Here is a 490,422-nt window from a genome sequence, read left to right on the forward strand (position 1 = left end):
TGCATTTCTGAAATTTCTTTTTAGCACTATGAATAAGCCCTGCTTGTTTAAAATGTGTTTAATGGGTACTGTGTAATATAGTCAGTCATTTGCATTGTAATGGACATTGTAACGTGTTTGATGGTGGAAATCTGTCTGGTCTGGTGAAAGTTGGTTTAACTGTCACTGGGGTCCTTAACTGACAGTTGAGGAAAGAGGTTGGAGCTAGAACACTCAATATGCAAAAGAAGGCTAGAACCTATGCATATTCTGATTGGTGATTACAGGTTTAGAATTCTTAGTTAGGCAGTGTGATTGGCTGGTGCTCAACTAGGTGGGGCACAAGAAGTGAATATATAGCTGGGTGCTATTCAGTCAAGATCAGTCTGTGTTAGTTGGAGACGGATGCCAGCAACCACCAGGAAGGTAACCAGAAAAAGAAGACAGCAGAGGAAGAGAACTCAGAAAGAAGATCTGAAAAAAAATGAAGTGTAGCTTGGTGGCCAGAAGACTTGCTGGGGGCAGCTGAATCACTTGGCTTAGAGTAAAAAGACATGGGAAGAACGTGTTTACAATATTAAGGCAGAAGAAATGAGAGGCAGTTTAGAATGCTAAACAGATCTGCACTTCAATAAGTTGGTAGGGATCAAAACAGGCTTTAACAAAAGTCCTCATTTACAGCACTGGTAAGGCTTAACTGGGGTGGAATAAATATGAGGTCAATCTGTAGAAGAGTTTTAATAGGGTAACTAATTGCTCCTAAAAGCTATATTGGTGCTTAAAGTGGCAGTAACAAGTTAAAGTGTTTTTTAAAAAAACTCCTTCCCTATCGGAAGAGAGCAGGTACTAGCTAGGAGAAGCACAAAAAGCTCAAAATCCTATAGACTTAATGTTTCCTCCAAGTAGATGGGGCACATACAGTGGTACCTCGCAAGACGAATGCCTCGCTAGACGAAAAACGCGCAAGACGAAAGGGTTTTTCATTTTTTGAGTTGCTTCACAAGACGAAAACGTCTTGCGGGTTTGCTTCCTTTTTCTTAAAGCCGTTAATACCCAGGGAATCCACGCTCCGCAAGACGAAAAAATCGCAAGACGAAGCAACTTGCGGAACAAATTAATTTCGTCTTGCGAGGCACCACTGTAATATTGTTGGCTGCCAAGCAGGGGCATGCTAATGACCCACAGAATGCTGGCTGGCTCTTGGGAAAATGAAAACAAGAGGGAGGGGGAATGGAATAGTGTAATCTATTTTTTTTTAAAATAATTTTTATTAAATTTTCCATTTTAACAATCCAATCAAATCACATTAAGTATTCCAAATTATACAAGTACATATCATATAGTCAAAATGTTCTGCCAAATTATAAATTTTTGTTGGGGCTTCCCATGCTTCAAGTTCAGTGGGGTTCTAATCATCTTATGTTTCTACTGCCTTGAGTTTCCAATAGTTCCTTCTTTAAATCTTCCTGTTGTTTTCCTTCCTTCTTTTGTGGCTTCTGAGTTGTTTCCACAGGCGAGTTGAAATAAACAATAATGTGCTTTTGTGTGAAATTTGTATGACTCTCCGGAATAGTGTAATTTCTAGAAAAGGGCAAGGCTGGTTGACTGAAACTTAACAGGAACACTTCACACTGCAACATTTTGCTGCGATTCTCAGTTGTGCTCATCTAACGGCCACAACCCACCAGAAAGTAAGCATTCTTAATTACATTAAAATCAGTGTGTTAGATGGTGCCTCTTGTAACCCACACATGGGCCTTTTTGGAGGAAGACGATTTTAGGCAGAAAAGTGATTCTAATCATTTCAAAGCATTCCCCCTTGTTTCTGAGCAACTGTAGTCTTTTCTTTTTTTAACCTATGATAATTTCATGAGACTGAACTGTGATGTATCCAGATTAAGGAATTTTAATTACAAGTCTCTAGATAGGTTTAAAGTGTCTTGATTTTTTTCTGCACTTTAAGTGGAAATAGAATGCCAGCTACATGAACAGCTTTCACTGCTAAGTCCGTTACTATATCGACAAAATATGGTTTCTAAGGCAACGTCAACATCCAAGGGACTTCAGTCAGGGCAAAATCGTTTTTCAAAAGATATAGTCAGTTTCCAACATCTACATCAGGAAATCTCTTAAAAGATGAAGTTGGAATGCTCTGAATTAAAGCTAAGTGTCAGTGCAAGTAACCTGTAACTGTCTTAATTATGTACTGTGCCAACCAGGGTCAGCCCAAGACCCTGACCCTGGTGCCCAGATTGGCTCCCTCCGCCGCCAGGGAAGAAGGGATGAGTGAAGATCTATATCAGGAACAACAACAACAACAACAACAACAATAATAATAATAATAATAATAATAATAAATTTTATTTATATCCCGCCCTCCCCAGCCGAAGCCGGGCTCAGGGCGGCTAACAATAATCAAATAATCAAATCACACATTCAAAAATATTTCATTATAAAAATTAATTAAAATCAAATTAATGGCAACCGATTAAGCAAGATTCTGTGCCGGTTGCCAGAGGAGGGAGTCAGGCTGCGCCCTGACCAAAGGCCTGGTGGAACAACTCTGTCTTGCAGGCCCTGCGGAAAGATGTCAGGTCCCGCAGGGCCCTAGTCTCTTGTGACAGAGCGTTCCACCAGATTGGAGCCGCAGCCGAGAAGCCCTGGCTCTAGTTGAGGCCAGCCTAACCTCTCTGAGGCCTGGGACCTTGAGGATGTTGTTATTTGCAGACCGTAGGTTTCTCTGTGGGGCATACCAGGAGAGGCGGTCCCGTAGGTACGAGGGTCCTAGGCCGTATAGGGCTTTAAAGGTTAAAACCAGCACCTTAAACCTGATCCTGTACTCCACCGGGAGCCAGTGCAGCTGGTATAGTACTGGATGAATGTGATCTCGCAGCGAAGACCCCATAAGGAGTCTCGCCGCGGCATTCTGCACCCGCTGGAGTTTCTGGGTCAGTCTCAAGGGCAGCCCCACGTAGAGCGAGTTACAATAATCCAGTCTGGAGGTGACCGTCGCATGGATCACAGTGGCTAGGTCAGGGGGAAATAAAGAGCTACATCAAGATCTGCTGCCCCTGTGGATCCTGGCACCTGAGGCAGTCGCTTCACCTTGCCTCATGTGTGGTCTGGCCCCGGTGCCAACAGACAAATGATCTTTCCTCAGAAAAGCTGCACAATTTGGAACAGACAAATGTTGATCTGGGAAGAGTTAAACACCACCTCCCCACCTGCCATTTTGCCACTCTGTGCCCTCCTCTGGAAATGGGGCTTCCTCTTTAAAAGTGTCTGACATACTACAGTTGCATGTATTTGCATATATTATATAATGGGCAGTTTAGGCCAAGGCAACGGGAAGAAATAGGGGGCAAACAATATAAATAGCTGAGGAATATAGTCCCCACGCTTGAAAGTTGCTTTTTCATACTTACTTGGCCTTTATATAAAAAAATACATGTCACTAAGGTGTTTTAAGTACATTGACAAATGTAGAATAGACATGGCAAACACATGAATCACACACACTTCAAAGGGACAGAATGAACTACCACTCCCTCTTGAATGTGAGCTTAACAAGCAAACCTAGCTTTGCCCTTGTACAATGTGTGAAATGGATCACAGGATCTCCATGTAGGAAAAATACATATGGACTATAATATGTGTGAAGTATAGAACAAGTGCTTATCATGGTACCAGTACACCGATCACAACATCACATCAACCATTTCTTAAATAATAACAAAATTGTACAAGTAGAGCTGGCTGACTTCCATTTATATAGCCAGTTTTGTATCTTGACTGTTCACACAACATAGTGGTATGTATTAGAGAGGCCTACATAACTATTTTTATGCAAAACTTTCACCCAGCTATTCTGCTATTCATATGTTGTTTAAAATCAACCAAAGAGTGGTCATAGTGTGTGATTTCATAAGCTGTTTTAATACAGATACTGAGTTAGTGAGTCATTCAGACATCCTGTGCTAGCTCATCATTTCTGCTTGAACAATAAATTGCATAGTCAAATTTGTTACCTTTGACAGTTTCTTAGCTACATTAAAACAAACACTGTGTTTTGAAGTCATTCGAGTATGACTGCTGGGAAAACAGAAAGCTACAAGTGCAAATTGCTTTCTTTTTTTAAAAGGAAAATATAGCATCTGGAATGTTTGATTGGGATCAACTGCCACTTGGCTGCTTCTCTCCCATAATTGTTGATTATTAGTCATTCTAGCTGATTGCAACAGAGGGAAAAGTGAGATAGTACAGTCTATGGGACCAACTGTTAATGGCTCTGCCTCTCCTAGAATTGCCTCAATGACCATTGCACCTGCTCATGAAACAGTTATGTAATTGTAACAGAATAAGTGCCCGAATCTGGTTCTTTTCCTGTTCCTTAACCATCTCTTTTCCTTTTTATACCATAACTCTTAGCTTGTTAAGTCTATGGGCAGGAGCTTTGTTCTCTCAACATTCGTACCACTGCCTAAAAGATGATAGATATCATTATTATTATTTCCTACAGTTGACAAACTATGAGCTCTTCCAAACATTATACAGAAGTACAAATGCTATCAGGGACGCGGGTGGCGCTGTGGGTAAAAGCCTCAGCGCCTAGGGCTTGCCGATCAAAAGGTCAGCAGTTCGAATCCCCGCGGCGGGGTGCGCTCCCGCTGCTCGGTCCCAGCGCCTGCCAACCTAGCAGTTCGAAAGCACCCCCGGGTGCAAGTAGATAAATAGGGACCGCTTACTGGCGGGAAGGTAAACGGCGTTTCCGTGTGCGGCTCTGGCTCGCCAGAGCAGCGATGTCACGCTGGCCACGTGACCCGGAAGTGTCTCCGGACAACGCTGGCCCTCGGCCTCTTGAGTGAGATGGGCGCACAACCCCAGAGTCTGTCAAGACTGGCCCATACGGGCAGGGGTACCTTTACCTTTACCTTTTACAAATGCTATATCAGATATAAAGTGGCTTAATAAAATGATATTGTGGAAACAAAAGGGATAAATATGTGATAAAAAGAAATGTATATTTTAAAAAAATAAGTAGTTTGTTGTATGTGTATTAAACAATAAAATATTGTCGCAAGCTTTCATGTCGAAAACCAAGGGCATATAAATTCATGCTTGGCTTGCCATGGCAAAAGATCAGCAAGGAAAGACAGATATCCATGTTAATTGTATGGAGACTCCTACACCCCCCCCCTAAATTCCTAGGCCATTCTCTTTTTGTCTGTTGAATGTATCTATTAAACAGAGAAAACACAGCTGGTTTTGTTTTTTGTTTTTGTTTTTTAGATGAAGGAGCTCACCATGACAGCCCCCATAGTCACAACCCAAGGGAAATCAATACAGCAAGCCCTAATTGATTCTCTGATTTTCTCAATGCTAAGATGCCACAAACAATAGTATAGTAAAACCTGAAAGCCTCATTATCACCTCGTGCACTTAGGTAAAGGTAAAGGTACCCCTGCCCGTACGGGCCAGTTTTGACAGACTCTGGGGTTGTGCGCCCATCTCACTCAAGAGGCCAGGGGCCAGTGCTGTCCGGAGACACTTCTGGGTCACGTGGCCAGCGTGACATCGCTGCTCTGGCGAGCCAGAGCCGCACACGGAAACGCCGTTTACCTTCCCGCTGGTAAGCGGTCCCTATTTATCTACTTGCACCCGGAGGTGCTTTCGAACTGCTAGGTTGGCAGGCGCTGGGACCGAGCAGCGGGAGCGCACCCCGCCGCAGGGATTCGAACCGCTGACCTTTCGATCGGCAAGTCCTAGGCGCTGAGGCTTTAACCCACAGCGCCACCTGCGTCCCACCTCGTGCACTTACCAGATCAAAAAAGATCTGTCAATTATCTTAGATCTCTAGCAGATGATGTCATTGCTCCATCTATGAAAATATGTCCTAGAGCTACATTCCCTACATTCCTCTTCAGTTATTACACCACTGCTTGACCTCCTGTACGCTGGCATGGTACCTAATCTAATTAGAGCATTTCACCTATTGATTGGTTGATTATGGAGAGCCCTGAGATTTCCAGAGTCCTTTACAAAATGTACTTAAGGGGGCTTTAAAGCCTAGACCTGTCCATCCTGCCTTTGTTAAACAGGCAAGATAAAGTGCCATTCCAAGACAGCTATACTATTTTGTAAGTCTTTTGTCAGCCGAACCTATGACTGGTTTGGCTCCATAAACTGAGTGAGTCATCCAAACGTGATTTTGCAGACCATGCTGCTGGCAGCAGTTAAACTGCTAGCACATTTGCAAAGCTAAGCAGTGCCTGGTATGGTTTCACATTGGATAGGAGACCATGTGTTGAGACTAGATGACCCTCAGGGCCCCTTCCAACTCTGCAATTCTATGATTCTAAGTTCTTGGCACTCCCAACTAGGTGCCTGTTTTTTGCACTTCTGAATAGGGTGGCCAGAAGCTACAGAGAGCAGGGTTCCTGCACCCTTAACAGCTGTGTGGAAGAAGGAATTTTAACAGGCTTCACTAAACTATTAAAGGTACAGAACTAAACTATTAAAGGTACAGAAACCACATTCTCTTTTGCTTCAGTTTACCTTATTGCCAGATGCAAAAACAGGGTGCTTCTCATGTACCTTTAATATAGAAGAGGAGATTTTAGCAGGTGGAATTTGTCAAATAGACCAAACTGGTCTCATCCATTGGTTGGAGAAGTTGCGGCTATAGGTAGTTTGCTTCTTCACCTATTCAAGAAATAATATTTTGCTCCAGTTACCCCCTGCTAAAGGGGATCCATGCTGTGGCCCCAGCCAAAGGACTTAGGGGCAGTTTTGTATTGTGTTTGTGGGGTGTTGGTTTTTTAATAGTATTACCTGTTGCTCATAAGCCACCTATAAATCTTCCATGGTTTGCATCCATCTGTTTCAGGAGATATTGGAGGAGTGTGCCTTTGGGAATGAAGTCAAACTGTTGGAAGGTTGCAGCACCTGCTGTGGCTGTTGAGACCAATATGGGAGAGACATGTTTGTTGCACCTGGGGCAGATGAAGGCATCCAGTTGTGCTACTGCAGATGCACCATGTCATTTCTTCTCTCTGCGCTCCTCCCAATGATCATTCCTTCTCTGGTCACTGCTGACATGAGCTGACTGATTGTCTCCAGGCACTGCGGTCATCTGCAAGGGCTGATGTTACCAGCCTTCATGTCACGATTGTAAGTAACCCAGATTTGGTCTGCCAACAGGCCCAGTGCCTGAAGTCAGCTCCTTGTAGAGCACATTGTTGGAGATCCTGCCTTTTCTCCACAGATATTCAGGGTGAAAAGTCCTGTCCACCTCTGTATCTGTCCAGTTTGGGAGGGTGGGTTGGAGCACATAGCTAAGACTACAAATCAATTGTATATAAGGAAATTTTTACCAGATTTTGATAAAGAAAATTGGCTGATGTATAGAGCACTTGATAATTTTTTAAAATGGAACTTCTGTTTCTGTCATTGTCTGGTTCTCCAGAAGTAGGGTAACATTTGAGTTACACATGAGTTATGTATGCATTTACTATTAACCATATTTAATTTGGAACTGTTGTGCTTTCACTCAATGTGATGCATTGATATTGGTGTCAACAATATTAAGTTGTTATATATACATGCATTGTCTAACACAGTCCTTTAATTAGTGTGATTCCCATTTGCCTCAATGCCACCCACATCTGACTCTATAGCCCTTTTTCTAAGACATGTACACTCCTGCTTAATATAGCTTATTAAAAGGTTTCTGTTGTTCACCTCCAGAACAAAATTGAATACAATAATGTGGCTTAGACTTTCAGAGGAGCCATGTACCCGTTTACCTCCCAGTGTGCAAGAAAGGTTGCCAACTTAAACTGCTCATAATGACACCTTAATATGCAAATATTAACAGGTGATAATGTTTATTTTCATGTTGTGAAAATCTCCAGCTGTTGATTTATGTATTTCAGGTTGTAGTTCTGTTAAAGGGCACAAGAGCGGCAAAACGGGGTTGTATCTGATCATTTGGCAAGCCTTTCCAACACACTAAAGCCACCCTCCAGCACCAAATCTGATTGTGGTACAAAGGAAAACGCATGACAAGCTACTGCAGTCTTCTAGGGTTCTACCCACTTACATCAATGTATTTATAGTTCATTTTCCAAGGGAATGCAAACTTATTTAATATAATAGCTTCAGTGAGAAAATGCAAAATAGCTACTCCATACCATGTAACTTCTGCACCAGGTGTATCATTTCAAATAATTGGTAATGTTTTATGTTCCAAGAGCCACATCCTGTCAGTTAATCTTTTTCCTACTGACTCCAAGAAAGTTATACCATCACCATAGTTATATTGCGCTTGGTTATTTTTCAAATAGTATACAATGTGGTGTTCATTAGAACAGACTAGTTGATTGCTGACAGAGTGCATGGAGCCTAGGAGAGGAGGCAGGGGCAGACTGGACCTTGGCCTCTGTTTCCCCAAAAATATCATAGCACAGGTAAGGATGATAGGCATTGGACCTAAGCTGACATGAAGCTAAACTTTGTTGCTAGTTCCCAGTTCCTTATTCAACACAGCTACACGAGCTGTCTGAAGAACAATAAGCATATATACCCTTGAACCAGGGGCAAAAAGCAGCTTTGGGCTATGTCTCCATGACTGGGAGACTGCTTCTTTCAAGGTGCACAGCACCAGCATTCTTTCCACACCAAACAACATTCATTCATTTAACACATGATGCAGCCAAGCGAATAGATAACTGGGAGATCATGTTCACTTTGCTTTTGCATGAGTGACTCTCAAGTGTGATGCCCCCCAAGCCAAATATGGTTCATATGTACAGTGGTACCTCAGTTTGTGAACTTAATCCGTTCCGGAAGTCCGTTCTTAAACCAAAACTGTTCTTAAACCAAGGCGTGCTTTCCCTAATGAGGCCTCCCACTGCCGGTGCCCTTCCACCATTTGGATTCCATTCTTAGACCAAGATAAAGTTCTCAAACTGGGACACTATTTCCGTTTTTGCGGAGTTCATAAACCAAATTGTTATTAAACAGGACTGTTCTTAAACCAAGGTATCACTATATATCAATAAGGAAAATGTTTTGCACCCCAAAATAAAGATTGAGTCACTCCAGATGACATTTGACCAGTGCCAGGAAACTGTTTCCTAGAAGACATCCTAGCACTCCATCCAGCCTAGTGTGGTGTCCCCCCCCATGCTCAAACATAATGTGCCATGATGTGTGTATGTATATGAATGAAAGTGGGGATATACATTCAACACCACTGTCCTCTAACACTTTAGCAGCAACAACTATGTGTTCCTAAACTAGTGCATAGAAATTGTGATTAGGTTTTATGATTCACAATTCATCATGACCCCTCTCAATGACTCAGTACCACTGAATAAAGCATGTCATGAAAGTCTGTCCTTTACAAAGCAAAAAGCAAACTGTAAAATGATTAATTCATAAAATATTTATTAGTGATGATTGACAGGAGCTTCAGAGTTGATGGGTGAACAGAATAATATTTCTGAGATGAGGGAAATAAAGGAAATCCCTGAGCCACTGAAGAAGTGCTTGGCAAAACAAATTTGTGTGTCTCTGATTTCAGCTCCAGTCCTAAATCCCAAGTGCCATCGAACTAAGTAGACCTAACTTTTGAGTAGACTTTTATAGGATTGAATTGTTAGTTACACATATTCAACATCTATATATTATAAAATACATAAAATATATTTTGTTAATACCTTTTATGTATTTTATTCTTCTTGAACATTTGTAGTGATGCTGTGAACACAGTAGAGGGAGCTATAACATCAGGCTTATGAACAGAGGTTTAAAAAAACCACCACCAACAACCACTTTTATAATATACTGAATAGCAAAATATTTAATGCAGATTTGAAAATGTAAGCTGCAGTTAAGATGAGGTGTGTACGTATGGGACAGTCGTTGTGCATGCAAAGATGACAGCTTCAGTGAATACGAGTTTGGCGGAAGGAAACATCAGGAAATCAAAACAAAAAAAAATTCCTTCCAGTAGCACCTTAAAGACCAACTAAGTTAGTTCTTGGTATGAGCTTTCGTGTGCATGCACACTTCTTCAGATACACTGTGTATCTGAAGAAGTGTGCATGCACACGAAAGCTCATACCAAGAACTAACTTAGTTGGTCTTTAAGGTGCTACTGGAAGGAATTTTTTTTTGTTTTGACTATGGCAGACCAACACGGCTACCTATCTGTATCAGGAAATCAGGTAAAGACATCCCTACTCCCTCTCTGGTGTGTACAGCAAAGTGAAAAAGCAAATTGAAACATGGGGGTGGGGTGACAATCACATTGTGTTTTAAGTCCTAATGTAAATAAGGACAATCTCTAACCCCCCACTGATCCTTCTTGCTGTCACTGCCTGGTCATCTCCCTCTCTGAGTGAGGAGAGTAACCTCCACACTCGCCTCACCTCCTTGGTTGCTGTAAGGATTGGCCAAGGAGAGGGCACACCAATGGAGAAAAGCCCCACTGAAGGCCAAATGTCCCCAAAATCTAAAGCCACCCAGGTGATGAAATATCATTACACTTGCTAGTCTGATGCAGTGTTGAACTAGGACAGGAGGGAGAGACCCTTGTTTCAAATCTCTGTTCGGCCATTAAGCTCCCTTGGGTGACCTTGAGCCAGTCACGGTCTCTCTTCTTAACCTACTTCAAAGGTTTGTTGTAAAGTCAAAATTGATGGAGACGAGCCACGTACACTGCCTTGAGCTCCATGGATCAAAGGTGATAAATTGAAGTAATTGGTACCGCATTATATTTGGCAAATACATCTTTGGCTCTTCTGCATTTAGGCAATCTGTTAAATCAAGCGACTAATGATATCAGCAGTCTTAATATTACTACGTTTTTTTGCTGAGCGTGCTCAAGACAGTAATCCTCTTGCTATTTTAAGTAACTTCTCCTCAATTGAAGGTCCTTAATACATTTAGAAATCTATCCTGCGCAACGTTTTTTGGCCAAGAAGGGCACAGGAAGGGTGTGAAAGAAGTTTCTCCAGGTCACTGATCCAATAACACAAGCACATATCAACTGTAAAGAAGGTGAGGAGATACGGTATATTGTTTTATGCTCCTTGGCAATCAGGGTGGCTAAAAAGTGATAAAAGGAGTGAACCACATCACATTAATCACTGTAAGAGTGGAAGGGTTGGTGGTAGCAACTATTTTAGAGCAATGTGAGACGTGATCAGGGAAAGGATGAGGTTGTGTAATGTAGAACTTGTCCCTCCTCCTCTTACGCTTTGTAGGTTTGCCACTTTTCTGACAGCGCTTTAATAACAGCTCAATGACCAACCTAAATTGGGCATGGGTTGTTTTCACCAATAAGCCTGTCCTCTTAACACCTAAATACATACAATGGGAGTAAGCCCCATTGAACACTGTGGGGCTGACTTCTGAGTAGACATGATTTGGCTTGCGCTACAGGGTTGCCCTATTTGTACTATTATCTTTAATTTGGAACATGTTCTTAACTGTCCAGGGGATGGCAAGTTGTTAGAGCGAGGCTGGGGCACCTGTGGCTCTTCATGTGCTGCTGGACTCTCACCATCCCTAGCCCTGAGGCAAGCTGAGGGCAACTGCCACAGGCGGCAGGACCCACACGACCAGCAGGTCCCATTGTAGATCTTTATTCCCCACCCCTTGTCCCTGATGTATATCTTCAATCCCTCCTCATTCCCTAGGGGGGAGTCATTCTGTGCCAAAAAAAAACGTCCCGGGGGCCGGCCCTGCCCCCTAACCCCTGGCCATGCTGGTCTGGGGCTGGTGGAAGTTCGCACGGTATGCAGGGCCACAAGGCAGCCCTGAGGAGGTTGGGGAACCCCCGCCATTTTGTCGTTCGCCTCAGGCGCCCAAAACGTCTCGGGCCGGCCCTTCCCCTAACCACTGGCCGCGCTGGCACATAAGATAGCCACGCTGCCCTGAAAGCGGCTAGCGGACTCGCCTCTGTGGCTTCAGGAGGGGGGGCGGTCTTTTTTTTTGAACGGCGGGCGGGCTCAACAAGGCGAGAGCGGCGGGGTGCCGCTGCGTGGCAGCGCCGCCTGCCTGAGGCGAAGACAGCGCGCGCGCGGGCGGGAGCGTTTCTCGCGTTTCTCTTCCCCTCCGCCGCCCTCCCCTTTTCTCCCCACTGTTCCTCCTCCTCCTCTTTCTCCTCGCCGCCGCCGCCTCCTCTTGCGCTTGGTCACAAGGGTCGAAGGAGGAAACGGCGCGGCTGTGGTAATGGAGGAGCCGGCAGGGGGTTAGCCCGCCGGTGGGGTGGGGAGGCTTCTTCTCCCCCCTCCCCCTGCCGCCTTGTTTACCTCTTCCTTCCTTCCTCCCTCCCCTCGGCTGCTTCCCGCCGCCCCGCTTCATGGCCTTCATGATGATGAAGAAGAAGAAGTTCAAATTCCGCGTGGAGCTGGAGCTGGACGAGCTCTCCTCGGTGCCCTTCGTCAACGGGATCCTCTTCTGCAAGGTGCGGCTGCAGGACGGCGGCAGCTTCAGCGGAGAGTCGTCCAGGTAAAAGGGGGAGCTAACAGCCTCGGCCGCCGCTGCCACAACCCCTCGTTTTGAGAAGCCCTAACCTGGCCGGAGCGGTGGCAAATGGCAGGCGGAGAGATGTCGCCGCTCAGCCCCGTTATAGTGCGGACGCGCCCCGGCACAGAAGCGGGGCTGCTCCGCTTCCCCCGCAGCCGCAACACACCTGTTAAGTCTTCAAAGGCGCAGGAGACACGCTCATTTTGCGCGGGCAGGGAGTAAATGCTATAGACGTGTTTCGGTTTTGATCCTCCTCCTTTCCCAGTCCTTAAGAGACCCGGTGGGGAATGAACTTGTTTCCTCCTCAAAACCTCTTGAGCTCCCATTCCCACTCCCACCCGCCAAATGCCTATTTTCGGTGCCAGGGCTGAGTTATTTTGTAATTGCATGATGCACGTGTAATGCAGTAATGAAGTCAGTGTCTCTGGTCACACCTTTGGGTGACCAAAATAATGCATTTGCCCCAAAATGGATGGGATTCGGCGTGAGGCTTCCAGATCAAAAGGTACTGTTTCCAGGCAGATTTGAGCCCCTCAAACCTATTGTGTTTGTGATATAGATAGATAGATAGATAGATAGTCCCTAGGTTGAGGGCTGAAATTGGTGAGATTTATGGAGTAGTTTCCAATTCTGTTAAAGATTAGATGCAACGCATGCATATACATATACATACAAACATACACACGCATGCATTGCATTGCATCTAGCATCTAATTTCTTTTAACGGAATTGGAAACTACTCCATAAATCTCACCAACTTATTGTTTTCCTTCCTATGCGACCTAGCAGTTCTGTTGCTGATCCAGGCAACACAGAACTGGAAACCTCCCCCACAAATGTTGAGACCTAGTGTTAGGGATTGCTTAATAATATCCAGTCACAAAGTATTCCTTCAGTAGACCTATTACAGAACAGCCCTATAAAGTACAGTGGAATTTCTGGGAGGGAACTAGAAAGGAGCCAGAAGGTCCAACGCCCAAGACTAGGCTCTTACTACCGTCTCGCACAACTATCTCTATTTTATGCCATTTGCAGAGACTAGGAATGATCATTGTGTTGCACGAAGGTGCCAGCAAAGTAGATAGCTCCAGCTGGAGTACGTAATTATACAAAGCAATGCAGTACGCTACAGAAAAAGATAAACTAAAAATCTCAGATTTTAGCCTGACACGTAAGCTTGTCTGATCGTCCCTAGGGAAGTGGAGAAAGGTATTATTTCAGCCCGTGGACCAGTCACACATTATACAAAATGCTACTAGGATGCTGGCTTGAACCACCTTGAGGCTACTTTATGTGCCTTTCTTTTGTGTTGGAAGCAATTCTCTACACAGTTCCAGTGATGTTTATATGCAGTTCCTCCCTCTGTTTCTGCATTTTGCAATGATATGTTGAAAATTGGCAGACCCACATGGGAGGAGGTTCATGCAGACAGGCTACGTGGTAGCCTAGTTTCCATGATGATCACAGAAGCAATTATCAGTCTTTCAATTTTTGTTTTTTAAAAGTAAATTTTATCACTGTGATTGAATATGCAGAGAAATGTCAAATGTACTGGGTGAAGTTGTCCTAGGTGTAATACAAAAGTCATCCACAGATTTACCCCCAAATGAATATTTAATGAAATCCATAACTCCTCTCTCTGGTTGTCACAGTGCTTGAAGCTTCAGAGGAAGGGGAGACTTTTTACAATTCATTAAAATAATAATATCACTACTTCATCTCAGTTGAGAAACCAGTGTTTTGAAACCCTGTGAGGTTCTTCCTTCCAACAGCTGTGCTATGAAGATTTCTTGAATTTATAATAAGGTATCTTCTTTTGCTTTCTAACCTCTTAACGGCAAATCTGTATGCAGTGGTTCTTATAAATTCTAAGTTCAGACCAGCATACAAAGAAATACACAGCTGTTTCTGTGTGCCCAAGGGGGTTCAGGGTTTTTGTTTCTTAAACAGTGTGCTCAAGTGCAAATACACATGCACACGTAGTCATTTATCAGTGCTTATTATGGCTAACAGCTTTTGAAACTGAGTTCTCAAAAATAGTTTGGGTTATGGCATAGGAATTTGCTGTTCAAAAACAAAAGGGCAAAAATCCCACTGAATGTAACCAAGCTCTTGGACTTGTTTAAAATCACTTTTGGTTCATCATGGTCAGTTTTCTTGATCCTGCATAGCATTTCTCCCCACTTTAGTGTGACATTTGTAAATTACAACAAAGAGCCTTCTTAACATTCAGCAATACAAAATTCTGTTTATTTCCTGAATCATTCTAGTTGCCTTTTTCTACTTTGAAGATGTGCTCCATAAGCCTAGGTGAGCCTGCTGTTGTTCCACATGTGGAGATAGTTCCAGTTGTGATCTCACCAGGGCATCATATTACAGTATTGGAAAAAAGAGAGATTTGTAATTGCATCATACTGAGGGTTTCAGTTTTCCCGTGTTTGACTGAGAGTGCCACTGGATCTGATAATGGCAGGATTAACTTGGGGACCACAAAGTGTGAAAGGATGATCTAAAGTGAAGCATGGATTAACACGTGATTGTAGCTTGTGTGTGTTGCCCAGAAATTTATGTGGACCTTCTGTAGCCCTTTCCATCAGAGCTTATCATAATTAGAACCTTGCAATATCAATAATTTTGCATGTGAATTTGCTTCTTTTCTTCTTTCCTCCCCATCCCATTTTCCTTTTATGTTGTTCATACGGTATTTACATTGTAAGCCTCAGGGGAGCAACTGTGTTGTTTTTATTGATCCATAAGACATTCTGTGAGCCTTTCTGAATGAAGAGTGGGGTATAAATGCTTTGGATACATACTGTCACATCCAGTTTTACAGTATTGTATTGATGATGTGATCATATATCATGATAAGCCAGGGTTTCTAGCTTATCACAATTTATTATTTATGCTCCTACTTCACTCCTCTTCTCTTAAAAGCAGGAGAAACTCTTGTTACATCTGAACCCAGGATCTTGTTGGTCCCCAAAAAGCCAGGTTCAACAATCCAGTAACAATGCATGGTTTAAGTTTGGCTAGCAAGCTTTATGAGAGTTTCCTAGTTTGTCCTGTTTGCACCAGGAAAGGAGTGAAGTGGGAACAATCAGGCAGCCAGCATGCTGCTTGTGCACAATAAACCATGATAAGCTCAAAACTCTGCCTTATGACATGGAAACACAGACAATTACTTTGTCTGTGTATGTGTTGTATATATCACAGCAATGTGCTAAATCTGAAGTTTTAATGGAGGTGACAGTTATAAACAGCACAGACATGCAGTTACATGGCTTTTTAGTTTATAATGATTATTTCCAAGAATTGGAATATTCACTAATGAGTGAATATGCTTGAGTTTGGTAAATATGAGCTAGCTATTCTTAGGCTATTACCATTACATGTATATATTTTTTTTAATTCATTGTGGTCTAGTGTGCTGCATTTTGAAAGTGGACTTGAGAAACCCAGTTTCAAAATAAATGTTTAGCAATGGATAGAATTGTAACACACATCACTTTTCTATTTGCAGAATGGTCTCATTTGCCCTCTCTTACTGAGTTTATATGAGGTGGCATACTTTGTGACATACATCTCAAGCATGATATTTAATTTAGTATCAATAAGCAGAATTCTGATAAATCTTACAAGCTTGGGATTTTGTATAGCATAGTAAGGTAAGGTAAAGGTAAAGGGCAGTTAATGTAGTATAAGAACCTGGAAGACATTTAATAAACTTTGAAATTTTAAATAGCGTTAGAGTAGCTGTGATAGAAAAACCTGTGCTAGAAACATTCAGCTGTATAAAAATTATGAATCATTAAACTATGGGTCTTTTCTGTGTCTGAAAAGTATAATTTTATATATTTCTTTTAATAATGTGCACCTGATGTTTCTTTGTGGTGCCCTGTGAGGAAAGGGATGGGTTAAGAGAGAGTGCCCAAGTTTGTTCAATGTGCTGTACGTCTCACTATGGAATTATTCATCTAAAACAAGGGTAGGCAACCTAAGGCCTGTGGGCCGGATGCAGCCCAATCGCCTTCTCAATCCGGCCCATGGACGGTCCGGGAATCAGCATGTTTTTACATGAGTAGAATGTGCCCTTTTATTTAAAATGCATCTCTGGGTTATTTGTGGGGCATAGGAATTCGTTCATTATTTTTTTCAAAATATAGTCTGGCCTACCACATGGTCTGAGGGACGGTGGACCGGCCCATGGCTGAAAAAGGTTGCTGACCCCTGATCTAAAACCAAAGGGTTTTTTTTTGTACCACAGACTGATGTTAGAAGTTTCCATGATATGTTTCACTACCCTTCTTTTTTTGTTTATTGGAATGCTGTTTCTCTATCTACCAGTATAGTTCCTTGCAATATTAAGGCGTGTGTGTGTGTGACTGTTACTAACTTCTGAGAACAATGAGTTTAATGTGGAAGAAGGCAGTTGCCATTGGGCTGCATGCACACTGTGGGTTGTATTCAACATACCACTGAGCACAAGGATTTCTCCTTGCGTAACAGAATGCTTCCTTCTCCCTCATGCACCCTCTAAATCTGTTATGAGTATTCCCCAATGCTCCAGAGCAGATTTGTTGACTGTGGAGGGGGTGATTTTTCTGCCCTTCATAGATTTCAGGCATTTGACATTCAAAGATGTTGGCCTTACGCCATTACCTGGTTGCCTTTCTCCATGCAAATTAACATTGCTAGTGGGGGAAAAGTAATGTTGGAAGCTGTCAGCCCGTAGTATTCTGCAGTGCCATCATACTATTAAATTTTATGATTTAGCCGCAGCGTAGCAGTACATGTTTCCTGGCAAACTAAATCTTAAACAAAATCACAGCACTATGTTGTGTGTTAATTAATTGGAATCAGACTCTTCCCAGCTTATTTCAAATGTGATATGTAGCTATAAATTAAATTGTACATGGCAGGATTGGAAAAATCCATTATTTTGCCATTCTTACAGTGTAATCAGTGGAGGAGTTCCTGCTAAGTTCAATGTTATTTACTCCCCAGTAAATGTATTCTAATTGTGAGTATGGGTTTAAGAGGTAGTCTGCAATGAGTGTTTGCGAGAAGAAATGAGAAGTAAATATTACCTTTTCCCCAGATGTGATGCTAAGGTCCAAGTTGAGAAAATGAATCTGTAACGTTTGTGCTGTATGGCTTTGGCTGCAAAGTGTATGCAGTGTTGCAGCCCTAATCTCAGGGTGCATTAAGGTGAACCTGAAATCCCTGCTATCTCAAAATAGGCCTGTGTGTTTGTGTGCACACATTTAATCCCCCTTAATTTTGGAGGGATGGACATTCATGCAGTTCTTCTCTTTTCTGTGTATAAGAAGTATTTAGAAATAGCTAATCACTCTGTGCCATATTCTTTTTTGGCGGAGCATTCCTTCCCCCCACCCCAACACTATGTACATGAGATGCAGCATACTTGATAAATATATAGTTCCATTTAGAACCACAACACATTTTTTATTGTAAAAGTATGAAGTTTCATGCTATTTCCTGTGTTAGAGGCACATTTTACTGGCAAATGACTTTGATTCGTTTAGTGCAGCAGAGGAAATCCAGCTGTGGGGACTTGGCAGAATTCCCCCTGACCATATGCAACAAAACTGCGGCCTCAGTTCTTTTTGCAGGATACTGGTGAATTAATGAAGCACAATGAGATGCTGAGTGCCAGTATACAAAAATTATGTAGCAGTTTCAGTGCTGGCGGGATATACCGGTAAATGCTTAAAAAGTGTTTGTAAATCCCTAATATCAAATAATGTTTATATGCTGAACTTCCTTTTTAGAATGACCTGTACTGATAAGCTCCAGACATTGACACTGGGTTCTTGCTTATAACAGGCTTGACAATTATTTGCTTTTAATTCTGTAGGTGTGAAAATACATTTGGCATTCCGCTCTGTAATGAAATTGGCTCATTTTCATTCTCCAGTTCGATACATTCAAAGTCCTTCCTTCTATACAGACAGCGATTGTTTTATGTGCGTCCGATATGTGCGCGACCGTGCACTTCATGCCGAACCCAGAAGTGACCCAAAAATGTCACAAAAACGGGGACAGAACAAGGTAGGGCAGCCTTACATGGGCCCCGTCAATGCTGGGGGGAGGGGGTTCCAGAATGTAAGTGCCATGCAAACCGGTCTCTGCTTGTATTTTAACAGTTCTCTGAATGAATTACTTCATAAATAACAAATGACAATTTTTCACACACTACTGATTGAAGCACTTAGAACTCCCTTAGTTTTAAAGACAGCTGCCTTTGCAATCTCCCACGTTGAGCTGAATCAGTTGAACAGCCTATTTATTTACTTTTTAATTACCCAGCCAAGAAGGTTTATACGATGACTATTTCTAATTGTCTTTTCCTCTCGTTGACCACAAGTGTTGTTGGGACACTGCATATTCTAGCTTAATGTTTTATTTGATTTATTTACTTATTTTCTGCTTCTTATGTTTGTAAGAAATACATGGGTCACTGCATATTGTGCATGGTGGGAAATGGTGTGTCAAGTGGACTGGGTTGCCTGTGACAGAATCATGTTTTTGTTTTATAAAGGGTTTAGCATTCCTAGTTGCAGGAATAAAATAAAAAGCCACAGGCCCCATCTGCAGACTTGCAGTCTAAGAATAAAATTAAGACACATTAGGCAGGGAGGGAAAATAAAGAGGAATTTGAAATAAATCAAGGTGAACAGATGTGTTTTAAGGAGGCACTTGAAAGTTAGTGCAGAGGAAAAAAATATATTGGCAGATGGAATGGTATTTCTGAGAGAAGAAGCTGCATGGAGATAAAGAAAATAATATTAGGTTAAACAAGAAGTTTGGTACCAGTGGAGAAGGGTTTAGGGAAGCATATGTAGAAAGAGGGCTCTATCATTTGCAGAATCAAATGTAGATGGCTAAAGAAGAGAGCTAACTTCAGTGAAATACAGGAAATATTGCACTACAGCAATCCCAGACTAACAAGATGAAGTATGAGGCCATTTTACCTGTTTTTCTCTTCTGGTTTTTGTTTTATGATGTACAGTTCCGGTGGAAATCTGATATGAGTAAGAGCAGTATAAGAATATAAAGTAGCAAACCAGATTGCGTTCAGTGGGACTTGCTTGAGCAAATGGTGCACAGCATATGTACAGGGGTTTTTTATATATAAAAAGGAAAAAACTGTTGTTAAACATAGTGGACGTTATTTCCAAGTAAATATTCATAGGAACAGGACTGGAAATAAACTGCATCCAAGTAAACAAGATAACCCCACAGTTTTAAATTAGCACAAATAATGAAGCTGACTTATCCAATTACAGAGTCTCAATCAAATACAAAGTCCAGTAGTAGGAAAGCCACACTGTTTGTAAAACAAAGCAGAAGGTTTCAGCCATTCCAGCAAGGGTACTAAAAGCAGTGCAGAACTGAACATATGCAAACTTAATTATTTCTTCTTCACTGTCCGAATTCCCACTGAAAACAAGCTATAAGCTTTACACTACAAAGGACAGCCTCTGGAATAGGCCTGTTTGCCTTGGGCAGTTTATAATTATACCAGGTGACTAGGCAAATTGTGATTTGCAAATTTAGGAAGTTGGCAACACTGTTTGCTTCTACTGTTTTGTTTAGAATATTTCTAGCAAAATGTTTGAACTTACATGTGCTGTAAATCAGAATCTCAGTGTGCACATTTGTGTGGAATCTGTGCATTAATTATAATTCATTATAAAGTTATCTTCCCCCATTCTCTAAACTTACATTCTGGAGCCTAGCTTAAATTTTTAAAAAGTTTACAGAAAAGGTGAATATATCAAATAACTAAAGTCAAGCCTATGCCAACCCACTGTCCAAACCATCAGCTACATACAGTTGCCTGCTAGGGGGATGATAAGCTACCTGATTTTATAGCCTGCCACATGATTGCAAAAATAGGAATGGCCAATTGCCTGGGAAATCACAGCAATATATCACCAATGGGCAGCCTTTGCAAGAGTCCATAACTTCACTAGCCATTGGCAAGCATGTATTTTACCAGGTGAGGGCTTAGAAACAGGGAAAGTTCCTGCTTTTCTCCTAAGCCTGGAGACTAGTGAAGGCTCCTTGCATGTACACTGAACCTTGGAGATTTGAAAAGCTACAATACGTTTTACTGGTTTGAAAGTGCTTTCAAGGCATTGGGCTCTGAATGCTTCTAAAAGTCAATGTGACATTGGAGACAATGTTCTGTCTCTCCCTCTTGGGAGGAAGGATATAACCACTGTTGTGTTGTCATCTTCTTCTTCTTCTTCTTCTTCTTCTTCTTCTTCTTCTTCTTCTTCTTCTAAAATATTTGAAAGAAGAGGGAAGCCTGCCTTTGTAAAGCTCCTCCAAACTCCAAAATTGTATGAGGAACTTCTGGGAGAAAGGGAAATCCTGGTAGGCATGCCCTAAAGGCCTTTTTTTTTTTTTTAAGCATAGCTATGAAACTGCTACTTCATAATACAGATAGGAATTTCTTCTTTCTTAATGCAGTAGTCGGGCATTTTTTTAAAAAACAACGCTACTCATAGTACATGACCAAATTACTCCCTAAGGCTTATATGAAGTTGACTCACAGTGGAACATTTTCATCAACTTGTTCTGCAGCACAGTTGCCAAGTAGACTGTCATCTCTGTTCACTTTCCATGGTAACCAATCAATGTGTGAAATATTTTTGGGTGGGGTGGGGGAGATTTTTAGAAATATTAAATTGTCTGTGAAATTACTGTAGTACCACATTTGTTTTTATTTAAGAATTTATAGACAGATTTTCAGTTGGGACAAATTCTCAAAGCAGTGAAACAACTCAGTTTGTATTTGGTGAACTTTTTTCTGTCTCAGGAAGACAGAATGTAGACTGGAATTTCATTAGCGGAATGCAATGGGATGTTTAAGTGCCTTGGTTAAATACATAGTCTTGCAGGTATTAAAGCTTGCCTTGAAAGTTTTAGCCTAGTGCAGAGATTTTCAACCTTTTTGAGTCCACAGCTCCCTTGACCAACTACCTTTTTTTTGTGGCACCCCTGTTGGGCTCAGGAGCCCAGTTATGTCATGCCTTGTCTGCAGAGCTGGCAGCCTCTCACCCTTTTTCAAATGCCCTCCTTTGTGGAATGTTCCCACAGTCTCCTCTCCTGTCTCCATGGGAGTCCTCTGGGCATCCGCTCTTGCCATCCCGGTCTCTGAGCTGCTGCCGCCCCCGCCCCCGGCACCAAAGAAAGGTGCCTCCTCACACTGCTCCACAGGGGCCTGGGAAGAGGATACCCCCCCAGTCTTAGTAGCCCAAAGGAGACTAGCCAAAGGTGAATGTGAGGCCAGCACCTTACCTTGGGAGGCAGCAGGCGCTGCTGGGTCTGCATGGGGAAATGCTCTCCTTCAGCACCGGGCATTCAGCTCCCAAACAGGCCTTGCACACAGCAAGCAGAAGAAAGCCTAGTGCAGCACCTGCCTACCTGCCCAGCCTCACAGTTGCCTGTCCATTCCCAACAGCAAGGGCTGGCTGGCTGGGCTCCCTCACCCACTTGCTTACTCTGATGCTACCTTGGCTCCTGGCAGCCAGCACCCCCTGGCCAGCCCCAGAGGTACCATTTGCCTGTGGAGCTTGTAGCCAGGGCTGCTGCAACAAACAGCTGTGCAAGGCTTTGGGAGGCAGGCATGAGAGCGCATCAGAGGAGAAAGGGAGAGAAAGAGGGACAGAGGCCAGTGTTGCCCACGGCACCCCTGACCATTATTCAAGGCACCCCAGGGTGCCATGGCACACTGGTTGAAAACCATTGGCCTAGTGCTTTTGTTTGGATATGTCTTTTAGCTGATTGTGAGGAAAACCTGGTGTTCTGTTTCAGTTTTCAACTGAGCAGCAGATACAATGCTAAAATGATTGTGAGAATTATATGTTAAAGATATAGAGAACATGTAATAGCCAGCATTAGTCATACTTAGAGGCCCTTTGAAATCAACAGAAAAGTTACTTGGGTCCATAATTAAAAGTCCGGTACTCTGCAACATCTTAAGACTAGGTCTGCTTTTTTTGTTTTTCGTTTCCATTATAAGTTTCCCATTTACATGTGTGTAGTATTGAATATAAGCCAACATATTTTTCTTGCAATAGAAATATTTGCTCTAGGATAGAGTAACCCAAGCCAGTTCTTTCAACTTTTGTCAGGAATCTATGGCATACAGTTCTGTCAAAGGTGGGTGGCAGGGTCAGGTAAGTAATAACTCACAAGATGCCAATAAAATTAACTCTTTATTCAAATAAACAAAACAGCTGAAGCATAATGAGCCCAGCAACTCTTCCCAGTAAATCTTGCCCCAGTGAGGCAGTTTCGAGGACTGAAGGTCCCTGCCTTTGCACTCCTTCTTAAAACTCCTCCTCCCCCATTTCCTTCCCAAGCAATCTGAGGCTCATTCACCTTGTCTGTCTACGCTTCACCCTCTTCATACCTCTGTGGGTTCTGGGAGACCAAAGAGGAGGGGAACTGGTCACAGGAAGGCGGGGGCTTCCTGGCTTCATCAACAGGCTTCGTCATCTCTGTCTCTTGCCCGCGCCCCCCCCCCCCACTCCCCAGCCTCCACTTCTTCCTCTGGTTCTGGACTTCTGCAACAGCCTACAGTGGTGCCTCGCAAGACGAAAAGAATCCGTTCCGCGAGTCTCTTCGTCTTGCGGTTTTTTCGTCTTGCGAAGCAAGCCCATTAGCGGCTTAGCGGATTAGCGCTATTAGCGGATTAGCGGATCAGCTGATAAGCGGCTTAGCGGATAAGCGGCTTAGCGCATCAGCTGTTTAGCGGCTTAGCGGCTTAGCGGATCAGCTAATAAGCGGCTCAGTGGCTTAGAAAAAGGGGGGGAGGGGGAAAAAACGCAGGAACTCGCAAGACATTTTCGTCTTGCGAAGCAAGCCCATAGGAAATTCGTTTTGCGAAGCACCTCCAAAACGGGAAACCCTTTCGTCTAGCGGGTTTTCCGTCTTGCGAGGCGTTCGTCTTGCGGGGCACCACTGTATTCCTGCTCACTAAACTGTTACCTCTTCAGCTTCCAACACCTCCACCTCGTAGCCTGCTCCGCCTTCTCCCTCTGACCATCATCATCCCACCACACATCCCCTGGCTCTGACCATTTTCCCCTTGGGGGTTCCCTAGCTGGTGCCTCCCACCATTCCTCTGCATCCAGCCAGTCCATGGCATTGTTCCTTCCTTTCTTCAAACTGCAAAGTAAATTTCAAATAGAGCCTACAGAATAACACCTCTTTCTGGCACACAAGGGAGAAATGTGCTCAGGAAGTTTTGCAGGGTAAAAGAATTCACCAAAGCATTCTGTGCACACACAAAGCTCTGCATTTTTTTCTTAACCTCAATACTAGCTGTCACATTTGTTAACTGAAGACTCTGAAATTGTGGCTTGTTATAACCTAGATTTCAGCAGCCTCATTATATCAGTTTGTTAGTGACTGACTGCCAAGCCCAGAAATCTTTTTATTTTGGGGCATTCTCCCCCACCCCTTTTTCTAAACTGCCGTGACTTTCCTTCAATACTTTATCTGGACATCTTCATTTCTCTGTCTCTGTCTGAACTCCATAGAGGAAGGTCATGTGCTTGGTTGTGGGGATGAATCAATATATCGTTATGGGTGGATGCACTTGTGCATTATTTTGTTGTATGTGGTTACTCACAAACTTCAGTCAGAATTATTTATTCAGCATTTCGAAAAGGGTGTCAGGAATCCAAAAAGATCAAATAACAGTAAATTAAAGTTGCATACATTACCTGTGGGTCTGTCATTATTTCTAGAGCAAACCTAGCAGTGATTTAATAACTTGGGATTTAAATCACTGCCTGATTTAAACATGATGCTGGGCTTATAAGAAAAACCTGGTCATGCAACATTCCATATTGAAACCAGTCCCTCAACTGCTATGTACACAGTGTTAGCTCACAAGTGATGAAGCCATGTATTTCTGAAATACTAACTCTGGGTGTTCAGGCACAGCAATCAAGTCCTGTGGGCACAAATTCTTATATTATTTGTATTGTGTGTAAATAGGGACCCAAAGAGGATTAATTTCTCAGTTTGGAATACAGAGAATAAGCAAAAGATAAGAGACTGTCTACTCCAAAATGACATGGGTGATTAATCTAAGAGTACATGTCATTGAGTCTATGAAGGTCTTTGAGAACAATTTTGAGAGGTTCATCTTAATAATGCTTATTTTTGGTGGCAAATCAAATCTAAATAAGTTCTGTTTTCAAGATTTGATATGTAAGCTGGGAGGAATCAAGACATGAAAGCGAAGAGGGTAATGCAAAATCTTCACATTGTAGTTATTCATACCTTAACATTGTTAAGAGTGAATTTATTTATAAAAATAATTTCCATACCTTTTAGCTCCACACAGGTCCCCAAATATGGTTCATAGTCATAAAATCAAAATACAATACAATACAGCAGAACAAGAACTAAAAGCCATTGTTTGGGGAAAACATATAATAGCAGAGGAGACCAGAAAACAACTCAAAAGTTTGGCAAAGGGCCAACCAGTTCTTATAGTCTAGTTGCTACAGTTGAGTAAGATGTCATGCTGGTTCATTTGTGAGGGAGCCATGAGTATAAATTGGTTTTGTTATCCTGTAATGCTTAACCATGGTTTAGTGCTACGTGCATGAACAGAAAGGAGCCACTATGCACCCTGGGTTCCTGCCCTCCCCTTCCCATGTTTCCCTCCTGTGCACCTGGGAGGACTTCAGCAGAGCTAAGTTGCACATTCTATAAAACCTAACTGTGTATGAAATCATGATTGTGGTTTAAAACAACTTCTGTTAAGTTTCATAACAGTCAGCTTCAACCCATGGGTTATGAAGATGGTTTGCTAAACTAAGCAGAGTTTGTTTTTAAACCATTTTCCCTGGTCCATACATAATGAGAAACTTGGTTTTGTCAAAACTAAAATTAAGTCCTGCCACAGAGCAAAAAGGAGGACACATTTGCAAACTTCTATTTTTACTTATGGATTTCTATGACTACTCTCATTTTACATACCCATGAAAAAGAGGGTGTGTCCTGGAAAAAGAGCACATATGGCAACCATACCTCTGTAGAAAACGTTCAGTTTTTCTTGTCAATGTTCAATATTTTCCTTTTTTATTCACAGGGAAGTGGTGCAGGCAAACTGTGTCCATTGGAAAAAGAGGTTCTTATTTATGTGTAAAATGAGTGCAAGTGCCACTACAGGGGTCTTGGACCCCTGCATCTGCAGAGTGTCTGTTCGGAAGGTAAAAATGACCATTCTCTTCTTCTGATATTTGCCTTTTAGTTTATGCTGTGGCCATGTGCCTCTAAATAAGTGGTAACTTAACGCTGTTTACTTATTGTACATCCAGACTGTAATTATATTATTTTTATTGATCTCACCAAATATAATTAACAGAATTCTCTGTAAATATCATGCTGCCAAAAACACTGAATAATCAAAGATGAGAAGCAACTATTAATTTGTCTTACTTATTTAGTAATATTTTTATATTGCTTATCATTAACAAGTAATTGCAGAGCAGTTTCGAAATGTTTTTTCTAAAAATAATAATAGAAACAAAGGTATATAAAAAGAAACACTATAGATATCAATAACCCAGGGCAATTGGGTCAGTGCTAATGATCAGAGACAGCCTGTGTAAACAGGCACCCAACAGTCGATGGCTCCCAGAGGGGATATGCAACTACAGAGATAGCCTGCTTTTGTATTCGCACTAGATGACATTCCACTGGTCACAGCACCATTAGCAAGGTCTTCTCTGATTATCTTGATCTACTGTGCCTGTAAAGGAGAAGAGCTACACAGCTTAATTACCTTTGATTACTATTGATAGCATTGATAATATTTTAGGGCTCAAAATGTGTTTTTTCTTGACTTAGGGAAACCCATAACATCTTATAAAACTTCCTCAGTATTCAGTAGTATTGCTTGCTGTGTGTTAAATGTTTATGTCACAAGCTGTGTGTTAGCTCTTTGACATTTTTCATCAGAAAATAGTGATTACTAAACCATAACCATTGGTTATTCTTGCAGGAATTAAAAGGTGGGAAGGCCTATGCAAAGGTAAAGACACAATTATATCAATACAATACTTCCTCTCCTTTTACTTACACATACCTAATTTTAATTTAAAGAACTGTGCAAATTTATAGTTCCTGTCCTTAAGGATACTGGATGTTGCAAATACTGTTTAAAAGGAACAGTTGTGTAGCACTAAGAAAACTGTGTCCTGCTTTTCCTTTTGTCATTTTATGAGAAACTTCTTCTTTCTTAAAGTACAAATGCTTTGATGCCTAAACTGTTTGTTTCCCTTGATGGTTCTGTAATTGCTGACTTTTCATCTTTTGTCAATAGCTGGGTTTTGCAGACCTCAACTTGGCAGAGTTTGCTGGATCAGGAAATACCACTCGTCGCTGTTTACTGGAAGGTTATGATACCAAAAACACAAGGCAGGATAATTCAATTCTCAAAGTAATTGTGTGTGTTTTTTCTCTGTTTTTCATTGTTTTTAGAATAGTATTTTTCCTTAATGTTAAATGGGAAAGCAAAGGATCGCATTCAATTACCAAAGCTGTAACTTTTTTTGAAACATTGACACGATAGCTGGTAAGAAATCAAGCAATTAGGTTGTCATAATACAGTACTCCAGTAGAAGTTTGGAAATTGATGTTCAAGTACAATGCAGTTCAAATCCACTGGAGGAAAATAATTAAATGTGTTTTATGTAAATGCAGCCATGCAAATAAGATAATCTAAGCTAATTAGAGAATTAATTTTCAAGGTAGCTTTTTAGTTTGCCCAATATTAGGGAGAATTTGCTAGTTTTGCTATCAGTCATGGCTTGTAATATAGTCATCAAGGAAAAGGTAAAAACACTTTCCACTTCCTTACTGCTGAACCTTGCCAAATAAATTTGTTATGGAAGTGTAATATTTGCTTGTTGCAATTATTTTCCTTCTGAAATGTCTAGTTGTAATATAAATTATAGGATTGCTTTTATGGACTGCATGTTTGCCCATTCTGTCTTTTAAAAAGCTGTCTTCTGTCAGACTAACTATAATTATTAACTTCCATGAATATTTTTAGTTGGCAGATAGCTTTACTGTTAATTGTGCCATTCATCTTCACAGTAACCATGTGAGTTAAGCCACTCACATATAAGATGTATGACACGGATTTTCCCATTTCATGCTTTTTGGTATTTGAATCTGATTTTATTTTTGTTTGTTTTTCCTAACTTACAGGTCTTGATCAGCATGCAGCTAATGTCTGGAGACCCATGCTTCAAAACGTAAGTTTACATATGGCACAGCAGGTGAAATTGTAGGTATGGTTAATAATTAGGGTTTTGGAATGCTTGAATAAATTGTACAAATCATACTCTGAGAAAGAGTTGTTAACCAAGTTGTAAAGGTTATTGGGTATCAGCAGTCCTTGGTGCCTACTTCAATAATCTTTGATATAGCTCATCACTTTGCATGCAGTTGCGCTGTTCACCCATTTGCAGGGCAGGGGAGATAGACTATTTGGGCAATAATAGATAATGCTATATGGTTTTTTTATAAATCAAGAAGTCTTGTATTAATCCATGTATGCAAGGGGCAAAAGGAATGTACAGGTGCAGAGTAAATTACCAATGCAAAAAAATGGATTGGAAATACAATATTTGATCAGTGTACACTGTGTATTGTGTACAGTAAGCGCACAGCTTGCATGCATTTAACATGTGGACATTCAGCTTTACGCACATGGAAAAAAGATAAAAAAAATAAACAGGGGCAGGTGTCCGGGGGAAAAGCCTTTGACAATCGCATCCACCATTGCACCCAATATGTTTTGACTATACGTAATTTTGGCTTTAGACCAATCCCTGGAACATAAACCCTGCATAAATTGTGGGCTTACTGTACACACTTTGTGAGGGAGGGGGGTTTGGTTATACACTTTCTAGTTGCTAGCCTATCTTCATGGAAGAACACATTAGGCTATGGAGAGTTAGATGGAATCAGGATTGGTTTAGCATGTCTATAGAATTTGATCAAAAATGTTGGAACTTGCACAGGTCTTTCACATTCAGGATTCTGAATCACAGCAGTTGTCTCAAAACTCCAGTCCCTGTCCCCATCCCTGGGACAAAAAAAGCAGTTTTAATAGTGTACAAATTCTTGAATACAAATTAGATGAATTCTAATCTCTGGAAAGTGTAAATGGTGTTAAATACTTCTTAAAATAAAGTGAGACTCTTAAAGTGAGCCTCAGCAAAACAAATGCATGCCTAGAAATAAGGATATAAAACAAAGTGCATGGGATTAATGATGCTGTAAATTTTACTGTGTTGGTCTTCAGCTTCAGGAGTGTTAAAGGGCCCTGTGTCTGCGCATGCCTATTCCAGCAGACTATTTACGTGTACTGCACCAAAAGGAAAAATGTGGTTAGGATGGATTTCTAGACTAATGAGGTATTTTGCGATGAGTCATGCAGCTTGGTGAGTGGTCTAATTGTAGCAATGCAGCTGGGAAGCTTTTATTTCCATCAGCCATGCTGCAAAAGTTAAATGTAGGCAGTGGGTGTTGTTGTTTTTTTTAAAAGGGTGTTGTAGTAGTACAGCATAAATTCTTAATCATAAGTGAGGCTCTTTTTAAAAAAATGCTTCTCTTGTGAGTTGGTGTTTCTGGGCAAGATAAATTTAAATGAGAATGTATTGGTGCTAGAGTATTATAAACAGATGTCACTTTTGCCTCAAGCAGAAGAAGTGCTCAGAAGACAATTTTTTGCAGTCTTAAATTCTATTAGTCCCCAGAAAGCTATGAAGAACAATGAAAAGCTCAGAGCTAGTTGGGAGTTCTGTAAAATCAATTTTGTGAGAATGTTATATGAAGATTAATACAAGTTATTGAGTTGTTTTAATAGTAAGATCAGGTGTAAGCTTGTTTCCCACAAGACATGGGGCAACCCTTGGCTTGATGACCACATTTACAAACATGTATTTGCAATGGTCCTGCTTTTTTAGGCAAATACTTTTAAAATACCTTAGATGTCCCACTTGGAGTAAATCCATTGAAATAAACAGGTAACTTAGTACTCTGGCTAGCATTGCTTATTGCCTATAATGTGTGAAGAAGCTCTTTAAGCTAATTTAAACCGATTTTTGTTAGCTGCATTGAGCTTTTGTACACAATACAAAACTTTCAAATAAATGGGTTTTTTTCTACAAAAATAGTGGAATACAGTGGTACCTCAGGTTAAGTACTTAATTTGTTCCGGAGGTCCGTTCTTAACCTGAAACTGTTCTTAACCTGAAGCACCACTTTAGCTAATGGAGCCCCCTCCTGCTGCTGCTGCGCTGCCAGAGCACGATTTCTGTTCTCATCCTGAAGCAAAGTTCTTAACCTGAGGTAGTATTTTTGGGTTAGCGGAGTCTGTAACCTGAAGCGTATGTAACCCGAGGTACCACTGTAACAATAAGTTGAAGAATCATATTAATGTCATTATTGAGCACACACCCGATCCTAAACAGTTGGGCTGTTACTTATAGCATTATTTGACCCTCTGTGCTATGTGATGCTATAGTGGTGAACTAATTTGTAAGCTCTCACTTTAAGAGCTTCTGTGTCACTGCATCATTCCTGTGTTAAGCGTGTGATTCAGTTAACTACTTAATTTTAAACCACTACCTCTCATTTAGAATGCAAATAATGCCATTAAAAATTGAAATCTTAGTTTGGTTCAGCTTGAAAGGCATCTTGTATGGATAGCCAGTTTAGTGAGTACCGTATTTTTTGCACCATAACACTCACTTTTTTATTCTAAAAAGTAAGGGGAAATGTCTGTGCGTGTTATGGAGGGAATGCCTATGGGTGGCATGTCTACGGATTTTCCTCCTCTAAAAACTACGTGCGTGTTATGGTCGGGTGCGTGTTATAGAGCGAAAAATACGGTAACTGTTTGCTGAAGCTTTCTAGATTGCACACTCCTTTATTTAATTTGGGTCAGATTTAATAGCTTGTCTACAATCATCACTGGTACTGAATGTTATCTGTGTTACCTTATGACAGAGATTCCTTTGAGGCCACTAAAAGCTATCCTATTATTTTAAAATAGAATTAACATTTTGATTTTGCACTGGAACACAATGTGCTGAGGTGAGCACTTATTTTCCAATAGCATCTTCATTCCATCATGATTGATGAACTGTATAATAACTGAGTACACAATAGTTCCTTAATAAAGAGTTGCTGGAACTCATATCACTAAAATCTTGAGTTTAATGGTTAACTTTATGTTAGCAAAGGGCTAGTTTCCAAGCCAGTCTCTTTAGTTCTTCTGCAAACATTACTATAAAGTTTCTGCTGGGTGACATTCTTTTACTACTGCTCTGGCAAGCAAATGTGCTCGCCCCCCAAAAGCAGGGATCACCAACCTTTTTGTGCCAGGGGACACATTTCGAATTTTGAGAATGTGTCTTGGGTACCCATCACAAAAGGGATGCTCTGGGGATATGGCATAAGATAAAGCAGATGCCACATCTAAAAGAGCAGATAAAGAAACAGAACCACAATTGGGGAGGGGGACACCTACATCGGTCACTGCTACACTTGCTCATTACACCTCTCCTCTGTTCAGAAAGGACAAGAGAGTGGTTATGCAATCGTGGCACCCAATAAAAATGTCTGGGCATGTTTAAGAGCACATGTCCAGTGTAGGAGAAGCTGAGTCAGTGCAACCAGAAACTAATCAGGAACAACAAACGATTCCTTGTGCACTGTGATTTTTTTTAGAGGACTTTTAATACTGAGACCATTGGCACCATAGAAAGTATGGTGGGCACACTGAAAGGCGTCTTAACTGGAAATCAGCAAATGCTGGAGGACACTGCTAAGCCCCCTGATTCACTGGCAGACATGGTGACGTTAATGGAAACACAGGGTTGTTGGTGGGGCTCATCTTCATTTCCTCAGCGACTTAAATTTGCATCTATATATAAAAATTAGCACATGCCAATTTGTGTTATTGGGTCCGTGCCTGGCAGTGACTCTGAGAAAAGGCCTCTTTAATCTCATCTCTGTGGATGAACAATAGCATAGGCTTTGGCAGAGCTCTTCTTCAACAGTTTAGTAGTATATGGGAATCTATGGAGGGACTTCTTTAGGGCCTATTAGGGGACTTAACAGTTCATTGCCTGCATCTGAATTTGCTGAAATTGTGGTGCATAATAGTGTGTAGAGATGGTGGCATTGGGATCCAAGGCTTTGCCCAGGGACAGCTAGGAGGACCTTGGGGCTGGATTTGCCCCTTGGAACTGAGCAATAGATGAGAACCAGACACATTGCTCCCCACATTGATACCCACAAATTGCCTGATGCTAGCTTACTATTTTTAAAAAATCTTGCTGTTATAGAAGGCGTTTCATATATTCAAGACTGCTGGGCAATTTTGCTCAGTTCTTAAAAATTAAAAGAACTGTTTTCCAAGTACGCCATACATTTTAGACAATCCAGATGGTGGTTCTTTCTGATGTTAATTTACCCAGTCAGAAAAGCATTTTGTAGAATGATTAAAATCGGTTTCTTTGCTTTATGAGGGTGCCTGAGAGCATACATCAAGCACTGCAGCTGCACAACCCTATTTTAATAGCACATATGGTCTTGCAGAGCCCCATTGAAACAAATGAGAGACATATCAGCAGTGTTTTGAACAGTATAGTGGTTTATCAAGAGTCTGATAAACCTATTTTTGCTGCATGCATGCAAGTACCGTATGTAGCTTGGGGGGGGGGTTGTTAGGCTTCTGGCATGCCACAATAGATGAGTAGTGGGCCGCATGTGACTTGGTGGGTTTACCCTTTGTGTACTCCGGGAATACATTTATTTTACTTGATGGGTCACACCTTGTGCAGTCCTGGAATAATGCCATATATTTATTTGAAAGGCTTACTGTTTTCTTTAAATCTGCCTTACACACTGTTCAGGACATTGCTATTTTATTTTGTTGTTGTTGTTTAGTCGTTTAGTCGTGTCCGACTCTTCGTGACCCCATGGACCAGAGCACGCCAGGCACTTCTGTCCTCCACTGCCTCCCGCAGTTTGATCAAACTCATGCTGGTAGCTTCAAGAACACCATCCAACCATCTCATCCTCTGTCGTCCCCTTCTTCTTGTGCCCTCCATCTTTCCCAACATCAGGGTCTTTTCCAAGGAGTCTTCTCTTCTCATGAGATGGCCAAAGTATTGGAGCCTCAGCTTCACGATCTGTCTTTCCAGTGAGCACTCAGGGCTGATTTCCTTAAGAATGGATACGTTTGATCTTCTTGCAGTCCATGGGACTCTCAAGAGTCTCCTCCAGCACCTTAATTCAAAAGCATCCATTCTTCGGCGATCAGCCTTCTTTATGGTCCAGCTCTCACTTCCATACATCACTACTGGGAAAACCATAGCTTTTACTATACGAACCTTTGTTGGCAAGGTGATGTCTCTACTTTTTAAGATGCTGTCTAGGTTTGTCATTGCTTTTCTCCCAAGAAGCAGGCGTCTTTTAATTTTGTGACTGCTGTCACCATCTGCAGTGATCATGGAGCCCAAGAAAGTAAAATCTCTTACTGCCTCCATTTCTTCCCCTTCTATTTGCCAGGAGGTGATGGGACCAGTGGCCTTCGTTTTTTTGATGTTGAGCTTCAGACCATATTTTGCGCTCTCCTCTTTCACCCTCAATAAAAGGTTCTTTAATTCCTCCTCACTTTCTGCCATCAAGGTTGTGTCATCTGCATATCTGAGGTTGTTGATATTTCTTCCAGCAATCTTAATTCCGGCTTCGGATTCATCCAGCCCAGCCTTTCGCATGATGAATTCTGTATATAAGTTAAATAAGCAGGGAGACAAAATACAGCCTTGTCGTACTCCTTTCCCAATTTTGAACCAATCAGTTGTTCCATATCCAGTTCTAACTGTAGCTTCTTGTCCCACATAGAGATTTCTCAGGAGACAGATAAGGTGATCAGGCACTCCCATTTCTTTAAGAACTTGCCATAGTTTGCTGTGGTCGACACAGTCAAAGGCTTTTGCATAGTCAATGAAGCAGAAGTAGATGTCTTTCTGGAACTCTCTAGCTTTCTCCATAATCCAGCGCATGTTTGCAATTTGGTCTCTGGTTCCTCTGCCTCTTCTAAATCCAGCTTGCACTTCTGTGAGTTCTCGGTCCACATACTGCTTGAGCCATCCTTGTAGAATTTTAAGCATAACCTTGCTAGCATGTGAAATGAATGCAATTGTGCAGTAGTTGGAGCATTCTTTGGCACTGCCCTTCTTTGGGATTGGGATGTAGACTGATCTTCTCCAATCCTCTGGCCACTGCTGAGTTTTCCAAACTTGCTGGCATATTGAGTGTAGCACCTTAACAGCATCATCTTTTAAAATTTTAAATAGTTCAGCTGGAATACCATCACTTCCACTGGCCTTGTTATTTGCAGTGCTTTCTAAGGCCCATTTGACTTCACTCTCCAGGATGTCTGGCTCAAGGTCAGCAACCACACTACCTGGGGTGTACAAGACATCCATATCTTTCTGGTATAATTCCTCTGTGTATTCTTGCCACCTCTTCTTGATGTCTTCTGCTTCTGTTAGGTCCTTACCACTTTTGTCCTTTATTATGGTAATCTTTGTACGAAATGTTCCTTTCATATTTCTGATTTTCTTGAACAGATCTCTGGTTCTTCCCATTCTGTTGTTTTCCTCTATTTCTTTGCATTGCTCGTTTAAGAAGGCCTTCTTGTCTCTCCTTGCTATTCTTTGGAAATCTGCATTCAATTTCCTGTATCTTTCACTATCTCTCTCGCATTTTGCTTGCCTTCTCTTCCCCGCTATTTGTAAGGCCTCGTTGGACAGCCACTTTGCTTTCTTGCATTTCTTTTTCATTGGGATGGTTTTAGTTGCTGCCTCTTGTATAATGTTGCGAGCCTCCACCCATAGTTCTTCAGGCACTCTGTCCAGCAAATCTAAATCCTTAAACCTGTTCCTCACTTCCACTGTGTATTCATAAAGGATATGGTTTAGATTGTATCTTACCGGCCCAGTGGTTTTTCCTACCTTCTTCAGTTTAAGCTTGAATTTTGCTATAAGAAGCTGATGATCTGAGCCACAGTCAGCTCCAGATCTTGTTTTTGCTGACTGTATAGAGCTTCTCCATCTTTGGCTGCAGACAATATAATCAATCTGATTTCGATGTTGCCCATCTGGTGATGTCCATGTGTAGAGTCGTCTCTTGTGTTGTTGGAAAAGTGTGTTTGTGATGACCAGCTTGTTCTCTTGAAAGAACTCTATTAGCCTTTGCCCTGCTTCGTTTGGATCTCCAAGGCCAAACTTGCCAGTTGTTCCTTTTATCTCTTGATTCCCTACTTTAGCATTCCAATCCCCTATAATGAGAAGAACATCCTTCTTTGGTGTCACTTCTATAAGGTCTTGTAAGTCTTCATAGAATTGGTCAATTTCAGTTTCTTCAGCACCAGTAGTTGGTGCATAAACTTGGATTACTGTGATGTTAAAAGGTCTGCCTTGGATTCGTATCGAGATCATTGTATCATTTTTGAGATTGCATCCCAGTACAGCTTTCGCCACTCTTTTGTTGACTATGAGGGCCACTCCATTTCTTTTATGGGTTTCTTGCCCACAGTAGTAGATAGTAGTAGTAGTAGTAGTAGATATGATAGTCATCTGAGCTGTTTTATTTGGTTTGCAACAATTCTGTTACCTTGCATGGCTATGTTTGGTGTTACAGAGTGAGGCATAGCATGCACAAAACACTCACTGCTTTAGATTTTTATGATAGTAGAAAACAATAGGAAGTGCTAGGTTGACATATTACATAAGGAGAAGGCAAATATAAACCTTCTATTTATTGAAATTAGTATTGAACTCAATACAAGCCATGAAACAGCTGTAAAAACATCACTTATAAGACGCTGAACTACTAACTGCTATAGCCACTGTTCTGCAAATCCTGCTTTTTTCCAAGATGCTAAATAAAAAGGTTTTTTAGAGAGATGAAATCTACAAATTAAGTTATTTGGGTCTTCCTGGCACTGAAAAAGATAATATTGTATAATTCTGGGAGGAAATGTTATGAATTTGTTGAATTTTGTTCGCAGTATATGTGAAATGCATATTTGTTTCCCCTAGGCAAACACAGATAGGACCAGTTTTAATTTCAGTCTGTTTGTTTCATTTCAGGCCCCCATCCACAGCAATGTCTATAGCAATTGCTGGAGAACCAGAATCCCTAAATGAAGACAGAAAAGGAGCAGAGAATACAAAATCATCACATCTAACTATATCAGGTAGGGAGCAATGCTATAGTAGAAGCCTGGGGAAAATAAAAAAGAATAATTTCATTTAGATAAGTGGGAATGCCACTTAACGCAGGCATCTCTTGGTATTAGAATATAAGTTGAAAACTGCGCTTTGGCATAATTGTTTTCATACGGAGTCTATCTACAAAAAACCTGCTCAAGTATAACTAAGAGGTGTACCTCAGGGATACTATGCACATTTAGGAAAAGCATTGCATCATTTCTGAGAGCTGCTAGAGTGGTACATGATTGAATTTTCCACAGTTTGAAAACCTTGTCTACAGAGAGCTAATTTGTTTGGGTTTGATTCCTCCTCCCTGCAGCACCAGTTGTGCAGATTGTGCTTAATATGGGGCAGTATTCAAACATGCAGTACTCCACTGCACTCTTGACTGTTTGAACACTTACAATCCCAGCTTGATTACCAAGATCACCTGTAGGAACTTTGCTGGTTGTTCCTAGAGTTGGTGAAGTTTATCTGATGTCCACAAGACAGAGCCTTCAGTGTCAGTATCATTGGCCCAATCCTATGAAATACTTTTCAAACAGAGATTTAATAGGTGCCTTCTGTAATAAATTTAAATATTTGCTGAATTTTTTATGCTGCTAGGCTTATGAAGGCAATTAAGAAAAAAAGCTTTCTGCAATAGGTAGCCAGCAAACTGTGGCTTTTAGTTTCTATGTGGTTTTATTGTATAGATAATTGCTGTAAACCACTTTGATTTTTAAAAATGAAATTACAGTATACAAGTGTGTTGTTTTTTTACTAGGGGTTGTGCTGTGCTCCTACTCACTCCACTCACCAACACACACACACCCCTGCACGATTCATGTTGAAGACAACACATGGTAGCAGAAATGAAATATTTTATTGTGGGAAGCTACAATGGAATGTTGCCTCACGCATGAGGCTGCTATGGAAGGGGGGAAAGTTTAAAACAGCCTATTTTTCCCTTGCACTGTCTCTTCCTTCTCATTGTACTCGAACAACTGCAGAAGTTTGAGTAAAGCAGGGATGGAGAAGCACTGGGGTGTTTGTTTTTTAAACTAGTGTAAAACAAGGAGAAATAACAGAGATGGGTACAACACAGAAACTAACATCAGAAAGCTAACACAACAGAACCTTTCCCTACTCACTTCTTGCTGTACTCAAACCTTGTTTTAAGCAGCTGCTCCCCAACCCAGTGTCAGCACTTGCTCACTCTACTCAAATCTATGTCATTGTTTAAAATTGCCACTATTTCATCGCAGTATTTTTCCATCCCTGCTTTATTCAAACCTCTGCTGTTGTTTGAAGCCACCACTCTCTCCCTGTCAGTGCACCTACCTTCTCTCTCGCATGCCATGGCCACTGGTGTTGTGCTGTCTGTCTTCTCTTTTGCTCCCATACACCAACCTGACTTCTTACAAGTCTGAATTTGTGACTTATTTATTTATTGCATTTATGTCCCAGGTAGAATACACTGTTCTCTCCTTCCTTATTTAATCCCCACAATAACTCTTTGAGGCAGGTTAGGCTGAGAGACAGTGTCTGGCCCCAAAGTCACCCAGTGAGTTTTATGGCAGAGTGTGAATTTGAAGCCTGGTCTGTCAGGTCCCATTCCAGCACTCTAACCACTACACCACACTGGCTCTCATTGTGATGTGGTGCAACAAATCCTCCAATTGGGGTTGCACAAGGACCACCTTACAGTTTTTCTGTATATAGAAAGGAAGAAGTAGAATTGTACAATCTCAGGAGCAACAGTATTATATGCTTTTTCTGCATATGTAGATCAGTTCTTCATTATTAGAAATTACTGATCTCAAGTTTGGTGTTGGCTTTTTTAAAAAATAAATACAGGGCCATATAAATGACCCACACATGGCTGAAAATCCATTAGATCAGGGTGTCTTACTCTCTGGCCATTCTGAAATATGGCCGCATCTGATGCAAAGTTCAAATCTTGGCCGTAAGAAGAGGTTCTTCCCTGATCTTAGTTCTGTGGTACTTAGTGCTAAGGTTGGAGAGAACAGATTTCCCATCTGACTTCATATGACTTTAGGGTGACTGCCAAGTTAGAATGCTTTGCCCAAAATGACCTTGATGGGGTTCAAATTCAGAGATCTGGGAAGCCTCATTAAGACCAGGTGTGGAGGCTTCCCACTGCTGCATTAGATAATGTTATGGGTGCAAAATATAGCTTTCCTAGCCATTTGCGTTGTGCTGATAAAAAGGGATGTGGCTAATCTCTCTTCACCCAATCAAGGAACCAGCAGAAATTATCCCTCTGTCGTTATATAGCCCGTCTCCGACATAAAAACTCTCTAATCTTTCTCCATTCCAGCTCTTGACCATTTTAGAAAATTATATCAGGAAAACAAAGTAGTCAAAACTACACAAATAATTGGAAAACCTGGTGCAATAATTCCATCTGCATGTTACTTCCTTGATATAATGTAATGGCTAAAACTACTGAGAATTACCCGCTGAAGAAAGTGTATGCTTTAAGCAAGTCTATCACTACTCAATGTGGACGATTAATCTGAGGAAGTAATTTGGCAGCAGTGTTGCTTGATCTTCATTTTTTGCAGATCTCGCAACCAAGAGCATGTCTGTCCCAGATGAACTTGGAGCATGTGGGCATTCTAGAACCTCCAGCTATGCAAGCCAGCAGTCAAAAGTTTCAGGTAGGAGGTTTCTTGATGTGCACTATTAAGTAGATTTAGCAAAAAAAAAAAACCATGAGATTAATTTCCTGCTTTTTTATAAGCTGTGATGGATTTACAGACAATATAAGTAAAAATAGGAAAACAATTTTAACAGCAACGGCTTTTATATGGAAGCCATTTTAAAAGCACATCCTTGACATGAATTACAAAAATGGTCAAAGGGGTAGGCATTACTTTTAAAAATGCTACTCCTGTGTTTTCAACTGCGTTGTGAAATTAAACGGCTAACACTTTCTACTGAACCTCCATTTATCTCCAAGGGACATAGGAAGCTGTCTTATACTGACAGAGTCAAACCATTCGTTCACCTAACTCATTATTGTCTCTACTGACTGACTTGACAGCTATCCACCAGGGTTTCAGACAAGGTACATTCCCAGATGACAGGCGTTGAACTTGGGAACTCCTGCATGCAAATCAGAAGCTCTAACACTGAGCTACGGCCCTTTCCTTAAAGGGGAATTCAAATACGTCAGGCTGCTGTTTAAAAATACCAGGAGCAATGCCAATTAAAAGGAAATGTCAGTGAGTAATTTGTAACTAGAGTGGCAAAGCCGAAGTGAAGCAAGACAAACTTGCATTTCTTTAATGAAATGCAAGCACTTAAAGCAAATGATTATGCTCGTTGAAGGTTAGCCACCACTGTTGAGTCATCAGGAAGCCCAAAAGATGTCCCCGGGGTATTGTGACTTTTGAGGAGCTATACATGATGCACAGAAAAGTCAGTCAGAGTGAATTGGGGAAGAGATTAGTCAGAGTAGTCAAAGAGACTGTTTTAAAAATGTTACGCTATGAACCGCCCTGACACCTGTGGGTATAGGGTGGTATACAACAACAGTGACAACAAATAATAAATAAATAAATAACCAATTTCTTTGAGCCCCTCCCTGGAAGAAGTATATTAAGCAGAGAGTTAGCCATACAGGACAAGAAAGGAGAAGTTTTCCCTTCATAATCTTAACCAATATATGTTCCATGGGGACCCACAAGGGCTTTTGGCCTATCCTCAGTCCCCCAATAGTCTTTTCCCTGGATATCTGTAGAAAACAAGCTTCGGCTTGTTAACTAGCTATCCTAAGTGGTAATGAACCTACATTGCAATGCCAGTGTCTTGGTGCAAGGAATGACTTCCAGATTCACAGCAGAGCTCTGAGGAAGAATTTCCTTCTGTCCCCTTTGCCTTAGAATAGGTAAAAACTGCAATCTGATTGCCTCTCATTCTATTAAGTCCCTTTCTCCCCCTGTCCTAAACTTAGATTCAATTGTCTCATTTATATATTTAATCCAGTAATCTGGCCCAATCTGAACACTTGTGTACTTAACTGTGATAACCATACAGTCTTCCCCTGCCTCCTTTTTCTCCTTTCTTCGTTGTGCCTATTTCTAAATTAGAATTGCCTTGGGAACACAGACCTGACTCCTTATTCTTTGTAAAATGTCATGTTCATAGATGGTCATGTGCATCTCATTGTTTAATTATTATTTTTAAGTTATTTGATACTGTGTCTGCCTCTTTTATGTACTGTATTGGAAGTAAAATTATTTTCTGATTCTCTCACTAACCAAATGAATTCCAAATATTTGACACGAGTGTCGTATTCAAGGTAGAAGTGGAAACCAAAATCCTGCAGTTCAGTGAAGTATAAGCCTTAGCATCAAAATAGTAGTTCTGAATTATTCTCTTCTAGGTTATAGCACCTGTCACTCCAGATCATCCAGTTTCTCTGATCTCTGTCATAAGAGAAATACTTCTGTGGGAAGCACATCAACTGGTATAGGTAGTATTCTGGAGCCATGTGAAGAAGCTGAAACCAAAAGGACTGAGGATAATTTGGAAGTGCCTGTGAAAGAGACAACCTCAGAAAAATTCATCAGGTACAAGACGGGCAAAATACTTTTTCCAGTTTGCTCAGGTACTTCTGCAGAAATATTTTAGAATTGCACTGTGATCTAAATGTTATATACAATAAATATTTCATAGGCACCCAGTGAAACAGGATTCTGTGGAATCACAGCTAAAAAGGGTTGATGCCACCAGAGTGGATGCAGACGATATTGTTGAAAAAATATTGCAGAGTCAAGACTTCAGTTTGGACTCAAGTGCAGAAGGTTTGTAAAGCACAGGGGGTGGGGTGGGGGAAAACCTGATTAAATCATTGGCTCCAAATTTCCTCATTCCTGAGTGGGCCTGTATTCCAAATGAGTTAGGTCCAAAGTGATCCTACCATGAGCAGAGGACAACTCTGCTCACAGAAGGGAGGGAGGATCTGCAACTTCTGCTGACTCCCTTTTCCACTTGCAGTCTCCCACATCATTCCTAAGGGTTTCTGAATCCTGGGACTGGGGTCTTCATGGGTGCAGAAAGTTGCACCGCAAAGGAAAGGGGCAGGAAAGGTCCATTCCACAAATGGAGTTCTACAAGCTTATTCTTAGATCCAAGTCAAGTGTGATAACATTGCATGTTATGAAATTTGACTTTTTCTTTTTCAGAGGAAGGGCTAAGACTTTTTGTAGGCCCTGGAGGGAGCACTGCTTTTGGAAGTCATCACTTACCCAATAGGTATGTATACTAATTCTACTTACCTTCCCTACCTAGTACACAATAAGTAACAAAGACCACATCTGAGCAATTCTAAAAATTGGAAACATGCTCCAGAAATCATCTGGACATATCCTTTTGGTTTTGTTTGTATGTAATTTGAAATTTGAACTGCTCTTTCATGACACCTGACTACCACAGGCTTGTAATACTCACTGACCACCAGTAGAATTTTGAAATGCGAATTGATAATTATTGTTAATATATTTATAAAACATTTTAAACACTGTGCTGAGATCTGAAAAGCAACACAGTCCATGTCCACAAGCTTACAGTCTAATGCACAAGATATAAAAGGGGAAAAGGGAGGGAACAGGAAAATTAGGAGTGAGGCTAATGATTGAGATGAATTCCTCATTTGATGTGAAAAGCAATGATAACATTCCATGACAACAGAATTATTTGTCCTGCTTGCCATTGTCATAAAGGCTTTCAGCAGAGTTCTTCAGTTACTTGAATGCATGGATTTATTTTAAGGGTACTGAGTGTCGGTGTCTTCAGTGCACCTTTTGCTAGAAAAAGGGCTTGCTGCTGTTTAAACAGTGTTCTAAAGAGGAAATTATATTTTTTCCCAAAACTGGATTGAATTGTTGATGATGGTTTAAGTGGTTGTAATCTGATTTCTGTGTTACATATGGTATCTGTGATTATCAATAGCTTACATGTGCATCAAAGCCTTGGCACAGACCACAGCATAGAGTTATTGGTTGGGAATCATGGAAAAATTGGTTTGGATCCAGAATGTTGGTTGAATTTCAGTCCCTTGAAATCAGTGTTGAAATTTAGTTGTGACCTAATGTGTTCCACAGAGTTCAGTGGAGTTTAAGTGCAACTAACTGAAGAATCCAACTCCCAGTGTTCAAGCATGTGTAATTTAACCATTGATTCTATTTTGTGGGTATTTGTTTCAAATTAGGTAATATACTGGGCATAGAACTAGATGTTACAAGAGATACCCAAGTCTTCTCGGTCAAAAACAAATCAAGCTTTCTCTCATATAATATCTAAAAAAACAAATGATGTGGTAACATTGAGCCTTAACTTTTCTCTTCCCTTTCATTAGCTACCTACCACTCACTTGGCCAAGAACATCACACATTGCAGAGACACGTAGGCTGCTGTGTTTTGAAAGCAGCAATTCGCCTCTTGTAATAAATATCAAGTTTCCTCCTGTTCAAGAGTGTAAAATTCTGTTCCAGTATTTTCTACTGCCTTTAATTTTTCAGGGTTGGATCTGGAGCATATGAGCAAGTGGTGATTAAACGCTAGAGGAACCGGACTACAGTGGCAGAATTCTAGGAACTCCAGAATTTGCTTATTTCCCAATACTATTGAAGATGGGCGCTTCCAAAACGCAAGTTTCCATTGACCCAAGTTGTCGGATTGGGTTGCTCATACTGAAAGTGCCCTCTTTTGTTATCTACCTGTGGTATAAGGGCGAATTTTTCTTCTATGAGTACTTTGCCAGCCATTGAGAATGTGTTGGTAGATTTGTTACATTGTTCTATGTGTCAATCAAAGCACCTTTTTTGAAGATAGGACAAATGGTATCTGATTTGACTTTAATATGGTGAAATCAATTGTCGGTATGTAGAAATGCATTCAATTAGATGTTCTCTAATTGCAACCTGGCTGCTGTTGCTTTTTAATCCCTTAAAAAGTCAAACACATCTATTTCAGTCCTTTTCTGGGAGTGAGAATCTTGCTCAATTACAATTAATACAATTAAGTATTGACTTAATTGTTCCTGTCAAACTAGAATTGCTACAAAATAGGAACAGCTGCTTCTGCTTCAAGGAAGTGAGCCAGTCAGCTGTGCTTTGAAAGAAATAGGATTAAATACTGCTACAAATGTGTGCAACTTTAAGGTTAAGTCACATGTGAGAACTGGTTTATTACTTAAAATGAGTGACTAGCTTTGACAAAATTATCGTATTACATATTCCTCACTGCTGACAAGATTTGAACCCTTAGTACAACTTTATAGTATTCAAAAATAATTCTTGCTGACATTTGGTGTGTACTGAAAAACAAAAGTACTACATCATAGGTGACCTCATTGAATAATAACCAGTAATGAAGTTTAGAGCATACAGTAGTATGTTGTTTAGCTCATACAATATTAAATCAAACCGTTTAACACTTAAGAGTGCCTTGTTCCTGAGGAAAAAGGAGGTCGGAACGATTTCTTATAAAGCTTTAAGAACAACCATTAAACAGCTAACATAACTGCTACATGCTTAAGCTGTCAAGAAAAGCACTTTATATAATTTTCTTCACCCCATCTGAAACCAGAGTCTTGTATTTTAATTAGTATTGCTAACTCAGGCTCAGTGTAAATGAGGCATGGATATGAGCAAATAACTTACCTCTGTACTTGCTCCATTTAAAAGGTATTTGCCCTGCTCTACCTGATACACACATTGGTGTTTGCAACTGCCACGCATGTGGTATAGTGCAGTGCAGTGCAGTGCTGGTCATGCAGAATGTCTGCATAGCTTGTTTTAAGTCATCTCATTTTAGTCCATTTCATTCAGCTGTTGTTAAGACAGAACTCATTGATTTCAGTGGAACTTGTGCAGATAAATAGTTCCTGGTACATATAAATTTGAACAAATGAAACATGTAATGTGCCTATGCAACAGTTTCGACAAAGCATTTTCTGACAACATAAACAGCCCATTTTATTTTTGTAAAGATTTTTTTAGGGATTTGGAGTGAAGGCAATTCAGAAACATATTGACAGTTCATAGTGGACTTCAGATGTCAAAAAAAAGTTAGTCACGAGAATTAATCAGTATCTTCAAAACAACTTTGAGTAAGCTAATGAGAGTTACTTGACCTTTGCGGAACACTGATGTTCTTATGAATTCCCTGGATTTGGTCAGTGTTTGTTATATTTCTCAAGAAACAGTGAAAGTTTTAAGTTCTTAGCTAAATGAAGGAATTCTGTATCTTGGAGATATGTCGCAACTCATTCTTATTATTTAAATCATATGTGTGAATTGTTAAAATGAGAACATTTCTTCTGTATTATGGTACCTGGAAGTAACTTGTCACTGCTTCATAAAACATTTTATTTAGCCTGAATTGTTCTAATTGAGTTCAAGTAAATATTTAATTTTTTAAGCTGCTGTTAAAATAATGCAAAGAGAGTACACAACAAAACTTACTTTGAAACATACAGTGATCTAGGTGAAATTGAGTTTGCTCTTAGTGTGTTTAAGTAAGTCACTAAAATAGTGTGCAAATTTGTTGAAAAATTGCTAGTTCTAGAAAGTGTCGGTCCTAAAAGATGAGTGATTTGGAGAGAACAAATTGGCATAAGGGAGAAAGAGCACAAGGGATAAAAAAAAACTAAGGTCACTAACTACAAAGGAACTATCATGTTCAACGTTCAATAAACTTTATGTATTGCTTGTTTACTCAAATGCAATGTTGGTCACTCCTAGTGTAAATACTTGCATTCCCTAACTTAATACACCTTACACAAAGGCAATTTCTCTTGTACCCATCACACTGGTAATTTTTTTGAATTCCATATGATAGTTCCATTAAACAGCTATTATGCACTTTAGTCAACTTAGCCATGTTAATGAAGTGATTCCATTTGTGTCCCCAAGACATGGGAAATGAACTTCATATTCATATATGGCATTCATTTTGTGTAAACTGTACAGTGATACCCAAAATTAACATTTTTTAGTAAAGTCTGATTTTTTTACCATAAAATACTTGATGTAAAGTGGTCTTACAAACTCAATAAAAGTTTTGTCTTCAACCTGCATTTTATGTGCTGTTTTTCTGAATAGAGAATCAAAACAACAAAATGCAAAGGGTGTTTGCAATAGTACTGTAACTAATTTCACTTTATTAAATTGAAAGGAGCAAATGAATGGCATTCCATCCCCACCAAATTATTAGCTTGAAAAGGTGTGGGGTTATCTTTCCACTTCCTTCTTTCTAATACAAAACAGTATGCCAAAACAATACAGGCTAAATTTTGGGAGGAGCTGTATCTCATTTTTAGGTTACTTCCCTGCAGAAAAAAGACCCAAGACAGGAATAGTTGTTTGGGTCAGGTGGTTTCCTGATAAACTTAAATCTTTTGTATTCCTTGTACTAAGTTTAATACTGACCTATTACAAGTTTAAAAATTCAAGATCTTTTTTTGGTAGAACCAGGACTCTTCCCTTTCCTAGAGAAGAGAATCAGTTAATGATTTAAGCCTCTCTAGCTCCATTGCTTTCTTTGCTCATCTATACAGTGGTGCCCCACAAGACGAATGCCTCGCAAGACGAAAAACCCGCTAGACCAAAAGGGTTTTCCGTTTTGGAGGCGCTTCGCAAAACGAATTTTCCTATGGGCTTGCTTCGCAAGATGAAATGTCTTGCGAGTTTTTCCGACTTTTTTTTCCTCCCCCCCCCCTTTTTCTAAGCCGCTTATCTGCTTATCCGCTAAGCTGATAAGCCGCTAAAAGCCGCTATTAGCGCTAATCCGCTGTCAATGGGCTTGCTTCGCAAGACGAAAAAACTGCTAGATGAAGAGAATCGCGGAACGGATTCTTTTCGTCTTGCGAGGCACCACTGTATTGGAACCTCTGTACAATTTAGTAGTCTGATTCAAAGGCTAGAGGAAATTAAACTGCATTTTGTATTGAGGCCTGACTTGCAGACATTCTGGAAAGTCAGCTTTATCTTCCTGTGCTAGGTTCACATTTTCTACCTGTGTTTATACTCTGTCAGCATGATTAATTCCACTGATACAGATTGCTGTGATTTCTCAAAATGCTTTTTATGCTATTTTGATTTGTTAGGTACTTTTGTTCTAAAACATGACAAGTTGAATGATCTATTTACTCTGTAAAATCTAGAGAAATGACAGCCCCAAAGCATGAAAAACAAAATATTCCAGTATTAAATAACATTTCGACACTGATCATTCTTTGGGACAAAAAAATGTATCTCATTTTGTTTCCATTATAACTATTAAAGCAGTTTACTTTAGGTATTCACTAAGTAAACTGCTGTAGTGGTTGTCACTGTAGTAAGACAATACAAAACTTTGACTGATGACAAAAAATACTAAACATATAACCATGTTTTAGAGCACCGTTCTGAGGCCTTGCCACAGCTTTTTAGTGGTTCCCCCCCTTTGTACTGCCTTTTGTCATCCTCTATGAGTCCCACCTGCAGAAAAGTTCCTGTTTGTTATTTCTGTGAAAAGCTCGCATTTCCTCTGCAGAGCAGCTACATCTCCATCAGCAATTTAGCTGGCATCCCACTCTTACGGGCTTATCGTAAACATGATCAGTAACTACTACTTGTATTGGTAGTAAGGAATACTTGGTGATTATCTGTCCAGGGAAGAGACTGCCTTCAATCCTAATACTGAAGAAGTGATTAAACTAAACTTTGCAAACAGGATTGTCTTGAACTATTTAAGTGATTTAAGTGACTATTTTATGTAGTAAGCCCTAGCAGAAACTGTGCTGGGTTTTCTTCTCTATTCTCATCCCAAAAATGATTCCTCTGAAGCGACACTATAATAGCAGGGAAAATTAGGGGCTACGGTTGTACGCTCTGCAAGGGCTTGGAATCGGGCCAGGCTGGGAAGTGATGCAGTGTTCTGGTTATAGTACAAGGAGAAAGCTGCTGCAGTGCAACTGTAATAGAGAACATTACATTTTAAGAAGGTAGAAATACTGTAATAGAGAGCATTACATTTTAAGAAGGTAGAAGTAGAAAAACAATAATCTATCCTAGCATTTTAAAATGTGACAAGTGAATTAGGGAAAAGGTCGAAGAGCAACAAGGTACCAAACCATCTCTTCTCTTGCCCAATCACGTCTGTTGCCTCTGGTATAAAAACAACAACACTGCAGTAGTCCTCTGACTTTTTACCAAGGTGGTGGTGGTAGGGATATTGGAAAAAGCTGCATCCCTTTTTGTTACATGAGGACAGGATGCCAAGCAAATGCTTTATGGAGAAGCATGCCACCTTGTGGTTGAAATTGTTGAAAGATTAGTGAGATAGAATTGTCTAATATTTGTTTAGCAAAGGATGTTTACTGTTACACAGGAACAATATTTATGTACAACTACATCTGCTCATATGCCAATCTGTTTACCAACTACTGTAATTAAAGAAAAGCATACTTGAATAGGTAATACATGCAGGAAGCAATGCATAACTTCAGTTACTTGAGGCTTTAATAAGGCTATCCTGTGGCTGGTGTTTGCAGTACTGCTAGATGAATGAGTAGTCTCTGCCATCTTGCACGTAACTCATAGGAGTAGAGGCCAGAATTTAAAAAGGAGGCCACATCCTTCTCCTTGATCAAACCATTATAAGGTTGAGACTAAGGAAAAGAATTGCTGCTGCTCCTTTCTATAATCAAAACCTAGCAGTCCCCAAGGTTATGCTGATACTTTGGGGGTTAGAATCAGTTCGTGGATGAGCTGAGCAAATGTATTTTACAACTTTCTTCAGCAAGTAGTATTCTACAATCTTATTTGAAAGCCCTTATTGGACAGCATCTACAAACTCATTTCTATATAGAACAGTGTGAATGGTTCTGGAAAAAAACTATTTTAAAAGCACACACAGAGAGAGCATTACACCTAGCATTAACTTAAGCAGCTAATTTAGTTCTCAACTAAACTTGTACTATAAAGATACTGATAACGGTAGTGTTGCATAATATAGCACACAAACTTCTGTAAAACCACCTTTCAATACAAAAAATGCATCTTAAACATTACTTTTTCTGTTCACAGACAGAAAACTGTTTTCTGACTTCTGTTCTACTATCTACTGTTGTAAGCAGTTGGGTTGAGGAAGGTACATGTTTATTTCTCAATCAAAATAATTAGGTAGGAACATCTTATTCTAGCCCACCTCAACACAAAAAGATGGCACCTGATCCAAATATTTAGTAGCCAGTCCAATCTGTTGAGTTATTAAATCCAGCAACTAGCAGAATTCTACTCACTGGACTCCTCCAGTTTGCAAAGTAGTACCAAGAACAAGTATTTTTGAAAGCATTTGCTAATTCTCCATCTCTTCATTTTCATATTCAGCATCAATCAGCACTCCAGATCCGTCATGGCTGAGTGTGACTTTGCCAGTTATGAGATTGCTTAGAGTTTCAACTGTTCCACAAAGTTTATTCACTTTAGGAAAAGAAAGAATGTTTGCAAGAGGTATGTAGACAGAGTTTCCATTAATAAATGGCTGCAAACTTTTATTGTTGGCTTCTGTTAAAGGCAGATGCTTAAAATACTTCAGACTATGGTGAGATGGTTGGAATTTAGGTTCTGTTTCAGAGTCATAACAGGGTTTTTTATATTCAGTTTTTACGTGGTCCCAGTGTCTCCGTGCAATTATTTGTGCTGTCCAAATAACTTCATTGACCACTGCAGTCTGCAAATACTTTTCATCTTTAAGGCTTGGATATTCAGCTTTGAAAAGCTTTGATATGGAAAACAAAGATGCGGCTTATTTATTGTTAGCACATTCTAACTGTTCAAAGCATTTCACATACTCAGCATTTTATGTTACAGAATATTAAACTAGGCATAGCTCTACTGGACCTTTTCTAACATGTTTACAATACACAAAATAAAGCTGAAAACCGCCTGTCCTTACTTGTTTGACGAATGCAAACATAATTCTCCTGCTGATTTTTAAGATAGACCATAGCCTACAACTGTGTGGCTATCTGACCATAAAACGGTTGTACATGCTCCTCAGTTCAATTTTCAATAACATCTATCTGTGTGCTTTTTTAAAAACAAAAAAACTCAGAAGCAAGCCCTGTAGTATGCGGTGCGAGTAAGCCTCCCTGCAAAATTAGGTAGAATTTGGGCAAACTAGCAAGAGCCCTATCACAATACAGTCCCTTGCATGTCTGCTGAAATGTAAGTTGCACTGAATTTAAAGGAACTTGCTCCTAAGTAAGTATGAATAGGCTTGCAACCTTAAAGTAACAAATCCTTAGTTTGAGTTAGCTTTTCTTCCATAAGTTACCCACTTACTGGAAATAAAACAAAAACAATTTTAAATTAATTTTGAGCAATATGGTTGATACTCCTACACTGCCTTATTCCCATCTTAAAAGTACAATCCAAGTTCAGAGTGGCCCACCGAACAAAGTGTTAGGCTTGGACCTGGGTTTAAATCTAGCTGATACTAGTGGGAATTATAGGTTAAAAAAAGGCAAAAAGGTGGGAATTACAGCATAGGGTCTAAAGGTTTAATTAAGTTATTAAAAACAAGTGTGCTTCTACAGTTCAATATCCAATAATACTTACTGAACACTGAAACTGGGAAGAAAACATTCTAAGTAACATTTTCTTCCCTGGATAAATGATTTCATGTTTGATAATATTTTAGGGCTAATTAACAAATATTCTCATTCTTTTTGTCATTTTAAATGCCCAGTTGCCTCTCCATGCCATGTGTTCATCAATCATAACACATTTGTTTTGAAAGTCAGAATCAAAAGAACTTCTTTCCTAGTATGTATTGTGACACTGACTGCTGATCAGTCACAAGGTTCACTGGATATCAATTCAGCACAAACTCAATACATAAGACTTCTATTTCAGTTATCGTGTTATGTTTTACTATGTAACCACTTTATACTGAATTTATTCCTCCTTGCAGAAGCAAAAGATCCACTTACGGTTTTATAAACATGTTCCTTGCATTTCTCAAAATGTGTAGGTCCATCATTCTGGTATTTTCTCACAAACACACCTATTTGTGTACAAGTTCCAACATCTTTTTCAGGAGGTGGGGCTCCTAATCCAGTAAACTCCACTGTATAGTCATAGCGAGCTGCAACATCTTGGGCCCTAAATTTATGACAAAACAACAAATTGTGCAAGTAACTTTGAAAGACCAATCCTAACAGCTCTATCTTGCGTATCAAACATGTGTTATAGTGAGTACTGCCAAATCTCCCATCACGAGTACAAGCCATTCTTGTGAGAGAGGCAGTTCTTCCTTCCTATTAACAATGCCTGTGTGGATAAGTAGATGCAGAGAAATGGCAGCAGTGACAGGAGATTGTAGCTGTTAGGAACAAAGACACCTCCTCACCAGCTCAACAGACAAGGTCAGTGAGACAAAAACAACTGTTCTGTCCAACCCTGAATTTGAAAACAAAACATTATTGTTGCCAACAAACTTTTGTTCTGTCAATTAGAAATATACCCAGCCTTCACTGACTTCCAGGAGCCTGTTCTGTTCTTTAGACTATGAAATAGACAGCAAAGAGCATAAAGCTTCACCCTCATTATAATAGTAATGTGAGAGTTCTCAAACTGGATCATGAATATTCTTAATAATTCTTAAGCATTATTAAGATATGTGTTTGTGTGAAGGTTTAGTGGAGCTGGTACCCCACTGAAGGATGGGGGGAGAAGAGAAAATTTGGAGCTATGGTAGAGTGGAGCAAATATTATGCAGGAATTTTGAGACAATCCCTATATTAGAGGATATTCCTGCTTTGAGACCAATCCCACTTCACCTAAAAAATCTCCGTATCTTTACCTACTACATTGCCTTGCAATGGTGCTCATGTCTTTAAAAAATAATGGAATCCCCACAACGAAGAAAATACATAGATCAGAAATTGTTGTCATTTCTTGTCTCACCTACATTCTACATATTGTGAGATTATTGGGGTGGAAAAAGCTACGCCTAGACAACCAATGGTTGTCCTTCACTTTAATTACTGTTATTTCCAAAATGATTAACATATAAGGTAGGCTATGGCAGTCACCACAGTATATTCAAAATCATAAAAGCTTCTGAAGGGTATAGCAAGGTTTTATTTTATTCCCCCATAGCCTACACTAAAATATACACCACTGTTTTTGTTTTACTTTTTGGAAGCATATAGAAGATGGAATGAGCTTACCAGTTCTTAAATTGTGCACGATTCCATTCAAATTTATGATCTGGGTGTCTGAATGTTACAGTTGGAAGCAAACAATTAAATTCTGAGTTTGGTGTTGTTATTACGACCATGGCTGGGGACATAAAACCAAATACCACTTCTGGGAATTTGTCCAGCTCTTCTGCCTCCAGGTGTTCTATTCTGAAGATAGAAAGTTACAAGGATCTTCTTACCAAACAGATTAACTGTGTACAGTACATACTTAAATGAAGTAGCCAAGCTGCACAACTACAGTAAGTCTGATATAAGAAAAAATATCTTCTCAAGATAACTTTGTTTTTCTATCTAAAAGTATGACACTATTTTATACTTGATCCAACTAGCCTAGTATTACGGTATATATATTTCAGCTATGCAGTTCTCCATGGTCTCTAACCAAGACCTATCTCAGTCTTTACCTGGTTCTACATCTTATTAAAAACTGACAAATCATCAGGTCAGGATGACAATCCACCCAAGAGTTCTTAATCACCATCTATATTTTGCTGTTGTTTAGCCGTTTAGTCGTGTCCGACTTTTCGTGACCCCATGGACCAGAGCACGCCAGGCACCCATCTATACTTAAGGAATGTAAAGTATGTAAAACCATTTTTAAAGGGATCCAGATGGGATCTAGGATTTTACAGGCCAGTTAGTATAACATTTGTTTTGGGAAAATTGAGGGACAGCATTATTAAAGGCAGAATTACAAAACATACAGAAGAATAAGTCTTTCTGAAGCAGAACCAGGCCTGTTTCATCAATCTAATTTAGAGTATAAACAAACATATAGATAGAGGCAATACAACTGACAGTGTACTTAAGACTTTCAAAGAGGTTTTGATAATGTTTCTGTTAAAGACAGGAAGTAGAGTAGGAATAAAGTTCTTCCAATGGAAGGATGTGGAGTACCAAAGAATCCGTATTGGGGCCTGTGCTTTCTAACTTGTTCATAAATTATCTGTAGCTAGTAGTAAGCAGTGAGGTGATTATATCAATTGTACCAAAAGTTCAAAAAGTGTACGTAAATGGATGCCCATTGGGGCAAAAATAAATAAATCCTCATTTCACATATATGTTAATCTGGCAGTTAAGTCTGAACTGCCAGTGACTGTACAAGAACTAGACCTTTGGGTCACTGTGAATAGCTTGAAGATGTCGACCTGGCATGCAGTACATATGGAAAAGGTGGATTTTATGTTAAGAATAATTACAAAAGGGATTGAAAATAATACCACCAATATCAATCCTACTGCCAATATCATAGTGCTGTTGGACAAAATCTATGGCGCATCCACACTTGGAATACTGTGTACAGTTCTGTTTGCCTCTCCTCAAAAAGGATATTGTAGAGTCAGGAAAAGTTCAAAAAAGGGGCAACCAAAATGACACCAAAGTTGGAAGATTCGTAAGCCCTAGTTCACACTGTCAGGATTAATGGCGTTTCTCAGGTACAGAAATCTTTTCCAGTTTATAAAAGTAAACAGAAGATTTTCTAGTATATTCTTTGTATGTGCAGAAACTGAAGCTGGAACATGCTAGAAAGAATTCTAGCTGCTCAGCACTTTTCATTTCTGCTAAGAAGCAAGGTGGATATTGTTTTGACTACATCTCCCTTCAAGGTAACTGGGAACATGTATCAGCTACCCAGTGAGCAGTTACACTTTACTTTTGATTCTCTATCTGCCTGGATTCTTACTTCCTCACTCTCAGTGTATTCTTGTATAGTGTTAGATTTTATATGCTGAACTGATTTTTATGCCCAAGATGCACCTTGTCAAGGCTTTGACAAAGAACCACATGATTTATGCCTTAGTAAATTATTCCTAGTGACTCTTCTGCGTCCAGTGTTTTTTCTTGGAATGCACACTATGGCAAGAGGTCTGCAACTCTGCTAATTAATCATCAAGCCAGAGGTCCCCCAGAACTTGAGGGGCTCTAATCCCAACACACACAGCATATAGTTATTGTGGAATCCACTTCCACAATATTTTGTAATGGCTCCCAACTTGGATGGCTTTAAAAAAGGATTAGACAAATTCACTCAGGATAAGGCTATCAATGACTGTGATATACCGTATTTTTTGCACCATAAATTTTCCTCCTCTAAAAACTACGTGCGTGTTATGGTCGGGTGCGTGTTATAGAGCGAAAAATACGGTACCTTTACTGCTGGAAGGCAGGATGCCTTTGAACAGCAGCTACTGAGAATCACAAGTGGGGAAGAATTCTGCTGCACTCAGGTCCTGCTTGCAGACTTCCTAGAGTGATCTGGGGAAACTGAAAACAAGATGCTGGAGCAGATGGGCCTTTAGTTTGATCCTGCAGGACTATTATGTTATTATCCTGCAGAGCTCTTAGCCTTTCTCCAGAAATTAAGCCTACTCTAGCATTATGTTACGGATCCTAGGTCTTCCCATCCACACTTCCATTTTGCTATGGGTTCTCCACCTCACCAAACCTAAGTTTAAGAAGTTAAAAGATGGCACACTCCTTTATTTTTGAGAAGTTGCTTGGAACTAGGGAAGAGGAAAGTGTGTTATATATGGTAGAAAATGTATTTAAATCGACATGCTTTTAAAACCAAAACCTGAAAAACATTGCCAAATAAAGTATTTCAGTAGAATACTCACACTTCAATGCATGTTATCATATCAAAGCCCAGCATACAAGGGTCTCTGTGAGCAACTGAACCCTGATAGAGGATAACTGTCAGACGTCTTTCACTTGGCTGGAGATAGTCACCAGGAAGGGGAGATAGTGTATGCCTACAAGCAAACAAGTTGTACGGTATAGAAGACCTCAGGTGACATTTACTTTTACCCATACTACCCCCCACCTCATCTAACTACTGGTGCACCAGGAAGTTCCAATTGACTCTAGCTGAAATGGAAGGCAAGTCAGTACAATATAATACTGGATTTGCTGGAGCTCTACAGTCTGCACAGGAAACGCATTTTAATGCCCTTACTTGACAGCATAAGAAACAACTGTGCACAATTAGAAGTAATTCTCAGTGCAAGTTTGATGTTTCAATTTTATTCTTTTTCATCATTTAATATAGTAAAAATGTCTATGCATTTTACATTAAAAAATTAAACAATAACATTAACAAATTATTTAAAAACTAGATAAAAATGGGAAGACGGCAAAACACAACTGAAGATAAACTCTTGAAGATATTTTTCTTGGGTATAATTCCCACAAACTGAGTATCTTACTTTCAACAAAAATAGTACATTTTTTGTGTGTGACTGTCCCAACAACATTTAAGGCTTTTTAAAAAGGAAAATAACTTAAGAAATTGAAAATGGAGAAGAGCACAGTTTGCTGACGCCGAGCAAAGCTTATCAGGAGCTAACTACTCTTTCAGATGTATTAGAGAACTGCTAATAATAATATTGGAGTGGTCCAACCAGAAACATACATTGTTCCAAATTTAAAATACTATGGCATAGGATATGACACATAACAATATTCATCCTCAGATTAGTTTTCAGTATTTTTTCTCAGTTGACATTGCTTTTCTTTCCACTGCTAGATTGAAGCAATTTAGGTATATTCTGTGTACTCTACCTAGTCTGGTACTAGCAACGAAACCACAATATTAAATATTCATTTGTTAACTATTAATATTAATCAAATGAAATATTTTCAAACCTAAAAGGTGCTAACGACTCTGAAAAATACTAATTATGAAGCCATGTGAAGAAAAGCAAACCATGGTGATCACACAGTTTCCTAACTCCAGGGAAACAGTGTTATTGTCACTGTTTGCACTGTAACACATGCTTTCTTAATTAAGCTGATTGCGGTTGGAACAGATAAAACTAGCTGCACAGTGCTCCACAAGACTCAACCATCACCTGATTATCAGAGCCAGTGAATCCCAGTGCACCGCCAGGCCAAATGAGAAGGCCCAGTGTGGCCCATGAGCTAGATTCCTCACCACTGCTGTAGCCAACCCCCAATCTCGTGTTAGGAACTGAATGGCTGATTTTGAGATATATATATATTCTGAAATTTCCAAGGCACAGCAAACAGCTTTTGCAAAAGAAATTAAAGGATATTTTTTCTCCTTACATATTCTCCTTCATCACATCTTCACTAATATCTAGCCCAACGAGCACTTCAATGCAGCTGCAGAATTTCAGCATCCAGAGTAGCCTGCATTCAGCACATCCCAAATCTGCCACCTGTCAATTAGAATTAAATACATTAATAGTCCATAACTAAAACTGATACAACTTTAAAGTCATTAGTAGCTTAGGAATCGAAACCGCTTCTTAATTCTGAATTTGTTTGCACTTAGGGTGACATACAGAGGGTTGTTGTTGTTGTTTAGTCGTTTAGTCGTGTCCGACTCTTCGTGACCCCATGGACCAGAGAACGCCAGGCACTCCTGTCCTCCACTGCCCCCCGCAGCTTGGTCAGACTCATGCTGGTAACCTCGAAAACACTATCCAACCATCTCGTCCTCTGTCGCCCCCTTCTCCTTGTGCCCTCCATCTTTCCCAGCATCAGGGTCTTCTCCAGGGAGTCTTCTCTTCTCATGAGGTGGCCAAAGTACTAGAGCCTCAGCTTCACAATCTGTCCTTCCAGTGAGCACTCAGGGCTGATTTCCTTCAGAATGGAGAGGTTTGATCTTCTTGCAGTCCATGGGACTCTCAAGAGTCTCCTCCAGCACCATAATTCAAAAGCATCAATTCTTCGGCGATCAGCCTTCTTTATGGTCCAGCTCTCACTTCCATACATCACTACTGGGAAAACCATAGCTTTAACTATACGGACCTTTGTTGGCAAGGTGATGTCTCTACTTCTCAAGATGCTGTCTAGGCCTGTCATTGCCCTTCTCCCAAGAAGCAGGCGTCTTTTAATTTCGTGGCTGCTGTCACCATCTGATACAGAGGGTTAGTCATACTCAAAACAGACAACTTAGTTGGGTATCACCCTTAGTTTGCCAAAGGGCAGGGAAGATGTGAGATCTGACTCCACTGGGGGGGGGATCCAAGGGCCCAGTTAATGCAGGATAAACTCTGTGGTTAGCATTAAGGCAAAGTTCTCTGTTAACTCCAAACTAGGCAACCATGACTTAAAAGTCTGTTAACCAACCTTAAACCATGTTTCCTGATTTGGACTTAACAGTGAAATTTGGCTTAACAGAAGCTCTTTGTACCAAGCATACAACAGAAGGAAAGGAGCTTGTGTGTGCGTGTGAAAAATTCTATCTGGGCAGCAAGGAAGCACTTTTCCTCCCCTCCTGTCCTGGTTGGCACAAGAACAGGTTCTGTGACTACAGTGTTAGCTATACAGCTCCACTCTACAAGCCCTCATGCTCCTAGTCAGGGTTTGGAATTGGTCTCCAAGTGGCTGAGACACTTTAAAATAATGCAGCAAATTTGAGACAAGAGACAAGTAATACAAAGCACCCCCTTATGATCACCCCCACCCCCATTTAAGTTTTCCTTATTTGTACTATTTCCGCATGGAAGTGCCTGTCTAGCTCAATTATGTTTAAGTGTGTCACATCACAGCAAGACTAAGGCCAACAATTCTGAAGCAGTTAGCCATACTATAAAGAACATATTTTGCTAAGAAACATATACAAACCTTTTTAGGTTTATGTTTACTCACTAACTGTTTAACAAACAGGTAGCGTTGTTTGTATAGTGGTGGCATAAATTTAATTGTCCTTGTCAGTTCATCCTTTTGCATTTTTGCATCCATAGCCAAGGCTAAAAACAAAAGATAGGAATGTTTTAGAAATACTATATAACAATTATTTTGCAGCTTGGAAATTCCTGAGCATTCTTGGCTCCTGCTTTCCTTTCAGTCTGAAATCTAACACAAAAACTCTCACCATTCTGACAGGTAGCATTTTGGTATCCCATGTGTTTATTTCCTTCTCATCTTTTCTCCACGAAATTGGTTGGCAAAACTTGATACAAACATCAAGATTAGTTTCTAGCTTTTGATATAAAATATGTTATTAATGCATACATTAAAGCCTTTTGTTTATTGGTTATTGTTAATAATGCAAAAGAGGCTACTACCAGTGCTTCTTTTTCAAGAAAAATAGGTGCTGGAATTCACCATGAAGTTGTTACAATAAGTCACTGGGTGACTCGAGGTAGCTCTGAACAGATGCTGGTTTTGCAACAGGAACGTTCACCACCCACAGAGGTGCTAAAAACTACAGCAAGCTATCTCTCTAGCTGGTTTGGGGGTCACCCTTGGTTCTGGTACAGGTCAAATAAATGGCCCCCCAAGTTCTCTTAAGATTCAGACAGATGGCTAGAGCAGCTCTGAAGAGCCCTTACACAAACACGCATGCATTCATGCAATGGTAGAGGTCTGGCTGAAAACTCTAAATCCCACCACCGCTACACGTCAGACAGATCGAAGAAAAGGAAATACAAATTGGCCCCACCTGTAGCTGGACCAATCACAGCTAGGAGCTAGGTGGAGTCATAGATCTTTTAAAAAGTAGACTTGCACACACAGGTCAGGTTCCCTTGAAATGTTCGTTTTGGGCTTCTCAGAAGTACATAAAGGCAGTAAGTAGGCAGGGGCTGGAGCCAGCCCGCAATGGCACCCCCCTCCCCACAAGAGGTGCCAGAACTGTGCTCCGGAGCAGTCCAGCTGAGAAAAAGCACCGGTTACTACCATCATTTCCCATTGCATAATTGTTTAACACTTGAAAAGGCCAATTGCTCTTTCTTAAGCACATGCACTTGGAAGTAAGCCATACTGTAATCTATATGCATTGCCTCTGAGTAAATATGTTTTAAGATTATGGTATAAATGTTAATTTGTTCTTTATTGATAGCCATAATTTTAAATAAATCCAACATGCAGCACATAATACCACATTTTAGTACTGTTCAGGCATTGCACCTGCTGTGAACAGACGGTTGGCAAGTCTAATTAGTATGAACTACAAAATTATTAAAAAACGTTTTGACGTTACTGGCAACGCTGCTTTTTCAATGATTTTATGAGGTTGTCTCATTAAAATGTTCCAGAAGCTTCTTGACAAAATACTAAATAAGGGGAAATATATTTTTCTTTTTCCTGTGCTGAGGCTGTCTCTGACTGGCAAATGTCTAGCTTTCAAGACAACTGAAATAATTGTGCTAAATGCTGTCTCTAAACACACTGTGAGACAGAAGAAATGTTAAGTGAGCAGGCTCACATTACACACTGTACCCAGCCCCGAAATTGGGCACTATTTCTGTCAGTCTGCTCCATAACACCCCCAAATTCAATAGATAGGATTCTGCTCTGAATGCTTCATTATTTGCAAAGCACTATTCCTTGCTTTTTTAAAAAAAATACTTGTTTCTCTTCTGCTTTTTTAAAATTTACGGTGCAATCAGGAGGCATTCTGCAGCAGCTATTTAGCTATAAGAAAGATCCTTCTGGTACTATACTAAAGGCTAATGAATTTAAGCTCAATTCTATGCACACATATTTGGGAGTATGCCCCACCGAAATCAACAGGACTTGCTTCCGATTAGATAGGATCGTGCTATAATTTTGAAGCCTAGGTTTCTCTGGACTACAGTTCACTCCAACATACATGAAATCAAGATCAGAGGAAGCATACTTCTGAATCCAAGATGGAGAAGGAGCCATAGTTCAGTGGCAGAGCATGTGATTTGTATGCAAGTCCCTGGTTTAATCCCCCAAATCTCTAGACATTCTGTGTGGGGAGGGCCAATGTTTTTATTTGTCACTACATTATGTATGTTTGCTTTTTTATATTGTAAACTGCCCTGTGATGGAGGGTGGAAGAGAAATTTAATAAGATAAATAAATAAATCCATGTAGACAATATTGTATTGAACAAGGTGGATCAATTGTCTGTCTTGGTATAAGGCAGCTTTCTATATTCCTATGGTTGGAACAAGCAGCAGGGGAAAACCGTCACCTTCATGTCCTACATCCAACGAAGCGGGTTCTAGTTCACAAAAACATGCCATTCGCACATTAGAAAAAAGAATGAACCTTGAAGCACCACAATAAAGGTCCCTAGATTTAGGCTACAATCTCCCTATTTGGGAGCAAGTAAACTCAACGCAGGTATCCCTGCGACGGGGTGAGCTCCTGTTGCTCGGTCCCTGCTCCTGCCAACCTAGCAGTTCGAAAGCACGTCAAAGTGCAAGTAGATAAATAGGTATCACTCTGGCAGAAAGGTAAACGGCGTTTCCGTGCGCTGCTCTGGTTCGCCACAAGCGGCTTAGTCATGCTGGCCACATGAGCCGGAAGCTGGCTCCCTCGGCCAATAAAGCGAGATGAGTGCCAGAGTTGTCCATGAGTGGACCTTTACCTTTAAACTCAATGAGACCTATTTTTGAGTCAATATGCCTAGGGTTGTACCATAGATCTACTGCCCAATTTTGCTGCTCTTAAATAAATGTAAGCCTAGCACACCACCTAATTTTTATATTCTATATTTTAATAATAATAATAATAATAAACCTGCCTAGATTCTCTTTGTTCTCATTTTCCACCTACCAAGGAACCTGTGCATTTCACGTATTAGTGAAGAGACTTGGAACTGCTGGATTTTACATTTTCAATTTATAAGTACCAATTATAGTTTCAAATATGGGGCTACTGAATGCACCTTCACAGAAGCTTTAAGCGCATTCTGAAACCTTCACAGCACCTAATAGTCTCCTTTGAATGACTGCTACCTCCACCCACATTCAGAACTAAAACGACCCAGGAATCTTTGGATGGAGGGCAGTATACAAATGTAAGAAATAATAATAACAACAATAACGATCCGCTAGGCTCCCCTGGTCCTGTTTACCTTCCAATCCAGCCTGAAGAAGAGTCCTACCGATCTATAAAACAAAAACAAATAAACCTTGCACAGTATTTTGCAAAGTTTTACTTAACCTAATAAAAGGCTTGCTGCAAACTGAGTGGATTTTTCTTATTATTACAAACCCACACGACCACCTCTTGGCTTTTACAAGGCTATTTGTAACAGACTACCAACACTTGACATTTTAGGCAAAGGGACAAGGGGCGCCTCTGCTTTCGAAAACTCGAAGGCCGCAGCCTGCTTCTCGTCTCCTGATAATTTCTACTTTAAAGAAAAGCAACGTGTGTGTTTTGTGGGAAGAAGCGGTGTTTTCACTCCTCTTCCTTCCCCAAGGGCATTTTCGGAGCAGCGAAACGGAACTGGCTCGTCCAGAGGCCTTTCACCGTTCACCCCAGCTGGCCCGGGCGCATATCGAAACGGTGCGGCCCACTCTGAGGTGAAGCGCTTAAGTCCCGCTCTTCGTACTCTCGGAGCCGTAGCTGAAGCCCCACTACTGCCGCCGCCCTAACGTATGCGCAGCCTCAGCCCAACCGCCCACTTCCGCCAGCGCCCGCCGCTCTGATTGGCCGCCCGAGCCCGGGAAGGCCCTTCCGTCACTTCCGCAGCGGCCGCCATCTTGTTGGCGGTTGGCGGAGCTCGGCTCGGCAGCGTTCTCCCCGAGAGGCTTCCGCTCGCCTCGTCGCCGCTGCGGCCTTTGCTCGGCCGACCGCTGTTTCGGTGTGAGCGGGAGTCGCCCCTCTCCGGCGACGCCATGGCCAACAACTGCCCCGTCGTGGGCGCCGGGAACTGCCACCAACAGCAGCAGCAGCACCAGCAGCAGTCGCCTCAGCAGCAGCCGGGAGGCCAACAGCAGCAGCAGCAGCAGCCGCCGCCGCCTCTCCCGCTCCCGCAGGCCGGCGCCGTTTTGTCGCCTCCGCTGCCGCTGCAGAGCGCGGGGCCCAAGCCGGCGGCCTCGGGGAAGCAGGGCAACGTGCTGCCCCTGTGGGGGAACGAGAAGACCATGAACCTGAACCCCATGATCCTCACCAACATCCTCTCCTCGCCCTACTTCAAGGTGCAGCTTTACGAGCTCAAGACCTACCACGAGGTGGTCGACGAAATCTACTTCAAGGTGAGCCGGGAACCCGGGAAGGAACTAGGTCCTTTCGGAGGAAGCCGGCGAGATTCTTGTTTTCAAATCCTTTGGTTCGCTCATCACCGCGTGGCCGAGCAGATCTCATCTGGCCTGGGCCCAAAAACATAAGGCTCTTCGCAGCTGTCTCTTCCACAATCCATTTCCATACTATTTTTAATAATAATGAATATTTTATTCCAGTCTCGCCATCAAAATGGGAGATGCTGACCTATTTCTTCCCACGATCGTCAGAGAGAAGGCGATGTAGTTGTAATGTGGCTTTTTTCTTTGGGAAATGGCTATGCAATTCTTTGTCTCAGTCCAGACTCCAGATCTCGATCTCTATCTCTCTTCCCACCCCCCACCCCCAATATCTTACCAGTCAGACTTGTATGTTGGTTGAATTTAGAAACTTAATGCTAGCGCTGCGTGTGTGTTAAAACTGGCGATTGCACTGGGCAGTATGTTCACGTCCCTTCCTAGCCAAAGATCTAAAACAGGCGGTTGAGGAATTCAGCAGGAGGTAACCAGCACGCTGCATACTCTGTTACGTTGGCTGTATACCAACATAACACTGTCCTAATCTTAATGCTAATAAGTTAAAATTTGAGGCCTACTAATTGATTTTGGCCGTCTTAAAATGGAATTCTAATATGCTGTATATTTCAGATGCTGTGAGTAAAAGCTGTTTAGTTTGATCTATGTGACCCTGCTTTCAGTCATTCTTATGGCTGCTAACAGTCTTTCATTGATTAAATTGGGGTTCTGTAACCTGGAAGATTATGACTGTCATTTATTTTCTATGAACCAGTTTAAGCTTTGAAACTTTGCTGTTCAGGTGTGAGCCTGAATTGCGGAGCTAAACACAATGATGGGAAGCCTGTGGCCTTTCAGGTGTTTTTGGAGTCGAAAAACATATGGAGAGCCACAACTTCCCCATCTTTCACCCAGAACCTAGCCCACCACTTAGATATCTTAAAATTACCTAAATTCACAGTGGAGTAAGTAATTTGGGACCAACCAGATTGTCACAAAAGGGGGCAGAGGGGTAAACAGTTAAAAAATGGGGCTAATGATTTAGCCATTTATTATTCTCCAACCACACCCCTTTTGTGTATCATAACTGATTAACAGTTCTGAAGAACTCAAAAGTGCCACATGTTTATGACATTTTGGGTAGTCTCAATAAAAGTACTACCCAACTAGATTTTGGTGGGGGGTTTTCTTACAGACAGATATAGCTACAAGCTACTTGCCTTTTAAATTCACTTATTTTTCTGTACTTTCTGGTCCTTTTCAAATAACTTTGGTATGGGACTTGAGGGAATACAGGAGGAAGGACTTGAACTCTCCATAGGTTACATTGTTTCTAATGAATCACTTAGCGTACTTTCTTATAGAATAATTTTATATGCTCAGGACTTTTTTTGGGGGGGGGAGCACAAGCAGAAATCAAGTGGGCTGTTAGATTGGGCTATTGAATTTAAATTAATTGAGCTCATAGATAAGTGTATGTTCCAAGTTATTCTCCACTTCTGTTCTCTTAATCCATATCTTCATAACATCAAATATAGGGAAATCAGATCTATCTGCATTTTCCAGGAGGCATTACGACCTTCGGTTAATTGCATTGACTTTTTCTCTTGCTGATCATTCAGTGGTTATAGTGTGGCATAGTGTGACTCTTTTTACCACTTAATTTAAAAGCAACAAAACCTCATTCTTTTTAACTAGCAAATGATTTATTTCTAGAGCTTGTAGGGTCCATCTACATTTAAATTGCCTCACTTTCAAAAAATGCTACCTTAAGCAAAATATTGACTACTGATTCTTTAATTTCTATACCACTTAATATACAGTGATACCTTGGTTTACAAACTTAATCTGTTCCGGAAGTCCGTCCTTAAACCAAAACCGTTCTTAAACCGAGGTGTGCTTTCCCTAATGAGGCCTCCCGCCACGGGTGCCCTTCCAAAGATGACCAAAATGTAAGATATACTTGCCAGAAATGTCAGTTATATCTGATATGCTGATTACCTCGGTTGGTAAGAGCGTGGTGCTGAAAACACCAAAGTCAAGGATTTGATCCTCATATGGTTGCATATTCCTGCATCACATGGGGTTGGACTAGATGATCCATGGGGATCCTTCCAACTCTGTGATTCTATTATTTTATTTTACAATTTCTATTATTTGATTAAGATTTGCTTTCCTCATTTTTTCCTTCCTTGGTTTTTTTTCATACTGCCTCCTTTACCTTCCTTTGTTTTTTTTCATACTGCCTCCTTTACCCCCAAAGTTAATTTAAAGCAACATTTTCAAATAACATGTTTCATTCATGCTTAAATTAAAACATAGGAAACATGGGGAAAGCTATTAGGTTTCTGTAATTTGTCAGTCAAAATTGTCTTACATATGTAAATCGTGTATATTGGAAATACTTCAAATAAATAAGAACAAGTTGAAATAGTTTTCATATGAAATGTAGAGCAATCACGTTTACTCAAATGTATGCTCTTTATTACACTGAGATTTACAAGCTTCTTAGCATGGATAGAATTGCAGCCTTGGAGATGGTTTCAATGTAATGTGAAACCATGCTGTACTGTGAACAAACAGTGGTGAGTCTTAGAATCATACTCTCTGTCCTCTCCAAGCTTTTAATTATTTTTCAGTTGAATATGTGCACAGAGCAAAATGGCACCTGTAACACTGAAGTAGGAGCCCTTCCCACTGTGAAGATAGCATAGAAAACCTGGACTAGATTGAGAAGAGCACGCACTGTACAATAATTTCATGCCTGGAAATCGGTACAGAGATGAGGTGGTGAAGAGCCACAACATGTTCTCTTCCCTTGTATCTTGGAGCAAATCATGCTATATTATTATTATTATTATTATTATTATTATTATTATTAATATCCCATCAATCTGGCTGGGTTTCTCCAGCCGCTCTGGGTGGCTCCCAACAGAATATTAGAAACATGATAAAATATCAAACATTAAAAACTTCCCTAAACAGGGTTGCCTTCAGATGTACAGTCATACCTCGGGTTGAAGTAGCTTCAGGTTAAGTATTTTCGGGTTGCGCTCCGCAGTGACCTGGAAAAAATGGAGTGCGTTACTTCCAGGTTTCGCCGCATGCGCAGACACTCAAAATGATGTCATGCGCGGAAGCGGCAAGACGCGCATTCGCGTGTTATATTCTACTCAGGATGTGCACGGGGCTCCAGAACAGTCACGTTCGAATCCAGAGGTACCACTGTATTCTAAAAGTCAGATAGTTGTTTATTTCCTGATGGAAGGGCGTTCCCAGGACGGGCGCCACTTCCGAGAAGGCCCTCTACCTGGTTCCTTGTAACCTCACTTCTCGCAGTGAGGGAACTGCCAAAAGGCCCTCAGAGGTGGACCTTAGTGTCTGGGCTGAACGATGGGGACGGAAACGCTCCTTCAGGTATACTGGGCCAAGGCTGTTTAGGGCTTTAAAAGTCAGCACCAACACTTTGAATTGTGCTCGGAAACGTACAGCTTGGGAAGAAGCTGTATTGTAATGCTTATAGGCTTTGATGGTCACGGTCCACACAAGAGTCAGTTCTTCAACAAATGAACTCAAAGTCCCTTTAGGTAGTGGCAGGGGTCCATTAATGGCTGATGATTATTGTGTATATTGGCAGGAGCCCCTAATTTCTGACCTTTCTGAAGAATGGCTTGTTGTCTTTTACAAAGACTCTGAAAATAATCAGATGTTTTTCAAGTTTGGTGTAATAGGAACAAGCTTCAGAATGCCTCTGAAGTTCAAAATGACATCAGTGACAAAATATTCCTCCCCTTGTCATAGGCACACATGTAGTGTGGAGCCAAATTTTAGCTGGTTACTAGGACCAGCCAAAATTTGTGGACCCCTAGCAAACAGAACTACTTTCTCCATTCCTTGGCTTCTTGCCTAAGTCACCACTACTTTGCACAACCATACACTTGCCATTTATTATTCATGTTTAGAATTTATAAACCACTTAATATAGAATACCAAAGTGATGGACATAAGATAAACAAAATTAAATGCATAATAACTGAGCTAGTGTAATTTTCTTGAAATAGAAAATGAAAAGTTGGTAAGGTATTAATAATTGAAAAGCTGAGCACTTTGTAGAGAAAGATAGAGGGCATAAAGTAGAAAAGTGATAACCAGGTGACATCACTGCATGATTTGTCTGAAGAACAGACTATTGTCTCCTGGAACCTCTAGCCTATCAAAATTTACCAATCATCTCATAGGCCATAATAATAAATATTATTTGAAGTGCTATATTTGTATTCCGAAAATGTAAAAGCCAGATTGACAGTCAAATCCTGCATGTTTATTTAAAAGCAAGTCCAAAATATTTGACAGCTTATTCTCAAATAATTGTGTATATGATATGAGACATGACCTTAGTTTTAAATAGATATTTGTAAGTACACCTCTAGCTCATTTTGTATTGGACTTGGGGTTGAGGAATGTTTTGTCCTTACTATTTGCTGAGGGCGGGGGCAATAGGAATGGGTGTGTCAATGACACACTATGCTTAGTACAGTCTGAGTTAAAATGTAAATCTAAAATGATGATGGGTTGATTAATTGCTTTATTGTTTTCAGGTTACACATGTTGAGCCTTGGGAGAAAGGCAGCAGAAAAACAGCAGGCCAGACAGGGATGTGCGGAGGGGTAAGTAGAAGTACGTGCCTTCTGAAGTTTTTTATATGGTAGCTAATCATTTCCAAAATGCAACATTGAACTCAGCAGAAAATTTAGTGTTGTAAGCTCTAATCAAGTTAATTGATAGATTATGCCACTAAAGCCTTAACTGACTGGTCATTGTGGGCATATTTTTTTGAAGTTAGCGTGACTGATTTGGTACTTGTAATAGGGAATGAAAAAGAAAATGTTGGATTCTAAACAATGCAAGACAAGTGCATATTATTGAATTGTTACATCATCAAATGATCACAAATAGTTCAAAAATAATTCCCAAGTAAAGTTTTGAATTTCAAAAAATATTCTATATAAACCATGCTAAATTTGCTTAACTTTCACGCCTCACAATTATTTCATTTTGCTTGAAATTCTTTGGTTATTATTTTTTAAAAATTAAGATTCAGCTCTTAATCAGCTTAGGCCATTGGGAAGTTTCCATGCATTCCTGGTTCGATAGTTGGAAGTGGAGACTAAATCCAGTCATACCTCCTCCAAAAATATTGTAGGCCTAATGTCTAGATGGGGCTCTTCAGCTTCAGGAAATGATAGCACAGTCACCCACTGCTCAGCAACTTCTAAGTGAATCAGATGACCTTCCTTAAGTGTTGAGCTTACAAACTTGCAGAAAAAAACCCATTAATGTTATATGTACTGAAGTGAAAAGTATTTCTCTTCAGTGTCTTACTCTCTAGTGTTACATGAGTTGTATTTCTCTTCCTCCTAATCTCTAAAGGTGCGTGGTGTTGGAACTGGAGGTATAGTGTCTACAGCCTTTTGCCTCCTGTACAAGCTATTTACCCTGAAGCTTACCCGTAAGCAAGTGATGGGGTTGATAACTCATACGGACTCCCCCTTTATTAGGGCCCTTGGATTCATGTATATTAGGTAAGTAGCCATATACTTAACTGTCAGCTAACTTTGCTGCAAAAAATGTTATTAAATTTACACAGTCTCTTTGTACTTCAAGGTACACACAGCCTCCAACTGATTTATGGGACTGGTTTGAATCCTTTCTTGATGATGAGGAGGTATGTCAACAAGGGTAATAATTTACTTTCTTTTCTTTCTGAAATCTTAAGTAAAGTAACTTTGAGATGAACTTCTGTATGTTGGAAAACAGTTTTTAACCATGTGAAAAGTAAAACCTTTCTCATCTTTAATGGTTTGCAAACTTGCAATGAACAGAGACTACAGGACATTCTTACACCCTTAAAATAAGTTGGAATTGAATATATCACCAGCCTAACTGCTTGGGGGGAAATGGAATGCATACTTAGAAAGATAACTACAGTATGGGACAATATCTCTATCTTTTAACCAAGTATGAAACCTGAAAAATCAGGTGGGTGTTTGTTTGTTTGTTTGTTTGTTTGTTTACGTGAAAGTAAATGGACAATGATGAAGCAGAATTGAATGGGGCATCTGCAGAATTGAATGGGGCATGTGAACACAGCTACAGTCTGTAGTTGCTTTCTAAAATTTTCAATTGATAGCACTGCCACTGAACTAGCAAATTGCTTTTAACATCTTAACATTCAAATAGTGATAATAAGGCCATACAGAAACTGCTGAAAGGGGTAATTTCCTCCAGTGCACATGTGCTATTTTTAGTGTGGATTCTCTTTTCCGCAGCATTTTTACCACACATCAATCTGCTTCTCAGATTTCAGCCTTTGTCCCAAGTATATTTTTTGTTATAGGAACTATTGAATTTTGCCTCTAGAAGTAGTCGTTGATGATTCATACTAATACCTTGCAGTGTAGTTTGCTAGTTACTGCCACAGTAAATGTTTAGATCCCATGCAAAAAAAGACCTTTAGGGATCCAGTACACAATTGTAATGTCTCGCTTAGACTACACAGTGCTCTTTTTAAGGTTACATGACTATTTTATGCTTGTAGTTTTTGCTCTAATGGCATATATTTTGACTTCCCTTAATCTAATAATACAGAATGGCATTCTTGGTTCCTGTTCATTAACTGCTTTATGATCACTTTGGCCTCTTTCATGTAACTAATTAAAACTGTAGTAACACAGAAGTATCATTTCTACATATTAACATTTCTCTCAGTTTGCCACTGTTGAAGATGTGAAAGCAGTTCAGTGTTGTGTCTCTGGATGTATCTAGCTAAATGTTGTTAGTGCTTTGACTTTTTCACTGATGCTCTTATTTTTGTATGTACCACTTCGGGTACTACATTTAAGCCAGTGTTTTATTTTCTTCTTTAGATCTCTGTGCAGCAGTTTTGTTTGGAAATACTGTATATCTGAACACTTAAATGTGTGTGAGTGCAAGCAATTTTACATTGAGATTTTCTCTTCCTGTTTTAGATAACAAATCTCACTTTCCTTGTGTGCTTGCACTATAGGTTTGGGCCTGACAATAGCTGACTAACATGTCCTGAGCTGTGAGAGGGCATAGCAAGAAGGCCTTCATGCGGTAATGACCCTTTTCCGAGACAATGGTCATCATGGATTATGCGTTTCCAATTATTTGTTCCTTTATTTATTTTTTTGCATAACTCTAAATTAGAAACCTCACTGCTTCATGGCAGTTGGTTTGCTATTGCTTCCAATTTAGGCAGGGTCCATTTTCTACTACAACTTTTTCTGGTTATTTTTAGACAGGAAATAGTCATCCTCAATTGTTCAGTTGTGACCACAATCCTCAAAAATGAGAATTAATGTCAAGCAAGTTACGATCTATTTTGTGGCATAACAGTAAAAGATGGTAGCATACAAGCCAGCTGTGTAAGCAAATGTTACACTAATCTGTTGAGACATGAGCCCTTTATTATTTGGCTGCAGGATTGGTATGCACCTGCATGCATATGCATTAAGTCCAACTCCCACTCTATAACATAGGGCCAAATGCAAAGGTACAAGAGTTGAAGTTCTTAGGCAACTTATTTACCAGCAGAAGCAGCTAAGCCGTCATATTTGAAACTTGAAAGATGGCAATCAGTATAGTAGCATTTGTTCTAAAGGAAACTCTAGATGGTTTCTTACATTCAGAATTTGTGTTCTGTTTTGTGTTTGTTTTTTGAAGGACCTTGATGTGAAAGCAGGTGGCGGCTGTGTCATGACCATTGGAGAAATGCTGCGTTCTTTTCTAACTAAGCTGGAATGGTTTTCTACGTTATTTCCAAGGATTCCTGTACCAGTACAAAAGAACATTGATCAACAAATTAAAGCCAGGCCTAGAAAAATCAAGAAGGATGGCAAGGAGGGAGTAGAAGAAGCAGACAGGCATGCGGAACGTAGACGTTCAAGGTTATACATTAACTTTACAAAATAAGTTACTTAATTTAGATGTTCTCATCCTATAATTTCACATAATCAAAACTTTTTGTAGTTATGCTTGCAGTGTGGTCTTCTAAATGAGTAATAGCATTTATGTAGTACTTTAGATAGCTTCACATACATTATCTCAATAATCCTTACAATTCCTTTATAGGAATGGTGGTATTCCCATATAGCAGATGAGCTACGCTATGTTTTGTTTAACTTAGTGTATATGGCTAAAGTAAGAGTCTGCTGGCACAAGTACATAGCCTTTTATCTAGGGTGGGTTGATTCTAGGCATGTATGGTTTTCCTTCTTTTCCTTACCAGATAGATATGGTCCACATGTGTTTTAAAATTATGAGGTGCAAATGTATACTTGGAACAAGGCATCATTTAATGTTTATTATCCAGAATATGCACTTTGGCTTGGCTGGAGCTAGCGTTCACCTAGGCCAATAGTATTTGCAAGAATCCTAGCAATCATCAAGTGCTAGGTAGTCTACCTGAAACTATCCAGTGGTCTATCAACAGACCATGGTGTACAGTTTGCCTACTCTACTATACACTAACACCAGCTGTAGAGCACTTTATTAATATTTATGCAGACCTCTAAAAAATATTGGATGATTTGGTACACTTGATAAGTACAGGGAAATAGAACGAGAAGGGTATACAAAGTACAGTGTGAAAGTTTGCTGAAACTCTTGTTCGGAAAATTCAATTTCTTAAGCATTTCTTTTCATGTAGGTCTCCAAGAAGGTCCTTGAGCCCCAGGAGGTCACCTAGAAGATCAAGAAGCAGAAGTCGTCATCGTGAAGGCCGTGGGTCATCCAGCTTTGATAGAGAATTGGAACGGGAGAGGGAAAGACAAAGACTAGAGCGAGAAGCTAAGGAGAGGGAGAGGCGAAGATCTCGAAGTTCTGATCGGGCATTGGAGCGAAGACGAAGTCGAAGCCGAGAGAGGCACAGAAGTCGAAGTCGTGATCGAAAAGGAGACAGGAGAGACAGAGAGAGGGAGAGGGAGAGGGAGAAAGAAAATGAACGTAGTAGAAGGAAGGAGCGTGACTATGAGAAAGAGAGAGGTGTTGAAAGGGAAAGAGAGCGCTCTAGGGAGAGAGATCGTTCTAGAGAAAAATCAAAGGACAGAAAAAGCAAGAGTGAAATTGATGAGAGGAGACATAAAGATGAAAAAGATGAAAGGAAACATAGGGATGATAAAAGAGATTCCAAGAAAGAAAGGAAGCATAGCAGGAGCCGAAGTAGGGACCGGAAGCATAGGAGCAGAAGTGTGAGTAGGAATGCTGGCAAGCACAGTAGAAGCAGGAGTAAAGAGAAGTCAAGTAAACACAAAAGTGAAAGCAAAGAGAAATCAAATAAGCGAAGCAGAAGTGGAAGCAGAGGAAGAACTGATAGTGCTGAAAAGTCCCGAAAACGAGACCTTAGTCCCAGTAAAGAGCGATCACGAAAACGTAGCAAAAGCAAAGAACGTTCCCATAAACACGATCACAGTGATAAGGACCACTCAGACAAACATGATCATCAGAGGAGCCAAAGTACAGAACGAGAGAATCAAGAAAAACAATCTAAAAACAAAGATGAGACTGTATGAATGTTCAGAAGTGGATCACATTGAATCCTATAAATGTTTTGAAATCTTGCTTATTTTTTCTTACAGTTGAAATTGTGCAGTAGTTGATAAGCACTCTTCTTCAACCTCCCTCTAGGCTGCAGATTGTCATTTCCTATTTTGAGTAGGGAAGTGCCTTTGTAATCCCGTTAAATGCGTTGACTATTTCCAGCCCATTTGTTTAGTTAAATTCATGATACAAATCTGTTTGTGCATTTTTTTTTTATTGTTCAAATGTTTCCAAAATGTACAATCTGTACATACGTCCTGAAACTGTTCTAATCCTTTTGGCATGGTTTGCCATGTTGGTTAAATTTGTATACGGCAATAAAACTGCCACTAATTCTACTTTGTTTTATAGATGTGGAATTATGGTTTCTATCTTTGACTTAGCATGGCTGTGCTTTGCATAATAGTATGGCAGAAGCTCTTAAGGATGGATCTTGAACGTGTATTATATCTAAAATATTTATGTGCATTGAACATCCATGAAGGTTGCAGTTCTAGAACTTGTGTCCATTTGTACCTCTTGTCCTGGGAAAGCATTTAAAATACATTTTATTTGTGAAACTAAAGAAAGTGTTGCATTTAGAGTAGGCTTTTCAAGGAGGTAGCAATTTAAGGCAGGGGTTTAGGCTTTCCTAAGGTTTATGTTGTAGTCAGTGCTACCTCATAGGGACACTGTTAAGATTTATAAGCCTATCTACCATCTCTACATAGACTTTCTGGCTAGCTTTTATTGCTCATGTAAATATTATTTCACTATGATCTCCCCAGGGTTTTCATTAAAACTGTTGTGCCACTGCCCTGTGCTTTATGAAACAACCATAGACTAACAAAGGTGAAAGTGGCAGAATCAGGGAGGAGACAGGAAGATGAAAAATAAGGTCAAGCAGCAAACTTCAATTTCAAGCTTCCAAATAATTTTTTATAAATGAAAAGTAAAGCATCTTCATAGTGTTTTTTTTAAAATGCATAATGTGTCTTTTTTTTTTTTTTACAAAGACTGTGGTCATTGCTTGAGATGAAGAATTTCTCTCATGCAACAGAAAAACTAGATAATTTTTTTCAAACACTGATTACTTGTGAGATAATGTCAAAATGCAGTATTGAAAGAGAAATCATATCACAACAGTTCATTTCTGTTTGGTAGACTTGTTCTAGTGACCTGTATAAGAAATATAAAATCTCTGGAATAAAGACTGGATTAATTTATTTGTGGCTATCCCCACTTGTTCATTGCCAGCTGCAAAAAAATCATTTTGGGCTTATTACTCATAAACAGTAAAAACACCAGTTCGTTGTGTAACAAGCAGGTTGCCCATCATATCAATGGAATGATAGAACTATATGGCAGGCCGGCTTCCCAGTTGTGAGTACAGTGGTACCTTGGTTCTCAAACTTAATCCGTTTCGGGACTCCCGAAACCGTTAGAAAACCAAGGCACAGCTTCCAGTTGGCTGCAGGAGCTTCCTGCACTCAATCAGAAACCATGGAAGCCGCATCAGATGTTTGGCTTCCAAAAAACGTTTGCAAACCGGAACACACACTTCTGGGTTTGCAGCGTTCGGGAGCTGATTTGTTTGACAGCTAAGCCGTTTGGGAACCAAGGTACAATTTTTTTTTTAAAATTGCCTTTTTATCTCTGGGCTTCATTTTACCCTTTCAGCTCACTAATAATTACCAAGCTTAATGGTGAAAATAAGTTGCCCCTCCTCCAAAACATAGAAGAGAAAACCTGTATCTTGAACATGTGGTAGTTGGCATTTGTCTTAGAGCTAGCAGTTTGTCTCATGTATTATGAAAAGGCTGTCAGTAATGGCTCCCCATAAGAGAAGGGATATCAGCCTTGTGTTGTGGCAATCACACAGCAGGTAGAAAGCTGGAATATAGAAAGCTCCTGTCTCCAAGACTGATGACTAGCCATCCTGATCTAATAGGTGCTGCAGGAGTCAATACAAATAATGGGAGCCAGTTGTGATGGTAGAATGACAAGAGGTTCTGCTTGGTAGCGAACAAGGAGGTTGCATTAGCTGTAGGGACAGAAGTTACTGCTGCATCAGTCTCAAGAAAGGACATGGTAGCCAGAGTGGTGTATTAGCCAAGGAACTGAAAGCCTCAACAATAGTATTAAATCTCAGTCCAAACACAAAACTGACTGAAATAATACTCTGATACGTCTTACCTGCTTGGTTCATTCTCTCTTTTCCTGTAGCACTTGGTAGTGTTCTGAACTTCGCTTTCCTCTGTAAATCACTGGAATATTATTCAAAATGTTTAAACACAGCAATTTAGACCTGAGTGACTTTATTTTTAAAACTTCGTCTCATTTTTATCAATCCTACATGGCTAAAATGTAGTTTCCCAGCATTTTAGTTTGTAAAATGAGAAGTGCTGGGACTTGATTCCCTTGAGGACCATGCAACCTTCCTGATGATAGGTGGGGGAGGGGGGTCGCAGGGGGGCTATTTTGACTCCTGAAGATCTTCAGGAAAATGCATAGGATGATGGTAATATTAGTAGACTAGAAATACTTGTATTGGAAATACATTTGCAGCTTGAGCCTTGACATAAGGTAGCTTTTAACATCTACCAATATTTAGATTGGTAATTGCCTCTTGTGGAGATTGTGTGAATCAATGTTTACCTCATGGTCAGCGTTGAGAAACTTGTATAAATTTGAGAACAAATTCCTCTAGAAACAAAAGTGTTTGGTGTTTTGTTGCTGCTGCTGCTGCTGATTTCCTTAAATGGCTGAAAATTGCTTTCTTGTTCCACTAGTGAAGGCCTTGCTATAATCTGAGTGACACCGTTGGATACAACCCAAACTTCATTGACTATGATATATTTCTTTGCAAAAGGTATGGAAAATAAAACAGTGCAATTTGGCCTCTGATAAAATTGATTTTTAAAAAATAGAAACCCAAAAGATATTTAAAAGAATTTTCAGCTTAGGTAAAATATATTGATTTATTAGAAGAGGAATTTGATACAATCACTTACCCATTCCTACTGAACTTCCGGAGCATGTCACTAGAAAATGAAATGCAAAATTACATTGTGTGTGTATATATATATATATATATATATACACACACACACACACACACACACACACACACACATATATATATACACACACACACACACACACACACACACACACGCAGAGAGAGAGAGAGAGAGAGAGAAGGAATAATTGAATGGTGCTTTCCAAAGAGGATTTCACAATGTAACTTAGAAAAAAAGCATAACCAATTTGTTTTAATTTAAAGTGATGGTTTTAACTTGAAAATTCGAAAATGCAATGAATTGGAGTTTGACTAAGATTCAGTCAATAAACATGCTTCTAAATGGGTAGAAATTCAACAACAGCTGTTTTCAGAATAAATACCAATATTATATTACCTGTATGGAGAATGTAACCCCACAAATCTGAATAATTCAGATCAGTCTTCACTGGCAAGCACATATCTGGACTGGGGGGAGGGGATCGTTGACAAGCGGCTATAAGTATTTTCTATAAATACTGTTAGCCACTGCAGTATCGGTAGCTCTATTTTGTTTAAAGGTAGCTACACAGAAACCATAATCCATGCAAAAACGAGAGTCTTGCAGGACCCTAAAGTAGAATACATTTATTTTGGCATAAGCTTTTATGGATGAGTTGATTTCATCATATGCAACAGTGGCTAAGATGAATGGAATGGAATCATGCCCGCACACCTTCAGGTAGAGACAGTTGCCATGCCACCATAACCCATCACCAAAACTGGCTGGCAATGGCATGGAGATTTCATGTGATAAGAGCTCTGTGCAGCAGCCACCAAGTGTAGACTGTTTCAAGGAGTTTCCAGAGTTTTTCTACACTTCCACTATCTTAAGGACCAGCTTCTGTCCCCTTTTGCCATTACTGCCAAAGGCCCACAAGTCATTACCTGAATATATCTTCTTAGGACAAAATGCAGGTTTTGATCCCTCGCTATCAGTTACAGGTGACACCACAACTGTATAGACATCGCCACAGGGTATCTCGGTAATATCACAATAAGTCAGGTCTGTGTTTGGTGTACAGGTGAAATTTCCTTTTGAGCCATAAAGATCTGTACTATAGTTGATTGAACCTTTGGATGTCCGCCAATATATTCGTATGCCATTGTTGCCCAGTCTATATAGCTTAACCCCAGAAGGGCAGCAAGCACCTAAAGGAGGAAAATAACCAAGAATACGGAATTCAGTCTGCTCCTTCCTCTTGGGGGATAGACGAGAAAGTGGTCAGATTTCTTTTTTACCAATTGAAATGGAGAAAATTTTCAGAATGTCCTAATAAAGTACTGTAGGTTCTCTCAAAGTGTAAGCTTTTAGGAGTTGTCTAGGACAGTAAGGGACACAGGTGGCGCTGTGGGTTAAACCACAGAGCCTAGGACTTGCCAATCAGAAGGTCAGCGGTTCGAATCCCCGCAACGGGGTGAGCTCCCGTTACTCAGTCCCTGCTCCTGCCAACCTAGCAGTTCGAAAGCAACTCAATGTGCAAGTAGATAAATAGGTATTGCTCTGGCGGGAAGGTAAACAGCGTTTCCGTGTGCTGCTCTGGTTCGCCAGAAGCAGCTTAGTCATGCTGGCCACATGACCCGGAAGCTGTCTGTGGACAAACGCCGGCTCCCTCGGCCAGTAAAGCGAGATGAGCGCCGCAACCCCAAAGTCTGTCACGACTGGACCTAATGGTCAGGGGTCCCTTTACCTTTACCTTTAGGACAGTAATCTAGGAATGGCTAGGCCCAGAAAACCGCAAGCAGCAGTGGATTCCCAGAAGTGAGCTTTTTCAGCCCTCTGGTTCCCTCTGAAAAGTGTCTCAAGAGTGTCATGGGACCCTTCTGAACAGTGCAGGATGGGATGGGGGTGGTTTGCTGTAGAAATAGGAAACTTGCCCAAAGCAAGGAGAGATGCCTCGCCTTGTTTTGCCCAATGTTGTTTCCTCTGTTCTCCACAGCATTCCAGGAGTCTTAACCCTCTGGAAAGAGGGACACACATAGGAAGGGAGGGCAGCCCCCTTCTGCAAGCTTCCGTCTAACTTCAGGATCCAAACCAATGAGCATAGTTTGAGCATTTAACCTGAGGGTGGAAATGTAGAAATACCATGCTGGTACTTAAAAATACATTTTCACATACTTACTAGAAGAAAATCCTTTGTATATGCAATCTGATGTTAAGCCTGTTTCACTGATCGCTTTGATAGACACACTGTAGTTGGTTCCACATGTAATGCATCCCAAGAGGCAATAGTTTTGGAGTGTGTGACACCTGGCACGTCCTTTGTGCGATTCCAGAATTGCTATGTACGTCTTTGCGCCAGTCCCAATAGACCAGCTGATGTTTGTTACAGACTGTGTCACTTGAGTTACTGTCAGATCCACTGGGCAGCAAGGGGCTTGAAAGAAGAAAATACCTAGTAAGTGATTGTGCGTGTATTTACTCCATGCACAGAACTACATTCTTAGGGGATATTTTGGCACTTTAGTTGAAAATTTAAAATTATTCCCAATTGCTGCCTGCATCACAAGCTTTTAACTGGTCACCATATTTTTTTACTTATTCATTGCAGTTTCTAATAGATATGAAGGACATATATCAGGTAAACAGAGAACAAATCGGGGGTTCTGTGGGGTGTCACGGACAAATAATAGGTTCAGGTATGCTGTTGCAGTACAGTCTGTAACAAAAGAAAGGAGCTTAGCACCATAAATAATTTATGCCTTCCAAATTTCTATAGCAACCACTGATAAGGATATAAAGAAAAAGGTTCCAACAGACAGACTAGGTGCCACCATAAATATACTGAAAATAAATATACTGTGCTGATTTTTTATATTTATTTGTTAAATACTACCCCACCCCCACTTTTTATTTCCTGCATCATATTTTTTTCCTTCAGTCACCCTAGATCAGGAAGAACCAAGAACTACAATTCCCATCATCCATGGCCATTGGCCATTCTGGCTGGGACTGATGGACTCCAACAGCATCTGGAGGTTCCCCATCTCTGCCCCATATGGCCACCTACACGCATCAAGTGGAATAGTTTGCCCTGATAGCAAACAGCATCTGGAGGTTCCCCATCTCTGCCCCATATGGCCACCTACACGCATCAAGTGGAATAGTTTGCCCTGATAGCAGACTGAGACTAATTTTTTTTTAATCTCCATGCAAACTATATGAATTCTTTAAAAATACACAGAAATTTTCATTAAATTTGGAAGTTGTTTAATAATCTAATTATTGATCCATGATACATCTTGGGTGGGATTTAGTGACTAGACCCACTGAAATTAATGTAGTACATGAGCAGAATGGAAGGCAGACTACAGGGGTGCCAAATTATGGCCTCACACAGAGTGCCACTGAAATCTGAAAGACTTAAGTTCACCCCTGGTACCCGGGGAGGTATTTGATCAACTGTTTGTACATACTTTGAATATCTTTTGAAATACTGCAAGTACTATGACTCCCAATCTATCTTTGTGATACATAAGGAGAAGTCAGTGTTAGCCAGCAGATGTTGTATTTGGATATGGGCGACCTTGGTTCAAACTTCAGCTCAGATGATGAGCTGCTGTCCCCTGTTATGAAATGGGAGCGATACCTAAAAGGTAAATAACATCTCAGCAATTGTAACTTACCTGTCTCCAAAGGCACACTGTAACTAGGCAAGCTGTGACCTGCTTCTGTGCTTGCTACAGTGCTGACAGAGAACAGTGACCCACATGGAAGATTATGGATGGTGCATGAATTTCCAGAGCTTGCACAATGCCAAATTCCTGCCTCTCCTTTGGCAGTGACTGTGTACATTGCTTCATCATTATTGGCGTGCCAGTGCACACTAATTACAGAAAGAGCATCCTTTGAGACACTTATTATTTCCGGACTACATGGAGCTGAAAGATTTTAGATGGAGCAAATTCAAACTGCATTCTTATTTATGGATTGTATGTTGCACTAAGACAGCTGTGGATTATTAAGAATCTATGATCTTAAAAAAAACCAGTGTTACAAAGGCTGTCTCCTCTCTGTCCAAGGTTTGCTCCCCTCCCAAAACATTTCACTTAAATTTGCATGTGGGTGTATTTTCAGTCTTTAGAAAACCAACCTTAAAATAAATACATTCTCCATAGCACAATCAGTTGAAAGTCCTAAAAGGTCTTAGGGTACCAAATTAGAGGGGTTAGTAGCGGCTTAACTGCCATAATGCCATAGTGTTTTATGTGCAAACTCAGGGGCACAGGGCAACAAGTTGTTGTACAATGCTGATATATAGAGCAAGGATGGGGAACTGGGGTTTTTCTATAAATTGTTGGACTCCTTCATTCCTGACCATTGGCCATGTTAGCAGAGGTAGGTAGAGACTGGAGCCCAGCTTCATATGAAGGGTCAGTTTCCCATTCTTGGTACAAAGACCTGCCCAAAAACCAAAGGCATTAGATCCATGTTCTGTTTGGTTTGACAGACTAAAGTCAGGTTTTTTTTAAACTCCTTTGAGACACAGTTGTTAGCAGCAGCAACAACAGCAATGAACATTTTTATTTGAAGTTGGCAGTAAATCATACTTAGCATTTAAATTACAAGAATGGCTAGGATTGCAGCTCTAAAAGAATCAGTGACCTAAAGTTTTGCAAATCAAAATGCCTACTGGAAATGTTAATCCCAGAGTCAAAACACACAGCTGGAGTGTACTTAAGATGTCAGAACAGCACAAACAAAACCATCCTGCATATTCAGAGCTAGTGTGTTGGGGGAATGCTATCTCAAAATGTCCCTGACATGTTAGCTTTATATATGCAAAATATTTTAAACGGGAGAGCACTTAAACATTTTATCTCCCAGAAGTGCAGTCTGGGAGTGGTGCAATCCAGCAAAACATACATGAGATTGATGAGTATGCAAAACAAAACAGAGATCAGATTTTGAAACAGCAGTCTGAACTCAGAAATTCCACTAGATATTTCCTTCCACTCAAAACAGTATGACAAATATACTCAGTTCAGTTCCAATAGTTCCAATATATGAGTTACAATGCAGTACTGGTTCACCTTTACAGCTTGTACAGTTACTTTTTAACTTGTAAATTGAAACTTGTAAATTGTAAACTGAAATAGTACCTGTTGCCACGTGTTTAGATGTGCATGATGTATTGCTGCCTCTAATTTCACTGAATGAATAAACAGTTATATTGTACTGGGTGTTACACTGGAGTGCAGAAAGGGTGCAAACTGTCGCAGTATCATTGCATAGCAATTCGTTGGTCCAATCCACAGCTTTGGTTTCATACATTTCAGCACCACGGACAGGAGACCAAACAATCTGAACTGTATCACTGGAAATGAACACTGGGTTAACATCACTGGGGCAGCAAGGTGCTAAAGGGAAAAAAGGGGAAATGCGGCAATATTTATTTTACTATTCATTCAGTTTGCTTACCACCTTTCATTGGCAGATCACAGGGCGGTTCACAACATAGAAATACAAAATGACAACACAAAATATATAATAAAATGAAAACACAAGCAAAACAAACCAATAACACCCCTTCCCACTGACACACAGAAGGCCATAGAATGTTAATCAGCCAAACACCTGAAGAGAAACATTTTCACCTGGTGCCTAAAGATATGTAATGAAGGTACCTGTTAAGTTGTGGGTGAACATATCAGACGACACAGCGATTCTTCAAACAGCTCTTGTTTATTCACAGGCCAGAACTGAACTGAACTGAAGGGTTCAGCCAGCCTGCTTATATAGAGCTCCACTAGAACGCAACAGTAACCATTTTCTGTAACTATCCAATCACTGAACGTCACTTTCGATTCCTTATTTGCATATGTGGACCTGAGTGAAAACTATCTACAGTATCCCCCTGCTGGCCCAGGGTGAGAACTTCAGTACATAACACCGCCAGGCAAGCCTCCTTGGGGAGTGCATTCTACAAACGAGTTGCCACCGCAGGAACAGCCCATTCCTGTGTTGCCGCCCTTTGGATCTCTCATGGAGAGGGCTCATGGAGAAGGTCTGCGTCAGTTCATAGAGAGAGAGGCGGTCCTTGAGGTATTGTAGTCCTGAGCCAATTAAGGCTCTATAGGTAAAAACCAGCACTTTGAATTGGGCCTGGAAACTAAGCGGCAGCCAGTGCAGTTGGGCCAGGATCAGTGCAATATATAGGAATATATTAGAGGTTAACCAAATAGTTCTTGATGCAATGATTGTTATGTGAAGTATCTCAAAACAGACTCTGGGGCCCTGGGGTCTTCATCTCTGTACTATGCTGGTAGTTTAACAGATGGACTGCTGATCCACATTTTGCTGCACTTCAGCACCATCACTGCAGGTGGTGGGGATGCAGCTATTAACCCAGCAGGGCTCATATTATACAACACTAATAGGGTACCACCTTGTCCTATTAAGTTACTGATGGTCTGTATTTTCTGGAATGGATTCAAATACATACCGGTACTTTAAGTTTGCAGACTTAAGTGGATGAAAGCATTCTGTCACCCTAGCAGGACAAATCCACTTCCCCCAAAATGGTCTTTTTGCAGTCTGGAAAGTGTGGGATGAGCTAACAACTAATGGGAAGTGTGAACACACCCCATAAAAAATTAGAACGGAGGCTCACTTAAGACTGGACAAAATCTACCCACCATGTACAGTAAGCTTTGTGCAAGCAATACAAGATGAAAGCTGGATAAACAGGTTGTCTGGAGGAGAGATGAGACTAGCTTGGCTTCTTAGTCTGAGCCATTCATCCTTCGGGAACAGATAGTGAAGCTTTTAGAGCAGGGGTAGTCAACCTTTTTATACCTACCTCTCACTAATGCATATTTTTTGAGGGTAAAATTTCCTTACCGCCCACCAGTGCTCGATGGAAGGAGGATTCAGCTTGTGCTGTAGAACCCCCTACCGCCCACCTAGAACCCTGAAACGTCCACTAGTGGGCAGTAGGGACCAGGTTGACAACCCCTGTCTTAGAGTGCTAATTTTTGCTGGGTCACCTACGTGTCACCAGCCCTAACTGTTATGTAAAGATGAAGCTACTTTGTCTCATCTTGGAATCCCTTATATTCCATTTCATCTTAAAAAACATGTTGTCAGGGACTCAGCGGGAGCGCAGGGAGGAGAGGAGATGGAAAGCGAGGGGGAGCAATCCGAGGGCAGCGTAGGAGAATATGACAGCAGCCCGATAGATTCCATGAGCCTCTCCAGCGAATCGGAAGATTCACAGAAGGGGGCGCCGATGGGCAGGGCAAGGGGCGACCCAAGGGGGACACCCCAGAAGCAAGGGGCCAGCGGGGACTCCCAGAGCAGCAGTTGGAAATCAGGAACAGCTTCCCCACCAGAGCGTAGTGGGGGGGAGGAGTCCCAGGTGTCAGAGCCCACATATGCACCACCAGCGAGAGAAGATGAGTCAGGGTTGACCACGCCTCCATCGGAGAGCGAGTTAACGGTTAAGAGGAAAGTTGCAGGCTGGGCGCGCGCGCCAAGTTCAAAGGTACAGGAGAGCGGCACAGAAGGTAGCCCGGATAGGGAACCAGGTCCTAAAGCCCGCCGGAAGGAGGGGCAAGAATCGTCAGGGTCAGCGTCAGAGGAGTCCAGGAAGGATGAGACCCTAGCGGGCAGGAGGGCCCAGAGGAGAAAGGAACTTAGGAAGAGGTGGAGCAAAGCGAGAGTCTTAAACTGGTGTGGTGGGGGAGGAGACTCAGACGGGACTTCGCCGGTCTAAGGTCGGGACGTAGAGCTGCACGCTGCGGCTTTAAAATGGAGACTGAATCTCAATAAAGACTTTTGTACATAACTACAGCCTAGCGTTGGTCCTCTGTGAGCTGGGACCTGGAGGCAGCTCTGACACATGTGAATACACAAACACACAAGCACGGAGCTATTTCACCACTCAAAGCTCGTTTCTAGCTTTATATAATGCCCATGCAGATATACCAAATATACATGCAAAAATAAACTGGCACTTACCTGTGGTATAGTTAAATATGTCACCTAATGGACTCTGCCCTGCCTTGTTATAGGCAAAGACACTAATAAAATAGGTGAAGCCACAGTCTGATTGGAAGTGACACTGGGTATGTGATGTGTTGCAGTGCACCTCCAAGCCATCATCGCTTTTCACAAAGACCACATAATAATCACCCAGGTGAACATCTGACCATGACACTGCCATGTAGCCTGGCTCATCCTCTTCAATTATTATACTTTCTGGAGCACAAGGCACTGAAAAGTCAAATTTTCAACAAAAATAATTATCATATTCTCATAGTTGAATAGTGCAGCTATTAGAAAACGCCAATAAGACAATTAGGAAATCCCCAACTGGTGCATAACCAATGGATTGGATATAATTTGTAGAACATCTGATCTAATAAGTCCACGTGCTGAAGTTTCAGCTCTTGCTGTGCCCCAGAGCACATATAGCTAATTATAGTGACTGCAAAGATCAATCCATGCTGTGCAATTTGCACAGCAGGTGTCATTATCAGTAGAAGTTTTTGAAGGAAAAGATACCTGCACTTTCCAGGGATATTAGTGATCGCACTTAGGAGCAAAGGCAGCAGCACTAACCCAGAAGCAGAGGCATCTATCACAAGCCTGCCTTTATAATTTGGCATGCATTTTTCAATTTAGGACCATTTCATTAAGCAGCAGCAACATTGCTGAGTATTTTGTGTGTTAGGAGGGAATCATCCACACACACATGCCAAAAATCTGCGCTGAGTACTGAGAAACGGATTAGTGTGCTAAGCCTGTCTCAACACCTGAAAGGTGGAGAAGTATGTGGAGTTTGTACCTTTTATTCCACACCCACCTTTTGAACATTGCTGTGCGGTTTGTTTGCACATATTGATCTTGCAATCACCTTCTGGTACGAAAATGATCAGAAAAGGGAAAGGGTGCAGACAGGCTTGAAGACTCAGACATACATAGAGACTGCAAGATTCAGAAATACACTGAAAGCGTGAACATCTGAGCCATTTCAAAACTGACATGCAAATGAACCCAGCAAAAATGGTTCCTGATTTGCTTCCTGTTTGCAGACTTCAAATAATCTCCTTCACTTCTTAGGATAAAGACAAAGTGTCTGTCTAGCCCTGCGTACTATTTCCAACAGTAGCCAACTAGATGCCTCTCAAAGGCCCAACAGCAGGACATAAAGACAATAGCCCTCCCTCTGTTGTTTGTCCCCAGCATCCGATATTCAATTATATTTACAGCAGGGGACTGGGACAAGATGGCAACATCTGGAGGACCAAAGGTTCCCCTTTCCTGAAACACAGTCACTGAAATAATAAATTGCAATAAGTTATAATGGTGAATGTCTACTGAACAATGCTTTCCCCCTCCACATTTGTTTTTTCTGTTCCTTAGACAAGACAAATGGTGAAAAGTTTCTCAAAATCAATTTCCTCTACTAAACTCATCTTTTTATAAACATCTATTGTGCACCATTTACTTGTCTTTTTCCCCAACGCAATTATTTTCCTTAAAAGAAAGCAGAAACTATTATCTCTTTTCCCTGACACCTATCATCCACTGGCAATTGTATTAAGCTTGTGGTATTCTTCAAAGCATACACTCCTCCATACACCATGAACAGTGCATATGAGCTGCTAAAGATCACCTACCAGTCCTGAAAGTCACAGCCTCTGTAGGTGTGCTGGAACCAGCCTCATTGCTTGCTACAACAGACAGGGAATACTCTACCCCACACTCAAGCGATGGAATAGTGCAGGAACTGGACATTGTACTGCAGTTTACTGTGGAGGTGCCGCTGTGGGCTGCAATGAGGTAACTGGAAGCACCTTCTGCTAGTGTGAACGAAACAGCAGCTCTCAACGCTCCACTGTCAAAAACTACTTGAACATCTCCTGGTGCATGAGGCCCTAAAACAAACAAACAAAAAAATAAATCTCTTGAATAAAAATAAGGCTGAATGGTGTTTCAGACACAAATGGTATATATGTATCTGGATTTCTGGTGCTGATTTTATGTGCATAGTTTTATGCTTGACTTTAATAATGCACAGGGAATATATGTAACCCCTCTTTTATTAGGTCAAATCCGATGAAATCCCCATACTAGCAGAATGCTCATACAGTGGAACTTCATCTCGTTTTTCTCCCCCATGCACTGCCTGCAGCCCTCTCAAATCTGCTCCAGAGGGTTGGGGAAACCACCAGATCAGATATCGGAGGGGTGCAGCGGTGTGCAGCAGGAGGAGAGGCATTCCACTCGTGCAATGACTTCATTGGATAAAACCCACTGTCTCCAATGGCCAGGACAAATTTACGCAGTTACATTTGAAACTAAATAGTCATTTAAACTCTTTTCCCTTTCGTTTTAAGTCCATGAGTAGTGCCATAGGTGTAAACCTTTCTTTACTGATTGTCACATTTATCTGACTCCTCCTTGACAGCAAGTGTTGGCTTGGCTTTCCAGTTTCCTCTTACTTGTTCTTTGGTTGTAGGTGAAGTCATCTCCAGGTATCCCATTAGCATCCCAAGCATGTGCCTTGATAGTATAGAGAGTTCCTGGGTCTAGACTGGAAAATATCAGGGAGTTGTTTGTGGTGTTTTCTTTCAACATGCTCCCCAAACCATCAGATCTCATGATAGACACAAAGAATCCAACAGCCATATATACAGCTCTCCAACTCACAACAATGTTGTCATAACTTTGAGAACTTGCTGTCAGGATTGGTGCAGCGAGCACTGTGAATAAGCAAAAAGATACGTTAGGTTTAGTGGGATTTTGTGCCTGTGCAGATGTGGACAATATATGATTCTATGTTTGCATCATTAGAGATGTTTCCCAGTTGATGATTTGTACTCAGGTATGCATAGCCGAGTACAAAATAAATGCATGGTATACACCTATCAATTGTGAAGCAAGCATACAAATAATCACAGTTCAGTAAACATTCCTTGTAAAATGAATGGCAGGGATGGTCCAATACTTTAATTTCTGCTGCCTCCCCATCAGACAAAAATAGATAATGAGGAGGGTCCATACAGTGTTACCTTGAGTTACGTACTTAATTCGTTCCGGAGGTCCGTTCTTAACCTGAAACTGTTCTTAACCTGAAGCACCACTTTAGCTAATGGGGCCTCCTGCTGCCGCCGCGCCGCCGGAGCACGATTTCTGTTCTCATCCTGAAGCAAAGTTCTTAACCTGAAGCACTATTTCTGGGTTAGGGGAGACTGTAACCTGAAGCGAATATAACCTGAAGCGTATGTAACCTGAAGCGTATGTAACCCGAGGTACCACTGTATAGGGAAAATACATTCAAATGATCTCTTCCAGTGTCATATGGCTATTAATTGAACAACACAGACAATAGAAAAGACTTCTAAAAAGCTCAAAGCGGGATGGGGTGGGGTAGGTGCTTAAGTGTTAAATAATATTCACCAAGTTCCACTGTCTGGAAAGGCCTAGGGAAACAGTAGAACAGTTTCATGCTCCTTAGATGCCAAGATTTTGAAGAGGAAAAAGCAAGGTTGTAGCTGTTGTTTACCTGCATCCACTGGTTTTTACAAACAAAGTTTCAAAGCAACTTCAGAAGATAGAATACAGATAAGATCAATTAAAATGCAGAGAATTTAAATCCAATACAAAATTGTTAAAAACCTCATCCAAAAATACAATAATGAAAAGTCCCAGCCTATCTACTAAAATATGAGAAGCACAGTAGAGGGTCACTTAATTTGCAAAGACCTGTATAATAAATATATATATTAGCCTGGTGCATAAAAACTGACAGTGAAGGTACCAAGTGTGCTTCCTTGGAGAGAGCATTCCAAAAACGGGGGGCCACCACTGTAAAGGCTCTTTCTTGCATGGTAATGATCCTGCGTCAAATGCCAATGAGGGACCTAGAAAGATAAAAAGGAGGTATTCTCCCTGTTGATTCCAAGAAATAGAGAGTTAGTCAAGGTTATTAGTGTAGTCTTCTTTCCAAACCTAAATCAAAAGTCAGATTAAAATGAACGAGGAAGGATGTGAAACAATTCGGTTGCGAATGTATCCTTAATACCTAACATATGCGGTGTCTAAATGAGATGAAAAGATACCTGTCTTTGCTTTCTTTGAAGGTGAAGGCTGGCTTCTTCCTCCAGTGTTTATAGATCGGATTGTGATTTTATACAGTGTAGCAGCCTTCAGCCCAGTCACAGTGCCTGGTGAGTTTGTGACTACTGTTTCAATGAATGATTCTCCATCCTGTGCTGTCAGCAGGTAACTTGAAGCCCCCGCGACAGATGCCCATTCCACTGTGATACTGTTACTCAATTTTGAATAAGCTTGTTCAATAGTCGGAATCTCAGGAGCTTAAAAAAAAACACAAAAGAAGAGGAATAACATGTTGACATGCAAGGGCATGACTTTGCATAGCTGAATGTGACTGTTTATTCCCAAAGTATCAGCTCCGGAAGGACATGGTTTTGATGGCTCTCTTTTCATTTCTCATTATTCTGTTGGTAACACATATTAGTTTAACAGTCTCTAGTGCGAGAACAAGACAAGCAATGTGTGCCTTAAAAATTGTATTCCTCTTTGTCCTGGTGAGCATAGGAAAAGCACTTGAGCGGTATAGAATAAAACATTGCTAGGACCTGCGGGCAGGCACACATCATTTAGCCAGAGGTTTTGGCACTCTGCAACTTATGGCACAGAGCCATTGTACAGGTATGACTGCACTGGCCACTGGCACAGCAGCATCTGGTACATCGCTGGATGATTTATTCATTTGGATTGGACAAAGTCATTGGGCAGTTCCAGGGATGAAGATGGGAGTCACATATGTACTGCACTCCAATGGAATATGCTTTAGCCCCTTTGGAGCCCAGAAGGCTGGGAAATGTACAGATCTATAGTTAAAACAGATTACACCCATCAGTAGTTTTCAAACTGGGTTCTGGGAAATTATTGGAAGCCACTCAGGAGGTCCCCAGTGACAACCTCAGTAGGAAAGACAAGCTTACCTGAGGACAGCTTGCTGACCAGGAATGACCTCTGCAATGTGGAGCCACAGTGAAGTGTTGGTTGTGTTCTAGAAGAAGGACACAGTAGAATGCATGCTTTGCATGCAGAACGTCGCAGGCCCAGTCAAAAAAAATCAGGCAGCAGATAGTGGGAAAGATCTCTGCAAGAGCCTCTGGAGAGCTACTGTCAGTCAAAGTATTATGGGATACATGGACAAATAGTCTGATCTGGGCCTGGGTAATTTGCTTGTGTCCCTGTAAGAACAGTGCTTCATGCAGTAACATTGGAAGTGGGACCTTTTACACAATGTAGAACTAAACCTATCCAAGTGTAAGAGTGAAATAAATTACTGAAGTATCCCCACTTTTAATTCAGATAAAAATTATTCAATATAAGCAGTCTAGAAGTACTGCAGTAGAGCTTTAAAAACAAAACAGGAGGAGTAAGAGCCTATAACATGGCTGTAAGTGACTTATACTCTGTTTAACTAAATTAAGAAATAACATTAAATAAAATTAAATTAAAAGGCATCTAAAATGTAAGCTTGTGTTTTGAAACACAGCCAGCAATTTCATAACAAATAAAAATAGGGTTTCAGAGAGTTTGGCAATATTACAGGAGCTGTTCTTCTGCAAGCACAACAAGCTCTTAATGAACAATATTTCCATTGTATTAAGCCAAGACATTCTTTCATTCAGTGCTATTCAGCCAGCTGGTCAGATATGTCCTCCTTTCCCACCATGTGTAAGTATGCAAAGCATTCTTTAAAAAAAATTAATAAAGAAGCATTGCTATCCATTTCTCAGATGTTGGCACAGTGATCAGAACTGTATCAGGCCTGATGCCACCACATGAAAGCAGTGGAGCCATCATGGAATCCAATGGATTCCTGACTGCCTCAGTCGCTCCCTCTCTCCAACCCATTTTGGGACCTTCCACTGTGGCACTTCCACTAGTCCATTCAATGGGCAGAAAAGGGTGCTCTGTACCAGTGGAATGGCGCCAGCCTCACTCTGTAGGCAGAGACTTGCAGGACTAGGCAGAGCAACGCCTCTGCGCAATCCAAACTCCCTCCCCCAGCCTGGTGCAAAAGGGATTTGTAATCGAATGCCCACATCTGGCAAAGTTTCACAGTGCCATTGGTGCAGTCCTGCTCATAGTTAGGCTGCTTATGTCTCACTGACTTTGATAGGATTTTTAGCATGGTCCTATGCATGCATACCTAGAAGTACATCCCATAGAGTTCCATGGTTGTTATACAGTGGTACCTCTGCTTACGTATTTAATTCGTTCCAGAGGTCCATTCTTAACCTGAAACTGTTCTTAACCTGAAGCACCACTTTAGCTAATGGGGCCTCCCGCTGCTGCTGCTGCGCCACCACCGCGCAATTTCTGTTCTCATCCTAAAGCAAAGTTCTTAACCCGAGGTACTATTTCTGGGTTAGCGGAGTCTGTAACCTGAAGCATATGTAACCTGAAACGTATGTAACCCGAGGTACCACTGTATACGATTTCAGCCTTATGCAGCTTGACTATATTCAGAAAAGCAGCATTTTTATTTTTATTTTTCTGTTAAAGATTCAGTAGAATATAATAAGACTGAAAAAGCTTGGTAGCTTTTATTGGGGCTATAGAAGAATATGTAAATCAACTCTGTTTATTAAAACCAGGAGTGGGAAACATTTTTCAGCTGGGAAGACCACTTTATTTTGTGAGCAGCTTTACAAGGCGCACCTGTTAGGAGCAGGCAGGTGCAGAAGCAAAAGTGGGGAGAGTAATGGGCATGACTCACCTTTGTACAGTAGGCTACATTTGAGGCATGCAAAAGCCAGAGGTTCACACGCGCACACACACACAAAAAACCCTCTTTCCTGGCCAGCAAGAAGGCGGTAGAACAGGGATGGCAAAGGATGGCCATCCTGATACATTCTGGCACCTGAGGTGAACCACAAAATTGTGAGGCCCCCATGCCAGGGAAGGAAGGGTAAGTGAAGATCTACGTCAGGAACAAAGGGGAAATATCTTCATCAGGACCAAGTGGGTGAGTAAGTTCTACATTAAAAGGTAAAAGGTAAAGGTAAAGGTCCCCTGGATTTAACCATCCAGTCAAAGGTGACTATGGGGTTGCAGCACTCATCTCGCTTGCAGGCCAAGGGAGCCAGCATTTATCCACAGACAGCTTTCTGGGGCATGTGGCTAGCATGACTAAACCACTTCTGGCATAACGGAACACTGTGACAGAAACCAGAGCACACGGAAATGCTGTTTACCTTCCCGCCACAGCGGTACCTATTTATCCACTTGCACTATTGTGGTTTCGAACTGCTAGGTTGGCAGGAGCTAGTCATGCTCCTGCCAACCTAGGAGTGGTCTAGTCATGGTGTGGCCTCAGGACAGGTTGTGGCCTATGGAGAGGCCAAAAGCCAGATAGAGAGGCCCCTACGCCTGAGGCTCCCCAACTCTGTTTTAAACCATCTCATACTAACCCGTTAACTGCATAGTCTGAGCCTCAGCCAGTATAACTCCATTCTTGTCTATGGCGTCCACTTTCACGGTGTGGATTGTGTTGGGAGCTAGAGATGCAAGAGCACCTACAAGTGTGACGTCACTGAAACGGGCTGACGAGGAGTGTCCCACTGTGTTCAGAGGGGTTGCCATGGCTCTATATGAAAAGGCTCCGGGGAATTTGGGCCACTGGAGATAAACACTTCTTGACGTCACATCGTAAACGGATACAGTGAAACCTGCAAAAGTATACACATGAACAGTCAGTCTCCTTACCCTGCAACGCAATAGTCACTGAGAGTTGTCCGATTAAAATCATACTCAAGAGTAGTCTCACTGAATCAAAGGGCTTTTAAACCACTGATTTCAGTGATCTGCTCTGTGATTTAGTTGGCTATCATTCATAGGCTACAATCTAGAAAGGTGGGGGAAATATCAACACCAGCAGTAAGTTTATTAGTCATTCCCTACACCCATGGAATTTTGGGAGCCTATAATTTTGTAAGGAAGTTAGGTATTTCTAACACAACTACAAGTTTCCTGGATTTTTTTTTTTTTTTTAGGAAAGCTCTGGAAGTTAAACTGGTATAAAACTAAAAGGCATTTGTTGTGTAGTTATTCCTGTTAATTCATGGGTTTGTAATTACTAGCTTCACATGCAAATTTTTATTGTTTTGGAACCTAATGCAACCTACACACTTTAAGTCCAATCCAAATAACTTTATTGTACTAGCCATTGGCCGTGACAAATCTGAATCAAAAATGAGTACAAGCAAAAGGGTTGCCATGCCACAAATAATGATCTCTGTTTAGATCTCTGCATCTCCCTTACAGTTCACTGCTATATTGTCCAGGGTCTTCTTTCTGATCTTTTTGGCTCCCAAAGCAAAAAGGGCGACTTTATGAGTCACTCAAGTGTTTACATCACTAAGAAGCCATAGGATCTTTTCTGCTGGGGAGAGACATCTTTCCTGTATGGACGGTAAGGTGAAAAATCATCTCCTGGGTCCAATGTATAGTGGGCAATATAGTAAATAGTGCAAGATGTCTTCCACCTGCAGTTGCCCACATATACAGAGTCCGCCTTCCTATGGTATCCTGTTATATCATCCGTCTAGGTCAGCAGAGGGTATAGCTTGAAAATGCAGCTCAGTAAAAGCGAATCTAAGTGAGGCTGGCTGGAGATTCGACAAGTAACTGACTCTAAAATGGACTGTTATTAGAAGGGGGAACAAACGAGAGCATTTGGAGGATTTGATTGCTTGCAGATCACGTCGTGATTCTGTCCAGTGGCACCAATCCCTTAATTGGCATTTGTTCATGGATATAATCTATAGCTTATGGAAATAATAAGAGTTCCAGTAACGTTGGGTGTTAGATTTCCACCATTGGCTGTTTTCCAATTCCTCATTGCACAGGGCTGGCAAGCACTCGCAAGGCATGGAGGACAGTCTTTACAAGTCATTAAATATGGTGCAATCAGTTATTGCAGTTAACGTTGGCCATCCAGCTTCCGTGCTTAAGAGTGAGGCTGCTGTTCCCTTGGGTAAGGAAAACAGTCTCTTGGGAAATTGGTTTTGCACCATTTCTAGCCCTTTAATAGCACTCCCACCCTCGCCCCTTGTCTTTAGGATTATGGCCACTGTTTTACTAACCATGATCCTAACCATGCGATTTATACCTATTGACGACTTACACTAGGTAGTTATGCTAATAAATTTATACAAGGAACAATATTTATTAAACTGTAAGAGCATAATCCAAACCCCCACTTTCATGACTGGGCAGGAGAACAAGGTTTAGGATGGTGTGCAGGTATATTTCTGTCAAATACCACTGGTGGGGGGGACTCCACTCCAAACTTTGCCCAGCCATCTTCATCCAGGTAGTTCTACTAGTAGCAGAATATGGGGAGACCCAAAATGGGATGTTTTGGGGGTGGGGGTATTAGTGGCTTCAAATCTGCCAGGTTCAAAAACCTGCTGGATTTTAAAAGTTGTGTAAACCCAAGTGGCCAGATTCTTAAATCCTTCTGCCCCACTGTCTGTCCTAGCCCACAGTGCTTCAGATGCAATAATGGAGCCACACAACTTTGCTTCTTTCTGCATTTGGATTACTATGCCTGACTGCTATCCAATACCTTGGAGCAAGCCCTACTGAACTCAGTGGGACTTCCTTACTGTTGCATTGTGTTGCACAATAAGATGTCTACCAAACATGGGCTTTAATTTTCTCCTGGGGCCCACTAAAAAGAATAATGGCAAGAGAAAAATACCTGTCAGATTTTACCTGTGTTCGCTGAAGGAATCTGAAAAAGATGGTAGAAAATTAGTAACACAGAAAACTCTTTTCAGATTTCCCTGCCCCCCTTAACAGCAGATTTCTAAGCAGTTTACTGGTAAGTAAGTCCTAGTATGTTCAATGGGGTTTACTACCTAGAGTTTAGGATTGCAGCATTACAGTCCATTATTTTCTTGAGCAAAACAAGTACAAAGAATAATCACAATAATATATTATTTTATTCTGGCTTGTTAAATCCACGCCTTCTACAAAGCTATTGATGAGATTTGACACTGGTGTGCAGATCACATTATGAATTCAACTTTCTCTCCTGAATCTGCCTATTGATCCAGAAAGGGAAAGTTTCCAGTTGTGGACAGACAGGCATTCTAATCTCAAACACATTAGCTGGATGTATATCCCATTGTTTTCAATTAAAGTTTCATCCCCATAATCTATCAAATCTGACAGGAGAAAACCTCATGCACAAGAAAACTTCCATCTCATATTGCTGATGTAGCTGCCCATCTAAATGCAGATTCCCATCTCTAGCAAGAAGATGTGTATTTTGATGTGAAAAGGAATGCAATGTGCACTGGAGGCCACTGGTTCTAAGGTGCACTAGCTGAAAACCTGAGAGTCAGGATTCAGTGGAGCAAACTACCTGATCAAATTTACTTCTGACAAGCTGAATGGAAAGCCACAAGAGAAAACCTACTAGGAAGTATGGGAAGGGCCATGGCTCAATGCTTTGCATGCAGAAGCTCCCAGTTTCAACTCCTGGCATTTGAAGGTAGGGCTGTGAACATCCCAGGTGAGAGCCACTTAGCATAGATAATATAGATAATATAGACCAACTGTCTTACTCAGCTTCCTAAATAAATAGCCATCAAATAAATGTACTAAGGTCTCACAACTCTGCTTTCCATCCAGGGTTCTAACAGCAAGAAGAGATTTCAGAGTTACAAATTAATCATTATTACCAGCATCACAGATTAAACAAACTTTTAGCCAATTGCAATATACCTTTCAAACTGTTCGTGGATTGAAACTACCTGAGTTTTGAAATGGCAATAAAGATGCGTTTTCCTGTTGCATGGTCTTACAAGAGGTTTGAACCAAATAATACATAGAAAATAAATAATTAAGTAATTTATTGGCAAGATATTACAATTAACATGTTTTGACTCAAGCTGCACATAGCCAGAGCAAAACCATTCAAAAACAGGAGTATTTTTTTTTTTAATATTGAGAATAAATTTAAATTTATTAATTCAATAGGCAGCAAGTTATTTCTGAAAATAATTTCTGAAAATGCTTAAGAGATAAACTGTTTGGACTTACCATTTTAATGTTGATGAAAATTAATCCAGAAAATATAAAATGTTTACATCTTCTGCCAATCATTCTTCAAGCTGGACTTCTAATTCCCAGTTCACTTACAGATATAATGAGATTACCAGCCAGAAGTTAACAAAAGAATAAGCTTCCCACCCAAAATAATCAGTAAGTCTTGGAGGCAGTGAAAGCATTCCAAGTTTGTAGCTCCTCCTCTAGCTACAGCTAGCCTATAAAAGCTGGATTATTGATTGACTCCAGTTAAGCATTCTTGCCTATTTTGTTTAATCAAATACAATTATTTATGACAGTTAGCTGAATAGTGAGGCAAATGCTACGCTCCACTGCTTCTGTCTGCGACACATAATTTTATTGACTGATAAAAGAATTGATCCAAGTTCTTAACCAGAAGTGGCTTCAGTTCCTTAGCCTGCAATCCTCTACATGTTCCCCTTGCAGTCCAAATGAATTCAATAGGGCGTACTTTTGAATAGATATGCATAGATTTGTACTATAATACTGTTACACCTCCCAATTTCCCACTTGAATGTACAGTATGCTTAACTCTCATTCCCTCTTTCGATGGGAAATATTTATGGTCTCCTAAGTAGCCGATTTCACATATAAAAAGACATGCGCTTACTGGCTGGCACAGCATAACAATGCAGTAAACCAGGGGTCAGCAAACTTTTTCAGCAGGTGGCCAGTCCACTGTCCCTCAGACCCAGAGATGCATTTTAAATAAAAGCACACATTCTACTCATGTAAAAACACGCTGATTCCCGGACCGTCCGCAGACCGGATTTAGAAGGCGATTGGGCAGGATCCAGCCCCCGGGCCTTAGTTTGCCTACCCATGCAGTAAACAGTTTTACTGGAGAAGGAGCAAGGATGTGAACACACAATCAAATGTCAAGCAATATACCTCCCTGTCCCTTTCCTTGTCACAAAATGTCACAGTCTTGTTACTCCCTCCCCCTAAGTGTGTGACATACTTTCTGAATGAACCCTTTTGTTCAATAGCCACGAGAAATCTGGCAAACAGTAGAAGTGCCATTTCAGATTTCAGCAGAGGGCAATTTTAGTATGGGCTAGAAGATTCTTACAATGTCTCCCTTGCTACCCTGGGAGCCTTTATAAAATACCTGCTCTGCTCCAGAGGAAGAACTGAGGGGGGAGAGACTGCAGGCAATGGCTGCAGGCAGGCCCACCTGTCTTGCCCCACCCTCCAGCCCTGGGAGCCTTTCCCAGACCATGACTTTGAAAACAGCAGAAACAGCTGGGAAGAGAGGAGTTCGGGGATAGTTCTTAAAAATAATTTTACAAGTTGTGTGTCCATGTTTCTCCATTTGATCCTTCGACATGGTTTTGTATGTTTTGTGGTATTTTATGCATTGTGATTTGCTGTTATTTTTTACTGATTACAGATTAGTGATTCTTTATTGTAACTGATAAGTGTACACTGCTTAGTTATTATTTGCTGATGTTTAATTTTACTGTTTACTATTGGATTCTAATGGATTATTGAATATTGCTTTATTTGATATAAGGTTTTGTGACTTTTTATATAGGATCTGATTGTTACTATTAATGTTTGATGTTTTATTATTATTATTGTGTGTGTTGGAAGTTGCCCAGAGTGGCTGGGCCCAGTCAGATGGGTGGGGTATAAATATATTATTATTATTATTATTATTATTACACTTTGAAATGACTTTGGGGACTGGAGCACAGATAGAAGAAACACCATGGTGTATCTGCATCAGCACAACTGGATAACCTTCATCGCTCCAGCTGCACCAAACATGTCTCTGCAATATCAGTCTCTACAGCCACAGCAGGTACTGTAACCTTCAAACAATTTGACTTCACCCACAAATGCCTCTCAAGACAGACAGATGTCAACCAACCAACCAATGAACCTGGAAAGCAGAATATAAATGTTTAAAACCAACCAACCAATCAAGTTCTGCTCCTGGATCTACTAAAAATTTACCTGCGAAAAATGAGAATGTTTTAAGAATGCTGTGCTTACTTTTTAATATCTGGAACAGAGACTGTCAACCTTTTTGGGGCCGTAAGCTGGTTAGGAATTCTGAAAGAGCACCATGGGCACTAACTGCTCAGGTTGCTTCTCTTCCAAGTCCCCTGGGCTTTGTCCTGTCCCAGGTTAGAAAAAAAAGATCATGTCAAGGCTTAGGAACAAATTTTATGTACTGAAAATGGGGGGGGGGGGACACAAATAAATGCCCATTGATCTTAGCGTCAAGAGAAGTAAAACATAAAATGCATTTGACAAGGGAAGACAGACCCTCTCCAAGGCTGGATCTATACTGATTTTTTAAAAAAGTTATAGAAAACACTGTAAAAGCTCTGAATGCAAAATCCCATTGGCAACAGATCACTGCTCTACCGCACCCTCTGGTGTCACATTTTTATAACACAGTTATAACATTATAATTGACGAGTGTAGCTGAATCCCCTGGACAGTCCTGGATTTACAGAAGCCATCCTGGTTTCTGATTTGATCCCAGAATGTTCTGCTTTTCCTTAGGGCATCCCTATTTTCATCAATGTCGGAAGGCATGGGAAGCACCTTTGCACTTACATATGTTTACATAAAATTGAAGGGTTGGAGGGTCATGTATCACCTCCTGCCTAGGAATACGGCTCTATAAGGGGTTTTGCATGCTTGGGAAAAGGTGTGATCTTTTCCCGTTTATAATAAACACTATTGATCCAAAGTGCTTGTGTCGACTTTCCCGCCCTAGATTACAAACTGGGAGTGTGGCCTTCCATGGGTCACAGTTGAAACTACACCTTTCTCTCCTTCCTACCCCATAGCATCAAACGAAAACGATTCTTGCAGCACCCGTGACATTTATTACAGCGCAAGATGCTTATTTTTTTTTTTTTTGTTTTTATTATCGAATTTTGCTTTTTAATAGGCTAGAGTCCATCAGGTGCAAGATGTAGCTGATTCCTATATCTATATCTATATCTATATACACATACATATACATATATATATATACACACATATATATTTATTTTAAGGTGCCAGACTAACAGGGGGTGGACAGAACCTTTGGAAACAGGAACAAACACAACTACCTTTTTAGACTATAACGGAGCCAGATCCTTCTCTTGAGAATTCTTTCTACTCCTTTTAGAAAGAAAACCATTTTCCACACAGGGGAAGGAGGGGGGGGCACGGCGCAGAGTCAGGCGCGCGCCTTAAGATCCCTCTGAAGCCAATGGGAGCCGGGCGCGCCTTAAGCTCTGCAGAGGAGGATCGCGGCGCGAGGACGGACCCGCCCCTTCCCCGCGCTCGCCCGCCCGCTTCTGCTGGGAGCACGTACGCCCAGCGCGCATGCTCAGCGGAAAGGCGGCGGCGGCGGCGGACCTGCAAGGCTAGGGGCGTGGCCTTGCTGAAGAGGGCGGGGCGCCGCGCCGAAGGACAGCGGCGCTCGCCTTCTCCCTCAGAGTGCGGCATTTCCCCCCGTCGCGTCGCGGGGGCAGGGGAAGAAGCAAGATGGCGCCGGCTGCGAGCGGAGACCGGGGGCTGAAGAGCCTGGTGTGGCAAAGTGAGTGCCGGGTGCTGTCGCCACATCTCTCTCTCTCACGCCCCGCGCTTCTTTTTCTCCCGCCGGGGTAGGGCATAAAGGCAGAGCCAGTCCGCTCCCCTCTTGCCCGGCAGCGGTTGTGAGGGAGGCCTCCTCCGCCGCCGCCTGCCCTCTCTCTCTCTATCTCTGCCCCGCTGTCACGGGAAAACGGAGGGGAGGCTGGAGGGTGGCGGGCGGCGTTGGTCGGCTTGTGTGTGTGGAGGTCAGCCAGGCAACCCCCGATCCTGACCTGTGCCCGTAACGGCATCCTGACGTGCAAGAAAAATGAGGTGAAGCAGTTCTTTCCCACTCTTTATCTGCACGCCTGGAAATGCTTCACTTGCTACGTTTCTGTATACCGGGCGGCATTTTAACGAGCGGAGAAAGACGCCTTTCCTCTCGCACGCGAGCAGGTGTCGCCCTACGGTGGATTTTCATTTCGTTGGGTTGCATGTAAGGATTTCCAACCCCCTTCCCTACATGGATTTTCATTTTGTTGGGCATGCAAGGATTTCTAGCCCCCTTCCTTACATGGATTTTCATTTCGTTGGGCATGAAAGGATTTCTAGTCCTGTCTGTCTGTCTATATATGTGTTTTAAAGAAATGAACCATGAGGAGTAAGTTAGGTGGCAAAATAGCCCAAGGTTATTGTGGCTTGAATGTATGCTTTTATCCTGCGCCCCAGTTTAAAGTCCAGCCGTCCATAATTCCCCCCCCCCCCACTTGCAGAAGGATGAGGAGAGGGTGGGGCTGGGAAGGTACATTGTTGGGGCCACATTTCTAGTCCTGGTCAGTAACACCTGGGAGGCAGAATGGATTGAGTGTTGGGTTTTGGATCTGTGCATACTGGATATAATTTACTCGCCATAATTTGCCTCCCATCATGGTTGAGAATAAAAATAGGATTCCCTTTTAAGAGATCTTCAGATTTAAGGAAATGTTTAAAATTAAAATGGAATCGGGGCTGTTGAAGGGCTGAGTGATGCGATATGAAGACTATAAAGCATTTTTGTTGTTCGGGGTGCTGTACGAGTGGTGAAAATCCCTTCAAGCACTGTTTTGTAGGATGCAGTTGTCAATCCTAGAATGGGTGAAGAAAAAGAGGTGGTATAATTTGCAACCAGAAAGACAGACCATTGATTTCAATATACTGTATATAGTTTCTTAGCTTTGGACAATATGGGGCTCAAATATATCATTTTTTTGAAACTTGGTTGTTTTTCCTTTCAAGAAAAAGCAAGCACAATGGCAGTTTGTGTTATGACTTACCTTTGCACCTTTCAACTCATAACGGCCTCAAGATTATTGTAACCATTGTTTTCTGTTTACACATTTGTTTCCTAATTTTACTTCCGTTGTGATTTAATATTCCTCTTTCTGTCTCTGCATGTGTTTAAAAATAAATGGAGCAGATGTTTGGGGGCATAAGGGTCTGGATATTTATTGTGATCCACCATCAAAAGCTTTTCAGTGACCAAATACATCATTATTTTGTTACATTAGAATACAGAGTTCTCTGAAACAGAATGATTGTGGTTATTTGAAGGGTGCATTCATCTTTGACTAGGGACCTTGAAAAATGTAGATCTTGTATAATAAGTGATATGAAAATGGCAGTTGTTACTGGTAGTGTAACATAAACTGATTGTGAACATGAAGCCACTGTACTTCACACAGTGTTTTTAAAGAGTTTTATTTAAACAGTGGACAGTGTTCTCGAAGCTACAAACATGAGTCTGACCAAACTGCGGGAGGCAGTGGAAGACAGGAGTGCCTGGCGTGCTCTGGTTCATGGGGTCACGAAGAGTCGGACACAACTAAACGACTAAACAACAACATTTAAATGTTCTATGATTGATTACAGACTGTGTAGCTGAAAAAGTAATAAAAATAATTTAAAAATGCTTCACGCATTGCAAACTTTGAAACAAGTTTAGACTATATGGAAGTCATTACTCTTTGATTTACAAAAAGTTGTGGTGATTAAAAAGAGGCTATAGGTTCCTGTTGGAGATAAAACCTTTGAATCATTGTTAATAATAGCTCTGAGTCAGAGGGTTTCTGGAGTAAGAATCCTTGGAGAAGAGTTTTTGTATAAAAAGGCAGGAGCTTTCAGCACTGTTTAAAGTGGCAGAGAACAGACTCATACCTGCCTACATGGTTACTATTATTCATAAATATAATACAATAAAAATATAATAAAAACTCTTAAAGAAGTGTAATACAGTGGTACCTCGGGTTACAGACACTTCAGGTTACCGACGCTTCAGGTTACAGACTCCGCTAACCCAGAAATAGTACCTCGGGTTAAGAACTTTGCTTCAGGATGAGAACAGAAATTGTGCAGCAGCAGAGGGAGGCCCCTTTAGCTAAAGTGGTGCTTCAGGTTAAGAACAGTTTCAGGTTAAGAACGGACCTCCAGAACGAATTAAGTTCTTAACCCAGGGTATCACTGTATGTATGTTGGGGGGAAGAAGCAGTTTTTTTCTACTCACTCTGAACTTATTTCCTCCTGTTTACTTCTTCCCTGTCCTATATTGCTCCAATATGTATTGGTATGGAAGTTAGTGTTAGACAAGACACACATACTGACTCTTAGAGAGAGATGAAGGTTTGCTTCAACCCCTTCTCCAGCTTTGTGTATGTCACTAGGAAGACTGGGGGATTGGTTGGGTGGGGGTGGGGGTGGTGGACGGTATTCAGGTTTAGTGGAAAGCTCTGGTTTAGTGGTGCTGAGCCTCTGGGGTAGAATGCAATACTGTTGTAGCTGGACAGACTAAGGATGCAATCCTGTACACAATTACTTGGGATTAATTCCCATTGAATTCAGTGGAACATAATTCCTTAGTGGACATGCATATGGTTGTATGGCTAGGAACCTTAAGATAATAGTCCTGACTTGTCTTCACCAACTTCCTATTGATGTTCTTGTTGAATAAAATAGGTAGTTGAATTTTCCCACAATGCATAATTCTCTATAAATGCAGTGGGGAAGAGGAGGTGTTAGCCTTTATTATGGCTTTCTTTGGTATGAAAATTCAGACTCCACATTCAACTAAAAAACTGGGCCTTGAGAATGACTCAAGAAAATTATTGAATAATAGAGCAGGAAGCACATCTGCAGCAGAGAAGAGTGACCATGCTGTTGTGGGCTGTTGGCATTAGAAAGCAGTAACTTATTTTATGAAAAATACCTAACACATTGAGTGAGCTGTCTTTGCTGTACGTACTAGTATAACACATTAAGAAAAGTAAATTACACAACTCTAGCACCAGTTTAAGTACCATTTCTCATGTCTTTTTTTGATTAAAAAATTACACCGTTGGTTTAGTATTGCACTTGCAGCAGTAATAACCATATTAATACTTTAAAAATAAACAAAATTTGCAAATAGAGATACATTAGAGACAGAAGCAGTCTTGCAGGTGGAGAACTTCCTGATGTGCGTGTGGGTTTCAGTTTGCTTTTTTGAAGTTCAGATGTGCAGAGAGGAAAATAGTCATGTGCCACATCCTTTGCAGTTAGGAGATATCTAAGGAGTTGTTTATATTTCTGGTTCTGAAATGTTACTCTACATACTTCATTTTAATGTTCTTTTCAGCTTGTGCCATTAGCAAACACATTGTATAAAAATGTCAGTTTTTTGTTGAAATGAAATTAGTTGTTTGAACTTTCAGGCTTTTTCCTTACAGAGCTAGATTACTTCACATTGTTACAGTGCTGCTATTTTAACTGCTGGATTTCTTTTTCAGAGCTAAAAGCAGCCGTATTTGATGACTGTAGGAAAGAAGAGGAATGGAAGGTAAGTTTAATCTTTTTAAATTGCCTCTATCAAATACTGTATAGTACAGTGGTACCTCGGGTTACATACGCTTCAGGTTACAGACTCCGCTAACCCAGAAATAGTACCTCAGGTTAAGAACTTTGCTTCAGGATGAGAACAGAAATCATGCTCCGGCGGCAGCGGGAGGCCCCATTAGTTAAAGTGGTGCTTCAGGCTAAGAACAGTTTCAGGTTAAGAACAGACCTCCGGAACGAATTAAGTACTTAACCCACTGTAGTTCATCCACCACTTACACAACGTACTTGATTAGGCATCTCCTAGTCTAGTAATGGTGGCCTTTGGAAGGGTTGCATATGTGATAGCTGTATCACAGTTCCGTAAGTTCTTTTAAGGAAACAATGATACTTAAAACAGTTTCACTCAGATTTTAAATTTGTACATGTGTCCTTAAATGAGAGGCTTTTTGATTTCAGAGGAGCTGTGTCCCAAGCACTTCTTGGAACCTAAGACCTTGACTACTTAAAAGTTTGCATTGGGCTTCAGTGTATCCCCACAATCCAGGGTCAAAGGAAAATGTGGATATACTGTTCAATAACACAGTATTTAAATTGAATGGGAACTACCGAAATGCTGCAGAGATATGCATCTACACTATTTTGAAAAATCAGATAATCATATTTCTATTTATTAAGACAAGATATAAGTGAGCCTTGTGCTTGCTCGTGGTGCCTCTTCCCTTTGCACAAACTGGCTTAAAACCTCTAATTAACAATAGTTTCCTGTTTTGTCTGAACCACCTTTGGAACAAGCCAGGTTCAAACAATGCATTTAATGCTCTGAAGCCTGCAAGCCTAGTTCCTGCTGTAGATGTAACAGGAAATTATGGTTAATTGACGAGTTCCTGGATTTTATTTTCTGATTTTGCATAGGGAGCTCTGTGAACAAGCAAAATGCCCATTCATATCTCAGCATAACACTGTTAGTATAACTTCTTCAACTATTTTGACCATTCAAGAAGAACATATCTAATATTTTAGTCTCATTTTGTAAACTAAAATTTTCTTAACCAAAGGAACAAATCACTTGTCTAAGATATGTAACGCTCTTCATATACAGTAAAAAGCCATGTGGATGCCCTCTGGGTGCATGTATGCCCACACTGGCAGTCCTTGGCATAAATATATTAGTTCATTAGGCCTGTATTGCAGTGTCCTTAGTATGTGATCACCACTTCCTTAATGTGCTAGTGGTATATGTCAAGCATCTTCATTTTGTGGCAGAAGAGAGGACAGGGACTGGTAAGCACAGTGGTTCCATTCAGTGCTCAAAACTCCCATTGTTCTAGGCGCATTTTGTGACAGGGAATTTCATTAGCGTGATCAGTTTCTGAGCTCTAGCGCAGTATTGCACCTAAGATTTCAGATTAAAACTGGAGTGTGGAAGAAAAGGAGGACCCTTTTCTGCCTCCCCACTTCCAGCTACTCTCTGAAGACCGGGGAAGAAACCATCTTAAGAATATTAGGGGGGTGAGCAGGGGAAGGACTAGACCATGTGAAAAACAAACATAATATTTTAGCTGCAGTTCATTCATTTGCAGCTTTGTATTCTTGTTATAAAAAAGCATGCCCAGACATTCCATTGTTGTGCCCATAACCTAGGTTTAAGGTGCCATTTAGCTTCTAGCTTTCATATCTCAGTTTCTAACACTGGTTCCATTTCTAGTGCAATTTTTTGATTGTGTCATCTCTTTTTTCCTTCTCTTAACATTATGCGGACTTGATGCAGATAACATATATTTTATTTATATCCCACGGGGCTTATGAGGGATAACAATATGTTACTACAGGGACTGCCTTGGAAAAGATAACTGTTCAAAAACTAGAGTTGTCAAAAAATGCAGTGAGCAGACTTCTAGCTGGGGTTTCTTGCATTGATATCATTACATCTACATTGACTGTGGAATCGTCCTAGCCTGGTTTAACTCTTAAAACTCAGGAACAGTAAGGGATTTTGATATTGAATGGATTGCCTGCTCCCACATAGGCACTCAGATCAGTATCTGACACCCTGCTACATGTTCATCTGTTTTCAGAAGTGAGGTGAGTGGGCACGAGAGGCAGCACCTTTCAGGTTGTGGTGCCACAATTATGAACCTTTTTTCCAGGAGACACCCATGTGGGTTAATTACCATATTTTCCCCCCTACAGGATGCACTTTTTCCCCTCCAAAAATGAAGGGGAAATGTGTGTGCGTCCTATGGGGCGAATGCAGGCTTTTGCTGAAGCCTGGAGAGCGAGAGGGGTCGGTGCACACCGACCCCTCTCGCTCTCCAGGCTTCAGGAAGCTATCCGCAAGCCTTGGGAGCCCGCGGGAGTTCCCGCCGGGCTCCCAAGGCTTGCGGACAGCAGCCTGCAGTCCAAAACCTGGGGAGCGCTGTTCAGCTCGCCCCAGGCTTCGGGCAGCTCTCCGCAACCCTTGGGAGACCCTTGGGCGGGCTTCTCCCGCCCCAGACCCACGCCTGGGGGGGGGGATATTTTTTTTTCTTTATTCCCCCCCCCAAAAAAACTAGGTGCTCCCTATGGGCCAGTGCGCCCTATGGGGCGAAAAATATGGTATTGTTCACCTTTCAGCAAGCAATGAAAATCTAGTTACTTAGGAAGTACTTTGAGGCAAATTAATATTAAAAATCAAGCTGTTGTAAAATACAGTGTGGTGTAGTGGTTAAGAGCGGTAGTCTTGTAATCTGGGGAACCGGGTTTGCGTCTCCGCTCCTCCACATGCAGCTGCTGGGTGACCTTGGGTCTGTCACACTTCTCTGAAGTCTCTCAGCCCCACTCACCACACAGAGTGTTTGTTGTGGGAGAGGAAGGGAAAGGAGAATGTTAGCCGCTTTGAGACTCCTTAAAGGGAGTGAAAGGCGGGATATCAAATCCAAACTCTTCTTCTTCTACATGTTGTTGTTTAGTCGTTTAGTCATGTCCGACTCTTTGTGACCCCATGGACCAGAGCACGCCAAGCACTCCTGTCTTGGTCAAACTCATGCTGGTAGCTTCGAGAACACTATCCAACCATCTCGTCCTCTGTTGTCCCCTTCTCCTTGCGCCCTCCATCTTTCCCAACATCAGAGTTCCAGGGAGTCTTCTCTTCTCATGAGGTGGCCAAAGTATTGGAGCCTCAGCTTCACGATCTGTCCTTCCAGTGAGCACTCAGGGCTGATTTCCTTAAGAATGGATAGGTTTGATCTTCTTGCAGTCCATGCGACTCTCAATAGTTTCCTCCAGCACCATAATTCAAAAGCATCAATTCATCGACGATCAGCCTTCTTTATGGTCCAGCTCTCACTTCCATACATCACTACTGGGAAAACCATAGCTTCAACTATATGGACCTTTGTTGGCAAGGTGATGTCTCTGCTTTTTAAGATGCTGTCTAGGTTTGTCATTGCTTTTCTCCCAAGAAGCAGGCGTCTTTTAATTTTGTGACTGCTGTCACCATCTGCAGTGATCATGGAGCCCAAGAAAGTAAAATCTCTCACTGCCTCCATTTCTTCCCCTTCTATTTGCCAGGAGGTGATGGGACCAGTGGCCACTATCTTCTTCTTTTTTATGTTGAGCTTCAAACCATATTTTGCGCTCTCTCACCCTCATTAAAAGGTTCTTTAATTCCTCCTCACTTTCTGCCATCAATGTAAAATACATAGTTGTGTTCTTTTTTTGTGATTTTTTTTTGATACTGCCATGTTGTTTATAGGATTTATATTATATTTAATGTTTGGAAGCTCCTAGGGGTTCTTGGGACCTGAAATGAGGAGTATTATATACTTTATAAATGAATACTTTAGTAGGTACAACGATTTTGATTTATCATTAAGCTCTCATCTTAAAACTAGGCATCAAAACCAATTTCAATAAAGAAGCTTACAATTGGATATAATTTTTTTAAGCACTACTTCAACATTTTTTATACAGATAATTCTTCTAGATGACTTCACCACAAAGCTTCTGTCATCATGTGGTAAAATGACAGACTTATTAGCAGAAGGGATCACTGGTAAGTACCTTTTAAACAGAGTTCTGGGATTCTGGTATATGGGGAAACTTGTTTTGTCAGCATTTGCAGAGGACAACCAGTGGAAACTTATTAAACGAAAAGGTCATGAATTTCAACGGGGCATCTGTGTAATTAACTTACCCTTTTTCATCTCACTTCTTTCTGTTACTCATTCTGCTGCTGGATTTGTTACTTCCATCTTAACTTTGTCTTCATTGAGTTTCTTATCCTTTTGGTATATGGTTGTAACAGAATAATGAATGGAAGAATTGTCGGGAGGGGTGTTGAATGGAATGTCAGGTGGAGTTTGAATGTGTCTGTTGCAAAATGACAGTTGAAAGGTGTGTGTGTGTGTTAGAGACAGAGAAAGGGAGAATTTGAGATGAGTGAGTTAGCATAGTTAATTAGGAAAATTAGTCATATTAGATAGGATATTAGAACTGTGAGTATTCTGTATTAAATGCCTACTTGCTCTGGATTACCTTCCTTAAATATATTACTGTGTTCAGATATGGGTGAATTTCTAGGGATATATCTCATACTGTGTGCCTGTTTAAGACGTACTTGAGTAAGACTATAAAGGGAGAGTCCAACTTCTCTTCAGATCAGTAGGTAGTGACAGAAGGTAACTAAAGAACATGCCCTGGGTGGGTGGGAGGAATATCAAGAACACCAATTACAAGTTTTTTCTCTTGAATCTTGCTTTTAACTTTGTGTTTCTTTTCTTATTCTCTAATCTTTCTGTGGTGTTGTTTTTTGTCGTGCTCTCACTGAGAATGTGGGCTAAAGGTTCTGTGGTTTGGGGTGGCATAATGTTAATCTACTTGTATTCCAAACTACAACAGTGGGTGGGGGAATGGCTAATTACAGAATGACTTACTGCTGTATCTGAAGAAGTGTGCATGCACACGAAAGCTCATACCAAGAACTAACTTAGTTGGTCTTTAAGGTGCTACTAGAAGGAATTTTTTTTATTTTGTTTTGACTATGGCAGACCAACACGGCTACCTATCTGTAACTGCTATAATATAGTTGTTGGATTGTCATCATGCTAGAGTTTTCATGGCTGCCACTAGGTGGCATGGTGACAAAAACACAGGCAGAGAGGAACAGGCAGGACGGACTGGGGCAGTTCCCCAGCAACTGTCTGCTCTCATGCTGCTGTACACCTTCACACCAAACAATGCTGTTTCATACTTAGCATAATACATCAGAGACTGAGGAAGAAAAAAGCAGGAAGGCTGCTGGGGAGCTGCCCCAGCTTGTCCTGCCTGTTCCTCCGCAGCTTGCATGGCCCATGGTTTGGGCAAGCTGTCTGCCCTGTTGGTAGGCAGCAGGGAAGAGTAAGCAAGGCTGCTCTAATTGGGGATGGGGAAGCTTCTTGACTGGCCCTTCCTGCATGTTGCCTTGTTGGGGGACAAAGCGAGACTTTGAAGGCAGAATGGAGAGACAGCGAAGCGAGCTGAGGCAGTAGCCCCTAGTATATTACGGCTTTCTGAAACATTTGACAGTGGGGGCAGAAGGAAAGTCATGCTTAATGAAGGCGTGGTGGGAAGTGATAACTTCCAAAATGGATTTTGCTGTTAAATTTTATAGTCTATAAACAGCCATATTTAAAGGAACTAAATAAATTTATTTTTCCTTCTTGCAGCTATCCTAAAGCTCAGATACAAAGTAGCTATGGTCTAAAGCTGGAAGTGCCTGAAAAACTACCATGATAAAACTAACATTTAAAAATCTGTTTACATAATAGTGATTGATTAGAATCATTATGTAAATCTATTTAACACCTGTAGGTGATGAGACTACATGCAGTTTGCGGTATTGTGCTTATTTTGTAAACTAAGTTTGCTAACTGATGCCTGAATTTATTAACATATCACTGGTTTCAGGCCTATTTGGGTTTGACTTGTGGTCATTTTGGTCTTTGCCAAAGAATAAATGGAAAACCCTAATTACAACACTCACGTGGCTCGGCAATTTGTTTGCTTCTTTCATCTTAGAAGCATTCCCCTATGAGAGAAAAGGAAGTACTTGCAACCTGCAGTTTTTCTTTTAAAGTTCTTCTTTTAAAATTATTGGGTTGGATCCAGATTCACCCCTCTAAGAATGGAAGGGGCTCCAAGGGAAGGGAGCCTGAATTCAGTAGTGCTCCCTGTTGTAGGTAGGGAGTTGGGTGGGAGTTTCCTAAATTTCCCCTATGGCCCCTGTGGTGATCACACACAGGGCCCCCAGATGTTTGACTGTCTATTGACCCTGTGCTGCCACTGCGATTGCTTTTTCCGCTGCCACCACCCCGTATCTCACGGGGACACACGGAGTCCAGTCAGTTGTTAACATAAACAAATAATCAAGTTTATTTTTAAATGCAGGAACAAGCTTATGGTTTCAGTTAACTTTTCTCTTGTCAGTTTCTTATTCTTAGTTCCTAACAACTCCAAACTGATTATTCCAACTATCTATCTGACTCCACCTAACAATTCCTCTCACTCTCTCACAATACAACTCTACCAACCCACACCTAAACCTCCCTCTTCCTTCTTCAACTCCCAAACCTCAACCCAACTCCCAAACCTCAACTGTCTTTCAAAACCTCCCACTCTTAACTTTTATTCCCCCCTTGCATTCTCACTGGCCAATCACATCACCTCTATTTTAACCCTTTCCTTATGACCCATCCTAGGAGGCAAACGCCACAGCCCCCATTGCCACCTCTCACATTGTTGATCAAGTGCAGGACTTATATAATATGTTTTATCTTGCTCTTTTCATGCTTTGTTAATTGAATATAATTATTACTTTTGATTGTAAGTTTTGAGTTGGCTTGGAATTATTATTAGGAAAAGTGGGATCCAGCATGAAAATGGAGTTTTACCAAATCAGAGATCCATCATGTACTTTTAATTCTTTTTGTAAATGTTTGAATATAAAATACTGAAGGTTTTTTTTAAAAAAAATCTTATTTTGTAGTTGTGGAGAATGTTTATAAAAACCGTGAGCCAGTCCCTAACATGAAAGCCATTTATCTCATCACACCTACAGCAAAGGTTAGTTGTTGTTTTTAAGACTGTTGGTCAGTTTGACTTAATCTTCTTGTGAATAAAATTTTAAAAAATTACCATGTGATAAAATGTTCATAGGTTACTACTTCATTGAAATATGTAGGTAGTTGTAAAGAGTTGCTGAGGAACAGTGGTCATTGCAGATCAGAATTTTATTTGAAAGGGCTATACTTTTATTTGAAAGGGCTATACTATAATTCTCTTTTTGTCAATGGGATTAGATCCAGAAAAGCACAAGCTTACTTGTGCTGCATTACAGCGAATAAAGACCTTGGGGGTCAACAAGCATCTGGGGTGGAAAAGAAGTTTATGAGGTATAGTGCGACAAAATTTTTTGGGAACGATGAGCCTCAGAAGTAAAGGGCATGGGAATGTACGGAGAGCAGCTCCCATGTTAAGAAGAATCATTGTATTTTAAAAGATGTATTTAACAACACAGCAGAACGCAGTGACTTAAGATTCAGACTCACAAACCAACAGCCCAATATTCATAAACTTTGTTAAAGCCCATCGGGCCCACCCATCTTCACTTATTTTGCTTCCTTATTTTTTCCACTTTGAGTCCTAGTAATGGTGATGAATAATTAATAAGTGTTGTTTATATATTGATATTTCTTGACTATTTCATTTACATTCCTAAGAATGTGGGTTGGGGTTTCTTAACTATAAGCTCATCAAGGGGTCAGTGAACTGAAGTTTGGGAAAGCCTGATTTACACTGTGGTTTGTTAACAAGTCAGGCTCATAATCACAGTTCGATTATAGCTTGTTTGGAGAGAAAAAAAACTATAGTCATACATTTCAAATACAGTCTTTTCTGCATCTTCCAAATACATTTATTTGTATGTTGTTTATTATTTGCTGTCCATTTAATACACTTCCTATAAATCTGTATATTAAGAAAATAAATAGAAGTTTTGTTTGTCAATAATTTTCTCTCTTAAAGCAGTTTCTCTCCCCTCCCCCCCCCAAGATTTTGACTTGTTCATCTTTGTTTTAGCACTTTCTTTAAAAGGAAATATACAGAGTTCCTCAATTATGGAAATTGTACTTAGAATGTACTGTTTTAATTCTTCAGTCTGTAGATGGGCTTATAAATGACTTCGTCAGTAAATCATCCAGCAAGTACAAAGCAGCATATGTCTACTTTACTGACTGTAAGTATTCACTAATTTTAGCAAATTCATTGTTTTTTTATTGTAGCCATGGGAGCAGGCAGGATAATGACCTTTGAGCCTTTTGTATATTTCAGGTGTGAGGGGATTGGTTAAGACAAAAAAAACCTACAATATTCTGACAAGAGTATTACGTGTTTCCCCACATTATTCTGTATAGTGTAGTTTCTTCCAAGTGCTGCTTTAAGTATTTTGTCTTTGGGATTTCTTCCTGCCAAATTGCTTCCTGAGTGCAGCCAGAACAGCTTATAATATGAAACAATATAACCACAACAAACAGCAGTCATCCATTAAAACAGCCCTGCATAGACAATCCTAAAACAATATAGGTTTGGTGTATCAACAGTTAAAACAAAGTAAAAACTAGGATACCATTTATAATCATACTCTTCCATCCTCCCATCTGCCAGAAATGGCTGCTCTAGAAAAAAAACTTTTAATAATTTACCTAAATGTGAAAACAGTTGCCTTGGTTAGCAGTTTGGGGAGATAACAACAAAATGAGGACATGCCCACTGAAATGGTCTTCTCCGTTCAGATTGGGATAACAAAAAGGTTCAGAGCAGTGGGTGGTATGCAATGTTCCTGTTAGTGCAAGGGACGTGCAGTAGTAGAACAATATTTTTCTGTGCTTTTTCCTTCAGTCTCCCCCCTTGCTCCTTTACACACACACCCCGGTGAACACTAGAGGGTTAGGTGACCTTCCACAGATAATTTAGTCTGAAGACTGACTTCTGTTTTGGTGCTTAAAAATAGTTTGCCACTATAGGCAAGATATTTTGACCTGGTTCAGCTCCCGTGGTTTGGTGTTATGAGAATTAACCCAGCTCGCCTCTGGGCTCATATGCTTACTACCTCTCCTCACTACTTCTCCAGCACAGCAGCAAAGAGCAGGCTGCTTTGGTTTGGCTAGCCTGGGGATGTCTAACCTGTGACCTTCCAGGTGATGGACTCAAAACTCCCATCTGCCCCAACTTAGCCTGCAGGGTCAGAGGTTATTCACTCCTGCTTTAGTTTAACCGCAGTTTGGCAAATTGCCTGAAACCTTAACTGCAACCTCTGGAAACAAGCTAACTGCATAAACCATGGTTTAAAGTTGGTTCAGTTTCATTAATCATAATTAAGTTTAACTACAGTTTGTCCTGGTTCAGATGACACTGTCAATGGTGGCTAATAAAATATTGAATTAAGAACTCCTGAATTCTGTGGTTGCCCTGCGGGAGGAGGAGGAGTTTCTTGTAACACTAAATTATGGTTTAGTGTTCTTCCTAATCAGACCATTGTGGATGACTCAGAATACCCACATGAGGGGAAAAACTAATACTTTTCAATAGATTCTTGGTGTATTTAAAAATTATTGGTAAGACATACTTACACACTGCCTGTTGCATAAAAGAAGTTTTAAAGATGAAATAATATGACAGCTGAAAAACCTTTCTCTCCTCCTAGTTTGTGATGACAAACTTTTCAATAAAATGAAGTCATCTTGTTCCAAGGCTATAAGACGGTGCAAAGAAATAAATATTAACTTTTTCCCTTATGAATCACAGGTAAGCTTAATTTATTGAACTAAACTTCTCCATGTTTTCCATGGATTTGTCTAATCCTCTTTTAACCTTTTAAGTAACTAATGCTTATTATTATTATGTGGAGTCTTGCTTGTTAAATTATATAGTAGTTAAATAAAAATAACCCTGTCAAAAATGCCTAGAAAGCTGCATATTTTGAATATTGTCAAAAATGATTTTAATATTTTAACACAGTATTTCAACTCCTCTTACATAACGTTGTCGGCCATCATAGCCGCAGACAGAAAATTTAAAGTATGTAGGCATTTTCTCTTAAATCTTTAGAAACCAGATGGGGTTTTCAGTGGTTGGAACATATTCCATAAATTATAAAAATCATTAGATGTTGACAGAAAACTCCACAAATGGGAAAACGTGAAATCAAAGTATAGTTATTTAGATATTAGGTTTTTGGTCACCTGCTGAGATTTTTAAAACCTAAAATCTTTAGGTTTTATACTTCTTTTTCCTTGAAGGTTATTTTGACATTACATTGCCCAGTCATATTGAACTATTGAACTTGGTTCTGACCACTTCAGGTTCCATCATCTGTGTAGGTAGCAAAAAGGTTGTACAGTAATGCCTTTAGGTAAGAGGAGAAAGTAGACCACGGTGGTAGAGGAATGGTGAGTGGGAACAAGGAACACATTTTTTCAAGAGGACCAAGGAGAAGAGATGTGGGGTGGGGGAAGGTTTATTAAGCTGTGTTATACTAGACATTTATTGTGCTTGCAATTTAATAAAATCATAGTTTCAATCTTCTGCTGATATTGCTGTTACATTCTGGTTCCTAAAACAGTCTATTTGGAACCATTTCTTTACTTTAGGTATTTACCCTTGATGTCCCAAATGCTTTCTATCGCTGCTACAGTCCCATAATGGAGAAGACAAATGACACCGTAATGGAGCAAATAGCTGAGCAAATTGTTACATTATGTGCCACTCTAGAAGAAAATCCTGGTGTAAGATACAGAAGGTACAACTGGAAATACTATATTCCAAGTGTTCTGTTGGTTTGATAGAAATGGATTCTACACTTTGAACAGTTTGGAAAGTCAACATTGCCCATTCTGAAATGTTAGGAGGCAATGCAGTTCCCCTGCATGTGGGGAACAAATCTATAAATATATACTGAAGAGTCAAATATTCTGTATTAAAAGGACTTCGTTCTCGTTGGGAAAGGATTGGGTGGAGAGAGGGAGACAAGCAGGGTTGCACACCAGAAGGAACATTGGTGTGTGTGAGACTATTCAGAAGAGCTTTGGTATACATAACCAGGTCTTCGGGAGGTACCTAAAGGTAAAGGTAAAGGGACCCCTGACCATTAGGTCCAGTCGTGACCGACTCTGGGGTTGCGGTGCTCATCTCGCTTTATTGGCCGAGGGAGCTGGCATACAGCTTCCGGGTCATGTGGCCAGCATGACTAAGCCGCTTCTGGTGAACCAGAGCAGCACACGGAAACGCCGTTTACCTTCCCGCCGGAGCGGTACCTATTTATCTACTTGCACTTTGACATGCCTTCGAACTGCTAGGTGAGCAGGAGCAGGGACCAAGCAACGGGAGCTCATCCCGTCACGGGGATTCGAACCGCCGACCTTCTGATTGGCAAGTCCTAGGCTCTGTGGTTTAACCCACAGTGCCATCCGCAGGTACCTAGTTTAGTACAATTCCTTAACACTTTTCCAAACTCCAACTCAGAGAGTGGAGGAGGGGCGAAATATATAAACCTAATGAAGTTTGTGATGGTTGATGTTTCCCATGCTAGTGAGCTCCACCCCATACTGAACTCAGCGCATTCAGAATAAAGAGCCATAGCTTAGTGATAGAGCACATGCTTTGCCTGCAGAAAGAAGATCCCATGTTCCAATCCTGGTACCTGTGTGAACTGCTGTGCAGGAAGGACTCCTTCCTATCTGAAACTGTAGAGAGCTGCTACCACCTGAGTATAGACAGTACTGAGCTGGACAGACCAATGGTCTGACTTGAAAAAAGGCAGGTTTGTTTGTATGAAATACTCTGTAGCAAATGATCACTTCAAATTCTAATAGAGCAAATGAACTCAACTAGCTCACAATCACTTATTTCAGATATCAGTGTCCTCATAAATGTCAGCAAAAATATATTTTCCTCTCTTTTCAGCAAGCCTTTGGATAATGCCAGCAAACTTGCACAATTAGTTGAGAAAAAGCTTGAAAACTACTATGAAATTGATCAACGAAGTCAAGTAAAGGTAGAGTGAATATTTAGTTTTCTCTAGGAGGCTGGGGATAGGAGAGCCTTGGAAATGTAGCTGGGAAGAATGAATGTTGTAAATGCAGGAAAAGAGCTAATAATGCTCTTCCATTTACAAGGGGATGGAATTGAACAAGGTTTTTAAACCACAACACAAAAGGAGAAGCAAGCCACCAACCTATACACAAAACGTATTCCATATAAAGTCCAGCACGTTACTTCCAATAAAATCTCTTGAGGGCAGAGGGGTCTGACATTCCATTTCTTCACTGCTGATTCCTTGAAGGAACCTAAATGGCTTCCCCATGAAATAAAGGAGTATAGGAGTATAGAGTATCAGGAAAATCTTGGAATATGTTGGGAATATGGTTATTGTTTTAATTATATGAGAATAAACTTTAGCCTTTTTCCCCTGTTATTTTGTGTAGCTTCCTCTTTTTTAAAAGATAAAGTAAATATTTTTAGGTTGTACAGCACTCTCTGTTTTGCTTGTCTCTTTTTAAAAAAGTGATGCTTTCTGATTTTTAGGGGAAAACCCACTCCCAGCTGTTAATAATTGATCGTGGCTTTGACCCTGTGTCAACTGTGCTCCATGAACTCACTTTTCAAGCAATGGCTTATGATCTGCTACCAATTGAAAATGACACATACAAGCAAGTATAATTTCATCTCAATTTTTAAATATACTCACAAGTTCATAAACTCCTGCAATGTAAGAATACATTCTGCCCTATATTTGTTATCCCATGTTGGCTGAAATGGAACATTCCCTAGAAGGACTGCCTTTGAAGTTCCTTGCTTAAAGGTGTTACACATTGCAGAGCCAGAGGAGGACTCCTGAGAATTGTGGGACACAGGAATTGCAAAGAAGGATGCTAAAGACAGTTTCACTGTCTTTATTAAGCAAAAAGTAGCCTGGCAGTTCTTGCATTTCGCACGGGAGACAGACACCACCAGGCAAGCAGATGATGGACTGCGCGCACCCAGCCTAAAGTGTATACATTCTTTATATGGTAAAGCAGCATACGTCACATGGGAACACAGGTGGCTGATAACCCAAAGCATGACCGATGTTTCCCCTTTCTGGGCTCAGAGCCCAATATCTCCGACCCGCAGATAATAATACTGTCAAAGCTAGCCAATTCGTGCATTTCAAAGCATGTGAATTCACACACATATGAGCTCATTGCTACAGCCACTACCAATTAAGAATGGGGTCATCTTGACTATCAACATGGCATAAGCAGAGCTTCCAGAACAGTCCACCTTTAGTTCAACATAAAAGGGAAGGGGAAATTGAGTATATTGTAAGTGGTGACAACTTCCTCCATTTAAGTGGTCTGCAGAGAGTCTCATGGAAGTGTGTAGTCTATTGATTTGATTTGGGCACTGAACAGTCTTGTAGGGCTGAAGCTCAGTGGTAGAGCATCTCCTTTGTATAAAGAAGGTCTCTGGTTCAATCCTGGACAATCCTAGAATGCCCTCTATTTGAAACCCTGGAAAACTACTGCTAGTCAGTGTAGACAGTACTGCGGTAGATATGGTAGTAGAAATTGTTAGTTTTTTATCCGGTCAGGAATTATTTTTGCCAATGCTGAAATACTAAATATAGTAAGTAAACCCCACTGAGCACAGATCCATAGCATCATGCTGCAGGCTAAATCACTTCAGTAACACTAGTGCTACTCAAAATTTTAAAGCATTGATCTGTCCCTCTGCCAAAGAATACCATGTGACTCCACAGCTCCATGTATCATACCACACTTTTGTGGCTTTACTTATGTCAGCAGAGAAAGCCTGTATATGTGTGTGTACGCATAGATAGACAGACAGAGGCACACTTCCTTTGTCCTGAGTCCATACCTGAAGTGCCAATCTAATATTCACAACAGACAACATAATTATTTTTTATCAAGTCCTACTTATTGCTATTAAGATGCTAATGTGAAGCCACTTTCTGGATTTGTGTTAATACAAAGAGTGTTATGCCACACTTTCAGACATGTTAGTTAAAGTATACACCCTTTAAGTTCCACAGTAAATAGCTAACAATCAGCTGTAGTTCAAATGCAAACTTCCACAGCAAGATTTCAGCTTTTCACCATCTTCTACATCTACTTTAGGAATAACTAATGCATTCAAGAGAGACTCATATTTGTATAATAGCTACTAACTCTTTTTCAATAATATGGTCTTAACTAACTTTCCATTTTTTCCTTTCTTGTATTTCTACTGCCTTCTGGTTGAATCAGTTTTTATGTGAGTTCCTATACATATAAACGGTGTTTCGTGACATAGCAGTAGTAAACTCTGTGGCATTCCCCCAGTTCTTAGGAATCTGGTTAACAGCTGGAAGAATACAATACTAGGCATGTTAGTACAGATATCTGTACATTAAATAATTCCCATATAAGAATCTGCTTTGTGATTATATGTGAAATCAATAGTTAACCATAATTTTCCGTCTATAAGATGCCCCCATGTATAAGATGCCCCTTATTTTTGGGTGGACTCAGATTTAAGAAAATGGGGGGAGATAGCCCCATGTATAAGACGCCCCCTAATTTCTGACATTATTTTTTAGGGGGGAAACCTAGTCTTATACACGGAAAAATATGGTATTTCCCCAGTTTAAAGTGAGAGATTGTTCTCTGCACGTTGGGGTAAGAGGAACTGTTCTGTGAACTGAAGGAGGAGATTAATGTAATGACCTATATAAACAGACAATATGTTTTGGAATAGGCCATTTTGTGTCTCAGTTGATGATCTTTTATACATTACATTACATTACAAAATACTATTACCCTTTCAGCATATTGTGTGCATGTTTCTTAGGAAATAAGTAGCTCTCACTTTAGAGGGACTTATTCCTAGGAATAATTCCTAGGCTTCCTTAGCTTAGTATTTCAGCTTTTTATATCCTAAAAAGCGCAACTATTGCTTTTGTATGTTGTAAATAGGACTCTTGATGTATTCAAAACAAGAGTTTTGAAATCCTTTTCTTTAACTACAAAACATATGTGCAAAAAACTGTTCTGTGTATTCATCTGTTTATATATTACAACTAATAATTTGCTTTTTTTTCTTTGTTTAGGTATAAGACGGAAGGTGCAAGTGGAAAAGAAAGGGAAGCTATTCTGGAAGAAGATGATGACCTCTGGGTGAAAATCCGACACAGGCATATTGCGGATGTGTTGGAGTGCGTACGATTGAACATATTTTGCTGTTTTACATAACATTACTTGATAGCTACTTAAAACTGCGTTTCTATCGGTGGTATTCAGTACTAGTCCTACTCAGAGTAGGCCCATTAAAGTTAATGGTGCGACTAAGTTTGGTTCATCAATTTAGCGGGTCTACTCTGAGTATGACGTAGCTGAATCTGGCCCGTCAGGTTGTATTCAACTAACCTGGCATGCTAGTGGAAGCAGTCCCGCTTCTGCAACAGGGACTGTGTGTTGCAATTCCTGCATTGCAGGGGGGGTTGGCATAGATGACCCTTCCAGCTCTACAGTTCTATGATTCTATGTAAAGCATTCAAGGAGGTGTGAAGCAGGGTGAGGGGTGTGACCCGGGGGGGGGGGTCTAGTAATAGTCCTGAGGGCCAGCTAAAGAGGCTTAGATTGGCCCTCAGATCTTAGGTTCCCCACCACCACCCCTGCTCTAGGCAAACCATAGACCACAGCCAAGGAATATAAAAGGAGAATACTGCTGTCTCTCATTAAGTCAGTAGAAGGTGGCAGCCTGTATTTTATTCTGGAGTAGTTGAGTGAGTCACCTTATTGTCAGGCACCTGGGGCATGTTCCTCATACACAAAATATTCCACTTATTTCTGAGGACTAAATCTACATTTTTTTGCTGCTCTTGTTGAATTTCTGCTAAATAAACTTGCTTACCACCTCTGTGTAGACATTTGTTGTTGTTTAGTCATTTAGTCGTGTCTGACTCTTCTTGACCCCATGGACCAGAGCACGCCAGGCACTTCTGTCCTTCCACTACCTCTTACAGTTTGGTCAAATGTGTAGACATACCTGAGACCATTTTATCTTTGATTTTGAAGCCTTTAAGCAGTTTATTATTATTATTATTATTATTATTATTATTATTATTATTATTCCCACCTTTTCCCCAAACCGGGACTGAAGGCAGCTTACACTTAGTAAAACAACACAGCTGAAATACAAATACCTAAAAGCTTATAAATTAGAATAGTTAAAGTAATGAAACTGTGATAGAATTAAAAGAATACAAAAGCAAATCTGGTACAAAACAGATAGTAAAAACATCACAGATTATTAAAAGTCCTTTCCTTAATTATTTTTTTTAAAGTGAGTTCCCCAAATCTTGTGATAATAAAACAATCTTCACCTGATGGCGGAAGGAGAACAAAGAGGAAGCCTGTCTAGCTTTTCTAGGAAGGGAATTTCAGACTTGTATATATTCTCAATTTAATTTAAAAATATTAAGAAGCCATTTTCTTCTACTCTTTCAGGGAAATACCAAAACTTATGAAAGAAGTTTCATCAAAGAGAAAGGCAACAGAAGGAAAAGTAAGAAATAAATATTTACTTTAAAGTGGTACTAAATGTTTTTAAATTTGTCTTCCGCTGAGTGCAACTACCTTGATACTAAAGACATGGGTTTGGAAGTGAGAATAACTGAATGCAAATCCACTAGGGTTTGTTTTCAAGTGTTTTTAAATTGCCTTTTGTTGGTACTTCTAACCTACTAAAATGGAGACTAAAATATATATATTTGTAGTGCAGTCTTAAATATATATTGCAGTGCAATCCTAAATAACAATAGTTTTTGAGCGATGAATAAATGTTATCAGTCAATAAATAAAAACACAGAAGAAAGGGCCTATGACTTCAGACAGATACTTTTTACCTTGTAAGTAAACACAGGATTTCAGCCTTAGTAAACTTCTTGAAGCTGGCTATGCATTTCCTGGTCCTCAAACACAAATTAAAAGAAATGTTGATTGTGAAATATTTGAAACTGAAATTCGAATTATTTTCTAGCTATCTTTAAGTAATCTGGCTCAGCTCATGAAGAAGATGCCCCACTTTCGCAAACAGATTACTAAGGTGAGCAAAATATAATACTGTTATGTGTTTGGATGCTGTTCATTTTTTAGATTTTAGCCTAGATTTGGCTTAGTTTGTGGCCAATTATGCTGGTGTATAAGCATGACTTAGGTGCCCTCCAGATGTTGTGGATTACAACTCCCATGATCTCTGATAATTAGTGAAGTTGGCTCACTTTGATGGTAGTTGGAGTCAAATATCATCTGCAGAGCACCACATGAACTGCTCCTGGTACAAGTAATCTAACTGGTACAACTGGAGTTAAGTAAACACATAGGGTGGCGGTGGAGATGATTGCATTAGCTCTGCCCCTGTCACCATTGTAATTTCCCCTCTCATGCTGGAGTGTAAATTTCTGAAGCAGGAAGCATTTGCACTATTCTAAAATTTACGAGGAGCCTCCATGAGTTCAAGAAAAGACTCATTGCTTCAGAAGTTCACCCTTTGACCAGAGTAAAGACCTGGGCAGGAGAAGCAGGGTTAGCAAGGTAATCCCCACTGTCCCACTTGCATAGTTAGTTAACTGGCATACTAACAACCTAAAGAGAGATAAAATTGTTCCATAAACAAAAATTCCCTTTTTGGATCAGAGCAAGGAACATCTAGTCCAGCATTCTGTTGTCATTTGCCAAGTCAGATACCTCAGCAGGTTCAAAAGCAAAACATAAAGGTTGTTAGCTCCGTTTCTGATGTTTGAGGCATCCCGACTGTTTGTAAATGTAAATTTCATTTACATGTCACAACTAATTGCTTTTGAAAGATCTAAGCCTCATGAACTTGTCTTAATTTTTAAAATGTATTATATTAAATTGTGTATCCTATGTGTCAGAAAGACCCCCAAATCTACTTTGTATTGTATTTTCCTGGCTTGCAGGCAATCTTAAGCATGTTTGTTCAACACTTTCTAAATTCAGTGGGATATACTACTTAAATGTGTGTTACGATTGCAGCTTTAGAAAGTATTAGGCTGGTCTTAATTAGCATTCTTAAAAATTATAACTGTAACATATTGTAGAGTGTGAAGCTTATGTTTTGTGGATTGTTTTTAAGAAATAAGACTGGACACATTAAACTTTACTGCCTGTTAATGAATTGTTTGTTTTCTGTTGCTGTGTCATAATGTAATGTAAAAGTAAGCAATTTTTTGCTTCTGTTTTGCAGCAAGTAGTGCATCTTAATATAGCTGAAGATTGCATGAGTAAATTTAAGAATAACATAGAAAAGCTGTGCAAAGTTGAACAGGTATGTGAATCATCCAAGAGTACAATGGTATTTGGACTGAACAAACTACTAGGGACAGTATAATAACAGAAATTCTATTGGCTATTCCCCTAAGGAGAGAACTTTATATCTTGGTGGCTTTTAAAAGCATTTCTGGCCAAAGTAGCCTTTTTTAAATCTGTTTAGTAAAAAATAACTGTTTAGTAAAAAATGTTCTTTGCAGTTCTGGAATACTAGTGCAAAGCTACTGGCAAAAAACCGTGTGTGTGTGTGTGTGTGTGTGTGTGTGTACACACACAGCTATAGTATTGCCATAGCCTTATTTTCCTGACCAGAAAAGCTACCAGGATAGTATCATAGTGGTCTCTCATTGCCCTTTAAGGGTTAGTTTCAGTAGCTACTTTTGTTCAACAATGGGAAGAGCCACAGTAATGTCATGGTACTTTATCAACTTCTAAAAATCCAGAACTAAGACTAATGCCCCAGTGCTATACTGGTGAGGGAGCAGCAGCAACAGAGAGGATGCAACGGGATATAAATTTACGAAGTGGATCAAGTGAACTCGTTTCCTTGAGTAATGTACTGCAGGATCGGTTAACAACTGAACTTGTATTGTTTTGCTCCGTTACTGCTAGTACTGTGTGGTTTCCTCTTACAGCATTCCTCCTAGCAATCTAGTACAGTCGTAATTGCATTTGGGAGTGAAGGGATAGTTACCTGGAAACACAACATATATGATATGCCTCGAGAATTCTACTTCCGCTTAAGGCTAAATGTGGATCTGTGGCAACATACAAAAGTATGCTGAAATAATTGCTATGAACTTGATAGGATATCTCTTGTTTGTAACTTAGGATTTGGCTCTTGGAACAGATGTAGAGGGACAGAAAGTGAAAGATCAGATGCGAGTCCTTCTTCCAGTACTGCTAAATAAAAATCACGATAGCTATGATAAGATAAGAGCCATCCTCCTCTATATCTTCAGCACAAATGGTAAGGTCTAAATCTTCTATCTACTGTCTTAAAGATAGTTCAGTATGTCACACACTAAACTACATGAATGTAATGAAATGTCATGTGTATGCACATGTGTATGTGTGGCCACAATTCACTCATGCCATTAGAGCATGGCTTATTGAGATAAATGACAGTTATGCAAGAGTTATTGTTGAAATTACTCTTTAGGAGAAGATGAAGCCAAGTAAATTGTCATTTGTTTGTATGGATAAAAAGCTGCCCAGCCATGAAGAATAGATTTTTTAATCTTAAAATATATCTGGGATAGCTGTATTGGACTGTAATTATTGGATTGCTGGTGAGATGGAGATTTTTCAGGCCTGCTGTGGTGCAAACTTATTCAGAACAGTGCTACACAGGTATTAGGGTAGCACTTTATAAAGTGTTTCAAACTTATTAATGCTTACCGTATTTTTCGCCCTATAGGACGCACTTTTTCCCCTCCAGAAATGAAGGGGAAATCTGGGTGCGTCCTATGGGGCGAATACAGGCTTTCGCTGAAGCTTGGAGAGCGAGAGGGGTCGTGCGCACCGACTCCTCTTGCTCTCCAGGCTTCAGGAAGACATCCACAGCCTAGGCAGCCCTGCCGGAGGTCCCACAGGGATGTCTAGGCTGCGGATAGCAGCCTGCTTCCCGGAGCATCGGGCGCCCTGAAAGCAGAGTGCCCGGCGCTTCAGGAACACATCCGCAGCGTGGGGAGCCCTGCGGGAGTTCCCCGCAGGGCTCCCCACGCTGCGGATAGCAGCCTGCCGCCTGGTGGGCGGGCCGCCCTGAACCAGAGCGCCCCGTGCGCTGGACAGACATCGGCCAGCCCCACAAGCTCGGGGGACAGCAGGGAGGCGCAGCCCCGCCATCCCGCTGTTCCCCGACCTGGTTCGGTTTCCCCGACCTGCTTTTGGGGGGGAAATAAAGGGGGGAAATTTCCTTTATTTCCCCCCCCAAAAAAAACTAGGTGCGTCCTATGGGACGGAGCGTCCTATGGGACGAAAAATACGGTACTTAAATTCTGTGATTGATTTTTACTCTAAACCATTTTAGTTTTTTAAAGTTTCTTTAATGCTCACGGCACTTGGTTAATGAGCAATATATAAATGGGCAGTATATAAATGTCACAAATAAATACACCAATCTCAGAAAGTTACTAATTCAAAATGTCACATTTATTTTTAAATGTGGAATAAGGAACTACACAAGAGAATTTGGACAAGCTGATCCAGAACGTACAGATAGAAAATGATAGCGACATGATAAAAAATTGGAAGTATCTTGGTGTACCTGTCGTCATTGCAGTAAGAAATGCAGCATTTTTTTCCTATCAACTCTGTGTTACCTCTTGCTTATTTGTATTGTATTGTTAATACGTAATGTCTATTCAGGGAGTTCAGATTGCTTCACACAGATGATTTTCTGATTTGTACAACAACCCTGTAAGTAAGGGGTGGGGTATAAAGCAGGATATTATGGTTTATATAAAACCATGTAATGAATTTGCAGCTGATGGGAGACTTCAGCCAGGGATTTCACTGGCTTGCATCTCACATCATTACACTAAAGCCCAGCCTCATAGGAAGAATGTGAAACTCTTGACTGCAACTTCTTTGTGCTGACCTCTTAAACCAAACGCTGCAATCCTAAACATACTCATACTTTCGAGGAAACCCCTTTGTGCATATTAGGACTTATTTCCAAGTAAACATGAATTTATTGTGCTATAAGAAGTGCAAAATAGGCCATGTGCTTGAGAAAAGATGAGATAAAATTGGAAGCATATTTTTAGATAGCTCTGCTGTCACTCAGACATGTTTTTGACTCATGTTTTGTACAGTTTGAGAAGAGTAGCGAGTACGGTAGCTACTCCGAAGTCATGTAGTATAACTGTTACCCTGTAGCAGGGTAACTTGTGGCAAATATAGACTAAGTTAATGATGTCAAAAGTGATCTTCCACCCCTCCCCTGGGTCTCCCCTGTATGTCAAGGATTTGGGAGGGGCAGGGTTGGTAGTGAAGCATGCATGCAATTTCATGGCCAACCAATTTTTACAAATCCCTTTGTATAAAAATTGTCTTCCATTAAGTTTTAAAACTTGCATTTTATTATGTACTTACTAAGAGATGTACTTCTGTTTTTGCTTGCTGAAGACAATATTTTATTCTCTCTGATTACTTTTCTTTGAAACCCTTGTATAATAGACTGCATAATGTTGTCTTTGAATTATATTAATTTCTTTCAGTGGTTTATAACCTGTTATACATGCATTACTGATACTACTCCTAACAGCATTCTGTAGCAATCAAGCTCAATCTCTTTGGCTATTTAGGCTGCATCACAACAGCGCAGATCATCGAGGAAGGATCGTTCCTCAGAACAAACATTTCAACTTTCTAGATGGACACCTGTTATTAAGGATATTATGGAGGTAAAATTTCTAAATAAAATAGCTTTTAGTCATGCACATAATATTGGATGTTTTTAAGAAATTCTACTTGTGTGCTGTTGTTATCCCTATTTTAGTTGCATTTAATATAGACCTTTTACTCCTGATAAGTATAACACAGTTGCTTCAGTCTCATACAAAAGGTATAATCCAACTTTGTACAAGCAGACTTCCATTTGCACAACAGGAGTTCATCTTTCTCTCCTCTCATCTGCAGTCCTGAAGCACCCCAAAAATCTGCTAAATAGGATCCAGATTTGGAGGCAGCTAGTTGGGAGGAGTATAAAAGAGAGTGGAAATCTATTCCATCTACGGACACACTCCTTCCATTGGAAGTGCTATTGGGCTGAGGATGAGAGCACTCTTTATGCTTGCATACTTTCTCCTGCTCATCTTGACATGCTCAGAAAATAACTTTCAAACTGGGCACAAATGACATTTATAAAGACAGTTTGATAATAAAGAGTCCTAGTGTGCCTTAAACATTTATACTGTTCATCAGAGAATAAGGAGGGATTAAAAAGAGAAATGCAGAAATTTATATGGAATTAAAATTGCTGCAGCAGGCAGAAAAATTATTAAGTATCCACCAAGACTCTCAGCAATTTTCAATTAGTCTGTGGGAAAAGAAATCAATGGTTTAAAATGTGGACTATTTATAGCCAGGCAGTTCCTTCATTCAGAAAGGTAACTTGTTCCTCGGAACCTTAACTTCCATTCTTTTGTCAACATATTTACATCATTTACCCAGGAAGTGTTTGTTGCTATATGCTGGCTTCATGCCTGCTTTCTAGTCATAGAAAATCTGGGGATTTTTAAGACTCAGAATAAATACTTTGTATCACCTTAATTTGTTTAAAGAACCTATTTTCTTCCAGGATGCTATAGAAAATAAACTGGACTCAAAAGACTGGCCTTATTGTTCCCAGTGCCCTGCACCATGGAATGGTTCTGGAGCAGTGAGGTAAGTGATTTAATGGTATTCAAATTAAAAATTGTGTACATGTTCCCCCTTTAATTTCCAAATGTCCTTTTTTTCCACTCTGTTTTACAGTGCTCGCAATAAACCCAAAACTAGTTACTTGGACGACCGGAAAAGTGGATCAAGGCTAATTGTGTTTGTCATTGGAGGCATTACATATTCTGAGATGCGCTGTGCATATGAAGTTTCTCAAGCCTACAAGTCTTGTGAAGTTATTATTGGTAAGCCTGACCAATTATTGCTTAGACAGGATAGTTGTCTAAAAACTGCTTGGCTTTTGAAGTGATAGGAGCACCAGGATTTCTTTTTGCTTCCTTTTTCTGTCCTTTATTTTATTCCCCTTCCGCTTCCTCTACAATTTGACTTTGCCACTTACATTTCTAAATATTACTACCCCTTCTACATAAGACTAAAGTCCTTATTTCTGGATTGGCTCTCTTGAATCTTCCTTTTGGTTCCTCTAAGAATCAAGCAATTTAAAATAGCTGTTGTATTTAGTCTGCATATTATCAGAAAGTATGAATCCTCTCCTACAAGTGTTTTATCCTTGCATTCTCATGTAGTTCATTTCTCTGTAAAGCTGCATCAAATTTTGCAATTATCTTTCTGAAATAACAGCAACTGGTAACTCATGTTAGCTTCTAATAGTCTTAGGAGCCTAACTACATGTTAATTACATGCATGTAATAATCACATGCATGTAATAGCATGCAAATGGTCTTCTTTTTTTTCAAAATAAAGGAAAAACTGGGGAAGGAGCATTTTGAAGTAGGAAATGTGTGTGATTAACATTTCGCAGCAAATGTTTCACTGTTATGGCCACTTGGCTGTAATATGTACTATTGTTGACATACTGAATTGCTGGAGAAACTAATGGCATCTAGGAGGAAATTAACAAGTTGCCTCAAGGTTATTACTTAGTTCAGGGGTTGCTAATCCTGAGCCCTGGAACACAAAGTACCCCCCCCCAATCCAGATCACACCCCCAATACTTCACTGTTTTTTGGCAGTGGCAGCAAAAAGGGAGGAAATACACAGCACGGGGGTGTACAGAGAGGTTTAAACCTCTTTACCAAACCCAGCACCCTAATGAGGATGAAGATTGTCCCTTCCCCAGTTACAAGTTTAATAAGCTAATGATGTTGATGACTAGCCCTTCACAATTACATCTTGTTTTTACCAGGTTCCACTCACATCGTGACACCTAGAAGACTACTGGATGATGTAAAAGCACTTACTGTAACAAAATCAAAGGATACAGTCTTTTTTAAGAATGAATAGAGATTATAACGTTCAAAGATTTTCAGCTGTGCTTAATTTAAGAGATATTAAGAACACATAATATAAATATTATGGATACAATTTAGTGATAGTTAAGAGTGTTTTAAGTTCAAATGATTACAGTGGGAGAAGTGTTACATATCTGACTTCCCTACTGAAATCAGCAGGTCTTAAAAGTCCTTGATTGCAACTGGATTGTACCCTATGTACATATTTTATAAATCAGTGCTGTATTTGGGACTGTTCTTTTTATAATTTGAAATCTGCTTTCCTTGGGTTGGGGGGAAGGGGAAGGTAATGGATAAGAATAAGATGTATGTAACAGCTTATGTTTTTATATTAATGTACTTGGTTATAGATGGCATTTTGCTGCAAAGTGTTTGGTGTAGAGAATGCTCACCATTGCAATATATCATGCTAGGACTTGGGAAACATTTGTATATATGCTAATGATTTTTCAGTAATAATGTGTAAACTTTCTATCCTGAAAAAAGTCTGTTTCTAAAAATACTATTATAAAAGGGCAATGAGCTTAGCTACAAGAGGAAATGTAAATGTATAGCACAACTACAATTTGGTAAGCTACAAGATTCCATGCAACTTGTAAGAGTGTCATAGACAGCTGCTTTCAGTGAGGTACAAAGTGTAAGTTTAAAACTTTTCCTGAAAAATCTCAAGACAGAACTTTGGTTATGTGTGTCGGGGATTGCATGGTTCTCTGTATGGTATTTGGGTGAAGTTAATCATGAAAGTAATAAACCTTTTATCAACAATCAAGAACGCTGAAGAATATGTTGTCTTAATTACTTGTTTTGGTAATTTTTGTCAGGACTCTGAAAAAGAATGCAGTACAGGGCAGATGACTGACTTGCTTCTTTCATCAGCTTGCAAAATGAACTGATCATTGGTCAATCCCACATATATTCCCCATATTTCCCTTCTTACTTCTCTAATTGGGGGAGGGAGTGACATAAATGGGCTGTTGCTGGGCAATAAATTAGAATTTTTTAAGCCATACTGATATAAAAATAATTGTGCCACCTACTAAATTATCTGAGTTTGTGTCTGAGATTAAATGACTGGACTAGTCAAACAGATTATTCTTCTGTACCAACACTAAGTGGGAAATATACTTATCCTAAGTTCCAAACTGAGCTAAACATACGTATACAATGCACAATTTTGTAAAACCTATTTATTATTAACTCACAACTTGATAATTTCTGTTATTTTTTATGCAACAGATTTTAGGTTATTTAAGATGAAGAATAAGGAGAGAAATGGTGCATTTTCATTCTTTACACATTCCAATCGTCTCTCTTTCAAATATAGTTCTGTCAGTTTTCAAAACACATTCAGATTTAGTATTGGCTAGCTGCAAGACTGGAAAGTGTCTGAATTTTGGCCTTGGCTAAATCTTCTGAAACAACTTGCACCATGTGTTCTGTAGTTTTCTTCAAATTGTTTGCAGTCTGTATAACATCATCCAAAGTGGAACTTAATATCTGTTAAGGGGGGAAAAAACCCTGTTGTAATTAACATCACTGATTGGACTAGGGTAGAAAAGTTCACTTGTTTCATTGTAACGAAAATGTTCAAAGATTTCTCCATTTCCTTTTCTGTAGATACAAGGCTCTCCACATACCTTTGAATGTGTCTCCTTGATGTGCCTGTTTCTCAGACCGCATACTGGCCTTCCATAAATATTCCTACTAGTGAGGTACTGTGGTGAAAGGATAATAGTATCATGCATCCTTGAGTAGCGAGTTTGGGGAATATGTAGATTTTGTCTAGAGCGTAACAAGAAATCACAGGCATATCATATTGATACACAAAAATACATTCTATGCTTAACAGCTAGTGTCTGCTTGCTAGTTCTAAATTAATTATATTACTACTAAGCCCACAAGGGCACCACAAAAGGCTGAATTCAAAAATTACATTTTTTGTTGTGATCTTAAAAGTATTGGCATGCATTGCTGCAAATAAAACAAACTTGCCCATGAAAATTACAGTTATAAGCTAGGGTTATAAGAACTTGGTTTTAAAACTGATGATGCATGTTACCTGTCACATAGCCTTTCTATAAACTCTTCTGGTTGTTTCTTTGTATATATCCTTTGAAGGTTGATGCTTTGCTTCTGCGAACTAGCTAAAAAAATTAAAAAAAATATTTTTAAGAAATGCAATTAAACACGTTCACTACATTACCTGGTCCCTGCTCCAGCCTATTATTAAGCATTGATGATTAAATGTTTCAAACACAAGTATAACTGCTCTTTCATTTTTAATTAACACCTTAGAAAAGGAGTCACACAGGGTGTGACAAGCTTCTAAGGCCATTAAGGCCATTTTCTATATGCAAAAAACAGCAGGATGTGAGGGGGCTCCACTGAGTTTCACAGCTTTTGAAAGGGCATGGGTCATTCCCTTTAACTTCTCTTTTGTTTAAAAAACTGTCTGAGATTATGTGTATTTTGTTTTTCCCTTTCAAGAAAAATGTTTTTGGTATTAGCTTATGCTTAATCATTAATTGTACGGTAAATCAAGATTTACCACTCTTACACTCATCACTTTCTTTACTATAACTCTTTCTTTGACTGCCTTTCCAATCTCTTTGAGAGAAGTCTGTTGAAATAAAAAGAAGGCGAAAGAAAGTAAAACAGCAACTTAGCCCAGAGTCAGTCTGTGTTTTTGTACATAGCTTAAGTGTTCTGAAGACTTTTGTGGAAACTACCAAAAATAGGTATTTTCTCTTCCAGAGGAAAACTGCAGATTTTGAGTGATTCAGACTGTGATGTAGTTATGCAAAAATCGTGATTTGTATATTTTTGCATTGTGTGTAATCTGCATTCTCATGCAGATTGATTGTACAGCTGATTTAGGCTTGCTGTTCTTGATTAAACAAGCGGAATGGGCACAGAGGTATGATAATATCACTTTGGTGTCTTCAGCTAAATTCATATAAAGATCAAAATTTTGTGTTAATTATATCCAGAATTTTCCATATACTATACAAAAGAATACCTTACAAAAATTACTCTACCTTCATTTTGTTCTTGTAGACCCATTGTCCATGATCCATGACTTTTAATACTCTTTTCCAGACATACTTCACTGCTTGAACTGTCTAGTAGGTGTGAGAACGAAGTGTCTTTGGTGTCACTACCTAACACCGCACCCCAAGTTAAACAAACATGTTAATACATATGTAATGTATTGGCCTTAGAAATGTAAGGCTTGCTTGACTTCGTTAAAATCTGTGATGACTTCTGCCATGTCAGTTAAGTCTCTTGGAACAATTGAAACACTAACGTATGTATAAAATTATTGTATATTCCTGGAATTCGCACCTTCCCTTTCACCCACAAACAGTCCCAAGGAAGCTTACAAGGCACAATAAAAAATGGTGTCAAACCAACAGTAAAAGCATGGAGATTTAACAGCAGCAACAACAGATTTAAAGCAGCAGCAAAAACAATTTAAAAAGGTAAAGGTACCCCTGCCCATACGGGCCAGTCTTGACAGACTCTAGGGTTGTGCGCCCATCTCACTCAAGAGGCCAGGGGCCAGCGCTGTCCGGAGACACTTCCGGGTCACGTGGCCAGCGTGACATCGCTGCTCTGGCGAGCCAGAGCCGCACACGGAAACGCCGTTTACCTTCCCGCTGGTAAGCGGTCCCTATTTATCTACTTGCACCCGGAGGTGCTTTCGAACTGCTAGGTTGGCAGGCGCTGGGACCGAGCAGCGGGAGCGCACCCCGCCGCAGGGATTCGAACCGCCGACCTTTCGATCGGCAAGTCCTAGGCACTGAGGCTTTAACCCACAGCGCCACCTGCGTCGATCAAAAATGTGCACAAATACCTCAAAGACTATCTCTCCCCATATGAACTGACCCAGCCCCTGCAATCATCTGAGGCCTTTCTTTGTGAGCCTCTTCCATGGGCCTTATCTGTGGTAGCCCGCTGTTTGTGGAATGCTCTCCCCAGGGAGACTTGTCTGGTGCCTTCATTATGTATCTTTAGGTGCCAGGCGAAAGCATTCCGCTTCTATGGGGAGAATCCCATAAGATGGTGCTACTGTAGAAAAGGCTTTTTGGTTGCCACCTGCCTAATTTCAGATGCAGATTCACCTCTGATAAAGTTATTGATGGCTGGATTTAAATGAAAAAAGATGACCCTTTAGATACCATGGCCCTTTGCCATTTAGGGTTCTAACTGAGCTAGGAGGGGAAAGTCAGTCAAGGTCTTCTAACGCTGGAGTAATAGCGGTCCATACCAGTCAGTCATCAGAACCAGCTGAAGCATTAATTGAGCCCTATGTTACTAAGAGGATGCAGGTTAAACCACAGAGCCTAGGACTTGCTGATCAGAAGGTCAGCAGTTCGCATCCCCACGACGGGGTGTGCTCCCGTTGCTCGGTCCCTGCTCCCGCCAACCTAGCAGTTCGAAAGCACCACTGTATCTCCCCAAAAGCTGCTTCTGAGGATCTCCTAGCCCTCCAGATCAGATTTTTTTTGGGGGGGGGGAGTTGTGACAAGGAAGGAGGAGCCCTGCTGTGCAAGCAGAAGCCCACTCTTGCTACATTCAATCACACCCACTGACTTTAACTGACATCAGATATTGTAATGTTTACTAGAGATGCTTAGTCGTTCACACTTAAATTCCAAATAATGTGAGACCTTTTGTTAATATTACCAAAACTTAAGTACCTGATAAATCTAAATCCATCGCTTTTCCTTCTAAGAAGATAGAGTACCTTTCACAGTCTGGCTTTTCTTTTATTGTTTTCCTGTGCTCCATTTTTTTATTTCTATTTTGGAAACAGATAACACAGGAGAGAGGCTTAATTGTATGTTAACTATCAGCACAGAGGTTCTTAACATTGCAGTCTTCTACTCGTCTATTCAAAATTAAATCCTACTGAATTCAATGGGACTTAGTCCCATGTTAATAATAATAATAATAATAGTAATAATAATAATAATAATAATAATAATAATAATAATAATTTTTATTTATATCTCGCCCTCCCCAGCTGAAGCCGGGCTCAGGGCGGCTAACAACAATAAAACAGTACAAAAGTACAACACAAACAACACTCTAAAATCATTCATTATAAAATTAATTCAAATCAAGCCACTGGCAACCATTGGGCCAGAGCTCTGCAAAGATTGCCGAGGAAGGGAGTCAGGCTGTGCCCTGGCCAAAGGCCTGGTGGAACAGCTCTGTCTTGCAGGCCCTGCGGAAAGATGTCAAGTCCTGCAGGGCCCTAGTCTCTTGTGACAGAGTGTTCCACCAGATCAGAGCCACAGCCGAAAAAGATCTGGCTCTAGTTGAGGCCAGCCTAACCTCTCTGTGGAGGTAATTGGATAGATCTAAAGTATCTAATTATGTTTTCTTTAAGAGCGGGCGCACCACTGCCTCCTTCAGTTCCCCTGGGAATGTCCCCGTGCCAAGGAACAAATTGATGATATCCCCCAGGAGGGCCCGCACCTCGTCTGGACACACTCTAATCAGCCAAGATGGGCACGGGTCGAGAGGACAGGTGGTGGGCTTTCCAGCTTGGAGGAGTCTGTCCACATTGGCTGGGGATATCCAGTCGAAGTGGTCCAATACTGGATCAGAGGACGGTCGAGGGGCCTTCAGTTCCTTTATTGTATCCAAATTGGCAGGGAGGTCATGGCGGAACAACAAGACCTTCTCTGCAAAAAAGCTCGCAAATGCCTCACAGCTGTGTGTCAAATTGTTATTTAAATTTGGCTGTCCCTCAAGGGACATTAAAGACCTGATTATACTAAATAATTGCGCCGGGCAAGAGCTGGCGGATGCAACGGAGGCCAAGAAGTAAGACTTCTTAGCAGCCTTCACCGCCATCTCGTAGGTTTTCATAAAAGCCCTATAAGATGTTCTTGAGGCTCCGTCACGGGCACCCCGCCATACTTGCTCTAGCCGTCTGAGGTCCCGCTTCATTTTCCGGAGCTCCTCGGTAAACCAGGGAGCCCGGTTTCTGCGGGGTCACAGAGGGCGCTTAGGTGCGATCTCATCGATGGCTGCCAGGAGCTGGATATTCCAGCCCTCAACAAGCTCAGTCAATGAGTCGCCAGGGGGAGCAAGGTCCCGCAAGGCTTGGCTCGCCACCTAAGCAGGGTGGGGGTGGAAAGTCAATCCTGGCTTGCAGAGTGTAGTGATCAGACCATGGCACCCTCATCGAAGGAGACATGATCACATCTATACCTACGCCAAAGATCAAATCCAGCGTGTGGCCTGCTTGATGTGTGGGGGCCCGAAACAAACTGGGAGAGCCCTAGTGTCGCCATGGAAGACACCAGGTCCAGAGCCTGTGAGGAGGGAGTGGCATCAGCATGGATGTTGAAGTCCCCCAATACCAATAGGTTAGGGAACTCCAAGGCCCAGCCGGCCACCGCCTCCAATAGGCCTGACAGGGTGGCTGCTGGTGCGCTAGGTGGCCGGTACACCAGCCAGACAGCCAAGCTCTCCTCGGAGCCCCACACTAGGCCAACACATTCAATGCCGGGGATCAATGGCGATGGTAGAGCCCTGAAAGGACAATCTTTCCGGATTAATAATGCCACCCCTCCCCCCCGGCCCACAGTCCGCAACTGGTGGAGGATGGAGAAACCCAGGGGCGCCATCTCTCGTAAGGTAACTGTTTCCCCTTCACGCACCCAGGTCTCCGTCACACAAGCCAGGTCGACCCCCTGCGAGGTAAAGAAATCTCGCAGGGTGGCGGTTTTGTTGCCTATAGACCTGGCATTGCACAGCACCAGTGACGGAGGTGAATAATCCTTGCTCACCCTACCCTCGTCCCTCGGGATGAGGCACAGATTGGAAGGGGTACGAGCATATCCATATCTCTATCCCCTTCGCCTATAACATCTGCCCCCACCGCCATACCTCCCTCGCCCCTCCACGGTAGCAATCCCAAGCCTCATATTAGCCTCCATTGATGGCAATTAATGTTATTCTTTTGCAGCCTAAACAATAAAACCTTAAAACAAAAAAAACAAAAAAACAAAAACAACCCAGAAAACAATAAAATACAAATAAAAACTGCAAAAATTACAAATCCATCAAAATCTAACAAATTCCCAAGCCCACCCAAACATCCATCCCACCCCCATATATAAAAAATCTAAAGGGAAAGGAAAATTTTAAAACATGTTAAAAAGAACTCTGCACCCCTCCGGGTCCTCCTGGGCCGTAGCAGCATCAGTGGCAACAACCGTCCTTGTGAGGACCCACTCTGGGCCAGATAGTAAGTGGCAGGAGCAGTCCTTGTGAGGCCTGTCAGGTGGTAAGTGGCAGGAAGGAGTAGGGCCCTCAGACACTCACACAGGGGAGTCCCTCCTGGGCAGCAGAGCAGTCCTTTTGAGGCTTCAGGGCCCGCCCCAGGCCAGGTGGTAAGTGGCAAGAGCAGGGCCCTCAGACACTCACACAGGGATGGATTTAGGATTGCACCCTATGAGACATATCAGGAATGTGTGCCTCAACATGGTGAGAGCACATTTGGTTTGTGTAGAGTTTAGGTTTAGCAGTGTACATACTAACCTGCTGGAAGAACAGGGACAAACCTGTCTACTTGATAACTGTATTTTCAGTCTAGGATGTATAATAATATGATCCTTTGCAGGATTCCTCAACTCATCAAGAAACCTGTGATCTGAAGGATAACTTAAGCTTCCTATGAAAAAATGTATATCAGAAAAAATGGATTAGTGGGTGATATCTATTAGAATTATTTTGCTGGTTTTTAAAAACATATACTTTTGTTGATTTATCTTTCTGTACCTCGTTCTTTCAATATAGTCGCGTTGGATTCTTGATTGCTGGTATTATATGGATTGGCTGGGGGTGGAGATCTCATTTCCCAATAGCTTAAATTACTTATGGGGTAAAAAATAAAATATGAGCACAATGCATGTCAGAGAAAGGATCAGCACAATATAAAGGACATAGCAATGTCACCCTTGCTTCCATAATTCTGCAATCAGCATTTTAAGCATGAGCTTTTGCAAGCCAGCACCGTTGCGTCAAAAGACTCCCTCACAAAAACATGTTATTGAGGCACCAATTCCAGATACTCTTTAAAACACTATTAATCATTCCCAGTTATCAAAGCTATAAAGAAAAGTGAAACTGCACATAAGCAATGCAACAGTAGAAACCTGGATCATGTATAGTTTTAAAACCCATAATTTAATAATTCTCTACCACATCTTCCCTTAATTTTCTCTTCTACTAAACTAAAAAGCTCTAAAACATTTTAGTCTTTCCTAGTAGGGATGGTGCTCCATTTTGTTTTGGGAAATTGCAGCTGGTGTGCATTTTCTCTTTGAAGTTTCTTTTTCTTATGTCCTTTTTTATTATGGCATCTGGTCAGAGTCTGAGAAAACATTTGTTTGGCTTGTTTGAGCTAAAGTGTAGTTCTGTAACACCAAGGCTGGATTTGCTATGTTGTGTGTTTTAGATGTGCTGATCTGTAAATGTTAATATCTGTCTACAAGTTTGCAAAATACTACAAGTAATTTGTGATGCGGTGACTAGCTGTTACTTCAAATTATTGTTTCCACCAGCATGACATTGCAGATCAAGTGCTTCAGGAAGGACCATAGATAAACACTAAGTTCTGCAAACTTTGTCTTGGCTGTTACAAATTAAAATTCAATTGCTCTATGTGGGGAATAACTGCAGTCAACATGATTCATATCATTGGCATTGGTCGCTAGCAACTATTGGGAACTGAGAGGTTTTGATTTGATGGTGGCTGAGATTGTGACAGTAGCACAAATGCTGGCATCTTTCAATAGAGGCTTTAATTTTTACAGCTTTAATTAGACAGGTGGACTATAAAGTCTACCCCTGCGCAAAAATAGGCAATTAGTGATGTGAAAAAATGTATATTTTTATTTGAAAATAGGAGATTGTGTTGAATAAGACTTGTTTTGGTTATGAGCGAGAAGTGACAAAGAGGGAAGGAGAGTGGTTAGAATAAGAAGGGGCGGTGCAAAATCGGTGGTGCCAAAGGAATCAACTGATACTCAGTTGCCCAAGGGCACACAACCTGAAGCTGGCCTTGTTGCTAATCATACAGTGCAAATGTGTTATAGTTGGAATAGTTGAGAGTATATTTTGGAACCTCTGAGATTAAAACTTACCCATCTGTGTTTCCTTGATCACTGTAATCATTTTGATTTCCTATGCCTATAAGTGGTTTGTGGGATTGTAGCCCTCCAGCCTTTTTAATGGGTGAAAAGGAGCAGTGCTGCTGTATTACAAAACACAATACATTAACAAAGGACTCTTATTATTTACATCATCAACACCTGCTGCATTAATGCACATTGTTCCTCGTACATTTATTTGAATGACAGCAATTGAATTGTCTTACGATGTTAGCCTAGTCAACAGTAATTAAAGTCAACAGTAATTAATTAGAACCATCTTAGTTTTATCAAGCTGATAAAACAATAAATTAAGAATCAAATTGACTTACATGAGTAGCTTGCTTATTTGCTGGGAGTCCTGATTTTTCCAGAGGATTCATTATATCTTCACAAGAATGTTTAGTTTGCAGCTCTAGCTGACTAAGGGGAAAGCAAAATTCTGTTTTATTAAATGTGTCTTTAATAATAACTCCTTGTAATTTTGATATTTTAAAAAGCAATTAAAAACAGGTTATAAATTCACTAAACAACTGTTTGCAGGTCTGAGGGAGGCACAGAATGAATTGGTACAAATGGGAAGAATAAAGTTACATTCTGTGGGTGAGATCCAACATAGTGAGTGGGTATCTGTTCGTGCAAGTCTTTTTCTACAGACATCCCCCATGCAAACAAGATTTCAAAATATGCTTCAGAGGGGATGTGAGTTGGAACTGGAGGAACAAGAAGAGAATCCAAAAGTCTGATTGCACAAGCAAACAGACATAATTGGATACTGTCCTGTGTGTTGCCCTATACGTCTTCAAGTCCGTATTTCACATTCATAAGGCTTTTTTCAATATGCAGCCATTTCAATGGATGTTGCTTTATAACGAGCCTTTTAACACTAATCCTAGGCACGTTTACCTGGAAATGTTTAAGTGAACTCATCCGGAATGGTCTACACTCCAAAGAAATGTACAACCGGCTCTATGAACCCAAGAAAGGTTGAATGTATGTTTCTGAAAAAGAGGCCTCAATGCTGCATAGTAAATCACTTAGAAAAAAAGGTGAGTTTCATACAAAACAACTTATGATATGGCATGGAGCTGATTGTTTTACATTGCATATATATTTCAGTCTTTATTATTATTCCAGTCACAGATCAGCCACTAAATTACAATCAAACAACTAGAATTTTACAGTTTACAGGCCAGCAAAAGACTATTTGCATAGGATATGTGTGTGTGTTGTCGCACATTCAGTCACACTAGAATGAATTGTTGAGTACTAGTGTGGCTGATAAGGTGCTTTAATCATCTAGTTTCTAATAATAATAATAATAATAATAATAATAATAATAATTTATTATTTATTGTTTATACCCCGCCCATCTGGCTGGGCCTCCCCAGCCACTCTGGGCGGCTTCCATAAAAACCAAAAATACAGTAAAATATCACACGTTAAAAACTTCCCTGAAGTTGTCTTCTGAATGTCAGGTAGTTGTTTATCGCTTTGACATCTGCTGGAAGGGCGTTCCACAGGGCGGGCGCCACTACCGAGAAGGCCCTCTGCCTGGTTCCCTGTAGCTTTGCTTCTCGCAATGAGGGAACCGCCAGAAGGCCCTCGGCGCTGGACCTCAGTGTCTGGGCAGAACGATGGGGGTGGAGACGCTCCTTCAGGTATACAGGACCGAGGCCGTTTAGGGCTTTAAAGGTCAGCACCAACACTTTGAATTGTGCTCGGAAACATACTGGGAGCCAATGTATTCTACTAATACATGCTGATGCACAGAAGTTTCCCACTTTGGTAGTGATATCGTTAGTGGAGGAACATGTTAAAATTATAGGATCTGCTTGGGAATATAGGTAAAATAGTCAAATAGAATGTTTGCATATATGTAAACACTTGGCCATACCTAAGGTAGTTCTTTGGACCTTAGTCAAAACATTTATATTTGGCCTGCCAGATACCAATGGCCAAAATCATGGGCTCATGCACACACTCTTCACAGACACCTTTACTTCCAGTTTATAGTTTAGTGCTCACTATATTTTGCTGTGAGATCTGAGTTGCCAAGCTATGGATAGCGCTTGTCTTCCAAACCAGAACTGTAAAACCACTTTCCAAACATGGGTTGGCGAGAGCAAGCACTAACCATAGCATACCAATTCATGAGAAAGTGCATGAAGGAATTTGATATGTTTTGTGCCATGATTTGGAGATCTGCTGAACTGAGCAAATAGTTAACACATTATGACCCATTTAATAGTCAACTTCTATGGATAACACTTACTTCTGATGAAAGGGATGATGTTGGCTACCTTTGTTAGATTGCTGATACATTCTCTGTGGAATCATCTCCATAGGCTGACTTCCATTGTCTCCATACTTTTTATTCTTAGCAATATTCACGCCAGAAGCAGTCTTTTGTGGGGACTCACTAATGTTTGAAATCGCTGGACTCTATGAAAGAACCACATGGGGAAATGGATATTATGACCGACTGAAGAACTTGCTACATTCACAGCAATTTCACAATGTTGGAGAGTTGTGTGTGTGTGTGTGTGTGTGTGTGTGTGTGTGTACCATTTTCATCTGCAAAACCCACTTTGCATGCCAACCAAAAGATCTGAATAACTTAAAAAATATTGTAATTTTCACTCCTGTTAATTAAGGAGATTCAAGATGACCTTAACAGGGTGAAGAACTGGGCCCAAACTAACAAAATGAATTTCAATAGATACAAATGTAAGGCTCTACACTTAGATAGGAAGAACCAACTGCACAAATATAAGATGGAGGACACCTAGACTGCCAGTAGTACATGCGAAAAGGACCTAGGTTAACACGAGTCAACTATGTAAGGCTACAGCAAAAAAAGCTAATGCTATTCTAGGCTGCATCAACAGAAGTATACTGTCCTGATCAAGGCAAGTCATAGTCCTGCTCTAGTCTGCTTTGGCCAGACCATGCCTGGAATATTGTGTCCAGTTCTGGGCATCACAATTTAAGAAGGATATTGACAAGTTGGAATGTGTGCAGAAGAGGCCAACCACAATGTTAAACGGTTTGGAAACCAAGCCTTATGAGGGAGTTGGATAAGTTTGGCCTGGAAAACAGACTGCGAGCAGACATAATAGCCATCTTCAAATATCTAAAGGACTGTCACATGGAAGATGAAACAAACTTGATTTCTGGTTCCAGAGGCTAGGATCTGAACCAATAGCTTCAAGTTGCAAGAAAGTAGATTCTGACTAAACATCAGGAAGAGCTTTTTGACAGAGCTGTTAGACAGTGGAACAGATTCTCTCAGGAGGTGGTGGTCTCTCTGTCCTTGGAGGTTTCTAAGCCAAGGTTGGATGGCCACCTGTCATGTATGCTTTAGTTGAGATTCCTACATTGTAGAGGGTTGGATTAGATGAACCTTGGGGTCTCTTCCAACTCTACAATTCTATTATTCTAAGAAGTTCATAGTTTTGAAGTAATTTATTCCCTAATGAAATAGAAGGAATCCACATGTTAAGTCTAAATGTCTACAAAACATCTAAAAACCAGAATTAATTAGCTACCGCCTCTAGACTGAAGAGTCTTGTGCAACTATGATAATGTTATTAACACACAGGCTTATAGCTAAACCAGGAAAATAATATTTCAATACAATTTAGCAACAGTCATACCAAGGAGCACAATATGATATATACATATCTGGAAGAGGTCCAAAGGCCTGCTGTTAGCTTAAAGCTAAACTGCATGATCTGTGGAGGAGACAGAAAGTCAGAAGGTCTAAACCTGAAAACTTTCAAAACCTGAAAATCCAGTGAAATGGGACTGGTGAATTAGAGGGGTGTGGCACTATGACAGTATTGCTACATTTTGAGTGCATGTATTACCACTCTACTGTAACATTAATTCAATCATGCAATCTCAGTGAAGATAATGTGATATAAAACAATATGCTTTGTTCTTTATTGGGACTTAATCGTTTACCTCAGAACGACTTGAATAGGGAGAAGCAGATTCACAGGGTGTGCATGATGGTGATGTTACAAAAGCAGAGGAACGTGGGCTGCAGGCAGTCTTATCGATTTTCTCTTTGATATCTTCAAGCAGCATCCCAAGCTTAAATATTTCCCCCTCTACTTTTCTAAATCCAAAGAATATAAGATACAAAGTTACATTATAATATTGATACACACTTCTTGTTCCTATCATTATAGTATTAGAGATACAATGGGCTAGGTAAGGAAATGAAATGTCAAAAATCACAGTATTTAAAAGGCCTTATCCGACACTGCAGCTCCACTGGCGCAATGGATTTTTGTGCATGTAGCAGAACTTTTTCTTCCTCTCCTGACCCTTCCAGCCTCCTACATGCTCTCACAATCAGCTTAGCAGAATCCCACTGGCACAGCCTGGGGTGCAACCCACAATGTTCAACATGCACTGATTACGGTGAAGTTTGAACTTCAAAATAAGGGTTTCAATCATGAAAAACGTGAGTGTTGCTAGCCACATCTTAAGGTTGGATGCAGATAAAAAAGGGCTCGTTATTAATAATGTCATGTGCAGGGAAGCTGCATGTAGTGACACACATCAGACATAGTTACACATTGAGAGGTGAATGGGAAGGAGCACAACTATCTATCCTTCACTCCTCTGAATAATGTCGTATTTCTATGTACAGGATCCTTCTGCACAGCCTTTCATGCAAATTCCTTGTCCCATCTGGATGGATCACTTGTTTATTTTACTCCCAGCTTGCCTTACCCCTTAATTTTTGGAGGGGAAAAAGTGCGTCCTATAGAGCGAAAAATACGGTATTTCTTGTATCAGCCTGGGAGGCATTTGCAGGAGAGAATTGGTGGGTGACCAAAAGTAAAGTAATTTTTGATGTGCGTCCCAATAATTTTTTAACGTAAGCAAGGTTGTGAATGTAAGATTTTTTAAAATTGTTATATTATTAGTGTATTATTGTTTTTTAAAAAATACTTGACCTGTTAGGATCAAACTCTCCGATGCTCATTGATGGGTACATGGGATGTTGGTGCCGAAATATACAATGTTTCTCCTTTGTGGCTAAGTAATTCCATTCCAGCTTGTCTAGTTGCTCCTTTAAAAGCCTTAAAAGCTTCACAAACAAAATTTGTAACCTTGGTGTTATTTGACAATTTTTCTATAGATTAGTAATTGAAATATTCAGTGCTGTCCTTAAACATGCCATGGACACAGCAATAGCTTCAAACATAACAAGATAAAAAGAACATGAATAGCTAAAGTAGTTTACACCAGTCTTTTAAAATGTTCCTTATATTTAACTGAATGCCTGTTTTGTCAAAATGTTGCATTCAAATAATATGGCTCTACCAAGAACTGTGCAGGTGGAATTCTGGCACGTGTGAACTGCCCTGTACACTTCAGTGGAAGAGAAGGCAGCAACACGAAGAAATATGCATATGGAGCTGCCTACTCTGAAGAAGTGGATGAGGTGCCGCTTTGGGGTATACAATTTATGTAAGTATCATTACTTATTATGTTGAAATAGTTTTGTAAATTTCTTTTAAGCCACCCAGAGATTTCTTTTGCAGTAGGCAAATAAGAAATTTGATTAATCTTAATCTAAGGGTGCTTTACATCTGTGGCCTGCAGGGTATACTTAAACAAATGCCTTCACTCCCCTTCAGGAAAATCTCCCAGTTAATTCTGAAGGTAATTTAGGAATTAAGGTAATTGAAGGAATTTATTCAAATTATAATTGCCTTTATAGCAAGACTTGTGGTCATAAAACTGCTCCATTAAGACTGCAGTCCTAAACAGCAGGGGTGGCTAATCAGGGGTGGCTAATGTTGGAATTCATCTCTCAGCAAGACCAGATGGTCAGGGATGATGGAAGCTGTAAACCAACAATATCTGGAGGGCCATAAGTTAACCGCCTCTCCTGCACAAAGTTGTAGAGAGAGTATGATATTACAACTTCACATGATTCTGAGATGATGAAAATGATTTATTATTAAGCACAGATTAAGGTAACTGAACTTAGTTCCCATTTAAATCTATGAGATGTAAGTCGTGACTCACCTGTCTCACTTTTTTCAATGGAAACTAATTTTAACTGATTTAAACAGCAATTTTTATACTTCATTCTGAATATAAGATGTAGAGAATAGTGCTGCTATTCTAGAGTTTATACATTTTATTTTTACATATAGTTTTTCAAAAACAGAGTTTTAAAATGTAACAATTTTGTTTTCAAACACAAAAAAGGTATTCACCTGTTGGCGTTCTTCCACTGGGAATACATCCTGTGTAAGACAGTTAGAAAATGCTTCCACCTTTAAGAAAAAGGGATGCATTTCATTTAAACTTTCAAATGGAGTATTAAGAAAAACAAGGTGTTTGTTTCAAATATATTTAAAAAAGAACTATTTGTATTACTTTTGATTTTAGCTCTTTTGACTGTTCCTTTAACATCTGAAAAAGCTTTTCTTCTTCTGTAACGTTTTGCAACAGAGGTTGATTCCCAGATGATTGTCTTGCTGCATCAGCTGAGGGTAATGGTGAGATCATTCTTTGCGACTGCAGTTCTACAGAACAATATGACAAAAGCGCTAATGTGATCTGTATGCTATTTCCTTCATATAGTGTACAACAGCAAACAGGCAGAACAGCAGTGGCTTAAGCTGAGGCCCTCCAGATGCGCTCCAGTTCCCATCAGCTTAGTCCAATGGTCAGGGAGTGGTAGTTAAACAACTTCTGGAGGGCTATACAAGTAAAATAATAATTGTATTCTAAGTATTTGAATAGTCCATTTGAACTACCTGAGGAAGGTGACTGGGAGAAATCAACCATGGGCTTCACAGGGACTGTTATAGGTAGAACTGTAGACATCTCTGTAGTTATTCCAGGACTTTCTGATTTAATGCCAGGATTTGGTCTATTTTGATTTGAGCAAGGAGGTATCTGTTAAAATATACAAAAACTCATTGTGAAGTACAAAATCAGCACCCACAATAAAAACATTCACTTGCCTTTCTCTTTATGATACCCCACCCTCACCCCAAGCATCCACAGGCACAAATAATAAATTGGTAAAATTAGGCAAGCGATATCCAAACACCAGTATATTTTAATTTATTTAAAAGATGTATATACCACTCTTCAATGGAACTTTCAGGGTTTACACAAACAAGGTAAAAGACATAGCAAATTGATTAGAAATCTTAGGTCATTGAAGTTGGGTGGTGGAAAGGAGGAGTCGTCACTAGGGTTGTTCATACATAGACATGGACTAGGGTTACTGTTTATACCAGCTATACCCAAGGAAAATTAGTTTGTTCCAGTGCATCTGCTCTAGGAAGAGTGAGCACACTATATTCTATAAAATACTGAAGCAGAGAGATAAATAAACCACAGTATGAAAGTATGCATATTTATTTATCAAGAACTGCATTCTGTTTGACTACAAGAAAACCTCTAAGTGGTTTATAAAATATAAAATAAAGCATTAAAATTCTGTATAAAAAGTGAGTAATATATAAAAAGATTTAAATCAATAGTAGCTAAAAAGAGATAAAACACATGTAATTTCTACATGTCTGGGCAGCCTTGCACATGTTTTAAACAGACACTGAAAAGAATACAGAATGTGCTTGTATTATACAATGCACAGCATACTAAAGCTGCATAAACAAAACATTTGTATTCAGAAAAAAATATTAATATTTTGTAGCAAGAAAAAATATTAAAAAAAACTGACTTCATGTTGTAGGAGACTTACCTTTGTATTAAATCTTAGATGATCAATATGATTCTGAGCTTCAGCTTGTTTTGTCAGTAGCTATTATTTCAACAGATATAAAAAAGAGAAAACAATAAACATATATTGTATATGGAAAGCAAAAATAGCAATTGACTGTGAGCAATACTTTTCCCATAGCCAAGGTCATTCATTAATGTTCTAGCTGCTTAGGAAAAATCTATATTCAAATAGAGCAAGTGCTGTAAAGAAAACAAAAAATTGGCCAGGAAAATCCTCATAGAGAAGCTAGGCTCAGGAGATACTGGATGCTATTACACTGGGAGATGATTGCTGGATATAATGGGAACTCTGGAAAAAGTGGCTAATGGTGATAATGCATCTGAAAGGCGGAAAATATAGATTTTGGGCTAGGAAGCAGTGCTATGAGCAAAGGATAAGGTTAGGGTAGAAAATGCAGTCTGGGAACCAAGCTGGTGCTTGGGCTCATTAATAATAATAATAATAATAATAATAATAATAATAAATCACCTTTTCCCATAATGAGAGTATATAGGCAGATTACAACTAAAATAGAAACTACTAAAAACATATAAAAATCAATAATTTAACAACAGGAGTAGAATTAAAATATATACATATAAAAGATCACATACAGATGGTTACATGAAAGGGGCTTATGCTAATGAAGAGGAAATATCTTATTGCTATAATTTCTTCAGTGCCAATATTAACAAGGCAGTATACATAATCAAAATGATATACAATACTATGCAAGAAATAGATATAATCAAGTTTCATTAAGTTTTTCTTACATAGGAGTAGATAATGTGTATACCACCATCTAAAAAGATAACTGTTTTTCTGGATATATTACCCTTGGAAAGCTCAGGTTGGTAGAGGTTTCCCAATCAGTGCATACTGCAGGATGGTTAGACTGGAGATAATGGCTTGGATCTTAACAACTGCCATTATCATCCTTTCCAATATAAAGGTAAAGGGTAAAGGTACCCCTTACCATTAGGTCCAGTCATGGCCGACTCTGGGGTTGCAGCACTCATCTCGCTTTACTGGCCGAGGGAGCCAGCGTACAGCTTCCAGGCCATGTGGCCAGCATGACTAAGCCACTTCTGGCGAACCAGAGCAGCGCACGGAAACGCTGTTTACCTTCCCACCGAAGCAGTACCTATTTATCTACTTGCACTTTGACGTGCTTTCGAACTGCTAGGTTGGCAGGAGCAGGGACCGAGCAACAGGCGCTCACCCCGTCGCGGGGATTTGAACTGCCAACCTTCTGATCAGCAAGTCCTAGGCTCTGTGGTTTAACCCACAGCGCCACCCGCATCCCTCCTTTCCAATATAGTCCCCTGAAATTCCAAAAAGCTGGTCAGGGAACCTCTGGAACTGTACGGGGCATGGCACATTGAGTGGGGAACCAGCAGAAATCATGGAATGACCCTTTTATGGGTAGAAGTGCTTCCTATTTGCAGGTCTCCTTTCAATCCCAGCCCACATGTAAATTCTTCAGCACAAATGTAAGGTATTAGACTGCACTCTTCATTTTGCACTCCAGCTAATATTTATTCCTTTACCTTTAACTCTCACTATGCTCATAGGGTTTACTCATTAGAATAAGCATGCTTAGGGTTGCCTCCACAGATTAGAGGAGTGTCCCTGGTTTTTGGTTTTACATTTAACAAAAAAATAAAAGGTAGGCATTCAGCTTATGGACTAGTTTGCTGTAATCTCATGGTTAGTGAGGAGAGAGTGAGTCCTAGTTTGGATGAAATGCTAAGAAATCAGTGTGGCAGCAAAACGCCAGCAAAGGAGCTGCTAAGTTCTTTCTAAGAATTCATCCATTTGCATTGTCCCACTAAGTCAAAGTTTAGTGTGTTGCACAAACCAGTGTCTAGAGACACACAGAAATCTGTGGCTGGCTGAGTTGTTACAGGCGTAATAAATACACCCAAGATTGTGCTTGGCTATCAATGGCAATTCCAATTATGTGCAATATCACCTCTTATCTACCTCTAGTTGTTGGTCTAGTTCAGGTGTGCTAATTCCCTTTTCTTCATTCTTGGTTGCAACAGAGTCCAAAGAATTCATTGCTTCTAAAACATCTTTCACAACTTCTGATTTACCAAGCAAATTTGGGGTGTGTGTGGTCTTTTTAGGTATAGGGCATGAGTTGCTATTTTTTCCTTTAGGTATTTTGACCTTTGGAGCAACCTTAGAAAAATCAGGAAGCTGATAATGAACCTGACGTTGACCATTTTTGAGATTATGCGAAGTTGTTGCCAGAAAATATTTGTGGTCTTGGTACACATCTTTAGGGGTTGAGAAATAATGGAAGTCTTCATTAATTGCATGTTCTTTCTCAATTACAAGTTGAAGATTATCGTCTTTACAATCTTTTCCGTCATAAGTGGGATTCACACTTTTATCCATTACAAACTCCTTAACTTCAGTCAAATCCCAATTTTTGTCAACTGATTCAAATTTTACTTCTCTTTCTGAATTACAGCATTCGAGATTTTTTCCTTCTTCCTTTGGTAAAGATATTGTACTTTCTGAAATCTTAATTTTATTTAGGATAGTTTCATCAAAACTTTCAGTAAATGATATCTCTGGGAGCGTCTCAGAATCAATCAATTGGCACAAACTTGATAGTTCCTCTTGGGGGAAATGGCGTAAAAGGACATCTGAAATGTTTGAGTGGGATAGATGTTGATTTCTTCCTAAACTGTTAACATCCCAAGCAAGTAACTCCTTCTCTGTTGCCTTGGGAGATTCCATGTCATTTCCCCTTTGCAATGTTGCTAGATTTATTTTTGTTTCAGGCAGTTGTGCTTTGCAGTCTGATTTTTCTTTTGGATGACAGCTCATGTGAGAAGGTGTCAAGGTGAAAACATGCTGAGATCCATCTTCTACACAAGTGGAATTTTCTAGGCTTTGTGAATCACACTTGTGTTGATATGTATTTTGTAGATCTCCATCATAAGGCAGATCTTCTTGCTCATCATCGGTATTATCTTCAAGGTAAAGCATATCAAATACTATATTATTGGCTTAGTCTTCATACAGTTAGACTGTTCTTATCTACAATACCTGCTCATATTCTGAGCATATTCAATATGACTTTCACTGAACGTCAGCTTTCAAATTCTGAAAGATTTGAGAGAACATGCACATTAGCTGAACTAAATAAAATAGTACAATAAACTTGTAAGTCTTCCTTTTCCCTACTCTAAAACTTTCTGGAGTCCATTTTACATATAGTACTCCTTATAATTAATGCAATTAAAATCTTTGGGGTTGCCTAAGGATCTAACCTAGGATGAAGGAAAATTATATCCACAATCAATAGTGCCAGTTAGCTGCAGCTTAACTAAGGCTACTGCTATTCCTGAGGTGTTGGCAATGTGGAGCAAAAATCAGTTCCCTTATCCACATGATGTAGGGCTGCCCTGTTATAAGCTCCTTTTGGGGTGAAGTCTTGGTAATTATTTAGTCCCAGAAACCTCCCTACATTTCAAAAATATGCATGTTTTGCTGAACTACACCTCCACTATTTGAAATTTATCAGTGGCTCATGAACACTGAGTTATGGATGCATAACCAAACAAATAGTACTGGAATGAAACACTGGAATGAAAAGTTGCTGCCTTCCATACAGCTATGGATTAACAATGTACAAGCCCTGCCCTTATTTGAGACAGCAAGGTTTCAATGTTAACATTAAAAAGGGAAATAAGAGAGAACATCTGGTGATATTTTATCAAGATAATCCTATATACTGTTGTCTGAGGTAAATCCACTGAAATTTAAAAATTGGATTATTATTTTTTTGTCCCAGGCACTTTTTTCAAACAGAAAACTCTGACTAACCTGCATCACCAGATAAAATTTTATTAGCTCAAAATTTTACATTAACTGGACAAAAGAGCACTCTTTCTGTAAATCTGAATGGCTTTTCTTGGGATATCTGTAGATCTACTTCTGTGTATATTCTAAAATGAAAAGTGTATTTGAAGTATAATTTTACTCCTCACCCCCAGAGATCTGGCTTTAGGTTAGTTTACATGAACTAGCCATTTCTTAGTTTCTATATATGCAAACCAACACATTTTGCTTGGCTACCAAAGTAGCTCGGAACATCAAGCATTTGTCAAATGCTGCACAACTTTGCTAGAGTCTAAACTGCTTTGGGGTCTAAGTTACAGCTTGTTATATACCTTCTGGCAAATGCATGTAAACAGGCAAACAGAATTCAAATTACTACACCTTAAATATTTATTTCATGCCTGCCCCCCGCATCTTTCAATACACACATCCTGCTCATTTCCCATTACATCTATAAAACAGAAACAGTACATGTACTTGTACAGAAAATATTAATAGTTAAATTGACAATGCTCCCTTATACTTACACATCACAGGCAAATGTCTGGCTAATTTCCTAGGCAACCAGTATAATAGCAAAATTCTTGGAACATTTTCTGTTGCCTACTACCAAACAGTTAAGACTCAGACACAGCAATGCTTTTTCATAGTGGATATATTTAATTACATAAGCTGTAACCTTATATTGAGCCTAGCAAACTAGAGTAGCACAGTATCTTTATAAAGGCAACAAGACACCTTGCTATTTATTATTCTGGTTTCATCCTGCTATTGTTCAGTGGGATCACAAAGGGAATATAGAGTAACAAGCCATCATTTTCCAGTCCTGGGTGGGAATGTCAGAATGAGCCTAGTCTCACTTAACTAACTTTTGTTTTCATTGGGACCTATGAAGGAGTATTTCAAATGGGTATTGGATTTCTTCTGAAGCCTTTAGTGTCTTAAATCTGTTTATTCCACCTACACAGTGGAGACTTTTAATTATTTATATGGGAAGGTCCATGCAAGTTAATTATTTACTATTATCGTGGCCATCATCTGTTACTGCTTCTTAAGATCAAAAGCAAATATTTGCATCCTGAAATCTTTATAAATTATCTAGACAGGCAATCTCTAGCAATGTTTCACATTAGCATGGCTAAGAGGGAGTTGCAAAGGGAGGAGACCGCTGTGCATTCATTTGAAAATCCTCAAAGTATTTTCCATAATTACTTTGTTTTGTATTCTAGTCCATTATTATCTTCTTATGAGGAGTCCCTTTACACATGGAAGCTCAGCTTTTTAAGCACTGGGAATTAAAATGTCAGTGACATAGTTTAGGAAAGCAGAAGGAGGAAACACAGGCATCCTGATAATATCCCTTCAGCACCTGTGGAGGTGTAAGCAGAGGCTTGTTTTGCAGCATCCTGTGTAAGGTATGCATGACAGAGTCAGACTGCTCTATTCTACTTGCTTATAAAAAAAGAATATTTTTGCTAAAACTTTTAAAGGTAAAGGTACCCCTGCCCGTACGGGCCAGTCTTGCCAGACTCTAGGGTTGTGCGCTCATCTCACTCTATAGGCCGGGAGCCAGCGCTGTCCGTAGACACTTCCGGGTCACGTGGCCAGCATGACAAGCTGCATCTGGCGAGCCAGCGCAGCACACGAAACGCTGTTTACCTTCCCGCTGGTAAGCAGTCCCTATTTATCTACTTGCACCCGGAGGTGCTTTTGAACTGCTAGGTTGGCAGGCGCTGGGTCCGAAAGACGGGAGCGCACCCCGCCGCGGGGATTCGAACCGCCGACCATGCAATCGGCAAGTCCTAGGCGCTGAGGTTTTACCCACAGCACCACGCGCATCCCTATTTTAGTACTGTACATGATTATTTATTGCATTTATATCCAAATAGCTTAAAGTGGTGTAAATGGTTTTTCTTTCTTCCAATTTATCCTTGCAACAACCCTGTTAGACTGAGAGAATGTGACTGGCCCAATTTCACACAGTGGTTTCATGGCTGAGCAGGTATTTGAACTCAAGCTCTAGTCTGTTTATACACTTGTAAGAAGAAGAGAAGAAGAGTTTGGATTTGATATCCCGCTTCATCACTACCCGGAGGAGTCTCAAAGCGGCTAACATTCTCCTTTCCCTTCCTCCCCCGCAACAAACACTCTGTGAGGTGAGTGGGGCTGAGAGACTTCAGAGAAGTGTGACTAGCCCAAGGTCACCCAGCAGCTGCAGGTGGAGGAGCGGAGACGCGAACCCGGTTCCCCAGATTACGAGTCCACCCTCTCAACCACTACACCACACTGGCTCTCTTGTAAAACAAACTATGTTTGTCTCTTGTAAGACAAACTATGGCTGATATAAGTAAATCCAAAGCATAACACACCTTGTACCTCTTCATATATATATTTAGCTGCACTCAAGTTCCAGATGCAGCCCTGCTGCTAGACAATATCAAGCTTCCTTGATGCACCAGGTAAACATGCTTTCTGATGAGCACATCCAATGTGCTGAGTGAGAATGATGGGTGTGTTCCCATCTCCACCCCTTCCTGTATGAATGTATTAAGCTTTATTGCCAAAGGCTTGAGGCAGGTAACTATAATTATTTTATACTGTCCCTCCCTTTCTCTGGCAGTAGAGAATGTATAATGTTCCTTAGCCTACTTCATATGGTAAAGGGCAAATGTATTTTTACTGCATATAGGGAGACTCTTCAAAGGCAGCTTGACCCAATATTAGGCGTTTGGTGATTCATATGGGGCCATCAGTTTCTTGGTGCATAGGCAACAGGAAATTCCTCCCACCAGGAAGGATGAACTAATCATCTATAGATTATTACTTGTCTTTTGCAGCAACGTTAAAGTCAATCCTATTTATTATGGTTTGCGTTTTTGTGGACTACAGTCCACACCTCATCAGATAAATGAAAAACTTTTCATTTCCCTCTTTCTTCACTGTTTACAACCCCCAACATCATGTGCACCATTGCAACAAGAAAAGTGCCGGTACTCAAATACTGATTAGTGTTTGGGGCAGTAAACCAAAAACAAAAGCTGCTCGCTGCCTCAGCGTGTAACTGAGATGAACACTTTATGCATCCGATGATGTGGGCTACAGTCCACGAAAGTTTATGGTAATAAATCTGGTAAAGTCTTTAAGGTGCCACAAGACACCTCCTTGTTTTTTGCTCCGGGCTTTACGATAGCTTTCCCGGTCACCGTGTGTATACGGTGTCTGGTTTTACACAAAAGATAGGAGTTTTTATTCCGGGATGAAATAATCCGGAATAAAGATTTACACCAGTAAAGCATCGAATGCACTTTAGAGGGCGGGGTAATCACGCTACGTGGTCTTCTGAGTCCACACTAAGTAAACACTCTCGTTATGGAAACAAATACTCAACTGCTCCAGCGCAAACCCCCTTTCCTCGAAGACAAAGTACCTTCTGCCCCTGCTCGCTCTCAATACTGTAACTACTTTCCTTCAAATCAAATCCCGACCTAAGCGACTGTCAGCTTTTAAACCAATGAAAAGTGGAGCAGGCCGAGGCGAAGGGGGAAAAAAAAACCCCGCCCCGCCTCACTCGCCTTCTCATTGGCCAATGCGAAAGATGCGGGCGGCGGCAGTTGAAAGATTACACCGTTTAAACGGGAGGAAAGGACATCTCGGTACAGCGCATGCGCTCGCGGGCGGCAGTTTTTCCCTCCCACCCCTTTTCGCGTCTCTCAACCAAGCAGGCAAAAGCATGATGGGGGTTGGTTGGGGCGGGGCGAAGGGAGCTCGATGGTGCAATGCTATTGGCTGGGACGGTTCAGAGCGAAGCGTGTTTGTGTGTGAGAGTGCGCGCGCGTGGGGTGGGGGCGCCCCTCCCTTTCGGGGCGCTGCTGCTTTGAGCCACCGAGCTTATCGGCGGCTCCCCTTTAGTGCCTTACCCTCGAAGGGGCCGGGAGGCGTCGGACGGGGCGAGCGCCGAGCTCGAGGAGGCCTGGCGAGCTGCTCCGGGTGGATGAAGCTTTGCTGAGGGAAGAGTGGAAGTCGCCCGCCCTCCTTCGGGGGCTCCCCCTAGCCCGGTAACGTGGGGGGGGGGGACTTCACAAGAGCGGGAGGGGGGTCCTTTGTGGGGAAGGGCGAGGAATCCACTGACTGAGACCCGCGCGGCGGCGGCGAGGCGAAAACACGACGGAGCAGCTACGGTGCTTGTTTGTGAGGAGAATACAGAGAGTCGGGGTTTTTCTTTTTTTTTAAGGGGAGCCATTTTGAGGAAATCCTTACGGGGTCAGGCATCGATCCGCGTGAAGCCCTTGGCTGAAAGCGGAGCTTCTTATCGATATACAGTATATATATATATTATAATCAGCGCCAGGTGTGAGGGAGCTTTCACACGTACCTCGGTGGAGCTGTCTCTAGGGCTAGGTAAGAGAAGCAAGGCAACCCTCGGAACACCAGATACAGAAAAGCAGCGAAACGAGGTTCCCTCCTGTGTGGGAGAAAACTTGGGGGCTTCTGACATCAGTTTAGGTATTTAGCTGTAGGCCCTCTTTCCCTCCCTTGTACTTTTCAGGTTCTGCCATCCCTCTGTGTTGGATGCCACTTGAGTTGCCTCCTTGAAACTCCCTATTCATCTTTGCTTAAAGTTGCATACAAATATCCCAGTCTCTGTCTGGTATTTTGGGCATAAACTGGACCTACTTCAACACCTGAACAAGAATAATTGGGCAGTGTGCCTTCCTTCAGATTGTTTCATTGCAGGAATGGAGTGTTATAGGTGGTTGTCATTTTCCCTAAATGAAGTTGCTTGTGCCTGTGTGTAAAAAAAGGATTAAATACTCTGCAACTATTTCAACAAGTGTGTTCTTATTTATATTGTGTTGTACTGGATTAGTATTATTTTGAATGCTTTAATTCATTTTATATGGGTAGCATTTCATCCAAGCATACAGAAATAATTGTAGGTGAACCACAGGGAGCTGAACTGACTTGCCATGTGTTCAAGAACCATAAGTAAAAAGCAGGTGTGCCCATTGCCAGTCAATGAGGCAATTATTGGACCTCATCCATATTTGGAATTTACTGGCATCCCCATAATAACCACTTGAGCCCCCTGAAAAGTTGCTTCTGAAGGGGGTAGGAATCTCCTTTGGAAATGCTCTCTTCTCCTTGATGAGGCTCTTCAGGTCCAGGGTTTAAACAACTTTATTTTTACATATGTTTATGTAATCTAAACTAGCTTCAAAGATTGCTTACGGGAATAATTTATTAGGAGATGGACTGTTAGCACATCATAATTCAATATGAAAATATCCTATTGGTTTCTTGTTTTAATTTTTTTTAGGCTGCCTTTCAGGATGAAGTCCTGCCTAGGAGGCTACAAATATTAAATGATAAAATAGTTTCAGTAACATAACCTCATTTAAAAATATAAATTGCAAATATCAGAAATGACAATTCACACCACATTTTGAACCAGAACAAAAATTAGTACTGATCAGTAAATCTAAAAATAAACCAATAAGCATGTTCAAAAAGATCATCTAGTAAACAGTCATACAAAATAAGTAAGAATTTAGCCCTTTTGGAGACCAGAATGGGGCTAACTGTAAATCCCTTGGGAGGAAGTTTCACAGATTAGATTCATTGGGGTTGCCTTGCAAATTTTTTTGGGACGGGGCATATTTGGAATTTTGAGAAAATGCCACTGGTGCCAGTCACAAAATGGATGCTATGAGGCCATGGCATAATACAAAATGGTTGGCATATCAAAAAACCCAGAAAAAGACAGGACCGCTAAGTCGTGCAGAGAAACACCTCCAACAGTGGGGGGAGAGAGAAGCTCTTTGCACTTCTCTGTTCAGAATGGATGGGAGGGTAGTTGTGCAATCCTGGCATCCAATGAAATATGGGCATGTTTCAGGGTGTGTTTAGTGTAGGAGAGGCTCAGCCAGTGTACCTGAGCACGAAGAGCAAACATTTTTTGTACTTATTGTGGATTTTTTAGTGGATATTTACAGATAACTTTTGTGGGCACCATAGGAGAAACTGGCAGGTGTGATGTTGCCTTTGGGCATCATGTAGGTTACCTACTGCGGGGCCATGACAGAGAAAGCTCTAGTGCCTGCCAGTCTAGTGGATCTTAATAGTAGTCCAGTTGATCTTTGGGCACAATCAGGTTCAGGTGGGGGTAATCAATCCGTCAAATAGCCCAACTTAAAGCAGCTGTCAAAATGAACATTTTAAAATGTATTGTTTAACTTCCGTTTGCTTACTACCTACAAAACAGGTTTTCATTGAATATTAAAAAATGGAGTTATGTACTGAGGCAGAGCTTTCTAAACACTGTGTCGCGACAGGTTAGTGTGCCAACTACAGTACGTAGGTGCGTTGTGCGAACACTTCCCGCGCTTCTCTCCAGGCTGGAAAGGGGTTAGTTTAACCTCTGGTTTGCTAGTAAAACTGAATTACCGTACTGTGTCGCTGAATGATGCATGTCTAAAAAGTGTTTCACCAGCATGAAAAGTTTGGAAAACTGTGTTCTAAGGAATACAGTATGTGACTTTAGGAACAAACTTCCCACAGTCTATAGCATAGCTTTGCTGAGGGTCCAGTCCAACTAAATACTGCTGCAAAAAACTAAAAATGTTGAGTGGTAGCTGAAGCAGAGATAGAAAAGTCTTTTTCACTTTTTATGGGAAAAAGATTTTTTTAAAAAAATAAATAAATGTAGCTGTTTGGCAGTGTTAAAAAAACCACAAACGTGTTGCAAGCCAAGTTTGAAATCTCCTAATTGAATTCTAAATGGGAGTCATATTGACAGTATGTATCACATTAGTTTAAAATTTAGTTATTAAACATGTGTTTATTAATATTTTTTAATGATAGAGCTAGTCCTCATTACTCCTACTTACAATTATTCATTTATCATAATGTGCCAAGTGGTCACAATCCAACACACTGTTGACCATTCCTAAGCCTATTAAGTGTAGTTGACTTAGGTTATGCTTAGCTCCATCTTTGTGCATGGTCTTTTTCTTGCTTGTCCTCACAACTCTTGGAGGGCAATTAAGGGGGTTGTTCCATTTTATAGTAATGGAACTGATGCTGAGAAATAGCATTTTGCTGTCAGGCTACATGTGAATCTGGCTGAATAAGAATTAATAAAACACATTAATTCTGTCTCCTGGATATCATTATTAATATTACGGTAGCCCATATGTTCCTGTTAGTTTTTCAATGTTGGCATTTTAAAAATGTTGGCATTATTATTATTCTATCTATCCATGGTAAAGCTGGAGGGAACTTTAAATACGTGATGGCAACACCTCCTGGTGTAATTTCAAGACACTAAATAATAATGCTTCTGTGTGTTACAAGTTTGCTGTAGAGAAGCAGGACTAATTGAGAGATACTGCATGTTCTTTTGGATGCTCTTTGTTTGAAAGTTCCAGCCTTGAATTTCTGGTTGAATTGACTTCATTAAATGATCCCTGTGTTGTACTGTTGATGTTGTCTCCCTAGTTCAAATATGCTCTGGGGACATTAATGAGCAAAGTGCTAATTTAGAATTAATTCCATGCTAGTTTAGGGCCAGATTAGGCATTATGTCAATTGCATGAATGCAATTAATGTGCATATTTTTAATATATAAATAACAGAAGGAGTGGTGGTAAGCAGCATTTGGACCACAGGGGTGGTAGTGAGCAGTTTACAAAAGTTTCAAACATCATCAACTGATAACGACACTTTAAAACACAACAAAATGTTAATGTGTTGTGTAGCTCTCCATGAGACCAGACTAGCAGCTATGTCACCTTTGAGGATTTTCCATACCACTATCCCCACCCAGCATTTTATAGATACTGGGCATATTCAGCCCTTATGCGACTGTTTTAGAGCCTCTCCCATTTAGAGGCTTTTCTTTTAGCAAAACTTGTACATCTGCAAACTTTGAGCTTTACCTGAGTCTTCTGATACCTCCCTCTTGTGCAGGGGTTTTGGCTTCAAGACGATTCATTATTAGACCACTGTTAGTGTATTCAAATTGGTCCCACCACAACAAGATGTTGCCATGCATCCCTGATTGTGTGTGTGTTTCCTGAGCTTGTTCCTGAGGAGTTTGAAGAAGCAAATGTTAGCATCATGTGTGGGTGCTATACTTTTAGTTATAGTGCTTTTTAGCTTAGTGCTTGGGAGGTCTTCTTGAACAATTTGGGATGGGACCTGGGGGCTCTTGGGAGGGGGGTAATCCCAAATCAAGTGGGGGAGGGTCCACCTAATTTTGGAAGATTTCCCAACATATCTCAAAAGGGACCCTAAGGTGTGAAGGGGCAGAGCCCCTTATAGTATCCTGCTTGGGAAGTAATTATACCTGGTCAGTGATCAGCTTCTGTAATTGAAGCTTAAGGAGACAGGGTGCTTGAAAGCACGTGTGGTCTTCTCCGTGGCAGAAGGAGTTATTGTAGAGTTGGAAGTGAACCCTGAGGGTCATCTAGTCCGACCCCTGCAATGCAGGAATCTCAATTATATGATACATGATGACAGATGGTCATCCAACCTCAGCTTAAAGCAGCATTGACTGAACGGGTCCAAGAAGTAATGCATGCTTCTGAGAGGAGGTAGTCCTGGTTGACTTGAAGGTGATGGCTATGTTACTACTCTTTAAGAAAGCCACACTATAGCATGAGAATTGTAACTTGTCAATAAGAGGATACAGTGGTACCTCGGGTTAAGAACTTAATTCGTTCTGGAGGTCTGTTCTTAACCTGAAACTTCTTAACCTGAAGCACCACTTTAGCTAATGGGGCCTCCTGCTGCCACCGCGCAATTTCTGTTCTCATCCTGAAGCAAAGTTCACAACCCGAGGTAATATTTCTGGGTTAGCGGAGCCTGAAGCGTATGTAACCCGAGGTACCACTGTATTTGCCTCTGAACAAGATGTCAGTTTTAACTGTCAAAATTCAAGGCCATGTGCTGTTACTCTGTTGCAAGCCTGTTTAGTAACCAGGTGACATGTCTGAAAGATTGGGGGGCGGGGCGGGTCAGAGAAGATGAGTCTGGATCAGGTAGATTCCGTTTGATTGGTGTGGCAAATGACAGTCTCTGATTGGCTGGAGGTTCTAGTCAGTGAAGAAAGGGCAGTTAACTGTCACTGCGGAGAAATAACATCATTTGAAAAAATCAGTTGATGGAGGTTTGAGGTAAAGGCCAGCAGAGAAAGGTGGCATTGGATAGAGGTGAAGTTGGATAACCGAAGCTTGAATATTAAACTGTTCCTTCTTGGTGTGATAACTATATTTTGCTGGTGACTGTTTTAACTGTGTATTGACAAATGTATTTGTATTCTTTTCTCTGACTGACGGTCGAATAAAAAGGTTGATTGATTGATTGCTGGTGAAGATCAGAAGAAGTGAGCAAGTGCTGGGCAAAAAATGCTTCTTACTAAAAAGTTTCCATAAGTTTTTGAAAGCAGCTAAACTGTCCAAGCAGTCAGCTGAGGCTTTGGTGCCAGAGGCAGATTGTACCCAGTAGCTGAAGTGGGTGGTAAAATATTTTTTCTGGAGTTAAAATCCTATTGGAGGCTACTGTCAGCAATAATGTCTCTTGAGTCCTTAGAAATTTATAAAGTACATGAAAGCCCCCAAAATTTCCTTTATGTACAAAGTATCACTTTAATAATTGTAGTTAATGGTTCATTCTTCCTTCCGTGTTGGTGCAAGTCTCATGCTTAAGCATATTATATCCGCAATGAGGTTTTAAAAGCATTCTAAGAGAATGGGTGGCAGAGGAAAGGGATCACATTGAAGATCTCTGAGTTATTGTTGCAGGGAGTTCCATAGACACTGAAAGATACAAATTAAAGAAGCACAAATATCTAAACTTGTGTTTATAAAAAGTGGCTAATCCTTTCCTATATGGTTTTATTGCTGCTTTTGAATATTGGTGTTCTCAGTGGTGAATGTTATTGCTTATATGGTTATTTTATTGTAAACTAGAGAACTGAATAGTAAGATCATTATGATCTAGTCAATGTTTAAATTCCAGATAAAGTTATAAAAATCTGAAATATTGGAGATGGCTGTTCACAACATAATCTAACATCTGGCCTAGATGCCGATGTGCTGTAACATTCAGCCTACCTTCATAGACAAAAATTTGGAAATGCCACTAATAAAGTACATTTAAGTCTGACTTCATTGGAAATAGCTCCTTACTGAGCGTACAGGAATTTAAAAGTGCTATATTTTGCCTGGGTTGTGTACAAAATGTGAAGCATGTTTATCTTCAGTAGTGATTTTATGAGAGTATTTAATTTTGCTTATAATGGGATTGCATAGTCATCTGTCATCTCTTATTATTAAATGTTCAGTTTCAGTTTTGACATTAGAACAGGTAGTTTGGTTTTGGGAAGCACTCTATAGTATATTGGCTTCAAATCTTTTGAATAATTTTGAAAATCTATTTTGGTTAAGTTAGAGATGAAGATTTGTTATTTGAGGGCTAGAACTCTCAAGTGGGCATGATTGTTCACACATTCTTGGTTGTTTTAACAACTCTGGTATTAAAATGAACCTAGGACAAAGTGTTGCAGTATTTTGGAGTTTGCTCCTGGTTTTCTAGCTATAGTACTATATCGGGTTATGCTAGAGGAAACGTATGGAATACTTGTTGGGAAAGTAAATTGGTATCTTAACTGCTGACTTTTACTTACATTTTGTGGTGGAGTGAACTACCAATATTATATCCACTTGCATAGATGCTTTGAATATAATTTTTTTGTAATATGTTTATAATTCACATTTGTACTTATTTTTAGTTACACCCAATTCCCTACACAACCTTTTTTATTGGCTGAGATTCAGAAAATAATTAAACTTGTTCCATGAGCTTGAGCAGGACTTTAGACTTATTTTTCTTGAACAGCAACCCCCAGTGCTATGCAACAAACTTCTTTTGAAACTGAGTGGCATTTTAAAAACATTTTGTTACTTGGCATGGGAATTAGCCATTGAAAGAGGGTCAAATAAAACATTTCACTGGGCTAGCACAAACTAGTTTCCTGGACCTAGTCTTATGAGAGCTAAAACATTGATTGTACAGTATTGTAACATTTTCTTCTTGTAACTGTTTGAATGTAACTGAATGCAACAACTCCAACTAAATCAGCTTATTGTTTAGTGGTTTTTTAGACTTTGTTGTTGCATGGATCACTTGAAAATTGCTGGGGGTTTCAGTGTATCACCTACTAAACTTATTTTTTCAACAAATCAAAGCACACACAACTCATATTTTAATATTTTTTGTGATTGTCAAAACCAACATTGTGGGTGGTATTTAAGTTTTATTCAGAATAAACCTGTTGAAGTTGATGAATATGACTAAGTTAGGACCATTAATTACAATGGGCCCGCTATGAGTACAAATTAGTTGAATACCACTATTTATTATTATTATTAAAATCCTGAGCCTCTGTCAAAGCCACAAATAACTTTTAACTGGTAAATTCTTAGGAAATATTTTGAAAATAATGCGCCTCAAGCTAAAGCGTTGTTTAGTAATTGACCCCTGATCAAAATTACCTCTATTTCTGTCAAGGGGGAAAATAATAAAATAGAGGACCGACAAGAGTTTCTCAACTGTTTCACAATCTTTCTTCATAAACTATTTGACAACCTTTGCTGTACAGTCATACCTCGGGTTACAGACGCTTCAGGTTGCGTTTTTTCAGGTTGCGGACTGCCAAAACATGGAAGTACTGGAACGGGTTACTTCCAGGTTTCGGCGGCCACGCATGTTCAGAAGTGCTAAATTGCACTTTGCGCATGCACAGAAGCACCAAATCGCAACCCGCAGATGCAGGTTGCGAATGCTGCAGGTTGCGAACGTGCATCCCGCATGGATCACGTTCGCAACCCAAGTATGCACTGTATAGTTCATAAACCAGAAATTAGCATCATGCCCACATGCTTGCTCCTATCTCATACATTGAGTTTGGAAATTGAATTGTGGTTTAAACAACTCACCATTTCCTATTATGTCTGAAATATTTAATCATGGACTCACAGCTGTGATACGAAACTAGAATGTAATGGGAAAATTTAGTCTAAACAGACCACAATATAAGCACCAGAGTCAGTGTGCAAGGGGGGGGGGGAGAGTGTAGCATGACACTTATTCCTGGCTTAATATGCAGCTCTAAATGCTGCCAAAATGATGAGCTCTTCTCTGTCACCAGTCAGCATTATATTTGCTCATTCTATTAGTAGCAGAATTGTTCTTCTGTTGATTTCTGAACCACTTTTTTTTTTTACTGTCCATTTCATGATGCACAAATATGAAAATCACCTGGGAAATGCTAAAGAGTTCTGTGTTTGTTGAGCTCTAGCTGTAAGATCAGCACTAGCAGCAGGAACACCTGGGAGTCTGGAGAGGAACATAACATAACTCCAGCACTTCGTCTCTGCTGCTACCAGCCTCATCTGGAGTTCAAATGAGGAAGCCAACTATGAACCATCTGGCTTAGTTAAAAGATCCTTCTCCCTCAGAACAGTTTTAAGCCTGGTTATTAAGATTTAGAACTAGCAGCATGAATTAGATTTTATTGCCCTGTTAGATTTTATTTCAATTTATTTCACATGCTATGGCTATGTTAAATTTTATCATTCTAATCCTATCTGACTGTGGCATGGTTCATCTAAAGAAAATGATTATCTTGAATAGAAGCAAAACAATCATTTCATCAAGAATCCTAATAAATGAAATAACCATTCATGTGATTAAAATACCTTTTGAGTCAGTTGTAAACTCAGTTGTAGGCTGCTTTTCAGGGTAACATGTAAAGCTGAATCTAAAGCTGCATCCTTGAAAGTAAATCTAATTGAAATTGGTGCCGTTACAGATAGGTAGCCGTGTTGGTCTGCCATAGTCAAAACAAAATAAAAAAAATTCCTTCCAGTAGCACCTTAAAGACCAACTAAGTTAGTTCTTGGTATGAGCTTTCGTGTGCATGCACACGAAAGCTCATACTAAGAACTAACTTAGTTGGTCTTTAAGGTGCTACTGGAAGGAATTTTTTTTATTTTGTTTTGAAATTGGTGGGTTTTTTTCAAAATAAGCACGTCTAGAATGCAACTAGAATTGAAACTATGTCATAAGTAAAGCAAATGATAAAACGGTATCTGTACTGTATTTGGCATCTTGAGCTAGAACTGAAGTATGGACCAAGAAATACTCTTAAATGATGACTTATATTTAGTTTTGAAGAAAAAGGGCATGTGTGCATAGTTGTGTGTGCTGTTCACAATTAATGAGCGGTTTATGTATTTTTGTACTTGGGTATCCAACCTGAAAACAAAATATAAGATGAAAATTGACTTATAAAACAAACACCCCCTATTTGCATTATTTGTTTAAGATTGCTCAGCAGAGTTACACTTCTTTTTTCATTGGCTGTGGATTGTTGTGATGATAATTACATAGTTTGAAACAATAGCATATTTTGTTCCTTTTGCAGAAATACAACAGATTCAGCCACAGATACAGCCCATCATCTTATTTCTGAACATTTAAGTGGTATCTGACAAGGAGCTTCTTTTTTGTTACTAAAGAAGACTACTGCAACAAGAACATACAATTTATTAACTCCAATTTGCTAATACACTAACTGGGACTTTGTCGTAAAGCACTTCCTCATAACCTACTGGCTGCCCTGCACGCAACACACTAGCTATTGTCTTTTCTACTCATCATGCAACTCAGTGGAAGAAAATGTTTTGTTAAGCATGTGTGAAGGTCATTCATTTCATGTTCGTTACAGGTAAGCATGCTTACTAATTTTTTTAATATATACTTTTTAAAGGTTAGCAAAACAAGGCTTGCAAGTAAATTGCACGTTACTTTTTCAAAAGACTTCATAGACCCTTTTTTAGCACAGTGGTGGGGAACTTCTTTGGCTCTGTTGGTCAGATCTTTATCTGGTCCCACTTCCAAGGACCAACTTAGATAGTGGGTGGGATAACCTGTCTGACAGTGTTTTGGTGTCAGAGGATTGACAGGTTGCCCTTGCCAACTTGTCAAAATCCCTTGTGCATTGGTTTCCAAACACCTTACAGCCAGCTGTTTGGTGGGACCCACAACACAAGGGGCTCAGGCAACTATGTGTTCAGAAATTTGGGTAGCCTCTGAGCATGGGACAGCCAAAGTGTTTTGTCCATTGGTTTCCACCCACAACAGCAATGTCTCAGATAGAAAATACTTGGCAATATGTTTATTGAAAAGAGCTTTCTGTGAATCTTGTGTTGCATTCAGACCAAGTTAGTTAGGTTATCACTAACTCAATTGACTTCAGAGGGACTCAAGTACAACTAACTTGGTCAGGATCCAACCCCTTCAGTTTTAATATCTTCTGATTTTCCTTCTTGAATGAAAGATAATACATGAATCTGTTCTAAACAGCAGTAGCCTTCCCTGGAACATATATTTGTTTGTTGGTGCTTCTCACAACTTGTCTGGATATAGCAAATAGGTATTCAGGTGAGAGCAACTCATTTGCTTTTTTTTGCTCCTTATTCTTTCCTTGCTATGTAGTGTCTACTGTGGCAGTTCTCTTAGAGAGAGAAAATCAAGAAAGCTGCTATAGAAGTGGGTTGTGTTCCCTCTGAATAGAAAACAGTGAGGTTTTTTGGTGATGGTCAGTCTCAGTGCTAAAGGGACAAGTGTGGGAAATAACCATGCAGTAATAGCAGCAGAAATGAAGAAAGATTGCTGGCCAAGCAAGTAATTATCCTTCTTTATGAAATGAACAGAATTGTTCTAGAAAGACCATTTGTATGCATCTGATTCTGTACCTCACCACATGAACCACTGGATCAAATGCTTAGAAAAGGATCAGTTATTTTCAAACCCTGTTAAAAGCAAATGAAATCTGCCTTTAATAATGAGCACATAGATTTGCTTTACTTTGTTAGAAAAGTCTGCTAAATGAATGAGGAAATACCACATGAATTGCCTCATAGGGATCTCAGTGTGCTATTTGGTGTTCAACTAAGCAGTCCTTATCCACTACACAATTATGTGCACAAAGCCTTACATATTCTATTTCTATTCCTTTATTGAGTGGGACCAAAGCTGGCAAAATACTCTAGTGCTGTAAAATTAAGTTTCTGGATTTTGTATGACTACATGGCTCCTTTCCTTCTAGATGTATATGACCCATTTGCATTTTACTTATTTATTACTTTTTTATTCTCCATACAGAAAATGAAAAACAGATATAGCTGCTTTAGCAACAAGCAGTATACCAATCAGAAACTCTGAACTCTTGAATAAATGTAGTTTAGCTGCATGTGATGAAAAGCAAGTGTCTAAAGATAAGTCCAAAGATAGAAGTTTCTTTTTACTAAGTTCAGTAAAAATATGTATATGTTTATCAAGACATGACATTAGGCACCTATATTTGGTAAAAACTTTATTAACAGGAGAGGAAAGAAATGATGGGAAAGACACATAAATGGGAATCTTTTAGAAAACTGAAAAGTGTTTTCTCTTTAAAGGTCAGGAGAAGAAGAAAAAAAGAAATGTGAAAGGAATACAGTAGACACTTAGAGAAGCTTTTGGTTTGACAGGGATAATGGAATAAATAGAAAGTGCAAATAGCTTGCACTAATTATTTTCCAACATGTTTAAAATCTGTACGTTTTCGCTCATTGAGCTCATGCACCTCTGCATGTGGGTAGATGCAAACATTATCTTTTGGACATAATAACAGTGCAGGGATAGAAAGTGCAAAGCATTCTCATATTCTTCTATTGCATCTTAAACAGCAAATATGGCCCAGTTTCTTGGTAGCTTAATATAGAGGTGGACAGAAAGTTGACCACTATCTTCTAGTAGATCTCTGGGTGTTTTCCAGTTGATCAGCAGGGATTTCTGACTCCTGATTATTTATCAACAGCAACACTAAAATGACACTCCACCCATTACCCTGTTGAAATTAACAAAGCTGGAGCAGCTGAGGTTATCAAGAATGGGGTTTTCTTTGGAAGAACTATGAGCTCAGCTCTGGTCTCGGAAATACCGTATTTTTCGCTCCATAAGGCGCACCGGACCATAGGGCGCACCTAGTTTTTTAGGGGGGGGGGATCAAGAAAAAAAATTCTTATTCCCTCCCCCCAGCCCCAAAGAGCAAAGAAGCCAAGGCAGAGAGCGGGATCCATCCCGCTGGCTGTCTTGGCTTCCTCTTTAGCCGCGTGCAACCTCTCCAGCCGGGAAAGCTTTGCGCAGCCATCCCCAAGTTAGAGCAGTGCTCCATCTCACTGTTCTGGCTTCGGGGACAGCATTTGAAGCCTCCGCAGGGCAGCGGGGTGCGCAGTGCTCCATCTCCCTGTTCTGGCTTTGGGCTTAGCCGCACAGCCTGCATTCGCTCTATAGGATGCACACACATTTCCCCTTAATTTTTGGAGGGGGAAAAGTGCGTCCTATAGAGCAAAAAATACGGTAAATCCCTGGGGTCAGGATTCCTTAGTTCTAAATACATGCTTTTGCACATGGATCTGGTTGGTTCTTGGATATTATGTAAAAAATGAAGTATATCCTGCATGCCTGAAGTTTGCTCATCCCTGACTTAAGATGCATGCATGGTAGTGGTTGGGAAACAAAGACACTTGCTAGCATTCACATTCTTTCCCACAGTTGCTTAAAATAATTTAGGACTAAATTATTACTCAGAAGTACCAGCAAAAAAGCATTTTATAAGAATTTAGAAGCTTAAAAAAGAAAAGATTGAGAAATTCTAAAAGGAATGGAGGCAAAATAGGCAATGTGTTGTGATTTATGAGACCAAAATTGAAAATTATATTTGAGAAGCATTTTGTTCAGAGAAGAATGATTCTGTTGATTATATGTAGAACCAAAAACATTAAGATTAAGCAGCAATATGTTGGAAATATTTACACAGAATCTAAAAAACTGTCATGCGGTAAGCCAGGACATTATTTATCTTGAAATGTACAAACCAGGAGAGTTATCTTTTTTCCAATCTGCATCCTTAACAATATATCCTTTTATTGAGTACTGGAAGAGATAGTGAAAATATGAAACTGCTTTTCTTGTGACTATTCGATGAATTCCTAAAAATGTATATATTGCTCCCTCCCACTTGATTTTTTTTGCATAATGAGCATTTTTAAAACATTTCATAAGGTTTTAAAAACAGGCATAGTGCAGTTGTAAAGCGTTTGCTCAGCTGCTAATGCTGTTCCTGTAATTAAAAGCAAGTTGTATCTCACCTCAGTTAAGGCCCAGCTTTTAGATCCAATGAGATATCTGTAAATAGCTTTTCTTCCCAAAGCTGCTTTGATCTCCAGTATGGCATACCAAAAAATTGCCTTCGCACAATTGAACAGGAGTTATTTGCTGTTATCCCTTTGTAACACTAAACACTTCATATCTGCATCTCTGCAAGCTCTGCTCTTGAGTCATAAAAATACTTCCAGTATTGTGTCCATCTATCGTTAAGCCACTTTATGCATATAGTATAATTTTCATAAAATTCTTCTTCATTTGACTTTGTGCTTTAAAATCTTTATTAAAAATCAAAATCTACCCATTACTTAAAATGAAAATTCAAGAAAGGATAACCATAAATTTATCATGCTAAGTGATAGGAAAACCTCTACATGTTGTTGAGCACTATAATTTCTAAATGTCAAGTTAATTGAATGTGACATTCAACATGAAGTGCCCGGAGAGAACCTCTTTGGAGGGGATAGGATTAGGTAAGATTACCCAATAGCGTGTCTTAATTCTTTTGTTGTGGTGGTGTTACATACTGTTGTAGGCAATTTTGTTTTTAGTCAAGTTATGCTGGCTAGACAGCGTTGTAACAAAATGAAAGAAGTTGGCTTTTAGTTCTGTTTAAGATATTTTGGCAAGTTTCCAAATCTATGGTATGGCTGGCCAACATGAGACACTAGACTTACAAACGAAATATAAGATTTATTTTGTACGTTTCCTGACTAATAGGTGTACACTATTTTTTTTAACAAAAGCTAAGAATGTCTATCATATCCTTGTGTTTAGGCTGCGGAGTTTCAAAAGCTAAGAGGTACAGTATACTTTTGGTAGTTTCTTACTACATATAGTCTGTGGTGCATTAATTCTGCAGTTGTTTTGACTAGAAATTTTAAAAGGTCCTGTTGCATGATATTGAAGAAATATATGTTATTTGGTATATACAAAATTGGGGTTTATGTTGCCAGTTGACAACCTATATAACGTTTGGATGGTATTTAAAATAATTGCACTATTTATTAATGCAGTCAGGTGCTGTACCGTACTAACTGCTTATGTGACTTCATGCTCCAGTTTTTCTAGTATGGGTAAAATGCTGCATATCACTTTTAAAATGCTTTTTGTGTGTTCTGTGTATTTCTGTAGTCCTAACTGCTGGACTATATGCTTCATAATGTTAACAGTCATCTTGTTGTGAATATATGGGTAGGATTCAACTAATTTGTTCCACGTGATATTTTGGATAGTAAACCGATTCACTGTTTGCTAGAGGATAGTTTTGTTATGTGGATTTACAACTGGTTGGAATGAATATATTCAAAGAGTGCATATCAGTAATTCCTCATTAATCTGGTTTCAAGTGGGGTGCAGCAAGTCCTTGTTTTAGGCCTGGAATTCTTCAGACTTTTATGTGTGACTTAGACGAAAGGGTGTATTAACTAGTTTTCAAATTTGAGGATGGCAGAAAACTGGGAAGGTTAGCTAACTCCTCAGAATACAGTAGTAAACATAAAATGTGCTTGATGGAATGGAAAACTGACTGAAACATACAAAATCAAATTCCACCAAGGTATATGCAAAGTTCTGCTGGGAACCAAATGCATGTGTAAAGAATAGAGGATTTCTGGCTTGGCAGAAAAACGTGAAAAGGATCTCTGGATTGTAGTCAGTCACACATTGAACATCTGGACAAATTGCAATGGGTTCAGTGGACAACTACAGATATGGTCAGGGATGTGGAAGGCAAGTCCTCTAAAGAAAAAACAACTGAGGATGTTTAGCCTGAAGAGAAGATTTGGGCTTAGGGAGACACATGATAGCACTGTTCAAATACCTGAGGGGCAGTTGCATAAAATGAGGTAGGGCTGGATCTAATGGACTAATCTAATGGAGGGTAGATTTCAGTTGAACATTATCAGAGCAGTTCAGCATTGGAACAAATTACCTAGATGGATGGTGAGCTTTAGCTGTAGTTTTTCAAGCAGAACATATATTGGGGATGCCCTTACTCAGGATTTCTTGTCTTGAGCAAGGAAGTTGACTAGATAGTCTGTAAGGTTCCCCCCGCTGCCTCTGTGATTCTAACATGGGCTTCAAGTAAAGCCTGTAGTGCAAGGAACTTGGATTTTTTGTCTTCTTGCCTGTTTTCTAGTCATTATTATATGTAATTACATCTTGCTCCCCACCTTTTTCCTCTGTGATAATATGCTCAGTGTTCTGACTTGGTATTAAGTATTGCCTTTAACCCACTTAACAGGCCGAGCTCTTTAGAAGCCAGAGAAAGAGGGATGGAAGATTTCCATGGTCTGTCTTTCCAGGCTTCTCCCAAATAGTTCAGGCAGGGAATGAGGAAGGAATTCCTGCTGGCTGAATTGTACCCAAGAGAATTGCAGTCCAACTGGCACGAATAACTCGTTCTTTCTCCCTCCTGTAAAGGTTGAATCCAAGAATATGTGTGAAAGTTGGCTGGGTAAGAGCTGAGAACCTAAACATTATTGAACACCAGAATGACACATTAGGGGCCTGAGTGCAAGGATTACGCTTTCTAAATGAAAAGACCCTTGTTGCGTTGTTGTTTTTTTAAAAAAACCCTATAAATACTCCACATGTTAATACAATATCACCTAACTTGTTAACTTGCCTGTTCTGGAAATTCAGGCCAGAATCTTGATTCTGAAGCAATCATGGAACCAGTTCTAATACAGCATCAGTATTGCTTTCTATGCATATCTTCCATGTGTGTTCCCCCCACCCCAAATAAATAAAAACAGGGTAACTGTCAGCACTCTTTCAGAGAAGATGGGAGGCAGTACATCTGATTTTAAGAGCTTGCATAGGTGGCAAAACATGCACTCACGTTTCTTACTGTAAAAGCCCAACACTGCAACCAGGAATCTGGAATTAAATACATAGATGGTATATTTTGGTGGTACAATTAATTTTTAATTTAAATCACATAGCCACTTGAGATTCATCAGCTAAGAGATTCACGATCTTCTTTCCACTTTCCATGTTTCTGTGCTGAAGTCGCAACATAACGGAGCAATTCAAAGCATGCAACACAGCAGTCTAGTAAGGTCCAAACCAGACAGAACAGGTGGTGGCAGCAGCAGGGGGTAGGATATCAGTGATTTAGGTCACCCACAGTTCTTGTTTAGCTGTTCCATGGGGCTGTGTTAAAGAGTGGGACTGGGGTGCTCAGGAAGAGGGGATTTAACCCTTTCAACCCTTTCCATACCCTTTCCCCAATATAAATCATCTCATTTATTCCATTGGGTGGAGAGGGGTGGGGGAGAGAACTTCTTCCACAACTAGGCATACGTAGTGTACAGTCAAGACATACCCAAATAGACATTATATACCAGGGGCCTTACAAATGCATGAACTGCAACTTTTTGTTCTGCACTACAGTTTAGTACTCTAATTATGCTTACCACTGTAATCTAAAACCTGTTGTACTTGATTAAGGTCTTTTTGGTAGCTTAAAACATGAAGCAGTGTCTGCTGCTTATGCAGGACAGGCACAGAGATATTCAACCATCAGTCTAGTCAATTGAACTGAAATGTAGCCTTGAAAATAACCATTACAGTGGTACCTCGGGTTAAGTACGTAATTCGTTCCGGAGGTCCGTTCTGCTGCTGCTGCCGCGCCGCCGGAGCACGATTTCTGTTCTCATCCTGAAGCAATTTCTTAACCCGAGGTACTATTTCTGGATTAGCAGAGTCTGTAACCTGAAGCATATGTAACCTGAAGCGTATGTAACCTGAGGTACCACTGTACTGGGTTGGAAATCAACCCTTTCCTCTGTTGTGTGAAATGGGCTGCACTATAAGGTCCTTAACTGGGAAGCCAGTAAATAAGTCATATTTCTGGCTGCATGTGCTGAAAGAAGCTCCTCCAGGTAACTAGGTGTGGATTGTTTTCTACTGAAAAACAGATATTTAACCTCTTCTTTCAGGCTATTGGTTAGCTGCAAAATGACTAATGATGTGTTGGTGGGCTACCAAACATGTTTATTAAGTGTATGTGGTGCTTAGGATTGCTGCTGCAACCACACCCTCTGCTTTGTATAATAATGTACCATATATGTAATAAGGGCATAAGCTGTTCTAACATAATTGGAACTTAATTTTAATTTTGCTAAATCATATGAGTGCTTAAGTGTGCACTTGAACTAAGCATATTTTATTTATGTTTCAGTAAAAGTGCCTAGCAAGGGATTTTGTGTGGGTTTTAGGTAGGTCTTAATGACAGCTGCAGGGAATAGCCGTATATTGGAACTCATGGCGTCTTGCATTCCATCTCTGCAGAATGGAAGCTTCTTGCCTGGAGCTTGCCTTGGAAGGGGAGCGGTTGTGTAAAGCAGGGGACTGTCGAGCTGGTGTCTCTTTCTTTGAAGCAGCAGTTCAGGTTGGAACAGAAGACTTGAAAACCCTCAGTGCAATTTACAGCCAGCTGGGCAATGCCTATTTCTACTTGCATGAATACACAAAAGCTTTGGAGTATCACCACCATGATTTAACCCTTGCAAGGTAACGTTAAATTTTGATTCCTTCAGGATCCTCTAGATAGCAATTACTTTTTCTGTTTGTGAATAAACTTTGTTCAGTGAAATTGACCAGATATACTTGACCATATATTGAACACATGATAATGGAATGTTGCTCGGTATAATTCTGTCAACAGAAATTTATTAGGCTAATTTCTGCTAATTATGTGATGAAATATGCTAATAGGATTTCATGAGAGCGGTCACAGATGTGTCCAGGGTATTATATGAAAGCAAGGCATGCATTGATCACTAATACACAATTTGACTTGGGTCCTAATTTGTATTAGTTGTGTATAACTAATCTTCCTTCTGCCACCTGCATATCTGAAAATACAACCTTAGAAAGCATTGTGTAAAATATGTACTGGAAATTAGTTTTTTCAAAAAGGGTTTCCTGACACTAATATTGTGGTGGTGGTGTTAATTAATCTTCATTAAATTTTAAAACACACACTGTTTTACTCTCAAAACAATATTATACACTTCAAAGAAACAAACTGACAGAGCATAAGATTGGCAGCCAGTAAAGTACTACATAAAGAAAAAAATAGATATATAAATGCAGTTTATACCATATCCAAAACATATCCATCAGGCACGTAAGTTTGTTATTCATTCTTCTCGTTGTTTTTAAAAATATTCATTATTCTTCTAAGTCCAGGTCCATTAGTTAACATCAAGAGCTGCAGATGATTTGGGATAAAGGAAGGGAGGTCTCATAACAAGACCTGAGCTGGCCTGACTGGGCATGGTAGCTCCCAGCAGGACGGAGGCTATTGCCTCTGCATTCTTTCTTCTTATTTTTGCAAACATTGTATAGACAGGGGTGCCCAGCTGGGCATGTAGATGATCACATATTCTCATTCTTTTTACTTTTACTTTAAGAATGTATTTTTCCACAATAAAATGGTGCTTATTCTCAAGTAAATGTGTTTAGCATGAGGACAGCAGAAGCTTTGGTTTGATTTTTGTGCTAATGTAGTAGAAATGTAGAAGCAGTGGTAAAGCATAGAGTGGTGGCAGGGAGTTGGGGAAAAGAGAAATGTTGTACGCTTCAAAATTGAAGTAATACACATAGCTTTCTAAATCCACCCCCCCCCCGTAAGATCATTAAGTTCAGAGTATAAAATTACCTAGCTGCACCAAGTTGTAATTGAATTCTAAATTATAGTACATTTACTGTGCAATACTATGCACATGTACAAGTCCTATTGTTTGCAGTAGTTCTTAACATACTAGTGAGAGCATTTAGAATTGGAGCCATAGCATTGTAGCAGTTTGACCAATGTTAAAATATCTCCAAGCAGTCTTTGCTAAGCCATTAGCTGGAATTAATGTGATCACGGGTTGTCTAAAATACATAAATAAGGCTTAATACTGAGTAAACATATTTAGGATGGGACTCAAGTGTGTTCAAATTGTAACGAACATGTGGTAACTAATGTAGATAATTAATAGGAAAATATTTCTGTTTAAGGTAGGTTGAAGTCCACATACGTCATAAAAGTGGCAGAAATGAGTTCATATTTCTTTTGATTTTCAGGACCATTGGGGACCAGTTAGGTGAAGCTAAAGCAAGTGGAAACTTGGGAAATACCTTAAAGGTCCTTGGAAATTATGAAGAAGCAATTGTCCGTTGTCAGAGGCACCTCGACATTTCTAGAGAGCTAAGTGACAAGGTAAAAACACTTGCTATATTTAGCACTGTTGGGGGGGGGTGGAGACAGGAAGTGTTCTTTTAAACAAGGTTATAGCTAAAGATTTATTTGGTTCACGTGATTTCAGTTTTGTTCAGGGGCACTGTTTGCCCCTCCTGCTTCATTGGGAGTTTCAGTCCACAAAATTGGGAGGGTACCACATTTACTGTCTCTGTCGTAATAATATATTTGATATGTAGAGAACAAAAGAGCATCTCATTCTAGCTCTCTATAACCTTTATGGATCTCTGGGTACCAATCCAGACTGGCCTTAAACACCATTCACCATTTTGCTTTTCTTAACCTCTTCCCGTGCCATTTGTCTTCGTTAAAAGCAAATAGGTGTAGGAATCTGCCAGTTGCATGAACCATGGGAAATCATTCATACTCGATTGCTTGGTAGCACCTGCATGTTCCTGAGAACTCGTTTTGATAGTCTAAAAAGAAAGTTTTGTGCCTACCGATCCAGGTAGCATGTGTTTGGATAATTAAAAGAGGTCTCTGTGGAGTTCTTGCAGTCTGCAGATGTGGCACCTGATAAAACATTTTTGCAAATATAGTTATCCTTCTTGGGGAATGCTGTGGTGAAATGGCTCATCAGAATTGCAGGAAAGGAATGATTGTTTAGTATAAATGGGATGACATCCATTGTTGAATAGTTGAGAAATGTGCTTTTATATGTCTGGCTGAAAGCATTCATAAGGCAGTAAGTTTGAAATTCATTTCCAGCCTTTTCTTCTTTAGGTTGGAGAAGCAAGAGCACTTTATAACCTTGGAAATGTATATCACTCCAAGGGTAAAAGTGTAGCCTGTGCAGGTACCCATGATCCAGGAGAGTTTCCAGATGATGTTAAAGCTGCATTGCGGAAAGCTGCAGATTATTATGAGTAAGTAACAAAGGGAGCGGGGAGAACTATTCTTGGAAGCGGAGTTGATGTAGCTTAAAATAGTATTTATATCCCTTTAAAAATGTGCTTTATATTAGACATGCTTTCAAAACTGTGTTTCTAATTCCCCTTCTCTATATAATAAGCTCTTTTTGTTTGAAAATTTGTTAAAGTCCAAACACAAAAATAAATTTCAAAAATAGAACATATGAAACATTCAAATGAAACCTTGTCTCTCCAGTTGCAGCAGCTTAATTCTGGCCAATAAAAATGCACTTGCTGATGAATTTCTAAGGAGGGAAATGTCAACAGTTATAGAGTAACTGTCATAAAAGCTGTTTATGTGCCTTTTCAAAATGAAATTAATTCACAGAGAGCACAGTGTAGGACACCCTTTCAGTTTATCATAGCAGTCACAATGGTATGTACTGTTTCGTTCAAGATTTTATTAGTTACCAAACTTAGGCCTGCATTGTACCTGAAACAGTACCAGAAGCCAATGAAGGCTTGTCAAGTCAAAACTATATGGGTTGTTGCTTCTTAATAATCTGCAAGGGCTATCACACATTAAATGCATTTCACTTTGAGGTTGTTTCACTGAATTTGGAAGAAAATATATATACAGTCATACCTCGGGTTAAATATGCTTCAGGTTGAGCGTTTTCAGGTTACACTCCGTGGCGACCCGGAAGTAACGGAATGCGTTACTTCCGGGTTTCACCGCTCGTGCATTTGCAGACGCTCAAAATGACAGAAGCAGCGAAACGTGGCACGCGCAGTCATGTGTTATGTACTACTCAGGATGCGGACAGGGCTCCGGAACGGATCCCGTTCGCATCCAGAGGTACCACTGTACAGCCTTTATGGAAAACTGCTGCATGTCACTCCCATTTGAACTCCATCAATACTTTCCTATCCCAAGTCATGAGATCTGCTGACCACTGGTTTCAACAGTATTTGGCTTTAGTCTGGTGACACACATCCCATTTCAAACCATGAACATATATTTATGAAGGAGGAAAATGAAAAAAAAAAATTGTGTAGGAACTTTTAACAGTAACCAAAGAGAAGCAAGTTTGCTTTCATTTTGTCTGTGCTCTTCCACGTTTTTATTAAAAATGTACATTTCCATGAGCTGATAACGAATCAGGTTGTAATGTGAAAAATAATAATTATAAAACAATAGAGTTAAAGAGACCTTGTTGTTCTCATCAAAAACGTCATCCACTTAATCTTTAGTGTGTGTACCACCCGACTTTTACAAGCCTGATTCATATAAATGTTTTTTGCATGGAAAAGCCACTAATAACTGATGGCTTCCTCTGCTCATCTCCCTATTTTTCCGGAATATCGCAATGCAGAAAGGTGGAAAATGGGATTCTGTTTTGGTGAATTTCTGCTCTTCAACAAACTGACCACATGTTTGTAAGCCTCCAAAATCTCTCTTTAGGCACAGGTGCCAACCATTTTGCACAGGGTTTTGTTTCTAGCTTGAGCGCACATAAGCCTGCTTTGCCCTATTATGCCCTCTTCTAGGTCCACAGGTACCCACATATTGACAATTGCACATCTGTTGAACACGTGCAAAGTGGTCACTGCCTATATACGCAACAGCTCTTCAAGGGGAGAATGACATTAAGTTGGGTTAGGCCCTTCTTCCTATCTCTGGAAGGCAATAAAAGGACATCTTTGGATCAGGGCTCTTGTGAGGGTGAAAGCATTAAACCACCTAATATTGATGGCTTCTAGCAAAAGTTATTAATGTATTGTGGTTATCGTGTCAGTTCCATGAGCAGGAAGAACAGCCACCTTCATGGCTGCTAATTGTTATGCATTTCTAACATAAACCTTTTAATTGTTTTTATTTTGTTTCCCTGTTAAATAGGGAGAACTTGACATTAGTGACAGAGCTGGGTGATAGAGCAGCCCAGGGACGTGCCTATGGAAACCTGGGGAATACTCATTATCTTCTGGGCAACTTCAGGAGTGCTGTTACTGCCCATGAACAGGTACAAGAGAGTGCTCTGTTCACGCATAACACTAACCCATGGTTTGTTTCAACAAACCAGAAGTCATCCTGCAGAGCCGTGACTTGTTTCTCCCAAGCTTGGTTTGTTTTCTGACTGCTCTTGCTTTGCTGTACAGATTGGTGAGCATCTGGGGTGGTATGGCCAAAGACTTTTTGGTTCAGACATAATGCCACACAATAGTCTAAATAAGTCTATAAGCCAAGAACAAACCATGGCTTTATTTCCAGAAAACAAACAATTGTTAGTCAACTGGGCTGGGTTCAGACAATCCACACTTTGGATGAAGAAACCTTGGCTTGGTGTTATGTGCATGACATGCCAGAATATAGTGATAGTTTCCAGCATGATGTATTCTGCACCTGCCATTTAAAAAGCAGGTTTTTATTATTGCTACTATTACTATTATTATCACAAAGAATCTGTAACAATGTATGTTCTGCAGAAATAGCTGAATTTTTTATTAAAAGAAACCCACAGTAAGCATAGCTGTCAACGTTTCCCTTTTTAAAGGGAAATTCCCTTATTCCGAATAGGATTCCTTGCAAGAAAAGGGAAAAGTTGACAGCTATGACATTAAGGTTTATTTGAAATCAGTAACCTGGGATTCTAAAATTTTGTGCTACATATTGAATTCCATCCTTTTACAGTTCACAACTACTTACTGGATATCAGTATGAACCATTACAAACAGCAGACTTGAGAATTTAAAAGTTGTTTTACTTTGAATTTTTCAGGAAAGAGTTACTGTTCCTTCTTTCAGGACACAGTAGTGGGCATATGGGTTCCTAACTATTCCAGAGGAGGTAGTTGTCTATCAGAAATTCACAGTATTTGACAACAGAACCTTTCTTTTTCAGCGCCTTTTAATTGCAAAAGAATTTGGTGATAGAGCTGCTGAAAGAAGAGCCTACAGCAATCTTGGAAATGCTTATATTTTCCTTGGAGAATTTGAAACTGCTGCCGAATACTACAAGTTAGTCAGTATATTGTTTAATACCTAACCAAAGTATTATTTTCATAAGTTTTCCAATCCTTCTAGTTTTCATTATAAATTTATAATCCTTCAGATTTTAGCCTATCTGGTAGGTTAGACTCAGATATAACTTGCCCTGGACCACCCAGAGAATATTATATTTGTGTGAGCCTGGATTTTCTGTTTCTAACTCCAAATCTGAAGCTACTTTCAGATTTAGATGTTTTATTTGAATATTGATTGGTTGTCTTCTCTTTTCTGAGTTTACTTAAGATCTTTTCAAAAGGTTGGTATTGGCAATCCTCCCTTGAAAATTAAGACCCTCAAAATCAGTTTTTATTAGAACATATAAACAATCTGTGCCACTGTGAGAACAGAGCGGTAGACAAGATGGGCCATTGGCTTGATTCAGCAAGCTCTTCTTACGTTTTTTAATGCTCTAAACTATCTTAACTCATCTAAGGATCTAACAAACGACAGCTGTTTTAGAATATCATTTTAGGAAAATACCAATATTTTGGGAATGGTCAATGGTAGAGCATCTGCTTGTGTGTGCAGAAAGTCCAAGGTTTAATGCCTAGCATTTCCTAGTAAGACTGGGAATGTCCTCTGCCTTAGAACCTTGGAAGAGCTGCTACCATTCACTGTAGACAAGCCCTGAGCCACATGGACCAATGGTCTGACTTCCTGTGTTTATGTGTTCTTACCCTATGGCTTTAGACTGCAGCACTGGTTCTGTGGAAAATGTACCCCATTATTTGATTAACCTGTTTTTTCTGCAGTTTATACAAAATCCTTAGATCTAGCTGTTGATGGGAAACCTAAGTGGTCTGAACTGCAAAGTAGGGTGACCCTGTTAGCAGTGGTAATATTTGCTTTGGCAGCTTCTAAAGTTTGAGCCAGTTTTCTGCCCTCTCAGTAGCATGATAAATACATTATATTGTTTTGTTGAAGTTATTACTATTTTTTTTATTTCTTTGTTGCGACTCCTAGTCTAAACAGTAGAGATTGATTGATTGATAAAGACCCATTGTATGTTTGTTTATGCATATATACTATTTGTGTAAGGAAAAAGACTGTTTTGGAAATGGGGAGACAATTAGCTTTGTATAGGATTACATTTGTATATTAAACATTGAGAGCCACTTGAACTATGTGCAGATACATTCTTGTTAGTCATGTAAGCAAAGATTATTTCTAGCTGTTTGTACTTTTAGGAAAACACTGCAGCTCGCCAGGCAGCTTACAGACCGGGCTGTAGAAGCACAAGCTTGCTACAGCCTTGGGAATACATATACTTTACTTCAAGACTACGAAAAGGCCATCGATTATCATCTGAAACACTTGGCAATTGCTGAAGAACTGAATGATAGGTAAGGCTTTTAAAAGTCCACTGTTCATTAACAAGAGAGAGATCTTTTTGAGGGTATAAAATTAAGTTCCTATAGAATAATTGTCCTATTCAAATAGACAAAGGTCCAAAGAACTACACTATGCATGCCTAAGAACCTGCCCCTGCCCCTTGGGATTTTCCCCTCCACCCTTTTGAACTGTAGGTGACCATGCCATATCATAAACTTGTTTGAAAATTCCCTTCAGTTTTGTGCAGTGACTTGTCCTTTGATCTGCAACTTTAGAAACAAAAGCCTGGGTTCAATATCTAGATACAACTCTGGAAACTTCAATAAGCACTAATTATTTTTAAAAGTTGTGAGATTTGCATTGGGATTAGCCAGCTTTCTGTCACTAAGCTTTGTATTATGTAGCTTTAGGGCTTTTAATTGAAATTGTGCATTAATGAGATTTTGTATACTCGAATTGAACATAAACTCCATTCTGTGTTTTGCTGTTTTGTTACTGAGAACCAATTCATTTAAGTATTACTTTAATTGAGCAGCTTGTGGAAGTATGCGTGTTCATACTTCTGATTCTCTACAGTTAACATATGAAGCAAAGAGAAATGGATCCCACCTGCAGAGACCATAAAGTAATGCATTTGTTGACTGACGGTGTTAAGTGTGTTGTTGCCAGTAAATAAAACAAAAATAAAAGCTAGTTAGCTTTGTTCAGTAGCATTACTAAGAGCGTGTAAACATTACTTCCTCAGGAAGGGAGGGAAGCCTATCTCCCAAGGAATCACATAATTGTAGAGTTGGAAGGGACCCTGAGGGTCATCTAGTCCAACCCCCTGCAATGCAAAGAATCTCAACACATGGTCCTCCTCCTATTTGAACCTATACTGGATGCTGCTTAGCTTTGCAAATGTGCCAGCAGTTTCAGTGCTGCACCACTAGGAGGACTAGTTGATTCAACAGCCACTGTCCATTGTTCTCTCCCCATTCCTAGGGGGTTAGCTAAATTTGAGCCACACCTCCTGACTTCACTGACTACTACAGTAGCTGGAAGAAAGCTAGGCATGTAAATTTGTAGCAACCTAGTGAGCTAAAGGGAGCCCCAGCTGACAAAGCATCAAGGTGAGTTAAGCAAGTGTGCAGGTTTAGCAGCAGGGCAAGGAGGACAGGGCACACGACTCTCTGCCCCTTCTTTCCTTTAGCTAAAGTAAACCTGAACACTCAATAAAAGTAACCCCTGCAACTGGAATGTCAGCAGGGGTGTGGGGGCTTTCCAGTGATTTACACTGTCTTGTCACATGTACAGCTTCTCCCTTTTGGGCAGAAGTCATGGGTGTGTCCAAAGTGCAGTGAGCTCCTGGTTCTCTTGGAACAAGCTTGTTCCCTTGAAGCTAAGGTGGCAGACCAGGAAAGCTAAGAGAGGCAGAAAACTGTGGGTGAGACGTGCAGGTATACTATAGTTGTGTCCCACTCCCACACTGAGAGCTGTCCTGCTATCAGGGAGAATGAGGATTTCTGGGAAGGAGAGTGTCAGAAGAAGAGGAAAACATTTCCTTAGAATGGACCCATTCCTTGTTATGCCTGCATGCTCAGGATGCTTTTTTGGGTGGGGAGTGAAGAAAGTGGATGGAGAAAAGTGTTTCTCCCTCTTTGATAACACTAGAATTGAATGTTGGGAGATTAAGGCAGATAAAAGAAAGTCCTTCTTCACACAGCACATAAACTAGTTAAACTATGGAAATTGCTCCCACAGGAGGCAGTGATGACCACCAACTTCAAAAGATTAGACAAGATTCATGGGGGGTAGGGCTATCAATGGCTACTAGCCAAGAAGGTTATACATGGTTAGAGGCAGTAATGGTTCTGAATACCAGTTACTGGGAACTGCAGGAGTGAATGTTATTGTGTTCAGATCCTGATTAAAGGTTTCCCACAGCTGGCTAGCAAGAACAGGATGCTGGACTAGATAGGATTGGCTTGATGCATCAGGCTCTTATGTTCTTACTTGTTCTTGGCCGATAGTGGTTTGTTTAAATGAAACATGATCTCTGGTTCAGACATAAAGCTAAGCCAAGGATCATGATTTGTTTCTCACATGTGCTAGTGGGGAGTACAAAGTGGCACAGACCAGTGCATTAGCATTGAACTATTAACTGGTTTACTGTGGCATATGAACTGACTAGTATAGGAATGGGTCCTTACTGGTTTAAGTCAGTTAGAAAGCTAATGTATGGAGCATTTAATAAGTGTCATTGCTGTTGAACTGTGTTTCAGAATTGGTGAAGGAAGAGCATGCTGGAGTTTGGGGAATGCATACACAGCCCTGGGGAACCACGAACAAGCTATGCACTATGCCGAAAAGCATTTAGACATTTCGAGAGAGGTATGTGGTCATATTACAAGTTGTTTGTGGTATACTCTTTTTATAAAAATAAGTATGCATAAACAGTGGAACCTCGGTTTTCGAATGTAATCCGTTCCGGAAGACGGTTCGAGTTTCAAAATGTTTGAAAACCGAAACTTAGTACTGAAGCCTCAATACAACAAGGAAACTCAAAATGGAAGCCGCCTCAGAAGTTCAAGGACTGGGGTTTACATAATTATTGATAGTGTATACAGGAACTTGTTCAGTGGGGGTATGAAATTACGAAATGCTTTTGATTGCAGGTGGGAGATAAAACTGGAGAATTAACAGCTAAACTTAACCTCTCAGATCTACAAATGGTGCTTGGCCTAAGTTTCAGCACAAACAGTTCAATGATGACAGAAAATCGAATTCTAGATCATAGTGTGAATGGTAAGTATAAACTTCCATGATTATGTATTAAGATTTATCTTAATTAATCTTCAACACTCATAGATATGCTGATATTTTGTGGGATATACTTCCCATTTTACCTGGGGAAATTATAAGACTCTGTATTTGCTTTTTTTAATAATAATTTTTATTGAGTTTACATTTTACCATAATCACATTCCATTACATAATCTCATAACCAAAGAACAATGCTCAAACTGAGCTTCCACTTCCCCCCATCCCACTCTCTGGCTTTCATAAATAATCACTTACATCTCAGCATTTCTATAACCACTTATTTACCTTTTCTCTTTCTGAATAAAATTTACCTCATTAAATGTAAACCAGCTCCCAATATTAGCATAACAAAATATTCCAACTCAAACCTACAAATGTTTTCAAATGTTTACAATGTTCTTTCATATACTGTATAAATTTACTCATCCTTTTCAAACAGTTCATTGTGCTGATTTCGGATCCTCCCCGTCAGCTTTGCCAATTCTGCATATTCCATCATCTTAGTCTGCCATTCTTCCAATGTTGGAAGTTCCCGCTGCTTCCATTGTGTATTTGCAATGCAGTGGGGGGGGGGGGATTGCAATCCTTAATCTTCAATACTGGGTCTGTTCTTGTATTCTGGTTTTAGAAACCATTTTTTTAAAAACCACAAGCCATTTTTCTTTTATAAGCACACCTATACAGTGGAGTCCCTCAGCAGAACTAGGAGATAATTATAGGTGATTTCCCTGGTCTGGTTCCCCCCCCCCCCACTGAAATCCACTGTAGAGCACCCCTCAGCTCCAACATCACACACATATCTCAAAGTACCCTAAATATCTGAAAGACTGCCTCATTCCTTACAGACCCTGCTGAGATTAGCAGAGGGGGTCCTCTTGGTAGTTCCTCCACAATCTGAGGCTTGGGGTGGCGGCAGCCTGTGACAGGGCATTCTCTGTGGTGGCCGCTAAGCTGTGGAACTCCCCACTGAGTTGTATCTGGCAACTTCATTATACAGCTTTCAGAGAGTGCTGAAGCTGCACCTTGGATTTTGACGCTTGAGGTTTATGTTTTTAGGAGCCACTTTATATTTATGGTTCTAAGTCATTCCAAGTTGTTTTTATATTATGCTGTAACCTGCTTTGGGACCTTCAGGTGAAAGTGGGAAATAAATACATAATTTGATAAAATCTTACCTTGCATGTAGGTGAGTTCTAATTCAATTATTAGTCTCAAGTAGTAATGATCTTTGTTGGTCATTAGACTTTAAAAGGTCCAGGTAATTTACCCTCATTGTACTTGTTATGAAGCTTTCCTTCAAAATAAACTATTTTTCTGTCTTAAGGTGCAAGACCCCGAGTAGGACGCCGCCATAGTATGGAAAACATGGAACTTATGAAGCTTACTCCTGAAAAGGTTGGTGACTGGCTGAACATATTTCATGGGTTGGACTACATTAGCTCCCACTGATTTTACAGGAAATGGAATTCAGCTAGGCATTATTAACTTAACATTAGTCTTAATTGTCATTCAAGCTATAGGGAGAGGGGATGTGGAGGTTGGGGCACTCCCATCTACGCGCCTGCACAGTGCTGACCTGCCTGCTGCTTTGTCCCCCTCTCTTTCCTGGTGAGTGGTGGGGGGGGTCAGGTCTCTGGCAGCAGTGCTCCTCACTGACCAGTCCTCTGCAGTGGCAACTACCTTTGGATGTTAGACTAGCCAGAACAAGTTATGCACGAAGTGATTTTGGTCAAAAATGGGAAAATCAAAATCTGTATTTTTAAGTGTTTCTGATTGATTGTGAATCTGGCAATAAATGGCACCACTTGTGTGTGCATCTATAGCCTTCTCCCCCTCCCCTGAGGTTGTCAATACCTTATGCTGTATTTGATGTTTATGATCTGTAGACCAAATCAGCTGAACTGAAGCAGAGATTTAGTTGATTGACTACATATCAGGGCTAGAAAATATTATTCTTCCCTTTGTCTTGAGTACTGTGGGTTATTTATTAAGCCATTGTTTACAGAAGATGACTACATGGAAATACCAGAAATAGCACTGAAAGAGAGAGAAGATATATGAGTTTCAGTACTAAGGGTAATAATGTTTGGTTCTGTAATTGAGGCATGCTACTGGAAATGAAGGTTACACAAGTATATCCTAAGCAAGATGGAATAATGACTGATTTCTGTGCAGTGTGATGTTCTGAGTTTCTTTCCAAGGTTTGGTTCACACATCACAATGAGCTTTAATGTTCTATTGTCAATGTGCAGATCACTCAATCCAGGGATCCCTGTTTTTTGAGCAAAAAACTCAACATGATTTGGAAAGAATACTAAGCCAAGGGTTGTGATTTGTTGCTCCTGCTTACCAGCAGGGAGGAGCAAAAAACATTAAATGCAGCCAGTATATTGTTTTAAAATTATGAGGAGCAGCAGCTTTGCTGAGAAATGGGTAAAATGAATTCCAGGTTCACATTTTTAGGGTTGTTCACTGTGCTATTTCTAGTCATAGTAGACCCATTGAAATTAGTGACCATGGTTAAGTTTGGTCCATTAATTTCAGTAGGCCTACCCCAAGCAAAATTTCGTTGAATACCACCCTTAGTCTCCACACATGGGGAGTCAAAGGGTAGGAGAAAAAGTTAAAAATATAGAAGTTCATCTGTTGTTCCACTATCTCCTCTTTGCTTATGCTTCCTGCCACTCCTTGTGCCTCTACCCGCCCCCCCCCCCCATTTGCCTGGGCTCTCTCCTTTTTGCTGCACTTGATCTGTACACAGAAATGGGATATTTAAAAATTCAGAATACTTGTGTGTATCTGTAGTTCAGGAACAATCTAAGGAGGCAGAGCTAATTTAAGCAGGGAAAAAGTGATGTACAATTAGCATAATGAAGAAGGAATTGGCATCACTGCATGAACTTAATTTTAGGTCTTAAAAAGTTATCCTGGACAATTAGTTTAGCATAGCTAAATAATACCTGGGATCCATACTACTTAACTGAATGTAGTGCAGTGTCACAAAGAAACATTAAAAGTGGCAGTATCATGTCCCTGGGAAAATGTGAACACCCTCTTGCCCAAAATTTGCATGTCTATTATAGTGAAACAGGTTGTAGTGGATACCGCTTGTAATGTTCTAACTTGGAAGGCTGCGTAGAACTTCAAGAGTGTAGGATTTGTTGCCATAGCAGGCTTCTTCCTGTTTTGATATGAGGTATTTGAATTTTTCAAGCTGTGGAGATACTGACCCAAATTAAACCAGCCACTTCAGTGTTAGTAGTGTGAAAATTAAGGCAGGTAATATTTTGTGCCTGAATGAGAGACTTTATTCTGGATAGTTTCTTGATATACATTGTCCCTTGTTCTCTAGGTTCAGGACTGGAACAGTGAAATTCTGGCCAAACAGAAACCACTAGTTCCTAAACCTTCAGCAAAACTACACTTTGTAAATCGATTAAAAGGCAAAAAATACAAAAACATCACATCTTCTAAAGTGCTTCAGGATGCTAGTAATTCTATTGACCACCGACTAAGTTCACAGAAGGTATTTGTGGATAAATATTTAATTGCTTGAATGAAATTTTAAAATTATAGTTTGAACATCTTTTTAGAAGCATGTTGGTTTAACTTGTTTGCTTGAGTTAAAAAAAAAATCTTAGCAACATCATGATTAATGCTCATGATGAAGGTAATTCTAAGCATACTTCTTAGGAAGCACTTCTCATCAAGCTCAGTGGCTATTTTTTAAATAAGCATGGTTAGGATTTGGGTGGAAAAATCCATTTGAAAATTTTGTTGGGTTGGAGTGAGAACTAAACATTTGATTATAAAACCTGTATCAGCTGCTCAAATACTGTGCTGGCTTTGTTAGGATAGAAATCGATGCTAGCGTCTTAGCCTAAGTGTTGTTTTACTTCATAGGCTCTTCTTCCCTCCCTCTTTCCCATGCTATTTATTTGTGCATAGCTTTTTTTGTAACATGGGTAGAGGAAAAATCTCTCCTATTGTCTTCAAAAGTAACCAGTATAACTTTGGCCTGACTGTTTTTTTATCTGACTTCTTAAAAGAACAGCCCTGATGTGCCTGGAGATGAAGGGTTCTTTGACTTGCTAAGTCGATTTCAGAGCAACAGAATGGATGATCAACGGTATTGTTTCCAGGACAGGAACAGACTGGCAGTGACACCTTCTCCTGCACCGTCAAGAACATTGAAAAAATGTAACTAATTTTAAAATGTGTATAATTCCTACCTTCTGACAGAATAGAATAAAAGCAGCATAATTTTTTTCTTCATCTTTCTGCAGCCTTTTCTACGTCCATGGTCTCACCTCACACTGATGAATTTCTAGATCTTCTTGCTAGCTCTCAGAGTAGACGTCTAGATGATCAGCGAGCCAATGCCAGTGATTTACCAGGACTTCGTCTTAATCAGCGCAACAGTCAATCGGTCCTTGGCTGTTTGATGGCCAGTAGCAATAGTGAACCAGATGACGACTTCTTCGACATTTTGATAAAATATCAGGTAAGTCTTGTAAATGGTGCTCTGCATAGTATGTCATGTTTTGTGAAGGCCAGGAGGAAATAAACTTTATGCAGCATGATGGTGACATCTGGTTTCAGTGGGCTCTTCGATTAAAAAGTTAATGAATGCTCTCTGATAAATCTTAGCATTTTTAACAAAGCTCGTGGTGAGTCACCCTCAGATATATTCTTAAAATCCAATGGCCAAAATGCTGTAAGCAGATAAGGAATACTTGAACTCAACTTACAGGATTTATAAGCAATCTAATGTTGGTTGGATGAGAAATAAGCAGAACATGCTCTGACTTGAGAAAACAGCCCTCTGCACATTTCTCAGCTTCTGAACAGACTTTGCCTGACCCTCACAATTGCAGATTTCTTATGAAATTTCATTTTTTTCTCCCTGTTGAAATGACTATACATGTCACTAGAATTTTGTTTTAAAAGCCTGGATCGAAAGGCGTTTTCTCTATCAATATATCGGCCAATACTCTGGAGTCCCTTTGCCACCAGTGTGCCAAAGGAAAAACAAACTGGAGCCGGGCACTGGTGGCAGTTTCACACCACCAGGTGAAACAAACCATTGCACTCTGGCCATTGTACAACTGAGGGCAAAGCTAGCTTGTTCCTCCCTTGGCTGCCTGCCCTGCAGCGGAGAAGTCTAAGGGAGCCCCCACTCTGGCTCACACAAGGCAGAGACGTGGTGGGTGCTCTGCTAGACTTATCTGCTGAGGTGCAGGCAGCTGTGCACCCCAAAAGAGGTAGCCCACACAAGCCAAGGTGGTGGTGAGGCAGGCAATCTCTTTCTCCCAGCCCAACGGGAGCACTGCATCTTTACTCCCAGAGTGACCCACCACCCTGGGAGGAAAGACAGACCCCACCCACCAGGGCGAAGGTGGTCAGATGAGGGGTCTTATTGGGGCAATGCAGTACAAAAAAGTGTCCCGTGAGCTGGAGGGACATGGGGCTTGGTCAGCTGGGGGGGGGGGAGGTAAAGCCTTTGTGCCCCCCAGATGGGCAGCGCATGTTCTCTCCACACCAGGTGTTGGGGAGGGAGGGATTTACTCCTCCCCCAGCACTGGGAACAAGCTGCATTGACCCCAGTCCTGTGAGGTGAAACTGCCTCTGCTCCCCTCCCTTGTGGGCTGGGGTCAATGCAGCTTATTTCAACATCATGGTGAATTGCCAGACTGTAATGTTTGGCTGGTGATACATTGTAATATTGAAAACCTGACATCGGCCAGCCCTTCTTCCCAAGCATCTAACAACTAGCTGTGAATCCTGTGCAAGGGGAAAAAGTTATTTCAGTTGGAATAAAGTTCAGTTGGAATAAAGTGGAATAAAGCAAGTGATATTATTAAATTACCTAAAATGTGCAAAATATTTGCAGAATATCAAACACATTTCTTGACAAGGTGAAGGAGTGGCTAACATTTACAAAAAAATAATCTAGTGAAGGAGGCTTGGAGGGCAGTTCACGTCCCTCAGTATTCTTAAAATGGGTTCAGGAAGCTGACTTTGAAGTATATGCTCAAGCATACCTGAAAAGGTGTTCCTCTCTAATCTGGGCTAAGACCTTTGTATCCATTCATGGTTCACTTGGGTGGAGTTCACTGCTCTGGCTGAGAAGTGTGACAAAATGCAAGATGAGTCCTTTATTCTTCTAGCTGGCATCCATTCTTTTCCTGTATGGCAGATGCTGCATTGAGACAACCTCCCCACACCCATGGAAACATTGGCAGAGACTTACTGGATTAGAGACGTTAATATGCATCACAAACTTGTTCTAAGCAATATTTTCAATTTTAAGCTGACCCCCACCACCCAAAATGACAGGCTAGCTGCTATTGTTTATTGTACGTTATATTTATTATATGTGAAAAACCAATAAAAAGAATGAGAACAAGAACTCACCACATTGTTATCCATCAGTAACAATGGAGAATAGCATACTGATATGTTCAAAAACACATATCCTATCACTTAAGATTTTCCAAATGTTTCTAGCACTTGTTTTCCAAGTGTATTTGCTGTGGAAGTAAAATAGTTTTCCCAGGATTTTGGTCTACAAAATCTTTTAACCAGCTTCAATTTGGCCAACATCTTTCACCATGTTACCAAATAAAAACCCCCTGCCACAATTCTTTTCTTCCTTTGTCACTGGAGGAACAGACATAGTTGTGCTATATTACTGCTTCTCTGAGTGAATATTCAATCAGGACCACACAATGTATATGCTGTTTCTGCTGGGAAAGGACAGGAAACCATGGCTGACAATATTCTGCCAAAATGTGAATGTTACTACTTTTAATAGGTTTAACACGGGGCAAACAGGATGAATTGAACTGTGGAATGATTAAACAGTGGATTTTAGCTGTAACTCCTATCCTACTTTGTTTTGATTTTAGGGCTCTAGACTAGATGATCAGAGATGTGCACCACCACCAATCATCACAAAAGGACCAACTGTACCTGATGAAGATTTTTTTAGCCTTATTTTGAGATCCCAAGGGAAGAGAATGGATGAACAGAGAGTCTTTCTACCCTCTGATTTGAAGAGGGCAAATTCTAATTAATGGACTTCTTCAAAAGCACACAGAAGAGAAACAGATGGATTGTGTAATACTGGAATTCCTCAATAATACAGGAAACAATGCCTATAAGGGAAAAAGTTTATGGTACAGTTACTGCTGCCACAGCTTGAAAAAAGCATATCTAAAAATGTTTGTAAAAAGCTCTATAGAGCACTGTTTCAATTTTCTCTCTGTAAATATTTTTTTGTTTCGTATGGTTTAGTGTTTAACGGTACTTTTCACATGAGCTTATGGAAAAAAATCCAGCTAAAATTATGTAATTAAATAGGAAAACTCTAGACTTAACCTCAAAAGTTTTTCTAACATCTAAGAAGTATAGAATGTTCCAAAACAATTGACAAGTATTATTACATTGGTTTTTTTAAAAAAAAAAAACACAAGAAAAATAAATATTTTCATACTAGCTAAACCTGCTGTTTTGTCTGTAAGTAAATGAACTATCTCCTACCCACCCTGGAGTTTTTTCTGCTATTCTAGTTATTTGTTGCTCCCATTTGTTAAGAGATGCTTGCTTTGCATGGTCCTGTCTCCTTGAGGGACTGGGAAGAGCAACCCACTTGAGGTTATTCTCCTACCTTTGAAGAACATGAGCTTGGGTATGAACCAACATTCCTTTTCCAAGCAATGTTCAAGCCTTTCTCATGCAAAAACATGACACCTGGTAAAAATTAGTTCTTGATCTTGGGGTAGGGGAAAGTCACAGCTAAATAAAAGTTCTCCTGTTGAACCTAAATAACAGCTTTTGCAGATACAAATATAAAAGAAATTTCATTAGTAACATTTTGTAAGAGTTTATTTTGTTGGCAAATATTAACTACAAAAAAACTTAGCACAAATTTTAAAAGCATTTTACCAGTAGAGTCCCTTTTCGAATTACATTATTTTCCTCATTAAATGTTTTTAAAATGTGTTGAAGTTGTTGTATGGAAACAAAGGTGCTTCATAAATATAATTTAGGTCATCGAGAAAAAATATGCCCCAATACCTAATATGCAAAGAAGTTCTATAAGAATGAAAACTGACAAAAGTAGATTCACGAACATTTGTTGGTTACCAGAGGCATTTAAAAAAATCATTTCCCTGGTATAAGGAGGTCTATCAGGAAGCAGTGTTCCTCTGTTTTTGTTCCTGTAAATGAGAAGATTTAAATGAGAAACATACAAGCCACAACCTTTCAGATTATTTTTAATTTCTGTTCCAGTGTGGAGTCAAATATTTAGTAATCTGTAAAGGGCAAAACCATTATCCTGGTACTTTTTGTAATGGTAGAAGGATAAAACTATGACATCTTCAAACACAGACTACAGTGCCATTGTTTTTAAATGTATAGGAGGCCAAGGCTCACTGCTATGCCAGCCTTTACCCCCAGCTAGCCCTTCCCTATTCCCTCCACTCCAGATGCATTTATGTTTGCACACATGCAATTTAAACTCTACATGGGGAAATGAGTTTTGGTGAGAATTGGTAATGGAAACTGAAGCAGAACATTGCTGCTCTCTTCAGCTTAATATCATCTTCCACCATGGCCAAGATGCTGCTATTTAAAGAATGCTGTCAGTCTCATTAAACACACTTGGGCAAATCACTCTTGGCAGCTGTTTTTACCAAAGAATCTAACTAATCCTATGCACCATTACTCAAACTTAGTAGGGCTTGTTCTCAAGTAAATATGAACAGAACTGGGTCATAAGGTTACCATCTAATACATCCAGTGCTACAGAAAGTTGTTGAATATGAGCACTGGGAATGGGGCTATTGGTTTGTTTTTGTTCCTGGTTTTTTTATATACAGTGGTACCTCAGGTTACATACGCTTCAGGTTACAGACTCTGCTAACCCAGAAATAGTGCTTCGGCTTAAGAACTTTGCTTCAGGATGAGAACAGAAATCGTGCTCCACCTGCGCGGCAGCAGCAGGAGGCCCCCATTAGCTAAAGTGGTGCTTCAGATTAAGAACAGTTTCAGGTTAAGTATGGACCTCCAGAACGAATTAAGTACTTAACCCAAGGTACCACTGTATTTTGGGTTTTAATTTTGTATTTTTTGGCTGTGAACTGCCCTGTGATCTGTGGATTAAGTGCAGTATAAAATTGAATTAAAATAATACTCTTGGATCCTCTACCAGCAGCATAAGTTGGATGCTCAAGTTTCACAGCACTAAAAACACAAACCCTGAACATCTTGTCTATGCTAATTTTCACATTTAGTTAGTCTCTACTATGTCTTTTATGACTCTTATTATCTTCAAATCATTTGTTCTACAATTCAAATATAGCATGTGTCTAATGCTAAGGAAGTGGCTTGGGCATTTCAGTCTGCATGCTCCAATTGGTTCAATAAAGAATTTACTCTTCCCTTAAGTTATTAAAAATTCAATATAGTACGACTCAAAGATCATGATACTCAAGTTAGATCCATTCATTTTAATTGGACTACTCTTAAGTAGAATTTAGTTGGATATAATCCTTTGATTTTAAGTCTGAATAAAACAGCATTTGTCTACTAAGCTTGATTCTAGTAGGAATCAGATACCTAAATGATTTAAGACTTCAACTCAGATTTGACACATTCTTACATTCTCTGAATTTGATAAATAAATTTGCCTGCATTACCGAGCTTTTTGAAATGGTTATATAAATAGTTGAAATAAGGCAAGAGTGCATTCTTAAATCTCCAAACCTTGTTTGAGTGTAGGCAAGATTATGCAGCCTAGAATGTAACATTGTTATTCTCAAATTGGCAGATAATAAAGCAAGTCCTCAAACTGCTGCTTTGTTGGCATTTCTGTGCAGGTCTTTCCAGCCTCTGCAGCAGGCAGAGGAGGGAAAGACTTCTGTGTTTGCTCAACAATGCTACCTCACTAGGAATGGCAGAATTGGCTGAGGTGTACATCCCCTTTCTGTGATACACAAAATATACTGTATGTTAAAACTTACAGTAAAGCTCAAATGTTCTACAATCTTCTCTGTGGGTTCTTCTAATTCACATGAGTGGCTCTCTTTCTTACATCCTGTTATATCCGGAACTTCTTGCTGCACACTCCTGTCCTCTTTAAACTTACATTTTGTTTCATCTTCATTGCCTCTTGTAAATTCTTGTATGTGGCTAGGTCTGTCCAGTTCAACCAGGCTTTGATCTGTGCTGTTCTCTATTCTATCAGTAGCTTGATCACCTGGTTTGGTATCTAATCCACCCTGCAAGAAGTAACATATCACTGAATTTGTGGAACAATATTAGGTCATCAAAAATCAACAAAAAATACAAACTGTGCCATTCCATACATATATTCTCAAAAGTAAATTTCACTGAGTTCAATGGGGCTTAGTCTCAGAAAACTGGATATAGGATTGCGGCCTTAATGGGGTATCTCAATCTGTTATTTTAGTAACGGTTTTACTGTGAAAGGTGGTCCTATGTGGGTATACGTATGTATCATAAGTGAGATTTGACCATTATCTCTAAACCCTGCGACAACAGATTTTGTCATACCTCAGTTCCATTCTGTGAGCTCAGTAAGACCCTCTGATGCACAGAAACAGAACTGGACAAAGAAAAACCACTAAAGGGGACACAAATGACTCTGAATGAGAACAACCTATGCTAAGACAACATTACTTTCTCCCATGGGTGTAATGTGGATGGGAGAGCAACATGGCTGTCCACATATGAGGGATGGCTTGTTGCAGTATCTTTCTTGCAAAAGCTACCTCTGAAACAAATGGGTCTAATTTGTGATAAGTACAAGTGTTACGTGTGGAAAACATGGCTGCCTGCCATATTTTATGAATAGGGTGTTTATGGAGAAAGCTGCAGCAGCTGCAGCCCTGGTGTATAAATGTGTAGTGCCTCATAAACTGATGAAATACAGGCTCTGATCCATTGAGAACTGCTGGAATTAGAAAGCTTATTGCCTAAAGTGGTCAGGTGAAAAGAGGGAAATAGTGTGCTTATTTGCTTGAATGTGTTCATTCTATGTATGTATCTTGACAGCCCTGTGAATATTCAAAGAGTACCAAGCCCATTCAGTTGGGTAAGGAGGAGAAGGAGTCCAGAAGCTAAGAGCTGAGAGGGAAAGATAGCTGAGACATTGCGGTTGTTTTTTGAATGTGCCATACACAGTAGAACATATTCTTTTCTACTGTCCATTGTACAACCAGCTACGCAAATGCATGCTATTCCCTTTTTCTGGGTAGTCTAACATCATGGCACAATGAAAATATCAGATTCTATCTGTATGACATTAACCCGGAAGTAACTGCAAGGGTGGCTGAGTTTTTATCTATAGTATCAGAGTGGTGAATGGCACTATTTAGCGGGAAGAAACTCCAATGAAAATCCTCATTATTACATATTTTTACATGGCTGTTTATTTGTATATATTTTAAATTTTTATATATGGGTGTTTCATGATGGGCTATATTTGTAATGCCTAATAAAGGTCTGGTGAAGTAAGATAAAGAATAAAACTAGATAGCAGAGAACAAAAGCTCTTCTGCCCTTTGATCAAAAAGGTAGTGCAGAGAGATAAACAGATAGATAACGGGGGAAAGGCAGTAAAAAAGCTGTGGAGACTAAAAGGCTCCTCCCTTTAATATAAAACAAAACTATGACCACAGAAAAGGATATAAGCAGAAGGAGCATATAAAGACACCAGGTCTGAGAGGGAAAACAGAGAAACTTCAGAAAGAGGCAATCAACTGGGCCTGCTCCAAGCAAAGGCAGAAAACGAAGTGGGGTCTGACAAAATCTGTTATGTCATAGGGCTTCCAGGCTTCAAGCTACAAGAGACATCCAACACCCAAGGGAGAAAAGTTTCTTATAAATAACAGTCTGAAACATCTATTAAGTAAAAATACAATATCAATTTGATATTCAAACATACTAAAAATTAAGTGTTTTTCTTAAGACATTTCATTTAGTACCCTGCCCAACATATTATCTATCAACTTACAGGACGGTCTTCACTGTTCTTTTTTTCTGTTTCTGTTTGTGAATTTACCTCTTCTGAAAACTGAAAAAACAAGGTGAATCGAGGTCATTAAATAATTAAGGCTACAAACCCCCAGCTAGGTCTCTCTGAACTGAATGAGATTGATTTCTGAGTAGACATGTTTAAGTGCACTATACATCTTATTAAACATAACGCGTTTTAATAAAGCCAGCTCCATGCTTTAAAACAACTGAAAACGGTTTTGCTCCAACTGGCTTTCACAGCTGGATAAATGGGTCTTTACCATGAGTGTCTATTTTGTTAGGATTTTAGTCTTGCTTTAAATTTATTTGCTGTTTTTGATACTCTTATGTGAAAATTGTGTTAAAGTGTTTTTCAGAAGGCAGTTATGAAATTAGTGCATCCCTAGTTGGTAGTTGAGGTGCCTGTCAAGAATTGTTTTTAATGCAGATTAAACCTCCTGCGTTAATAAGTACAGAAAATTCAGTTCTTTTTCCTCATTATTTGCATTAAAGATTCCAAACTGAATTGTTAAATTCCCATATACATCTCCTAAGAGTATAGTTCTCAAACAGGAGAGAACATATTGGTTAGCCCTTCCGGCTCTGTCCAGGTCATGCAAATTACCAACTTCCTGGACCCAGGAACTACTCATCCACAGAGCTTCCATTTTGCTAGGATTCAGGCTCAGTTTATTAGCCCTTATCCAGTCCACCACTACATCCAGACACCAGACAGCAGCCTTTTTTTGACCATTCTCAAGTCAGGAATTGCATAGAAACAGAACTGGGCATCATCAATGTACTTATGACAGCTTGGTCCAAAATTCCTAATGACCATTCCCAACAGGTTAATGTAGATGATAAATAGCACTGGAGACAAAGTGTCCTGTGGCACCCATACCTCAAAAGACAAGGAGCCAAGGAGAACTCATCCAGTGATACCCTCTGGAACTGCCTCTGGAAATAAGACCGGAACCGCTCAGAATAGTGCCCCTGATGGGTCCAGCAGGATACCATGGTTAATGGTATCAAAAGCTGAAAAGTTAAGAGCAACAGGGTCATGCTTTCCTTGTCCCTTTCCCAACAGAGGTAATCCATTAGGGTGACCAAGGAAGATTCAGTTCCAAACCTGTGCATGAATGAAGTTAAAAAGGATCTGGATAACCTGATTTCTCCAGACATGCCTGTAGCTGCGTCACCATAACACTCAAGGAAGTATTTGTGATTGGGCAGTTGTTGTTAAATACCACAGAGTCCAGGGTGATTTTTTTCAGGAATGACTATACTATTACCTTCTTCAAGATGTCTGGCATAACCTCCTCAGTCAGAGATGCATTCATCACACCAAGATCCTATCTAGTTACACCCCTCTAGCTAGCTTTAACCAGCCATGAACGAAAATGGTCCAAAGGGCATCTTTTTGGGTGCAGACTCACAAGCACCGTGTCAATGCCATCCGGCTGCAAAAACTGAAAATGATCCCACAAAATGTGGATTGATGGAAACTTCACTTAGGACTGCATCAATCATGGCTTCTAGCTCACTACAGAGATGAATAGGCTTTCTTTGCCACTTTCATTTCCACAGCAGGCACAATTATGTGCTTTAGCACAGGTTTGGTAATCTTTGAAGTGGGACTTCCACCATTTGTGCTCTAGCTAGCATCTAGCTTCTTTCATCGCATGAAGTCGTGAGTCAGAACAGCAAGAGCAGTTTCAGTATGGAAATAGTCCTAGGTTCTACAACACAATGCCAGAGACTGTCTCCACTTGCTTGGTCTGGGAGGCTGCTGGACGACAATATATATATATAGCACATCACCTGATTGCAAAACCTAAATATTACCTTTACTGAAGCATCTCCTCTGTCATAAGGTCCTCTCTTGATGGAGTAAATATTGTACGTATTCTCCATTTTTTCTATAATGTTGACACCATTTTCACCTGCATCAATTGGCTGAAGATGTAGCATTTGTTCTTGTATTGCTGTGGTCCTTGGAGGAAGTACAGGAGGTGGCTGTTTATCCCTTGGGGGAAGTGCAGGAGGTGACTGTTTTCCCCTTGGGGGAAGTGCAGGCGGCTGTTCATCTGTTGGAGGAAGTGCTGGAGGTGGCCGCTTGTCTGAGTAGCTTAACATCCTTAGCGCATTCACTGAGCTTCCAGCCCCAAAGCAGAAACCCTACAAAAGAGACACCCTTGTAAGTACTCTGACAAACTTTGTTTCTACTCCTCCTTTTAACACGGGTTTTTACATTGTTTTGTTTTGAAAATAGGCTCAAGATCTGTGTTCCTATATATTCATTAAAATAAGATATTTTTTTCAAGAGATTTTCTTCATTATCAACTATTCTTAGTCAGACATAGTGGAAATAGTATTTCTGTAACTGCCCTATATAACAGAGAATTAAATTCTTGGACTTACTTATATTCATATAAGAATAGAGCTTTATAAATGAGTATTACTTTTAGTCAGTCCACCTAACAGGAAATGCCAAATTATGTACCACTGCTGTGGCATTCATGTTAAATAATCCAATTTTCTATTTCATAAATCTTTAAATATGGATAATTTGTTTCTTTGTGTTCTAGAATACTTCAGTATGGAGAAAGATTATACTATCCTTGAAAAATAAATTGCTATTTATGCCCGAAAATATTAGCTGTAGATGTCAACAAGTTAAGTCTTCCTTATCTTCTAACACTTCTTTCTTAGGACTAGAAAGAGCATCAATATACAATCACAGCTGCCTCTTCTTGCACAAGGAGGTGGAACAACTGTGCTAGAACTAAGATGTTATTTCTGGAACTACCTTGTCTATCACTCACAGGTAAGTAGCTAATTGTACCCTTACTTCAGTCTTACTGGTGTTAACTTGTTGAGCAAATCCATTGTTAGCTGTATCTCACAATTTCTAATCCATGTGTGCAGTACCTGATCCCCCATGTGTCTGTGCATGTACATACCAAAACTGCTATTGCTATGATCACCAGCACTGGAATATGTAGCAGCAATGGAATCTCTTTCATGAGTGCTTTAATAAATTCACCAATTCCTTGACCTATGTGTTTCAATGGCTCCGTTACAAAATTGGTAAATGTAACAGCCAATGCCTAAAACCAGACAGAAAGTAAAATTAGAATGATAGTGAAGCTGTCAGAATCAAACAAAATACAAATGACTCAGTTAGAAAAAGAGAATACCTTTGTTGGAGGAACAAGCCAAATAGGATTTACTAATACGGTTTCATAATACTTTTGACAAGGATCATCTTGGAACGTCATCGAGCTTCTAAACCATTCTATAGTTAAAAAGCAACAAGTCATACAACTAACAAAAAAAAGCAAGTATATTTTGGCTGTAAGGATGAATAAATAACTAGATGTTTTCAGTGTGTAATAAGAAGTCATATATAGACAGTGAGGAGGACCTAAACACTTAACTATACTTGTCTTATCAAAAGAAATGATACAAGATCTGGAAGGAAATGATTTTCTAATATTTACACCAACAGTCAGGGTATTTTAAAGTATATTTGCTAAATTGGGGGTAAGCCCCGTCTTGAGTGGAAGACATGGCTGAAGAACAATTTGCAGAATGGAACACACCCACCCCCAACCTGCCAGATTGGTATTTGGGCACTGTGGTATAAACCATTGGAGCCTTGGGCTTGCCGATCAGGTCGGTGGTTCGAATTCCCGCAATGGGGTGAGCTCCTGTTGTTTGGTCCCAGCTCCTGCCAACCTAGCAGTTCGAAAGCATGTGTAAGTGCAAGTAAATAGGTATCACCCTGGCGGGAAGGTAAACGGCGTTTCTGTGCGCTGCTCTGGTTTCGCCAGAAACGGCTTAGTCATGCTGGCCACATGACCAGGAAAAATGCTCTGCGGACAAACGTCGGCTCCCTCAGCCAGTAAAGCAAGATGAGCGCCGCAACCCCAGAGTCGTTCGCGTCTGGACTTAACTGTCAGGGGTCCTTTACCTTTACCTTTTTAGGTAAGCAATATAGCAAAATGGCTAAACAAACTATAGCAAAACTATAAACTATAGCTGTCAGAGCTGCCTCTAGGTCCCAGCTCACAGAGGACCAACGCTAGGCTGTAGTTATGTACAAAAGTCTTTATTGAGGTTCAGTTTCCATTTCAAAGCCGTAGCGCGCAGCTCTACGTCTTAAAGCCTAGACCGGTGAAGTACCGTCTGAGTCTCCTCCCCTATGACACCAGTTTAAGATCCTAGCCCTGCTCCACCTTTTACGCTGCTCTCTCCTCCTCTGGGTCCTCCTGCCCGCTGGGGCATTGCCCTTTCTGGACTCTTCCGACGCTGAGTCGCTTAGCTCCTCCCCCTCCCTCCGGCGGGCTTTAGGACCCGGTTCCCAATCCTCACTCTCTGCTGTCCCGCGCTCCTGTACATTTGAACTTGCCTCTCGTGCCAACCCAGTGACCTTCCTCCTGACCGTTACACTACTTCTGTCACTGCTTCCCTCTTCCGGGATACTGGCCGGATCTGACCTCCCCTCCGTTGTCTGACTCCCCGATGGAGGTGTGGTCAGCCCTGCCTTATCTTCTCTCCCTGGTGGGGAATGCACTGGCCCCGATCCTTGTGACTCTTCCCCCCCACTCTGCTCTGGTGGGGAAGCTGGTCCTGATTTCCAACTACTGCTCTGGGAGTCTCTGCTCCCCCCTTGCTCCTGGGGCGTTCCCCTTGGGAACCCCCTACCCCTGGCCACTAGCGCCCCCTTCTGTGAATCTTCCGATTCGCTGGAGAGGCTCGTGGAATCCCTCGGTCCACTGTCCTCTTCTCCTACGCTCCCCTCGGATTCCTCCCCCTCGCTCTCCATCTCCTCTCCTCCCTGTGCCTCTGCTCCTGAACCCCTGACAATAGCAAAACTATAAACTATAGCAAAAACCAATATTCCAAAAGGGCTAAACAAATGGCAAATGGCACTTTCTTTCCTTAGGAGGAGGAAGTATCCATACTGCTGCCAAATAGTCGCATTTACTTGCTTTTAGTCCTGTTTTGTTCTGATTAGGTACATAAGTAAAATGTAACAGATACAGAGAAACTTGTTACTTTCCCTCTGTATTCTCTTCCCCAGGCCCTTTTCTCCTAGCACTACAATGGGAGAGTGTAACAAAGAAAGGTTCTTAGAAGTTTGCTAACCTAGATTATCAGACTCAGTTCTCCTCCGAAATGGCTATTTGGTTTAGCAGCAGCACTAGAAGAGTGCGCTGGGCTGAAAAGGCCAAGGGTGATGCTGAACTTCGCCAGTATTCATGTCTTCATTTCTCTTCATCCCACTAAAATGCCTTTCTCTGTCATTTTTTTAGATGTTCAGCAGACCTGATTCCCAGACCCTAGTCTATCGCCAAAAAAACTAGTTTGGGCTCAACAACAAGCAGACAATATGTCTTCTGTAGATATCTCAAGGAGCACATCCACCTGACTTGTTCAAAGACAATTACATTAAATGAATCTACCACCAGGAAAGAGATTCATTTCAGAAGATTATCAGTGAGCCAACTGTATGAATGACACAGTCCAACTAAGCAAGTTGAAATGCTTGAATATACAGGCAATGTTTCAGGAATAATTATGTTTGAATCATTATATTGGCATAAGGAAGAAGTGACCCAGAGAGTAAAATCAGCAATATCAGAAACGTGTTGTTGGCATCTGTCTCGAGAGACAATGGAGTGTGCCGCCAGGGTGTGAAGCCAAATCTCTGCATTACATTAGCAGCACTGAAGTGACCTTGCCAGAACACAAGCTTGAGCAATGTGTATGGAAGTCCTTGACTGTCTAGACAAAACCCTGCTCTCAGGCTCACTAATGTGGGCCAAAGGAAAACAAAATGTTTGGCAACAGCTTGGAAGCAGGAGTTGCTGGAAGGAGGCATACAAGGAGCCATCCAACCGTCTTAGGTACTCCACTCCAGATTTGTATAGGGTTTAGAGCCAATCTTAAAAATAAGCTTAAATGTTTACTAAATCAAACAAACAAACAAACAAAAATTTATTTAACACCCCCCCCCCATCTGGCTGGGTTTCCTCAGCCACTTTGGGCAGCTCCCAACAGAATAATAATAATAATAATAATAATAATAAAGTGACAAAACATCAAACATTAAAAACTTCCCTAAACAGGACTGCCTTCAGATGTCTTCTAAAAGTCAGATAGTTGTTTATTTCCTTGCCATCTGATGGGCGGGAGTTCCACAGGGCGGGCGCCACTACCGAGAAGGAAATCTGACATGGAAAGTTAGCAAGCAAAACAAAAACAGCTCACCTATTAGACCATCACTCCAGCGGATCTTCTCAGCACATACAGTATCAAATTTTCCCATTTTTGCCACTTCAGCTTGATGCTGAGCAAAGGCTACCTACAACAGAAACAAAAGGATTTTAACAGTTTAACAAAATTGTTAAATCAATTTCATTTTGGAATATTTTTTTAAAAAGTGGATGAAAATCCCACTGCCCTCTGTTTCCACAGAGCCTGTGGGAAATTCCTTATGACTTAATATTTTGATTTTTTTTTTTTATTTTTTTTTTTTTGGTACTGTATTAATGCAATTTGATGTTACTTGTAAACTGTCTTGGTAGGATTTGTATCCTAAAAACAGGATATAAATAAATCCAACTAATATACTTCCAAATGCAGCTGCAACTTTCATATACAATAAAACTGAATAATTCAAAGCTATTAAAAGTCTACTTCTTAAAACATATGATTATTCAAAACAGATTGCACACATATGGCTCTTGAGGTCAAGCACTCTTCTTTCTGTGACTGAGCCATAAAATTACTGAAAAATAGCAGAGGGGAAAGAGTCTATTAGACCTGCTGCAGCACACTGTTAATTTTATAAGATTGGCACACAGGATAATAAAAGTTCAAAACTACTGAACTGCTAGTAAATCATGGAGAAGGAAAGACCAATGTGCCAATCTCACTAGACTGTAACGAGAACGAACCTGACATATTTTAAAATAGTTTTGCACAAGTGTCCCAAAATAGCCTCTGTTTATTACTGGATCAATATCAAAATGTGCTGGATAAGAACATTTTTTGTTTTAAGGGTAGCAAGTGTGGTAGCCTGAGTTTATATTGAGCCCTGTTAAGTTATTGAGCTAAATAGTGAGTGGCACAATATTTTCTGTATTTTCAGGGCACACTGATATCCACTTCCCCATTACTACTTAATAAACACTAATAATTGTTTACCTTATATAGGTACATCCAGTTCCACCCAAAACTGATGAGAAAACTTACGAATAAAACACGTTTTAGCTGTGTAAACCAACCAATGCGTGTCCATAGTTCTGTAGCAACTATTACTGAAATGCACACTAAACACAGAAGTACCTTTTAGAAAACAAGAGATAAAAAGAGAGATAAATTGCAAAAGAATTATAAAAGCCAAGACCATTTAAAATGGGAGGAACCTACATTTTTAGCATTGAAGCATTTTTAGCATTTATCTGATAATAGACAAATTTTCCATTCAGCTTCTGCTTGAGGGAATCATGAGCAGTATGCATTAAAGGGATCATGGGGTGGGGTGGCAGCAGCCTCATTTGGGTTTCTTGAAGTTAAACTGAACAATGTGGAACCATTATCATGTTGGTGAACATTTATTAAACCTCATCTTCTAACAGCTATAACTTCTTTTCATTTACAATAGCTTGATGGCAGCCAAATGTGAACTGAAATTTAAACAGATGCCATTCAAATAATCACTCGGCATGAAGCACACTGGGGATCTCGGGCCAGTCACTACCTCTCTCAGCCTAACCTACCATACAGGGTTGTTGTGGGGATTGAAGAAGGGGTAAACAATGTGTAACACCTTGACCTCCTTGGAGAAAAAGGTGGGGTATAAATGCAACAAACAAATTTACTTTAGACTTTTGCAGTACATACCCCATGAAGCTGCACTCAAGACAATGCTACAAATTTTGAAGTGATTCATATCCCTTTATTTTTGCACACCCAGACATAAATGTGGTGCTGAACTCATGGTAGGAAAGGAGTCATGGCTAGTGGGCTGAAATTTGGATCCCAAATTAAGCAGTCCTGACCTACTACTGCTGCCTGAAAACATTAAAAGACTTTATATACTCAGCCTTTAGTGGGACAAAGAACTGCATATAGGTTTTATCTTTTTCTGTCTGGTGCAAGCGAGGTACCCATGATTATATTGGCTGTAGAAAAACACCTTACTGCAGAAAAATTATCTCACCATAAAGACATTATATGCATCAGCCCCAAATGTGTCCTCAAACTTCCATTTCCAAACTTCAGCATCATGATGCCTAAAGTTAATCAGAATATCACTGAGTGCATCATCCAAAGCAGCTGATTTCCAGCCCTCTTCATTAAGGAACCTGTTGATTTCATTAAATGTCTGTCTTGTAAGGATGATCTCAGCATCATAATGCACATCTCCAGTGCTATCATCAGGCTAAAAAACAAGACAACACAGTTGAATTAGCAAATGACATTTCTTGCAGATAATAACAAAGTAATCTGACTGTTAACCATAGCTAAGCAGAGCCTTACTAAATCACACTGACTGACTGCTGTAGTGATGAAGTTAAAGAGCAAAGAATTCTTATACAGTTTATGTGGACGTTACATTATGGGGATTAAGACCTAAAGCCAAAATTATGTATAGTCAAAACACAATGGGTTCAATGGCTAGTCTTTTTCTCCAGATGCTTCCCCCCCCCCTTTCCATTTAAAAAAAATTATTTTGCCAAGCATGTAAAGCTGAATGCGCACATGTTAAATGCATGTAAGTCACTGTGCAAGGACTAGTCTGTCAAATAATACCATAATTAGGATTTCTCTGCTTAATATTTTCTAAGTACACATTCACCTACACTAGTCTCAAAACCAGGGCAAGCCCAATACATTTTGGCACCTAAGACGAACCACAAAATGGTGTAGCCCCCTGCTCTGCCAAGGACGAACGGGCAAGTGAAGATCTACATCAGCAATAGCAGGTAATGCATTACTTGCAGGCCAGATGTGCTGCCTTTGTGGATCTTGTCGTGTGAGGCAGTCACCTCACCTTACCTCATGGCTGGGCCAGCCCTACTCAAACCTATTACCCAGATTCACAGGTAAAGCTGTTGATGTATATACAGTACCAACAGAAGATGGGAGTTCTGTGAAAATCATATATCAAACCTAATACTGTAGTTATAGAAGTCCTAGATCCAAGGGTTTACTACAAAACAACAACAACAAAAACACACACAAAACAACAACAACAAAAACCAACCCACCAAAAAACCAACCCCAGTGCCAAGGACTGGTTTGGCAAACCTTTGGTAGTCCAAGGGCAGCATTCCTCCTGGGCAACCTTCTGGGAACTGCATGGCAGTGGTGGGTAAGGTTTGAGGCAAAAAGTAGGTACTGTAGAGCAACAGATACGATTCTTACCCTTTTTACAGTTGGCTACATTAAGAGGTTTATACATATCTCTCCACCATCCAAGCAAGCAAGCAGGCACACATGTAAGCAGCATTAACACAGCATAATGAGACAGCTGAGTTAAGACAAAGCACTTGAGGAAAGGATACAGCAGTATTAGTGAGGGGTGTGGCCTGGGAAGGAAGCACTGCCTGGGAAGAATCCTGAGGGCCAGATAGGAACACCTTTGAGGAGGAGGGGGGACATTCAGCCCCAAGGCACCTCTAAGAGACTTTGCCCACGACAAAGTCTATATAAGCCTACAGAACCAAACCCATCTTATCCACGAATATAGGATGTTTTCATGTTTTATGTAAGATTACTTGTTAGCTACATGAAAGCAAAGTAAAAGAGAAAAACATGAATAAATACATGGTTGGGTTCTATGACATACTTACTATCTTAACAGTGAATGTGCTGCTTGCATAGGACACTGCTAAGAATACATGTTAATCTTTAAATGAGTGAATGTATATAGCAATAAGAATGCTGGCTTATTCAGATACTCACAAGACCAAGTCTTCCAGCTTCAATTAAAATCTTATTCAAATATCTCTTAAAAACATGGATGCTATTGTTTTCATATAACTTGGCTTTATCTCTCTTTTCATATTCTTCAAGCTGCAAATATAAAGTGTTTCAATATCACATTTTACCAATCTTAATTCATGTAGTATATACAGTGGTACCTCGGATTACATACGCTTCAGGCTAAATACACTTCAGTTTACAGACTCTGCTAACCCAGAAATAGTACCTCAGGTTAAGAACTTTGCTTCAGGATGAGAACAGAAATCATGCTCTGGCGGCGCAGCGGCAGCAGGAGGCCCCATTAGCTAAAGTGGTGCTTCAGGTTAAGAACAGTTTCAGGTTAAGAACGGACCTCCGGAATGAATTAAGTACTTAACCCAAGGTACCACTGTAATACGTATACTGTGGCCAGACAATGCCTTAGCCAAGCAATAATTCATTGTACAGTGGTACCTTGGTTTACAACCACAATCCGTTCCGGAGGTCCGGTTGTAAACCAAAACAGGTTGTAACCCAAGGCGCGCTTTCACCAATGGGGCCTCCCCCCCACAAATTGTTTGTAATCCAAAAAAAGGGACATGCACTTCCAGGTTTGACGTGGTTTTAATCCAAATGGTTGTAATCCAAAGCGGTTGCAAACCACGGTACCACTGTAGTGTGTATATTGATTAGACTAACACGTAGGCTAATGTTCACATGTAGGCTAAGGTCCATTGATTGCAGAGGCGCTCTGGCCTTTAATAACTGAAATCTACTTGCTGAAAGCATCCCCAAAACACAGTTCAAGATCTGTTTATGTTCAAGAGATTTGACTCCAGACATGTATTGAAACCTATTTTAAAAATGAAACTTGTGACCCATCATGACAAATGCAGTCCATCAGCTAAGAATGGCACCTAACAGGATCATAATGAGCTGCTTGCTTTTGATGTCTGCTGAAATACAGAGTTATCAAACAACTGGCAGCTTATGATATATAGCTGGTGAGCCAGGTTCGGCTTGGTGGGTCAAAAACTATACATGCCTATTATAAACAAAGGTCAATGTCCCAAGAAACAGTCTATGTTTCTATATCTAATCTTTTGCATATACAGGGGCTGTTGTGGTAGATCTTCATAGTAGCTCAACACTCTACACATAGTAGCTAATAATACAATAACAAATACTGCCTTGCAGGCACTAATACTGCAATCCCACATTTACCTGGAGTTAAGTCTCAGTTAACTCCATGGGACTGACTTGTATGCAGTCGTGCAGATGATTGTGCTGTAAACATACAAATCTGCACCTGTTGATGTCAACAATGAAACTCTCACTGGTTTTAATAAAATCAGATTGTGGACCGACCAAATAGTTAATTAAGAGTATTGATTCTTACCACCACCTATCAATATGAATGCTTACCCAATAATATATTTCTGCGAAGGTGATAGACCAACAATATCTGAATTTATGAAAAGAATATGTAAACAATATTTTCATAAATAAAGCAATATATTAAATATGAATCATCATACATGCAAACAAACCTTAAGAATTAAAGAATCTAGTTGCTTTTGGCACATGGAAACATCCACAATATTTTCTTTTACCACTGATTTTTGGGGAACTTTCTTATCTTCAGAATCATCCTGGTTCACATGCAGTAACTGTAATCATAGGCATTTCTTAATATTTCTACTGTAATGTATAGACCGGAAATCTCATATCAATATGGTTGCTTCATTTTGCATATTTATTGGGAAAAGAGTAAAGAGAGAAAAGATAGAACTCAACAAAATTTGTCACTCATTGCTGCTGAATGCATGAACAAGAAATAATATCAACAAAATAATTTAACTAATTATATTGTTTGTAGTATAAACATGCTAACCAAGTATGTATTTTCCCTCTCATTTATTGGGTTCTCAGCTCACTGGTACTTTGTGTAAATCCAACTGGAGCGATGCAAGTTTCATAATATAATAATAATTTATTATTTATACCCTGCCCAAACTTCCCTAAACAGGGCTGCCTTCAGATGTCTTCTAAAAGTCAGATAGTTGTTTATTTCCTTGACATCTGATGGAAGGATGTTCCACAGGGCGGGCGCCACTACCAAGAAGGCCCTCTGCCTGGTTCCCTGTAACTTCGCTTTTCGCAGTGAGGGAACCACCAGAAGGGAGTGGAGACGCTCCTTCAGGTACAGTGGGCCAAGGCCGTTTGGGGCTTTAAAGGTCAGCACCAACACTTTGAATTGCGCTCGGAAACATACTGGGAGCCAATGTAGGTCTTTCAAGACTGGTGTTATGTAGTCTCGGTGGCTGCTCCCAGTCATCAGTCTAGCTGCCACATTCTGGATTAGTTGTAGTTTTTGGGTCACCTTTAAAGGTAGCCCCATGTAGAGCACATTGCAATAGTCCAAGCAGGAGTTAATCAGAGCTCTTGCGAGACAGTCTGCAGGCAGGTAAGGTCTCAGCCTGCGAACCAGATGGAGCTGGTAGACAGCTGCCCTGGATACAGAATTGATCTGCACCTCCATGGACAGCTGTGAGTCCAAAATGACTCCCAGGCTGCGCACCTGGTCCTTCAGGGGCATAGTTACCACATTCAGGACCAGGGAATCCTCCACACCCAGCCTCCCCGTCCCCCCAAAACAGTATTTCTCTGTTGTCAGGATTCAACCTCAATCTGTTAGCCGCCATCCATCCTCCAACCGCCTCCAGGCACTCACACAGGACCTTCACCGCCTTCACAATTTGAAAGAGAGGTAGAGCTGGGTATCATCCACATACTGATGAACACCCAGCCTAAACCCCCTGATGATCTCTCCCAGCGGATTCATGTAGATGTTAAAAAACATGGGGGAGAGGACGGAACCCTGAAGTAACCCACAGGTGAGAGCCCAGGGGTCTGAACACTCATCCCCCAACACCACTTTCTGGCCACAGCCCAGGAGGGAGGAGTGGAACCACTGTATAACAGTGCCCCCAGCTCCCAGTTCCTCTAGACGGTCCAGAAGGATGTCATGGTCAATAGTATCAAAGACCGCTGAGTGATCCAGCAGAATTAGGAAACAACTTTCACCTTTGTCCCTATCCCGCCGGAGATTATCGACCAGCGTGACCAAGTCAGTTTCAATCCCATGATGAGGCCTGAATCCTGACCAGAAGGGATCCAAATGGTCCGCATCCTCCAGGCGTGCTTGGAGTTGTTCAGCAACCACCTGCTCAATCACCTTGCCCAAGAATGGAAGATTTGAGGCTGGGCCATAGTTGGCCATATCAGCTGGGTCTAAGGATGTTTTTTTAAGAAGCAGTTTAATAACTGCCTCTTTCAGTGGGTCTGGGAAGGCTCCCTCACAGAGGGAAGCATTCACCACCCCGCAGAGCCCATCGCCCAGCCCTTCCCGGCTCGCTTTTATTAGCCATGAGTTTCCCATATTCACTGGGAGTCCCATGCCAGCAGAAGCTGCCCAGTATCCCCTTCAAAACCACAATCTGTGCACTCAAGAGAGGATGTGCATAGAGAACTGTCCCAAGCCCTCCTGTCCACATGGTGCTACATGTGCAACTGAGAGCACTCAGGGATTATATTTTTTCAAAAACAAATGGAAAAGAAAATACCAATAAAATGTGGAATAATATTTGGCAGCCTTCAAAATCAACCAACTATTCCTTCCAATCCCTTTTTTGTAATTACTCTGTTTGAATCTAAAGATGCAATCAGAGCTCAGTAAGACACCCCTATCAACTATTCAGTTGATCATTAGGACAGAATGGAATCAATCCAGTAAGAAAAAACAATGTTCAACTCTAGGTTTATTAATTTGTTGCAGTATGTGTTCTGTAAGGGAGGCAATCCAGACATCCATGGTGAACAGGTTCTTTAAAGGGCATCAACTAAACCATTTACTGAACAGCAACTCAAATTCAAAATGTGTACCTTATCAGGCTTTCTCATGGTTCCTGAAGCTGCATCATAGTTTAACATGTCTGTTGGATCAATCCAGTCATCATTTTGAGTTTCACTCCCTCCTATCAGCAGGATTACACACAGTATCAAAGGAGTTAGCATCATCTGTCACAAAACACAATTGATGGTTTTAGCAGAATCAAAGTCCTCTGGGACAAATTGAACTATTTAGTACTGAGCATTCTTCAAGGTAATTTGTCTATGTCATCTGGTTACTCTAGTTAAGGAACAAAGAAATATAACTTAATTTACTTGTTAAACTTGTACCCTATCCATTATGCAAGTAACTCAAGAGTGACATATAAAGTTATCTCTTGCAGTCCCCATTAAATTCTACCTGCTTAGCTTCCAAACACCTTCAAAAACTTGATCTGCAGCATAATTTTACATGAACATCAGATTAGATTAACTAGTATGTGTGGAAGTCTGAGGTTGCACACTCAAATGAGTGTTTTCTCTCTACTTTCGCTTTTGAGGAGAGAGGACGTGTTTTCACGATGCTGTTCGCTGTGATAGATAATGGATAAAAAGGTAAAGGTAAAGGTACCCCTGCCCGTACGGGCCAGTCTTGACAGACTCTGGGGTTGTGCGCCCATCTCACTCAAGAGGCCAGGGGCCAGTGCTGTCCGGAGACACTTCTGGGTTACGTGGCCAGCGTGACATCGCTGCTCTGGCTAGCCAGAGCCGCACACGGAAACGCCGTTTACCTTCCCGCTGGTAAGCGGTCCCTATTTATCTACTTGCACCCGGGGGTGCTTTCGAACTGCTAGGTTGGCAGGCGCTGGGACCGAGCAGTGGGAGCGCACCCCGCCGCGGGGATTCGAACCGCCGACCTTTCAAGCGGCCAGCCCTAGGCGCTGAGGCTTTTACCCACAGCGCCACCCGCGTCCCTATAATAATGGATAGATAATGGATAGTCTGCTGTAAATAAAACTGCTTCTAGCTGCTAATATCCTGAGTGGACTTTCTTTGGGCACACTGAAGAAAGCTCTGAAGAAGCTTTTGCAGCTTTCTCTTGCCGCTGCTGAAACTCTGCTGTTTGCTCAGAGCCTTTGGAATGTGGCCTTTGAAGTCTGGCCTAGCTGCGCAGCCAAAGCGGGCTGGACGCCAGGATTTATCTGAGCAATAAATCTAATCTTAACAATAAAGTCTAGTAAACTTTACCCTAAATCATGGTTGCGAAACTCTGGCATATGTATGGACAAAGGCAAACCTGATAAAAGGAAGCTATATTAAGCTCCAGTTAAACTTAACTCATATTACCCAAGCCTGACCACAGATATGTTTTAAAAAACAAAACCCAGTCTTCCCATTGACTGCTAGGAGTCTCACAGACCTATTAGTGCCATTCAAAGAATGATACCAATATCCAAACCCAGAATACAAAAAATAGGAGACTTAAGGGCTGTCACATGGAAGAGAGCACGCTTGTTTTCTCCTGCTCTTGAGGGTAGGACTCGAGGCAATGGCTTCAAGTTACAAGAAAGGAGATTCCAACTAAACATCTGGAAAAACTTTTTGATAGAGCTGTTCAGCAGTGGAACAGACTCCCACAAGAGGTGGTGGGTTGTCCTTCCTTGGAGGTTTTTAAGCAGAGGTTGGATGGCCATCTGTCATGGATGCTTTAGCTGAGATTCCTGCATTGCAGGGGGTTGGACTAGATGACCCTTGGGTCTCTTCCAACTCTAAGTTTCTATGACACATATATAGGGTAGGACATGTTCAAAACCTAGGCCAGGCAGCAGTTGGGAAACTTAACACCACGTTTACAGGGTTCTGGGTGAAATATAATAACATAACTCCTTTACTAGTGTGCCACTTGCTAGACAACTATCTAAGAAAGTCTGGCTGGCATTAAAAAAAGAATTTTACTGAGACTTTTCTGCACACAAACACATTATTTGTTAACAGCAGCATATTTGGTTCTCAAAAAGATTTGCGAGTTTCGTGTCAAAGAAATGAAAGACAGTATTTCCTTTTTCCTCATTGCATAGCAACCTCATACCACCTCTTTTCTGCACACACTCCTGCCTACCTGCCTAAATATGGGTAGTGTACTATGCTGCTCACAGTCCTCCTCATTTCAACGCTGCAAAAGAACAGAAGAGCCTGCTGGATCAGGTCTGTTCTTGCAGCAGCCAACAATCAGAAGGTCTGTGGGAAGCCTGAAAGCAGAAGCTGAGCATAACAGCAGCATTCTCCCCACTCATGGTTCCCAGGTCACAGCAACTGGGGGTTCAAACAAGTAGAGATAAGCCATTGGTACGGAATTAACTGCAGTCAAACATAACTATGAATAAGTGCATGAAAGCGTTAAGACCAGAGATGTCTGTTCCTAGACACAGTCATGTAACTGACCAAAGATGTGCCTAAGCAAGTTCCAAGCTTAGAGCAGGTGTTTGAAGCTATATTTCTGAATTTTCTACCCAATAGTATTCTGCCTGCGTTCTCTTTGTTGCTGCTTGGATAAATGAATCAATCTCTGACCTTTGTAAGCAACACATTTTAAACTTAATTAATAGCATGCAGTCAGTTCGCTGCAAGATGAGTAGAAAGAATGCTGTTTGCAAGCAGGCTAAATAAGATAAAAGGGTCTAACAACATAAAGCTATAGAGCTGCTTGACTTTTGTTAATTTAAACTCTGCTACTGGGGGCTCTCTCCTGGGTGTTGGTCAGGTTGGACCACGCTAAGGGCACAGTTGGGGGGCGGGGCGGGGCGGATACAAAAAAATGCACCTCTCTACTCTGGCTCGGAGTGGGAGCCATCGCAACAGCCTTGCCCGGGGGGGGGGGCGCTCTCTCCAGTCTGGCCATCAGAGCACAAGGGATTGGGGGGAGGATCCATCTCCTTGCCCAGAGCGCAAGGGAGCCCAGCTATGCCTCTGCCTCTTGGGAGTGAATTTAACCCCGCATTTTGAATCCAGGCACCCAGATTCTTTTGTTATTTACTCCCCTCCCCCTTCAACCCCCCACATACCTTTGGGTCACAGGCAGGGATTTTTCAGCCAGAACTCGCCCGAACTCAACTCCGACACCTCTCAGGTGGGCACCACTGCCATTATAAGAGAACAAGGGAGGCGTCCATAGGGATTTCCGGCTCCTCTTTGTCTAGAAAAATAGCACGGGTCACGGGGATTTGTCTTTTCCTCCCCCCACACCATAGATAGGGTTGGTCACGGCCACCGAAAGCGAAAGCTGCTGCTTTGAAAAGCGGCGACAGACTCACACCCGCCCACAACCCTGCCTGCCTGAGAGGGAAAACGCTTCTCGCCCGCAGTAGACGCCGTGCAACCGTCTTGGGGGGGGAAATGAAAAGGGGAAGGCGGAACGGCAACCCTAGAGAGGGAAAATGCCTCGTCATCCAGGCCCGGGGGGAGCGGGGAGAACGACAGAAGGAGGACCGAGGCCACGACCACTGCCTGCGGGGCGCCCCGCCTGAGGGAAAGAGGCGACGGACGGAGGAAAACTGAGGAAACCACCACGCCCACAACCAACGAACACACAACCCCCCCCCCTCCGCCGCATTAGCAGCGCGCGCGCACCACCTGAGGGATTCGCTTCGCCAACCGCCAACGGTTCCTCGCGCTTTTAAAAACAAGCCAACGAAGGCAATGGACACTCGCAACTTCCGGCGGCCTCGGCTCAACCGCTCTTCCTCGAATCCGCGAGCTCGGCCGTCATCCGCCTCGGCCTGGCGCTCGGCGTTCGGTGGCTTCCTTCGCTCGCGCCTCTCGATCGGCGGTCGACTTGTCTCGCCTGCCGCGGGCGCTCTGATAGCCGCGTGATAGGGCGGCGGCGGCGGCGAGGTTGGGATGCTTAAGTTTATATCCGTTTAGCTCGGCAGGGCTTTCTTGTCTCGACGAGATGCGCGCGGGGTGGTGCTGCAAAAGAGAGGGCAGTTCTTCTAGGCAGAGTGCAGAGGCAAAGGTCTCGCATCTTATTTCGAAGTAGAGTGCTTTTGGTCTTAAACTGATAGGTTTTACTTTTATTGCAGCAATAACAGTGCTTAGCCCATTTGCAAAACTAAGCAGGGTCCGGTGTGGTTTCAAATTGGATGGGGGACCGCCTGTTGAGATACCTACATTGCAAGGGGGTTGGACTAGATGATCCTGAGGGTCCCTTCCAAATCCATGATTCTGCGAAACCCGGGACTCTTATGCAGAAGACGGAATTGCAGCTGGTGTACTACAAAACGGCTGAAAGGTGGTATAGCCCTGTCCTCCTTGGCGGGCAGCCGCTTTAATTTAGAAGTACCCACTGATGGGGGACGCGGTGGCGCTGTGGGTTAAACCACAGATCCTAGGACTTGCCGATCAGAAGGTCGGTGGTTCGAATCGCCGTGAGGGGGTGAGCTCCCGTTGCTCGGTCCCTGCTCCTGCCACCTAGCAGTTTGAAAGCATGTCAAAGTGCAAGTAGATAAATAAGTACCGCTTCAGCGGGAAGGTCAACTGCTCTGGTTCGCCAGAAGCGGCTTAGTCTTGCTGGCCACATGACCCGGAAGCTGTACACCGGCCAATAAAGCAAGATGAGCGCCGCAACCCCAGAGTTGGCCACGACTGGACCTAATGGTCAGGGGTCCCTTTACCTTTACCTTACCCACTGATGGTAAATTTTGTTTAACTTCCCTCTTTTGTCACATCCTCAAGCTTCATTTAAGCTGTGTAGGTTTTGTTTTTGTTTTTTAAAGTGTATTGTCTTTAATATAGTAAAACTTTTAAAGAGGTCCGTTACAGAACACTGTTGCAGAACAGTATGTGCACCTACCGTTCTCCATTGATCTGTGTTGTCTTTTGTTGAGTTTTCAGGGATTTGTTTTACTGGATTATTATATAGGCCACCAAAACTGAGCACCTTTTTAAAGGGAGAACAGGGACACCTACAGGAGATAGACCAGCCAAGATTTTAGGTACCGTAATCCTGTAATGCACTGGTTTTCCAACTGGTGGATTGGGAGAGTTTCAGCCTGATCTAAGTTGGGTCACAACAGCAGCATGCAAACATATGTTAAATGATTAAGAAAAGTTCATGTTCAGCTTCTGAATTATCCTGTTAATGGTCTTTTTGTCAGGGAGGTGCATGCCTTTGCCAGGGTATGCTCCTACTGCCTTGATGCAAATATCTGTTTCATCTTGGAAGGTTAAGTATCCTGAGACTTAAGCTGCATACACACTTACCTGCTGAAAGTGTGAAACCATATATCTGAATAAGATATTATGCATACTTGCTTACAACTTGCTGCTTTCAATCCACATGCATGATAGATCCTGCCATCCACAAAGGTGGGTATGGTTAGGTGATGCACACTAGAAATCCCTCCCTTTGATAGGGTTTCCTATGCTTTTTCTATACACACCTATACAAGATCTCCCACAGGAACCTGAGTACCTGTGTGTGTAGATTATAACTGTTGTTGTAATTTGTACATTAATATTATTGGACAAGTTCAGATTTTCAAAAAAGCAGAAAAAAGCAGGAACTGTCAGTTAAAAGTATTTCTATTTTTCTAGGAAAAAGGGTGCGGGAACTCACCATAAACACCTCCCTCGTTATTTTAGAATGGCCCTTGCCCACTTTGAAATAGGCCTAAGACCTCTGGAATATGTGGGTATTTTCCTCCCTGCCTGAAGGAAAGCCATCCAAGCACACCCATTGAGTTGGCAATCTAGAAAGCCCTGGAAGAGGAGGAGCCACATGTATAAGACTAATTGAAAGACTTAATTAAGATCAGGAGCAATATTTTTAAATTTGTCCCATTCCTTGTTTTAGAACAGCATCCATAGTGCAATGTATAATTAGTGTATTACACCTTTGAGAACAGAAATGCCAAAATAATTTCTCATTTCTCTATCAGGTGTCAAAGTCTTTATTGAGTTTAAAGCACATATACATTTCTATGGTAACCTCAACTTTTTATGATAGTTAAAAAGGTCTTGCTACAGTGCACATAATTTATTAATAAGAACCAAATCTTAACTGTACTTCAAATAAATAACCTAAATATTCAAGAATTTAATTTAAAAGCATAACTGTACAATATGAAAATATAAACAATACATAAAACATAATACTCTAAAGATATTTAGAAATAAATTTGTAATTCTGTATTATATAGACAGTGCAAGAAATTAAAAAAATTCAATAAGCCTCTGAACTGGGAAATCATTTACTTTTACATTATCATGCAGACATAGCATTTCAAGCCATGCTGTTGCCTTTAATATGGTACTCTACATGCACACACAGGAGAAACAACATGTGCAGCCAGAGGTTGCTTTGAAGACTTCATCATAGTCATTTGCACAGTTACAATAGCAAGCTACTTCTCCGCTTCATATATATTAAAATCTTCAGAAATACAATCAGTTCTGATAGAAACTTCAGAGAAATCTCTAGCTGCATACAGTTTTCTCCCATGTGTGCATGAGGGTTTGAGGGATCGTGGCTGTGGTTATTAAAATTACTGTTACCAACCATATCCAACTGCATGCTTTCTTTCCTACGGTACCTTACAAAGAGGTATTTTGTTGCATTCAAAAGTTTTAACATCTCTTCAGCAAACCAATAGGCTTTTTTCCCACCTAAAGCTTAGCAGTGTAGAACATCCAATCAAAACATTCCAAGTTAAAAACCAACATATTATACCTAATGGACTGTGATCAAGAGTCAGCCACTACCTAACCACCTTTCAAGTTCATAATTATAGATACTAAAATCAAAACATGAAATTTTGATGCAAAACAAATTTGACCACTAGTTAAGATGTGATGTAAGCAACGGTGTAGAATACAGCATAACTAGTTGTTGTTTTCAAAAAATCTATTTTGTGTGGACCTAGCGATATTTCATGTGAACTTGAGTTAATTATGAATCAGTTTTTATTCCTGTAGAAAATAAAATAGTCATAGAGGCAAAGACCAGAGAATGCAATAAACACTAAACTGTAAACACATAATTAGTCTTTTGGAGTGCACACTGACATTGCAAGAGCTTGTTCAACAGACTTCGGCAACAAGACTACGATAGGTCACAGCAGCATGAGATCACATGGAAAGCACTGAACAATAATACTATCACACACCAACACCTCCTAGCAATCAGGTAACTGAAGGGAAACATCTCTTCTCCATGAGATGCTTTCCTGATCAAATGCTGCTCTTTTTAATGCCTAATTTAATGTTCCAATAGTCTTAAATGTGTGTGCTTTTTATCTGTAGGCTTAAAAACTACTCTTTAGCCATTATAGGTCCAGAGTTTTACAGTTCTGTCTGCAGAAGATGACAAGAAGGAAAGATCTTGTGTATGCCATCTGCACTGAATCACTTTGTCTTTATGCTCCCCTACCACCATAGTTGGGAGCTGCTTGGTAAGGTCCCCTGTGAAAAAAAAATAGAGTCATTATTGTTTACTCGAACTTTTTACAGAATCACCGTTCACTTCACTTGATTGCATTTACAACAACTTTTACATCACATTCTGATAACTCAGTAACTCATTAAGGTCGGTTCATATGCTGCCAAGGAGCAGTGAAAGAAGCAGCACAGATGATTTGTTCTTCTTTCCCCATTTCTACCTTTACAGCACAAGGCTATACATGTCTACTGAATTGCGGGGAGCTTACTCCCAAGTAATTGGGCATAATTCCAGTGTGTAAAGAACTTGCAGGTTTCAATAGCAACAACCACCTTGCGCTTCAGAAGCCCTCTGAGGCGAACAGATCTTGCTCACAAATCCCACTTCATACTTTCTAGAAGTACTAAAGTTTGAAGCAGCAGCTACCCATGGTATTTCTTTCTCTGCTTTCTGGTAATCCATGAAATTGTCTTAAAAAATGAAAAATGAATACTCCCTGTTATTTCATTGCTGATTTAGCAGTTAAATTACCTTGCAAGTCTGTCACTTTTATTTTCATATCATAAGAACCCGTGAGAAGGTAATGAGCCCCAGGGGAAAAGCGGACAGAACGGACATCACTGGAATGAGGATGGTAACTCTGCACCATTCGCCCTCCACGAATATCATACAGCATACAGCTGGAATCCTCCTGGCCTGTAGCTAGAAGACGACCACTAGGATCTACAGCTACTGATGCCACAGCACTGCCTGCAAGGAGAAATCCCATAAATGAAATCAGTACCATTTCTCTAGATAATGTGTGTGTTGTTTACAATAAATATTTTTTTAAAGAAGTCCTTATAAAATATAGATCAGAATAAAGGTAGATGCATTTCCAGGCATCTGATACAATTCAGCATAGGGACCAGGGAAGATGTAAATAAGCCCAAAGCATGTGCTATTGAGATAATCATTATTCTTCCCCTGCCTGTGCATGCCTGCCTTTTCTTCCGTTTCCCTATGTTTATTATAGGTTGTAAGTCCCTTGGGGCAGGAGCCTTCCATACCTGCTCCTTGGCGACGGGGGGGGGGGGCTACATGTACATAGATGATATGATATTATATTAATCTTTTTAACTGTACTATCACTTAATTGTTTACTTGTACTGTCATTTAAATTTAGATAAATATGGCAGGTATGGTTGTTTATCCTTGCAGATCTGCTATAAATGTACTTTTAACTAACAGCAAACACTGGTTAATGTTTCAAACAAGTTCTTCTGTATGTTAAAAAAACAATCTTCAATACCAGTATGAGACAGGAAATGGATCTAACCTTGGCTCCTTAAAAACTGGCAATCATTGCCTTCATTTTCCTGATAAAAGGTATCAGATATATTTTAGAAGGATTGCTAGCCTTTGCACTTATTTTAAAATCTCATGTCCCTCTCTTCATCCAAAGACAATAGGGTGGGTTGCAACAATACATGAAGCAGTCAATAGTTAAAAAAAATTAAATCAGCAACATAGTAAATTATAATATGTGAAAGTTTTATAGAGGGCATTCCCCTACACCAAAAAAGTCTGATTGGAAACGAAGGTTTACAGCTGGCCCCTAAAGCTGAAAAGTGGCACAGCCACACCTCCAGGAGTTAGTGCTTTCTATATCCAGGGTCCTATTACTGAAATGGGCCTTTGTACCTTGTGAACAGAAGTTAATTTATGTGAATTTGTTTCCAAATATTTATGCACAGAACTCGCTGTTTTCCAAGCAGCAACTCTACTGGCCAACCATGGCAAGGATTTTTTCTTGGCTTCATCATCAGTAACCTTACCAGTTCCATGAAATGTTGTTCCAACAACGCGAACACAACTAGGTACTCTGAGATCCCAGAATCGTACGGTCTTGTCTTGGGAGCCAGACGCTATCATCCACCCACTCCATGTATAAAGTGCTAAAATGTGACCTGCATGTAAGGAATTTTGATTTGTATTATTAATACAAATATTGATATTATTGCATTGATGATTTAAATTATTGATATACAGTGGTACCTCGGGTTACATATGCTTCAGGTTACATATGCTTCAGGTTACAGACTCCGCTAACCCAGAAATAGTACCTCGGGTTAAGAACTTTGCTTCAGGGTGAGAACAGAAATCGTGCTCCGGCGGCATGGCGGCACAGCGGCAGCGGGAGGCCCCATTAGCTAAAGTGGTGCTTCAGGTTAGGAACAGTTTCAGGTTAATAATGGACCTCCAGAACGAATTAAGTACTTAGCCCGAGGTACCACTGTAATAACCAGGAATGCACGTTTGTCAGCAAAATGCACTTTTGTCATACAAGTAAGAGAAATGGCAAGTTCTACATGCAACAGGGGGACGCAGGTGGCGCTGTGGGTTAAAGCCTCAGCGCCTAGGACTTGCCGATCGAAAGGTCGGCGGTTCGAATCCCTGTGGCGGGGTGCGCTCCCGCTGCTCGGTCCCAGCGCCTGCCAACCTAACAGTTCGAAAGCACCTCCGGGTGCAAGTAGATAAATAGGGACCGCTTACCAGCGGGAAGGTAAACGGCGTTTCCGTGTGCGGCTCTGGCTCTGGCCAGAGCAGCGATGTCACGCTGGCCACGTGACCCGGAAGTGTCTCCGGACAGCGCTGGCCCCTGGCCTCTTAAGTGAGATGGGCGCACAACCCCAGAGTCTGTCAAGACTGGCCCGTACGGGCAGGGGTACCTTTACCTTTACCTTTACATGCAACAGGGGTAGTTTTGCCAAAATTTGTGAATTTACACAGTAAAGTGTACAATGTGGTACATTTTAAACTTTATTAAAATGGTTCATTAATCCAGCAACACACACTGTTGTTAGTAAAACTGACTGAGACCAAAGGCTACCAAAGCTTGACCAGAAACGTACCAGTATGACCACTCAAAGCATGGAGGCCTTGCCCTCGCTGGCAGTCTGTTGTGTAAATATTACAGTCCCCAGCTCCAGCACTTATTAAAATGGCACCACCACTTTCCGGACCTTCCATAAAAGCTAGATCCCTAATGGTTCCATCATGCATGCTGAATTCCAAATCTGGCCCTAAAACAGATGGAGAACAGAGTGAACAATTACCACACACACACACACACACACACACACACACACAGAGAGAGTTTTATAACCATTCAGGACACTACTTAATGTTAAAACACAGCAACGTTTGAGTCTCACCAAACTGTTTGCAAAAAACAAAACTCTCAATCCCACACAGAGAAAAATTGTGCCAGTCTGGTATCGGGTTGAAACGTACCGCACTGCAGAATTACTGCCTTCATGTATGTAGATGGCACAGTATATAGCAGTACAATAGTTTACATTTATACTACTACAACTGGTCTGGTTTTTTATTTTTTTAAAAAAAACTTCCAAAGATTTAAAGCTAAGGTTTTTATATTTTTTTTTAAGCTTTCTTACGATACGATCATCTTTATTGTCAGTGTCCCATACAGAACAACGAAATTGAAAATCTACACCAGACATTCAGAAACCAACAAGCCTGCAATCTCAGTCTGGTTAGCCCGCTAAAAACGTGTGATACCCCATAATTAAATACAATATACTCCCATAGAGACTACCTTACACTGTGTTTAAAACCAAAATTGCATTTGAATAGAAACTGTTTCTCAGGCGGCTAGTCCTTATAACCCTGTACCTTCTTCCAGAAGGCAGAAGCTGAAAGAGATCATTTCCGGGGTGCGCACTATCCTGCACTATCTCTGCAGCTTTCTTATGGCACCTGGAAGCATAGATTTGATCCAAGGTGGGAAGAGTGAACCAATTATTCTTTCTGCAGTCTTTACAACCCTGGACAGCATTGTTTTTTCCCTGACCATGCAGCTCCCAAACCACACACAGAGACCATAAGTTAAGAACAACAACCCAAGATGGTGGCACGTGCAGACACTGCGACTGACAGCTCCTTGGAGAGGAGTCGGGGTTTGCTAGGACAAATTATTTATAGCCGATACGAAAGCTTTCTCATCCCCCTGAACAATGCAATAAATTATATGCTCTTAAGTATATAAAAAGTCAATTGTTACAAGCAATTGTAACAACAGTTTGTACTTACCTGTTGCATTGCAGGTGTCTGCATTGAAAGGTAGCACTTTAACATATTTGTCATTGGAACCAGTTGCCAGCAATTGTCCACAGGGACTCCAAGCCACACAATAGATTGATCCTTTGTGATGTTTGTTCCTTTTGAAACGTACCACGGGCTGCTTAGGAGTGTTACTATCACTGTGGGGGGGGGGCAAATGAAAGTAAGATGATTTTGTGCTTTTGCATGTCTGGACAGGGTCTGTAACAAAAGGCTAATAATTCTACTCTTTTGGAAGGATAGAGTAATTAGTAAATATTTTAAAATGACATAATTGCATTTAAAATTATTTATTGTTTCTTTTGTATTAAAAATATGAACTATAGAAAGGGTCCCTCTTCTAAAGTGATGCACTTTTAAGGAAAGTCTGTTTTTCTTGAGCATGCAAAAAAGCCCACCTTCGAAAGGCTAATATTAATTGTTTTAATGAGCTGTAAAGTGCTTCTTTAAAAATGGTGCAGAACACAGCTGCCTAGCTCTTGCTAGAACCTTCTGTAGCAAGGCAGATGCTCTGCCATTGAGCTAAGGTCCTTCTCCAACCTTTAGAAACCCTTTAAATTAATAGAAATACATTTTAAATTAAACACACAATAAACAAATGGCCTGGTGGGAACAAGATAACTTCTGCCCAATACCACTGTCCTTGTCCAATATGGGATCCCAACACACTGTTCTTAAGAGAACCTGAGAGATCTGATTATCAATCTCTAATCACTAATCTAGTTTTGCCTTTAGCAGAATGTAGGGGAAATCCATACTTTTTTAACTTGTAAAATCATTTTCCTCACCAATGCACCTGCCTACCAGAAGTTCAGCTGAGACAACAGAATTTAATTAATTAAATCAGAATTTAATTAAAACACAACAGACTGCTTCTGGCACTACTGCAGCTAAAGCCAAGCCACTTTGTTTTCAGATTACAGGAGTCCCCTTCAGATGTGCACATTCAGCATTAACTGAACAAAGAGGATCCCAGCCTGCATCCCCATTTGCCAAAGCAGGGTGCAGGCTAGGATCCGGTTCCTCATAGGTGGTGGGGGCTTCTGCCCCCCTGCCCACCTATCAGGAAGGGCACGGCAGTTCCAGTTCCCACGCTGGGGCTCCAGTGAAGCCTCTGCTGTCCTGCAACGCCACCGCACCAAGAGGGGTGAGCAGACTTTCAGAACATTTAGGGAGCATGACAAACATTGGAAGGCAGCTACAGGAGACTTGCAAGACTATTGGTATCTTCAGATCTTGACCATTGCATTAATGGAAAAGTTAACAAGCAAAAACAAACCAACAAGGGGGGCATGGGAATGAGTGTGCAAGTGCCACCCCCGACCCTTCATGAGTACAGAAGGTTCTCTACTTCAAACAGTCACCTTCCAACTCACAGAAGGATATTGAGGATGGAGCTAGCACATTCAACCCTTATACTTCCCCACCACAGTACGTTTTCTTACTACTGAATGTGCATGCCTAAAGAGCAGGAATACCACAACTTCCACTTTCCTAAAGCTAATTAGCCACTTCTAATATAACACTTTAAGCATTGTAAAGGCAAAAAATCAATGGAAAACTAAAGACTTCAAGTAATCTTCTAAGAGAGGAAACCAGATTTCATGATTTTCAGATACAGTCACATACCAATTTCCATTTCTACTGTAGTTTTTCATGTGCAAAAATCTTGTATCTTGGAAATTGCAAGACTGCTTTAAAGTTCTTAGTTAAAAAGGTAACAGAAATAATAATCTGCCTGCCATTATTTTTCTTCTCTATCTTAATTTAACCATTATTTATTAAAGATGCAGGAAAACAGCTGATTAACAATCATTACTTACACGCAAAGGTAGAAACTGTAAAAGCAGTGGAATCACGTAAATATTTGGCTATTGGACAGTTTAAATAAAAGCAAGATGCTAATAAGGCAACTGAAAGCTAATACAACCAAGAAGCTTTTAGTGATAGCAGATTTTTTTTTTTTTAAAAAAAAGGTCATGCTGCAGAAGCTGTAAAGTGAGGCTGTTGTATGAAGAGTGAAAGCAGAGGAGTACAAAATATGGAGAAAGTGGTATACTCAAGTAGTTATGGAGCAGGCACATAATACAAAGCTAAAAGAAACAAAGCCAAATGATCTGGCAACTCCAAAGTGTTTGTAAGAGGAAATACTGTAAATTTACTAGTTACTTTGTTGTCATCTTTACAGAGGAAGACTGCGGAGATCTGCCTAAGTCAAATACCAGTTTTCGAGGAACAGCAGAGGAGGAGCTAAACAGCATATAAGCAAACAAGTTATAAAGAGACTAAACACACACACACACAAAATATTCTGTAAGAGTAACATATTTATGGCTTTTTAAATTTCACAAGGTGAAGGCTGGCTTGTGATGGGTCACATTTAAAACAACAGCAGCACTACACTCGGCAACATTTTATAATGCAAACAGCCAACTCACTGAACAAACATCCCATCCTACTACAGCGTTTGCTACCGACATTTGCTCCCATTTGCCATGCTTGCAGCCACACAAGTCCACAGGGGTGAGAAAGCTAAGCATGATATATGGAGGAGTTCAAACTACTTCATATTGTTTTTTGTTTTACTCAGATGTTTGAGCAAAAGTGAAATAGCATGGGTCCAAAAACAATTTCAAGTAATTTCACCAATTTCAGTGAAACGGCTTGCCAAGCTCACTAATATTAGAACTTGCTACTGGTCACCTATGCATAGTAACTAATATTACTATGAGCTACAGTGAACCTCACAAAAATCCTGTAAATAATAAAGTAACTTATATTTGGCATTTATTTTTTGTTTGTTTGTTTATTTGCTAACCATAGTTGGACAGTCAAGAAGTTCACCTTATGGTAGTTATTCAGGTAGGAATTTGCTGAAATTCCTTTTTTAACACTTCTGTTTCTGTTTTTTTTTTTTATAAATATTTTATTAAATTTTCAAAATACATAATAAAAAGAGAAAAATATAACCAAGCATTCAATATAACTTTTCTTATATAACTAACTGGACTTCCTCGCGTCTCCTTACCCTGCGTTATTTATAATCAGAATGTCAGCAAATTATTACCTTATTTCATACCTTATTTTGTACTTTCCAAATATTATACTTCTAAATTTAAACTAATTTTTATCAATTGCTCATACCTTAAAATTAAACAAAATATTGCCTTAAATTTTGACCTTTTCTTACTTATAACTTAATTTTCTATTTTACAAAGCCTATTTGCTGGAGCTGGTATTTTCTAAATCGTGCAAATACTTAACATTCATATAACTTATAATATTTTTGTAGATAATCCTTAAACTTCTTCCAGTCCTCTTCCATTGTTTCTTCTCCCAAGTCTCGGATTCTGTCAGTCATTTCAGCCAGTTCCATATAGTCTATCAATTGCATCTGCCACTCTTCCAGTGTGGGCAAGTCTTGTGTCTTCCAGTACTTTGCAATGAGTATTCTTGCTGCTGTTGTCGCATACATAAAAAAGCTTCTATCCTTCTTTAACACTTTCTGGCCGACAATGCCCAAGAGGAAAGCCTCCGGTTTCTTAACAAAGGTATATTTAAATACCTTTTTTAGTTCATTATAGATCATTTCCCAGAAGGCTTTCACTTTAGGGCATGTCCACCAGAGGTGAAAGAATGTCCCCTCAGCCTCTCTACATTTCCAACATTTATTGTCAGACAGGTGATATATTTTTGCAAGCTTGACTGGGGTCATGTACCACCTATATATCATTTTCATAATATTCTCCTTCAAAGCATTACATGCCGTGAATTTTATTCCGGTGGTCCATAACCTGTTTCTGCTTGTTCTGCTTCCTATTCATCAGAATATTTAAGATTGCCACTGGCAACCTCCATTTTTCTATGTACATAAAAATGTAAGGTTGTCATCGTGCAGCCCCCATTGAAGGATATGTAACCACAATCCTGAATTTGCAAGAGAGGGGGGCAAAGAGATGGCAGATTTAAGCAACAGCAGAGGTTTGAATAAAGCATGGTTGGAGGTACACAGAGGAGCTGTGAGGGAACAGACGTTGATCTGAAGGAGCTGTGAGGGGATGGGGTGTAAGGCATAAAGATTTATTTAGCTGGGTTGGTGAGCAACAAGAGCAGGGACAGCAGCCCCAAGTTCATACATAAAAAAATGGGCAAGGAGGAAAACTTTTCACTACGTATAAGCTTTCACTTCAATATCAACAGCAAAACATATGGTAACTTCTCAGCAACGGCACAACAGTAACTGACTTCCAGTTTAGCATTGGTTCTAAAATGATCTTGAGAACAGTGTGAACCTTTTGTCTGCCTTAAATTTCCTAACCATGCTTATAAAAATGCAATGAGGATAATGGGGCAAAAACTGTGTCACTTGTAATGCCAATGTTTCAGCTTGCTTTCCAAAAATGAAGTTATAGAATAGTGAAATTCTATTAATATAAGAGAGTTTTACATTTTTCAGAGTAGCCCTATTCGTGTGAAATACCTAGACTAATATTTTTGTAGCCCTCAAGGGGTAAAGTTCCACAATAATCAATGACATGTTAAAAAATAAGAAATGGAGAAAATGAGGGTCAGAAAAGCAGAGCAGAAATGGATACAAATGTCAGACATAACTGATGAGAGACAGATTAACAATCAATAATTACTCCTACCTTGATTCCTGGAGTTCTGGATAGGCACATACTCTTAAAGTTTTAGAATTTGAGCCAACAGCATAAAGAGTGCCACTTGGATGAAAAGCCACAGCTCTGACAGCTTGTGTATCTTCTAGGGTATTGACACAAATGAATTGCTTTTTTGATTTGTCATCCTGTTGTGTCAAAAGTTACAATACAAGTGACTATTTCTCCATAGTTCTTTACAACTAGAATGCCATACATGATATTATTCTAATATTAGGAAAAGGTTGCACATCAACTCAACATAAGAAATATGAAAGCAACACCTGGTTTGGGCAATAGTTCAGGGATTCATAAACCGTAATTTGTGAAACTGTGAAAAAGGCTCAGTGTTGAAAGCCAAAACTTAAACTCTCTACTGTTGTCCAAGTATTTCCCACGTCTCCAACACATTATGATATAATGCCACCCCCAACATGGGGAACACAATACATTTAGAATTCTGGATGTAAAAACTAAGGATAAATTTTCACCTTCACTGGGGTGGAGTCTATTTAAATGAGATATTTGGTTGGTGTGCTTCTAAACACACTGCAATGCTTGTGGTGTGCCACAAGGTAACACTATACTACACTATATGCAGGTTTTGATACTGGAACGTTCATTATCCGAAATCTCAGTTATCTAAACACAAAAAGTATACCCAAACCTCACTACACAAACAGCTGATTCAGATATCTGAACAGCCACAGTTTGTCCACTTCCTTACTCACATTTATTTTGCTGGCTGGCAGCAGCCATTTAGGGCAGAAACCATGGAGGGAAGGAGAGGGATTGGACAAAGTGGGGAAAGATTGCACAAATCAACTTTTCCTTTGTTTGGCTTTTGCTGATTTGCAGCAGTTTCAGGTAGAAACCATGGCGAGGGAGGGAGGGACAGACAACGGACAAATCACAATTAGAAATGTTCCCATGGGAAATAATTGAAATCATCAGCTCATTATGTGAATGCTCCCCTGATGAACAATTTCCTGGGAATGCACTGTCCTCAGAAAGTTGGACCTGTGTGTACTATGTGGCAGAATACAAATATGATAAGGAACTCACATTTAGGACATTTGTGGATTTACAAAAATAATGATAATGAATGCTATATTTGCACCAGCCCTGATGCTGCAACAGTGACATGATTATACAAACTATGGCATTTAGGTAACCTGGGCAAGAAGTTCAAGTTGCATCCATCTTAAATGCTTGGGATAAGCATGAGACAGTCATGTTCTAGTTTATAGCCTTAACTTTTTGTGCGAAATGAAAACACACTCATTTAGAATGTCAGGTATACTACAAAACATATTTTTAATATAATTTAGTTTCCTTTTATTAGTTATGTGAATAAAAACAGTAATTTTCCTTGGCCTTCTGGGACACATGAAGTCTTATGGAAAGGGTACCTAGCATGAGTCTTAAATATGGGATTGTCATTTTTTGAGATATTTCACAGTCATATCTGTTCTTCATGTCCAAGTGATTGGCAATAAGACTATGACTATATTTTGGGGTACTCCACCATTGCACTTATTGTTTACCTGTCATTTTTTACATTTTGAAAAAAACAACAATAAAACTTTTTTTAGGATTGAGCCTTTTCATTGTAATGCAAGATGCTATTAAGTCCTACCTCATCACCACTTGCTCTTGTTAAATTCCCTGGAGAATCTTCATTTTGTGCTGGAATGGCACCATGCTCTGGTATTCTGTTTTGATACACAAAATTTAAATTCAAATTTAAATGCAACTTTCCCTGTTATTTATACCCATGTCACCTTCCTCTGCTTCCCTGTCCCCTTGCTTTCTTGGTGCTGCCCTCCATTCTTCTCCTTTCCCTTCTTATTCTAAATCGAGCAACAAATGTAAATATATAATTGTCTGTTGCTGGTTATTCAGCAATAAACTGACATCTTCAAATTCTAGAGTAATTATTGAAGATATTTTTATGTGCTGCCATAATTGAAGGACATTATTGAGGAATGCCCTATGAAGAGAGTTTGTCCACGTGGAGGTAATCTGCCTGAATACTTGCCCACTACTTACTGGTTTGCCCAAGCTATGAGGACTTAAAAGCAGTCGTGTTCATATAATTAAATTGTTTAAGTATTTGACTAACTTGGGGGGAGCAGGTTCCCCTGGACCTCTGAAAAAGTGGCCTGTTTTGCTTTTAAAGTAGCAATTTTAAGGAGAAAAGTTTGTGGGGTTGATGAGTTAAATTCTTCAGGGTAGCAAAGTCTTATCTGACGGATAACTGTGTAATGGATTTAATTCTGTTTTATGTATTTTATCTTTAGTAATAGCTTCAGGTAGACTAAATAATTAATGCTTTTTTGTACTGCTCATCAACAAAGTTCTCTGAGCAGTTCATAAAAGTTATGAACCAACTATATAAGAAAATATCAATGCAACACTCACAAAACCATTAGAAATTCAGTATAAAACAGCTACACACTAAAACAGTATAATTAAAAAGATCCCTACCTGGCACCAAAGACCACAATGCAAACACCAGACAAACCTCTCTGTTGAAGGCACTAATGCACCACAACTGAAAAAGTTCTTCCTCCCCACTTCTCCCCATCTGATAGGCACACCTGGAGATTGCCAGCTCTTCAGTCCTTTAGGTAGCCTAGCCCCAAGCTATTTAGGTCTTTAAAAAGTTAACAGCAGCACCTTGAATAGGGTCCAGAAATACAGTGGAAGCCAGTGCAGATGACAGAGCCCAGTCTACTGAATATGGTGAGTGGCGGTTAGAACTGTTGTGGGCCCCAACAGATGATTATGTAACTATGTGATTTTTAACCCTGCCTGACGGAAAAGTCCAGGGAGGGGAAAGTATACACAGAAAGAGGTTTTTGTGGGGCTTTGTGTGTTTTTCTTATTCAGGGGAACAGAAAGGTTAGGAGCTAATTGCATGAGGGGGAAAAGCCCGTTAAATTAAAGGAGGGGTAAATAAAAACGGATTAAGCCAAAGTGGTCGATATAAGGGCAGAGAGTTGAAAAGAGAGAAAGAGGAGTGGCTGCTGAAGGGAGAGAGCAGGCTGACAGAAAGGTATACTGACCACTAATATACTTTGAGAAGAGGCTCTGCAAACTGCTTCTTCAGGCAGGAGAGAAAAAACAGAGAGAAACACCTGCCTGCCAGAATTCTATGTTCTCCTGCCTCATCGCCAGATGAGATCATACCCAACCAGTGAATGGATTCCAACCAGAACAAATAGACTGAAAACACTCCAGGAAATGAATGTTCATTTGTTACTTGTACGTTTACTTGTAAAAATTTTATCCAAATTTGGCATGGGTGGTATCCATTACTCCTATTTTTCTGGTGCAAGAGATGTGGGCTAGCAGAAATAAACTTTCCTCTCCTCTCTTCAGCAACTCCCTGTGTGCAGCCTCCAGATCAGCTCCAGGGAAGATTTTGGTGGTGCAGATGAGGAGGAGAGGAAACTCCACTGCTGCTGCTCTGGATACAGTCAAAAGTATTCTACCCAATGACTGAGCAAGGCACAATATGTTGCGAGGGTGGCACATCAAATTGATCTGCATATTATTAATCTTAGTGCAGAAGTAGCACTGACATGCACAAGAGTGTTCCAAGTACTTACATTTTATTTCCATGGACAGGTGATTCTTCAAGAGATGGTATCTGATTAGTGGACCCAAGTTTCTGAGGTGTGCTTGTACTGAACTGTACATTAGCATTTGCTGTTCTCTGACTAGAATCTGGAAGGATGGATACGGTTCCTTTGCTGCCACTGCAGTGCTGGTTAAGTGTTTGCACATCATTTCCCAGATTGTCAATTCCCATATTTAACTCCCCCAACTTCTGAACAGACCTGCAGGATACATTAAAAAAACATAAATGAAGAGCTATGAAAGCATAATTACTATTACATTCAATGTAATGTTTTCACCAATATGGTATTTGGTTAATAAGACTTAAGAAAGGCATCAAATTAATACAAAAAGAACGTCATCACATCCTATCAGCAATGCTGGGGTACTTACTGTGAAAGTCATTTTATAACAAAATTATACTGAAAACTATAATCAGATTTGAAAATATTCTTTTTAGCGACTGTCAGCATTTATTTCAAAGTAAATTCCATTGACTCTAGAGTAAGGCTAAGATTGTAGTCTTTGCTACTGAACAAATCATAACCTGAAAACCACAAAGATATCATAGCCAACCTGTTAAGAAACTGCTCTGTAAGATTTTGCTGTGCATCTGAACCATCCTCCTGGTTTACCCCTCCTTCTAATAACATTTGCTGATATAGTTGTCGCTGTTGCTCCTTCTGTTCTAAGTGCTGCTGGTATCGTAATCGCTGTCGGTAATATTCCTGAAATTGGTCTGTTGAATCACGAAGCTAAACAAGATCGGACATAAATAAAATCATCATTCTCATTACAGTTCTTTATCACCACACCAATAAAATTTTACATTACCAGAGGCAGAGAAAAAGCAACGGCTCTTTACTTAAGTGTAACATAGCATTAAACATTTGGTGGTGTATGCTCATTCTGTCTTTTACCTCACCTGGAAAACACGAAGACACGCCTGTAAACTTACTGAAAGTGTTTTTTTAAAAAAAAAAAACCATAACATAAAGGCTTGGAAAATCATGAACAAAATTCTAGAATGCATAATTTGATTTTAAGTGGAAATCTCCCATGACTAGACAACAAAGGAAACACATTTCTACATTTGCTGCTGCCACATACTTTGTGTTCACTTGCCAGCTCAAAAATTTTGATCAAAGCAATCAAGTTTTAAAACTTATTGCTTCGTAAAGGTAGATACTGAATGGAGTGGGAAGAAACATTTTGCAAGCAAAGAACATTGTAACCTCACCAAGCATACCAAGAACACATGTTGTCCTATATACTTTTCCAAATTAATGGCAGGTCTGCTTATATGCCACAGTCACAACTTTTATCTCATTCTGTAACTGCGAGCAGGCATGCTTCAACAAACAACAGGCATGAAGTCCTAATGCATGGGTAGGCAAATTAAGCCCAGGGGCCGGATCCGGCCCGATTGCCTTCTAAATCCGGCCCGTGGACTGTCCGGGAATCAGCGTGTTTTTACATGAGTAGAATGTGTCTTTTTATTTAAAATCTATCTCTGGGTTATTTGTGGGGCCTGCCTGGTGTTTTTACATGAGTAGAATGTGTGCTTTTATTTAAAATGCATCTCTGGGTTATTTGTGGGGCATAGGAATTCGTCATTTCCCCCCTTTCAAAATATAGTCTGGCCCCCGCACAAGGTCTGAGGCCCCCTGCTGAAAAAGTTTGATGACCCCTGTCCTAATGCTAAGTAGTTCCAAAACAGAACTAGCTTTGGAGCATGGAGGCAAATTGCATGCTTTGTCTGGTTCTGTGGCTCCCTGATCCCCATTGGTTGGCTGGCTTTAAAAAGAAGACTGAAGAGGAAGACATCCCTCCTGTGCTGTGCCACATCTCAGCCCTCATAAAAGAGCAGGAATTTTTAAAATAGCAGTACTGAGTTTCTAAGGAAGAGATGTTTTCTGGATTTCAGTGGAGGACTGAGCTTCTGTAGAAGTTTTATCACAATGGACTGGATCAAGAATTGGAGGTTTCTTAATTTTTCCTACACCATGACTGCAGCTCCTGAAAAGCTACTCCTGACTATGGTGGTCCCTCTGGAAAAGTGTGAGGAAGAGCTCAAGGGTCATTTCAGCAGAAGGGATAAAATTGGCTAAAGCAGCAGATGCACCTTTGTGAGCAGAGATTTTCATTGATCCCCTTCTCACTATAACCCCTCCCCAACCCTCATGGGAGACTTTGGAACAGATGCACAGGCCAGAAATGACAAGGAGTGGATTCCAAAGCATTATTCTCCCCTTGATCCTATCCATTGTGTTATAAATTGTAGGAATGGTTTCCCCCATAATGACATTTTCTTCTATATACCCTGGAGAGAGTGCGTAAGCAAAAACATCAAAATATCCACACAAAATAATTTTTTTAAAAAGAAAAAAAGAAAATCTTAAATAAAAACAAATTAAAAATAATAATAATCATAATAAAAACATTCACATAAATCTACTTCTAAATACTGGGACTGCATGCCATGAAATAAAATTGCTGCATAAATATATTTGGGACCCCACAAACCCCTTTTTATGTTTATATGGCAACCAGTAGAGTATCTTACAGAGGGACACACTCACACACTTTTTAGATGAATCAAGAATTAAGTATGCAGAATGCACAGCAAGCATGCTTGCTATAGAAAAATCACTTTGCACAGGAGTTCTCGTTACAGTACACATTGCATATGAGCTGCGGAAAAGAACACTACAGTATGCATTTTGTTATTACCAATCAAAGCAGGAAAATTCAAAGGCCCTTTATTAGGTAGAAGCAAAATTTTTCCATTACCTCATTTTTTTCTTGCTTGGCTGGTCCTTGATTCTGTGTTCCATTTGCTGGCTCTTTTTCTGGAACTGAGTTCTGGCACACAGTCTCACTGCCTGACAAAGGCTGGGGATCCATTGGCGTGTCACATCTTCCATGGATACAGAGACCAGGAAAAAGGGTTTAAAGTTTTCTTTTATGTTAAAACATTCTGAAAGTACATCTTATATATACAGATACTCATGATTTAAATACATGCTAACCATTTCCCAAACTCAGGCCAGAAAAAAATCTTTCCACAACTATGATAGCAACATTTCCCTCCATGCTCACAGTCCTTCGCTGGTCTCACAGGACAGCTGGGTGACAAAGAAAGTGACATATCTAAAATGTTTGGGGGGGTAGGAACTGAGCTTTACTATCCCTTAACACAACAACTGGCAAAATGTGTTCCCCTGAAAATAGCAGAGGGAATTGGAGTTTGCCACGTGGCTCAAGACCCATAGCAAACTAAGGGAAGCAATATCTCTCAAAGAAGATGAACAATCTAGTGCAGGAGCAAATGTTATTGTGAGAGGTCCAGAGGGTACTAAAAGGAAGTCCATACTTCCACTTGTCCTGATGTTTTATCCCTGAAAACCCACTCTACCAATTAATCGGAGCAAAAGTCATTCAATTTACACATGGATTGATGCTTGCTCCGATTCAGAAGTAAAGAATTGGTTTTCGTGGGGGAAAGCAGAAAACTAATCAGACCTATGCTTTCTAGGTGTGGGACAAGCGAAGTGTGGGCAAGCACTAAGTGAAGTGTCCCACTAGGGCTAGAAAAGTGATGTGAAGATCCTTTAAGACAAAAGAAGTATCAGCAACTGAAGATGACCTATCAAGGCACAACATATAGATTACCAATAATGCTGATACACTCTATTTTTAAGTGGACCACAAAAGTCCCAACTAGATTCTAACATGCCTACAGAAAATTTGGCAGAGATCGTTTAAGAGACTCAGCCATCTGTTCAGTAGCGTCAGCATGTGTCAGCGCTGGTTTTAACACTATTAAAAACACAAATAAATATATCATAAAACAGAACAAAACAGCCTCAGGAGGTTTTGGCAGCACATAAATGACAAACAGTTTCATCTTATAAGTGTGCATGCACATAAAAGCTTATGCAGTGGTACCTCAGGTTACAGATGCTTCAGGTTACAGACTCCGCTAACCCAAAAAAATACTACCTCAGGTTAAGAACTTTGCTTCAGGATGAGAACAGAAATCGTGCGGCAGCAGTGCGGCGGGCCCTATTAGCTAAAGTGGTACCTCAGTTAAGAACAGTTTCAGGTTAAGAACAGACCTCCAGAATGAATTAAGTTCTTAACCCGAGATACCACTGTACCCAGAACAAATTTAGTTGGTCTCAAAGGTGCTACTGGACAATTTTTTAATTTTTTTCAACTGCGTCAGACCAACACAGCTACCTACCTAAATCTAGTATATCTTAGTCTATCTACTTTCCTTCTTTCATGACCTAGGCCTCCATGAGTCTGGCTTTAGCCAATTCTCTTCCGTCCTAACCATTCACTCCACATGAAAGAGTTCTTCTTGTGCTTTTCTCTTCTTCTCTGGTATCCTCAGGAATCTATTATCATCTCTTCTACAGTGGTGCCTCGCAAGACGAAATTAATCCGTTCCGCGAGTCTCTTCGTCTAGCGGTTTTTTCGTCTTGCGAAGCAAGCCCATTGACGGCTTAGCGGATTAGCGCTATTAGCGGCTTTTAGCGGCTTACCGGCTTAGCGGATAAGCAGATAAGCGGCTTAGAAAAAGGGGGGGAGGGGAAAAAACCCGCAGGAACTCGCAAGACATTTTCGTCTTGCGAAGCAAGCCCATAGGAAATTAGTTTTGTGAAGCACCTCCAAAACAGAAAACCCTTTCGTCTAACGGGTTTTCCATCTTGCGAGGCATTCGTCTTGCGGGGCACCACTGTATATTGACCTCATCCTATGACCTCATCCCATCTCACGTATGTCAATACTATTTATACACCAATAAAACCAAAATAAACACTCATCAACATTCAGGTGCGTAGCCGTGTTGGTCTGACGTAGTCAAAATATATAAAAAAACAAAAAAAAACAGAGAGAAAGAGAAGCAGCCATATCCATTTTTTGACACATCCTCTGCTGGTTTGAAGCCCAGAGTTGTCTGAAGATGAATGCAGACTTTAGACCAAAAAAGGTTAGCCACCCCTGCATTAGAAGTTAACACAAATGTGTAAGAAAATGGAGACCTTAATTCATTGTATTGCAGAGCAGGTTCAAGAACCAGTTTCTTACTGTAACTAAGGTCTAATCTATACTAGTGGGTTATAATGTTATAAATGCATTATATACATGTGACACCAGGAGGCGCTGTATAGCAGTCAATGAAAAACTGCATTGAGAGCTATACAACTTTTTCTTTTCTTAGCATTTTTTTAGATCAGTGTAGATCCAGCCTTAGTGTGGTAAAGGGCAACTTACCGCTCAGGTGACTCTTCGTAAATACTGTGGCAATCTGTATTCTCTAACATTAGACTTCGAGTAAGATTCTGTACTCCTGGGTAATGGAAGTTAGCGAAGGAATGAGACATGGGAGATGTTTTTGTCCCAAGATCTGTGATGCGTTTTTCATTAATTGTCAATCCACAGGAGAGTCCATCCAAGGCAGGGTTCAAGGAACGCGTCATGTAAGCATCAGCAGACTGAGGCCTCCTCATGGGTGAGGATGGGTAAGGAGAAAGTTTACTGATGAGGGGAGTCAAAAGGTCAGCATAGGCGGCTTTTGTAGGTTTTAGAAGTTTATCAACATGAATATTCAGCATCTTTTGTTCAAAAGCACAAGAAAAAATAGTAGAGGGCAGATTCTGAAGCCATGACAACAAACTAAGGTCCAAGTCATCGCACCCATTACCACATAAAAGGTCAATGCCGAGCAACACTTCACTCTCCGTAATTTCTTCTCCTGTTGCTTTACTCTGACAAAACTCCACACAACATTCATACAATAGCCCCTTCATCACAAGCTGAAACAAACGATTGTTGCTTGCTTTAAAGCCAGCCTCACTTAGTTTTCTATCAGCAGGAATGAACTCAGCTACCATGACGCAAGCCTCTTCAAAACAGTGAACTCGTGCGGTGCTTGGGTTCCACTCTTTGAATTCTGCATGGTTGGTCAGACGAGGCAATGTGAGAAGTAAACACAGTTTGCTATAGTCTTCTTTAGAAGGACAATATTCTTCCAGAGCATGTAGGCACTGTACAGCCTCTTTCATTGTAAATTCCAACTGAAAAAAGAGAGTACCCCTATTTAAGGCTAAAATAATGTTTTTTATCATACACAGCTGCACAAAGATACAGGCAGATAAATTACTTTGCTATTCACCTATTAATAATCAACTGCAGTTTTATGAGTGTCATCTTTCCCCGCATATGAAATTACAACTTCAACTTGTGTGACCAATAAAATGCTGTCCAACCGAACATTTTTCTATGATATCTAGTGCTGGCACAATTTGTTTTCTAGATAGTTTCCTAGGTCTAGTTTCAGACATCTTGGTATAAGTACCGTTTCTTTAAACATTGATTAAGGTTTGATACCTAGGTCACTTTCTCCCCTACTCCAACCTGCATTCAGCACCAGATTTATCCACCATGGCCCCTTAATTTTACAAGGCACAGTTCAGCCCCACGATAATGGGTTGTGAATCACTGTATCAAGTGATCTTCAGTTTTTACTTTCTACACAGATATCCTTGCATTACAGTTCTTAAAACAAAAATGTAAGACTTGTAAACAAACTTTAAGAAAGACTTGATTGCCTTCTAAAAAGCAGAATACATTTGTATTTTATAAGATTAGCTAGAGTGCTGTGATTAGATCACAAGGCTTACATGTTGAGGCTCATCTTCTGCAGACATTGCATTGTTTACACATAAGGCTTCTAGAAACTTCTGCTGCAGTATGATATAGCGAAACCTATGCACAAGAAAACAGAAATACAACTGATGTAACAGTGTAAATTAATGTGAACTTTGGTACAAAATTATAGCAGTTAACTGGGACTGCTGTTCCTGTAATTTTGGAAGATCATGTTGTAACACAGGGTTTGGGAAGGTTTAGGCATGAATGGGTTTCAATTTGGTCCACAAGGCTGCTGCTGCTGTTGTTGTTTTGTTGTTGTTATTAATTTATTGAATTTATATACTGCCCTATTCCCGGAGGTCTCAGGGTAGTTCACAGAACAAAATCAAAATATGAAACCACAAAATAAATAATCAAAATAAAAACAACAGCCCAATAACCCCCCCTCCCCAAAAAACCTCACATTTTAAAAGGGCATAGGATGTTAATCAAATCAACCAAAGACCTGGTTAAAAAGGAACGTTTTTGCCTAGCGCCTAAAGGTGTATAATAAAGGTGCCAGGCAAACTTCCCTGGGGAGAGCATTCCACAGACAGGGAGCCACTGCAGAGAAGGCCCATTGTTGTGCTATCACCCTCCAGACCTCATGAGGAGGAGGCACATGAAGAAGGGCCTCAGAAGATGATCTCAGGGTCCAAATATGTTCATACTGAAAGAGGCAGTCCTTGAGATATTGTGGTTCTGAGCCATTTAAGGATTTATAGGTCAAAAGCAGCACTTTGAATTGGGCCCGGAAACTAATTGGTAGCCAGTGCAGTCGGACCAGGATCAGTGTAATATGCTCAAACCATCTTGCTCCGGTGAGCAACCCGGCTGCTGAATTCTGCACTAGCTGAAGTTTCTGAACCATCTTCAGAGGCAGCCCAACATATAATGCATTGCAGTAATCTAACCTTGAGATTACCAGAGCATAGACAATAGTATTTAGGCTATCCCTGTCCAGATAGGGGTGTAGCTGGGCCACCAGCTGAAGCTGATAGAAGGTACTCTGGGCCAGAGGCCACCTGAGCCTTGAGCGACAACAAAGAATCCAGGAGTACCCCTGGAGCTACGAACCTGCTGCTTCAGAGGAAGTGTAACCCCACCAAGAGCAGGCAATCTCCCACCCATCCGGTCTAGGGAACCACCCACTAACAGTGCCTCAGTCTTATCTGGATTGAGTTTCAGTTTGTTGGCTCTCATCCAGTCCATTACTGAGGCAAGACACTGGTCCAGCACTTCCACTGCCTCACCTGCAGATGTAAAGGAGAAATAGAGCTGAGTGTCATCAGCATACTGCTGACAACGTACTCCGAACCTCTGGATAACCCCACCCAGCGGTTTCATGTAGATGTTAAACAATGTGGGGATAGGATTGAGCCCTGCGGAACCCTACGTTGAAGATTTCACAGGGCTGAAAAGCATTCCCCAAGCAACACCCACGGGAAAGACCATCCAAGCAGGACTGGAACCACTGCAAAGTGGTGCCACCAACTCCTTGTTTGGACAGTCACTCCAGAAGGATACCGTAATCAATGGTATTGAAAGTCGCTGAGAGGTTGAGAAGAATTAACAGGGACATGTTTCCCATGTCTCTCTCTCGACAGAGGTCATCATACAGGGCGACCAAAGCAGTTTCTGTGCCAAAACCAGGCCTAAACCCCGATTGAAATGGAGAAATGGATCCAGAAAATCAGTTTCTTCCAAAAAGCACCTGGATCTGGTTTGCGACCACTCACTCCAGAACCTTGCTCAGGAAAGGGAAATTAGCAACTGACTGGCAGTTAGTTAGAAACCTTCCCTGGATTTGAAAAACTTAAAGGAGTGGTATTACCACTGCCTCCTTCAAACAGGCAGGGAACACCTCCTCTTGTAAAGAGGCACTGATCACATCCCTGGCCCAGCCAGCTGTTCCCTCCCTGCTGGTTTTTATCAGCCAAGAGGGGCAAAGGTCTAGAGTGCAAGTGGTTGCCCTGACTGATCCGAGCACCTTGTTCACATCCTCGAACCTTACCAACTGAAACTCATCCAACACAACAGGACTAGACTGTGCTCTGGACACCCCTTGAGATTCATCTGCTATAACAGCAGAGTCAAGGTCTGGGTGGATGCAAGCGATTTTATCCTCAAAATGCTTTGCAAACAAGTCACAGAGAGCTGCCGTGGGATCTATCACCTCCTTTGGGGCAGCCTATAAAAGGCCCCATAAAACCTGGAAAAGCTCTGCTGGGCAACATAATGAGGATGCAATGGAGGCAGCAAAATATGCCTTCTTTGCTACCTTCACTGTCACTAGGTAGGCTCGATAATGAGCTGTTACCAGTGTTCGGTTGCATTCATTCGTATCTTTCCTCCACTTGTGTTCAAGCTGTCTCCCAGCTTTGTTTCCTCGCCCTAAGATCTGGAGTATACCAGGGGGCCAAACGGGCTCCATGAAGTGGGAGAGGGCACTCAGGGGCGATCATGTCAATAGTCTGAGCCATTTGGGTGTTCCAGAGGTCAGTCAGGGTTTTGACAAGGGCACCAGTCATCTCAGCCGGAAAACCTCCCAGAGCCGTTTGGAATCCCACTGGATACATCAACCTCTGAGGGTGGACCTTCCTAATAGGTTCCCTGCCTCTGTGGAGGGGAAAAGGTGCTGACAGCCTAAACTCAACAGGAAGTGATCTGACCATGACAAGGGACTGATGTCAATATCCCCCACCTTCAAATCACCCTGTTCCTGCCCAGTCGAGAAAACAAAGTGCAGAGTGTGGCCTCCCATGTGCCATGGGCCAGTGACATGTTGGGACAGCCCCATGTTTCCCTCAAGTCAAGTCTTCCTTCATATGTGACAACAGGCATATGGCAGGCAGAGGTGTGGCTGGATTGGTTGTGTAACAGAGATCTTTGTGGGGAGCTTGATGACATAGCCAATCCCTGCAGAAAGCAGAGTTGAATCCACAGCCCATCAGCTGAATTCAAGCCTGCCAGATCAGCTGTGCAACTCAGTTCCCCATGGGGAGGGGAGCTTGGCTGCACAGCTAATGCCTGCAGAAAACAGGGCTGAAGCCTGTACTCAGTGCATCTGAAGCTGAGTATACAGCTAACAAAGCCCCTTGTGCTACTGTTCCCCAGCACCTAACAACCAGCTGGCTGTTGGGAGCCTAGGAAGCACTGAGCAACAGACTATGACAGGTGGGTGGGCCAAGCCAGCTGTCAATCATCATCATGGCATTAGGTAACTGACAAGTGGGTTCTCCTGCTCACCTGTCAAAGTTGGCCCATGCGGATAGGGACAAATAAGGATCTAGCCCACTGCACCAAAAAGGTTCTTTAATCATTGTTCCTTTGTTATCCCAAATCCTAACTATGAGAGCTTATCCAAACACTGCTATTTTGTTTCTACTTGTGTAATGGAATTTTAGTGAGAGCTGTGATGAAAAAGTGTTATTCTTATAGAATTAATTGAGAAAAGCTTGTAAGGAAGAATGCAATGCAGATATAGACACTGCAACAGTTCTGAAACTGTATGAAGGCTGAGTGCATGTTTAATTGTTGTGTTGCATAAATGGGATTGCCATTGTATTGAAAAATTACTATAAATTTACCTTTTCTTATCAAATTTGTCCATGCACTCCAGAGGTTGGATGAACTGAAGAACCTCATCCCACTGACCATCTAGGATCAATTGTCTTTTAAAAGAGAAAGAGAGAGAGAGAGAGATCTATTGAATTCTGCTGGACTTTCAATTTATTTTTTAAGCTAACCAAAACATCCCTTCCCTCAACTACAGCAGCTGACCAATCAGCTTTACAAAGTCAATGCTTTACAAAGTAGTTAAGAAGATTATTTACTAATTTAAATAGAAAAAAGTAAAACCTTTTTACAGGAAGTCAGAAAATTGTCACCCTCCTCTTTCTGTTAGCAGAGGTGTCCGCTGGATCAAAGGACTGAAAGTCACAACTGGATGCAATATAATTTGTATTGCCTTGTGCTGAACAGTATTATCTGGTAAAAGTTGGGTGGCTCAAAAATGTAAACTGACAATAATCTAATAATGTATTTATGCATGTTTCAGATACTTATAGGAATAGCATTACACTGGACATGTCTTGCAGCCAAGTGCTTAAAAGGGGTTATGGATAAATTTTATTCAGTACACATACAGAAATGGATAACAAGTCAGTCAAGATACTGTAAAGCCCAAGATGGATCAAAGCATTTTAAAGGCATGGAGCTGAGTTTAAACAACAGCAAGAAAAATTTGAGCTTTGTTTAAACAGTATCCTTAATACTATGATAATTATTTCTACCTTAAGAAAAGCATATCATCTGAGAACAGTCCATTAATTACTCCACTTTCTTTCTCCAGAGCCAACATACTGATATGAAGTTTTCTTGAATTCAAAAAATCCAGTATTAGCTTGACTATTTCAGCTTCTTTTACATTCACTGTCTCTTCTGCCGTCATTGTGAAAAACTGGAAAGAAGAAGAAAAAGCTACATATAAAATTGGGATTGACCTGCATCTTGTTAGCAAACAGACACCGTCAAATGCATTTTCTTCTTTGTTTACATGAAACATGCTAGAGCTTGGTAGAATGCTTAACCACTAAAGTTCATGCAGCTCACTGTAGCATCACTAATAATTTGGCCCAATTGCACAGCTAGCAGTTCAGCTTCATACGGAGGGCTACAAATATCAAGGGAAGATTATGTTTTACTTAACTATGTTTCAGTTTACAAGCATTTAGTAGCATAAAGAACATTTGAACAACAGCTCCTTTAGAAAAAAACTCAATATGCGTTAAAGCAGAGTGCCTGGCTATTCAGAAAGTGGACATTTTGTTGGTTGCATTGGGGGGGAACCCCATAACAGTAATCTACTTTAGAATTATTAATATTATTAAGCAAAAATAATTGTTAATTTTACCATGAATTATTAGCATGATTGAATAACCTAACAATCTAGCAAACTGCTACCTGCATTTTATCAAAGTGCCACTTGCATGCTATGGAGTATTTCTGCCTACGTTTTTGTTTTCGCAAATTAATCTTTAAGATCCAGGCAAAAACATTACTTAATATAGACTTCATGTGATTTGGCCTTTCCTATCGTATGCTCCAAATCAAATCCAAAGATCAAGTAAGTGTGCACTATCAAAAATACCATCTGTGCATTATGCACAAACAAAATGAAACAAAAAAGAGAAAGAGGGGATTTTCAGTGGCTGCTGCAACATTCACTTTCTTTTGAATATTATTTTTTATAAACTATGTACAAGACTTTTTCTTTTTAAGTTCCTTCAGAAGGTTAAAGAAAGGAGTAAAAATCATTGTATTTATTCATTTTCTTAGATTTGTAGCTGCTTCTCAGTTACTTGTCTCAAGAATGGAATACAGATTGAAATCTTACACTGAGTAATACAAAATGACCATTTTGACCACACATCTCCTTACCACTTGACAGGATATAAACTAGTATGCCAAGTATTATTATGCACACTGTTTTCATTTACCATTTGCTTAATGAACTGTTTGTATCTGCCAACTGTATATGAATCTGTATTTGAAACTTAGTCATTTGTGTTCTAACGGTAAGGTTTCAAATCTCTTATTTAAAATTCTGTTTGAATAAATGTTTCACAAGTTCCTCTGCCCAGCACTTGATACCGTCCTAAACCTCTGTATATAGAAATTTTGAATTGGTTTCTTGCTGTTTTTCCTTCTTCCCATAATAAAGTCACATAAAAATGGGGATTAGCTGTCACTTTCCACTCCACATACACACAAACATGTGCATTTGTCACTTACAACATGATTTCCTACATGGAAATTTTTTCTGTGTAGGAAAAGAGTCTTGTGTGAAGTATTCCCAAGTGTGTTCATAAAAAGTCACTATTATGTATTTCATCTACAGAGATAGTCCATAAGGAGGAATCACTCCATAGAGTTAGTGTTTGTAAAATGATAGTGAGAGGTAATGCTCATGGTATGTCAGACATGAAGATGTCATCCTTGGCATTTGTACTATTCTACTTCATAGTCTTCCTGATTATTCTTTCCATGGTTGTGAGGGTCTCATTTAAACAGCATATCTAGTCCAGCAAACATACTGTTAATAGGTACTGAGCAATACAATACAAGTACTGAATCTCTGTAATCACAAATAATTCTTCATGTTTGTAAGGATTGCACAGTATTACAAGAAGCATGTATATTTTGCTTAAGGCTGAAGACCAATCTAGAGAAAAGCGATCAAAGGGTAAGCTGAAAGGAAGTATTGGAGAAGCTACTTCTCCACTAGCAGATGGATGGGGCCAGAGTATACTTCTCTTTAATTCTGCAGTTGTAGCCATTTCCCCACCCTGACAAACTCCCTGCTGCTGCTCCTTCACTGGCAAATCGAGGGAGTGCGCCTGGTCTTCCCTCCTTCCATTATGAATATAGCTTCTTCAGCAGTCTTTAATCCTCTGGCAAACTGGGGTCACAGTGTGCTTGCCTTCAGCTCTGCAGTGCTAGGACAACTCCCATGATTCATTGTTAGTCACAGATATGTCAGTTTCCAGCACTGCTTTCTCCCACCCAGAACTTCAGAATCCCAATTGTAAGAATTCATAGGCAGAGTTGCAATTGAGACCAATGATGTAGGGATGTGCACATGTCAATCTGGATGTGTTAATTAGTATGTCAGTTGTTTTCTAGTACTGTAGTTATGTTTCATTTCCTCGTTTGTGTTGCATTTTAAGTTTTGCAGCATTTCATGGCCTGTCTAGTATGCACTGTCTTTGTCAGAAACAAATGTGAGCTCAAAAAGCTCCCGCCAGGCACAATATCAATTGTCCAGGGAGTGAGATTTTGCATTAAATAGGACTGGCTCCAATCCACAGTCAGATTTTAAGACACAGAAGGCTAGAATAAGAAGAATCACATATTGACATACACACCCATAAATCTGAGCCTATGCTCTTGGCTGATATATATGGGGGGAGGGGGTTGGGGTGGAAAGAGGGAGAGAGAAAATAAGAAGCAGCTGGGCCACAGAAGGTGTTAGTCACAGAACACAAAACAACTCTTTGCTCAGTGTATGTGGAGGAGAAACCACAAAGACTTTGGGCAAGTGAGATGTCTTTCCCTCTTGAAGGCAGCTGCTCACATTTCATCATAATTGTTTCAGTTCCCATTAAGCATTTGGGACAGACATTTGATCCTTGGAGATGGGAACCTCAGAGGAACTAAACTGATTGACAATCGTAAGTACAAAAACTATATAATATTTTATCACAGCCTCTAAAATCGCTCCCCTCCTCCATCTCAAAAGATCCCAGATTTTTTAGTACTATTTTTAATGAGACTATGACTTATCAAATAATTTAACAACCTCATTTGCAGGAATCATGTTTAGCTATCCACTAAGTTTCTTAGGATTGGGAGACTACAAATACATCTCATGTGAAACAGGATCCCAAGATTTCAATTTTACAGTTTAGAGTAGTACAGATAACATACCTCCTGTGTTAGTAATTTTATTAAATATTTATACAAGTGGTATGATATACAATACGTTGCCAGGGGGGTAGATTTACACTAAGCAACAGCTTTAATGGGAGTGTCAACAGAAACCTTTTTACAAATTAGATGTCTTACACACTTCCCAATATGTAAGTAGAACAGGCACTGATACCTTCCCTAAGTTGTATAGAAGACGAAATTTCAGCAAGTGCAGCTTTTCTCAACCTTGCATTACAAACTCAATCTGCTGGAATTCCCTCTTCTACACAACAATCAAAGATGCATAAACCCTTTCTTCTCTTTCACCCAGTGTAAGATTATTATAGACAGGCTCACTAGAAATTAGCAGAAGGCAATATTCTAAATTCCCTTAAGGAGAGTGCAATCATCAGTTCTATAACAGTAACTAAAAGACAGTGGTGGGAACCTCCAATCCAGCTTAATTAGGCCTGCCAGGACTCAGATGTTGGCTCACCAAGCCATTTGGGGCAAACCACACCCACCTTTTCTGGCCCAACATTGTAGGAAAGGTCAAGCATCAAAAAAAAATTTGCATCAGCAAGTCAGCACAGTGAAAGAAAAGGCATCAAATTCAGAAAGTACTGATTTTTTTATGCAAAGAAAGAATTTGGAACACAGTCTGAATTCAAGTTAAGGATGCAAATAAATGATCTGCATTTGTAGAGAGCCACATCTCCCTAGGAAAGATCCTTCACATCCCTGGTTTTAATTCAAGCCAGGCTGAAAGGAAGAATAAAAAGTGCACTCCCGATTCCTTCTATTGAACTTAAGTCAAAAAAACCCTCGGAAGATGGGGGACCTCAGAATCCACCCCACCCTGATATAGGATGCAAAGAGCACTGCTGCAGCACTAATATTGCTGTGTGTGCTGCTTCTTGTGAGCTTAAAAGCTGAAATAGGTAGCACATGTTGTGGAGATTACACTGCAGTGCTCCTTCCAGCTTTGCCTAAGCACTAGAAGTAAGGCGCATCAGACGTTACATAGCTACTATTGAAGTCTCAGTCTAAGAAGTTATCCTCCTCGCTATATATGGAATAGAGAATTAACATTCCTGTTTACATGTAATGCTAAGACCATGGCTTAGCACAAACAAGCACACATGCCACCTCTTGGGGAGGAGATTATGGTTTGTCTTTATGCGTCATCTGAATTTAGGTTCATGGTTTAGCTCTCTCAGACAAACCATGAGCTGTATATCATAGGACAAGCCAAGCAGAAAAGTGAAGTGTGAATTGGCCCTAAACACACAATCATATTCCCTTGGAAGGAACAATCATTTTTGTTTATCATAGCTTTCAATTCTTGAATTAGAAGCTGGTAATGAGTGTTTTAAGTGGTAAGGAAAAACTAACAGCTCTTATTTAAAAGTCCTGTACTAGTGACCAAGTTTTTTAATTTGATGGAAAATAGAAGTTGGGATGTTTGTCATGTTAATACTGATGGAGATATCAAACATTTATTGACCCAGTATTTGCCTCACAATTGTTTCTATCATGCATAAAAATTGGGATAAAGATAGAAAGAAGTAACAAAGAGTAAATTACAGCACCCTGATCCAGATAAGAAGATCCTGGAGATAAACTCTAGGACAGTGGTGTTGTGTGAGCCCACAGCACCAAGGGCAGGTGGGCACAAGCACTCAGGGATGGGGCATGCTGGGGGCAGAGGGAGAAGGAGCCTACCACAGTACCCCAGCAGTCCCACATGCCTGGCATGCTAAAGGAAAAACAAGCCTGACTTGGGAGTGGAGCAACTGCTGCTGCCACCCACACCCCAGCCCCAAAGGCCAGCCTGGGCATGGCTTCCCTCAATAAAAGAACTATTGGGGGGTGCCTGGTTGTGCTCCCTCAAAAAAATGCACCCAGGGCAATGCCCCCCAAGCTACGCCACTGTGTTAGGAAGCAGGCTTCTGCACACACATTATGTTTTGGATCAGGACATGCACATTCAAATTAATTGTACTTTCCAATGTGCACCCAAACACAGACATCTCTTATAGGTACTATATTCCTTTATTTTCAATGAGATGCATATTTGAATGTGCATCCACAGTCTAGTACAATTATGAGTGAATACCATTTTTACACATGACTAAAGTTGGTTTGGGGCATTGTCTCTGCATTTGGAAAGTTCTGTCTGTCTTGTACTGTAGTTCATTCTACATGCTAGTGTGAAGAACTCTACAGCTTAGTCACAGGGCAACAAGACGAAAAGTTTAGTTCTAGCAAAGAAATAAGTCCAGCAAGAAAATAAGCTTATGTATGTGGAAGCATTTTGTAAGTAACTAGTCAACAGAATTATGATGTTACTAGAGATTTATAGGCTCAGAATAAACAACAGAGAAATTAGAGGCAATCCTGTCCTCCCCCCATTTTTCCAGCCCCCCCCCCCAGGTCTTCACATCTCTAAAATTAATAAAACACACTGGTGCATCAGTATATTCATATCAGGGACTATAAGGCATATGCAAAGGAGTTTTTATCACATTGGGAGATAAACCACCATCCAACAAATCTGAAAGATGCAGCTCAAGCTCCTCAGTATGCCACAAGCAGTCAGCACATATGGCACACAACGTCACCAAAGTGATCCAAGGCTAATACTTCAGAATGACTGAAGGATTTAGAATCCCTTTCTTTTTAATATACATTTTGAATTTGCAGGTTTTCTTCCAATTCTGATTTAATAATTTGTTGAAAAAGCAGAGCTTTCATAGCGTATCACCACTCAGACATTCCAATATTTTTTACAGAAATTTAAGTCATATATCCTTACTCCAGATAACAGCTTATATTGGACAGCTATGACAACCAATTGACACAGATGGAAATAACTAAGGCTTTGCTTCAGTAGAGTCTTTCTCTGTGAGAGTTAAATTGTCATTGCATGCAATCTTGACTAAGCCTTTTCTAAGTAGACTAGCAAGCGTTGCCGTCATTGCATGAGACAATGGTCTAAAATAAATGCAAGCGTACCATAAGGGATACCAAAAAGAAAAATAAATTCAAGGAGCACATTGTTAAAAATATTAAGACAATAAATAAACAAACATGCATGCATGCTGGGAGGGCTCTGCCCCAACGCTTGCTCTGCTGTCCAACCCCACCACCAGCACTTCCCAACATTAGCCCCTAAAGCTTCCCCTTCCCACGCTATGCAACTACTAAATCTCCTTTTCACCTTCTCAACCCTATTTTTGAAATCACTTCTCTCCTCTGTTCTGCAGCTGCACTTTGTCCACAAAACTAGATGACTTTAAAAGGGGATTAGACAAATTTATGAAGGATAAGGCTATCAAGGCTAGTAGGCCACTGCTGGACATCACAAGTGAGGAGAATGCTGGTGTGCTCAGGTCCTGCTTGCAGGCCTTCCATAAGCATCTGAAAAGGTGGAGAGATTTTCCCGCCTGAAAAGCTTCCTACCTTCTCACTATTTGCAATTACCAAATTTACAGTGCAATCTTATGCATGTATACTCAGACCTCAACTACACTATACAGCTCTAAAGTAGTATAGACAGTTTTAAACAACTAACCACTTTGAACAGTTATGCTTTCCTGCAAAGCAGCCTGAGAACCAAAGTTTAAGGGTGCTGAGAGCTGTTAGGTGGCCCCAATTCCCCTCACAGAACTACAGTTGCAAGTGTTTCTTGGGAAGAGGGACTGATTGTTAAACCAGACTGGAATTGTAGCTTGGGGAGCAAAATAGGGGATCTCTCAGCACCCTCTCAGCAACTACACTTCCCATGATGCTTTTGGGGAAGCCACAGCTGTTCAAAGTGATATAGTGATAGAATGGAAAGCCAGTGCCATGTAGTGGTTAGGATGTCTGGCTAGGACCTGTACAACCAAGGTTCAAATCTCCACTTAGCCATAAAGCTCACTGGGTGACCTTGGGCCAGTCACTCTCAGCTCACAGGGTTGTTGTGAAGATCAAATGGGGAGGAGAACTATTTACGCCACCTTGAGCTTGCTGGAGGAAAGATGGGATATAAATGCAATCAATCAATCAATCAATCAATCAATCATTCTGCTTTAAATACATAGTGCAGATGGGGCCTTAGAAGTAAATCCCACTGAGTTTGATGGGACTTACTGCCAGGTAAGTGAGGACAAGATTTAAGGCTTAGTACGCAAGTAACAATTTATTTCTTAAAGGCTGCTTTAAGGTAATAAATTGAACATTGTCTTAAATCACAAATTAATAAATGTATTTTATAGATGTTAAGATTATATTTTAATTATAATTTAGTGCCTTTAGAGCTAAATTACTGGGAGTATATCTAATACTAAGTTTCTTCCCTCCGCTGTAGCTTGTGGCTTGGCTCGCTTCATACTATTTATTCAGCAAGCTAGATGAACTGTGTGATGCAATGTGGCTTTAACACAATCATATTGCAGAACACAAGCTGTCAGGTAATTCTGCCTTGAAGCAACAGTACAATCCTATGTATGTGTCAGAAGAATGTACCACTGTGATACTTCCCATCTCTAGTATGTTTAGTATTGAAGCCTGCCTGAAGCACTTGTTGGTTCCTTTCATTTCTTTGATTGTTAAACTGAAGTGTTAATAAAGAAATTACAATCTTCTTTAGAAAGGGAACAAACTGTACTTAAGGTCACCCTCAATTTGAGACAGTCCTTCAAGCCCATAATTTGTAAAATTAGTTGCTATTGTGTAATGATTTATTTCCCAAAATAGCACAGTAGAATCTAAAGTAATTGTAAACAGAAGTTCAATATACAACAGAAAACTAAAATAGATTAATATGCAAATAATTGAATATTCATTTGGCATAGTATTTATTGTTATTTAAAACACCTCCTGACAATGCACAATTTCTGCAACACACAAAGACAGGCAGGCACCTAGGGGCCAAGGCACTGGTATATTATTCCATATTTAGTCTCTCCTAACAGCCTTTTAATCAAAGGATAAGGATAAGTATTTGTGGCAAATAGGTATTAAGGCAGCATTTAAATTTTAAAAGGTACATAGATTTATTTACATTATCTCCATGTATTACTTATTGTTCAGTAAGAGGCATATTTGAGGGTCAATAACTGATTATGGATAAAAAGTGCCCTTTATTTTGTGATTATAACACATATCCACTGTTTATTACAGGGGTGGAACCTGTGGCCTTGCAAATTATGTTGGAGGACAACTCACATCAGCCCTAACCAGCAGCACCAGGATGATGGGATTTGTAGTGCTGCAACATCTGGAGGGCCACATGTTCCCCACCACTGGTTTACAATAAACATTCCACACAACTATATGTACTTAAAGGGAAAATCCCAGTGCTTTTCAGCTCTTCACTGCACCCATTCTAGTCATTCTTATAATAATATAAATAGGGCGTTCCAATCAAAAGCAAGCACTTTTACCCCCTTTTCATTTTATGGTAAGGAAATGCATATGTTTAACTCTCTGACTGAAATAAAAGGAGAAGGAGAATTGCTTTGTTTTAGCAGGATTGTGCTTTAAAAATATTACCCAAGCCAGGCCACGACAGAGCAAAAGGACTCAGTGACCCACTGTTTTTCAACTCTTTGGTTTACTAAGGGAAAACAATTGCTTCTAATTGCAACAACCAAAGCCTCCATTCAATAAATAAAGAGCAAATGCTTCACATCCTCCTGCTCCATAGCTGCAGTCAATTGGCCTGCCCAAAAGGATGCATGTCAGGTGGTACAAAATTACTATATGTTCTTTATGCTAGGCATGAAAGGAAGCTGGTAGCTCTATCATAATTAGCACACCTTTTCTGGTAGTGCCACGGTGCTTGGATTGAACCTAAGATATAAAAATGCAACAGTGCTACAGACAGGAGGTAGATGCAAAAATCCAGTGTCTCGAAAACTGATCCTGGTGTCAAGATTACTGAAGAGGACAGAAAGGTTTCTTTGGTAGGTACTACAATGAAGGGAACCTCAAGGGAATATTAGCTATGATTCCTAGATAGATTTCAGCCAGGCATCTTTCAAGTAAACCCTATATGGGAGAAGTGGGGTGGGAAGAGCCTACAGCATAACAGCAAGAATAAAACTCTCATCATCATCATCATCATCATCATCATCATCATTAAAATTTCTATGCTGTCCTTCATAGGCCAAAGATTGCATAATTAGCCAAAGGCCTGGGAGAAGAGGAATGTTTTTGCCAGGCACCTACATTGGGATCTCTACTTCTTACTTTCAAGCGGCTCCTAGAAAAATTATTTGGCACCAAAATTTTGTGTATATATTTGTGAAAGAGAAAACACATGAGGAGGCTTCAAGAATAGCCAAGTGCAGAAGTTATCTGTGACTGACCAATGGGGCACTGAAAAGCCACAGCCTTTGCACCTTTACAGAGTGGTAAGCTAATTCTCATGATCTATGTTGCCCCATTTATGCCAAAATGAATAATTTTTGTTGTCAAATAGCTGTGCATTCTCTTGTTTTCACCTGCTATAATTTATTCTCCAACTATTATTTGTCTAAAAGATTATCAAATTAAATAGATGAGCAAAGCAAGAATGGAAGGTGATAAAACATACTAATTACAGCAATTAATCAGGAGATGAAGAGGAGAAAAGGCTATTCAAAAGATTACCATATAGAAATAGGAAGGGGTCACTAGCATAACAGTTATGTCAGCGTATTATATTTATTTAGCCTTTCTCATGTGTGACCTATTGCTATTCAGGTCTCCAAACCAGAATATACCACAGACACATGGTACTCCAGAAAAGTCACAGGTATTCATTATTATGTTCATGGCATCCTTCAAACTAAGGTTGTCAACAAATTGATTTGCTCTTTGTTCAAACAAAGAACAAAGTATTCCATTATTGTCTCGAGCTATTGTATACAGTCGCTGCAACATCTGCAGCTGCCTGCTGCCAATATGTTTTGTCAAGTTTGCATTCCTGTATTCAGAATGCATCCATAATAACTGTCACCCTTCGTTCGTACACTCACAGGATTGTCACTAAACTAAACACATTCTAAAAGAAGCATGCGCATGCATGCATCCACGAACCCACCCTTCCTTCACTGCAGCTCAGTTGTGTGAACAAAGGATTGCAACAGAGAATTGGATACTTGACACTCAAGTTTTTCCTGCTAAAACATGCTGAAAAAGCTACTGTGCTGTGACACAACCCTCAGGAGCAGGGACTTTAGGACACAAAACTGGAATGCTTCCTCGGGAAAAGGCACAATTAAAAACCTCAGAGCAGGTAAGACAGGCTATAAAAACACCCCATCTTTTTCTTTTTTTGCAGTGACACTGCAAACCTGTTTCAGGCATCCTCTCCTGTCAAGCACACCAAGCTCAGCACAGACAGACAAACAATGTCTCTTATGTGCCCAGGACAGATCTGGGTTACTTAGGGATAGCAGCTTTGCAGGTGCTTAACCCGTTCTGGGAGGTTTGCCCTGCTAATAATGCTGCAATAACAAAGGCAGAAGAGGGAGGTGCGGGGACGAGAGGAGGAGATGTTCGCCAGAAGCAAAATGCAACAAAACCATGGGCAACGGACAAAATTCAGCAGCAATGCACACGGATACAGCACTTTCCCCTCGCGAGGCCGGCGGAGGGTGAGGAGAGGCAGCCGTGGCGATGAAGCATGCACTGACTCAACGGGAGACAAATAAGCAGGATGGGTTGGGGGGGAATAAAGAAAATGGTCCTCTCGCTTATTCAGCACCAAAGCAGCCCAAGGGAGGCTGTCGCTTCGCCCCTCCCGCCGCCGCCACCACCACCACCAGCAGCGCCAAGCCCTTGCCCTGCCAACGCCTCCAAGGGGTGCCCCCCGAACGGGCACTCACTCGGGGCCTGCCCTCAGGCCCCGGGCATCCCTTCCCACCCTCCCGCTCCTTCGACCCGGTTCTTTCCCCCCTCAGCGGAGGCGGCGCCACCCACCCAAGCCAGGGCAGCCGTAGGGCCCATCCCTCAGGGAAGAGACAGAGGCTCACCTCAGGGGAGGCTCCCTCCCAAAGCGGCGAGGGGAGACCGGGGCTGGCGGGGGCGCGCAAAATGGCGGCAAGCGGAGCCTCGCCACCGGGGTAGTGGCAGGAGGGGAAGAGGGTCCCGTCGCCAGCAGCCAACGCGGCCCTGCCTGCCTGCCTGCCTGCCGGCGCCCAGCTGCTCCTCGCCTTCCCGGCCCGGCTTGTGTAGTGGCGGCGGCGGCGGCGGCAGTGCCCTGGCTGCGGTTGTCAAGCGGCTTCTCCAATCAGTGCCCGGCAGGCCGGCTCCTCAGGGCCCCGCGGCGCCTGGGCGGGGTGACAGCGCAGCCGCCTGACTGGGAGAGCCAGGGGAAAAGGGGCGGGCGGGCGCAGGGGCGGCGTCACTCCGAGAGGAATGGCTCGCCCAGCCCGTGTTGGAGAGCGGCGCGGGCGGGAGGCGCGGCGGGGATCGGGGGTGGCAGCGGCGGAGGCGGGCCAATAAGGAGCGAGGGAATCCGGGGTGTGGATTTTCTCTTCTCCTCCTCCTCCTCCTCCTCCGGCAAGATTGCTTCGCATCTGTTTGGGGTTTTTTTCCTTAATCGCATTTTACGGAGGGTGTTTTTTTGTCTCCTTCGCATCCTCTTCCCGCCCCAGTAATTCCTAGGGTGGGTGTTTTAAAGGCTGTTCCTCCTTAACGTTAAGAGTGTCAAACTACTATTATTGTTATTGTTATTATTAAAATGGGATACTGCCCTTTATCCATACATCTCAAGGCAGTTCGCAACATAAACAATGCAAGATAAAAACACCAAAAACAATAATAAAAACAATAACAAAATACACACATACAAACTAGCCGTTCCCAATGGCATGATTAGCAACCACGTCTTTCTTCCAGACACGTGTACATTCTAGGCGAACCCGAGGCAGGCCACTCGCACAAGCAGTAATTGATACAAGGCAGGGGGGTCTGTAGGGGTTTGGCCAACTACCCCACAGGGGCCAGCCCCACATTTTGGCACCTGAGGAAAAGCACAAAATGACGCGCGCCCCCACTCCCGCACCATGGAAGAAGGGGTGAGTGAAGATCCCCGCGTGAAGGGTGGTATACAACTGTATTTAACAATATACCACACAAATGATAATATATGTTGGAAATGTAGAGAGAAAGAAGGTAGTTCTTTCATATGTGGTGGTCATGTCCCAAGGTGAAAGACTTCTGGGGGAAAATATATAATGAATTGGAAAAAAAACGTTGAAAAATACATTTATTAAGAAACCAGAGGCCTTTCTACTTGGAATAATAGGAATGAAATTGCCCAAAAAAGATGTTATATTTTTGTATGCCACCACAGCAGCAAGACTGCTGTTAGCAAAAAATTGGAAGTCTCAAGAAATTCCAATGGTGGAAGAATGGCAGATGAAGATGTTGGATTTCCTGGATCTAGCTGACCTGACTGGAAGAATCTGCCACCAGAAAGAAGAGGAATATCAAGAAGATTGGAAGAAATTTAAGGAATATTTGAATAAATATTGTAATATAAAAAATTAGAAATAACTTGAAAGTACTAAACAGGTCTAGCATTAAATTAGGATTAAATTAAATCATTGGGATTTAGAACAGTAAGAAAAGTGAATAAATTAGATAGGAGTAAATATTTTTGTGGAAGAATGATATTGGAAAGCTGTTAAATGCAGATACAAGGAAATTCAGAAGGGAGGGATTTGAGAAAGTCAATTTACAATGTAAATAAAATGTGGGTTTTAAGGGATATGGGATAAGGATTATGTTTTTTATTGTGGTTTAGGGTTTTTTTGTATGTTTTTCTGCTGTTGTTTCTCCTTTTTGTCAGGTTGCTTTTGTTGTAATTGTGAAAATTTAATAAAAAAATTTTTTTTTAAAAAAAGGACAAATGGATTTAACAATAACAACATTACATTGGGAATAAGGTCTGGGGAGGAGACTAGCAGTGCCTAATATGCACCAAGAGGTCGCTGGAGGGGTGACTTGGGGTGGGGAGCTGCCAAGGAAGTAGCAGCAGTGCCAGTGGCATTCCTTGGAGGTCAGATCTGCTGCCCCTGTGGATCCTGTCACCTGAGGCAGTCGCTTTGCCTTGCCTCCTGGGTGGGTCAGCCCTGTCAACACTGCAGTAATGTGTGCATTGAGTCTTAGACCCCAATTACACTACAGGGAGAGGTAGCCATTACTTGACAGGTCACCACTTTGGCCGTTATTAATTCACAAATTGTCATTTCCCAAACCTCTTCATGATTAATGCCCTTATTATACCCAAATTATGCTTGGTGGCATGGAGTATGTTAATTCTTAATCGGTCCCATTTCTGAAGCTAGGGATAACTCAAGGTCCAACTGGTGCCGGGTGGCTTTTTGTTGCATGCTGCACAGAAATCTCCTCCTTCTGTGTGATTTATATACCCCCCCCCCATATTTGCATTAGAAGGGTAAAATTCTGATTGATGTGGTTTTGGTAAGAAATCATATTTGTTCCATTTTGCCTTTCAGTTTCTCTGTTTGTCCTGCTCCCCTTTCTTCTGACTGGGTCAAGCTCAGACGTGGGTTGCTTGCCAGTGCTGGGGCCTGTACCACAGTCTTGACATCACAGTAGCATTTTCCTCTATTTTTGCAGTGAAAGCTGCTGGCTTGTTACCAGTGCATGTAATTACCATCTGAGAGCTTTCTTGATTCCAGTCTGTCCTTGTCTTTTCTCACATTTTCCACTGCTACAGAAAATCCTTTTTGCCATAAATGTAGTGACTGAATAAACAAATACTGGTAAGTAAAAACCATTACTGCATCCAAAGAATTTCCTTCCTATCTGCTCACCAAAATGGATGGTTCTGTTATTAATGAATTGCCTTAAATCTGTACGAGTTATTAAATGTCTACACTGTGTTAACAAAGTACCTTGTTTATCTACTCTTTGCTTGGAGGCACTGGGTGGGAAATACTTAATATTTAGAGCATTAAAAAAAACAACACCCCTATATTTTGTTTTCATAGATAATAAAAGAACAAAGCAACAGTGGAGGGTGCAGTGAAGGAAACTGTTATATATATAATATCCCAGTCTGATGAAGAGCTCTAGAGAAACTAAAAGCTTTTGTGACATTCTGGTTGGTCCTAATAAATGTATTGCTTGATGGATTATGGGCCAACATCACTTTATTTGCTTTGTGTGTTTTCTTTTGTTTCAGCCTCACAGCTTGTCCCATCAAAATAAATGCTCTCCTGGATAACATAGCATTCACTGAACATTGTTCACAAATCCACACAAATAGTTTACAAATAGTTTCGTGGTACTTACTCAACACTTCTGGAGCTGATCCAAATTCTTGTACTACCGGTTTCTAGGCTTGTCAAAACAATAAGCAATATTGATTTAAGGTGACAATTCTACACATCCAAGCACCTTAATAAATGTGTTTACACTCAAGAGGCACTTGCCAGGACTTGCTATCTTAGATGGAAAGCTCTTTGATATAGTAAGACATGGGTGATGAAATACTACTTGATACAAGAGCTGAGTTTGACTAATTACAAAAAGAGTATGGTGAGAGTATGCAGGTATATTAACATATTTCAAAACATCAATACTGAAAAGGATTAGCACTTTTGTCAGGAACTCTCTCTCTGTGACGCTACATCAAATTGTGAGCTTCCCCACCAGCCAATCCTATACCGCTGGGACAGGGAAACTCAAAACAATGTTGCATAACAGAGTAAGTGTTAAAACATGTTTGACAAAGAAGGGGAAGAATTAGCCATGGAAATGATGCTTTGGTGACAGCCTGATCACAAAAACGTGTGGGACAAGCTCTGGACTTGGTAGGATTTACTTGAAATACGCAGTTTAGGATTGGGCTATAAGGATTATGTTTATATTGTAAACAGCCCTGTGATCCTGATGAAAGGCGGTGCAGAGATTTAATTAATTAATAAGAAGCTGTATAAACTGATGTATCGTAATTTGCACACAAGTGCTCATAAAAACAATGGTAGAATTAGAGCTTCATTACAGCAAGAGATAAATGATAATTTTGAGAAAGTACAAGTTTTTAGGAGTTTTATGAAAGGTCCCGTCTCACCTGCACCCCCGGCTTTATCAGTTGGTGGAATCAAAAGCATGAACAAGCTCTGTAGTCTGCTTATCCAGTTAACAGAAGACAGGTTGTTTCTAGCACAAGGCTATATACCTACCACACCTTTAAAGCACATTCTTTCCCTCAAAGAATTCTGGGCACTAGTTTAGTTTGTTAAGAAGAAGAAGACGAGTTTGGATTTGATATCCCGCTTTATCACTACCCGAAGGAGTCTCAAAGTGGCTAACATTCTCCTTTCCCTTCCTCCCCCACAACAAACACTCTGTGAGGTGAGTGGGGCTGAGAGACTTCAGAGAAGTGTGACTAGCCCAAGGTCACCCAGCAGCTGCATGTGAAGGAGCGGGGAAGTGAACCCGGCTCCCCAGATTACGAATCTACCACTCTTAACCACTACACCACACTGGCAATCAAGGGTTTTTGGGAACTGTAACTCTGAAAGGGGTAAACTAGAAAGGATGTGCTTTAAAGGTATAGTGTGTATGCAGCCGAAATGGGAAGAAATTATTGAGCACCTCCGCAGTGCTCCTGTAGTGTGTGTCCTTTGAACAAGCCAATAATAATTTTCCGGTTCAGTGTTGACCTGTGCCGGTGATGAAAGCAGGGTATATCAAACGCATGTAGTTAACGAAACCTTCAAGTCAACAGGTGAAAATGCTGCCTTCTGGGTTGATTTCTGTCATGAGCCCCATGGAGATGTCACACAGGGGATGGGCCAATTATGAGGGGGGTTTTGGGGGGGTTAAGTAAAACAGGGAGTTGAAGCTAAATAACCCATAGGAGGACCAAAGCGGGTTGAGGAAGATGAAACTGGGACCTCAAGGAATGCTTCTGCTGCAGGAGGGGTCTCGAGTGAGTCAGGAGCTGGATCCTGGGGAAGGTTCAAGTGGGTTGTCAGAGATGTGAGCTACCCACGTGATATCGGACATCTCTGGTCAGGCACCTCCTCAGTAAGCAGCCTCTGCCTGGGGACGTGTCAGAGAGTATGCTGGATACTGAGCTGGCACCTCCATCATCCATGACACAGAGAAGCCAGTGCCAGCACAAACAAACAGGACCAGCCCACTCCCAGAAGTGTCCATTTGATTGCTCAGATCAGAGATGCCTTCACAAACTGCAGGCCGGCAAAACCTTTTGCCAACCATAAATGTATACATTTAATGGCTTCAGAGGATAAACTGAAAACACGTACCAAAAGATGAAACCACAACATTGTTTTTGGTGCCATGCTTTTTATTTAAATGGAAGGGAAGGACTACACTGTACTATGACAATATCTTACAGCACAGCTTCTGAAAAAATAGGGTAGCAATGCTCCACAAAAGTGGACAAGTAAGCACACAATACACTGTACATTTCTCAACGGACGGTGCCCATTTAAATTAGAAATAAACAGAATTTGGCTTTAAACAGCCAAAGAATTTTTTCTTTAAAAAAAAAACCACCAACAGTCATCCAAAAATGGTTTCAGTAGCTACCATGACTGTCAGAGCTCGAACACCTGGCCTAGAAATTAGGATGGTTGGCAAATTCTGTCATATAAACAATAAAAACACCCCGCTCCCTCGATGAAAGCACCGGTGTGTAACTGATAATGTCACTGATGAACACCGGACTTCTCCATGAAAGGCTTTTATTTTCTTAAACAAGATCCCAAATGAAGACATACTGTCATTAGAAAATTTGCAAGCTTAAAAAGAAAAAAAGAAAAAATCCTGTCCTTAATTCTCCTAGTATGTAGTAACATTTTAATCCCCAAAGTCTCGTTTTTTTAATTGTATTATTCACATCCTACCTTTCAACATTGCACAGACATCTTTTTTCTGAACGGTAGACAAAATTCATAATACATTCAATAATTTAAAATGACACTATGTTGCCACATTTTAAAAGAAATCCTGTTTAGATAGGTGTGCATGAATCAGTCAGTGGTATGTATCATTAAATTATATTTTTCTTTTAGCAGGAATAGTTTAGTTAAAAATCCTTCCATGTGATCTCCTCCATCGTCTATCCCATATATGTCCTAGCAGCTCACCCCCAACTTGGGCAAGTTTTAACTTAGATGTATGCTTACATGGGTATGCAATATATTTTCCCTATGCCATTAGTTGGAGGATAAGCCTCGTTGGTAGAATGCATAGACCTTCTATCTCCTATTTTTAAAATATATATAATATATACACAGTATGTTTACACTTGAAATAGAAGATGGGTTAGATATCCTAGTTCATATACATGCAAACAGTAGGAATCCGCTAACCACAAATAGATCAGAGCCACATACCTATTAAACAGGTGGGTTTTGTGTTGGGTTTTTTTTACAGTTTTAACAAATATACATAAATATAAGAACATAAGTTAAAGTAAATATTGATTGCATTTCTGAGAAAATGCTGATCAAGATCCCAGACACATTGATGCCTAAGGCCTTTTCATAATTTTAAAAAGGGCTGTTCTCTAAATTATTTAAGGACTTATCATTCCTATACATCATCTATATAAAGAACAGAAGCAGACTGTAGTGAAGTACTACCTCTCTGAGTCAAGCAGTTCAGTGGGAGAAGTGTACAGAATTTTAAGTTTTCCTTTGTAGGATGCATAATAAAAAGTAACAAACACTTTAGACAGCTAGTTCAAAACTGTCTTGAAGTTCCAACACTTGTCACAACACTGAAACGGAACAGGTTTAGCAATAATTCAAGTCTTTTCCTGAGAATGAGGTTCCACCTAGATCCCCTCCCACCCCCCAACTAAGTCCTCTGGTGTACAAATGTCAAAAAAGCAATCACAAAAATAAGGGTAGGTTTCAAGTTTGAGCTTTTCCACCTGCTGAAACAGTGCCTTGCTATATCTGTATAGGAATCCTGACAATAAGAAAGAAAAAGAAAGCAACAAGCAAACCTCCAAACAGAAATAACTTCTCTAAAGGAATCAGATGTGCAGCCCTTTGTTAATACTGAAAAAAGGTGCCCCAGTGATTATTTTGTAAATGTTAACATTGCTGTATGTGTGTGGCTCTCAGCCATTCTTGGTTTCAATACACTCAAGATTGTCATGTATCATCATCAATACCATAATTTATATTAAACAAAATTAAATTGATGTCTTGGAAGAAAAATTACTTTGGTCCATATACTGGATGGCAACCTGGTGACACATCAGAATAGCTTTCATAGAGCAGGCTTACTCAATATAATTTTCTTCAAGTTTCTCAGAAGGACTCATACAAAGTGTCTACTTTTAAGACAATTAATACTGTTTTGCTTAGGATTGTGAAATAGCCATCCAGGCCGTAATCTCAGGAAGCAATGGTAGATGTCTGCATTTGTTTAGTGGTGCTATTTTATTTGGGTCACCTGTCATGCCACAGACACGTATCGTCCCCTTTGCTAAATCTCAGAATGTTAATCAGCAGTTTGGACTGAACTTCCTGTTCAGAAGAAAAATGCAAAACACAATAGTGCATGCAAAGATCTCCCGTCATGCTTCCCTGGATCAGGGCAATGGTGGATTTCTAAATATAATGACAATACCTTTATAAAATAAGTTTCCTTGTGGAACAAGCAATGACAGCCATCACATTTCCTTGCCAGAGGTTAAGACATGCTAGCAACATTTAATCCTGGACATCCTCTCCAAGGAACTTTCCTGGTGCAAAACCCTTTGAAATGAAAGAAAGTCAAAAAAAGAACGGATAACTTCATTTCATTGCAAAAAGGTTTGTGCCCTCTGTTACCGGCAGGCCACTTAAAATTTAACGGTGTGGCAACTCAAGACAGAACATTTCTCCAGTGAAGATATAAAGAGCAGAAGCAAATTCCAAAACAAGCATAACACACCAAAGTATAAGGCAATGAATTTAATATATACTTTAATTTCAGTCACTACAGATTTGCAAACATTCAATAATTCAGTGTTTTAAAAACGAGAGGAAATGAACCCTATAAACTGTGAGCACATACCCATCTCCACTCTTGAGTCAGTCTTTCATGAGCACACGAATGCATAATCACTTAAGTGTCAGTTTTCTGCAAGTCTTCAATACTGTGTTTACATTCCAGTTGTGCATGATGACAGAGCTTTTCTCTTCAGATCCGAGTTCAAAGAAATCTTGTTGGCAAATAAGAACCTATTTTCTAATAGGCAGCAAATACGAAGTGCAAGTTTGCCACAAACATGGCAAAGTACCCTACCCCCCTCCGAGTTACTATGCCTTTGTAGGTAAGAGTTTTTTCGGTGTTACTGGTCTCTTGCTCTGCCACAAATGGCTGTGGATGGTAATAGCGTCGACACTGGCAGAGAGCGTTTTAGCAGGTATGTGGCTGAACTGCTTCCTGTCAGAGTTGTACTTATAGAGCCCCTCAATCATCTTCTTACTGATGGACTTGGGGCCTATTCCAGTCAACTTACTGATTTCTTCTGTCTCAGGGCAGTACGTGTACAAAGATCGGAACTGGCAGCCTGAGTCGCGGAAAAGGATAAGGAAGTTGTTGGCATCTGATTTTTCCATTTCCTGAAAGAGGGAGGGGAGGAAAGAGCATTCAAATTGTGCACAAGTTAACATCCAGTTTATGGGTATTTTCAGTGCTCCTACACTTATGACAGCAACTATTTCATGTTATTGAAAATGTAATAGCATTGTGAGCTTGACTTATTTACACATGTATGAAGGCATCACAAATCCAACAACAGAGATACAACTTTCATATCATGGACCTGAAGTTGCACATTCAGTTGCCATTAACTGTTCAACAGTAAATTATAGACAAATCAAGTGTTATACATGCATGTGTGAACAAGCAATATAGGGTGCCAGGAGTAATTTTAAAAACTACATTCCTGGTGCACCAGAAAGTTATATTCTTATTTCAACTAATGTTATAACTATTTAAAAATCTTTAGCATCAGAACAAGCTCATGAGAAGTGTTAGTAGAGAATTTCACAGTGTATGTATTCCTATTCTGGCAAGAATATTGTATTAAGGAGATAGCTTAGCAGAGGACCCAGAACAGAGGATGAAAAGGAGGTTAGGAGTTTCAGTGCTATGGCTGCACCAGAAATACCATTAATGCACACCATTAATGTTTACGGGGTCTTGGTAAACAGAAAGACTCCCCTTTGAACTTGCAGTGTAAAGAAAACTGTCCCCCCAACACTTCCTACCTACCCACAACCTGAACTTCAGATTTTCAGTTTCTTCTCTCCCCTCCTTCCCCTTTACAGGTTTGCCTTACCTCTAATATTTTATTCTTCTGACCTTCGTTTACTTTTCCAGCCAAGCAGCAATGAGCCAAGGCATTCTGGATTATATGTTTGTTGGATTTTGCACTGGGTTCTTTGTACAGCTTTGGTCCTAGAGAGAGAGAGAGAGATTTTTCAAAACATATATATGAATAAATGAACATGGTTTAGAGCAGGCAGAGGTGAGGAACCTTTCTGGCTCTGGGGGCCAGACCTTTATAGCTGAACTCCATGGGCCAAATTTGACAGGTGGCCAGGGCAAGGAATTTCTAAAGAATTTCCTTCAAACCAAACTCTTAATACTCCAGCTTCTCAATCTTTATTATGGTTGGGGTATTTAACTACCACCTGATACTAAGTGAAGCAAGATTGTAATCTGGTACACTGGCTTGCTGTTATTACTCTGTATTACTTTTTCTCTGTTACTTATCAGCTCCCCCCCCCCACCACCCCAAAGCATCTACATGTTCTTGTTTGTAGCAAATAATTCAGCACCAACTCTTAATATACCAACCTGTATATTCTGTAGCAGAAGCCACAGAAGATGTCGTTGATGCATTTTCCCAATCCTTTTCTCCATTACGACTTCCACAACGACTTGGAGATACGAATCCTTCCACAGATTCAGACCTAAAAGTTGCATTTAAACAGGAAAGAAGATTTGGCCAATCTATTACCAAGCATGATTTCACAATGAAAAAATGGTAGCATTTCACGATGAAAGACCTGAAGATAAAGCACTGTTAAACACAAATATGGAATCAAATGATTTAACAGCACGTAAGTTCTTCCAAATATCCAAGTAGCTTCAGGAATGAGTGGGAAGAATGTCAACTGTCCATCAGGCAAAGCTGGCTAAATTCTGAAAAATTGGCGGGTGTTTCCAGCCCCTTTGCCCTTATAAAGCTATCACAAATAAGAAAATCTGAATATGAAAGCATCCCCTCTACTTCATATTAGTCTACACAACTTAGAGAATTTAATTCACTTGTAGATATTTCAGTGGCTTCTTAAAATTAAGGAAAGCTGAATGATTACATTTTTAGAAGTGCCATCCTGTGTGTCACGAAATTAAAAGATGCCTGCTTCTTGGGAGAAAAGCAATGACAAACCTAGACAACATCTTAAAAAGCAGAGACATCACCTTGCCAACAAAGGTCCGTATAGTTAAAGCTATGGTTTTCCCAGTAGTGATGTATGGAAGTGAGAGCTGGACCATAAAGAAGGCTGATCGCCGAAGAATTGATGCTTTTGAATTATGGTGCTAGAGGAGACTCTTGAGAGTCCCATGGACTGCAAGAAGATCAAACTTATCCGTTCTTAAGGAAATCAGCCCTGAGTGCTCACTGGAAGGACAGATCCTGAAGCTGAGGCTCCAATACTTTGGCCACCTCATGAGAAGAGAAGACTCCCTGGAAAAGACCCTGGTGTTGGGAAAGATTGAGGGCACAAGGAGAAGGGGACGACAGAGGACGAGATGGTTGGACAGTGTTCTCGAAGCTACTGCGGGAGGCAGTGGAAGACAGGAGTGCCTGGCGTGTGCTGGTCCATGGGGTCACGAAGAGTCGGACACGACTAAATGACTAAACAACAACAAATCCTGTGTGTGTGTTTATGTGTCTTGTGTATGCCATTCCGTGTGTGTTACTGCAGGTTTTGGCTCATACCTAGCAATCTAATAAAAAAATGTACATATCAGCAGAAGCAATTAAACAATTCCCTGCAGCCTGGAAATTAAATATGTGTAGATCTGTTTTGTGGCGACCGTGTACGGAAACGGCTATAGGAACATACTCAAAGTTGGTCTAATCTGAAGAGCCATGAACTATTCTTAATTATGCATTAACTACTGTCTCACTGAATTCACACTGATGTGCCAAGTCACATAAATATGATCATTTCTCTCAAATGTAAATTGGAACTGAATATTTACCTTGGCGTTCTCTTGCCCGATTGCACACTGTCGTCTCCGGTGTTCAATGATGCCAACGAAAGGCTAGATGCTGAGGGGAGATGGGGGGAACAGCAACACAGTGAAGGTGTGAGCCTAGGTAAATGCAAGGAACTTTAAAAGAATGCAGATACAGAAAACAGAGTCTGTGAATTAGATGCACCACCAGGAAAGAAAAGTTGCTAAGTTTTCTAAGAAATATTCTCTCTCTTTACTGGCCCTATGAACTCTACATCTGTAAACATTTAATGCGTATTTTATCCTCATAAGTCTTTATATAGTAAAGGTAAATGATAGTATGGTTATAGGTTGTTCTAAACATAAACATCACCATGGAGCTCTGTATCAAAAGTATGGAAACCTACTTTAAAAGTAGAGGCAATGTTGTCGTATTGGTCCAGGTCATGCTGACTCAAAATTTAACTATGTAAGGAGTGATGAACCAATCATTCTTTGCAACTTTTCTAATGTGATAACTAGGCATAATGAAAACCAGCAGTCTGGTAGCATTTAACAACCCCTCTCCCCCCAATCTCTGGGCAAAATGTCAATCCTGGAACTGCAGCATCAAGACTCCTCCTTATATTTATTACCTGGAGGACCTTTGATTGGAGTTTTAGGTGACTCAATATGATCTCTATGAATGGATTTTGGACGTGGCTTCTTTTGTTTGGACATGTGGAGGCGAGGCTTTATGACAATGTCCATATCTTCCATCAGTTTCAGCTGCTTCCGCCTTATATATTCTTGCTTAATAAACTCGCGACGTGCTCTTTCATCTTCCTTCTTCTGACGTTCTTCCTCAGACTTCCTCCTTAGAAATTCAACATCGCCATTAGCAAAGCCATCCTTCTCATAAACTAAAACCAATTTTTCTGATTCTAAGTTACCCGAATGCCAAGTATCCCTGTTACATTCCCAAAATATACCCTGGTTTCCAAATTTTAGTGTACATATTTTAACTGTACGCTCATGCTAAGCTTTGTGGAGCAATTCACACAAGTACTGGCATACTCCTAAAGATGCAGTTGAACCAGATTAGGGTAAATATTAAGTAAAATGCCCCTTAGTACTTCAGTACCACCTAACACTTTAGTATTGTGTACCCATAAATATCAAATTTTGGGTTTCTTGGTAATATTCAAAGAATAATTATTTTGAAAGTTTAATATTCCTTAGTTATGCAAGAAATTTATTTTAGAATGTTCACATTTTCACATTTAACTGAAGATTGGACACACAGCGTTTCATTCATTCTGAACACAGGAGAGCTGCAAATAGCTTCTCTTTGCGAGTGATTGTTGCAGTGGCTGATGTGGGTGCCTTTTTTGCTCACTGAAGGGGTGAGGCACAGCCACACCAATGTGTGGCCCTGCCTCTTTCAGCTCTTTTAGATGTGGCAGCCATTTTGTGTTATGCCACACCTCTGGGCACCCATTTTGTGACTGGCTTTCTAAAATTTCCAAATGTGTCCCACTGGCCTAAAAAGGTTGGTGACACCTATCTTAATCAGTTAGTAGAAAGTTTTAAGTGGTCTTAGCATAGGAAACAGTTTGACAACAAGGATCCCTCATAGGGTATAGCAATTAGGCATCTGATTTCTAAATTTAACTCTCTCAGAATGACTAGCATCTACAGTTGATCTTACTTTGTTTCTTCTTTCTTATATTCCAACTCTGCTTCTAGTTGCTGCTTCCGAAGTAAGGTTTCTCTTTCCCTTCTCAATCGCTTCTCCAGCAATGCTGCCCGCTTCACTGCCATTTCGTTTTCAGCCTTTTGATCATCCTTGAAGCAATATTTAGGAAGGAATGTCAATCATTATCTCAACATTGGTAGAAGACTCTATCCACAGTAGAGCCATTGAACTAAAATGGATTGCGATCCAAGAGACAAATTTAAAGATTGGTCTGAAGCAGGGGTGTGGCACCTGGGGTTTCCAGATGTTGCTGAACTACAACTCCCATCACTCTGATCATCGGTCATGCTGATTGGGATTGATGGGGCCAAAAACACGGGGACCATCACAGGTTCGTCATCCCTGGTCTAAAGTTACTGAGACAACTATACCAAATTATGCAAGGTCTAAGGTAAAGGTAAAGGGACCCCTGACCATTAGGTCCAGTCGTGGCCGACTCGGGGGTTGCGGCGCTCATCTCGCTTTATTGGCCGAGGAAGCCGGTGTACAGCTTTTGGGTCATGTGGCCAACAGGACTAAGCCGCTTCTGGAGAACCAGAGCAGCGCACAGAAATGCCGTTTACCTTCCCGCCAGAAGGTACCTCCCCTATTTATCTACTTGCACTTTGACGTGCTTTCAAACTGCTAGGTTGGTAGGAGCAGGGACCGAGCAACGGGAGCTCACCTCGTCATGGGGATTTGAACCGGCGACCTTCTGATCGGCAGGCCCTAGGCTCTGTGGTTTAACCCACAGCACCACCCACATCCCAAGCATGCAAGGTCTAGTACTTATTAAAATTAGATTGTTCAGTTGTAGTATTATACCCCACTGGAAGCTGTGCTAGATTAACCACTCCTCTATAAAGGGTCACACTCCTCTATGGACAGAGAATGTCTGTATTACACTCAACCACAATCCTGTAACCTATGATATGGTTTATTTACAATACATTTGCAGGGAGAAGTGAATACAACTCCACTTGCAGAGGAGCTTAAATCATTTATTATCTGCCCTAGTGTTTTATTTTGAACAATACACGATGGTGAGAAAGGCAACAGAGGTGAGTCATTCCCCAGCTCCTGCCTGTTGCAACTGTGCTTCAAAACAGCTTCTCAAGCAAGTGCTTAGCAAGCTGTTTGGAGCATGACTGTGGGGGTGGATGATCCATGGAAAGAGTCAACCAAACACAAGCCACCCAGGTCCCACTCACCATAGACTCTTGCCATACCCTCTGTTACACAGGCCCTGACCATCTGCCCACCACCACCAGAGGCAAAAAGATCCTAAATGCATGCTTGTGATGTCCTTGTTCACTTACCTTGAAAAAGAATCCACAGCACACCTTTTGGTCATCTTCCAATTGTTCCTTGTCACTCTCACCCTCTGATTTCTCAACGGACTCTTCTGACTTTTCTGGTGGCTTCAAATCTGTGAGGGAAACTTCTATGAGGTTAACAGTTTTGGATGCAGGTTCTGGAAATCCTGGTGGGTTCAGCACCTCTTCATTTGGGGTAAGGCAGACAGTTTCTGTAATGGGCTGCGAAAGGACTTCAGACACTGTAGATTCCAGAGGCCTGACTGGTTGTTCCTCTGGCTTTTCCTTTTCTGCCTGTTCTGGTTCTTTCTCACCTGCTGTTTCTTTGTCAGCCTGTCCCGTTGTATTTTTGACCTTCAAGCGGTTACGTTCACCATCATCTCCAAAACAAACAAAAGATCTAGTTTGAATTGATACCTGACTTGGAGAAAATCTTCTCAAACGAGGAAGGCTGTCCACAGATCGCGGTGCAGTCAAAGTGCGATTCAAAGGTGTTAATTTCAGTTCATTTGGCCTAGGAGTCCTTTGCATTTTACTGGGGAGAGTGGAATTCTTCCTAGAGGATGACTGTGGGGACTGGTGGGAAGATCGGGGAGATTCCACGGAAAATGGGGCAACAGGGAAGGGTGAGCCCGCAAACCTTAATGAAGGCTTCAGCTCCTGAACCTGCTTCTGAGGAGAAGGCTGAGGTGGTGAAATAACCCAAGCCTGTTGCTCCCTCATCTGCATAAGCATCTCTTGCTGAAGTGAGAGGCGTTGCATTTCTTGCTGCAGGAAATGCAGAGAAGAATTGAGCTTCTCAATAGATTTTGTATATTCCAGAAGGTCACTGTCATTTAAGTTTTCTTCCGAGGGGCTCACCAAATTACATTGCTTTTCTATATCAACCGGTGTGTTTGGGGACTTCAGCCATTTCACGTGAGGATTTTCAGTGCTTGCTTTAATTGCCTCTGTGGCCTTGTTTAGTTGCTCACATGGCTTTTGGGCATCTTTTTCTTTCGGCCTACTGCTGTCAGTGAACACTTTCTCATCCTCTGCTCCAGCCGCCTCTTCTCTAAGTGGTGAAATCCCGTCACCTTTCTTTTTCACAATGTTAAGGAATGCCGTCCTTCCCATTTTTTGTCTCTGCTTCGTGAAAGCAGCCTCAACCTTCTTCTTCTGCGCTTCAATTGCTCGCCTCTTCTCTTCCAGCTTCATTTTCAGTTGCACCATTTCAGAGGCCAGTAACTGTGTGGTATCTCTTGCCTGAGGGAGAGGGGATTCCTCAGGTATTTGAGCCCAAGAAACCATGTGAGGAATGTTCAGCTCAGAACCTTCTGGTGTAGTTTTCTGAGAACTGCTGCCACTACTTCTGCTGTCTGTATGATTCAGCTTCTTAAATTTCTGCTCTGCAAAGCTGGTCATTTTAACACCTGAACTTGAGGACGCGCTACTGCCTGCTTGTGATTTGGCACTTACTGAGCTTGGACAAGGGCTCAATTGTTCCTTATGGTTGATGCCTCTGCTATCAAATTCTTGAAGGAATCGAGATGGTTCTTCCATATCAGAGTCCAGGCTTACAGTATAGTCCCTCAAGGTTGAATCCTCATCCATAGTCTCTGGAATGTCTGAAGGGACATGTATTCCAGTATCAACTTCTGTATTGTCAGTCATGGGACTGAGAGCACTTTTCGTATCTGCAGTAATATCGGGATTACTCTGGTTGGGTTTAATATTTGAATTCAGGATGCTCATCTCCTTGTTGTGAAGGAAAAACCCATTTGTAATTTGCTCTGGCTGAGTAACACTGGGAGATTTCTCACTATCATGGATAATCTGCAAAGCCTGCTCAATGCTTGGTGTCTCAATCCGATTGCCAAATTCATCGGTAACCAACCTGTTTTGCAGCGCTCCATTGGGCAGGCTGTATGGGTTAATCTGGTTCGCATTCCTTTGATTGCTGTCGGCCTCTAGATCACTGCAAAATTCTGTATCCTTTTCTTCTTCAATATCTTCACTTTCCTCTTCGCCATTCACAGGCTTGAAGGACAGGTTCTTTCTAACAAGTCTGGGCATACGGCTGGTATTTTGCGCAATGCCTTCGTTGCTGAGAGATCTAGTCATTCCTCTGTTTGGAGTCTCACGGATGCTGTCCTCTTTATCAAAAGAAATGTCAAATGAAACACCATGTGCTGAAGATCTAGAAAGCGAATTAAAAATGAGACTGCCATTAAAGCAACCCTCCATTTAAAAGGTTGGAAATATGCCAGCATTTTTATATTGAAGAAACAATATATTTTATTTTATAGCATTAATGCCGGCTTCAAACTCTAGCAGTAAAATGCAATACAAGGTGACAGCATTATTAGCATTATCTAGTCCTACATCCATTGAGCATAAAGATATGGTCTGCACCAAATGTTTGCTCATTTCAAGGTTTGGGGCCCTCCATATATATAGTAAATAAACAAATCCCTACCTTGCCTCTTTTTGATCTTCTGTGCAGCCCTTGTTTCTCACATCTGTTGCCCCTTTGCTAGGGCTTCTTTCTGCTTGAACTATGTGATCCCAGCCAGCCAGGGATCAAGCAGTGAATATGATATTATATCGTTACAGCACTACATAGCCAATCAAGATATGACTACCTGGTGTCACTGAGGGCAAACAAAACAGACAGAGTGAGGGCTGTTCTTCTTGGACTGGTTATATAGGTGATCCCAGCCAATGAGATCACCAATTGCCCTCACTCTGAATGGGCAAACACTTTTACCCTCTTTTTGTTACAGTTTGTTGAATGACTGCCAAGCAGAAGGGTGCTTTTTCCTGCAGAAAATTACTTCACATCCATTTGGCTCAGGCCCAACAAAAATCTACTAGTGTTATTTAATCTTCTGTTACATACATGTCTTTCTTGTTCTGAATATCTTGCAAAATGTCCTTGTGACCATTATATCATTTTTGTAAATATAAAAGTGAAAACCCTTCTCAAAAAGGAGTAGGGATGTCCATTCTCTCTTGACAGTTGACAGAAGCAAACAAGCAAGCCAGGAAGAAAGACCCACCACACAATTTGAGCCACAAGAGGAGGCTCCTAAGTGGTGCAGAACTTCCATCTATTTTCCCTTTCTAAAATGCATGTGCTGGGGGAGGACATGTCGTGTTCCTTCTAGGGTAGTTTGTCCATCTTTGGTCCCCACCCTGCACTCAACTCTCGCCAGTGGCTCCTAGAAGCTGTCTGCATGGGACAGCAGCCACACCCTGGGAACAACTTTGACTGGTCGGATAAACCAGGTGAAGGGTAGCCAATGGGTCTCAAACCTTCAGTGAGTTAGGGACTTTCCCTGCATTCAAAGACATGTTCTGGCAGTTTCAGCAGACAAGACCAGCAGTGGGTCCAAGGATCAAGAAGGCAGTTTCTGCACATGCTGTAGAAAGAAGTGAGGGGCAGATGGGGCTCATCTGGGAAGGTAGCAGATCTAGGAGAAGGAAAACTCTGATCCTAAACCTCTGCTGCCTTGTGGGATATTATTTTGGAGATGAAAGGGCTAAGGAGTGAACCCTACACAAATGCAGAGTGGAGGCCCTAAGATAGTTTGATGGAGACTTGTATGCCTCCTTCCAGCAACTCCTGATGCCAAGCGTATTGCTTTCACATGTAGCACGTACATGCACAGGATCTGCTTACTCTGTACCGTCTTCCACAAATGAGAGGTTATGGATCTTAGAAGTGGGGCCTATGTCTACAGATTTGCATCTATAGAGCTTTTCACTTTAATGATTCTGGGCGACATCCAATGACGCTTGCCTGCCTGTGCAATGGAAATCCACTTGCATAGCAGGGCCCCAACACTGGTTCTTGGAGGGCCCCCCAAACCTCTGCAGGGTGAGGAGGAAAGATAAATGCAGAAGGCACACTTGTTCATGCTATATTAGATCTTGCTTTGTATGTGTATATGAGTCCTGTAGCTTTTCAGTGTACTTCCTCATGTGTAATCCATGAACAGTTTTTCAGAGCAAGGCTACTCAATTGAAGGATTAATCCCCTTGCATCACACAACAATAGGAAATGAAACATTATGGCAGTATGGCACCAACTAACCAATGACTTACCTCTTTTCTTTGGGCCATGTCCCTACGTATCCATCCATATAAGACATAGATGTAGATCGTCTAATGCCGCCTATCCAAAATCAAAACAAACAACATATAAGGGTGAATTCTTTTGAAACTTTTAAAAAGAGGATTAAAAAACTTCCAGTTAACAAATCAAATAGGTGGCTTCTGCTCTTGATTCGATTTAAAGCAGACAGACCAAATAAATTAATTTACATCTCATTCAACATTTTGCAGAAAATTATCAAAGAATGCGCATCTATGGCTCTGTACATTACTAAGCCAAAGTACTTAAATTCACCAACATCAGTTACGTTGGGAATGCAACCATTCAATGTACTTCTGTCAACAATAAATAACATGAATTGTGTTTATTCCATTAATACTCCTCCCCTATTTAAAAATATGCTTTACCGTGGAAAAAAAGAGATGGGAATCACAAAAAATTAGTTCTACAGAATATTCCCAGATTAGTCTATATTACTGCTTGCCTATGCCTTGTACTTTAAAAATATACAAAATGATTCAATTGAACTTGAAAAGTGTGATTCGCTCGTTCCTACTTCTCTTGCTCCACTTTTTTGTGTTAATAATGGATAGCAAGGGAAGAGAGTATCAGACTATGATGAGAGATCCAGATTCAAATATCCACTGAGCCATAAAACTCCCTAGGCAACACAGCATCAGTTACTACCTTCATCATAAGCTACCTCTCTGGGCTGCTGCAAGGATGAGGTGGGCCAGAAAATGAAAATGCATATTGCATAAATAAAGCTTTCCAGGATAGATCTAACATAGGAATCTGCCTTATATTGACCCAGATCCAGACCATTAGTCCAACAAGGTCAACTCTGTCTACTACACTGACTAACAGCAGCTCTCCAGGATTTCATACAGGTGACATTCCCAGCAGGGGAATCATGCCTTTCCACCCAGCCTTGCAGCAGCTAGATGTCTGTCTGCCAGCCTGCACACTTCCCTAGCCACTCCTCTGCTGTTCTGGGCGGCCAGATGTGGCACACAGCCTCCTTCGGAAAGGGAACAAGGGATGGGATGAGGCACCAATACATCTCCTTGCCAAAGCTGCAAAGCATGGGGAGCAGTAATATAGCTCCCTGCCAAGGGTGCAAGGGAGCCCAGGTACGTGTCAGGAGCCAAAGTCAGGTGAAGGTGAGCAATTAAAAAAAACACCAGTGTCAGTGAAGTTAACTTTTTATTCAAAGAAACCAAAACAGCCTAGTGATCCCAGCAACTCTTCCCAATAGCTCTAGCTCCAATGAGACAGTTGTGAGGAATGAAGGTCCCTGTTTTCCCACAGCTGCCTAAGTCCCCTCCTCTCCAGGGCTTTCCCCCCAAGAAATCAGAGACTATGTTGGTGCGCAACCAAACTCTCCTCTGCTCTTTTCATTTCTATGTGTGTTCTGGGAGACCAGTGGGGAGGGGAGCTGGTCACAGCAGGAGGGGAAGACTCCCTGGCTTCTTCAGCAGCCTGCCTCCTCCCTGTCTCTTGGCCCCACTCCTCTCCAGCCTCTGGTTCTGGACTGCTGTCTGTCACATCCTCTTCCTGTTCACTAAGCCCTGTTGCCTCTTCAGCTTCTGATACCTTTCTTTTCCCAGTCTGCTCCCTCTGACCACTCATCACCATCCTACCACCAGCCCCCTGGCTCTGAGCCTTCTTCCCTTGAGGGCTTCCTTGGGGGTTCCCCAGCAGGTGCCTCCCACCACTCTTTTGCATCCAGTCAGTCCATGACATCACACACTTGATTCCCAGCCCTACTTGGAGATCCTGGGAATTCAACATGGGATTTTGTACAAGCAAAGCAGCTGGTCTACTACTGTGCTGCAACCCTTCCCCTTGTAATTCTAATAGTCTAATAATTCTCGGTACTCATATGTAGCATTCTGTAGTTTAATACTTAAAGATAAAATTAAATAATGGTTGGAAAAAAGGTTCCCTTCTTCTGGCAGAAGACATACTACCAACAAAGGAAGGGAACCTTTGGATAAAACAAATATGAACAGGGAAAAAGCAGAATATCTCAGCTTTTTGCTATTACCTGGAGCAGGTGTATAAGGCTGCTGGTGAGCATGGCTAGCAGCTGGAATCTGATGAGATGGTGGGAAAGCTGGGCATTCCACACTGCACACAACCAAAAACAGAACACCACGGTTAACTTCTTCTAATTTAAAATCTTGCAGCCCTGAACATTTCAGGAGACAATAGCATGCCTTAAACAAGGCCTGAAAGCATGAATTTAGTGCAATTAAAATATAGTTCTAGATTTGAAAGGTCAAATTTTAACTGAATCTGTTATCATATGAAAAGGTATTCAGAAATACTTGTATTGGCACAATAATTTGTACTTCTGTCTCAATTCAGTCAAAGAGCTAAATATAAATTTCTTACAACACGAGAGTTATCTGTGGCATCTGAGGGGAATTATTATCTTCATTAGAGAATTTCTTAAAACATCACATAACTGCGATACTATGGCATTTTTAGAAATTTTAATTCCATCTATGAACTGCATGTTGCAAATAATATATTCGGTGCTAGTAGTGTTACAGTGTTTATAGCTCACTTGGAGAAGAGAAGCCATGGAGTAAAGTGAAATTCTCCCTCAGTTTCTCACAATGCCACATTACTTTTTCACAGGTGTGAAAGGCTGCTGGAAGGAAAACTGAAACCCGCCCCCCATGGAGGCACAGACGAATCTTATGGACACCACCAACCAAACATTTATAAAGGCTAATTGACTTCCTGCTGAATAGAACACCAGATCCTTAACAAACAAGATATTTGGGCCCTACAAGGCTCTATTAATTCCACTAGCAAGTTTATAAGCTGTCTCAGTGACAAAATGAGGACTTTGTGTCCTGACACTTGGAAGAAAGAGCTTGTTGTGGTGGTGGTTTGAAAATAGCCTCGCTATGGTTGGTATTAAAGCTTGTGGTTAGGTTAACAATAATAAATAAAAAGAGCCAAGCCAAAAAAGAAGCACTGTTGAGCACTGTTGTTGTTTTTTAGTTAAAACTAACCATATAAATACCTACAAAAAGGAGGTTGGGAGTTATACCTGGCTATCAGGTCAGAATCGTGTGAAACTTCTGGATAGTTTCTTCTATTGGCATTGGCAGCAGGAACAGAGGATGCTTCTTTTGCAACATCAGCTGAAACAAAGATTGACATTTTATATATTATAGCTGTAGAAGTAAAAGTCAACAAAAGAACAACAGCCAAGCTGGGATCCATAACATCAGAAGAACAAGCAAGTTAACACCATACACATCCATATAAATAACTAAATTTCTTAGCCACAAAAATTTAAAGCAACCAGTTTGACACAACTCTAGAGTAAATTCATGTAAGAACCAAGACACAGGCAAAGCTTCAATTGGTTTAGAATGCAGCAGCAAGGGTGCTCATGACAATGCAGCTGTGTGAACATATTAGAACATTTGCATGGGTTACCAATATGCTCCTGGGCACAATTTCAAATAATAATAATAATAATAATAATAATAATAATAATAATAATAATTTATTATTTGTACCCCGCCCATCTGGCTGGGTTTCCCCAGCCACTCTGGGCGGCTTCCAACAGAGATGAAAAATACACTAAAATGTCACATATTAAAAACTTCCCTGAACAGGGCTGCCTTCAGATGTTTTCTGAATGTCAGGTAGTTGTCCATCGCCTTGACATCCGATGGGAGGGCATTCCACAGGGCGGGCGCCACCACCGAGAAGGCCCTCTGCCTGGTTCCCTGCAACTTGGCCTCTCGCAGTGAGGGAACCGCCAGAAGGCCCTCGGAGCTGGACCTCAGTGTCCAGGCAGAACGATGGGGGAGGAGACGCTCCTTCAGATATACTGGACCGAGGCCATTTAGGGCTTTAAAGGTCAGCACCAACACTTTGAATTGTGCTCGGAAACGTACTGGGAGCCAATGTAGGTCTTTCAAGACCGGTGTTATATGGTCTTGGCGGCCGCTCCCAGTCACCAGTCTAGCTGCCGCATTCTGGATTAGTTGTAGTTTCCGGGTCACCTTCAAAGGTAGCCCCACGTAGAGCGCATTGCAGTAGTCCAAGCGGGAGATAACCAGAGCATGTACCACTCTGGCGAGACAGTCTGCAGGCAGATAGGGTCTCAGCCTACGTACCAGATGGAGCTGGTAAACAGCTGCCCTGGATACAGATTTGACCTCTGCCTCCATGGACAGCTGTGAGTCCAAAATGACTCCCAGGCTGTGCACCTGGTCCTTCAGGGGCACAGTTACCCCATTCAGGACCAGGGAATCCTCCACACCTGCCCGCCTCCTGTCCCCCAAAAACAGTACTTCTGTCTTGTCAGGATTCAACCTCAATCTGTTAGCCGCCATCCATCCTCCAACCGCTTCCAGACACTCACACAGGACCTTTACCGCCTTCACTGGTTCTGATTTAAAAGAGAGGTAGAGCTGGGTATCATCTGCATACTGATGAACACCCAGCCCAAACCTCCTGATGATCCCTCCCAGCGGCTGCATGTAGATGTTGAAAAGCATGGGGGAGAGGACAGAACCCTGAGGCACCCCACAAGTGAGAGCCCAGGGGTCTGAACACTCATCCCCCACCACCACTTTCTGAACACGGCCCAGGAGGAAGGAGCGGAACCACTGTATGACAGTGCCCCCAGCTCCCAGCCCCTCAAGACGGTCCAGAAGGATGTCATGGTCGATGGTATCAAACGCCGCTGAGAGATCCAGCAGAACTAGGAAACAGCTCTCACCTTTGTCCCTAGCCCGCCGGAGATCATCAACCAGTGCGACCAAGGCAGTTTCAGTCCCATGATGAGGCCTGAATCCCGACTGGAAGGGATCCAAATGGTCCGCTTCTTCCAGGCGTGCCTGGAGTTGTTCAGCAACCACTCGCTCAATCACCTTGCCCAAGAATGGAAGGTTTGAGACTGGGCGATAATTGGCCATCGTGGCCGCATCTAGTAAAGGTAAAGGTAAAGGTACCCCTGCCCGTACGGGCCAGTCTTGACAGACTCTGGGGTTGTGCACCCATCTCACACAAGAGGCCAGGGGCCAGCGCTGTCCGGAGACACTTCCGGGTCACGTGGCCAGCGTGACATCGCTGCTCTGGCCTGAGCCAGAGCCAGAGCCAGAGCCGCACACGGAAACGCCGTTTACCTTCCCGCTGGTAAGCGGTCCCTATTTATCTACTTGCACCCGGAGGTGCTTTCGAACTGCTAGGTTGGCAGGCGCTGGGACCGAGCAGCGGGAGCGCACCCCGCCGCAGGGATTCGAACCGCCGACCTTTCGATCGGCAAGCCCTAGGCGCTGAGGCTTTAACCCACAGCGCCACCTGCGTCCCCTGGAAAAATACATATATAGTAGGCAAAGTTGTAGAGATGGTTTTTTAAGAAGCGATTTAATAACCGCCTCTTTCAGCGGGTCTGGGAAGGCTCCCTCACGGAGGGAAGCATTCACCACCCCACGAAGCCCATCGCCCAGTCCTTCCCGGCTAGCTTTTATAAGCCAGGATGGGCAAGGATCCAGGAGACAGGTGGTTGGCTTCACTCGTCCAAGCAGCCTGTCCACATCCTCGGAGGTAACAGATTGGAATTGATCCCACACAACTTGACCAGACAGGGCTCTAGCACTCTCCCGCCCCGGCCCTGCTCCCACGGTGGAGTCTACTTCTTCCTGAATCTGAGCGATTTTATCTGCAAAAAAATTTGCAAAATCATTGCAGGAGAACATGTGGCCCGTACTGGGCCCCGATGTTACAGGTGGTTCCGCTAAATTGTGAACCACCTGAAAGAGTCTCCTGCTGCTGTTTTCTGCAGATGCAATAGAGGCGGTGAAGAAAGTCTTCTTCGCCGTCGCTATCGCCACTTGGTAGGCTCGACGTTGAGCTCTAACCTGTGTCCGGTCAGATTCAGAATGGGTTATCCGCCACCGGCGCTCTAGCCGTCTCAACGATTGTTTCTTTTTTTTTATATAATAATTTTTATTCATTTTTCAGACAGATAATAAAAACAGTATAAAACAGTATAAAACAATATAGCTTCAAAATCATAATTTCATACCCTTCTTTCTTTTGACTTCCCCATACCTCCCCATCCCTGCATCCTTGTTTAATGGTTCTTTAGCAACCCTTAGGTCCATTGTCTTAATTCCCTTTCATAAAGTTTCCTTTAATATATTTTGATTACTGCTGCAATTCTTTACCTCCTACCCCCTGACATCTTAACATTCCTCAATTTTACAATTATTTTTAAGATATATTTTAAATTTCTTCCAGTCCTCTTCCACTGACTCTTTCCCCTGGTCACGGATTCTGCCCGTCATCTCGGCCAGTCCCATGAAGTCAATCACCTTTGTTTGCCATTCTTCCAGAGTAGGTAGTTCTTGCATCTTCCAATACTTTGCCAGTAGAATTCTTGCTGCTGTAGTGGCGTACATAAAGAAAATCCTATCCTTCTTTGGCACCAATTGGCCAACCATGCCCAAGAGAAAAGCCTCTGGTTTCTTAGGAAAAGTCCACTTAAGGACCTTCTTAATTTCATTATAGATCATTTCCCAGAAAGCTTTAACCTTTGGGCAGGTCCACCAAAGGTGATAAAAGGTGCCTTCAGTCTCATTACATTTCCAGCACTTATTATTAGGCAAATGGTAAATTTTTGCAAGCTTGACTGGGGTCATGTACCACCGATAGATCATTTTCATAATATTTTCTTTTAAAGCATCAACGATTGTTTCATTGCCCTCAGATCCGTGGAAAACCACGGGGCTCTCCGGGCTCCATGCAATCGGAGAGGGCGCTTCGGAGCCAAACAGTCAATAGCCCTGGTTAACTCCACATTCCAGCGGGCCACCAGGGAATCGGCTGAAAGGCCATCAACATGGGATAAAGCATCCCCTACCACTCTCTGGAAACCATTTGGATCCATTAAGTGGCGGGGGCGGACCATCCGAATCGGTCCCACCTCCCTGCAGAGGGGATGGGTCGCAGAGAAGTCCAGTTGCACCAGGAAGTGGTCTGACCATGGCACTTCTTTCGTTTCACTTTTACTTAGTGTCAGATCACCAACATCCGTAGAGGTAAACACCAGGTCCAAGGCATGTCCGCGGCTATGGGTTGGGCCAGACTTATTCAGGGACAGCCCCATGGAGGCTGCTACCTATCACCTGCTACCTAATTTTTTTAAAGTTAGCAATGCCAGGGATTGAAGCTGGGACCTTCTGCATGGAAAGCACCTGTGTGGCATTACCACTGAACTACGGTCCCTCTCCTCAAACCCTGCCCAAGCTCCTGCTGCTATGTGCACTGTGGAAAGGGGGTTTGAGAAGACATTTGCCTGTGTCTGGGCAGATGCAGCTAATGTGACTTCCCATCCTCACCAACTGTAAATATGACCCCCTATTTTAAAACTAGTTGCTGGCCAGGGGGTTATGTACTGAGTTAGCACTATTTTAACCTGACATCCATGGAGCGCACGTAATTTAGCATAATGTGAAGCAACTAAGAAGAAAGGTTACCTTGAGGATGAACTACAACTCGAGGCTGAATGAATGATGGCTTCACTACTTCAAACCACCAGAAGAGCTCTGCCATGAACACCAAATAATTGCTCTGTAAATTAGAGGTGGAAGCTTAATTAGAAGTAAAAAAAAACATAGAGATGTATTCAACATCGTGCCCTTTAAACTGTTCTATCAGCACAAGAACTTCAACTTGCTGGACAATATGATCTCCTTTCTACTCCCCCCCCCACCCGCTGTTCTGGAGATTCTACACACACACACACACACACACACACACAAACACACACACACACCCGAGCTGATGGCGGGGAGGAGGCAGAAAGTTGCATTGTTCTAGTGAGGCTTTATGTGGTTGAATTTGGTCCATAGAGTATAAAGAAAATACACCTTTCTAGAATTGAGGGAAGAGCACATGGTTACAGTATATTAAGTGTCTCCCCCCCCCCAATTGTTGCATCTGTTCTGTACTAAAAAGCGAATCCATGGTCAAAACAACAACAATGTTGTGTGCTTGATGTGACAACTCCCACAAGAGGCTTAACACTACACAGTACTGCTAAAAACCACATGTAGAAAATTCCCCAAGCCAATGTTCAAAACGTAATTACTTGGGCACATCTTTGAAGATAGCAGTAATGTGGCTTCATGAAATTTGCTTGTATTCTTGCATGCCATGAACTTAATGTGCTAGCAGGTTCCTCATCTGAATGTCAAAGCCATAGCCTGACGGACTGACTGGACTACAACAATAAGTGATAGAAGCAGGGAATAGTAAGAAAGGATAATGGTACCAGTTTTGAGGAAGAAATGGAAGGCTGAAATGCAAAGTCTGTCATAAATGGGAGGCCCCAGACAGGACTGAAGGAAGAAACCACTGCAGGGGGTCCCATTCTAGAGGAACTAGATCCAGTGGTATCTGTAAAATTAATATGTTGCTATGGTTTTTGCCTTGCAAGTAAGAACATTAAAATCCAGGATATTTTTCAAAAATGGCAAAGATGGTACAATTTAAATTACTGTTCATGGTTTACGTTCTTTTTCAAAGACTGAGTAAAATACTTTACGATTCTGGTCAGACTACTAAATAGCTTCTGACTATACCAGTTTGTATTCATTAAATACAGATAAATGGCTTTGAGTATCATTTCCCCTCCTGGCCACAAGATGGCAATAAAATGAAAGACTAAAGCGCTATATTTCAGCTGTCAAATGAAGCGATTAGGGTAACTCCTTACTCCTACACCTTTTACAATACAGTGTTATCTTGGTTCTCGAACTTAATTCATTCCGGGAGTCCGTTTGACTCCCGAAACCAAGGCACGGCTTCTGATTGGCTGCAGGAGTTTGGCTTCCAAAAAACATTCACAAACTGGAACACTTCCTTCTGGGTTTGCGGCATTCAGGAACCGATTTGTTCGGCAACTAAGCCTTTCGGGAACCAAGGTACGACTGTACATACGTCCTTCATTACCATGCCATGTAACAGTATAGCCATTCATCAACATTTTACTAAGAGCATATTATATTTTAAAACTGAAAGATGACAGAAGGTATAAAAGAACACATAACTGAGGAAGTAGCTGGAGTCAAGATGAGATGAAGGCCCCAGTGAGGTACTGTGTATCACTGCCAGCTTGGTTGGCACTAATGCAAAAACCCCCAAACCTCCCATGTATAGCTCCTTAGGGTGGAAGAGAGAAGAGAATGTACAGTCATACCTCATGTTACATTTGCTTCAGGTTGCGCGTTTTCAGGTTATGTCCCGCGGTGACCCGGAAGTACCGGAAAGGGTTACTTCCGGCTTTCGCTGCTTGCGCATGGCATGCGCAGATGCGCAAAATGATGTCACGTGCATGCGCAGAAGCAGCGACCTGCGGGTTGCGTTCTTTTCAGGTTGCGAATGGGCCTCCGGAATGGATCCCATTCGCAACCAGAGGTACCACTGTACTATTTATTGGTCCCAGATACCAATGCCTTTTCTAAGACCATTGGTTCATCTAGCTCAGTACAGTGGTACCTCGGGCTAAGTACTTAATTCGTTCTGGAGGTCCGTTCTTAACCTGAAGCACCACTTTAGCTACTGGGGCCTCCCGCTGCTGCCGTGCCGCCGGAGTACAATTTCTGTTCTCATCCTGAAACAAAGTTCTTAACCCAAGGTACTATTTCTGGGTTAGTGGAGTCTGTAACCTAAAGCGGATGTAACCTGAAGCGTATGTAACCCGAGGTACCACTGCATTGTTTTCCAAGTGTCACTCTACACTTACAGTGGTGCCCCACAAGACGAATGCCTCGCAAGACGAAAAACTCGCTAGACGAAAGAGTTTTCCGTTTTTGAGGTGCTTCGCAAGACGAATTTCCCTATGGGCTTGCTTCGCAAGATGAAAACGTCTTGCGAGTTCTTGCGAGTTTTTTCCTTTCCCCCCCCCCTTTTTCTAAGCCGCTAAGCCGCTAATAGCCGCTAATAGCCGTGCTTCGCAAGACGAAAAAACCGCAAGACGAAGAGACTCGCGGAACGAATTAATTTCGTCTTGCGAGGCACCACTGTACTGTCAAAATTTCAGATGGAGGACGTTCCCAGTGCTACTTGGAGCACTGAACCTGTGGCGTTTTGCATGCAAACCAGATGCTCTATCACTGACCTATGACTCTTCAGGAAATTGGATATGGTCATGCAGCAGCAGGGGAGGCCAGACCAAAACCAAACTTACTATGACCCAAGGAAGAAATACAAGGAGCTAAAACTATAGCTAGGACCATCCCTGACGAGGTTGAGGAAGGACTGTTCAACTTCTTCCAACTGTTTCCAGTCGTAATACACGATGACATCATAAAGAGATTTGAGCACACTGCAAAGTAAACTAGCTGGGACTTTGGAACAGGCAATTCTTAGGACAGATTGACTCTTACTTAGGACAGAATGATCCTCTACTGCTCAGAAAGTTGGTGCACTGATGCTCATGCTTAGGAGCAGACTAGACAAAGAGGACAAAAGCCTTATGAAATGGGCTCACATCCCAGTAAATGAAAAGAAATGAGGAAAATAAGCTTGGTGTAATGATGTCAGATTTGGACCTTTATCATCTGTGTATAATAGATCCTCATGACAGTGTAATAATTGGTCAAACCTTGTAAGAAGCAGTGGCTAAATATCAGAGGTATTGTTTTTCCCCCTTATGGTATACCGTGGGTGAATGAGGAAGACCTGTGATCCAGCCTTTCTAAATATTTAAGGAAATTTGATATAGCTGCTTTGCCGGAAACCTGAATGCGCACAAAAATGTGATTAATGGGTGTTTAGTATACATGCTAACAGCGGCAGCACCCATAAAGAGTGGCAGAGCAACAGGAGATTTAGCCCTTTTGATAGCCACAACATTAAGGCTTATAGTAACTCTTTTGTTTCAGTACTCTTCCAACCCTGTGTTCCCTACTATATGATAATTATTCTGGGACCAATTGGAGGCTGATTTACTAAATCTGCAAAATGAATATTCTATTGCAGGTGGTGTGTAGGACTTACTTCTGTGTAGACAAAACTAGGACTGTGCTGTTAACTATCTTAAATCAGTCTGGAGAAAGAGTTTTTGATCAAAGAAGATGGGATGAGTAATCAGAACACAAAAGGATTGTAAAATAGATATGCTTTATAGTTCATTCTGTTAAATAGTTTTAATTTAATTATTCTAAATGGGAATTCTAAGGAAGGTTTTGATAAGGCATTTACATATTTAGGTCCCACAGGAGTGAATGGAGTTCTTAGGACTTTATGAGTGAGAAGAATGTCCAGAAAGTGACCAACAACCACTGTTGGTTCAATTTGCATTAAATGGCAAAACAAAACTTTTGCCCTCTGAACAAAGCCATAAAATTGAATCAGTCCAAACTACAAGACACAAATAAGGAACAGTGTGAACTGGTCATCATACATATTTTAAGCTGCATTTTTTATAAGCCTGCAAGCTGCCCAGAAAACCAAGTTAAAGGAGTGGAATATAAATACAATGAACAGACAAATTCCTTTTTCAATTACTGTGCAGGATGTTTGCTGCAGGATAAGATTTATAAATATGAAAAATAAGGGGGGGGGGTAACTGATTTTTAAAAAATGCTTGACATCCAGAAACATAGCTCAAACACAGACACTACCCACTCCCCCACTATACATTTCAGCAACATCATGGAAGACGGTTTTTGAGCCTCAACATTGTAAAAGCCATTGGCTCTGTTTTATTGATTTCTAAGCTCAGCTTTGAATGAGCCTTTGCCCATGTCTGCAGTTCCTTTGCTTTTCTCTTCTTGTTGCCGCAGTAATTTCATGCAAGCTACAAATGGCATTGGAATGGGGGGGGGGATGCTGCCTTTGATATTAAAATGAACAGGAATATTTTCCATTCAAGAGAGAAAAGAGGTGGGAGATAGCACTTCAACATTTTTTTATTGGATTAAAATAAACACATTATACTGAACCAAGTATTTCATGCAATATACAGGTCAGGCTCCAAAGTGCTGCTCAGGCAAACTTAAAGGGTTTGCACTAACCCCATGGAATGTGCCACAGGGGGACCAAATAAATAAATAAATAAATAAATATGTATTTAACGCTTTAAACAAGTTTTAAATCTTGTTCAGATCCTGCCTATGACATCTACTGAGCCACCTATTATCTCTCTATACACCATACAGTATTTGACAGCATTTCAAAACGTTCAGTAATTTATTTAACACTAGAGGGCAAGGTTGAGATATCCAGTTTTACTTTGCAAGCATATTCCAACCTTCATTATTTTCTATAGGCTAGCCATTGACTTAAATGTCACAAAACATGAGGTCACAGTGCACTAAAGGAACAATCCCTTTATTCAACTACATTAGTGAGAGCTTCCAAAGGAGTTCTCATCATTTGTTAAACGTTTTGTAGTGCAGCACACTCCAGCCTTCTGGATTGCTTATTATATAGGAGTCTTATGTTCCTATTTGGATGGCTGCTTCCAGAAGGAGGTGCTGGAGGACTGTGGCTTTGCCCCATGGTTTTTATGCTATGGTGCGCTTCAAGGCCCTGCCTTGTCCCCTATCTCGCAAATTGAAGGGTTTCATTTCTCATATTCAGATGAGGCCATGGATGTGTTAAAACTAGTGCCTGTAACTGAAGCTCAACAGAAACAAGATAGAGGTACTGCTGGCGAGTGGCTTGCCTGACCTGTGAAGTGTCAGTCAACCATTTCTGAATGGTGTTGCACTCCCCAGAAAGGAACAGGTCTGCAAATTGCGGTTTTCCAGGTTACCCTTTAGTGTTGGAGGCCCAAAAGGTTTACATGGCATAATGTACCTGTTGTAACCTTGACAGGGATAATCCGTCCCACCACACTGTTTTATGTGTTGGTACAAAACAGAGTAGTGAGATGACCAAACAGGACTGGTGGAAAATGGACCATGCTAATTTTGAATCAGTTACACAGACTACCAATCTGTTTCCAAGCACAATCCAAAGTGCTGATTCTTATCTTTAAAGTCTCTAAATAGCTTAGAACCTGGGTTCCTGCCCTTTTCCAACAAACTCATGTGGACAATGGGGCCAGCAAGTGGAGGCTGTTCCATGTATATGTCATTGGGTGAGTCCTATGGTATCACCCAAACAGGACTCAGGATGTGTTCTTTTCTACTTATACACATTGGTTACAGAACAATTTTTCCAGGAAAGCTCACATGGCATAGTCTGAAGGTTTTCCAAAGCCTGGTGAAAATCTTTATCTGCCTAGGCTTTTTACTTTGTCGTTATGTCAAGACTGTTCGTTGCTTGCTAGTTTCTTTTTTAAAATGATGATGATGATGATGATGTAAAACACTCTGAAAGTCTTTGAGCAGTGGAGTAACAATAAATTAGCAGCTAAGAGACTGAATAAATCCCTTGCTTCTGCCATGAATTCTCTATGAGGTTTCATTCACATCACTTTTCTCTCACAACCATACAAGAGAGATAATTTTATGGAAATCTCTTCCATTTGAAGTCAGACCATCCCCATCCCTACGGAACACCTGCTACCTACTGTAGACTTTAAAAAAAAAAAAAAATCCTGCAGGCATTTTAACTGAATTTTGATTTTATATTTCTAACTGACTTTCTTTATTGTATTTTTGTACATCACTTAAGGGATGGTTGTAGTGAAGCAGTATATAAATTGTTTAAATGAATAATTCTTACAGGGCTGTTTTCAGAATTAGCATAATGCATGTAAAGCATTTAAATTTCATAGTACAATACATATAAATTCTAAATATTATTATGGAAATGTTAATTGTTATAATCAAATAGCCTTTGATATTTTTCAGAATGAATGGAAAACAGGTAAATTCACTCCCCTTAGATCTGGCCATGTTCTCATGTACTGAAAGTCACAGGTGTTAAAGAGGCATATGTATATGAAGCTCAGTAGAAAGGTAATTGTGGATTTATAATAGTTATGTTTGAGATAGTGGATATGAATCCAAACTACAGTGGTGCCCTGCAAGACGAAAAACCCGCTAGACGAAAGGGTTTTCCGTTTTTCGAGGCGCTTCGCAAGACAAATTTCCCTATGGGCTTGCTTCGCAAGACGAAAACGTCTTGCGAGTCTTGCAAGTTCCCCCCCCCTTTTTCTAAGCCGCTAAGCCGCTAATAGCCGCTTAGCCGCTAATAGCGCTAATCCGCTAATAGGGATGCTTCGCAAGACAAAAAAACCGCTAGATGAAGAGACTCGCGGAACGGATTATTTTCGTCTTGTGAGGCACCACTGTACTTCAATTCTTTTCTTGTGGACACCTCTATGGCTCCATAAAACACAAGTAAAAGACAGGGTGGAATTCAATGAAGTGCTAAAGAAATCATTCTGCTGTCACAATGATTTCTCCTTGCACAACAGAACGTTCTCCTACTCTTCTGCCCCTTACCCCCCCTAAATCTGTTCTAGGGTTTCTCTCAACACTCTAAAGCAGATTTGGGGACAGCATAGGGTGTATGTAAGAAGGTGGAGAGGGGGGAACACCAGCTGCACAAGCGAAAGAGTTGCTCTTTTCATGCAACTGTCTAGTTGAATTCCACCCACAATATCTAACCCTGGAAGAACACACACAAGCCTAAGAAATGTTTCTGGGTTCCTTTGCTATATGTACACTTTCAGACACAGATGCAGGTCCTGAGGTATCAATGATGTATTTTCATATCTTACAAATGGGAATTAGGGCTTTCACAAAAGGTATGTCTTCCAAAAGCAACACAGAAAGCATACTGTATACTATGTGTAATTTCATCCCTCTGCCAACCAGACAAGCTTGATTAGTCCGCAGTAAATCTATAGATTTTGGAAAGGACAAATAATGTTTCATCGACACAAGCTCTAGTGAGGAAACAGTTGTAGCAGCAGCTACTTTTTAAAACAAATAAATCATCTTTTAAGAAGTATACCAGCGGACTGTCTTGGCTTTCGGTCAGTGAAGCATGCATTATTGTACCTGATGCATCTAAAATCCGGCTGACCGACTTTCAAGAAAAGTAGGTTCAGACTGGAGCTCTTTGAACATTAATGTTTCATAAGAAGTTGATGCATAGCAGATACAGGAATTCAGACTATTATGCAGGGCTCAGTAACATGCATGCTTCTTTGGCCAGCAGAGAATTTAAAAGAAAACTCCTACAACTGTCTAAAGTAGGACATGTGTTACAAAGAAGCAGTTGGAAAATGATCCAGTTTCTTCCTCCTTTTGCTGATTCCCTTTGAAAGCAATTAACTCTCAGTGGCTAAACATGACCTACTTCACAGTGCATAATGGAAAACTGCAGAGATCAGGAGAAAAAAAAAATAGCTTTAATGCATAAAAACACCACATGCATACCTCCTTAAGAATGAATCAAATAACCTGCAATCTACCAGGTATGCAAATCACAGGCATGAGCTGCATTCTCATTTTTCAGTCTGCATTTTCCAGTTCCAGTCTAACAAGGTGGGAAATGAGAGGTTTCTCAGATCACTGGTGGACCACAACTGGTTTGATGGAGCACAAGCTGTCAAAAGCTCCCCTGACGTACAAATGTATCCCAAGGATTCCTAATGCTATTTAACATCCCTAGCATTAAAGGAATCTACCCTCTCTTTAAAACTCCACAAAATGATTAGATGCTCACTGGTTCTTTCTTAGGGCCCAGGCTCTGCTCTCAAAATCTCACCTTGGAAACAAACTGTTTGGAGCGTAGATCATTTCTTTGAGACCAGGCTTGGCATGTAACCAGAACTTTACTATATCTCATTCCAATCCTAGGCAAACCTGGGAGGACAGCATGCGGGCACGGAACCACTGCTAATGTTATCAGGGTGGTTTTGCTGAATTGCACTCATATTCAAGCCTTGGCAAATAAGCATTTCAAGTCCTGGTTCTGCACAAAGCAGATCATCAGAGACGAATCAAGTTGTCCTATTGTTACAAATCTTTCAGTCCACACGCAGATTTTTAGAAAATTACTCATTAAAATGATTGAGGCAGTGAATTGTAAATTTAATAAGTAATTAAGCAGTTATGTTTGCTATTTGAAAAAGTGGAATAAACTACACACAAGCAAATGCAGTTTATAATCCATGGACATAAATTATCCTGGGTGCTGTTGGATGCTCTCTGCACCAAGCCTAACTGCTAAAGGCAGAAATTGTACGCACTGCAATCTGCACATACTGCAGATTTGATGTAAGCCAGTTCCCCGCTAAAAAGAAGTGGTACATTCCTTAGAGGAGCAGTAAAAGAAAACAACACGAGAATAGCAACAGTGGATCGAAGCAGTCTGGGTGAGCAGGGTAAGGAAGAGAGCAAAATCAATATATATCAAGCTATGAAAGCAGGTTGCGTCCTTATATGCATTCTCCTCAGAAATTCAATTAGAACAATCAGAGGTTATTTTTTTCTTTTGCCCATCAAATTATTTTTAGGCCTACACTCCAAAAATGAAGTGCTTAAAAGGTTTTAATGTTCCACTGGCCATGACTGTAGGCCAGAATGATTTTTAAATTGTTATTATTATAGTGCTGCATTAACTTTGAAGCACTACAGTATTTTAATAGGAAATCTTATAGTGAAATCCTACGGATTTCTACACAGAATGCCCCATTGAATTCAATTGGACTTATTCCCAAGCATGAATAGGATTGCAGCCTGAAACTGAGGTAACTAAGACATTCAACTGCATCCAAGAGATATTCCAGGAAATCTGTAAAGCCATCTATGACTGATTTTATTCTGTTTACAGAGCAGCTCAATTTTACACATCCTTAACAGAACTCAAAAGCACCAGCTAAGAGCTTGGGAAGAAAACCTGGCAACTCTTTCTGCTTAATGTTTACATCCAAGTACGTATTTGTTCTGCAAAGGTTGAAAAAACATAATTGAAACTCAGTTCCAAGAACTATCCATAACATTGCTTTGAGGGGGTGGGGAAGCAAATAGTAAGCTCTCAAATTAATGTATCAAAATACATTTAGCAAAATCTAGTCACATTTATTTCATAATGTTAATGCAATAAGCTAGTAAAATCCACTGCAACAGCAAGCCCTTTTACATCAAATCTAATCTACTGTTGCAAGCTACTATGGCAAAACAAGTCAACTGGAACAAACAGAACTAAAAAGGTATTTTCCAGTGATTTCAATGTGGTTTAGTTTAGTTTATGGAGGATTTAGATATACTACAAAATCCTGACTCTACTGAAAAAAGTGGCTAAGTTTCAATCAGATGAGGAAAGCCATTACTTCTCTGTGTAAACAGATCTACAGAGCAATCCTATATATGTCTACTCAGAAGAAAGCCCCTCGAGTTCAATGATATGATTGTGGCCTTACTGAAAGAGGTTACTATCATTAATGGAGTGGATACCCAAATATGTTACTTAACAATAAAAATAAAAACGTGTTACTGAAGGAAATTACAAACAAAAAACGTTAGCTCTTTGGGCAATCAAGTTCTATCCATACTTTCTTCTGAAAAGTCACTCTGAAACAGTTGTCGTGCACAGAAATATCTGCTTTGGATCCTTGAATACCAAAAGAGGGAGAAGACACTGAGAAGAGATGTGGGGAATCATGTGTACACCCTGCTCCTAAGCCTGGCTGCATGCTAACCACAGTTAATCAACTCACAGTGGAATCCAATAGGAGTGTAGATTCCCAATAGATCCATGTCCGATCCACACATCATTCTGGGGGTTGTAGATCAAGTGAGTCAGTCAATTTCCCTCACTCCTGCTCAAGGCTGTATTAGCTAGATTCACCTGAATTAGCTAGATTTTTTTAAACTGATAATCAATCACAGTCCATAAGAAAAGAAGACTTTGGAGTCGTCTTGCCCAAAAACGGCAACTAGACATTCTGTTTTGGCAACTGCAACCTTGGTTTAAGGAGCCATTTGGTGCCTAGCTTTATATATATAATGTCTGCTCATGGCTTCCTGTGGAGAATTACTCAAAGACACCACAGGATTCTTTTTTACCTTCACTGAAGAAGCAGCATAGAGCATATCCTCAAGTGTAAAATGGCAACATCGGTTCAAGTACTCCTGACAAAATTCCTGTATCAGTTGCAGGTTATACAAGCTGTCAGCCAGTGACATGGTTTCTTTAAAACATATATCTATAAAACAAAGAAAAATATGATTTAGGCATTTTATTAAAACTGACCCAACATCCACCACTACCCCCATCTCTTTTGCTCCTGGCAAAATAAGATTACCCATTTGTTCTTAAGTGTGTTCAGAAAAAAATGGAAACTGCAGTTCATTTCAAATAGATTTATGTTTGCTGCTAATGCATTTCTGAATTATACAGGTTTTATTAGACCAGTGATTTTGTGTGTGTGTGTGCGCGCGCGCGCAGAACAGTTGCACAGTACAAATACTTAGCATTTCTTCATATTTCATCTTAGTATCTTCACACTGGTGTTTACCCATCAAATTTGGAAATAGAAACCAATTTCAAACTATGGCTTTCAAATCAAGTTTGGAGCATAGACATTAGCCACAGTCAATCAATTCTGACATCATGGGAAGTACTAAATTTACAAACTGAAACTGCTCAATAGGTGAAGAGGCTCATTCACATTCTCCTGAGCAGAGAGGGAGGACATTTGGGCTTTAGTTATGTATATACTCCAACTCCTATCAGCCCCAGCCAGCATGACCAATTGTGATGATGGGGACTGTAGTCCAAAAACATACGGAGAACTACAGGTTCCCCATCCCTAGGTAAAAGTGATAAATATTGAACTTAAAAGCTGTTTGCTCACACAAACATTTGGAGTAAGCCTTTAGATACAAAGGGCAGGTACTACTAATGACACTTGGATTCTGGTTCAATACTAATGATAAATATTAAAATTAGCATATAATACAGTACTTTTCCAAAGTGTTCAGGGTTCTTTATGTACACTCTCACAGAATTAATTAGATTTGAACCAAGAGCTTTTTGGCTCACCTTTCCTGCCTGTTGGCTATGCAAGCTGAAGGGCCAGTGTGCCTCACATAGCTGATGGCTGGGGAAGCGGCAGCAGCTGCTGCTCTACCCCACATGTCAGCTGTTAGGCAGGAGGCCTCAACAAAGGCTCACTGCGCCTCTAGCTCATTAAGAGATCCTCCCCAGAGCCTGAAGAGAATGTCCTCTTCAGGTTCTGGGAAGGGTCTCCTCATGAGCCAAGAGGACTCTCCAGGCACTCCTCATTTCCAGAATCCACTTCCAGGATCCTGGCACTGCACCTGTGCACAGTTGCACACAGAGTTTGCATAAATGGGAAATTGCCTGTATATTCCATAATGTATAGAAGACCTTGCAATTTGGGCTCCTTGATTCCACACACTGTGTAATCAGTCAACAGGTGAGTTGTTTATGAAAACACCTTTATAACACCATTTTCTTTTCCTTTCTTTTAATGGTTATTTAGGATTAACTGGGATGAGCAACTATAAAATCACTAACTGGGCTGTTACTAATGTGGTTATTATTTCAACCCAAGAGTGTAACACACTGCATGTATTTGATGAATAGATACCCATGCTGGTTTAAATAAATACATAACATTATTTTGGGTGCTTATACGCTTCCAAAAAGTTCACAGGGTAGACTGCAAAACCATAATACAGTTAACAAGCAGAGGTATCATTAAGAAGAAATATTCTTACCCTCCAATCTGACTATATCTGGGCAGTAAAAGTGGATCAGGGCAGCTAAAGCACAGCCATCTGTGCCATCCTTCAGCAGATTTTCCACCAATGGGATACAGGGCAGCTGCTTAAGTAGGGTTTGTTCCTTCCTGTAACGAGCCTGTCATGCAAAAATGAAATAAAATAGTCATGCCCAGAAACATATGTGAAAACAGATTGTACTGCAGATGCTTTAACCAATTAGCAAAAAAAGGGGGTAGTTCCAAACCAGACATAGTTATATTATTTTATATAGATTTAGCATTTATAAGCAAAATATAGATTTATTTTAAAGGAAAAACCAATGCCAATTCCATTCAGAGCACTGCCAGTTGCACACATATGGCATTTCAATCAATATGGAACAGTTCACATAGTACTTAGAAAAGAAATGTCCAGCTTCAGTAGAATAATGCAATGGGAAACATAGGACGACAAAGATAAGGCACAAATACTACTCATCTGAAACCCAAATCTGTACATAGCTGTTTCAATAAAACTGTGTTAACTAACAACTATAGTCTTTACAGAGGTCTTAGAAAAGGGAAGTCATTCACAAAACATAAAAGAGAAATGAGTTTGCATATTGTCAGGGAACTGCCATCGGAGACAGGAGAGGAGGTAAGGCGCAGCAGCGATGCAGGAGAAGGACCCAGTAGGGAGAGAGAGCTCACTTCCTCTGGGGAAGGAAATCAGCGTGACACCAGGAAGAAAGGGGAGCCTAGGAGGACTTTGGAGAGAGGGGTCCAAGATACTTCCACAGAGACTAGCGGGGAGAGCACAGGACCTCCACTGGGCACGCCCACTCTGCGCAGAAAGCTTCCGCGCAGAGAGGCTAGGCGGAGACTTGGTGTCAAAGAACTTTTATGCTGGAAAAAGTTCAGGAAACGCCCACTGACAGATCCTGCCAGTGATTGAGACAGCCACGGAGTAAGGGCTGTCCAGCCGGGGAAAAGTTTGACCAAACTGCTCAGCTTGGAGCAGTTTGTGGCTTACGCACAAGCAACCCCACATCCCATTACACATATGAACAAACCTATTATTACAGTCATGTAAAACCTGGGCTAAAAAACACAAACACCAAACAAAACCCTTTGATTTCCACATTGCAGTTATTTTACGTACACAGAAGCAAACACGTACAAATCATGATGCACAGCATAGAGTATTCCCATATAATCTACCTCTGCTGCCCCTTTGGACAGAAATCTACCAAACTGGTAAAAGAGGCACGAGAGCAATGAACGACTGGACCAGCATGACACCGGTAGAGCCACTCATACAAAATTAAACTGTTGTATCAAAGTGAAGCAGTTGGGCAAACTTACAGGAACCAGTTTCCAAAACCATTTGGAAGGAGACTTCAGATGAAGCAGCAGGAAAAAGAAGGGAAAGCAGAGAGCAAAGGAAAGATGAATATTTTGATCAGAGTTTACAATTCAATTCCTTCAAGACATTCTCTTCAAACATTCTAATTTTTGCACAAAAGGAATGATCCATAATTGCACTGTGTGAACATTCCCAGTGCTTTCATTAATTGTAAAAGTGGTTAATAAAAGGACTCCTGCGAAAATAATGACTTGGTTTTTGTACTTTTCAGCATGTTTTAGCAGAACAATTATCACTTAGTGAAAAAAAGAAATCCACGAAATGGTGCCTTTTATCCATAAGAAAAGTAGCACTGTTACATCTAATCCATTTTTCTACCTAGGTAATTAATTCAGTATTAGAATTCATGACATCGGATTATCAAAGAAGCAGCAACACATGAACCAAAGGATTACATAGCAGTACTCCTAAATGTGCCTATTTATTGTGGTCAGAAACTGCTATGTTAAAATATCCAATGCCACTTGGTAACATGATTAAAGTGTAAGATTTAAAACTTTTTTAAAAAAAGAACATAGTTTTGCCCTGGACTATGTTCGTAGTGACAAAAAACATAATAAAAAGCATTCTGGGCAACAATACAAGTCGTGGAGAAAACACATAAGCAGCAGTAATATGAGGTAGGTGTTAATTGGTGAGAATAGTAAATCTATAATAAGAAGACCATGAACGAGAAAAATGTATGAACAGTATGTGTGGAAGTGTGTGAAATTTTCTGAGTATTTTAATTCCAGAATTTACTGCTCTGAGACTCCCATGTCTTTTGAAAAGCAATTTAGGGAAATGGCACAAAAGATTCTTAACTGAGAAATTCTCCTTATGCGTTCAGGCTATCTTCTTTCTTAAAGTAACCCTTTAGACAAATAATTTTAAACTTCTTTTCGCTCTTAAAAAGAGAAGCATGAGGGTTCTACGGAGGCAGTTTCTGAGAGAAAAACAGGTATCAAGAGAAATCTGGTTGCATGGATGAGTGAAGTATGTGAGCATCTTCGGATCGTGGCCAAAAGAAGCCCATAAATCAGGTGTGGGAACCTTTGGACCACCAGATATGGCTGAAATACAACTCCTATAATCCCAGGTCATTGGACACGTTTGTGCAGGCTGGTGGAAGGTGTTGTTCAGCAATGTGTGGAGGGCTGAAGGTTCCCCACAACTGGCATAAGTGATGTTGAAGTTTATTGGATCAAAAGATTGTGCTGGTGATGAATGCCAGTCCCCCACTCCCCAACTAACAACAAACTGTGTGTGTTTTGCTTTTAAAAGTACATTCCGCTGAAGATTCCATATTGTGTTTCTGCGGAAGATAATTGGAATTGGCTTTGATATTTTTAGCTAGAGGCCTTTTTTGATACATAAACTGAAATGTACAATTTCTGTAAATGTTCATGCAAAAGGTGTCACTGCAAGATTTACACACACACACAAAATATTCACACATGTTTCTGAGCAACAAACATTTGCACTATGCCAGATACAGGTTTTGCAGGGCACTTGGGCAAGACAATCCCATTCCCTGAGAAGGTCCACATCCTCCTCACCATGGCTGCCTATTCCCTTCCCCACTCCCTCTGAGCCCAATCTGTACAACTGCCTAGATGTAGAATAAGGCAAGTAGAGGACGTTGCTGTGTCTCCTCACTTTTCGCTGCAGCTCAGCTGCTTGATGCTCAAGTGGCATCTATGGGCAAGGGTGCCTAGTTCCATCTTTGCTTGGTGCAACAGTTGTGGCCCTTCTGAGATAAGGAGTTGCCTACCATGGACTATTGCAATATATTCTGCATGGGGTGCTTTGAAAGAGTGTGTCTGGGCAACAGTACAGTAGTTGAGCTCAGTAGTTGAGCTCTTAACTGGTGCCAATAGACTGTAAGAGGCTAATCGGAAATGTGCAGTTTTGGTTAATGTTAAGTTTCCAACCCAATTCGAAGTGGTGGCTTTGAGCTTTAAGCTCTGCAAAGTCTTGGCTATAATATTTGAAGAAATACCTCCTCCATGCTGTGCCCTGCCCCATCAGGGCTTTGAGTGCCCTCCTCACCATCTGAAATGTGGCAAGATGCCACCTAAACTGGACATTCTTGGTGATAGCACTCTTTGCTGTAGCTATCCCTACCGAAGGAGATCTACCTATCTGTCTCCCTTTTATCTTTAGGAAGACTTCCTGTCAAATATGACCTACTTATTATATGTTAGAAAATAAATTTTAAGTGTATTTTACTTGACTGGACTGCTAAAATAACTGCACGTGACCTTTCCCCTACGGGTAGGATGATTCCAAATGAACTAAACGGACATTATTATAAACCAAATTTACACAAGATTTAACTTGGCTCCATCTCCCACTTTGTCATTTTTAAGCTCATTTAATACAACACCACTGTGAAATTGATTTTAAGATGACAAAACTATTATTAAAGCTTCCTTGATATTATCCTGGGATTACATTGCTGTAATGAAGTTGCTTGAAACTGATAACCTTGCAGACAAATTAGTGCAGCTTTCTGCATGAATAAGAGTAGCATTAGCAGAAACCATCACTTCAGTAGCTAACGGCAACAACCAAGGTAAAAGGTACCCCTGCCCGTACGGGCCAGTCGTGTCTGACTCTAGGGTTGCGTGCTCATCTTGCTCTAGAGGCCGTGAGCCGGCGTCGTCCGAAGACACTTCCGGGTCACGTGGCCAGCGTGATGAAGCTGCAGCTGGCGAGCCAGCACCAGCGCAGCACACGGAAACGCCGTTACCTTCCCGCTATAAAGCGGTACCTATTTATCTACTGGCACTTAAGAGTGCTTTCGAACTGCTAGGTGGGCAGGAGCTGGGACCGAACGACGGGAGCTCACCCCATCGCGGGGATTCGAACCGCCGACCATACGATCAGCAAGTCCTAGGCACTGAGGTTTTACCAACAGCGCCACTCGCGTCCCCGGCAACAACCAAACCAATAGCTTAATCAGGCTTCCAACTTTAAAAATATGAATGTTCCATTATATGAAAGATAAAGGGGGAGGAAGCACAACTTCCACAAGTCCCCAACCACTGGCTGTGCTGGCTGGAATACCTGCCTCCAACAACTGCAGAAATCAGCTCTGCGGTTCTTTCCAATTTGGGCAGAGAGGGGTGAAAAATTACAAATCCCAAGTGAAGGTTAAAGCCATGACAAGGTCCTCCAATCACAGTATCACAGTGTATGTGGGGGACGGGGAGGTATAAATCTATGAACTGGTGTGACTTAACACACTAGTGTTTCTTAACCTGACCCAGTTCTGAGTCAGTTAATTACAGTCTCCAGTGAAGCAAATAATTTAGCTCCCCCTACACAATGAAAACAAACTGGGGACAGGGGGAGGACAGGGCAGAAAAAGGGAGACCAAAGTCATCAGAAGTGACAGCTGCAATTATATGCCTATGTCAGCAACTTTAGGAAAACTGGTGCAGAAACCTAATGTGATGGCTGCACAGCTGTGAGTGACACAGTGTAGGAGAGAGCAAGGAAGGGCAGCACACATCCTCTTGAGATGGAGGAATCCTTGGATCCCAAGAGAAGACCACATTTAAAGACTGCAAATATGAAGAATCAAAGGACTGACATGGGTGTCCATGGGTGATGCCAGTGTTTGCCACAAAGTGTAACTCATCATGCACAACTCATTAAGCATCCACATATGTGCTAGGCAACCCCTGACTCAATCAAGCACCCACGTGCTATGAATGACTCTCTCATCCAGAAGTACTATGAGAAATGCTGGTGTAACAAGCCACTATCATATCTGCTGTGTAAGCTGTGATGCACCCCAAGTGCAATAAGGGAAAATTTATAAACTCTTTAGATTACTCGGTAATTTAGCGCTGGTGAAAGAGTTTAGCATCATTTAAATACTTGAGTTAAAAAAACACAAACACTTGAAGTTACAATTCTCTGCGGAAAGAGAAGTCACCACACTCTTTTATATTTCGTATAAAAGCCATTTTAATTAATAGGGGCAGCTAAAGAACCCAAACGGGTACAGCTGATGGGCTCTGATTGCATGCAATTCCCTTTAGCTTCCCTATTCCTACAACAACTCATTTCACTTCTTTCACTAGTTTGAAAGAGAATTTGTCCAAGAGTAATAATCTAGGGCAATCGAAAAACAGGAATGGCAAGGAAATCTCTACCTTCAGGACAATCTTTAATAATAAACGTATCACTTCATCTATTTTGTGTAAATATACAAACTCCTCTAGCACCTTAGAAGCTAACAACTTTAATGTGAAATAGTCTTTCTAAGAAAGAGCTTAATTCAGATGGAATTTTAAATGCATCTTTGAATTAAACGTAAACATTTTTAATGCAAATAAATAATGCAAATAGCAGCTGTTGAGTGGTGGAGTTGGAAAACTGATATTGCAACAGGTGGGGAAGGACAGTTTAACACTTTCCTCCTCTGCCATGGTCATGATGGAAGTTGTTCCTTTGAAGCTATTTGTATTGGAAGAAAATGTCCCATTGAATAAGTGGTTGATCAGAGTAATTTAAAAATAAAAGTTCTCTATGGGAGGAAGCCACAGAAAACACTAAGCCCAAACCGAGGATCAGCCCCACCAATATTTCCTGAAGGGCATATATGACTCCTGTTCACAGAGGACAGCCTCTGTTCTCATTAGCACACTATCACAAAGGCCTAATTACATTAGGTTTTAGGGCTGGGCTGAAGGTTGGGCTGTGCAGAGGGTGGCCACTCTCGATACGCTACATTCTGCTCTCACTAGGGCAACATTTTGAGCTGAATCCATAGCACACACAGAGCAAAGGGGTTTTTTTTTTTTTGCCTACCCCTACATTGATTTCAGTAACAGTGTTTTGAGGTTCCTTTGTACCAAATGCAAAATTTCTGCTCAGTTTCTCCCAGAATTTCCCCTGACATCACCAAAACAGAGCCAGGTAAGCAAAACAAGTCTAAATGAAACTCTGATGTTTAAGTCTCTATTCAAAAAGTAATTTTACAGCTGTTGGGAAATATATTTCAAAAATGAAAGTTGGCTGCAGCTGTACTGGGATGCTTGTTATGCTAGTGCATTTCTTAGACATACCTTTTGACCTCCTGGAGTTTCCACACTATGATGTTCTTTTAGTTTTTGCTCCTGCTCCATGATGTCTTTTAGGTGTTCGTTTACCTAAAATGACAAAAAGAAGGCCTTCAATGAATTTTGCACTCTTCCTGAGATGAAAAGGACAAACAATTTAATACTCTTTGTGTGTAAAAAAGACATATTGATATAATTTCATTATGTAATGAATCAAGTATTTTCAAGATAGTACAGTTTGATTTATTTTATTATTATTATTATTATTATTATTATTATTATTATTATTATTATTATTATTTATACCGCCCTTCATCTGAAGATCACAGGGCAGTTTACAATATAAAAACACAAAATACATACCATAATAACAAACAATAACAATAACCCCCCACATAATCATCTTAGGAAAACAAATATCCTATGTTATATGAAGAGTGTATTTGTAGTATGTCTTACCTTATTTATCCAAAACATGACAGCATCTTCTATGTCATAGGGCAGATCTGTAGCTTGGAAGAAGGAAGAATACTGCTGCACACACGCAATCACCTTCTCAACACTGATCATTTCGACCGTATATGCCATCATAAGGGTGTCAATCATTGCCAAATGAGCACTCTGCAAAGAGATGTTATCACAGGTATTTTGAGACTACTTGTCTACAAAAATTAAACCACTGCTTTTTTTCCCTTAAGCAGGTGTGTATCCGAAGGACGTCATTCGCTTAAGACAAAAAAGTATTATTTTTTGCAAGGTGAATGGTCTTAAAATATATTTTAATCAACTGGAAGCACATCTAAAAGCACAAAGATAAAGGACCGTAAGATCTCCCTCAAATAATTTAGCAAAGAGTGCCAATATGAAACTCTTTCCAGCGGCTACCTATGGAAGAGGCTCTTTAGGAACATTGGTACCAATTGGTATTGAGCATTAAAATAGCACTTTGAGCATCCTAAGTTCTCAACAGTCATCTGAACAACTCTTTTAAGTATTACATCCTTTAAATGATGTAGCAGTTAAGAGTGCTGGGTTAGGACTGAGCCAGACCAGACTGGGCCACTCAACCACAAACCTCACTGTGTGACTTTGAGACAGTTCCTATCCACACATGAGCTTCTCCTGCAGAGATGTTTTATCCACAGAACTAGCAGGCGCAACTGCCATTGCATCTATTCCAGTAGCCCTAGGGATTCCTGGGCCCAAACAAATGTGGTGTTGCAAGCAGGTCCCCATGCAGAGGCCTACCTAGGGGTTTTTTACCCTTGCTTCTTGCCTCAACCTCGCTTCAAGTACATGGATTGCGTAAAATGTAGTAATTTCTAATGTGGCTATGGCAGTAAAGTGATTTGGGTGGGTGGGTGATGCAGCTCCTTGCCAAGGGGCACAAGGAACCCTAAGCATGCCTCTGTCCCTGTGCAACTTGCTTCCTGAGACCAATTCACAAAGACATCAGTATGTCTCCGCCATGCCAGTCCAACAGGACTGTGGATTTCTTAGCCCGTTTAGAAGAGGGACATGGAACCTGAGACACTTCAGTTGTTCACAACTTCCATGCTCCCCGACCTCTGGCAATGCTGGAGTTGGGGGGGTCCACAACATCTGGAGGGCCACAGACTCACCCACTCTGATTTAGATATTCAATTTGTACAATCTTGTGTACACACAGCTTCTTTGGAGACCTGTGGATTGACTAAGTAAGAGCAAAAGGATGGGATGCAACCCTCTCTTCAACCTTTCCTCCCACCATGACTTATTGCAGGTTTCCACTTTTTAATATTTAATGCAAAAGGTTTTTTTGTTTTTAAAGAAACAAACACAAAGCTGCAATTGGATCGTTTGTAGTTAGGCTTGACTTGATCTGCCAAATAACCTCCAAAATCTCCTGTAATTACTGCTTACTTTGTGCAAATTCCAGAAGCTTCAGCCATGCTGGAGATTTAGGTCTGCATGGTAAGAAGCTTATTGAGTCTTGAAGTACAATTATTCTCAAGCACCATAGCTAATGCTTCCTCTGTTTGCCGCATGCTATTTAGGAATTAAATCGCTTTGCAGAGAAGAATCTTGTTCAAACATTCATTCACACAATCTTTGTCACAGTACACATAGGGTAAAGGTTTGCCAGGTCTTCTCTGCAGTACACATGGTAAAGGTACACTTACATTAAAAGGTGTTAACAAATTAGCTCTGAAGGCTTTATTTCAAAACAAGACAATACTCATTTCAGTCAAGGCAATCCAAATTCAACTATATAGGACTTATACTATGATCTGCAAGTTACCATTAACTAGATATTTTAACTGAGCATTACCACCACAAAATTATTTTTTGAATGGTTGTTCATATAATTTCAGAGCAGATTATGTCTGATATTTAAATATCTTTTTGTAAAAAATTTTTGCAACTACAGCATTCTTTACAAGCTACTTAAAATTCAGGTATCTGAAATTACATTTTTGTTTCTATTTCTCTTTATATTGTTTTATCTAAAACAACATTCCTACAGATATTAATATGTCAAATAACAGAGGGGGGGGGAACATTCCTCAAGAAGTGTAGAAGAATGCAAGTACAGCCGTACCTTGGAAGTTGAACAGAAGTCCGTTCGACTTCCAAAATGTTCGGAAACCAAAGCGCGGCTTCTGATTGGCAGCAGGAACCTCCTGCAGCCAATCGGAAGCTGTGGAAGCCTCGTCGGACGTTCAGCTTCCAAAAGTAGTTCACAAACCAGAACAGTCACTTCCAGGTTTGCAGTGTCCGGGAGCCAAAACATTCAATAGCTAAGCTGTTAGAAAAACAAGGTACGACTGCACATATTACACACACCGCTTTATTACGGTCCATAGATCCAAAATACACAGCACAACAATAGTATATATCAACAGTTATTAAGGTGTAAGATCGGCCTTGCTAGCCAGCAGAGGAGCTTTAGCTTCTTGTCCTTTTGGCTAAGATCAAGTGCAGTACATATTACAACTTATTACAACCACAACATAAAATAATGGATGTATATGGTCACAGGAGATCCTAGGAAGAAAAGATCTAACCACACAACACTTTAACTGTTGTTGAGACTGGAGATGTAGCCTATATAACTCCAAGTTTTGTCTAACAGGTGGGAACCATGACAGGCGTGGCTAATCTGCAGTACTCCAAATATAGTTCGGTTCCAATTTGCATCAGCCCCAGGTGGCACAGCCCATGATCAGAGATGATGGGAGCTGGAATTCCATTACATCTGAAGAGCCACAGGTTAGCTACCACTGAACTATGGAGTAAAAAACCAAATGGCTTATTGCATAGCAACAAGCTGCAGGGGTAATGCAGTAAGACCTTCCACTGATGGGGATTCTGGTGCTGCTCCTCTTTCTTGCCAGAAAACTGTGTCTCTTCCAGCCTCCACTCTAGTAGTGGGTGGTGTGGTAGGGCACTTGGTGTGATACTCACTTGACCTCTGGGCTGGTTGCATCCCTGCTGTTTACAGGAAGTGGAGGTACAAGGCACAACTGAGGTCCGCACAGTATAAATGTGCCAACAACTGGTCGTATGTTAACTTAGCATGAGGCATGTAACCACGTGGTTAGTTTTTTTGCTAGCATTCTCCTCACCACCTGGCAGCAACAACTTGCTATGCTTTTCCATCTGATCAGAAATCCAGGAGAGTTAAGGTGTGGTTCTTTCGGCCAATTGACTGAATAGCTCGCCAAGTGGCTACTTGCCTCACTAACTGCTTTCTCCCCAGAATAAACCTTGGCACACCCAAGAAAGAAAAAGAAAAGAGAATACACATAATATTTCTAAATGCTTTCGAGGGGGAATTGCACAGCAAAATCGTGTGAGATCATGACAACCAAAATGACTTTAAAAAGGGGGTGTCCTGGCCTGGGACACTTGCAAGGTATGCAATCCCCTACCCTGCCCTTTCCTGTATTTTGCCAGACCAAAGGTGGAAACCCTACTCAGACGGTTATTGTGAGGATAAACTGGGGAGGGGAAGAACCATGCATGTGACCATGAGATCTCTGCAGGAAAAGTGGGGTATAAATGTAATGTACGAATCATAATAAATGTTAGATGCAGAAAAATCTTGCATGCGTAAACATTAAATTATCTATATGTGCAAATGAAAGAGCTATGTGGATAAATGCCTATGCATCTGTTTTCTTGCACAAGATTGCCTCTAGGGAACATTTGTTCTTGAAGGTCAATATAAAGATAAAGCATAAGTAGTCTGGATAATGCTGTAGCTGGCATTATGTGAGTGCCACTTGCGTTTCATGTTCACAAAAGACGAAGAACGTACTTTACAGCATTATGTGGGCCGCCCTCAATTTTTAAAGACTGAACTAGTGAGTGGGGATATTTGTACTACAAAGGGGCTTATTATGGTCAGTTGAGTCCAAGTGGGTGATATCCTAAGTTACCAAATCATTCAAGCTTCATAAACAGAAAGCCTTCCTAATAAAGTAACCAATTTGGCAATTATTTCTATCAGTCAATTAAATATTTCCCCTCCCCATACCGCCACCAGGAACACCAAACAACAATAAGCATGAAGTAACACACACTGAAAAATGTGGTGTTCTATAATCAACAATAAAAAAACCCAAAGAGTCAAATTCCAATCCTGCAAAAGATTAATTGCAGAACTTGCATGTTGACAGATTCACATGAATTCCATTTAGCAAGAAGGGTAATTACACTATTATTTAAGTCCCATTGAATTATTTTGTACACAGTGCCAAGTTTTGAAATCTTATTTTTTTTTATTTATATTGTTTGCAATCTTCTCCATGAAGCATACAATTACTGGAAATAGAAAATGCCTATTTTTAATTTAGAATGAGATTCCCTAGATCAGGCTGGGGAAACTGTAGCCCTCCTGATGTTGGTGCACTGCAAGCACCCCTGACCACTGGTCATGTTGTCTGGGGCTGATGGACACTGGAGTCCAATAACATCCAGAATGCCATTCATTATTCTATAGCTGGACCAATCTAGCAGTGCATTAAGTACAACGATGCATGTTTAACTCAACATTTTTTTCTACACTAGGGGCTGCTGCACCCCTGCTTGCTTCACTTGCCAGCCACACCTACCCTCCACTCCACCCCCAAACCTAGCCAACCCACCCTAAGACCTTGGCAAAAAACCTTTATACTGGGCAGCAGCCAGGCAGGTTGAAGAGTTGGCCAACGTGCAGTGGCAGAAAGCTAGTGGCTTTATCTTCTTTTGCCCACCTTGGTCATTCCCTCCTGTCCCTGAAGTCAGCACAGGGAGCAGGCTGGGCATAGCCTAAGAATTCGGCGGGTATCCCTAGGCATGCTCCCTAACCCTACATGCTACGGACACATTCAGTGCCTGGGATGCAGTGGCATCAATGGCAGCAAGGGATCTGCAGGCTGGCTAGCTAGCTAGCTGCCGCTTCTGACCACCTTTCTTGTTACTGTGCTGCTCCTTCTGCATCCGATTTGGCCATTTGTGATGCAGATCTCTAGGTCACCTGGGGAAGAAGAAGGTGGCCAGGGGGTTCTGGCCTTTCCCCGTGCACCCAGGCCTTCCTTTAACACTCTCCAAAACACTTTTTTTCATTGTCACCTTCTGTTTGCTTCTCACCCAGCTAGCATGGGAGAAAAAGGCCCACTTCTTTGCCCACTCTCCCCTACGTATGCACACTCACTCAGTCACCAGTGTGACAATGGACCATATAGCAAATCTAGTACAGAGAAATTTCCTGCCCCAAGTAATAAGATTACAGCAATATAACAACATCAATGATTAAACAGAACATTTATTAACAATCAAGTCAAGTGTTGGGCCTTAGCTCCAACTTTCTTATATAAACAAGTCACTAATCCTAGCCCTCTTGGTTATATAACCATCGATAGTATCAACTTTTGAGATCAACTGAGTTGGTCAATTTCCGAGTATAATTTAGTCAGATACTACCCAACGTGTTGCTGGTTTCACCTTTTGAATTAAAGAACCACTGTGTCTCTTTCATAAAAATTCATTTTGAAATATTATCCTCTCAGTTCTAGGTAGTTTTACAGCAAATTTGATCCTGCTAGAAGATAACCATAAGGGCCAAATATTTGATTCACCCATCTTTGCAGTTCTCCTCTTTCTCTGATGAAATCAAGCATCCAGGTTTAAGGAGATAACTGTGCCTTCCACTTTTCCTCATTATATTTCAAGCAATTTCCTTCCCAACCCACTTTCAGCATCAGATCCAGGCTGGGGATAAAATTGCTTGAAGCACGAGATCACACAGCAAGGCAAAGCAAGAGACATGGTAGGATCTGGCTGTTCTCAGCACGGGCCCCATTTCATGTTTTAAAAAGAGATTTGTCCCCAGCTATGCATGTGATTGAGTGATCAGACACATATACACATATACTGGTGGCACAGAATGCGGATGTTTAGTTGAGAAAAACGGATCTACCAGAAAGATCACTGCTGGGGAATTTTTTAAACTAGGCGCAACATGGCTCATAGCAGATGTTATAAGTTGTGCGTGTTTTGTTTCTCAATTTGACCTTTTTACACAGTTTTGCTTATATAGTGGTATTTTATGCATTTAGTAATTATTTATTGTAATTGTGAATTTCTGTTTAATTGTCATTTGCTGATGTTTTGAGAGTTAATTTTATTGTGTTCTGTTATATTCTAATAGATTACTGAATATTACTTTTTGGTATAAGTCATTCCATTTTAAAGTTATGTTTTATTATGACTTTTTGTATTGGATCAGATTATTGTAAGGTATGTGTCCTTTTTTGTGTATTTTGCTACTGTACACTTCCTTGTGTATAGTAATATAGAAAGATGATATACAAATTAGAAGTGGAACGGAATGGAATTCTCTTAAAACAATAACAGCCAAGGTTACTCCTGAGAGATCTTGCAAAAATTTTGCAGAGCACAAAAAAGCATAATGGGGTGTGTGTAAAAAGACCTTTAATATTTTATACAATTTTATACACTATCAAGCTTCAGGCACATATGCTGATGTGTCAGAAAACTGGAAAGAAGCATCTTTTTTTCCTTCTCTTGTATCTCAGTAACTTTTATACACTGGCTTAATTTGTAAGTGAGTCTAGTATGAGATGAGTAGATCTGATAAATGTACTCTTGGGAATTATGTCACATTCCAGATGATTGCTTAGCCGGCATATAATTATAAGCAGCAACCTGATTATACTTTGTAAAAAGCATTAGAGTTATGTCACTGCCACTTAAGCATGCTAAGTAACCTGAAGAAATTAAGCAGGTCTCCATAATGGAATCTAGAAGTTGAAGTTGCAGAGTTTTTTTAAATCATTGCAAACTTTTAAAAAGTAATAGGTAAAATTTACAGTTATAAATTAGATCTGTTAATAATGGAATTTCAAATAGTCATCAGCGGGAAAAGTTTGAGAACCACTGCTTTATTATGTTCAAATGTTTCATATACATTCTCTCAGACATCCCAGCTATCAGTCTGCATGGTAGGTCAGCACAACCATCCTCACATTACAGGTTTGGTGGCCAATCCAAGAGAGAATAGCTTGCATTGATATCACTAAGTGGCCTTGAGAAGAGGTGAGACTGAATCAAAGCTTTCTCTGCTCACAATATTAGTCAGGCACCTGGAAGTGGTTATAAGGTGGCCGGGGAAGCATTTGAGGCAATCCAGTATTAAATTAAAGATGAAATGCTTTTCAATGGCCTGGCTCCATCTACATCATGGTTTCCCAAATTTTGGGTCTCTAGCAGTTTTTGGACTACAACTTCCATCATCCCTAGCTAGCAGGACCAGTGGTCAGGGGTGATAGGGAATGGTAGTCCAAAAACAGCTGGAGACCCAAGCTTGGGAAACACTGATCTACATCAATACTTTGATGAGAATGACAGAGTTACTGAAGGAGTTTCACATTACGCAGAAGAAAATTAGCAAGTGTCGCACATGCATGATTGTGGCTTGTCTGAGAATCCTCAAAAAGTGACCCCTCAAAGGATCAGTATCCATGAATTGAAACTGCCACGCACAATCCCCTGTGGGCTTCTGCTCCACTTTAGTACATGTTAATCCACTGCATGCGGGGGGGGGGGGGGAGGGGACTTGCAGATACTGTTGGTCTTGTTGCTATGCCAGTTTAGCACCACCCTAGATGCTTTTAATTGTATTTTTACAAACATGCTGGGAACCACCTGAATGAATATTGTGGGCCACAATTTGGAAAACCTTGCTTTCATGTATGCAAGGATGCAAAGGAGACAGTCTACTTTGTAATGACTTCCTACCAGAAATATTTGCACTCTTGGGACTGTAACTCACAGAATTCTAAAGATATTGCAAAAAAGAGCTGTAATACATACATCTCTAACATATACCAGAGGGATCACTAATGTTATTGTTTCAAAAATTGGCAGGTTCTCTCTTTTCACCTTGTAAGCCTATCACCATGGAAACTAAATGGTTCTTAATAGCATCCCTTATGGCAACTGCTGTTTCTTAAGATGCAGGTGGGGGACTATACTGAACCTTTGTTTTTGTTACTGTATGCACTTTCATCACTTCCACACAGTGCTGTTTTGTGACTAATACTCAGCTTAAAATAATCAAAGCACTTTTATTAAAAGGGGGTAGCTTTTCTTTAAAGAGAGAGAGATTTAGTGTCAATATTAAAAAGCACCACTGTTGTTGTTTTTAAAAAGAGCTCTTGTTTTGAAATCAGACAGTGTGTAATAGAATTCCAGATTCATAGCACATAAAAATGAACACACAATAGAGAAGTACTTCTGCTGGATTGAAGGAAAAGAGAGAAAGAGAAAGAGTGCACGCACGCACAGTGGAGAAGGCAACATACTGAAAGGGAAGGTATTACGGGTTTTTGGTTGACCTCTACAATACATAGTTTTGCTGATCCATAAGCAGGGCACTGCTGGATCAGAACACAGACGGTGGCCAACCAGATGCTCTCAATGTTGTAACTTTAGCTAGTGTGCAGTAACAGACTTAGGACAGGAAATCTTAGGTTTAAACCCAATACAGTGGTACCTTGGTTCCCAAACTCAATCCACTCTGGAAGTCCGTTCCAAAACATTCGCAAACCAAGGCGCGGCTTCTGATTGGCCCCAGAAACAATGCCGACAGCCGGAACAGACGTTCGGCTGCCAAGCCATTGGGAACCAAGGTACCACTGTATCAGCTTTGACATGGAACTCAATGGGTTGCCTTGAGCATGTCGCTGTTTTGCAACCTAAACTATATCACAGGATTGGGCTGAGGATTTAAAGAACAACAACAAACAACAACAACAACAACAAGTGACTTCAAGAGTGCCATGGTGAACTGCACAGAGGGAGGGGAATACAAATCAAAAGTTTATACGAGAAAATGTTTCACATAGCACAAACACACATTTTGACAAGAAATAGTGATTACACCAAAGCTGTTTGTAGGAAGGGCTCAGTTCAACCTCCTACTTCCTCTACCAAAGAGAACTGACTTTGTCAACAATTTGCTAACCAGGGTTATGCACAAGCATCAGCTAAATCAGGCAGGGACAAGTATCTGACTGCGTGGGGCTCATCATCTAGCAAGGGATGTGTGCTGATGCTTACTTATTATGTCTATATATGCCTCACTGGATTGAGACAGCTACATATAAAGCAGCTCTTGGCAGGACTGGATTTCAGATATAAATCAACAAGCTTAATACAGTAAAACTCATCCCACAATGCCATACAAATGTCATGCAGCACTCACACAGTGCTAGCTTTTCAGCTGGGAGTCTAAAATTAGAAAACTGCTGGTATCTCTGAAAATCATTAATAGTGAATTGTATCTCATCTCAGTTGCTCTTATAAGCTTCTATTCAAAAGGAGCTTGTAATAGGACTGTTCATTTGTGTATCTGTAAATCCAGGAAATGCTATTTTTAAATGCAGGAGGTGAGGCACACACTGCAAAATTTAGGCTTCTTTGGAATATATATATTTCACACTGGGTTCTTTTATTCAATTTTGAAATACTCATTTATTGCAAGGTACTTTATTTCTATAATATTCTAAAGTGCATCCAGTAATGGCACATTTTAGAGAGAACACAGGCTTAAGGAAGTTTCTAGGAAGCAAAAGAGCAACCACATAAGGGCACTCATTGTTTATAATTGGCTTTGAAAGAGCGCAGCCCCAGCGCCACACAACAGTGGGAAGTGATGAGATGGATTCTGTCAGACTCTGCTTTGCATAAAGATCCAGGTTAGGAGGTCTCAGCCTGGCATTTCCGAGGCTCCAACTTAAAACCAAACACATTAGTGGCATGAGAGAAGTGGAGATGGACAGGTGGGGGGGGGGAATACTTATCACATAAAGACTTGTGTCCCCTTTAGTCATTACAGTAATACAAACCCTACAGAGTGATAAGCTGCTGACTAACAGATTTACTAGAAAGCTGACCTGCACATTTCCTCATCTAGTGGATAAGGGACTGACTGTGACAAGCTGGCAGAGCAATGACAGCTAGACAGAAAGGGAAGGCCCAGTGACTGGGAAAAAGCTCAAGCACTGCGGGAGGAGACGAGACGGCACTGTTACATCAGTACATTGAAGTATCTCGTGGTTTAAAATGATAATTAGATATAAAGCCACAACGAAGGGCTTATTGGGAATCCGGAAGTTAATGCTGCTTTAGAGAAGCTTTATTCGGGGAACGCTACTAAACATTATGAGGCAAGGGCAAGGCATTTAAGCTACAGCTCAGGGATCTCTCGACTTTCCTGAGCTCCTTCACCTACTCTTCACCTGAGTTGGAGAAGGAAAAGCTTCCTTTGGGCAGTTACAATAACTCTCATTAACATGCTACAGTCCTCTGGAAGAGTTTCTGTTCTATTTACCTTGCCTTGTCTCTCTAGGGTGCTGAACTATTTGAAGTAGAAGTATAACCTCGATTAGAGAGGCATGCTCATTCTCTTCACTACAGAAATTAAATTATTATTATTATTATTATTATTTGTAGTAATTATGTTAAACATTTAAAATGCTCTGTCAAGTCATGGGGGGGAGGGAATTTCACAAAACTTAGGATGCAAATGGACATATCTGCAAGAGCTGTATTTGTTTCTTAACTCATGCCTGTGCTATTCATATATAAAATGTGTGTGCATTTAATTAATTAATGTGGATAAGTGGAGGTGAACATCACCACCCCACCATTTCTCTTCTAGCCCAGCTCTGATGCTGAGAATGAGTTGACCTGGAAGTAAGCATATGGGCACCCAAAACAGCCTTACACAGAGTCAGACCCTTGGTCCATCTAGCCCAGGATTGTTGACCCCCAACTGCGAAAATCCCTCCAGCATTTTCAGCAGAAGTCTTTCCCATCACCAAGAACAAGGTCCTGGATGTGCCAAGGACTAAACTTGCTTGCAACAGAGGTGTTCTTCCACTGCCTGAGCTATAGCCCTTGAGGCAACAGAGCACGGGGACATATTGAAGGGGAAAGCATCACTGGTTGCCCCTTTTGCTATGGAAATTAGACATCTTCCACCTCCTGCTTTTTCTGATTATCACCAAGATGACCCTGACCCACCTACAATACTTCAGCTGTCAGTGCGGGAAACAGATCAGGGCCTCCAATAAGGATCTAACATGCAAGTGCCGCATGCAACACACAGGGACAAACACACCCATATTTCTACAGCCAGTCCTGGTGCGGAGCTCGTTGAAAAATTAGGGTAATGTTGACTACTGGGAGAACAAACTGCTTGACTTTGCTTTCTGTAACTTTTAAAAGTATCCCAAACCCATCTGACGCCTCAGTCCAGATACATTCCCCATCTCCTAACATATTTAATATTGAAGTGATTTTCTTTTGTTTAATTGCAGCTTTAAAGTGGTGACACTGAAGACCGATGTATTTCCTAGTTTGGGGAGATGGGAGTGGAGGGAACAAAACCAAGACAAAATTTCTTGGGTGGGTGCCCTCAGCAAACCACTTTCCGATATATTAATTACAGTAAGCACTGAACTGTAGCTAACAGAGTTTCACTTATATACAGAGTTCAATGAGTACTGTATATTAATTAGGCCCCAGAGAGAAGGGAGACCTTTTCACTATTTTACTCATACTGTATGACTAAAGGATTGACACACAGAGGGTCAGATTTTTAACATTCACAAGCCTAGGTATTTATTTAAGCTTAGGATGTTGGAATGTAGCTGCAGGATATTGGAAATCAGAGATACTGATGCCCTTGCAGTTATTCACTAGAGCAGTCTTTCCTACTGTTCTAGTTTGATTTGTAATCTAGAATAAAGCAACATGACGCAATTCAGTGTGTGTTCAGAAAGCCAAACATCAGACACAGAGCTTGCTAATATACTGGAATATTAAGCAGGTAGCACCAGTAAGAACACAGCATTGCTCATTCCAGTGTATCTGATTAGGAGGTAGGTTCTCATCTCAGTTCAGCTTGCATAGCTTTATTGATCAGAGCCACACAGATGGGGCAGATGTCTGCAAGTAGCTTTGCAGCAAGTGTGCCTTATTTTCTATATATAACTTGCCTTATTCCAATGAAGAAGCCAAGAGAAAAGGGAAACACAGCTTCATAGGTGTTTAAAGTGTGATTGTCTAAATCAGAGCTTTCTATGTTGGTGACACACTTTTTAGGCATGCAGCATTTCAAGACACAGCAATTCAGTTTTACTAGCAAACTGGAGGTTCAAATAACCCCTTTCCAGATCCGGAAGGAGCGTGGGTAGCGTTTGCATGGCACACACTGCAGTCAACACACAATACACGCTTTGGATAATAATAATAATAATAATAATAATAATAATAATAATAATAATACATTTTTTCAGAACAAGCTACGCCTAGGATTGTGCTGACGGATCACTTGAAAAAACAGGTAGCTACGATTCTATATGCATTCAATCCCAAAGAAACTCTGAATTAATCAACCTGTGTAATTATGCAAATTGAATAACTGGCATGCTCTTTTATTTTGCCAGTCTTAAAAGAGAGCAATTGCAGAGCACAGGAAATGCAGCCCAACTACTGGAAATGTTATTCTGCCACCTTTGTGACTTCTGACATTTCAGCAGAGCCTGCCGACTTATTTCCAAGCATATTTTCACAGCCACAAGAGACAGAAATTTGTAAGAGAGTTAAATCCATTACGACATTCTGTGCTTTTTCAGCTCTCAAACAGAACTGTGGTACACACATGGCCCTTTCAAACCCACCTCTGCCCTAGTGAAGGAAAGCTCCATTCCTCCTTCCCTGAGAAAGGACTGCACCTATCATCTCACTCATCTCTCCATACTGATCCCTGACCATACCTTGTCAAGATCCAGCTACAGCCATGTAACATACAATTTGATCAAACACCAACATTAAGGGAGTATAGTCATATGCAGGCACATCTGTTTTATATGGTCCTTCCTTTAAAAAAAACAACCCAACCTCAAAGAAAAGTAGTATATAAATTTATTAAATAGATATAATAAATTAACACCCCCAAAAGTGGATATGGGCAAGTGCATACCGTATTTTTTGTTCCATAACACTCACTTTTTTCCTCCTAGAAAGTAAGGGGAAATGTCTGTGCATGTTATGGAATGAATGCCTACGGATGGCGGGGGGATCTGCTGCAGTCGTGAGCAGAGGATCCATGATTCCCCTTCCTTCCCTCCTTCGTGGCTCACTTTGAAACAGCAATGCGGGAGAAGAGCCGCTGAGTGGGGAGGAGAGAGGGACAGAAAGCCTGCTTGCTTTAAAGGAGCAAAGCAAGAGAGGAGAGGAGCCTTCTCCTCTTATACCCCTCTTCTGCATTATTAGCAGCATCCTTCTCCACACACCCCACGTGTGCTCCTTGTGCCTTGAGTGCTTTTCCTTCCCTCCCCACTTAAAACGGGGTTACAAAGCACGGATCCACATGGATCCTCAGGATTTTAGCACTGGGTCACCCCAAATTCACCATCAGATCACATAGCATGTCCATGGCTACAGCTTGCACCAAAAATATCACGCACCCACTGTTGCCTGGGGCTGCAGTGGTGCAAAAACGTAGTTACAAAGCATGGATCCACATGGATCCTCAGGATTTTTGCATTGGGCTACCCCAAACTCACTGTCAGATCACATGTCTGTGGCAACAGCATGAACCACAAAAATCATACAGCCACTGTTTAGTTTAGAATATTTTTTTTCTTGTTTTCCTCCTCTAAAAACTATGTGCGTGTTATGGTCGGGTGCGTGTTATAGAGTGAAAAATACGGTATATTTACACAAGGCAAGATATATGGCCATATAATGCTGTGCAAAGCATAGCAGCAGATAAATAGAATCAAATCAATTTAATAAGCTCAGCAAATTGTCCTAGAAAAAGGAATACTGGAAGACAGAGTAATACTGCTCTCACACAGGTTTGCCGTTTTATGCCTATATTCTGCTAAAAATGCCACACCAACTTTGTAATCTCTAGACAAAGGATAGTTCTCAGTGCTAATTGCATTATAATAAAGCTTCCCCCTTCTTCCAACCATTCTCACATTAACAACAAAGCTAATTGCCCCTCCGAGAAATGAGAGGCAATCTGTAGGTAGCATCCAGTATAGCGTAATAATTCTTCCTAATGCATACTCTTAACCTGGATTACTCAAAACAGATTTAGCAGATTTTTGCCTCGCCTTAGGCCTCACTAACAAGATAACAGGGAAAAGCATATGACATTTGGGCCTTTTAGCTAGTGCAGGGGGGGAAATCTAAGTAATGCCAAGGCTTTGCATGATTGAGATGCTGTAAAATAATAACAATAAAGTTTGGTAACCCATGCTTTGTACATTTGCTGGTGTACAGGTGCTGAATACCTACGGAGCAGCATGAGTACCACGTCAACCTTTATTGTGGCAGTGCACACAGAAGCTACCAAATTTATTAGTTCCTAAAAGTCAATCCTTCCAGTTGGAATTGCTACATATGGCGGCCTTATTCCTTTAAAAACCACACACACCACTCTTGTAGTAACTGTTTACAAGTCTCAGAAGAAATACGGTCTTCACAGTCCTAAAGCAGCAACAAGATTCTGGTTCTCTCGTTAACTGTAATACCACCATGATTTTAGTGTTACACAAATAAGCCTCTAATTCCCTGCACTCCTTTCTCCCCATAGTCTATCTTGCAATTCCTCTTCTGCAGCAAATTATAGCTTTCTCGGTTCCAATGCAACAGCAAACTATGGTTAGGGTGCAAAAGTGAATGTGCAAGGTGACATAGCGAGAACATGAGCCCCATGCTCATTCTTGCAACGTCAAATCAACAGTTTTATGCTATGTCTGAACTGAGCCACACTTTTTAGGGAACGTGTGAAAATCTGAAGTAGTAAGAATAACGCCAACATTAATATCCAAAAGAGGTATCAAATTTGTTTATAATCTCAGAAATAGCTCAGAAACAGGGATAGGGCCATAGGTCTGTGACACAGCACACATTTTGTGTGCATAAGGTCCCAAGGTCACCCCCATGCATTTCCTGTTGACCTGGAGTAGCAAGAGCCCTTTGTGCCTGAGAACCTGGAAAGTCACGCCTAAACAGAAAAGACAATACAGTAGAACCTCTATTTGCGACCATAATCAGTTCCGGAGGTCCGTCCGAAGGTCGAAACGGGTCGCTGGGAGAGGCGCTGTTGTGCGCAGAGGCAGGCAGCAATTCCCGCTTCTGCGCATGTGCAAACAGCGATTGCCCGCTTCTGCACATGTGCGAACGGCGATTGCCACTTCTGCGCATGCGCGAACGGTGGCCAATCTGCTGGTTACTTCCAGGTTTGCTGCAGTTGCGACTTGGAATGACCGTAAGAAGAGGCAGTGGTAAGTAGAGGTTTGACTGTACTGAATTAGACAGACAGTGTCTAACCTCAGGTTTGAGTCAGCTCCCAGTACAGTGGTACCTTGGTTTGCAAACAGTCTGGTTTGCATACATTTTGGGTTACAAACACGTCAAACCTGGAAGTGCGTGTCCCGGTTTGCAAACTTTTTTTGGATTACAATCCATTTTTGGGGGGATTATGAACAAAATGTTTTTGGAGGCCCCACTGGCGAAAGCGCACCTTGGGTTGCAACCTGTTTTTGTTTATGAACGGACCTCTGGAACGGATTATGGTTGTAAACCAAGGTACCACTGTACTGAGTCTACAGCCATATCGGAGTGTTCTTCCCTGCAGGGTTGCACAGTGGCAGTACTCACCAGGTTTTGCAAATGGCAGCACCCGCCTGCCTGGCACTGAGCGCTGGTGGACAGAGGGGACATAAAGGAGGTCAAGGCTGGGCCACTGGCAGAGGACCCTGCCAGCTTCTTTAGGATGCTGCATGGTGATGCCAGGCCTGGCTCTGACTATTCCTCCTTATTTATTTAATAAATTATATATACTGCTTGGTTGTAATAAGACCTCTAAGCACTTTACAAGAACTAGTAGGATTATCAATAAAAATCAGTTAGCAACAAGTAATTAAAGCATTTAAAAGATACAGTGGTGCCCCGCAAGACGAACGCCTCGCAAGACGGAAAACCCGCTAGACGAAAGGGTTTTCCGTTTTGTAGGCGCTTCGCAAAACGAATTTCCCTATGGGCTTGCTTAGCAAGACGAAAATGTTTTGCGAGTTCCTGCGGGTTTTTTTTCCTCCCCCCCCCTTTTTCTAAGCCGCTAAGCCGCTTATCAGCTGATCCGCTAAGCCGCTAAGCCGCTAAGAGCGCTAATCCGCTAAGCCGTCAATGGGCTTGCTTCGCAAGACGAAAAAACCGCTAGACGAAGAGAATCGCGGAACGGATTCTTTTCGTCTTGCGAGGCACCACTGTAATTAAAATCTCTCTGTCTATGTCTCTCTCTCTCTCTCTGTGTGTGTGTGTGTGGATAGGCTTGCCCAAACAAAAAGGAAGCTTCAAGAATGTGCAAGGCACCTTCCAGAAAACAGACAGCAGGTGTTCCTCTCTTGATGTGGAAGATAGTATCCATAAAGATGCAACACCCATCATGCTGAAAAATGAGCGTTGAGTACCAACGCACTTAGAGAGTACAGCATGCACTCTGTGCAACAGTCAGTGCAACTGCTTCTTTCTAGAGCCATTCCTCTTCTTCCAGGAGAAAATATGTGGCAAACACAATGAACAACACTCATGCATTCCATACATTTCTGTCTCTGAAAAGAAGTGGGGTTCTGAATCACCTCTGGGTGATGGAACTATACGTGTAGGGTCAAGTTTTCACTCGTACGTTTCCTTGCTGTTTAGAAGGACACATATTCTATTCTTTCCCATGAATATGGGCAACTTCTGCAGGTGTGGGGATCTGGATCAGTCACATCTCTAATGTAAGCATTTACATTAATATCTCTTTATAATCAGCGGCATGCAGTTAGCCATTTACTAACCAGTGGAAACTGAAACTACCACCCAGAAACACCATTGTCAACCGTTCAAAAGGTTAGAAAGAAGCCGGCCCAGTAAGCAGCTTTCCATGTGTAACCTCAGTTCGCATATGGCTATGCCACGTGAAAGCACACCCCTATACTTACTTTTTCGTCCAGTGGTCTCATGGGTCTAATTGTATGACTTTGCTGGATATCACCCAGTACCTTCATAAGATTGCTTTAAAGGAGTGTTTCCCAAACCTGGGTCTCCTGTTGGTTTTGGACTACAACTCCCATGATCCCTGACTAGTCCAAAAACAGCTGGGGGCCCAAGTTTGGGAAACCCTGCTCTAAAACATGTTGGCAAAGATAAACAATTTGCTCAAAGGCCACCTAGTGAGCGTCTAACCTCAGCATGCCTCCTCCCAATGAAAATAATAACAATCCTGTATTTCAGGATACACTACCAGTTCACACCAGTTCTATCGAAAATGTGAATGCTTACCTAAAGACAAATTAAGAGTCGAATGCCACAACAGTATTATAGCATGGTATTTTACCAAACTGCACATTCATCAATAATGGTAATTTCTTACTACACTGAATATGTGTAAATGGCTTATTATGAATGAGCAGTGTATTAGTGCACACTGTCTGATCATTTCCTCAATATGATCGTACTAAACTCAGTTTGAGATAAAGGGATCCTACTGCTGAATAGGCTGAAGGAATGAATAATTTAATCTGGTAGAATACGTTTCACAAATTTAAGGTTTTATATACACTGTAATAGATGGGACACCAAAAATATATATACATCTGCTTTAAAAATAGAGCTGATTAAAATGCATTGAAAAAGGTTCAGGGAAAGGATCTGCATTTGTGTTTTGGTCTAGTCCCCAGCACGGGGATGCACTCTTTCTGATTAGAGAATAATACAGGCTGCCTAGTGCTGAATAATAATTAACCATTTTTACAGCCACCACCTCCTGCTACCCATAATTGCAAGCAGACACACAACAAGGTTAAGTGAAAGACACAGAGCTAAAGAATAGCCATATAAGAAGGCTTTTTTATTCATTGACTTATTAATTGATCCCAGTTAATAAAAGCATTAACTGCTAGCCATTTCTGAGATAGGTACTATGAAGTGCTTTATTGTACACCTCAGATAGGCTTAATTTTTTTTTAAAAAAGGCGCTGATCCCCAAAACAAAATGTAAACAAGATTTGTCTGATAATACAATACTCTTTCTTCATCCAGTGAAAAAAGAGCACATGCAGAGAGACTGGTTGAATTGAATCAAGGTTTTGCTGTTAGCATGTAAAGCCCTAATGACCTAGGATCCAAGTACTTTACTATTAATTACATTATTATCGCACCGTTCCTTGAAGGAACTTGAGGCGGCGTACATAGTGCTCCCCCTCCCCATTTTATCCTGACAACAACCCTGTGAGGTAGGCTAGGCTGAGAAGTAGTGACTGGCTCAAGTGACTGGCTCGGCCAGTCCTTGCCTGACAGTCTAACCCAGTGAGCTTCATGGCCAACCAGCAATTTGAACATTGGTCTCCAGGTCCCAGTCAAACACTAACCGCAACACCACATTAGCTCTAAGTGTTTAAGCAGTGCCTCCTTCAGTGGTTCTCAAGCTGTGGGTCCCCAGATGTTGTTGGACTACAGCTCCCATCATCCCTGACCACTGGTCATGCTGGCTAGGCATGATGGGAGTTGTAGTCCAACAACATCTGGGGACCCACAGCTTGAGAAACTCTGTAAGCTGTGCATTAAATCAGCAGGGAATGATGCCTGCTTTTTGTTCCATTTGTAGAAAGTCCTAGGGGAGCAGTAACACAAGACAGGGCATCTCAGTGGCTATGCCCAACTTAATGGAATTTCCTCCCGGGTATTTTCAGGGGACAAGGATAGTGAAAGTGGCTCAATCCCTGGTATCTGCACGAGTTAAATTTGCAGTATTGATAGCAAGCTAGGACAGTGGGGAGTAAGTCCCATGTTTCTGACCTCTCTCTTCCCAGGGCAAAGCTGTTTAAAACCTCAGAAGAGCACTTAACCATTATGACATAAACCTTGCTTGAGACACAGAGAGCAGCTGCCAAGTTTCTGTGCACAGAATAGATTAGCAAAATCCAGATTAGAAAAAAATTTAGTGTACAACTAAAAAAAGCAATGCTTCATCCTGGTTGGTAAATATAGTAGCCCTTAAGCATTTAATGTGGATCTCTTTCTCCACCTCTCACACTGCTTTACTGATGCATAGATTGTTGTTGTTGTTTAGTCGTTTAGTCGTGTCCGACTCTTCGTGACCCCATGGACCAGAGAACGCCAGGCACTCCTGTCTTCCACTGCCTCCCGCAGCTTGGTCAGACTCATGCTGGTAACCTCGAAAACACTATCCAACCATCTCGTCCTCTGTCGCCCCCTTCTCCTTGTGCCTTCCATCTTTCCAAAGCTAAAACAAAACAAAACACTAGAAGTCCCATACCATTTCAGCAACACTTCCGATATTAGGAATGGGGGAAAGGAAATCCTGCTCTTTCAAGAAAAATAATTTTTCCATCCACTTTAAGAATCTAGTATTGCCTGTCTTTACTGGCCACCTAAGTCCACTGTGAGGTTCTGGCTTCCCCAACCTGGTGCCTTCCAGATGTTTTGGACAACACTCATCATTCCTGATAACTGATGCTGTTAAGGCTGATAAGGGTTGTGCTCCAAAACGTCTAGAGGGCACCAAGTTGGGGAAGGCATACCAAGACTGTTGCTCTTTTCCTGAAATTATTTCCTGTTCCTCTAACAATCTTAACAACAACAACAAAAGTATTCTGACAACTTGCATCCAAGCACCAGCATTATACTCGGTGAATGAATACATGCAAACAACATTTAATTTGCTTGATTTACTCTGGCATTTCAGGTTCTGTGCCTAATTTTGTGGAACACACAGGCCTGATAACAGCTTGCAGCCTGCTGCTGTCAACAGGTTCTTGAATTAAAGGATCTGAACAAAGAGGCAAAAATTCCCACGTGCAGTTGTCCAAACATCATGATTAGCACAGAAAAAGCCAAAAGGTCACTAGTACACCCTAGTGTCAAGATGACATATGAAATGGATGTCATTCATGCAAAGTTTTCTCCACCCCCAGACCTCCTTTCCTGTCCGCTTTGAACTCCTGCCTTGTTATTTTACTCTTGTTCTCACTTGAGGGAAAGAGGTTAGTCAAGCTTCAGGCACTTCCCATAACCTAAGTATCCAGCACTCCTTGTTTTGCTTCAGACACACCAAAGAAGGAAGCCTACAACTCACACTGATTTTCCTCCACCCTACAAGAAACCCCATCGGACACAGGAGAATGCCAGTCAAGTTTATCAAAACCAAAGCAGGCGCACCATGGAATCCATAATGTATGCAGCAGAAGAACAGACATTCCAGGATACATTCAACCTCTTGATGTATGATACAAAATAATAATTATTAATAAAACTCAGTAAATAATTATTTTAATTAATTAAAATACCCCAGATCACTGGGCTTAGAATGGAATTAGTAGGCATATGTGTCAAGTACAGGGATAATTCGGTCAACAGCTACTTCAATGAATCCACAGGACAACAACCTGGAAGCAATTCATCAGCTTTCACACAAAGACAGAAGAGAATGGCAGTACAGTAGATGCATCACTTAGTAAGAACGTTTACAAATTCTCCATAAAACCAAAGACAAGTTCCAAAGGTTTATACTAACTTATGGATCACTTAATAAGAACATGTTTTACAGGTGTATACTGTTAGAAGTTGTGCTGTAGGTATGGGAATACAGGGTTTCATAAAGTATTTCAAATGTATCTTAAAGAGGCTGCCTTAATTGTGCAATGAGGGTGGCAGTAGGGAATACTATAGGATTTACAGGGAAAGCGTTTCATTCATATTGCCAAGTATCTTAAAACTAGGAAAGTATAAATAGGTAGTGGGAAACAAGCTTTCTAAGTTGTATGGTTCCTTCTATTCTCAAGTTTCTGCAATTTGCTCCCCTTTCTCACAGACCACCCACATTTTGGAAGAATGCAATTGGATTAAACCCTTGGAAGTGAAATTTGTGAATGGTCTTTTACTGCCTGAATGGCTGACTATGCTTTATGTATTAGTATATGTATGACCCACTGAACACATGCGTGTGCTTTTATGTTTATACTTGCAGTTCTGTACATTCGTAATAAAAATAAAAATAAATTTGTGGTTGTGGTTTTATTCCAGTCTTCCATTTTAAACTGTGAATTGTTTTTTATTAGTCATAAATATTTCCTTTTATTACTTCAAGCCAGTGTTTTTCCGAGACTTCACACCCTTGGGGAACTCTTTCCACAGTGATTCATCTTGCCAAGCAACTCCTGCACGTTGGCGACAAAACTGTTATGTGTTACAAAGAATTCTGGCAATGAACTCTATTCAATCTGGGTTCTGTGCCAGGGTTGCTGGGTGTAGATGTTATCTTACAGTAGGATACTCTCCAGATGTTATGGACTACAAAACCCATCATCCCTGACTATGCAGGCCGACGATGACAGACGTTGTAGTCCATGACACCTGAATGACATCACACTGGCTACCCCTGTCCTATGGAAACAGAGTGCACCCTAGATTCTATGTTTTGCTGCTTTCTGGCCTTCTGAACTGATGCCCTAGTAAATTATGCTACATACTATGTTAAAAAAAATATAATTCACATGCTTTTGATTTTTAATCTAAATCTAAGACTCTATATAACTAGGCAAAGTATACTTTTATTCAAATAAAAGACAATGGGTTGTATTCAAGTAAGTCAAACTCTGAGCAGACCCACAGTTAGTAATGATGAACTTATGTCTACTGATTTCAATGTGTATGTTCCAAGCATAACTTAGGTGGGTAGAATGGAATATAAAAGTCAAATGTTCTTACTATCCAGATCCAATATGGGGCCCTGCAGATGTTGTGAATGACAACGCCCATCAGCACCAGTTGGTACAGCCAATATTCAGGAATGATGGGAGCTGCAAACCGGCACCATCTGGAGGGTACCATGTTGTCTGCCCTGGTACCCAAAAAAATTCTGAATTTCCAGAATTCCAGAATCTGAATATTGTCAACAAGTGAGAGAAACACTGAAGAAATAGGTCTATCATATCTATTTACTGCAAAGTAAGATGTGACTTCAATTTATGGAACGTTTTTAAAAGCTAATTCATTACAAACTTCAAACCCAAACAGAAATGCTGCTAACAGCCAGGTATACCACTAATGCCAAAACTCTAATGCCAGAACTCACCATCTGAATGGGTTTCTTGTGCAAGTCTCTCTCCGTTACTAGCTTCTCTTGGTCAGTGACATAGAGGCCTTTTTGTGCCAAGGCTTGGATAACTGCATCATGGCCCAGGAGCGGTTTGGCAGCATCACTCTTGAGAATAAGACTCCCAGCACGACAGTAGAATTCAGCAGATAGCAGCGATTTAACAACAGGAGGTTTAATATGTTCCTGGTCATACTGATCCGTATAAAATGGTTCTCGAAGATCATCTGGTACATTTTCTACAAAAGAAGAGGGAAAAGCCTTTGAATTACATTATTTGTAATTATTTGAATTATTATAGTCGGAAGTGCAAAATCCCTACATTTTATCATTTTTAGGAAGCGAAACACTCACATTACAAGACTGCCTTTCACTCCCCACCCTGAAGAACTTCCCAAAGCCTAACCTGGGGGTAAGAGGGGTAAATAATGCCAACTTTAATTATGCACATTAGCTCCTGCAGAGCTGCAATGGGTCAAATCAATGTTTTTGTATGCATTGGCTTACACCATCCTCAGGTCAAACTACACAGAATGTCAAAAATCCATGATTGAGATCCCATCCTTAAGGTTTGTTAGCATACAGATGCTTTGAAGATGGAGCAGGTGGTAGTAGGAATGGGGGTGTTTTAAAAAGCCCTTCCAGCTGCACCATTTCCCCAACAGAAATAGCCCCAGAACTGTCCCTAGTTCAGTGGGGAAATTTCAACCAGGCATCTGGAATGGGGGGGAAACTGTTCATATCCTCCTCCGGTGCCACTTCCCCACCCTTGTATTTTACCACTAGCCTGGTAGTCACAACGCACAGAATTCTACTGCATACTCCATCCCTCCTCAGCGCCCAGCAGAGACAGTTTGCTAAAGAAGGGGAGCTGCTTCCTCTGCACACAGCAGCTCTCTGTTCCTCCTCTGCCGCATCCAGCAGGCTAGTGAAAAAAGTGTGGAAGCTACTAATATTAAATGGCTGATTTACAAGGATGCACTTCCCCGATCTTCAAAGCAGCTGAATAAGGTTGTCAATTAGTTGTTGTTTTTAATGTGAGGTATTCCGATTACTGCTTTCCCACATTGTTCAGTCTGCTCCTCAGGGACACCATCCTACTTGATGGAGCAAAGCTAATAAGGAACTGACAAGTACTGAATGAGTTGCACAACATATGGGGGGGCACCCTTTTAAGTTTTTAACCACAACTTAAAGCAATTATTTACTGTTTATATGTTGTGGGGTTTGGTTTTGTGCTTCCTCCCTGGCACACAGCACAGAATCATAGAACTGTAGAGCTGGAAGGGACCACGAGGGTCATCTAGTTCAACCCCCTGCGATGCAGGAATATTTGCCCCATGTGGGGCTCAAACCCACGACCTTGAAATTAAGAGTCTCATGCTCAACCGAGCATTTTTTAAATGTGAAAAACTTCCAACCTGTGCCAGTTTATTAATATCATCTTTATCTATTATTGCACATTTGTGGAAACAAGATGGCATCTATTCCAGGCTGAATCCGCTAACTTTGGGGTCTGCAGCAAATTTCTGGGCAACCCTATTAATTTTGTTCATTTGTAGAAACTAAAATTATACAATAAATAATAAGCTGAATTTTGTCAACAGTATAACTAGGATCAACATCACTGCATTAGAATGAACCGGCTTTTGTCAAACGTGCCTGACATGAAATTAGAATATTCCTTAAACAACAGGTGGGCCCCATCAAACAGAAGAGGATGCCTTCACCCCCAATATGGCTCCCTTTTATCACATATACAGCCCAACAAGACAGCAACAAAAACCCACTGACAGTATGCGAAACAATCTGATTAACTTGACCCAACAATTCTGCCTGCCACACAAACAAATCTCACTGCAGCCAACTAAACACAACCAACCATGCCCTGCCCCCCCAACCTCTCTCACTACCAAGGAAATATAATAAACAAACAGAAAGAGAACCTACCCAAATGATGCTGACATAAAAACCCCAATACACACTAAATATAAGATAACCACTCCCCCCTTTTTCTTCTTCCCCAACCTTATTCTGTATACAACACCAATGTCTCACATCATATGTAACTGATATATGGAAAAGACTTTACAACCTAAGAAAAGAGATAATGCACGTACTTTTGTAAACAAAGAAAATCTTTAATAAAAAAAATTAAACAAACATACATGTGGGCCCATTTAGACAGTATGTCAAGGTCCAATCCTGCCAATAAAGAATGTTTTCTTCCTTCAACCACTATACCTGCGCCAGTACCCAAAATAGTACACACACACAAAAAGGCTGTGGAACATGTCATGAACAAGCTAACAACAACTATGCTTCTTATTGATTGAAATGTTTTTGGAGAGATCTACCCAAACCTGCAGGTGAGGTTGATTTTGAGGTTGACTTGGCACTTGCAGATTCAATTAATAGAAAATCCTGAAATATAGAGAGGGCATATAGGGAAGCTAAACTACTTTGACATGACGTGTCCATGCAGCTGCTGGGAACTCTACAAAATAATGCAACCTTCAGAGCACTTGCACAAACGAAATGCCATAAACTGAATTGACCATTGGAGGGAGGTAGCGGAAGGAAGAGGGTGTCTAAAAGACAAGACTGGTTTGGCGTTGATCAAAGAGGTTTATTAGAGTGTGCTGGGTTGAGATTTTTAATGCAATTCTGTCTGCAAGACTGTTTAAGTCCCCAAAACAAGAGCTTCCATGTCATGTTCACAGCTGCTGTACAGCACTCATTCTATGGGTACAAATAAATCAATAAATCAATAAATTGTTCAGTAGCACCTTATAGACCAACTAAGTTTGTTCTGGATATAAGCTTTCGTGTGCATGCACACATCTTCAGATACTGTATTTTTTCATTGATTTAAACTGCATCAAACCAACACGGCTACCTACCTGAATCTAGAATCTATGGGTACAAATACTGAAGATAAGGAGCGCCACATATATATATATATATATATATATATATATATATATATATGAACTCAGCAGCTAAGTTCTACATCTTTTGTCAGTTAATGGAATTCAAGCCCAGAAACCAAAATGATGTGGAGGACTGAGAAACAGCTGCCTCCTTCACTAGCTCACCTTGAAAATCAAGAGCAGAACCATGGCAATTAACTTACTTGTGGGAAATAGAACTGCCTTCAGAGTCTCATCCTGCCCACTTTGTACTCAGGGTCTAAAAGGAATTCTTATTTATTTATTTAGCCAGCAAAATCGCAAAGTGGTATTACAATGCTCACTTTGAACTTGCCCTACTTGGAGTGAAGTTCTTGTCTCACCCCACTTTAAGTAGGAGGTTACACAACCTCATTCTCCTAATGGTTGAGTCTTTACCAAGTGTTACTTTTCTAGAAAAAGAGGTGCTCACCATGAACTTCTCCCTTGTTCTCTTAGAATGGCAATGGCACCCACCTGAGAGGAGCTGAGCTGAGCTCCAGCTGGTAAAAAAATGCCCTAGTCTTTACATGAACTCCTGGCCACAAGCTTTGAGTAAAATTAGAACAACCATCTTTGTTCCACATTTGTCTCTACCCATATATCATTATTCACTGCACAAATTAAAGATCTCTACCTAAACAGGAAGAGGCTTTAGGTCATCTCTTTATACTATAGGAATGGTCAAGACGCAAATCCAATAACAACAAACATTCATATACTGCTTTAGTGAGTATGAAGTGTCCCACGGAATGACAGTAAGCCCTGCAGCGGACGGCAGCATTATCCCACCATAATTGCCTAAAGCCACCCAGTGAGATTGTACAAGAAGAAATCTGAACCCAGTATTTCCTGATTCAAAGTTTGGTTTTAACCCTATGTATGATATACAGTATGTGACTGACACAGCACCCGGAATCCTCTTCACCATCCACTTACTCATGCCAACCATTTCCTTGAAACATCAGCAACCGGGTCAGAAGCACCCTAGCTATTCCTCGGCAAGCATTGTAGGGAAATGTAATTTGAGGAGGATGGCTGAGATTTCCTTTGCCGGCAGAAGAGGCACTTACGAAGTGCCAATCTGGAACATCATAAAACATGTTCCTACTCTGCTGCCAGATACACTGGCACGAACATTCAGGATAATGCAGGTCAGAATAAACTGAAAAATACACACATCCACCCACTCTGGCACACAGAATAATGAACACAGTACTATTTTTACCTTCCAAACTGCATGGCTTTACATAAAAATAAAATACAATTGCACTGGTGTTGTTTCTGCCTACTCTAATTTTACAGCTATACTACCAGATTAGTTAAAGTCAGTTATCGGTAACTACTTCTCCTAGGTTTCAGTCAAGCCTTCTCCCTGACTTGCCCATGCTTCTATTCCATAGTTTTTGTTTTTATTCTGGAACATTCAATCATGTAAACCCTAAACTGCAGTCCGATGTGGTACAGCCTAATACAGGTTTTCTTCCTCATCTGCCATTTCTGAGAATTAAGCTTCTCTTTCAGGCAGATTCATTGTCTGAATTCAGATTCAGGACTAAACATGCAGTTTACAAGGAACCCCAGTGAGACTTGGGAGTCATATGCTTTCCTGGCAAGACTACAAAGGTGAACTGAAACTTTCTGTTTTTGATTAACTACAGTTTACTGTTTCACCTGAACCAAGAACCATGGTTAACCTTAACTATGTGTTGTTGAAACAAGCCAGCTTCACAGCCCATTGTTGGCTATTTAAGCAAACCAGAGCTAGCTAGCTAGCTAGCTAAACAAACAAACAAACAAACAAACAAATAAATAAATAAATAAATTATTATGTATACCCCGCCCATCTGGCTGGGTTTCCTCAGCCACTCTGGGTAGCTTCTAACAGAATATTAAAATACAATAGTCTATTAAACATTAAAAGCTTCCCTAAACAGGGCTGCCTTCAGATGTCTCCTAAAAGTCTGGTAGTTGTTTTTCTCTTTGACATCTGATGGGAGGGCGTTCCACAGAGCAGGTGCCACTACCGAGAAGGCCCTCTGCCTGGTTCCCTGTAACTTGGCTTCTCGCAGCAAGGGAACCACCAGAAGGCCCTTGGCACCGAGTCCAGAGTTGGGCAAAAAGATTCCTGCATTGCGGGGGGTTGGGCTAAATGACCCTCATGATCCCTTCCAATTCTACAATTCTAAGATTCTATGTTTTTCTTCGGATTTTAACACCAAATCAACTTAAAATGAAAAGGAGAACTTTCACTTGCCACTTTATCACCATACTGAAGGAGATGCGAGTTTTGAAGTTTTTAAAAAGAGATTCAGAATAATATTCATAGCCCCAGTGAAGTTCATTGAGATTTACTGTACAAACATAGCTTTGAAGAAAGAACAGGGATTGCTTATCTTCTACTATCAAATCAGAAAACCGCTACTTCCTTTATAGGGAGAAAAAACAGCTTGGCGAGTTACAGAGCCAACAACAAGCAGGAAGATCAACAAAAATGTCAAAGCCTTTTTTAAACGTATGTCTCATCTTTCCTGCCCTGCCTTGCTACACTAATTAGATTTTCTAAATTATCCTGTGATTCTCTTTACCATACCATTTTGCTCCTTCACAAGAACTGAAAATATACTTTCTGTTACAGTATCTTTTAAATAGAAGCAGGTTTGAAGAGGTTTTAAACATGTGCTCTTGTTTATATGGCTAATTTTTTTAAAAAAAACAGGACTCCTGACTCCCACTGAATTTAATTTTCTCTTCTGCAGAACGCATTCCAAAATAATCCCATTTCTGTAGATTAAGTTGCTTGAATTCACAAAGATTTGACTCAGAATAAGTATTAATGAACTATAATGACTATTCACCCTGCTTCCAAAAAATTTAGATACGAAAATTAATTGGCTTAATACTACAGCAGCTTACTTTCACTAATACTTGCGACCTGGGAATTTATATAGTACAGGCAAGATGAACCTATATCTGTATAAGTATTGGCAGTGAAAAAAGACATATTCTGTTGTTTCTAGTTGCCCAGAGCCACATGGGCATTTTCTCTCCTTGTACGATGTCTTCCTAAAGCAGCCTTCCTGAATGGCTGAAGGGAGGGCCTGGCAGTGGGCCAGAGTGAAAGCCCTTCACTGTTTTGGAATTTTAAGGTTGGTTATATATGGCATCTGGGAGGTGTCTTCTGGTTTCACTGATTAAAAATTTCGGGTACTTGGCTAGATCTGCTTGGCATTTGGTATCTTCCAGGTGCTGTTTGATGGTTTGTTTGTTTTTTGCTTGTTCATACTGTTGTAAATAAAAATATGCCCATTTCCCTTATGGGGTATCCAAGAGCCCATATAGAGTCCTTATATAGGTTCCCTATTGGTAGGAGAAAGTAACAGAGGCCAACCAGAGAATATTGAGAAGCAAAGCAGCTAGTAAGCTTGATCTTTATAGATCTGTTGCAACAGGGTGCTCCCCTCACTTGCAGGAAAGGAGGAGGACCCACAAAAATGCTGTGCAAGGGCTTATAAAGACTTTTGAAATTCCCATCCTCTAGATCAAGACCACGCCCAGAAACATTATGCATACATCACAGAAGGGGTGTAACCTAAGACCACCCCTCAGATACATCCCACCTACATCACAGAAATTTAAATGTTGTTTTTCTCTTGTCCTTGTTTATCTCCTGTCTGGCAGGTTACTTGATTGGATTTCCTTGGTAGCCTGGCCATTCTTTTGTAGTGATAAATAGTTCCTGGCCATGTCGCAGGCTCACACCCTATTCAAACAGAGACATACTCTTAAGACAGGATTTGTGAAAGAAAAGACAATGGGGAGGCTTTTCCAGTTTGACCTTGCAGAGAAAACATTTGCTCAGTTTAGGAATCAAAATGGTTCCAGGTTGGCCTTCCTGTGTTGATCTATGTATGTGCGGTTATGAACATTACCATATATCTAAGACCATAAAATTCCTATCACAATACCCCATGACAAGTAGGATCTGCAGGGTGAAGCCTAGAGTTATTATGTTTATCACTAAACATTTCCGTGTCGTTTGGAAACGGTTCTTAATAGTTAAGGGAGCAAGGCCACCAATGTACCATGGGCAAGGTTTGGGCCTTTTGCAAACCATGATTTTGGTTTTCTGATAATGTAGTTCTAGTCTGCTCTCCTTGCAATACGCTGCCAGTGTTTACATGCTTCTTTTAAGGCCTAAAGGAATTCTGGAGAGGGTTGCTGTGTCATCTGCGTAAAGCAGCACAGGGATATGCTTTCCTGATAGTTTCGGAGGGTTGAAGTTCATATTGTGGTAGAGGGGTACCATATCATTTATATAGAAATTGAATAAAATTGGGGCCAATATGCACCCTAGCTTGATACCTTTCTTGGTTTCAATTGCTTTAGATAGATGGCCCTGAGAGTTACATCGTATTTTTAACGAGGTCTCTTCATGTAGTGTGCGTATTAAGTATAGCAGGCGTCTGTCTAATGTGGAGGTCTCCCATAGCTTAATTCTGGATACAGAGTCCAAGGCTGCTCTGAAGTCAATTAAGGCCACATAGACCGAGACAGTGCTACTAGATGAGTACTTTTCTATTAGGCATTGAAGAACAAAACATTAGTCGATAGTTGAGCGGGCTTCTCTGCAAGTATACTTTCTAGTTCCAGCCAATCTTGGCATTTCTGTTGTAGATGTCTTACATACAGTTTACTTATTGTGTTAAGGAGATTGGTTGGTCTACAGTTTGCGGGATCCTCTTTCTTGCCTTTTTTGTATATTGGGACAATGACTGAAAGTCCCCAGTCTTTGGGAATACATTGATAAGTATCAATACATGTGTAAAGTGAGGCTAGGCTAGGGGCCCAGAAATCCAGGTTGTTTTTAATGACCTGTGCTTTCCCTTGTTTCAGTTGAGCTACCAGGCTCTTGGGTGGCGCTGTGGTCTAAACCACTGAGCCTTGGGCTTGCTGATTGGAAGGTTGGCGGTTCAAATCCCCGCTATGGGGTGAGCTCCCGTTGCTCGGTCCCAGCTCCTGCCAACCTAGCAGTTCGAAAGCACATCAAAGTGCAAGTAGATAAATAGGTACCGCTCCGGCGGGAAGGTAAACGGCGTTTCCATGTGCTGCTCTGGTTTCGCCAGAAGTGGCTTATTCATGCTAGCCACTTGACTTGGAAAAACTGTCTGTGGACAAACGTCAGCTCCCTCGGCCAGTAAAGCGAGATGAGTGCCGCAACCCCAGAGTCATTCATGACTGGACTTAATGGTCAGGGGTCCTTTACCTCTTTACAAGGCTCTCGATCTATGTCCTTATTACAGGGCCCCACTTTGGGAGGTTCGCTATGTTTTGAGTAATTTGGCCTCTCCACCATCCCACCTTGTAGAGTTCCTGAAAATGTGTCTCCCATAACCTTGGCGGGATATAACATTCTGTCATTGGCAATCTGTTAGTTTGGGAGAGTCTTATGCATCATATAGATTAACAAAAGCTCAAACGTAACCAAATCACAAATGTCTACAGATTTAAACTAAAAATAAACTTATTTTGGGGGGTAATCTTAAAAGAAAAGAAAAGATGAGAATGCTACTTTATACAGAATACACTGTCCAAATTACTTAATGACCTTCATTTCTTCCTAGTGCAGGCTTCATACTGTATAGGAATATTAGGCATAAAAACATTTCTACTGTAGCTTTCTTTCAACAATGAATTTTGAATTAAAAAAACACACATTCATGTTATGTCGCTCATTCATAAATTTGGAGCTTTGAATTAGGTTTGTACAGCTGAGTTTGTCCAGTTGAGTTAAGCATAACGACATTTGGGAAACGGTAAGTCTGCTCTGATCTTAGTATAAGTTGATGGAGTGAATACCTAACCACTGCAGCTCAGAAACCATGTGAATCCGAATCCTTACAGCAGATAGCACTCCTAAGGGATAACTAGATGTGATGGTGCAGCTGTGTGTACTCATCTATCACACTCATGTAAAAAGCAGAGGCTGGGGAAAACTGTGAGGAACATTTTGGCACTTTGTAAGGATTCCAAGCACCTTAGCAGTAGACAAGGCCCAGCCTTCTTCCTAATGGTTCAGGAAGATGATCACTCCTACAATCACACTGAACTGGGGGAGCACAACAAAACAACACTCCAGCCTTATTCTTGAGCTTGGAGCTGCAAAGGAAATAAAGGATCACTCCCACATTTTCAGTGCTTCTGAGGCCTTTCGAGTTTATCCCAAACACAGGAAAACTACTGTGAAACACCTCCACCCTTTCCTCAGCTTCAAGCTGAAAAAGAGAGCTGGGGGTTGTTGTGGTGCATTTCCAAGAGCACAGAGTGCTTCGTTGGAGATGATAACCCATTCCTTCTCCAGCTTCTGGGTTGAGGTTCACCACACTCACCAGAGGGAGAGGTGGGAACATTTACCCTGGCAAACCTGCAGATCTCTGGTAAATTGATTTGGTATGGAGAAGTGCTTCCTTTGGTCTGTCCTGTACCTCCTGCCTATCAATTTAATTAGATGACCAACCATATCCTAGTCCTTTAGGAGAGACATGTTTCTCTCTCTTCTCATTCACTCCCTCACCCACAGCTTTCTTCTTTCTAGCGTCTCAACATCTTTTAGACTTTCATTGCACAACAGATGCTTTGAGTCTTGATCACTTAGTTTTCCTTTCCTTTGTTAGCTCTACAGTATCGTATTTTTTTAAACTGAGGGATACTTCAGAAGTAGACTGCAATCTGGCATTAAGAAAATAATTTGAAGCTCCAGTGGACATGCCTCAAACAGCTTCTGGAGATACAGATATAAAGAGGACATCTTGGGTCGTGAAAATGAACAGTGTACACTTAGGAATTCTAGCTAACCTATTTCCACTTGCATAAGTACCATGGATGTGCACCATGGGTTTTAGCTTTAAGCAGAATTAAATAAATAAATAAATAAATAAATAAATAAATAAAGCATGTAGCAGTTGTGAACATGGGGCTCCCACCTCAAGTTTACAATAAGCCAGTAACTAGGAACCCGATACTAAATTTGGTAAATTAATGTTCTGCTTGCTTCTCTGCTATCCCAAAGGGCTATGAAGTCAGACAGGAAAGCTAATGAGCAGTTTTAACTAGCTATTTGTGCACATACTGGCTTGCCATAAGTATAACGTTGGTAAGATTATCAACTGAAGTTAGTAGGAATGACTTTAAGATGGAGGAGAGATAGCATCAGGAAGTAATTTATGTTCCAGTTTCAGAAAGCATTTACCACAAAGAGGCTGAAGTCTTGATTATAGAAACACAGCTCAGTTTTATGTCGCTCTGAAGATTCTGCGGTAGAAGCAGAGGTTACCCCTGGGAGCAGCCTATACTACACAAAGCAGGCAAAGTTGGACAGCTCTGCTGCTTATTTCTTTAGGCACAGGCAACTAAGATGAGACACAGGCAACCCCACCTCTGTTCTGTCCTTACCTCACCGGTAAGTGGCACTCCTGAAGCACTGGTGCCCAGAGCTTATCTTGAACCTCTGGCTCTATATAGAACAAAACATTCCCAAGTGCAAGATACAATACAGATCTCTGGATCTCTGCCCCAAGTTACTGGCAAGAAAAATGAAGGTTTAAGAAAGATCCCTTGCTTCTCAATTTAACCAATAATTAAAATCCTTTGATGCTACTAAATATACACAGAGCAGTACTCAGCAGAACCATAAAGCAGTACAATATGATCCTAAAAATACAATCAATTTCTAAAAGCTACAGCAGACATAATACAACCAACACTATAACAAAACAACAACAAACCTTAACAGCAGCAAGACTAATAATAATAATTGTACTTATTATTCTTATTTATATGCAGCCCATCTGACTGGCATTAAACTTGGCAACCATAAAACTAAGTGTTGCATATTAATAGCCTGTCAAAATATGACACTGAGTTTTGATGGAAGAAACACAAGAGGAAGCCTCATGAAGTTCAATCAAGAGAGTATCCAGGGTTGCACCACCACAAAAAGGTCCAATTTCTTGTGCTCACTCAGTAAAGGTTCCACGATGACACTAACAGCAAAGCCTCTCAATTTACCTTGATTCCATGGCAGATCTACTATATGGGAGCGAGTGGTCCCAAGCGAAACCTTGCCCTAAGCATTGAAGGCAAATAGGTGGGGAAAGAGCTCACATGGTCTTTGCCAGAATGGGCTGCTTCAGTCAGCAGGTGGGGAATGGGGTGGGGAAACACATTTTATTTAAAGAAATAAATCTACAAAGTCCACAGCTCTATTTATACAAGTTCTCCAAGAAGAGGGAAGCTAAAAGTAAAAACAAAATTTAAACAATAAAATTGTAGCTGATGAATAGCTACAAACCATCCAAATCATTCAGCAAATAGATAAAGCATTAATTTCCAGAATATTTATAGATGGAAACAAAAGGAAAAGTGGGGGTCTTAGCTGTCCATGTTTTTTTCTCCTAGATTTTTTAAATAAAAAACAAATTTTTATTGATTTTTAGATAAATGTAAATACAGTAACCATTAAACACTTATCCAGCAGTACAGCTAATGGTGTTTGTTTTATCCATTGACCCTAGACATACACATTCAAACATATGGCCCTCTAGAGGTTGTTGGTCTCCTCCAGCTCCCATCACCACAGCCACTTTTTGCAAAGGGAGCCCTATCACACCACCTTATAGTAGTCTGGTTCAGAAGAGGTATGTGGGAGGTGTCTTTTCCAGAAAGAGGAAGAGCTGCTTTATCATCTACAACTGAGAAGACGCACACCTACAAATCCAGGAGGATGCCCAGGAGGAAGCACTTCCAGCCTGCAAACCTGCTGCTTACTTTAGTGCAACACACACCTTTCCAGTTGAAATTGTTTTGCGTGGGGTTTCAACTTATTTACCTTACTCAGTTGACTACTAACCTCAGGCAGTTGTTCAAGGACGGGACTGCCACTGCTGGTTCATATGGAAATGAAATATATATATTTAGCCTTGAAAAGCCCTCAAGGAATTCCAGAGGGAGGGGGGAAGACAACAGAACCACCCTAAGTACACATAGGGACAAACATTTTTATTTATTTTTTGGCTTGTGCTTAAAGTGCACAAATTCTGTAAGTACATAGCTCTTTTTTTATTATGATATGCCCCAGTGGGGAACATCAACATAGTTAACTTGCAGAAGGATGGGAGGCAAGGTAGCGATAGAACAAAGAAGAATAAAGCTATAGGATAGTCTAATTTAGTTGCTGAATCGATGTAACAGAAACAGGCAAGTTTCTGCAAAGGCAGTGGCACACCAGAGATCCACAAAGTCAGATTGATATCCAGGAATAATCTACAAGACGGATGTAGAAGAAGCAGCTCCCAAATAAACAAGTACAAATCATCATCAAGGATGTACAACCCATCCTGGACAATGGAACTTCCCTCTTACAGGTCTTGGGGTGATAGGTCAGTCCTTGTTTACAGACACCCATCTAACCTAAAACAGCTACCCACCAGCAACAACAGGCCACAGAAAAGAGGCACAAACACAAGCATCAGGCCCTGCAATATATCCAAACACCAGTTTGATCCCCAAATCTATCTCCTCAGCAATGCTATTACAGATCCTAATAATGTTAACGACAATATCAATGATTTATTCATCTGCTCCATTTTCCACTGTTACATGCTACTATCTGCTGGCAAATGAGACAAACAGCCCAGTCCCTACATAAAATACAAATCTCACAACAGAAATGGCAATATTCAGAAAACAGCATCCCAAGAGACACTGCCACAGACCTTAAGGTGGCCTTTCTCAAACAGTGGAACTTCTAAGGAGAGCTGCTGAACTGCAATTTATCAAACAATTTAATTCTATCAACTGTGACTTGAATTTGGTTAAACGTTTTTTATCACACTGCACGCGTTAATTAGGATTTTTGTGCCATCACTTACACATTCTTTGTGAATGGTCATGGGTAAAATAGGTCATGTACCGGTACTTCCTGCATTTAACTTCCCTCTGTTTACAATTGTCTCCATAGCCGTATATAGGCCACTTCTGGGCAACTCACAGAAATAATTCATGATTCTGATGAGTGGAATTCTAAGTGTATGGATTTTGCACCTAGCGCCATTGGTAGGTTCCAGCAAAAACAAAGCAGATTCTCCAAAACTGTCATCTGCCCAACTGTGTTTTAGACCAATAACGATATTCATTTCCAGACTATCGCCCAATTACTTGTAGTGCTGAATGATTTTTAAATAAGATACATTAAAATCCTGATTTGAAGTGACAAGCAGAAAGCCGATCTGCTGAAAGGCAGCCTATTAAAAAAAAAAAAAAAAAAAAAAAAAGGATACAAGACCACCCAAGCGCTTACAAGCGTGATGACTTTTCTAGCCTTTTGGAACAAAATCAGACATGACATCAGGAGGTGCATACGCTGTGGGGCCAATTCTAGCTTTGAGGAAAGGACAACTTAAAGCTCAAGTGGCACAGGAGCAAAGTAATTGCAAGCATCATGTCACCTTGCTACTAGTGCTACATGGTTAGATGATGATGACAAGGTAAGAGATGCATCTCAGTAAAAGACAAAGTTAAGAATTCTACCTCCTGCCTCACTCAAGATGGGCCAATATCACACACATACTTGTGCAGCTATCACAGTGCTGCCAATCTGGGTCCTATGAGTAACATTCATGTCGGCATGGCCTTTGCCTATAGAGTAGTAAATAAAATAAAAAATGGTTCTGAAAACATGATTTACTACACTGCTTTTAGTGTGATAAGGTAGTGAAGTTTACAGTTAGGCTGGAATGAGGTGGTGAGATTTGCCTGTCAACCATGCATTTGTCTCCATGACAGTTGTCCAACAAAATACATTACTCTGCTCATTAACTGTTTGCCTTGAGGTGTTCTTCCATGAACCCTATCCATCCAAACACCAAGATGCTCCACAATAAATTCTACTGTAGTGCATAGCTTTGCCTTCTTTAGGCACTTAATAAAAATTGTATAATTTTACTAGAAGCGATGCATGGAGCAATAAGCTAGGTGCTTGTTGGCACTTCATCTAATCCAAGAGTTGACCCCTAATTGCTTCCACATGTTACATAACAAAAAAGGTTACTTGGGTTGTTATAAATATTCATAGCATTGATATTTTATTTAGCATTTCATAATTAACCTATTATACATGGAGATACTTTTCTTATATATATTTCTAACCATAAATATTACTATTTATTATAATTTTAAAGTAGATTAAAAACAAAAGAGAATACGCTTTTAAAATGTACCACAGAATCTGTGCAATACATCAACATAAAAGGCAAATCAATGTGGAAAAAAAGTTTCTTGATGGTACAAAGTTTGAATTCCACACCTTTGCTGAATGCAGATTGCAAGTTGTGACGTCCCCAAGTTGTAAAGATGTATTGCAGTGTGTCTACCAAACATGGGGGTAGATATTTACATTTTAGTGAAAGGAGTATTTGACTTGGATCCAAGATGTTCTAAGTTAAGGCAAAGCAAGTAATTTGTCAGGCCCTAACAGTGCATGTCCAACTTAAACTGCTTTACACCAGACAAACATTCATTTTGAAGGAGCCAGGTTGAAAATACACCTCTGGAACTCATCTTCAGAACCTTTTCTAGCACACAGTAAATAGAAGGCAAATAGAAGGGGAAGAAATGGAGGCAGTGAGAGATTTTACTTTCTTGGGCTCCATGATCACTGCAGATGGTGACAGCAGCCACGAAATTAAAAGACGCCTGCTTCTTGGGAGAAGGGCAATGACAGGCCTAGACAGCATCTTGAGAAGTAGAGACATCACCTTGCCAACAAAGGTCCGTATAGTTAAAGCTATGGTTTTCCCAGTAGTGATGTATGGAAGTGAGAGCTGGACCATAAAGAAGGCTGATCGCCGAAGAATTGATGCTTTTGAATTATGGTGCTGGAGGAGACTCTTGAGAGTCCCATGGACTGCAAGAAGATCAAACCTCTCCATTCTGAAGGAAATCAGCCCTGAGTGCTCACTGGAAGGACAGATTGTGAAGCTGAGGCTCCAGTACTTTGGCCACCTCATGAGAAGAGAAGACTCCCTGGAGAAGACCCTGATGTTGGGAAAGATGGAGGGCACAAGGAGAAGGGGGCGACAGAGGACGAGATGGTTGGATAGTGTTTTCGAGGTTACCAGCATGAGTCTGACCAAGCTGCGGGGGGCAGTGGAGGACAGGAGTGCCTGGCGTTCTCTGGTCCATGGGGTCACGAAGAGTCGGACACGACTAAACGACTAAACAACAACAATTGCAGTGTGTCTACCAAACATGGGGGTAGATATTTACATTTTAGTGAAAGGAGTATTTGACTTGGATCCAAGATGTTCTAAGTTAAGGCAAAGCAAGTAATTTGTCAGGCCCTAACAGTGCATGTCCAACTTAAACTGCTTTACACCAGACATACATTCATTTTGAAGGAGCCAGGTTGAAAATACACCTCTGGAACTCATCTTCAGAACCTTTTCTAGCACACAGTAATGGAAGTATTTCTTTAAAAACCAACAAGAAAATCTTATGCAAAAAGCCATTGATTGTCAATTAAAACCAATCTAACATTATGTTGGGACAGAGCCAGTAAACCAACTTACTCTGCTGAATTACAGCAATCAACAGGTACTACTGAAATGTATCAGAGCCACAAGATCCCTGAATGAATACTGCATTTTACCTCAGTGGAGTATTCAAAATAATTAACTAACAAAAAAGTAACTAAACTTTATTTGCTTTACAGAAATGACAGTGTTCAAAAAATACTAGATTGTGGGTTGCTAGTGAAGTCTAATTGCAATTTATACAATCAGACACGTAGTTGAACAAATGTAACTTTTTTTACTATAAATAACCTTTCAAAGGGTTAATAAAGTGAGGCTTTTTCAAGTTGTCAGTGCCAATTAACCTAGAATTGTGAAAGAAGAAATGGGCTGCAGCTGTAAGAAGCAATGCTAACTCCTGGGTCAAAATGTTGGACAAGACAGGTAAGCTCCAAAGACTAATTTTTGTAGGCCTGCTACAATTCAACTCATGAAACCACACTTCATATATAAAACTGTCATTACTTTTGTATTTGTAGTCTTGGAGTACAATGTCTACTTTCAAAAACAAATAGCCTATTCACTCTTCAAAGAAAGGGAGAGGAACCTCTGGCTTGTGGGCTACGCTTAGCCTGCCAGGGGGGTTCCCTTTGGCTCATGATGCCATTAATCCCCAAGCCATGCCTACCTGTCACTCAGCTGACATAACTGGGTGATGTCAGCTGATAGGCGGGGGGGGGGGGGAGGAGTTCAATCATGCTGACTGCTGGTGAAGCAGACCCCTGCAGAGAGCAAAACTGAAGTATCCACTAATTAGCTGGTGAGCAGAATTCCATCCTACCAGGTCCTGCTACATTTGTGGAGAACACAATGGCAAAGAAGACCCCTCTCCCCACACTGCAAGTCAACACTGCAAGTCAGGTGGGTCTGACAGCCCATGTATCAGTCACCTGACATCATGATGACATCATCTCCACCTCTGGCTGAAAGGCAAATGGATCTTTTGTGGCATATGCGTTCGCAGGCTGATGCTGGAGCATACAGTTGCAGCCAATGATCAGACTGAGCAACCACGTTCACCCGTCACAATAAGCAGCCCGAGTTGCTGTCTTATTGTGGTTCACTGTGCACAAATAATGTACTTGTGCACGTGGCCCAGCCATTTCCACTTCACTTCTTTCATAAGCGCAAGCAAGAGAAGCAAATCAGAAAACTACAATAAAGACAGGCTTCCTATTACATCCAAACCCGGGATCACAGTTTCTTGCTTCCCAAGAAGCCAGGATTTCTAAGCCAACAACAAACCATGACTTAAGGCTGGCGAACAGTTATGGCTTTTACAAAGCAACAAAGTTTAAAAAGGGTACAAGCCAATACTTAATTTAAATCTGCACCCTTGATATATATAGATTAATGGGCCCAATAAAACTTTTAAGAAGAATACATATAAAACCTGCAGGTCTTACATCCAGTATTTGGACATTAATAGAAAATTGAACTTATTTGCGGCTTCCTGGTTTGCTTCTCCCACATGTAGCAGGGGAGGAGTGAAGAGGGAGCGATTGGGAAGTGCGCAGCAGCATGCTCCTTATGCACAATAAACCATTAAAAGCCAGTAAATCTAAACAAAGGCACAGTGTAAGTTCCTCTTGTCCCACTAGGGGAATCAAATAAGCTGTGCATCTTTACAGGCAGACAACCCATTTTAGGTATCAAAAATAAGCCAGTGAACTTTTCCATCCCTAAGAAAAAGTGGAGGTTAATGGGTCTTCAGGTTACCCAACTGATGGAATAGGTCAAGAACAAACATATGCAGTACTTCTGAAACACAAACCACTTCACCATTCCAATTCAAGGATCAAGGAAAGGATTAATTGAATAAAGTCACTTGAAACAATCAAAACAATGGCAGACATTATACAAACAGCACATTTACACACTGATAATTGTTTCTCTCAGCAGGAAGCAAAAATGTCTATAAAGCAAATTATGGCTTTCTCTGTGAAGAGGAGTAACAAAATCCATTTGAAATAAAGGATGTTCTTACTGTCTTTGCTGTGTACACTGTTCTTCAACATTCTACTTAGGTACAAAGAGGATATTATTTCACTCTTTCATACTGTATGTCTTATTCCCAACTTTCTGTTCCATCTTCAAGTTAATGTGGAAGGCTTACTTGAACCCATTTGATTAAGATTACTTATATGCCACTTTTCTAGCATCAGCTGTGCCCAAAGTGGCTTACAACAAACATTCAAAACATCATAGAGAGCATGTCAATAAATTTAAAAATGGCAAAATAAACAATTTAGCAAGCATAGAATAAATCCAATATTACTAAAAAACAAAAAAATATAGGTTTAAGTATATAAATACAAAGCAGAACAAGAGCTAATTGACAATTAAGTTTCTGGTACTGTACTGGTCTTCCTGCACTCCCAGAAGCCTGGCTTAAATAAGAGTTTCAAAGGGAGGAGTTCTCTTACCAGGCTAAATAGCGTACAGCTATCTTTCATATTCTTACTCTAGAGGAGGCTGGCAGCAGCAAAAGGCAAATGCTGGAGAACATAATGATGGTCAGCTGCTTCCCCAACCTCCTGGAAGTGCCAACTGCTGGTACAGTTCTTAAAGGTAAAGGTAAAGGTAAAGGTACCCCTGCCCGTACGGGCCAGTCTTGACAGACTCTGGGGTTGTGCGCCCATCTCACTTAAGAGGCCAGGGGCCAGCGCTGTCCGGAGACACTTCCGGGTCACGTGGCCAGCGTGACATCGCTGCTCTGGCCAGAGCCAGAGCCAGAGCCAGAGCCAGAGCCGCACACGGAAACGCCGTTTACCTTCCCGCTGGTAAGCGGTCCCTATTTATCTACTTGCACCCGGAGGTGCTTTCGAACTGCTAGGTTGGCAGGCGCTGGGACCGAGCAGCGGGAGCGCACCCCGCCGCAGGGATTCGAACCGCCGACCTTTCGATCGGCAAGCCCTAGGCGCTGAGGCTTTAACCCACAGCGCCACCTGCGTCCCTGTGCCACCTGCGTCCCTGTTCTTACTGCACTTCAAAACACCTAAGCAGCACAGTTCAGAAGGAAAGGGTCATATCACCAGGAAAGATGACTTACAACAGGCTCCCATATCCCAATTTCAACTGCCTGCAATCTAACATACTTCAGTGTCCCATACTTATTCCACAGGCAGTTGCTGTAGTTAGATCAATGCAATAAGCTAGCACCTTAGCAGAGTTAAAGATAAAAGATTGCCTTGCTTGTGTCCCCCCCCCCCCATAACAACAAATTGCATATCCCCATGTTGAAAATAAATTATTCTTTAATTATTCCTGATTCTATATGCATGTCTGCTTGGAAATGCTCACAGTGAATTCAGTAGGACTTACTGCCCAGAATGAGCCTTAGGGCTCATCCACACATCTTCTCTGTACTTGATTACTGTACTCTTGATGACTAGCAACTGAAAATGCAGGAATGCCGTTTCACTTGTTTACCAGACAAGAATGATTTCAACATTACCACAATGTGTTAATTAAGATGTTTTCATGATTCTACCTGCAGAACTGAATCTTAAGAGGAGTGGGGGAAGAAGAATGTTACACCATTTCAGAAACTTCCCATAGTTAGTTGTCTACAAATTTCCAATAAATCAGCATTTTCTTACACAAACCCATGATAATTAGAGAGTAGGGGGGAAAATATGTTTTGCAAAGCACTGAGAAAGATAGTCTGCAGCATCCACAACTAAAACAAAACAAAACACTTATTTGATGGCCTATGATAGGACTTGCTATGGTTTGGTTCATTTCCGTGATGTCTGGATAACCATCTGAGGCACCCCAAAGGCCTTTTGTCATGTCACACTCTGCCAGTTTCCAGATGAAATGTTTTAAAAAACACACAAAACCCCCACATATTTTTGCCCTGGTACAATATGCAACAATGCCCTGGCTTCAAATGCAACAGTTGCAGAATTGCAAGGAAGAGGAGGAGGAACCTTTTCCTGTTATTCTAAAATTATGGGCTTGCTACTTCACCTTTCTTTTGGAAGAATCATCACTGGTTATTAATGCATGCTATTTAAGAATAACCCATTCAAAAGCTAAATGTGTGTGTGTGTGTGTGTGTATACATATATAGCCTAAAATCCTTTGTTCGGAAAGCAATCTATTGCAAATAACAAAGCTAGCCTTCCACAAGGCCTAGATGATAAGCAACAGGAAGTCTCTCACCTTTTAGAGAGTATTCAAAGATTCACTTCAATACAATCAAGCAATGGGAATTCCTCATAGGCTGTGAAAGGTGACAAGTGTCATGAAATGCCCTTCTCTCTGGAGGGAACCTCCAGCTCCCACTGACCCAACTGACTGCAGGCTATCCTCAGATGTCAAAAACTAACAACGCCCATACATTTCTCCCATTTTCTGTGCCAGCTACTAAATGGAAAAAGGTGTATATTTTATGACAAGGGGAGGAGGGAAGGGGAGGAGGGAACTGCCTGCACATATCATCTTGCAAGATCTGCATTTTAAGAATTCACAGAAATACAAGTTGCCATTTATCTTTCATGAAAACAATAGCAGCACCCCCAAAATGAGATTAAATATTGCACAAGCAAAAACACAACACACACCCAGGTTACTTATCATCTATACCACCACCATCCCCTTCCCTGGCACAGTCCCCCAACGGCTGGATGATTCACCCCTGTAAGGAGAACCAAGTCAAGAATGACGGATGAGGAAAAGGGAGGTGATAAGAAGACATGCTAACCTACCTGTCCCGAAGGCTTTGGCCACCAGCCACGCTAGATTACAGGCGATTTTCGCTCTGTTGAAGTCGTAATGATCAAAGGGTTTGATGGCAGGGACAATGAACGTCTTTCTCATTTCCTTGACGTCTGCGGCATCCCCCATTTTCCTTCCCTCCCCCCCACACCCCGGGCCCACAGAGCCTTAATTTTATTTTATTTTCAAAAAATCGATTTACATGATTCACCTTCTAGAAGGCAACCTTCAATATATAGAGAGATATATTATATATAGATGTATATTTTAAAAAATCTAGTTATAGGTCTTCCTTCCTTCTCTTTTTAGGAGACCGTAGCAACGGAGGATGGAGGCGGTGCAGCGAACTCAGCTGTGTTTATGGGGCGAAATCCCCCCCGCCACCGCTTCCCCTCCCGCTGCATAGGAATGTGAAAGAAATGCCCTCTTTTTCTCCTTCTCCCCCACCCTACGCCCCCCCACCCCAGGGCCCTTTGTCCGAATGCCCTTTTCCCGATTCCAAACAAATAAATTGCAACCGCAGCCGATGGCCAGCTCGGAGACTCCTCGGGCGAATGGTGAGGATTATTGCTGCTGCTGCTATTATTAATTATTCTGGTTGCTTCTTCTTTTTGGAAAGAGAGTCTTCCCCACAAGCCTGAGGAGGAGGCTCCTGCTCGGCTCGGCTCTCCCCTCCGAAATGCAGAGGGGGCGGGGAAAAGGGGCCAGACTCTGGAGGGAGGCGGCCGGGATTTTCCTGCAGCGGCTCGGGAGGAAGCGGCGCCCAAGGCAGGGAGATGTCCGGGCGCTCCAGATACGGCTCTCCAAGCGGGAAGACGAGGGAGGCACCCGGCGGCCGAGCCGGCCGCGGCGCTTGTCAGTGCTCCTCCCGGCGCTCTGAGGGCCGCCTCGCTTTCTCCGGCGTCGCCCCTATGTCGCCCCCTTCCCAAGCTTCGCCACAGCTCCCCTTCCTCCTCCTCCTCCTCCTCCTGCCGCGCTCAAGACTGAGGAAAGCAGCCGCGCGCAAAGACGCATGCGCGCTCTCCTGGCTAGCCGCTGCCCCCTCCTCATCGTGCGCGCTTCCCGGGCTTGGGCGGAGCTGCCGGGAGAGGAGACGGGGTGGGGTGGGGGATAGACCAAGGGGGAGGCGCAGAGGGGTGTTGCCTCCCCCCCCCCGCACCGACGCCCGGCTTGGGGAAACGGAGGGTCACGTGGCCGGTACAATGGGGCATTCTTGACGCGCGCGCTCCAGCTCACCATCATCTGGTTCCAAGGCGCCTCAGCGACCAGGGCGGAGGCTGGCCCACCAGCAGGGCGCACGGGGTGGGGTGGCAAATGGGGAGGGCCTCTGGCAGCTGAAGGCCTGGGGCAGGCGGGCGGGCGGGCGGGTGGGCGCGCGGCGGAGCCCAGCCGCTCTCTGCACAGGAACAGGCTGAGAAGCAACAAGGCAGCTCTCGGGCATGCATTGGCACCGGCGATGCCCCATGGTAATTATAGACTTAATAGTCTTCCCCCGTCGCCGTCTTTTGGGTAATCATCATGTCTATTATTAGCTCACCTAGTTCAAGAGACGTTAGCCCTACTATTGGGGGGGTACTCCTCATTTTATTGACGAGGATCCCCCTCCCCCCGGATTTCTACCGCAGAGTCCTGCCTTCAGGGCATCAATGACTGGCAGGCCCATTCTGGAGCGCGGTATTTTTTTTTTTTAGTTGCATTTGACTGCACTGTGGGAAATGTTGGCCAATTCGTGAAAAATAGATATTTTTTAAAAACGCGCATATGTGTCTACATCTTAGTGTCTGGGCCACAGAGCAATTGCAATCGGTTAATTATCCTTTTTTTAAAAAAAAAGAAAAAAGCTTCTCAAATCCTTGCTTTTCTTCCAACACAGGTCATGCAGTTTCCATGTGGGAACTGAAACCTGGGCAGCGATAGGATTCTTGGAAAGCACATGTGTCAGTGAGTGATGAACCTTAAATAAGCATTTGTGCAGAAATAAAACTGCTTGCACATTTGCAAAGCTATGCCAGCCCGGTGTGGTTTCAATACAGCATGTCGAGATCCCTACATTGCAAGGTGTTGGACTAGATTACCCTTGGGGGTCCCTTCCAACTCTATGATTCTATTGTGAACGTAAAATCTTTTTTTAAAAAGTATCTGAGAAAAACATGAGTGGCAGCTATCACTAGTACAATCTCTTAGAGTCAGTGTAAGTTACCCTGATAGATGGGGCAATTAAAACATGTCTTAAATTTGGAACTAGGCATGTTTATCACTAACTGGGCTATCTAGGGAGAGAGCCAGGGAGACTTATTCCACGTACCAGGAAAGAGTACAGTACTATACATATGTTATATAGCCTTGCCCTCTCGGGCCAGAGCAGGAAACGGCTACAAGTACTTAAGTCTAGGCATGCAATAGTGAGGGACAAACTATACATTACATCCACATGTGTATAACCAAGCTCATAACTAGTATTCCAGGGCATACTGCCTCTGACAGTAAAGGTAGAACATAGCTAGTAGCCATTGATAGTCATATCGTCTATGAATTTAAAGCCATTCAAGTTGGCAGCCATCAGTACATCTTGTGAGATCAAATTCTATAGTTTAACTTTGTGCTATGTGAAGAGACACATTCTTTTGTCTCTTCTGAATCTTCCAACATTCAGCTTCATGGCCCTGGGTTCTAGTGTTATCAGGGAGAAAAACCTCTTCCTAGCTATCTTATCCACACAGTGTATAATATTTCACACCTATCACACAGACACCCCTTCCGCCCGCCCCCGCCCCCCATATTAAGAATCCCCCTGATCATTTTGGTTGCCCTTTTCTAAACCTTTTTCAGGTCTTAATGTTGTCCTTTTTTAAGTAAGGCAATCATAATGGAACATGGTAACCCAAGTTGTGGCCATGCCATCGATTTGTATAACAGCATTATAATTCTGGCAATTGTATTTTCAATCCCTTTCCTAATGATCTCCAAGATGGAATTGGTATTTTTCAGAGCTGCTGCATTCTAGGTCAACATTCTGACCTTGAATTCTACAGCGGATAAAATACATCCTCAATTTCCTACATTATCAGTTTGGGATGAAATGTCACACGGCCCCTAAATCTCCTCCCCCACCTTGTTAAGTATGACTCTCAGTCTGTGAACCATCTTATTTTCTAGAGATGTAATTTTCCAACTCTGCTTCATGAAGCTCTGATGTTAATGTGGAAACATCACTATGCTTTTAATAAGAAGAAAATCAGTAATGAAACAAAACCCTTCCCTGGATCACTTGTCAGACTGCTAATCTTCCCCTGCAATACATTACCATAAGGGAGTGTTGGATGTGTTCAGCAGTGCACATTCATGAATGACAGTAGTGAAACCCAAGATGCCTAGTCACTATTTCATGTGAATTGAGTGTATGGACATGCCTCATTAATATCTGCAATGTGTGTAGGGGTTACAGTATCTGGTAGACAACGTTAAGTAGGGATAAATGTTCCCAGAAGGTATATGGTTTGAAATCCTCTGTTCAGTAGAAGGTAACCAATTACTGTCATGTGGAGAGATTGCGATTGGGCCTCTGAGCAAAGAACGTTGCACATCACATGTAAAGGTCCTTTTTCAACACTTCATTTACATTCACTGTGCAAGAGCAACCCATCATCCCACTGCTTGGTTCATTGGTCAGGAGAGTTGGCCATTGTAACCATCATAATGACAGAAAAGGGAGACAAGAACGAAATAGAATCACAGAACATCATGCCTTCAGTGTTAGCCAAAATCAAAAAAAGCAATAGTAGCAGTGCTGAACAGTGTCTGTTTATTTTTTTAATTAATTAGTTAAACTTATTAGTTGCTTGTCACCCTAAGTAACTTACAACAGTGTTAGTGTGTATGTATACATAAACACACACACACACAGAGAGAGAGAGAAATACACCGCAATAAGGGAAAGGGGGGAAATCATACATCAATATATTGTCTAAAAGAACTTTCCAAACTTTTCATATTGGTGACACACTTTTTAGACATGCATCATTTCGTGACACATTCATTCATTTTTACCAGCAAACTGGAAGTTAAACTAACCCAGGCTTCCACAAACTCGGCCCTCCAGATGTTTTTGGCTTATAACTCCCATGATCCCTAGCTAGCAGGACGAGTGGGTCAGGGATGATGGGAACTGTAGTCTCAAAACATCTGGAGGGACGAGTTTGAGGAAGCCTGAACTAACCCTTTCACTGTGGTCTAAACCACTGAGCCTCTTGGAATTGTTGATCGGAAGGTCAGCATGACGGGGTGAGCTCCTGTTGCTCTGTCCCAGCTTCTGCCAAACTAGCAGTTTGAAGCACACCAGTAAAAGTAGATAAATAGGTAGCACTGTGGCAGGAAGGTAAACGGCATTTCTGTGTGCTCTGGCTTCCTTTAGTGTTCTGTTGCACCAGAAGTAGGCCGCATGACCCGGAAAGCTCTCTGTGGGCAAGCGCCGGCTCCCTTGGCCTGAAAGGGAGATGAGTGCCGCAACTCTATAGTCGCCTTTAACTGGACTTACCGGTAACTGTCCAGGGGTCCTTTACCCTTTTTTATCAGCCTTGGGAGAAGCGTGGGGAGCATTTGCCCGACACACCTACATACTGCAGCCGACACACGTGTTGTAACAGTTTGGAAAGCTCTGGTCTAACATAACATTTATGGTGGGGGGGGGGAACCAACTGCCTTATAAATAATAACAAACAACATTAACTATACTTTAATAATAAACAAACAATACTCCCTCCCACTAATTAGCAGATAAAGAACTATTTTTCCCCTTGGAAATTCTCCACCTGGAAGTCTGTTAGTCTGTTATCAGGCCAGCTGTTGCAAATTGGAAGTGGGGTCCACCCTACTCTTCCAGGCATGATCCTGCATCTCCTCTCTCTCCAGGAGGGAGCAGTAGCAAGGCAGAACAGGAAACTAGTAGCAAAAGTTTTACCTGGTTTGCAGTTTGTCTGGCTACTGCTTTCCTCCTGCTGTTGGGGCTGGGGGTGTTGTCCACCCTTAATTTAGAACAGCAAAGGAAGGGGAAATGAAGGAAACTGAATTAAAAAGTCACCTTGGTTTTTGTGTTCCTAAAATAAAAGGCCCCAGAAACTCTGTTCTCTGCTAGTACAATGCAGTATAAAGATTCATAATTCACTTCTCTAGCAAAGCCTGCAAGAAGCAAAGTACAAAAGGTTATAATGCTATATGCACATGGAATAAAGTCTAAATTGAACTTCAGGACTTGCACAGCAATCCTAGGCATGTATATTAGAAACAAATACTCTTGTTCAGAGGATTTGTGTAGAATTCTTCAAATGATATTATTTTATATCTTTGTTACAAATTTTATGAGTTCCCTGCTTTTTGCCAAGGTGGAATTTCAAACTGACTGTAGCACTTTAAAAAAGCTGCACTTAAGTCCCATTGAAATTAATAGGTCTTAAGTTAGTCACAATCACAACTGATTTCAACAGGATTTAAACTGGATTGTGACACGTGGAGAGGACTGCTGTGGATTTCAGAATGCTACAGAAGACAGAATTATTTCCCCATAACTACTTGCCTCAATAGCACATGGGGCTGAATATCTTTTACTTGCAATAAGTGGGACCCTGCAGGCTGGAGTGCTCCTATAAAGAGTTCCAACCATCTAGCTATGCCTTCTTTGAGTATACTTCATTCCAACCCTCCAATTTTCTGTTGGTTCTTCCATACACACACCTCAGTCTTTGTTGAGCTGTCTTTGGTCCCCCCCCCTTTGATTCCCCACCTCTCAAGCCTGCTGATACCCCTTCCTTGTTTGTGTGAGGTGCTATTTTGCCTACATAAGGATTCATGATTAGTGAATGAATTCACTCTTAGTATGTAGCATATTGTAGTATGTGCAGCAAGAACCACTGTGTGATTAGATCTTATGAAAGGGAAACTGCCATGGTCCATTTATTAAGATGTTTTGCTTCAGCAGCCACTACTGTTGCAGAGTAAATAAAACAGAGCTCAGGAAAACTCAGTACTTTGGTAGTGTTCAATGGGGTAAGACAGGCAGGGACAGGAGATGACATTCTTTGATCTGAGAATGGAGGTACAACATTAAGAAGAATGTTCTTATCTGTGAAGTGTTAGGTGGTGTGCCACTGCATCTGGTCATCCTAGCTGAAATTCAAAGCTATCTACAAGTAAAATATGTGCAAAATGCTGCCTTTTTAAAGGAAACATAGCAATTCTTAGAAAAACATGGAAGCAAATACACACTTCCAGAAGCAAACCCTTGCAGAGTAACAGCAGCATGGATTTGTTCACATTATCTGTGATAAGCAAAGGTCAAAGACATTCACCTTTGCATGAAATATTTCATCCCTACAAAACGTAACTGTAAAAAGAGGAAGACAAAAGAGCCAGCTTTATTAATTTTGTAAGATCAGCAGCTGAGGAACAGCATTCTGTGACCATAATTCAACTAAGCAGTGAGAATTATAGTTTAACTTGAGAGTGATACAACTGAAAACATGGCTTTTGCAAGAGTAGGCAGGAAATAATGTTGAAGATGGAACTGTACCACTTCTACCAGTCAGGCTTATCTGCTAATAGTAGGCTTTTACAAGCAGGAAGAAAAGGTGTAAGTGACCAGAACATAAGATTCAGGTAGGTATCTGTGTTGGTCTGAAGCAGTCAAAATAAATAAAAAATTGTCCAGTAGCATTTTAGAGGCCAACTAAGTTTGTTCTGGGTATAAGCTTTCATGTGCATGCACACTTCTTCAGAACAACAAGAATCATGTTACCTCAGTTTTGAGAAAATTAGCAATCAAATTTTGGCCAAACTTACACCAAAGTATTTCCATTATTGTAATTATGAAGGTTGCTTCAGGCATGACTTTCCCCTCCTACACAGAGTTAAGACAAATATTTTGTGTGAAGTGGCCATCATAGTAAGGACAGGTCAAGGGAAACAGGAGAGTCAAGAATTGAGGCTTACTGCAGCAGGCACAGGAGGAGAGGCACAATTATCTGGTTAAAAAATGAAGAAAGACTGGGAGCCCCAGAGGAGGTTGGGGACAGCTTGGGAAGATGGAGTCAAAACACATTTCCTCCTCTCTTTTGGCCATGGTCTGCAATTTTATGCTCCATGTCCGGGGCACCCTTTTTTTGCTCCGTAACTTTCCCCGTGAAAACCCGCTCTTTTAAAGTGCATTCAGAGCAAGTATCAATCTGTGGGAAATCTTAATTGATGTTTGCTCTGATTCAGCTTTAAAGAGTGTGTTTTGGGAGGAAAGCCTGGAGCAAAAAAAACACCACCACACTCAGACAGGGAGTGTTGAAACGCAGACCTCTGCCTGGAAAGAGTGGGGTGAAAGGTAAGTAAATGTGGCCAAGCCCACAGTCTGGTGACTCGGGAGTGGAGGCAGCACCAACTGTGGCAAGTTCTTGACAAATGTAGCAGGACCTGGTGCATCCCAGGTGCAGCCAACAAAATTTGGAATTCACCGAGTTTTCAGACCTGTGATGATAACCTGTGAAAGGGCCAACTCCAGGTTTGAGGGGGCCCTCAATAAAATGCCCTCCTTTGGACCCCCTCCTCTATTGCTGGGCCCTGGTGGCAGCAGCAGAAGATCTACAATCAGTGCTGTTATTTTTGAACTGCCATTCTAATTTCCATGATGTCCCTGACACAGCATCACACCAGGGCATCATGGGAAATTTAGCTCCCAGAACTAGCCATCCACTGTGGAGGCACAGGGCAGGAGTTGTCACAATAATGCTCAAGGATGCTCTGTACTGTACTGATGCTGGGCCTGACCTGAAAAGTTGCAAGTACAGTATTGGGGATATCACTGTGAGGTGGGTATGGGGTAACCTACAATTACTTTGTTTCCCACTGTGTTGGGATGTCAAGGTGTAGTGTAGAAGTGATAGCAACCTCATGAACCTAGACAAAAGGCATTTTTCCTTAGCAAGTTGCCATACAGGCATCTAAGAATTCAACCACAGAGTAAAGGAATAAAGGAATTGATAAAAGCACTGCCGACACTTGGGGCATATTTGGGACAAAGCAAGGTATGATGGGGAGGGACGCGAGTTGCGCTGTGAGTTAAACCACAGAGCCTAGGACCTGCCGATCAGAAGGTCGGCAGTTCGAATCCCCATGACGGGGTGAGCTGCCGTTGCTCGGTCCCTGCTTCTGCCAACCTAGCAGTTCGAAAGCTCACCCAAAAGTGCAAGTAGATAAATAGGTACCGCTCTGGCGGGAAGGTAAACGGCGTTTCTGTGCGCTACTCTGGTTTGCCAGAAGTGGCTTAGTCATGCTGGCCACATGACCCAAAAGCTGTATGCCGGCTCCCTTGGCCAATAAAGCGAGATGAGCACCGCAACCCCAGAGTCGGCCATGACTGGACCTAAGTGTCAGGGGTCCCTTTACCTTTACCTAAGGTATGATGGGGAGTGGGTCTGAATCACCATGCTAGGTTTTAATCCATTTTTGTTTGAGAAGCACCAGTTTATACAAGAGTACACCATGTAGCACAAATGCAAAATTTATAAAAGTGTATTGAATATCAAAGGCCATGATGTGCAGATAGAGGACAAAGTCATCCTCCCTGTGAAGGTTACTAGTTGTTTTTTTTAAGTTTTATAAATTATAAGTTTAAACACTTAATGCTCCATGTACCAAGGATGAGACTGATGTAATTTGAAGTCACTGACCTGGAGCCTTGGCTATGGTTTCTCAAAGCAGCAATAAGTCCCAAGATTTTCTGTCTGAGAACCAGAAACATTTTTAAGCTAGATTAATCATTCTAAGCCTAAACAAACTGAGGGCCCTCTTGCCATACAGGCAGACTGGGGAGTCAGATTGGGTGACCCATTACAAGGTGTGCCTGTCATGATGGAAGCAACATAAAAGTTTGGTCCTGACTCTGCTCATTAATCAGGGACTGAATGGGGCATATGTAAGCAGACTAAAAAGTTCAGCTTGTCATCTTGACTCAGATTTATTTATTTTAAAACTGCTTTTGATTTCAAAAACTATCATGCAGAATTTGGTTATGCAATCTTAAGAAGTATCCAAATGTAAACAAACAAGTTTTCAAAATATACGGCAGATTTTGTTGTTTAGTTTTTAGTCTGTGCAACATCCCTAAGAAAAGGAATTGTTGAAAGGTAGGATTGCATTGTAGGGTTAAACCACAGCACCTAGGACTTGCCGATCAGGTCGGTGGTTCGAATCCCCGCGATGCGGTGAGCTCCCATTGCTCGGTCTCTGCTCCTGCCCACCTAGCAGTTCGAAAGCACGTCAAAGTGCGGGAAGGTAAACGGCATTTCCATGCGCTGCTCTGGTTCACCAGAAGCGGCTTAGTCATGCTGGCCATGTGACCCAGAAGCTGTATGCCGGCTCCCTCGGCCAATAAAGCGAGATGAGCGCCGCAACCCCAGAGTCGGTCACGACTGGACCTAATGGTCAGGGGTCCCTTTACCTTTAGGATTATATTAAGTAATTTTAAAAACATATCTGGTGACCACACCTAGTGCCTTTTTCTCTTCAACATATTTTGGTTATGTTTATTGTTTTATTGTTTTATTTATTATTTATTTATTTATTTTTATGGCTATTACTGGAACACCTGAAAACTTACAGCTTTACATAAATTTGTTCGCTATAGGTGCCATGGTTCATGTGACAGGTGCTGCAAGAGTATGGGCCAGTGGCAATTTTGAAATAGGACTTCTGCACGCCATGTGGATATCTACTCAAAGTCTTTCCCATTCCAGACTACTGGTATATGTCATTGAAATGAAATCTGCCATTAGTCTTGGCTTTCCAGTGAAATTTGTGGCCTGTTTGAACTTGGAATAACTTCCCACTTCCATGATTTGTATTCATTATTACTAACATGCCTTAGAATCCCCGCTTCATCTATATTAAGCATGGAGCTAAAAGAGTGAGGGAAATCCTCTTTTAAGCAGCCTTTGAGCACTCTGCACTGTAACAGCACAGCTAAAAATCGCCAAGGAGTCACTAATCCACTTTAAGTGATCTTGTATTTGTTCCTCAAGGGTATTTAAGATTGCCACTATAACTGCAAATAGGCTGGGTGCCTGAAAAACAACAGTGCCCCGTTCTGACAGATCTGTTCATAACAAGAACTGGGGTGCTGGATATGAACAGTGTGATGTAAATGAGGATAAGTACATATCCAACCCTCAGTGTTTTTATATAGGATGAGCGAGAAACCACAAATTGGGTATCATGTGCCTTTATCTATACTCCTCTTTTTCCAATAAATTAATTCAGAGTGCAGTGGTTTGTTATGCTTTGAAGATTTACCTCCTTGTTGCTACAGCCAGAAAGTCTTTTTTCTAGGAATCCACATCAAAAGGAGAATAATGTAAATCCTTTACTTCAGCCTGCCACACTCATAAATCACTTCTGCTTTTAAAACTGGTTTCTAGCTATGACTACTAAAAATGTATTAGGCCATACATTTATAAAATTAAACATTTTCTGATCAATTCCCAGCAGTTTGTGCAAGGTAAACATAGTTCCAGCCCAATCATACAGCCAGGTTAGGCAGCTGCTTAATGTAGTTACTACTGTAGGGGTTCCTGCCCTGCTGGATGCAATGTATGCGTGGCATTCAACTAAGTTTTACTCACTGAAATTAATGAGCATGACTAAGTTAGGTCCATTAGTTTTAGTAGGTCTGCTATGATTAAAACTTAGTTGAATACCACCCTCTGTGTTTAATGACTTACACTGCTTCCAACTTGGCTGGCTTCCCTGCTTTAACAGAAAGTCAATTCCAGAATCCTTTGTGATATCACAAGGGTCCTAGGGCACACTTTTAAGAGAACATTCTTGCCATGTTCAGTTAACAAAGATCATTCTTACCCTGCCCTACCTAGGGCTGAAAAACGGAGCTGGAGCTAAGTGTATATGATAGAAAGAGGGAAGGGGGATTAAAAAGAAATAATCTAGTGTGCGGGGAGTGGGCTCCATGAACTCTTCTCTCCTGGTGCCGTGGCCCGAAGCATTATTTTTAAAAAATGAACTGAAACAAAAATTGGCAAAGTCAAAATCTGCAATCCTGTAAACTGCCCTGTGAAGGGCAGTAAATATAATAATAATAATAATAATAATAATAATAATAATAATAATAGCAGCACTCACTAAAGAGAAAGTCTTTAAAAATTCTGTTCTAAATTAATATGTATAGCAGGCATAGGCAAACTCGGCCCTCCAGATGTTTTGAGATTACAATTCCCATCATCCCTGACCAGTGGGCCTGTTAGCTGGGGATGATGGGAGTTGTAGTCCCAAAACATCTGGAGGGCCGAGTTTGCCTATGCCTGATGTATAAGAACAGGCTGTTAGTTTTATACAGGAAAGTTATTCCAGTGGCTACATCCAGAGACACGCATGTCTTTCATTTCTGCCCCCAAGTCAATTTGTCAACCACTGGAATAGAAATCCAAATGCCAAGTTTGCCCGAGGCTTTTAAAGGTAGATGGCTTTTGTACATTTCTAGTGAGGAAATGTAAGACAACTTGCAGGTTTCTGAATTCCTTTCATTTTTAAAGTACACTGTCCACTACCAAGATAGAATATTAAACACACAAAACTTGCCCCTATACTGTACTAGCTGTTAAAGGCACACAAGGTGTTCGGGGGGGGGGGGGAGATTGGCAACCTTAACTGGAACATCTATGAAATAAGGCTAACAGTGCAATCCTATATATGTCTGCTTAAATAGATGTACAATTTATTTCAAGGGGGCGTACACCCAGGTAAGAAAATAATAAAACCCATTGAGAACAATGGGATGAAATTCAGAATAAGTGTACAGTGGTACCTCAGAACGGCTCCGTTTTGGCTACCGAACGCCGAAAACCCAGAAGTGAGTGCTCCATTCGAACGTTCTTCGTAACACGAATGTCCAGTTGCAGCTTCCGCTGTGCAAAAACCTAGCTATCAGCCAATTGGAAGCCAAGGTACCATTGTACACAATAGGATGTTGCTGCCATTCTATGTACTTAAAAGGTAAAGGTAAAGGTACCCCTGCCCGTACGGGCCAGTCTTGACAGACTCTGGGGTTGTGCGCCCATCTCACTTAAGAGGCCAGGGGCCAGCGCTGTCCGGAGACACTTCCGGGTCACGTGGCCAGTGTGACATCGCTGCTCTGGCCAGAGCCAGAGCCAGAGCCGCACACGGAAACGCCGTTTACCTTCCCGCTGGTAAGCGGTCCCTATTTATCTACTTGCACCCGGAGGTGCTTTCGAACTGCTAGGTTGGCAGGCGCTGGGACCGAGCAGCGGAAGCGCACCCCGCCGCAGGGATTCGAACCGCCGACCTTTCGATCGGCAAGCCCTAGGCACTGAGGCTTTAACCCACAGTGCCACCTGCCCTCAACATAGTTAAACTTCTACGTAAAATGCATAGACTTTCTTTTAAACTGCTTTGAGGTTTTTTCCACAACCAAGCAGTATAGAAATTTTATGGCATAAATAACTCTTGAGGTTTTCCCCCTCCCCCAATCAAACAGTATATAAACTAACAACAACAACAATATACTTGGGACTACGCCCCATTGAATTAAGTGGGACTTATTTAGAAGTATTCCTGCACAGAATCTGGGCACACTGTAACATCAACTAGCAAAATTTGTGATACACGTATCACTTTCATGTAAATCCCAGTAAAGAAAGCAACATGCAGATGAGGAAGTTGGCTAATGGTGAGATCATGGAGTCTGCATCTTGTCATAGTCTTAAGACAGAAAAGTAGGAGGGAGGGAGGGACCTTCCAATGAAGCTGTGTAAGGAGCTTTGCAGGATTCAGACTGAACCTAACACTGCTATGGAGAAGGAACGTACAATGGTTGTTGCCTCTTCTTTGAAAATATACAATCCAACTGTCAACCTGATTTCTCTCCATTCTTCCATGAAACAAACAAGTATTGTTTCCCCTCTTTCCATTGCTCTGTTTATCACCTAACCTAATGAAGAGTTCCTGAAAACCCAAAGGCTTGCACACTATTTTGTGACCTTTTGTTCAGCCTAATAAAGGTATTGCTGTAGTATGGATTTTTTCTTATGGGCCAACACCGCTACCTTTACTGTTTGTGTATTGGATAGAAACGATTTTGCTCGGAGCCATGTAATATTTTATTGATCTCTATATAACACATTGGGGGTGGGGTTTGAACGGTTTGCTTCATGAGAAAAATAGGCATCACTACTGCAGATGATGACAGATCATGAGGCACAGCAATTGCTGCTCTGCTGGAAATATTAAAAACTATATTAAAAAGCAAGGGGGTGTTTGTCCATAAAAAAGCAGCTCAAAAACCCCACACTTGGACAATATGTTTGTTAGTACCAAACAAAATGTCACAAAATCGTGACAAGAATTTTAATTATCCAATACAGTGGTACCTTGGTTTACAACCGTAATCCGTTCCAGGGGTCCAGTTGTAAATCAAAACAGGTTGTAACCCAAGGCGTGCTTTCGCCAATGGAGCCTCCAAAAAAAAGGGGGAGTTAATAATATTTTTTTTAAAAGGGACACACACTTCCAGGTTTGACATGGTTGTAATCCAAAACGGTTGTAATCCAAAACAGTTGCAAACCAAGGTACCACTGTACTTACCATCAGGCAAGATGTTACACTATGAAATGGGGGCGGGAAATGAGGACAAATATAAAACAATAAAGTGTAAATACTAGGCTGGATGTTGCAGCCGTAAGGTCAGCCTCCAGGCTCACTTCCAAGATAGAGATTGAATAAGTCTCTGCTCAGTGCTGTCCATGGAGTTTTCTTGGCAGGGATACTGGAGTGGCTTGCTGGTTCCTGCTCCAGGTGGATCGTGTTTGGTCAAAACTCTCCACTATGACCTGTCCATCTTGGGTGGCCCTGCACGGCATAGCTCACAGCTTCTCTGGTTATTCAAGCCCCTTCGCCATGGCAAGGCAGTGATTCATGAAGGGGGCTCAGTGCTGAGGTACCAAATTAAGCAGCTAGGATTCTGAAATAAAGAAGCAATCACCACTCCTCTTTTTATATATATAAAAATAAAACCTAGCTGTTACATGTCTCCCATACTTTAAGCAAAAAGCATGAGGTCCTGGTTGGGCAAACAGCAGAAATAAAGCTAGAGGTGAATTTTGGACGGCTTTCCAGGTAAGAGAGTCATAATACTAAAACCTGGGGTCAGCCAGGGTACTAAATGTTGGGCGATTAAAAAAAGACAAAAGGAAATACTTCTTCACACAGCACATAGTTAAACTATACAAATTCATGGAGGATAAGGCTATTAAACCCTACTAGCCATTATAGTTAGATAATATATCCAGGATCAGAGATAGCATACCTGTAAATATGGGTTGCCTGAGTACTATTGTGCTTGTATCTTGCTTGTGGGTTTCCCACAGGCATTTAGTTGTTTTCTTTGGCAAATGGGCTACTGGACTGGATAGGCCTTTGCTCTTATTGAACAGGGCTCTTTTATTATATTTTTAAAACGGGAACCTTAATATATATATATATCAATAGGAGCAAACACATAAATTTATTAAGTTCATTGGTTGAGATGAATGAAACCTCGAATGTGTCCTTTCGTAACATTTTTCCAGCTTGCAATGCAAATAAGAGATGTAGAAATGCCATAATTCACTGCCATTATTTTGAAATAGTATGCAGCACATTGTCAAAAATAGAAATGCATTCCATCAGGAATGAATCACCAATTATTTGAGAACAGAAAGCACTCATTCATTTCATTTCCCTTGGACAAACCTCAAACACATATTGTACTAGAAAATGTGTTGACAGCTACACAATAATCACAACTACCACACACCTTTTTTCTGTAATAGGCAGTGTTCTCAACCTTCCCCATGTAATCCTTAAAGCCGATCGCATGGTTGGCGGTTCGAATCCCCGCGGCGGGGTGCGCTCCCGTCGTTCGGTCCCAGCGCCTGCCAACCTAGCAGTTCGAAAGCACCTCTGGGTGCAAGTAGATAAATAGGGACCGCTTACCAGCGGGAAGGTAAACGGCGTTCCGTGTGCTGCGCTGGCTCGCCAGATGCAGCTTGTCATGCTGGCCACGTGACCCGGAAGTGTCTGCGGACAGCGCTGGCTCCCGGCCTATAGAGTGAGATGAGCGCACAACCTTAGAGTCTGTCAAGACTGGCCCGTACAGGCAGGGGTACCTTTACCTTTACCTTTAAATAACTACCAAAGTGAAAACTGCTGCTAAATTGAATGTTTCAGCCTTAGCCTTACTAAATTTCAACATCAAGTCATTTCCATGTCAAGATACACTGCTGCCTAATTTTGTCTCTCAAAATTAATCTTTTAGGTCTGTCCCTACCATTAGGCAAAGTGAGGCAGCTGCCTCAGAATGCAGATGCTGTCACTGCACCCCCAGCTTTCACCCGAGTCTCCCGACTGTTGCCATCCTTCTGAACTAGTGCTGATGCTTGCTGCTGAGCTACTGTGTTTCACAAGATCAAATAATAAAATGGACAAACCATTTCCAACACACCACTATCCGACTATCAACTCATCTTCTAAAACACTTTATGTTTTATACTGTATACTGGTACAAAACTGAGTAAGATAAGAATGGATTTCTAAAACACGTAAGATCTTGTTTCCAAGTTTTACTCCAGCTGAAACATATAATTTTCATCACTGCAAATAAAGTTAAGATGACTGATTCAAATAATCTGTATTTCCCTCTTAGAGATGGGTAGCTTAACCCATAATACACAACATATTATGAATGTAATCCTCCACCCTTGCAGTGTATTTAGCTGACAAACCATTTGATACTTGCCTTAACCTGCTTTTCTAGGATCAGCTTATTCTGGCTTCAAAAAAAGCCTCGCTTTTGTGAGGGGATAGTTCAGAACGATCTAATGCCCAAACTTGCTGAGATTTGTTAACAGAAAGCTTTGATACTATTAGTAGACTGACTTACTATAGCTACTCTAGAGCCAGGTATAATACAGATAAAGTATGGCAAAGGCAATGCCCAGAAGACGTTAATACATTCAGGCAGTGGGATATGAATAAGAGAAAGGGTGTTTCCTTTGGCTAATTTACAGCTAAAGGAGAGCAACACACGAGACACGTTTTTTTAAATGTAGTTTTTCTATTATTGTTATATGGTACTGAAAAACTACCTGAAATTCTTCCAAAACAAACTGTATAACACTTCTCAAATGCTATATCCCAAAATACATGTATGTCAGGGCACTGAAAAATATTAAGATTTCTAACTTCACAAAGGTCATAACTAATCACTATTGCATTTTCTCTCATTATTGCCATATTGCATTGTTGGAAATAAAGAATTGGAGTCCAAAATTGTATCTACGGTTTCCACTTAATTATAAATAAATCTAATGTTTGGCGTCGTTCCTCTCCGTCTCACAGAGTTCATAAATTTAGCTAGTACAGTATACTTTCACATTTTATTAATCCATTCATCCATCTGCAGTATTTTTGGTCATTCCCAATACTTTGCATACAGCATCTGAGCAGCTGCTGCAATATAAGCTAGGGAGTTTTAAATGTTCCATTTTTATTGTATCTTTTGCATAGGAAAATATAATGATGCATCTATTTTTGAAGATTTCTTGCTGCAAGTAGGAGGGGAAATGCCAGAGCAGGGGGGTGGGGGTGGACAGAGTTGCATACTTGTCCTCACTTTTCCTTATCATGTGAGGAATTTAGAACACCTGAATAGGGCTAAATTGTGACCATTAAATATGAAGCACTTGGATATACAAAAAAGTAAGATGAAAGATATATCTATTCCAATGGCCATTACTCCAGGGGTCAGCAAATTTATTCAGCATGGGGCCGGTCCACTGTCCCTCAGACCTTGTGGGGGGCCAGACTATATTTTGGAGGAAAACATGAACGAATTCCTATGCCCCACAAATAACCCAGAGATGCATTTTAAATAAAAGCACACATTCTACTCATGTAAAAACACACTGATTCCTGGACCGTCCACGGGCCAGATTGAGAAGGCGATTGGGCTGCATCCGGCCCACGGGCCTTAGTTTGCCTGCCCATGCCATTACTCAGTACGTTATAGGAACATACATACCTATTGTACATTAATTTTGAAACAATTAACTTCAACATTTTTTGGCTAGGATCCAAAGAACCTCTTGAGATGGAAAAAAAGAAAGAAAAAAAAGAGAAAACTCACTGGGGAAAGAGGGGCTCTGTCCATTAATAATTTTTGCTATGCAAAAAGCATATTCATTCTATTTGTGATCTGTCCATTTTTCTTGTGAAAAAAATACTCATTTCTCACAGGTCAAAATCCAACACAAGGCACAAAAGCTCTGTATTCCAGGGTCCCAGCCAGACTGTCATCTATGCCAGCTAGACAGGTACATTTTGCAGATAGTATCTACCCTTAGGTTACAATTTATCATCCCAATTAGCAACTTCCTCATGCAGTATTATGCCAGCTGAGTAAGTGCACCTGGAAGGTGTACTATTTGGCTCATTAAATATGAATTGCTGTTGATTTTTTGCTTGACTATTAAATAATTAATTTTAAATTTATACCGTGTTAAAACTAATATCACCCCTCTGAGCTGTTATGTTTAAAAAAGAAGAGGGAAATGATACAGAAGTTATTGGGGAGAAAGGAGAGCAAGCTAGGAGAGTAGATTCTCCCTATGCTATTTAACATCTATATGAAGCCACTGAGAGCTGTCATCAGGATATTTGCAGTGATGTGTCATCAATATGCAGATGATACCCAGCTCTATTTCTCTGTTCCTTATGAATTAGGAGAGGCTGCTGAGGTGTTATGACTAGTGCTTAGTAGGCAGTGATGGGCTAGATGTGAGCCAACAAATTGAAGCTGAATCCTGAAAAAGACGTGTTATGTGTTCTGAGTTCTTGAGTCTGGGGACTGGCGAGATGACCAGTCCTGGACAGAGTTGTATTCCACTGGAAGATGCAGTCCATAGCTTGCAGGTGCTCCTGGATTCAACTATGTCACTGGAGTACTGGGATTAGAGTACTTTCCCCCAGCTCCAGCTAGTTTGCCAGCTATGGCCCCTTTCGTACAGAAATGACTTGGCCTCTACACGCCATGCTCTGGTAACTTACTGACTGTATTACTGCAATGCACTCCATGTGGGGCTGGCCTTGAACAAAAACTCAGGAAACTTCAACCAGTCCAAAATGCAGTGCCAGATTACCGGCTGGGGTTCCATTTAGATCTCATATAACCTCAGCTTTAAAACAGCTGAATGGATTGCCAGTTCGTTTTCAGGCCCAGTTCATGTTAGTGTTTGGAGCCCTAAATGACTTAGGCCCCCAATATCTGAAATACCATCCCCTTCTCTACAGACCCTCTAGGTATTAAGATAAGTAGAGGGGGCCATCTTGGCATTTCCCTGGCCCTTAAAAGCTTGGCAGGCTGGTGGTGGTCTGGGACAAGACATTCTTTGTGGCAGCCCCTAAGTTATCACACTCCCTCCCCATAGTCTTGCATCTGGCAACTTAACTTACAGAGTTTTCACTGAATGCTGAAGATATCCTGGCCTTTGACCTCTGTATACTTACCTTTCTATTTTTTTAAAAAAACTGTTTTAAATGTTGTATTTACATAGTTGTGATCCACCCTGGGATCTCAGCGTGAAGAACAGGTTAACAGATCAAATTAATAATAAATGTACAGTGCAGTCCTATGTACATTTACTCAGAACAAAGTCCTCTTGAGTTCAGTGGGATATATTCCATGCTTTCAGAATGGGACTTGCTTCTCAGTAAACTTGCTTAGGATTCCATTGCATCTCTGAGGCTATGGACTGGAGTAGCCAACCGTTTCCACTATAGATGTTCTGTGTGAAAATGAAAGGACTAGACCCTCTCTCAACAATCTAGCCCTGGCGGATGCAATAAAGTACGTGATAACACTTTAATAAAATCCACCACACAAAGACTGAACCTAATCTAAATATTTATTTATTTATTTTTAATTTTTATTTATTAGATTTATATACCACCCTTCATCAAAATATTTCAGGGCAGTTCACGTGATAAAAACAGTTCTTTTTTTCTAGGAAAAGGTGAACACCTCCCTTCTTCTCTTATAATGGCAATGGCGCCAACCTGAGAAGTGCCGGAACTGAGTTTCAGTGAGTTCCGGCTTAAAAAAGCCCTGGATAAAAGTACCAAGAAATAGTTAAAACAGAAACAACAAAACAATAACTCCCCTCCCACAAACAGATTTAAAAGGCTGTAGAATATTTATCAGCCCAAGGCCTGGTTGAAGAGGAATGAATGTGCTATAAGGAAGGTACTAGACAAACCTCCCTGGGGAGAGCATTCCACAAAAGTAACAGACTCGGTCAAAGAAAAATAAAATAAGCATTAATAAGGCTAAATTAATGTAACATTAAATATATGGCTGCTACTATTTAATATATACAGAGCATCATAGCTAAGTTTAGTATATATACAGTGGTACGTCGGGTTAAGTACTTAATTCGTTCCGGAGGTCTGTTCTTAACCTGAAACTGTTCTTAACCTGAAGCACCACTTTAGCTAATGGGGCTTCCCTGCTGCCGCGCCGCTGGAGCATGATTTCTGTTCTCATCCTGAAGCAAAGTTCTTCACCTGAGGTACTATTTCTGGGTTATTGGAGTTTGTAACCTGAAGCGTATGTAACCTGAAGCATATGTAACCCGAGGTACCACTGTACCTGTATTTTTGCTTTTCCCACACTGAATGAATTTAACATGTCCTGGCATGGAGACATAGAAAGCAGCTCCTATTGGCTTCCTTCCTATCATGCCACTGCTAAAGGAACAAGTAGGCAAGTGAAAAGGAGAAAAAAGTGGCAAACATATGTTACGTAGAGATAAAGGGTGGGAGGTGCAAAACAAGGTCCATTTGTAAGCCCTGCTAAACTAAATAAGCCAAGAGCGATAATACGGGTAAAGAATATATAAAGTGCAGTAGCACCTTTAATTGAATCATTACAGCAATTGTGGGTTTCCAAGGCAACAGCCAGCCTATTTCATCAGATGCAGGCACTGAGTATGGCAATACCTTAATTTATACAACCGGCTTTCTAAAAGTACAAGAACTGCACAAGTGTACAATCTATACAGAAATTTGCTCCAAAAAGATTTGTTTTTGGAGCTAGAAAGCAAGAAACAGTTGAATATCCAGGGTTAGCCAAGGCATTTTGCTGCCTGAGGCAAATGAGAATATGTAACTCTCCATTTAACTACAAGTCAACCAGACGGACAGTTAACTCCTAGTTCAACAATGTGGACAAATTAGTGTCCTCTCCTGCTCTCTGAGTGCATCACGCCACCTTAGAGGTAGGTGCACTCATCCTTACACCTCACACAAACTCTCATATGCTGCATGAAGCAATCACCTTGCTCTGCCTAATGGTAGGGTCAGCTCTGAGAACAACTGATGGAAGTAGACTTGTCAACAAAAAGCATATGCCATTATGCTAGTCTGTAAGCTTGCAAGACTCTTTGTTGCTTTTACTTAAACTTCAAAGGAAACCAAATGCAGATCACTACATCATTTATTACATTGAGTGACTACTGATGACCAGCTCACCCAGTGGTAAATGTGAGGAAGCCGTGCCACTTGATAACTGCCCCCCCCATTACATTATACATTATAGACATGATTTTTTAAAAAACTAATTCTGATTAGTAGACAAATCTGTGGTAGACATAGCTAAAGGAAGCTGCTTGTATTGAATTGTCTGCACTGAGTGACAGCAGCTCTCGGTTGGTTAGAGCATGCTACTGATAATGCCAAGGTTGCAGGTTTCATCCCCGTATGGGAGAGCTGCATATTCCTGGATTACAGGGGCTTAGACTAGATGATCCTCAGGGTCCCTTCCAACTTTACAATTCTATGATTTTATGATATGGGAGTTTTCCCCAGCCCTGGTTGGAATTAGGTTGAAGCTCAGTGGCAGAGCATCTGCCTTTCATTCCAAAGGTCCCAGGTTCAATCCCTGGCATCTCCTGGTGGGGCTGGAAGAAACTCTACAACCCTAGAGAGCCACTGCCAATCATTGTAGACAATGTTGAGTTAGATGCACCAAATGGTCTGACTCGATATAAAACAGCTAACTATGTTCTGCTAACCTGGGAACCTCTTCTTCCACTGATCTATGGCCCTAGAAAATATTAGCACTTGATAAATTGGTCATCTGTTTAGGGTCAGTGTTACTCCAACAACTCTAAATATAGGAGTCCTAAGCAAGAAAAATAATGTGCCTTGGTCTGTGAATGAAAAGGCAGTGACAACCCAGTTAGAAAGTATATGATCAGTGAGCAGAAGGGCAGTCGAGAGCTTGATCTGCAGTAGAAGACTTAATCATAATCATATACTGTATATTAACAGCAAACTCATTCTCCAAGTGCCAAAACCATGTAGCAAAAAACCATGTCATCCGTGAACAAGAGGGAGGTACTGGCAGGCCTAGGTAAACCCATGTATTTTATAAAGGAAATCTCCTAAGGCAGAACTCCCCAAAAGAGTCTAATGAAGACTGAGCATTCTGTACTCAGTAGCCACAAAGAGCAAAACATCTGAGGATCTATGGTTATCTTTTCCATCAGGTTGCATCAGAAGGAAAGCAGAAAGTTTGTGCTTAAGAAGTTTATCCTGAGCAAAGTAGTGTCGTCCATGCCCAACTATCAATTCTAACAGACTCTTCCATCCTTCAACTTTACCTGGAAATAGCCATTTCATCAGGCTGTGGAAGCTAAGGAACAGATTTGAAGTAGGTAGATTCCTACTTTTATTCTACTGCTTCCATTTCAGCTTAAGAAAAAAATGCTCGAATTTGTTTTGTTTTACTCTCCTCTCTCTCAACACTGTTTACTTTTGTGTTGTGTCTTTTAGGTTGCAAGCCCAAAAGCAGAACCGTCTTTTTATTACTGATTTTTGGAAGCCACTCTGAATGTCTTTTGGACTGAAAAAGCAGAGGGGGAAAGCCTGAAATACATACATAAATAAGGAAGCTAAAGCAACAGTCCAGTGACAAGAACACAAGTTATGGCCCTATAGTGTCCAAACAGGTACAACGACCATTATGGAGATACTGTACAGTGATGCTGAATTTCTTAAAACCTTTGCTTCAGATCTGCCTTGGCACAGGCATCAAACATATGTGCTATGCATGCAGTGCAGATCTAGTATGTTACTCAAAATATCTCACTGTGTTCAGCTGGGCTTCCTTTCCAGGGAGTGTCTATATTTTACCTAGTAGGGGCCACAGAACACAGTGTGCCTTACCTGTGAGCAAACTGTGTATGGTTAGGTTGTTAAGTCTAGAAAAGATCAGTCCCACAGACTCCTTTCCATTTCATTCTGACCAAGCAAACAGCTACCTTTTGCAGTCCCTTCTTCCAACTGCCCCTTTCACAACCCCTCTTTTTCTGGGGTTTCCCCCCTTCTAGCTAATCTGAACATGGGCTCAACTTCTGCCAGTATGACTGGGGCTGAGGAGACACAGGAGCCCACACTCATTTCGATTCCTCCTTGTGAACCAAATAACTCCTATTAGAATAAACAAGTTCCGTTTTAAATACTGAAATGCTAAATAAGATGGATAACAATGTGTAACAGAAAAAGAAGCATGAAATTAGGTTAAAGGTGTGTGAAAGAAAGTAATAGAAGTGGAAAAAAATTGCAGTTGAGTAGATTGGAAGTCTAACACAAAGGTGGGGTGAGGGTGATGGATGGTGATGGGAAAAGGAATTATCTGTGGGACTGAGTGTAGGTATGTTTGAACATTTTTAAGGATTGTATGAAATGTATGTTTGTATGCTTGTATATTCGCAATATGTGTGCATTAATGCTGAATTACTTTAATAATAAAAACTTTTCAAAAATTAAAAAAGAAAAAAAATCAGTTCTGTAAGCTGAAGGCTCTTTACCTTCCTCATACCCAGTTCCTTCTTTATTTTTTTATTTTTTTGCTTCCATACCCAGCTACTTTCCTTTTAAAAACCCCAACTCCAGCCCCCTCTCTCTTCCAAAAGCCAATCACCCAAATCACTTATGGGGGGGGGGTGCGGGAGGAATGGGCAGGACCATCCCGAAACTACTACAAAGGAACCTTATCCATCTGCTTCGGTTTCCACCGCCCCGCAGCTCCTGCCATGCACATTCGAACAGGAAGCGGAAGTACGGCGCTTATTGTACGTCTCTTCCGCCCCGGTGCTGAGTGCCTAGAGCGGCCACAAACATTGCAAAACCCACGGTGGACCATCTGCTGCGGCGGGAGACCATCAAGCTACGGTACCTGGAGGCGTCAGGGTCAAGGGAGGTGCGGGGCCTGTCGGACTACAGCCCGGAGGCTTTTGCTTCACCACCACGACCACGTAGGTGATTGTGTTGCATCGGGAACAGTCGCTTTGCTCGCTCTTAGCTTTGAACAGAATCGTCCCAAACTGCACTTTTGGGGTGCTGTGGTTGTTTGTCCTCATTTCCCCCCTCCCCATAGACTTCTATGCGAGCTTGTCTAGCCTGTAGATAATACGTGCTTTTGGGTGAACCGGTTCTAGTAGTTCGGAAAAGCTTGTGCCACAAAAACTAACAAACACCCAGCTCTTCGGGGCTGTGTCGTTCTTTGCTGCTAACAGCACAAGCCCTGCATTCGTCTGTTCAGAAGTAAGGCAAGGCTGCATATACACGCCATGCACTCGAAGCATGTTTAAATCTCATGCCCTGGAAACCGTAGTTTGTCAATGTGTCAAGTATAGTTTCCAGGATTCTTGTGTGGGTGAGTGATTTAAAGGTACCTCACACAGCCTAAGCCTTTCTAAGAAGCAGTATGTTGTCTGGGTTTGAGGCTGCTATGGCGATTTCGGCAGGGAACAACTTGTCAGCCTTGTGCAGTGAATAGCTCCCTCAGGAACTATTATTTTGGTAAATTGTTTTAAGAATTAAAAACCCAAATTATGAATACATATTGGAGTGCATTTTAGCAGTCCCTGAATTATTCTGAAATCCTACTTTATCAGATGTGAACAGTAATACATATTCTATGCTTTCATTACAGGCTGTTGAAGAATGTTTGTTCCAAGGTCTATTAAAGTCAAGAGGAATGCTGGTGATGAGGGGACTTGTGTAACCAAGAAAAATAAACCCTCTCCAAGTGAATCCTCACTTGAAAACGTCAGAGACTTCCGAGATGCTAAGTCAGATACAAAAGACATGCCAAGCTCAGAGAGTGACTTGTTTGAACCAATGGAAAGAGACACTGAGGTGCACATCTCTCTGGATTCAGCTGTAGCTCTTACTGAAGCAACATTTGAAAATGCAAACAATGAGGACTCTTCTCTTGCTGAGGATCCCATAAAATCTTTCAGCAAAATGCAACGTTGGCCACAGCCTGGGGAACCTGTCTGTGTGGTTTGTGGTCGTTATGGGGAATACATCTGTGACAAGACTGACAAAGATGTTTGTGGCTTGGAGTGCAAAGCCAAACACCTTTTACGTATCAAAGAGGAAAAGGAAAACTCAAAATCTGCTAGCAGTTGTGAAAAAGCAGAGACTCGGTCCACGTTACTTGATGGTACTTACATCTATGAAGAGAATCCATTTGTGCTAAGCCTTCAAGAGGAGCAGATTGAAAACTTAAAACAGCAACTAGGCATTGCTGTTCAAGGTCAAGGAGTTGCAAGACCTATTGTAGAATTTGAACACTGTGGCTTCCCTGAAATTTTAAACACCAATTTGAAAAAATCAGGCTATGAAGTCCCAACTCCTGTCCAAATGCAGATGATCCCAGTTGGATTACTGGGCAGGGATATCATGGCCACGGCTGACACTGGCTCAGGAAAAACTGCTGCTTTCCTGCTTCCTGTTGTAATTAAAGCCTTGGGAGAGGTAAAGTTTAAACCTGCATTTTCAAAAATGAATGTACTGCCAAGAATGTTGTTTTTGTTTCAGACGCTACAAATCATTGACAAAATGGACTGTTTTGAGAAGTGGCAAAAAGAAATTTCTAGATTTGTCTGGCAGGGCAAAAAGCCCAGAATAAAATACAAAATTCTCACTGACGCAAAGGAAAGAGGGGGGTTTGCCCTGCCGGACTTTAAGTTATATTATGAAGCAGCAGCTTTTTGCTGGTTGAAGAATTGGCTACTTCTTGAAAACACGGACATTTTAGATTTGGAAGGATATGATAACGTTTTTGGGTGGCATGCATACTTGTGGTACGGTAAGGCTAAAGTGTACAAGACATTTAAAAACCATATTGTCAGGAAAGCATTGTTTAATGTCTGGATGAAATACAAAGATTTATTGGAAAATAAAACCCCTAGGTGGCTCTCACCTATGGAAGCAAAGGCCTTAAAAAAGCTTAATATGGAATCTAACTGGCCAAAATATTGGGAAATTCTGGAGCAGGAGGGAGATAAAGTGAAATTGCAAAGCTATGAGAAACTTAAGGATAAGGTGCGAGACTGGTTACATTATTTTCAAATAAGAGAGGCCTATCATTTGGACAGGAAAATTGGTTTCCAGGTGGAAAAATCAAAGTTGGAAACAGAATTGTTAGAACCCAATGCTAAGATATTGTCGAGAATGTATAACCTGCTGTTGAAGTGGAATACTGAGGATGAAACGGTAAAATCTGCTATGATAAAATGGGCACAAGACGTTGGTCATAACATTATGTTTGTTGACTGGGAACAGTTGTGGACCACCGGTATGAAATTCACGGCATGTAATGCCTTAAGAGAGAATATTATGAAAATGATATATAGGTGGTACATGACCCCAGTCAAACTTGCAAAAATCTACCATTTGCCCGATAATAAATGTTGGAAATGCAAAGAAACTGAAGGGACATTCTTTCACCTTTGGTGGACGTGCCCAAGGATCAAGGCTTTCTGGGAGATGATATATAATGAACTGAAAAAGGTATTTAAGTATACCTTCTTGAAGAAACCAGAGGCCTTTCTTCTGGGCATGGTCGGCCAATTGGTGCCAAAGAAGGATAGAACTTTCTTTATGTACGCTACAGCAGCAGCAAGAATACTCATCGCAAAGTATTGGAAGACACAAGATCTACCCACTCTGGAAGAATGGCAGATGCAAGTAATAGACTATATGGAACTGGCTGAAATGACCGGCAGAATTCGAGATCGAGGAGAAGAGCAGGTGGAAGAGGACTGGAAGAAGTTTAAAGTCTATCTACAAAAACACTGTAAAATCTTTGAATGTTGAGGACATTGAAAAGGAAGGAAGGGGTTCTAGTGACTGAGTTAAATAAGAGCACAAAGGGAGGGATCAAGAATCAAAATGAACAAAGATTGAGCTTGCTGAACTAATTATTACATAGAATACAAGATCGGGAGGCGGGTGGAAGTAAGGAAAATAAGGTTCTGAAGGTTATAATTGGAAAGTGAGTTGTTTTTTTTATGTTAAAATCTCCTTTTTTCTCTTCTTTTTTTGTCTATGTTTTCTCTTTCTTTTGTAATGTTTGTGAAAATATTTCCTTTTGTAATGTTTGTGAAAATCCGCTTTTTTGTTCTTTTTTGTGAAAAATGCAATAAAAATTATTAAAAAATAAAAATAAAAATAAACCTGCATTTTCAAAAAGCTGTGGGAATTGTGCAGCATGCTCCTGTACATGTTTACTTAGAAGTAAATCCCAGTGCATTCAAGGGGATTTCTCTTTGGGAAACTCTGCATTGAATTTCAACCTTAGTTACACTGAGAATTCTAGAGAAATTATTTTTAGCTGTTTGTTTCTTCTTTGAACTTATGTCAGTTGACTTGAAAAAACTGAATGTTTGGAAAACAGTACAGAATATCTAATATATTCTTTCAGCTTTATATCTGTCAGTTGACTGGATAAACGATACAATTACTGAATCTGTCAATTGTCCTAAAAAGGTCCTCAGTGTCCCTGCTTACACCTGTTGCTCAAGAGTTCAGCTGCAATTCTGCAGTGGGGATCTTTTTATACACATTGAGGCTCCCCATGCGACTTCAAACCCTTTCAGGCTTCTAAATACACAGGCAGCAGCCACAAGTAGAAAAGGTTTTCTGCTGCAGAAATTACAGCTGGACTCTTGAGCAACTGGCACAAGCAGGGGGCAGTGACCTAAAAGCCCTGTCCCACAGCCCCTTTTTCATTTGCTTTACCTCTTCATACGGATAATCACTGAAGAGTGCTCCAGTATTCAGAAATACTCTGTAACAGTTTGTCCACTTACTCTTATTTCTGTACTTAACAGTCTTAGTAGGGTGGGAGTAGATTTCCACAGTTACTAATGTTACATTGTGACTATTTGCTGTCGTCTCCATTGACATCCGAATGAAAAGGATGTTGTTGAGCTAATCTGATATGAATTACAGTAACTTTTCTCTTATTTTCCCCTAATCTGATACTTTTAATTGAGAATGCAGATTGGCAACTCACAACTTTTTTCCACTTTCTGCTTCAGGCAGAAACCCCATCTGCTCTTATTCTGACGCCAACGAGGGAGTTAGCTATACAGATAGAGAAACAAGCTAAAGAGCTCATGATTGGACTGCCCAACATGAGAACTGTTCTTCTGGTTGGAGGATTGCCATTACCACCTCAGCTTCATCGCCTGAAACAAAATGTTAAGGTAAAACCTGCTGCTGTGATTTTTGGGTTTTTTAAAAAATATATGGCAAAGAACTAGAGGTGATACTGATTTCTTTGTTTAAGGCTTCCAGAACTTCAGCTCTTGTTGAAGAGATTTGGTCTCAAGTCCTTAAAAAATTGCTTGCCCCAGTATCAACCATATTGGGCTTTACAATTGGCAAGGGAGGCCTTATTTGCTGTTGGGTGCTGACTCCTTTATATTGCCTTGCCAGTAATAGTTCCCTGCTTATGGGATGCCCTCCTTGGTGAGGTGCACCTGTCACCCTCATTAACCTTTAGGTAGAATTCAAAAACATTCCTGTTTACCCAGGTATTTGATGACTGGAAGATACTGGTTCTTGCACCCTTGAAAGTATTTGGCAGAGAGGATATTTTATTTTATTATTGCAAGGGGAAAAAGTATTCTTTTTGACCTTTTGTTTTCCCCCCACACTGAGTTCTTTTGGGAGGAATGGAAGGATAAAAAATAATAAATAATAATGATGAAGCATTGATCATTGATTTTATTTCTAATGTTGGTGTTTTTGCCTCCACCCTCTTTCTGTTAGGTTATCATAGCTACACCAGGAAGGTTGCTAGAAATTCTAAAGCAAAGCTCCGTTCAAGTCCATAATATTAAAATTGTTGTAGTGGATGAAGTAAGTATACATGGTGGGACAAAACACAAAATATATGTGTGAGTGTGCATGCAGGTATTACTTAAATATGAAATAACAATGGCTGAAATGGCTCGATTTCTGTCTGGTGACCACTAGTAGATTTCAAGCACATGCAATGCGTATGTACTTTGGCTAGTGCATGGTATGCTTGGAATGCAGTTCAGATGGTGTATTGACCCATTTATTTGTCAGGAAGGAAGAGATGAGAGCACACCTCAGGATTAAGCACCTAGGTCACTTTTTTTGCAAAGTGGGAGCAGCCGCTGCAGACACTAGTGTGCACTTTGGACAGTAGTGAGTTGCTGGCAGGAAAGAGAAGCATAAAGTAGAACTGGAAGGTGCTGCGAATAGGCATAGTGCAGGGTTGGGGAACCTTTTTTTCAGGGCTGCATATCCTTTTGAACATCCTTCCAAGGGCTGCATATGGTGGGCTAGACAAACTCATGGAGGATAAGGCTATCAAAGGCTACTAGTCATGGTGGAAATAGAATTTGTCTCCAGGGTCAGAGGCTGCATACCAATCACTGGGGGGTGACAGCCAGAGTGGCTATTGCTATCATTTCCTGCTTGTAGGCTCCCTAGAGGCTGGCCACTGTAGGAAATGGGATGCTGCACCAAATGATCCAGCAAGGCTGTTCTTCTGACTATGCTGGCAATGAAAGTGAATTAATCTTTTATTTCCTCACCTCTGCTCCTACAGTGGAATGTTAATGTTTACTGGTCTGTGTTTCTCTCTCTCTCTCTCTCTGTCTGTCTCTCTCTCTCTCTCTCTTTCTTTAACATAGGCTGATACCATGTTAAAGATGGGTTTCCAGCAGCAGGTTTTAGACATTTTGGAAAATATCCCCACAGACCATCAGACTATTCTGGTGTCTGCCACAATGCCTTTTGGCACTGAACAGCTGGCCAATCGACTTCTGCAAAATCCAGTGAAAATAACCATCGGAGAAAAGAACCAGCCATGTTCCAACGTTCGTCAGATTATCTTGTGGGTAGAAGAACCGTCCAAAAAGAAAAAGCTTTTTGAAATATTAAATGTTAGTATCCTTGGAAGGGAGAACCTGTTGTTTTTCTTCCACAAATTGTGATTCTTTGCAGATTTGGAGGAGAGAAACTGGAAAATGGCTGTTTAACTGATTCAGCTTTGTTCTTGAGAGCTCCCCAGCAGAGAGGCATAAACACGTCCCTGCAATTCAGTTTAGCCAATGCTTTTGTTGAAACTTGTGGAAGAAGAAACAAAATGTTTATTGTTTCAATATTGTTGGTGATATTCATTAGCTTATTATTGCATTTTCAGTACTTTATAATCTGTGATTCTGAGAGGCATTTAAGTAGCCCAGTGTTGACGTGTTTAGAAATAGGCAGGATCCAAAGCATCATGGCTGGGATCCAATGAAAAGTTCCTTTGCAATTCTAACCATCTATACTCAGAATTAAGGTCTATTGAATTCAGTGGACCTTACTCCAGGTAAAGGAGGTTGCGGTAGCAACCCTTACCTATGTTTTTTCTCCAAACAGCAGCCCTAGCATGTTATATGGCAAACTGCTTTTTAAACTGAGGGTTAAAAGCAGTTTGTGATACGGAATAGTGAAAAAGAAAAAGCATCCAGTTCTATTATCCTAGTGCAAGTATATTGTTTATACTCTCATCCTCTTGCCAGAAATAGGATATTTTATTTTGGTAAATACATTGTGCAAGCCACATAGAAATAATTGTGCAAAAGCTGCAGTAATGCTAATATCACTGACGAGATTCCATTTTTAACAGCATTTCAAAGATACCTGCACAATCTACTTTAAACTTGTTAATATTACATAAGCTTGGCAGACTTGGAAGGGCCACGTTACTCTGTTCAGCTCTGCCACCTCCCACAGCTCCCTCAGTTTAGCAATATGCTTAACATTCCAGTACGTACCATACAGAATTCTAGCTGTAGTCATGTGAGACAGCAAAGTTTCCTTCTCATTAGAATTTTTGTTTTATAAAGGTCAACAGGAATGTTCAAAAAAGGGTAACCAAAATGATCAAGTGAGTGGAGCAACTCACTTTGCAGTATTCTGGGCTTTAGAGAAAAACCAAGTAAGAGGTGGCATGATAGAATTGTGTAAGATTATGCATGGCGTGAATAAAGTGGTTGGAGAAATGCTTTTCTCCCTCTCATAATTGTTGAAAGATTCAGGACAGGCGAAACAAAGTACTTATTTATACGGCTCATAGTTAAACTCTGGAATTCGTTTCCACAGCAGACAGTGCTAGCCACCAACTTGGATGGCTTTAAAAGAGGATTAGACAAATTTGAAGAGGTGAAGGCTCTCAGTGGCTACTAGTCACAGTGGCTATGTTTTGCATCTGTGGCTGAAGGCTGTATGCTTCTGAATACCAGTTCCTGGAAACTGCAGGACCTCCTGTGCTCAGGTCCTGCTTACAGCTTCCCACGGGCATCTGACTGACTGCTGTAAGAACAGGATATTGGACGAGATGGGCCATTGGCCTGAGCAGGCAGACTTCTTATGTTTCTGGGTCTAAGGACAATCTAATATTACTCTGCCTCCAATTCTTACTGATGATTTTTAAAAGCTTCCATGGCTGAGTCAATGAATATTATAATTTAAGTAAAAAAAATAAATCTATATTTGCACTCGAAACCTCCCCTTAGTTTGATAATAAAAGATATATATCTAAAATGTGAAATTGGGACAAGTGTAACATTTTTTAAATTGACATCGTTTCAGTAGAATGTATACACACTAATTAAGAGAAAGAGTTGTAAGTGTTGATCATGCAAGACTTTAAATGAGACTTTGCTTTGTTTTAGGATGAGAAACTGTTCAAACCTCCTGTGCTGGTATTTGTAGAATGCAAACTGGGTGCAGATCTCCTGAGCGATGCTGTACATAAAATTACAGGCTTGCAAACAATTTCTATGCATGCTGATAAATCACAGATAGAAAGAACTGCCATATTACAGGTTTGTAGATATCTCTGATGCCCATTTTCTAAAAGATTCCTATTCTTAAGGCCGTAGTCCTGTACACATTTACTTGGGAGTAAGTCCCATTGAACTCTGCTGAATTTACTTCTGAGTAGATGTGTATAGGCTTTTACTGCTGAATTATTTGTGCTTTCTTGCCACATTTTTGAAACAGGTTGCAATTTTCTGTGAATTTCATGAATGCTTTGTATAGGTTCAGTCCATCACAATTCTGTTCTATGCAGCATTCTGGATTGCCGCAAAGATGCTGCTCTCCAACCAAATTAAGCTGTACTTTGTAAGCAGCAATGCCTCTCTCCATGTGAACCTACCCAGACCCTGAGTCCATCATCTGAGATCCTTCTTTGTATTCGTCCTGTATGAGAGGTCCAGAGGGTGGCAACCTAAGAATGGGCCTTTTCTGCAGTGGAATGCTCTCCCTAGGGAGGTTTGGCTGGCGCCTTCATTGTACACCATTAGGTGCCAGGTTAAAATGTTCCTCTTTGACTAGGCCTTTGGCTGATTAACATCCGATACCCTTTTAAATGCGGCTGTGGGAGAGGGTGGGGGGCTTATTGGTTTGTTTTTTGTTTTTATTATGTATTTTGTGTTTTTTATCTTGTATTTCTATGTTATGAACCGCTCTGAGATCTACAGATTTTAATAAATAGAATCATAGAATTGTAGAGTTGGAAGGGACCCTGAGGGTCATCTAATGCAACTCCCTGCAATGCAGGAATCTTTTTGTCCAACATGGGGCTTGAATCCACAGTCCTGAGATTAAGAGTCTCATGCTCTACGGACTGAGCTTTCCACCAAAGAAATAATAATAATAATAATAATAATAATAATAATAATAATAATAATAATAATAATTTGCTGACCCTGTTGCCATGCTCATTCTGGGAATTCATCAGTGGTCTGGGAAAACTACTTGATCTGATCCACGTACAAATTTTAGGGCAACAACCATATTCCATGAGGGTATATTGGAAATAGTGGCCAGCAGGGGGAACAGGGTGCCTGGGGCTTTTAGTGTGCAGTAATATTTATTAGTAAGGCTGGCTTTAGATCAGGGGTGGGGGTCCTGCAGCCAACCAGACAATGTTTGGCTACATTTCCATTAACCATGGAGGCTGTGACTGATGGGAGTCCAACCACATTTGAAGAGCCACAGCTTACCCACCTAGTTTTAGATGCAGTTTATCATTAATGTTTTTAAACATACTTGAACATTCAGAGCAGCAGCTAGACTGACTGTGAGTTCAAGTTCAGAGTATATATCTGAGAGGAGCTAGCTTTTAGTTCTATTTAAATACTTTAAAGTTATTCTTCTTCCTTTTTATTTTTTTGCTTGTTGCCCTGTTGCTCATTTTTGTTTCCTTTTGAAATATTTTCAGAATTTGGCTTCACTGTGAATTCTGCAGCTTAATTTCCTTTGTTGGAAATCTTGTCTTGTAACTTTTGATTACAAGACAAGCAACAGAATTCTTAATGTTTAATATTTATTTCTAGTTACATCCTGCACCTTAACAACAAGACAATTTTAAGGCAGCTGAAATAATGTTTCTATATGCTTTGCATTAGGGATTATTTCAAGGCAAGTATGAAGTTGTAGTAAGCACTGGAGTCCTGGGACGTGGACTTGACCTTGTCAACGTTAAGCTGGTCGTGAATTTTGACATGCCATCAAGTATGGATGAATACGTACACCAGGTAAATATACTTTTCTGCTGTACTATTTAATTTAATAGTTATTGGTTGCATTTTAGCTCTATAAGCTCTGTGAGAAGCATACAAAATAATGGAAAAATATTTTATTATAAATGGTTAACACTGCTACTCTTCAGCAGCCTCAGGTGGAATGACTGGTTGCTCATCAGAGTTTCTGGCCCTTCTGGAAAGTAGCAGAATCTGCTACTTGAGATAAGAGAGGGAGGTTTTCTTACTGTACAGAAACTAAACTTTGATTGTAAACTTTGATAATATGAGGATTACAGCTACCTGAGGGATTCTTTTGGTTTCATGAGACAGATAATTGGGCCAAATTTAAATACAGTTGTTTATTTTTAGGTTGGAAGAGCAGGTCGGCTGGGTCACAGTGGAACTGCAATCACCTTTGTGAATAACAGCAGCAAGAAACTTTTCTGGGATGTTGTGAAGCGTGTTAAACCAACTGGCACTATTCTCCCACCCCAGTTATTAAATTCTCCATATCTACATGACCAGAAGAGGAAAGAACAGCAGCGAAGTAAACAATCTCAGAATGGCCTTGTAACGAGTGACAATCTTATGGACGTTATTAGAAAACACAGCAAAAGCTCTTCTCAGAAGTAACAAGTGATACTGTCCTTCTAAATACAACTGTTTTGTACAACTTGTATGACTAAGTGATGAATTTTTAACTTTGGGGGCATAATCTAACCAAATTTTAGCAGTTTGAAGACTTACTGATTTTGTTCGTAGAGTTAAAGCAAAAGCTTAATATTTTTCCTTGAAATTTAATGGGCTTTCTGCAAGGTTATTAGACTGAAAGAGTGGCTTTCAGTCATAGCAAGATTTGTTATGAGAATGCTTTTATACTTCATATTTTGTACTCAGTATTAAGTCGTAAAATACGTAGCATCATGAACTTTAAACGGAATATGCACATCTTAAAGATCTGGGTTTCCCTTGCAAGAAATGTAACATGTAATTCACTGTTAAATAATAATAATAATAATAATAATAATAATAATAATAATAATAATAATAATAATAATTATTTATACCCCACCCTCCCCAGCCAAGGCTGGGCTCAGAGTGGCTTACAAGCAATAATAAAAACAAATTGAATGATTACAACTTAAAAACAAAATTAAAATACAACATTAAAATATGGAAACATTAAAATATTAAAATGTAGCCTCATCGCAGGAGAAGGAAAGGAAAAAAGAAAGAAAGGGAGGGAGGGAATCAAATTGGCTCCAAGTCAAAGGCAAGGCGGAACAACTCTGTCTTACAGGCCCTTGCTATGGGACCCTAAGCAGCATACATGTGGCAACCGGTTAGCCTCCCATCCAGTTACCATCCAGTAACCCAAAAGGTTGTGGTCTCATGTCGTTGCAGAGGACAAGCATGATGATGAGACCAGAGCAACCTGAGTTGGTTATAGCGTTCCATAAAGATGGTTACTGGCCACTCAGACCCTTTTAGTTCAGGCAACCAGAATGACCAGTACTGAGCACAGCAAGGGTGAAAGAGTTGATTCCGGATGCTCTGCACCTCTTTAAATTTAGACCTTGTCCAACTAAGGGAGGTTAGCCATGTGCCCGACAAGCAGAGGTGCTGTGGGTATGTGAGATTCCAGTCTCTTCTGAGTTTGTTTGCTGTGATGGTTGGCAAGAGAGTATTGGAGGCATTGAGGAATGACCAAAAGGAGGACCAAGGAAAGAATAAGAAAGAGGAGACTCAAGTAATCTGCCTTGGTAGTCACACCCACCTTGTGGAATGCCCTCCCATCAGATGTCAAGGAAATAAACAACTATTTGACTTTTAGAAGACATTTGAAGGCAGCCATGTTTAGGGAAGTTTTTAATTTTTGATGTTGTGTTGTGTTTTAATAAGTTGGAAGCAGCCAAGAGTGGCTGGGGGAGCCCAGTCAGATGGGCGGCAAATAAATTATTATTATTATTATTATTATTATTATTATTATTATTAAAGTCTAACTGTTAGGAAGATCAGCTAAAATATCCCCCTTTGTAGCCCAGAGGCTTTCTGGGGAAATTGAAGTATAGCTGGATACTTGAAGATCACTTTCCAGTCAGCCCAGTACTACCCATGGTAAAAATAGGTCCAAAAATCATTATAAAAAAAATAATAATACAAGGCCATGCAGAATTTATAATACTGGCTTAGATGGTCTGAGCTTCTATAAAGCAATTTCACATGAAGTGTTCCTTATTTCCCTGCCCCTGTTTCAAATACAAATCACTTTAACTTTTTTAAATAAAAAAATGTTGGTCACATGGAAGTCCTAATTCAACTGGTCAAATGACATCAACTCTCATCTATGAAACCTCATCCCACAAAAAAAAGTGTTAGGTCCTGCTTTTTACAAAATACTCTAATTCTTCTCTTTTGTGATACATTTTTTCAGATGAGAAATTAATATTTTTTTTAATAAAATATTTTTAATTAAAGTTTTCAGGTTTTACATTTCTACATTAGCATCCTTCATTATACCCATACATTCAATGACTTCCCTCCTTCCTCTTCCAATTTTTTTTATTTATTTATCCATAATTCTTGCATATTCTTGTATATCTATCTAAATCAGTTTTTCCCCATTTTACACCCTTCCCCAAATTCACCCTGTTGAATTTACCTTGATACTACCAGGGTTTTCAACTGTGTACAATCATTTTCCACATACTCAGCAAAAAACTTCCACTCCTCTTTAAATACCTGTTCTTCTTGCTCTCTTATTCTACTTAGACCTGCTAACTCTGCATATTCTTTCACCTTAAATTGCCACTCACCCTCCATTTTGGGGCTAACAAAATCTGGGCCACTGTTGTCACATACATAAATAGGTTTTTCTGACACCTGGGTACCTCCTTCTGAACCATTCCTAACAGGAATGCCTTGGGGGTTTCCAGCACAAATCAGATTCCGATTTGTACATCTTAGCTAATCGGCCCAATGTTAAATACCATCTATGAATCAATTTCATATAATTTTCCTTCAAATAAATTAAATTTGGACACTTAATTGGTTTAAATAAATGCTTCCCCTACATTTTGGGGGTCTTTTTTTTTGGAAGAAAATGTCCATTGTTCTATTTTTAAAAATGGCAGGGCAAAGCTGAAGAAGTTTGGAACAAATGGCAGCTTGAAAATGAAAATGCGTTTATTAAGCAAGATGAAACATGGCTTGCTTCATTCATATGTAACTTCTTTTAGTTTCAGTCAGATTTAATCTGTAAATCAGATAAATACAGACAATATTGTTGAATACACACACATACATACATACACACGGTATATATTTGGTACAGCATACTCTAGTAGGGACTTTAATAATGCATATGAAATTGGTATCCAGGTTAATTTGGTTATCTTGTTCTTGATCATATGTTCACCTTTTGTGTTTTATATGTAGAACATAATACAAAGTAAAGACAACAAGAGTAATGAAACATAGGAGGAACCAAAATGGTAGTAGACCTAGGCCTGTAGCAGAAAGGAGATGATCATATTCCAAGAGCGCTTCTGTAGGTTTAGACTAGAGGTGCCAACTTGAATAAAATATTAGAAGGGGGGGGCAAGGAAGTCCTATCCCACATAATCACATGACGTGGTGCAAGGACACCATTTGAATGGCAATGCCCATCAACTTTAGGGGCCCAGTCCCCTCAAATGTTTTATTGGGAGGGGGGGCAAAGGGATCTCAGTTCCTAGAACTTTGCTCCTATGGTTTAGACTTTATTTTTTGAATTTATATTCTTCCCAAAAGGAACCCAGGGTGGCAAACACATTTTTACTGAAACCATGCAATTAAAAATAAAACCTTAAACATCTGAAAGCATACCTAAAACTGCTTTTGGCATAGCCAGACATTAACCCTAGGTGAGAACTAGTCTAAATGGCAAATTGGGTAGATGCTGTCAACAGTACGTAGCAAATTCAAGAAAAGCGAGCAGCGCAGCAGGTGTGACTTTTACTTTTGTATAGTAGGCTATGTTCAGCTCTGCAAAAGTTCAGGTTTCTACAGACCTTTCCATTCAGGCGAGCAAGAGGTGTCATCACAATTCAAGGTCACATTCCAGCCAGGCCAAAACACTTGAGAAGGGTGGGGAGCAGGGCTGCACAATGGGTGTGGCCTGGGGGGGTGTGCCTCAGGGTCACATTCAGCCTTCTGGAAGAAGGTACAGGGTTATAAAGACTAGGCCTGAGAAACAGTTTTTAGCAAAACGTGATTTTGGTTTTAAACGCAGTGTAAGGTACTGTAGTCTCTGCGACGCGGGTGGCGCTTTGGGTTAAACCACAGAGCCTAGGACTTGCCGATCAGAAGGTCGGTGGTCCAAATCCCCGTGACGGGGTGAGCTCCTGTTGCTCGGTCCCTGCTCCTGCCAACCTAGCAGTTCAAAAGTACATCAAAATGCAAGTAGATAAAATAGGTACCACTCCGGCGGGAAGGTAAACGGCGTTTCCGTGTGCTGCTCTGGTTCGCCAGAAGCGGATTAGTCATGCTGGCCACATGACCCGGAAGTTGTACGCCGGCTCCCTCAGGCTATAGAGCGAGATGAGTGCCGCAACCCCAGAGTTGGTCACGACTGGACCTCACGGTCAGGGGTCCCTTTACCTTTAAGGTAGTCTCTGGGAGTATATTGTGTTTAATTATGGGGTACCAGAGTTTTTAGGGGGTTAACCAGGCTGGGATAGCAGGCTTGTTGGTTTTGAATGTCTGATGTAGATTTTTTAAATTTCATTGTTCTGTATGGGACAATGGCAATAAAGATGTATGTATCGTATCTTGAGACCGAGGTTACTCAACCCTGCTGTGAGGTCAGGAGTTACCATTATAATTATATATAAAAATTTGTATACCTCCCTTCATCCCAATATCACACAGCGGTTCACAACATACAAATACATACCGAGAACGCATGAGCTAACTAGCTTGACAGTGAGTAGTAGTCACTTTCCTCTGGAAGTGGATAAGAAGTTCCACACTGCTAAGTTGTAGCTCATTGGTGAGCTTTGCAAGGCATGATCTCTGCCCAAAAGGAAAAGTTCCCACATTTGGGCATTCCAACATCACTTGCTGGGAGTGCTGATGCAGGCAAGCTGCTACCTCAACCAACTTTCTGTCTTCTCATATTAAGAGTCACAGGGCACTGTCGGCAAGAAAAATTGACGGACTATGCAGAACTGGCAAAACTGACATATAAGCTATGGGACAAGGATAACTGTGACTTTAAAGATGAATGGGAACCCTTTACGAAGTATTTGTGGACGCAACAAAGCGAACTGGACTCCTTGGCAGGTTTTGAATAAACATTCACAAACTTTTTATTGATAATAATCAGCTAAATAGTTTGAGGATCTATGCAACTTTGTAACATGCAGAAAACAGCATTCTCAGAGAAACCAAAGACTGGAACTGAGGGAAGCCGGGGGTGGGGGTGGGGGTGGGGGTGGGTGGGTTTTGTGTGGGAGGGTGGAGGAAAATGGGGGAAAAGAATAAGGATGATATGTTTTTGGATAATATATTTTGTTTTAATTTTGAATTCTTTTTTTAAAAAAAGAGTCACGACAGGATTTTGAGGAGTACCAGGAGGTACCAGAAAATGGTGGAAAAACCCGACTGAATAGCTGTAGGTGCTGTGGCTGAAAGGTTTGGCATGTGCGTGCTGCTTTGGGCTGCCCTGGGCAAGTGACCGACAAATTTAATAAATAAAATTTAATAATAATCTCAGCAGGAAAAACTGAACTGAAAACAAGAAGACTTTCCGTAATGGAGACACAAACAGCACCCGCATCTAGTATCATTTAGTTGAGATTGCATTTCAGGGGGTTGGACTAAATGACCCTTGGGATCTTTTCCAACTCTGCAATTCTGTAATTTAAGAGTGGTTAGATTTGCAAGCACGAACGGTACTGCTCCCCCCCCCCTTGCTCCTCTCGGTCTATTTGTGTGGCGGCGGCCCTCCGTTTAATGCTCTTCCCACTAAGAAAGGAGCGGAGTCTCCATTTAAACGCCACCCACACGCTCGGCAAAAGCCGACTTCTCCCGCTCACCCGTCACCCCGCACATGGCCGCAGCTCCGTTGAGAACCGGAGATGTCGCGAGCAGCCTCGCTTGCTGCCGGCTTCCCTCTCGGGACTGCGTGTGACCTCACCGTCCGTCTCAACCAATAGCAGGCGCCGCCGCCGTATTCGAATGGAGAGTTTAGGAGGCGCCGCAGGAGGACGGGCTGTTGGTCGATCTCCTGAGGACAGGTGAGTCACTGGACAGGTATCCTTCCTGGACAGGTATCAGCTCTCTCCGAGAGGTCAGGCCGTCCCTTTTCCCCTGGGCTTCCTGCTTTAAAAATGCGGGACGTGTGGCTTTTTTTGGCAGTGGAGAGGGTTGGTCTTCTGCTTCCTGCAGTCTCGCCCCTGTTTAAGGAAGGGGCTCCTTTTGATGCGGAGGGAGGACGCTATTCTTGCAGGGACTAAAAGCTAAGCATCGTTTACTTAAGCGGATATTCTTAATAGGTGCTCTTCCGCCCCGCCCGAAGGCACAAACCCTGAGCAGCCCCAAAGGCTTGCTTTCAATCCTTCTCTTAAACTCCAAGCCAGATATTTCCTGGTCGCATTCGCTAACCGATTATAAAATTCCCACCTCACCCTGAAATGGAAGAAATATTCACTCTATACACAGACTATAAACTTCTCTACCAGGTGGAAGGTACGGTCATTCTCTCTACATGCGCTGCTTTTCTTTCCCAATGCTTATTTAAGGTGGCTTTATAGTTTTAAAGCAACAGTAACAAACAAAACACACACGCGCACACACAAATTGTACATTGCTGTTTCATCTCCCTGCCTCTTGATACCTGCAGCAAGTATTAGTATCACCAGAAAGAAGTTGCCTGATGGAATTTGCTAGCTTCCCACCTCTCACCTGCAAATCAAGTGTCAGTAACTAAGCTGAAATATCTTCCACCACTTCACTTGGCCAGTATTTATTCCACTTTGCACTACCTCCCCCGCCCCGCCCCCCCCAGCAGCTGAGGCTGAATATGAACAGGATTCGTATAAGTTTTGAGGTGGAGAACCTGGATTGGACTGATGGCTGGATGTGGGCAGGAAGAAAATGGGTTCATCTTGGCAGCTTGACACCCGTTTTCTCTGGGTAGAGGATTTACATGAGATGGGCAGGAAAATGTTATTTCCCTTTGGCAACAATATTGCCAAGTAATGGCAAAGGCTGGGTGGGGTTAGAGATCAGTGACAGATATTTTAGTAATGCTATCTATGGACTTCTGCTTCAGACACAGACCCTGGGAATTTCCTCCCTTCCAGCACCAACTGTCAAACACTGATTTAAAGTTATGAAAAAGACCTATGTAAATAATGGCTTTAAATCAAACCATTATCTTAAAATGTTGAGTGATGTAGTTCATGTGCCTTTTTTGCACTGTATTATATATACTTAGAAGTAAGGGGCAATGTAACAATGGCTTTCTGTATGCATACAAGGAAACCAGGCAAGGTAAGATGTCAAAGATCAAGATTCCTATGTTCTGCATTGTGAGCCAAGTACTCTGAACTCTCCTGAACAAGTTATGTTAATGACTGAGCAAAACAATTATCCATGAGATGGAAAGATGCTGTTATGTTTTTAATTCTAAATATTCATAATTTGCTGCAATACATGTAATATATGAAAGTAAGTAAACTATTTTGTTTCCATTTATCCACCTTTAGCATAGAAAGGTAGGGATAAATTCAGTTGTCTTTGACAGAGTGATAATTAACTGAGTTTTAAGAGAAGTATAAAATTAATCACTTAAGTTATTTTTTTTTAATGTGGCATTTTGTGTAAATTGAAGTTTAAACAAAATGAATTTGATGCTAAAATATCATTTAAAAATCTATTTAAAGTAATTATTTTAAATGTTGATTTATCCATCCTATAAGGAAGACTTTACCTTCAGCATAGGTACGGAAATAGGGTCTAGTATATTACCCACATGACAATAGTTGAGTAAAATATAAAATAATAATGGCTTCTATTTTTTTGAACAGATCCCATAGTGATACATTCTGTGCTGAAGAGAAAATAAGATTACAAGTCAAGTACACTCTTCAGGAAGAGCTTGTATGATATATTGTTTCAGTCTTGCAGTTGCAGCTTGCTTTAGGTCTCAATGCCTATTTATATTGTTCCTAAGAAAAGCCATATTAGTGCACCTGGTGGTTATTCACAAAAGCATCCTCCAGAAAATGTCATTGCTAGAAACAGGTTTGCACAGACATTTACCTCCCACACACTGGAGAATGAGGGAAGCAATCCTCAGTCCCAGTCCCTGAGTAAAACCAAAGAAATAAATACGACCTATGTGCTTTCAGCCTGTAACAAACTGGCTGACACTTCATCTGCTTCCACGACTGAAGGCAAGCTGACACTCCAACGAAGAACTGTGACGAGCAAAGAACAATCTGATACAAATACAACACATGACAGTGAAAATACACGAGTGGAAAAAAGACTGACGCTGCAGCGCCGAACAAGGACTGCGTCAACTGAGAAGCACAAAACAAATATTCCCGAAGCCAAACCAGAAAAAGGAGACCCTCTTCCCCAGAAGAGTGGCAAAACATTGTTTCCACCAAAAATTAGCAGCAGTGACCCTCCGTTTGTTAAGACTGGCCTTTTGTCACTTCAAGGCCTCACAGATGGAAAGAGAAATCCTGATATGAAAAGTGATGTATCTTTTAATCATAATGGTTCAAATGCTACTGGTAGCTACACACCTTTAAGATACAAGACAGTTGTTGGTGATTCTCAGAGTAAAAACAAAGTTCCTAGACCATCACTCTTAACAGTAGGAAAACTTGATGAAAGGACGTCTATGTTAAAACTAGCTGAAAAGCGTAATTCCAGTAAGGAAAATGGAACTGAAGGTCTGCAAAATAGATTTGTTAAGAATGAAAATCTGGAAAAGCAGAAGACACCAAGGAAAGGTTCGACAGAAGGAATGAAATTCACCCCCAGATGTGGAGCTGTTCAGCATGCCAAGACTCCTGCTGCCCCAAGCATAAAGAATAAGATTCTGTGTCCTCAAACAATATCAGCCAAGAAATCTGGTACTAATGAATTTACTCTAAACAGAAGGTTGCAAGAAAATACCACATATACTCAACAAACTGCTTCGCAGAAAGAAGATACTCTAATGCAGAACATATGTGGTAAAGAAGACCCTTTCAAAATAGAAAACAGCAAAGTGACTGTAGCTGTGAGAATACGACCCTTTAGTGTCAGGTATATAACCATTTTTTGGGGGACTAATATATGAAATTGTACAAGTTGTTACCATGATATTGAGTAGCATAACATGCTCTCCAACCACTTAGATATATTACCCAGTTTAATTAATGTTGTGTCTTTATACAAACAGGTGCACTTCTCTTTACTTCCATTTCCCACTTTATAAGGGATCTGTGTGTACTAACTAGGGCTGAGACAATTTAACAACTATATGAAATAAATAAAATGGGATGATAGTTGATACAGTGGTGCCCCGCAAGACGAATGCCTCGCAAGACGGAAAACCCGCTAGAAGAAAGGGTTTTCCGTTTTGGAGGTGCTTCGCAAAACGAATTTCCTATGGGCTTGCTTCGCAAGACGAAAATGTCTTGCGAGTTCCTACGGTTTTTCCCCCTTCCCCCCGCTAAGCCGCTTATCAGCTGATCCGCTAAGCCGCTTAACAGCTGATCCACTAAGCCGCTTATCAGCTGATCCGCTAAGCCGCTTATCAGCTGATCCGCTAAGCCCCTAAGCCGCTAATAGCGCTAATCCGCTAATCCGCTAATGGGCTTGCTTCGCAAGACGAAAAAACCGCAAGACGAAGAGACTCGCGGAACGGATTCTTTTCGTCTTGCGAGGCACCACTGTACTTCGTTAGCTCAGTAGCCCACCTTGCAAGGGAAGCTAATCCAATTCCCTTTGCAAAATTCCTCCTGGGCTCCATTTTAATAAACCTCAGATTTTGGGGGCAAGAGTATAGTCATATCCAGCACTGTTGTTCCCTTGTGCAGCAGACTTCTAGTTGCGCAACAGAACTTGTCATTCCTCTTCCCTGCAGCCCACCATGCATTCACAAAATCTGCTCCAGGGGGTTGAAGGAGCGCAATTTGAGGGCTCACTCAAGAGGACAGGAAGGGGAAGTCCTGTTGCAAAAGTGGAACTCTGCATGCACAGTAATGTCCAGCTTTTTGTCCCCCTGTATAATTTTTTTTTTAAATGCTATGCAGCACAGTGGCTTTTGAATTTTTTATCAGTCTTCTGATTTTTAGGCAACAGATCTGCAGATGCTAGCTTTGCATTTTAGAAACTGGGCACTTGCAATGGAGTTTATATTAGTAGTTAATTTAGTCTTTGATCTTGGAACTATATGTTTTATAAAAATATAAATAATTTTCTTTGACTGTTTTACTGTAATCCTGGATTTCAACAAGTCCTATGGATTTTGGTGTTTGTTACACATGTTAGCATTGGATCCTAAACAGTATATTTATGAATTATTTTGATCTAGGTGTATTTTGTACATTAGTTCTATGAATGGTTGATGTAGTACACTGAACTTCAATACAGTCTATCTCTATGCTGACATTTTACATATAATGAAATTTTAAAAACTTTTAAGAAGATTCATATAGAAAATTCATATGGCTGATGCACAATTAACCTGAAGACTGTCACATATTATAATGATTTAGTTACAACATCAATTAGACAATTTAGATTAAATTTGGTTTATAAGATCAGTTACAAAGCTGAATGTGTTCAGTGTTTTTTTGTCACTCACCCCCTATAACTAACATTTATTTTGTGCCTTTATTCAGAGATAAGAATGAAGAAACATTACAAGTGGTTTCCATGACAGGGCAAGAGACTGTTGTGCACCATCCAAATACAAAACAAATCTACAGTTTCACTTTTGACTTTTCATTCTGGTCTTTTGATAAATGCCATAATTTTGCAAGCCAAGAGATGGTGTATCAGTCTCTGGCAGTACCTCTCCTAGAAAGAGCCTTTGAAGGATACAACACCTGCCTTTTTGCATATGGACAGACTGGTTCTGGAAAGTCATACACGTAAGTTGGATTGGAAGTGTTCCATTTCTGTTGCTGTTGTTGACACCCAACACATGTTGTATCCAGATGCTTTTTTGTTGTATGTTTGTTTCTTAAGTGAATGAGATTATTATTGAAACAGAAGACTGACTTGAATGAAGCCAACTTAACAGTACAGAGAACATTTTATTTAAATCTCTCTGAAGAAAATTATGTTATGTTTTGTTTTAAACAGAAAAACTGAACTGTGATTATCTAGGGCTTTAGGGTAACAGTAACTAATAGAAGCAGGAATTTCCTTGTTCAGATCTCACGTATGCTGTTAGGCTCATAGGAAGCTCTCTTATACCAAGACAGACCATTCCGGCGTTTCCCAAACTAGCTGGAAAACTAGTCTAGCTGTTTTTGGACTACAACTCCCATCATGCCTAGCTAGTAGGACCAGTGGTCATGGATAATGGGAACTGTAGTCCAAAAACAGCTATACAGTTCCCATTATCCATGACCACTGGTCCTACTAGCTAGGCATGATGGGAGTTGTAGTCCAAAAACAGCTGGAGACCCAAGCTGGGATCTTTTGCATGCAAGGCAGTGGCTCTACCAAACTTCATTTTACCTTCAGTAAAACGGTGACAGTAATGTTGGCCTACCTGGCAGGGTTGTTGGAATAATGGCTGAGATGACACTTGTGAAGTATGTAGAAAGTTCAAGATAAACGTGAGGTATTATTATAAATAATATGGATCTAATATCTTCTCCTAGCAACTCTATGTTGTGAACTGCCCTGAGATTTGCAGATGAGGTGGTATAAAAATGTGATAAAGCGTGTTCTCACTAAAGGAGAGCACGTGTTGCAGATGGGGCCTCGCAAGACATCCCATAGTTGCCAGGCAGGATAAGATAGTGGGGCCTGGCAAGGATTGGCTGTTTGAGTTGCTGGGATAAAATTGATGTTGCCAATTTGGGGGTGGGAACAGGTTATTTAAACAAGGTTCACAGCAAGCTGCTTTCTCTTTCAATGTGGGAACTGGATCACCCGCCCGCCCTCCCTTTTGGGCTTGTGCTTTGACCTTGCTATGCCTGTCATGGGGTCGTCCGCCTTGGTGCGGGGGCCTGGTAGGAATTTTTCCATTTGGCTGATTAGTGTGTGCCATTTGGTTTTTGCCTACTGCGTAGCAAATCGTCACAACTTGCAAGGTTGGCGGTTAGGCATTGGTTTAAATTGGTTGGTGGAGGGGTATGGATTGGCTGTGCCTGCCCCTCCAATGCTGCTGCTGCACGGGAATTCCATTAAAGGAATTCAGGGGCTTACCATTCTTTCGTCCAAACCCCTGGAATCGGATGCGGGCCGCGTAAGCCCCTGGGAGCATGCGGGGAGAAGCTGAGGGTCTGTGCCACAGCTCCAGTTATCCCTGATCTTGTTCCTCCACACTGGCTTTCACTGGAATCCGGGAGTCAGTGCTGTCCCCCAAGGCGGAGGGGAAAGATAGTCATAACCAATGCCTAAGCAACCACTCACAATGTGTATGTATAATAAAGTTGTGGCCAAAATTATGCCAAAAACCTTAAACAAAAATTTATGAGTGATGTGTGAGTTATTGGGGGTAGGGGTGTTTTGGGGGACCTCAGCACGCAAATAAAACAATTAATATGGTTAGATGACCAGAAGCCACACGATAGCCAAAGCTTGCCATATGGCGTGTGGATTGTCTTAACTTCAAACCATGCAGTTAAGAACACCATAGTCACCTGTCCCCTTTCCTAGCTAATCCGTTTTAAGAATCTTATTAGATTTTACAATATTATGCAGAAATTTTCTTCTAGTTATCTTTTAAAACTGGTACCCCCTCTGTATTAATGCCTTGTTAGGGAGTGTGAACATCATATTCTGCAGAGTTATAACCTGAGCCTATAATTGCAATATTTGTCATTACAGTATGATGGGATTTGATGATGACGAAAGAGGAATAATACCAAGATTCTGCGAAGATCTCTTTACTCAAATAGCAGAAAAAGAAACACAACAGGTATTGCTGCAGCATTACTTTTCTTTCTGAACTTATTGAGGCTGCTCCACTTTCTTCGGGAGTACATGGAACCACCTTGGGTTCACTTTTGGGCATCACTGTTGTGGAGGCACTGTTAATGTGAATCAACACTTCCACATAGGTGCACTACATGTGATTGCAATGATTTCCACAGTGGCAGCAGTGCTTTTTTGGAAGTATCCTGCAACAATTGCATGGGGGTTTTGTGAACTGGGTGATAAATGCTGTTGATCTGATCGGCTCAATGCTTTTACTGAGGGCAGGCATGTGGAGGGGTACAGAATACTAATACACACACACACACACACACACACACACATATACATTCACGTGTGTGTGTGTGTGTGTGTATATATGCGCGTGCGCGCACACACACACACACACGTGTATTATAATACAGTGGTGCCTCGCAAGACGAAATTAATCCGTTCCGTGAGGCTCTTCGTATAGCGGTTTTTTCGTCTTACGAAGCAAGCCCATTGACAACTTAGCGGATTAGCGCTATTAGCGGTTTAGCGGCTTTTAGCGGATCAGCTGATAAGCGGCTTAGGGCTTAGGAAAAGGGGGGAAAAAGGGAAAAAACCCCGCAGGAACTCGCAAGACATTTTCGTCTTGCGAAGCAAGCCCATAGGGAAATTCGTTTTGCGAAGCGCCTCCAAAACGGAAAACCCTTTCGTCTAGCGGGTTTTCCGTCTTGCGAGGCGTTCGTCTTGCGGGGCACCACTGTATCGGTATTCCCTCAGGAGTGATTGTACTGAGTAAAAGCCAACCCTGAAATTTGCCCCATCCTTGTGGCTTCTTCATTCAACCCATATTCACCAGCAGGGGGGGATTTCATCACAGCTTCCACGTGGCTGTGTGTAGGAAGCAAATTGCCAGAGCAACATATTTCTAAAGTACTTGATATTTCTGTGGTTTGGGGGTGTTTTTTTTTTTTTTTACCATAACATAAAACCAAAAATCAATATGCTCCTCTGTTGGCTAGCAAGGCTGCTCTTACACCTTAATAACTGTTGATATATTCTATTGCTGTACTGTGTTTCTTGGGTGTACAGGCAACAATAAAGCTGTTTTTTTTTTTAATTAGACTGATTTTCATCTTGAGATGAGCTATTTTGAAGTCTACAATGAAAAAATTCACGACTTGCTAGTCTACAAAGCTGAAAATGGACAGAAGAAACAGCCTGTAAGTAACTCATTACGTTCTGCACATTGATGTATTGTCAGTGTATAAAACAGTAACTCTCCGGATGTGGGCTAGCCTCATAGCCATAAGGAATTAGATCCTTTCTGTTCTTGGCTCTTACAAGCATAGAAAAAGATGGGCATCTGTTCAAAGGCTAATGTATGAGCCTCAGTGAGGCTATATAGGGGTGTATATAGCCGCTTTCGATCCCGGCAGCATTTCTGCAGCCCGGCACTCTCAGCCCCGGATGGGACTTCCAGCTGGCCATTTAAAGAGCTTCTACTTTGACTTGCAGACTTTTAGTTTTACTCACCTCTTTTGTTTTGATTCCCTGTTTTTGTAGGTTTTGCTTCTTAAGCTGTGTTTGCATACTATTTTGCGATGCTTGCAGTGAAAAGTTTTTATTGCTCTTCATGTTTTTTAAAAATAAAATGTATCATAAAGATGCATTCTGTTGTTTTCAGGGTTTTCAAAAGTTATTTTGTGGCAAAATAAAACAAAAACCATTTGTTTTGTTATCTGTGGTTTACTAGGGTTTTCACATTGTTATAATAAAACGCTTCAGTCTCTTATTTCTCTTATTTCCCCTCTGTCCCCATGCCCTTTTTAGTTTTTTCATTTGTGATGTCCAGTTGTTTGGCATATTATTCAGCACTCAGGTTCACATGTGCAAATATGGATTAGGATGCCAATGTCACTGCTGTTCTGGGGTCCCAGATTAACAAACACTGAGTTGGAGAAGTTTCAGTCCTTCTACTTATGGATAAAAACTTGTTTGATAGTTCCATAAATGTGCTCTAAATCTCTGAAGCTTTTAAAGCTGACCAACACTGACTTTTCTGATTAACAGCTTCGTGTGAGAGAACATCCTATCTTCGGACCCTATGTGGAAGACCTGACTGTGTAAGATTTCACTTTATGATTTTTTCTACAAATGTCTGTTTTCTGACTTAAAATGGACCTATTCACATAACAAGAAGCCTGCAGTCAAGGAAATTGTTGGATTTTTGAAACAAATTGTGACATTAAGCCCCAACCAAACTGGCTATTGACTCTACTTTTTCACAGTATCATTTCTCATTAATTCCCTGTCCCTCAGTTCTCTGCTTTCCCCCAAAATGCAGTTTCCTCCACCTACCGTCCTCTCAGGCTCGTTTCTGTTCCATTGCCTGTCCTCCAGCCTTCCTTCAGCCCCCCTTCCCCTTCATTTTCTTACTCAGTTTTTGGGTCCTTAATCTGCCCCATGCAAACAATTCACCACTTCTGTCTTCTATTAATCTCAAATATATAGTTTGCCCTTTTCTTTCAGATGGGTAACTACAAATGTCCTAATGCTAACCATTCTCACATTCTGTAACATCACCTCAATTGTACTGGAGGTGTCGCCACCACAAGCAAAATATATCACTGATTCTCTTGTAAACTCTGTTGAGCCTATAATAAAGTGTGGGTTTTTATTCCTTCAGGTGTACATATTTGGACCATAATACTGCTAGAATTGTATGGTAAATCCATAATTTCTGAGGTATCTGTAGGCTTCATTGAAGCTTCTTGATGAATAATTCTAAGCTGAATGGTTTATAGGACTGGGTCTGTGTTTATATGTGTAGAACTTGGTTTTTTCCCCTTCACAAGAGATAAAAATTATTATTTTTCTTCTAGGAATGTTGTTAGCTCTTACTTGGATATTCAGGTAAGGTTGTTGTTGTATGTATCAAAGTAAAATGTAAAAACTGATTTCTAGTTTTCAGTGATGGCAAATAAGAGATTATACAGTAATTGAATTCTTCCACACAAATAAGTATTGAAATAGTTGAACTGGCAATCTTTGTGGTAGATCCTTGTACTGATAGAAAATTACTTGCAGGATCAAAATTTCTCCTTTTACCCATTTCTCCAGAGTTCCTGTGAGAAATTGTAAAAACTTTTGTTTTAATTTATAGTATGTTTAATTGTCTGATGTATATCTCTTAATGAAAGAAGTATCATTTAAATATAAACAAAATGAAAAGCCACCAACCAATTCTGCCATAAAATCAATGTTACCAATATAGTTGGTAACTGTTGCAGCTCAGATAAAAATGTCTACTCCAAAATAATGAGGACTTGGGTAAGCTTTTGGGTAGTGATTTAGCCATTTCTTCACACTTAGTGCAGTGTGCAGAGTTGTGCCATAAAGGACAGTATAGCCCCTTGCTTCCCCACTGACTTCCTGTCAGGTGTGTAGTGTTACAGAAAATCTTAAGTATTCCAAGGCAAGACCTTCCACACCTGTGCTGGAAGCATCTAGCTTCTTGCCATCTCCCAGGATCCTGACATGCAAGATACTGCTGGGAAAAAACAGGAGTAGAGCCACATGCAGGTGCCTGCATACAAAGACACAATATATGGCAAGCAAAGTACAATGAATGTGTTCGTCACAATGTACCCGCTATTACAAGACATGTGGTACATACAAGCGGTACTTCAGAATTATCAAAATAAGTACAATTAATGATATATTTTCATTATCTCCAGCACAAGGAAATTCTTGGAAGCGGCAGAGCTGCTCTAGCAAACAGGACTAGAGCCTGGTGATCCCAGTTTCAAAGAGAAACTCCTTCTTCAGCCTGTGAAGTTAACAAGGTCCCACATCGGGTGCAAGTTGGGGAAGCTGCTAGCTGTCTCTTCGAAACTGGGATCACTGGGCTCCAGTCATGTTTGCTACAGCTGCTTTGTACTTTGCTTGTCATATATTGTGTCTTTGTATACTAGCTTGAACCCTTGTTTTTTCCTTTTTTGAAAAAAACACTTGTAATATTAAGGACAATGTTTAAAATTGGAAATATTTAAGGATAAGAAAATTATAGACATGTACTATATAAGAAATTATAAAAGAACCGGGGGAGGGAATGGAGGGAAGTCAAGGGATCTGAGGAATCCCAAAATATGGATTTAATATCGTATGAAAATGTTTTGTTTTTATTTATTTATTTTTACTTTTATTGCATCTGTTTATTATGGTATGTGAAGATAATGTTTAATTGTGAAAAATAATTTAAAAAATATTTTTTAAAAAGAAAAAGAACCCTTTTTTCTATTTGTGTAAGTTTTTACACAACGGGTTCCTTATTTTTGCACAGGATGAGTTGGCGGGAGATGTGTGTAGGATGCCGCACCTTAGAGTGTACAGTCCAAATACATGACTAGCAGAGCACAGCTGAAACCCAGTAGGGGAGGAAAGAGCTATGCAGTGAGGTGGAGCCACTTGCTTTATTTATAGCAAGACCCTACTACTACTAGCAGCAGCAAATGAGTGATGGATTTCAAATGATGTGTATATTTTTAATATTTCAATGCCCTACTTCATTTTGGCTTTTTAACTTATTGACAGCTTGAAAATCTAGATAAATCATGTGGACTCTCTTTCACTGGACATTTTTAAGCAGAGGTTGGATGCTTTGGTTGAGACTCTGGCATTGTAGGGGGTTGGACTAGATGATCCTGAAGGTCCCTTCTAACTGCACAGTTCTATGATTCTATAAGTGCCTTTTGTGTGTGTTAGCACAAGTTGTTCTAGAAACATTTATTTTATTTTATTTTATTTATTTATTTTAAGAAAACCTCATGGTGCTCACAACTGGTTTCTCAAAATTTTCACATCCTCTCTTTCTATCAGAATTGGCTCCAGTTAGGAAATAAACACAGAGCTACTGCTGCCACAGGAATGAATGACAAGAGTTCTCGATCTCATTCTGTTTTCACCCTGGTGATGACACAAACAAAGGTACTGGGCATTTCGGTTTGCTTTTAAACTTACTTTTTTTATAACATTTTGTAATGCAGATCAAAAATTCAACAAAATTATTCACCCCCCTCTCTTCCCTTTTGCATAAAGGGGAACTTTTTTCTTTTTTTAAAAAAATGTTCAATAATGCAGCTGACGTTGAGCAGAAAATTCACTTATTGATATAAAACCTGGGAAATAATGGTTTGGATCTCAAGGCGCCTGGCGCAAGTGGAGAGACTTAATTCAAGCATCAACAAAAGTTGTTTAATCTTTCGTAAAGTAATTTTATGTGTGGGCAGAGTGGCTGCACACTATGCTCCCTGTTTTTCTTTATACTTTTGTTTTCTACTGTAAACATAATGAAAGCATTAACTTCCTATCGATGTGGTTGCTAACTTGTTATATGAAGTTTTAAATGTTAGAGAACTAGAGCAGGTTAAGAAGGAGATTGTCTAGGTTTCTTTTTTTAGGTGATACAAATATTCATGATAATCTCTGGCTTTGTTTTGAAACTGCTCATAGGCTGCAAGTCAGGTATAGCACAGGAGCATAGGAAACTCCCTTATACTGTGACTGACCATTTGTCCATCTAGAGTAGTAGTGTATACACTGACTGGCAGCAGCTCCAGAGTTTTAGGCAGGACTTTCTCCCAGCCCTATCTGGAGATGCCAGTGACTGAACCTGAGACCTTTTGCATGGAAGGCAGACACCCTACCACTTACCTATATCCCTTCCTCGCAAGCTGTATCCCTTCCCAACATGTCCAATTGTAGTCATTTCTTTATTTTAGACGGATATTGTGGAAAAGGAGGAACGCGAACATAGAATTATCAGTCGTGTGAACCTGGTAGACCTTGCAGGCAGTGAGCGCTGTTCTACAGCTCAAACCAGTGGAGAAAGACTGAAGGTAAAATGTATATAAGGTACTCTGCCGGGCCTGATATTCTCAGAAACTGGGCAACTGTCCAGCGGAGCCACCTTGTTAATCCCCACGCCAAGCAAATCGTACTGCGACACAACATGCAATATTATGGCACTGAACTTGAAACACAAAGAAGAAGCACTTAACAAGTTGTTTTATACAGTGTCAGATTACTAGTCTCCCGAGCTCATTACTAGTCCTTTCTACACCCACAGCTTCTTGCCACTTTATCCCATTTCTAGATTAGATTCAAGAAAAACAACAACTATGAGCCAGTTCAGCCATCCTGGGGCCCATATTCCTAGGACAACGAGCCATAGGTTCTGACCCCAGTTATGTTTATGGTTCTTCAGTAGGTGCTCCTGAGAATACAGTGGCTGGGAAAGGTGACACCGTGAACTGGTATCAGGAAGCTGTAACAAGAGATGTGCCAGATTGCAACTTCAATATATATGCCCCCTGTTTATATAGCCGATTGTAAAATACTATTCTTCCTGTAACAAATGTGTGAACTAGATTGATGAAGCATCTTCCGCCTGTGCACACTTTAAGACATGGAATATTAGTATTGTTAGATACAGGTAATGATTTGGGTACTGGAATATATAGATGGTGAGGTGGCTAGTAGAATGCCTTAGTTATATTTAGGCAAATTATTTATTAATTTATCATTTATTAAGTTTGTATACCACCCTATACACTCAGGTATCAAAATAATTAATTGCAAAAGTGGTCCAGAATTGAATATAAATGATGGGGATGTCCCACGCCTCTGAAATGAACGGCAAATAGAAGTGGATATTCCTCTGCCTTGTGCAATACTGTAACTAGGTTTAGGCACCTATATTGTGGCGCCTGTAGGAAAAACTAGTAGATAATATGTTGTTGCTATTGACTGTTTCTCTCCTTCTCAATATAGGAAGGTGTGAGTATAAATAAATCCCTGTTAACTCTGGGGAAAGTTATTTCTGGACTGTCTGAGCAAAATCAGAGCAGGAGGAAGGTGTTCATTCCATATCGTGAATCTGTTCTTACATGGTATGTACATATTTTGTGTGCCATAACAGATTTTTTTTTAAAAAAAAGCTTCATTTTTTGTAGTGATCCTTTCTTTCTTGGCGGCACTGAATTATTATCAAAGTAAACAGATCTTCATAGAAACACAGCCTTTAATGGTAAAAAATGGAATTAGATCCAGTTATGTCCCACATTAATCAAACCACTCTTCCCCCTCTCCACCCATTCATTTTGGTTCCCTGCTTTTCTATTTCCTGACAATGGAACTGAGCTAATTTTCAAAGTGACTTTGATTGATCCCGGAGGGCATAAAACTACAGCTGGTAGAGTACATTTACTTTACTCTCAACTGGTTATTCTTGCTTATAAGAAAAAAATGGATAATGCCTTAATATTGGGGGCCTATTTCCACTAGCACCTTTGGCTAATACAGTGGTACCTTGCAAGACGAAAAGAATCCGTTCCGCGATTCTCTTCGTCTAGCGGTTTTTTCGTCTTGCGAAGCAAGCCCATTGACGGCTTAGCGCTATTAGCGCTATTAGCGGCTTAGCGGCTTTTAGCGGCTTAGTGGATAAGCAGATAAGCGGCTAAGCGGCTTAGAAAAGGGGGGGGGGGGAGGAAAACAAAGTCGGAAAAACTCGCAAGACATTTCGTCTTGCGAAGCAAGCCCATAGGGAAATTCGTTTTGCGAAGCACCTCCAAAACGGAAAACCCTTTCGTCTAGCGGGTTTTCCGTCTTGCGAAGCATTCGTCTTGCGGGGCACCACTGTATCGGTGGGAAAGGCACTGCTTTTAAGCCAGCTAGTGCTTAGACTTCTGAGTTCTGAAGGCCCCCCAAAACATTCCTTTCTTCAGCACTAGGGGTGGTGGGTTGAGGCATGCATTCTTTGGCCTGGGCTGCACTGTTTCCTGAACAAGTCTTTGGGAAACAGCCCAGGCCAAACTGAATGAAGTACACCTAACAGTTGTGCACCACTTTTGACTTTTGCTGCAGTCCCCACACAGTTTTCTCAGCACTTTGGGGAAAGTTAGTCAAGAGGCCTCTGTAATGGTGCACACACCTCTGGGTATCTGCCTGTTCCAGTGCTGGGAGGGATGGTAAGTTTATGAGTTATGCTTTCCAACTGATGAGAAGATCCCCCCCCCCCCCCCCGCAAAAAACCATTGGTGTTGTCCCAAAGTCCTTTGGTCCATCCTTTCCGCTAATGCTAGCAGGAGTCCAAGGGAAAGTGGAAGGTGAATGGTGACATGTTGTTTGGAGGAAGGGAACCATTTGGGTAGAGAGGTGAATGACCTGGATCTGATTCCACAGGTGAAGAACTTAGGCATCCTTATTCTAATCTACATAAAGAATTGGATCCTGCAAAATGCTCAAAACATGTACTGTACTTTATTGTATCTTCAGAGAATATTGCCTTAAAATAAATCCAAACTGGGGAAAATCATTGTGCCTTTATTTTCTTTCAAATGTAGGCTGTTAAAGGAAAGTCTTGGTGGAAACTCAAAAACTGCTATGATTGCCACAATTAGCCCTGCTGCAAGCAATATAGAAGAAACGCTGAGTACCCTTCGATATGCTAAACAAGCTTGTTTCATAATCAACATTGCCAAAGTCAACGAAGACATAAATGCAAAACTAATCCGAGGTAAGCCAGAGAACTATTTTGCTTCTTGCCGAAATAGCCCTATGCCAAGTTGCTCCTAGATTTCTTACAAAGTATACACTTACTAAGAGGAAGTAATTCAAAAGAAAGCTGCATCAATTTATGGACAAATGCTTGCAATTGAAACCCACAAAAATGGCAAGAATCATTATTTTAATGGTAATGTGATGAAATTGCCTCAGTGCATTGCTCCATAGGCTTTCTATCAAAGAGAGGAACCTAATGTGCTTATTGGTAGCCTGGAGTGCGAAATACTTTCAAACAGCTCAGAGGTAATCACAGCTCTCTGACAAGCGTGTCTGTATGTTAGGTAAAGGTAGAGGGACCCCTGACCGTTAGGTCCAGTCGTGACCGACTCTGGGGTTGCGGCGCTCATCTCGCTTTATTGGCCGAGGGAGCTGGCGTACAGCTTCCAGGTCATGTGGCCAGCATGACTAAGCCGCTTCTGGCGAACCAGAGCAGCGCACGGAAATGCCGTTTACCTTCCCGCTGGAGCGGTATCTATTTATCTACTTGCACTTTGATGTGCTTTCGAACTGCTAGGTTGGCAGGAGCAGGGACCGAGCAACGGGAGCTCACCCCGTTGCAGGGATTCGAACCACTGACCTTCTGATCGGCAAGTCCTAGGCTCTGTGGTTTAACCCACAGCACCACCCGCGTCCCATCGTCTGTATGTTACATGTTTGCAAATATGTGTTTTTTTACATTCATACTGTACATTTTTAGGTGTATAGTTGATATACTGCATTTTTTAAAAAACCAAATACTTGGATTTATTCAATATGCAGGTAACTTAAATTGCAAACATTGTGGGTAGGATTCATCTAAAAAACCCTGTCAGCAGAAGCCCTGCACAAGGACTTCCACTTGCAAAATGAGTCTTGCCCCCCCCCCCCCGTGTTCCACCAAATTGGCTGGGGAGGGCAGAAGAACTCCCAGAACAGCAGAGAGGGGGAGGAAAATAGATCCATTCCACCTGGCAAGCTGAAATGCTTGTGCAGATATAACATTTGTTACTGTGAGACTCATAGATGCCAATCCAGAATATTTGCTAATAAAAGAAATGCCATTTTGACTAGCTGCTGAACTCTCTTGTTAAATGTAGAATTGAAAGCTGAAATTGAGAAACTGAAATTGGCTCAGAAAAATGCTCAGAATGTTGACCCTGAAAAACAAAAGCTTTATGTGCAAGAAATAACATCTTTAAGAGTGAAGCTATACCAGCAAGAGAGGGAGATGGCAGAGATGCAAAGGTACTAGTACTTGATGTCTTCTCAAAAATACAGACTGCTAAAGGAAGGTTCCCCTCTATTTATTTTTTTTTACTATTGAAATATAATCTATACAGTTAATTGTGCATTATTGCATAAAGATTGCACATAAATAATAACTAATTAAATAAATAAAAACTGTATTTTTTGCTCTATAAGACACACTTTTCCCCTCCTAAAAAATAAGGGGAAATGTGTGTGCGTCTTATGGAGCGAATGCAGGCTGTGCAGCTATCGCTGAAGCCAGAACAGCAAGAGGGATTGCTGCGCAGCAATCCCTCTTGCTGTTCTGGCTTCAGCGATAGCCGTGCAAAGCCTCTTCAACAACATTTGATTCAGAATATATTTTTTCTTGTTTTCCTCCTCTAAAAACTAAGTGCATCTTATGGTAGGGTGTGTCCTATAGAGCCAAAAATACGGTAATAATAAAAGCAATGTTGGGGCCAGACTTTATCTCAAATTGATAGTTTTAACATTCACCTAAGCAATTGTTGATTTAAGACTCCTCTTATATATTTCCAGTGATCTTAGTAAATTTCCTGTTATGCAAATATAATGATGGTTATTTTAATTGCTTAAACTTTGTTTCCAATAGTATGTAAGGATATAAATATTATTCAGTGATAACTCAATTCTTCTCTAGATTATGTATCCCTTTTGTTAGCCTTATAATTACATTGGCGAAATGATAATAAGCTGAACCGCCATTTTATTTCCTCTGATAAATAAAGGGCCTGGAAAGAAAAACTTGAACAAGCAGAAAAAAAGAAATTTGAGGAAACAATGGAGTTACAGGTACCATTTTTCAAGTAAATTCAATTGTGGATGCAAAATAATAGTTTTCCCAAGTGTCATTCTTCTTCCTTATCTGCATCATATTCCTACAACAGCAAATGAACAAAAATTTGCTTTCATTTGCATGCAATAGGTAATGTTCTGAATCTTTTATTTTAGAAAGCTGGCATTACATTCAAGGTTGACAATAGTTTGCCTAATTTAGTCAATCTCAATGAAGATCCCCAGCTCTCTGAGATGTTGCTATACATGATCAAGGAAGGACAAACAACAGTTGGGAAATGCAAGCCAAATTCACGTCATGATATTCAGCTTTCTGGTGTCCTGATTGCCGACGACCATTGGTAGGTGTTTCTCTTAAATTAACAAATAATGATAAATGGGTCTTTTGCTCTGCACAATTCCTCTGGTTAATATGCAGCTCCACTAAAATAAATAGGTGCATTAGCTTGTGTAGATTTATAATCCAGGCTAAAACAAATTTAACTGAAAGTAAATGGGGCAGACATTGTGTGTTTAGGTTGACAGATAAGGATGGTCATTAGACAGGTTCATGGAGGGATAAGTTTATCAATTGCTACTAGTCAAGGCTATAGGAAACTTCCATATTAAGAGGCAGTGTGCCCTTCAATACCAATTGCTGGCGAGCAGCAATGGACGAGGGCTTACGGATTTTTCACAAGCATTTAGTTGCCAGCTGTAGGAAACGGGATGCTGCACTAGATGGAGGTGAAAAACACCTCCTTCTCATCCCTACTCATATAAGTCTGATGCAGCATAATTTCTCTTGTGCTCTCATGTTATATTTGTAATTCAGCATAATCGTTTTTTAAAATCCTATTTGTTTTCAAACATATTGGCTACTGTGCTGAAGCACGAATGAAGCTGTGATCCAAAGAAACTAGTTACGTGAATGCAAAGAAGTTAAAACTTCTTCTTCCTCTCTCCTCTCCCCCGCCCTTGGCAGCAGTTTCTCATGTGGAATGCCTTTGAAACACAAGCTTGTTTCCAAAGTAGGATATGATGTGGCAAAGGGATCAAAAATTCAATTGGGGTAGGAATCAACTGTTTGATTCCTGGTATACGTGTGTATCCCAAAGTGATTTGTCACACTTTTCTTTGCTTGAAGCTTTACTGATAATAACATATTTCTTATTTGTAGTATTATCAAAAACATGGATGGTGTTGTGAGTATTATTCCACTAGAAGGAGCGAATACATACGTTAATGGAAAATGCATTTCAAGCCCTACATTTCTCCATCACGTGAGTTGGTTGGAACAGATTTATTTGAATGTCAAATTGGGACAGAAGTTTAAATTCATGTGTCATATGCTGGTTTAGTGTAGATTTTGAATGACAAAGCATGATATTATTAGATGTCACTCATGTGCAGAAGCGCTTGCATACAAGCACACACACAAAATTCATTTTTAACATGCATCAAACATATATCTTGGGTTTTTTAGGGTGACCGTGTCATTCTTGGAGGAGACCACTATTTTCGGTTTAATCATCCAGTAGAAGTTCAGAAAGTCAAAAGTCTTTCTTGTGGCACTTCCCCTCCTGAGGACAGTCCAAGTGGCTTTGAATTTGCGAAGAATGAATTGCTGGCTTCACAAAGGGCTCAGTGAGTACTAGTAGAAATTCTGACTTAAATGGTAAATGTGTATTCCTTCTTGTGTGTGACATGAATGTTGCACCCTAGTTTTTAGAACTTTGATTTTTGTATAGGTTGGAGATACTAAAATGAACAAACATTCACTTTCTATGTAAGAAAGGTGTCTTGCGGAATTCCCATTAACATCTAGAAATCCTGTTGCCACTAAAAGCTTAAGTTTAGACAACTTAGAGCCCACTCTTAGAGCTGATATGGTAAGTTTCATTGGTGTTCAAGCAAAAATTAGCATTAAATTTTGTTATGGTGCTAACAGGAATATAGCAAAGCGATGAGTGGCAAGACGAGTTACGTACATTACCATATAGCCTTCCGTCATGTTATCTTTGGAACAAATGGGTCTCCTAATAGCAGAAAAAAATTACTTTGAAATTTGAAAAACTAATCTCTTCACTTTTGGAAAAGTAGTAAGTTTCAGACTTGCATTTATACTGTAATGTAGGCAAAAGGATTGTTTAAAGGTCCTGCACAGCATATTAAGATGATTGAAGCTCCTACTTTTTGGTGTGTATATGTTTGGGGTTTGGAAAGAGTATCTAAACTGCAATCCTTCACCCTCTTACCTCAGAATAAGCCCATTGAACTCACTGGGTCTTACTTCTGGGTAGAGATATAAAGGATAGTGGTATTAATGATTTGGGATAACTAGTGTGTTTCTGTACTACTTTTCTTTTGTGTTAAAAAAATGCTATACAACAGCCATAGCTAGTTGGATATATATAAGTTAACTTGGTTTTTAAAACACCCTGTAGACTTGAATCAGAAATAGAAGAAGCACGTCTGAAAGCTAAGGAAGAAATGATGCAAAGTATCCAAATCGCAAAAGAAATGGCCCAAGAGGAACTTAGTTCTCAGCAGAAAATTTATGAGAGCCAGATAAAATCATTAGAAGCACAGCTGGTGAGTCATTAATAAGTACTGTAAATACACTTGATCCCATAGAAAGTGACACTGAATGGGGAAGATAGGGTTACATTGCTATCTGCATCAAAAGATGTAACCGCTCCGTTCAAGAGGCCTGCATGTACACTGCTGTCTAGATGAGGATATATATTCAAATGTGTATCCCTGCTTACACAGACAGTCTGCATTAGAGACTTCCTTGAGGATGGGAAGGAATAAATAAATATGCACAGGACAGCTTTTCATGGTACATCACCTCTCTGTCCTGAAGCTGGAGGCTAATGGAGTGAAATCCACTTACATTCTAGTAGTTTACTATAACTGGTTGTGAATTGGGCTGTTAGAGAATGGCACCTAGGTTTTTTTTTTATTAAAACCCCTTTAGAATCATAGAATTGTAGAGTTGGAAGATTAAGAGTCTCATGCTCCTCAAACTGAGCTGCCCCTAAGAAAAAGAAGAGGAGTTTGGATTTGATATCCCACTTTATCACTACCCTAAGGAGTCTCAAAGCGGCTAACAATCTCCTTTCCCTTTCTCCCCCACAACAAACACTCTGTGAGGTGAGTGGGGCTGAGAGACTTCAGAGAACTGTGATTAGCCCAAGGTCACCCAGCAGCTGCATGTGGAGGAGCGGGAAATCGAACCCGGTTCACCAGATTACGAGTCCACCACTCTTAACCACTACACCATACTGGCTCTAACTGAAACAATTGACACAATCTGGCTGTTATGTGTTCCTACCAGCTAATTTCATTTCCTAATGACAGCAACTCAACTGTGAATATTATGGGATCTTGGTTTCCAACACTATCCTATACCACATATATGTATGCATGTATGTATGCATTTGGCTTATTTTTAGGTCATCTTTTAGGGCCAGGCTCTCCCAAGGTGGCTTCCAACATATAAAACCTATAAATATAGTATCTTCAGGAAGGAAAAATATATCTTTCTTCTTCCTCATCTTTCTAAACCTCTTCCCCACTGTAATATATAGCATCAGAGTGTTCAGATTAGATGCTGGCTTCTGAAAAAGGATGAGCATACTCAGTCCTCAGTTTCAGCTCAGCTTTAGAACAAATTGTTTCTGCGTGTTTGAATTGTCTCTGAGTATACCCAAAGCACTGCCACAACCTTGTCTGGAGGTGGTCCAGGAATGTATGGAAAGCTGAAGAAAATAGAGTGAAAGAAAAAATGAAAGAGCTTACCTCCAAGATTTTTGTGAAATGTGTGTGTGTGTGTGTGTGTGTTTGTGTGAGCAAGTAAAGAATATTGCTTATTCTGGGGCAATGGTTTTGCTTGGGTCAAGCATATTTTTTGTTATTGGCACATATTATTAATTCTTTTGTTTTCTTAGGAAGAAGAATCCCGGAGGAAACAACTGCAGGAAATGAATAATAAAATAGCTGTAAACAAAATTCAAGAGCTGGAGCAAGCAAAACGGGGCCTTGAGCTAGAGGTACACATAAACAAGAAACGCTTGGAAATGGAGACATTGGCTGCCAGGGAGGTAAATTTTAAAAACGAAACATAAAACTAAGCATCTTGTCTTATCAATTGGACAGTGTACCATGATCTAGTATTGCTTCTCTGAATCTATACATTGTATGCAGCATAACTCCAAGAAACTATGTCACAGGCGCCCTCTAGCTCTACCCTTTCATGAGATCGACTGATATTTGGGAAATGATAGTTTATATAACTTTGGGTGCTCTGCTGATGTGCCTGTTACAGCAATGGAAGGCATCCCTCGAAGCTGTGTTGTGTAATCACTCTTTGCAATGTAAAATATTTGCAATCATATTGGAAGGAAACGAAAACCTCTTTTTAAAATTGTGCTTGGCAAATGTGAAGATTAAAGAAAATGACATATCTGTCCCTGTGAATGGAATATTAACTTAGCTGAGGATTAATAGTTGCAAGTTTGGTCTGAGTCACTTTTACATAACTTTAAAAAGAAAAGAAAAAAAAAGATCTGGATTTGCTGAATCGGATCATAGTTGGCTATACCTCTGGAAAGTTGTAAGCATGGCATAAAAGTGATGGCCATCCCTTGTAATTGTCATTTTGCCCCCAGCAGCTGGTACTTAGAGGTTCCGTGCCTTAGATAAAAATCATCCTAGTTTTAATTAGTTGTTTTCTAAAATCAGTTTTATAAGTTTGTGCTTTCCCCTCAAGCCTAAATGGAAGGAGCATTGTTTCACGACTATCTTTGTGTACTGTATATGTTTTGAGGGTAATGGATAAGGCAAGGTAACTAATAGAATTTATTTCATTTAGGATCAGTAGCCTGAACAGAATATTATTTGTATGGTATTAAATAACACCCCTTCCGTCTCAGAAGCTGTGCAGCTTTTGCTGAAAAATCTCATAATCCCTTGCTTTGTGGTAGGTTTTAGAAGATCATGTCATTCGTCGTGCCAAGATTCTAGAAGCTCTAGAAGCCGAGAAGCAGAAAATTGCTCAGGAAGTGGCAATGCTTCAGCAGACTCATGGAAACAGAAATAAAGGTATGGTTACATTATTATATACAGCTACCTGTATGGTGGTTAACCACAAACTAACGTAAGAGTGTCTATATAAAGACTTTTCTTTCAATAGGAATCCAGGAAGGCCCTCTTCATCTCTGTGTTGAAAATATATCTTCTCCTTGCAACTAGGGAGAGAGGGCATACTGGTTTTTTAAGGGTTTATATATTTGCTTGCAGTGTTCGAAACTCCCAGTGTTCTAGGTGCATTTTGTGACAGGGAATTTCATTAGCGCTAGCAATTTCTGAGCTCTGGGCGCAGTACAGTGCCTAAGATTTCAGAGTAAAACTGCAGAGTAGAAGGAAAGGAGGACCTTTTTCTGCCTCCCCACTTCCAGCTACAGTGGTGCCTCGCAAGACGAAATTAATCCGTTCCGTGAGGCTCTTCGTCTAGCGGGTTTTCCGTCTTGCGAGGCGTTCGTCTTGCGGGGCACCACTGTACTCTCTGAAGACTAGAGAAGAAACCATCTTAAGAATATTAGGGGGGTGAGCAGGGGAAGGACTAGACCATGTGAAAAATGAACGAAATATTTTAGCTGCAGTTCATTCTTTTTCAGCTTTGTATTCTTGTTATAGAAATGTACACCTAGACCTTCCCTTGTTGCACCCATAAACTAGGTTTAAGGTACCATTTGGCTCCTAGTTTTCATATCTCAGCTTGGAGAGCTGCCCTTTTTAAAAAACACACAAAACCTCCCATCACATTTCTTATCCATTCACTTGGGATCTTTGGAATATACTGCTTTTCAGTTTCTTTCCAAACCTGTTATGAGAGCAGACTTGGGAGGGAGCAGTATGAAATTATACAGTACGGGTGGACAATAGCCTAAATGTTTTTGTGCATTCCTCATAGATACAAAAGTCATCCTGTCCTGTCCTGTCCTGTCCTGTATGGAATTTAAAAAGAATTTCAGGGATTACCAGTTCAATGACTGATTGCATAATTATTAACTAGTAATTACAGGAAAAGTCCATTATCTTTTTCTTTGAAAAATATATATTTAGCAGAGCCAAACTGGAATTCTTTGAAGCTGTCCATGATGATCAAGGAGGCCAACACTATTAGCAGTAAATTAGAGAAACACACAGTTTTTTGTAGGTAAGTATTTTAACTAAAATATTAGAAGTGGTGCTGCATATGCCTTTTATGTTCTGTGATTTGATGACTTCCTTTGAATAATCAAGTATAGCATTTCTGATAAGAATGTATAGTTCTTAAAAAAGAAAAGGAAAAAAGAGGGGAAAATGTGATTCTGGAAGGACAAGGGTTTAGTGAAAATTCAGTGAGATTTCCTGTACTCGTGTTTTTTTCTGAAAAGGCTAACATAATGTTCCTGGCTAGTTGCAGACTTTTTCATTCCAAAATCAAGCACCTATTTGTAAGGTGTTTTGTCTTGTAATCTGTGTGTAAAATACCCCAACACCACAGAAAGATAATGGTAATCAAGGGACACATCCAGTAATTACAGATACTTCATGTTCTGGGAGTAAATTGATTTTTTATTCCATCAGGCATGATGCAATGGATAATAAAAAAACCCTTCAAGTTCAAGTCCGTAACATCAGGCTTGGTGTTGCAACATTCTGGAGTTTGGAAAAATTTGAAGATAAATTGGCTGCAATGAAAGAAGTCTATGAGGTTTGTTTGGGAATAAAACATTATTTGCTTCCTAAAATATTGCTTTTATGAGAAAGAGGCAGTTTTAAAATTTGCCCGAGTAAATCTGATTTAAAAGACACTGCATCCAATATAAGTACCTGTCCATGTTGCCAAAGGCTGCTGACTCAGAATTGGTGTCAGTGTCCCTGGAACCCAGTGAAGGGTTTGGTTTTGACACTTCACAGAACAGCCTATGGCTGTAGGGAAGGGCAGAAGTCAGTGACCTCAAGCTGGGGATTTGGAGAGTGACAGAGGCAAGGGAGGAGATGCTGGAGGAGCAAACAGAGAAAGAGATCTGGAGGGGAAATGTTTAGAAAGGGTAGTGCAGTGAAGCATGGAGAAAGAAGGTGTTTGCAGGAAAGCCTAGCTGATGAGGATTTAGCCAAAGGATCAGGGGTGTAGTGGAGAGAGAGAGAAAGAGAGAGAGAGAGAGAGAGAGAGAGAGAGAGAGAGAGAGAGAAGATTGGAGAACTCCCCCCTTCTGGTCCAAACTTCAGTTCCTATCCTGATGTTAAGGGATGGTAATATCTTTTTCTTCTTGTGCTGCCCACACAACAGACTTTGTTTTGGAGCTAGCAGCTTTTTTCCAGATTGATGAAGGTTTTGGGCCTTCCCTTGTCCAACACCTTTAATGAAATGGGTTTCTTTCCTTTCCAGATGAACAATACTAACAAAGCTGATGAGATTTTTTATGATCCCACTGATGAATGGGAACCTGATTTTTCAAATGCATCCATCTCTTCTATTTCTTCAAGGAGGTAAATAATTTCTAGCTTGAATTTAATGTTAGATTCTGCCTCTTTACAAAAAATATATAGATAGAAGTATATATAAATTGTGAGTGGAAAGGAATTATGACCCTTTAGGGATGCTTATAGGTAGTTCAGTATCTACACCTGCAAAAAAATTAATGTTTTGGAAATGTATTAATGATGGGAAGCTTAACTTCTTAGCCTCCTCATGCAAAACAGGACAAAGCAAGAAATGCCTGTGAAGAATCTCCCACCAAGACTGATCTTTCCCCACCCCCTTCATTGGGGCAGCCAAGGTTTCTGCTGGGGGAGCCAGTACAAGCCCAGATTAATATAATTAGAAAGGGATGGTTTCCAGCTTCCTTTGAACTGTTGCTGTGTGGCATCCTGCAGTGGCAAGATAAACGAATAGCGTTTCTCACTAGAAACCAGATGTAAATAAATGTATGCATGAGTTTCAGAAAATTAGTGGAAGCCACAAAAGTTTAAAAACACCTGTCCTGCTTTGTTTTCTCCCCTTCCATTGTTGGTCAATTTTGATAGAAGTTTGAGGAGGAGCAAAAGAATTTCTGGATGTTTGTCTGAGGTAAAGATGAGACTGCACAATTCATACCTATCAGGTGTGTATGCACTTATAATCATGAAACCTTCAAAAGCTATATTTAATGTTGCATTCATTTTAGTATTTGCGATTTTTCTTAAGAAACTAGTTGTTTTTTAAAGCATTCCTATATTTATAGGGAATAGTGTTCTTTTATATATTTTTGCCAGGTGTGCAGCAACACGTGAGAGGGCATTCTCAATATTGGCACCCTGGTTGCAGAATGCTCTCCCTTCACAAATTTGACTGGTGAGTTTTTGGTGCCATTTGAAAGCACACTTATTTACCTACACTTCTGGTCAAACCAGATGTGGAGTAGGCAAACTGCCCTTGCTGATTTGTCAGTTTACTGTATGCAATGATGATCTTACGTTTGTTAGTTTTATACAGCTGGTTTTACTTGAAATATGTCCTTACTTTTTATATTGTAACTTGTTTTGGGATCAATTTTAATGAAGAGCGATATATAAATCATTTCATTAAAGAAATATATCTTGCTCTCTTTCAAGTCATATTTAGTTTTATATTATTTATTATTATAATATCATCATCATCATCATCATTATTTACAAACAGCAAACCTGCTTTTTCAAAAGGGCTCTACTTATTAGTCACAGTTCCACTCTGTATTTTAAAAAGTAGGGTAAGAGATCCATCAGAATACTAACTTATTCATTCTCACTCAATGGAGGAGTAGAGCATACAGGAAAGGGTTAATCTCTTCTAGAAGGTACAGTCAAAACTAGACTGATTTCTAGACTAGACCCCCTGACTTCTGTAAGGGAAGTTAACCTTTTCCTGTATGCTTCACTCTCAGCTAACACAATTAAGTCCAGTTTTCCATTTTGTCTAACTATACGTATGCCTTCATCACACTGTTCTGTCATCACAGACTCAGCAAATAAATTGGGCAGCCTGGGCTCAGACCTACCTCAATCATCTCTACCTGGCATATGTAAGGAACTGATAGATTCAGCTTTGGATGTCTTGGGACAGACTACAGAAGAGGAAGAGAGCATAGCACAAAGCCTTTTAGTGACATTGTTTAATGTTTACGCTGGAGTCTCTGCTTTGATAAAGGCTTATGAGCAAGCTGAACAAAGTCAAGAGAACTGTAAGTTCTATTGCTGAGTTAGTAGCCCCTTTTTGAGTTCTAGCTTTGAACCTCATATAATTTATTTACAAATGCACATTTCCTTCAGTCCAGAATAATTTGTCTTCTTTCTATCTTTTCAGTTTTCACTGTTAACTATACTGCTCAGTCCTGCAGCATCAAGATTAGTTCAGCTTTCGAACAGCTTGTTGTTCTAACCAAGCACTGGCTGAACAGTTTTCAAAAAAATGAAGAATTTGTAATGATTCATGTTGAACTAAGGGAGAGTGTAAAACACCTGGGAGCATATCTGCAATTGCTCTTGCGGGTAAGTTTTCTTGTTATGGCCATCCTTTAGGAATGAAAGAGAACAACTGGAAGTACAGTCGTACCTTGGAAGTTGAATGGAATCCATTTTGGAAGTCCGTTCAACTTCCTAAATGTTCAGAAACAAAAGGAAGCTCCTGCAGACAATCGGAACCCGCGGAAGCCCCGTCGGATGTTCGGCTTCCAAAACTAGTTCGCAAACTTGAACAGTCACTTCCAGGTTTGTGGCATTTGGGAGCCAAAATGTTCGAGTACTAAGCTGTTTGAAAACCAAGGTGTGACTGCATTGGCCAAAACTGTATTTATCAGAGTTCATTGCAAATATTATGGTGTCGTGTTTCTGATGCTGGAACAAGACTATACAGCAGTACCTCTGGTTGCGAACGGGATCCGTTCCAGAGTCCCGTTCACAACCTGAACAGAACGCAACTCGCGTCTGCGCATGCACGTGACGTCATTTTGCGCGTCTGCGCATGCGCGAGTGGCGAAACCCGGAAGTAACCCTTTCCAGTATTTCCGGGTCGCTGAGGGACGCAACCTGAAAAGACGTAACCTGCAGCGTTCGCAACATGAGGTATGACTGTACTGTTGTCACAATATGAATAGGAATGAATCATAAAGATGCATGCAACAACTGTATTTTTGTTTTCTCAGGGTGGTTGCTCAGATTTGTCTTCAGTAGTAGTAGAAGCACAGAAGAAAATAATGCAGATGTTGAAACAAATGGCAAAATACACAGGACACTTGGTGGTACTTACTGGCTCAGACCTACATCTTTCTGCAGAAAATAAAAGTGATGCAAGCAACCCAAAGGTAAGAGAGACAGAGACAGAGGTGTCTGGTTCACATGTCACAGTAAGCCAAACCATGGTTTTGCAGATTTGTGGATAAAAAGACCTGATAGGGTGGGCGTAACACAATGGATAAAGAAAGTACCAACAGACCACTGTAGGGATGGGGAATCCGTGGCCCTTTCAGATGATGAGACTTCTAAAAACTGTAACTGGCTTAATTTTTTTTTTAAATCTCTTCTTGTTTTCAGAAGCAGTTTATACCAGACATCTGTGATGGAATGGTCTCTGGACTGGAACACCTTTTAAACTGCATACAGAAAAAATCTAGGGCAATGTGGAATGAACTCTTAAAATGGTATCCACAAAATGAGGTGATGTGGGGATAATTATAAACTAGGAGGAGGGAAGCATATTTTGTACTATGTCACAAATTTAATAGTGCAGTTTTAAGCTTCACACTGTTTATATTTGCAACTGGTGATTTTCATTACAGACTTGTGTATATATAATCAGCATTTGCACTACACTTTTTCTCACAGCTACACATACCACAGAAACACTTAAAACACATGGCATAATGAAACTGTTGACTGCTTAAAGGTTAAATTATTGGCTTCTTTAAACCAGTGTGTCTGCTACAAGGGCAGTAGATTAAACCAAAACCAAAACCAGAATGTTGTCTGTAGTGAACAATATTTCATTTTTTTTGTATTGGTCTTTGGTGCCTTGGCAGACAGACTGTAGCATTAAGAGGGGATAACTAAAGTGTTAATCTTAAAGGCATGGAAACTCTCTGTTTAATTATGCTGTAAAATTAACAAGGAATCATAAGTGGCAAAATAGGAAGCATTTTTCTTATTACAGCTGATATTCCAAAATAAATTGTCCAAGATGCAAAATGCTACTACAGTGGTACCTTGGTTCTCAAACTTAATCCGTTCTGGGAACTAACCGTTCTCGGTTAGTTTGCCATCTAAACCAATGGTCTGTTCATACATAAGTGTCTATTTCGCACACACACAAAAACCACTAAGCCAAACCATTGCTTAGTGTGAGCAAGCAATCATGCAGGCTTTCGTTTTGCTCCTCCTTTGGTTGTTTGTTTCCTGCCCTGTGCTAAGCCATGGGTTTCGCCAAGCACGTTGTTTGACCCCAAGTTCATTGTTTTCCTTTCCCATACAATTCACAAACTGTAAACCACAGGAGAAACACAAGAGCCCAGGTTAAAATGGTGCACAAGGCACAGTGCAGCACAGCAGCAGAACAACTGGAGTAGGAACAAAGCAGCCACAGACTCATATCTGAGAGCCTGCTCATTAGCACAACCATGGTTTGCCATGGCATTGCATTTTCAAATGAGGTCACTGGCTGCTGTGATCCTCTTCATATGGTGGTGCAGTAGTCGGGGCAACCTTTTATATTTTCACTTGCATTACACAAATTTTGTAAAGTCTGAAAAGGGTTTCTTTGTGGCTATCCACATGTGCAATGCCCCAATATATACTTCTCTCCCCATTCCCTGTTGATATTAGAATGTTACATTTGTTGGGTGACAAAGGGGGATGGGCTCCAGCCACTATGCTACATCCCAAACATTGTACAGGCTGTTATTCATGAACCAGGCCAAAGTTTCTGCATATCTCAGCTTGTGTTAGAAACTGTTTTATGTTTATGTTTATGGTTTAAATTTAAGTTAGAATATAATTTAAAACACCTTAACGCTTTTCTTTGCAGGTTCAGAATCAAATAAAGACTAAAGCTATGGATTTGGCTAAAATCCTTGAAAATATAATAGCTGGTTGTAAAAAGGTAAACGGAGCTCTTGCTTAGTTTCAATTTTCACTTTCGACTTACCAGAGTAGTATAACGTTGCTTACATATTACAGTGAAATTCAAATGAAATTAAACAGTTTCCTGTTATTCTTGAAGTTTGGGCACTCAGAAGAGATATTTAGCCAATCAATGCCAATATGTAGACAACAATAAATGGGTTTTCCAGGATTTGCTTACATCAAGGATGGGAAACCCTGTGGGCCTCTAGATGTTGCTGCATTCCAACTGCCATCAGCCCCAACCAGCATCACCAATGGTCAGGGATGGTGGGAACTGTAGCCCAACAATATATGGAAGGCCAGAAGTTCTCCTTCCTCCATTTACACGTTATGGGTTGTATCCAACTGTCTCACTTTGCGGATGGAAGACACTTTGATCCACTTGAGGCTTCTCTCAGTGGAACAGAGAGGCTGGTGCTTCTTGCCAATCCCCCCGCCCCGCCCCATCCACAGTCCCAAATGCACACTCTATCTCAAATCTCATTGGAACAGTGTGGGAGGTAGTGTGAGGGGCCATATAGGGAAGGCGGAACTGCAAAACAATAATGATTAAACAAAAATGCCTCCCTCCCTGTTCCACTTTAGCAAAATTTTCTAAGAGGCCCATGTCAGTGGAAGGACACAATTGGATGCTACCATATATATATATATATATATATATATATATATATATATATATATGTAGGGACATGGGAGGCGCTGTGGTGTAAACCACTGAGCCTTGGCTTGCCGATCGGAAGGTTGGCGGTTCGAATCCCTGCGTCGGGGTGAGCTCCCGTTGTTCAGTCCCAGCTCCTGCCAACCTAGCAGTTCGAAAACACACCAAAAAAGTGCAAGTAGACACATAGGTACCGCTCCAGGGGGAAGGTAAACGGCATTTCTGTGCACTGCTCTGGTTTTGCCAGAAGCGGCTTAGTCATGCTGGCCACATGACCCAGAAAAACTGTCTGCGGACAAACGTCAGCTCCCTCGGCCACTAAAGCGAGATGAGCGCTGCAACCCCAGAGTCATTCGCGACTGAACTGTCAGGGGTCCTTTTTTTACTAACAATGTAATATGTGAAGAGGGCCTTATTGTACACAGGTTGCATCTTCAAAGATCTTTAAAAGACCTACATAGTTCTTGAAAAACCAAGGCCACTTGTTTTTCAAAATCAGTATGATAGGCAACCCTAAGGGACAGTATTCTCAGGGATAAGATTGTTTGTATTGTCTGTCATTTTCTGAAAACCAATATATTAATTGACACAGAAAGTAGCAGCAAATATATCAGGGACTGAAGAAGGTGTTGATCAGGAGTTAAAGAAAGCAACTAGCAAAGCTGTTGCATTCTTGGAATTACACCATTGCCTAGATCAAGTCTGTCGGATGGTTACTTCTTCATTACAAGGTATGCTAATTTTCGTTATAAGGTATTGTGATAATGACTGGATTTTTAAAACCATTTTAAGAGTATGCTTAAAGAGATACATCACTTGGTGCCAGAGTCCTCCATTTGCTTTACAATGTCTACGACGGAAAATGGTCATTGTGATCTTTTTTTCTTTCTGAGTAAACTTATTGCCTCCTTGATCAAGGCCAAATTCACATTAGCTCTTTAGTCTTGCTGTTGCAGAACTGCTTTTCTGCAAGCATTCCCACATTTCATTGGTAACTTGTAAAAGTTGCTTAGATAGTGTGGTCCTTCTCATGCTAAAGTCAGTGACTGTGATGGAGATATAGGCCTGGCATGGAGTATACAAACTTCATATTACTGACTGAAAGCAGAAGCCAACAACGAGAAAGCAGTTTTGCTCCTAGAGCTTCACCAGAGGGTAGCAAAGTGAGTGAAGAGAGAATTTTGTGGGGATCTCATGGTGTTAAGACCAGAAACATCATTGTTTCTTCTGTATGCAGTGTATTTAAAATTTAGATCCCTGCAGTTTCTCTCACTGCATCTATGATAAGTAATCTACACTTGTTTTTGTTTGGCAACTGTCTTTGTTCTTGATCACTTTGTCTACAAGCTAAGATTGCTTATTAGGGAATGCAACCATCAGATTGAAAAAAGGTTCACCGTGCAATCCTTTTCTACAGTGAATGGCAGCCCTTCTCCCTTCTTAACATCTAAAGTTTAAAAAGCATGTAGTAGGATACCTAATACTTGAACAAAGCTTGCATGCAGTATTATTTTCTGGGTGCCTCAAATGCAGCACTTTATGTTATGTCAATGATTGATTCTGCCAGTGGAAGCCATAAACATATCCCCACGTTGTGGAACAAATTATAGTAAGGTAAACAATCATATTTCTGCAATCATTCTGTAAGCCTCCTGAACATTTTTTTTAATGAAAAACATAAATAAGCTATGTGTATAAATCTGTTATTCCTTTTTGAGTCTCTTCAAACAATGTGCAGATTATTCAAATTTCTTCCTAATTATTTTTAACTTACTGGCTTTTTTACCTTTGTTTTTCACAGGCTCATATAGAAACAGAAGTCCACTTAGGTATTTCATAGAAAAGATTTGCATCTTAACCGGGAATTTTAACACTCTCTGCAACACATCTGTATTATCCACTGATACAGCAGACAATCCTGTTTGCACAATCCCAGAGCCTTCTGTGAACCATAGAGAATTGGACTCCGTAGCAAAGTCACTCATTATAAGTTTTGAACTTGAACAGGGACAGAATTCATCAAATGTTCAGGACACTTGTATTCAAAATTCTTGTTCTGAAGGAAAACAACTTGAAGAGGATGAAGTTCTAAACATCTGGGAGCAGAAAGAAGCTCCAAAATGGGAACATCTACTTTGGTCTCTACCTAAAAGCTTAGGGGAAGCTTCACCTAGTGGAATCCATTGGGTATAAATTATTGCTTAATTTATGGAATGCAGGTAATATACACTGTAACGGTTATGTTGGCTATTCTGTTGGCATCTGGGAAAAATGGAGCCTTGGAACAATAAGTCTTTGGGCTAGTTCACATGCTCACCCAGCCAAGATTGCCCTTCTATGGTGAATGGAATAAGTGCAGGTCTTCCTCTTTTACTTGCATATTTAAGGCATTGTGTAAATCCATTCATGAAGTCTCAGTTCAAAATTTTTTATCTCTTAGGGTGCAAGTAAAAGATTGCAAATCATCCCATGAGAAGGGTGCCCGGTTCCCAAAATATCTTATATGTACTGTTCAGAGGAGTGGTCTTGCCTGCTCCCTCTATCATGAAATGACAGTTCTTGGCTGGGCGATGTAGTCACTGGTCCCTAAAGAAGCTGCAAATTCACACCCAAAGGAAGTCCAGTCCAAGACGCATATTTTAAGCTGTGGGGCAAGTCAGAAAATTCAGTCGTTAAAATTTAATTCATTCTGCATGCATGTAATAGCTTCATTTTAAAACCATGCTCCAACATCGAAGGAGTTGCATTAACCTTGCTGGTCATATTTCTTAGCTCTTGGGGTCTATAAATGTTTAATGTTTAGTAGGCAGTTGCAGTACCTAGGCCAAATATATTTAAAGCGGAATTCTTGGGAAATGGGGACATAGTTGCTTGGGTAGTGATGTGTCGTTTTATATGAATAATTTTAAAAATGCACCCCTGTTTTGCAGCCACAGTTCAAGTTGTAGAATAAGAGGCTTAGAAGATATCTCTTGCTGCCACTGAACCCCCAGGATGGTTAGTCTCCAAAGAGACTCATGTCTGCAACCATGCAAATGGCTTGTGTGTACCACAAGGGTGTCTAAACATGTGAGCCAATTTCCCTTTCAGCAGTAGCTGCTCATTGCTAGTGAGAAGCCACTTCAAAGGACCCCAACCTTTAGGTATGGTTTTCCAGGGCACAGAGGATAGGAAATGACAAGACTGCCCTTTGGATTCCATTTGATTACATGGAATAACAGGGTATGAGGTAAAGTGATTAAAAAAGTAACAGCTGCTTCTTAGTTTGGTGACGATGATTTTTAAAACAAACAAGTGAAAGGGATGTAGCTTCTGCGTATGGTAAGTTCCCTCAGCCTTAATTTTAAAGAACAAGCTTTTCCTTATTTTGTAATTTATATGCAGTACTTGTTTTGGTTGTTGTTTTTTAAGAATAACATATTTAATTCTTTTTAGCAGAGCTTTTCCAGTATAATTATGGTTTGCCAATAGAGTTGTTCAGACACCTGATAGTCAACTTTACTTTTAACGGTGTACCACACAGTACAACAGAACTCATTCATCATTCGTTAAAAGGCTTTAAAATGATCGTTAACTGGACACAAACTATTTCAGTTGTTGAGAATTTTAAAAATCCCTTAAAACAAAAACACAGTGCTGGCTTTCACATTTTTATAGTACCAGTTTTGATTGATGCTTGTAAATGTAACTCCTCCTAATCATGTATTGTCTATACACATCTATTTACATACACAAATTTGTGTATAAGGTGCTTACAAAGATCAGAATTGAACTGTAAAGATTTGCAAATAGAGCATAAGGTACATGTTAACATTATTGGTTCTTTTTTAAAAACAAGTATCTGCCTTGAGCCATATATATTGAGTTTTAAATGCTGTACAAAAGTGATTAAACTATTCTATTCAAGTGTATATGTTTTTAGAGCGTTTTTAAAAACCTATATATTCATATATTGGAGCTCACCTGCTGTGTGTGTGTGTGTGTGTGTGTGTGTGTGTGTGTGTGTGTGTGTGGAGGGTAACAGGTTGACAATTCCCTGCTTCCTGTGTCTTGCTCCTCATGCCTCATAGGATTGCTTTTCAGGGTGCCATGGGGCAGGACTCTTCCTACCCCCCTCAGAATAGGGAAGCTAAAAAGCCCTTGGGCAGTACACTACATATGGCTCTTTGGATTCCAGCCACTAATTATTTATAATATAGTATTTTTGCATGTACTCGCACGCCAAGCAGAGTTAATTAAATTGCTACGTTTTAGGTTTCAGAAGATTTGTCCCCCGCTTTCTTGAACATTCAGCACTTACCGTACATTTTTTTAAGCCAGTAGATAACATTGTATTGGCAGAAGACAAGCAAAACCCTACAGGTGCCTGAAGGAGCGTCTCCACCCCCATCGTTCTGCCCGGACACTGAGGTCCAGCGCCGAGGGCCTTCTGGCGGTTCCCTCATTGCGAGAAGCAACGCTACAGGGAACCAGGCAGATGGCCTTTTCGGTAGTGGCGCCCGCCCTGTGGAACGCCCTCCCATCAGATGTCAAAGCGATAAACAACTACCTGACATTCAAAAGACATCTTAAGGCAGCCCTGTGCAGGGAAGTTTTTAATGTGTGACATTTTAGTGTATTTTTTCTTCTCTGTGGAAGCCGCCCAGAGTGGCTGGGGAAACCCAGCCAGATGGGCTGGGGACAAATAATAAATTATTATTATTATTATTATTATTATTATTATTATTATTATTATTATTATTATAAAAGAAACATGAAATACATGAAGCCACATTACACAAAGTCTAAAGTCTTGGGCGACTTCTTGGATAGCGGTATATTTTGCTTGAAGCCACATTACACAAAGTTCTTTTTGCCTGCTGCCATCTAGCAGCTTTTGTCTAGCCTTGTAAACAAAGGCCCTTCTTACTTCTGCTATGTGTGAAATGGATGCCTGAGCTGTAACCCCTTCCCTTTAATATGAATTTGTCTGATAGTATAGCCGTTTTTAACATCAGTGCCAAATGTGGTGCTTTGCAGACTCTGCTGTCCATTTATTCCTCCTACATATTTGACATAGGCTTTGCCTTTTCTCTTCTTTCCTCTTGAACTAACACTGACCTTTCCTGTCAATGTATCTGAGTCAATTTCCATCCCGACACCGGCTAATTTTGCTGCAAACATTCCCAATCTATCACTCTTGTTCCTTTTCCCTCGGTGAGTAAGCAAGCTATATTCATTGTTACACTCAAACTTGAAAGGATTATGGAAATAGTTGCTCCATAATAGGTTAGGAGGATGCAAAAAGAGTTCTTATCCTCAGATCTAGGTTGTATCTTGATGGGCCAGTTTTCACAGACACATCCTGTTAGGCTCTTAACAGAGTATTTCTGCCAGCTGAGACAGAATTAGATTTGGTTCTCTCAAAATTACCCCCCCCCCCCAAAGTTGTATATTGTTTCTCATGCCAATTCTCCCACACCCTGGAACCTGAAGAGATACGTTAGGTGACCACTCAAATGTGACTCTCTGGATATCTGGCTTAGAGCAGTGTTTCCCAAACTTAGGTCTCCAGCTGTTGTTGGACTACAACTCCCATCATCCCTAGCTAGCAGAAACAGAGGTCAGGGATGAGGGAATTGTAGTCCAAAAGCAGCTGGAGACCCCAGTTTGGGAAACACTGGCTTAAGAGTGTACCACTGAATCCGTTTTGAACTTTGTACCTGATCTTTACTCCTGATTCTAAAACATTTTAAAGAGAAGAAATGGATTCCTGCTACTTATGTTCTGTGTGGTTAGTTAGTGCCTCATAACCCAGCAATTTAAAATGCTTCAGTAAGTGTCTCGAATAATTTTCTTCTATTTCCACTATTTTGAATCACCTCCTTCTATAGCATTGTTAAGAATGTTATACAGTGGTGCCCCGCAAGACGAATACCTTGCTAGACGAAAAACGCGCAAGACGAAAGGGTTTTTCGTTTCTTGAGTTGCTTCGCAAGACGAATTTCCCTATGGGCTTGCTTCGCAAGACGAAAACGTCTTGCAGGTTTGCTTCCTTTTTCTTAAAGTTGTTAATACCCGGGGAATCCGCGCTCCGCAAGATGGAAAAATCGCAAGACGAAGCAACTCGCAGAACCAATTAATTTCGTCTTGCAAGGCACCACTGTATTAGGTGTCCTCTGGAACTATATAGCTCTATAACTCATAATTCGCATATAGGTTTCTTTTTTTAAAAAAATAGCATTAAGAGTGAGAACATATACTTGCTTTCTCCAAAGAACACTAAATACAATATGCATAGCTGATATACAGCTTCCGTCTTCACTTGGTTCAATAATGTCACCCGCAGGTAAGAGAGAGAATCACAGTTATTTTCCTCCTTAAAACAGTTGTGCCACAAGCACATGGCTATATACTGTACTATTCACTTTCTAATCTACTTATGGATACAATGTTCAGACATTTTTCTGGGCAGAAGCAAATATTTCTGTTAAGTTGGCTATTTATATTTTAGTGTTTAAAACCCCTACAAAAAGAAAGGAAACCTTGCAGACATTTACATTGTAGATAATCATTCAAAATACAGGCCTCTCAACTTCTGCACAATAGTACAGTAATTGGAATGCTAAGAGCCGAATTTTAACTGCGTATCTCTGTCCAGGTTTTGCACAGTGCATGTGTATGTCTGTAATATGTATGCAAATATGTCACACAAACATGCTGCCAGAGTTGCTGAACTACATTTGGTTCTGTCAAAGGCTTTCTTGCTCACAAAGACAGGCTGTTGTGCACACATTGTGCATATGGGCCCCTCACCATCTGTTGTGCATGCGATTTGTAGCCAATGATTGTGTGAATTGACCCAAGGTCTTAACCACCCAGACCTTTCTGACTGAAAAAAATCAGTCATGCTCAGTTTATTCATTAAAATATAAGGCTCTGAGAATTCAAAATTGGCACAAATTTCTGTGCGTTTAGTTCTCTGTCTTTCTCTAAGAGAAAAAGTTTTGTAACAGAGCCCAATATAAATGTTGGGAGCAATAGTAATTCTTCTGTTTCCAACTCTGCTCTCTTCTTGGGCGACTTCTTGGATAGCGGTATATTTTGCTTGATTCTCTACAGCATGAACAGCTGGGGGCCCTTTCTTGCTGCCTCCCCAAAAATCTGAGCACCTGATGAACCAACTATTTGGGAACTTGCTCAGATTTGTTATAATGGAGGTTTGGGTTGAATTTTGATTTGCTTTAAAAACCTTAAACCCTATGTCTGATTTTGCTTCAGGTTCAGTAGGCCCACTTTGTTAACATTCACTTTTATTTGTGGATCATAAAAGAAAAGAAGCATATTTTTTTTCAGCTGCAGGAAATATAGCAAAGCCTTAAAACAGTCATGACAGAAAATTAGCAAAAGCAACCCTTCTTTTTACAGTAATATTATTACTCAGTGCTTACAAGCCTGAGGGTGGCTAGTTGGTTATGTTTCTTTTTAAAAATGCTGAAGTGCAGCTGGTATTCCTTAAAAAATTAACTTTGCAGCCACAAAAGTTCAATCCTGGAAAAAATTACTGGGAAATGCAAGGCTAGTGATGTCATGTATTTGTTTTAATGCTTATACATTCAAGGGGAAAGCATTCATCTGCTTTTATTTCAAGTCATTTTGAAGTAAAATCCATTTCCTTTTTGGCAAGCCTAGCACGAGCATTTTTAAATTTAAAAACTGGTACTTGTAATTAATGTAGAACCACTTGATGGTTATGTTTCTTTAACAATAATTGCACGGTATTGACTATAGCTTACAGCTTCATCCACCAACAAGAGTATCTTCTGCATAAGCAAAAAAGGGTCCCAAATCCAGCAATGATGGGCAATTTTATGGGTTTTACAGGACATAGGTATTTTAATTGCCTAGCACTTGAGCCTCTCTGCTCTTAAATTGGGCTTCTGAGCATGGCTTGTGCATTGTGGTAGAAGGCCAAACATTGTCCATTACTTCTTTCTCCCAATGGTTGAGAAAACAGCTCAGCTGCAGATCTGCAAACTGCTTGCAGTCTGTACAATATTTATCAAAATCAGCCGTACAGTATCAAGATTGCAGGAGCCAGAAATGGGGCCCAAATATTAAATAAAAATAGATTGGCGTAAAAATATACATAGTCAATTTGAATTTGTATATTGAAGACAATGGATAAGTAATTTGCTTATCTTAGAATGTCACTTTGCTTTCAATAATTTAGAGATGGGTTCAACAAGCACAAAAAAATTCTAATTGGATTTCATGGAGCACACAAAAACATCTCGGGGGGGGGGGGAGTGGAGAGCAGTCCAACATGTTGATGTGTGTTTATAAAGTAAGTTGGGTTTTTTTGGTGGGTGGGGTGGGGGTGGAAATGCAAGTACAATTTTTAGTATTCTGCCTTATTTCAGCAGCATGCAGTTTCCTTATCTTCCACTAGATGGAAGTGTTTCACAATGGTATTACAATCTGTAGGACTTATAAGGACCATCCAAGGTGTGAAAATTACTAGTTCTCATCCTTTTCCCCAACATATTCCAGAGGAGTTTCTGAATAAAAATTAAATCCCAAATATAACCCCCCAAAATTACATATTCAGCAGAAATAGCCCTTTCCTGAGATATAGATCATTACATGGATGCACATTATACTAGGTAATGCTATTTTCCCATATGTCCCAGAATCATCTACTCTGATGTAGACATATACAGATGAGAAAATGTTCGTATTTCTCCTTTTTAGGGTGCTATCTCCACTGAAATAAGTGGCAGTTGTGCAAAACAACTATGGTGCTCTTGCAGAGTTCCCATACTTTTTGATAGGCTTTGCACATAAGAACTTTTCTCTCAGTGGGCGGTGCTCTTTTTAATTTGTACAGAAATGCTTTAATATATAGGACCGATGTCCTCATTCCAGTGGTAACCTCTTTAGGCCTACTTAGGTTTTACCACCTCTAACCTGTAGTAAAGAAAAATGAGTTGTTTCAAAACTACAGCCCGATAGAGCTGTTTTAAATAGGATCGTCATTTAAAACCAAAGCCCTGCAGTTCCTGAGCCACCGAAGTTAGGAGTTACTTAGATCCATCTCCAACACTAAGTAAAGCACAAGGCTCTACATACATACACACACTTAGTTTTTCTTACCATGGCTTTACAACACTTTGCTTAGTCCGAAGAAAAGTATTGCCTCAATGTAGCTTTCTTCCCAATGGAGAATAAGCACTACCTATGATTTTTTGCCTGTTTGGGAGATCATGCTAAATGTGTGGGTTATTCATGATCATATTTTTTGAGAATTAGAAAAACAGCAAGCGGGGATTTCTCTATCAGGAAATGGAGCATTTGCACCTAATACTTCATCTGTTTAATTAAAGCAGTATTCAACCCCATAACCATCTGACCAATGAAATTTACATCGTAATTGTGTTATTAATCTTGGTGTTTCCAAATGTCTCAACACAAATACATCTACATTCTCTTAACGTGGACTAGCTCTGAAAGCAAAATACATTTCTGGTCTTAGTGAGTGAGCAACTTGCATTAATCCACAAATAAGGATATGTCACACCCTACATCAAAGATGTCATCCAGCCTGTTAACGTCAGAAAATCAAACTACATAGGACCATCTATCGAAGGGCCAAATTACCTGTTACCACCCGTTAATGTGTATAAGAAAAATCTAAAAGATGCAGATGTTTCTACGGAGGAGCAACTCCAGAAGTGGGGCAACTGTTGGCAGCATCTGGAGCTGCCTTCATCAAAGGCCACCCTATTGATACTTCTTTCATCGTGGTGTACTGTGTTGATAACTCTACTGCTCACAAAAGTTTTGGTTATAACAGGTCAATGATTTGTACAGAATTTATTACTGGAGTGCGGAGGATGTTTCTCCCCATTTTGATTAATCTTTCCAAATTGCAAACTGACTTGTGTCCTAGAGAACGTCCTTCTGAGCACTAATTTTCCATGCCAAAATAGCTGAAGACAGCATGTCCTCTTTTGTAGGTGAGCCACAATTTTGGCTGACAAGTCTCATGACAAAATGTTCCCTGAAGTTTAATACTGATGCAACTGTAAGCTTACTTCTCCAGTTGGGAGTATCGTAAGAACCAATATGTCCGCCAATGGTCTGGGGATACATAAGCCTAAAGTGTACAGCTAGGGAAGCACTCTCGCTCACAATAAGGCAATTTGCACAGTTGGCAGGTGTGGATGGGGGTGAAATTCATATCTCGTTGCAATGCAAATGCTAATGTGTGTCCCCGAGCATTATAATAGGGTGTGAGCGTGTGGTTTATACAACTGTAGCTGTCTTGGAGCTAGCGAGTGGTATCATGGCCCATTAGCACTTGTGGAGATAGGTCGAAAACTGGTTTGAGGACCTGCTTTTATGTTAACAAAATGGTCTAATGACTGTATCTCTAAATGCCTGGCCACACACACACACACACACACACACACACACACACACCATTGTAGTGTGTGTTCATTCTTTCAAGCAGCCCTAACCACACATCCAGTTTCTTTGTCTTGGAATACTTGCTCTCAAACAATATTAGCATGACTTTCCCATAAGGTCATAATATAATGTGCTGATTGCAGGAATCTGGCAACAGGGACATGGTTTGTTCTGACTTTAGGTTGGCTAAAATCCCCATAAAACTACTGACAGATGTAGGAAGAGCACTGTTTCTTTCCCTTGGTTCTGCTGGTTGGGTTTCCGTTTAAGACAGCCAACCCACTTCATTATTATGTGAAATAAAGGTAAAGGGTAAAGGGACCCCTGACCGTTAGGTCCAGTCGTGGATGACTCTGGGGTTGTGGCGCTCATCTCGCTTTACTGGCCAAGGGAGCCAGCGTACAGCTTCCGGGTCATGTGGCCAGCATGACTAAGCCACTTCTGGCGAACCAGAGCAGCGCACGGAAACGCCATTTACCTTCCCGCCGGAGCAGTACCTATTTATATACTTGTACTGCGTGCTTTTGAACTGCTAGGTTGGCAGGAGCAGGGACCGAACAATGGGAGCTCACCCCGTCATGGGGATTCGAACCACCAACCTTCCGATCAGCAAGCCCTAGGCTCTGTGGTTTAACCCACAGCACCACCCACGTCCCAATTATATGAAATACTAGGCTTTTATTTAATGCTTATAGCAATGGGCCAGCAAGGATGAAACTTCATGCAGAGGGATATGATACATGCGGAGCAGCAATAGTAGATAGCTGTAGTGTGTCAGAAGCATGGCCAGCAGTCAAGAGTTGATGGAAGCTGTAGTCAACATCTGGAAGGTGATAGGTTCCCTATAAAATCAAAGAATTGTAGAGTTGGAAGGGACCCTAAAGGCCATCTAGTCCAACACCCTGCACTGCAGGAATCTCAACTAAAGCATCCATAACAGATGGTTGTCCAACCTCTTCTTAAAAAACTCCAAGAAAGGACAGTCCATCGCCTTCTGAGGGAATCTGTTCCATAGCTCTTGCCATCAGAAAGTTCTTCCTGATGTTTAGTCGGAATCTCTTCTCTTGTGAATTGAATCCATGGGTTCAGGTCCTAGCCTCCAGAGCAGTAGAAAAAAAGCTTGCTCCATCTTCCATGTGACAACCCTAGATATCTGAAGATAGCAATCATATCTCCTCAGTCTGCCCTTACTCTCCTCTTATCCTATCCATGCTTTATATTGTTTGGGGAAATAAAGATAGTTCGATGCCAAATGCCACATTCCACTAACATTTTGCTTAGGCAGTGGCACAGTCAGTGAAATTGCTTAGCCATGGAACTTCATCTTTCCCCTAAGAATTTTCAATGAGGTGGGAAAGACCTACATATTTGTCTTCGCTCCTGCAATGGCAATACAGTCTACAGGCATATTTATTTATTTATTTTTAATTTCTATACCGCTTAATATTTTTAATAAAAACCTCAAAGCGGTGTACAGCATTAAATCAATAATACAGTAGCTGGGCAATGTTCCTCCGGCTTCATGAGGAGCCTGTTTAGTATAGGAGAGATATGGCTATTTTGTGTGTAAGGAGCTGTAAGATGTTGAAATTTGGTAAAGATTTTGGTAAAAATATCCAACTATCAGCATGGGAAAGATTATGGAATAAAGAATGGAAATTTATGGCTTGTTATACACTAAAGGAAAATCTTTTGAAGATGTTTTACAGGTGGTATATAACTCCCAGCAAACTATCCAAAATGTATAAAATGAGATCTAATATGTGCTGGAGGTGTAAACAAGCAGAAGGGACACTTTCGTATGTGGTGGGGTTGCAAAAAAAGTAAGAATTTTTGGGATATTATATATGAGGAATTGAAAAAACGTTTAAGCAAACTTTCATAAAGAAGCCAGAAGCCTTCCTCTTAGGTATTTTAGATTCAGATATTTCAAATGGAAAAAAGAGAATATTCTTATATGCTACAACAACAACAAGAATATTAATTGCCAGAAATTGGAAAGGAGAATTAGTACCAACAAAAGAGGAATAGCAGGAAAAATTATTTGAATATCTCAAACTGGCAAAAATGACAGAGACAATTAGGAGACAGCCAAACCAAAAGTTCAAAAAGGAGTGGGAATTTTATAAAGACTATTTAAAAAACAGTGCCCTCAAATTAAAACCTGGACATGCTTTGATTAATTTTTGCAAACCACAATATGGATTATAAGTATAATATTCAGATAACAGAAGAAATGGCAAAATGTTTAAAGAAGCAGTTTATTAAACAGATAAGACAGACCCACTTTGAGGAAGACGGAAGTCTATTGGGAAGATAAGGATTGGGAATTAAAAATATGGTGGCATAAGTTCTTTTGCAAGAACCTATGGATTTATGGATGGGTGGATTTTTTTGTTTTTTGTTATTTGTAATTTTTGTTAATTTCTTGTGTGTGTGTGTTAAGTAAGAAAACTAATAAAAAGCATATTTAAAAAGATGTTGAAATTTGGGTGGATTTCACATAATCTCTAAAAAGGGGAGAGGATCTTGATCTCTTGATGGACTTTGAAGAGAGGTTGGGCATTTGCAATTTAATGTGGGGGTAAACTAAAGTTAGTAATAAGATAAGTAATAAGTCTGTGGGTAATTTATTCAAGTTTCAATGTAACTCTTAGGTATTTCTATATGGGTGATGCACCTACTCTACAACAGGTAGAAAGCAATTTTTAATAAGAATCAGGATAAGTCTATGTTTGACAGTAACAAATGTTTATAAGTAAATAATTAAAATCTGTTACCATTTCTGTTCTTTCAAGTCTTTTAACTGAAAACGTAGCACCCCCACCGATCAGTCCCCTTTTGGTTTCCTTTTCCACTCACCCTTATAGCAATATAGAAAGCTCAGAGGGGCAATAGTCTTTTATAATACCTTTTCTGATACAGCACTAAAGTATAAGATGAATAGCTAAATCCAGATAAAGTTGGGAGGGATCTCTGGTGAAAAAGTGGAAGGATATACATGTGCACACACAGCCTGATAAAGTTGAAGGAGGTGGGTTGGAAAATTGCCAGTGCAAAAAGGGTCACATAAAGATCTTCAAGTGACCACTACTAGCATTGAATTCCACGGCCCCCTGATCCAACTGTACTTGCGAACAACTAGTAATGTGCAAAAACTGCCTGCTTTAGAAGTGATGCACACCACAGTTTGCACTGAAGTATGCATCAGTCCATTTCAATATGGACACAGTGAGTATCAAGCAAATGAGGATGTTCTTAACCAAAAATTATTGTCCCAACCCCCACCCATCTCCAAAATATTGAAAGTTGATAGGAAAGATATGGTGATGATGCCCAGTGGGTTTTTACTTCTTCTTTGAACAACAGATTGTGCCATGCCATGTAATCTGCTTGAGACGCTCCCTCGGTTTCAAAAGATGTTTGCCAAGTGATAGAAGCAAGAGGAGAGCTGCTGTTCAGAAAATCGAAAACAAAAGCTGCTTTGGGAAGATGGAAATAGTGGTACTTGGGATCCCAACCACAGTGCCAGACTGATGTAAGTGAAAAAGCCAAAAACAGAGGCTTTTGCCCCACAGAGCTTATGGTCTAGATATGAACTTTGCACACGCTAGCAGTCCTAAAATTCACCAAGACACAGGTGGGTCTTCTATGGATTTTATGTGGAATGTAATACCAGTGTAAGTGATACAAATGTGACTGACCTATGACTGAGCAGTGTGTTGGAATCCTTATTCATTCTAAATGTCAGCTGAGTTGGTGGCATGGAAGCAAGAATCTAGTGCATAAATTACCTAATAAAGCATGTTACAAAGCACTAAAAGCAGCATGAATTTGCAATACTATCTTTACAAAGTGCTTGAAGAACAATTCTGAGGAATGAGTAATGTCCCATAATTGTCACTACATGAATCCAACTCTTGAGAAAGGATAATGCTGTCCAAATGCGTTTGTTCTTCCCCAGCCATTTACCTAAAAAAAAGCTACAAATATAAATGTGCAAGTAAGGAATGACGACTGGGCTAATAAACAGGCAGTTAAGTGGATAATTATTCTGAAATTATGTTTTAGGCTAGATATTTAATTATGTAATTAAAAACAACAACACTGAATAGCATTCGGAAGAAAGACTATATATTTAAAAGTTATGGGACCTCTGTTCTTGTAACTTACTGTTCACTTGCAAATATTATTTTTGGCTGCTTGTTAAGTATGTAGTGTACTGTAAGGTAAAGGGACCCCTGACCATTAGGTCCAGTCGTGACCAAATCTGGGGTTGCGGCGCTCATCTCGCTTTATTGGCCGAGGGAGCTGGCGTACAGCTTCCGGGTCATGTGGCCAGCATGACTAAGCCGCTTAGAAGCAGCGCACGGAAACGCCTTTTACCTTCCCGCCGGAGTGGTACCTATTTATCTACTTGCACTTATACGTGCTTTCGAACTGCTAGGTTGGCTGGAGCAGGTACCGAGCAATGGGAGCTCACCCCGTCACGAGGATTCGAACCACCGACCTTCTGATCAGCAAGTCCTGATCATGCAAATACACCCCAAGTACTCTCACGTGGACCACAAACCATGTAGGAGGCAAGGGGACATCACATGCACATTGACATATACAAAACACGCTAGACATGGGGGTGCATACATAAATGCATATGTATGAACACAGATATATATTCTCTCTCTCTCTCTCTCTCTCTCTCTCTCTCTCACACACACACACACACACACACACACACACACACACACAAGGCGTACACCGGATCAGTTTGGCAGCAGAGGAGGGCAGGAGATCACCAGTGCAAATTATACCTCCCCTTCTCAAAGTTCTAACAGAGAACATCTAATAGAGAAATCAGGTTCTCAGGCTCAAACCCGTTAACCCTGAACTGCAAAAGGGGAGATGTAGGAACACAGCTTCTAATCATGTCTAAAAGTGGGTGATGCACCTCTGCTGTTCTCTAAGCTTCCTGGAAGTGTCCTGAGAAACACTGCCAAGAAGGATGGAAGTCAATGAGTGCTTGTGCTGATACTGTTTGAGCTACACTCTGAGCTGCACAGCACTGCTGCTGCGCTGCAGATGTTACAACTAGTGCCAGGCAATGATACCCACCCCAGCTGGAATCTTTTTACTTGTAATGTTGCTGCTGATCTCATAAAACAACAACAACCTGTGATAAGGCTGATGGACAACTCTGGAAGGTCTTGTGGGTTGGTTCCAGTCCACGGGCCATTAGTTCATCACTCCTGCATTGCAAGCAGCAGTACCTCTGACATACCACCTTGAACACATCTGAAAAAAGCTATTGCCTGCAGTCCATTATTCAGTATATTCAATTTCAGCTGGGCTGACATTGCTCCGTGTGTAATCGCCGGCATATTTTTGTGATATTATTTTCATAGCTTGATCCCAGAGTCTTAATTAATTTCCTTACATACCCCTAGGATATATTTTTAATGACTCTCTTCATTCTGGCTAGGGTAAAGGTTAGCTTGTAATTTAGTCACAGTAAACAGATGGGATTTGGGCTGCCTACAATGAAAAGTCTGTAGGAACACGTACAAGAAAGTTAGACAAGCGCCACTTGTGTGAAAATCAAACAAGATGTTTTGCAAAGAGGGACAAAAGGGTTCCTGCAAGGTAGAAACTTGTGAATGTGTTTTATAAACAAAACAAAACAAAACAAAAACCTAAGTATCGCATTGATACTTCTACTGCTAGTGGGCAACAGTTCCTCTGCCATTTCCTCAGATGAACAGTTTTTCAAGTGGATTACAAGGCTGAGCAGTCAGTTTTTTGAGAGTTGGAGGGTGGTTGACTTGGTGGGCCTGCTGAGATTGGAATTGATTAATGGGTGTTGTGATAAGCAGGGAAACAGATCAGTGGCGGCTTATCCTGCTTTCAGCTGTCACAGCTGTGCCTCTTCACTCTTCTTCTAACCCTATCATGCTCTCCGGCAGCCTTTAAAGTACCTCTTCCCCTCTGGATTCCCCCCACCCCCTCAAATCATTTAATCAGATGCCAAGATACCCCAGAAACAGCTGGTTCTTTGGAAATTTGCTGCAGGCTTACATATTTGGTATGGGTAAGAATATTGCTAGTGGCAATTCCTCCCTGCGGAAACAGAGTGAACAGAGGGTGATAGGACCCAGAGGATTAAGTTCTATTGGAGTGGTTTCGTGAAAGGCAGAGGTCCAGAAGACAGGTGTTGATCATCTCTATTGGATCCGATATATAGTATAATATATGCATATCACTGAAAAAAAATGCTCAAGTGACTTGCAGCTGAACATGTGAACTGCCTACACTGAAAAAATGGGGAGAAATGTTGGGAATAGAAAATATAATGATTTTAAATGTAGCTAGATGTGAAAGTAAGTGGTGTTCAATCTGTGAGGCAGCATCATAAGGTGAGTGTCAAAGGACAATAGCAAAGGTTATGGTGCAAAGGGAGAATGGCTCAATTCAGCCTGATGCTTAATTTTGTTTATAACTGTCCTACTGATGTCAGTAGAGCCACTTGTAAGAACGCAGCACTCTTACGTTTCTACTCACTAAGTACCCATTCTGTTGAGTTGGAAAGAACACAAATTCCTGCATTTCCTACTACCTTTTGATTTTGGGTGGGCATACTACTGTCCAATCATGACTACGCTGTATCCAACTATTCAGACCAGACCCAATGAAATTGATAGGTTTAAATTAGTTGTGCTCATTGATTTCCATGGGGGCTGGTAGGGCTTAGTTGGACACAATGCCTGGATTTCTTAATTACTTTCATTTAGCAACCATCACTTCTTTACCAGAGAAGACAGCCAAACCAAACCAAACCAACAACTTCAAAATGAGCCAGGAAGTCCTTCTCCATTGTCTTAATCTAGAGAGGAAAAATTAAGATGATACACACACCATGGAAGACCCAAGACTTCTTGGATCATTTTGAAGCTGTTTTTAGGTCTTCCCTTGGGCTTATATGACTCTCTAATCATAGCTCTAACTTCAGCCATTGACTAAAACCCTGGGAGATCATGCTTGCAAAGAAATTTGAACAGCACCTGTGCATTTGGCCTCATAATTTTTGTTCTATATGTGCTAGAGACCTGGTATAGATGAATCTCTAGAACCCATCTGTAAGTGGCCCTATATAGATGAAATAAGGCAATCCAAAGAACTGCTTAGGCTTATACAACAGAATGTTTACGATTACTTTTTATTTTGCAATCTGAGACCTGCCTTTCCTACCCTAATGCCAAATCTCTTCAAGGAACAGGTGAGTTGTGAGCTTGTGAGGGATTTGGAAAGCTTGGTGGAAATTATAACTCCGCAGTATAAACATGAGTAATGAACCACCTCATTTTCAGAGTCATTTGCTCTGAAACTCAGTCATATGCGAGCATATGATGTATCGCAGTTCAATATTATGGTAAATAGCAAAGAGCTTGTAAAATGCAAATTATGGTGAATTTGTATAATTATACTGCATTAGTTTTTATTTATTTTTAAACGATTTAAAGTAAGCATGAATCTTCATCACTATCAGCATTTTTCTTAATGGGTGCTTCTTTAAAAAGTCAGGTTGGAATCCAAAGAGCATGCACCTAGTAAAGTTATCTTTGTCAAAAAGTGCCCCTCTCCCAAAAATACATAACAAACTGCTTTTGAAACTGATGGGACTGGGGTCTTTCAAAAGCAGACTGTTCTATTGCATGGTGGGAGATGGAGCGGGTGATGATTTATTCAAAGGGAAGAAACTAAAAAAAGCTCATGAATCAGGCCAAGCTTCTGGGCACAATAAATTGCTCTTTAGATTCCTGCCCATGAGTTATTCAAAGTTGAGGACATGATCCATCCATAGTTAACCCCTTTGATGTTCCATTGATATCAGTGGGAAAGCTAGGCATATCCCTACATTTGTTCCTTCTAAATTAATGAAACTTGATTTCTAGAGCTTCATTTTGTCCATGTCGCACCTTAAGATTTTAATCAAATGACACAAACATCTCCCTCACACTCAGATTCAGATTGCGTACAACCTGATGCCCAGTTGTTCACCACATATTTTTGCTGCTGTATAAGGGGCAGTGTCAGAAAATATAAGTGAGTGTGTAAGTGTCTCTGTGTGTATGTATATATTTCAAGGAAGATTGCTTGTTGGCTTTTCTGTAGCGTATGCTAACACTTATATATGACAAACCCTACTTTGGTTATTTGTAGCTCAGCACGACACATTTGATGGAAAACTATTTCTGCATCAAACAAGCGAATAAATCTTTGGCTTTAAAGAAATATAAAAAAGAACATTGCTCTACAAAACATATCTAAGAACCTTTGTATTTCAAAATCAAGCTATTTATTTATTCAACGATACTACCATGTGTCAGCCATGTCTTGTAATGTCTTCTGTCATATAAAAGCAAACAAAGTCATATTACATTAATGACTTGTCTGAGATCATATGACTGACTGGCTATAATTCCATGCCCCTTTGCTATTATAAACATGACCCTGAATCTTAAACAGCATTTGAATAAAAACACCTACACTTTCAACATGGTTAAGAAAGTTCATGAAATTATTTACGATTTTGTTGTTTTGTGTTTGTGTGTGTGTGTGTGTGTGTGTGTGTGTATTGGAAAATTATCTCATGCTTTCTATGAATGTTGTTGAAACGGGATAGAAATATATTTTTTTCTTTAACTGATGTGCAGCACAATGGTACACATGTTTATGCTTGAATTTAGTATGCCTTACTTCCAAGTAACTGTGCCTAGGAGTGCAACCGTAGGGTCTGTGGGTTTTTAAAACAACACAAAATCCAGCAAACTCCTTTTTACTAGATTCAAAAGTACTATGAATGTACACACCCTATGAACAGTGGTTCCTCTTCCAAATAGCCTTCAATGTTCCGGAAAGAAAAATTGCCTCTCTCTGGTTCTTGGGGCCAAACTGCACAGACTCCTGTGTCACTTTCTTCTGCGGTGAGAAAAGCAACATTGCCACACCCTCCAACATTTATCTGATGAAAATAGGGATGTCCCATTCCACTATGATAATTTTACTATTTATACCCCACACATCTTACTGGGTTGCCCCAGCCACCCTGGTCAGCTTCCAACATATATAAAAACATAACAAAACATTAAACATTAAAAACTTCCCTATACAGGATTGCCTTCAGATGGTTCAAGGACTGGATAATTCCATACCCTCCAACATTTCTCCAGTAAAAATAGGGACATCCTAAGGAAAAGAGGGACATTCCAGGATCAAATCAGAATCTGGGACTGCTTTTATAAATCAGGGACGTCTCTAAAAAATAGGGACACTTGGAGGGTTGGCATTGCAAGGGGGTGGGATAGAGTAGGGATGATTTTGAGAGGGACTATAGTAAATATGGGTCAGTTAAAACACCACCCTTCCTCTACACCAGGCATCACCAACCTTCAGCCCTTCAGATGTTTTGGACTACAATTCCCATCATCCCTGACCACTGGTCCTGTTAGCTAGGGATCATGGGAGTTGTAAGCCAAAACGTCTGGAGGGCTGCAGGCTGGGAATGCCTGCTCTACATTATAGTGTCTCCAGTCTCCAATGGCTGCTTCCTATTAGGAAGGAAGTGGGGGCTCGGGAGAAAATTGCTTGGAATTCAGTGTAATGTGTAGTTCAATCCTAAGACATTCAACAAGTGTGTTTTTTCCCTAGCAAGCTTTCTCAGTCCCTCACAAAGCTACATATATATCAACTTAAAGACATGGCCTATTTGAGGAGAACATAATAATGCCCGCATCCAGGTTAGCTAAAGTAATATTTTTGTTCAGAGTACCACAAGCTACCACAGCCAATATTATGTTCGTTCAAGTGAATAATAGATGTTGCAATTCCAGTATTTAGGTCCTTCGCTAGGAAAACTATTATTTTATAAGTTCTCACTCATGGAGATTTGTACTTCTTCCACTGTTCCACCCCCCACCACACCCGCTGTTACTGCCCCAAGAGAAAGCGCCCACTTTGGAATAATTTCCTTCAGTGTGAACAGCTTTTATTCTCTTCAACAAGTGTTTATAGGAAAGTGTTGATGCTTATTAATCTGTTTCTTGTCTTACAAGTGTGCTTGTGCATGATTTGTGGCAAAACTGGCATTTCTGATAGCTCTCAATGTATTCTGCATGGTTCTACAAGACAGTTACATTGAACAGATGTGTTTTGGAATTGTTGTTCTTTGTAATTACCCTCATTAAGTGAAAGCGTGTGTCAATCAACTTTATACTTTATACACACCAATCACTTGCAAGAGATTTACATTTTCATTTTCATCTACGCATAATATGTGAAGCATATCCAAAGAGTTGAAGTATTTTATTAAATTTAATAATTTGGCAAGCATCTACAAATACTGGCAAACAATGATAGTCTCTTGTGATCGGGTTAAAGTAATTCAGAGAGGCATTTTCTTTTAATATGGGTTGCAAATTTTTGCCTGCAAGTACAAAGTGTGTGGAGTGACTCCTCTGGTTTGCTAAGAGGTGCTGGGAATTGTAACTCTGTAAAGGGCAAACTACAGTGCCCTGAATTCTTTGAAGGAAAATATAGGGCAGGATTCAACTAACAAGTCTCACCAGTGCAACAGATCTCCTCTCCCTGCATGCCCCCAGCCCCCACTTAAAAGTGGCTCTGGGGCCCCAGGAGAAGGAACGTCATTCCATCTGGCAAGCTGAAAAGCTTTTGCTGAAGGAATGGTTGCCAAAGCACTACACTGAATTCTTCTTATGGTGTGTATGCCGCCTAGAACACACCACTGCTGAATAGGGAAAATGTACATGGGTTCTGCACTGCAGCAACACCCAGAATATCCCTATAAAACCATACAACATACACACATATGCTATCTCTTTCTAAGCCAGATAGTGCAGTGCCTGAATTATAGGTACTCTCTGGCATGAGGTATACAGTTAAGAACATAGCAACAATATGCAGCTTCATAATGAATGTGAGGGGCAGTGGTGTATTGGAGGGAAACCACAGCGAGCGCAGCTGCAGGACATTTTTTCAAGGTAGGGACGATGACATCATCTGCCTGAGCTGTGTGCTCTGGCAAGTGACTGAGGTGATAATGAGGCTTCACGTTTGTGAAAAAAAGGCGTAGACAGAAGAAGTCAGAGAACAAGGAAAATAGGCAGAGGCTAGGTATGTCTTTCCTTTCCTTTGTTGGGGTCCCTGCTTCACACTCGCAGTTTCAATAGTAAAATTTATTTACAGTATTTTTTGCATTTCTAATTAAAAGCTAAAGGTCACATTTTAGCTGGCTAAGCCCTTTTATTAAGGCTCAGTGAATTTTACAAGTTGAACCTACATAGTCAGAAGAAAGCCCCGAGTAAATTATGCAGAGGATTGTAACCATGTCAAACTTAACATGTACCACTGGGATGTGTGTGTATGTGGATGGACAATAAAAGCTGCCTGCATTTTTGCACTCTACTTGGGGGCGTGGCTCATCATGACAGTTCCCACACTTCAAAATCTGTCACTCCACCACTAGTGAGGGATGTTTTGGGTCAGCATTAGTTACAATCACCCTAAAATACACACAAACTGGGCTTCAGGTTACTCATCTGAATATGGATAGTGAACATAAAGGTAGATGATGCACTAAAGGCAGGTGTCTATTCACTTTTGCAGCTCATCTCAATGTATGGTGCAGATGGAGTGGGTTAAACATACCAAATGTGAGTGCATTTGAACCTTAAATAAAGCTCAGAGTATACGCTCAAGGCTGAAGCAGCCATGATGCAACAGATTCATGATAAAAGGTAAAGGTAAAGGTACCCCTGCCCGTACGGGCCAGTCTTGACAGACTCTGGGGTTGTGCGCCCATCTCACTTAAGAGGCCAGGGGCCAGCGCTGTCCGGAGACACTTCTGGGTCACGTGGCCAGCGTGACATCGCTGCTCTGGCGAGCCAGAGCCGCACACGGAAACGCCGTTTACCTTCCCGCTGGTAAGCGGTCCCTATTTATCTACTTGCACCTGGAGGTGCTTTCGAACTGCTAGGTTGGCAGGCGCTGGGACCGAGCAGCGGGAGCGCACCCCGCCGCAGGGATTCGAACCGCCGACCTTTCGATCGGCAAGCCCTAGGCGCTGAGGCTTTAACCCACAGCGCCACCTCCCTTTAAACTTCAAAGCAGCTCCTACCAGCCCTGTTTTTGATCAGAACAATAGTGGTGGAGGAAGGTTTAATCCTCCTCGAAGCACATTTTCCTGATCTAAATTGCTCCCCAAAGCTGCTATTAGCTAGGTAGTGAATAAAAAAATACAAGTACTTGTATTGGCCCTTTATTTTATTCCCCTTGTGGGACTTGTAACAGCTCATTGGTAAGGAAAAGATTGAGGAGGCAAAGGGTTAACCATTAAACACTCTGTGCCCCAGTGCTGCTGCTCAGATCAAAATTGGAGCCTCCTGCAGTGATTTAAAGGCTTTTTAATCTTTTTAAGATCACGGATCTTCAATGTCACATATGTTTAGATTTTTCAGTGAAGCAACACATTGCAAAGGTTTCTCTTAACCATAAACCTCTTTTAAATGGTTTTGCACTGTCACTTTAATTATGTCTGGCATTGGGAATAAATATGTTATGCACAAATATATGTTGTGGATCTCTGACACCATTTTGTAAAAAAGGAAAGAAATGCAGCATGATTAACCCTTTCCCTGAGCTTTGCTCCCAGTTGCCCTCCTTCCCCACCAAAAATAATCTGTGGAGTTCAAATAAGAGAGAGAGAGAGACAAATAATTGGAGGTAGTATTCAATATTAGGTTTATCTATGAAGTTCATGTAATACTAAAACTAGGATGGCTCCTAAGATAAAGCAGAATGTATTTATAAAATTTAAATACATTCAATTTCAAAAAAGGCCAATTCAGGGTCAAAACCAAACATGATATGGGGACTCTGAGTTTGGTCAAAACAGTTGGCACTGAGGAAGAGTATTTAAATTCCCCTCTATTTTTCACATCTAAATTGTTTCTGAAGCCGATAAGGTCCACAGAGGGTTGTGTCCAGTGGTGACCATGTGTAAGTGGAACAGACTTCCATGAGTGGAATGGGATCTTCCCTTCCTCTCCCTCTTCCTTCCTGCAGCTCACCAGGTGCTCCCAAAATTTGTTCTACAGGGCTGAGTAACACCCTAGAACAGAGCTTTCCAAACTGTGTGTCGTGACACGTGTGTTGGCTGCAGTGTGTAGGTGTGTCTCATGAACACTCAACTGTGCTCCTCTTGGAGCTGGAAAGGAGTTAGTTTAACCTCTGGTTTGCTAATAAAACTGAATTACTGTGTCATGAAATGATGCATGTCTGAAATTTTGTCACCAACATGTAAACTCTACCCTAGAACATGTATGGGGATGGGATTGGGGCACTGCAGGACAGACTAGAGAGCTCTGTTGCTTGAGTGGAAGTCTGCTAGTGTAACTTTGGATTCCACCCCAAATTTGTATTGTGGTTGTTTTATCCCATACCTCTGCACCTTGGGGAAAACATTTAGTTTCAGAAACTGGCATAGCAGTAACTTCCCTCCATTCTGTAAGGTTATTTTTTAAAGTATTAAGAAAAAATGTTGGGCCGTGCTATGTCTGTTTTATTCCGTATTTTCCCATTGGACAGGCACTCTTAATTTTGTGGCCATAGCACAGCTTGTTTTTAAATAAACTTGAGTGTATCTCAAGTCATGTTATGTTTTATAAAGTAAAGGGTAAAACGAAAAGGTTTCAGGCTTGAAGATGCTACACAAATTACACAGAATATTACACAGAATAATACAAAAATGATGTATATCGGTGCATATTCCGTGGGAAAATAATTGTAAGTGCAGAAAAGAAGATGAACCAAATGGATGAACCAAAAAGCCAAGCCAATGGGTCCACAAAAATTGTTTACAACATTGTCAAGCAATTCCCAATATTGTAGCATAGCTAGTATTTCAGTATTAGGGGAAATCTCCCATGAACTATGAATCCAAGACACACAAATACTACCTTCCACCCAGTATTTGACAAGAGAAGCTTGTGTCACCAAGTTCAAAACATTTGTTGCCAAATGATGGGTATAAGGTGGCATTCATGTGTCTGAGCAAACAGATTTTTCCTAATGAAGACAACACTGAAACACATACTGGGAATTACTTAGCAGTACTAAAACAACATTGCTATTAGCCCCTTATAGTTCTTCCCCCCATTGCTGAGCAGGAATCCGAATCTGGGTTCATCCACACCAAGTCCAAAACTCTGTCTGCTACAGTACACTGGCTCTCTAAAAACAATAATTTGGATTTATATTTCAAATTTCAAGCGCCCAGTGCACTTCACAAACATTACCGCAGTTGCAGTCTTTGTGTTCTCAGTCTTTGATTTTGTTCCTTAGATTGCCTATATTGTGAATGCTCCGATAAACTTTAAAAATAAAAGATAGATGGAAGACTTAAAGAAGGAAAATATTAATTTCTTCGCCCTCACAAATCGTGTGCCAAATTGAGATGCAGCAAACATATATGCGAATACATCTGGGCCCTTCCACAATAATAGCTCCTATCTTAATTAAGTTTAATACCCATAGCTATTAGCATCTATTCTTTCCTGAACCTCTTTCTTCTTATTCTGTTTCTCCAGTGCAGAGCTGCAGATAAATTCATTTGGAATGTTGCACTTACCCAGATAGAAACAGCTCGAAATATGTACCGGATATATTGTGTTGAGAATTGCAAATATGTTGTAAAAATCAACACAGTGGGACCACTGTCCCCTCCTGGGGTACATATATAATTCCCATTAATGTTAATGAGAATTATGGAAATACAGCCAAAGGAGAATATAGCCCAATATATGTTTTATGTACTGGATATTAACATCTTTGCCAGACGTATATGTGCTCTTGGACATGGTATAGAATATAAAGATGCACAAAGGACTTACCCTGGGCAATGACATTTCTTTTGTTGTGTCTCTGATATGATTCTCCTTGGAGTATAATTAGTTCTTTCTGGAAATCGTTTGTTTTGTTTTGCGGGGGTTTTTGGCAGCATTTTGATGCGTATCAGCATACAATCAAAACAATCCCCCCCCCAAAAAAATTATACTAATAACCAGGGAGCCAAAGGAAAATAAGGTACTATTTTTGTCCCTTGTATGTTAAGCACAAGTCTTAACAAGCATTTTGCCTGTGCTGGAAATCAATTTTTTCTTTCCTCATAAAATAGAACATAACCATGTTTTGTGTGTCTGTGTTTGCTTATGTGCAACACACTGTAATTATCTCTAAGGATCAATCAAGAACCTGGCTACTGTTTTTAAATTTTAGTTTAGGGAAGATGGTCACTTAGGCAGCTAGATAGTTTTAAGATGCTTTCCACAATTAGAAGGATGCTTCTGTCTGCCTGCTCGCCTTACCTAGCTCCCCTCCCCGCTGAAAGAATAACAGTACTTGACAATAACAGGGCCACAGGAAGAGATGAAATCCTATATTTAGAAAACATATATTTTTAATGTGTACTGTTTAAATGTGTGCACCTCCTCCTGGCTGGAACATCTGTTTCTAACTCGTTGTTCCTCTTGGCTGCTTTTCAATTGGATTTCCTCGAGCAGGTCCAAAGCTTGTCACCTTAGCCAGGGTCTGTTAGCTATCACCACTGGTCCTACATTAAGTAGGAGGTTCAGGGCTAAGCTAATAACTCTTCTGCCTTTCTGACTGATCACAGCATTTCTCGCTGTGGCTACTTATCATGCTAGGCTCCTCAGGGAGGTTATCTTCTTTGTCTATACCTCAGGGTAGAAATTGTCCTCCCCCCCCCCTTGCCTCTCTCCATCATTCCTAAGGCTGCATATAGAAATATTGAAAGCATTGCTGCTCGTATGAAGCCACTGTCGGATCCTTGTCTGCTGTTTGCGTGCCACTCGAGTCCAAATAGTGTTACCTTTTACATCTAAATTGCTCATGTACCTGTTTCCTCCCCCACTTTCCCCCCAATAGCTGCTTATTTCCTGAGGACAGAATATATCCAAAGAAAAGGAGTGGTATAATGCTGGCTGTACCTTACATAGGCTTCTGTTTTACTGCATCCCCCCTCCTTTTCTTTTATTTCTTGCATTGTTTTCTTGCTTCCCTTCCATAACTTTAAAACAGAGGTATGGATATCGCGCAAATGCAACTCTGAAATGTTTATAACACTGATATTTCCACTGCATCATTTGAATCTCACCAAAATCCCTGTCCCTTCAGGTAGTGAGGTGGTTGTTGTTTAGGGTTGCCATATTTCAAGAACTAAAAATCTGTAAAAAAAAAAAAGTTGTTGGGCTTTTTTTTGTTGAGAAAATCAACATCATTTTGCCAATTTTTTGAAATCCCAGCTTCTTTTGCTGGGAATGTCTGGGAAATTCTGGACAAAAATGTCTTGGACTGGTCCTGTACCAAATGTTTCACTGCTAGTACCAGTGTTAAAGACACAGGCGCTAACTTCAGGTCAGAGTCTGGCATTTAGGGTAGCAGAAGCAAAGGAGGACAGGGCTGCTCCATGTTTAACAGTTGGAGAGGAGACAAGTGCAGCTCATCATGTGAAGTCTCAACTGCTGACATTTGTGGAAATGAATCCGGACCTCAAGTTCTAGCATGCTGCATCCATGGCTTTCTGCAATGGAAAGCAGGTTTCCATTATCCCAAGCAGATTTCCACTTTCTTCAGAGCAACACATATCCCCTTTCCTCACCTTAAACCCCCTAATTCCTTTCATTCAGCGACATTCACCTACATTTACATTTACCTATACACTTAAAATATAAAAATGGTGGCGCTTTGGGTTAAACCAGAGCCTAGGACTTGCCGATCAGAAGGTCGGTGGTTCAAATCCCTGCAACGGGGTGAGCTCCCGTTGTTTGGTCCCTGCTTCTGCCAACCTAGCAGTTCGAAAGCATGTCAAAGTGTAAGTAGATAAATAGGTACTGCTCCGGCGGGAAGGTAAACGGCGTTTCCGTGTGCTGCTCTGGTTCGCCAGAAGTGGCTTAGTCATGCTGGCCACTTGACCTGGAAGCTGTATGCCGGCTCCCTCGGCCAATAAAGCGAGATGAGCGCCGCAACCCCAGTCGGCCACTGCTGGACCTAATGGTCAGGGGTCCCTTTACCTTTTATACAGTTAAAATGGATACTTCCTCAGGACAGTCTTCTCACATTTTGGTCACTAGTCTCTTTGAGGTCTGCTCTACTACATGCAGTAGTATATGGTAGTAGAGGAGACCGTAACACTCTGGGCTGTGTGCATATGCTATTTTTTAATGCTGCCCCATGCATACATTGTGAAAGACAGGCCTTGCCAATAGGCTTGGAATCCAAAAGATGCTTGAACAGCTTTTAGAATGTAGTGCATTTGTGTCACATTCTTCATCCCTACCTGGGAATGAAGTGAATAGGAGGTTTTTTTAAATAATGGAACCAGTCCCTGTGATATTCCATAGTAATGAAATATATTTGGGCACTTCAATAATGTTTTCTCCAGAAATTGTGAAGAGAGTAGGACATACAATATAGTTGCCAAGGGGCTACTGTCAGAAATAACGTTCCCATCCTAGCTGTAATAACTAAAAGTGCTTGCCGTGTGAACTGGAGCTATTATGGGATGCATTTCTACATGCTCATCCCATGTTCCCATCAGCCACAGGGGAGAGTATGGCATGAAGCCAAACACAGAAATTTGTGAATTCTACCAGATGCCTGGGATACAGATGTGATTTTCTATTGGGAGTCCAGTCACAATAATTTCCTCTTGGTGACCAAGACATGTATTTTGATGTGAGCTCCAGAACCTCAACCTCCTGGTGCCTCAGTTTCATTATCTAAGGGCTCATCTATATTACTAGCTTGTATCTGTTGAATATGAATTTTGGATCTTATGAATGCTCTAACACATGTCCAGATAGCAACTCATCGCATCATTTTATATGCCACATCCTGCTGTATTCAGTTATGCCAGCTATATATGATGAGAGAGAGAGAGAGAGAGAGAGAGAGAGAGAGGGAGAGAGAAAAGAAACAATGGATTGAATAAGAAGACAGAAAGGAAAAGGTATTAATAGCCCAATAATGATATGAAGTTTATTTGAGGAGTGAAGTTAAAACTTAATGGTTCAGAAATAGTGAATCCATTATGTTTTTAATACTCAGGTTATATTAATACCATATAACAACTTTATAGTACCATTAGTACCACTTAATCCTGGGCTCATCTTAGAAATAAACAGTCTATATCTCCTCCCCAGAATTAAATGGCCAAATATATTCGTTAACAAAATAAATATTCCCTACTATTGCATGGCTGATTGGACATAAACAGTCTTCTATTTGTTTTGCATGGTTCTGTTAGCACATGACTTCTTCAATGATAATAAATTCATTAATATTTTTAAAGGCCATTTCAAGGTGAAAAAAGCTAGAACCTCAGGCAGCTGGATGATCCATCATGAAAGCCATTTCTCACTCAGTCCCTATTACTGAGAAAGATATGTGAAGACATAAAAATGTGGCATGGTTTGTTAAATATTCAGTTATAATGTGTATTCATCATTACTTAATCCTGTGTTTGTCAATTAAAATTCATGCTAAATTAGATTAGATAAATTTATTGTCATTGTCCGTATATACACAGTATACACAACAACGAAAATCAAACACCCAAGACCGGATTCACATACACATTTGCACGTATCTCCAACACTCTCATCCTATTCAGACATAATCTATTAAAACATACATAATCCAGAATATAACACAACCTATTAGAAGCATAGCATAACCTAAAACCTATCTCATTCCTTACTACTCACTGCTTGCTATTTCTTACAACTGGCCCTGAGATCATTGTTTAGTGCAATCAGAGCTCTTGGATAGAAACTATTCAGAAGGCGTGTGGTTCGTGTTTTCATTGTCCTATATCTTCTGCCCGAAGGCAACAGTTCAAAAAGGTTGTGAGCAGGATGGGTGGGATCTCTCAGGATATTGTGTGCCTTCTTCAAGCTGCGAGACGTGAAGATCTCATCCAGGGTTGGTAGTTGGAGCCCAATAACATTCTGGGCAATTTTAATTATTCTCTGTAAGGCTTTTTTATCCATTCCAGAGCTGCTCCCATACCACGATAATATACTATAGGTTAAGACACTCTCAATGGTACTATGATAATAGGACAGAAGTAGGTGCTGGGATAGATTCAATCCTCTGAGCATTCTCAGGAAATACAACCTCCCCTGTACCTTCCTCACAACCATATTAATATTTGCAGTCCATGAGAGGTCCTCAGAGATGTAAGTGCCCAGGTATTTAAAACTACCAACCCTCTCCACCTCCTCGCCATTTATGTGCAATGGTAAAAATACACTTTTCTTTCGCCTAAAATCAATTATGAGTTCTTTGGTTTTTTTGGTGTTAAATGCATAAAAGGATTGCAACTTTTGGTTTTAAAAATTCTGCTCAGGAAATGAAGGACCAAAGCAGACCCTGAGGGTCATCTGTCCAGCAACTGCACACCTGCAAGGTCAGGAGTGGAGGCTGAAGGAATCTGGAAAGTAAAGGCGGAACCTGGTGCAATCAGACATGGACCAAGAACACTACAGAGGAAAGACCAGCGGATTCTGAAATTTAATGGCTTTGACAGCCCAACGTTTAATGATTGCAGCACTAAGATTCTGGTTCCATATTGGAAAGCCTAATGAGTACATACCTCATTTGAAATATACATATAAACACGCACACACACACACACACACACACACACACACACACGATGACAATAAACATTTGATATGTAGCTTTGGAAGGTTAAGTAGAATGTGCCAAAATGTTTGCTGTTAACGTGCTTTAATTATTCTAAAGACTTTCACATTGATGTTGATTTCAATAATTCATTTCTGCCTGCGGGTCATTATAAAATAAATACCTGCCTGGGGAGATAGCCTTTTCAAAGATGATTAATGAGAACTTAGCTTCCCAACATGGTATGAGAATACTGTCATTTACTGCTTTCCTCATCTGTGTAGCGTGGCAACAGCAAGACTGCACTAGCAAACAACAATAAACTCTTTGAAACCTGTTGTTGCAGGAGTTGGTGCTACTGGAACTTTGTTTCAGGCTATGTTCACACACCCATTTTATGCATTTCCAGTGCTGGGTATTTAATCCATGTTCACATGTTACTGTCCCAAATGCATATGTTTTTTGTTATAAGATACAACTGTCTGGTGTGTGATTGTAGTTCTTAAGCTTTTGCATAAGATAAAGACACTCCCACCCCATCAATGCCCCTGCTGTATGCACAAACAGAAGAGAATTGAAACCATGCCGACGTGAACAGCTGGGGAGAAAGAGCTGAGAAACACACCAAAAATTCAAAAATGTGTAAGAATGGAAGACAAAAGATGAATTGGTCAAATCAGCAATGATACAACGGGCAAAAGATGTGAGGCACAATACTGAGATGGCAGCATGGGAAAAGTTGTGGAAAATAGATATGAAATTTACTGCTTGGCGCTGTGGGTTAAACCACAGAGCCTAAGACTTGCCGATGAGAAGGTCGGTGGTTCGAATCCCTGGGACAGGGTGAGCTCCCATTGCTTGGTCCCTGCTCTTGGCAACCTAGCAGTTCGAAAGCATGTCAAAGTGCAAGTAGATAAATAGGTACAGCTCCGGTGGAAAGGTAAACAGCATTTCCGTGCGCTGCTCTCGTTCGCCAGAAGCGGCTTAGTCATGTTGGAAGACAAGCCTTTTTCGGGAGAAGCTGGCAACTCTCCCAGGCTCCCGGCTTGGTCTCTGGCAACCTCCCTGGCTGCAATCCCCGCAGGCTCCAGGCTAGGTCTCGATAGGCGACACTTCCCAGCGTGGGAAGTGCACACCCACTCCCTCCTGCTTCCCTAGCAGGGAAAGGAGATAGCCAGAAACGTCTATTTACATCCTTTTATTTCTGACTTTGCAGCACTACAGAAAACATGTCCGATCACTTCAAACTTCAGCAAGCAAGTAAGAAAGACTTCCTGTACATACGCAAGAGGAAGGTCTCATATTACACACTGAGCAAATTCCGGTGAACTGCCCTGTGAACTGACTGTAACATTGTTTCCCACAGTCAGCCCCATCATGTGATGTAAACAAACTGGCTGTCTGCAGCTGCGATGATCTCATATTGTAACAAGTCATGCTGGCCACATGACCCGGAAGCTGTACGCCAGCTCCCTCGGCCAATAAAGCGAGATGAGCGCCGCAACCCCAGAGTTGGCCACGACTGGACCTAATGGTCAGGGGTCCCTTTACCTTTATGCAATGAAGAAAAATTATATGAAAATGGTACATAGATGGTATTTCACACCAAATAAATTAGCCAAAATGTATAAAACAGTGTCAAACAAATGCTGGAAATGTAAACAGACAGAAGGGTCCTTTTTCATATGAGATGGACTTGTAGAAAGGTGTCAGGCTTCTGGGAAATGATACATAATGAATTAAAAAATATGTGTGAAATAGCCATTCCCAAGAGGCCTGAAGCATTTATTCCGGGGATTATAGGGGCAGAGGTTCCAAAAGAGATGGTTAATTTGTTTGTGTATGCTACTACTGCAACCGCAATCCTGTCTGCGCAGAGTGAAAAGAAGTCCCAATGAAAGAAGATTGGATTTTAAAGTAAATGGACTATGCAGAGATGGCAAAGTTGAGTGAAGATTCTTTTTGGACTATTTAAGGAAAAAATTAGTCAGATGAAATTGCGAGCAGGATTTGAATAATAGGCAAGGGAAGGAGAATAAATAAATGATTGTAATATAAGTTGTAACACAATAGAAAATATATGGCAGTTATGGCAGAGGATAAAGGAATACAACAGGAACATCATAGAAGGATGGGAAGTCAACATGTAAGAAACTGTAATATTTAAAATAAATTGAATAATGTTAAATTTCATGTAGAAAACTAATAAACACACACATGAAATGCACCAAAAACACACACACAACTTCACTGTGCTCCAAGGCAGTAATGAGAACACACACTCAGTATGCAGTCCCTTAAACCAGCGATGGTCATTTTTTTTCAGCCAGCTACGGGGCCAGCTTCCTCCAAGCTTAGCTACTTGAGAATCAAACTCCTCCAGAGGCCACTGTGATAACATAAAATGCCAGCCAGGCCCAAACTCTGTTCTGGCTGGTGTCATTTCTGAATGAAGTTACTTAAGGATTGGCTCTGGCCAAGCCAGCAGCTTCTAACTGGGCACTGCCAAGGGGGGAAACAATAAAGGGTGGATTGTGACAAATCAGAAGAGTTGGTTGCAGTTTGTGGGTTGACCATGCCTGCCTAGAACTATTTGAGATCTGCAGTTAAGGAGGGTTTTGCTTGCCCTCCTCCCTAACTTTGGTATTTGCTGAACTTCCACTTGTGCTATACTTTAATTAGCCATTTTGTAAACTGAAATGTAAGCACCATATGAGAGGACTGAATGCGACAGAGGAGTGATTTGTATTGTAGGAGACCGGGAGCTTTCCAATGAACCGTGTAAAAACAGTTCATTAAAATGTTTATGTGCTTGGCTACTTAATGCCAAGAAAGCTTTATTGCTGTCTTATAAAACCCTGGCAACTTTTGGGCAGAAGTCACGTGTGTACATAGGAAATAAATTAGAAATTTATGTAATCCTAGTTATGAGTCTCTCCAAAAAGGAATGAGAACATCTTCACAAGTGGGGAAAAGCTGCAGAGCATCCCCTTTTCATGTAGATCCCAGGTTCAATATATAGTAGGGCTTGGAGAATCCTTAGTCTGAAACCATAGAGAGCTTCTGCCAGTCATTGTAGACAATACAATACAATGGGCTGATTCAGTATGAGACAACTTCCTAGGTTGGCATTACAATTATTGTAGCAATTGCTACTTTTGATAATTTATATAGTTTTTTTTGTCTCAAATGTTCCCAAAGCAGTAAACAGAATATTTAATCAAAAAGCACAGTACAGTACAATAAAATACCAAAAATCAATCAGCAAATTAAACAAACTTCAGCTTCAAAATATACGACTTCAAAATCACAATGTTGAAGAGCCTTCCCATGACGGAAGATTAATGGGTGCTCTCACAAACCCTATATACCACACACTTAGGGGCTAGAAACCTGAGCAAACTATGATACTTACCCCAGTTAGAAGAATTAAGGGTTATTGTTGCTATATCGAACCAAAATGCAACTGAATATGGAATTTTCAGACTGTTGTATTAGGAAACCAGAATTGGTTTCAGATTTTTATGGACCTTACCCAAGCAAATGATCTGCCCTGTTCCAGAGTGGCTGTGCCAAAGTCTAATTTACACAATAACTCTATGCATGTGTTTGCTTCCCACAAACCTTGCGCAGTTACCATTGCATGGTGCACTTCCTGGTCGCACCCTATTCCTGGCATCACCATTGATGCTGTCACATCCCCCCCCCCCACACGTTAGGAGCTGAACCTCCAAAGCAGGAATGATTCTGATTTGGAACACCAGAAGATCAGGGTTCTAAAGCTCACAGGGTTCTAAAGCAGCTGCCTGCCATATATAGCAAAACAAGTGACAGGGAATTCCTGTTCTTTTCCTAATACCCCAACACACATCTTTTTTTAAATATAAAAACATACTTAACGGAGCAGCAGACAGCAGCAGATTTTCCTCCAGTACTCCACACACACAAGGCCCGCAGGAAGCAAAGCAAAGAGGAGGCAAACAAGCCCTTGTACTTTTTGTTCCCTTCCCTTTTCGATAAGCCCTTCCATGGGCAGCAGAGCAGAGAAGGCAAACGGGCACAACACTTCTTGGCTCTCCCCATCCTTTCAAAAAGATCTTCCATGGGCAGCCAGAGCAGAGCAGGTGAAATGTCCTTGGCATTTCCCTCACCCACAACATCCTCCCAAAACCCAAAGGAGAGGCAAGGATCCTGCCTCTCCTCTCCACTCTTATCTGTGTTCAATAACCATTTCCCAGGCAAATCCTTCCTTCCAAAAGGAGAGGAGGAGTTCACATCATTGGCAACTGGAGTTGGAAGTGGATGGGCCTTTCCGTTTCCAACAGGAGTTCTGCACTTTAAAGTCAGAATAAGTGTTATACCTGTCACTCAGATTGTGTTGGTCAGGAACTCCTCCAGCTTAGAAGGTGGTCTGCACATTCTGCTTTATAACTTTCTTTCTAGAAGGGCTAGAGACCTAGTTTAAAAAGTTAAGTAAAGAACAGGAAGTCCAGAGTCTGGCACCCCTGTTCTGGCATGCCAATGAAGCTTTTCATGGCTCCCATGCCCTAAACGGACCAGCCTCCACCAACTTTAATTGATGAGTAGGATAAACAAAGAGTGGAAACCATGCAAAAAACTAAAATGCTAGACTTCAACAATGGCAATTTGTTGTTTGTAGTCATGTTTCAAAAGTATCCTTTCAGTTAACGAAGTATACTAATAACACAGGGGGCCCTCAAGAACTGGGGAGCCCTAAATCTGTACATAACTATCTGTATAAATCCATCACTGAGGCTGAATGTAAGTGTGGAAATGCTTTGTGTCTATCTTCTCGTTTTCAGCCAGATTGGCTGTTATGGAGGCACAGCTGCTTCACAACTGTACATAACACTGTGATTTCGTCCAAAAGAACATAAGCCCAGGAGTCAGAACAGAGTACAGCACAGAAGGTAATTGTTGCCCAAGTGAAGTTCATCCTGAACAAAAGCGCTTTATAGCTCTTCCTGTTAAAGAAAAGCAGTGGACAAGCTGGCTGGCTGGAAACAGATCCACTGCCCAGGTAGATGTTGAAAACTACAGCCCTGGTGGCTCACACCACACAGGGCAACTAAGGGTTTTAGGACTGGTAGTTCACAGTACCATGTCATAGTTTGACTCATACATCAAGACATTTTCCAAGACGGGATATTTAGGCATTAACTGCTTATTATTCAAGAGTTAGGGCGATATGGTTTCACAAACCTACCAGCCAACTAGGCACTCAAATATAAAATACTAAAAGAGTAAACTTTACATATTCAAGAAACGTGTATGGTGGCTAATAGCACTATAGAGCAGTCACCACTTTACAACATACAGAGGGTGTTCATACTTTACATACATGCAGAGGAAAGCGAGAGGTTTCCTAAGGCACATTTTGATGCTGAAGAGTTTACTTCCTGTAATCTCCTGCCACCAAGAGAGTGGTGGCGGCTAACTTCTAGCCACAGTTTCAAAAGAACATGAAATAAAGGGAGCTTTAAAAGTGCCTGTTGCCAGACCAAGCATCAAGTTTCTAAATGACCACTCTCTTCTCATCCTCCTTGAATGAACATGGACCATCAATTTCCTCAGAGGGTGAAGGGAATGTAAAGCAGTGGTTTAGCATCCTATACATTATCTTGCTTTTATGGTTACAAATAGAGCACTTATGTGCATTGACCCATGTCTCATACCAGTTATCGGTAGCCAGATTCAGGTCATGGTTCCAACAGTGTATTAGGGCCTTAAAATGAAATCTGGTCTCAAATTTATCTAATGCAATTACATTATTTGGACAATCTTGTCGTTATTGGCTGCTGTAGTGGCATACACTGTGGCAGGGGATTAAAATATTGGGACGGAATGCCATGTGCATTAAATTCAAATCCACCTTTCATTACGGTCCAATAATTGTCTCTGTTCATTTTTATTTAATTAATATTCATCATTTTTGCTTGCAAACTTTAAAACATTTTAAAGAGGGGAGGGGGGGAATCAGTTTTTACCCTCTCTGGGTTTCCCCAAAGCCCTCTCAGCTATAATTGCAAACTTAAAACGGCCCACAGTCCTGCAGCATATCAACTTGATGTCTATAATTGACCAGCAAACATTTTTTACAGCCTGCTAAATGGTGAGACTAAAATATAATATATATAATGTTGATTAAAGTACTTTTGTACAAAGGGGTCAGAGACATTAGGAAGTTAAAAGAGAGTGTGAGCTCTGGTGTTGCACTTTTAACCTGTGTGCTTTGCTGAATTTCCATAATTGATCCCACATGCTGGCATTTTAAGCATTTCTTGTCAAATTTCAAACTGCAAAAATTAAATTTATTTAGAAAGGAGCACACTTTTAGGCTGGGACACTAGACAGAATGCCCAGCAATGCAGATTGCTGGTATTATAATAGCAATGATTGCGAAGAGTTGCAATTTAAAGGGCCACAGTAGCTTATAATTGCCTGACCCGATATCAGATCTTTAGGTGTAAAAAGAAAAAAAGGTGGAGGGGAAGGAAAAAAACACCCAGGTTAACAGTAAATCTGAAATGGATTAGAATGGACCCCCAAATGATAATTGCTACATAATTTTGTTTAGGTTGTAATTTGTGGTGTTATTTTTATGGCTGACATGAGACATAATATGTTTTCAGGGTTTTGCAATTGCCAGCCGACAAATGGAATCTGTCACAAAGTATTTGCAGCTTCCCCCTTGTGAAGGTTATAATGCTCGTGAAGCACAAGTGCATACTGCAAATTATTTAGTGTAGAGATCCATGAAATATTTCCCTAACAAGGTAATAATAACTAGGGTCATACATAGTATAATAAGCCCCGTTCATGCTTATTGTCATTATCCGACAGCAGCAGATACATTCCACAATATTTCTTACTTGTACCTCTTGCATTCTGCAACATAACATAGCTGTCAAGTGTCCCTTATTTGAAGGGACAGTCCCTTATTCCAGCTCCATGTCCCACTGCTGTCCCTTACTGATGGATGTCCCTTAAATGTCCCTTAAATGATGTCCCTTAAATTTCAAAGGAAGCAGCTCCTCTCCCTCCCTCCCTGCCGGCCAGGGAGGAGGGAGGCTCCAACTGTGTTGCTTGGCTGTGTTGCTCACCCAATAAGAAGTCTAAGAACGACTGGGGGGTGGAGCTTGCATGCCTTGTGTGTGGCTAGTTAATGCAAGCTGTGGAGGTTTTTCAATGCTGGACGCCATTTTGTTGCACGTGCTGCTGCAAACTTTGCAGTGCAAAGCCAGGCCGGGGAGCCATCTTAAGTTGAGGCTGCATAGGCCTTGTGGTGCATGTGATTCAGATTCTATTCAGTTGAACCTCTGGTTAGCAAGTTGGTTGGACAGTGTTCTTTAAGCTACCAGCATGAGTTTGACCAGACTGCAGGAGGACAGGAAGACTGGAGTGCCTGGAACAGGTGAGGCTGCAGATCCCTTATTTTGGCTGCTGGTCCCTTATTTTCAAATCTGTAAGTTGACAGCTATGACATAAGCATTGCTGAGATGTGCTGGAACTGATGCAATCCTTGGGAATAATCCAGAATTAATATTTTGACACTGGCATCAGTGAAGCCTGAAGTGATTAAGAGGTGCTGGGGCTCATACCTCTTGAGAAGAAAACCCAGCCCACAGATACTGGATGAGTGCTCTGCATATTCTCAGAAGGATACTGTCATCCACAACATCAGAGGCTCGCTTACCTTTTGTTCATCTTCTAACGTGATATATGTCATCATCTGCCAGCGATGCCTTTCTGCATTCTACATATGACAAACAGGCCAATCTCTGCACAAAATAATAAAAAGACATCAAAAAAAGGCAAAATTGAAAAAAACAATGGAAGAACACATCAGCCACTCAGACCTTAAGGTGGCCATGCTGGAAGAGAAGAACTTCAGAGGGAAAATGCAACACAAAACAGCTCAATTACAAAGATCAGGTGGTTCAGGGCCATCATCTGTGGATCGAATTGACACCTTGGATTGTTTTATAATCACACTACATGTTGTTAATTGGCTTACCAAGTCAGTTTGCCAGTATAGCTGCTTTTTAAATTTCCCACAATGCCCCAAGCAAGGGTATATCATGGGCACTGTGAGAAATTAAAATGGCAACAAGTCTCAGATGTCTGGCACACTGCTGGAGTTGGCATCAGGTAAGCCTGCTGGGAGCATGCCAGGGTACAGCAAAGCCCTCTACAACAAACTGAGAGTTGCAGACCCTTCAAGTGTCGCTATTTTCCAAGGACATCCCTGATTTAGAGAAGCTGTCCCAGTTTCTTATTCTGTGTGGAATGTCCCACTTTTCCTTAGGATGTCTCTATTTTCATTGGAGAAATGTTGGAGGGTATGGAGTTATCCGACCCCTGAGCCGCCTGAAGGCAATTCTGTACTGTATAGGGAAAGTTTTTTTAAAAAAAGTTTAATGTTTAATTATATTTTTTATATATGTTAGAAGCTGCCCAGAGTGCCTAGGGCAACCCAGTAAGATGTGTGTGGTATAAATAGTAAAATTATCATTATGGATTGGGGCATCCCTATTTTCATCAGAGAAATGTTGGAGGGTCTGCTGCAGTGAGAGGAAAAGCTGCAACTAGCAGGATTCACTGTTACTAAACGTAGAAACTGCTTCCTTTAGCTATCCTACCGTTTGTCAAACTGGGGACAAATGAGGTAGAATAGAGGGGAGATCAGGATTGTGCCTTTTTTTTTTTTTTTGCCAAACAGCAGTCTGTATTTTGTGTGCATCCCAGTGTGTGTAGGCCTCTGTGCAGAAGTATTTAGCAATGGGCCTATATCAGGGATATAGCCTGACTCCCATTCAGCCTAATTGTTTGCCAAGAACTAATACAATTTAATCATTTTAAATATATTGACCTATCTACGTTTATGAGACAGCAAGAAAAGAGAGAGAGATTCACTTTATGTTCTGGTTGATAAAAATACGTGAGCATCTGTGGGGATTAAAGGAGTGGAAATCTTTACCTTCCCAAGTGAAAGATGTGGAAGGGAGTAAGAGAAGAGATCAAGGTGAAAACTGGGAGGAAGGATGCCTCAAATTGAGAGGTGTGATTGCCAGGCCATGTATGTAAGTTAACTGTGGAGAATCCCACGTTGCCTTTGTAGAATGGAGATCTGTTTGGCCTCATATATTTCTATAGAGAGCATAAAATAAATATTTTTTATTTCTATCTTAAGACTTCAGGCTCCTGACACTTTTCAGCTGTTGGGTTAAGTCAATTTATTTGTTGGGTCAATTGGGTCAAACAATACAATTTATTTGTATTGTTTTATTCAGAGCTGATTTTCTTTATTATACATTTACTTAAGTGAAATTGGTCCTATTTTTCTTATATTTGTTGCTGTTCATTTTATACATTGTGAGCTGCCTTTGGGACACCATCTTGTGGAAAAGTGGGATACCAATAAATGGGTAATGACAAGATTTTGATGGTGAAATTATTCAGCAATCCACTGCCCCAATTAACCGCCTCACAACAAAATTTCTGGCTACAAGTCTATATATTATCCTGAGCTCCACCCTCACTAAACATAGGGTGGTATCTGACTTAAGTTATAGAGTAAACCCACTGAAACTTATGGATTTAAGTTAGTGATCATTACTAGCATTGGGTCTTCTAAATGACTGAGGCCCCATCTGCACTACAGACTGAAAGCAACATCATATCACTGTAAACTGTCATTTCTGGGAACTGTAGTTTGTTAAGTGTGCTGAGAATTACCAAAAGACCCCTATTCCCCCCACAGAGCGACGATTACCAGAGTTTTCCTGAGGAAAGAGGCTGTTAAACCACTCTGAGAATTAAAGCTTCATGAGGGGAATAGGGGGTCTTCTAACAACTCTCTTACCACCCTTTACAAACTACAGTTCCCAGGATTCTTTTGACTGAAGCAATGACTGGTTTAAAGTGTTGGGACACTGCTTTAAATGAATAGCGCAGATGGGCCCAGAGTTGGATATTAGCTGCTCGTTTTGAGTACAATGGTACCTTGGGTTAAGTACTTAATTTGTTCCAGAGGTCCGTTCTTAACCTGAAACTGTTCTTAACCTGAAGCACCACTTTAGCTAATGGGGCCTCCTGCTGCTGCTGCACCGCTGGAGCCCAATTTCTGTTCTTATCCTGAAGTGAAGTTCTTAACCTGAAGCACTATTTCTGGGTTAGCGGAGTGTGTAACCTGAAGCGTATGCAACCCGAGGTACCACTGTATAGGGTTTATGCCTCCTGACCAGCCTGCAGGGCCGGGCCAATACATTCTGCCGCCTGAGGCAAAGGACAAGATGGTGCCCCTCACCCTACTTCCACCTACAGAAGCGGACTGGACCAGTAGTTAAATCTGATTTCAGCACTAGCAACAGAACACTCTTCAACCATATTTGAGGGCAAAAGGTTAGCTGGGGATTCAAGACACGACTCTGTTCTCTCAACACTTTAGTGCTGCTTCTTGAGGCCTGACTCTACCTAATAGTAGGGCCAGGTCTACCAGCTTCCCTTGCCGACTTCCCTCACCGACCCTCCTTACTTCACTTCCGTGTCTTTTCTGCCACTTATTCTCCAGCCACCCACCTTAAATGTTCCTCTTTCACAGTCAGTTCTATTCTCAGCATATTTATTTCCTTCAGCCTCATTGTCTCGGCCCGCTCTCAGGACATTTTGCCCCCAGTTTTTCCCATTTTCCCAGACTGCCTCTGCATGAAGTTTTGATCCTACCCAAACTGACAACATTCTTTTCTCTCACAAAAACCGAACTGCAAACTCTTAAAGGTCTTGGAGCAAGTCAGTTGAACCAGCTCAGCTAATCAGAGTCTGAGCCTGTAGGAGAACAATACAATATAGATACCAAAAGCGGTGGCTGCTTTTCAGCAGCAGTGATGTTTATCTCTCTCTTACTGGAAGGAAATGACTAAAGGTGACCCCTTTGTTTATGCATCTGTAGGCATGGGAAGGAACCATGCACAAAGTTTGGCATGGTAAAGATATCTTCAAATCCGACCTTACACCACATCCACAAAGGGATGATGGACAACAAGAAACACTAGACTAGAAATGTGAAATTTTGACAATGATATTGCACAAACATTGCATAAATGATTAAAGAACCCTCAGGAAGGCTGATTGTACATATTGTTTTTTCTGTTCATTTTACTTAAAAACTGTCTTTTTAGAAAAACAATTATTTTTCCTTATATGGAGTTTATTGTGAGCTGCCTTGAACCTGTTGTGGTCAGAAAGAAATAATGAATAATTGTAAAACCTATGAATAAAATTATAATAATACATATATAGAGAGAAGCAGGTTTGTTTTAAATTCAGCAGGTATTTCTGTAAATAGTAAATAAAAAATAAAATAGATATAATCTAGTAGCAGTTATTTCTTATTTTTAATAACAGCAACAATAAATAATTAAATCTATTAAGCACCTAAAATCAAGTGGGTGGTGTAAAAAAGACTTGAATTATTTTGAATTTTAAATAAATTGATTTTTAAGGCCTGAGTAGCTTTTCACTATTTATCTTATATTGTTTTGCCAGTTATGCTTATTGAAAATTAGTTATGATTCCAACTGAATAATTTCCACATCTAAAGGACATTAATTCAGTCTTGATGCACTTTGGCAGAAGTTTCATTTAAAGGACAAGAGCGCCGAAGTCAGAAACATGTTTGTGTCTTTTTTTTTTCATGAATAGCCCATGTCTATTCTCTATGAAATTGATGTCAAAAAAGTATTATATATTTTCTGTGGGAAATAGAAGGCTGCCCTCTACTATCCTTGTCAGGTCGTCGTATCCTTTTAATCATACTTTTCATTTCAGTACATTGAAATTTCCGTTACCAAGGACAACATCATAAATAAAAGTGTTTGTGAAATTTTTACCTGCAGCTTCCTAACTTTGTGCATTAAGCATGAGACTAGCAGAGAGGTGGTCAAATGTGAAAATTTATAATCATTTATTACGTACGGCTGAAGCGAGAAGGGAATAAAAGCGTGAAGGCATACATCTATAAACTGGAGCAGAAAAGCTTAAATGAAAAGTAAAGTGAATTTCTGTGTCTTGTCATAAAGTAATGAGAAGCTAGAGCTTTTATTCATAGCAACCCAAGATGCATTTACTCTCAATCTAGCTTTAGCAGTAAATGCTCCCCTGATGTATTGCTTTGGACTTACAAAGAAATATTTGTGCTCTACATAATCGTATAGTTAGGAGAATTACTGCACGGTTGAGAAGATTCTATAAAGGTTTATAGCTGGTGATGTTACTGTAATTTAATCGCGATGTAGCTAATGTAGTACTTTAATATCATAGGTTACTTTTTTTTATTTACCATTTATTAGTAAGTGACAGAGTCAATCATCACTACATCATAAACAAATCACAGAGAATTCTGCCGGAACCCTACAATCCCAGAATAGATGTACTGTAGCATTTTTATAGAAGCCGTTCCATAATGAGTTAACCATCAAATTATTATTTAACTGAGTAACCATGTAAGTAAGGGTTCTTGTTCTCAGTCCATTGGCCAAAGAAAACCCTGATGCGTGTTTTACTCCATGAATACAATTAGTGCTCTGTGTGGTACGAACATACCAAAACATGTTGTCCATCCATTATCAGTAATGTGGAGAGGTGCCATCTCAGGAATATTAAGCATGCTCTGGTAAAGAGGACTTCGTAGATCCCTTTCTTTTAGCATTTTGATGTGTTTTGTCAACACAGCCAATATGCTGCCTCGATGCTAGCTGATACCCTTTTTTTAAAGCAAGGAGTAGAAAATGTACTTGAAATGTCATGGGCACTGCATTCTCTATTAGGGTGTCTTATGATGCCCCTAATACTGTCATTGACCTATCCAACATAGGGACCATGCATCTGATAATATAAACTGGTACCTATTGAAATATGGACCCAGATCCATTGTGGAATATCACTTTTTAAAAAATGTACCTTTGCCATGGACACGGTTTAGGGCAGGAGTGTCAACCCCAGTTGTGGGGTCTGAACAGCCTCCACCATCCAATTTTTTTTCTGCCCCCCCCCATTTGTCAGTAATAGACACATGGTGGGTATGCAAATCATCCCTTGGCAATCATCAGATTGATAATTTGACGAGTTGGTGGGGGTGATAATCCCCCTTTGGATAATCTGCATGGATAAGATGTGGAGGGGGCTTTGTGTCCTGTGTGTGTGCATGGATGAGACTGTGCACATGAGAGTGTGGGTTGGCTGCACCCCACTTTTGGCCCCAGCCACCGCTAGCATGTGGGTACTGTAGGCTTAGCCAAGGGAGAATGCAATTGCCAGTTTGGAGGAATGATCAGTGGTGAAGGGAAAGAAATAAGATTGAACTGTGAGGAGTCTCCTAACAATCATCAACACCCTTAACAAACTACAGTTCCCATGGGTTGTTGGGGAAAGTCATGACTGTGAAAGTGGTATAAAGGTAAAGGGACCCCTGACCGTTAGGTCCAGTCGTGGACGGCTCTGGGGTTGCGTCACTAATCTCGCTTTATTGGCCGAGGGAGACAGCATACAGCTTCCGGGTCATGTGGCCAGCATGACTAAGCTGCTTCTGGCGAACCAGAGCAGCGCACAGAAACGCTGTTTACCTTCCCGCCGGAGCGGTACCTATTTATCTACTTGCACTTTGACGTGCTTTCGAACTGCTAGGTTGTCAGGAGGTGAAAGTGGTATAATAGTGCTTTAAATGTATGGTGTGGATGTAACCTAACAATAAAGTCACATGTGATATGGGGTTATTTCATTTTAAAACAGACACATCCTGGCGGTCTTCATTGGTCTAGCGATGCTTGTAAGGGACTGTTCAACCCTTTCCCTCTACACAATTTCCCTAAGCTAAATTGCCCTCCTAAAGTTGTCATTTGTATCTCAAAGGAGCCTACAGCATAGAGTGGGAAAACATTCCAATTAATAAATTATGCATATATGCAAATGTAATTAAAGTGGTCCAGTTTCACATTTTGGTTCCGATAGGTGGTTGAGTCTTCACACGGAAAAAAATTGGGAGAGCATTCATGCACAGATGTTTCAATTTTTAATTGCAGAACACCTTGGATGCTGTCCATTTTGCTTTGTTACCAAAAGTTGCTTGGTGAGTTATATTTAAATTATTGTGGTAATTCGAATATTTAATAATGGAATAGGGAGTGGAGATGGTAGGGTATGAGCAGGGGTGCTAATAAGGCTCTGAAACAAAGAATAGCAGCTACTTTTACACTTCATGTGGTATTATTTGTACATACTGTGTTTGCTGTGGTAAAGACACAAAGTGTGAAGGGAAGGTGGACATCTCCAAACCATTTAACACGGATCCTAGCCAAGTTCTACTCAGAGTAGACTCATTGAAACCAATGGACCTAAGGACTAGCATTGGCTACAAGCCTATGTGTTTACTGCAAATAAATTCATTTTTTCTGGGCTTTTCACATCTCTAGGCTCTAGCACTTCACTTCTTTATATACAGGGCATACTTGTATTTACTTCTGAGTTGAGAGGTGAGACCCAGAAAGAAGGTTAGTCTAAATATTTTGAAGGAGCAGTTCAGCTCCTTTAAGTAAAGGCAATATATTAAATGCCCATCAAAAGGAGCTGTAATGGGGAATCCTGGACTTCTCTGTTTTTCAGTTAAGCAGATATGCCTGCTGGGGAAGAAGAATTGAGTGGGGCGGGGGAGATGATAAGATGTTATTATTTGCAGTTCTTGTAAAAGTGAAATCACCCATGCCCATCTCCTGACAACACCTTTGCACTCTTAAAAAATAATAATCAAGCACTAGATTGCTTTTTAAAATAAACTAGTATTTATGTTAAAAATGTGATTTTTATCGCAAAGTAAAAGAAAACATTAATCTTAAATAAAAAGGGGTTCCACCCTTCTGGAAAGCTTTCTTGACTTTGCTCTGCCCCTGACAAAATGGCAGGAATAATAGACGGGCAGATAGGGGAGGAATTAAAGATGTCTCCATCTTCTCCTTATCCCTTTACTCACTAAGGTACTTGTTGTTTGCTTATATTGAGCTTTCTAATCTTGCTTTTCAATATAATGCCCAAAGTACTGTGCAATATAAGCCAACATGTAATAATTACCAAAATCAGGAAGATGATAAAACCATCTAAAACAGCAAGGGGTGAGATCAGGCCAACATCTGTACCTGGAAAGTGACTGTAGTAAATGGATGTGTTAGGGGTGGGATTTCCATGTCTGTGTCATGGCACCTGCCTCGGAGCCCAGCATCTACACCATGCATCCTGTGAGTGAATGTGAAGGTCGCCATGCACAGTACTATTAGGGCTGCTGTACGGTGACGTTTTGGGTTTTGGGTCTAAGGGAACAATGCATGTGGACATTGGCTATAATTCAACACAATATACTATGGTTTTCAGTAACATCTTTGAGGAGCAAAATTAATATCTAACATGGAAAACTTTTAATGTAGAAGATATATTATTTAATGAATAAATATTTATGTTGAGCCTCTGTATTAGAAGTCCTGTTACCACTGCACCATAGATAGATATACCTTGGAGTGCGGTGCCTGGTCCGGAAATGATAAAATGTTTTATATCTTCATCAAAAACAACATTTGATATAATTCCCCATGATCTCAGTTGTATTATTTGTGTAAATAATGTGACAAGTATTTTCCTAATCTAAGCAGGGATTTAAATAAAATAAAATAAAATATTCAATTTGACAAATGTTAAGGCAAAGCATGCCCATACACTTGTTATGGAATAAATGAGCACAATTAATTCAATGTGCATTTGTATGAAGTATTCTCTTTCTTTGTCTATCTCCCCATGCCATACGTATATAACTGTAAGTATCTTTCAGTGTAGGAAATTATTCCTCTAATAAACAGTTTTATTAGGGTTGTTAATATTGGATGCATATGTTAAAGTGGTATTTATTTGTTCATATCAATAGTTTATTTGCTAAGGGTGAAATCTTGATTTTGTATGTTTCCTTCCTGTTTTATTTTTAGTAATTGAAAAATGTAAGCATTAACGTTATAGCTGTCAACAGCTAAGAGGCTTTCAAGTCTCTTAAACTGCCTCGTTTTTAACTGATTGGCCAATTAATGCACCAATTAGAATAAATATTGTTGCAGCTTCTCAGCTCAAGTGAACTTCTTGAGGATATCTAATAAACTTTAGACAAGAAAATAATTCCTCCTTTGAGATGACATTTTTAAAGATATTTCAAAGGACAGAAGCATGGAAATAGTTTAGAACCAACAGCACAATTCACTAGTCATTTCTTAGGAGCATATTTCCTTGATGTGAATAAGAGTTTCTATGTAATGACTTCAGTTCAAGGGTGTCTACATAGCCTTGGCTTCTGTTGGGTTGTGTCCAGTACTGCCCACATTATACCTTCCTTAAGAACATAAGAACACCTCAGTAGAACAGACCAAAGGCCCATCTAGTTCAGTATCCTGTTCTCACTGTATTCAACTAGATACCTATAGAAAACCCACAAGCAGGACCCAAATAAAATAATAACAACAACAACAACAACAACAACAACAATTTTATTATTCCACAGCCACTCTGGGCAGCTTCCAATCGAGTGTTAAAAACAATAGAGCATTAAATATTAAAAATTTCCCTAAACAGGGCTGCCTTCAGATGTCTTTTAAATATAAGATAGCTGCTTATTTCCTTCACATCAGAAGGGAGGGCGTTCCACAGGGTGGGCGCCACTACCGAGAAGGTCCTCTGTCTGGTTCCCTGTAACCTCACTTCTCGCAATGAGGGAACCACCAAAAGGCCGTCGGCGCTGGATCTCAGTGTCCGGGCTGAACGATGGGGGTGGAGACGCTCCTTCAGGTATACAGGACTGAGGTTGTTTAGGGCTTTAAAAGTCAGCACCAACATTTTGAATTGTGCTCGGAAACGTACTGGGAGCCAATGCAGATCTCTCAGGACCGGTGTTATGTGGTCCCGGCGGCCACTCCCAGTCATCAGTCTAGCTGCCGCACTTGTGATTCCTAGCAATTGATATTCAGAAGTATACTATCTTTGACAGTGGAGGTTACCCACTGTGACCAAGAGCTGCTCCACTAGAAAGTCATGAGAATCCTCCAAAGCAGCTTCTGATACAGCATCAGGGACAGCATTCAGAAATCCATAGGGGGCTGGAAGATGTTGACTGTGTGCAAGGGGCTCTTTTATATCCCAGCCACTGAAAACCTTGGCAAAGGATAGTTCTGATTAAAAATGCCTTTTTAATCTACAATGAATATACTGTTGTTGTCAGCTAACCAGTGGCATAGCATAGGTTGCCAGAGCCCGGGGCCATGAGGAGGGTGTGGAAGGGAGGGAGACAGAGTATGCATGTGCATTCAACTGCCTTAATGGCATCCGTGTCACCAAGGAGATCACAAGTGAAGATATAGGGGGGAAAGAGTCATTCCATAGTCTGGAAAGGTCATTTCCTGGTTCACATAGAGAAGTCGTTTTCAATGGAGCCCAGTGTGCTGACTGGGAATTCAGCTTTCCCTTGCCTCTATATCATGAAACCCAAGAGGACACAATCACTTCCTCCCAAGGTTCTCAGTACTTCCACTTTGTCTTCAGAGGTTTTTTAGTATCAACCATCTGAGCCAACTGAGACCATCAGAGTATTGACAATCTCATTAGGATTGGTACACATGGTTCCACTGATCTGTGGTTCAGTTCCTATTTCAAGACTAAACTCAGAAGGTGGAGCTTGGAGACTGATGCTCTATATCATGGCTTTTGGGACCGGACATGGTTCTGTCTTGTGCAATGTGCTTTTTAGATATGGAACTGTTAGGTTAGGTTATCTGGAGGGCTGGACTGAAATGTTACCAGTCTGCAGTTTTGGCTGATAAACTACCTCTAGGCTTTCCTGCAGAGGGTGGACTTGTCTTCAGTCATCCATGCATCAGCTACATCCAGACTGGATTATTGTAACAACTGAATGCCTTTGAACAGAGTCTGGAAGGTGCAGTTGGTGTAACATGCCAATTCATTAATTGATGTGCTCTGGATTAAATGGAACTGTTCATTTTTAATTGGTAAAATGTGGTTTTAATTTTATTATTTTATATTATTTATCTGTACACTAATGCGCAAAGCATGGGAAATAAACAAGATGAGCTTGAGCTCTTGGTACAGCAAACTAAATATGACATAATAGGCATCACTGAAACCTGGTGGGATAACTCCCACGACTGGAATGTAATAATGGAGGGATACAATCTATTTCAGAGAAGCAGACCAGACAAGAAAGGAGGAGGAGTGGCGTTATATGTCAGGGATGTGTATACCTGTGAAGAGATCCAAGATTTAGAACCTCAAAGCCAAAGTGAGAGCATTTGGGTCAAAATTAAGGGAGAGAAGAATAACAGGGATCTCATTGTGGGAGTTTACTATAGATCCCCAAGCCAAACGGAGGACATAGATGATGCCTTCCTAGAACAGATGGCCAAGCATGCAAAAGGAAGGGAGATAGTAGTAATGGGGGACTTCAATTACCCGGATATTTGTTGGATGTCAAACTCAGCCAAGAGCATAAGGTCAAACAAATTCCTCACTGGCCTTGCAGACAACTTCATTGTCCAGAAAGTGGGAGAAGCAACAAGAGGAACAGCCATTTTAGATCTGGTCCTAACCAATGTTGATGACCTGGTTAGTGGGGTAGAAGTGGAAGGATCATTAGGCGCAGTGATCATGCTCTTCTGAAGTTTACTATACAGCGGAAAGGAGCAGCCAAGCATACTAGGACTCAGTTTCTTGACTTTAAGAAAGCCGACTTCATAAAACTTAGGGAAGTGCTGGGTGAGATCCCATGGACAGTAATACTAAAAGGAAAGGGAGTTCATGATGGCTGGGAGTTTGTTAAGAGGGAGATAGTAAAAGCACAACTTCAGGCAATACCAATGAGACGGAAACATGGAAGGTGCCTAAAGAAGCCAGGGTGGCTATCTAAAGAACTTTTAACTGAGTTAAGATTAAAAAAGGATGTGTACAAAAAATGGAAAAGGGGGGAAAGCACCAAAGAGGAATTCAAACAAATAGCCAGCACATGTAGACACAAAGTCAGAAAAGCTAAAGCACAGAATGAACTCAGGCTTGCTAGAGAGGTTAAAAGCAACAAAAAAGGCTTTTATGGGTATGTTCGTAGCAAAAGGAAGAACAAAGAAACAGTGGGGTCACTCAGAGGAGAAGATGGTGAAATGCAAACAGGGGACACAGAAAGGGCTGAACTCCTCAATGCCTTCTTTGCCTCAGTCTTCTCCGATAAAGAAAACAATGCCCGACCTGAAGAATTTGGAGCAAATGATTCAGCAGAGGAAACACAGCCCAGAATAACTAAGGAGATAGTACAAGAATACTTGGCTAGTTTAGATGTATTCAAGTCTCCAGGGCCAGATGAACTGCATCCAAGAGTATTAAAAGAACTGGCAGATGTGATCTCAGAACCACTGGCAGTCATCTTTGAGAATTCCTGGAGAACAGGCGAAGTCCCGGCAGACTGGAGGAGGGCAAATGTTGTCCCTATTTTCAAAAAGGGGAAAAGAGAGGACCCAAATAATTACCGCCCAGTCAGTCTGACATCAATACCAGGGAAGATTCTGGAGCAGATCATTAGGCAAACAGTCTGTCAGCACCTAGAAAGGAATACTGTGATCACCAATAGTCAGCATGGATTTCTGAAAAATAAGTCATGTCAGACTAACCTGATCTCGTTTTTTGACAGAATTACAAGCCTGGTAGATGAAGGGAACGCAGTGGATGTAGCCTACCTTGATTTCAGCAAGGCATTTGACAAGGTGCCCCATGATATTCTTGTAAAGAAGCTGGTAAAATGCGGACTTGACTATGCTACCACTCAGTGGATTTGTAACTGGCTGACTGACCAAACCCAAAGGGTGCTCATCAATGGTTCCTCTTCATCCTGGAGAAGAGTGACTAGTGGGGTGCCACAGGGTTCTGTCTTGGGCCCGGTCTTATTCAACATCTTTATCAACGACTTGGATGATGGACTCAAGGGCATCCTGATCAAATTTGCAGATGACACCAAACTGGGAGGGGTGGCTAACACCCCCGAGGACAGGATCACACTTCAAAATGACCTTGACAGATTAGAGAACTGGGCCAAAACAAACAAGATGAATTTTAACAGGGAGAAATGTAAAGTATTGCACTTGGGCAAAAAAAATGAGAGGCACAAATACAAGATGGGTGACACCTGGCTTGAGAGCAGTACATGTGAAAAGGATCTAGGAGTCTTGGTTGACCGCAAACTTGACATGAGCCAACAGTGTGACGCGGCAGCTAAAAAAGCCAATGCAATTCTGGGCTGCATCAATAGGAGTATAGCATCTAGATCAAGGGAAGTAATAGTGCCACTGTATTCTGCTCTGGTCAGACCTCACCTGGAGTACTGTGTCCAGTTCTGGGCACCACAGTTCAAGAAGGACACTGACAAACTGGAACGTGTCCAGAGGAGGGCAACCAAAATGGTCAAAGGCCTGGAAACGATGCCTGGAAACGGCTAAGGGAGCTGGGCATGTTTAGCCTGGAGAAGAGGAGGTTAAGGGGTGATATGATAGCCATGTTCAAATATATAAAAGGATGTCACATAGAGGAGGGAGAAAGGTTGTTTTCTGCTGCTCCAGAGAAGCGGACACGGAGCAATGGTTCCAAGCTACAAGAAAGAAGATTCCACCTAAACATTAGGAAGAACTTCCTGACAGTAAGAGCTGTTCGACAGTGGAATTTGCTGCCAAGGAGTGTGGTGGAGTCTCCTTCTTTGGAGGTCTTTACAACCATATGTCAGGCTTGACAACCATATGTCAGGAGTGCTCTGATGGTGTTTCCTGCTTGGCAGGGGGTTGGACTCGATGGCCCTTGTGGTCTCTTCCAACTCTATGATTCTATGATTCTATGAAATATATATTTATTTGTATATTTATTCAGGAATTTTGTACACTGCCTTGTGATGGCAGCAGTGTTCTGTAAGGTGCTTTAGAAATCTATTAGTACTAAATAAAACCAAATACATAAATGTATTTAGGCTACATGTGGTAGTCTAGATTTTGTTTGATGCCTGAAGATCTGAACATATAACTCCAATTGTACGTCAGCTCCATTGGTTTTCTATTTGCTTTTGAGTTCAGGTGCAGTCCTGTTCGGGTTTACTCAAATGTAAGTCCCACTGAATTCAGTAGCATTTACTGTGCAAATATTGTATAATTAGGCTGCAATACTCAGAAGTAAATCCCATTGGGTTCATTGGGGCTTACTCCCTGGAAAAGACTAAGCTACAAGATTGAGGACTAAGTTACCTTAGAGACTGCTTGGTCCCAGGTAGGTCAGGAATCAAGTTCACTTCAAGAGGCCTTTCCCTGGGTGCCACCTTTGAATATTTGATATATAAATATAACATTCAGGACATTTTCTGTAGTGGTGCAATCTTATGCTCCTGCCAATGACATTGTAGTTCAACAATCTTTCCCTGGTAAGCAGTAGGAACTCAGCTATTGGGAGGTCAGGAAGTTAGGTACCCCCTGCCTCATGAAATCTGCTACTGCCCACAAGTGCCCTCAAGACCATTTTTAATTACAGTGGTACCTTGGTTTACAACCATAATCTGTTCCGGAGGTCTGTTTATAAACCAGAACAGGTGGTAACCCAAGGCACGCTTTCACCAATGGGGCCTCCTCAAAAAAATTTTGTTTGTAATAAAAAAATGGGTTGTAATCCAAAAAAAGGTTGCAAACCGGGACATGCACTTCTGGGTTTGACGTGTTTGTAATCCAAAACTTATGCAAACCAAGGTACCACTGTAATTGCTTCTGTGATTTTTGGACTCCAAAACTGCAAGTTAATTTAGCACTAGCTGCTGGATCTGTTAGGAGGGGGAATTTGCCACTGAGAGTTGAAATTAAGGATTTATCTTGGGAGGGTGTCCCAACATTTGCTAGTGTTTGCCACCCTGGGATATATAGCAAAAAGAGTGCTATATAAATATTCTAAATAAAGTAAAATGCACCAGTTCTCTCCCTACTGGAGTCTTTACTTATGTTATCTTGGCCATCGCAGCTTTGGAAACCTACATTTGCCAAAATATTATGTAGTTCCTTCTGTCCTGTGCACACACAGGATTATGGTAATTCCTATTAAACTCAGCACTTTCAGCTAAATGCACAAAGGATTGGTTTGCAAGAGGCACATAACACAAAGAATTAATAACTCACTGAACTGACCACTATGTTTTTTTCCCCAAGTACCGTAGGTTTTTAAATCTTCTGCATAAAATAAACTAGCTGGTTATAAAGCTATTGCTTTGCCAGAAATCTAAGGATGTGTAAGCAGAGGCTTGAACAGAAATAATCAAGGGTGAAGTGTCTGTATAACATTATGTAAACCTACAAGGTGACATAGTATTGAAGTGATTTTTCCTTTCACTTGCAAACAAAGAAACTGGTTTGATGTTACTGCAAAATATAGGGGGTTTAACTGTAATTACTTTCCCTAAAAGTTCCTGCTGAACGTAGATATTGACATAGTTTGAGCTATTTTACAGAGTTGACAACTGCAGCTTACAAACTATTGCAGAATTTGTAATGTTAATTTAGTGAAGATAAACTCATTTTAAGAGCTATTGTTATGTTCTGTCTAATCAGGAATGACTCCAGTTAGTTGAAAGTCTGAGCTAATGCACAAGGTGCGCCTTGTGTGGAAATACCCATTGGATCAATGAAACTGATCATTGGAGGGCTATGATCCTCTAGGTACCCAGTTGCCCTATCAATACAGCTCAGTATCTACCAGCTTCTAATCTACAGCAAAGCCAGGGAATTTGTGATCCTCTGGATGCTGGACTCCAAGTCCAGCAAGCATAGTCAGTGGTCAGAGATTATGGGAGTTGTAGTCCAGCATCATCTGGAGGTCGACAGGTTCCTTGTTCCTGTATTATGGGATCTCCAGGTTTTAAAAAGCAAATTCCCAAATGAAGGGCTCAATTCAGATGCTTCAGCTGGGAAACACCCCAAGTATAAATCCTGCTATCTCTCAGCAGAGCTGAGAAAGGCCTCTCTGGAACCCTGTAAAGTAAACAGTCAACTCAATAAGCTAGTGGTCTGGCTCAGTATATGGCAACTTCCTATATGCCTATAGCTCACAGTTTTTTGAATGGCTGCATTATTGTGAGAAATTGCATTTGATAGCATTTGTCCTTCTGGGCAGTTTTGAAAGGAACAGGAGTCTCTAATACAGCATCTGAAGTAGCCAATATGTCTTGCCCTTAAACTAGCTTTGATATACTTTTATGAAATTAACGGTTTAATTCAGTTCATGATTACGTGAAAGCTAGACCCATTATGTTCAATCGAACTTATATCCAGTCCTAAATATGCATAGGATTGCAGCCTGAATTATCACTTTCATTGAACACAATCATACCATGACTGCACCCCTCCTCCTGCATTGGTTGCAGCAGAATTAAGCCTACACAGCTTTATTAAGCCACAGCAAATGATCTATTCAATATCTAAAATATTGCGGACTTACTGTCTATCCAGAAATATACAAACTATGCTTAAAGCAAAACTTCAGTATAGAATAATTCTTTCTATTAAAAGCTCAAAGTCATAAGGCTGAATGAAGTTTATAGTGTGTGTGTGTGTGTGTGTGTGTGTGTGTGTGTGTGTGTGTGTGTGTGTTTAATTAGCTGTAACTTCAGTGCCGAAGAGTTTAGTCCTATATATGTTGACACATACATCACACTGTTTCCACAAGGCAAGGCTTACTACCTAGAAAATGTGTTTAGGAGTGCAGTCTAAGCAAAAGCAATTTTGTCACTGACAACACAATTCACTGGAAATTTCCCTTCTACAAGGAACATACTCTGAAATGAATGGGAAGTACAGACTAATTCAGCAGTGATGCTTAATGTTGCAATTTTACACACCTTTACTTGGGAGGAAGCCCCAGTGAATTAAGTGGAACTTAGTAAACATGTAAAGGACTGCACTGTAAACCTTTCAACACCTTGATGCTAAACACATTGAGATCCACAAAATCAATGCACACAGCATTATTTATATTATCTTTTGTGTAATTTGCTGGCTTTTGCAGAATCAGAGCCCGAAGGAAGCAACAAGAACAAATGGATGATGTGACAATACAATGTATATGAGAAATAACCATTGTGTTCTTTTGTCAGAATATGCTTTTGCTAAATATGCAGCTATAATTATGCCTGCAGGTGCAAAATAACAGTGTTATATTTGTATAGGTACACTTTTCTGCAAATGTCTAAACTTTTGCAGTGTTTCCTGAGAGTAGATGCACTTTTGTAGAATATTCTTTGGATTATTTCCTCTTGATTTTGAAGTAACTGCAAAATTCTGACAACTGCAAAAAAGAAAAAAGTGCAATAATTTGAAATTGCTTCATGGAGATTTTTAATGTGTTTTACTGGCTGTCTCTTTTTTATATTTAGGAAAAGAAAATGTGCGCAGTGTTGTGTTACAGATGGCACAGATATACGTACCTAAGAAAATAAAAGTGTCATATAATGGAAGAGAGCTGCTTAATCTGTAACAAGTATCTTTTCATGTATTTATATCAGAGTCTGTATATGAAAACCAGTAATGTTAAAATAATTGCCAAGACACATAGTTGAAATACATAAATTATTCCTAAAGAGAAATGATGAATAACCTGATTTTGTATTTTTAAAAACTATTATTATGCTATGCCTATGGTTAGCTAAATTTAGCACTGTTTCACACTTCTTGAAGACTTTATTCTGAAAGAGCATTGGGCAGTTATTTGGCAAAGACTCAAAATAAATTTAATTAATGCTCCTTTTTATTTTGAAATGCCCTGTTATCTGTTTATTCTAGGGAATGCTAGTTTTTCTTGATGGAAAGTCAACCATTTTGTAAAATATTTTGCATCTGTGAAATGTGTCAATCCGGAAAATCTGTTAAGCCTTGAATGTGTGATCAGAGAGAATTCCTGTATTGTATAGAAAAACTGGCTACATTGGTTCCTAGTTTTGGCTTTAGAATATCAGAAATATGCATCACCAAAAATGTAAGTTTTCCAAGCACAGTGTGTGTGTATTACTTGCTCCTATATCTATTTTGAAATGCAGCAATGAAGTGCTACAATGATGTATTTGCTAACTATTTAAAAATCCAAAGGTATGTTGTTGTTTTTAAAACAACCCCAGTCCAGCATTTCTGATATTTTTATAATGTATGCACTAATAATGAATTTGATATCACATGTAGTATTCTAATTGACATTCTAGGTCTTGGATGTCTTTTATGCCAAATAGTTTAGCAGCACAGGTATGGTAGGCAATGCACTCCCACGTTATCAAATAAATGCTCAAGGTACAGCTTATAATGTTGAAAAATAGAAAAATAAATTGACCTTGATGAAGTGTGTCTTCTTTTGTCTGTTCCCAGGAAAGTTTATTTCAGGTATTTCTACTGCTGAAATGATTAGAGTTAACAGCTTTTTCCCTCCATTTTATTTTACAGGGTCTCTTCATCTTCCTGATATATGGGGTGTACAACACAGAGGTAAGTCTGCTTAGAGTATCTCAAGGCTGACAGAGTGAATGAGAGAAATGACAGGTTTCTTATCTTGATAACTGAGGGACAAAGTTGGCTTTCCATATGAGTGTCCTACTGCCCTTCATGCTTGGACTAGCTTATATGCATCCCAGCTTACCATTAAACACATACACCCTGAATAAAGGGACAGACTCATTTCTCACAGACATTGACTAATATTTTACTGCTGCTTTTAAGTTTTTGAATTCCTAGTCTCTCTCTTTAACACTTGGCTACACTCGACACTGTTAAAACTTCCCCAAATCAGGTAGTAGTTTATATGCAGTAAAAGATGGAGTTTCTCATATTGTTTAAAAGGGGGTGGGGTGTCATTTATATTTTCATAAAGTCTAAAGTAATAGCATTGATCAGCATGCAAATCCAGAAGGGTACATTACTTGTAGCTTTTTACATATGCTATCGACTTGGGGATTTTTTTCGTTACTCCTTCATTGTTTTGTGAGAATGGCAGACAGCCTTCTGCAAGTTGATTTGATCATCTCTGTTTGCAGATAAAAGAGCAGAGTTAAACCTTTCATTGCTAATCAGCCGGAGAAGTTACTTTTGAAATGCATAAGAGATTGCATAGATTTAAGATTGCACATTTTCAGCTTCTAGATATCTTTAGGATCAAAAATTTAAATTATTTCTAATGTTATTTAACTAAAGCTGGTAGATTTTTTTTTTTTTTGGGGGGGGGGAAATAACTTTCAGCCAAATGTAAGTCCCACTGAATTCAACAGGACTTACTCCCAACTAATATATGCATAGAAGCTTAATTGCAACCATTGCTCAGCATAACAAAAATCTGTAAGCTGTTTACGTTAAAACAGTAAAAATGTAACATTCAATAAAATTTCCTAAATAGGAGATAGAAACAAAATGCAACCGTATAATACCACAAATAAAACTAACCAGTATATAAAAATAAAAATAACCCAGAACTAAAGAATTGGAGACCAGGAAAGTTTGGGTAAATTAATATGTACTTAAGAGGTTTTTAAAGGTCATTAGTGTATTCTTATGAATTTCATGAAGGGGGGCACTGCAGAGGGTGGATACTATTACTGAGAAGGCCTGCATCTGTGTTTTCATGGAACAACCAGCATAGTCTCCTTGGACGATCTCAAAGATTGTCTTGGTCTGTACCAGGGGATCTTGGTCCCAAGCTGTTTAGGGCTTTAAATGTCAATCACAAAACCTTGCACTGGGCTGCCAGTGCAGATCTTTCAACATCAGTATAATATGTGTCAATCTGGGTGTCCTGCTAACTATAACAGCAGCTGGACTTTGCACAGCTTTTGAACTGGGCACGAGAACACCCCACAAACTGCACATTATGGTAGTCTAATTGAGAGATTATCAATAGTATGGACAGCAAGAATATCTCTGTTCAGGAACTGGAACAGTTGACACACCAACCAAAGTTGGTAAAATTCACCTGGACATGTAGTGGCAGCAGTGGATCTAGAAGCATCCCCCAAACTACACACCTCCTCCTTCAGAGAGAGTGCATCTTTTCACAACCCAGTTCCACACCTGGGATCCACCCATCCGTAAGGTCTTGTCAGGACTCAGTAGCAATGTATTAGCTACCATCCAGCCCATGGCTATATCCAGGCATGCAAAACCTCTCCTAATCTGGATACAGCAATACAGAGAAACAGAGCTGGGTATCATCAGCATTCTGGTGCCACCCTGGCAGCTTCATATAGTTATTAAGTAGCATTTGGAATAAAATCATGCTCTGGTGCCCTGTAGTTAAATTGTCAGGAGGCACAGTCTTTCAATAGTACTCTCATGAACTGATGCCAGGAGTAAGAGCGAAACCACTACCCTAATCACCAACTCAGAGGCAGTCAGGAGGACATTCAATAGGAGAATCAGTAGGGTTGCGTTCCCCCATCCATCTGAAGAAAATCTATCAGGGTGGCCAGAGCTGATTAGGTCCTAAAATGGGTGGAACCCAGACTGAAATGGGTCAAGATAGTAAGTTTCAAGAGCTTATGCAGCTGAACCTCCAGCAACCTAGATTCTTTTCTTCAGGAGTGACCACACCAACTCCTTCAAGGCACAGGGGAACATTCCATTACACTTAAGTGCAAAAAGTTTATTATATGTACCATATTTAGCAGCCAGCAGTGTTAACAACTTGAACTAGAATCTCTGGATTAGATTTTGATATCATTGCTGGTTAATGACAGAAGCCAGTGCAGAAGAGTTTTATTTATTGAAGGTATTTATATACTATGTTCCAGGCAGACCTCACAAAAGTGGCTTATGTTAAATTATAAGAACGATAAGTATCAATAACAATTATGCAATAAAAAATACACATGGGGAAAAGAAACATTTTTGTGTTTCTGCTGCTTCTACCCTGTCTTAAGGGCAAAATGGTTCTGCAGAAGTTTGGGAGGTGGGGACCACCATTTGCTAGATGGTGTCATCATCTCACCAAACTGTTTCTATTTCTTCTCTCCTTCCCTTGGGGCAAGCCTTCCTGTTTATAAGTAATGTGATTAAATATAGATATCTGTGCCTGAACCATAGTCAGAAATGTTGTGAGGGGGACTAAGGTTCCATGGGATGGTGTGCAGAACATGCAGAATCTGAATACAAAATATCCAGAATCTAAATACAGGTAGCTAGTAGCCTAATAGATTACAGGCTATTTAATAACACTATATTCAGTTTTATAACATCAAAAACTTCATCACTGCTGTTCTGCTACTGAAGTAGACTGCTTGTGCAACAGAACTTTTCCCTCCCCTCCTCTCTTCTGCAGCCTCATGTGCACCCTAAAAATCTGCTTCAATATCTGGAGCAGATATTGGGGTCTCACAGAGAGAGGAAGCGTAAGTCTCGTTGCTTGAGTAATGCCCGTGCTTTGTACTCAGCTGCCAGAATACCGAAAGGCAGGATTCTGTGTCCATGTCTCCCCATCCCATATCTCCATAAGGGCTAGAAACTTATTAAAATGACCACAAATACAGAGCATCACACCAGAAAATGTTGACCCTGTGCAGAAAGAGTAATATAAATATGGTGCAGAAAGAGTAATATAAATATTTATATGTGATCTGAGCATAATGAATATACATCCACATTTTTTGAATATCAGATCTGACACAGTCTTTCATATGCCCCACATTCTTTCATACGCTTTTGTCTATAAAATTTCAAGATCTGAAAAATGCAATCACGTGAGTTTTGCTTGGCTGTGCAGATGATTAGAACATCTATCTATCTATCTATCTATCTATCTATCTATCTATCTATCTATCATCTATCTATCTTAAGAGTAACAACAAAGACTGAGTATTAAAAATTCATAATGAAAAGTACTCCCTCCCATAAATGAACTGGGAATAATTTTGACACAGCTATTTGGTGGTATGATGAGTGTTTAACACTTTAGAATTCAAGCACTTTCATAATTATGAAGACAGATACTTCTCGGTCTATCAAATAATTGTGTTTAAATTGTTTTTAACGATTTCCTGGTGACATGTTCAAGCTTGAAACATTGGGAGTTGGTATCCTTTAGTAAAGATTGTTGATACCTACCTCAGATCTGTGTTGTCACTTTGTTGCCATTTCCCCTAATTTTACAGATGTTTAATTTGAAAGTGAAGAAGGATAAGCATATTATTTGCACAACTTGCCTCCACTCCCATCTATTGTATAGGAAGAAATCGCACCGTGAAACTGTATTAAGTGAACCCTATTTGAGGATTGAGCCAGAATAATTTACATTGCAACCCTATGCATGACAACTCAGAAGCCAGTGAGCATAGGATTTCAGCCTTGCTGTTTTAAAACTGCAGAACAGCTGGAAATGGAGCCTATAGATTCCCCCCCCCCTTTAAACCCTATTTTCATTATCTATGCAACTGTGCCATATGCACTGGGGGTGGGGGAACCTGGCATATCTTGCTAAAGGGTTTTAATTTTCAAAATGGACACGGCATGCTATATGCAGTTGTCTCCAAAGAAAAAGATGGATGCAATTCATCTGTTGACTATGGATTTTCACATCTCATATATTTTATTTAAAGAAGCGTGTTTGCAGACTTGATTTGGAGAACCTAAGTGGCAGGGAACTAAGGGAACGCCTTGGTTTCCACCAGGTGCAGCGGAACGCGGGAGATTTCACAACTTCCACTGGCTATCTGATCTATTGCTCCATTCTGGCCTTGCGGGCAGGAGGCATTTCCTGGTATCCCCTTGAACCCGCGGGCAGCCTTTTCAACATTCAAGCTGATATCTGGCTTACTAAACAGCCGCGAGCGACGAAAGGTTCGCCTTCTCCCTATTTGGTTCGCCCGCCCCGCCATGCATTCTTTATAGCTGAAATCGCACCCACCAGGCGCACACTTTTATTGGGGGGTGGGGTGTACGTAGGTCCCACTGAAACCAGCGGGGCTTAACTTTTACCATGGCAGGGATCAGAACCCAATAGCCCCCCCCCCGAATGTGGACCCATTGCCCCAATCTGTACAGTATCATCTAGACGCCTCAACTCGCGTGTGCGCGCGTACACACGATACTGAAACTGTGCTTATGTGACCTACGCAGCCCCGTGCCCATTGACACTCCCACTGCGACCCACAGAGAAACAACTGTTATTTATTCTGGTGGGGGGCTGAGGGGACCACTGGCTGGTCCCCGTGCCTCTTCTGAGTAGGTGCCCGGCGGGAAACGCGGCCCGACCGTGAGGTAATGCGCGCGAGGGAGGAGGGGGGGGCGGGAAAGGAGCGCAAGGAAGAGAGACGCGCACGGGGGTCCCACTCGCGCCTGCGCCCTTCCCGCCTTCCCCACCGCCGGCGCCGCCGCGGCTGCTACCCTGACTGGGCAATCTTTCCCGGCATGCCCCGCGTGGCGCATGGGCAGTGCGGGGCCTTTCCAGCGAGAGGGGGGGCGGCTCTGCTAATTCCATTGTGGAGCGGAGACGGCGATATTTTTAACTGGAGGCGGCGGCGGAGGCGGCGAGGCTGGGCCGGGTGGGGCCGAGCGGCGGACGCGAAGGAGAAGACGAAGAAGAAGGATGCTCCGGGCGGCGAGCGGGCGCTGAGGAGCGGCGGCGAGGGAGAGAGAGGGCCGGGCCGGCCAGCCGGGCAGCCGGGTGAGTGACTGCAAAGCGAGCGGGGTCTTGCGGCAAGAGCCGCCCCAGAGGGCCGCGCCTCCCCTTCGTCGCCTTCGCCCTCTTTTCCTCCTCCGCTGCTCCTTTTTCCCGGCCCCGAGGGGGACATGAAGCTCGGCAGCGGCTTCCTGGGAGGCGGCGGCGGCGGCGGCGGCTCTTCTTCTTCCTCCTCCTCCTCCTCCTCCAAGAGGGCGGCGATGGAGCCCACCTTCCCCCCCAGCATGGTCATGTTCAACCACCGCCTGCCGCCCGTCACCAGCTTCACCCGGCCAGCCGCGCCCCCGCAGCATTGCGGGCTGGCTTTGGCCTCCGCCTCGTCCGCCAACTCATCGTCCTCGTCCGCCGCCTCGTCGTCGTCTTCCTCCTCCTCCTCTTCCACCGCGACCACCGTAACTGCCGCCGAGCCCCCCGCCCCACCGCCGCCGCCTCCTCCTCCTCACCCTCAGGGCATGACTTTCAAGAAAGAGCCGGCGGGGGGCTTCCCTCTCACGGCCTCCTCGTCGTCGTCCCAGCGGGGCTCCTGGGGCTTCTTCCACTCGCTCATGAATATCAAGCAGGAGAAGCCCAGCGACCAGGAGGAAGAGGAGCAGCAGCAGCAGCAACAACAACAGCACCACCACCATCACCACCACCATCACTATGGGGGCCTCTTTGGGATAGCCGGGGAAGAGAGGCACCCCAGCCTTGTAGGTGGCGGAAGCGGAGTGGAAGGGGCCAGCCAGAGCGTGATCCAAGACCTCAGCCTCTTCCACCACCTGCACCATCACCCCCACAGAGGAGACTTGCTGCTGGGCATCCGAGGTGGTGGCGGCGGCGGCGAGGTGGGTGTTGGTGGCTCGGACGAGCCCAAGCTTGACGCCCAGGCCAGGAAGATGAAGAGGCCAAAGTCGGAATCTCAGGGAATCAAAGCCAAGAGGAAGCCGAGCGTTTCGTCCAAGCCCCTTGCGGCGGGAGATGGAGAAGCTGCCATGCTGTCCCCTAGCCAGAAACCTCATGTCTGTGAGCACTGCAGCGCTGCTTTCAGGAGCTCCTACCACCTGCGCAGGCATGTGCTTATCCATACCGGCGAGAGGCCTTTCCAGTGTAGCCAGTGCAACATGGGTTTCATTCAGAAGTATTTGCTGCAGAGGCACGAAAAGATCCACAGCAGGGAGAAGCCGTTTGGGTGCGACCAGTGCAGTATGAAGTTCATCCAGAAGTATCACATGGAGAGGCACAAGAGGACGCACAGCGGAGAAAAGCCATACAAATGTGAAACCTGCCAGCAGTATTTTTCAAGGACTGATAGACTGTTGAAGCACAGACGTACATGTGGAGAAGCCATAGGGAAAGCAGGTGCTGGAATGGATCCTGGGCCATCAAACCATAGCATGGGCAACTTGTCTATGTTGTCTCAGGGAAATACAGGTTCGTCAAGGAGAAAAAGCAAAGCAAAATGTGTATCCACTGAAAACAAAGAGCATAAGCCTACTCATAAAGTATCTGAGTCTCAGATTGCATCTAATATGACCTTGCAGAATTATGCGGTGGAGATTCCTATAGTGTCTTCCAGTGGTGGCTTAATTGGCACTGGGATAGAAGAACTGCAGAAAAAGGTGCCAAAATTAGTCTTTAAAAAAGGAAACAGGAAAGGTACAGACAAGAGTTTTCTTAACTTTGTGTCACCATTACCAGACCTTCTTGGTCAAAAACAGTTGTCTGGAAAACCAAGTGGCTCTCTTGGCATAGTCGCAAATACCAGTGTGGATGCTATTGGCCTCCTCCAAGCTGCAAATAGTAAACCAGGTCAAATAAGTAGCAATTATGACGATGCCATGCAATTTTCAAAGAAAAGAAGATACTTGCAAACTGCCAGCAGTAACAGTGCCTTTTCTATAAATGTTGGGCATATGGCCTCCCAACCGTCTGTAATACAGTCTGCAGGTGTGAGTGTTATGGACAGTGAAACCCCGTTATCTCTTATTGATTCATCATCTCTAAATGCTGACATCAAATCTTGCCACGATAAGTCTGGCATTCCTGATGAAGTCTTGCAAAGTCTTTTAGAGCAGTACTCTCACAAATCAGAAGGCCAGAAGGAAGATCCCTTCAGCATTACTGAACAGCGTGTGGACTTACATGCCTCAGGAGAACATACAGAGATGGTTCAAGAGGAGAACTTGAGCCCCAGCTCCCAAACTGCTTCAAATGACAAAGCAAACATGTTGCAAGAATACTCAAAATACCTCCAGCATGCTTTTGAAAGAACAACTAATAGCACTGGTTTTGCTTTTGGACCCAGTTTCCAATTTGTAAGTTTGTCTTCAAGCCTTCATAACCATACTTTGTTTCAAGACAAACAAATATACACTACATCTCCACTTGAGTGTGGTTTCAGCCAATCTGTTACCTCAGTGTTGCCATCTGCATTGTCAAAGCCTCCTTTTGGGATGTTGCTTGGATCTCAGCCAGGTTTTTATTTATCTGCTTTGGAAGCAACACATCAACAGTTGACTCCTTCACAAGAACTAGATGATCTGATAGACTCCCAGAAGAACATAGACACTTCATCAGGCTATCAGTCCACACCTCAAAAATTGAATAGCCAGAAGGAACAAAAAAATCTAGAATCTTCATCAAGCTTTCCACTTCCTTCTCAGGAACTAGCTAACCAGATAGATCCCCAGAAGGACCTAGAGCATCGAGCAACATACCAGATAGAGACCTTTGCACAAGCATTTGGTTCTCAGTTTAAGACGGGCAGCAGGGTGCCAATGACTTTCATTGCTAACTCTAATGGGGAAGTGGACCATAGAGTAAGGACTTCAGTGTCAGATTTCTCAGGGTATACAAATATAATGTCTGATGTAAGTGAGCCATGTAGTACAAGAGTAAAGACCCCAACTAGCCAAAGTTATAGGTAAAGTTCCAAGTATGACTAGGCTTGGGGGTGGTCTTAATGTATTAGTTTTATTTTGATAACACTGCCATTGGAATGTTTCTACACAATCCTAATACAAATAATGTAACACGCCCTTTCAATGCAACTTTTCATATTTAGTTTTTGTTAAAGTAATTTTAGATCAGTTTGTATTATGGTTTTTAAATCAGATTAATAGACTTGATACTTCACTTTTTTGTTGTTGTTCATGTGACAGTGTTTAGCAATCAAACTTACCTATTTAGATTGTCAGGGAATAGCCCAAAAAGTTGAAAATGCAAAAAAGGGAAAAAACGAAAGAAGAAAACACACAAAAAACCTTTGTTCCTAGGATTAAGGTTTATTTTAATTGCTTTACTCTCAGGAAAATGTAATGAAGCAAGGGGATTCTGTGCACTGTTGGTGTATTGGAGTTTCCAATTTACAAATAAGTGGCAAATCTACTTCACCATTTAACAAAGGGATTTTAAGACATCAGAAATTGCTGTCTCATATCTGGGTGATACAAAAATTCTGAGAACTTAGCTACCTACAGCTTGTTATAGTTGTTAACATACTTCTTTATTTCTTCTTCTAGATGATGATACTCATTCCAGACTGGTGGGATAGTCTCAGATCCTTGGTATAAGCCTGGAATGATAGCTTTAATAATAACAATAATGTCCACCCCATTTTCCCCTGAAGGCTGTGATTTTATAAAGAGATTTTAGCGGCATAATCCTCAAGAGGAGTTTTAAAGTGCCATTTTGATGTCATTGGAACCCCAATCTGAAATTGCAGTCGTAATTTATATACTTTTTGGGGATGCATTATTTATTAAATACGGGGTTTTTTTAATAAAAAAAATATCCCCAATTGGCTACCAATCCCTCTCTTCCCCCTACTTAAATATTCCTGTTTAGTGTCTTGGGTCTTTTTCCTTTTTCATCCATTTTCAATGCCAAGCTCATCCTCCATGGTTTGTGATCCTTTCCAAGTTCCTTTTAGCTCAACAGCTGGAATTTTAGAAGATTTACATTCCAGAAGATTGCATAACTTATTATGTGTTTTCCGATGTCTTGTGGCATCAAAAGTTGAACAATTTTTAAAAGGCGAATGCTCCTATTTTAGAAGGCCATAAAGGTTTCCTTAGAAGATACGATAAGAAAAAAATACTCAGTTGTACATAAAGAGGTCCTCCAAAGTGCATTGGGATCTACTAGCTTAGTCAACCATGCCCACATGCAGTCTTGAGTATTTTGGGGGGTGGGGGTGGGGTTAAGATTACATGTGGCTAAATGATGTGTAGAAGGACAATGAGGTTGGCCTAAATGTATGAACCATGTGACCAATATGTACGTGGTTTATTGTAACCAGACTCTCAAAGGAATTGTTGCTCAAATTCATGTATATTTTGTGGTACATTATTTATGATATGTGAATCTTGATTAGAGCCTGTGGAGCCACGGAAACCTATAGAAAACTTAGTGGCTATTTTAAAAACTGCTAAAAAGCAGTTGCACTGCCCAGAACCACTTTTTTTTTGCAGATGTATTTTTTTCCCTAATTAGTTTTTTTAATGTAATTTTGGTGATGTTTCTGCAGATTTTTAAAAATGTACTTTTGGTGATGTTTCTGTCTTGCGTACTTTCTGAAGGCAGAAAAGTACCAGTGGTTGTTTGCAGTCTTATTGTGTAATTGGCCTTTTGCAGGCTTCCATGTATAATAAAGTAATTAACATTGTACAAGTGTAAAACACTTCTGTTACGAAGATGGTGTTAAAAGAACTATGAATTCTTAAATTGTTACAAAATGTTAAAACATACCAGTTTTCTCTTCCCCCTACCCACCAAATCAACCTGAATACTATTTCACCAAATGAACCACCACATTTATTACTAATGCATAATTAATTAAATCCCACTTATTAAAACTTGATATGTACTTGATTATGTATTTTCCATTCTTCAAAATAGTGCTGTTAATTTTCCCTGCCATCTAGGCATAGAGCACAACTTATCAAGGGATGGAGTGTACTTTAACCACTGTGTTGTTCTACTATGGGTTTTTTAATTTGGTTTTTAAGTATTTTGTTCCACAGCGGTTATGGTTTTATTTTCTTTTATATTGTGTATACTGGATAGTGTGTATGTTCTGGGATTGTTTGCTTTAGACTGTGACCAATTAAAAATGCTATTCACAAAAATCTAAGGAAAGAAGATGTTGTATTATCTATCCAGTTACACCTCTGGCTTTGTTAAGAAAATTCCGTAAAATGTTTTTAAACTAAATTGCTGGAACAATAGAAGGATAACTTGCTTGCTTTTAAAGGTATTTTTATTGTAAAACTTCTTTAGGTGAACAATAAAAACACTCTTTTCGTTACTTTGAGATTTAATTTTTTTTTGGTATTCTGTGATGTCTGGGTTGGAAATTTTCTATTTGATGATGTTATTTTGAATTAATGTCAGGTTAAATCCAACTTCTGTCCACACAACAAAACTTCCTTTTCTACTTCCTGTACCGACCCCAAATCTGCTCTGGAGGTTTGGGGGCACCCCAGAGCAGATTTGGTATAGGGGCAGGAGAGGGAGGGGAAATTCTGTTGTGTGAGCAAAAGCTATTCTGCTCACACAGTGACTTAGTTGGGAAGAAACCTAGATCAGTTCTGGCTCCATGGGAACCTGTTGAAAGTTGGGGTCTAAATTGTGGGGTTCTTCATTTGAATCTTAAGTTGGATCTTTAAGCATGTGCAACTAGGTGAAGTGGACGTACAACCTTTCTCAGATCCAGCAACACAGAACCTACTTTTAAAATGTAAAATCCCAGAAATAGGCAGGGAAGTAAAGAGTTTCACTTGCTTCCCCAGACCCACCATAAAGCTCTTAGTTCTTAAAAAGAGATTCCATGTCTGCAGCTTCAAATGTTTGGTGCATGCTTCCATTGGATTGGTGTGCACAGGTTTAATGCCCAAATCAAGAATGATGCAACTGGTTAAATATGCTCAAGAGATATTGGACTTCTGTTTCTGAAATATCCTGGGGATTTTTTTAAAAAGTTGTTTGTGATCCATGATATGGGAAGGGGGTCTACTGCAAAAAGTTATTCCAAGCCTTTTTTGGTATGCCTAAAGTAGTACTTACTATCCCACCCAGTTTGCTTTAGTCTGTATATAATAATGGTAGTAGTAGTAGTAGTAATAATAATAATAATAATAATAATAATAATAATGCTTTTAAAGTGCTTCACATATAGTATCTTGTACTCTTTAAAAACAACCCTCAAGGTTAGGTCAGCGTTATATTTTTATTCAAAAATATATCCCACCTTTCCATTAAAAACGCTCAAGGTGGTTCCTATAAAATATTAAAGCGATAAAACAACAAAATAAACATACTTTTGTATCATGTGACATACAGAAGTAAGATTTGAACTGGGGATTCCATGCTCGATCTTGGTCACTAAAATTACATCAGAGTGAAATGTTTTCTGAAAAGACTTACTTCCAGAAGCTAGAGTGGCTTAAAGTATTTTTTCTTCAGTATGTTTGAAGTAAAGATTGTAAGTCTGGTTGCAAAAATGGCAAATGATTGCATTATCACAATCAGTGTATGCTCCAAATTCATATAAATGACTACTTCCCAGCTGTTCAGTTGTATTTCGGGATGAAGAGCTGAGCAGAGAACAAAAACAAAATTTTAGAAGAAGAAGATTCACAAGGCTTTTGTAAGGAGCAAAAACAAGTTTATCTGAGCCTTTGAAGACTTTTTCAATAGTTATTTCTCTTCTTTCCCATTCTGTCCCATTTAGAAGATAGACTAGCTGCAGCCTAACTTTGCAGTTATAGGTGTAACTAATAACTCCACAGTCTAATAACTTCACTGCACTGCTTTGTGCTTTGCTCAAAAAGTACCAGAATCAAGGGCAGAATTGCTTTAAATATTTGGACGCTACCTGAAGAGTATATAAATTAGAATAGGCTGGAAAGTAATCTAGTGTGTTCTGCCCTGAGTGAGGTTTAACATTCATTGTTTTACTGGATTTTAGCATCAGCAACCTGGTTGGTTTAAAAGAGGGCAGTCTGTAAGCAACCCAAATTGGAAATGACCTCCTAGGGCCATCAGAGAAGCGGGCCTAAACTAAAATGGTTGTTAGCATTTTCACTCTTGAATGCTAAGAAAGCAGCTTATAAGAAGGCTATGACTGGCCCAACCAGTGGTCTATTCCATGGGTAGGCAAACTAAGGCCCGGGGGCTGGATCCGGCCCAATCGCCTTCTCAATCCAGTCCGCAGACAGTCCGGGAATCGGCATGTTTTTACATGAGTAGAATATGCGTGTTTATTTAAAATGCATCTCTGGGTTATTTGTGGGGCATAGGAATTCGTTCACCCCCCCCCAATATAGTCCAGCCCCCGAACAAGGTCTGAGAAACAGTGGACCAGCCCCCTGCTGAAAAAGTTGACTGACCCATGGCTATTCTAATGAAGCAGTGTCTGGCAGTGGAAAAACAGATTTCTTTGTGAGCTTCACAGGCAGACCATGGTGACAATATCTATCTGGGATTCCAAAGTATTCAGTGCCTGAAAACTGGATTGCATCTCTGGCTGAGCCAATTAGGATCTTCCATGTATCCATCCGTTCCCCTTTAAAAGCTCTCTGTGTTAGATGACATTGCAACATCTAGTGGCAGTGAGTTCCTTGGTATGATTAATCACCTTCAGCCAACGACTGGCTTTTTATATTTTGAGAGTCTGAATAATTGTTCCCCTATTCACTGTGCGGGTTCACAAGGCATATATCCAGTCACCAGATTAAATTTAGTTGCTCCAGCTTCACTGTGCAATATTCTTAATGCAGGTGCACATTGACCTAATACTTATCCCTTGTAGTGTTATACAGTTTGTTTCATCAATTTATTTAGAAGAAGAAGAAGAAGAGTTTGGATTTGATATCCCGCCTTTCACTCCCTTTAAGGAGTCTCAAAGCGGCTAACATTCTCCTTTCCCTTCCTCCCCCACAACAAACACTCTGTGAGGTGAGTGGGGCTGAGAGACTTCAAAGAAGTGTGACTGGCCCAAGGTCACCCAGCAGCTGCATGTGGAGGAGCGGAGATGCGAACCCGGTTCCCCAGATTAGCAGACTACCGCTCTTAACCACTACACCACACTGGCTCTAATCAAGGCAGAATGCTGAAAATGATACAGGGTAAGTTGGAAATGGACCAAAACTTTGTGTAAATATTTTTAAAGGTTTACGTTTTGTTTTAATATTATTTAAGAGAGCTTGTATGCCACTTAATTGTAACTAAAATCTCTAAGCAGTTTACCAAAAAAGTTGTAACTTTAACTTTTAAAACCAAGCAGTCCGTGCTGTTGTTCAAAGTGAATGATCGTTTCTTTTCTGACTTCTTTTCCATCTTCTTGGTCTTCCTTCTCTAACTCCCCTTCTATATATTGCAGCATAAAAATGCTTCACCTGAGTATTCTTAATTAAAAATTTGGCTTTAATATCAATTCCGCGTGATATTAGCCTAGGGGGATTTTAGCTCCGTTACTCATCCCCTGAAAGGTTAGAACCTCTCGTTTTTATGAGATTGCAATCAATTTCTGAGCAGATGAGTTCAAATCTGACTTTTGCAGAGACTTGGGATACATTTGTGCACTGGAGAATGTATTTTTATTTCCATCTTCATTACTATTCAAATCAATTTATTTTTAGTGGTACATGGTAAGCTCAATAAGAATGTTAAAAGGCCAAATATTTTTGCACTATTATGCAGGTGCAGCTAAAGCTTTATGTGGGGAGCTGAAAGCCTGAGTTTCTTCTCATTATAGTGTAAGAAAATCTCCAGTGGAAGAGTGTTGAACAAGATTGTCTCTAAGGTCTTGGTTGGCAACTAATTTTTAACCTGGTTCACTCCATTTGGAGACCAGAGAGAGGCAAAAGTTAACCATTTTCTTCCCAGGCTGACCAGCGAAGGTGGTGTTGGCAGTGAGTGAATCATTTGCTGTGAGATCCAAGCAAGGGATGGCCTTTGAACGACTGAGACTCTTAAGGGGGAGAGCCAGGATGCATCTCCATACCAGTTGCTGGGAATTGCAGGTGAGGGTACTATTCTGCTCAGGTTCTGCTTGCAGGCATCCCATGACTACTGCGAGAACAGAGCGCTTTTTGGCCTGATGTAGAAGGCTGCCTCTTTTACGTTACACTTGTAAATGAGAGAAAGCGACCGATGCAGCTGTAGGGAGAGATGGGGAGGCACATGCAGATATGTATGTGTGGAGCTGGCTGGACTTCTTGCTTAGACACACTAAAAGTGTAGATCTGCTGGGTGTTATAATAATAATAATAATAATAATAATAATAATAATAATAATAATAATAATAATTTATACCCCACCCATCTGGCTGGGTTTCCCCAGCCACTCTGGGCGGGTTCCAACAAAACACTAAAATACAATAAGCTATTAAACATTAAAAGCTTCCCTAAACAGGGCTGCCTTTAGATGTCTTCTAAAAGTTTGGTAGTCATTTTTCTCTTTGACATCTGGTGGGAGGGCGTTGCACAGGGCGGGTGCCACTACCGAGAAGGCCCTCTGCCTGGTTCCTCTGTTGTGATTGTTCCTCAATAAAGTAAACTTTTACGATCCTAGCAGGGTTAATCTGCATGCAAAATTTTCCCTAGGCACTGGATAGCTCAGTTGATTAGAGCATGGTGCTGATAATGTCAAGTTCACAGGTTTGATCCCCATATCAGACAGTTGCACTGGACATTTTAAAGCAGAGGTTGGATGGCCATCTGTCATGGACGTTTTGGTTGAGATTCCTGCATTGCAGAGGGGTTGGACTAGATCAGCCTTTCTCAACCTGTAAGCAAGGCCAGAGCTCAGGGATGATGGGAGTTGTAGTCCAACAACATCTGGGTCGAGAATCGCAGGACTAGATGATCCTCAGGGCCCCTTCCAACTCTACAATTCAGCGATTGATTCAATGATCAGTATCATTGGCTAGATTAGGTAATGTTTTGAGTTTCGTTTCCTTCAATACAGGGAGCCCTTGGGCAAAGTGCTTCCTGGAGAGCCACTTCATCAGTGGATCCCAGTGGGCAGCAGCAGTGTTCTCGGAGTTGCATCAGGAGCAGTGTTGGAGATTAAAATGGTGGCTGCACCTAGCTGCCTAGCACTGCACAGAGAGCAGGTCTAGATGTTGTTGTTGTTTAGTTGTTTAGTCGTGTCCGACTCTTTGTGACCCCATGGACCAGAGCACGCCAGGCCCTCCTCTCTTTCACTGCCTCCCGCAGTTTGGTCAAACGCATGTTTGTATCTTCGAGAACACTGTCCAACCATCTCGTCCTCTGTTGTCCCCTTCTTCTTGTGCCCTCAATCTTTCCCAACATCAGGGTCTTTTCCAGGGAGTCTTCTCTTCTCATGAGGTGGCCAAAGTATTGGAGCCTCAGCTTCACTGTCTGTCCTTCCAGTGAGCACTCAGGGCTGATTTCCTTAAGAATGGATAGGTTTGATCTTCTTGCAGTCCATGGGACTCTCAAGAGTCTCCTCCAGCACCATAATTCAAAAGCATCAATTATTCGGCGATCAGCCTTCTTTATGGTCCACCTCTCACTTCCATACATCACTACTGGGAAAACCATGGCTTTAACTATACGTACCTTTGTTGGCAAGGTGATGTGTCTGCTTTTTAAGATGCTGTCTAGGTTTGTCATTGCTTTTCTCCCAAGAAGCAGGCGTCTTTTAATTTCGTGGCTGCTGTCACCATCTGCAGTGATCATGGAGCCCAAGAAAGTAAAATCTCTCACTGTCTCCATTTCTTCCCCTTCTATTTGCCAGGAGGTGATGGGCCCAGTGGCCATGATCTTCGTTTTTTTGATGTTGAGCTTCAGACCATATTTTGCGCTCTCCTCTTTCACCCTCTTTAAAAGGTTCTTTAATTCCTCCTCACTTTCTGCCATCAAGGTTGTGTCATCTGCATATGAGGTTGTTTCCATAAAGAGGGACCCAGGGCAGGCATCAGTGGTCGACTCCAGCAGCAGCCCAGTGATTCTAAATGCTGATGTCAGCCCTATTTCGAAAGTCTGCTGGTAGTTATTTATTTATAAAAAAATATGTACCACTCTAGCATAGAAATATATCAAATCGGTTTACTGCAATATAAAACCATGTAGTAAAACCATACAGAAAAACTTGCAAAAGAATTAAAAACAAGCAACAGTAGACTGTTGTGGGGGATGTACTCTTAATTGCCTGCACAGGCTTGGCGGAATAGAAAAGTTTTCAGCAGGCGTTGAAATGTTGGCATGGAAGGTACCTACTGAATCTCTCCTGGCAGGGTGTCCCATAGGACCGGCTTAGTTTCTCTTGTAAAATGAGCCTCACCAACTCTGGGACAGAGGCTCCTGCAGATGATCTCAATGATCAAACTGGGATATAAGGGTTCAGGCACACCTTGCAAGAGCAGTTTGCACGTTCAGGTAGTTAAACCTTATTTTCACAACACTGAACTAGACTGGAATGTGTTTCCATATTTGCAAGCGAAGAGAGATTAGTCGCTTACTTCTAAAGCTGAACCATGGCTGCTGTTAACAGTGAAATAAAAATTTCCCTGATCTCAGACTGATTTTGTACATTGTATACTTGATACTTCTCTATAAAAGTAAAACCTATGGGGAATGGTGTGTGAGAGAGAGTTTGGAGAATGTAAAAACCCTCCCCTTACTCTAATCATATAGATGACAGGAACAGTTTCATGTGATTTTTGTAATTTTAATTTCGTCTCCCCTGAATGTAATTTAAAATTTTATACTCACAACTGTTTTGGTCATTAGTATTCTTTTCTTTGAATCTAAAGTGTAACGGTCTTTCTATGAATGATTGTGCAGTCATGCCACAGCTGAGGTGAAGATTTAGCTTCAAATAAATCATTTCCACATTCTTGCTTAAGTGGCTATTTTAGAGTAGGGAAACACATTTTCTATTGGGATGTAATGCTGCAATTTCCTTGACCTAAGGTCTGAACAATTTTTGAGTAATGTAGGTTTAGTAGTTTAACAACAAAAAAGAAATATATATATAAATGAAAGAAGCAAAAAAAAAAAAAAAAGGTAAATAAAAGTACCAAAATCTGTAGAACTAAAACCAAATGAATTAATCATCTTTTAAAAATTAGTTTGACAGATGAGAAGTTCCACACATAACTTTATGAAAACTAGGAGCAATACAGTATGAGTCTAAGGGCCACTTATATATTAGATGTACACCTATTGTTATCAGGGAACAGTGATTCACTACAGCTGTTTACTTAGCATATTTAAAAGCATCTTAGTCCAGTCTTCGATTCCTGAATTATGATTCAACAGTGCCCAGCCAATGAGCTCTAAGGAGCACACTCATAGCATGAAGGCAATATGCTTTTTATTCGTTTTGATTGTATTCAGTAAAGTCCTACTCAGCGTATACCGACTGGAATTAATGAGCCTAAGTTAGTCATGTCCAATAACTTCAGTGGGTCTTCAGCATTGATTACCACTTTCTGTTACAGCATCAGGGGCACATTGCCTCTGAACATGGAAGTTCCATTTCACTGTCATGGCTAATTGCCACAATAACCTGTTTCCTCCCCTCTGTATAACACGTGAAGAAGCATATTTTTCATTGTGGGGGAAAATAGAGTCACTATTGGTTGTAAAGGTAAAGGGACCCCTGACAATTAGGTCCAGTTGTGACTGACTCTGGGGTTGCAGCGCTCATTTCGCTTTATTGGCCGAGGGAGCCGGCGTACAGCTTCCGGGTCATGTGGCCAGCATGACTAAGCCGCTTCTGACAAACCAGAGCAGCAGCACACGGAAATGCCGTTTACCTTCCCGCCAGAGCGGTACCTATTTATCTACTTGCACTGGCATGCTTTCAAACTGCTAGGTTGGCAGGAGCAGGGACCAAGCAACGGGAGCTTACCCCGTCGTGGGGATTCGAACCGCCGACCTTCTGATCGGCAAGTCCTAGGCTCTGTGGTTTAACCCACAGCGCCACCCACGTCCATATTCTATTATAGTATTTGCCAAAATCATAATCCATTGCATAGTTGCAGCTACACATGACCAGCTGACAGTAATGTCTTGCTGGTGGGTTTCCCATAGGCATCTGGTTAGCCACTGTGGGAACAAAATGCTAGACTAGATAGTACCATGGTTGCTGTGCTTATACCCTGCAGACTTTTCCTGTATGGAGCACATAAAATGGGAAAAGAAGATAGCTTTTCCCAAACACTCAAAGGACAGGTGGATGCCAACAATTCTGGGCAATTGCAATTGAACCACAAATCCCGGGCACATGTCTATCACATGTCCCCAACTGTATGGAAATGAGCACATTGCCCTTTCACACTTGCTACGTTTCGCAACCAGATTTGCGTGTGAAGGAAGAAAGGGAGAAATCATTCTTTTGCAACTGTTCATGTCCGTAAGGGGATGGTGTGGGGCTAGCCATTAACTAATCAAATTTCAGAATACTCTAGCATTAAATGGTGACTCTGTTTTTACTGTTTTACTCTGTGTTTACTGTTTTAACTGCTTTTGAACATAATAGACCTGCTGGATTACAGTGGTACCTCGGGTTACATAAACTTGAGGCTACAGACTCCGCTAATCCAGAAATAGTGCTTCAGGTTAAGAACTTTGCTTCAGGATGAGAACAGAAATCGTGCTCCAGCGGCACAGCAGCAGCAGGAGGCCCCATTAGCTAAAGTGGTGTTTCAGGTTAAGAACGGACCTCTGGAACAAATTAAGTACTTAACCTGAGGTACCACTGTATCTAGTCCTGCACCCTCTTCTCACAGTGGCCAGCTAGATGCCTATGGGAAACCCACAAGCAGCACCTGAAAGCAGAAGCTCTTTCCACACTTGTGGACTCTGAGCAACTGATATAAAGTGGAATTCTGCACACAGGTCTTTTGGGATCCATCCAACCCCAAGCCGAAAACCTTTCAACAGTAACACTTTGGTGGTGAATTGCATGATGAGGTAACAAGTGATACAGAGTCCTATATGGATGAAATTTGAATGTGGAAGAGAACAGTGTGAGAGTCTGCTATTTATTGCATGTGGATTAATCTTAAAAGGTGGACACTGGTGCCGAAGTAAGTCAAGTTCAGTATCTTGATGTCAAGTAACTCTGTACTAAGAAGTGGGGGGGGGGGGGAAACAAGTTATTTGATGAGATCTATATAACTGGGGCAGCATTTTTGCAGCCACTTGACTTTGTTAGATGGAAGGAGTTGGAAGTGGTCGAAGTGATTCCACCCTAACAGCAAACCTAAGCAATCTGCTTGCTTTCCAAACAGCTTAAAATAAATAAATAAATCAAATCAAATCCCTAAAACCCTTGTAATGGGCTGTCAGGCAAGCTGATTATCTTTTCAGCAGGCTTTTATTAAGTTAATACCTACAGACGCTCCCTCAGCTGATGCCAACAGGTAATCTATTCTGGAAGATGCTTGTTCAATGACTTTTGATGGCTGCTGGTTGCTGGCCACATGTACTGAACACAGAGGTTGAGTGTTTTGTCTATATGTAAGTGTGGGTGACTAGAGAGAAAAATCAGCGTAGGTGGTAGCTAACAAAGGGAAAGGAAGTTTTGGGTTTTGTGGTTGCCTTGATGTTGCCTTGCCTTTTTTGGGGGGGGGGAGGGGGGACTGGTGCTTTTAAAAATACTAACTATATGTCTGTTGGTTTGCCTGCTTCCACTCACGTATTTGTAAAAGGCACAGGTCTCCTGTTCTTTCACCTCACGAGGAAGTTTTCCCTGTGAAAGGCAGCACCCATGAAAATTCCTTTTGTTTGGGGAAGGGGGAACTGAGGGGGGAAACTATCAAAACTGCGCTGATTGTGAGAAGAAATACCACATAAATTATTTCTTGGAAAATGCTTAGTGACACTTAGAATTGATTAACATTTCTGTGCTTTCTTTTGTTCTCATTCAAGGGGGAATCTTTTCAAGGCACCCTATTCAGGCTAAATGTAAAACTTTCAAAATGCCTTGGCCTTGAAGAGCTCAGAGATCCATCAGCGGAAAATGGTTTAAAAATATGTCAGTGTAAGTCCCCCACCCCACCCTAGCCAAGTAGATTGTAAGTCTGCCGGTTTATCAACAAATAAAGATACAATATTGTTTAGTGCTACCTACCTCTCAAATCACAAAAGTGGTTTTTGTGAGGGCTAGACAATACGGAGCAAGAATGTATGTTTAAAGATGCATTTTTTCGCCAGGTTTTTTCTGATGAAGAACAATGCATTGCTATGATTTTATAATTATGTTTTAAATTTCATGAGCTTAGTGAAATAAATTATGTGGCTTTGCTAGATCTTAAATAGTTTTGTTCCACTTTAGAACCACAGCTGGAAGAAATTAGGAAGACATATATTTTGTTTTTCTTTCAAGAGAAAGAAAAAATTATGAAATTACTTTCTGATCCTATGCATGTTTGCACTGAGTTCGGTGGTACTTATTTCCAATTAAATGTGTATAGGATTGCAGCTTTAATTTCACTACGCCTCTGCTATGACATTCATAATCAGTAAATGTGAGCTATAGCGGCCCAAGAGAGGAAGATTTCGATTTCATCTCTGGTCTGCTGTTCACAGTACAACAATATCACTGAATGCAGCTCCTTTGGTCTCTGCCAGCTCTCATATTCAATCAGCTTTTAAAGAATGCTTTGTATGCTGGAAAAAAACCCTGGTTCAATCTCTTCTGTCTAGGTAAGGCTGGAAAAAGCACCAACGAGCCAGTTATTGTAGACAATTCTGAGCTAGACTGACCAATTGTATGTCTCAATATGTCAGCTTCCTAAATTTATATTGGGCACCATATTTTATTTGGTGTGTGTTGCCCAGAGAAGTACTGTGCGCTTGCATTAGATCTGCACCCTCTGTCATTGACTTTTGGCTTTTTCATTGCAAGTTTTGAAATGCAGAAGCTATAATAATAATAATAATAATAATAATAATAATAATAATAATTTTTTTTATTTATATCCCGCCCTCCCCAGCCGAAGCCGGGCTCAGGGCAGCTAACAACAATAAAATAATACAACATTCTAAAATCATTTCATTATAAAATTTATTCAAATCAAATTGATGGCAACCATTGGGCTAGAATTCTGTGAAGATTGCCAAAGGAGGGGAGTCAGGCTGTGCCCTGGCCAAAGGCCTGGTGGAACAGCTCTGTCTTGCAGGCCCTGCGGAAATATGTCAACCATAGATTGGTTATCTGCACGTTCGGCTGCGTAACTTTGATGGTGTGCCATGGAGATTAAGACTACATTCTTTTGTACATCTACCCAGCAGCAACAAGCACGGGAAGACCTTTCTCTCCTTAGTAAAGATTAATGGGATTGGGCTGCACAAATTACGGTATCTCTGATGACTCAGACATAATTTTGCAGTGACCAAGCTCTTGCGGATTAACAAAGCAGAAAAACAAAAACACCAAAAGAGGCTTGCTGCAGCCCTGTGCCTTGAGGTCACTGCTAGGCGTTGCATCATCTGCATTGCTGTGGGATTATGTGTACTTTCAAATTAAGAACAAAACGGCTAAAGTGAATGCCAGTCTTTCACTTTTGCGCGGATGTTATAATTACATTTATATGTTAACTATGTGGGAATTGGAAGTTATGCAAAACGAATAGTTTTACTCAGAGTTGAGTATCCATGGGAAAGGGCTATAGCTCAATACAGCAACCTTGTTACATGCAGAAATCAAATTTCCAGCATCTCCAGGTCAGAGATGCTGCCAGCCTGTGTAGACTATATTGAGCTGGACGGACCAGTGGCCTGACAGCTTTCTGTGATACATGGAAAAACGTCTCTCATTCTAGAACAGAAGTGGTATGTGTGCATGCAGTCATCAGATTGCGAACAACATTCTCCCCACTTCGGAACAAGAAATTTACCTTCACTCCTATTTGTGAGTTTCCTAAATTTGTGATTCTCAAAAAGAGAGGTACGTGTGTGTTCCTGTGCACTTGTGTGTGTTCAAGGAGAAGAGGTTTACCTTGACCTCCCCTCCTCTTAATGCATCAGCTTAGGTTTTGTTTTTTGTTTTGTATTTGTTATTGAATTGAGAGCCATTGTTAGGTGTGGCATATCAGATAGGGTGCAGAGATCTCAATCAGGATAAGATTCTCAGAAAGGGACTGGCTTGTACTTGGATAAATAATGAGATTAAATAGTGAAACGAAACAAAAATACAACAGTGTGTTTTGAGAGCATTTGTTGAGGTCCCATTTTTAGGACTCTTTTTTTAAAAATACATTTTTATTAATTTTAACATATAAATTATAAACAGTACCACACAAATTATTACAAATACAATCTTATTGGACCTCCATCAGCACCTCTGTTGATCTTCCGTTTTAACCACTTTTTATGCATTACTTAATTTTATATTGTCTTTACCTCTCTTAACACATCATCTCCCCTTCTCCATTTTTACAATATTTCCAACAATACTCCTCACAGAACTTCTTGCAAACCTACAAACGTCGTCTGATCATCACAAATACTTTTCATATAGTTCGTAAATTTACTCCAGTCTTCGGTAAATTTCTGGTCCCGCCGGTTTCGAATCCTTCCTGTTAATTTGTCTGATTCTGCATAGTCCATCAACTTCATCCTCCATTCTTCAACCGTCGGCAATTCTTCTTGGTTCCATTTTTGGGCCAATAGTATTCTAGCTGCTGTTACTGCATACAAAAAAAGTTTACATTCTTTTCTATTTATATCACTTCCCACCATTCCCAATAGAAATGCTTCTGGTTTCTTTTCCATTTTTAGGACTCAAGCTTCCAAAAGAAGGATATAGCAATGCTAGCAGCACAGATCATTCAATTCCCCCACTCCCACTCCTCCGCCCAGCTCAGAAAAGGGACTAAAGTCTCTGGCATGTATTCTTCCTTCATACATCTAAATAATGGTTTCTAACAACTACCGTTTAGTGTATTTTAGCCAAAAATATAAATCATCTTAAGAAAAAAAATTAGATGTGCCATATGGAGATTGGCGTAATTCTTCCCTGGCCTCTCTAAATGATGCTTGTGACTGGTGTAATACAGTTACTAACTGTGCAAATCTATATATGTCTGCTGGAAAGTAAGACGCATTGAGGTCAATGAGACCTATTCCTAGGCACGTCAGGCTACAATTCAGGCTAAGAGAGTGTGTTGGGAAAGGCCTAGTTCAGATCACATCCCAAAATAAATGAATGACCTTAGGTAAGCCTGATTCTTTCCACCTCAGCCCATTCTGTACCATACTTTTGGTCTGTCTTCCAGGACTGTTGAAAGCACCGGGCCGTTAAACTATTCAGAAGCAGTTGTGAGCATGAGATGTCTGTCCCTTCCTTTCTAGTATTCTTATTGTGGGATTGGGACACCTCATATATGTTTGTTCTTCACAATGTCTACGCAACATCATTGGGATCAAAATGGCAGCCTGATGCTGAAAGGCCATCAATGTAGGCCACACAGGCAGACCTTCATGGGGAAACCATTTCATAAATGGGGTGCTACAACCAAGAAGGCCCTGTCTCCAAGTGTTATCTGCCATCATCACTTCAGACAATAAGACACCTAGAGGAGGACCTCCAATTACCTGAGGACATAGGCAGGCACATGTTGTTGTTGACAAGCCCTCGGGTATCCATGTACAAAACCATAAAAGTACTTACCTCTTCCCTTAGAATTCCCCCTCCAGTAAGCATATATGGTCCTACTTTTTATCCTTTCCCTTCCCTTTTCTGACCTAGATCAGCTATGAACATCTCTGTAGCAGCTATCCAACTTGCTCCTAATGTGATTTAAATCCCCTTAGTGTAGTCTTCAGACCACCAGTGGTCCATGGGCTTCTGTGGTACTGCAATGTGGTGTAGTTTCATTTATTTCTTATTGTATTGACATTTTGAATTGCATTTTTAAAAAAGAACAATGCATTACAATTGCTCAACAGTAGGCAGGGTGGGGACATTAAACCGTCTTCTAAGACTCTCAGCCATTTTTTGGGACTGGGGAGGAAGTTTGGGAGCCACTATTTTCAATGCTAATTTCCACTTCCCACATTCAAAGCCCGTTCTTTCCCTCAAAGAATTCTGGGCACTGTGGTTTGTGAAGGGTTGCTGGAATTGTAACTCTGTGAGGAGTAAACTCTAGCACCCAGAAGTATTTGAGAGGAAAATGCACTTTCTAACATTTCAGATTTCAGATGGACAGAGAGATTTTAATCCACGTAGTAGAAAGATTCAGCAAATCCCAAAGGCCCTCTCTTGAATTATATTCAAGTTTATATTGCAAATAAATAAAAAATAGGGTATTTTAAAAGGGCATTTGTTGTGACTATATTCTTTTCTGCTTCACAGTACATATAATAATGTTATTAGTTACATGAAACTTGAATTATTATTTTTTATCTGGCTTGTCACTTCTCATCTAGATCCCAACCTTTTCATGAAGATAATTAAGAATCTTGTGCAAAGACATCCAGTCTGTGACATCTACATATTATTAGCATCATAAAATAGTTTTCAATTAATTTTTTAATTTTTTTTGTTTAAAGTTATGAGGTAGGTTTTCAACTCTGATTAAGTATTCCTGGTTCATGCATGATTCCTGGAAATCTCTGTGGCTGAACTTGTGCAATTGCCACCTCTTGGGTTTGTTTTTCAATTATGATCGCTTTCCTCCATTTTATAGCTGCAGCCATTCTTATGTTATCATAGTGATTTATCTGCTCAGGAATTCTGGTGTGTTTTTTTTTTATCTGCTGATTGCTTTAGTGAATTCTATCATAAAGGTGATGACACAATGTCAGTTGACTGGCTAACCTAATCATTAGATCTATAGTAACACTATAGTTTGTTTTTCCAGGCAATTGCTATGTTAATTTGCCACACTGTCAACCTACAGAAGGTGGAAATAACAGGGTATGACAACTGCATTACTTCAGCAGCATCATAAATGAGAGTGGCAGCTGGGAATGGTTAATAAACATTGTACATTTTAAAATAGTCCAGAGAAGAAGAAAAATTCCCTTTTGCAATAGTTACAACTTTTATAAACAGTGTTGCTCCTTTTTACTTGCCCTGATCTCAGGCCTGAAGCACACAAATGAAGCTTTTACCACATCTCCAACACCTGGAAAAGTTTGACTGCTTCCCCTGCCAGCTTGCTGTTTAAAAGCACAGGGACAGTGGCAAGACTAGCTAAGAAAAAACACAATAGAGAGCAGGATTTGTTTTCTTCCTCAAATTAAATTAGTCTGTAGATTTACTGGCTAACACTAAGTGTTTATTAATACTCAAATGTACCTAGTTTGAGGTTTGCTCACATTTTCTGCCTATTATTGTTATTATTAAATATTTTATTTACTAGCCTGCACTTGTGCTTTTAACTGCAACATGATATGCAGAAATTATGGCAGTGAAGCTTTCATAATCCCTTCATCTTCCTTGCAGGAAAAGACTTGCTTTATTTCTGGGTGCCTGCTGCTGTTCAAGGCATAGGATCAGGAAGAATAAAAAAAGTTTGCAACTCTTACTGTTTATGCAAGGTAGACAGCAAGACTTGAGTGGGTACTTGCAATTTCCCCCTTCATATTTACTTCTCCTTCAGAAATCTAATATGTAGAATAAGGTTTACCCCCCTTCAGAATGCACTTTGCCCTGTCTGTGCCCACCCAGTAGTTTTTCTCATGCCACCACTGTAGTGCTGACCATTCAACTCAAGCCTTCAATTTGAAGGAGGGTTGCAGGATTTTATCTATATCTATATCTAGGAGACGCGAGTGGTGCTGTGGGTTAAACCACAGAGCCTAGGACTTGCCGATCAGAAGGTTGGTGGTTCGAATCCCCGTGACAGGGTGAGCTCCCGTTGCTCAGCCCCTCCTGCCAACCTAGCAGTTTGAAAGCATGTCAAACTGCAAGTAGATAAATAGGTACCACTCCAGCGGGAAGGTAAATGGTGTTTCCGTGTGCTGCTCTATATCTATCTATCTCAAAGGGCACAAACCAGTGTGAAGTAGTATTTAGAGTGCTGAACTAGGATCTGGGAAACCAGGGTTCAAATCCCCACAGGGTGACCTTGGATAACTGGGTGACCTTGGACCAGTCACTGCCTCTCAGCCAGCCTACCTCACAGGGTGGTTGTGGGGATCAAATGAGGAGAGGGAGAACCACGCGGGCCACCTTGAGTTCCTGGGAGGAAAAAAAAAGGTGGCATATAAATGAAAATAAATAAATAAATCAGTGTGAGATTCAAACTCTTTGAGTTGCTACCTAGGTGCAAGTTGAGTTCTTTTGTTTTGTTTTCCAAATTAATATGGGTGTAACTGTCATGGAGCTGTCTATAGATATAGCGAATATAATATTTCTGTAGATCAGCATTTGATTTCCTTTTAACGCATGGGATACCTCTCACTTTTGCATCTTAATCATGGTGGTGGTTTTTTATGGTATTTTGTGTATTTCCATTATGTCTTCAATTCACTGCCTACCCCAAACAAATGAAAACCCTGATCATTATTAAAGCAGCAACTTTCATGCAACCTTCTTAAAGAGTTATTCTTTCTCTGCAGGGCTAAAGTATATGTCCTAAGGCATTCTTTTCGGTTTGCATGTTAACTCATTGAATTACTAGATTAATGCAAAGAAAATGGCTCCCATCAAAACTCCTCAACATCTCTGAAGATCTCCGTGGACATTCCTCCAGGGCCACCGACCTGATTATTATTAGTATAGAATACCACTTCAACTTCAGTTGCTTCGCTGAAGAAATCCTTTGCACGTATGTTGTTGCCAAAATCTTCTTTCCAGAGACATGACCCACCAGGCTTTGTCTGAATATAAAACAATGGCAGGTGCATGTGAAACAGAAGTAGTGTGTGCTCATTGAAACATAATGCAGGGGCCGCTGAAATGTTTTCCGCAGCAGGGGGGGCACAGCTGCAGTTTATCAGGGCAACTTGCTGCCTCATATTCCATGTGGGAATGTATCATCAGTGCCATGTAAATCTTAGCAATCTGCTCATCCTTAATTAGCGGGCATTAATTTCAAGCATTTGCCATGTTAAACTGACATGTTTGTACTCTTTTTAAAGTGTTGGAGTATGAAAAATTACATCGGAAAATCTCTGCCAGCTATTGTAGCAAACTATCACTTGTTACCTAGGGTAGATTCAGATGACTGGAGCTTCAAAGTAACCAGCCTAGTAAGAGCTTAGCATAGGTCACCTGCCCTGCGGGGAGGGGCAAGGTAGGTACCTGTACCCGACTATGCATTTAAGCTCAGGGTTACTGCAGTGGTCACAGCAACTGTGTAGTCCGTTCACTCACACCAAAGGCTGTGCAGAGCCCCTCACTGAATGTTGTATGAGAAGCTTCCTTAAACCAGGTCAGACTATTTGTCCAACAAGCCAAGCATTGCCTACTTTGATTGCCTACAGCTTTCTGGGGGTTCAGACAGGAGACTGTCGCAACCTAAGAGCTCTTTACCTGAAGCAGGAGTAGTCAAGGTGGCACCTTTCAGGTGTTCCTGGGCTACAACTTCAATAATAATAATAATAATAATAATAATAATAATAATAATAATATAATACCTTTTTTGTCATTGAACAACCTGTGTACAATGAAATTAAAGGAGCCTCCCTCCACAAACATTCAATCTCTTATTGAACACCACACCACCTCGCAAGTCAATGTTATTTTCCGTTCAGCAGCCTAATAGCCCATGAACAGAAGCTATTTTTTAACCTGTTGGTACGGCTGATTATACAGGGACGCGGGTGGCGCTGAGGTTGGTGGTTTGAATCCCCGTGACAGGGTGAGCTCCCGTTGCTCGGTCCCAGCTCCTGCCAACCTAGCAGTTCGAAAGCACGTCAAAGTGCAAGTAGATAAATAGGTACTGCTCCAGCGGGAAGGTAAACAGCATTTCTGTGCACTGCTCAGGTTCGCCAGAAGCGGCTTAGTCATGCTGGCCACATGACCCGGAAGCTGTACGCCGGCTCCCTCGGCCAATAAAGCGAGATGAGCGCCACAACCCCAGAGTTGGCCACAACTGGACCTAATGGTCAGGGGTCCCTTTACCTTTACGGCTGATTATATTTCTATATCTCCTGCCTGAGGGTAGAAGATTAAAGAGGTGATGGCCAGGGTGTGAGTCATCCCTGAGAATTTTTCACGCTCTCCTAAGGCAACAATCCCTTGCAATGTCATCTAGCGCAGTGTTTCCCAACCTTGGGCCTCCAGCTGTTTTTGAAATACAATTCCCATCATCCCTGACCACTGGTCTTGTTAGCTAGGGATGATGGGAGTTGTAGTCCAAAAACAGCTGGAGGCCCAAGGTTGGGAAACACTGATCTAGCGGACTCAAGGGACAGCCCATGATATCATGTGCTGTATTCATCATCCTCTGTAGAGACTTTCTGTCTGTGGCTGTCAGGCCAGCATACCATCCCCGACTGCTGGCTGGGGCTGCTGGGAATTGTAGTCCAAAACATCGGGAGGGCACAACATTGCACACCACTGCTTTAACTGTAAAAGCCAAGAATGGAACTTGGGACATTGTGCATGCTAAATGTGTGCTCTACAGCTGACCTTTGCAGAGCCAACCCTATCATTAGGCAGAGTGAGGCAACCATCTCAAGAGGCAGATGTTCAAGGGCAGCAGGAACAGCTCTTGAGCCCCCAGCCATGGCCACTCCTGGGCCTCCAAATTTGGCCTGCTGTCTCAGCTTTGATGAAGGATCCTGTCTAGGATTCCTATTTACTGTGGTATCTGGGACCTTGTAGTAAACTGGGACCTTGTAGTAAAGGGCAAGTAATAACAACAACCATAATTAATAGCCCATATGGAAGTGTGATTCAGTCAAGTTCTCTTATTTTATTTTTTGGTGGTTTGGCAAAGCTCCCCAAGGAGCACAGAAAATTTTTTTTAGCAAAACACAACTATAATGATAAAAATGATCCAATAAAAGGAGAACACACTTACACCAGTTACTCTGGAGCTCATTCTGTAGAACAGGGTTTCCCAAGCTTGGGTCTCCAGCTGTTTTTGGACTGCAGTTCCCATCATGCCTAGCTAGCAAGACAGTGGTCAGGGATGATGGGAATTGTAATCCAAAAACAGCTGGAGACCCAAACTTGGGAAACCCTGCTGTAGACAGTGAAGGCTTGTCCTTTAGGGCAAATGGGGCACTGCCCACTGGCCCACTTTCTTGCTTGAATCCAGCCCAGGTCAGTTTCCTCCTCCTTAGTTTCAGTGTTGCCATTATCAGAAAATAATAGGAGGATGGGGCAAAATTTAAAGTAGTTGGCTCAGGATGCACCTACTGGCCTTTCAGCCTTTGCCCTCCCAGTCCCAATGGGCATTGGCCACCACTGGCTGTAGAAAACATTCTGCTTCTCATAATGAAGTTACTTTGATTATAAGTCTCTCCAGCAAGACCTATTTTAAAAGCATTTGATGTGAATTTCAAGACATTTATTCTGAGAACTCAACCTATTGCTAGGTCCTGTTCATATAATTTTCTTAAGCTACTAGTGAAGAGACAATGATAAAATAATTAAATTCATTCAAGACTGCAATGCTGCAAGTCTGTTCTTGGAAATTAGCCCTATTGAATTCCATGGAAGTCAGTATCTACTTCTGAGTAAACCTACATATGGTTGGCTAAACAGGATAATAGAAATGTAGTATTAGCATGAACAATTAGATTTTTTAATATGATTGCTGCCCCTTGAGCCATCAGGATGCCTTCTGGGGAATATGTAAAGAATCTTCATGAGTTTGGAATTTCTTATTTATGTATAAGTTTAGGCATGAAATCAATTACTTGCAGAATTGGCATGCTTTGATTTGGATGATATGTATTATAAGTTTGAGAATATTGCTTTTGAATGTGAATGGCACAATTAATTTCTTCATTTAATTTCTCTAACTTAGGTTATCAAAGTTCGTCCTCTATCAAATATGGCTAAGCACAATAGTCTGGTCTGCAGAAAGCTGCAACTGAAGGGGTGGAAACTGTTCATGCATGTTGGGAATAAGGACTGAATGCTCCCTGCAAACAAACAAAAAATCCCAACACCCTCCTTGTGTATAGAAAACCAACATATCTACATTAAAATTAAAATTATTATTTTTATTAATCAGATTTATATACTGCCTTCATCAAAAGATCTCAGGGCAGTTCACAAGATAAAACCTAACAAGATTTTAACCTAACCTTCTCCCAATTTTTCTATGAATAGTGATTTCTTTCTGTCTCCACTGCTACCATCTAGACTCTGAAGTATTACAGTATAAGGATAATATCAATCTGTTGCTCCTTTTCTCTATTCCTGCACAGCTTTGGGGAGCATTCTGGAAGCTTTCACTTCCATCATTGATTAACCACAGCTTGTTGTGTCAACTTAACCAACAAACTGTGGTCAAGATGACCTATGGTTTATCCAGCTTATTTTATGCAAGCCGTAATTAACATTAGCCACAATTTGTCAAAGTTCGGATGACACTACTTAGCATAATATGAAACCTAAAGCTCCTGAGCTGCTTTATTGTGGCAATGGCAGAGGAGGAGGGGCTAAGCCTCAGGCCATCCAAACTTCCTCATTGTGTGACTTTCAAACTCTCCCATTATAATTGCCTCACTGTTTTGAATCTCAGACGATACTATGAGGTGACTTTATTGATTCATTTTCACAGTGAAAGCGGTTTGTTTGACATTGCTCCTACTTGAAAAGGGATGAGGTTACAAGCACCTTAGAAAAAAGAATACCATTTCAAATAGATGTCATAGTCTGATGTCATAACGGCAGCAGTTTTCTGTAATATGCAAAAATAATTCAGTCTAATGTCTCCTAATGAGCAAATGAGATGGGTCAAGTCATCACAAGAGAGTTTTTGCTACCTCCTTTTTAAAACTTGTGAAGGAGGCCTTAGAAGTCATTCCCTTGCAAAATGAGAGAAGTGGTCTCGCATCAGGAATACTTTTATTTCATCCTTTTGGAAGAGCATGTTAGGGTTCATAGAGCTTTGCCCTGCCTTTGGCATCTAAATCCTATGCAAAAACATGCAAAGTTGGGGTTTCAAGAAACATCTCCAAACTCCCTTAATCCTTCCATCGACAACTGCACTATTGGGTTACACAGTTTTAATCCCAGAGGAGTTGTCTCTTGACATTAAACTGTCCAAATAGTATTTATATCTGCTGCTGCCTTGCAAGATCACTTAACCCTGCACAGCAGTTTAAAAGTAGTTAATGACAGCCCCAGCTTGACTTGCCCCTTATGAATGATCACATAAGTTCGACCTGTGCTGTCATGGTTTATGGAGGAAGGCAGTTTGTCCATTGCCTGCTGCTTCAGCCCCAGCAGGTAATTTGAAATGAAATGAGACAGTTTCTACAAGCAGATTGATTTGGGAATCTTGCCTGTTCTTCCCTTTGACCCTTGACAAGTTGACACTACAAAGATTGTGACTTTAAAAAATGATTGGGTGCAAATACATTTAGGTAGATGATTTACCGCGTGTTAAAGCAAGGACATTCAGAGTGAAGCTGTGAGGGAAGGTAATTGTGAACTTTAACAACTCATGTTTTATGTTTCTGTTTTTCATTAATTATCTGACCAGATGAATCTACTGATAAAAATTGTACCATGTAGTATCCAGCAGGGTCCAGTGGAAAGATTTCAGAAGCCAAGAGCAGATCATTAGCTAATATGTGGATCTGTGAGTGGACAATTAAAACGCTGCTATAGTTGTTGTCATAACCCTGTTGAAGCTTGTTGCATTTAGTCAGTTGGAATAGATAGCAAAACTGAAAAGCAAGGGTTAAGTTTGAAGGCAATGTACCATGAGTTGCTATTTGAATATATGGCTCCCATGCATAACTCGCTTTTTTTTTTTTTACCTCTTCTTCTGAATGCAGTAATGAAACCACCAATACTGAAAAAATCAGTATTGGGCATGCATGAGAACAACAAAATCAAAGAGCCACTGGTAGTAACCGTAGACAATACTGAGGTAGATGGAGTGATGGTCTGGCTCAGTTTGAGGCAGTTTATATTCCCTTTTCAATTTACCTAAGGGTGAAAATATTAGTGTTGTTTACTAGGGAACCCTGCCCCGTGACATTTTTAGCTACTGTTTCTGTTTTAAGCTGCACTGCTGAAGGATAAGATTAATTCTCCAATTGAAACTATGGAACTTTACCTATCATTTTGTGTGTGTGTGTTTCTCCCCCCCCCCCCCCCAATCTTGATCTGGGACTTTTTGTGTACCACTCTGAAATTAAATTATGGGTGCTTCTGTAAACCACAGGGATATGACAATCCAGCATAGCAGGGATAACCTGTATTCCTCCAGATGTTATTGGACTTGAACTCCCATCACTTCCAGCCAGCATAGCTAGTGGCCAGAGATGATGGGTGTAGTAGTCTGT

At 40.8% G+C, this 490,422-nt stretch overlaps 13 protein-coding genes and 8 long non-coding RNA genes across 56 annotated transcripts; 13 read left to right on the top strand and 8 right to left on the bottom strand.

Annotated features, from left to right (window-relative positions):
* The first annotated feature begins 1,126 nt into the window (after positions 1-1,126).
* On the top strand, positions 1,127-2,162 carry LOC307218964. The gene is made up of 2 exons (XR_013840198.1): positions 1,127-1,219; positions 1,553-2,162. It is a non-coding gene; the product is annotated as an uncharacterized lncRNA (long non-coding RNA).
* Positions 2,163-10,085: 7,923 nt separating this feature from the next.
* EEIG2 (EEIG family member 2) lies at positions 10,086-44,979 on the top strand. Of its 2 annotated transcripts, XM_079981652.1 has the most exons (11): positions 10,393-12,501; positions 25,670-25,790; positions 26,585-26,614; positions 26,906-27,022; positions 27,796-27,842; positions 35,769-35,875; positions 38,462-38,557; positions 40,288-40,474; positions 40,581-40,708; positions 41,090-41,159; positions 42,425-44,979. In XM_079981652.1, exons 1-11 carry the CDS (start codon positions 12,353-12,355, stop codon positions 42,465-42,467), a joined length of 1,095 nt encoding a protein of 364 aa, XP_079837778.1. In that variant the 5' UTR covers positions 10,393-12,352; the 3' UTR covers positions 42,468-44,979. The 2 variants fall into 2 exon arrangements, with proteins under 2 accessions (XP_079837779.1, XP_079837778.1); XM_079981653.1 differs by lacking the exon at positions 38,462-38,557 and having other exon boundaries at positions 10,086-12,501.
* A 239-nt stretch (positions 44,980-45,218) lies between these two features.
* LOC307219007 lies at positions 45,219-45,874 on the bottom strand. Its single transcript, XR_013840249.1, has 2 exons — positions 45,783-45,874; positions 45,219-45,431 (listed from the first exon to the last, which is right to left on the bottom strand). It is a non-coding gene; the product is annotated as an uncharacterized lncRNA (long non-coding RNA).
* A 2,153-nt stretch (positions 45,875-48,027) lies between these two features.
* Positions 48,028-60,527, bottom strand: HENMT1 (HEN methyltransferase 1). 3 transcript variants are annotated; one of them, XM_079981562.1, is made up of 8 exons: positions 59,969-60,527; positions 58,730-59,110; positions 56,758-56,882; positions 55,231-55,343; positions 53,781-53,915; positions 51,130-51,309; positions 49,888-50,059; positions 48,028-48,671 (listed from the first exon to the last, which is right to left on the bottom strand). In XM_079981562.1, the coding sequence occupies exons 2-8, from the start codon at positions 58,974-58,976 to the stop codon at positions 48,249-48,251; spliced, it is 1,395 nt and encodes a 464-aa protein (XP_079837688.1). In that variant the 5' UTR covers positions 58,977-59,110; positions 59,969-60,527; the 3' UTR covers positions 48,028-48,248. The 3 variants fall into 3 exon arrangements, with proteins under 3 accessions (XP_079837688.1, XP_079837689.1, XP_079837690.1); XM_079981563.1 differs by lacking the exon at positions 58,730-59,110 and having other exon boundaries at positions 59,969-60,526; XM_079981564.1 differs by lacking the exons at positions 58,730-59,110; positions 59,969-60,527 and adding an exon at positions 57,578-58,720.
* Positions 60,528-60,593: 66 nt separating this feature from the next.
* Positions 60,594-71,962, top strand: PRPF38B (pre-mRNA processing factor 38B). Of its 4 annotated transcripts, XM_079981467.1 has the most exons (6): positions 60,594-61,097; positions 65,735-65,803; positions 66,567-66,718; positions 66,801-66,861; positions 68,883-69,106; positions 69,868-71,962. In XM_079981467.1, exons 1-6 carry the CDS (start codon positions 60,738-60,740, stop codon positions 70,727-70,729), a joined length of 1,728 nt encoding a protein of 575 aa, XP_079837593.1. In that variant the 5' UTR covers positions 60,594-60,737; the 3' UTR covers positions 70,730-71,962. The 4 variants fall into 4 exon arrangements, with proteins under 4 accessions (XP_079837593.1, XP_079837594.1, XP_079837595.1 ...); XM_079981468.1 differs by lacking the exon at positions 60,594-61,097 and having other exon boundaries at positions 65,735-65,813; XM_079981469.1 differs by lacking the exons at positions 60,594-61,097; positions 65,735-65,803 and having other exon boundaries at positions 66,700-66,718; positions 66,801-66,875.
* FNDC7 (fibronectin type III domain containing 7) lies at positions 71,686-93,626 on the bottom strand. 6 transcript variants are annotated; one of them, XM_079981293.1, is made up of 15 exons: positions 92,909-93,506; positions 91,560-91,592; positions 90,117-90,255; positions 89,266-89,523; positions 86,779-86,874; positions 85,870-86,124; positions 84,250-84,510; positions 83,425-83,682; positions 81,761-82,015; positions 78,901-79,158; positions 77,425-77,679; positions 75,921-76,175; positions 74,686-74,949; positions 73,751-73,780; positions 71,686-73,003 (listed from the first exon to the last, which is right to left on the bottom strand). In XM_079981293.1, exons 4-15 carry the CDS (start codon positions 89,435-89,437, stop codon positions 72,942-72,944), a joined length of 2,421 nt encoding a protein of 806 aa, XP_079837419.1. In that variant the 5' UTR covers positions 89,438-89,523; positions 90,117-90,255; positions 91,560-91,592; positions 92,909-93,506; the 3' UTR covers positions 71,686-72,941. The 6 variants fall into 6 exon arrangements, with proteins under 6 accessions (XP_079837419.1, XP_079837418.1, XP_079837416.1 ...); XM_079981292.1 differs by lacking the exons at positions 90,117-90,255; positions 92,909-93,506 and adding an exon at positions 93,546-93,626; XM_079981290.1 differs by lacking the exons at positions 90,117-90,255; positions 92,909-93,506 and adding an exon at positions 93,546-93,602 and having other exon boundaries at positions 91,574-91,592.
* Positions 93,627-96,347: 2,721 nt separating this feature from the next.
* STXBP3 (syntaxin binding protein 3) lies at positions 96,348-125,184 on the top strand. Of its 2 annotated transcripts, XM_079981422.1 has the most exons (19): positions 96,349-96,488; positions 100,261-100,310; positions 104,261-104,342; positions 107,313-107,389; positions 108,482-108,560; positions 110,028-110,128; positions 110,974-111,122; positions 112,286-112,376; positions 112,907-113,031; positions 115,473-115,577; positions 116,872-116,929; positions 117,404-117,469; positions 118,631-118,711; positions 119,545-119,683; positions 120,890-120,996; positions 122,025-122,123; positions 123,020-123,105; positions 123,196-123,344; positions 124,307-125,184. In XM_079981422.1, exons 1-19 carry the CDS (start codon positions 96,437-96,439, stop codon positions 124,402-124,404), a joined length of 1,794 nt encoding a protein of 597 aa, XP_079837548.1. In that variant the 5' UTR covers positions 96,349-96,436; the 3' UTR covers positions 124,405-125,184. The 2 variants fall into 2 exon arrangements, with proteins under 2 accessions (XP_079837549.1, XP_079837548.1); XM_079981423.1 differs by lacking the exon at positions 118,631-118,711 and having other exon boundaries at positions 96,348-96,488.
* A 399-nt stretch (positions 125,185-125,583) lies between these two features.
* AKNAD1 (AKNA domain containing 1) lies at positions 125,584-148,856 on the bottom strand. Of its 6 annotated transcripts, none has more exons than XM_079981242.1 (19): positions 148,615-148,775; positions 143,352-144,488; positions 141,345-141,404; positions 140,386-140,527; positions 140,003-140,151; positions 139,840-139,899; positions 138,565-138,698; positions 137,558-137,714; positions 135,864-136,033; positions 133,921-134,011; positions 133,583-133,689; positions 132,216-132,310; positions 131,976-132,108; positions 129,116-129,216; positions 127,451-127,573; positions 126,961-127,032; positions 126,472-126,556; positions 126,050-126,194; positions 125,584-125,909 (listed from the first exon to the last, which is right to left on the bottom strand). In XM_079981242.1, the coding sequence occupies exons 2-19, from the start codon at positions 144,369-144,371 to the stop codon at positions 125,766-125,768; spliced, it is 2,988 nt and encodes a 995-aa protein (XP_079837368.1). In that variant the 5' UTR covers positions 144,372-144,488; positions 148,615-148,775; the 3' UTR covers positions 125,584-125,765. The 6 variants fall into 6 exon arrangements, with proteins under 6 accessions (XP_079837368.1, XP_079837370.1, XP_079837369.1 ...); XM_079981244.1 differs by having other exon boundaries at positions 126,988-127,032; positions 133,583-133,692; XM_079981243.1 differs by having other exon boundaries at positions 126,970-127,032; positions 133,583-133,692.
* A 187-nt stretch (positions 148,857-149,043) lies between these two features.
* Positions 149,044-184,304, top strand: GPSM2 (G protein signaling modulator 2). Of its 3 annotated transcripts, XM_079981388.1 has the most exons (15): positions 149,046-149,281; positions 158,716-159,018; positions 166,803-167,024; positions 168,588-168,723; positions 169,486-169,628; positions 171,514-171,637; positions 172,516-172,631; positions 173,849-174,004; positions 176,258-176,366; positions 176,651-176,780; positions 178,123-178,193; positions 180,151-180,324; positions 180,848-180,998; positions 181,085-181,302; positions 183,710-184,304. In XM_079981388.1, exons 2-15 carry the CDS (start codon positions 158,984-158,986, stop codon positions 183,875-183,877), a joined length of 1,953 nt encoding a protein of 650 aa, XP_079837514.1. In that variant the 5' UTR covers positions 149,046-149,281; positions 158,716-158,983; the 3' UTR covers positions 183,878-184,304. The 3 variants fall into 3 exon arrangements, with proteins under 3 accessions (XP_079837516.1, XP_079837514.1, XP_079837515.1); XM_079981390.1 differs by lacking the exon at positions 180,151-180,324 and having other exon boundaries at positions 149,044-149,281; XM_079981389.1 differs by lacking the exon at positions 158,716-159,018.
* Positions 183,939-206,533, bottom strand: CLCC1 (chloride channel CLIC like 1). 7 transcript variants are annotated; one of them, XM_079981460.1, is made up of 15 exons: positions 206,352-206,533; positions 205,784-205,858; positions 204,841-204,970; positions 202,776-202,910; positions 200,381-200,500; positions 198,831-198,941; positions 197,083-197,304; positions 196,065-196,205; positions 195,126-195,219; positions 192,047-192,144; positions 191,810-191,956; positions 190,692-191,024; positions 188,845-188,904; positions 186,830-187,087; positions 183,939-185,023 (listed from the first exon to the last, which is right to left on the bottom strand). In XM_079981460.1, exons 4-15 carry the CDS (start codon positions 202,908-202,910, stop codon positions 184,994-184,996), a joined length of 1,749 nt encoding a protein of 582 aa, XP_079837586.1. In that variant the 5' UTR covers positions 204,841-204,970; positions 205,784-205,858; positions 206,352-206,533; the 3' UTR covers positions 183,939-184,993. The 7 variants fall into 7 exon arrangements, with proteins under 7 accessions (XP_079837586.1, XP_079837585.1, XP_079837587.1 ...); XM_079981459.1 differs by having other exon boundaries at positions 204,841-205,034; XM_079981461.1 differs by having other exon boundaries at positions 204,841-205,034; positions 206,349-206,533.
* LOC307218976 lies at positions 190,906-195,118 on the top strand. The gene is made up of 3 exons (XR_013840216.1): positions 190,906-191,043; positions 191,559-191,673; positions 194,168-195,118. It is a non-coding gene; the product is annotated as an uncharacterized lncRNA (long non-coding RNA).
* Positions 206,534-206,759: 226 nt separating the features above from the next.
* Positions 206,760-217,071, top strand: LOC307218910. Of its 2 annotated transcripts, none has more exons than XR_013840115.1 (4): positions 206,760-207,009; positions 210,724-210,956; positions 211,893-212,111; positions 216,470-217,071. It is a non-coding gene; the product is annotated as an uncharacterized lncRNA (long non-coding RNA). The 2 variants fall into 2 exon arrangements; XR_013840116.1 differs by lacking the exon at positions 206,760-207,009 and adding an exon at positions 210,035-210,169.
* On the bottom strand, positions 208,639-245,098 carry WDR47 (WD repeat domain 47). Of its 3 annotated transcripts, XM_079981254.1 has the most exons (16): positions 244,754-245,098; positions 233,567-233,733; positions 232,862-232,945; positions 229,262-229,346; positions 227,853-228,655; positions 225,360-225,486; positions 223,143-223,321; positions 222,557-222,787; positions 220,579-220,654; positions 218,931-219,088; positions 216,451-216,531; positions 214,252-214,421; positions 213,051-213,221; positions 211,974-212,105; positions 210,688-210,906; positions 208,639-210,179 (listed from the first exon to the last, which is right to left on the bottom strand). In XM_079981254.1, the coding sequence occupies exons 2-16, from the start codon at positions 233,722-233,724 to the stop codon at positions 210,037-210,039; spliced, it is 2,817 nt and encodes a 938-aa protein (XP_079837380.1). In that variant the 5' UTR covers positions 233,725-233,733; positions 244,754-245,098; the 3' UTR covers positions 208,639-210,036. The 3 variants fall into 3 exon arrangements, with proteins under 3 accessions (XP_079837380.1, XP_079837381.1, XP_079837382.1); XM_079981255.1 differs by lacking the exon at positions 216,451-216,531 and having other exon boundaries at positions 244,754-245,097; XM_079981256.1 differs by lacking the exons at positions 233,567-233,733; positions 244,754-245,098 and adding an exon at positions 230,487-230,524.
* A 7,590-nt stretch (positions 245,099-252,688) lies between these two features.
* CAMSAP2 (calmodulin regulated spectrin associated protein family member 2) lies at positions 252,689-333,932 on the bottom strand. 2 transcript variants are annotated; one of them, XM_079981062.1, is made up of 18 exons: positions 332,334-333,932; positions 312,018-312,277; positions 289,763-289,924; positions 289,310-289,393; positions 284,186-284,218; positions 282,837-282,978; positions 281,157-281,296; positions 270,651-270,744; positions 266,198-266,291; positions 265,178-265,260; positions 263,118-263,187; positions 259,032-261,207; positions 257,686-257,822; positions 256,631-256,851; positions 256,020-256,089; positions 254,601-254,716; positions 254,080-254,198; positions 252,689-253,357 (listed from the first exon to the last, which is right to left on the bottom strand). In XM_079981062.1, exons 1-18 carry the CDS (start codon positions 332,470-332,472, stop codon positions 253,052-253,054), a joined length of 4,446 nt encoding a protein of 1,481 aa, XP_079837188.1. In that variant the 5' UTR covers positions 332,473-333,932; the 3' UTR covers positions 252,689-253,051. The 2 variants fall into 2 exon arrangements, with proteins under 2 accessions (XP_079837188.1, XP_079837189.1); XM_079981063.1 differs by lacking the exon at positions 284,186-284,218 and having other exon boundaries at positions 332,334-333,931.
* LOC307218979 lies at positions 292,424-310,946 on the top strand. Its single transcript, XR_013840219.1, has 5 exons — positions 292,424-292,555; positions 301,177-301,264; positions 302,158-302,204; positions 306,208-306,660; positions 309,990-310,946. It is a non-coding gene; the product is annotated as an uncharacterized lncRNA (long non-coding RNA).
* A 312-nt stretch (positions 333,933-334,244) lies between the features above and the next one.
* LOC307218962 lies at positions 334,245-348,573 on the top strand. Its single transcript, XR_013840194.1, has 2 exons — positions 334,245-334,284; positions 347,702-348,573. It is a non-coding gene; the product is annotated as an uncharacterized lncRNA (long non-coding RNA).
* A 5,419-nt stretch (positions 348,574-353,992) lies between these two features.
* DDX59 (DEAD-box helicase 59) lies at positions 353,993-366,318 on the top strand. 3 transcript variants are annotated; one of them, XM_079981400.1, is made up of 10 exons: positions 353,993-354,158; positions 354,277-354,452; positions 355,531-355,677; positions 356,441-357,270; positions 359,841-360,008; positions 360,577-360,666; positions 361,473-361,724; positions 363,504-363,656; positions 365,247-365,375; positions 365,733-366,318. In XM_079981400.1, exons 4-10 carry the CDS (start codon positions 356,452-356,454, stop codon positions 365,994-365,996), a joined length of 1,875 nt encoding a protein of 624 aa, XP_079837526.1. In that variant the 5' UTR covers positions 353,993-354,158; positions 354,277-354,452; positions 355,531-355,677; positions 356,441-356,451; the 3' UTR covers positions 365,997-366,318. The 3 variants fall into 3 exon arrangements, with proteins under 3 accessions (XP_079837526.1, XP_079837527.1, XP_079837525.1); XM_079981399.1 differs by having other exon boundaries at positions 353,994-354,158; positions 355,531-355,760; XM_079981401.1 differs by lacking the exon at positions 355,531-355,677.
* A 5,191-nt stretch (positions 366,319-371,509) lies between these two features.
* On the top strand, positions 371,510-404,229 carry KIF14 (kinesin family member 14). 3 transcript variants are annotated; one of them, XM_079981032.1, is made up of 30 exons: positions 371,510-371,644; positions 373,439-374,675; positions 376,259-376,510; positions 378,426-378,516; positions 379,625-379,723; positions 380,574-380,626; positions 381,386-381,416; positions 383,382-383,489; positions 384,284-384,400; positions 385,335-385,453; positions 386,906-387,078; positions 388,202-388,349; positions 389,099-389,162; positions 389,322-389,506; positions 390,325-390,427; positions 390,631-390,791; positions 391,592-391,739; positions 393,101-393,253; positions 394,136-394,253; positions 395,277-395,370; positions 395,784-395,910; positions 396,589-396,689; positions 397,227-397,303; positions 398,177-398,398; positions 398,521-398,705; positions 399,359-399,517; positions 399,750-399,869; positions 401,233-401,307; positions 402,581-402,719; positions 403,790-404,229. In XM_079981032.1, the coding sequence occupies exons 2-30, from the start codon at positions 373,561-373,563 to the stop codon at positions 404,179-404,181; spliced, it is 4,929 nt and encodes a 1,642-aa protein (XP_079837158.1). In that variant the 5' UTR covers positions 371,510-371,644; positions 373,439-373,560; the 3' UTR covers positions 404,182-404,229. The 3 variants fall into 3 exon arrangements, with proteins under 3 accessions (XP_079837158.1, XP_079837159.1, XP_079837157.1); XM_079981033.1 differs by having other exon boundaries at positions 395,280-395,370; positions 399,747-399,869; XM_079981031.1 differs by having other exon boundaries at positions 371,511-371,644; positions 399,747-399,869.
* LOC307218945 lies at positions 380,316-443,474 on the bottom strand. Of its 2 annotated transcripts, none has more exons than XR_013840167.1 (3): positions 442,819-443,474; positions 439,934-440,018; positions 380,316-380,553 (listed from the first exon to the last, which is right to left on the bottom strand). It is a non-coding gene; the product is annotated as an uncharacterized lncRNA (long non-coding RNA). The 2 variants fall into 2 exon arrangements; XR_013840168.1 differs by lacking the exon at positions 380,316-380,553 and adding an exon at positions 410,344-410,937 and having other exon boundaries at positions 442,819-443,472.
* On the top strand, positions 440,280-483,547 carry LOC307219001. Of its 2 annotated transcripts, XR_013840243.1 has the most exons (5): positions 441,218-441,320; positions 457,161-457,353; positions 457,809-457,850; positions 477,916-478,027; positions 483,440-483,547. It is a non-coding gene; the product is annotated as an uncharacterized lncRNA (long non-coding RNA). The 2 variants fall into 2 exon arrangements; XR_013840242.1 differs by lacking the exons at positions 441,218-441,320; positions 457,161-457,353 and adding an exon at positions 440,280-440,388.
* ZNF281 (zinc finger protein 281) lies at positions 462,770-466,253 on the top strand. Its single transcript, XM_079980822.1, has one exon. It carries the CDS (start codon positions 463,134-463,136, stop codon positions 465,927-465,929), a length of 2,796 nt encoding a protein of 931 aa, XP_079836948.1. The 5' UTR covers positions 462,770-463,133; the 3' UTR covers positions 465,930-466,253.
* Positions 483,548-490,422: the final 6,875 nt, after the last annotated feature.

The sequence above is a fragment of the Podarcis cretensis genome (genome assembly GCF_951804945.1).
Source record: "Podarcis cretensis genome assembly, chromosome: 6".
Taxonomy (NCBI): Eukaryota; Metazoa; Chordata; class Lepidosauria; order Squamata; family Lacertidae; genus Podarcis; species Podarcis cretensis.

Excerpts from the sequence above, each read along its gene's own strand:
- EEIG2 (XM_079981652.1), top strand. The coding sequence starts at position 12,353 with ATGGCCTTCATGATGATGAAGAAGAAGAAGTTCAAATTCCGCGTGGAG. Across the intron at positions 27,023-27,795 it reads AGGATAATTCAATTCTCAAA|GTCTTGATCAGCATGCAGCT; the intron begins GTAATTGTGTGT and ends CCTAACTTACAG. Across the intron at positions 38,558-40,287 it reads CCAGCAGTCAAAAGTTTCAG|GTTATAGCACCTGTCACTCC; the intron begins GTAGGAGGTTTC and ends ATTCTCTTCTAG.
- HENMT1 (XM_079981562.1), bottom strand. The coding sequence starts at position 58,976 with ATGGATTTATTTATTTATCTTATTAAATTTCTCTTCCACCCTCCATCA. Across the intron at positions 53,916-55,230 it reads GATGTGATGAAGGAGAATAT|GCATACACTATCTCCCCTTC; the intron begins GTAAGGAGAAAA and ends GTTTGCTTGTAG. Across the intron at positions 51,310-53,780 it reads ATGATAACATGCATTGAAGT|AATAGAACACCTGGAGGCAG; the intron begins GTGAGTATTCTA and ends TTCTATCTTCAG.
- PRPF38B (XM_079981467.1), top strand. The coding sequence starts at position 60,738 with ATGGCCAACAACTGCCCCGTCGTGGGCGCCGGGAACTGCCACCAACAG. Across the intron at positions 61,098-65,734 it reads TCGACGAAATCTACTTCAAG|GTTACACATGTTGAGCCTTG; the intron begins GTGAGCCGGGAA and ends TATTGTTTTCAG. Across the intron at positions 66,719-66,800 it reads CTTGGATTCATGTATATTAG|GTACACACAGCCTCCAACTG; the intron begins GTAAGTAGCCAT and ends TTGTACTTCAAG.
- FNDC7 (XM_079981289.1), bottom strand. The coding sequence starts at position 92,971 with ATGATTGGCAGAAGATGTAAACATTTTATATTTTCTGGATTAATTTTC. Across the intron at positions 86,125-86,778 it reads GGTCAGCAAGCTGTCCTCAG|CTCCTGAGATTCCGACTATT; the intron begins GTAAGCTTGTCT and ends TTTTTTTTTAAG. Across the intron at positions 82,016-83,424 it reads GGCTGTGACTTTCAGGACTG|TGCCTTGTGCTCCAGAAAGT; the intron begins GTAGGTGATCTT and ends TTGACTTTTCAG.
- STXBP3 (XM_079981422.1), top strand. The coding sequence starts at position 96,437 with ATGGCGCCGGCTGCGAGCGGAGACCGGGGGCTGAAGAGCCTGGTGTGG. Across the intron at positions 96,489-100,260 it reads GAAGAGCCTGGTGTGGCAAA|AGCTAAAAGCAGCCGTATTT; the intron begins GTGAGTGCCGGG and ends TTTCTTTTTCAG. Across the intron at positions 111,123-112,285 it reads CCTGGTGTAAGATACAGAAG|CAAGCCTTTGGATAATGCCA; the intron begins GTACAACTGGAA and ends CTCTCTTTTCAG.
- AKNAD1 (XM_079981241.1), bottom strand. The coding sequence starts at position 144,371 with ATGCTTTACCTTGAAGATAATACCGATGATGAGCAAGAAGATCTGCCT. Across the intron at positions 134,012-135,863 it reads CATCATCCCTTTCATCAGAA|TCAGCTAGAGCTGCAAACTA; the intron begins GTAAGTGTTATC and ends CTTTCCCCTTAG. Across the intron at positions 133,693-133,920 it reads CAAATAAGCAAGCTACTCAT|CAGCACTGCTCCTTTTCACC; the intron begins GTAAGTCAATTT and ends TTTGTAATACAG.
- GPSM2 (XM_079981388.1), top strand. The coding sequence starts at position 158,984 with ATGTGTGAAGGTCATTCATTTCATGTTCGTTACAG. Across the intron at positions 171,638-172,515 it reads CTGTTACTGCCCATGAACAG|CGCCTTTTAATTGCAAAAGA; the intron begins GTACAAGAGAGT and ends TTTCTTTTTCAG. Across the intron at positions 176,781-178,122 it reads TCTAGATCATAGTGTGAATG|GTGCAAGACCCCGAGTAGGA; the intron begins GTAAGTATAAAC and ends TTCTGTCTTAAG.
- CLCC1 (XM_079981460.1), bottom strand. The coding sequence starts at position 202,910 with ATGATGCTAACTCCTTTGATACTGTGTGTAATCCTGCTGATAGGAGGG. Across the intron at positions 198,942-200,380 it reads TAGATTCTTTAATTCTTAAG|CTTGAAGAATATGAAAAGAG; the intron begins GTTTGTTTGCAT and ends TTATATTTGCAG. Across the intron at positions 191,025-191,809 it reads TCATAGCAATAGCAGTTTTG|GGTTTCTGCTTTGGGGCTGG; the intron begins GTATGTACATGC and ends TCTCTTTTGTAG.
- WDR47 (XM_079981254.1), bottom strand. The coding sequence starts at position 233,724 with ATGACGGCAGAAGAGACAGTGAATGTAAAAGAAGCTGAAATAGTCAAG. Across the intron at positions 214,422-216,450 it reads TCTGTAAAGATGACAACAAA|TGATAGTAACACTCCTAAGC; the intron begins GTAACTAGTAAA and ends CCCCCCCCACAG. Across the intron at positions 210,180-210,687 it reads AAAAGTGACAGACTTGCAAG|GGGACCTTACCAAGCAGCTC; the intron begins GTAATTTAACTG and ends TTTTTTTCACAG.
- CAMSAP2 (XM_079981062.1), bottom strand. The coding sequence starts at position 332,472 with ATGGGGGATGCCGCAGACGTCAAGGAAATGAGAAAGACGTTCATTGTC. Across the intron at positions 270,745-281,156 it reads ATGCTGCTTCTTCAGTGAAG|AGCAATTATTTGGTGTTCAT; the intron begins GTAAAAAAGAAT and ends TCTAATTTACAG. Across the intron at positions 254,717-256,019 it reads TCGGGCAAGAGAACGCCAAG|GTCTGAATCTGTGGAAGGAT; the intron begins GTAAATATTCAG and ends TGCAACTTTTAG.
- DDX59 (XM_079981400.1), top strand. The coding sequence starts at position 356,452 with ATGTTTGTTCCAAGGTCTATTAAAGTCAAGAGGAATGCTGGTGATGAG. Across the intron at positions 361,725-363,503 it reads AGCTTTTTGAAATATTAAAT|GATGAGAAACTGTTCAAACC; the intron begins GTTAGTATCCTT and ends GCTTTGTTTTAG. Across the intron at positions 363,657-365,246 it reads AAAGAACTGCCATATTACAG|GGATTATTTCAAGGCAAGTA; the intron begins GTTTGTAGATAT and ends GCTTTGCATTAG.
- KIF14 (XM_079981031.1), top strand. The coding sequence starts at position 373,561 with ATGCCTATTTATATTGTTCCTAAGAAAAGCCATATTAGTGCACCTGGT. Across the intron at positions 397,304-398,176 it reads GCACAATTCATACCTATCAG|ACTCAGCAAATAAATTGGGC; the intron begins GTGTGTATGCAC and ends CTGTCATCACAG. Across the intron at positions 399,518-399,746 it reads GTGATGCAAGCAACCCAAAG|AAGCAGTTTATACCAGACAT; the intron begins GTAAGAGAGACA and ends TCTTGTTTTCAG.
- ZNF281 (XM_079980822.1), top strand. The coding sequence starts at position 463,134 with ATGAAGCTCGGCAGCGGCTTCCTGGGAGGCGGCGGCGGCGGCGGCGGC.